This window comes from Cyanistes caeruleus, chromosome 4 (genome assembly GCF_971803275.1).
Source record: "Cyanistes caeruleus chromosome 4, bCyaCae1.hap1.1, whole genome shotgun sequence".
NCBI classification, from domain to species: Eukaryota; Metazoa; Chordata; class Aves; order Passeriformes; family Paridae; genus Cyanistes; species Cyanistes caeruleus.
The window spans coordinates 26,499,040-27,075,755 of NC_141704.1; the positions used below are offsets into that span (position 1 = coordinate 26,499,040).

At 35.4% G+C, this 576,716-nt stretch overlaps 3 protein-coding genes and 4 long non-coding RNA genes across 26 annotated transcripts in view; 4 read left to right on the plus strand and 3 right to left on the minus strand.

Moving 5' to 3' along the window:
- Nucleotides 1-34,463, plus strand: part of DOCK4 (dedicator of cytokinesis 4) — a 213,920-nt gene extending 179,457 nt beyond the window's left edge. For 2 of the 4 annotated variants that reach the window (XM_086887100.1, XM_086887101.1), the window contains 20 exons: nucleotides 1,188-1,248; nucleotides 2,977-3,070; nucleotides 6,731-6,879; nucleotides 7,878-7,964; nucleotides 9,660-9,764; nucleotides 11,572-11,713; nucleotides 12,328-12,494; nucleotides 13,755-13,841; nucleotides 15,403-15,579; nucleotides 17,507-17,590; nucleotides 19,403-19,522; nucleotides 19,894-20,015; nucleotides 20,299-20,419; nucleotides 20,935-21,016; nucleotides 21,235-21,344; nucleotides 22,492-22,659; nucleotides 24,792-24,864; nucleotides 27,293-27,406; nucleotides 28,313-28,374; nucleotides 31,389-34,463. In XM_086887100.1, coding sequence (XP_086743226.1) covers nucleotides 1,188-1,248; nucleotides 2,977-3,070; nucleotides 6,731-6,879; nucleotides 7,878-7,964; nucleotides 9,660-9,764; nucleotides 11,572-11,713; nucleotides 12,328-12,494; nucleotides 13,755-13,841; nucleotides 15,403-15,579; nucleotides 17,507-17,590; nucleotides 19,403-19,522; nucleotides 19,894-20,015; nucleotides 20,299-20,419; nucleotides 20,935-21,016; nucleotides 21,235-21,344; nucleotides 22,492-22,659; nucleotides 24,792-24,864; nucleotides 27,293-27,406; nucleotides 28,313-28,374; nucleotides 31,389-31,814 — 2,551 coding nt within the window. In that variant the 3' untranslated portion in view covers nucleotides 31,815-34,463. The remainder of the gene's footprint in view (nucleotides 1-1,187; nucleotides 1,249-2,976; nucleotides 3,071-6,730; nucleotides 6,880-7,877; nucleotides 7,965-9,659; nucleotides 9,765-11,571; nucleotides 11,714-12,327; nucleotides 12,495-13,754; nucleotides 13,842-15,402; nucleotides 15,580-17,506; nucleotides 17,591-19,402; nucleotides 19,523-19,893; nucleotides 20,016-20,298; nucleotides 20,420-20,934; nucleotides 21,017-21,234; nucleotides 21,345-22,491; nucleotides 22,660-24,791; nucleotides 24,865-27,292; nucleotides 27,407-28,312; nucleotides 28,375-31,388) is intronic. The other 2 variants (XM_086887102.1, XM_086887103.1) reach the window with 1 other exon arrangement.
- LOC147653502 (uncharacterized) lies at nucleotides 28,619-40,741 on the minus strand. 4 transcript variants are annotated; one of them, XR_015286286.1, is made up of 4 exons: nucleotides 39,567-40,741; nucleotides 35,650-35,721; nucleotides 34,625-34,788; nucleotides 28,619-31,587 (listed from the first exon to the last, which is right to left on the minus strand). It is a non-coding gene; the product is annotated as an uncharacterized LOC147653502 (long non-coding RNA). The 4 variants fall into 4 exon arrangements; XR_015286288.1 differs by having other exon boundaries at nucleotides 34,490-34,788; nucleotides 39,551-40,621; XR_015286285.1 differs by having other exon boundaries at nucleotides 39,551-40,603.
- A 10,196-nt stretch (nucleotides 40,742-50,937) lies between these two features.
- Nucleotides 50,938-53,375, minus strand: LOC111931797 (uncharacterized). The gene is made up of 3 exons (XR_015286289.1): nucleotides 53,289-53,375; nucleotides 52,361-52,473; nucleotides 50,938-51,842 (listed from the first exon to the last, which is right to left on the minus strand). It is a non-coding gene; the product is annotated as an uncharacterized LOC111931797 (long non-coding RNA).
- Nucleotides 52,146-458,523, plus strand: IMMP2L (inner mitochondrial membrane peptidase subunit 2). Of its 12 annotated transcripts, none has more exons than XM_086887110.1 (7): nucleotides 52,146-52,255; nucleotides 62,643-62,780; nucleotides 69,444-69,547; nucleotides 239,571-239,768; nucleotides 317,966-318,031; nucleotides 354,616-354,684; nucleotides 367,919-368,021. In XM_086887110.1, exons 1-6 carry the CDS (start codon nucleotides 52,214-52,216, stop codon nucleotides 354,659-354,661), a joined length of 594 nt encoding a protein of 197 aa, XP_086743236.1. In that variant the 5' UTR covers nucleotides 52,146-52,213; the 3' UTR covers nucleotides 354,662-354,684; nucleotides 367,919-368,021. The 12 variants fall into 12 exon arrangements, with proteins under 12 accessions (XP_086743236.1, XP_086743238.1, XP_086743231.1 ...); XM_086887105.1 differs by lacking the exon at nucleotides 354,616-354,684 and adding an exon at nucleotides 458,045-458,523 and having other exon boundaries at nucleotides 52,159-52,255; XM_086887108.1 differs by lacking the exons at nucleotides 52,146-52,255; nucleotides 354,616-354,684 and adding exons at nucleotides 53,379-53,496; nucleotides 458,045-458,523.
- On the plus strand, nucleotides 123,999-128,798 carry LOC147653503 (uncharacterized). The gene is made up of 3 exons (XR_015286290.1): nucleotides 123,999-124,202; nucleotides 125,099-125,334; nucleotides 125,954-128,798. It is a non-coding gene; the product is annotated as an uncharacterized LOC147653503 (long non-coding RNA).
- Nucleotides 215,841-247,922, minus strand: LRRN3 (leucine rich repeat neuronal 3). 3 transcript variants are annotated; one of them, XM_023930449.2, is made up of 3 exons: nucleotides 247,236-247,844; nucleotides 220,798-220,982; nucleotides 215,841-218,811 (listed from the first exon to the last, which is right to left on the minus strand). In XM_023930449.2, exon 3 carries the CDS (start codon nucleotides 218,458-218,460, stop codon nucleotides 216,334-216,336), a length of 2,127 nt encoding a protein of 708 aa, XP_023786217.2. In that variant the 5' UTR covers nucleotides 218,461-218,811; nucleotides 220,798-220,982; nucleotides 247,236-247,844; the 3' UTR covers nucleotides 215,841-216,333. The 3 variants fall into 3 exon arrangements, with proteins under 3 accessions (XP_023786217.2, XP_086743230.1, XP_023786225.2); XM_086887104.1 differs by having other exon boundaries at nucleotides 220,798-220,979; nucleotides 247,236-247,819; XM_023930457.2 differs by lacking the exon at nucleotides 220,798-220,982 and having other exon boundaries at nucleotides 247,236-247,922.
- Nucleotides 389,664-393,520, plus strand: LOC147653504 (uncharacterized). The gene is made up of 2 exons (XR_015286291.1): nucleotides 389,664-389,716; nucleotides 391,007-393,520. It is a non-coding gene; the product is annotated as an uncharacterized LOC147653504 (long non-coding RNA).
- Nucleotides 458,524-576,716: the final 118,193 nt, after the last annotated feature.

The window sequence follows — 576,716 nt, forward strand, 5'->3', positions numbered from 1 at the left end:
TTAGAGGGAGGGTTGTTGTCTTTGAAATATTAGGAAACAAATACAGTTATCTTGCTGAAACGGTGGCTGCACATGGGTACATGGATACATCAGCTGTAAGTGCTCGGGATCTCTGACAGCAGCTGCTTTGTCAACAGGAAAATGCAACTGGGCAGGATGAAAACAACCAAGCAGACTGCCCCTGGTGTAAAAAATCTAGTGGTGTGCTTGAGTTTCCTGTCAGGGAATGTAGTAACTTTTGGCAGTAGGTTGGTGACTCAAGTCTGTCTGAAGACACAGAGCTCAGCAGTAATCACCTGACAGTTGTTTTACACAATATGTAAAATTCTTACCACTGTGTCAATCATGCTTAGTTGTAGTGTCAGCTGGCACAGTGTGTATGTATACAAAGACATGATCTCTGGGTGAGCACCTCACATCTGACTGTACCACGTGCTCCAAGGAGAGGGAAATGAGAGGCATGTACTCTCTTTCAGGAGTGTGAGACTAAAAGCAATTTTCCCTGTCAGTTGTGAGCCTGTGTAGAGGCTTCACATTTCAGCTTAGTCCACCTTATGGCCACCAGCTGTAGCATTTTCCACAGCTTAAGTGTAAGGTTTTCTCCCTGATTCCATAAGGACACACGGTGAGACCTAGTACTGCACTTGCTGTCATCACTGATAGTTTGAAAGGAAAGCTATTTCATCAATAAAGAGACTGAACTCTTAATTTCTAGAAGCATGGCACTCTTCTCTTTCTCTTCAGGGATCAGCTGGATTGCAGCCTCTAGGGCTCCCAATCTTTCCTAACAGTGGTTATGAGAGTATCTGGGGCAATGGTTTAGCCCATGTATTCAAGAATGTTTTAAAGTTATGTTAAATTTCTTTTAGTAACTACATTTTGATGTCTGCCTGTTGCTCTTTTATTTCAGCATGGTTATACTGGCTACTTTTTTTTTCCCTGTGTGATATAAAAAGGTCACATAGTAATGACAGAGCTGGAAAGAAAACATTGACTTTCTTGTCAGTTGAGGTATTCAATGTCCTACAAAAGGAGGCATGAAATCTCTTAGCTACTTGGTCAGCTATTCACCCAAATGCCATCATTTCAGCCAGCTTGCCAAGTCAAATATGTCTGTTTTCTGAGGTGTGCTTCACTGTAAGAGGATAAACAGCATTCCTTTTTACTTTCATTACTTTCTGCTTTAGGGACTGCATGAAAATGGGAGAAGTGGATGGCAAAAAGATTGGCTGCACTGTTAGCCTTTTGGTTTGTATAATACTTTCTCTTTCCCTTTTTTATTTCAGTTGAGCATTTTTTACTAAACATTTTCTACTATATGGATACACATTTGAATAGGACATACTTTGCTTCTTGTTGCAATTTGAGTGGAATTTGACAGAGTAATACTACACTTAGGATCACTGTTCATTTTTTCCAGGCAGTAGGGAGTTAGTCTTCCTTGGCATTTTATAGCTTGGTTCTGAAAGGTCTCCAAAATCTCTTTATTCAGTTTTATGTCTCTTCTTGCTGGATAAACTTCACCAAAGTACTTTCCAATTTTAATTAGTCTCTGAGTTTGTAGAAACAAACATGCCTTTCCTTCTCTACCAAACCCAACAAAACTTACATGATTTCTCTTGTTTATTTTCATCCCCAATAACTGATGCAAGTTGGTTCTTATAGCATATAATATGGGATATCTTGTGAATATTGCAGGCTGACTATTCTCTCCTGATTAGAAGAGAGAGAAATGCTGCTCAAGACCTCCTGTATTCATGCTATCACCATTACCACAAACCAACAGTGCTAAGCCATAGTATGAAAAAGATGTCTTTTTTGTTTACAAGATACATTTTGATTCTAGGCCAGTTTCCACTGACAAATTTGTTGACTTCTGTTAACCTTGGAAAGTTTCCATTTTCATGGTGAATCTTTTGAAAAGCTGTATTTTTAGCCAGAGGGGAAAAAAACCCAAAATAAGCTGACTTGTAATTCTGCATTTTTGACGTCAGTGAAACAATTTCGTATCACTTCTGAGTAGCAGTTATACATAAGAGAACAAAGGATTTCTTCAGTAGGAAAACAGTGTTCTAAATAGGGTTGATATTTACTATGAAGCCATAAAGCAGCTGGCTTGCTGTCAAAATATCTGGCATGATCTGAATTCTGTAAAGCACCTGGATTATTTTCATCCCTAAGGAGTTTTTAATCTATTATTAGCAAATCATCCAAGATTTGGACAAATAGAAAACTAAAATATTTAAAAATTCCAAAACACCATATTACTTTTTAATGAGATTTTCAATGACTCATACAGTCTAAGCTGGATTTCATATCCTAATAATTTTCAAAGAAATTTTTAATTCTCTTGAACAACAGAGAGACAAGAAATGCTAAATTTTCTCAAATCAATTTAATTTTTTTTTTCTTTAAAGTTTTTATTTTTATGTTTTCATAATATTCCTCTCACCTTTTTCCTTGATAATAACTCAATTTACGAAACAGTAGCACAGAATATAAATTCTGTACTTAGGAGAAAAACTGCTCAGAGTTCAAAATAGCAATTTAAATAATAGAATAGAAATTGTTAATTGCTAGTGAGAACCAGTGCTTAGACTCTTCTAGCCTATAAATTTTTATTAACCAGAGCAGATTGTCCTGAAGATGGAGTGTATCTAGTAGGAGGACTTCAGCTGCATGTCCACTGTGAATGTGGCAGCACTTTTGAACAGTGCTGTAGGCTTGTGCTCCTCTTCCTGTTACTTTTTCATACTTTGCTTTAGGACTTGTAAATAAAGAAAGAATATTTTGAACTAAGAATTATGATATTGCAGTCCATGTTTTATCCATGAAACAAAAAATAGCAGTTATATGTTGAGAAATCAAATCTGTGTATCTATTTTTAGAATATTATGTTTAAAGTATTTTATTTGTAACCATTATCATAAATTTATCAACTACTACATTTTATTACAAAATTCAATTTTATTTCAGAATTTTTACAAGACTGAACTGAACAAGGAAGAGATGTATATTCGCTATATTCATAAGCTCTATGACCTACATCTGAAAGCACAAAACTTCACAGGTAACTGAGTACAAACTAGAAAAAGATATTTAGGATTGGTCTGAGGTTTACAGTCTATTGCAGCCCTGTAAGCTGTATTCTCAGTGCAGAACATACCAACTCAGGCAACAGCTGTTTCCTTGCCTAACTGATGTCTCAAAATACTGCTTTTTTCAGCTCCATGGCGCTATAATTTGCTGAGCCATGGTGAATGTAAATTACTTCTGTTGATACCCACTAGCAATAAATGTGTGATAGGATCATTTTTCCCCCAAAAGAAGTAAACTTTTGAGGAAGTTTTTATGAGTTCATTTCGTGGTATCTGAGGCTATAGACTTTTTTGAAATGCTCCTGGCTATCTGTTTGGTGAAGTGTTTCCACACAGCTGTGATTCAGAACCTCATTTTTGGGTTAAAAAAAGAAATAAAGGAAAAGAAAATCCATATCACTTACTCACGATGAGCTAAAGACTCTAAGACCTGTGGCAAGTATTGCAATTTCAAGATGTCTTTCTAAATCTTCACATGCCACGTTTGCAGTACTATTGTCCAAGATTCTCTAATCTTGTGCCAAGGCTGGTTGTTATCTTCTACATGAAGAAATAAGAAGATATTGTGCATGGCTGTTGTTTATACAGCTTAACATGCACTTCATTTGGGGAACTACATGCCATCAGTAAGTGCTGGAGAAGATAAAATCAGTATCCTTTTAAATCACACTATCTTTGCCAGAATATTTTACTGACCTTGTAATACATCCATCTTTTCCCCAGTGTTTGCAGTTGCACGTGTTCAAAATTTCTAGGATTTTTTTTTCCTTCTTAAAAGCAGGTTAGCTGGCTGGGGGTCATGAGTAAACATCTTACAGGTACCCTGTGTCCTTATGCTTCTCTACTATCCATAAGAAAGATTGTTCACTTGGAATTTCCACACTCCCTTTACAGTTCATGGATTTAAATGTAGACTAGATAGCAGGATATGTTAAGGAGAGATTTTAATTTTCTTCATGTGACCTGGCAACAGTGAGTCACAAGAGAATTTTGATTGTCAAGAAGTCTCTTAGCCACAGCTGGCTTTTGTATCAAACTATTATTTTGCACAGTAGATCTTAGTAACTCTTTGAGCAGTGTTGAGTTCCTTTATGCACTGGGTACTGTTATGTGTCCAGTTTACCTCCAACTGTGATATGAACCTAATTTTTTTCATTGTTTTCCCATCCATTCTGATTTTAAATAGTATTTTTCTCAAAATGTATTTCAAGGACTTTGTTATATTTCCTATGTGTTTATTATCAATCTCTGTGATTTTTGCATTTTTTTGTTGTGGTACATTTCACTGCTTTACTACTATTACTATTATTATTGTTGTTGTTATTGCTATTTTTAATTTTTTTTCTGTAAGAGCCTTAAATAACACTTGTCTCACACCCATAATTAGAAAACAGACTTGTGTAGTCCATTGCCTTGCCTAATCAGAGACGATACAGACTTTCTTAAATCAGCTGGTCTAGAGAATTTGGGATTAGGAAAATAAGTTTGATACTTCAGTAGCATTCCTACAAGTTGCAGCATCAGTTTGCTAGTTGAATAGTTTCATCCTAGGGTTGAAATTGGTTTTCTGTCCTTTCCATAGTATGATTTACTGGTCTGTTTCTAAAACTGCTCTGTTGAAAAAAGTCCTTTTTTTTAAAACATTAGTTCAAATCTTTCTTTATACAGCACTCAGTCACAGCTATAAACATACCTCTCTTGAGGCTGAATCACATAAATGCACTGATTCCTTGTGTCCTCTCAGTCACCTGAGAACTGTAATGGGACTATCTTTTTACCTATCCACCTTAGAAATATCTAATTAGAAATATCTAATTTTGAATATTTCCTGTATAAATTGAATTTCCCACATCACAAGTCAACCATGTTTATCTCTCCTTAGTGCTTTGGCACAAGTCAGTAGTTACAGACCTGTCCCTGAGGTACCAGTATTATATTTGTTGTGTTGGCCAGTGCCAGACATAGGATGCTGGGTAGAGAAACCCTTCAGACTTTTAATCCAGTATGGTCATTCTTATTTTAGAAACCTTCTGTATAAATTTATTATAATTTAAGGAAACAACATTGTTATGGCAGACAAAATTTTGTTAAAGTGAAGGACTTAGATGCCAAGTTTAGAAAGGAAAGGTCAAGATGACCTGTCCTGAACATCTACATATATTCTGCTATCTTTTGCTTCCTTATGATTTTGAATGATTGATGATCAGCTTCATGAGTTTTTTAAAATTGTTACATAGATGTGCTTGAGTACAAAAATGTAGCTTGAAACTATGACAAAGGTGGTTACCTGTCCAGCAGCCTGAGATGTGCTGAGTGTGATGCCAGGATTAAGGCTGGCTGTGCAACTTGCATGGATGTATCACAGCACAGCATCAGTTTGCAGCACGCTTAGCATTTTACAACACTGGGCTTCAGGGTACTCTCTCCCACAAGTATCAGCTGCAGTGATGCTTTTTCATCCACAGGTTCTTAGTTGGATGTGTGGAGGAACACTACTGCTAGAAAAAGTACTGCAGAGTTTGGCTTAAGTCACCTGTCTTATGGGAACTCATATGGCAGAGGCAGAAGTAGGATATGGTTGTCTGGGGCAAACTTAGCTTAGCACAAAAAGTACTTTAGTACTTTATTTTTTTGCCTAATGTACAGCCTATAAAATCTGCAATAAAATAAGTCCAGTAGGAAACTCAATTCTCCAGAACATGTCCCATTTTTGTGCTGACTCACTCATGCAAAGTGGTCCTGTGAGTGGAAACATAAACTGTGAATACTAACTTGGAAATCAATAATACATATGCTCAGTTAGCCAAATTGAATTGTCATAGCCAGTAGTAATTCTGGTGTTTTGTAATTTGCCAAAGTCTGACTTTCCAATAAAAAGATTAATTTAATATTATTTTAGTGCACCGTTTCTGAGGAATTCCTGAAATCAAAGGAAAAATAATAATAATTTTCATATTCCCAGATGATTTCTACAGATGAATGTAAAGATTACTACACAGCTCTCTGACTAGAGATCAACAACTGGTTTGATTCCTACCAAACCAAAAACTAAATAAAATTTTAAAAATTAAGAAGAGAAAAATATTGCACTTCTAAATTGTTTGTTATAGCCAGCTGGTAAGGCTCAACTATCAAGGATTTATTTCTCTGTGGAAGGAGTGGATTCTATTAAGCACACATCTGCCTCCCTGTTTTCCTCCCAGCCCTGATCTCTTTTGGACTGTGTCCACAGTCTTGTCGTCTTTCCTTTTTCACTACTGATGTTCTTCATCCTCCAGTCCTTGTTCCTTTGTTCAGACAGCAGACTCATTGAGAGTTTCTCCTTAGCAGTAGGGAAGACTGAAGCTGAGCAGGAAATGGTTATTTAATTTCTGTCTCCTTTGTATTTTCAGACTCAGTCACTCCAGTGACTCCACTTTAAAAAGCGTGTGAAATTTTTAAGCTATTTTTGTTATTGCTGTAGATAGTAATTCTGTCCCAAACCACCACTGCCATCTGCCTAAGACTCAAAATAAGTCAATTACCCATTAAAAAGGTGCTTCTCAAGAAAAGCATTCACATCTCTGTGTTCTTTGTTTCTCTGCTTTATCTGTTTGGTGTTGATAAGTGCCATGCTGCAATTTCTCTTGCAGAGGCTGCCTACACGCTCCTGCTGTACGATGAGCTGCTGGAGTGGTCTGATCGGCCACTCAGGGAATTCCTCAACTACCCCATGCAAACAGAGTGGCAGCGTAAGGAGTGTCTCCATCTGACCATCATTCAAAACTTTGATAGGGGAAAGGTAAAATAGTCCTATTTTACCTATTTAGAGTGGGTCTGGGAAGGGTAGTTTATTCATTTTAGGATATTAGTTCCAGGGTTGCATTTTTATCCTGCATTGGAAGCGTTTTTTCCTTGCTTGATTAAGCAGTTACTTAGCGATGCAGTACATTTCTTCTAATCCTGCAGTTGTATCCTAGAAATCCACTACTTATATATGAGAGTAATTTTCACTTGTGTAGCAGTTGGCTTTGTAACTGTCAAAGCACTTTGTAGAAGGTGGTATAGTTTCTCCCCATTTTAAAGGTGGTGAAAATGAGCCTTATAAAGCTAATGAAATTCACTTAGTGACCAAGTGAGGATTGTAAAGGCTACATTTACACCTTACAATACCATGTTGTATCTCTTAAAAACTAAAAAATAGTTTGGAGTAATGACAGTTCATTGTCATTACTGCAAATACCTGTTCTGAATTAAGCAAGTGTAATTATCCTGTAGTCTAGAATTCTATATACACATAGTACACATAGTGCACTGATTTGTCTTACTGACAAACATGCAATGCATTACAGTTTTGTGTAGCTGGTGTAAAATCTATGTAAGCCTAATAAATGTAATCAAATGGGTGTTAATCACAGTGTTTTTCAAACAATTCTGTAATAGTTTAACTTACATGGTGCAATGAAGTACTGTACAACCTAAAAAAATTAAGGAAGATGTATTAAAAGTACAATTTAAAAATGTAAAAATTTGACTGTGTTGAATCCATCTCTCTTGCAATGACTTACGTTTTGTGCATAGTGCAAAAAGAATAATTAATTAATTAAGTCTCTAAATATATTTTTAATTCTTCAAAGAATTCATTGGTATTGCTCAGAAGCTATCAGCATGTTTACTGGACAGTTTGTTTGAATATTTTCAGCAACAACAAGACTTAGTATCGCTAGAACAGACCACTAATGAATCACAAATTGACAAACAGTTGCTTTGAATTACTGAATATCTTTTATTTGCTTCCAGTGTTGGGAAAATGGCATTATCTTATGCAGGAAAATTGCAGAACAGTATGAGAGCTACTATGACTACAGAAACCTCAGCAAGATGAGGGTAATGTACTTGAATACTTTTCTTCAATTAGGAATCCAAAAGCTTTTTAATTTAGGTTATAAAATATTACTTAGAAAATTAAATTTACCACAGAATGTTCCTTAAGTTTGGTTTGCAAATCTTATTATTTACCCTGAGGGGTTTTTTTTCTACAGTAAGGATTACAAAAAAGGAGTATGAGTTTTTTGAAGAAAAATGAGAAAATTCTGTCTTCATAGAGTGGTTTGGGTTGGAAGCCTTAAAGATCTAGTTCCAGCCCCCCTGCCAGACACCTTCCACTAGCCCAGATTGCTTTATTTTATTATAAAAATAATGTTCTTCCAATATTTGTACCTGTACAGCATCCTTTTTGTACACATGCTTATGCAGAAAAAATAATAATACAAATTCACTTTCCTGCAGTTTATTCAGGGAATGTGCTCTGTGCAGTCCTTCACCTGGAGCAGCAGCATGTCCTAGCAGTTGTAATTGTAAGCAAAGCTACAAGTAATGCCCACCTTTACATTTTTTTTTAATTTATGGCTTAAAAATATGGTTTGTTTAATATTTCCTAGCAAAAATGAATCTTTCTTGGTACAGTCTTCTTGTTGTTTCTTCCATTTTAGAACTCTAAGCATTGTTTCTCTTTCATTCATATAGTGTATTTCAAAGATTATTATGATTTTTCTTACCTGCTGGATTCAATTTCGTATTACAACTCCCCTTTTAAATTTCCTGTACATGTAGGATGCTTGCTGCTAGGACTGAGTGAAGTCCCTTTAATCCAGAGCTGCTTAAAACATTATGCAAAATTCTCAACACAGAGCTATGTGGCAGGACTCTCTGTTATCTGCTTATTCCATATATATTTTGATATGTCAATGGCAGAATTCTATAAGCAAAAGCAAACTGACTATCATCCTGTGAATAAAAAGATTAGTTTATGCATGTTTAATTAATTGTACTGAATGTGTTTTGTGATTGAAATATTCTTCTTCTGTATCTGTGCTGCTGAGGTTAATCCAAAAATGGAGGTGTGGGGATTTCTCATAGCAGTATAATTAGGCAGCTATTGATAGCATATGCATTCTAAATAGCTGTCTGTGTTACCTAAAATAGGGCTAAGACTGTGTTTGGCTTTTTCCACAGTATTAAAAACTTTGTCAAAAATATCATCAGAAAATGGGGCCTTTGGCATTAAGATTCCCTTGTGTCAATTTTATGTGTGAAATAAAAACCGGATGTATTGATCAAAAATTATGCTAATTGCTATTGTGACATTGTAAAGAAACTCATATTTGATGCTTACATCATTGGAATGTGGTATGATTTGGACAGAACTGTCTTGAATATGGAAATTAGTCTTTGCTGATTTAGCTGACCACATTACTGCCATGTGTTTGGGTGATTAGCAGATTACTGGGTCATATGTTTCAAACTGACTTTCTATTTTACCACTTTAATACAGGGACTTAATATTTTAAAGGATTTCTTTTTTAATTCTTGGAAACTTTGAGATCCCTTAGAGGTATAATAACTTAATCTGATGCATTTAGAAACTTCTCATGTCCTAGTAGTTGCTCAGAGATACATTGCAATTCCAGTACCCCAGAGGTGAAAGATATGCCCTTTTGTGACAGCTTATGGCAAAAATACACTTTCAAAAAAAGAAAGTTTGTTTTTTGAAAGAAATTGCATTTCTTCTCAATCTCACAGATGATGGAAGCATCTCTATATGATAAAATTATGGATCAACAGCGTTTGGAGCCAGAATTTTTCAGAGTTGGTTTCTATGGGAAAAAGTTCCCATTCTTCTTGAGGGTAAGTGAAATGAAAATGAACAGAATGGAGTAATACTGTCATTCATAATCACTTTCACTGAGTTAAAATTTGTTCATACCTGTTGAGGTATGGTTTAGATATACCATATACAAGTTCTTATCCTTGCTTTTAAAGAAATGCTTTACCCTCATGTTCGATGGTTAAGAAAAGGTCCTGACTAATGAAAAGACAAATGCTAGGCTTCTAGAGTCCCAGAGAAACACAATATTCGTGTTTATTTTGGAAACCATGCACCTACATTGTTCCACAGACTAATGGCTCATGATAGTTTGTTCCCTTTGTCCTGTTCTGTTTCTGCTGGTGCGTACTTAGAGAAAGGCTGTCAGTAGTATCCATTGGTGGTGGCATAATCAGCAATTTAGCATTTAAGCAATTACATTCCCAAGCTTTTTTTGTTGTTTTTTTTCAAATGACTTAGAAATTCCACATGCTGAATTTCACTATTAATGTTCTAAAACTGACAAATAATAAACCTATTACTCTTGATGGTTGATCTGGAAATCCTAGGTTACTGAAATGTCCTTGAAAATGTTCGTGGTGTTTACTCTGTTCCCCTTTTCCACGGTCTGCAGTAGTTTAGCTGCATTGACTGTCACCTGGGGAAGAGGACAGAATCCATCTTATTCATGGAGCAGCTATAATCATAATCCAAGCTTCTCTTCATGTAGTAATTAAAATAAAGTGATGAAGGAACTTCCTCTATGTGGTAGAGACCTAAAAAGCTTGATTTGTCTTTGCCTTAGTGGTGGGGAAAATGACAATTTCTAATTGGTAAATATAGCATGAAATCTCCCCTTAAAAGCAATGCTCAAAGAGTCTGATGGGAAGATAGTTCTTGATATTACCTAATATTCATCTGAATATAACTTCTGTATAAACCAGTTTGAAAATATTAATCAGAAAGAATTTAACTGGTGGAGTAAAAGTTGTGGAAGGAGTTGCACAACAGTGCAGTACTTTCAAACCTTAGTGCTTATTCATTTTACGAATTTTTCAAGTTAAACATACACAGCACAGATTTATGCTTACAACACCAACAAGGACAGACTTAATACATTTGATTTAAATTTTTTATGGCAAAGCAGTTTGTAAATCTGTCTGTGTTTGCTGTAGAAGGAATAAAGACTAAATTTCATAATAAAGCTTTCACATTTTAATTTGTAGTTGAACAATAATACTTTTGCAGAGTTTTTTTTGTAGCAATTCCCATGAAAGTCTTGACTCTCAGAATTCAATGCCAGGAGCATTCTTATACTTTGTGTTGTAAAAACTGGATCATTTTAATTTTCCAGGCTGATAATTGATCAACATTTACAGGGTGCCTTTATAATTTTCTCATGCAATGTTTTTCTTCATAATTATATAACATCAGAACAAAGTTTCTTAGTTCCTCATGGAATCAACTTTGAACCCGTTTCATTGTCTTAACTGTTTGTTGGGTTATATTTCTGTTGCATATTTTATACAGTCTGATACATCACATTCTATGCTTTGACCCACTAAGATCAGTTTCTCCCTTTAGATTTTTATAAAACTCGGAATTGTAATTATTACATTTTTCTAGACTATTGAATAAAATTTAACTTATATGATAAAGATTCCTTCTTCTTAGTAACCTGTTCTTTCTATATTCCTTATTTTTATTCTTACCTTTTGTTTTTTTATTTTTTCCCTTCTTTAAATGATGCAAAAGTTGCCTGGAAAATCTATATTTAAGAGCGTGTGTTTGGATCCTAATTATTTTCATGCAATTTGCTCTTGCTTTTTGTTTTCTTTTTCCGCTCAGAATAAGGAATTTGTTTGCCGAGGACATGACTATGAAAGGCTGGAGGCCTTCCAGCAGCGAATGTTGAATGAGTTCCCACATGCCATTGCTATGCAACATGCTAATCAGCCAGATGAGACCATCTTTCAGGCAGAAGCACAGTGTATCCACATAATCACAAAGCCATACTCTGCACTTACATTTTCTGTGCTTTTAAAAAATGTAGGTTCCCCTATAGCCAATTTCAATCACATGGTGTCTCCACTGAAATAAATGGTAGGTGAGAATTTCCCTGCATTTTGTCCCACCTCACTCTATTATGTTTGGAAGTCCTTTGTGTAATTTTGGTTCTATTTAAAAATTCCTTGACATGTTACTGACATTATTTCTTTATCTAAAAATACCTATAGAACTATCACCACTGTGATAATGGTGTAGCAGTTCAAGGTACAGTAATTTAACTTCTTAAAATACAACATTACATTAGCATGGCATGACATATTGTGTAAAAATATATTTAATTAAATCCCTTTACTTTATGTACTATTCCATATAAGTAGCTCTATTTCAAAAATAAAGATGAAATTTTCAACAAAACAGTACAAAGAAATCTCAAACAATCAAAAAATCTCTCTGGTTCCTTTCCCAAACCATTAATAGTATAGAAACATTTCATGATGCATGCTTTTTAAAGAATTTTTCTTCTGTAATGCTTCAGGAGTCAATATGCTTTGCTAATTTGAATAAAGTGGGATAGCCTTAACTCTTTACATACAGATTTGCAGATTTATGCAGTGACACCAATTCCAGAAAACCAGGAAGTCTTGCAGAGAGATGGCATTCCTGATAATATCAAGAGCTTTTACAAAGTAAATCACATCTGGCGATTCCGATATGACAGACCATTTCACAAAGGGACCAAGGACAAGGAAAATGAATTCAAGGTAAAGTATCATGCCCTTTCCTATCTACTGGACCTGTGGATTTGTTTGTAACACCAACAAAAGCTGCCCTATTGAAACATCATCTGCATTTGCATTATTCAGCTGAGTGTGGTAAAACAAATTCTCCAGAGGAGATGGTATCTCAGGTTTGACTATTTCATTTCTTATTTTTAATAAAATAGGATCAAAAATATATGGGAGATGCAGAGGTCATGCTGTATATGTGACTAGGAGTGAAAAAATTAATTTTGTTTTTTCATCTGTGATATTTAGAAGGCAGAACTGGAGAGAGCAGAGTCTCAGAAAAGTTTCTTAGGCAGGTGGAAAAACATTGTTAAGGAGGTAGTCTGGGGTATGAATAGGATTGCCTAAAGTTACCTCTCTAGAGTAAGGGAGAGACAGTTTTGACTGAACTGCAGCATAATGACCTGTTCCTGTGATATTGAGACTAAAAACTACTTCTAAACTTAGAGATTGCCTCAGGGAAAAGCAATAGTTCCTTCCATAATAGGTAAATACCTTCTGTTGCCCCTAATAAAAATGTCATAGTGAAAATTCATCTTTTGGTGTAATTTTAATTCTGACCCACTACAAGCACATCCTGGTGCAGAACATTATTCAGACAGACAAAAAGAGTCATCCCATAATAATTTTGTTACAAGTTTAGAAGAAAGGACTCTAAGGGTAATAAATTAACTAAATTGACTCACTGTTGTCTTCTAATGCATGTTTGGGCTTTGTTTTTGCTGTCCAGCTTATAAATATATTTTGTGTGACCACTATGCTATGTGTTGATTTGTCATTTTACAAACCTCTCACACAAGGTGTTCACCAGTAGTATATTTGAGTATCCTCTCATTCTGGAATCTTGAGTAGGGCTTCTCGAAGGAGACCTGATAATGCTCTCTGATCTGTAAGTTGTTCTGTTGCAGAACTCTTGTTCTTCTCAGATGTGAGATCAGAAAAGAAATATTAAAATATCAATTCAGTTGCAAGTGACTTTTGGAGATTTGGGGACAACATATAATAAAGTTTGAGTGAAGAATCAGCAGAAGTTACTGCTTAGTAGTAGGACCTAGAAAGTAAGGAGAAAAGCAGGCGTTGTTGACTTTGGGATAGACATTGCAGTAGGAATTTGGATGTTAGTCCTTTTTTTAATGTATACTGTTACTTTAGTGAAGGTGTTCATAAAGGAAACTGGTAATAATTAAGTAAAATATAGAGTCAAATAGGGAAATAAATTTGTTTTATGTATTTTAGAGTCTATGGGTAGAGAGAACCACACTGATCTTGGTGCAGAGTTTACCTGGAATATCTCGCTGGTTTGAAGTAGAAAAACGTGAAGTGGTGAGTATGAGACTCACATCAAAATGTATTGTGTGTTGGTTTACTTCCTTAATCACGTGTTAATTTGATTAATTGCTTTAAGATTTATTACACATATGTAATTTCTTTGACCAAGGTGGCTAAAACAAAATTATTTGCAAAGTATATTGAGTTGTCTGATTTCTCTTGTCTTGAAAAGTATTATTAAGAACCATGCTTAGGATTCATTTAAACATCTGAGGAAAAAGAAGTTGAGAATAATGGGAACCCAAAGGCAACATTTAATGTCAGTAAAATGCTTCCTTAAAATTCCAGCACCATGTAACATTTAATACTTAGAATATCTGTAGTTTAATGTATCCTTCAGTGTCCTTGAAAAGTAAACATTCTCCAATCCAAACTACTGAACAGAACCTGGAGGAATAGGGTCTAATGTACCAGTTTGTTATTGACACATTGGAATTTCCTCTCCTTGCTTGTTCTGTTTAAGGATTAAAAAATCTTTAAACAGATTCCAGATGTATTCGGAGGAGTGCTCCTCCTATAGAGATCTCTAAATAATTGGTCAGTTGTTGAGCCCTGGAACATCGCATCTCTAACTGTTTTCCTTCTTGTCAAAGCCAGTCTTAGAATAATCCCATTAAATATAAGGATACCATAGTACAATTGATTTTATCTAACACTCTGTTGTGTTTTTCTTTTATAATAGCAGGAAAGTATCATTTGTTCACCATCTTGATATTGCCATGTAGAAAACCAAAGAGGTAGTTTAGTAAAATCAAAATATTGTGTGTGACATGAGACATTTTATTAGTTGACTCCTGCTGAGTCTTTACTAGGTTATTATGGCCACTAATATGAAGACCTTCAGTTTCCTATCATTTTACCATTATAGCTACCATTTCCAAAAGTCAACTGTAATAACTTTTCTTGAGCATGTTTGAGGTCATGACTCGGATTTGTGCTTGTATGTTTTGGTAAATTATAGCAGCTGCAAGCCTGTACTCATCACTCAGATTTTGGTTTTTCTGGCAGTTCACACTACCTGTGAACTCTCTCACCCTTGAGAGATGAGAGGCACATCCTGCTCAAGGCTGTTTTTGACTATTACTTGATCATCATTTTAGCTCAAAGCTTGCATTCAAATTCCTGATGCATAAAATCTCGTTGTTGACTTTACTTCGGATGGGGAAACTACCTCACCAAGACTTCGGCTCTGCTCTGTACCCTTAAACTGGTGAAGTTCCCTGACCCCAAGCCCATTTTAGGTAGTTACAAAGGACAGTTTAATCCTGAATTCTAAAAGTTCCACTACTGCCTGAAAGTATATGAATGTTTTGCAGCAAGGGCTGGGTCATCACTCAAGGTCAGATGATGAATCTACCAGAGTGACAAGTTGGTTTTGATCACTGATTGCATGATAAAATCAAATTTCTCCCCCAGCCGAGAACTTTCTCTGTCAAACTACTCTAGGACATAGAAAGATATTGTTTTATGTTAATAAATAAAAAATTACCTGCAATATATTTCACCTTTCTCCTGCAGATTAAATTGTTTGCAATGTTTCTCCCTCATGTTTCAGGTGGAAATGAGTCCCCTTGAGAATGCTATTGAAGTCTTAGAAAATAAGAACCAGCAGTTAAGAACACTGATTAGTCAGTGTCAAACTCGACAGATGCAGAACATTAACCCTCTCACAATGTGTCTAAATGGGGTCATTGATGCAGCAGTTAATGGTGGAGTTGCTAGATACCAAGAGGTAAGCAATTTAATTTCTGTTTATTAGAAATTTGATTTCTTTCCCTGTGTAGATGCAGCTCCTCTGTATAAATTAAGGACAGAAACTACTATATGAATAATAGTTATACTATATTGCAGTTTTGGGTTAGGGAATGTTATCAGTGTGGTTTATTGAAATAACCATTTTGCTGCAGATAGTATCATAAACTTACTCCAGTGATGACTCAATTCACAATTACCTGCATGCTTCAGTGATTTGTTTGGAAATTTTCAAGTAACTGGTTAATTGTAAGTAAATTATTATAATTAATTGCCTGTTCTAGGATAGGAGATACTTCTGGCCAACTTGCAAATTTACTTTTTTGTGCTGACATTCTAGTTTTTATATACATATTATATATATATATATGTATGTATGTATATATGTACACACACAAATTCTCAACAAGAAATTAATTTTCTTGAAGAATCATAATTTTCTAGATCTTTCTTGTATCTCCCAAGTTTTTAAGAAGAGGTATTTTGGGGGAGGGGGGAGAGGGATTTAAAAAAAATAAATACAATCTAGAAATGTCTAACACTGGATTTATTTCTAACAGTTGTTCCTCATTGTTATAATTTCTGAATCACCTTAGGAGAACCTTAGATGTTTGTGATACTGTATTTACACAAAATTCCGTGGAATTTTGAAACTTCAGTAAAAAGGAAGGGTCAGGGGCTTTTTGCAATCCAGCTAGATTTTTCTCTTTCTCCTAACAGTCTTGTGAAATACTTGAGTCTGCTGGTTTTCCCTTTGACAATGTCAAGTTGAATAACATTCTGTCCACTTGTCTCAAAGGCTGAGAGATTCAGTGTTCACTCACTAGTGTTAAATTTGGTAAAAACACATCTTAATTAAACTATGAGTCCAGTATAGTATTAGAATCTGTCATCAAAACTGCAGTGTTAAGAAAATTGTGAGACTGAAGCAAAGCAGTAACATTTTTTATGTTTCTTAACTGCCTTTAAACAACAACAACACTATTTAGCATAGTGAAGCACCATGGAGGGAGTCCCTGGAGAAATACAGTCATGTCAGAACTATGTCTGGTTTGAATTAGCAGTGTCAGAGCTAGCTCAGTGTCTCTGCACAGCTTCCATTCTTCACAAGCATATCAAAGGTTCTAGCTTGCTCCTTATTCCTGTCCTTGGATGTAATTCTTGGTCTCTTAGTGTTGTTTCGATTCCCTTCTGCCCTCTGCCTCTCACTATATTAAAATAGGACTTTTCAGCATTCAATTTATAAATAACAAATTGTGAGGGTTTTTTTCCTTCCATTTCTCCTAATTCTTTTCTTTGCATGTCCATTTCTCAGTCTTTATATGTCTACCTGTTATTTTGCCAGCTCTTACCTTCTACCTTTCTTGCTATCCTGTTCTCTGCAAATGCTTTTCCCTGTTTCACTTACTTTTCCCTTCTGCCTTGTACTCAAAAGCTCAAAGTTCACTCAGTCTTGGACCATTTGGTCTTGAGGTAAGAGTGACCATGTCCTTACCAATATCTTCCTTCCCTTCAGGCAACTTCCAAGTTGCAGGAAGTGTCCTTTGACCGTCTGTTGCCTTCTGGACTCTGTCTTCCTTCTTCCCTCCTTTTCCTCTTTAAATTTTTTCCTTTTTTTTTTTTTTCTCTTCTGATGGGGAAGAAGCTATCTCTAATTATTCAGCACCTTCATATTTCAAATGTTAAAGCTATTCATTTACTAGTGGCTACATTTTTTTGCCTATGGTCTCCACAAATGACTGTATGATTAATTACTTATTTAACATATATTATCCATTACTGCAGTTCAAAGGAACTTAGAAAACATTTGCAAATATTATCTAGAAATTTGGGTTTTTTTAAAAAAAGAAACATAAGTGGTGTGGTTTTACTCACTTTGTTTTAATTTGTAATTGTATTATGTATAGGCATTCTTTGTCAAAGAATACATCTTGAACCACCCAGAAGATGGAGAGAAGATTACACGCTTAAGAGAACTTATGCTTGAGCAGGTAAAATGGGAAAAAGACTGACAAGATGGCCTGCTCAGCTGTTCTAGCTAAAAATGTACCCAAATAAAATAAAAAATATCAGAGATTAATAATTGCCCTGTGATCTTCAGTGTTTTCTGAGTTAGATTCCAAATAATGAATAACTTTCTATACAAGCAGGTAGGTTCCTGGGCCATGTTAATGTTTTTCTCTAGTCTTTTCCATCATCAGCTTAATCACTTCAAACTATTTTGTCTAAAATAAAGGCTGAGTGAGAGGCCTATCTTGTCATGCTCATACACAAATATTTGCACAAAATATTTTATCACTACTACAGAATAAACATTATTTCCTTGAAACATTTGATGTCTGGCATATATTTGTATTTTACCAATATTACAGAAAAATGTTTTCACTATAAGGTTTGCCATAAGAGCAAAAAAACATTCAAAATCTTATTTCAATAAAAGATATCTAGTGGTAATTGGCAAAATAGGTAGGCAGTAAAATAAAGTGATCAAATCAACCATATGAGGATTCTATGCATTATATATTTTTTGCATTATTTCTCCATTCATTTATAAGCCAGTGATCTACCAGCTTCAAATATGAAGTGTTTCCATCTGAAAATGCTGAATGTTTTTTTAATCAGAACTGACTAATATTTCAGTTTTTTTAACTGGCATTTATCTATCTTTGTTCATCAGCATGTTGATGTTTCAAATTTTATTGCCAGCTTGGAACAAAAAGAGTCACAGTATTGGAATTTGGCAAGATGGGAATTCCATTTTTCATCAGCATTGTGGGATCTTTTGGTTAGATCAGACAAGTGACAGGTCCTCAGACAGTATAAATCAGAATAGATTCACTGAGCTCACTTGAATTTCACTGTGAGAATGTATTGTAAATGACATTATAATTTTACTTTTTCAAGCTGTAGTTAATCTCACTAATCTTTAAACTGTAAAACTGGAGTTAATAACTTCCTGTAAATAAAATATGAGTTCCAAGCAATAGCTGTTCAGCCCCCTCTGGCACCCACAGCTGATTTAACATGGAGCATTTGGAAGAGCCAGGATGGCTCTGTGTGTGTGTGTGTATGGATATGCTGCAGTCCTGACCCGAGGTCAGGGATGCTGTACAGCTGCGTGCCCACTCGCAGGCTGCCTGAAAACATCAGCCAGGAGCTCTCATCCAAAGATATTACAGCACACTGTAGCTATTTTGTTTTTAAATCTGAGCTTATCTGATTACTCTTGTAACCAGTTCAATATTTTGAATGCATGTGACCAAATTTGAGCAAGATTAAAGTTTTAGCACTATAATTCTAAAGCCTGTCATGACTTGTGTCAAGGATATACATCAGGCCACTACTTCTGGAGGTCTCTGGGAAATTGAAATAGGATAGGGGACCATGAACTTCATTAAAAGTATATTAGAGTCTCTGGTGGATTTGACCATTGCTGTTGTTTCATGCTTTTTACAACTGTTCTTGTAGAAAATGGCTTTCATTTAGGTTTTAGACCTGCTCCTTTGTAAAGTTGCCATTTATTCAGATTTTTCGCTATGTTATCCATAGTGTTTTTTAATATTACAGTTGAATTTGCATAGGTGAAACCTTTGGGAAAGTTGAACAGGAAGAGGCAGTAAATCCTCTTGTGTGCTTCTGCTCCAGTCCTTTTGTGGTTACAGGTTTTTCAGAGATTTATATAGGTGTTTTTAAGGCAATGTGCATTTTGCTTTTTTTTTTTTTTTTTTTTTTGAGTCAATATCCTAATTGATGATGAGAGGTTAAAGAAAATGGATAAAAATTATTTTTTTCCCTTTCTGCAGGCCCAAATTCTAGAGTTTGGCTTGGCTGTGCATGAGAAGGTGGTGCCACAGGATATGAGGCCATTGCACAAAAAGCTGGTGGATCAGTTCTTTGTGATGAAGTCAAGCTTGGGAATACAGGTACTCACGTGAGCAGGTGCATGGATAAACCAGAAGACTGTTCAGCTGCATTAAGGGTTGGTTCATCTTCCCAAGCAACAAACAGTGACATCTTTTGGTTGTTTGTGCTCATAACAGCTTGTAGACTTTTTGTAGTATCTGAAAGCAAAGAGAAAGTAAACTTCCCATTCCATGCAGAGAAAAGTAGTCATGTTTTACTAATAGTCACATTTTACTATCATTAATGAAAAGATAAAATATTTTTCTTATTAATGATGAAGCTGATCCAAAATGTCATGTAACTGTATGTAGTTATCTACATATCTGTATCTTACAAAATGCGTAATGATATTATGTTAATTTTAATTAATCTTCTCTTAATAACTCACCAGGAGTTTTCTGCCTGTGTACAAGCCAGCCCTATTCATTTCCCAAATGGAAGTCCTCGTGTATGCCGGAATTCCATACCCATTTCTATGAGCCCTGATGCTGCCAGGGTAATACCACGACGCAGGCAAGTTAAATACTAGTAATGACATATTTTTGCTGTCCAAGGAAGATGACCCATAAATACTTCTATTATGTGCATACTTTCTTGTATGGTCTGTCTGAAGTGTTTAGCCTTGAATAGCTGGTATATGTGTTCTCCTTTCTCCCTCTCTCTCTCTCTCTCTCTCTCTCTCTCTCCCCCCTCTCCTCCCCCAATTAAAGATTAATAAACATGTGTTGTTCTCACGTGAGAAATTGTGATTGACGATTAGAGTTAACCATTTTATATTTCATTATTCTTATAACAGCCCCTTGAGTTACCCAGCTGTCAATCGGTATTCATCCTCATCACTGTCATCCCAAGCTTCTGCTGAAGTCAGCAACATCACTGGGCAGTCGGAAAGCTCAGATGAAGTTTTCAACATGCAGGTACAATTTATTGTCATTCTTCATGTCTACAGAAATCTTTCTTACAAGGTTATTTACTAAGTTAATGCTTCTATTATTTCATTCAGAAATATCATAATTATTGCTGATGTTTCTTTTAAAAACTAAATTTTTAAATGAGATGTTAAACTCATTCACTTAGAAATAACTTTTTTTATGTAGCTGTTTTCTCTTGTTTAAATTAGAGCATTAATTTTTCACAAATGTACTAAGTAGCAGTGGACTGTGATGCAAAGTCATCTGACCTTGCATAGACTTTTGTGTCCAGTTGTCAAGTTGTGATGTAATTATTTTACTGTATTATTTACATTTCTGTTTATTTTGTATTTTGCTACATCTTTGTGTAGTTAGATTAATGCTCTTTATACTGGTTTGCTATTTTGAATTGCTGATAAACTACACTAAGGAGCTACTTGTTCTAATGAAGAATATGCTATAAATTTTTGTTTTCCAAACCAGTAAATGTGATCTGTTAACAACATCTCTTCTATACACAGCCTAGTCCATCTACCTCAAGTCTGAGTTCTACTCATTCTGCTTCACCTAATGTGACCAGTTCTGCTCCATCCAGTGCCAGAGGTCAGTGCTCATCTGCTTTGCTAAACCATATTAAATGACTCTTGATACATTACACAGATGAATTTCTGCATGATGTCACTGGTCAGACATCATATTTAGCCAATTACCTGAGGAATCTGAATTATTAGAGATAGAGGGTTTTTTTTGTGATAAGAATAGAATTGAGATGTCTGAGTTTCACTGCATGAATTTAATCACTAGACACATTTATATTCCAGCTTCTCCTCTGTTGTCCGACAAGCATAAGCATTCCCGAGAAAACTCTTGCCTGTCTCCCAGAGAGAGGCCCTGCAGTGCCATCTACCCTACTCCTTTGGAAACTTCTCAGGTAAGAAGTTTGTTGGGAATCTTCAGAACACAAATAGCTAAAAGGATAATAAAGGCGCATTTGAGCAGAACTTTGAGCAGATTCGGTGCTTGTTCACTGTTTTAAATTTTCAAGGGTTTTTTATGCTTTTATAAGCAAGTACTCTAAAATATTTTAGATGTAAGATATGTGAATAGAATAGTTCTTGATCACATTTCTGCTTCATTTCTTTAGGTTAGGTCTGTTTCTTTATGTTCACTTACTGAAGTGAGAGGGAGATGCAGACTTACCAGATGATACAGCCTGCTTCTGTGGAACAGGAAGCTTTTGTTCAATCTAGGGAAGAGGACAAAGAATGAAAAGCTTTTATCATGACAGTTGTCCTTGTTGAGCCCCTTTTGTTTCTTCTGAAATAGCTAATCCTAGCCACTTTGAGATAATAACCCATTCCATGTGGCAATTCCTATTTCCCAATGTAGTTTCAGAAAAGAGTGATAGACATTTTGTTACTCCAAAGAAAATAATGTATTGTCTTCTTGCCTTAAAATACTGTTACATGGGTCTGTATGAAATGTGTATTTTTTTTTTTGAGTATTCAGAAATTCAACATGAGCTTGGTAAGCTGGCCAATACTGAATCCTTATTTCATCTTTTCTTCTTAATAGACCTATTTTCCTAAAGTGCTTTTCTTTAACGCAGCTGCTGTTTTAATCCTTGCCATCACACAATGCTCCTCTTGCTGAAGCTGAGAAAGATGAGAACAGGCATACAGTGTTAAAGGCTTTCCTTTCAACACTCTCATGTCTACCAGAGGTTTTACCTGATACAAACCAGCTCCAGGATTCTTTATTTTAAAAATTATTTATTGGTTTCTCATTAGTTCTTTTCTCGTCCCTTGTTTCTTTGGTTATTAAATTTGCTTTTGATTTAATTTTTAATCTCTTTTCTGTTTAAGTCCTCATGTTATTACCTGAGGGCTTAAGAAGTAATACTGAGGCTTAGCCAGACTTAAGGACAGTTCTCAGGAGCTACTTAGAGCAGATAGATCTACTGGGCACTTCCTCAGTTGTAGTGGAGCCAAAACAACAGGAAAAATCAGGAGATGCTCTTTATCTAAAGCGGTTTTACAGTTTGCCGCAAAGAAAAATTATCCCATTTTTGCTCCCAGACTACAAACTCTTGCTTTGCCAAGTGGAATGCGACTTCTATCCCCCACTCTATCCGAGATTGCATAAGGGAGGCTGAGGAGCTCGTAGGCCCAGTCTCCGCTCTCTCTGAGACTCGCCCAGCAGCAAAGTCTCCCAATCTGTCTCTACCCTCAGTGTCCCAAGAGAGGGTAAGTAGAAAACTAACTTGCTCATACAGTGAAGTATATTTCAAAGATGAGAAGGTCTGACGGTTTCTTTCTGCCCTTATAACCGTAAATGAGGATATATCTATCTGGGGAAAGGTGAAATTTCTTTCTCTGCTGTTCCCTCAGCAGTAAAAATGGACTGTGATCAGAAACAAAATCCTGATTCTCTGCCTTCTGGTAAAGAAGGGGAAAACAATTCCTCAGGACAATTGTAAGGAGATATCTTAGAGATACCTGCAATTCTAATTTAAATTTAGCTTCTCAAACTGTTTCTTGTCCTTTCTCCTTTCATTCTAACACCACATCAACAGTGCTGGTTGGAGCTTCACACTGAGAGGAAAGGAAATTTATGAATTACTTTGTTACAGCTTGATGAAAGCAATTTTCACATTAGTGTTTCACCTCGGAGAGATGAGATACACAGGCAAATTCCTGAGCTTCAAGTCTTTCAGTCCATAGCTACCTTATTTAAGGAAGTTTGATGGGCTTCACAGAACAAGACCACAGCAGTACTTCATCCAGTTCCTCATTGAAATTGATGCTCAAGTTTATGCACAGCTGTTTTTAGTCAACATCCATTTGTGCTTGCTTCGTGATCTCTGGCTGAATGGTTGTACAGTGTCTTTCCAGCTCTTCCCATACTCTGAAGAAGAATGCCTGTTGTCATTGACTGGTCAACAAGCCTCCTTAGTTTTTGCGCTATTATTCTTCCTATTGGAGCTTTTTGAATTTCACTTTTTTGGGGTTTTTATTTGTGTGTCATTAAACACCCTGTGGTTGCTCTTGTTCTTCCATATGGTTTTATATCTCATTCTTTTTAGTATGTCTTTGTTTCTCTGTATTTCATTCAGCTTTTGTCTCTTTACCTCCTGCAATTTCAGTTGCTTTTTCAGCCGTTGCTCTTTACCTTTGCAACAGAAAATGAACTTCAGCGCTTGTCCATCACATCCTAGTGCACTGCAGACTCACTAGGCAATGAACACTCAACTCAGACCAGGCAGGAACATATGGGCATACTTTCTGTCACATCAAAGGACATATATAGGTTTACCACCTCAATTTAATGGTAACTCCAGGAAAACAGATATTACCTGACCAGAATGACTCTCACATGACATACAGCACACCTACTGTAGCTCAAAGTCTACCAAAAGCATTTTGTCTCTGATATGTTTAAAACTAAATTGAATTTGGCTTAAGTATTTGATCCTCACTTTATAACACGAAGCTGCAACCTGTTAGATCAATGATGATCACTTTGCGGCTGGGTTTGCCATCTTGTGGAACTACAGCATAGTGCCTCACCAACTTGGCAGAGTGCTCTGTGAACACTGGAAAGAGACACAATAATAGGATTTTATTTGGATTTCACTGATCATTTGATCTTGCTTTTAAAGAAAAAAAAAAAAGTAAGAAAAAAATTTGTCTGTTCCCATTTCCTCTGAAAAGTACATCTGAATTATTTGTAAGATTAACTGTATGTTCTTTACATATGTTTTCAAGACAAACTAGTGACCCATGGATTATTTGAATGCTGCCAAAGGAAGTAAATGGTAGAATTTTAATTTTTTTCATACATTTACTGTGATTTGTAAACAAAATGGATTTTAAGAAAATGAAGGACAAAATGCTTTATGGGTCAGCTCTTACCCACAAGAGAAGTAAAAAGACTGCTACCAAAAAAGTCAGAGTTGGAAAACAATACACAATACTTTTCTTAGGTAACAGCCATAACTTGAATATTATCTTGTTCAAATCCTGACACTGTAATGAAATTATTGCAAATCTATCCTTCTATTTTTAAGTAATCTATTAAGATATCTCTTTAGGAATGAGCTTTATTATGTTTTTTAAGGTGCTGGAAACTGTCAGAACTCAGTACATAATAATCCTTCCCTCCAATTTCTGTGTGTACAATTTTCAGAAAACTGGTCTACTCCCTATCTGTATACACATACATGAAACTGCTTATGTTCTTTCGTGATGTTTATCACTCTACCTCCTAAGCAGTCCTGGGGGTGAGGAGGGATAATAACAAAAATATGTTTGTTTTCTTAAAGGCTACTGAAATACAACAGCAGCTATGTGTAAACCATGCTGTTCTCAATTTACAGAGAATGCTGTTTAATCATATTGGAGATGGTGCTTTGCCACGAAGTGATTCCAATCTGCCCGGCTCTGACAAAGGTAAGTGGAAATGCTACAACATGCCAATCTTTGAAGAATGAATATTTAATTGTTCCATCATGTTCCTGTAGAATGCCAGTTCTTTTGTGTGCATACTGTCATCTCCAAGTGTCAAAACATTCTAACTGACTAAATAAATTATGCTAACAAATCTAAGTGTCAAAACACTTGGCCAAAAAGAGGACTGAACTTTGCAATGAAATAAGGCCCAGAAGTTTGCAGGAAGGGTTGATGGAGCAGCAGGTTTCATCAGACTGCCCATGAGACCTGTCCTTTCTGCTCCTCAAGTGAGACATATGGGGGGAAAAAAGCCAGCTTCTGGAGAATGGGGCACAGAGAAGATAAACAGAACCCTGAAGTTTGGTACCTGCAAGTCCCATTTACCAAACATAACTCAGTGTGCTCTGCTTACACTTGGATTGAAAACACCAAATTGTGGTTTCTTGTATTTTGAGGATTTTGTTTTTAATTAAAGTAAATGAGAAATATATGCATTTCCATAAAAGAAATATTGCCTCTTAAAATTTTGCACATGGGGAAATCCAGTATTGTTGGCATAGTAATTGTTTGCCATGATTTCATTATGTGCCTCATATCTATAATATGCTCCATCATTTCATTATTCTTTGTGGTAGGCTGAATAAAGGATAGAGTAAAATAAGTGCATAGAAAGTAACTATTTTAATCATATCCTGTAATACTAACTGATCAGAAATCAGATTTTCTTCAATAAGAGCTGGGTTTTATAGGTATTTTTGTGTCTACGTTTTTAGGAAAACACAGATAAAATTTTTCACAGGGCTGAAAAGCATATGAAATAAATTACCATGGAAATAGTAGAACTTCTCCACTGGCCTATGCAGCCAAGTACATCACAGAATTGTTAAAATGAAGTATTCTCTCCTGAAGGCTTTAGCAGTCAAAAAAAATGACTGCTTGAATGACTTAAAAGAAAAAAAATTGGCTTGTTGCGATTCAGGCATTTGAAGTACCTAGTTCTGGTGCCAGGTGATTTTTAGGATGAGGACAAAGCCATGCTGTTGGGTGACAGCTTACAATAAAAAGCAAATACTGTATTGCATATTTTGGCAATAACAAAGCAAAATGATCCTCTAGAAAACAGATTATACTGTTCATTGATCCCAGGGTCAACTAAAGTGCAATTACACTGTAACAATATTGTTTGAGATATGAGAACAGTGTTATTTTCACTGTACTTGTTGTATTAAGTCTGGTGTTTAGTGGGGTTGCAGTCCTGAGAGCTCTTAGAGTTGCTACAACAGCTATAATTGACGCCATCAGTTAGCAACAATACTTTGCTTTCTTGTTTCATCTTTGTAAATAAACACAGGGTCTTTGCATGTGATTCTCTACTCATAATTGAAACAAGTAAACGAGAAGGAAATTGTCATGCAGGGCAAGAGGTTTGAGGCTTTGAAGGTGAGGGACTTTTTTGGTGGTGTATTTGGGAGATGAATGGGAAGGTTTGGAGTGGTTATTTTCAACTCTTTTTTTTTTTTTTCTTTGGGAAGTGAAATGAAAGTTGTAATTTTCCAATTAGCTTTTGTCCTGCCCATGCTAAATGCCGTGTCCTTCTTTCCAATATTAGTGACTTCTTGATGACATGAGATAATCCAGTTCTATCAAGAGCTGTTCCAGACCTTATGGGATCATTCAGTTAAAGCCATAGAATCTGATCAGTGTAACAGATAAAGAAAACAGACACTTTAATGTGTGTTGAGGTGAAAGTCAATTTACATAATCAAGCAGAGATCCTTGACCACAGATACAGAGTATTCAGAAATTTTCTCAGTCCATAATAATTTCTTATTTTGGTATTTTTTTGCACTTTTAATTTCTTCCAGTTTTTACTCCCTACATTTTTTTCCCCTTTCCACCTTCTTTCAATTCTGAATATGTAGTCTATACAGGCAACAGAAGAATGTTAGCACAGGAAACTGTGAGAGGTTGGTAGGAATTTGGCAAGTTCCTTTCTCTAGTCCCTTCTTTAGATAAAATGAGTTAATGGGAAGAGTTTATGAATAGTCTATTCCCCTCTGCCTGGAAGCCTCTAAATAGGAGTCTAGTGCAAAGATAAACTGATTATATTAACAGGCTTCAAGCTTATCTCCCTTTGTGGCTGGATTTGCAGTGCATCAGAGTGCAATCTCAGCTGCTGCTGCTGTTGATGGCCACCACTGCTGGTCACAAACTGACCTGAGGGCCAGATGCATCCATCAGGTATCCATGGGATTGATGGCTGCTATTTAAGAGCTTTGCAAGTGCAGATGTAATCACAAGAGCTTTCCAGGCATGTTTAATAAGTTGTTAGGCGTTTGCATTCTGTCTGTTTTTACCCTCATGGATAAAAGCAAGTCAGAGAGCTGGAAGTTTTGATGTCTATGATAGTTTTTCCATTCTCTTCCAGCTGTAAACACCACCCCCAGCAGCTGGAGCCTGGACAGTGGGAAGGAAGCCAGAAACACATCAGAAAGTGGAAAGCTTATATCTCCTCCTGTACCACCAAGACCTGCACAGACTGGTGAGTTAATGGACGTCTCAGGTAAAGCCCCAGTACTTGAGAGCTTAGATTCTTTCCACTCTGATGTTTAACTTCTTGGGCAGGTTAACTTATTATTTGATTTCTTATATGAAAGACTGTAGAACTGCCTCTGTGGGTATTTTCATCTCATTAATGTTCTCTGCAGTTTCCAATACTCTGCCCATTCACTAATGAATGAGCAGTTTCAGACAGTTCATGCTGGTACAAGGAAGTATGATCAAATTTAGTCTTTTGATTTTATGATAATTGGAGGTTAGCAAGCAGAAATGATCATTAACCACAAAGCATCTTACTGGCCAGAAAATGCACAGCATTCACAGAAGTACTGTTACAATAACCACTTTGCCTTTCAAAATTTCCATTTAAAGGAAAGGCTCCTCAAGTGATACTACAAATACAATTGTTCTCAAGGGAGTGAGTAAACTTCTTGTGTATTGTACTTATGCCTCTGAGTTTGTCCAGGCATGTTTTTAGTACATTTAGAGGTAAATGTTTGATATAAGTGTATTATGTATTTTTGGTTTTCCTTATTTGACTTAGAAACACATAATATATTCTTAAGAACAAAAATAGAAAACTTGTTATACTGACCCTTTTTTAACTTGTTATCATTTGGTAGATTATAAATCAATTTACAGTGATGTAAAATTTGTCAGAAAAGGCAGATGCAGAAATTCTTTGATGCAGGATTTTTTTATACTTGTTTGTACTGCAAGATAATCCAGAAAACAAAGCAAAATAAACAAAACCTCTAAAACTATTTACAGCCATCAGCCAAGGGAACTAGAGACAATGTTTATGTATTGAATGATCTATCCACTTAAGAAGATTTCTTAGTGAAAATTGTAATGCCACAAGTGCACTGAAATCTTTCTAACTTTACAGCATCACCAGCAAGACACATAGCCTCCATTTCCCCTTCTCCTGCTGGAAGATCACCAATGAAGGTACTGTCTCACTGCAGTGAATTGTCTTTGTGGGACAGATCTTGTGTGTTGTGGGGTAGATGGTATATGTTTAAAGTACATTATTTGGGATTATATTAGGTTCTCTTTTTCTTATCATATACAAAACCCAGTATTCTGTCTCCAACAGTGGAAGGGGAGGTGCCAGAAAAACCTGTTGTGCAACCCATTCATTTTATTCTTCCAGCTTTCAGAGCTGTTAGAGTCCATTAGAGACTATTCTCTGCTTCAATCATTTTCATACCCATTTTTCTCTTCAGGATGATCCAGGGAGGTTGTAAGAAGTTGCAAGTAGTTTGACACCTGCCAGTAGGAAACTTTAAGCATAGGCTGTGAATAAGCACTGGTTCTTCTCTGGCCGTTAAACATCCAAAGTAATTTGAAGTCCAAGCTAAACTGAGCAGGTTTCATTTCTATTTCAAGATATTTGCATGTGTTGGTACCCACATATTGGTGCCTGCTTTTTTTTTGGGGGAAACTTGACTGGGAAATCTGTGTTTTCCATAGCATTGGAGTATACAAACATGCTGCATGCTTGCTTATTCCAGGCAAACCTTGGTGCTGGCAGAGTGCATGACATTGGTCTTGGGGAACAGCCTCTGCTGCCCCATTGAAGCAGAGGTGATTTTGCAGGTGGAAACATGAGTCAACAACACGGAAGGAGAGCAAATAGAAAGGAGCATGACTGGTGCTTCAGGCACTCAGATGCAAGGACAAAGGGAAGCAACTCTGTCAAAGTAACCCCTCAGCAAACCAATGCCTAACTAATACTGCAGAGATACACATTATCTTAGGAGTAAAACAGCACCCCAAAGTATTTCCTTTCCCCTTGAGGTCCCTAATTACAAGTCCACATTCAGTGTCTTGTTTGCCTTCTCATAAGCCTGTAACATTTCTACTTGTGTCTGCACAGTGGTCCAAATTCCTAACAAAGCAATTCTGCTGACCATCAGAACACCCCATAGTCCTGTTACCGTTCTGCTGAAGTGAGCAATAATCCTGTTTTTCCCTAATTGCTTACTAGGAAGCTCTTTAGAACATTAGGATCTTGTCCAGAGATGAGTGACCCTTCCTTTTAATCCTGAATGGACACAGTACTGATGATTCTTGGGGATGTTTGAAGCTCGTCCTAACATTTTTCTTCTGTAGATCTGGACAGAATTTAAGCTTTTTACAAAGTCTAAATTGCTGCTTGGAAGAGGAATGTTGGCCCAAAATACTTCTGAGAACTGCTGGATCTCACTTTGAGCATCCATGAATTTCCAGACTGTTTTGGTGTCTAAACTGTTACTAACTACTGGTAAAAGTAATCTACGTTGTTTTATCAGAACCAAGTGGTTTCTCATGCAGGCTTTACATATTTGCCATTGTTCTAAATGACAAAAGCAAAGGTCCTAAATCTTATATATGGTCAAGTGTCCAGTGTTCTTGGAACTGGAGCCAAATACATTATTTATTTGAAAACCTTGACCACCCTGGATGTTTGTGGGAGTAGGAGTGCAGTTGCAGTCTCCTCACATACAGAGGAATGGAACATGAAACAAGTAATTAAACAATCTCTTGAGAAAGTCTGAAATGTCTTCACCTGGTGTTGAGCTTTAAATAAAATTCATTTTGCTTTTCCACAGCCATATACACGGCTCAGATTTTAGTCTCTCATCTAACAGTGTGCTACCAGAGAAAACCGTCCTAGTACAAAACTCACTGATGTAAATGAATATTTTTGTTTTTTCTCCATTGATTTCAGTGCTCTGTGGATCCAGTCCTAGATGGATAACTAAAATTATCTCAACAGCATAAAGTCAGTGCAGCCAGTTCTGTACATCCCTGCCCTTCTCCTCTTCCTCCACACCCATCCTTTGTTGCATGGCTCTCACTCTTACCTCAAGCTGAGCAACTGAGCATCAACCAGTCTAACAAGAATGGGAATGAGAAATCTGTCTTTATTTAGATTTCTCTATCCCTTTTTTAGCCTGAGGCTTGAGGCCAATAAGTTGGGATTGTTGCAGATGACTCCAGTTGTAATTGCATATGTTGCAAAAAATTTTTAACTTGGAAAGTGGGGGCTAACCTTTTAAAATTTTCAGTGGAAGTTGCTTCACTGGAATAGAACTGCTCAAAGGTTTTAGGTAGGCCTTCATTGTCCATGCCTTTTATTTGTCATCAGCACTGCTGTTGCTGCTTGGGCCCTCAGCTCCTGGTCCCTCACCATCCCTCACTGACCTATGAGGCTACTGGTGTAGCCTTTGGCCACCTGTGCCCTCCATATGGCCCTTGTCCCTGAGGCACACGTGGTGTGTTGTGTTAGTACGTCTGAGGAACACCTGGGAGATTGGGGAGAGGAAGGGTGGTGATGCTTTCATCTCCTGCCAATCTGCTGCTGCCCCAAGTGGGAGCGAGAACAGCAGAGAAGGGGGCTGGCAGCCAGCAGCAGCTCTTACCTTGATACCTACTCTACCCTTCCCACACTGGCTTTATGGTACACTCAGAAATGATGTCATGATGTAAATGCACTTTTCACTGCATGGCAATGCACTAAAAAATGTGAGTAAAAGCTTTGAAACCTGAATTTGGGATATGAGAGGCTGCAGTAGCAGCAATTGCTGGGCTTTGGCGTTAGGGGGCAGGACACCCCCAGGTATGCTCTTCATGCAGTGATGCAATCTACTTCCAGCTGGGAAAACTAAGGGTGAATTCTTTAAACTTCCAGATTTTTCCAGGGTATTATGATAGCAAGAAAATATTTCAAAAGAGTTTTATTTCTACTTATATGAATTACTGGCATGACCACTATCTAAGGAGTACCCAGGCACTACTGAAATGAGTTTTTTATCAGTTTCTTACCAGGTCTTGATTAAACAGGGACACAACCATTTCTGTTTATCAAAGGTCAGAGTTACATGCACTGTATCTATGTATGTTTTCAGTCTGAGCACAGAAACACTCTCCCTCCTATATGCCAGGTAAATTCTTCTTCTGCCCTTTCTTTTGAGCAGGGGTCTGTGCAATCATTCACACCGTCTCCAGTGGAGTATCATTCCTCGGGGCTCATATCCAACTCCCCGGCGCTGTCAGGGAGTTACAGCAGCGGCATCTCTTCGCTCAGCCGATGTAGCACATCAGAAACATCAGGCTTTGAAAGCCAAGGCAGTGAACCAGCAGTGACTGTCCCAAGCTACAGCATTTCTGAGGAGCCTGTGAGAAAAGAAAGCAAAACCCCACCACCTTACAGCGTGTATGAGCGGACTTTGAAGCGCCCCGTTCCTCTACCTCACAGCCTCTCCATCCCGCCCGCCGCAGACCCCCCGGCACTGCCACCCAAGCCACAGCTTGTTCGGCCAAACAACCTGGAAAACAGCAGCAGGAGGACTGAGCAGGTTCCCCGGCCCAGGCCTCTGCCCCGCAAAGTCTCTCAGCTATGAGAAGCCACTTTTATATTTAATTGCAACACATTCTTTACTGTTTAAGAAATAATATTTTTTAAAAATGGTAAAACTCATTTAGTTAGGCACTTTAATATTTTGTCCACCTTTTCTTTTGAGTAATTTTGAAATGCTTATTAATATTACGTTGCACATTTTAAATGAAATTACTAATTTAGGTTACCAGATATTATAGGAAGCATGAATGAGAGGATTTTTTTTTTTTAATTTTGTGGTGGTGAATACTGATAAATGCTTTTATTTGAACTTTATTTTTATTTAAAAAATCTAAAACCCTACAACTCTCATCTGAATTAGCTGAATGCTTCTTACAAAATGCAGAATATACTGACTGGATCTTTACTACTAGAGATAAATGCACGCTTTCTAACAAAGTAGTCTGTAGACTAGGATGTTTCTGCAAGTAGGCTGAAAGTTGTTTCTCTTATCTGATGAACAGGTTGGTAATTTCAAATGTATGTGGCAAAACTGAGATATAATGCAAGTTATATAGCAGAGGACTGTTGTAAGAATGTGGTTTGGAATTTTTGAAACACACACTTGGCTTATTTTTTTTTAAGATGGAAAAATACCTGTATTTCATTCAACATATAGTACCATTCTGGTGAATCACGATAAGGTTTTGTGCCATTAGTGTACGTACCTGACACATCTTTTTCTTTTTGAGGTGCAATTTACTTTTATTCTTCCAGTTAATGTATTTTTTGTTGTTGTTTTAGTTTCAGATTTTTTATGAATGCTCTCTGCTGTTCTTGGAAGTTCACCCTAAAATACAATCTGTATATTAAATAGGTACAAATGAATTGTTCATTTAACTTGTGTACAAGAGTCAATACTGACTAGTATCAAGGCAATTCACTAAATGAGCCAATTTTTAAAAATACAAATGGCTGGTTTACAATCCACTCATTTCAAAAGCTAATTGTGATGGTCATTAATAATTTTCTAAAAGTCTGGTAAAAATTCTGAACAGTTCCTTGGATGTGTATGTGCCATTGGAGCCAGGCTTTTGATTTGCTTTTTAGCTTGAGTTCATCACCATCATCTTTATTGTCAAGAATGGTGTTTGGCCTTAGGTTGTATTTTAGTGACTGGCATCTGAAGGGCTCTGGAAAGCTAATGCCAAGACATAGGAATGTGGAGGGGAAGGAAAAAAAAAGCACCTTCTGTATGTTTTGTATCCTCTTTCTTTTATTGACTGTTTAAATGTGCTTGGGAACAGATGTGTGAACTACATTTTAAATCATATTGTTAAAAATATTCTCCCTCTTTTGTTGGGAAGCTCATGTTGATCTTAGCTGTGTTTGATTTGTTGATAGTTTAACTGGAAGAAAGTGACCACTTTTTTATATTCTCTCAATTAAACCTTCAGCAGTTACAAGCTGTTGACAGTAGTTATAGAAGTTTTCTATAATAAATGTTCAAGTATTTTTGTACATAATTGGTAAATTTTAATAAGGAGTGTACCATTATGTGAAAAAGAAGCAAACAGTTGTGTATGCAGTAAGATTGTTATAATTATGCCAAATACTTTATGTATGGAAAAAAGAATATTTGTAAATATGTGCTTTTAACAATAATTCTGCCATATTGACTTTACAATTTTGAATGTCAGAAAAAAATAATATATGTTAAAATATTTATGTTTTAGTGAAAGTATTCATAACTTGAAAAGGAACATATGAATTTTAGCTTTGTATCTTGCTGATTTCAAAGTCTGAAATTCCTTGAACTAGCTCTTGCTTTCTACTATAACATTTTTATGTCTGTAACCACATCATAAAACCTGTAGAAGGCTACATATTTATGCTGATATAAAAAGTAATGCCTGAAATTTAAATAAGGTGTCACAAGTAAGATAACAAAGCTGCTCTGATTTTTTTTTTCCACCCATGTAGTTTAATAGATTTTGTTGACTAGTGCTTGAGCACAGTACAGTATGGATCAGTGTTATTTGCTCCTGAAGCCTTTTTTTTTCAATTTCTGGCAGTAAGCAGAGTTGATAACTTTATCATTTGTGTGCATTACTGGTCAGCTTTGCAGCAAAACATTTCACAAAGTCTCTGTTTACCTAGAAACTCGTATTGGTTGCTGCATAATGTTAGTATGAAATAAAAGAACTTGATTAATCTTTACAGTACAACTTGTTTTCTACAGAACGAGAGATTCTAATTCAGTTACCCACAGAATGGAACTTCTGACTCCTTGTCTTGCTAAAGCCTTTTTTTTTTTTTTCTGTTAAAAATCTCCTGATTGAGTTTTCTCCCTATTTGGACCCATAATTGCTTTGTGAGACAAGGTGGGGAGAATATTGATATGCTCTTCTGAACAAGTGAAGAAAACAAAATTTACTAGAGAGTTCACTGTAAATTAACCTGCATGAGCATTCTGTTTTTATAACCAGGACATCAGAAATACTCTGAATGACAGAAAATGGTGTAAAATTGACAAAGTACTCTTAAGCCGAGTTGACACATTTTCTGCTTAGCCAGTTTTGACAAATTGATTCTGGAGATCATTTTTTCAACCTGATTACCTATAAAAAATGTAGTATGAAATTTTGTTATGTATGTTGCAATACCCACTGCTTGAAAACCTAATGTAAATAAAGGTCTTGTTTGAATTTTATATAGTAGTCATAAATACAATTTTACCACTTTCTGGATGATGGTGAGTAATTCAGAAGCTCATACAGGAAGACCAATGGGAACAAGTTGCTCTTAATTCTCAATAGCTTGAATGTCAGCCAATGTGTGCGTAATAGGTGGCATAATCTTGTATTCAAATACCATATTTGAGATGCTGGTGTCTCTGGGATGGCAGAGAAACTTCCTCGAACTTGGCTGGCTGGCTGGCTTCAAAATGATGCAGTTCAGACTGGTTTTCATGATGGCATAATAGCTCTGTACTGTGAGTGAACTCAGTTATGATGTCCCAGGTCAGATGCTGTGTCCTGAAAGCAGCACAAAGCTGAAGTTACCCCTCTTAGTAGAAGTTTCAGGGCAGTGCAGTTAAGGCCCTGCTCACACGGAACAGGGTTATAGCTATGTGAAAATCTTCTGTATGAAAGTAGCACCTTGCCCTTCTGCCTGACCATTCTTCCTGTTCACTCATTGTCACTGCAAAAAGAACAGTGGTGGACCAAAAATATACCAATAGGCAGGAGACTGTGCCTGAGGTATAAATGATGAAAAGCATCTTGTTTTGAATGTAACTGTGGTCAGTGAGGCATGTGGCAGTATTGTCTCAGTAAACCCAGGTGCTGACAGATTCAGATCTTTGCTGCAGAACTCTGCTGGTTGCTGGAATTTCTGATGATTGAGGCTGAGCCCTGACATATGCTGGCTAAAGAGCAAAGTCCCGTTTGGTGGGATATTGTGGAAGGATGGTCACCACTGGATCCTTTGAGATTCTGACCTTGAACTAGATTCTATGGAATCTTTTCATATTAATTTAATTTGTCTTTACCTTCTCATTGATATTTTAATTCAGCTTTTGACGTATACTTCTTAGAAGAAATTAGTTTGGCTAGCATTAACAAAAAAAACCCGTTGGGGATTAAGCAGCTAAACTATTCAAACCTCGGGAATAGGAAAGGTTTAGACCTGCATACCTCATGTGGACTCATCCTATGATGACCATTATTTTAAACAATAATAAAATAAAGCTGCTGAAGAAAGGAAATTAAATATTTTTTAAAAAAATTATTGTTCAGTAAGGAACTTGGAGTGTCTGTTTTGACTGAGGGTTGTCAGACTTCAGTGGGGATGCAGCCTAGGACATGAACCTTCCAGGCACAGCTACACAAGCTTACCTAGGTTAGAACTTGTGTTAAGGACGAAGTTCAGAACTCCTCTTCAACTGACTGATATTCAGCCCATGAAGACTGTGTTAGAAGGGAAAAGAAGGTCAACCATTAAAAAGAAAAAAAAAAAAAAAAAAAAAAAAGAGGGGTGCAAATAAAACTTAGGCTAAAACTTTGATGGCCTGACAATTAATCCAAGTGTGTTTTGACTCAGCCAGGAGACATGCTGGGAGAAACTGAAAAATTACCTGAAACTGAAGCATCAATTGTATTTCTTTAGTCTATTTTGTAGCATGATGTTATACCAGCTTAACTATTGGTTGAGCTGAAGGGAAGCTGGAAGTCCTGACAAAATAGAGGGTGTTTTTATTTTACAAAGGCCTTGGAGTGGGGGTTTTTCTCTTTTGTTATGGCTAACCAGAAGATAGAGAAGACTGACTGTCATGAGTAGCAGAGGCAAAGAGTTTCTAAATAGAAAAGCCCTACAAAATATTCAAATAATTCCCTTCTTAACAGTTATTTTCTTAACCCGTGGTGCAAAACTGATGCAGTGCATTTTGCAATTAACATCTCAGTATTTTAGGGAGCAAATCAATATCAAAATTTCATAGTAAAGAGATTTTCTGATAGCTCATAAGCTGCTGAAATTTTGGTTAAATATTTAAGTGGTTTACATCGTTGATTTGCTATTGGAACTACATCTACTTGCGTATTCCAATTTATTTTACTTCTGGAAAATTCTGCAGAGGAACTCTCTGCATTACAGTCTTGCTTATTTGTGAGAGACTGCTATCACTGCTGGTTTTTGTTGACCTCGCTGACTTCCCTTGGAGTGTTTCCACTTGCTTTTCAAAAGAAAGACCATCAGCGAGGAGCTACTTCTGCCTTTCCTGTAGGGAATATTTCAAAAGCACTGCCTGAAGGGGATAGAGCACAGCAACTGTTCCCAGGGGGGACTATAAGCAAGGGCTTTGGGAACAAAAGCTGAGGGCGACATTTACCCCGCTACTCCCATAGACGTTTGCGTTCACATATAGAGCAATAGCTCAAGGACAGGGACTAAACTAATTTACAAAAATTAGGAAGTGGGATGTAGGTAATGTCCGATTGGCTTTGCTAAAGGGTGAGGCTCAGTCCCAGCATGTCCTATAAATGGGAATCCTTTGCCTTGTTTCCTGATCTTTTCATAGAGGAAGTCATGCCAGGTAGACACACAGGTGGGAGGGTGTAAGTTTTATTTTAGGGTTGCTGAGCATGGGTAGGGGCAGGGAAGAAATGCTGAATCTACACTTTAAGCCTAAATTGATTTGAGAGATCATTCCTCTGGGTCTTTGGGCCATGTTACATTCAAGGGATGTAACTTGTGCAGTGATTTGCCCTTATACTCTGAATGTGCCCTGGAGAGCCAGCTGTCTATCTGAACTCCCATGCTAGTCTCTTTTTGCCATGTATTGTGAAAGGACAGCTTGCTGCAGGTGTGCTGGAGCAGAGTCTGATGCAGCCTGATCTCTGTGCTTCTTTTCAACATGTTCTGTTCACCTTTGTAAGTATAGTGCTGTGGTAAATCCAAGGATGTGATACAACACCCAGTAAAATTAATCTGAAGATTCATATTAAGGTTTTAGAAATGGCATGTGTCCAAGAGGAGTTGGGTGAAGGCAGCCAGTACCTAATGAATTTGGTCCCATCTGAAGAAAATAAAACTTTCTAACACGAAAACAAAACATTTTACAAGGAACAAAACGTATCAATAAACTCAACCTTTTTTTTAAGCCAGTGTATTAGGAGTCAAAGCAACAACGTATTCCTGTGCTGCACTCTTCTCAGGCCATTAAGTTCAGCAAAGGAAGATTGTGCACACTGGACAGAGGCTTTTTATGTTGCCAAGGAGAGTTTTCCTGCATCTACAGTTCCCCCTCCAAGTTCTGTCTCAGAACTACAGCACATCTTGTCAATCCCCCTGAAGCTATAATTCAGTGGACTTTTTATAGCTGTAAAACCTGAGCTGCATGATGATAAGTAAGCAAAATCAAAGCAAGTCATAACCTGCTACTTTGAACATGCAGACAGGGGCTACAGGAGAGCGAGCAGGGAGAAAAAAAAAAGAGAAAATTTGTTTTCAGGCCATAAGGATCAATTTTGACTTCTGGAATATTTGCTGCATTTTGAGAAGTACTGTATTTTCACCACATGCTTTACTGGGTTTTTACCTTCTGTGAGATAATGTTGGGAAATGGTTTCCTCTGCTGCTTGTGTAGATTTGAATTACAGCATTTGTCTTGCAGCCAAAAAAGTGGTTTTCAGGGGTTTGTTTGTTTTTCTTCAGTCCTGTGACAGGGTAGAACAGCAGAAATAATGGTCAGTGCACCACCAGAGGTGGTCATGGACAAGGGGGAATGGCTTCCAACTGAAAAAGAGTAATGTTTACATTACATGTCAGGAAGAAATTTACTGTGAGGGTGGTGAGGCACTGGAACAGGTTGCTCAGAAGTTGTGGATGCCCCAGCCCTGGAAGTGTTCATGGTTAGGCTGGATGTGGCTTAGAGCAACAAGAGCTAGTGGAAGGAATCCCTGCCCACAGCACAGGAGGCTAGAACCAGGCAATTACTGTCCCTTCCAACCCAGGCCATTCTATGGTTCCATGTTCAGAGAAGAACATCTCTATTCTCTAGGTAGTTCTTAAACTCCTACCTTCAAAGATTAACATTCAGTTCACTGTGGGCCCCCTCACACCTTCTGCACAAGGACGAAAAATAGATAAGATCCATTTTGCTGTGGGAAGTGTGCTTCTGTGTGTGCCTCAGGCACGGAGAGGTATGGACATGGATGGATACCATGGAATGCTGCCCTCTCTTTGGTGTCCTTATTGCTGCAGCAGTGATGTACTTGTGGTATGTTGAGTATTGTAACTATCTGTCACAGCCTTGCACACAATTGTCTTACCTGCAACTAGATGCAGCTGTGTAAAGTACACAGAAACAATCAAAATGTCAAATTGTAAGACAAAATTGCTATTTATCATTCTCACCAACTCTACACTTATTTATCTTGAGAACTGGGAAACTTGGTGGATTTTGCAAATTCTCTCAGCAAGCCTTTTCTGGTTCAGTGCTATTTTTACTGAAGATAACACCAGCCCATCTTGCAAGTGAAGCTTTCAGCAGTTGTGCTACATGAAGCCAGGCACAGCATGAATGACAAATCCTCAACACTGTGTGGGCTCATTAGAAAGATTTGTATTCCATGCTGAGCTGAAGGAGAGGGAGTGACCTGGGAGACTCTGAGCAGGCACTAAACCGTGGAAGCAGCAGCAGAAATGACAGCAGATGGCAGGGTCAGCTCGTTAACTGCATTTATGTAATGGGAGACTTCCCATATATTGTCAAGCAACAATTAAAAAAAAACAACTGTCAGAAATTCCACCTGGTCATAATTGATCATTGTTAATAAATCTGTTCCGGAACAGGCTGCCAAAATCTCAGCTATGATTGTGTAACTGAAACTAATCAGCAAATGATAATTGCTGGGGTGAGTTGCTTTGGTTGGGTGACAAAAGGAACCAAAACTGTGGTTTCTGCTGGCAGAATGGAAAGCTGTTCTGTGAAGGTATGCTAGGCTGACAAAACATCTGGCGAGTTTGCAGTTTCGGTCTAGCTCTGTCTGTTGTGAAACACAGGACTGTAATACTTTCTTCTAGAAACGCTGATTATACCTAAATGAATAAATATTGCAGCTATATTAACACAAATTTGCCCTGTAAACCACAGATTTATTCCTGATTTCTACCACAGTCACCACAAAAAAAGGCAAGAGATGGGAGTTTACCTGAACTAGAAAAGAGAGTTAATTTAAACCATATTATGAATTCATTGTTGACATAATGCTGACAAGTTTCAAACTATAACTTAACTTTTTAAGTTACCCACGCAGCACTCCTGAAGGGTCCCCAAAATGAGGCTCAGGGTGAGGCCAGGTCCCAGTCTGAACAGGTGGGGGCCACTGGAGGTCTGATGATGGAGAGATGATTGATCCGAGGCTGCCGTGCTGGACTTCCAGGGCAATTCCCCAGTTCCTCTGTCTTGCTCCTTTGGAAGACCAGACCCCTCACCCCCATATACCATCGGTACCCTTGGCACCTGCTGCTATGCCAGATGCCAACATAGACTTTCTGTTCTGCTGCTCCACCAGTCAACTGGCAGCACACAGCGCGGTACAAACACGTCTTGTCCAATTTGTCCTGGTCTCTTCAGGTACCAGCACCACTGCCTCAGCCAGGCCTGGTCACTGTGTGGTGCAGCCTGCCCTGGACCTTCTCACTGAGCTCCGAGATGATGGCAGTACAGGGCAGTACAGGCCCTGAAGGGCTGCTGGCGCCGGGACTGCTGTCGCTTATTGCTGAAGAGCCCCCACTACTGCATCGTGTGCCATCGCATGGCCCTGCTGGGGGCGGCTGCAGCGGGAAGCACCCGGCGGGCTGCTGGGCCCCGGCTATGGATGAGGACAAGGATGAGTGCAAGGACCAGGGCCAGGGCCAGGCAAACAAAGAGGATGAGGACAAGCACTAGGCACAAAGCCGAAGAGGTCGCCCCGCGCAGTGGCGGCGGCCAGGAGCCTCCGAGGCGGCGGCAGGGACGCGCTGCTGCTCCCGGAGCGGGTTGGGCAGCTCTGGGCGCCGGCTCCGGGCACCCCGCGCCTGCGGCGCCACAGTGGCCGGTGGCACACGCGGAGATTTACCGGGGGCATCACATACGGCACAACCCCAAGGCACGGCACAGGCATAGGCATGGCGCAGGCATAGGCATGGCACAGGTGCGGGCGTGAAGGCGGCCTCGGCGGCGGTCGGGAAGGAGGCGGCGTGTGAGGCTGCCGGCGGCACCGGGCGCCATCTCACCTCGGGCTGCCCCGGGGGCACGCTTCGGGCTGCTCCGGCCGGGCCGGAGGCTGAGGCAGCCGCTCGAGCAGCTCTCACCTCACGCACTCTGGGTTCTTCCCTCATGGCATGGCCAGGGTGCCGCTGGGAACCACACCCCCCAGCAGGCTAGCTTTGCATGCCGCCCTATCGTTCTTTTGAGGCAGCAGTTTAGAAGTGGTGCCTTGGAATGTGTGCGTGTGCTTTCAGTTAGGCAGGATCTTATGGGCAAGAAACCATCATGCCATGCTCTCCTTGTCTAATGTATTTAGCAGCACTAAAAGTAATTTACTTAAAAATGACTGTTTTTTAATCTCACTGCTAAATCCTCAGCTTGGCTTCAAGTCAGTCAGCAGCACTTCATGAGGAGTATTGCTGCAGTTATTTTTATTTTTATCTGGAGCAGACAAACTGTAGTGGCTCCTCCTCAGGTCTTCTGTAGGTGTCTTGTACACCTTACCTGGAGGGCAACATATTGACAAGGTCATACAGCGGTCAGGGGAGGACTGAGCACTCTGCCTCACCTGCTTTGCCTGCATTTCACTACATGCCTATTAAATGATGCTTCAGCACAGTCAGAACGGAGCAATGCAAGGAAAAGGGCAGGTTCCCATCCTTATGCATATTTCCGGCTGGAAATCATGGTATAGTAGAGCCAGAAAATAGGTGAATAAACAACATATCAGAAATATTGACTCCACAGCAGAGGCTGCTCTTGGACAAACAGGTTATTGAGTACATTGCTGTATGAGTTCTCCACACCCAAAGCAAAATATTACAGGTAATATTCAGGTCAAAAAGATGTTGTTTTTCAAAAGGGATATGTTTTGTTTTTTTTCACAAATGAATTGTAAAGGGACTATTTTCTATTTTTTTTCAAACTATGTTCAGAATAAATAGTAGACTGGTAGTGGATAATGAAGATATTATGAGAATGTATCAAATAGCTGTTGTTGATGATGATGATGATGATGATTTTAATGACCTTACAAAATTATTTAAGAAAAAAATTATATTTTCCAGTACCTATGTTCTAACTTTTTGCTTTGGTTTGTCTCTTCAGACTAAAAACTGTTTTAAACGTAGCAGTTTATAAATAGGAGGGGTTTTGGGTAGGCTTATGTGTTATGCAATTGGGAATACCCACTAAATTCTTTGTATGATTGGAATTCTTCATAGAATGGGAACAAAAGTATTTAAACTTCAAGACTAAAACATTTTTCCTTTAGGCAAATTACAACTAACATAATTTTATTTGAGTTCCTTCCTCTACGATTACTGTATCTAACAAGAGTATGAAAAAAGTGTATATGATCAGGTAAATACTTGGGGTGAAAGTGAAAGCTCTGTAAACCATCTACAGTTGGATAGTTCAGAGGCAATCATCTTCTATAGACTAATCTTGAAATGCTTGGATGTGGTAGAGAATTGAAGCATAAAATTGCAATTACTACATAGTTGTGTCTTACTTCTGTAATGTGTTTTGAAATCAAGTGATGCTACACATTAGAATTTTAAAAACACTTGCTAATATACAGCATACAATTAGTAAAAAAAGCAAAATAAAAGAATTAATATTCTTTCTAAGCTGTCAGAAATAAATTAGATAAATGTGACATGTTATAATCTACACATTTCTCACGTGTTTGGAAAAAAACCCACCAAATGTAAAACCTTAAGTAAATTGGTAAGTCTAAAAGTATAATTACTGTACTAAATTCATCAAATTCAATGAATTACTGATCAAGTATTACACATAACCTTACTGGAAAAACATGTTTTATGACACTGAATAATTATCAGAGTAGCTTTGTGAAAGCAAAAGTTTGGATTCATCTGGATGCTGTTCCACAAATTTCAGAGTACTTATTTTCAGTTTGGAAGAGCCAAATAATAGTCTTTTACCTCTTCAGTCCCAAACTGAGAAAACTTACATTGCCATGATGATTTCACACCAGTCTACAAAGAAAGAGACAAAAAAGCCCAACCCCAAAATAACATACCCCCAGAGTTTCAAACCTATATATTCTGATCCCTAAAAGACCAACATTTTAGAATTATTGCCTTCAATATATATTTTGTCCTCACACACAGAATTTTCCCTAGCAGAGCTGATCACTTATATTTTAGTCTCCCAACTGAATTTGTAATGGGGCTCAGTGTGTACGATTTACAGTGTTATCCAGAAAATACAGGAATTTTATTCTGATATTTAGTTTTAGTTCATGCTATAATCCCTGTGCATCATATGAAAATGTGTTTCTTACCTGACATAAAACAAGTGGATATATTGTCTCACTCTTCAACCAAGATGCATAAAGATGCTTTACCATTATCATACTGAATGCACAAAGTATTCATGGTACTTTGATAATCTGTAGTGGTATTTATGGAAGATATATTTTCTAGGCTTTTAACTTCTTAGTGTTTGCAAATTAGTTTAAGCCACAAGACATGCACTGTTCTTTGTTAAGAATAAATATTTTACTGTATGTTATAAGCTTGAAGCTTCACATTTAATGTTTCAGAGGTTGGTATTTTCCCCTTTCTTCTTAAAACCTAGGTGTCAAGCACCTGGAAAATCTCTAAAATTATACATTCCTTATGCAAACTACCTATTTAGAAGAAATAGTTCATGCTGTGGCTTAGTTACAAAACTGGGGTCAGTCATGTCAATTTGATTTTAAAAAAGAGGTTTGACAAGCAGATTCAGTGCAGTTACTTGTATTTACAGCACTGCGATTCGGAACAGAACAGTCTAACCTGGAGAGAGATATTGAATTTACCTTATTATACACAGTATATTGAATGCAATACATTTGAAGGGATATATGTGTTCTATTAGCACCTGGTATATGAAGTCATTGAAGGTTTTCAAATAAGAGATCCAAACGTTCAAGGCCTGGCCTCACTCTTCTTCGTTGATACTTAAAAGTCTGTATGAATGTATACCTTTGCATTTAGCATTCTCTAGGTTTTCAAACTTCCACGGCCAAGGTGTGTTGGCGTCAGCACAATGGACGTAGCTTAGCGTTTAGCTCACATGCAGGTCTGCAGCGCTCAACCTAATAGTTCCCATGGCATCCCTCCTAGAAGGGAGACACAACCAAATGTGACCAGGAGAGGCAGTACCTCCTCTTTCACACAGTAGTCCCATGGTTAAAGCACTCAGCTGGCCTGGGATCGATCCATATGCAGTTCCCAGGTAATTCTTTGACCATCATTGAGACTATCATGATATAGTTAAGGTTGTGGAGACCATGCCACAACCTGGGACAAACCTACAGTAGTAGTCCCTTCCCAAATTTTATGTTAAATATTATGTACTGTTAATTATGTTGAGGTTAGTAGGCATGTGTTAACATTATATGTAATATACTTTAAATGTGGTAAATATTAGTTGGTGAGCCTGGGATTGGGATTTCCAGTTAAACCCATATGAGTATCAAAGCCAACAGAATGAAGATGTGCATTTGTTCTTGCTTTTCACGTGTCTTGTTTTCTCTCAGTTGTGTGGTGTGCTGGTTGCTCTCATTGGAAAAAACTCTGCTGCACTCTGCCCTACAGCTTCCCCAGCACATGAAAATGCTCTCCTTAATAGGCTCCCAGCACAGGGTAAAGCACCCCTTGTACAGTTCTTTCCATTTAGGTGACACAATCAGCAGTTTTCCATATTGTCAAACACAGCATGATTCAATTCATGTGTTTCTGGGGGGAGCAGGACACTGTGATTACATACCTACCTGCATTCTGCCCAGATAATTTCATTTTTCATTTAAAAGTTGCCTGCTGAAGCAAAGTCAGAGATCAGCTCTCACAAATTGTTTAACTCCCTGGGTGAACATTTCAGTGAATAAGACATCACCTGTATCAGCACCAACAGCAAAGTACCACAGCACACAGCTCATTAAAAGAGCTAATGCAGGTGCCTGTCCTCAGCATAGGACTTGGCACAGTGCTTGGAACTCCTTCACCTGAGTGCACTGAGGCACTTACCAATGGTGCCACTCCAACCACAGCTGTCCTGCAGCTTTAGTATCAACTGAGGAAACCAGGCAGCTCCAAGTGGCCACTGAGGACCAGCTGCCTTTGGGTGCTTCCATCAGGCCACTGCATTCCTGGGGCTGGGAAGGAGACAAGGCAGAAGCACAAAGACTAGGTACTTGTAGCTGGTACTAGAGCTAGCCCTAAGTATATAAACCCAAAGTATAATACAACATTTGTTTCCCTGTAAGGGATTTATATGCTTTTATTGTCAGGTTTGCTGAAGAATTCGCCTGGCCATAGCCAATCACATTTTCACAGTTTTCTGAGATGCTGACCAGTAGACATTATATTCAGACGATAATCTTTTGATCTTCAAGTTCCAAATTAATTTTTGCTAAGCCTTAAAAGTTTCAATGTGTATGAAATTTAATGGACATCTGAGATGAGTTCTGCAAAAGAAAATGAGCCCTGTAAGCTTACTTGTGAATGTACAAATATAAGCAAATTAAAAACATGAGTGTGTTTAAGGGGATGCTATCACTGAGATTCATTTTAATGAGAGACCCAAACACCTGTGCTGCAGTGCCTTCAGGCAAGAGGATATATGCATACATGTAACTGAAGTCTGGGATAAGCTTTAGAGTAATTTCCACTGCTTTCCCTAATTTCTACCATTAAATTTCATATTTTTAGCTCATGATGAGGCTGTTTTTTGTGAGTTTCAGCTTTTGTGGTTCATGCAGGAATGTCAAGATTAAGGCCTAAAGAAATTAGTCTATAAAATGTTTTAAAATTATTAAGTATGCAATGAAAAAGAAGCTTTTTCTCACTGAAAGAAAAATCTTACATCATGTCTCAAGTAAGTGGCTCCAAGGTCAACTGATGGGAACTGAAATGCAGTATAGTAAAAAATGGCTACATTAGATTTGAGTAATTTATATGCCCCTGAAAACTAAAGTGTGTTTTACTGGTGTGACCAGCAAACAGAGAGTGACAAGTGAGCCAAAGCCTTAACTCTTTCACATCTCCTTTGCCTGTTGCTGTCCTGTAGCTTAGGTGGGGCTGGCACATAGGAGTTTGTCTGTCCAGTGTACAGAACCTCAGCAGAACTGACAGACAGAAGGTATGTTGGGTGGACAAAATTGGTCAGACAGATGAATGTCTGAGTAAGTTACACCCAGAAATTTTACTGGTATATGTGTGTGTGCCTGTGTGTGTGTGTGTGTGTGTGTGTGTGTGTAGAGATACTGAGGGAATAGATGGCAAGAAGAGACCAAATTCCACTCAGTCATATAATCACTGTCATCTCAGGTATCCTATATAAACTCATTAACCTTCACACTGAGTGTTTTGCAAAAGAGGTCCCCAGTGACTCAGAATTTCTATCCAAACAACATGAATATGACTCAGAAGTATGAAATTAGGCTATGCAGTTGAGAATTGCCTCCTACAAAGTACCACAGCTAAACTTCATGCCAACCTGATCAGGTTTTGGAAATGACTTGTTTTGTCTTCAACCCTTGAGGTCCAGCAGGAAATTTTAGAATAGGCATTGAACACTCTGAAAGAAGGAGCTGTGTAAATTACAGGAGTAAGTTACCATTTTCTTTTACATCTTGGCAACAGCAGTCAATATCTCGTACATGGAGTCAATCAGGGTTGTATGGATTAACCCTAGAAACTCCTGAGCTACAGAAAGAAACCAGATTTGAGTGAAGAAATTGGGATCAAAATCCCCTTCCCTACAGACTTCACTAACTACATTGGTGCTTGTACACTAAATGCTGCTATTCTAATACAAGTTAGATATTTTGACATTTTTGATTCTTTGGTATAAGTGTAAAACATGCTCTGGTAATTCATATCAGATTTAAAAGCCTTGTCTGTTCATTGCTTTGATGCAAGTGTAGCTTGCAGGAAAGGAGGATTTCACAAAGAACTTGGAGGTCAAATGTGGAATTATCCACAAGGTTATACAACAGCTGAGCAGTAGTGTTTGGACCATAACTCTGGATTTAAGTGTCTCAGTTCTGTGTCTGATGCCTTAGTCATTTATTGGCTCTAATTTCATGTGTTTGGAAGGAATTTTTCCCATGGGAGGTTTCAAAAAGACTGCAGCTATTTATTCTTTGGAGATACTGGATTCAGATGGTGCTGATGTAATTTAGAAAACATTTTAACTCAGCCCAGGCTATACAATTAGAAGTAAAAATCGTTTCAGCAAACAAGATCCGCTCAGAACATGGTGACCTAACAACCTGTAATAAGGTCCTCAAAATACATACTAAATAGAGGGAAATGGAGATGCCAATTTCCCCTAGCAGTGACACCCACTGTTCTCCTGTAACATTGTGCCACATACTTGTTTTAAATATATTAGTAAAGAATGTATTATACTTTCTAAATTAACAGTAGATGAGAAAAAAAAATCAACAAAGCTATGTGTAGCTTTAATAAAGTAATACTTTTAAGAACGATTTAGGAACTAATGGTGCTGACTAGGAACTAATTACAGCTGCCCCTCCGGCCTAGGGTTTGCTCACAGGGAGGTTCTGCTAACCTGGCTCTCCTGCAGAAAACAAACATGCCACACAAGCTGCTGCTGACTGAGGGGGGGCAGTGTGAATTGGAAGCAAGAGACAGAAAGTGTTGCCATACTCTTCACAGTGCTGCGCGTGGGGTATGTGTCCATTCCGTAATGGCACAGGAGCTTGGTCACAGCAGGATTTTGTGATTACACAGCTTAATTGTTCCCGCATATTATAAAGAGCTCTTTGTTTCTGCCATTTGTCTTTCATATTCATCCACACTTTTTATTATGTTTCTGCTTGCTTGTCCTCCACCAATTCCTCCAGACTATTATTTGCCATTTCAATACACTCCACCATGCACGCCTCAGTTTAATTTGCTCATGCCTCTGCTCTTTCAGTTGTTTCTGTCTTGGTAGCTCTCAGCCTGTTCCCCCACTTCTAATTCAGCTCCCACTCACTGAAAACCTCTCATGCTGATTTTACTTAATACAAGATAATTAAGGGTAAGGTTTTTCAGAGGGTTTTTCAGAGGTACGTGCATAAGAGGATGGACTTTTCACGGTGCAAGCTATTTTTTTATGCTTGTAAGAAAAATTGTTAAAATAAAGGTGGCTACAAACACTCCAGGGTAGACACCTTGACAAGAATAGACAATGGGGGACTCTGTAAGGCCCCAGCAATGAAGCTGTCTTAAAATATCTCCCCCCCCTGCTTGATTGAAGGGTGGGTTGCCCCACACAATTATTATTCTCTGGTTAAAAGTGAATAGGTGGGGGAGGACTCAGTAATAAACAAGATACAGTTCCTGAATTGTCTAGGTCTTTAAAACCAGCATATTATAAAACAACAAGCTGAGAGTGGTCAGATGCACTGCTATAGCCAGAAAAAAAAAAAAAAAAAGTACTTCCTTAACCTGGTTATTTGTGTCATGGACAGGAATACTATGTTCATGTGGCACTTACTATGTTTTTGATTTAGGCTATCCTGAACACTAATGTTTAATGGAATTTGAGGAATTGCAAATGGCTTCACAAAACACTTCTTATTCTGATGAAGCAAGGGTAAAAATGCCTTCAGATCCTGCTCTCATCAGAGTATTACGGGGAACATGTAAATAAAGAAAACAAATCAGCGCCTCGTTCACCCTTCATCAACTGCCTAACAACTTGCGACCAGTTAATTGCACACCTTTAAAATGCATGTACAGGAGAAATGATTCAGAAAAAAGCTTCTGTAATGAGAAAGGACAGCACAGAAATACTGACTCAACACAGGTAAATTTATGCCTTCAAATATGACAGTACTGAAAGAATGTACTGCATGTAATAGTAAGTTAAATGTTGTCTGCTTTATGCTAAGCATTTAATAATCATTAATTTACAATGACTGTTCTACATTTGTTTTTTTTTGCTACTAACCTTTGTAACCTCTGCTCTTCACTTAAAAGTGAGATAAGGATTTACACGTTACATAGAAGGATTGAATACTAAATTGATTAAATATATTGAAGAGTATCAAGCAATAAGTAATATTAAGCTGAGTTGCTTTCACATTTCTAAATACTTAGTATCCATGTAGCCCAGTAGCTCAGGCTCAGTAAATACAGCAGAACATAGACTTTATATTGATTTTGCAAATATTCTGGACTTGTCAGACTTTGCTGAGCTTGATTTAGCATTCCTGCAGCTGTTTTACTTTGCTTACATGTAACAACAATCTTACAATGATCAGGAGGTACTTCTCTAATGTACTGATTTCCATATGGGTGACCAGTGCTAGGCACAAGGACATGAGGAAATGGAATGAAGCTGGATCAGGCGAAGTTCAGATTGGACATAAGGAAAAGATTCTTCACTGAAAGGGTGGTCAGTCACTGGAACAGGCTCCCTGGGGAAGTGGTCACAGCTACAAGCCTGCCAGTGCTCAAAGAGCATCTAAAAGGCACATGCTTTATATTAGGTGAGGACTGGGGAGCATTTTTATGGGTCCCTTTCAAATTGAGATATTCTATGTTTCTGTGTGTTACTTTTTGGTAATTTTATATAATTGTGGGATACAACCATAGTACATAGTAATAAGCAGTTGGTAGAATGAAATATTTATGCCCTTATTTATCATAATAATGCAATGCAGGGGATTACAGTGTTGGAATGACAGGAGTGGGGGTAGCGCAAGATGACTGGAAACTTCAGAGTTGTAAACAAGTCACTGTTGGTCAGCTAAAAATACACTGACCTGAGAAACTGGGAAAAGCCAGTTGCAGGGGTGTCAAAGCAAACAAACAACTCCCATCACACTGAACCAAACCATCTAAAAACCTGTGGAAAACACTGAAGGGTGAGCAAAACACCAGGGAGGTGAATATTAGGAAGTTGTTATAAGAATTTTAGATGTCTACTATAGAAATGGTTTTTTTCCCCTTGATATAGCATTCTTTTCTTTTTTTTTTTTTTTGTAATTGTTAAATCTGAACTGAAAAATCTTTCATGAGCCTGTCAAGAATTTACCTATGTTGACAACAGACTCTTGACTTTGCAAATCATGTTTGTTTTCTTCTTTCCCATGCAAAAATATGAGAGTAATAACTGTTCCTTATGAATCCAATACAATTAACTTTTATTAACAATTAACAATTATAAGTTACTGATATATCATTGATATATATTGATACATTTTCTGGCCTTCAATGATTATGCTATTTCCACTGACCCGTGATAGGATTTCAGGAATACATTTCTTATGTTTTAATTCTTCTCTTTTTCCTTGATGGAGAGGTCACTAGAGAGTTTTATGCTCTGTGGCTTGCCTAACCAACTGGAAGCAAAATCTACTTTATTCTGACCAGATTGTGTTTCAGTGTATATGAGGCATAACATGAATAGTATGTGATGGCTAAAGGTAGCAGGAGCTAGGTTCTCAGTCATGTAATGATATGGAGATGTGTAATAATACGATACTAAAGATGCTGCAATCATATTTTTTCCAGTACACAGCAAGTTTAAGATTTATTGCACTCTTGTGTGCCACACCATTGATTGCTGCCCTTGGGCTACAAGTTCTTCAAGCCACAGCTGGACTATACAAAGTGTTCATCTGAAATATCCATTAAACAATCAGACTTTCTGATCCTGTGCCCTTTTTCCACTGCACTTTTTCTGTGTTCTGAGGCAGCTGGATCCAGCCCAGTGTTTTCCTCCAAAACACACTCTATCAGAGCAGTACACTCAACACCACTCAAACACTCGTTCCTTTACTATATGGAATAAGATAAAATGTCTTAAATACCCTACAGATGTATTTGCAAATGTAAGGATTTTAACTCATGGCCAGTCTTGAATATCTCCCATAGATTTTCTGTACTCTGAAAATGCAAAATGAAATTAACCTGGAGGAAACGGAACTAAATGTGTTTTTAGCTTAAAGCTTGCGGTTTGAGAGTCTGTTGAATATTTTAAATGGATACAGTAGTGCAAAAGTTTTGTGGATTACCAAGAATGCTTTAAATGTACTCTCAACTGAAAAGTAATTGAAGAGCTGGGTAAAAAGGGCTTGCTTTTTCTTTATTTCAGTCACAGATGCATCAAAGCATAAAAGCAGCAAAACATTTTCAGTACCTCCTTGTTAGGGTTGAAATCAAAAAACTTTGTCATTTACTTTTGGGTACCAATGCCATTGTGGTAGGAATACTTATTAAAAAAAAGAAAAATAAAATGGTGCAAACATTGGTGTAATGCATCATTTGCAGCTCAGAACTTTAGTATCAGCTTTGATAAATTTCACTTTATCTGCACTAAATAACGAGTAGGAATGGGCATTTCCTGCTAGCTGCTTAGTGCACACCTGATTTCAAAGTGAACTGATAAGCCATGATTTGATCTTGAGAAGTTTATTGCAAAAACCTTTAATCTGAAAACAGTTTCAGCTAGAGTTTTAGAGGGAATTATTTCATATTGCCATCTTCAAGTGCATGGAAACATTGAGGCACATTCCCTTAAGGTGCTTCTCTAATGTTACAATTAAAAAGACATTATTGTGTTTTGCAGCAATATTTGTAAACAATTAGTGAAGGTTTCACAATAAATTTTTTACATGAAAATAGAGATGGTAGATAGCAGTGGAAAAGTACTCTATTAATTTTTACACAATGCACTGATAACCTACCTGCAGAATTTTAAAAACAGCACACTATTCAAATGTGTTAAAGAATGCATTAAATTAACCAACAACAAAGTTAGTAAGACTTATTTGATTTTAAAGGTAATGCTTATTTGAAAATGTGTCAAGGGAAAACAAATGAGATAGGGTAACAATCACTGGTTTTCCCTGGGTAGCAAATATGTTGGCATCAAGTGATACATATCAAATCATGTATTTCAGAAAACAAAATCACACCAAAGCTAATTATGTTTTTCTTCGTGAAAATGTTTTAAGCAAGTCCTGGTTTAAAAGATGGGTGTCTGCCTAGGAAGGCGGGAGCCTCCCTTAAATAGAAAATATGACCCTCTCCCAGTCCCCATGGCACCCGACACATGGGCTCTGGACCCTCAAACGGCTGGGAAGTAGGGAGAAGCTGAGCAGGCTTGCAGTGGAGAGACAGCGGTGAATGGGAGTCTCGGAGCCTAACTAACACACAGGAGCAGCCGCAGAGGGCAAGGGGCTCCGGCGGGAGGCTCTCTCGGTCCTGGGTTTTGGCACCACACGCGCTGGCTCTGAGCTCCCGCGTGGCAAGGGAAGCAGAAGCAGGCAAAGCAAAACGGCAGGCCCTGGTCGCAATGCTGAAGGAAAAAAAAATAACAAAAACAAACCCAAAAAAACCCAAAACACCAAAACAAAACTCCCACCCCAAGAAACAAACAACAACAACAACAAAAGCCCACAAACCCCCACAAACCAATCAACAAACAACTCACAAAAACCCCTACAGGGCAATAGGATCTCAGGTCAAATCCACTCACTGCTGCGTGGCTGCTGCCCCAATTCCCCCCGCGCTGGAAGGAAGGAGCAGCCCCAGCTCCAACCCCTGCAGGATCCCGGGGCCCCCTGCACCCCTGGCGATATCACCCGAGGCGTGGCGGGGAAGGGGGCGAAGGGAAAGGCAGCAGTGACAATTCCAGACACAAAATGACTACGGGATAACCCCACCACCATGAGCCATCCCCAAGCCCCACAAAACAAAGCATCAAATGCGGTAAGCGTTGCTAAAATGTTTGGATTTATAGAAGGCTGGACATGTTGTGTTTGGAATAGTGTGTAACAAGAAATGTTATAGATTATGTGTACATAATTCATGTACCTTGTACTAAAAATGGTCTTAAAGTGTGCCTTTCAGTTCAATTTAAGTACTCTACCACAGTGTCTTCTAAGATAGTTGTCTCCTATCTCAACAACTTTGGAAATATTTTATCTCTGTAAAAAAGGACATGGTCAGATTACAGACAGCTATGCATTCATACTTTTGTAGCTCAGCCTCAATGTCAAGATCAATTCAATGATGAACAATTTTATACTCGAGCTTAAAAATAACACTTTAACAATAAATTGCAAATATCTGACTGCACAGACTCAGGCTGTCATCTTACATTGGTTTTCAACAATGGCCTGACTAGTAGAAATATCTCCCAGTATCTAGTTAGGAACTCCCTGAGCCAGAGGTAGTTCCTATGTGTGTGGTAATCTGTAATGAATTTTGCCTCCATGGACTTGCCCATTGACTCTTGAAGGTACTTCAACTATGTGGGAAAACCTCCTGCTTCAGACTATACTGGCACCTGCACTTGTTACTGCAACTGATAAAAACAAATAAACACTGAATGAAAACACAAACTCTGGTGTATCCATCTGGACTGGCCAGGAAAGCCACCATCCATGAAGCCAGTACAATGCAGCCAGCTCTGTATGCAGCAAATGTGGATGACACCAGTCCCGATCTAATCTGGTGTGCTCTAGGGGAAGTCATGGGCTGAACAAAAATCATGCCCATTTGTGTGGGCTACACTATATGCAAGGTACAGAACAGCTTTGTACTGAAATATTAAGAATTCACAGTATGACATATGAATATCCAGATTTATTGCTGTCCAAGTGCCAAAAAATGGCCACAAGAGTATATGTGAATTTCCATCCTCAGTGAAGGAAAGCACCGACACTGCAATGCAGCATCCTCAAGATTCTGGGGACTCAAACTGTAACTAGAGGGGCTGAAAAAGGATCAGGCCAAGTACCTTATTCCGTGCAGGGCCTGTCCTGCTCTGTGTGTGGCACAAGGCGAGCCCGTCAGGCCGCCCTTCCGAGCCGGAGGCGCAGCGCAGCCGCGGCCCCTCAGGGCGGCCCGGGGCGGCCGTTCCGGAGCGCCGCTGGCTCCGCGCGCCGCGCCCGCGCGTCACGTGATGCGGCCGGCTGCGGCCCGCCCCCCGCGGACCGGAGCGAAGGGTAAGCGGCGGGAGCGGCCGGGAGCCGGGCGGAGCCACGGGAGCCGGGCGGGCTCGGAGATCCGGGGCGGGGAAGGGGCAGGGGAACCCGCTGGTGGAGGAGGAGCGGGGACGGGCGCGAGCAGAGGGGGCTGCAGGTGCGGTGGCGAGGACAGGCAGGCGCCGCGCGGCGGGCCCGGCCGCGAGCTCGCGACAGCACGCGGCGCCGCCTCTGGCCCGCCCCTGCCCCCGCCCCCCGCCGGCGCGTCCTGGGGCGGGGCCGCGCGGGGCCGGCGGAAGCGCCGCTCGCGTGAGGCGCCGGCACCTGCCTCCCCGCCGCCGGTGCGGTGTGCGCTTCCTCCCTTCTTCGCCCTCCGATTACTGAGAGCTCTGTTTCCCGCGGGAAGGGATTCGATGTAAAAGAACCGGCAGAGTCCATAGCGACCAGCACCGCCGGTCTGTGCATCCTCCGCCTGTCAGAGGCGGTGCGGCAGGCGGTCGTGCTCTGCTGCCGGTGGATGGTGCTTGGGCGGGGGAATGGGTTTGGAGCGACTCCGGGGTTCTCCTCCCGTTCATTGGCATCGTGTCTGCAGCTGGGACTTGTGCTGTGCGCTTGGTCCTGGACTGAATGCAGTTCTTACTTAAAGTACTTTTCTGCTTTATTAAACTTCTTTCACATCTTGTATTTGTCCTATGAGGACTACTGTTAATGGCTATATTCTGATATCCTGATGGAGTGGCTTTCCTGATGCCCTACATCCTGGACATCTAATAGAGAATTTGTATATTTTTTTTTTTTTTTTTTTTTTTTCTCTAATGATATAACTTGTCGTAAAGTGGCTGCTTTTCCATATCTGGTGCTTATCACACAGTCTGTTCTTAGTTAAATGCTCCTCCCCATAAAGGCTGCAATGCATGAAGCTGAAGAGATTCAGCCAGTTCCCAGACATCTTTCTCTGGTGTTCCTACTTTTTTTAGGCAAATTTTCTTGGAAGCTAACAAAAATCTTAGATAGAAAACACAGCTGAACAGCAAGTAGACTCTAACTTTGTAAAATATTTTAATTATCTAGTATTCCATTATAGAAGTTTTACATTTTTTTTTTAAATACCATTCTTCTGTGGAACTGGAATTCACTGAGCACACCAAGATACCAGAAAAGGCAAAGCTGCTTTATGTCTCTAAATAACCCTCTTGTACTATCACATTTTTACTTCCTTTTTCTTCCCTAAAAAAATATGCCACACATACTTGTTCATTGTTCAGCTGGGAAGAAAACTGAAGTTGTCAACAAAAGGTACTAGGAAAACAGAACCTCTTGAGGATTTTCAGGTTAAATGAAATAATTTCTCTAGAAAACTTCAGAATCAGACTTGATTTTTCCAATATGCAGCTTTGTAACTGAATACATATGCTTTTTGTAAAAAGAAAGCCAATGCTTTTAACTACTGTATTTGGAAGATTTTCCAGGAGTCTTCCATTTAATTTATTTTAAAATTACAGGGTTTTTTAATTTAACTGAATGTTGTTACCAAAATAAATTTTCTTCTGAAACTGGTGGTAAATAACTATACACATGGTATAGTAGTGGGTGATACCCAGATCCCTGGAAATAATATTTTAAGTATGCTAGAAATAATTTTGAGATTAAAATGGTTTCACAGTCATAGTTGTAATTTTGTTGTGCATTCTTTTTGACTAGAGTGCCACAGATACTAGCTGTTTCTGGAAATCTGTATCCTTATGCTTGCTAAGTTGTTTTGCTTATTCTTGAGACGTGAGAAGCTTACATGGCAGTTGAAGTTATCACAAATCCCAGACTCAAAATCAGCATGGTGGGGAATGACGGAGTACACTAGGTCTGCTCTTAACAAGTCCCACAGTGACCTCTAGAGTTCAACGATAAAACATGACTTGGTAAAGGAAATTATTTTTTTGAAGGCATAATTTTCTGTATTAGTTTATACATTTAGTTTATTACTGTCCCCCAGACAGTAGACAGTAAATAGTTGGTTCATTTGGTTTTACTACTGGGTTTCATGGGAATGTTCTGTCAGGGAGTCAGTCTCAATTTTCCTGCCTTGAACAAGGATGCACAAAGCTGCTTTTACATTAGTTGTGGAAGAACTAGGAATTTTTGTGAAGTATGCTGAAAATGGAAAATACCTTTCAAATAGTAAAAGCATTTTCTATTCTTTCTCTTGGCATAATTTCTTCATACTATAATAAATATTTTCAGACATTATTTTGCCCTCATATACTCAGTGCATATGGGCATGCTTTAAATATTCATAGCTGAGAATCTTGTTTCTTCTATTCATTTGTTTTTGTATTCGTTTGACTTTCCATTAGGCTAGAAGAAACTTCCCTGTTCCATATGAAATTTAGTTCTTCTTAATCCAAAAGAAACACCTTTTAGAAGAGCTTGTTTCTGATGATATTAATACTTGAAGCTGAATGCTGTTATTCTTCGGCTGATCATTGAATGTTTTCTGAGTACTTAAAGTTATATATTTTGGTGAAAACTGAATATTCCCCTTTTTTTTGTTGTTGTTGTTTTTGCCCAAGTCTGGTTCTGGATGACCACAACTAACATGACAGTCCTATGGTGCTTGAAAGAATCCAGAGAGTTGACTAGATGAATGTACAAATTTATTGAAATTCAAAGGTTATGCTATTGTTTACTGTAAATATAATTTACAAATTCAGTAACTTTCAAAGAAACTCCTCATTTATGCAGTCTACTTGAGAGCAAAACATAGCAGCAAAGGACACTTAAAATTAATTTAAACAATTAACTTTGATTGCAGGCATTGAATCCTTAGGCTGAAAGCAACACAGAACTTTCAGTTGTAAGAAGCTGAACATGTGTTATGTTGCTCTCTCAAATGAGTTCCAAAAATTGATGTATTTAGTACTTGCATTTATCTATAATTTATATCTATATCTATAGTTTATATATAGTATATGTTAGTGATCTTTAGTTTCTTTGAAGGAACATGAATAAACCCAAATATTGTAACTTTTATGTAAGAAGAACTTGTTCTCTGCCAGTTGCCTGTGTGATACTACTTGGAAGATATTTCATTACATCTGAAGCTTGAAGTGCTGGGAAAAAAATCTGACTTATGACAGTTACTATTTTTTTTTAACTGTAATTCCTTTTCTTGATGATTTTGTGTGAAGTGGATAATGGAATAACTTGTTAGAATTGAGGGATGGCTGTTTACTTGCCATCCTGAGCTAGTTTTTAATTTGATTGCTGAGAGTAGCTTTGGTCTACAGATGTATTTTCTCCAGTTTTGCTTATATTTGAAGAGTGAAATGTTTTGTTTGGAAATACAAGATTTTCCATTAGGGTAAAATTTGTGTACTTGAAACCCAAAATTAATTTGAAATAATAAGCAATATGAATTTCTCTCCAGTTACAACCAACATGTCAACTAAGCCTTTGTACATGACATAGATCCCAGTGATGTGATATAGTAATATTATATTGAAAGAAGAATCAGTTCCACATTAAACTGATTTTTTCCCTGCAGTAATAAATCTGTAGCTGATTATGTTGATGATTGTTGTAGTTTAAGCTTTTCAATTTGGTTTGTGAGCTGAAAGTTCTTTATGGTTGATCTGGTTTTGTCTGCTTCTGGGAGCTTCTCTGTATGTTACTGCACTGAGAAGATTAGAAAAATGGATTTTTATTGTTGTTTTTCTTTATTGTGTATACTGGAAAATTCAATGTATTTTGTAGGGCTGGGAGCTATTACATGGAAATTCTAATTGCTTGAATTCAAGCAGAAGCATAAGGAAATGATACAAAATGGAGCTGAAACTAACAAAATCTGCTGCTTTGTATTTTGAACAAGCAAAACATCTGAGTGTCAGAACAAAATGACTAATTTAGAGGAAAGAAAAAAGAGCAGGACATATGTGTACAGTTGCTGAAACTGCAGGTTAGGCTATGATTTGCTGCTTCAGGAACACAGTTTCCATGAGCTGAGGCATTTCCAAACTCACAATAATGTCTGTATATTAGAGGATAGAGGGAGAGTAATCTGATGGAGGAATAGGATGAGTAAAACTTGTGCAGAGTATAAATACATTAATTGAATAGACATGTTACCACCATGGTGGAATAATACCAGGACAGAGTTGGCTTTATTGAAGGATAAATGACAGCTCTTTCTGGAACTAGGTAGGATTTTTAAATGAAAACTAAAATGCACTGATCTGATTATTTTAACTGAGAACTTTTGGACTAGTCTATTTTGATTCTTCTGTGGCATTCATCACCATCATGTGATAAATATATATGAATTAAATATAAATATATGTGAATTAAATCACCCTACTAAAAACTCTGCATACTTGTACCCTTACTGTAATCACTGTAATATAAAAGTTATGAAAATGTATGACTGAAATGGGAAATGAGAGTTGGGCTGCATGGAAGTATTTAGCTCTGGCCTTGTACCATGACAGATTGTAGAAAAAGAATGTGTTAAAAAGATCACACAAATTCTTCTACTGAGCAGTATCCTGTTAGTCATGGTTGTTAAGCCAGGTAAAACCTCATCTTCAAGTTAGACCAGTCTTAAAACAAAAGCTTTTGTCCTCAGTTTTATGTTTCATTGGACACAATAAAATTTGGCTTATTCATGTGTTGTGGTATTTTTTGTTATGAAAGTCGTCTTTATTTTGAAACCATATATCCTGAATTCTAGTGTGATACCATTGATTTATAGAAAAATGCATATTTTGATTGACAGAGAAGTTGGTTGTTTCAATGGCTTCTTGAACTATATATCATGTAGCTACTAATTCCTGAACAAGATCAAATAGATCATTTCACACTAATGTAGCAGTCTTCGTGGGGTAGTTATTTTGCATATAGATTGTGATTCCCTCCTTCCTGTTCCCTCACATGTCTTCTTGTAGAAGCACATCAGGACCCATTCTGTTTCATTTACAGATGACTGCTAATGCCTTGTTTTTACAGCTATTTTTCCTATCATACTTCTGTGGGTAATTTTTAAGTACCTGGGTTTGCAAATATATTGTAACCTGGGGCTTTCTGAATTACTTGATGTTTTTCTGCAGGCTGTTTGATAAACAGTGTCTTCTAATGTGCAGGCAAGTGTAAGAAAAAATAAACATTTTATACATAGAGAGCTATCTAAATAGCATCTCTGCTCCATATGTTGTAGTACCCACGAGAGGCTCATTATAATCCCTGGACCTTTTGTGCACCAAATACTTCAGTCCGGATAATGCTGTGCTCCATCTGCCTTAATCTCTGAGCTGCACAATGTGAAATTCTTAATGCTTTGACCTGCTGTATGCTAGCATTTTTGATCTTGGATTTTTCTTGTCCATGTTTTCATTTCAAACAAGTTTTCAAGGTTGTTGGTTTGAAGTTTATAATTTCTACTGAATTTTCTGTGTGGTTTTTTTTCCCTAAACCAAGTGTAACTTACAGGTGCTGAAAAGTGTATACATCTGCAACTCTAAAACATTTTATTTTATTTTATTTTATTTAAATTTGGTTTTGTTTCTTCTCCCCTGTTTTTTAAGTGTTGTGATTTGTTGATCTTGAATTCAAGGTGTCAAACTGGTCTGAGATCCAGAAACATGTGCTAGGGAAATTATTTTTTTCAGCAAACAATACTTTGCTTGCCTCACTAACATGCATTTAAACCTGACATCATAAACCAGATGATGCACTCACTGTATCTCAGAATTTCACTCGAGAAACATGATGATATGAAAATTTACAGATGTTAAAGGAATTTCTAAGAGTAGAATATTATCTTCAGGAGTGATGGGTATCTTACGTTTTCTTTACAAAAAAACTCCAACCAGAATTTTTTCTTTTAATTTTAAGGGTCATTTTTGTGTCTGCCCTTTACCACCCTCAATTCTCTCTTGTGACTGCAATAAATGCTGATCATTACTCTTTTCCCTTCTTTTCTCCTATGACAATCAAAGTAGAAGAAAAGATAACACTTCATATTTCAATCCAGCATTATTTATCAGTTGATGAATATCCATTCACATGTCCAGTTACTGGTAGAAGGTAATGCTGCAAACTTTCTGCTGCCTATGTCCAGCTCTTCCTCTGTGGCAGTGCAAGACAACTTGAAGGCCCTCCTATGGAAGGAGTGAGGTGTAACTTCCCATTTACTGGCAGCTGGGTGGTGGAATATATGTCATATGTATTGTCAACAGTTGCACGGCAACTCTGTGTGTTGTCTGTGCATTTTTAGAGGGGGAATCTTATGAAACAGAACTGGCAAAAATGTGTGCTCTGTTAAGTTAGCTACTGACATGTAGTAACTTACTTATGTGTTGGAAATATTTCACTATATAAAAGGACTTTAGGTTAAAGATGGATTGTTTTTAAATAGTTCTTAAATTGTTTGAATTGTGTGTGCGAATGTTTGCCGTCTTTAGGGAAGAAAAGCTTCTGCTGACTGGCTCAGTCTGTGTTATGGGGGAAGCTGTCCTTTGCTGTGGGAAGTGGGGAACCAGGAAAAGTTCAGAATGTAGTACATCAGTATAAATGAAGGATTCATCATTTTGGTGTACAGGGATGATGAAACCAGTGGTTTGATTAGTTACTGAGAGGGGAAGAGAGGAGAAAATTCAGGGCAAGTAGAGAAGTCCTCCAGCAAATGAGCTGTTGCTGGTTTTGGTAGCTTTGCAAGTTGATTGCTTGTAGGGGTACTGCTGGTGCTTTTCTCCTTGTGTTTTTTTGTATTGTGCCATGTAATGCTACATGTGTTCAAACCCACAAAAGTAGTGCTTTAATTCCCAGTGTTGACCACAGCTGCTTAATACGTCTGGTGTTGCCTTGTCCAAGTGATGTACTGAGAATGAAACATTTTGTCTTAGCAGTTTTAACCTGACTGCTAGATTCTCTGTCACTATTAATTAGCTTGTAGCTCTAGGAAGCATATGGTTGGTCTCCTGTGGATTGTCTGACCAATTACTTCTCTTCGGATTCTAGATTTTTCTGTAGATACTAGCATGGGGCTTCTGCAAGAAGTTTATAACAAGATCTGTCCATGGATTTAGTAGAAAGAATGTGATGAATATTCATGTTTCATTATTAATGAAAAAGAGGTTTGACTCGGAGGAATTTTAAGAGAAGTAACGTTTGATTTCTGAATTTTTAAAAACTATTCCTAAATCAGCCATATTGTGATGCATGTGTCAGACAATGTTTTCCTGATCAAGTTACCCTAGGGAACATGGTGAATATATTTGAGGATAAGGTCTCAAAATGGTGTTTGGTGGCTGAGATTGCTGTTAGAGTGGAGGAAGTCTGACATGCCAGACCTCATGGTAGAGAAGTACAGTTCCAGCCACAAAACTCAAGGTGCAAAGTTCAAAGTAAATAGATTGAGAGAAGGATATTAAGATGTAGGCAATGTTGTATTCTGAAAATAGACAAAACCCTGATTTTTAGAGATTTTATTTTTATGTGGCATATTTTCCAAAGGCAAAACTCTGCTGATAGAGGCAATAGTCTCTTTTGGTGGATTGATTCTAATAACAAGTTCTTAAATGATAATCTGAGAGTAAATCCTTATAGCTTTTTTCTTGAAATGGTGAAGTTTTTGATCTGTTTCACAACTATTTCAAATTATTTGTAAAAGCAGTTGATGCAGATTTAAAATGTTTTCATGAAATGTTCAGGAAGAAAGTGACTGAATTATTACCAGTATGAAAATTTAAACTTATGAACAAGTTACAGATGATGAAATATTTCCACCTAAAAAAATAATTAAAACCTTTTGAAGGTGAATGTTAGAAGTAGTAGTCTTAGAAGACAGATCTTGTCATTGCACAGCTATTAATATCTATAAAGAATTCTAGTAAAGAATGTGCAGATGGCTTACTTTCTAGAACTGAGTTTTCTAAGTTTTATCGTTTTTGGAATTAAGGTCTTTCTGTGACAGAAATACTACCTTCAGTACTATTTCATCAGAGTGATATAGTTTATATTCTGCATACAAATAGTTCATCACTTCCATGTTTCTGAAAATGTAACAATGAAAAAATTATTATATTGTGAGATTTTAAATACTTTGTAAGAGGATTGAATGAAACTGCATATATTTATGCTTTTAATTATTTTCATTGAAAAATAACTCCGTGTTCTTGAATATAAACACAAGCTGATCTACCAAGGATTCATTAGGTGGAAGCAGCAGTTTAAAAGGGGGCAATCTAAAAGTCACCTTCAATAGATGAAGGGCAGCATTTCTTATAATGAAACTACAGTTACTTAAATTAGGCTTGAGTCTATGCAGCAGTACCTGGATATTCAGCTTGCTTTTCAGAGGTACAGCTAATACAGTCAAATAGCTGGTGTTTCAGTGCACTTTGTAGGTATTTTCCAAGCATGTTCAGTGGTTCAGGGCTAAATAAATAGGTGGGAGATAGGATAATACATAGAGTTGGAGTGGAATCATCCCATATGTCATTACATAGATGCCTTAGCCTGCCAACATACTTTCAACTTTGTGATGGAGTGGTGAATAAGGAGTCATTGTGTTACGGTGTGTCCCTATGATATATGTGACAATTTGAATAGATTTTATGTTTGCAGTTACCACCAGTGTGGAAATAATGAATTTGTGCATTTTCATTTGTGAAAATATTTAATAAAGAAAAAGTCATGTGTTGCAACTAGCTTTCCTGTGTTTAACCCAATACAACTTTTGGGGTGAAAAATGAATAAATATTAGTGTATGGAGAGAAGATTATTAGCAATGCTTCTTTTTTCCAAAATGCATTATTACATTTTGTCTGGTTGCATCACTTTGTTTCTTGCTTACCTGCCACACTGAGTAATTTTTATCAAGTACTTCTCCTAGCACAGAATCATAAGAAATGTTCAAGTTAGCTACAAGGTAAATATGAAGTATTAAGCTCTGTTCTGTAGAATAGATGTTGAAAATCTGATGAAGGTTTGTGGTTTGTTGGTTTAGGGTTTTTTCCATTCTCATGTGTACACTCTTTTTTTATTTCACTCTGGAAACTGTGAGACTCTAGCAGATAATAAATTTATTTTTAATTATTCCATGTTGAATTGCTACATGTTGATGTTACTTCAAATTTGTTTTATAACAACTTTTCTCTTTCCTTTATGTTTTTCAGATTATGGCACAGGCTCAGGGTTTGGGGAAGAAATACATTAAAGCCTTTTTAAAAGGTTTTTTTGTTGCTGTTCCTGTAACTGTGACTTTCCTGGATAGAGTTGCCTGTGTTGCAAGGGTGGAAGGAGCATCAATGCAGGTATTATTGCTGGAAATACCATTTGTCTGTCAGGAAATTGAAAGGTGGCTTTTCACTGATAATAACAAGGTGAAAAACATATTTTTCCTCACATGTTGTTAAATGATGGTCTAGTATGGAATAGTTTAATTTCTACTTTGTTAAGTATTTTGTCATGTGAAAGAAAAGATTTTGAAAACAAGACTTCCAAAAATTCTGGGTCAGTAAAAGGAAAATATATGGAGAAATAATGATAGATTATTTTGATATCTTCATAAACATTTAGAAATATTTGGAGCTATATCTTTTGTCTCTTGGGATTGAATTGATGACTTACAGAGAGTCTTTATTAATTTTTAGTGGCTACATTATAGTAACCAACTATGTGGCAAAACTGTTTCTTGTTCTACTTGTTCTTACTAATGAACATATATGGCACCATTGCAGGGAAGAATCCTGAAAGTGGCATGAACCTACTATTATTGCTTATGTTTATCAGGAAGTAGGTATTAGTTCACTGTTTTTACTTTGGTTATATTGAATGTTTATGCAGCATAAGCAAGTAAATATAAATAGAATGTGTAACATTTAGATGATAAATAAATACTCATGAACATGATTTTGTTTTCACTGTTTATTTGATCTTGAAAAAGCTGTATTTTAATGTAGATAGAAAATTTCCATATTGTTACTTTGCATTTGAAATCATATGCACTGGATATGATGCATATGCATATGATGCATATGATATATGCATGGGTATGCATCACTGCTGATAACTATGATGTATTTTGTTTGAATGTTGCAATGTTCCAATTAGCAGAGAATAATGATTTGATTCTTGGAAGTCAGTCTCTCTTTTCTGATGGTCTTGATAAGCTCAGAACCTTGAATAGGGATTTCACAGAAATCAAGACCAGCTGCTGGAGTTTGAATTATGCAGAATTTACACATAGGCTAAAAAACTTAGGCTTGATCCTGCACTTGGCTGATTTATGTTTAATGTTCTAAAAAGCATGTGGTGGGGAGGCAGGGATGGCAAGGTGGCATTGTGCTGTTTGTGGCAGTCTGTAATCTGATGTTTAAACTCTGTCAAGAAACCTCAGCAGGCAGCTCTCACATAAAGAACAGGGATGAAAGTAAAATCATCTTACTCCAGTAATTCTACAATCCAAGGCCAAAAGCTAGGTGTAATGTACGTTATCTTTGCCCTTTTCACAGATGTTATTCTGAAAATCATTGATGGCCAGTGAAAGAGAGGAGAATCTCAGGGCTTGCAGTTGCAGAGCCAGAAATTTGCACTAAAAAGGAGAGGAAAACTGTGAAAAAACAGTTTTGCTACCTTTTTACTATCTTCAGACAGCAGAAATCCAAATATATAGCACAGCATCTAGAGAAGTACAAAATCAGCCAGATGAGTACATCTCCTCTCTTTTCCATGTTCCCATTTTTTGCCTCTTTTGCAGATCTAGAGCCACATGGAGCATTCAAGATGCATATTTATGTTGGATTTCATGGTTTTGGCATTCTGCCTTTGTTTGTTTCTGTTTTTTAGGGTTTCTTTTGTTACTAGTGAGTGTGACCTGAGCATTTAAATTTTGAGGTGTTGGTTTTTGTAGCATACCACATTGCCATTCATTGTTTGATATTTTCTGCCTCTAATGTAGTGTGTTCTGTTTGACATCTATTATTGCTTAATAGTTTTGCTTCAGTAGCTGGAAATAAATTTCTTAGATTTCCCTCTCCACAAGTCCATTGTGCCCCTCTGGTTAATACCTTGGTTTTATATTTTCTTTGAAGTCAGTCTCAAGTGTTTGAGAGTGCTCTGGTATTGTTTTGGAGTGTTGCTTCTCTACTCACTTGAAGAGCACGTAGTTGACTGTGGCTTATCCATGGAATATTTGAAAAACACTACAGTTATTTGCTTAGATTTATTCAACCTGACAAAGGGAAAGCAATATATATGCACTGGATTATTAAAATTAAAGCTTTTCCCTTGCTGTATCTGTTAACTAAACATTCCCTCTGTTGATTGAAAAATGGATAGCTTGAAAGCTGACATTTATAATTTTAGTGACACCTCAGTGTCTGTAAAACTCTCTGGTTTTATTCTGAAACAGAACTGAAACAGAGGTTTGTTTTAAACTTCTATACATATGGCCATTTTTCAAATTGAAAAAAAAATCCTAATGCTTTTAATAAGATACTAATTTCCTTGCCAAGATTTATTAGGCATCTAAGTGAGTCTGACAGGGATACAATTATAAGGAATATAACCCTTCTTTAGGAGTAGCTTGAAGGAGGAGTAACTGGTTATGTTGCAATTCTGTCTGTTAACTGTGTTCCTTGGAGAATGATCTATGTCAAATATACCTGAAAGCCATAGGTATGAAGAAGGCTGAAGTTCAGTCAGTTTGTAGTCAGATTGAGTCCTTCAATCACATACATCCAGTGATACCTATTGTCTCAATTTGATGTCATGGTAAGATTCCCAAGAATTTGTTTGTAATAGACCTCTGAAATGTCTAGCTGGCTTTGTGTACTTATAATTCTGGCTCCTGCTGAGCCTGAAATTAAAAGTTTTGACAAGAAGCAAGAAATAAATTTGTCTGTGTCGTGCTTGCTCTCCTACTCTTGTTCTCTCCTGTGTGCTCTTTCCCCCTACACTTTCTCTTTCTGTTCTGGACCAGCCTTACTGCTCCTTCATAGTTACTGACGATGGGAACACTTCTTGACACCTTGGCAAGTATATGAATAAAGCTTCTAATGAAAATACAAATTTTCTGACCCATTCAATTAAGACAGACTTCATGCATTCTATTGTCTCAAGCTGATTCTGTATTTTTCAGTGCTTTCAGCCACCTGTTGTAATTTCACTTGTGCTGACTTCAGTTTATATGTGTATTAAGTCTAACCTATAGGGAGTGACAGTGAACTATTGCAGCATATACTTTTAATAGTTTCATTACCTTCTCTTTTATTTCCAAATTCACTGGGTTTTTTAATCATCACATAAGGTAGTCTTGTTGCTTAGGATTTTAGATTGATGCACTCATCTAGCATTCTCCTAATAGTGGGTTTCTAATGAGCTGTAATCTGTTTACAACATTAAACGTAAGTGACTCAAATAACTGGTAATAAGATTTCTTAATTGCCTGTTGTGGGTTTTTTTTGTGTGTGACTTCTTGTAATGCAGGCTGTATACTTTTAAGTGTTTGTTGTCATATGGACATCTTGATATTGATTTATATTATTTTTTTATTGAGTTTAACTGCTTGTCTGGTATTATGAACTCTTCATACATAAAGATGTGGAAAAGGAACCCCTCATGCATATATAAATTTTAAAATTCATTACATCAAATGGACTGTTTTCAAGTGGGATAGAAGATGACAGCATGACATGCAGCTTTATATGCAAGTTCTATTGCAAACAGTTCAATACCAAGGATTATAGGAAGTGGTCTGAGCAGCGAACTCTGACGAAGCACTCGTGTTTCTGCAGCAAACATTATTGAATGTTCTATTCCATTATGCATATTAGCAGTTGTGATTATTCTGTGGCAGTTTCTCCTAACTTTATTATTAGGATTACTGTACCTAAGCCTGTAAGCTCATGTGAATATTCTTTGTGTTCCCCAAGCTACAAGCAAATAAGTTGTGACCTTCACTAGCAGCATAACAACTATCAAGTTAATCATTATTTATAGCAAAAGGGCATGTTTTTACCCTCCTACTTACAGAACCTCATGTCCTATGAGGCTTCATCATATGGCTGGGGATCTCAATTTGCATGCTTTTAGCATTAGATTAGTTAGTAATTGGAAAGAGTAATGTTTTGTAGCTTCTGCACCACAGCTTAAATTAAGACCTGTGTGCCTCATTTGTAGCAGACTTTTATGCCAAAAACTTGAGCAAAGAAGTTATAATGCTTCAGACTAGAAGGAAAAAGCCTCTGTGTCATTCTGTTTCTTATGGAAAGCCCCTGTGACGCTATTTGTTGACTCCCTTTGCACAAGCTGTATTTTGATTTTCCTAGACCTGAAACCTTACTACTAGTTAAAATACCATGAGGAATAAGTTGTATTGTTTCTGTACTTGTTTGTTGTGCAATCTCAATTTGTGTTACTTACAATAGACAAAGGCTTGCTGAAGGACTTAGCCTTTTATTTTTTTTAATAGACAATAGAGATTATTGATGTGAATGAATAGTTGTCTCCTGGTTTACCTTCAGTTTCTTCTAACAAAATAGTATTATTGTCTGCACATTTGTCAGGGCTTTTTTTTGTGAGAGAGAAGAAAATAAGCCTACATCATTGTATTTTTCTCAAAACACAATTCTAACATATAAAATGAGTTGGATATCCACTCTGTATGTCAAAATGAGGTCAGGTATTGCTAAAAATGCATTTAGAGTGCTTTAAGTTAAAAAAGCTTATGCAATACCTAAATGTATTATGCAATACCTAAATGTATTTAAATGCTAAGGTTTTTCCTTTATTTAAATGCAGCAAAAAATAGGAGTCAGTAGGGATAGTGCAACTAGGGCAATACTGTAACTACCTGGTGTATTTCTCTGTAAGATATAGTTAATGTAAGTTTATTTGATATAAGAAGTGTGTGAACACTCATTTAGATACTTTTGGAGTATCTGTGAGATACATTATATTTTGGAACAATGGTTTTAAGATTTCTATTTGTTTCATCCTTCTCTTTTGGCCTTTTAAGGCAGATGCATTTCAGTACTAAGGAGTTTACCTTGTGAGAAAATGTCATATGTATGATTCCTGCTTTGTAAGATTGGCCTCTGCCTTATACTTAGTAGTGTGGTAAGCTTTTGCCCCTATGTACCTGCATTTGGAAAAGTGAGTATAACTGAATTGTTTGTGAATTTGTATGTAAGTCACTTATACATAAATATTTGATCCTTTGGTGGAAAATGCTGTAAAGGAGATAAATAATTCTGGAAATCCTGATTAAAAACTACTAATAAAATAACTGCTAATAAGCTCCTGGTTTTCATTTATCTGGTTCTTGCAGTGCATTGAGTCTAGTAAATAAACCAATGAGTATTAACACATTTTTAGCTTAGACCATATCTCTATGGATGTTAAAGTGATCTGTTTTGATCCCCTGATTTACCTAACTAGAAATTTGTCTGTAGCCCAAAATGTAACTAGCCTTGTTTGCTCTTTAACTAAACATATGATATCATATCCCTCCCCCATTCCCTACCATGTTAATTCTTTTGACTTATCATATTGCTTATTGTTCATGTGAATTATACCTACTGAGGACCCTACCACGTGATTTCCTCTTGCATCTTGGAAAACTGATTTTTCACAAATTCTACTTGAAGTATGTCTTTGTCGACCAATCAACCTGTTTAGCAATGATGAAGAAACTGTAGTAAAGAGAAATAAGCACTTCTAAATTGCTTTTGAAGTTAAAAATAAATCCATTTTATTTGAGAGCAAAGTTTACTGAATAACAATAGAATGAGATTTAACACTGTAATTACTAGGGTTGAGAAGAGTTAATTTCACTCCCTTGTTGGTTTGCTCATCGAAGGTTCCATCAGTTTGGACAGGGGAGTATCAGCAGTGAAAGTCCAGTGGTTTATGTGATGATTACAGTTATAGTGCCTCTTCTACAACAAAAACAGCAACAAAAACAAATTTTTTAGCTAATATTACAGTTATCATACAAAGGAGGAGTAGCCAAGTTTCAGCACTATGTGCTTTACTGCATAAATCACTGAACGCTAGAATCTATGTTAGTGGTTGTTTTTTGGCCAATTTGGGAGATACTGTAATTGTATTTGGAGACTCTGAAAAAGCTTTCTGCAAAATAAACTATTAGAAAACTTCAGTCTGGAATACTCTTAAATAATTTATGTCTAGTAAAAGGAGTCTCTGTTTTAAATTAAGCCTTGCAATCATAAATAAAGGCAGTACTGTGATGGGTTTCTTCCTTCCTCTGCCCTTTCTCAAGAGTTAACTCAGAGCCAGCATTGGTCAGATACTCTGGTTTTGTGTCATATCACGCAAAATAATTTTGGGGGATTTTATGTACCTCCTAATTATGCATTAATTACTTGGTTATTTTGATTCATGCCTTTTTGTGTCCTCTTATGGAAGGCACATATTTATTGCCAGTGTCAGTATGTGCTGTAGGTATAGGGCTTGTTTTTCCCCTTTGCAAAGGATGCTGAGATTGGTAGTGCTACAAGTACGTATTTCATTTTTAGTGCATTATGCTTTTCTAAGTAGTAAGATGCCTGCAAAAAGCTTGTTTGCTTGTTTGTTGTTTTTGTTTTTTTTTTCCTGGGCATTAGTGTACTTGGTTCAGCTTTGGTTTTAATATTAAATGATAAGCAGTAAGAGCAATCCCTTCTTTTCATCAGGTTTGCCATAAGTATGTGTCCTATATAATCTGGTTTGCATGCAGTAGTGCATTGAAAGATGTGAACTAGAGTTTGTCATAAATTAATGATATTTAACATGACATTTAATAAAGAGATGTATTTCCTGTTGTACAACAGTTTTTTGGCCTTTTACAGTAAATGGGTATGTTTTTACCAATTTTAATGGATTTCACCTGTTGATGGAAAGAGAATTAGGTGGAAGATTGATAAAGGAAATGTAGATCTAAATGAAGAAATATTTTTCTTCCCTTCTCTCAGCCTTCTTTGAATCCTGGGGGAAGACAAGCATCTGATGTAGTACTCTTAAACCACTGGAGCATTAGAAATTACGATGTACAACGGGGGGACATTGTGTCACTGGTGTAAGTAATTTTGCATATGTTTCAATACATGCTTATGTAGATGTCAAACCATCAGTGTTTCATCTACAATTATATAGATACATACATGAGCAAAGAACATAATATTTTTAATAGTGCATTATTGTTATTTCTGTTGTCTGTTTTTGAAACTCAATGTTCAAAGAATGCATTGCCAAGTTTTTGCCTGAAAGGAATGCAATGCAAGATATCTTGTGATACGGTGTGCATGTGTACCAAAACTGCCAAGAACAAAGAGTTGTGAGATAGAAAATAGGTAAAACATTATGTGGCTTAAAGGAGTATGGTTTTAAGTTGCTTGGCTATGTACTTATGAGAAATATTTTCCTTATCAACTAATACTGTATGTTTTTCTTCTTGGTGAAGTATGTCTACTGAATGAAATTTTAGATAAGATCACAAGAATTCAACCACCTCCGGACAAGTGGAGAAAAAGATATAATTTTACATTTAAAATTGGGAGGCCTATGAATCAAGCCAAAAGGTGGCAGTGTTTTGCTGTTGAAAATATTCAGGATTAACAGAGGACAGAAACTCCATTTCGGCCTTAGTATAATATAGAAATAGAATGTCAAAGTGCTCATAACTGACACAGGGATATAATACATCCTCATATTATATGCTTGGAGAGGTTAAGCTTAAGGTTTTAGTTTTGTAAGTGAAATGCGCAATATGTAGATTGTAACAGAAATGTCTTTGGAAGCCATATTATCTGCCTGCCTTTTTCTCATATATCTTTTCTAATTGTCCCATTTTTTTGCCTACCTCTTCACTCTAGTGGTAATTTGTAAGACAATTTTCACTACCAGCTCTTAAAACCAACTCTCTCATTTATTCTTCTTTTGATAGACACTTAAAATTTGCACTATGATCTGTCTCATTTTGTCATGTAAATTTTTCTGTAAATAGTCTAGCTACAAATATGAATTTGTTCATGTTTGCTACAGATAATATTGCAAAAGGACTCCAATTTCAGGTCACTTAATGATTGCTGTAAAATATAATTCTTCCTGTGTGTGCATCCCTCTGCCTAAGTCATGCTCTGGTGATTGTTTAGAAGAGTCAGTATAATTGATTGGTAATTAATAGACTGAACAGAAAATGAACACGTTGTCTGATCAGAAAGCAAAATTAATAGTTTAATTCTTATTATACTCCTTGAACATTTCTGATTCTGTCTGAGCCATCTGCATTGGTTATTTTCACTTTGCTGTATGTTTGAGCATGATAACTAGTATTTTAGATGCTGTGGGGATTTTTGTATGTTTGGAAACTTTTCCCTAATCTTGGTGGAGTTTACGTACACTCACATAGAAGAAGTTGTATTTATGTACTGTACGGAAGGTTTTCTTAGTCTTTAGGAAGTCCACTGGATAATCAGATCAAAGTATTCCAAAAACACTTTAAGATCAATACAAAGGAAGTTGAACAATGTAAAAATAATTTATTGGATAGTTGTAATTTAAAATATCCTTCAATGTTTACCTTTATCAGTAACAACTTTTAAGTACCTCATGATACGGATTTGTTAGAACCAGTTTTGGCCTGTTGCCTTATTGTATTGTTAAGTTTATAATTGTGTGGTAAAGTCTTGCAGGATATAGTATCTGGATGTGATTTTGTATTTGTCAGCTTTTGAGACTTAATTTTGCTACACAATGCTTTTACTGTGTAAACGGGTTAATAATTTTATCTTTTTGATTGTTTACCTATGATTTCTATAACTCACATGTGCATGAATTTTACTTGCTGGTCTTCAGAGTCTGATTTAGGGAAAGCATGAATGGGGAAGGCCGATCTCCCATCAGGTGCTCCTTTACTGTTCCTCTCAGAAATTCAGTTGAGAAAGTGTTGGTGTGACTGAGATAGGCGAATGGATTTGTAAACCTTTTTTTTTCATCCTTGTTGGTTGCTTTACATTGGACCACTGTCTTCTCTTTGCCAAGTTGTAGCAGAAGATGATTTAGTTCTTGTGGAAGGGTCTTTGGAGACTCTTGTGTTTGGGTCTCTTGTTTGCAGAACAAGAGGTGAAGTAAAATATTCCTTCACGGCAGCATGACCAGGGCCATTCAAACTCATCTCTTTGCTCCAAGTTTTGGCTGTTGACCCTCTATTTACAGTGGACTTTGCTAGCTGGGATCTCAACAATTCATTTAGGATTTGTGGTAGAAACAGCAGCCATCCAGAATGACATGGTATCTCTGATGGTATGAAGAAAGCAAAGAGATGAGTTAATCTTGGTGCTCCTGGATGCCCCAGAGGAGAATCAGTGAGCCTGTCATCATGATTCTGATACTGCTTGCAGATCCAAAAGTTTTTCCTCTGTTGTTCAATCTAGTTCTTTATAAACATGTATATATATATATATATATATATATATATTTATTTTATGACTCGATTGCAAATGAACACTATGTACTTGAGTACTTGGTGGTGTTTATATGTAGTAAAAGTACTGAATGAAGACTGCATGTGTCTCTGTCATCTTGGTCTCTGTATCTGATGTAGATGAACCACTCATCTCAACCACAGCTGTCAAATTAGCCACTGTATACACACGTGCATTTACCTTGTTTTAGACAAAATATTTAGAATGACATTAGTCTTTAAAAATACTAAATTAGAGTCAGGTAAAACCAATGGAGATAATAAATTGGTAGCAAAAACTTATTTCTTTAATTGCAGTTTAGTGTTTTACAAATAGTTATATCTTACCTCAGCCTTTAGAATATTTTTTCCCCTGTAGCTTGAGCTCATTTTTATTGATACCAGAATTAGGAGAGCTCAATGATACATGCTGTAACTTTTGAACTCACAATTTTAAGTTGATCTAAGATCTAAGTAAAATGTTATCATTCTTAACTTGATCACTTGCTTGAGTGCTTAATTTAGGTACTGCTATATTACTGGGACTTAATACACTGAAAATCAAAACAGGAATAATTTTTAAATAAATGAAGTAATTCCTGTTATTCTGTGTTCCAGAATACTACCTTTCCATCTCTTAAATGGATTAAATAAAAAAAAGTGTGTTATGATTTTAGTTTTGGGAATGCATTTATTTGTCTTCAAAGAGAAAAAAATATTCATGTAGCACATGAGGTCATCCTTCAAAGAGGAATACATGTTTTTGCCAGGCAGACCTTGATTTTTCAATAACTTTTGTGTTGAAACAGGCATCTATTTTGTAAGAGCTTAGCTGAGGTAGATCTCAACAGCTGTGTAGAACTTAATCAGATATTGCAGAGTGAGTTATAAGATACGTAGCGTTCTCTCAGCTGGTTTTACTCTGCAAAGTTGGAGTGCCAGCAGCATTGTAGCTGGAGCCGTATGCATCACAGTGGGGGTCATACAGCTCATGCAGTTCCCTGGGAATTCGTGCTGCAGCTGTACTTCACTGTACTTATAAAGATAGTGCTTTTCTACTGCAGATTAAGGGATATTGTTACCAAATTTACCTGTATGTAATTTGTTTCTTACTGTGTACAAATGCAGGCATTATAAAAAGATGTTTCCAAAGAGTAGTTTCTAGGTCTAAAATTCATTTTGGTAGCCTTTATGGAAAACCTCCTGTCCTGATTGTACAATCATGCTGTCTTTTTATTCTAAAATTCCTGTCTAATGTAAAAAAAATTGGTGCTTAGATTTTCAAATGATGAAAAGTTAAGCTTGTAAGTATTTGCAGACACTAATTTTAACCTTGAGGTCAAAAATTAGAGGTTAATTTAAAGATTGTGCTATGACTGTAATAAAGAGAACACCTTCTCCAATGTTTGACTGAGTGCAGGAACCTACTTGCTGGATAGGTTGCCAGGTGTCCCTCCATTGCTAATTTAGAATGTGTTCTTATGTGTCAAATAAAAATAGCTATGCTAAATTAATCTGAGGGGAAAAAAAGAGAACCATACTGTTTGTTCTGTACATTCTGAAAGGTAATATGCTTTTAAAAGTACAAACTATAATAGTTAAATGGGTAGTATGTTTAAAAACATATTTTTAAAGGTCAGCTATAAAAATAAGGAAATAAGTGTTGTATATTTTGTCAGCTTCTTTTGAGTTCTCATATAAGAGCATAACTGCTTTAAATACAAACCAAACTTCCTACATAGAAAATTCCTTGATATTAAACAAAACCCCAAATCATACTTGTCTCCTATCCTTATTATCCTTAAGAGGGACTTTAAGTGGCTTCTGTCACTGCTTCCTCTGACTGTAGGATTATACTCAGGCTTTCAGTAAACTCCTTATTTTGGGTAAACTGCTAAGCATTTATGTGAGCTTGATCTTTGAAAAATCCAGTGCAGATCATCATCCTGGAGGAAGAATCAAAGTACTGCATTTGAGGTTGTTTCTGCAGCTGTATCCCTCAGTGGCATCTGTTCAGAAATGAGAACTGGAAAAGATAATTGCGATGATGATTTTATGTGATGGTTCAACAAGTTTCAGCCTATACACACAAATCTGAATAATGCAATTTTTAAAGGAATGTAGTCTTGTTTAGTTGATGAAAACAAAGGAGTTCTCAAATGGTGCCAACTGAATATATGCTCTTCATAGAAGACCACTAATGGAAATTTCATTATTGAGACTAGCTTAGTAAAATAAATATCAGTAAGAAGGTACTTACTAAAGGAACTGCCTTGAATTTGAATTAGTTGTAATTATGAGAAGATTTGCTACTAAATTCTGATAGATATAACATGAATGGATATGTAATGGTACTTGCATTATGTTTAAGAAAGCTTCTTTTTGACTAAAATACTGGACAACCTTTTACAAATACCTCTGCTTGGCCTTCTTAAGTCTTCCAATTTCTGTTCTATTTTTGTTTGTACTTAGGTCTCTGTACCAAGTCATCTGTCTTCTGGCAGGTAGGACACTACAAAGGAGGTTGTGCTGACACAGAAGCTAAATAATCACTTTAGTTTCTGTGCCTCAGTGACCTCAGAAAATCTTTTCCTATTCTGTTCTTTTAGCTGGGAAAAAAAAAACAAAACAAAAAACCTATCATGTGTTTTCTTGATAAAAATCAAATATGTAGTTCTACTTTATTATCTGTGTTCTGATCTATTCTTAGTGTGTGTATCAGACTATATATGTATTAATACTGTTGGTGGAAGAAAGCCCTGCATTTTCTATTTATAAAGTAAAATAGTTTTTCTAAGGAAACTTTTCAGATACTGTACATTATCCTTGGTTTTATTATGAAGTGCTCAGGAGGGATTTAATAGCCAGTTATTGCATTACTGAAATTATTAGTGGAGACTGAGTAGTTATGGAGGAAAGAAGTTGTTGCAGTTAAAGTTATTGTTGTTACATTTAAAGTCTATGGATTTGACTACGAAGTTGACAAGATTTGATTGCAAGAATCACTGCTGAAAAGTCTGTCTAGACTCTTTAGCCCAAAAAGTCACATAAATGAATGTTATAGCTTACAGATTGTTTAGTGGTTAAATTGCAAGTTGTAGATTTAAAAATAATTATTTTTAAAAAGGTAGTGATGGGGAAGTCAGATAGCCTTTGCTGTTTGTGAAGGAGGTATTGATTGATTGATTGATTGATTGATAAGACTGCTGTAGTGTTGTAAGTCGTGCTGTGAGAATTTCATATTCTGGTTGATTTTAATTTTATTTGCCCTGAATTAAGTCCTTGTTGTTGAATTGAGAAGCAAATTAGTAATTTTAATGCTGCTGAATTGGTACTGTTTATACTGATAAATATATTCACTAATCTGTGTTTACACTGGAATAACTGTGAGTTATAGTAGTGTTGCAACTCAGCTAGATTAGGATGGAAATAATAAAAATGAGTTAATTTAAAGTTACACAAAAATGCATGTATGTCTGAGTCTATGGAAAGTGAGAGAGATGTTAGAAAAACTGATTATGTTGTAATCTTCAAATTGATCAGGTGTTAGCTGCTGATCGATACATAAGGAGGCCCTCTGTTCTGCTGTTGGAGGAGTGTTAACAGTAATTTTCAATCTCAAAATTAACTGATTTATTAATTCAATTTAATTATTTTTACTTCACCTTTTAGTGATCAGGCAAATGAAGAAGATGAAGAAGCCCATTTTACCAAATGACATAATTTTTACCTTTTCAAAAGAAATTAAAAAACAATGGAACAGCATAGAATAGTTTTTATACTCCAGTAGATGATGGGCAGTCACAGTATGTTGGAGGTCCTGGGTCTAAGTGGACAGCTGCTTGGACTGTTGGAGAAGTTGCAGTGGTGATTTGGTTGGCTGGAAAGCTTTCTCTGATCCTGTAACTCTGCCCTACAGTAGGATGGCTGACTGCCCTGTGAAGGTCATGTTGAGCAAAAGGAGCTTGAAACCTGCCTTGGTTTAGAAAAATGTCGCTTTTACCTTTTGAAATAGTTACAATTTAGATGCTAGGAATACGCTTTGCTGCAGCAGAATCTGCTGCCATGTATGTATAGAAAGGTAATAGTATATGTTTCCTGAACGTTTTTTCTTTGTACCTTAAGAAACTTTGACAACTCTTACAGGAAAATATTTGATACCTTTTTTCCTCAGTACATTTCCAATTGCTGAGAAGTAATTACTGGTTATTTATGACTGGCATTGCTTGTAGGTGCTTGGAACTAGGAAAGGTTTTACAAGTCAGTGAAATAAGCTACACAATCTCATTGCTGGAAATGGCAGACAATATGATTGTTTCAGCAAATATTGTGATATTCCAGTGCTCATTTTCAATAGGGTATTCAGATTAGACACCTCCTTCTTATGTAAATTCAGACTGAAAATCTGTGATGATATAGGATAAATAATTAATGGGTATTCATATGGATATTCTTGCACTTTAGATCAAGTGTATTTTTGATTATGATAAATATAGATGGACCATAAGTTTTAAATATGTGCTCTAAATAAATACCCTGTTTAATCTCCTGATCAGATACCTTGACACCTTAGCGGATTGTTAAACTGATACTTTGTTGAAAGTAATTTCCTTCCCTTGAAAGTGCAGCCAATGATCTGACAATGATTCCTAGAGAAGATAAATCAAAGTATTTAGTGTTAGGTTCCACTGCACTTATGAAATGCTGAGTGCTGAATTAATGAAATAGTAGATTGAATTTAAGATAAACTCACTATTTTAAGTGTTTACCTTTCATATTGCTTTTCTTGAATTGTGAATAGAACACATTTTGGACCTAAAGATGCTGTATCACCTATTACGAAGAAGTTGTTCTATACTTATGAGGAGAGGGAGTAATGGATTTTTGTTGTTGTTGTTGTTGTTTGTTTTTGTAAAATAACTGTGGAAATCAGCTTACTCTTTCTTTTCCATATTGGAAACCATTATCTTTCACTGGATCACAACTGGATCTTTTCAGAGATCCAGTTCCTTGGCATCAAGGCTTTCATATTCCAATGTGAAGTTCTGCTGTAGTATGAAAGCTCCAGCAGAGAAATGTGTGTAGGATGTTACAGTAATGATTCAGCAATTCTTGAATCCTAGAATACAGTAATTTTTCTTAAAAGATGAAGCCTGATTATTTATATTTTGAATTCTGGATTTAAGAAATTAACTAAATGAAATTGGTTCTTTGTATGCAAAAAGATACCTAAATATATTTCATCCAATATTTTTTTGGCAGTTGGCCTGCTTTCATTTTGTGTACAATTTGGGAAATACTGAGGTGGTATTTTATTTTACAGGATATTTCAAACATTGTGTTCTTGGGCAAATTATAGATTAAATATTGCCACAGCTGACTTTGTATCTTTCAGTAATAACTTCCCCTAAGCCAGTTTAGTCAGTTGTATTATGACCAACCATAAATATTAACTACAGAATGTTTCTTCTAGGAATCTTTCAATTAACTACACATATGCTGAGAAAGTGAATTTTGCTTACACATGAAAAATATTTATTTCCAATCTAATTGGTGAAGTTGGAAGAAAAAACATGGGTCTTGACCTGTGCTGAGTATTTTGTGGACATGAATATTTTTGCATGTAATAAGCAGTCTTGGCCTTGTTTTCTGTTTTTTCAACCTGTTAGTAAAGGCAAAAGCAAGGGAATGGCAAATTATCAGGTTTAAAATTATAATTAACCTTATCATCACTGTATTTTCTAGGGAAATTATATTGATGAAAGTAACATTAGTTTTTTATGCACAATCAGCTGTTCCTGAAAAGTGCAATTGAGCAACATTTAGCTTTAAAAACATGCGTATGTATTTGTATTTGGGACTTCATTGTTACTGTCAACTGTCTAGCTGATGATTGTCTACAGAGAAGCGTCCTTCTCAGAGATGCACCACGTAAGGACAGAGGCCACAATTGCAGCAAGGGGCATTCTGACTATACACATGGGAAAAAAATAGCAGAATTAGAATCGTCAAGTCATTAGCCAGAGAGGCTATGAAACCTCCAGCTTTAATTGAAACTGGACTAGCAAAATCCCAAGCATCCTCATCTGCCTTTCCAGTTGCATGTTTTGGCCATGAGCTGAAGTAGATGACTTCTAGAGATCCTTTCCAACCTGAAAATCCTTTCCTACTGTTTGTTTACATCAAATGGAATTACATAAATGGAACTTTTAAGATGTGAGGCATAATCACTATACACGATCAAGATTAACATTACTAATTAATGTTTACAATAAGCATTATGATGTTTTTAATTTGTTTTATAACATGGAAGTGGAGTTTCTAAAAACCTCTTGTTCTGTATATGTAGTTGTGATATTTGTCTTATAACTGCTTCTAAAAGACCCAGCTGTGCATTGAAAACCTGTTTTGTTAATAGCTGAACATACAGAGAATGGTAAGATTGCATTTGGGTTTTATAACTAGATTGTAAATTCTCTGAAGGAGAAACAATGAGTAGGTTCAGGCAGATGTGTGTGGTGCAGCAGTCAATTGGGTGGGTGGCAGTTGCAAGCAGATGCCCGAAGATTGGGACATGTTTAACATACTGTAGTAAAGGGAAATGCTATGCCAATGTATGAGGACAGTGGTTCCCAAGTGAAAAGTGGAGCCTGCTAAAGTACACAAGCAGTTGTTTGCTCATTTGTTAAATTTTCAATGAAGTCTGACTGGATTCATTTATAAAAGACTGAAAATCAGAGAAAAATGTGTCAGGAATAAAGTATAAAAGGCACCTAAAGCGAAGGGGAAAAAATTAATGTGATAGAACACTGGAAGCGAAGACAGGGGTTACCTACAAATTTTTATGTCAAGTCTGTAATTTAATGACTTTATGTAGGAAGAATCGACAAAAATCTTTTTCATTTATTTCATAAATGGAACTTAAATTGATTTGAACTTGACCCATGTCTTCTGCCAGTATGGATCAAAACACTCTAGCCAGCCTATTCTCTCACCACTCATCTCTGATTTTCCCTGCTATTGTAGGTATCTTTTCCATTGCTATCATTGTGAAATGTAAAAAATTAGTATATAAGCAAAATTTTGGGCTAGGGAAGGGAAAAGGTAGGAGTAAAAGCTTAAAATTATTGTTCTCATAAACCCATCATGCATAGCATAATGCCATTTAGTGTTTCAGTAATTAATAGTGTATATCTTAAGGCAAAAAGAGATAAGAGAGCATATTTCTTGTGTTATGTGTTGTTTTATATGTTTGCTTTAAGGGATGAATTAGTGGCATTCTTAGAACAGTAACTTTGATGTTTTCAGAACTAGGGCAACTGTAATGACAGAAGTGTGGTCTTGCCATATAAAGAGAAGTATGTTGTCAGCAAGCAAAGGATAATAGCGTCCTGTACACCCAGAAGGCCTGCTGTGATGTTTGCGTCTGCATAAGATCCCCTTCACCCTCAGAACAAGCTATTTTTAAACTGGTACTGAGTTTGACCTTAGTAAAGAAATACTGTTGGAAGGTTTATAAATGTGTGGTCATGCACAGTGTGTTCCTCAGTCCTATAGGATGCTGACAATAGTATTTTTTCCACAGAAAATTAGTTTTAGTTTGCACTTTACTGTAGTTCAAAAGCTTACCTATTTAACATTACCAGGGAAAACCTGATTACAAATTATTTTCTGTATCCTTAATTGGTATAGCTTACCCGGATCCATGAGACAGAATTAGAGATTTAAATTCATTGTTCCATGCAGCTTATGTTGAGATGGTGTCACATTTCTGATTAAAATAGAAATAACCTCCATAGAATTTGTTGTTAACTTCATTTTCCTCACTGTGAGTGGTGATGTTGTTGTAAAACTTGTGAAGAATATTAGTTGTTCCAGGTAAATACTACTACTACTTCATAGGAACAGCATGCACACCTTTGATAACTGAAGGAGAATGTTGGTAATATTGAGATATGAGAGTTGACATACATTTATTGTAACATCTTTTAAATACCTTGCAATGCTGGAAAATTTTAAGAACAATCTTTCATGTGCCTCTTGTAACCTTCTAAGACCCTTATGTTATCTCATGATATCTAGAGACAGGTTTTAAAACTGACAGTGATGGGAAAGTGCAATATTGGAGTGATTCCTTACTGGGAGAAATTTATGATGTGAGTATATGTTAATTAACATTAGGTTAAGCCTGACTTAGCAAAACAAAGGCCTTAAAGTGTCTGAACCCAAATTTAGCAGAAAAAGTACATCTTAATATTTGAAACTTTTTCTAGATTCTTCTTAGTTTTTATAATTGAGCATGTTCATATAGAATATTTTCTCCTCTTTATCTCCCTCTTTGCCTATCCTTTATGAGAAATTATCTCAGTGATTATCTTTGAGAGAGTTTTGAGTAGCTGGCCTTCCAATATTATTCTTTCTTTTCAGTTCTCTCTTTTAATCCTGTGGCCATTTGTGGCATTGAAAAGACTACAGAGTTTGTGAATGCATAAAGTGGGTTGGGGCTTATATAAGTATTTACAGTAAGTCTTTAAGTCTGCAGCTTTGGAGCTGTTGTCTCCCACTCTTCTGAAGTCTGCTGCCATTTTTTCAGCTAATTCTAAATTACACTTTTCTCCTTTAAAACACTTAAAAGATTTTTTTTGTGCATGTTTGTTATGTATGTCTTAATCACCTAATACCTGTAGTTAGTGAACAGGTATAGCATAATGTAACTCTCTAATACACGTGTGATTGAATTGATAATTGAATTGATGATTTGAAAATATGTGAAGCTTGCAAAGACTCTTAACAGTTGTGTTTCACATTTCAATGGTGTAACTATATGCAAGACAGCTCAGCAAGGTTTTCCAGTTCACAAGATTTGCTAATGCAGCAGCAATTAACCGCCAAGGGAAATTTAGATTTGAAGGGACTCTTCATCTGCTCATTTGTAAAAGCCCTCCTGGGCTATTCTAGAAATTTCTGCTAGCAACTACATTTAGCTCTTCTGTGTGGCTTGTTTCAACTCTTGTGTGCAGCTGTATATACTATTTACTGAGACTCGTGAGGTATGACATGGCAGCAACAAGTACATTCTCTAGGTGGTAGCAGCAGGGCTGGCAAATGTGTCAGCTCCTGGTACACAGAGAACATGAACAGAGCATTTGCTCTTATTAGCACAGAACATTACTTCAGGCTAGAAGTAATCAATCTTGGTATGCCTAATCTACCGGTTATACTCCTGCTTTATGATATATTAATAGTAATATGACTGATACTGGAATGGGCTGAGTAAAGGTTTTATTATTTTGCTGTTTTGTTCTGGTTCTTTGTTTGCAGCTGATAAAGTAAACAAATAAAACACATCAATACTGCTTTTATCATAAGCTTCATCTACATGAAGCTAAAAGTTTTACAATATTTAATGCTGTCTCATGAAGAACCCTTTTGAACACAACAGGGTTATGATTGCTGTATTCATATATTCCTGATTGGTCTCCCATGTGTTTTCTAAGAATAAACTGATTTTGGAGATTGCTATGGAAATTTGATTCAAGTACAAAAGGTGAACTAACATAGACTTGTATGAATAGCTGATATTCAAAGTTATCTTTGATTTAAGAAGAAAATAAGCCACACTCAGATTTTGAGAGCTGTAATAGCAAAAATTTCAACACATATGAATTGGTGAGATTATAATTTTTTTTAAAAATTATCTCTGGTAGACAAACTGGCAAATAAGAGCCTTGAATAATAATTTGATAGTTATTATTATGAGTATGTAATACTTGTAGAACAATTTCAGATTACATGATTGATTTGGGAAGTATCATTTGTGGAACAGAGGTCAGATTTTGAAACAGTTGTCACGCAGTAGCAGAATGACTTCAGCATATTACACACCCTGCAAAAGTTCTTAAATGTGTATGTTCTTTATGAAAATCAGTAATTTTTCCTTTCTTCCAGTGACTTGGAACAAAAGCAGTGGTTGGTGCTGCTGAGAGCACAAAATCTGAAAGGATTTGGAATCCTGGTTGTAATTCCTTAGAGCAAATTTGGTTCATATTGCCTGTGAGAAGAGAGACTATAATCCCCTTTTTGCTATTACAAGTTCAGAATCTATTGTCAACTTTTTCTCTTTAGCGTCTAAATCTCATATATATTTTAAAATAGTTCAGAAAATCAGAAGACTTAGAGCAAAAGGAAAAATTTTAAATGGATGAATTTTACACCATATTAAAAAATAAAATATATAATATTGTATTTACATTCTTTTAATATATTAATTTATGGATGTGTTTATGGTCTATATAAATGTTTTAGATCATTGAGGGACACACTATTACATTTGAAAACAAAATCCATGTTCATCACTTTGCATGGAGTGTGTGTGCAGCAGCTGAAGGTCCTCCCCCTAGAATGGTAATCCTCTAGTTGAATAAGAGGATAATTCACCATTTTAGTCATGTATAAGGTATATACATATAGGGATTTGTTCTGTTTAGGACCTGTTAGAAAACCAAAAAATCATTCTGACCTGTGTATTCCTGACTATGGCAGAGGGGGTGGATTACAAGACCTTTCAGTGTATCCTTCAACCTAACACATTGCATTGGATCTCTTCCTGGAGTTGTTTTCTTGCTGGTTTTGAATTGTTATATTCAGGTTCATACTAGTAAGCTGAAGGGAATTTTTACCACTTCAAACAATGTAACTAGGATGTATATGGAGGTTATATGCTAAAGAAACATGTTTAGGTTTCTCTTCAGTTAATGGGTTTTGTTGCTTAGATTGTGTCTTTATCCGAGGTCATGCCCAAGCCATAGATAATGTGCTACTGAAAAATGAACTGCTTTGTATCCCCTACTTTATTTGAGTGTATACATGTCAATCATGCCTCTTTCGACCAGTCGTAATAAATACATTCAGAGACATCAGAGAGAAAACAAGGAAGCTGAGAACAGGCCTGTGATGAGGGAAAATATTAAATGATTGACACCGTTATTTTCTTTTGTTGATCCTAGCTGCACTTTGGTGGAGTGTCTATTCAGTAACAGTTCTAGGGAGAAGATTGTGACATCTTTATTTTACTTGTTATTTTGTTTGCTTTGCTTTAGCGTTGCAGACTTCCTTAAACAGATTACAACAGACTAGTTCATCTGTTAACGTCTGGCCGCTGAGCAAGCCTGTTTCCTTTTTTCATAGCATCTTGTGTCTTGTTTATATTTCAGAATTCTCTAATGAAGGCCTCTAACTTATTATTGTATTCTTATTTATATTCTGTCATGCCTAAGGATGCTGATTTTGGACAAAAGCATCATTATTCAAGAAACTCTACAAAGATTTCTTTGTCGCCTCAAGGGGGGTTTCTGCATTAAACTTACTCCAATTATCTCTATTGTTTTAATAGTTAGATATCATAAATCAAGCCTACTCACCAGAATTTCTCTCTAGTCAGAGGAGAAAAATGAGCACTTACAGAAATGAGTTTTTATCAATTAGCTGTAGACATTTTATCTTAAATGATGGGCCAAATAAATGACATGTAATTTAATTAGCATAAAAAATATATTTCTATATATATTTTCCACTTTTGTCCCTAAACTAGATGATCAAATAATAATGAAATTATTTGAGTATGTTTCACCATACAGTTTTAAGGATTATTTACTATTTAAGTAGTAATTTACTACTGCTCAGAAAAAAATATTTTGCATGTTGTATCTTAAATTTTAGGATGACATTTCCTACTTTTCACTGTACCTATTTGGACACTCCTTTTGGGAGACTGTGATAGCTGACCAACAAGGGTCTTCAGTCCAATTTTCATCCAGTTGAGATAAAGGATCTGTTAATGAGCTATATGTGCAGATAACAAAATAATATTGGAGAGCTTCCATACTGTTCTTGTGTTTACAATATTATTTTCTTTTTTTTCCTTCCTTCCTCTCTGTCTGTTAAACCACACAGAAGAAATAAGGTCATAATTTAATGAATGACCCCTTGAATCACAGATGCTGACAAAATGAAGCCTGAACATTTTAAATTGGCTGGCTGCTGTTATCCTAACAGAGCCCATTAAAGTCACACAAGAGAGCATAACTTATTATGTAGTGAAACTGTGACTTTTTCATGGTTTCTTTGTAAATGTGACGAAATTTATGGATGGCATTAGTGATACTAAGTTGACAGAATTAAAACCACTGTTTATGGACACAGTTCAGTAACTTGTTTTAATTAGATGCTCATTGCATTGATCTAAGAGGATTTTCAGGCAGTATTTTATCATGAAGGCTTGAAAGAGAATGGTGAAGCTCTCACAAAAATGAAGAATTAAAAGCAGTATTTTCATTTAAATACATGCATGTTTGTCTAATTACTTAGACTCTTGCACTTTGAAAGAGTGGACAGTGTTTTGTATAGGGGCTTCAGCCACTGTTCAACCTAATGGTAAACCATTAAGCTAATGGTTTACTGTATTAACACTGAGTGTATATAACATGGAGCAATTCAGCTCCTACTCAGATAAACACATTACAAATGGGGCAACATAATCTAAGCTCCACTGATAGTATTGACTATACAGGAAACTCCTGACCTTTTAGTTCTGTTATTGATACCTAAATTTAGCATGGGATATGGAACAGTATCAGAAGTAAGTCTATAAGGATAATCAATTATCTTTTCTGTCAGAGCAGATAATGCCTTTAAATTTCTTCTTTCCTGGTTTCTTCCTGTGTCTTTCTCAGGTTACCTGACCCCATTAATAATCAACCTGGCTGTAAAGCCGTTGTATTATTGTATTATTGTTATTGCCTACTTTTTAAATTTTGAAAATGACAGGCAATAATAATGCCTGGGATTTTTAAGATGGAACTTTTGGGCATTTAAATATGTAAGCTTTTGGAAAATGCAGTATAGACTTGTGAAGTGAGTGTAAGGAGTTACAAACTGAATGCAAATAAATGCAAGAAAGTTGAAAAAAAATTCATTCAATTACTGATATAAATTTATGGAGATGTCAGTGTTACAGGAGAGCTTGTTGTCTGTTAAATACAGTAAACAGTTTTAAGGACATTATGTTGTATGCATCTTAAAAATTCCTGACAAAGATTTTACTAGAAAAAAGCAACATTACCAAGAACTAACATTCATCATGTAACAAAAAGGCTGTGTTTTATTTTATTTCACACTAGAATGGGATTATAAAATTAAAGTCAAAATTAATAACACTTTTAAAACAAAATAATTTAGATTCTTCTTCAGCATGGAAGGTTTAAAAGGAGCAGTACTTTCAACTAGGAACAAATACAAGAAAGTTAGCCTAGCTCCAACTTTTTGCAAGCCAAAGTAAATCTTGATATGAAGTCCCTTGTTGAGGGCTCTGGTGGAAGGGCAGCTGGGAGATCTTTTAAACCACAGATTTATAAATGGAGGTTTTGGCACAGCAATTGCCAAAGTTATACAGACAGTCAAAAATTGGGATGTGGCAAAAATGCAAAACCACTGAGATTGGCTCAGTTTGGATAAAGTGTGGTGCTGATAACACCAAGGTTGTGGGTTTGATCCCTGTATGGGCCCCTCACTTGAGAGTCAGACTTGATTATCCTTGTGGGTTCCTTCCAACTCAGAATATTCTGTGATTCTGTAAGTGTAAGGCTACTTACTGGAACTCTCTGACAAAGAAAACATTTACTTATCACCTCTTTTCAAAACTGGAAAAACTGGCAAATTGTCAGCTGGTTTCCCTACCCGTGTGCCTTTCCCTATATAGTTCCTCAGCACTGAGAGACATTGAATATGTTTCTTTCCATTAATACCTGAATCTGTACGGCATCTTTTTAAACAAATTCAGGGACAGTTATCTATATACTGCTAAATGTTACTTCCTTTACAACTTCCTGTGGCAACAAACTGCAAAAAGTTATTTTTTGTTCTTCATTTATTCTTCATCCAGGGAATGTCACAAATCCATGCATCTGATTACTAATTTCAAGTTTTAATTTAAGATTTAGCTGAAAATTGTGCCAGCAAAAAAGAGTATTGCAACTGTCAGTAGCTCTTTTTGTAAAATTCAGGATGGGTTGGATGAGAGTCTGAACACAGTCTTCAGAGCTTTGTTTAGAATGGAAGAATCTCTTCAGATTGACTTTTCTCAAAAACAAAGAAATTTTCATTTATGTGATAACTGTGTATTTCTTGTTCATATTTCACTTCCCTTTGCATCAATACTTTAAAAAAATAAAAAGAGAAACACTCAAAGATGATCTCAATTTCAGTACTTTATGTACTGTAGGAAGGTATCCGTAGACCAGTTGAGGCCTGACATTAACATTGTGTCTTCCATTATTAATATTATTAGCTCCAAGCTAGTATTAAATTTGTATCTTAGTGATATCAAGATGCATATGAAGAAGTATTTCTGGAACAGTAGAATGAATGCCATGATAATTTTTCTTAATATCCATGATTATTTAGTGATGGTGCTCTTAAAATGACATACGTTTATTTAACTTTTAGTTACTTCTGCCATGCTTTTTATATTACTAACCTGTATCTGTGAAATTCACTTGGATTGTGAAATTGATGCAATATAGGAAAGCAGGGGAAAGGTTCACATAATTCCAAAACTAAACTCCCCTGCTATATTATAGTGAGAAATATGCCATTTGATATATGAAACATCAAAGTTTACTATGAAATCTTCACAAAATATTTTTTCCCAAGGGACAGAACAAAAACCACAAAGAACCACCTGTGCTCTTCTTTTTTTAATTTTTTTTTTTATTTCTCATACTAATGATTAATAATGCTAACTGTAATACTTTTATTTGTTGTTAAAAAAATGCTTCTGTGATACCTTTTTGATGTCAGTTAAATTTAGTGGAAGCAGTAATGGTTCTGGGAGAAGAACAAGGTGTATTGAAGAAAATGGTTGTTTTTAAAATTAAGTACATCTGATCTTGTGGTTTTTTATTGCACAGTGGATTTTTTTTTTTTCAGATACTGGTTTAACTTCAGAAATTCTCAGCCTTTCTCTCCCTTCACTGAAAAAAGAGTGTCATGACAATATTTAAGGCTGCTGAACAAGAGGAACAAAGATTTTGTTTTGCTAAATATACTCAACAGGCCAACACTGATGTACTCACTTCATTGCTTTCTAGCTCAGTTGTAAAAATACCCAAGCAAAGCTTCCTTCTTTGAAAGGATTATTCTAGGGAACATTTGCTTTACAAAGAATAAAATATAGTTGGTGTTACTTCATTTGACAGAAGACATGCACAATTCTTATCCTGTATTTACTAGGAAGTGATGTTCTTTATTACTAGAATTCAGAGATTATTTTCTTAGGATGATATAAAACTCATTCCTTAAGGAATTTCATGGTACATTTTATAAATACTTCCTTTATTATAGTGTTCTTCATGCTAAAGTAAATAATAGAATCTCTAAGGCATAATGGAAGGTGTAAGGGAAGAACTGCTACTGCAATGAAAACCAGTGAAGTTTGAGAGAATTATACAGTAAAACAAGGCTAATCTAAGAAAACACAGCTGTAATATTGCAGAATGTTTTTACTTTCATGAATTTTACAGAATGTTGATGTAGACAATAAGAGGGCACATTCATCAAAACAATTTAATTTAAACACTCCCCCCCGCCCAGCTCAGTTTAAGCATACTTAGATTAAGTACTCAGATTTCACATGATGGTGAGGAAAAGAACCCTTAGGATATTTAAAATTTATGAGGAGTCCTGAGATTTCATTCATTATGTTGACAATATGCACAGCTTCTTTTCAAAATGGATTGGCCCAAAAAAGGTGAACAGACGTGGTTGAAAGACTTCTTCCCATAGTGTGTGCTGAATTATGTGAGTTACTTCTGCTTATACATTATCCTGGGGGACTGCTTAATGTGCTTGGTTATATACAGCTGCAAATTTTTAGCTGTGGGCTGATATCCATATTGAGCCATAAATTTATAGTTGATCTATTGCTTCCTGGGCAGACCAATCATACTCAGATGCAATTAAGGACAGTAATTGATTTCCTGCTAAATAAGACTCATATCAGTTTAAAATATAAAGAATGTAAACTAGAATCTCTATATGAAGCAAATATGTATTCTAAATACTGCTTGTAGATATGAAAACATTTTTATAATTATAAATTTGCATATAGATCTGTAATTTCTGAATGGAAAGTAGTATCTATATTTTTTTTTATCATTTGAATTTTGATTGACAAAAACATTTCTGCCAACAAATCTTTTGCTGCTGTGGTTACATCTTTATTCTGAAAATATACCATACTAACAGAATGTAATTTTAGCTTGTTTTTAGCTTGTATTAGGTACCAAGGTGACTGTTGCATGAGGTAGGGGTCTCATCTGCTCATATGTACCATTACAAAAACTGCTTTATAGAAAAAAAAATTATGCAGTGATTGCTTATCAGCTGTGTGTCAGCACGTGTCTTTGTGAAATTTAGAATGAGGCTGATTCACTGAGATGCAGAGCAAAATCTTTTATTAACTGAAGCTGTCTTTTTCTGATCAGCAATTAAGCTGCCAAGTAAGTCTGCTTAATTTCACTTCCATCCTGTGAAAATCAGCTGCTGTTTTCATGATACTGATATAACAAGTAAAGGAGGAAAGAAATTACCTCCATTGACAAAATAAGGAAAACTTAGTTGTGTTATTTCAACTTAATTTATATTTGGAATTGCATCCTGCTCCAGGATTTAAAAAACATCAGTCTCCCCTTCCTCCCCTCTCTCCCCATGTACTCTTTTTCTTTTTTTCCTCTCTTCTTTCTCTGCCTTGTTTTTGCAATGAAGAATGTGGTGTATAAAGTTGAATGAACTTGGATTATTTCTCATCAGAGAGACATTTATCCTGGAGGATTTGAGCCCACATTTTCCCTTTACTATAAACTTTTTCAGTTGACATGAAGTAATCTGTATCCTTCCTGAGGATAAAGAAAAAGTTTTTCCTTAAATATTATTTCCCAGTCGGAGTCTGATTTTGTGTTGAAATTGTGTTGCTGTCTAGAAGAAAAACCTCATCCATCTAGTTTTTTATTTTTCAGGTGAGGTTTTTAGTTAGTTTGTTGTTGTATACACACATGGCTGAAATGAAATTAAAGCATATTAAATCTGAAGCAAAAAACCCCAGGGGCTATCTTACAGTGTTTTGGCTACTTGGTTAGAGATAAATGCCCATTGTTTTTCTAGCACATGCTTGAAATTATGTTCCATAATTGGTCTTTCTGAGGAAGAATTTCCTGCATTATAGCTTTTGAAATTATTCCAGTTCTCCCCTTTTTTCCTAGCCAGTGTTTTGTTTCTATGGGCGGATAAATAGTTTTGACTCTGGAACTTGAAGTTCAGGAGGAAGAATCTTCCTCTTGTCTTGACTGGTTTCTTCTCTAAAGCCTTGGTCCTTGTACCCTGAGTGCTCCTTGTGCTAACCTGAGAGCCTGATCTGCAAGAAGGAGGGGCTGTGTCTGTGCAGCTGTTGTGACTCATTGCTCAGGCCCTTCTCAGCTCTCGTATTTCCCAGAGCAAGAGTGTGCATCGCGACAACCCGGCCAGGGTTGGTTGCAGTTTCTCCTTGTACTTGCATTCTATACATTGGTTAAAATACTTACAACATTACTCTTCTGGAAAGAAAAGTCAGAATTTTTCTGAAGCTCTTCTCATAGCATTCAACTCATCTTGATACTATTCATTCTAATTTACCCTTCTTTTCCCAGCCTGGAAGTAGTAGAGGGTATAATACTATTTTTGAGAAAACACATTTTAGAAATAAAGGGTCACTAGACTATTGATATTTCAGTAGTTTTCTACTTCTATATTTTTCTGTATTTTTATTGAACAAGATTTAAAACTTTCAAATTTCTAAAGGATTGTATTACTACTGTTGATCATGACAGTTAAACAAGAAAAGAAAAAGCTTGTCTAGTTCTGGTTTTGCCACCTTAGTTTAGAGTCATCTAATACTTAAAATTACTTGTTTACTCTAAGCTCTCAATTTTAGTTGTCTTCTATATCAAGCTTTGAATTTAGTAATTTTTTAAAACATTTTCCAGAAATTACATCTATCAAAGATTGTCTGAATTCAACTCTGAATTCACAAAACTTTCTTGTTTCGAAGAAGTACCACTTCCCATGTTGGATCCTCTAAGTGTGACTTTTAAGCAGGCTTGCAGCACTATGTCTGCTGCTTTTTGAACACTCTGTACATCCATTGGCCTGCTAGGTGTGACTTTTTTCATTTTACTCTGAGTTGGCAGGTCTTGCCTGCAGTTGTATGTTGTTTAGCAAATACTGTGCATGGCCCTACATCCCATATGCACGTCTGGTACTATTTCTCCCGGTATTTCTTTTGTCAAGGTTTCCTAGGCTTTTACTTTGTATTCTTTATATTTTATTTTATTCTGTTCCCAAAGTAAGTACATGTTTTTAATTTTTTTTTTTTTTTTCCCCTTTGGGCATTTTATTTTTGTCCTGAGGGATTTCTGCAGCCTTCCATATTATGTACCACTCTTTTCCAAGTGTGAACTCATATCTTTTGTTAGTTATTTGTGTCTTGCCCTCCACCTTGCAGCTTTGGATAAATGAACTGGGCTAGGATCTATCTAGTTTAATGAAATCTGCCAACTTAATTATAGGCCTGACTCATTAGTTTAAAATTAATAAAAGATTCTTCAAGGAATTCTTCCACTTTTTTTGAGTTTCATTTGCAATCTTTCAAAAGTGTCTTTTTTTTTTTTCAGCATTATTGCAATTTCAGTTCAGAGCTTGAACTTTCAGTCTTGATCTCTAAACAGGTTTTCATCAGTAGATGCAAGTTCAGCAAAAATAAAAATGTAGTTATTAGTGATTTTTTTTTTACTTAATGTGGATTCCAGCTTTTATCCTGCAGATGTCAGATTCTTACTTACTTTCTCCTTACCATCCATTAGCATAAGTCTAGTTTCAGCTTGTTGGTGGCCTTCAGCTCCTGCACTGCTGTTACTACCTCTCTCATTCTTAGGTGTCCGTCTTCCTAATTTCTCTGATAATCATAAAGTAATTTAGTTCCTAACTGTGAATTTATAGACTAACAACTTTGGAGTCCAAACACAAAACTCAAGCATTTTGAGTATCTCCAGTGATGAAGTCTTGTGTGAGTTCCAGTTTTGTGTTATGTAGCACTGAGGAGAACAAAAAAGTATTAAAAGAGCAAGTGTTATTGAAGTTCATGCCCTATATTTGAGAGTCTGCAATGTAGGGAGATCCTAATTTTCTTGCCCATTTGCACAAGAAATTTTAGTACTTATTTCTGAAGATGCTTACACTGATGTCACTATAGACAATGTGACAGTAATTCTGCTGGAACTGTGACTGTGGCTGATGGAGTGCAACATTCCATGAGTGAAACAAACTCTACAACCAGAACCTGACCATTAAGTAAAGAACATATTTAAAAAAACCCGAAAAACAAAAACCAAAAGCAAACTAAATAAAAACAAACCACCAAACTCCCCACAAACAAGTCCTCTTCAGGAAAAAAATCTGTTTGTATTATTTTTGTCTTACCATGTTATTACATTTCTCTTTAAATTATTTTTTCTGTGATAGTGGCCATTGTATGCTATTTGTTTAAAATATTTTCATGTTACTGAGAATGTTAATTTTCAGATTATTGCTCAGATGTTACGTATTTGACAAAATGAATATTGATGTTATGCAGAGATATGTTGTGCAATGGCAAAGGCTTCTCATTTTAAAAATTTATTGTAGTCTGGAAAAACATGGAGAATAGCATTTGAGTGGGCAAGTTTTGTACTTACTTGCTTGAGGAAGAAAATGTAATATTTATCCAGTGATAAGTATGGAGATTTAAAAATGCTCTGTAGAAACTAAAAATAATTCCTGTTCACTATTTTAAATATTTTTTAGTACTATTTGGAAATGGAAACTATCCTTGAAGGACAGATGGCAATTAATTGCATGCAAAGCACTTTCTGAACTGTTTACTATCTCAGATTCCATGAAAAAATAGGAAATTTGACAATATAGACTGTATTACACTTTCATGGAATAATAATCACTTGCAGTTTTCTTCTTTGGATACTTCATTTTAAATAGATAGTTCAGATGTAAAGTATTATTCTTGCTTAACAAAACATGTTGGCTCTTGTCAGTGTCATTTAAATGTGAGAGCAGCTTTGTAAGAGGGATTTTGAAGTAAAAAGTTTCAACTTTTTCCTTAAGTTCTGAATAGTGACTGCTCCGCTTCCGTTTTCATGTGACTATAATATTTTGTTTTCTTTGTAAATGTTTAATATATTGAATATTCTATTATTTTAGTGTGTTATAATAGTATGGGTATCTCATCCTTCCTTAGAACATGTTCTATTCTCATAAACAGTGATTATTAAACCCTGATTTTGATAATTCCATTCCAATTTAACTCTCTATTATTGACAGACCAAAGTCATGTGCACAGTATGACATGCTTCATGAAACAATGAGAATAAGCTGAAAAAAAGCTGTTTCTAAAGACAACTTGTACTTACTACAACAAATTGTGGAAAATTATATGCAACTCTGTGTGGGGTTCATTTGTACAAACCACTCATTGAACTGCTGCTCTGACATTACACTGACATGTAAGATCAGAAGGAGGAGTGGTGATATAATTAGATATTCAGCCTTTTTAGATGGGACCTTCTGTCCCAAAGTTCTGCTTATGGTTGCAAATTTTCTTTACAGTGACTAAAAATGATCTGTGTAAGCACATAAAAGACCTATCGTGCTGTAGTTTTCAGAAGATTTGCAGAATATCCACAAGTTCTGAATGTCTCACCAGGTCAGTAATGTAGCTGGCTGGGCATATACTGCCAAAAATTTTTATTCCTTTTTCTTTTCTGTTTTAAATATTAACTGCACTGCATGCAGATCCCTTTCATATATTCAGTTTTTCCTTGTTCCTGTATTACAAACATTTGCTAGAAGACACTTAACAAGTTAGAAGAAGCAGTTCAAGAATATTTTTGTTTGCCTTTATAAAGCTTTGGCTCTCTAAATGAATTCAGAACTTCCCACATTGCCTACTGACAAATATTATGCGTAAGAAACTCATATTATTGTAGGTCACTGAATTAATTTTTAAAATGCCAATTGACATGGTTCCCTTAGGGACTTGTAAGTTGCTCCTATATATTATGTTCCCACACAAATGTGGAAATTCAGAGTTTTAGAAGGGAAAGCATTTGTAGTACAGAAACAGCTAACATGAATCAGGTAATGCTTTTCTAACATTTAAATTCTAATAAATGGAAATAGGCAGACTTTCTAGAGATTTTTTCCTTGTTTAGCTCTCAGGAGCTAAGTATTGAGATTGGTGTCCTTTTTTCTAGCACCAAACTTCACAACCTCACTGAATTCTGAATTACCAAAAATTGGAGTTACAAGTACAAATAAAGGGTACAGCTGGGTTTAGTCCACAGTTCAGTGGAAGTGAAATAGAAAGATAGGCTAGCCAGAGCTATCTGATTAAGCAATTTGATTGAAAAAGATCTTAGAGATGGTACTAGTATTTGTTATATCTTGCTGATGTATAACGTGTATTCTGTTTTTGTCAAATAGTCAAAAACAGAATGCTGTAGATGAGAGATGGTAATGAACCAATAAAAAAATATTTTCACTTAAAAATAGCATTTCCCAGTAGCAGTGCTGGGAAATGGCTTGTTGGCAAGTTCAGTTTTTCCTTTGTGCACTGAAATTTTATAAGCATGGTAGCTTTTTTTTTGGTAGAATTCTGAAATGTGATATTCAGTATGTGGCCGTGAAAACAGGGATGCTGCCTTCGGCCCATCCTCCATTAGATAAACTCCCTAATAGAATCTTGTCAATGTGAAAATGAAAATTTGTTTGGGACTAGTACAAATTGACCAGAATTTCCAAATCACTTACTATAAAAATGCTGTAAATTTCTACAAGCACAGTTGTATAGCAGCATATATTCTTGTCTTTTCAATATCAAGAATTTTTTTTTCCTTTAAGTTTGCTTTCTGTTTACAGTAGGATGTTTTTTCCACTTAAAATAGCAGAGCGATTGTAAACTTCTGAAATTTTTCAGTGATGCTGTTGAGCCATGATTAACAGATGTATTAACACATCTTTGATTTTAATTTTACATTTTGTAACAGAGATTATTAAATAATTTGGTTTCATAGCTTTCATTTTCATGCAAAGTTTTTAATGGCACCACAGCATGCCAAGGTATCATAAACTACTTTATGCTGATCTTTAGCAAATGGTTTAGATTCTTTTTTTGGGTTACATGGCTGATGTAGGGTTAAAAGCTGGAAGAACAGCTGAAGGAAGAAGAGGCAGGAGGGAAATGCTTGCTTTGTATTGTTAAGAGAGAACCGTGAATTTACATGTGAATTTTATCAGCATTCTTGGTGATATGCCTACTCTGAAAGAATTCCCTACAGACACAATTTTTCTTGGACTGGCTTCTTTGTTATATCTTTCTTCTTTTGAGATACTAGCTTAAAAGGATATATCTGCCTTTTATGTCCAGAGAATGAAGCCTTGAGAATTGCCTACCATATATTTCAGACAGCCTGTCTAGTTGGAAGTAAAGAGCAATTTTGCAAATAGGTTTGACTTGTACTGGGGTGAGGTTAAAGCAAAGAATTTGGGAGGGCAGCCACTTCTTTGGCCATTGTTTTTACTATAGTTAGTGGAAATTACTTACAATCTTCTAAGCTTGTTCGCCTGTGTATAAGAAAGGTAAAGAAGCTGGATATTTTTTAAAGACAAGTGTACATGTCTTTATATTTTCTCTAAACAGGGAGACATAGATCATAGGACATCTCTAATCGTAGGATAATTGAGGTTGTGATCTCAGGGGGTTTAATCTCTTACTCAAGCAGAGCCAGCTATGACGTCAGACTAGATTCTGCTAGGCTTTATCCAGTTGAGTCTTGAAGACTTTGAAACACAGAGACTGTATAACCTCTCTGGCCAGCTCTATGCAGCACTCCATTTATTGCTGGCTCCCAGGCAGAGAACCATCCCTGAACCACTACCCTTTGAGCCTGATAATACACCCTTCTTATTGTTCACCTTTGATTTTCCTGACACAGATACAAGAACACTGCGAGAGACAGTGTTCCTTTTGAGAATCAAGAAAAATTGTGTGATCATTATCAACATTCATTTTCTTTTTCAGAGTGAGAAAAAAAGTCAGTTAATATTATTGCAGAAAGACTTGCAGGTATAATACAATAGAAAATGCTGAGAAATACAATAGGAGGTATAGAAATAATCTGGTATAATGTTATGAAATTTGAAGCCTGACATTTTAAACTATGAGGTTGATCAACAAAACCTGGAAAAGAGTAATTCTGCTGGATGTAGCCTGGACCTAGTACTTCATACACACACAAAAAAATAATGGTTTGCCAATCTAAGTGAAAAGTGACTCTTGAAGTCAGTGGTGTGTCAGGTAGCTCTTGCACTATTACATGGCACTTGGAGTTCTCACACTAGGGCATGGTAGTGACAAGTTTGGGAAACGACATCTTTTTTATGGAAAAGAGGTTGGTGTTTTCTTACTTGAGGTTTCAGCATCATCAGGATGACCTAGGGCTTGTCTCTGGGTTGATAAATTATAGAAATTACAAGTTGGTACATTTTGTCTCTTTTTTTTGTTATGGGAGTGACACCAGAAGGGTGTCAGAATGACATGAGAATAACTCCTCTGGGCAAGACCATCAAAATGAAAATGCTAAGTAATAAACTAAATAATAAATTATTTTAGAGTGTAGTTAGCATGTGTTATCATGGGCCTAGAAGATAACCTGAAGATTTGGGTGTTGAAGTAACTTTTTGATTGTGTATATCATTTACAAAGAGAGCTATCTTCCATGGGAGGGTCCCCATGTGCCACAGGGGAGAAGGTAGTGAAAACAGGAGCGAAGCTGAACACAGGAAGAAGGGAGCGGGGGTTGGGGGGGGAATGTGTTTTTAAGTTTTGGGTTTCTTTTTCATTATCCTGCTCTGATATTATTGCTAATAAATTAAATTTCTTTTTCCTCAAGTTCAGTTTGTTTTGCTTGTGACAGTAGGTGGTGAGTGATCTCTCCCTGCCTTTATCCCAACCCACAAGCCTTTCATTCCGTTTTCTCTCCCTTGTATAGCCAAGGAGGGGAATGATAAGAGTGTCTTTGGTGGGCAGCTGGTGTTCAGCCAGGGTCAACCCACCACAGGTGTATTAGAAGGAGTCTTAGCAGTACAAAGTTTCATTCTTTTGGAAGAATGTCATACCTGACAGATTGTGTTCAAGGCTGTTGTCTGAGTTTTGCAAATTAGTGGTTGATTTCTTTCTTTCTTCCTGTACTTCCTGTGCTTTATGGTTTATCACAGGCTAAAGGGAGGTCTGATTTCTTGATTTGATTGTTATCATTAAAACCATAATGCTTCTCCCTTATGCTCTTTAACACTGACATATATATTGTTACAATGTTCAGTAGCTATTGAAGATAAATTGTTCCAGAAGATCACCTAATGATGCAATTAATTGCGTATTTTCCATTTTTGCTTTGTCACTGTAACAAATGAGAAATGTAGCATTTTGACATGCCTTTGTGAAACACCTGCTTTTGTTTATGAAAATTAATAGAAAAGTAATTTTTTTGCTTGGCTTTCAATTTCTGCCTTTACTCTTTGGGTTCTGTCCTCTGATCGAGGTATCTTAAAAGCAGTCATTATTCTGCTCTTTATAACAGGCTTAATTCCTCTTCTATTGTCTTTCCATACTTATTTTTAAAAAAGGCAGGCAAACATCTGTTTGTAAAGGTAATGATAGCAACTCTTCTATCAATGTGTAGCTGAAGAACAGTTAAAAAAAATTTATTTCAGTACACTCAAATTTAGAAAAGGGGGAAAAAGCTTATTTGAAGAATGATTCACTCTTATTTTTTGTATCAGGATTCTTATTTATTTATTTGACATGCAATCCTGTCATAGGATCGTATAATGTTTTGGGTTGAAGAGACCCTAAAGGTCCAACCCCCCTGTCATGGGCAGGGAACCTTCCACTAGACTAGGTTGCTCAGACCCCCATCCAACCTGACCTCAAACAGGGATTGAGCATCCATGTCTCTGCGCAACCTGTTCAAGTGCTCCACTACCCTCACAGGAAAGAATTTCTTCCTAATATCCAATCTAAACCTCCTCTCTTTCAGTGTAAAACCACTTTTTCTTGTCCACTGTATGCCACTCTAAAAAGTACCTCCCCATCTTTTTTTCTGGCCCCCTTTAGTTACTGGAAGGATGCTTAAAGGTCTCCCCAGAGCCTTCTCTTCTCCAGAACAACCACAGCTCTCTCAGCCTGTCTTCATCAGAGAGATGCTTCTGCTTTCTGATCATTTTCCCAACCTTCTTGAGCAGGTCCATGTCTTCCTTGTGCTGAGAGCCCCAGAGCTGGATGCAACGCTTCAGGTGGGGTCTCACCAGAGTGGAGTAGAGGGGTAGAATCACCTCCCCTGACCTGCACAATGCTTTTGATGCAGCCCAGGATACAGCTGGCTTTCAGCGCTACCAGTGCCCATTCCTGGCTATAATTCAGTTTTGCATGCACCACCACCTTCTAGTCCTTCTCTGCCTGGCTTTTCTCCATCCAGTCATTGCCTAGCCTCTATCCATGTCTGTGATTGTCCCAGCCCAGGTGCAGGACCTTTTACCTGGCTTTATTGAATTTCACAAGGTTTGTGTATCATTCAGTGGGAGCTCACAAAAATACCTTTGTTGCAGCCTGACACACTGTTACTCCTCAGCTGCAAACATTCATCAGAAACCAAGGGACTAATTTTCCTAAGAGTTTATATCAATCTTATATTGTTACCCTCCTTATGATGTATTTATAAAGCATTGTATTTGTTGCATGTAACAATCCCTTTTACAGTTTAAAGTAATTTTAATTAGAATTCTGTATGATGCGGCAATTTAGCTGAATTTTAAGAAGTTGTTAATATTATCTCTGATATGTCCAATTCTTTGCTCTTTATACATTTTAGCCTGAAATTGCTGTTTGGGATGTATTATGAAATTTTGTTGGTGGGGAACACATTTAAAGTCTGCATTTTATATCAATATGCATTCTTAAATCACTTGAATTTCTCGAGTTCTGCTTGACAGATGAAGTGCTGGACTTGCTGAGCTGTCTTGGTACCTGCTTTCATTCAGACTTCTAAGCAGATAGGATTTTGCAGTGTGACTGCTTCAGGTTTTCTATGTGAAACATTTCTTCTGAGTGTTTAACATTTGGAGTGGAATCCTTGGTAACACATCCAAAATTTTCTCCCATTTTGCTTAAAAAGAAACAGAAGAATGGCTACATATGAATATCTTACATGAAGAAAAAGCAATTTTCTAGAACTCTTACTTTCTCCCCTTTCCCTCTCCCTCTGTATTCAGCCATGATTAAGGAACCATAACCTTAATCCTGATAGGATGTAACCATGGCTTAGGTTTTTGAGGAGACTTCTTTGTTAAAAGAACTGAGATAATGTCTACAGAGTAGAATGATGCAAGATAAGGAGGGCAAATTGAGAGATGTGGGTTATGTTGTTGAGATGGAAATAAACAATAACACCAGTTAGAAAAGAGCAGCATGGAAAGGCATACAAACCTAAAGACAAAAACGGATCATTTCCACATACCAGTGAAAGACGGTCCTTTCCAACATGAATGATAGCACTTAAAGGGAAAAGACTCTCTGTGTCTTGACTGATAATTCTAATGCTTACTTACCTAAAAATTGAAGGTATATTTTGTGGGCATTAGCCAACAATTAGTTTTACATGTCATATTTATTGTTGAATAAATGTTGTATGTTAATGGTATTCTAAAGTTTATTCTGTTTTCAGTGACTTTTTGCATATAGCTAATGACACTTGAAAAAGGTGACTCAAAGAAGGAGGGCCGCATACCATGTTAAAGAGTTAAAATGAGTTTTTCTTCAAAATCTGAAACTCTCTTTTGCAGCCAGTACTGTATGTCATCTGAGCTGACTGGGGAATCTGTGTTCATACAAGCTTTCTATAAATCATTCTGCTGGAATTTTAAAAATTTAATAAATTAGAGTTGTATCATTTGCCATGTTTTTTGGTTTTTTTTTTTCTCCTGATGGTAATTTGCTATCTATTATTGTGTAATGTATATTGTTCTAGCTTGGTCCCCATCTTGAAAACTGTTTTATTAGCCATTTTGTAAGCAATAGTGTACATTAAAGTGAAATTGAGTCATAATATTACTGCACTATCACAGTAATGTGATCATATTCTTTCTACAGTAGGAGGTAGATATAAATCTGTCAATGGCAGAAGCTGAAAAATAAAAATCCACACCATTGTATTGATGTGTTTTTTAAGACCTCAGGTCTATCAACCATCTAGCCTGCATATATTGAACTTTTCTTTAGCAATGAAGAAATAAATTCTGTAGTTTTTCACATAAGTGTCATAAAAATCAGACCTAGGATGTCATCGTGCTCATTTAGAAAGAATAGGTTTATTATTTACACTGAAGTTGAAAAAATACGTGAACGTAAAAACCAGTTGAAGTCATGAAGAAGATAATTCTGATTTCCACAAAGCTATGTGGACACGGTCCTGGACAATTGGTTGTAGGTTGCCCTGCTTGAATACGGGTGTTGGATCAGATGCCCTCCAGATGTCCCTTCCAAACATTCTGATTCTGTGAAAATAAAATGGAAGAAGCATCTAGGTTCTTCCTATCATTACAAATGGAGACTTGATTTACTTTTTTATCATCCTTGCAAATGTTTTAGTAAGGATGTGGGAAACTCATACTATGTAACACTTCCAGACGTAAGAGATTCTGGAGGAACAAAAGAAAAAACATGTTTGTTTGTTTTTTAAAAAAAGCCTTACGATGCAAGACAGAAACTCTGAGTTTAAGTGTCAAGGAAATAAAGAAGATGAGGAAGAAACATAGAATTCTTGAGGTAAAGAGTAAATTAGACAAAGTTCTACCAGGAATAAATCAAATATTGATTACACCTCAGTTCAAAAAGACTCAACCGTATTATCTCCGTCTTTTTCAGACCTGATTTTACACTCCTTGCCTTGCTCTTCCATACAAAAGAAGTGCGTTGTTGTTAAAGATCAAAACTGATTTCTGACAACAGAGCCTTAAATCTTGCTCTTGTTAATGATAATAGCTCCCCTAAGTTAACCTGGAGATTAGAAACAGGACACAAGTGTATGTTGGTCACTGCATTATAGGTTTCTGTCACTGCTGATATGTAGTATCAGTACATCTGTACTGTATTTCTGTCCTTCTTATATGACATGTATTTGCTTACTACTGTCACTACTAATATGGAGAAGGGTATCTTGTAAAGTCATTGTGGCTGTATTTTCTTACTGAATTCTCCAAAACATTTTACTTCCTTCTCCATCTTTATTTTCCAGACAGAAACATATATTTCTTAAAAATGTGATTTAATAAAAATGGTGATGCTGACTACACAGAATCACCTTTCTTTTGTTACAGTTTTCTTTTGTTTTTCATCTTTACTCTTAAATGTATTACTGCCAAAATTGTTCTATCTTTTGATCACAGACTTGAGAGGAGGCAAGAAAAAGCAGTATTTGTGAGTTCAGTAGGCATAGTAGAACATAAGTTTATTACTGTCTCTTCTTGCGATGTTTGGCCGATAAATATCAGGTTTAAATAAAGCTTTTATACTTTCTATTTTGGTTTGAACAGATTATTTTCCTTTTAAAAGGCCTGAATATGCTTACTATGATTTTTATTCTAAGTGTATTTGATAAAGACAAAACTTCTAATGTATGAAAGCACAAACAGGTGATTAAACCAACACTGAAATCTGTTTTCCTTGCCTTTACTTTAGAACCAAAGTTTTGGCTTTACAATGTGACTTGTTTCAGTTCCCAAAAAAATTTACTGTGCTGGTACTGGCCCACTACACAGTCCAAACCCAAGTGATGATGTTTGTGTACAGGTCTGGAAATGCCTTTCTCTCCAGCACATGCTGCTCTGTATTTCAGTATATTTCTTAGAATACTCCTTAATGTTTGCTGTGAACTGCACTTCTGATTCTCATTTAAAGAAGAAGCAAACATAAACCATGAATGCATAGAATAAGCACTAATAGTCAGCAGGATTCTTTTGTATCTCAGCAACCATACTTAGGTGTGAAGTTTTTTAATATTCAACTAATATGTTTATTAAATCATTGGCTCAGCTTTCTCATAGTTACATTCTAGGCCAGCCTTATAATAATGGAATTTTGTCATCATGGCAGTGCTGGGTCATTGTAGAAGAATAGCAAACCAGCTGAAGGTGCTGTGCAGACACTTTCAATCTGAATTCTGCTCTGCTGACAGCAAATACCCTTTTTCTGCTTTTTCTGTGTCATTCTGCAGAGGTGATGTAACTATATTATCAGAAATAATCCTGTTGCCGTGTCATGGCTGGATTATGCATCTGTCTAAAAATGAGATTTTTAATAGAGCATAGTCACTTAGACTTCCTTTATAATTAACTGGGCAAGCAGGCACCCCAAGAGAGCAGTATAACCCATTTTAAAGGATATCTGATATAGATGGAATGAATTGTCTTTTTTTCATGCTTGTCTGTTCGGATGAATTGGATAGAGGATCTGGGTGATTAGACTAGACAAACCTATGTTTCAGATTGGTGAAGTTAAGCATGATGAATTTGATGTGTAGAGTACCTTACAAGCAGACAAACTTGCAGTGAATAACTGCAAGTCATTCTGATGGATAATAATTGCACCATGAATAAATTTTTTAAAACAAAATAATGAATTTTGTTATTAGATAGAAAATAGGAATGAGCTGTCTGTAGGCAGTTGTATGCAAATTCCACAAAGACAGTTATACGTAAAATAGATTAGGCATTTCAGAAAAAGTCATGAAAATGTAAGAATGACATATTAACTTGAAGAGACTTGTTGATTTATTTCATAATAAGGTAAACAAGGAAGGAACATTTGAATTGCTGGTGTGTAGTAAAGAAAAAATGAGCATCTCTCCTGGATCATAGCTTCTAGTCATTTTTAGAACAGTGACTTCAAGTAGATTTGACTGTTTGTAGGAATAATGTAACTATGTAGAATGTAAGTAATTAAATCTAATGAGGGATTATTAGTGGGAGATTAGAATCAGAAATGCTTTAAGCCCTCATCTAATTTTAAAGAGAAGAAATGAAAATTTTAAAGAGAGCAGATGACCTCATCTGGCATTATTACTACAACATTTTACTCTGTTGTGATCCATTTTGTTGTGTAGTATATTTTCCACAGATTTGAGCTATATACCTGCTTAAAAACAACTGTAACAGTGTACAGATCATCTGGTTTTGTGTTACCTTTTAATGATTAAGTATTTAGTCTGCTTAGTACCAGCTGATTATGTTAACAGGTTGGCAGAAATTTCCATTTCATAAGAACAATCTTCAGTTTTTTTATGCATTTGTTCATACATTGGTTTGAGTTTCATGTGATGGGTCAGGTCTATTCAATCTGTGGAACATACATAGGACAGATAAGTGAGGGAAAGGAGCAGAGTGAGATGATTTTCTCTTGCTTTATTTCAAGCTTATATTATCACCCTATAATTATAGAAAGTTTTGAACTAGAGAGGACTTGAAAGATTACCTAGTTCCAACCCCATTGCAGTAGGCAGGGCTATCTTCCACTAGACCAGGTTGCTCAACATCCCATTCAACATGACCTTGAACACTCCCAGGGATGTTTCTTTTATATTGTCCCCTTTTCCCCATCCTGCTATTCTCCTTTTCCACATATTGATATTTTACTTCCTTACGTAACAGCTGAGAAGATCAAGAAATGATAGAATACATGCATTTCTGTAAAAGGTGATCCATTAATAATTTTGAAGCATTAATATTCATTGGTATCTGTAGACTTTATAAACCAAATAAATCCAAATAATGTAATAATAAAAACAGGAAAAATGAAACAAGGCTGCAGAGGTTCACTGTTGTGCTGACTCCTAGTTTCTGTCAATATTTCTGTATTCATTCATATTTGTATTTTGAGCATTCTGCTTCAGTATTGATTTCTTTTGCCTGCTGGAATGGCTTAATATCTTTGTAGATGCCTATAAGAAGATAGATTTCTGCCTTGTATTACTGCAAATGAGCAAGATGGGAAGTTATGCAAGGGAAAAGAGAAGCAGATGGACAATAAAAATGGAAGGTGAGAAAGCATAGTAAAAAGAGGGGAAAAAAGAGTAATAGAGCTATATGAGAATAGAACCTGTATTGATGGTAAAAGGCAATGACTAAACCCTTCCCATTACACATATTGTTTCTTAGTGATAAATTGTGAGTATGCCAAATGCAGAGTTTCCATTAAAGTTTTCATTGCTTACTATAATGGTTTCTAAGGTGTATGTAGAAAAAAGTTGTTAATTAGCTCGTAAGGCTGTGCCTTGGCTTTATACAAAGGAATATTTAACAGGTGGGAGGAAAGTATACATGACTCTCCAGATTTGTTATACACATATACTTTTCAAAAACCTTACTTGAATGAGAAATGCAAAAATAGGCTAATAAAAATTTATGCCCTGGAAATTCTTAGCTTACCCTTTACTCATTAGGTACAGGACATCTCAGATTATTTTATAGAATATTAAGTAATTTTTGTCAGCAGTGTGTCTTACACTTAGAAAATTTTTCACTAACGTATCTAGTGTGGGCTTTGAATTTGAGCAAAAGAGACCTGTCATACCTCTCAGTGTTTCTTACTTAACATACTGTCTTCTTTTGTGTTTCAACACTATTTTCTTATGTTGGTCCCACTGTGTATATTTAGGGTCAGACATACTACATCTTTACACTGTTTCCTGTTTCATTTTTTCAGGCAGTTTCAGAAAAAAACAGCACAAAGAACAGAATACTCTGCAGGTGACATCCATTTTCAATCTTTGACTCTAAATAGAGTCTTAAAACTTTAAACTTGTCTACAGCTATTTCTGTGTTTTGTTATTATTAAACAAAACATCTGTAATCTTGTTTCTTGAGTTTAAATTTATAAAGCCTTTCACTCACCTTTCAATTTCATGTGCTTTGTTGTCTAAGATCTATATTTCTCTGCCTCATCTATTCATATAGTGTCAGGGGAGGTTTAGTTTAGATATCAGGAAAAGGTTCTTCACCCAGAGGGTGGTTGGGCAGTAGAACAGGCTCCCCAGGGAAGTGGTCACAGCACCAGCATGACAAGAGTTGAAGAGGCATTTGGGCAATACCCTCAGGTACATGGTGTGATTGTTGTGGCTGTCCTGTTGAGGGCCAGGATTTGAACTTTGATGATTCTTATGGGTCCCTTCCAACTCAGGATTATTCGAGGATTATCAGACTGCAGCTTCCAAATGTTTTGGTATTTTCAAAGGTGATACTTGCCTTTGTGAGTTTCCTTCTCCCTTTCTTGCAAAACTGTATAAATATCTGTATCTTATGCCTCATTTAAGAGGGGCTTACAGATGAGGTTTAGTCTTGCTCAGATGTTTTAGTCTCTGAACCTTCATTAGAATATATATACTTTTGGGGATGCCACATACATAATTACACATAGAGGTAGGGAATTAGCAATCTCAATTTCATAAAACATCAGTTTCTATAAAAAGGCTTTAATTAATTTCTAACTACTTAGATTTTTTAGTAATATATAGAATATATAAATTTCTTTCTTCCATTCTTTAGTTTCCCTCTTTATGCCCTTACTGGATATTTCCATATTGAGCTATCCCTGGGTCAGCTGCTATGTGTTCTGTCTTTCTTTCCAAGAACTCTTTCACAGGAATCTGCTAAGGAAAATGCTTCCAGTTGTCTCTTCCTCTGAGAACTGCAGAGTTAGTTGTTTTTTTAGAAAAGGCATTGGTGGGAACTATGTGCTTAGTCCAAAAATTGAGCAGGAAGCCCACTATGTTTCTGTCATCATTTGCAGGTTGAAAGCTGGACGATGATGAAGCAATATCCAACTCTAACTGTTCTAGTGTGGGGGTGGGTGACTATTATTTCTCAAAGTTCTGGATCCTACATTTTGGCCACAACAACCTCATGCATTGCTACAGGCTGGGGACAGTGGCTGGACAGCAGCCAGGCAAAAAGGGACCTGGGGGTGCTGGTGACAGCAGCTGAACATGAGCCAGCAGTGTGCCCTGGTGGCCAAGAGGGCCAGTGGCTCCTGGTCTGTATCAGGAATGGTGTGGCCAGCAGGAGCAGGGAGGTCATTCTTCCCCTGTACTCAGCACTGGTGAGGCCACACCTGGAGTGCTGTGTCCAGTTCTGGGCCCCTCAGTTCAGGAAGGACGTTTTGATGCTTGAGCATGTCCAGAGGAGGCAAAGAGGCTGGTGAGGGACTTGGATCATGAGCGCAATGAGGAATGACTGAGGGACCTGGATTTGTTTATCCTGGAGAAGAGGAGATTCAAGAGAGACCTTATCACTCTCTACAACTGCTTGAAAGGAGGCTTTAGCCAGGTGGGTCTAAAGTCTCTTCTCACAAGCAGCCAGTGACAAGAGACTGTAGTCTTAAGCTGTGCTAGGGGAGGTTTAGGTTGGACATTAGAAATTTTTCACAGAAATGGTGATTGGGCATTGGAATGGGCTGCCCAGGGAGGTGGTGTGGTCACCGTTCTTGGAGGTGTTTAAGGAAAGACTGGATGTGACACTCAGTGCCACAGACTGGTTAACACCATGGTGTTCAGTCATAGGTTGAATTTAATCTCAAAGGTCTTTTCCAACCTAGCTGATTGAGTGATATTACTATGATCTTTGTTTCCTTGAAAATTATATTTCTGTGGAATTAAAGTCACTGTAATGAATGACCTTTTCCAGATGTCAAAGATAATTCAAGATATTCTGCAGAGCTCACCTACCTTCCTTTTACTGTGCAGGCCTTCATGTGGTATATTGTTGTTCCTATTACTGAGAATCACGAAGGCTGAGGAGAACCAGTGTGGGAGACAGTAGTGCTGGAATATATGCAGCCTGGAAGTTTATATCAACTGAACACTTTAAAAGATAATTTTTTCACTTCCTTATTAGTTAAATAGTTTGGCTGTTGGCTTGTCTGTAACAGAATGCTATAAACATTGATATCTGCATTTATTTTGACCCTAATTGTCAACTGTTTAAACTTTTTATTGTCTCCTATTAACTTTAAGAGAAACTTCCTACAGACTTCTTGGGAGTTGACCCATCACTTTCAATATTGTCAATATTAAACGTTCATATTTATGCAAGTAAGATTATTGGGTGAAAAGCTTAAAAATAGTATTTTCAGTCTGAAAAAAGGCAGCGTTAGCAAAAATATGGCTAGGAAAACAGTTTGCTTATTTTCTTTTGAATAGTAAATGTATTAATAGAGGACGATACCTTGGAAGATATTTTTAGAACATAACTTCTTCATGAGAAAGCAAACATGATTTCAAACATTTTCAAACATATTGAAATGATGCAGGACCTTTCTGAGCTGAATATATGACAAAGATACTACAAGATACATTTCGTACTTTTACATTGGCAACATCATTTTAGTATGACACAAATTTAAGGTGATAATTGAATTTACAGGAATGTAGGGAAGAATTGCAGGTAGTTTTTTGGAAGACTAATTATAAAACAGCCTACTTGGGCAAAATAGAGTACAACAAATAGGTAGAAGTGGCCTACCCTCATATAAAGCCTTCCTCAAATGTGGGTTGTTTTTTTTTTTAACATAGTTATCTGCTTCTTTATGAGACAAATGTCAGCTTCTATAATTGCATGGGTTTGTTTCTTTATATTCTGAATACTTGTTCCTCCAATATTGTTAATTGTATCTGCTGCTAAAATAAAATCTTATGCATGTTGCTTCTGGAACTGGTCTGTAGGCTTCTTTAATTTCCATGGTGAGTTGATCTAATCATCCAGATGAATTCACTGAAGTGGCTGTTATACTGTGACAGTGTCAATGAGAGTCAAGAGAACTAATTAAAGTTAGAAAAATGAAACTTTTCTGGTAGTAGTCCATATTTTACATCATAGAAAATTCCTAGACAAACTTCAAAGAAACCATCAAGTATCTTTCTTTTAAGAATTTTATTTCTGGTTTACTATTGGTGCTGGAATATATTAGAAAAGGTAGCTGCAAATTTTTTGCTTTTTGAAAAGGTCTATTCTCTGCTGGCAATCATTTGTAGTATAGACAAAACCTGGTTTTGTTCTGTAATTAAAGATTAGAATTCTATTGAGAGATTGATAGTTACATTTAAGTGTCCACTTGGGGGTATCTAGGATGTTTAAAGTTCTGTGATGTTCAGCAGAGGTCTAGTTAAAACCATCAGTAGAGGCTAGAAAGCAAATGGATGCTTACATGTTAACAGCTGAAAATGGCTTTCTGAACTTAGCTGAAGTGTCCTAGTCCTTCTCTCAAAAAATGCCCATACTAAACATCATTATTCTTTTGTTGAAAAGTCATGTAGTATGTAATTGAATTAGTGTTTGAGAGAGGATGTTGAACCTTCTACTTGTATTAGAGTACTGCAAAAGTAACTAACTTAATTGTATTATGACAGCTTTGTTTCAAGAGAGATTGTCTGAATTTTTCTGTAACTCTTCCTGTTTATGCATCTCTAATCCAAAATGACCAGCAACAAGTTGAAGAGAGAACATCTGTGGTTACTTAATCAAACAATTTTCATTTATATTAATAGAACTCAAAAGCAACAAGAGGAATATTACTTCAGAATGTGAAGCACAAAGGAATGGGAATTATATAAAATTTAAGGACTGCTAGTGATGGAGAAAATAGGTGTTTCTAATATTTTTTGTATCTTTGTGTCCCTAAACATGGTTCTATGGTTAACCAGGATTTTAATTTCAATTTCAATGAGAGAACTAATAGTAAATTCCTCACTTTTTTTTTTTTTTTTTTTTCTTTCATGTGTTGAGGGTGGAGAAAACTACACATGAAACCCACCCAGTAAATTATGCTGAACTGGTTAACTGGCAGCCATTTGGAATGTTTTGTTCTGTTTATTTTGTATTCTTTATTGGTTTTGTTTGTTTTCTGAGAACATTCTAAACCAGATCAATTCAGGTTTTAGGGAGCTCTACAAATGCTCTGTCACAGTTGGAATGTTCAGTTCAGGATAAAAAGGTGAAGGCAAAGGATTGCAGGATGAGGAAAATACTGTCTTCATTTGATGCAGCGCTGGGTGATGTTAGGTTAGTCTGTTCTTCAAATCACAGTACAAGTCAATGGATTTTGGCACTTAGCATTCATGCATGCAGATGTGTGTTTGAAGGAGGATTGGTGCTTGCAGAGATTATGGAGTTTCCTGCACATACACATTTCTGTTTTGACTTTTCCAACACAGTAGGAAATGATTTTAATTTTGCAGTGAAGTCTTCAGTTTGATATATTCTTTTAGGTTTGAATACTCCATAGCTCTGCTAGACATTGGTACATATAAGTCTGCTGACAAAATGTTTTGGTATAGTTGATACCGGATTTCTTGCTTGCGATTTTTTGATATTAATTACAAGCAATCAAATGGATTATCTTCCAGAAAGTATTGGGCATTCTCTCTTTGTGATTGACTTGGATTATTATTTAATCTCTCTTCTAGAGAATAAATCCTGCAGTTTATATACATGGTTTACATGACAATTCAGTCATGTGACTAAAAATTTCTACTTCCATTTATTTTGCCAGTCAAGTTTTTGAAAGTTTTTTCCCTGAAAAACATCAGCTGACTATATTTCTCAATTAGAAACTCTTTCCTCTTTGAGTTTTTATGATTTAAAGGGTATTAACTAACAAATGATAAGCTGTACAAATTAATTTTCCGCTACTATTAATAGAGAAAAGTGCACTAACAAAATTCATACAGTATTGTTAATATTTTCAGTAAAGTATTCATTTCAGGAAGGCTGGAAACTCTATCTCTGATATTTTCAACCTTACTATCTTATAGATTTTTTCCAGCTGATGTATTTATTTTGCTGTTTTATCGTCAATTTATAAGAAAAAATTGATCTTTTGCAATGTATTTCTTGCAATGTAATGTCAAAGTTTCTGCCTCTCACTGTACTTACTTTAGACTTACTGGATTTTATTTCTACTTTTGTATCATATTGCATTCAGTTTTTGAAACTTCCCTTGTCAGAAAACCTTAAATTTTTTTTTGGTCATAAATTTGCCTTGTTTTTTAAAACAAACATAAAATTGCCTTGTTTTTTTGTCTTTCATGGAGATAAAATTTGTTAATTTTTTTATTTTTTATTTTTATTTTTTTACATTCAAGAACTGAAGAGCTGATACACTTAGCTCTCTTTCTCTTGGTTCATGACTAATCACTCTGTCTCATGGCCAGTAACAGTAAATATAATTTCCTAGTGCCCATGGTGGCTGCCTGGGAAAGAGATGACACTTCACATGCTTTTTACTGTAGTGGGTAGTACGCATTTTCATTAGGAAATTAGGAATATTTCTGCTTTCTGTGTCAACATTACAGTAAAGTAAAAGGTAAAGTGATTATCTTGCTTAAATATATCTGGAAAAATAGGAGTTGAAGAATAAAGTTCTCTGGTGAAAAAAAGGGGACAGGGTAGGTTATTTGTATAAACTGTGTGTGCAAGGAAAGGTCAAAAATTTAATGAGTTTCATTTCTCAGAAAATGTTTAGTTTAGAGTACCCTGCATGAAACTGTTGATGATGAGCATAACAATACTGAAGCTTTAATTTCTTTTATTTATTACCAAAACATAAGATAGACTATGTAACTGTATCAGGATACGTGTTTTTGAGAGACATATATCAAAACACTTGAACAACAGTACTGAAATAAAACTAAGAATGTTGCATTGTGCATTGTGCAACCATGACATGCCCAGGGAGGCGCAGCCACCAGTGACCGACGTGGGAAATCAACGAGACGGGTCTCCATTTGGTTAAACTTGGAAATCCATTTATTGGGGCACCACCAACACAGGATTTAATCAAGCATAAACCAGCGACAAAGAACCAAGAACAAAGGCACAGTGGCAGGTTTTATGGGGTAGAGCAAGGGTGGAGGGTCTGGGCCCAGTAGGGATACAGCAAGGGAGAAGTCTCAGGGGTACAAACCAATGGGGGTACAATAGGAGGGGTTATTAAAATAATTGCAGCATTAGCAAATAAGAAGGGTAGAACATTTTTGGCTGATGCTTTATAAGGGATTTGGGGGTGGAGTAACTTTTCCTGGGCTTATAGGGCACATCCCCCAATGCAGAGGGGCGGAGTCCACTCCTCCCAGATCTTAAAGCCATGCCCCTCACCTTACACTGCATGTTTAAAATCAAATCCCTGCCTCTTTGGGCAGGGGCAATCCACATAAGAATTTATTAAGTGGCAAAATAGGACAAAATGATGGAACTATCTACAGTAATAATCAAATGGGATTCATCTGAGATTTCTCACACTTTTTTCCTGGAATGCGTGGTACTAATCACATTGTGAGAAGGGATTAAGGCTAGGCATGGCACAGCTACTTAAATGCTGGCTACAAGACACTCTTGACATGAAAAGTACAAGTGTTTGTATTTAGGGTACATATTTACACTAAATAAATTTTAACAAAACCATTGCTGTGCAGAAATGTGGCTTTGTAAGCTGTATTTATGGTCATTCCTAATTCAGTGGAATAGTCAGAACTCTACATTTTATCTAGCACCACTGTGTTTATTTTACTCCTCACAATAGCTCAAGGGTAAACTAAAAGAAAAGACATAATTCATCTTGGTGGCAAACACTTGGTAGGACTTGATTATGCAAATTGATTTAAATTTTGTAGTGCAAGTGTACAAATGAGCCTCTGGTACCAAACTGTTTAACTCTCTCACAGATAAAATGAATTTTAAAAACATGTTTGGAGAAAATGGGCTTAAATAGATAAATTGGATTTTTTGTGTTGTTCAGTCCAAAGGGAATGCATTTTACTGTTCTAATGTTTCAATTAAACATGATTAGAAGCCACGCAAATTACCAAGTTTTTAATGGCACTTATGATCATCACAATTCAATATGGATGACTGAATTTTACTGTCAATTATGGATAGATAGTACTGTATTGTTGTTTACAAGGAAATGATGCTTCATGCTGTGTCAGTTTTTGCTGAAATAAATTAAGAATTTACTAGAAATACTATAAACAAATGGCAGAGCTTCTTCAAAGGAAATTCCCCAAGTAGTCTCTGTGTAGAAAAGAGTTAAAAATTAATATTTTGCCAGAAACCAGTTTTTCAGAGATTTTAAACACTTTATAGTGATTTTCAGTGATATATCAAGGTTGTATATGCTAAGTCTCAGAATGTATTTATTTTCTAATGTCTTTTTGCATTATTTAAATAAATGCAGGATGTGCTATACTTAGTATGTTTTCCATTTCTGTTATTTGCTAGGTGGACATCTTGTCCTTTTAGGCCTGTTATTTGACCCCTTACTTTAATACAGAAAATTTGAAAACAGATTTCTCAAATGTGTATCGTAGCATCTCTTGGTTCTATGCCAGGATTCCGTTAATTTAGCCCTCTTCTTCAAAAAGCATCTCTTCACATTAGTGGGCTTGACCATACACATTAGCTGAGTTCGCAGTAGCAATTCAAAACTGAACTTTGCAGAATACATTATGTTTCTAGTCCTCTCCATTTAAACTTGTCATAGCTCAATTATAGAAAATCACCAAAATGTATAGGGTTATGAATTACTCTAAACGTACCTAAGAACAAAACATTTTTTTTTGCAATAGTCACAATTACTGTTGTGGCACTTTCCTGTTGTGAGTTGGTTGGCTGGCTGGCTGGTGGTTTTTTTGGTGGGTTTTTGTTTGCTGTTTTGTTTTGTTTCTTATTGCTGAAGAGTTTTTAATTGTTTATAAAAAAGCTATTTGAGGTGTTTGAAAAATGAATCAATAGCAAATGCAAAGAGCTAATAGGAGCCTTAGGCAAACCTCAGAGTGCATAGATACTGTATTACCTCAGGGCAACAGGAGGCAGAACAAGGTCCTTAGTTAGAGGCTCTCCCAGTATGATCAGCTGCTGCAAATTTGGGAGATTAATTTATACACATGACTAAGGGATAGCTCCAGGAATGGAATATTTTTTAAGGGAATGGGAGATTCATTCGAATTGAGAGAAGTACGTTTTCTCAAGAGAAATTATATGGGATATGCTGACCTGAAAATACAGAAATAAGAAACAGGACAGGTGAGTGTTGGATCCAGTCATTCCATTATAGAAGTTCTATAGAAGTTATATTCCATTCTGGTATATGCAATTAATTATTTTATCTAAATTTTTCTCTTCTGTGATTCTGCTTAATATCCTGAAGTGTTAGCAGCTTTTTGAATACTCAGGAGATTTGTTAAAAAGTCAGAAACTAGCCATGACTGGCATTTCTCCTCAGATGACAGTTAAAGGTCCCATTCAATATGAAAATTCTGGTTGAACCAAAATCTCATAAAAGCCTTGGAAGGTTAGCTAAAAGCAATTCAGAAGGGCAGATTTAACCATCAACTTGAAGCAGTAGTTTACTCTTAGAAAATCAGTTAACAGCATTTTAACGTGTTCTTTAGTCTGTAAACAAGCTGCAAATTCTTTGTGGCTCTAAAATACAGCCTTGAGATGACAGAGTGAGTGGGTGAAGTGGTCCATATCTGATTTTCAGTTGCCTTGTTCCATGGAAATAGTTAAAACAATTTTGTACTGAATACTTAGGAGAGAGCCAGGAGATATCTTGTATACAGACAGACATCTCCATTGGCAAGAGGAGTAGCAAGGAATAGGCACACACTTCTCAGAACTGCCATTTTATCTAACAAAAGGTTTTGTCATCTACAAACTCACTCAATATGACTACAAAAAAAATGTTTCCAGTCTCAACTATTATGAATTATCCTTCATCTGTTTGCTATAGTCATGAAGATATATTTGTATATGTTTTCAAAAGTTTTCAGTCTGCCACATTTAAATGAAATTATCTTGCCTTGAACAAGGCAGGACTCTGCTGTCTCTTGCCACTGTCTCAGGTGGGCTGTGAACATTTATTCCAAGATGAGAGATTCACTTACTTTCATACAAAACACTGTCTCATCACTGGTTCTCATCTATTCCTGCTGAAAGACTTAATTTTCTTATTTATGATTCTCTTACCTATATTTAATTGTAACTTTATGGCCATAAAATGAATTCCATGCTTAATTTCTTTTATTCTTTTTTTTTCTCTGAAGAAAATAAAAGTTTTTAAATAGCCAACATATATTTTTTTTTTTTCCTTTATACATAGCTAGTGGTCTAAAATGCATAACAGAGAGACACACAGTGTAATACTTGCTTTTTGTTACAGTTTTAGTCTGTAGCTAATATTAAGTATAGTTAAAGATGCATGGATAAAAATAGACTTTTGCATTATTTTCCATGTGTTATCTCACACATTCTGTATTTTGCCACTGTATTAAATCTGCTCATTAAGAACCAATGTCCTGTAAATCCCAGTAGGCAAATTTAATGTTATCCATAGCAGAGGGTATATTCAAACATCTGTTTATTGCAGAGCAGTGGACCACAGAATATGCTTCTGATGTCCAGATATAAAATGATCCTGACTAGGCTGAAACATGCTATGATTCAAGTCTGAACTTGAGTTTTAATGAAGTGCAACCAAAATAGTTTTATAGTTGGTCTCATCAGTGCTTTCTTTATATGCCTGTGTATACAAATTATTTATGTTATGGTTACAATTACTGTCAGCTGTGCCAAGGAGGTGATTAAATCCTGAGTATTCCTTAATTTTTATATTTATTTTGATCAACTATTGAAAAATATAACTGCTTCAGATTTTATTTTCAGATGGAAACTGCTAATTTTATGTCAAGTTAAAGCTAAATAAAGCTGTTAATTCTTGCAATTAAAACCCTCTCTCATTACATGAAAATTGCTGTTGAGAATACACAGAAACACCACCAGTAAATGACTTTTTTCGTTTCACTGGTTGTTAGATTTAAGACAGAGAAAGTATTCCATCCTCTGAGATTGAGGATGAAGTCAAGTATGACAAAACATCAGTGTGATAAAACACTAGACTTGGTTTATATTTCACACTAAATGGAATTCTAGGGAAACAACACCAGGCTACAAAATTCATTGAGATAAAAACAGTTGGAAGCTGGGGAAATATGGGGTCAAGGGAGAAGGAAGCATGATACAGGCTTTTCCGGTCTTGAACACTTTTGAAGGCAGGTCTTTTCTAACTGTTGTCAGAGATGAGATCCAAAGATAGATGAGATCTTTGGTCAAGTTCAGCATGGCCATTCTTATGTTTTAAAGTATTAAGGGAAAAAAATGCTTGTTTGAAGAATTATACTTTCCTTGTTTGCTTATTAGCAAAAAAAAAAGGTTTTATTTTGTGTATTTTAAAGATGCTGGACAAGAGATGCACTAAACGTTCCAGATAGGAAACTCTTGTATCTAATCTTGTGTTTAGGCAGTGTATCCTTGCATAACTTGTCTGTAGAATGGAGTTTTTACTTCTAACCAGGTATTGGGGGAAGAAAAAAGTGTTATTGCCACTATTCAGTTTGTTAGAGCATGGCTAAGCAATGGGTTCAATGGGGTGCCCTTGTTCCAGTGGGGAATTCCTGTCGGAGGAAATGCAAATGAATAGGGTCAGAAAATGGCTTGTATTCACTTCCTGATTTGAAATGTAAATGTACTGCTGAAAATCTACCACTGGAGACAGGAATCAAACAGCTTTATGAAGTGCAAGCTAACAGCACAAAGTATCTTTTGAGAGACTGATTTGTACACTGGAAATGCTGTTTGAGAGCAACAGGCAAGTGCAGTCTGTCTTCTCTGGAACTGTATGGCGTGGTGAACCAGCTTAAAAGGAGTCTACAAACTTATAAAGAAGTGCAAAATTTAAGTTTAAACATCATCTGCTATCTTAATCCTTTTTTCTTTTTGCTATTAGAAATACAAAACTGGTGTTTTAAATCCACACCTGTTCTCTGTCACAGCCATTTGAAAGCATTTGATATGCCCTGGAATGGAAACCTCTAGCAGGATGTGAAATGCAGTTGGAGAAGTTGGAAATTAGTTAATTCTTTGAATAGGGATGTTACCACCTGAGAGTTCAGACTCTTCACAAAGAGGGATAAATCAAAATAATTCTCATGGAAAGCCTGAAAGGAGAATGGGCAATGTGGGTTGCTTTGGAACTGTAACAGCTGCCAACCCATAAACAAACCCTATGACTGACTGTGCATTATGTTCCTTTCTTTTCTTCCAACCACCCATTTGCCAGGTTTCAAACTCAAATTTTAAATCAATTATAATATAAAAACTTTGATCTTTTGCTGTAAACATACCTTAACATTGTAGGTTTGAAAATTAATAGGGGAGTTGTCCAGATATATTAGAATAGCTCTTTAAAATGTAATGTTATTAATGCAGTGCAGTAACATAGAAGATGTTCAGGACAATAAAATTCTACCAGAAGGTTTTGTATCAGGTTATATGATTTATCTGTAATCTTTACACCAGCATACAATATCTGTATACTTCTTTGAAAGCAGTATACACTACATGCTGTTTTAAAAGGTCAGCCTTTTAAAGAGACAAGAAAATAAAGATGAATATCATGAATGTGGATACATGAGCCATTAGTCACTCTGACTGATAGAAACAGTGAAAAGATATTGTAATCTATAAATGTAATTTGATTTTTTAAATCTCTTTCAATCTTGTTATCTAGTCATATTTATGACATTGTAGTCACAAAACATTGTATTTATAACACTGACTATAATTTCTGACTATTAGTTCTCGTCATCCTTGCTCCTTCTTCTTAGGTTGGTGACCCTGTATTGATTTGGGATTTGCCTTTCAAGGAGCTGACAGTTATTATGATCTTTTGTTTTTCCATCCTATGCCCCTTCTCTGAATCCTTAGGATGTATTCACTATCTCTTATTTCCTTACCTAGGTCATTCAACCCTGTTCTTTACCTTTCGGTAGATCTTTGGTTTATCTGTCCCTGCTTTTAGCTTGTTCTTTAACTTGCTTTTCTAATTGGCTTGTGCTATGAAGTTGTGTGTGGAGGGCCTTTAAGGCTGATTAATGTCATTTTCACTAATATATCCATTTATATATGCTTTTTGTAATTCCTTTTTGTTATTTCCTTCTCCTCCCCTGTATTCCCATTTATTCTACAGTCATATCAGTATTAACTTTTCTATTCCAAATCTCTGCAATTCAGTGTTTTCCTAGGTGTGTGTGTTTCTTATAACTCTTTTTATACCATTGTAGTTGTAGAAAAACCAGGATAGTAAAATTGATAAAATGACATTGCAGTCAGTGGTAAATGGCTCAGCTGTTAATATAAGTGAAATGCTGCCATAGTGGATGAATCAATGTGATATTTTCTCTAAGGCAAATGTTTTGGGTCATCGATACCTGTAAAATCAATGAAATTATGAAGAAAAAAAGATAAGAGAAAAATATTCCCATCTCCCAAAAAAGGTGTATAATAAAATGGCACATCAGTTTTAGAATGCTACTAAAATTCTCCCATTTTTTAATCTGTAACAAACTTCCTTTTTATCCTTGATGAGTCTTTGGATCTTGATTAGGATGGAAAGATACACTGAATCTTTGAATGTTTTTCCTTTTTTATTTTTTCCCCCACTTCTGCCAGTGTATGAAACTAGCTTCCATGATCAATAAAACTTTTGAGAAGACAAAATTAGATTGGCTGTTGATAGGCTTACCCAGGGATTCCTGAAGGCATGCATGGATCTCAAAACCATCTCCCTCTCTCTTGGTGGGTGTTGAATGTGTCCTTGCAGGAATAGCTGTGCTTTGAAGCGTTGTTTCATCATAATCTCATGCAGTTGGCTGTGCTGCTGGCAGTAGAGAAACAACTGGTTAGGATAGAGGGCAAGGCAGATGTTCTGTACTTGAAGGTCCCTGACTTTTCTGTTGGAGAGTGCAAACACAAGCATGTGCTTAATCGGTGTAAAACCTTTTTAGCCTGACAGATACTATGTATGTGGAAAATAGGAGTATGTCTTTTCAGTTACATTTTCATCTTTTATACAAAACTAAGGTAGTTTCAATTTGGAACAGCAATTGCTGCTAATTTTTTTTTTAGATAATATTCTGATTCACTTATTATTCTCTTTCATTAAAAATACTATAGACTATTAAAAGTATCAAACTTCTCTGCATTAGCAGATATATTGTAATAGTAAGCATATTACATACTTATCATTATATTTCTTAGTTTTAAATAGAGGCAAGAAGTAGAAGAAAATTACATTGGTGTTTTCAACCAGATTGAGCAGATTGCCTGAGGAAAAGTCTGGATGAAAAAGTGCAAACTTCTGTGACCTAACTTCAGCAGAGGGATGATATTTTCCCCCAATTTCATTCCACTAGTTGAATTCTATACACAAAGAACAACTTTTTTTGTTTAAATGTTTGTATTTCAGCTTCTAATCTTCAGTTGCCTATAATCAGATCCTGGATTCTGTTTGCTCACCTATCTGCAACCACTTAACACACTGTAAACTGGTCACCTTGAAAACAATTACATTGATACAGGGGACATAAGCAATTTTATGTTATTGAACTGCAAAAAGTAGATCTGTTTAAGGGAAACTCTTGAATTGATGAGAAGTTTGGAATTTGAGGACTGATTACTACATAAACTGCTACCACTTTTGAACTTCAAAGTATATCCAAGAAAAATAGTTACTCATTATTATCCCTGTAAACCACAAGATTGAGAGGCCGTAATAGAACCTCTGAATCAACTCTGCAGGAGTCTTATTTTCTTTCATAATTGGCCCATCTATAGCATTATGTAAAGCTCAGTATGCAATAAGAAGTATATATATGTATTTGTGAATACATAGCACATAATGATTCAGTTGTCAGGAAAGAAGCATTTTTATATTTACAACAGTTTCTTACCTGCTTTGTCATCATTGTCGTTACCCGCTAAGAAAGGATAAGGGTGGTAAATCTTTGTAACTTCAAAGCTTTTACTTGACCAATTCCAGAAGATGTCTTTCAGCTTGGAAACTATAACATACCTTGGATTAATCTCACAAATTTATACCATAATTTTTTAAAAAAATATTTTACTGTTAATGCATCTCAAAAATTCACTGTTATGTTTTAGGAAATACTGAATAGATTAATATGAAGTGGTTGTGTATATTTCTTGCAATTGTTATTTTCCATAAAAAAATAATACTAAATAACTTTGGCAATTACTTAATAATAATAATTATTTGTCTAATTGTAAAATTCTTCTTTCCAAATGCTCAGTTTTCAGAAAATACCAGTATTTCTAGAATATTTTTTGTGTAACTTATCAATATGTTCTTTCAGGTAATAAAGTAAACTAAAAATATGGCTATTTAGATGTTTCTGGAGTTAGGTATTTGCTTCATATAATCAATTGATTCACAATTAAGGATATGCATCAGTGAAGACAAGCACATAATGAAGATAAAGAATGTCTGTGAAGGCTTCCCAATCCTAATATGAAATAATTAATTAAATTAACCCAAATATAGGAAGCTCTGGCAGTTATTAAAAGGCTTGTAAATCCAAGCAGACTTTTGTATGCTGATGGCCTGAAGGGCCCTGCAATTTTGTATGACATATTACAGATGCTTTCAGATTTTTTACAGAATGCTTGGGTATAAAATTCAGCAGATCAGCTGCTATCAATCAAATAAATTGATGCATGTTTGAAAAAAATATTTTTCCTTCAACTTCCAGCTGCAAGGAGGCTTTGTGAAGAAAAGCCACCCCATTGGTATGGCTAAAACAGTAATCAGGTTCATAAAAGAAAATTTCAGATAGTCAATCAGGCTAATTTTGCAGCCAGTGCATGTTTGTTCTAGAGAACTTCTTACACATAATGAGGAAGGAAAGAAATAGGAGATTGGACTCAAGAGAACTTATGAGGAGGTGATGCTTGTTTACTATTGCTCCTGCCATGATATCTTTTTATCTTCTTCAGCTGCTTTGCTTGCCAGTAAGGAGTGATAATGAAGGCTGTTTTATTTTAAGTGCTTACTGCATACCTTGAAAGGATGAAAGATTGCAGATAGAACCAGTACGTTAGTCCTTCTGTAAATGCACTCTGCTCATTATCTTATGAGTATAATGAAATGGAAATCAGAGAAAATTAAATAAGTCATAGCTAAACATTTACTAGAGCCAAGATGTGAATCAGTATGTTTTAAATTTCTGCTTCTGACCAGCACACCAAATCCTTCATGTGATTCTGTTTAAAATGTCACCTGGGTTATAATTTTGACTGGATTTGTGCTGCCTCATAAGCAGGACATTAAACAAATTGAGCATGTCAAATTAGTAGAAAAAAATATGGGTTTCTGTTATTTAAAAAAGAGACTGAAAATATAATATGCCTTATTGCCATAGGAAATTAAGGATTTTTGTACCTGTTGGCTTCCTTTCATATTAATCTCCATTTCAATGTTTGTAACATATATAACTCTGGGTAATTACAAAACTTCTTTTTGTTATCTAGTTGAGATATAGCCAGCACTTGAAACACCTCTGAATGATATCTGTTTAATGATAAACAGTTATACACATCACTTCCCAAGCCATATATCTTGTTCTGGCCATTCAGTATTGTATACAAGTCACCCACCCCTAGACATTAATTCTGTCCAAAATCAAACCATTACCTGATCCAAGAAGCAATGTACTTCTAATTTATCTGTATCGATTCACAGGTCATAGATACATGAAATACTGCTTGTAGTTGTATTTGGGTTTTTTGTTTGCTTGGCATTTTAGGGATGGGCCGGGGGTTGGGAAGACTTTGTCTTGTCCTCGAGGCCTTGAGTTTTGAATTACGTTTGAGACATGTAAATGCTTCAGCAATTTTCCCTCTTGAGATAGAAGGCTCAGTCTGGGACTCCAATGTGTCAGAAAAACCATGAGGATTTGCTTTCTGATTAATATTTTAGGTTAATTATCTAGTCAGCAGAGTAAGGCATATAAATGGGCATTGTGATTAAACTCTATTTCAATGGCATATTTCAGATATATATTTTTAAAAGGCCAGGAGAGCATGTCAACAAGAAAAAGAGAATAGAATATATTCAATAATGTTCAAGTCTGTACTGAGATCTTTGCATGACTTAGACAATAACTGAAGCTTTATAATGTGCATTTAAATGGTAATCTTTAGATACCCTTTGCTAAGTGAAATTAACTTTTATGTACAGTGCATGTGAAGAAGGGCCAGGATTCATATACGAAGTTCTGGTGGGGTAGGGCATGAATTTAAATTGGTCAGTACTAGCATAAGCCTTTAATTCCTGGGAATTCAGGTATCTAGTCTAAAACAGCAACGCAGTGTCTGTGTCTTCTCAAGATCCTAAAATTCAGCCTCAGATTTTTTTTGAAGTCCATCTTTCAAAAATGGAAGAAGAATACATAAAGAGAGAGTGACATAGTACAACTTTTCTTTTTCACTAATGGCCCCTGCCCTTGGCGGGGCTTTCCCCTTCCAGAGGAGATTTTTCACCCAGGACCACAGCATGACTGTGCTGACAAAGAGTGTGCTGAGGTGAAGGTTTCTTTTATTCAGCAAACTTTATCAATGGAAATTTTTAGGCACCAAGTCAACTGAGATGCTTGCTGGGCTTTGAGAACCTTAGAAATGTTTAAATATAGTATTTAAAATGATTGAGGTGCCTCATCTGCTGTGTTCTTACTTGAAATTTTTCCAAGTACACAATGAAAGATGAAATTACATACATACAAATTGCTGTTAGTTTAAAAACAATTGCAATTTTTTATATTGTTCCATTTGATGTTCTTGGAAGTAATTACTCTATTACCTTTAATCTTTAGGTTTTAGAACCTTAGTATTTGAACCAATTTTTCAGATCTGTATGCTTATAATCAACACGTACCATTACAAAAACTATGCTGGAGTCAAATCCCATGTCATCTCTTCTGAGAGTTATATATCAAAAACTAAAGCTTGAAAAACTCTTAACAGGTTTGTGTCAGGTTCTCAGGTTATGCAAATCAGCCTATTATCACTGAAATTAATGGAGCTATACTGATTCATACAAGCTGTAGATTTGGTTTATTGCTTCCAGGTATATCAAGGATATTGTGAATAGTGTCCACAAATGCTCACTTCCTCTTGTCCAAACTGCTGATGCAGTAGGTAATGCTCTTTTTATTCCTGAATATGAATTTACTTTTTAATTTGCTGAATGTTCTCTTTAAATTACATTTATAGTCAGAAAGTCACAGGTAAAATATTGTAAGTCGTACACACTGTTGAGATCTCCACTAGTTAGAAAAGGTTAGTGCTGCCACTCATTAGAGCAAAAGAGATCTGTTGTCCTCTTGGTTCAAGAAAACTAAGTTCTGTCTCTAGAATCTTTCAAATGATAGTGTTTTCATTTGCTTTCTCTTACTTTATCCAGGAGTAACCTGAAAGAGGTGATTATGTTAAATATTATGAAAAAAATTATCAGAGTATTACTAACACTTAATGAAGTTGTCCTACCAGTCTTCGAAACTTGTTTTTACTTTGTTTCCCTATTAGAGATAAGAGTATTTTCCTAATAAATATAACCTAGTAGGGAAAAAAGAAATCTTAAAATAATTTATAACATTTTAAATACAATATTTTTAACGTCAGGGATTTTACTTTAGGTATAGCTTGCTTTAGATACATTTGTGTTGAAATAGCTACAGGGAGTGGCTGAGAAATGAGAAATTCCAGCAGTTTTTTTCTTTGGGGTATTGGAATGTAATGGAAAATATCTACTCCTTTCACTTGGTGTATTTTCAGATGATGAAGAAAACACATTTAAGACTGATATATTATCTTGCTTTTATTCTTGTTGAAAACTGCATAGATTTTCTATTTAAATATTTCATTTCCTGAGAAAAATTACTTTTTTAATCCACATACTTAGAAAAGCATTGTCGAGCTTTGTTTCAAACTACCTATTATCTTGTAATGTGGTAATGCCATATATAACTAATCAAATACATTAATTTTTTTCTTTAATTTGTAGATCAGTGTCCTGGAGTGACTTCAACTAATCTAAACTACTACAACCACTTAAAAAAAAAAGAACAAGCTACATTCAAATTGTATGGTCCCTGACAGAAATTAAGAAAAAGCCTGTACTCTAACTAGTAGTCTTTAATAATGTATAAAATATGGTTAGAAAGTCTTAGGGAAATCAGCCCTTTTTTTTAATGGCAGTTTTCAAGTACTACTGCTGGAAGAGTGTTTCTTTTGGAAAAGAGAATACTCAGTATACTATTACTCAGTAAATATACTGTGACTAACTAAATGTTGTTGGATTTCATTATTCAGCATTCCTCTAATGGTTAAAAGCAAAATTTCAGATAAATATTTTTATATTCTGCAAAATGATGTGGAACATCAGGATCATTGTTACCACAGCCTTGGTAACAGCCTTGGATAGATCCTGGTATTGTAATCTCTGTCAAAAAACTCTTTTGACATATGCAAAACAGCTGCTGATTATTTACAGAAAAGAAAAGGGCTATGTGAAGGCTGTGTGAGGTACTGTGCTGGGTATGCTGGGTATAATTCGAAAAGAGTGAGTAGGGAATTGTAGGAGAAGGATGGAGCCTTACCTGCCCTTTCCAGCTCTGAGTTTCTGTTGCAACTCAGGATGATGTGATGCTTCCAGAAGTGACAATATATAACATAAGCCTCTTCTGTGCTACCTTTGATGGACTCCGGGCTTAAACAGGTATTATAATTAGAAATTACTTTGCATCTGTTCTGTAAATGTGTAATAGGAAAACCCAAACAACTTGAAAATCATGTGGTAGATATCTCTTACATGAAAACGAGACAGTTTAGTAAGCTTGGTTTTTAATTGGTTCTGTCCTTGTAAACACTTGAATGAAAATTATTAATGTATAAAAAACATTGCTTGCTTGCTTGCATAATTGTGTGAGCTTAATATCTCTATGCAAAACTACAAACATTATTAACAAGCTAATCTCAGTAGTTACCATACTTGCTTAATAAAAGCTAGGCTTGCTGACTTAATGAAACCAAGTACAGAAACCAGTAACAGATCACATTTGTAACAGCGGTTCTCCTTCTAACCACTATAAGAATTGTATACTGTTTAATTTATATGCATATGTAAATTATAGCTAATAATTGCATAACTCTTAGTATACTTCCTGTGCTTGTTAAATGCTGGTTAACATAATTTTTATACTGCAATACCCATAAAGTTTCAGCACGTTTAAAATTAAATTTGCAGATGCATAAAAGGACACTGCTTGAATTTTTATAGCATAAACTGCTGTTAAAACATTATTATGCTTAGTTTGAAAACATTCCAAATCTAATATTTAACTTACCACAAAAGTAATTGCTTTTGTTACTGCAGTAAGAGGCATGCATGCTTTTCCTTAAATTAAACTAGTAGATAATTATCTTAATTTTATGTGCAGCATAGAATAATTTTTCTGCTGTAGACAAAAGAATATTGTAATCAGGTTTCTTGAAGCTCTGCATGGTTTGTTTTATTTATCTCTGTTAACATGAGCACTTGAAAGTCTTTATGTTAACAACAAATACTTTAATACACTCATAGCATTGTAACTGTGATTTTTTAAGAATAAAAGCTTTATAGATTTTTTTTAAGGAGATGGTAATATTTTAGAATGATTGCAATAATTGGAAAAGATGCCTCCTTTTGACCATGTGAGCCTCTTAAAATCTGTAATAGGAGGAGAGGTCTTGAAGAACAACTGTAAATTGTTATGAGTTTAACCTGTTTACTGAACTGCATCATTTGAAAGAAAAAAATAGTGGACACCTGTGGAGTAGGGGTGGAGGAAGTAAAAAGGATGTTATCCAGAGAAGACACAGGAGAGTCATTAAGTCCTTTTCAGGCAGGGAGACAGAGATGAATATGGAGCTTTTTGTTAGGCATGAGTGAGAATTATAAAGCATTAGAATCCTAATGTTCTGTGTTGTGTTCTTTAGCATCCTTTGGAGTTTTAGCTCTTAGAATCATCTGGGTTTTATGAGTTTCTCTCAGAGTCTGAACTGAGAGGTTTAGAGGACTCAGGTAAGACCTGATGGATTTTTCTAGTGTGGTGTGTTTATTTAGTCAAAGGTTTGAGATTGCTGGGCAGGGCATTGTGAGAGAATGATGCACAATGGATGTTAGTGGTGTCTGAGGCTGTTCTGTATGCTATAGCTTTCTTGAGGTGTTTCAAGAAGCACCTGCTTTTATAGTGATGTATATGATAGTTTGCATGTTTTTAATGTATAGTAGTTTGTATGCTTTCTGTTTTAAGTCAAGCAGAGTGGCTAATAATAGGATAATGCTGTAGGTGTATTTGCAATGTGATTTGATATAGAAGTAGTGATTATGAAATTTTATCATAGTGATTTGAGGGAGTCCAGAAGATAAGAATATTATCTGTGTATTTTACATTAATAATAAAGTTGTGCTGCACTTAGTGTTTCATTTGTAACTTGCCATGCTATATATCAGTCAGTATTGGCAGGTAAGGTAGCTGTGAGTGAGAATGGAATCAATGTGTGTATAGACAGGAAATCTGAGTATTAGACTTGTTCTTACTGATTTGTGTTTTGAATTGGCCAAGGAGATGGTGGTGCAAGAAATCTATTGCATTTCCCAGAAAATGAAACTCTTGAACAATTGGAGGCTAGATGGTTTTTCTAAATGCCACTTATTCTTCAGAGAGAGTATTCTCTAATCGTCCTATACATGCGGTAGGATTTTCTTCTTTTTGTTTTCTTTCACTTGCTTGGTCTGTGAGTGACAGAAGAGATTGTATGCTGTTTCTAGGAGGTGGTGAGGATGGGGTTTGCTGTCACTGACAATATTTTGGAGCAGGATGCAGAGTCTCTGGTAAGGCCTGGTACCAGGTGAAGTTAATTGATCATTACTGCAGCTTGTGGTATAATATCACATATTTCTTTTGGCATCAACAGAAGAATGAATGATGAAGTCATAAGCAAAACCAGCCATCACTACAACTTTTCTCCCACTGAAAAAAAAAATCTATAAAGTCCTTGGTTGTGGTTCTTAAATCAGCAGAGAAAATATAAGCTTGGAAGAAGAGGGATCAAATATGAGGATGGACTTGGATATCTGAAAGATTAGTTGTTCATCTCTTAACATTATAAGATTCCAACTGAGGGGGAAGGAAAGTGGGAGACTGAGCAAAGTAAGTAATTAATGAGATTGATTTTATTTTCTTTCCTCATCCCTTTCCTTTCTGTGAAGAAGGATAACTTTTGAATTACATTTCAGAAAATTATAGTGGGAACTTTAACAAGCTGCGATACTTTAAATGAAAAGTATATACAGATTACTGAGAGCAAAATTGTCTGGTGACTACAGAATGAGGATTATAAGGGTTCTTGAGAAAGAGCTGACATTAAACATTAATTTTTACTCTAATTTTTACTGAAATAACTCCACTTTGTGAAGCCTGTGCCGAGGTATCCCTAGTAGGTCAATTTTGGAGCCACGAGGCAGCTAGCCATGGCAGAAAGTCTTCAGATGCCACTTTCCAGAGGTAAAGCAGCTTAGAGTCACAGCAGTCAATGCCCATCATGATTGCTCCTCTATAATGACTTCCGATATCTGCACTCTTAACTCTGTCTGGTATTGACCATCAGTAGTTAGAGAGTGTAGAGCTAATGGACTGCTAGCTAGTGCTATGAAAACAGCCAAAGGTTCAGACAATGCTTGGGGAAGCTTTAGCAGATTTTTATGTTTGAGATATCATTTTAGCTGTGTTTTGACTGAGACCGGGATGCATATGTTTATTTCTTTTTCAGCAATTTTTCAGCATATGCAGAATCATGCAATGCTTACAGAATTTCAGAGGTGTCAGATTTACAAGAACTGTGATAAGTGGGTCTTTATATGGATTTCTGCAATGACAAATGGAATTTTTCTGTGAGGGACAGTAGTAGCATCACTTTTCCTGTTAGCATTTGTAGAGCTGAATAATTCCCCTTTTGTGACTTAAAAAATATGTTGTTCCATTTGTGGATAGGAGGAAAGAATGGTTTAACTTGACATAGTAAAAAGGAAACATTTTTCTCAAAGGCCTGAGTTTAGGAAGAGGTGTTCGATAAGTAGGTTGAGTGCTGTTGAGGAATGTGTGTTTCCTGACAATTGCTTACTATGTTTTGCAAAACTTAGGGTAGAAAAATTATAGTTACAGACATGAACAGAAGGATTCAATCTCAGAACAACTGGAGGATATGATTCGAACATTACAGTTACTCAGGGGAAAAGAACAAAGTTATGTAACACATTCCTTTAATGCCAAGGTTAAGGCAAAACAGCCTCCTGCAGTAGTTCTTACTTGCCTTTATAATTTATATCTTAATGCACATATATGCACATGTAATGGTTGCTTGATTTATATATTTATTCAATATTAGGAGAAATAAAGTGTTTTTTAAAGTCTCTGCATGAAACAGCTTCCTAAATAGCAAGTAGTTGGAAATGTTTTAGGAGACAAAAAACAGATGATATTTTTAACTATAAAACATATATCTTGAAAAAGTATAAAAATAAAAAAAGGTTCCTTTAGTAGGTGATTGGTGCAGAGTAACCTATGGAAATGCTATCTCTGTAGCATCTATCTATCTATCTATCTATCTATCTATCTATCTATCTATTTATCTATCTATCTATCTGATATATATAAATGAACTGTAGCCATTCCATCTAAGAGACACTTCTGCCTGTACGTGCTTCTTTGGATCATATCTTTACTGGCTTCTTTGCTAGTGAGATAAGCAAATTTCTACATTCTGATTTACAAAATCATACCAATTCACAAGGTATAATTACCCAGTAACCAGTTATAAGTAAAATAACAGGGACAACAAAATCTCTTGCAAGATGATACTGAAATCCTATTTGTGTATGAGCATGTTCGCTGCAATGTGACACTGACTCAGTGACCTTGGAGCAGGCAGGTGTTCTGGTAGTCAGCAGATCTGCAGGGGATGCTGACAGGAGGATCTGACAAGTGTGAAAGATTTGTTGCTGGTTGGGAATATATTTCTCATTGTGTCACGTTTAAACAAATCTGATACCAAATTGTCCCTTTCCTTGCCCCCAAAGTCCCCATTTCAAAGCAGTTTTCTTCATTCAAAGACTAGATGATACAAGAAAACTGATTTTGTTTATGGATACATGTCAGTGTGTGAAAAAGACAGAAATGTGTAGGGGTAAAACTGCACCATAGGCACTCCTAGATAAATTCTTCATATTTATGCCATAGTAAAAAACATTTAAGCCATAGCAATGAAAAAATCCTGTTGCTTAATGAAATTGCATTTTGCAAAATAATAAATCTAGTAGTGCATGCCACCAGAAAATAGTTCATACTAAAGCATTTAGAATCACACTGGGGGAAAACCCCAGTTTACAATGCTGTCAATAATTGAAAATAAAACCTTTTGACAATAAAAATATTTTTAAACTTTCACTGTTTTGTCTCTCTAAAATTAGGTCTTCATAACTGATTAAATGTTTTGTTCTTTTTTGTTGTATTTCCTCTTTTCTTCAGAAAGCATGTTAACATGTTGTTTCTCAGAAAAATACTGAAAATATTTTGATAATATGTTATTTGGATACCTGTTTTACATTTAGAAAACAAGAAGATATTAAAGCCAAAATTATGCAAAGCATTTGCTATCATTGTATCAAGATATTAGTTAAATTGTTGAATGCTAAGGAATTTTATTATTTGTTTTCTTGTTGCTATTTTCCAAAATTTGGTATTGAAGCTTTAACCTTCAAGCTGGCCTATGTATTGATAAACCTTTCTGTTCAGATTTGTATGTGATTTATTCTGTGAGTTCTTTCTTCAATTTGAGCTCTAGGCATCATGAAGCCTTTATATTAACAAGAAGAAGATTTTAATTTGTTTCAACAAAAGAATTATGCACAATATTTACTTCACTGAGAACCTGAAAAACTTTTTGTTCCCTCTTCCAGTACTTTGTTTTCATTGCTGTCCATAAATGTTTTAAAAGAAAATATCTAAGTGCCTTTTTTTTTTTTTTTTGGCATACTAGGTTATATGTTTTCTCACAGGCAGAATGCCTGGTATATCTTGTATAAATTAAATTCCAAGCTATTCATGTACATTACTGCCCTCCAAGTATTATTTAATGCACAAAATACTTCTAAAGCAAAATTCAATAAATGTAGAATTCTCCATGGAGTGGCATTTGAAAACCTCATAAATTTAGATTACACAGTCATGTCAGTGAATTCAAATTAATGAAATGGATTCCCACACAAGCACTACAGTAATTTACATATTAATTCCTGCTAATTTTTTTATGGCTGTAACAGACTTGTACTAGTCATATTCGATAAAATACAACAGATTGTGAAGCAACAAACAGTGAGCAGTTGGGCATGATTTATCTGTTGTTCCATTGGATCTTCATTTTCCCAGGAAAATACTCTGTCTACATTATTAATGTCTGACAATTTTCTTGTATTCGTGCCCTGAAGCAGAATATGTCTGTTAATTTTGTGTAACGGCTGCTTTCCTAACAAAGAGTATTTGATTTTCGTATTATGACAATATTAATAAATAGAAAATAAAGCTAGCTTTTTGGAGTTGGGCACTAAATGTGAAGAACAGTTCTGTGTGTACATGTGTTTATTTTAATTTACAGAGACGTTAATATATTTTTAACTGGATTTTGTATGTTTTCATTCTATACCATCATCCCTACCTTGATGATAAATGTTTATTTTTTGTTTTAATTTTCTTTTTTTAATTTTTTTTTATTGTGTATTACAAATGTGGGCAAAGTACATGCTGTTACAGAAAGTCCTGGCAAGGTGCTTCTACCCAGAAAACAGCCTGTGCCAGGGCAGTTGGAGTTACCTTCCCCAGAACTCAGGTTTTTTATCACAAGGTTTTCTTGTATTCATTGAGCATTCATATACATTCTTGCATTCATTGACCTCTGATTGAGTGGCAGTGTAGAGCAGAATACAGTGTGGGTGAAGGGAATACTGTTTTTGAATGTTCTAGCACTGCACTAGCTATCTGCTGGGTAAATTCACATTCAAGGTCTCTAGAAAATATCAAAAACTTCTACTTGATTGAAAAACTAACACGCCGTTAATTTAAGTGATATCTAAATATCAGGTGACTTTTAAATCTTTCATTCCTTAGATAATTAACATTACATAACTAGTAAAATATATAAGGACATGTATTCCTAGATTCTAGAATATAAATGTCCTGCTTGTATAGAGTTGTGAGCTTTGGTGGGAGAAAGATTCCATGAAGTGTCTGCAGTTGACAGGGAAAGAAGGGATAGTGAGAATGTGTTTTGAATTGGTATTTTCAAGAAAGAGCCTACAATGCCTGTATCTCTATACTGGAATAATCACACTCTCTTTCTTTCTTTCCTTTTAATTTTGGCAATAAATATCTCCCTGTGGAATCTGAGAAGACTTATTTTTTCTATTTACTACATATAATTTCCATTATTCTGTGCCTCATTTTATCATTGACTTTGACTTTAGAACTTCAAAAAAGAAATATCAGACAATTTTCATATCTAGATCAAAATAAAAGTAAATTAAAAGCTAAACTTTTTTTAAGTTTTTAGGCAAGGGAATGTGTTAGACAAACTTAGATGTGACTATATAATAATGCTGTGATACTAATACAATCCAAAGTGGTGTCCTGAAGTTATAAAATGTAATGCTTCAGGACATGTTTTATGGGAAGGATATCTATCTATGGTCTACTCCAGTCACTACCTTTGATAATTATTTAAAGGTATTTACCATTCCTGGCTATGCAGACTCATGGTCTCAGCTTCAGATAGGTGTTGGCAGTGCCAGCCCATACTTACTTGAGTTGGATGGTTGTTAGCTGATTGTTGTGCCTTTCACTAGCTCCAATTCCATGTCTAAGCATTTTTAGCAGTTTCCAGGCTACATAAAATCTTGGTTCAGTGCCACCTGTACATTAAGATGTAAATTAGACAAATTTTAGGTGATAGAACATTTCCAAGTTAGATTTCTTTTTCTTTCTGCACAGATGAAACAAGATGGCTTTCCCCACATTTTTCTGGCTACTTCAATTTAATGATAATAAATTTCTGTCCTTGTTTCATATCTCAGTCATGTGTTTTTCACTTGAACCTGCCCTATGGCAGGTAATATACATCTGTAAATGCTGCTGCATCATCTTCAGTACAACTGTTATAGATCGAGTGAGAGCTTCAGACAAGCGCTGCCTCAGGCTCAGATTTTTGGCAGCAGCTCTACTCAGGTGACCTTGCACCTAAATTGCTCTGGCTCACAAGTTCTCAAGTGTGGCAGATCAGGTCTGTTACAAAATGAGTCTATTGAATAGTCAGGAACTTAACAGACAAAAGACCTTAAACAGAGCTATTTACTACACAGGATAAAACAAAAGAACTACTAGATTACATAAAGCAGTGCACAACATAAAGGCACCTATAATGTAACTAGCAAAGAAATATTACAGATTAGGAGTTAATGTAATTTACTATTAAATTGATGACGGGGTTTACAGAGTCCTTTCCCTCAACCCTCAAGAGAGTAATCACGAAATTGGCATCCCAACTCTGGAGGAAAGACCTCACAGATTTCCAGGGAATGTGCAGAAGACTTCTGCTTTGTGAAAGTTTGGTGTAACTTTTATAGTTTGTAAAGTGAAGTGTCTGTCAGTCAGAAATTCCAGCTTATATTTCTACAATCTCCCTTTCGAGGCAAGATGTTTGTTATCAGCTGGGGATGTCCCCTCCATGGCACCAAAATAACTTGTTACCAGGCAAGCTGTCCTGATGGAGTTATTCACCAATGTGCAAATTCATGTGAGGGGGAAGATGCCCTGAGCTATTGCACTGGCTGTTAGGCAGAACAGATAAGTCCTCCGATGATAGGGGGGACATCCTGCTACAATAACATGAGGTTGTACAGCTCTTATCTTCATATCTTAGTAATGGCTACATTTCCTTGGTTTTGGAAATGAAGAAGCAGAAGCTCTTTATGTATTCCCATGTATTTTTACCAGAGTGGAAAGTTTCTGGAGTATCTTCTGAATTCTTAGAATGATTCACTGCTAGGAACAGTGGCAAAGTGAACAGGAAGTGAAAACCTGTGACAATACACCTACAAATGCCTTTCCTTCAGCATGCTTGTTTTCAGGGTGTGCTAGATTTGCAATGTGGTGATGACTGTAGCATTCTAATGTGGCTGTGATCTTATAATAGTATTTGAATTATTGCAGCCTTTGTAAAAAAAAGGATTGAGGATTGTTTAAGAAATGTTATGTACCGAACTATTTGAAAGAGTCTTTGAAATGGCTGTAATGACTAGGGAAAATGAGACGAAATGCAGAGTTTGTACTTCCTAAATTTCCTTTGTACTGCTTGTAGATTGAAATTTATTTTTTTTTCTTTCTAAGTATGATTTCTTACTTTATCATTTCAACATTATTTTCATGTGCATATGGAATTGACCTTTTTGTAAAGTGATGTTAACTGAGAGTACAGGAATGACTGCTGGTCACAGCAAGGTCTGCTTAGCTTAGCAACCTCTTCTCATAAGTATTATCTAGTCTTTGTGTTGTGCTCTTTCCATTATTACAGACAGCTAATATCTTCTTGTGTAAGAGTTACATTATATGGTGAGACACAAACTGTGCCAAAATGTGCCCAAAACTGTAAAATGATTTAATGGTACTGGCTGATTCTATATCAGCCACTTGGATACTTCCCCTCCTTTTTCCACAGGACATCACTATATGAGAAGCTGTGCAAACAGATAAATAAATGGAGCAAGATTACTTGTTCACAGAAGTCTGTCTGAATTAATCAAACTTGAGAGAACCATGTGCATATAGAACAATGTGAATATAGAAGTTTGGGGAAAAATTTAAGGGCAAATTTAAGTAAAACAGACTAGATGGAAATAAATAAGTCACAAATGCTTTTGCTAATAAACAGAACAAGTTTTAAAGGACATATTTTTTCCTACTGCATTAAAAGTGGATTCTAAGGGTAAGATTTCAATAATGAAAGGTCACTTCCAAGCCAAATCATTTTGGTTCTGTGAATTGTTGTGCATTTCTCGATGCAAATATATGTTTTGCGTCTCTTATGAGATTTAACATTACTCTTTCAGCAAAGAGAAACTGCCTGGAGTGGCATGGGTATACATGTGACCAATATCATAGTAGTAAATCAAATAATATTAATTGATAACATTTTACAGACTTCTGGCTAAGAATTCTGGAGAGAATTGCTAAGTGACCTGTTGTTTTTAAAACATTTCTTAGGAATATAGTTTGTATTATTTTGAAATGGTAAAACTTAATTGCTTACCTTGTCAGTAGTTAAATAAAAAATCTGTATTTAGTGATAGATTTTCTTAAAACTCAGGTTTTCAGTTTGTATGTGGAGTAAAACAAGAAGCAACCTCATTTACGAGATAATATTAAAAAATGTTTTGAAAGAATTGTTTTAGTTGCCTCAAACAATTTTCATAATGTCCATTCTTACGTTCATTCAACCCATATTGTTGAACAACAAAACTGGGCAGGAAGTTGGACCTTAGGGATCTGTAATGTTGGTCTTGCCTTGGATGTTGTAACCCAGAAACAGGTTGTTTTATAAGATGTTTAGAATTCTCTGAATCTTAATATTAGTGAAGTGTGTGTGGGTAGTTGTTTTAACTGTGAAAGTTATGCTGGTGATCCTAATCTGTGATGTGAAAATCTTTCTTCATAGATTCCCAGAAAAAATAAAACTAGTTTTAACTACTGGAGGTATTCCTGCAGCTGTGCAAATGATTCACAGCATGGATTTGTACAAAGATTAGATTAGATTTACAGAATTGTGAGTAAACAGAGAACTTAATTTTATATAAATGTATTATTTAAAAAAATTTAATACATCCTTTAAATAAGTTCTTTCTAGTGTAAATGTTTTGCTAGCTATTCTAATATGAATATTTGCTATTTTTGCTTGCAAGTTTTACCTAATGGCGTTTGCTTTGGATGAATAAACTAAGCTTTTCAAAGTGGAGAAGCACCTGAAAAATTTAAATAGTGTTCATATCTTTCTGACAACTAAGTGAAGCATTTCATTATCTGGTTTTTTTTCCCTCAATAATAGACAGAAGGAGGGAGAGAATGGGGGAAGAGGGGAAGGGGCAGAAGAAGTAGAGAAAAAGAGATTGTGAGGAAGAGACCAGAAATCAAGAAGTCTTACAAATGTTTCAAATTCTTAATTTTACCTTTTTTTTTTATCTCCCTAGATATTTTTTAGATTTTTTTTTTTAGGTTTATACAATGGTTTACTGTGCAGAGTACATAGTACCCCTTAATCAGTGCATTGGTACGTTCGTTAAAATTTTCTGAGGGCTTTTCCCCCTTTTTTTTATTTCTGCATAGGAACTGGAATCAGAGTAAAATCTTCCTTTTCTTTCAGTCCAGCACTGATCAATTGGATTTATAGCCCTTAGCTCATTGAACATTTTCTAATAGGATCCCTCTGTGGCATCAGGCTTATTATTTGCCATAGACAAAACTCTCTTCCTTCACTTGCTCGTATTTATGAATATTTTCCTTTTTTCTGTGGAAAAGGTAGAAGAGAGAAGGTAAATATCTTTTCCTCTCCCCTTATTCTTTGGATAGAGCCTGAGAGACAGAAGTCTCTGGGGAAGTAAAAGCTAAGACGATAAACTATTTCTTCCAAGTTTGTTCTTATCTATAATATATATTCTGCAGTGGGTTTGGTACTGGATGAACAATGGCAACGTGGACCAGGACAAAGGGGCCCTGACATGATACACTAGACCTTCCAGTAAAGCCCATGTTCTCAGAAAGTTTAAAGTATGAGCGGGGAGATCAGATAAGAGGCAGCATATAAATGTTGCTTTGTATGTATCAAGGAAGATGGAATTATTGGTATGGAAGCTCATGCAAAGGCTATTCTGCAGCCTGAGGCAAGATTATATTTGAAGCTTTCAAGTTGTATGTACTTTGTAAAAGTGTATCTTCCTTTTTTAATCTTAATGCAACAAAAATACATACTTTTGTTTTTGGAAGAGTCAGTACAATTTTGTGCAGTTTCAAATCTGTCAGTATTCATTTTATGAACTATTTTTCTGATGCTAAAAATTTTTCATTCTCTTTACTAACTTATTCAAATGTTAAATACAAGCACTGATGTGCAATTATGATAGCAAATAATAACCAACTTCTGGATTTGGAACAAGACTTGACATGTACCAGTGATGTGTCTGGTGAGCTATAGTGAGACAGATGGGGGAAAAATACCCTCCTGTGACTAATGCATTGTGTTGCTTTGCAGCATTAAGTACAGGTTCTAACACACCACATGAGTTGGTAGGTTGTGTTTATTTTATGTACAGTTGGCTAGGGCAGCACATCATAACACCTGAACTTCAGCACAAAAGCCTGTCTGTGATCATAAGTTTAATTCTCATTTGGTAGTAATTTGCTGTCCCAGATAGCGAGAAAACATTTCTAAAACATTACAAAATGTACTACTCTGAAGCTGCAATATCTGAAAACCTTTTACGATTAAAATAGCAGCACCCTCTAGTGTGGATTCAGTTATACTGGCTAAAATCCTTCACTTAAATGTAGGTTTTTAAACAATAAATCTCTATAGCACAAATAATTTTATACTAGCAGAAATATGCTGAAAGTAGAGGTTACACTGTAGAAATATGTCTCTGCTAAGAGAGATGTACAAACACCTGGTGCATAGTCACATCTCAAACACATAAAGCTATTTGGAAAGTTGGTCCTTGTCTTTGCCCTTCTAGAGATACTAAACTCTAGGTCAGAGAAAAAATAAGTGATTGATTTGAATAATTTTAAAGTTAAGCAATTGCATTAAGACTTAATGCAAAATGACACCATATTATGACAGAATAGAAATGCTTTTTACTTTATTTACCGTGATTGTTTCTCATAAAAACTAATTTATTTTTCAAAAGGTTAGGGAAGGATGATAAATTGGCTTGCACTTTTCTGTGTCATTAAGCTGCACTTTTAAACCAAAGAACATATGGACATTTATGAGAACTGATGGAGATCTGAAAGTAGTGCTGACAATTAGTGCTTCAATAAATGTTCATCCAAATGAATCCAGCAGGAAGGCCCATTCATTAAAAAATATTTTGTGGTATTTAAAGTTTATTGCAAAGCTTTTGAGTAAAAACTTTTATATGTTTTGAATACATTGTTCTCCTACTGTTGTGAGGTAATACTCATAGCCTATCACCTGGTTGAGGAATTGATCCAATTATTTATGCATGTCTTTTGTACCATCATGTTAATTTCCAGCTTCTGTAATCCAAGTCTTCATTCTTTAAATACCAAATAACAAAACCAACAATTGTTCTACTTCTAACCTCATTTAAACTTCTTTTTTTAGCTTCTCAGCCTTGTAAGTGATCTCAACCTTGCCCTTGTAAGTGATCCTCTTATATTCTTTCTTATGAGCCCCTCTGACCTTCATAAACTCTGATTTAAATCCTGTGGTGGTGCCCAAAATATCCATTTTGTTTCTAGGAATAATTATGCCATTTAAATCTCCTCCTTGCTCCCAATGTAACATTTTTTGTGGTTTACATTTCTTGTAATTTTGTTTTTTTTTTTTTTTTTTTTTTTTTTGTTGAGCTACAGAATGCAAGATTTGGACTCTCAGAGAAAATAATTTCTGAATTTTATTTTTTTTCCTTTTCAAAAGGTTAACTTCTTTCTGTTAACTTTTTTTGGAAGTTTAATATTTATGCTTTTTTTGATGGAGATGTTAAGTCTGTAATTTAGCTAGGTACTGCTCTACTAGACGTTCATATATTAGATGTGTATATGTACTCAATGAATGTTACAATTTGAATTTTTTTTTTTTTTATACTTTCCTTGGGGGTTAAATTTAAAAGAATCTGATAACCTTGGAGTTACAATATAGGATAATTTGCAGCTAGAACTAGAATCAGTTGTAAAATTAACAATGCACCCATTTATAATCAGTTAATTCAAGCATAATAATCCCATTGGGGATTTCTGACTTGCTTTTCAAATGTATATTTAGACAAGAGTGAGGGATTTTTATGTTAGATATTAGGGAGAAAAAACAACAACAAGACAATCACTTTTGACAATAAAGTAAAAGCAGTGGTTTATATTGCCTAAGGAAGCTGCAGATCTTCAGACTTTGGTTGGTGCATAGGAAGAGACCTCAAATGCACCTGCAGTGCAGCATAAGGATGAAATTGGAGACTTCTGATTCTATTTAAGAATTAGTCTTTCTCTGGAATGATGTTCCATAATCCTTACAAAACAATTTGCAGAAATTAAGGATATATTTCTTAAGAATACTTTATAAAATTATTGAAGAACATATATTGACTTTGTAAAATTCTTGTATGAAATTATAATATGATGTACGGTGTTAATGATGTTCTTTTCTCATGAATACTGAGTAATTTTCTCTTTTTGTGAGATGTTATAAGAAGATTAGTTGGGAGAAATCAGAAGTAGTTCACTCATTCTCCTTGCTGGTGATTCATAATATTGGGGTTTTTTGTACAGAGGAGATGATCAGGATAGTGAATATTTCAAACTCTTTTCATATGTTCTTTAACAAATCCTTTGCCTTTCTTTACAGTTTAACATAAAATTTTATCTTTTTTGCCTCTAGTGTTTAATTTTCTATAATGTTTGTTAGAATTCCGTGTGTTGGAGTTTAGCTTGGGGAAAAGGAGGTTATAATTGAAGTTTCACTTGTATAGAATTTATATACATGAGTAATGAAATACTGAAAAAAAAAATAGTGATTTTTTTTAATTATTTTTTTCTCTCAAAGGATCTTATTGTATGAAAAAATATTTGAAACAATTGACTGCAGAAACTTCAAACTGCTTCCAATGAAAAGTGCACCATTCTGAAATGGTACATTTGAGCCCTGTTACAGTCTTTCATTTTTGGCCAAATAGGAGAAAGTAAGCTCAAAGAACATTGGTTATGTAAGAGATGAGGAGAGAATTTTGATTTTTTTACTGCTTTTTTTCTCTTGCATTTTCTACTAAAATTTTATCTGCTATATAGAGATTGTGCCAGGAGTTCTGGTGTTAAAAAATCTGCAGAACTCCAGAATGCTCTGGGCAATGTTTCTGCCAAAAACATGATTAGATTCTGGAAAAATATATCTTCAAATAGAAGGAGAGTGTAAATATAGAAAAGTTGACATTTGGATGCTAAAATTCAGATTCAGACACTTGGACTTAAATTCAGATTTACAGAAATTTTGGCCTATAATTCATTGGCTTTCCTTTTGTCTAAATTTTGAAGAGTATTCTGATGAATGTAAAACATTGGTCAATAATTTTGGACCTGATAGTAAGTAATGTTTCTGTCTTCATCCAGAGACGACATTGACCCTCCTATGAGGTACGTTTCAGTTTGGCTCTTTTTTAATAGGAGATTTTGGAGTGCCAGCAGTGTTACATTAGGTCTTATAAAACATTATATGTAAGTGATTCACCTCTGTGTAAATTTGCTCTTTGTGAGAAGCAATTTTTTTTATGTGATCCTGCTTAGATGGGGACCTTAGAAAGCAGATGTCAAGTCTGCATGCTGGCCTACACCAACTGAATGATTAACATGCTGTGATAATTTAAGAATTTTTTTTTTGTAGTCAACAGCCAGAGGAGGTGTTGTCTGGGTATAAGACCTTGAAGTTGATTTTTGCTATTACTTTACAAATTTAATAAACAAGTTATGGAAATATTTTATTCAGCAAATAAAATAGAAACATTTCAGACTGACATATTTCCTTAAATTTAAAACTGTAAGAATTTATATTTACCTTTAAGATTTTAAAACATAGTTTCATTTTTAGTCTTTGGTGTGTGAGGATGGATATGGACTTTTCCAGTGAAATATTTCTCCATGCTCTTCTTCTGTAAGCTATATTTTTTTTTTGCTTCCTCCAGGAAAGAAATTTTCCCCTTAGTGAATCTGGGTCGGTGATTTCACTTGGAATTTTCTTTGATATTCCTTAAATTAGAGAGTAATTCCCAACATTCTCAATGCAAGTTTTAAGCCTTTTTATATTTTTTTAATTTTTTTTTTACTTAAAAGTTTACTTTGTTGAAAAGTGCTTTTAATCTATTTAGTTTTACTTATTCAAACTATGAGATATTTTTCTTGATTTATGCTGGTGAGATTTAGAATTCAAGGAGTTGTCTCTTAGTTTTCTGCTGGAAAATTCACAGTTAATAAGGCCTTTCCATTATTACAAGCTATCACACCATATAATATTTTTTATAACATTTTGTACCCGTTGTGCTTTAATTAGAAATTGTTTCAGCATATCTTATTGGAAGATCAGATACTAACATTTTTGCCAGAATTTATTGATGATCAATTGACTATTATACATATGTACATACATACATGCAGTGTATTTATATTTCTATATTTATTTGTTCTGCTGTTGCTACTGTCTTTCACCTGAAATAGTTCTTCATTGTTTGTATATTCCTTCTTAATGCATTTTAACATGCAGTGAAATCCTTCCCACTCTTAATTTCGTGAGTACCAAAAGTCTTACAATTAACATACAAGACTAACAATGTGATGCATTGTTGCACTTCTGTTTTCCTAAATACCATAGAAATCATAGGACAATGAACAGTTGTTAGCAGTATAGAAGCATCATTCCAGTTTCTGGGTATTAATGCCTGTATAAAATTTGGCTGAAGTCTGTAAAAATAAAAGATGCCTTTATATCTTCACAATGAAGAAAGCTGACTTTGTTTATCTTTTTTTAAAAAATACTTGGGAGAAAATTAATGGTATGGATCTATATAATAAACAGGAAATTCTGCTTTTTACTTCTTAAAAGGAGATGCAATGAAAAACTTTGTTGAAGAGTTACTTTCCACTTCTTGTCTTGAGCTCAGTCATACGTGGATTTCTGCCTGACAGCTAAATCTGCATTTTGCCAGCTGCTTTGTCACATAAACTGAGGAGTTTTTAATTTATTGGAAAACTGAAGAAGGCACAGTGAGGTTCTGTTTTAATCTGGCCCTGCTGGATTCAACGACTTTGTAGGCTTTTTCTGCAGTATGGTCTTTAGTTTTAGTCTACATTTCCAAAATAATACTAATAGCCAAATTTAGTACCTGTTACAGCATATTCATAAAATAATCAGACTGAAATATCAGAGCTTGTTGTCAAATATTTCAAATGACTTTTTATATGCAGCATGTCTTTTGTAGAGATATTGAAATACAGAAATGGCCACGCTAATCACATAGATATCAAAGTAAGAAATGCCCTTGTAAGAGAGGAAACACCTTAAGCTGCCTTTGTTGGATAAGAAGGATACAATTTACAGTAAGTACTGCCCAAGTTAATTGAAGTTGGTAGAAGAAAGCAATGCACTATGAAAATGCCTCCATGGTGGTAGGAAGCCTTTTCCTTTGCTCCTTTTTGCTATCTGAAGTAATACTTCGTCATTTCAAGAATGATAATGAGCAGCAAACTGGAATATCCTCCCTGTATTTACATCCCTTATCTCCATGTAGGTAGGTTATCATGTTGGTTTCAAAATACCAAACCCTTTACACAGATTTAACTTTATGCTTTTCTATTAGGTCAATATTTGAAGATTATTTAATGTCAGGACTAGATGATTCCTTGTTTATTACTTTTATTGATGTGTTTGTAATTGGTATAGTGGTTTGAAATAGGGAAGCATTTTGAAATGGAAAAATAACCTGTACATTAATTCAGATCTTTCTTTTTAATTTAAAATACAATTCTGTAAAATAGCTGTGATAATTCCTAGTGGATTTCTGTGTTCTATAGCCTAATAAGATAGAGGCTATATTTCTTCTACAGTTGCTTTCTCTTCATTTGTAAAATGAAGTACTCTCTCCTAAAGTCAGAAGCCAATATGGAATTTTCTGGAATGACCTGCAGAGGTTCCAGTTTTGAAACTGTATGTCTTTTCCTGGGAGAATTGGTTGCCATAATAAAATTTTTCTTGAAAGACAATAAATTTTGAGAAATTTGTCAAAATAAATTACACAGCATCTTAGATACGCAGTCAAGAACTAAGTTACTTTATTTGTAATTAAAATGGAAAAGTCCACTCATTTGCTCCCTGGTGAGTAGAACTCCTTATGCAATAAGTGTTACTTAAGAAATGATTCCTTTTGCTTATGTAATAATTTATTTTTTTTTCATGCAAAGGGTATCTACTAAAGGGATGCTGATTTAACAGCTGATGTCACCATTTTCTCTTTGCAAGGATCTTTGTAATGGTGAAATGAAATCATAATTTAAAATATTATAAATACTTCTATGAAAATGGCAATGTAGTTCTAAAAGGTAACACTAAATATGTTGTCTTTATCAAACTAGTTTCATCAGCTTAACTTTTCTCATGTACAATCTTAAGTGAGGTCTATGATCTGAATCAACATGTTATTTTTAGAAGTGCCTGATCATCACATGTCTCTCCATTCATTAGTGAATAGATTCTGCTTTTGCTTCGTGAGGTGTTTCCACTGCATATTTATCTTGCTATGCATATTTTCACTTTTATTTAAAATGTCACACCATTACATAACAAAGATGTTACTTGCTATGTGAGTGCTATATTTGCTCTATGTTCATACACAGGGGATGAGAACATTTCACAGAATTAGGAAAGATTGTAAGACAAGTTGCCAAAACAGCATATTTCTTAGGTCTTAGGGAATTCCTTTATTTTGATTCTGATTTGATTTTGATAAAAACCAAACAACAAAACAACAACCACAACAAAATTAAAAAAAGTGTTACCACTTTGCATTTTGCCCTTTTAGAGCATAGGAATAAAAATTTAAATTTACTGATTTACTGAAGTCTTAAATGCAACATTAAATATGGTTCACCACTGCCATATTTAGTAATTCGTGAAAAACAGGAGATGAAACAAAGAAGTTAAAAACCACATACATGTGATCAAAACAAATGTTTAACTACAAAAAGAAGTTGCACAAAAAAACATTGGAGTCAAACACATTATTTTCAAGAACAAGTTCATTTCAAAATTATTAAAGTGCAGTGATCAAGGATCACATTATTTTAAAGCAAGTTACAATAATTTTTTGGTTATGAAGAAGTGATTTCATCTTCATGAAATTTCAACAATATGAAAGAAGATGTGTCCGCAATAAGATAGATACAGTAGAAAAATAGAGATAGTTGGCAAGTAGTAATTATGTTGTTCTTACTCTTTTACAACAACAGAAAAAACGTCAATATCCTGACTTGCTCAGTGCAGGACTAAATTCTCAAAAGTAGGATGCTTTTGGCCATATATGACAGAAAGTCTCAGTTTAAAAACTGAAATTACTTTTTAATCTTACCATTTCATTCACTCTTATCCATAAACCTAGATCCTGCTACGTGCTTGGCAAACCTTCTAATGTGTTAATTTAATTATTACACTTCTGCAGTGCTTCTCATTGCTAAAATATATGCACATATTTCACAAGCTACAGCAATTCTATTCATCTCAGAGGAGCTATTGTATTGTACAATTAATAGTGGCATAATAAAAATAAGAGTTTCTTTTGTATGTCACTAGAGCCCATTCCTACTCTACATGCTATAAAGGGACATGGCTGCTTACAGAAACCAGGTCTGCAAAATAGTTTTGTTAGATTTTACTCATCGATTTTCTTTGTGCTAGAGCCAAGCACCCATCATGTTTTTTTGTCATTAAATACACACTTTCATATAATAAATGAGAAAACCTGCAGGGATTCAAAATATATGAAATTACAAAATTATTACATCAGAAGTGAAGCGTTTGAAACAGTAAATTATACTGAGTGATAAAGTGCCATGAGTGTACTGTATCTGAAAAACATATTGCCTCAGACACATTTTAACTGATTCTTTTTTTTTCCTTCTCTGCCTGCAAAATACTTCCTACCAGTTTCTTTATTTCAGTTACATAGTTTTCATTTTGTTTTGTAACTTTTTTTAGCAAAAACAAGCAGCCCTCAGTACTTGCTCTTCTGAATGCCATAATTTTCTAGGCATTCATTCTCAAGGTTAGCATTTATTTATTAGTCCTAATGTTCCATATCTCTCCTCCTACTCAATAGTACATACCTTTCTCAGTCTATCTGCAAAGCTTTTTTTTCCTGTACTTTCAAATACTTTCTGTAAATTTTCTGATGTACATAAAGAATTGACTAAATTGTCACGTGCGGGTATAAATTTTAGGTCCATTTGTGCATCTGAGTTGATATGCCTTTGTATTCTTTCCTTCACTTTGAACACTGTCTGTTATTAGGCTGGCAATTTTAAGGTGTTTTTCAGCTAGTAAAATACCAGGTATACCAATGATATTTTAAGAAATAACTATTTTATAAGTCTTTGTGGTGAAGTGGTGAAAGATTTTCTATGCCCACCATGATTTTTAAAGAAGGCAATGAAGGGACCACTTTTTCCTAATCTTCAGTCTTTGTTTAATAAGGAAGTACTTTTCATTCCTTCTAAGCAACATCCAGGAAACACTTTCAGATGCATTCCATTAGTTTGTCAAAATTTCCCAATCTAAACTTTTAATCAGAACTCTTGTTTTGATCTTTTTTGCCATATCAGTAAGGCAAGACTTACAGAGAGTGGTAGTGATTTTTTTCAGTTCAGAAAAAAACCCCACATGTTTTTGGGAATACAAGCCCAATACAAGATCTTAATTGTAGGAAGTCTAGCTGTATGATTAATTCAATAAAAGATAATACTACTTCTTCCAAATCTTGATTTATATCCTTAAATCCTCACAGCTATAACCACAGTATGGCTTATGACCTTACTGGCATTAATCTGGCATACAGAGTAACCCCATATAGGCAGGAGCACATGTGATGGTATTTATCAAATTTTGCTTTCAGCTATGAAAAATTAAAATTCTACTTGAGAGTGCTAATAAGGAATATGTTAGCAATGAATAGTGCTGCTTATGTAAACAATGATGATCTTTGTGTTTGGGATGATTAAATTCACATTTAAGTAGTTTACAAAATGTTCTTAAAAATACTCACTCTCTCCTTAAATTCTAGAACTGCAGGCAGATTCCAAAACTTCAGGTGTTCTCTTGAACTTTTTTCCCCAGTTTTAAACATGTATGCTTTATCTTAGCATTATAGGAATCAGTCTAAGCAAGAAATTGTTTTTCTGTATGCAGGCTTGAGTGGTGAGAAAGGCTTAACACTCATTCCAAGAAAAATCAAGCTGTTCTGTAATAATTAAACTGTCAATAGTATTTTTTATATTTACTGCTATAGTAGGTGGAAAAATATCAGAAAGAAAACATAAAATTTGTTCCAAAATGAACTGGAAAAGATAGGAGGAAATTTACCTGAAGAATATATGTTACTTTCCTTTAGTAGGCTGTACTGTAGAAGCTACTACTTCTGTTAAAGGAGGAGCAAGGTTTCTCAAATGGACAGTGTCTGAGACAAAGAAAGTAGTCAGTAAGTATGTATGTATGTTAAAGTTTTATAAATAGTGCAGTGTACTTCAGTTCTTTGCTAGGACTCATGTTAGCACTTAATGTGCTATTATTAACCAGAAAATGGAAGATGAACAGAGAAGTAGCAAATTTTGCAGAAGACACAACAGTGTTTCAGCAACTTAAATGGGGAAGGTTGTGAAGTGCTCTAGCAGGCTGACTTTGTGAGTTGAGTGGCATGGCATGATTGCAATAGAATTTCATCTGGATAGCTGAACATCAAGATAGCAAGACATCATTGGCAATTATTAGAAATGTCTCTAAGTCCTAAAGTTACAACCGCTCAAACAAAATGTTTGAATCAGACCAGACTCAGGAATGAGTGCTAATACATGAAACTGGCTAGCTTAAATTACACTATGTTGTATAGCTGATTTCATGTTGCAGTTTTTTCCCTTCTGTGAGTCAGTCTGCTGTTCTAAAAACAAACAAAAAACCTAAAGAAAATGTAAGAGATAACACTCCTCACTGATACCAAACAATTAGAAACACTAGAGGAAATCAAATTTTGAACCACCAGCCTGACATTAATTTAAAGATTAACTTATCATAAGAAAGGCAGAGACTTTAGAAAGAGAGTGACAGGAAATTACAGAAAGCTTAGAAATTATTTGAAACATTGAGCAAGTTTACTTCATGTGGAGATCATTATCACTGGATAATATAACTTTATTTTGCAAAGATCATTAAATGTGTGATAATATGTAGCTGGAGGATTATGTAATTTCTACTTCAGCATAACAGGGTATTAATTTATACAGTTGCCCTGGAGTCAAAACTACTTTAGCCAGAGTGGCTTTGTGTAGTTCACCCCAGTGCCCTAAGCACCATTTTGAATCAAAGAATCCTTTTTTTGAGCAATGAAACTGTCCATCGGGTGCTCAGTGCAAGATTGCTGCCTGCAGATGGAACAACTAGCAATCTGCAGCTTGGCATCCAGTGTGGTAAGCAGAAAAATCAAAACTCCTTGTTCACTGGATGTTTCTGGACTGCTATTAGTCATACACACAGACACACACACACACACGTGCATATATAGACATTAATTCTTGTGTGCTGAATTTTGGATTTCTGTCTACAATGATGGCCTCTTGCCCATTTGTCCCTTGGATGTTTCTCCAAGTAGAATTGATACACTTAATTAAGGAATGGTTTTATCTATCCGTAAGAACTTCCAATGATGAAGACTCTGTAGACTCCAGGACCAGTGTGTTTTCTTTTTGATGACTGTAATATGATATGGTATTTGTAAAAGTAGATATATTTCAATAATTTGTTGTAACAGTGGAAGAAGCACTGGAATACTCTGATTTGATCCCACCATCACAGTATTGGCCAACATAAATTAATTTTCAGCTCAAATTTCTGGAGCACCACCAAATGAAGTGTCTCTGATATGAGCAGTGGTTGTTCCTACTCTGAGATCTGATTACTGTTTTCCTTCTAACAGGAAACAACCCCCCATCCATCAAAGCTGCAAGCTTGAAAGTGTGATAGTGTGATCATTTCAAGATATTAAAATACTTTACAGATGATGTGTGTGCTTAGTATTAAGTCTCTGGATTAATCTTGACGTGCTGTCATCTTATACAGATACATCCTGAGAATGTACGTCCTAAAACAGCCTAGGAACTAATGTAAAGGGAAATGGTTAGAGCTGTAGGAAAACTTACTCAAACTAAATGAAACTTCTGGGGCAGTGTTTTTTTCAGTAAGCAAGGAATTCTGAATTGGTGGCGAGATGTATTGTGGAAAGACATAAGCTTCAGATTGGTCTGGGGAAGAAAGAAAGATGAAGCCTAATCCAGAAACTGACATTTCAGCAAAATTGGGTGGTGTCTAAGATTAAAATGAATTTAACATGGTTAAGAAAGACTCAGAATAACAACACTTTCATTATTTAAGACATACATGAACAATACATTCTTCCAAAATAACTATGTTAATATGATAGTTGTCTAAACAAACAGGCCAATCAAATTGACATTAGTGTTTGAAATAATAGGAAGGTACCATGATGTTTTTGTTTTGTTTCTTTGCAGACCACAGTTTAATATTGAGAAGGACAAAATAACCATTGAAATTAAACAAGTTGACCTTTCTCACCAAATAAAGTTATTGTTTATGAAAGAATTACGGAAAAACAAGAGGTACATGCAAATACAAGTCTGTGTTTTAGCTGCTGTATATTTGTGTTGAAAGAATATCAAGCCTATTTAGTAATTGCAAGCTAGTGTTGGGCAATGTAAGCAGCAGCATGGAAGAACGAGGCATTAACTTTGCTAGCAGCTTTTGCTAGTAACTGGTGCCATAGGACATAGTTTTCATACTTGGCAAACCCAAGTTGTGTTCTGAGAAAGAGCATGTAGATTTATGAAAACAGTTTTCTGTGTGTCTTTTCATTCTGCTTTTCTGTTGTCTCCCTGCCTTTATTCCAGGTTATTATTCGATCTACTTCTGTTTCCATCTCCCAGCAAGGTACTGTTATTTTGTCTGACTTCCCTAGGTGCCTTTGGTAGAGCTACTGAAAATACAGGAGAGACATTCTGCTTGATTTTGGTTCTCATGCTGAACCTCTGCATCGTCAAATAGCAGGCATGGGAAGCAATTGCACAAAGATTGAATGCTTGATAGCCCTGAAGTGGATCATGATACTAATAGCCTAGCATGATACACATAGTCCTCAGTGTATTATTTACAGAAAATATTGAATTAAGGACTGGTTTCTGGGATGATTAATTTAATTTGGAGAGTCAATAAAGCTGGTAAATGTGTCCAGCTTTTCCTCTGGGAGTAGATGAACCATGCTGGCTCTACGTGGGGATTGAATGTGTTTAGTGTAAACAAGGTGGTCTTGGGGTTGAGTAGTGACCTCAACAGAGTATAAGCAAAAAAGCAGTCTGTAAAGGTTTGTTACTTTGGAGGATATAAATAGGGTCTTGAGAGCTCAGAAGACATTGTAAATTTATAGGAATTTAATCTCTGGACAGATTTGAAGATCTGGTTCAAAAGAAAGGGTCATTTAAATTTCTTGGTTAAATCATTGCATGAACATCATAGTATTGGCAGAATAATATATTCTACCTCTACCTGGTTTCCAATAATAATTGAGCAATTTTAATTGGAAAGTTAAAGAAAAAAAAATCAACTTTTAATAGATGCTCAGCAGGGAAAATTCTAGTCTGAATAGCAGATGCTGTAAAAGCTGACTCTTACAACTAAGGTGTCACTGTACATGCTGTCTGTAATCATCCCAAGGAAAAAGTAATTTAGGTATAAAAACAGGGAAGAAATATTTCTGATGACCTGTTTTTTGTAGAGGCTAATCAAAGAAATTAAAACAATTTACAAGTTAATTATAGTCCCTTCACAGCAGCAAATGGTAATGTGGTAGTTCTTTAGATAACTCCTCTCATTAATTTGGAGCAGGATATTTAAAAGAGACAGTGACAATTCTAAATTGATAACTGTGATTAATCACTTATCTGCTGCCTGTTGGGCTTGAAGACTACAGCTATCAACCACACATATATTTGGACATAATTTGGGACACAGTTCAGACAAATATTTGATTCCTTGTAGTCTGTTTTATAGAATCAGGGATGAAATATCTTCACTGACAAGTGCTACATTGCATCAGTTTGAGTTTAGCATTTCAGGAAACTAGCACAGTATATTTAAAGCCTCTTTAATTGAGAGTGCTTCTTATCAATCTAAATACTTGTGCTTGTTTGTTTGTTTCCGTTCTTTTCTATATTACATTTACAAAGAATAATATCATTTGCATTGTAAGCTCTCTGGGCAGAGACAGATCTTCCATTGTTTAGTGTTTTGCACAGTAACCATTTGGGGCCTGGTCCTGCTCATTATCATTATCCTTCTATTCATGTGATTTGATATATTGAGAAAAGCTATCACAAATACATCAGGTCTATTTTACTCCCTTCTCTTGAAATATAACATTATAAATCACATGTAATACTAATTGGCTCTTGACCTTTATTTTGTTAAATAGATTATTTTCTAAAATGGTTTGGAGTGAGTACTATTGCTAAATGAAATATTTTAAGTCATCATCCTTCTGAATTGCATTTGAATTTGCTGGCCAAATGGATAAAGATAGATTATGTAGAAGATAATGTTTTAATGTGGCCTTGTGTATTGACCTATTCAACCTCTTTGATATTTCTGAAATAGGTATAGGCCCAGTTTAGAAATATATTATGCAGCATTCATTTCATGGGCATGGGTTAGAGAGCTTTGTTCAGGAGAGTATGGTGCCTTTAAAACCTGCTTCAAATATGTCAGGGAGTGAGATCATAATTTTTGACATGGCTGTATGGCTATGCAATGAAATTTAAGATTTTATTTTATAAAAAATAAGATTTTTAAACCTGTTGATTGTAGCATAAACTAGAATTGCTATTTGAAAAGGAGAAAGAGATGAATGTAAATGTGGTGTTTATAATTGGATTCATGTGTCTTGTAATTAGAAAATTAAAGTGAGACAAAGTTTTAGAATTCATCAGAATCAAATATCATAACAAGTATCAGAAATTTTAGTAAACACAGAAACCCATTTTTTGAAGTAAATTCATAGATGCTGAAATGTACTTGTATTTGTGTGATCTCTAAATGTGACTTTGGTATTACATTGTCCTGCTTTCTAATCTGCACCTGCTTGTGTTCATCACCTGGCTAGGTGCAAGGTGCTGTACCAAAAATTGCTGTTGTTTAACACGTTTGTGCCCTCTGCTTAGTCATATTTTTCTAGACTATTTCTTAGTCTTCAATGGGAGAGCACTTTACCAGTTTGTTGGGGTTTTCTTTTTAACAGATAATAGATTAAAACTTTGATTTACAGGAAGAATGAACCTTCTTTCACTGAGTTTTTTTGGCTCCTGCTTATCTTCCAACTTTTCTATATTAAATTTTCTGTTTCTCCTAATTTTATCACCTGTAACCACATTTTTATAACCCCTGAATTTATATAACTAGAAGTGAGTCAAGGCTTTTGAGAGAAAGGAATTTCAGTTTCATAATAATTAGAGAGTGCATTTTGGACAGGAGAAAGAGAGCTAGGAAGAATAATTTAAGGGAGTTTAGGGTACAAGAGAGGTTGTAGATTCTAAAAGGCTGGGAGTAGCCCTATTTTTTTCTGGCTTCCTGTCTTTCCTGTTGCTCAAATTAATTTGTCTTGCTCAGTTTCAGTTGCGGTCTGCATCAGAAGAAGCATGACCAGCAGGTTGAGGGAGATTATTTTGTCCCTCTATTCTGCTCTGGTGAGACCTCACCTGAAGTGCCGCATCCAGCTCTGGCACAGTGTGAGATGGATGTGTAATTGTTGGAGTAAGTTCTGAGGCAGGCCACAAAGATGATCAGGTGGCTGGAGCACCTCTCCTGTGAAGACAGTCTGAAAGAGGTGGGGTCACTCCGCTTGGAGAAGGCTCCAGGGAGACCTTAATGCAGCCTTTCAATACCTAATGGGAATGTTTAAAGATCAGAACAAACTTTTTAGCAGGGTGTGTTAAAACAGGGTAAGGTGTAACAGTTTTTAACTTGAGGGTTGGTTTAGATTAGATACAAGAAGGAAGTTTTTTACAATGGAACTGATGAAACACTTGCACAGCTTGCCCAGGGAGATGATAAATGCTTCATCGCTGGAAACATTCAAGGTCAGTTTGGGTGGGGCTCGGAGCAGCCTGATCTGGCTGAAGATGTCCCTACTCATTTCGGGGCAATGGGACTAGAAGACCTTTCTGTCCCTTCCAATTCAAGCTATTCTATGATTCTATGATCTTTTTGGTGTTGAGAATCTATGACACTCCCTGTGTTGTTTTCAGCAGTATTCATTAAGGAATAGCATTTTAATGCTCTTTCCAAAAATACCTCCAAATGGAGGTTGTTTTGCTAGTCTGCTGTAATTGGTGATGAGAAGGAGAAAGAAATGGCCAAGTCACGCTCTTTCTCTGTAGAGTCATTTGGTCATAAAAGCTACAGAGCTAATATAGTAGCCTGATTATCTTGTCCACTTTGTCAAGTGGGTGTTTTCAAAAGAAGAAAAACTGTCAGTTATTGTAATGCAAGCTTAAATGTGACTGATTAAAGATGTACATTGAACTTCACTACTTCTAGTCATCAAGTTCTCCTTTCTGCCTTTAGTTACAAATATTTTTACCATAAATATGATTATATTTGGCATGCTTTTGAGCGGATTCATTTGAGAGATTAATGTGAACAGATGGTAAGGTGAGCGTCACAGCAAGCACCTAAAATATAGACCATGGCTTCAAGGTCTCTTTTATGCCAGTAAAGGACAATACTGCTGCTGTATAACTGAGATACAAAACACAATAGTATGCAGATTTCTTTAGAAAAGGAAAAATCCTGGTTTGTGCAGTTGTTTGAAATTGAATGGCTGTGATGGAAATTAGTTTAATTCACATAATGATTTCATAGGCTAAAATACTAGCAGTCTTATAAATGACTGAAATGTCTGTTCATTAATGCAGACCATTTATGCAGTTGTTACAAATGTCTAACATAATCTTTAGACAGAAATACAGACAGAAGAAACTGTGTGTGAAAATAAAGCACTTTTTGATGTAACTGTGGGTTTTCTGTTATTCTAAGGAAAACATTGTTGCCTCCATCATTTTGTGTAATTGATCATTGCAAAACAAAAACTCTTTCTACTACCATCTGAATGCATTTGAAGTAATGATTTTCCCTTTTCATTATTGATTGTTGAGTGGATAATAGAATTAATGGATGAATGGGTAAATATCATGCTTTTGGGCAAGCAAACATAGCTGTTGTAAAAGGAAATTTTTAATTTTGGATATATAGTGCTGCTTTGAGAGAATTGGTTATTATGTGAATCCTATTAATTTATACATTTGGCCAGAATTTGTAAAAGATGTTAACTCTTGTACTTTACCAGAGGTTATAAAGGAAAATAAATAGTTATTGTGTTTAAGTTTGCAAGGATAAATACTTGATTAAAATGTATGGTGCTTTGATCAGTGAAGAATGGTTTCCCATGAAGTTTGCAGTATCTTTATTGAACATAGGCTTTCCAATATATTTATAAATAATATGGAGAAAACCCAGTAAGCAGTGATATGTTTCAATTTGCTGTTGACTTACTAACTTTATCTGGGTAGGTAAGGTAGCACCAACAATGAAAATTTGCCAGGGGACTTTGTCGAATGGAGTGTATGGCAAATAGAATGACAATCAATATAGTTAAATTTAAGGCGGTGCACATGCCAGTAAAAAGGAATCCTTGCTCTGATTCTAAAATTATGGATTTCAGCTGACAGTTATCACCTGATAATGAAAGCATGAGATTATGACAGGCAATTCTTTGAAAACTTGATGTTAACTAGAAAACAAAAAAGCAAAGCATTGACTATGAATTTATAGAAAATAATATAATAAATATTAACAATATAAATATTAACATTAATATTTATAGTAATTTTTATATATAAATAATATATATTTATAAATATAAATATATAAATATAATTAATATTTATATTAATAAATATTAATAATATAAATAAATGTATATTATAATATATAATTCACTAGAAAAATTCACTAGAAAATAGCAAAGAACAAATCAGAGTATATAATATTCTCTCTCTCTCTCTCTCTCTCTCTCTCTCTCTCTCTCTCTCTCTCTCTCTCTCTCTATATATATATATATATATATCTCCATATTCCTACACCTTGGTAAATGCCTGTGGCTATATTCAAAAGGATATGGTAAAATATCTAAAATGCTCACATTGGGTTAGACCAGTGGCCAAAAGCATATCAGCATGAATTATGTATCCCTTTTTATTACAGTTTTGTGTAAGCACCTAGGGAAACTAGATGCTCCAGCTACCTTTTTAGTGCTAGTCAAGCAGTGTGAAGGGGTTGAGATCTGCCAGGAATTCTTCAAGCTTAGCCTGTTAGCAAATTTTACCAATCAGGCAGTTTAAAGGAAGTGAAAGTTTATTGTAAATGCCTGTCACAGGATTTTAGTAGAAATCTGTTGAAAATTAAGGGAAAATTTTGGCAGTCAGACAGTCTTTTTTGACTACAAAAACTATAGGGACTGCATGTTTTACAGAGACTTTTACCTCTATTGTGCCTAATACAAAAGGTTTGAAAGATCCAAATGTACATAGACTCATAGAATGGTTTGGATTTCAAGGGACCTTAAGGAACCTCTCGTTCCAAACCCCCTGTCATGGGCACTCTTTTCCTGAGATGAGGCTGCTGAAAACCCCATCCAGCCTGGCCTTGAAGCTTCCAGGTATTCACAATTTCCCTGGGCAACTTGTTCCAGTGTCTCATCATTCTTACAATCAAAGACTTCTTCCTCATATCTGATCTGATCTTTCAGTTTGAAGCCATTAATCCTTGTCCTGTCACTGCGTGCTGTCATAAAAAGTTTCTCTCCAGCTTTTCTGTAGGCCCCCTCCAGGTACTGGAAGGCACAAGATCTTCCCAAAGTTTTCTCCGGGCTGAACAACCTCTCAGCCTTTCGTGGTAGGAGAGGTGCTCCAGCCCTCTGGTCATCTTTGTAGCCCTTCTCTGGAATTGTTCCAACAGTGACAATGGTACTTTGAGAGACTGGACAGTACTGGCAACACTATTGTAAGTGTAGTAGTATGATTTACATATCATAGCAAAGAATTTCTTGGCCACCTTTTATTGTAAACTTACTTTATGTCACATATCAAAGTTTTTCCAGTCTTCACAGTCTTGGGCTGTAAAGCATATTGCTTCAAAACAAAATTTACTAACAGACAAATAGTTTGTTCATTAGAATTGCATCTTAAGGAAATGATACTATGTGTGAATGTTTCTGTAAGAGGTTCTGAAGAAAACTAAACACTTGGAAAATGAAACATTTAGATTTTTGTATCCAAACAATTTAGCTAAAATTACTTTAAGTGTAAAAACAAGTCCAAATTAAACCCATCAGCCAATCTTCACTTTCCTGCACTCTACAAATTACTCAGCTCTGCTAGATGCCAGACATAAACATTCATGCTAATTCCTTCATTACTTTATTTGCTTTCCAGAGAAAATAATGGGTATAAATCCTAATTCTAATTGTGAATAGACTGAGATCAACATTGCTGTAGATTTTTATCTGTTGATCTTGATGGGAGGCAATAAAAAGATACATTGTAACCTTTTCCATCTTGCCAAACAATTTTAATGAGACCAGAATCTCTTGGTCTCTGATGGCTGTGTTCCTGGAATATTCAGTTTGTCAAAAATACATGGTTAACGACACATGCTTAAAATATTTTGCTGTGTCATATTTGATTCTGAAGGATAGGGGATGTGTTCTGTCACTGTGAGTAATGACTAATTAGACACTCTTATAAGTGAGCAGAGTGCAATTATAGTTAAAAATTGACAAAGACTTTTAGTACTACATATGTTGGGTTTTGAGAAAATTAAATTTAAGCTTCTCATTAGGCACATTGCACTGTAGCCTGGAAATATTCACAATGGTTTTTCCATCCTGTTGAATTTTCCACAGCATATGAAGCAATTAAATTATGAAGAAAAATAAAGAAGTTCTCTAGAAAACTAAAGAATGGAACATAATATATTAACTCATGAAGTCTATATTAAGTATTGAAGATGAACTTAAAATGCATGACCAAATCATAACCAGCCATCATAACAGGTTATGAGCTATTTTTGAAATCAAGTGGCATCAGTTAATGTAGCACTGCAGAGTCTTGAGGTTCTTCAGATCTTTCAGTGTTAAATTAGAAGAGAAATTGTTTTCCAGCTAAAGGCTTTTACATTTTTTGCTCACAGGACAGTTGCATTAAGTAGATAAATGTGAGCTTTACTGCTTTTTGAACTTATTGCTTTCTTAGCAGTGCTGGGACCATAAGTTTACTTTTTAGAAGGTACTTATCAGGATACCAGTATAGCCACATGCAAGTGTCTGTTCCTTGGAAAATAAAGAGACACTGCTTCTTGTATATATTGCAAGTTTTCGAAAGACCTGGGAGTTTTGGAAGTGAAGATCACCTTCATTTGTTTCTCAAGAAGGAATTGGAGAATGGGAAGTACTGCATACACACATTTTTTGTGACTACCAGTGGATAAGTGGGCAGTTACAGTTTCCAATGCCAGCTTTATTTTGATGCCTGTGGTTTGCCAAGGGTTTGGCTAATGGATGTAGTAGAGCTTATATCCCCTTTTTCTGTCTCATCATTTCTATAGTCATCTATCTGTAAACGTGTACCTCTTTCACCTTGTTTGCCATCTTCATGCACATATAGCCAATGTCACTAAGTAAAATGTGTTTAAGTTCACTAAAGTTTGTGAATATTTTCCAAACAACTTTTTCAGGCAGGGAAGCAGTGTGATATTGCACAAGTGGTACTGAGACATGGGGGTGAAAAAAATTTTCTAGGTTACAAAAGAGACAAGTTTGAGACAGCTCTCAAAGTCCGCTTGGAATCCCAGCATACCTATCAACCTTACTTATGGGCTTTAATTACCTTGTTTCAAAATTGTATATGACAGATGAACTATCATTGTATAAATAACCCAAATCTATCTAACCTGAGGTTGGAATAAGCATGGAAAGTTATATATGTATATAAATCAAAATATTAGAGATTGGTAGTTAAAGCTGCTGGCGTTATACTGGTGTGAATAGGTTATCACAGTCATTCTATCACTTCTGCATGCAAGGATTATGTGCCTTCTGGACCTTTACTGTGGTGTGTCTCTACAGGGAACCTGAGCTTTCTTTCCAGGAAATCTGAGGGCTGTCTCTAATAAACTTTGTGATAGGAACTTACTCAGGAAGAAAGTAATATAGTCCCTTCCTTCCATTTGTTGTCACTTTGTAATCAAGAAAGGTAGCACCAGAATTAATGTAGATAAATTAGGCTTGAAATGCAATGCTCTAAGTATGGAAAAAAGCTATCAGATGATTTGCTCCATACAATGGCTAAAATCAATGCAGTTTGCTTATCATATCTGAGCAGATAATGTAATTGTAAATACTAAGTGTCTGATCTTCCAAAAGGGATTTATCAAACTATGTAAATGAAAAATATCAAGGTTACTGTCTTTGTTCATGAGCTTCCTTAAAAATTTTTCACATGTGGTCAGCAATATTTTTTGACCTTGGATAGTGAATTTTATTGCTAACAATACATTTGGAGAGATAGCTTTGATTCTTGTGAGAATTATTGGGAGGTTAAAACCTGAGCATATTTTCCCTAGTGTGACCAGATTGAAATAAACTGGAAGAATGCCAGATTTATGTCCGATGTACCTCAAATTTAGAATATAAACACGCAAGAAGAACAATTTTGTCCCTTGGTTTTTGTGCATGAAACTAAATGTCAAGCAAAGCTACAAATGATACAGTACAAGTGGTTTACATATTGATGGAGTCTTTAATGCGTCTCTGAAGAATTAATACTTTAAACAATAAGTGGCTGTAGTGCTTCTCTTGGGAATCAAGCAAGAAAACCTTTCTGGTTTGTTCCTAGACCTTGAATTAATTATTTGTTTGTTTTAATACCATTTTTTGACTCCAGTGTTGTTGAAGAGTTGTTAAGAAGATGAGAGCTGTGGTGTACTTGAATAACCTCATCTTGAGGTTCAACTGAGATTTAGCTATATCAGTGACTTATTTCTGTTTGTTAATTACAACATAACAACACTTTTAATTTAAAATGCTTTTTAGTAACAGTCTGTCAGTCCTTTGAGGATACTAGATAATCTGTGTCCTGCAAAGGATTAGCAAATGCCATTCTTGGAATTAAATAATTATTTTAGTGTAAATGAGTCCAAAAGAAAACTGTCCAAAAATCAAAATAGGTTAGAAATATGGAAATAAATCCAAAGCTATTGCTTTTGGCTATTAGATCTGCTCATTAACCCAATGTTTAAAATTCAGAAATTCATATGTAAAGGTTTTTAACATTTTGTGGAAGAAACATTATGTGAAGGACTTTTCCAGAAAAAGGGCACCTATGTAAGAGAGAGTGACCTCATCTAAAACCAAACTGTTGACACTTAACATTAAGAAGATCGCAAGAAAATTTTTAAATCGAGGAGCTGTAATATAGCTGTGAAGTATAGAAGAGGATGTGGTATAGAATGACATCCTTACAGTTGAAGATACTAAAATTATCCTAAGTGCAGTACAGCTCAGAGAATGAAACTGATTAAAAAGGAAATAAAATCTAATGGGTTGCCCTTTAAAAAGGGTGTCAAAAAACCCCTGAAACCAAGGCATGGAATCAATAGTACATCAGCTTCCATACAAATTTAGGAAACTGAACAAATGAGGGAAAATGGCTAACTCTAGATCTGCCTAGATTTTAGTGGAAGTTAAGCTACATGATGCTGTAATAGCAGAATCAAAAACATATAGACAAGAGAAGGTAAACCTTGTCACTGTTGGAATAATGCTATCTTTTACAGAGTTTACAAGCAAATTACTACTGACTGGCCCAGAGAGTAGTACAGTGGAACTTTGTCAGGAAACAAGGTTCTATTATACAGGATTTAAAAGCAAAAGGCCCATTGGGCATGTGAAATAGAGATTGTATCTGGAAAGACTATAAACCTGGGTTTCATCTGGCCAAATGAAGGTGTCTAAATTTAAGTTCATTGTTTAGACTTCTCTCGCTTGCAGTCAGTGGAGAGAAATGGGCATTCCCAGGTGAGTGAACAATCTCATTTTGAAACAGACATCTGAAATAAGTTACATAAATTGGGTACTAAAAGTGACCGCTTGCTCTCTATTCACTATAGAACATAAGGGAACTAGCTGAGATACAGACGCCTCCAAAGTAGATGACATGAATCCTTCCTGAAATGGCACTGAATGTAGGCCATGCAGATCTCAAAGTCTTTTAAGTACCAGGAGGAAAACTAAGGAAAACAAATCATGCAAATTGACAGGAAATATAAATTAGTTTATTTTGCTTTTCAGGTCTTATTTTGTTTTGTGTGTTGGTTTTCTTTGTTTGTTTTTTTTTTTTTGTTTGTTTGTTCATTTTTTTTTTTAAGTTTAGAGAAAGCTTTATGAGCAAATGAAGAATTTTTAAGAAATTGAAAACTGGGAAGTAGTTTCTGTTCCAGATTTTTAAAGGAATATTCAGTCTTTTTTTGGATTTGATTCATATTACAATTGAAGCAATCCATTTATTCACATCATTTTAAAAACTTTAGTATTTTTAATATATTAGAAAAACTGAGGGAAAGTACAGTTTCACTAACCGGAAGGTGATGTTAAAAACCAAGTATTTGTGCATTTTTTTTCTCACTGTATTAATTCAGTGTTTTATGGAAATATATAATACAGAATGCCATAAAAAGACATAAAGAGGTTTTAATTTAGAATGAAGTTAATCACTGGGCTGAAAAAGAGGTACAAAACTTGAAAGAATTTGTCGAATGGAAAAACTTGAGAGTTGCTTCACTAAAATCCCCGAATGAACAAGCTTTTGTTGGACTGTGATTATATTAAAATTGAGTATTTCTTCACCCTTTGAAATCCGTACTGCTTGAACTATTGATCGGTAAGGCACTGGCTTATTTAAATTGGCATTATTACATGTAGTGAGACACTGTGAAAGAGGAATGTGTAATTTACACATAACTTAAATCAGTCTGTTTTGCAAAATACAAGCCTTTTATTTATTTATTTTTACATGATAAGAATTTACTGCTTTTTGTAGTGAGCAAATTCTTTCACTTCATTTTGTTCAATGAAAAAACTACGTATATCAGTGGGTATTAGGTTGATTTGTTGGGCCATGCTTGTGTTATTCATGATTATGAGAAGAGTTTTTTAAACCTTTCTGTAGTCTTTGGAAACTTTCCTGATAACTTCATAGCAGTAGAACTGCTTTATTACTCACATCAGCCTGAGATTTCCTCATTGATTGATGCCTTCTTTGTGTGTGGGCTACAGTTTTGGCCATAATGAAGCCATTGTCTTACACTACATCTACTTTTGTCAATTCTTGTAAATAAGATGAGCTGTCTAGAGAAGAACTCTTTAGGTAAGAGGTAGTAGGAAAGACAGACATCGACTAATTTTGAACTTTCGTATGAAATTGAAGCATATTTCTTTTACAAAACTGTTGAAAAAAAGATGTCACTTAGATTATTTTTGCTTTTCAATGAATGGAAGATGTATCTTCTTATTTGAAGAATCCACCACAAATTTAGAAAACACCAGATGAGATGAGAACTCCTCATTGATACAGAACTAGCCAATTTCTAGATAAGCATAGTGAGTGATTTGCGTGGTTGCAACGAAGTGTCAATATGTGAGACTCATCCCTTATTTAGTCAGTAAGTTACTGTGTATTCTGACAGTCCTCCATAAAGACAGATTTGTTTTACTTTGCATACAATAAGTTGTTTCCATAACTGTTACTTCAGAGAATTTTGCCATGTAGTCATTTTTTCATGTAGTTTTTGTTGTATATTTTCTGATTCAAACTGCATAGAAGAGGCAATTAATGAGACTATTAAAAACTGAATATATTTGTAAAGGAGAAAATGAAAGTATTTTAAACTGTGTTTTCCAAAATAAATATTTTTTATCCTGTAGTTTAATGTTCTGAGACCTTTAAATGTTGTAACCTGGAAGAATGCTAAAAGCAGTCTGTCAGAAAGTTCAGTGAAACACTGATTTGACAATATCCTGTTCAATGCTGTCCTGCAGTACATTTCATCTGTATGTGCATTTGGTCTGCAGTAATGAATGCAAAAATGAACTAAAGAGAAAATATTTAGACTAACCTTTAATTCCCCCCTTCTCCCTGCCTTGTTAAATATTATTTCAGGTTAAAATAGTTGTTGATCTCAAATAGCAGTCCTACAAGGAAAGATAACTTTATGTTTAAAGGTAGAAACAGGAGATAAAAACCTGGGAAGTAAATGTATTTAGTCTGTGTAATTTATTCCAGATCTGTTAATTACTGCTAATTGTGGGATTTTTATTAAAGCTATATTTTTTTATGTTCATGTTTTTTTAAGTTAGGGATACTGAAAGATGTTATGTATTGCAAATTTTTATTTGTGATATAATTTATATTCTTCTGTTGTACTATGTCAGCTGTATGAGTGCTACCAAAGTTAAAATAAATCCTGAGATTAGCAGTCCAGAGACTGACTGGAACCTGCAGAGACTATGGCTAGAAATTAACTTTCTTGGGAAATAGCTCAGAACTGACACATTTGATGCACCAAGAAGAAAACAAGGACAATTAGGCATGTCATAAATGCAGCTGAAGAGCAAAGAATCCTGGTGAAAAGTAAGTGACAAGTGGAGTAAAAACTTTTCTGGGCTGGATGAACATGGATCAAAACCAGAATTATTTGATTGCAGGTTCCGTCTACAATGACCTGTAGGTACGTGCTTGAGTCCTGTCAGTGATCAGTAAAAGTGACCAGTGAGAGGGAAAGAGAGTAAAAAGATTGGTGCCTGCCTCCCCACCACTTACCTTTGAGGCAGGTGTAGCCTGCAATGAGTTTTCCCCTCAGTCTCCTCCAGGCTGAACAGACCAAGTGACCTCAGTCACTCTTCAAAAGGCTTCTCCTCAAGGCCCTTCACCATCTGTGCTCCTTTGGACACTCTCTCACAGCTTTGTATCTTTCTTTTATTGTGGCACCCAGAACTGCCCCCAGCACTGGAGGTGAGGCTGCCCCAGCTCAGAGCAGAGGGGACAATCCCCTCCCTTGCCTGGCTGGCCATGCTGTGCCTGATGCCCCCCAGGACAGGGCTGGCCCTCCTGGTGCCAGGGCACTGCTGGCTCACATTTAACTGGCCATCAACCAGGACCCCCAGGTCCCTTTCTGCAGCATCTCATTCCCCAGCCTGTCCATCTGTACATCCAGAGCTGTTCCATCCCAGGTGCAGAATCCGGCACTTTCCAGTGTTGAACTTCATGTTCAGGGTGACTGCCCTGTTCTCTCATTTGTCTCCCTGCCCTCAAAAGAGTCAGCAGCTCCTCCCAGTTTCGTATCATCTGCAAACTTGCTCAGTGTCCCCTCCTGTACAATGTCCAAGTCATTTATGAGGATGTTGAAGAGCAGGGCCAAGGATGGAGCTTGTGGAACCCCACTAGTGCCAGGTCACCAGTCTGATGTCACCCCAGTCACTGTAACCCTTTGTGCCCAGCTCATGAGCCAGCTGCTCACCCATCATGTAACACAGTTATTCAGCTGAGTCCTAGATATTTTCTCCAGAAGGAAGCAAGTTCTTCCAAATATTAAAATCAATATGTATGGTAAGAAGATTCAAAACAATATACACTAAGTTTCTCCACATTTTAAAACAGAGCTTTACTGGAAAATTGTCCTGTTATAGCTAAATGTAAACCCTAAACAGGGTTAAATTTCTTCACTATTCATGTAAATTATATACTATAGTGTAGTGTATGACAACTTTAAGTTTCATTCTTTGACTGAAATCCTCCAGTGAGTCTCACATTATTAATTAGACATACATACTTAAACCAAAGGCAATTGTACACATTTTTGGCAAGTATATTCCTTGATTTAAAGTATCCTGACACATCTATTGACATTTTCGCTGCAGCTAATATGTATATATATATTGTTTATCACTCTATGGTGTGTCTAGGAAATCCCATTTCATACATTATTCCTTACAATAATCACAGAGTTAAAAAATTTTGCATAATTGGTGAAACAATAAACTCTTAAGTTAAAACATCTTCTGTAGTATTACTAAAATTTGTGGTCAAGTTCTTTGCACCTTTACCTTTTCTCACATTAGCTGCTCCATTTTACATGCTTTTGTACTTAGTTAAATTTAGTGGTGGTAGTACTACTGATTTTATTTGTGTAGTATATAAAGCAGATATTTTTCAAAGCATCAAAGTAAGATATTAGGTAGCTACTTGCAAACATGGTTATAGTTTCTCATGTGCAACTTATGTCTGTCTAAGGAGTTTCATCTCTCTACTTTGGCTTCATTTAATTGCATTCTTTCCATACAATTTTCTGCTTTCATTGTTGTATGATTAGCACAGAAAATATCCTTTTTTTTGCAAAGTCTAGTTAGCTTTCTATGTCTTTAAAGTTTTGAAGTTTTCAATTAAAAATCCAATGCAACTCTTGTAATTCCCTTTTAGAAACTTTTTAAATGCTTGATAGAGGCTCTTCTTTTTATCTTCAGCTTTTGGACAAGCAGTTTGGTTACTCCCTTCTTATGTTTTGTTTATGGTGGGTTTGTTTTGTAAATAATTAGGCACTATTCTTCAGTAGGTGCTAATTTATCCTATTTAAAATACAAATTTTCTAAATTGTTTACTTCTCTAGACTTGGCCTTATGCCTTTCTTCTATTTGAATGTTTGCAAGAGCTGTTGTCTCTTCTGCTTGAAAATATCGAAAGAATTGTATTTTCAGTAGTTTTGGTTTTTTTTTATTTAAGAAATATTTTTTCAGTACTTGAAGCAAATGTCATTTTTCAAAAGCACCTTTTCATTGCCATTTTTGGTAGTATTTAAGAATTGGAATTTACGCCTTTCGTTTTAATTGGTGGACAAAGGCTAGTTTCTCTCCTCATTTTCTGTGGACCTGTGGAGTATCTCTGGAACCACTGTGGTTCTGGTTAATGTGTTTGAACAGTTTCAGGTTTTTCCTACTCTAATTTCAAGTCCAAAGCAATGCCTCTCTTGTAATCTTGTCCAGTTTGTCCCTGAATATTTTTGTTTACTACTTGATGTGCACTCATTTTTTTGGACTGGGTTCATGCTCATATGATCTTTGCATAGAGAAATAAAAAGTCTTGCTGTATATATGGAGAAGACAAGGAGCAGAAATTGACCCCAAATTGTAATTAGTGACCAAAATTCCTGTCCAGTTTTTAATTTTCTGTGATTATACTTAATTTTGAGTAAAATCAAGCCAAATTATAAAATATTGATATGTTAACCAGCATTACATGATTCTGATGTTTTCATAGTAAATCCAATTTAAAATGTAAGCACTTTGAAACAGACTGCTTTAAAATAACACGTATAATAAAAATTAAATATGAATAATTAGAAAAGCACCTTTTTAGGGAGGTGCCTTGATGCAAGGGTTACCCCAGCTGCCCCCTGGATGTCTGCTCCCTGGCCAGAGATAGTGGGAAAAGCCCTGGCTGCCAGGATGTGCCCTCTGGAAGTCCCCATTGCTTTTTTTTTGCCCACAGGAGGATGCTAGCACACACTGTGCTCTAGTACTCAAAAAAATATTATTCTTAGAGTATGTTTTACTTTTGTTTAAAACAAGAATCATGTCAGTTCCCTGAGTTCAACAAAATTTGCAATTTAAGCGTGTGAAGTAAATTGGGAAACAGTAATATAATGAGACAAAATATGGATTGTAAGCCAATGAGTATACATTTATAAATATGAAATAAGAAGTGCTCACTTTGCAGATGTGATTCAATGGCCTTCTCTTTCAGAGAGTTCTCTGCTTTCAAAAATTGCTTTATCAATCATTTCTGTAAGTTAGCCTGTAGATCAGTGTGTAAATGAAGTGTTGTATCTGTTTCTTTCTTTTGTTTTCTTTTATACCCTGAACGAACCCTCTACAAGGTAGATTCATTTGTTGTTTAGTTGCAATGGAATGACTACAATTCCACAAACAAATTTGGCCTCAGTTAGGTGCACTTTGTCATAAATAATCTCTGAGGAGATTGGATTTCTCTCCTTGCTGATGTACTTGTGCTGTACGTTAAGCTTACAGCTTCTTAAAGGGACTGAGTTATTGCTCAGTTGAACACCCACCGAGGAGCCCACACTTGTCCTTGTTCGCCTGTATTGCAGCTGTCTCTATCTCCCTAAAGCATATTCAGGAAGGTTTATGGTAAAAGAAACTACTAGTCCTTTTTCTTTTTTTTGTTCTTTGTCCCATTTTTTTCTTATTCAAGTCCATGATACATAGCTCCTTCAGTGTATATTTCTTCATGATCTGGAGAGAAAAGCCATTTCATAGATTGGTTAAGGGCATTTTCCATGCTCCGGTCACCTAATACTCATATTTCACATTCAGCAGTAGGCCCTTTAAAATTTAACGTGGTATCTGTACTGGCTGCAGGAAATGTCCTTTACATTTTTATTTACAAATTTTACAGTTATTTCTTTTGCTTTGTTATAGAAATTCACGCTACATTTCAATGTAGGCTTTTCAGTGTGTTTTTTAAAAACAAGCTGAAACTCCATGATTCTGTGGTGTAGATTACTGAGGTGCTGACAGCATGATAATGTAATTTCTGTCTTTTCCCAAGCTACCCTCTGCAGGTTGTGTAATGGGTTGAGCAACATCTGCAAAAGCATGGTAGTTCTGTTCTAGAATTATGTACTTTGGATCTATGTCATTTCTGTACACAGCCAATCATCCTGAGCAGTTTGAACAAGATTTTGTTCAGATGGGATTATATAAATATCCCAATGATAAAAGTTGAACTGAATTATTCCCACAGTGTAGCAAGCTCTAAACATTTTCATATGAGTAGGAAATTTTGCATGTTTGGTAGACGGCATGTTCATGTTTTGAGTTTCTTTGTATTTGATCTATTTTTCATCTGGAAAAACTCCAATCAATATATAGAAGGATAGTAAACAATAGTATACTGTCTAATTCTTACATAAAATCCTAGAGTAATGGAATAGCAGAACCCTTTATTGATGAATGAGCTTATGTTTGATGCATATAATGTGTATGGGGCTCATTTAGAAATCAAATGAGACAAAGTTCTTGTCTCAGATCTGATCAGATGAACAGATGCAAGTGTGGGGACAATATCAAGTATCTCCACTGCAGAACAGCATTTAGGGAAAATGTAATCAAGAAAGCCATTAATATAAATCTATTTGTGAAGCTGAGGATGAGTATCAGATGTAGCAGTCAGAGTAGAATCCCCTCAGATGAAATAGTCCTTTAACCTCATTACCCAGCTGCACCTAGTCTATAACACAGTATTTCAGTAGCTCAGAAACAATGAAATTCTGTCAAGCACCATATATGGATACATAGAACACTGGCACAAGAGTGGACAAACACTATAATCACTACAAACAATATGAATATACTGTAAATGAGCTAAAAAGAACAGTATATATAATACTTTATTTTTTTCTTCTGCCACATTGCACTTCATATAGCTCAGGTTGCATTCCTGCTATAAACCACCTCAGCAGCCATGTCAGATTGGACATGGGTGTAAGTAGAGCTGGATGTAAGTGCGTATACTTGTCAGAATGAATCACTTGTCTGGTTTTATGTAGGCTGAAGGTAGGTGTTAACAAAAGCAGCTTTTGATAGAGGTTAACAAAAGTGATTTGAAGAATATGTGGACAGCCTATGGTGGATGGGATGGTGAGGAATTTGGCTTAGGAAAGCAGACTAAACACAGTGTTTTCAAAAATTTTGTGACAGTGTTCTTACTCTGAATTTTGAAATGGCAGCAGAGTCTCACCAAAAAGAGCTAAAGCCATGTGATTTGACAACAATATCCTTGCATAAAAATTGTCACTGGGACAGAAAGGATTGGTGATAGAGTAGCTCAGGGCCAGAACAAGGCCCTATTAATAGAAGTGATGAGTTGGTAAATGTCACTGCTAGCTGAAATGTGTGTGGAAATAAAATGATAGGTACTAGAGAGATATTTTTGGATAACTAATGAGGGGATAGAGAAGAAAAAAATAGAGTGTATAGTCTTGAAAGATTAAGATAATAATAGTTGTAATAGTGATGGGAGAAAGGGCCAAAAATTTGAAAGTGGATATGGGAGACTTGTGTTTAAAGTGACAGTAGCATGCCTAAGGAGAGATATTAACCAGGTATAGGAGATAAGTTGGTGCAACAGGTAGGTTTATGAGTCATCAGTAGATAGCTTTACAAGCTCTGGGTGGAGGAAAGTGTTTGCAGTCAATGCAAAATGAGAAGAGCGAGGTATAAGAACCAGGCTCTAATTTATCATGATCTTATCAGAAGAAAAATATTTTTTGTAACAGAGTACCAATAACTTTTCTGTATTTATGGCTCTCTTACTAAAGCTTGTGTCTTCTGGTTTGAAGCATGACAGGAAACAGATGGGGATTTGTTTTATCTAAGCCCACATACACTTCTATTTCTTCAGTGGTAGGATAAGAAATGTTATAAATTAAGTTTCTTTCTTCTTAATTGATGGAAGAATGCTTTTTAAAGTTGTTCTTATTACATGTTTGAATTGATCAAGAGCTCTACAAAATACAAAATGATTAAATTATTCCTCCCTGAAAAGTGGACTTAGAGTAATGATGAGTTCCAGTCAGGGTGCTTTAGAGAAACTAGCAAGCAGCCATAGCTTGGCTCACAGTGGGATGTAAAATTTAAATAGAAAATATAAAATCCAGTGTTGAGGATTTCAGAGGAATTGTGTCATGAGTTTTTCATAGGCTCACAGATTGCTTCTTATTAATTAGGCAAATATGTTACATGGAGAAAAACCTATTATTGTGAAAAAGAAGCGAGATGGTTTTTATGAACTTCTTAAACAAAATTGATGTTATTCATGTGGTAGAAAAGGGGATTTTCCTATTTTAATTATACATTGCAGACATTATTTTAATTAGTGTTACTACCTTACAAAATTGTTATATGTGGTTATAACTAATCATTATGTATATTAACAAACCAGGCGTTTGTTCTGAATATTATATATTCCCATTTTATCCACACAGCCTACGATTCGCATGGTGCTCACTGAAGGTAATAACAATTATTTACTTTCTACTGAATATCATAGATACTAAATGTCCATGATATTTAGTTATCAGACTTCTTATATGCATAATTTTAAAATGCATTTTAATATAAATGAAAGGTTTTTGTCTCTTCTGTCATGAGATGGGCAGAATACTCTGGTGGAGCAGGGCTTGAGACGAGCAAGTTCTAAATGTTGATTTTTTTTCTTCCCTAATGTCGTTATGAAACTCCATACACAACTCATATTTTACTTTAGTTTCTTCACTGTGCAATATGTGACAGCTGAATAAGAGCAACCTAATTTTAATAGGCCTTTGAATCTGTTGATGTGAAAAGTTTACTGTCTTTTCTCAGATAGGTTTATATTATTGTACTTTTTTCGTGATGTTAAAAAAAGGACAGATGTACTAATTTCTCTTGCTGTGATATGGGATTTTGGTGTGATTATTGCTCTCTTTTATCATACATATCTCTTTTAGAAAGTACTTGTCAGCAGGAAAAACAAAAACCTGAGATCACTTCTGTCAATTTCTTCTATTTAATTAGTGAGAAGATTGCAAAATTAAGTTCTGAAGTTTTTGAGAGTGAATTCTTTAGAATTGAATTTTCTTTGTACTATGGAATATAACTTACATGTTGTCTGGCCACCCTAACTTTCTGCTCTACAGTTCTTTAGCAATTATATAGAAGTTTAGACATATTTGCAAAGTTCTCAGTTCTTTTTCCATTATTTAAATTTTTCTGGTTTTTCCTTTTTTTTAACTTGACAGATGAAAAGTTTGTGTTGTGTACATTTTTTTTTTCAAATGGATTTTCAGTCTTCTAATAATTTTGTAAGAATATGAACACTGGAGACCCATGATTATTTAAGCATTAATGTTATTTTAATGTTAGGATTCTTCTTCTCAATACAGCTAAGTAAAGAAATATGGAAATAGTAGCAGTAATTCTTTGATTATCTCACACAGAACTTGTGTTAGTGAATAGGTTTATGTGACACTAACAGCATTCTCGTATTTATTGTCATAAATACACTCTTGAGCTGTTCTGTAATGTTATATTTAATTCCATTATATTTTAGGCATGTTTATGTCTATTATTTGCTTTAGTATAAATTTAAACCTAGATTTTTGCAATTGTTTGATAACCACAGTGGGGCCACAGTTATGGAAACTACACCATCCAACTAATTTTCTAATCCCAGTTACAAAACCAGTCAGTCCCGGACAGTTTCTACCGAGAAATCACCATTATTAATGCTTCTCACTGCCCTAGTGACCTCTCAGTACACTGACTGGTGCTTATCAGCTAAACTTGACATCCACGCTGGAAGTGTTCCAGCTTTTTAGCCATTTGGGAGCTTCCAAAGTGTATAACACAGATCTGTCACGGTGGCACATTGAACTTTGGATATGTCTTAGGTTCTCACTTGGCCATTTAAGGCTTTTCATGCCTAGATCAAATTAGGTACCTAATATGGTTACATTGGTACAATGTGCTGAATGTTTTAAAGAGCCTTTTCCTAAATTCCCTTAATTTTGGTGAAAATTTCCTCAGGATCATAACCATTAGACTTCTATAATCACAGTAGAAATTGATCCACGGGACCTCTTAATACCATGTTGATTATTTCTTATCTCAGTTGATTCCCATGATGTCTTAAATTTCTTGGATAATATAAGTAATCTCCTGGATCCTATATTTATAGTGATTAAATACTGCACCAATAATACAGTAATATGTGTTAGGAACTTCTCTGTGCAGATTTCTATCTGAGCCTCCACATATGGTTTCTCCTTGTGTGTAACTTCAATTAGTGCTGATTTCTGTCCTCCATGGGGGACCAGTTTGGCTTTTATCTTTTTTTTTTCATCTAGAGCTCTTGTATTTGACCACCTGTGGATTCTGTTTATAATAGAAAGTAGTATATCATGTCAATGTCAGACATGCACAAGTAGTTAGTTGAATTCATCTCTTTTGATGACATTATTAAAGCCACTGTTAAACAGAAAACAACAGAAGAGAATATGTTTTGTTTCTGCCTGTTGTTGCATGGATTTCTGAAATTATTTTCATTTTTTTTTTGGTAAATTTTAGCATTTAAACTAAAATAAATAATAATGTCATATGCTGGAACAGCCATTGCAGAAATAGTACATTCTCAGAAATATAATGAACTGTCTACATCTTGAAGCATTTTTTATCTCTATTATATTATTTTGTAAGAATAGCACTTTTACATGGTAATACCTTTAAGAGTTTCAATTTCAAAGTTTTATCTCGGCTTTTCATACACCTTTTTATTTTAATAATTTAGTTTCCTTTTTTGCATATTAGGAAACCTAACAAATATATTTCAAGAGAGAAAAAAACCCAAGAGACTTCTTTCTTTTCTCTGTCATTATCACTTTTAGTTTTTAAGAACAGGAGTGAACTACTTTCTAGGCTTTACAAGCAGGTTGAATCTTCTCTGGTGTGTAGGTGTTATTAGTACTTTTAACAGTCTCAACACTTACTAGAGTTATTTTAATGCCACAGAACAGGACTCGTTAGACTCCTACAGTACTATGAAATAAGCTGTAAAAATGTCTGTATTACTTAGAAAAATTGCAAGTGCATAGGCAGAGCTTAACATTTATTTGACTGCAGTCTTTCTAGTTTTCGCAGAATTAACAGTATGATTTTTAATGTCTAAATTATGCAGATTCAGACTCTGATAGTACTGTAGTACCAGGCAACATCTTATTTGGGAACATTCCCTAGCATTTCAGTTTCTAAAAATTAATTTTTGCTGAGTACTTCTTTACCTTGCCGTGCTATATGTCACTGTGTGAGGAGATGCTACTGCAAGTTTGCCGCCTTCTGCTGTAACTTCAGTGTCTCCAAGGCAATGCCATTTGGCCATTGTATTCACTTTTAGAGTTCTTCCTGTTCTCCCAAAACACCCATGTAAAAGCCAAATGCATTTGGCTTGATAATAAATGTGACTGTATTGCTTAAAACAGAAGGAACAGTGCTTCAGTGGCTATATAGGAAGCCTGGGATGCATATGCAAATGAAGCATATAAAGTAGGTGGTGTGAATGATCCCCAGCTTGAAATACTCTTTCCAAAGGTCAAACCCTTAATGTGTTGTCACCTTCAATTAAAATACATACTGATGTGTTGAAACCACTGGTAACTCAGCATGCTATTGTTTTTCAAAGATAATATATAGCAGTTCATGGTTCTTTTAAGTTTTGAGTGAAACCACCTTCATGAGTATTTTCTTTTGCAGTGAGTGCACTGTAGGAGAATCTGTAGTTGTGCATCTGGAGAGACAAGTGAGATGTATGTCTCTGATTTTCAGGATTCAGCTGGAAATCAATTGCTGTTGATTTTTATCTGGCAGCTTGCCCTTGGCTCTCTCAAGGAGGTCCCAAATGATCCATCAGGACAATCCCAGATGATCCATCAGGACAATCCATCAGGAGAGAGTTTGTGGTGGTTGTTTGCACTGGTGACACAAATAGCCCACAGCTTGTAGATAACCTCAGTGAGGTAGATAAGGACAATCTCCACTTCATGAGATATAAAGTTTACAGAAGCACAAACAGCATGGAAAAAAGCTGTTAATTAGTTGTGACTACTTTGACTAATAGGAGGGAGTGGGATAATTGGATATTTCATGTGGATTTAATGAAAATGGAACAAACCACTGAATTACAATGGCAAGTTTTTATGAAAGTCTTTATGCTGAAAGTGATAAGGGGAGGACAATTGATAAAAATATTAAACAACTCCAACCATTAGTTTTGTAGTTTAGTGAGTTGTAGGTTATACCGCTACCTCAAACATTGCTTGAACTTGGTCAGGGAGGTCATAACCAGTATAACTCTAAACTGATGCATAAATGTAAGCATGTTATACATCCTATTGAAAGCAAATGTATTCTTTCAGTCACTGGTCAAAGTAGGCCACCTTAGCCATCAAAAGAGAGCCCCAGGGGCAAGTTGGCAGCCATGAATGAGCTGCAGACAGCTCAAGGGCAGACAAGGGGGGACACCCCCACTGCTGCAGGACCCATGGTGACACAGACTCTATCACAGCTGGCTATGTCCAGGGACATGCTTCTGGAAGGTCAAACTCATATATAGGAGACAGGACTAGCAGAACTTGTGAGTGTTTTTGGGGGCCTTGTTGCTTCTTTTGTCATTTTAACAAAAAAACTTGTTTTTTTATCAGTATCTAAAAAATTCTGTCTTCTCTATTCCTTTTCCAGTTGAATGTGTACTTTAGTCACCACAGTAGTCTAGGAAAATCATCCATGTTTGCTTTAAAAAGAGGAAGGACTCACTCAAAGGTCAATTTATCCCATCCTGGAATAGATAGTTAATGTAGGTGGTTTTAAACCCCCTGCAATGTGCTGCCTTTTGTAGTTCAATTAATCAAGAAGAAAACCACATGTAGCTGTGAAAAGAGCTATCTTTCAGTCACAAGATTCTCTTCAGTCCAGGCAAACAAACCCGTGATTAACTGTGGCATTTGTGTTCTCTCCAGAAGTTTCAGTTACCTGTAGTTCAGCTTTGGAAACAAAGTAATTTCTTCAGTATTCATTGCATGGATATCATATAATGAGTTTTAGAAAAATAATTCAGGAAATTATTTTTTTATATTCATATATCTTTTGAACACTTATTTAAAAGTGTGAATTAAAAAAAGATATTTCTTAATCTTCAGTCTTCTGTCTCTATATGAAGGCAACTTAGAAAATTAAATGAAAATAAACACATCTAATCTTGCATTCACATCTGATACAGCTAAGAAAGGACTTTTATTTTCTGTAATTAATTTTGTCTAAATTTCTGGCACCTTGGGCAGTGAGATTTGACATTTTTGCAGGCATTTATGCATAGAAGATTTTTACCACTAAATGAAATTGTTTAATTGTAAGTTTTTGTCCTCATTCATGGGTTGGAATGTGTATTGGAAGTCTAGCTGAATAGAGATATAGTTGTTTGTAAATTGTTTTAAGATTTTGAAAAAAAATCTTTGCATTTTGTTTTCAAAAGGGAGTTACTTTTCAAGTTGTGATAATTATTGATTTGTTGATGGAAGAATCATCTCTCATTGTGTCTCAGAGTTTGGGAAATACAGTAGGGCATATAAACCTTACAGACACAGCCTCAACAGATCTGCATTCCTCTCTCATGAAGAATACATTTATTTTCATGAAGTACGTTGACAGGTAGATGGATTGAATATAAATGGATGTGCATATAAGCTTTTCTGTCTCAGCTGGGCAATTAAAACATAAGACAGAATATTGGATTCTTTAAAATTCTTTATTAAAATAGAGAAGTGACAGAACACTGACAAATGTTTCCTTTTGATTGCTTTTGATTTCATTGAGTTGAAACTGTGGAGACCAAAACTTTCAGAATAGTTTTTTTGCTTCCATATCTAGAGTAAATATTACTAAATATATCTATATTCTTTTTTTTTTTTTGCTAGCAATATTGCCTACAACCAGTGCTCTTTAGAAAATGTAGTTTATTATTGATTTTATTTTGTTATTCTGTTTGAAAATCCAGAGGCAGAATGTGTCAACAACTTGTTCCTGCTACATCCAACCAACCTCTTTTTGAAGATATTGTTGAATCAAGAAAAGACTTGTACATTCATGGAGTAGGTCCAGATTAGTTTTTCAGGTGTTATGGTAAATTGGGGAAGAAATGTTTTTATTTATCTAGTACTTTGAAATGCTCTGTGAGATTGTCCATCTTATTGCTTTAGCTTAGTACAAAAATTGCATAATTAACATACATGAATTATATTTCATAAGTATCTTTTGTCATTTTGACTTGCTTTACTTGGCTTTCAGTTGCAATATAACAATATTACAAGATCTTGATATAAATAAGAATGACAGAAGATTGGACCCTATTAAGATAAAAATCATATATTTCTACTTCCTGGACTCCATACGTATTTTCAGATTTCCTTTTTAAGTATTTGCGTATCAAATGTTTAAATTAAGCCTTTTGAAGTTGAATTTTCTTCTGGCAGGCCTTTTTAAAATTTCAGATGTAGAATATATGCAATGAGTAAAATTGAATTAGGTAGAAAAGGCATTTATAGTAAAGATGTATTTCAGTGGAGTTTTAAAATCAGCTACATTATAAGCTGTCTGTTCACAAGTCACAATTCTGTCTCTTCTAGTACTATTACATATCAGCTAATAAAACTTGGATTATTCTTCTGCCCTCAGAGTTAAATTTCAGAAGTATAGCAGATGAGACATTATTAGACATTAATTTTTGTTTATAGTCTTCCAAACCTGATAGTACTGAGATTTTTAGGATGTATCTTTTGGACCAGATGTTTACTGGGGAAGGCCTTCTACTAGCCAGTAAGAAAATGTACTTACCTGGTTTTGATTGCCAGCATGTTGGAGTTGTTAGGTATATCTGGTACCCTCTATAGTTCTTAAAATATGCTGTTAGCACACAGGCACAAGAGTGGTGCAGATTTAAATTATATAAAATGCAGATGAGGCAGTTTTATTGCAAAATAATGTGGATTTCAGAAACAAAAATGAATTCTGTCAAAATTCTAGGAATGAGGAAGTAATGGTCATTAGCAGGATTTTGATGAAAACTAAAGAAATAAGAATAAAGGACAAACATTTTGTGAGGAAAGTTCAAGTCTGATATAATGAGGGTGATCTGAGAACAAGAAAAAAATCTGTTCTAAAATATCTGTTAGTTAAGAAGATTTATCTAGTTTTATCTACCAGCTAGGAAGAAAGTACTTTTTAAATCAAAGCTAATTCTCATTTGGATGACATTTTAATAAAAATAGTTATAGTGAAACTAATTATTAAACTTATATCATAATATTTAAATGATTCTAGGCTCCATTGGTATTTCAGTTCCAGCAGTATTTAAAAGTTATGAAAAAAAACCCCAGAAATAGATTTAATATAGAAAAAATGATCATGCTGCGTAAAATTATAGGATCATAAAAATATTATTTGATGTACTCTTTAAAAAGAGACACTGACACTAAGCTACTTATATGAATGGATTTGTTTGTGTTCTTAATTTGAAACAAATGCCAGCTGCATATTAATCCATGGAAATCTATGTTATGGACCTAAAATGTTGACTCCATCAGATCAGATGAGACTATGTAAAGCTTGCCCTCTTAGGACATAAGGTCCTATGAAGGTCTGATTGCTTCACTGATAAACAGATTTCTTTCAGCCCTTCTTGGATCTGCTGAAAGTAGCAATATTAATAAAAACATGTTGGCACATATTTTGGTTTTGGCCAACATCCTTGCTGCGTACTGAGTGTGCAGCAGGCTTGTTGCTAATGTGTTCTGTATTTTCACTGCTGATACCCTTCAGTAGCTGTGCTGTCTCATACTGCAGCCCAGCATTCTTTTGCTTGGGGAGATGCACCAATCATTCTTAAAAATTGCTAAGGACTAATTTATTAAATATAAGACAAATCTCAAAAGACAAATCCACTCATTAACAGTTTATAGCTCAATCATTTATTTGAGAAGTGGTCTTATGCTAGGCTTTAAGAGTCAGACATAGTGTAAATTGCATAAACTGAAAAAAGTAGTTATAAATAAAATATAAATAAAATAAATTATAAAATATTTATAAAATAAAATATCTAATTGAAATGGACAAGCTATTTATTTCTTTAAGCCTTTCTTTCTTAAAAGAAAAACATAGACTTAAAATTGTAGCATTCAGCATTCTGACGTTTTCTGTTCACACATGTTCTTCAGTGCATAATAGTAACTTTATTTTCTCGTGGAGCATATAAACTGAGGCATAGCCCCCAGTAGTAAGGTGATGAGTGCTTAAAGCATTTATGAATAAAGCTGCATCAAAGGGTAATTAGGTGATTATAATGGTAATTTCTTTGAGAGAGCTAATTTAAAAAACTCAATTGCTCCCAAGCTTAATTATTTTAGTAATGCAACATGTTAGCTATCTCAAATTTGTTGCAGCCAGCTACAGTTAAAAAAAAAAAAAAAGGAATTATGAAATTTGAGATTTCTATGTCACATCCAAAAGGAAGCTTTTACTATATTTTTATCTTAGTAATTTTATTTTTTATGTACTTTTTAGCTCATAACCAGATTTTGAGAATTTTTTTAGTGATTATATACTCTTGTGCCATACGTGAATGCCAGAGTATTTTGATGTGTTATATGGTAGTTGCACAAGCGTCTGCTCACTTTTATTTCAGAGGTGACAGGCAGTGGTGCATCAGCTTCCATTGACATCCTCTGTTATAACTTGTGTAGTTGTGAAGGCAGGTCTAATTTATGTCTTTATCTGCGCAATCTGTTGTGATCTCAGTGCTGCAGAAATAGTGGGATGCCTGCAGTTTGTGGTGGTTTGGCATTTAGGAAAAAAAAGTGGAAAACACCAAGTTTTCCAGGTTGCAAGCTGATGTTTCTTTGTGACATCACTAGTTATGGTTATAGTTATAGTTATATAATGTTATATAAATCAATAAAAGAAATTAGTCTTTTACAGATAAAGCTTAAGCACTTCATCTTATAATAAACACTTTCCTGATATCATATCACTCTGAAATACAGGAAAGTGCAAGAAAAGAAATTAGTTTTCCTGGTTTCTATGCCAGGACAGCTTTGTCATCTTTACCTCATTTAATTTCTAAGTAGAATTCCAGATTGCCAATCTACTTTGGTCAGTTGTTTGTTGGTGATGCCAGAATTTCATTACTTACTAATGATTTCTCATGGTGCTATAGACACCATGAGTTATTTTTTGTTTTCCCAGTCACAGATAAAATCAGAGAGGAGGAAACATAGTTTTGTGATATCAGAGCATGTCTTTCTTGTCTGCTGTAAAACTGTAGAAAAAAAAATTAGACAGCATTTCAGGAATAATATTTAAATTTCTGATGCATAACTATTTAAGCTAAAAAAAAAAGCATAGAACAAAAATTAATTTTTTTTCTTCCCCTTGAACTCAGTTTTAGCTTCTAAGATCACCTAATAGAAAAATGTTGATGTCCCATCTTTCCATTTTGTAATCTGATGGTAACACTCTCACTGATGTCAGTTAAGGCCGTGATAATATGTACAGAACATTCTACATATTGTAGAGAACATTGAATTATTTTTCCATGAAAATTCAAGGAGTGAGAGAAGCACTGAAATTAGCATGTAACAGTATGTATTACTTAACTCAGTGTGATCACTGATAACCATTTTATAATGCTTACATTCATCCTCAAAAATGCTGTTAGCTGTGTCAGCCTAGAAAGTGATTAAGTCTTTTTTTCTTTTCCTGTGATTGTTGTAATCCTACATTGTATATATCAGCGAAAAGGACTTCATACCTTTATTAAAACCTCAGTATCTGCATTTATATTTATAATGTTAGAAACATAACATTGAAACCTGCAAGTTGTGAAGGATAAAAAGTCATGTTTAAATAGAGAAACTAAATTACTCCTTCCAAGAGCCAATAAAACTGAAAAGCATTCACTGTAAAAGTGATAAAACCTTACGAGTACCATTTTATTAAAACTACTATCCTTTTTCCTGATGGAGCTGGATTACTTAAAGGATAGTCTAGTGACATTTTATGTCTTGCAAGGGGTTTATATCTAAGGTGAGGTCTCCTGAAATTAATACAGTCATTAATACTACTATCTGAATGAATCCATTGAATATTTTTAACTCTTTGAGTACCCACATACCTTCACTGAGCTATAGTGAAGATGTGTTGACAGACAAGAAGGAAAGAGAAGAGGATAGTGATGGGTAGGCAGACAATGATTTGGATGGAACAAATAATGGAAAAGAGTCAACTGTTGTGTATGAACTGCCCAATACTGGTATGAAAGGAAGAAGAATGAGATCCAGAGGACAAACCCTTCTCTTGTTTTGAAAGAGAGAAAAGCACAGGAAGTTAAGAATAAAAGTATGTGTCATCTGACACTATTAAAAGTTCTTTTCGATATCAGTGATCAGACACCTATGATTGAACTGAGTTTTCATGACCAGGTTTTGGTAGCAGGGGGGCTAAAGGAATAGCTTCTGAGAAATGGTGCAAGAAGCTTCTCCCATGTCCAACAGGGCCAATGCCAGCTGACTCCAAGATAGGCATGCTGCTGGCTGGGGCTGAGCCCATCCATGATGGTGATAGTGCCTCTGGAGTAACAGATTTAAGGGGGAAAAATCCTGCTGAATGGGAACTTCAGCTGGAGAAAGCAGCAAGGCTGTGTGAGAAAAACCACTCTGCAGACACCCAGTGAGGAAGTGTAGTGAAGAAGGAGGAGGAGGTAGCAGCTCCTGGTGAGTCAGGCTTCCCTCTGCAGCCCATGGAGGTCCATGGTGGAGCAGAGATCCACCTGCAGCCCACAGAGGACCCCCCACTCAAGCAGGTGAATGCCTGAAGGAGTCTTTGATGCTCTGAGAAGCCTGTGCTGGAGCAGGCTCCTGGAGAGATCCACGTGGAGGAGCCCATGCTGGATTGGGTATTCTAGGATGTGGGGGAACCACGGTGGAGTAGTGTGTTCTGAAGGACTGCACCCCATGGAAGGGACAAACACTGCTGCAGGGGAAGAGTGTGAAGAGTATCTTCCTGAAGAGGAAGGGGTGGCAGAGACAATGTGTGATAAACTGACTGCAGCCTCCATTTGTGGTCCCCCTGTGCCACTGGAGGGGAGTTGATAGAGAATTCGAGAGTGAAAGTAGGCCCAGGAAGATGGGAGGGGTAGGAGAAAGGTGTTCTAAGATTTGGTTTTACTTCTCATTATTCTACTTTGATTTGAGTGGTAACAAGTTAAACTAATTTCCCCATGTTGGGCCTGTTTTGCCTGTGATGCTATTTGCTGAGTGATCTCTCCCTGTCCTTATTTCAATCCCTGAGCCTTTCATTCCTGTCCAGCAGAGGAGGGGAATGATAGGGTGGCTTTTGTGACCACTTGACTTTCAGTCAGGGTCAGCCCAACAAAACTGCTTGAGTAGTCAGAAGTGTTCTCTTTTAAGCATTCAAGTAATGTCATTGAAAACTACACATTATAAAATATTCTGGTGTGTATAAAATGACCAAAGGAAAACTGGAAAATTCTTTTTGATCTGACTTGTGTACCACATAACATGAAAAACAGAAAGGATCAATTTTTCCAATGAATAGAACTGCATCACCAGTTTTTCTTCAGTGGGACCTTATTCTTTGGCTTAGGTATTTATGACTGTAGAACATACAAGCACCTTCTTTTAATTTTTTTTATTATCTGTAAGTAGCAATATAGCTGTGACAAATTCACAGAAAACCATGTTCTGAATGTGCAGTAATTACCCAGAAACTTGTAAATTTTGACAATTAGTTAGCCTGTATTGATTTTATTTGTTGTTCATTATGAAATCTAGCAAATAACTGTCTATGATATACACGTTGCTTTTTAATAAATTGCTTTTCTTTTAATACAAGGTGATGTTAACAAGCAAGCATACAAAAGAGAGGTACCATTTAAAACCAATTAAGAAATAGCTTGAGTTATGTAAGGGTGCTTTTTTTATTTGGCTAAAGGTGAAGAAAAATCTCATAAAAAATCTGGTAAATTGTTGAGTCTCTTATCTTTGATTAATACAGGATTAATTTTGTAATATCAGAAGATCTTAGAAACTGTCTTATGCGTCTTTTAACATGTAAAAACATGATGTCATGAAATTAATCTTCATAATCAGCTGGTTTTCTGTCAGCCCAGTTTGTACAAGATGAGCAGTAGGAGCTGTCAGATAAAAGACAGAGTTCCAAAATGCAGTAGATATTCCTTAGGTAATAATGAGATTTCAGTTCCTCCTGTCTGTATCGCTTAAAATCACAGTAAATAAGCTCAAACAGACAGTTGTAAGAAAAGCACCTTTGATATGCATGTCATAGCAAGTTTAAAAGTAAAACTTTGAATTATTTACTGTGTTTAAAAATATTTCAACCCATGAAAAATATTAAATACTTTTTAAAGAAGTACCAACTAAAAAAATAGCCTCTTTCCGATAAAAGAAAATTTATATTTAAATTATTTCATTACTCAAATACCCATGGGTCATTAAAGAGGAAGCAAAGATATCTAAAATTTATCATCTGTATCTATTGAACCTCAAAAAATTTGTGACTAAAGTGTTCTGTCAGACTTCCTAATATGGATCATTAGATGTATCATGAAATTAGTGATAATATTTAATGTTATTATATAAAATTTACAAGTATTTTCATTAGCTGATATTCCAAATTTGAGTCGCTTATTGGAACACACAGCTTTGTGATTACTGCTAAAGTTCTTTAGTAAACTAGGTATAACACTGTGAATAGGTCAGAATATAACTTATGAGTAGTTAAAAAAAAAAGTAAGTACCTCATTAGGTCAAGAATGTTATTTATGAAGTGAGAAATTTGAGATAATGTTTTCATGATCTAAAGTATTATGGGCATGATTCACTATAAAAACAGCATTTTCTAAAAATTAAGAATCATTAAGGTGAGTCAAATTATACTCTCAAAATTCTGGCCTTTTTGGCTTTTGTATATATAATGCTAATGGTACAAACCCATCACAGTTTAAAGTGATTCACAGAATTAGATATTAAAAAAGAACAGTGCAGTGACTTACAGCTTAATACTTTGTTTTCTTGATGAATTTAAAAGTAAGTACAGTTTGGCATGAAATTAAATAGCAGGCTGAAAACAATGGTTAAAATGTAAAAATCATATGGAACAGTTTGAGCTACAAGGTGTGGAATCAATTATTGGCTAAGGAAGTATGACAAGAATAGTGAGAGGGCTATGTATAGTACCTACAGTTGTGCAACATGAGGACTAGTAATTTAGACATTAGTAGAGCTGGCAAATATTGTATGTTGTCAGGAATTCTGTCACATCTAAGGGATGAGACCTCCTATGCTAATGATAGAAAAGTTGAATTCTTCATGCCTTGAGAGACAGTGGTCCTTTCCTCCAAGGTGATTTTTCAAGTAATTGTTTGTCCATGCCTTTGACAGGAGTCAAAGATTTGTTCTTTGCCCATCATGGAGTTTCTATACAAAATCTGACTTTCAGAGCGAACAACATTTTTTGCTTCCACTTCAGCCTTGTGTTTCCCAGGTTCTCTGCAGTCCTGAAAGCTGGCAATAAATATGTTCCAGCATGGTCTGGCAGTATGTAGGAGCCACAGAGTTTCCAGGAGTGGGCAGAAGAGCCAATTAGGGCTATGGTTGTGTTTTATTCTGGAAAAGACAGGAACAAAATATGAGGAAAAATTGTTATTTTAGCTGGTATTTAAGACTTTTGAGGTTTCTTCGGTTATTCTGAAAATTGTCAGGAAGTAGGGCTAAAACTTGAAGTATATATATTTTAAATACTTCTATATCTACTTAAATTTGTGGACTTTTTGTTCAAATAGTAGAGGAATGTGACTTTCAAACTGTCTTACTGTATGGACTTCTTGCCTTCTCCATTTTGCCATTAATACACTGTATTTTTCTGTCCTTGCCTTCTCCTTTCAACACTGATGTCTTCTACTTTTTCCACTTTGAACTAAATGGAAGATCTTTGGGGTTTTTTTGCAGTCCGTTGTAACACAGAGCTAGAAGCCAGGTTTCCTGCAAAGTTACAATATAACCCTCTAGGCGCCTCAGCTTGCTCCCTGTTTTCCCACACTATCCTTCTCCTTGGTGGTATTCTAAATTCTTTTCTCTGCCATCTCCCACAGCTGTAACTCCAGGTCTTTGCCCAGTTGCCACTACTTTGTAGTTTTGTAACCTCTATAACCTCTTTGTAGGTTGTAACTTCTATAATACTCCTAGTTTCCATCTAACACATTGTAAATACCCACCACCATGCTGGGAATTCCAACCCAAAGGGGAAGAGCTATGACATAGCTCCTCTGGCTCCAGCAAAATCCATGTGGAACATAGAATAATTCTTGTTATTCCACAGTCTTGTCCCATAAGGGTATTTAATTTCAGTGTCTCCCCTGCTGCTGATTTTCCTACATTTGCAAAACCTTAACACCGTGAAGCTTAATACATTGACATTTCATACTCCTCTGCTAAATTAGGTGAAAATTGTTCAACAAATTAAAAGAAAATTAAAAAAAGCTGGATGCCAAATCAGCTGAATTAAAGAACTATCAAGAAAATATAAGGATAAGAAGGATTGAAACAAAACACGACTAGAACCAAAATCTACAGATAAATGCATAAGGCTGACCACAAAACAAGAAGGTCTGGCCATCTGCCCAGACAGCCTTCAAAACCATTTTGTTATATATATATTTGTATATATAAGCATTTTAATAACTGCAAGTGTCTAGGCAGCTCTTTTTTCTTTTTGAGCATTTTGTGAACAATAAACACAGTTCACAAAAGTTCAGTGTGAAAGGTAAATTGTTCCCTTTCTTAGCACTTTCTTCCATAATGGAAATGATAGGAAAAAAAAAGATTATTTGCCCTTCTGATTTTTGGAGTAGTTTATTCAGTTACAGAAGCATTTTTTAGAGCTTTTCTGATCATTCTAGTTCTCACTAGTTTCTGACAAAAACATTTATTCTATCGATGTGTTCATTCACTTTATTTTTTGACATTGGTCTCTGTAGTGATTCATGTGTGTACATATTCTTAGATTTCCTTTGTGCCTAAACATAGTAATACTGCCTGGTTTTAACCTATTTTCCCAGATTATGTCCTTGTAGATTCAGATTCCCTTTGAAGATTCCTGGAGTAAACTCTTCCTTTAGAGCTAAAACGTTGACCTGTTCTCATACTTGGCTCTAGTTATCCAGTGAACACCAGACAGGTATACTTTATAGTAATTTTGGGGTGCTGTCATTTGCTATGTATTTTTGAGTGGTATGTCTTTCTCTTTAGCTTTCAAGTAGAATTTATCTTCTCCATCTGAATGCTATCTTGTTGAGGAAGAGTAATCATAATCTTACTCTTAGTAATAACTTTTTATGATACATTTGAATATAATAGAAATTTGGATGAATATATGTTATCTTTTCTTGTCATTCAGCATTGATCCAATAAATCAGATAGAGACAAATTCTGCACAAAGAGAAAATTTAATATAAACTGAAAATCATGCTCCCTGGTAAGTAGCTGGCACAGATATTAGGTATCAAATGAATTAAAGAAGTTTTTTCTCATCTATATCAAGACTGTTACATACCTATAAAATTATCTTTTTATATTTTCTAAATCCCTATATAAAGCACATCTCCTTAAATTGTGTAAATCTAGAAACTGTAAATCTACAAAAGGTATAAAAATATAATAAAATATTAATAAAAGGAGGCTTGATGCAGAATTCTATTGAGCACTCATGCTTCCCTGAGAAAGTGAGAGCTTTGAAGAGAATCTGCCTTGACCTTCTCTTTATAAACTGCTCCTGAAAAAGACCAAAAGGTTTTTAAAGTCATCAATCCAGCATATACTGGATAATTATTTTATTGATATAGAAAAAAAACCCAATTTTTTTTCTACACACCACATAGCTAGCTTAGGCAAAACAGCATAAACAAGGTTTCAGTATTACTCTTGCCATGCACACCAAGTAGGTCCTTCATTCACAGTGGTTTCAACTGCATGACTTTCTGGGATTAAGAAAATTTTGAATCAATGTCTCTAATCCTTGTATTTTTCTTTCTTCTCTGATGCCTGTTTGCATGTGCCCTGCTCCCTTGGCATACTCTGCTCAGCCATACCTTTCTGCATTGGGACCTTCTGTCCCTTAATGCTCCCTTGGCCACTGTAATGGCACACTCTTCTAGCTCCATATAATTTTATCTGACTCTACTTGAAGAGACAAAGTAGACAATTAAGAAAACACAATATATTAGGTCACAGCCATCACAGAAGCTGTAATTTAAATGAAAAGTAATTTAAAAGTATAAACCTTTTATTATATACCAGGACTGAAGTCCTGAGAAAATCATCCTGATACGTTTTCTTGGAACACAAGAAATATATTTCTGTGGACATAAAATATATATATTATTTAGCATAAAGTTGCTGATTCTAGTGTAATTCTTTATTTTGGCATATTAGCAATAAATGAGTTCAAATAAATTCACGGTGTAAGTACAAGGAAAAAATATTATCAGCACAAACATCACTGAAAGCTGATATTTAGAAATGTCCATTATATGACCTAATGGTTCATGTATATAATGTGACATACTGAGATTAATCTACCACAGCAGTTTATATCTCTGCAAAATTTGAGTTGAGAGCAACAGCCGTTGATGTTTGAGGATAATTCTTTGAAACAATATAACAACAGATGAAGAGCACCAGTGTTTTTGGAGTCACAATATGTGGAACATTATTTACTGAATCTGTTACAAGAGGAAATAGCCTACTGCTAGCAGAATGCCCCATTTATTTATACCCTATCACTAACAATCAATGAAAACCCAATGTAAATAAAGCAGAAAGTATTGCAGATGTTGCATTTTATGTTTGTTTTTTTTTTTTTGTTCAAGTAAATGAGTTTTAAGTAATAAGGAACTTTTTTAACAGAATAGTATTAAACAGTATTTAAGAACAAAACAAATTCACACCATTCTGCCCAAACTGCAACATATGGAAGAAGCATCTTGTGTTTCTTCCCATGGAGAATCCCACTTCCAACAGATAAGCTTTCAGGGACTGTCCGAGTTACAAGTTACATTTGTATTGTTTAATATCTTCAAATAATTAATTATCCACCCTCCAATAATTCTGGTGACTACTTTTCTACCTCTGAAGACTTTTGGTCTATAAAACATCCTGTGGCAATGAGCTTTTCATGGTAATAACAGTTGTACTACTGATGTTGACAGTAGATCAAAGTTGTTGTGAAGAGGAAGTTTGTAGCAGTCATGTCTAAATTTAAATATTGTGAGATTTTTTTTTTTTCCCTTGACTTGGCTGGATATTTGTATTTTCTATCCTCTGGGTCAGGTTGTTTTTAATTTTTTTTTATTTATTGGTTTAGTCATATGTCTACGCAGCACAGTTGAAAAGCAATAAGCAAAACTCAGAAAATAGCTATGTTCTTTTTAGTAAGTGTTAGTGCAATTTTACTTGTCCTTAGTGTTGAGGTAATTTCCTGTCTGGTAGGCACTAGCAGTATTTCACTTTTTCATTAAAAATAGAGAGAAGGAGAGAGAGAGATAAAAAAAAGTAAGGAAGATATAGTAGATGATACAGATTACAATAGTAATTGATGCAGTGTTGTAACATGCCACTGGGATATTGCATAAAGCCTTCTGCCTTTGAAAACTGCAGTTCAGCTACTGCAATTTGGGTACATGAACAGTGACAGAATTTACTTTTTTTGTAAGTTATTTGATGGAATTAAGATGGGAGGAAATGATCTTTCAGTTATATCTTCAGCTCACTGAAGCTACCAAATATCAGTATGTGATTCCTTCTTAGTGATTTTCTACTATAAAACTGGAAGCAAAATTTATTTTAGTCTAAGATGGAAATGGCTGCTGCCACGATGCTCCTCCCACTCTCTTTTAGCAAGTCACATATATAAATTATTTATCTCATATAAATTACCATTCCATCCTCATGTTTAGGTTTTAGGAAGAGCTAAATGAGGTTCATTTCTTATTTTATGTTATGTGTCTGCATAAGTATTTCTGAAGTAATTTTAACTGAGGATGAAAATTTTACGTAAAGCCAGTGGTTTTTCACTTCTGTGAAAGTGAAATGTGCTCAGGAAGTGCATTTCATTGTGTAAATAAGTGTTGTAGCAGTCAAACCCCTTTAACTGCTGGCCACTGCCTTCCTTCACCCTATTCACTTACTACTCTCTTTCAAAGGCTTCACATTGTGAGCTCTTGCAGCACACTCAGGTATGAGGAAGCTAACCAGGCCACCAAAATAAAAATGCCTTTTATAACTTAGCATGCTGAAATTTCTCTGTAATGGGCCTGATGGGCAACAAAACCTGAAAAAGAGTAGGGAAGGGCCATAACTAACCTCCAGCAAAGCTGGCTTTGAGGTGTATCTTTGATGTATTTGCTATGTTCAGTTTAGGTCTGCAGCCCAAACGCAGATTTTGGGCTCATCCAGGAGGTTGTACTATTCAAAAAAGTATTTTTACCTGGCAATGGATAGCACTGCACAAAAAGACTTCATTGATAAGGGATGACCTGCCTGAATCAATTGATGGTAATAAGAACTATGTGAAACCTAAGCATTAGTTTGCCTCATCATCAGCAGAAATGCAACTGAGAACAGAAGACCCACAGGAAATTTATATCAAAAATCAGTGTTCATTTTGTGGAAGAGGTGGGTCTTTTTTAAAAAAATTAATTTCATTTCTGGGTATTTGCTTAAATTGCATAGAAACTTCCCAGTACCTGGAACAGAGAAATCACTTTGAACTGGGATCAGAGTGCAAGAGAGCTATGAGATATGCTATTGCTTTGTGTTTCTGTCACTAAATTTAGAAAATAGTGCATTTGGCAGAATGAATTGATGTTATTTTACTTGAAAATTTTGATTGAGGGCTCACAGACCTCAATCATGTCTTTGCCCATGAGTTGGCCATTCAGAAATGGAGCTGAGGGACCTCCTACCAAAAGCTTAAAGTTCTTCATTGTTTGGTGAATCTGTCCTTGGCTGAAGTCCAGTGACTGGCTTGGAAACTTATTTGTGTGAAATAGTGGTTAGTGACAATTGCCTCATGCTGGCAACTGTTAACCAGACCTTTATTGGTATCCATGTTGAAAATTTGATTTTTTCCACAATTTAATTTAATAATCGCTATAAAAGATAAGCAGCAACTTGGAAATAAACCGTATAAAATTTGTGTGTTTCCTTAATGCCAGATTGCTTTCATTACAAAGTTTGGTCAGATACCCATTCTGTTCTAAGTGCCTGAGTGTCTTGAATCCAGCCAGTTTTAGCTAATTAGTAATTCCTGCAAGTATGTTTTCTTCTGTCAGAAAAAAACATATGTTTAGGGACAGTTTTATAGTCTTGAAAGCTGTACGTGTTCTCCAAGTGCACTTGGACTCTGGGCGTGATTATCGAAACATTTATGTCTGATGATATTTCTTCTGTTGTCAACCCCTTTTTGGCCTAATGGTTGTATATCAGTGAATGGGGATAGTATTTGCCTGATTCTACCCCTTTTGCTTCTAGTTACTGAATTCAAGAAGTACAGAATTGAAAAGGTGAATTATAGGTGATTGCTTTTATGTATTAATGGTGCCTATGAAGGGTCTCATTAACACTCACAGCATGGAAAATTCCTGCAGCTACCCTACAGAGCACTGGAAAACACGACTGCTGAGCAGGCTTTATTGTTTATGCTTCATTTTTCTAATTTATTCTCTTAAAGGGTATTTTTGCAACCTCCATATGACAAATAAGATAGCATATGGGAAAAAAAAATAACTGGACACAGGCAGCAGGAATACTATTTTCTTTTATTTATCACAGGGGTGTTTTGTTATGATGTATTTTGGGAGTGAGGGTTTAATTTTAATTGTATTCATGTGAATATTTAATTTCCAAGCTGGCATTTGGTATATTATTAGCGCATCAATCAGTGATAAAACATCTTGTTGTAATATTTGCACTTGGGAAACTGAATTACGTATGTGCAATGAATATATATATATATATATATATATATATATATATTATCACAGAGTTGTTTTTTAAGTTGTAGCATATTTTATACACATTCTTATGAAGTTATTAAACCAAATCTATTGCTTCTACTTCTTGATGATATTTGAGGGCAATTTTGTAAATTTAAACTATTTTACTCTAATTAAAAAATATTCCTTTTTAGAACAAGAAGGAAAAAATATTTTTGCACTAAAAAAAGGGCTTACTTCATTCTCCTATCAGTAAGCAACAAGATATACCCTGCAATTCAGTAGTTCAATGTGTATACATTAAGTGGCATGGAAACCACATATCCTAGTTCTTTTGATTGTTATCTATGATAGACTGTCTACCCCTTTCTGTCTTGCAATTGCATTCCTTGATGTTTAGCTGGAAGAGCTAAGTGGTTTTCTTGTGCTAGAAGTGATACTTTTGTTGCCCTGTGAAATAGCAAGCAGAGTGGTAGAGCACTGTTTGGGCACACATTACCCTGAAGGCATCAGTGTTCTGTGATCGACACCCATTCCATCCATTTGTGAGCTGGGAGTTGTACCTGGCAGCTGAACATGCCACTGCATCAGCCACAGCTTTTTATGTAGCATAATGTACACTGACTTCAGGTATAACCTGATCTTTTATAAAGATTTACTACTAGAATGTATTTGGACTTTTTGCGTAGGAGTTTATTTTTTTGTAAGAGAAGGAGCAGAAAGAAGAGTGCAGACACCTATGTCCTTGGAGATGGCCATATTCCCTCTCAAGAAAACTGGGAAGTCTTGTGTTAACTCTAGCTTAAATCTTTCTTATTTTGTTTTCATGTTGGCATTGTCAGTTTTAAATTCTAATATTTGCATGAATACTTTTGTCTCTATCAAATGTGTCCAGTTTTCCAGCTTGTGAAATATACCGGTTGTTTAACTGATTGTTTTTCCCTGAATGCATTTAATAAAGCAATGTAACCAGATTGTGAATACTTCCTTGTGAAGGTTATGCATTCAGTGTTCAATATCATGATTTTGCAGATATATTGTTACTGTATAAAGTCACAGAATCTTTACTGATTGAATACATGTGTGCTTCTGGAAATAATTATGTATCTTCATACATGTAAAAAATAAGATCTTTAGCTTTGATTTTTGCTTTGATTTTTAAATGTCATGTTATTTGGCTTAAAAAAATAGTAAAAGAACTCCTCAAATTTCATATAGATGAGAATTTGGAAAGTAGTTGTTGCCATCTGTGGTTGATACCATGAAGATGTTTGTGAGGAGCCTTTTGATTCCAGGTATTCCCTTTGCACTAACTCTTAATGTTCCGTCTTGTATGTCTTGAATATTTTAAGGGAGAGGGCATATCAGAGAAAGATCTTCCAGAATTTTTAAATTCTGTAGCTTGTGACTGTGGTACAATGAAGATGAGTCCATGGACTTTACATCCTCCGGGAAATTAAAACATCTGTCTCTGTCTGTTCAAGAAAGGTGCAAACCCAAAGGTTTTCTGTGCCTCTATCATAAAACCAAACCAAACCAAGAAAAACACCCAAACAACCGACCAACCAACCAAAATAAACAAAACAAAAGCAAAACCAAACAAACCCAACCCTCCCCCAAAAATAAAAAAAACCCACACCAAAACCAAGAAAGAAATCAAGAAAAAAAGAAAAAAAAAAAAGAAGAGAAACGAGACAGGTTTCCTAAGGCCTCCAGTCCTCTTTGTTTTTACTGTTTTACAACTAGCAGCATCTGAGTGGATCATTGTCCTTGTCATAAGGCCTTTTTTTAGCGTAGAGCAATTAAAAGATAAAGTTCCATGGTCTCTAAAGCAGAAGAGACTGTGAAAGATGTGACACTTGCAAATGATCCCTGTCAATGATCAGGACCTTCCAGGAACATTTTAAATATTCATTACTTTAGGAACCAGGCATTTTAGTGCTTCTTATTTAGAGAAGAATTCCTTAAAGTCAATGTTTTGTGGTTAGAAAAAAGGTGTAAAGTGATTCTAAAGAAAAATTCTATGCCTTCCAAAAAGTGTATCATATATTTTATGGGTTTTTTGGTTTTTGCTGGTTTTATTTTCTAGCCTATATTGGTATCCATAGGGCAATGACTGTAGTTTCTCTCTTTATATCCCACTATATCTGATGTAAAACTAGCAAGCTTATAAAGCCCAAGGCAATATACACTAAAATGAAGGTGGGTTGCTGCCACCTAAAATACATTTGTTTAATATATTTTTAATTTATTCTGTCATCATTTTTCCTTTATTGGTCTGAGGTAATTAAACACCCTCTTACTTCGATTCTTGTGGAATTACTACTCTTTTGTAATCTAATTTACTGAATATATTTCTAATATTTATGATAAATGCTGAGACCAGCATACATCAAAAAGCTTTATTTCACTCAGTTCAAAGAAATGTTTACTGGTGTGAATTTAATGGAGATTTTATTGGTCTGTAATTATGCAGTGATACAAAGTATCGCAAACCAAGTGTAGATAATGAGTATTTTAAAAAAATGCAACAGTTTTCTTGACTTCATTAATTTAGGTGTGCCACATCTTAGAGCTACTCAGCAGTGCTGGAAGAATTGAATTTTGCCCCCTTGAGAGCAAAGATAAAATGCTTTTTTTTTTTTTTTTTATTCATCTAATGAATTGTAAAATTTTGCTGAAGCAGAGCAGCTGCTGTTCCCTGTCCTCCCTCCCCTACCCACTGGCACGATGGCCTCTTTTCCTGAGCTCACTGCCCCAGCAACAAGCCAGCTGTGCTTGCCAGTATCCCAGCCTCTGCAAGTGTCAGATATTTGTACTCCACACCTTTGCACAAAGGACACTGATAAGGGACATAAGAAGTGCTTCACTCTGTCCCTGATCACCAGGCAACTCTGACTGCTCAGCATCTCTCTCTCTCTCTCCATGGGCTTTGGATAGGCAGAGGAAAACAACTACAAAAGCCTGTGCCCCATAACGTGCCAGCCCATTTCATTACACAGCACTGTGCTCTTGTTAGGGAGGGTGATGTTTCCATGCTCTCCTCCTCCACGTTTTGTTGCCTTTACTAGTTTGACAGTCCAAGTAATGGCCTTCTTTGATGATAGCTAAAAATAACTCTGGGAAAATAAACAGCCCTGCTCTGATTCCCTTGGAATTTATTGACAGCTTAGCAACTGTGGATCCTTATTTGGAATGAATTAAATCCCTCAATTTTATGTTTGCCAGAACAACGTTGTTCATGGCTGTATGGGTAATTTACTGGTACCTTAAGTCAGACAAATTTCACTCTTAGTAGACATATTCCTATTTTACTTCTTCCATACTTAGATTTAGATCAGAATAAATATTGTGGTCTCTAATGACAACATTCTCAGTCTGTTTAATATTTATTTTTTTTAACGATCTGAGGTTTGTGTGAGATCAGCTTTTAAAATAAAAATTTAAATTTATTTGGTGTGGTGTGGATTGGCTTTTTTAGGAAGATGACACCAATTAGGGCTTGGAAGAGTGAGGTTGGAGAGTGTGAAGAATTGGCCAGGTTTGGAAAAAGAGATACAGTTTGTCAGTTTTGGCAGAGCAAGTAAAATATTTCAGACATTTTTACTGAGGGCTTGGCTAGGAGGCATGTCTAACAGGGAATGGTAGCCAAAGGGGAATTGATCTCTGTATAGGGCTACCTAACCAGTGAACTGTATCTTCCTCTGATGTTAATTTTTCAGGATGAAATGCTGTCCCACTGAAGTCAGTGAAAAATGTTGACCTAGTAGAAATTTTTTTTTCCTTACATATTTTAATGATCTATAGACGACTGTGATCTAACTTGAGTGTACCTTTGATATTTTACTGTTTCTGTCTAGCTGCTTAGTTTCCGGCTGTGCGTCTTGGACTTCTTGAACCATGCAAGGATTAAATATACTGCTTGGATAGCAAAAGTGCATAGAGAGGACCCTGAATAAAATTGTACGCTATCTTTCTCATCAATAGTGAGAGGCATTTCATCTTTGGAATTCATGCTTCAGTCATATGTAACTAACCATGATTTTAGTTTAGTGAACCACACACTCACCCATGTAGCTTGTTTCTACCTGGGAGAATCGTTACTTATTGATGTTTCCCAGCACTGGGTCTGACAAATGAATAGGAGAGTATTTGGTATCCAGAAATAAAGGCATATATTACAAACTGGTAATTAAATTTAAAACTCCATTAAATATTTTTAGCAGTTTCCTTGTGTACTATTTTTTTTCTCTAGAATGTGTATTTCCATTCTTTATCCAGATAGTTTTAAAGGAACGATATAAATTCTTGGATTTAATAATCATTAATTACTCATTAATTTTTCAGCCAGTGATTAGGATTTCTTGATTTTTTTCATATCTGCTAAATAAAAAAAAAGCAGGAAACTATGGATTAAATAGTTCTAGCATTTTCATTTAACAGAACTTATGAAATGAATTGATTTTTGGAAGATTCTGATTTGCAACTATCTCTACTAGTTCCTGGTGTCTCTCCCAGTATTAGTGATCAAAAATAATATGATGCCATAAATACCAAAGGCTCTTGTTTCCTTCAACTAATTTTATATATATATGTTAAAAATACAACTTAAAAAATGAAGAAGTATTAAGTTTGGATAAGAATAGTGAATGTCTGAGAGAACCTTGGAGTATCTTCTTCCTGGAGCTTGAGATAAAACCCAAGCCCATCACGTATGCGAAATCTGTGAAACCTAATGGATGTGCGAATTAAAAATGTCTGTGCTACACTGACAAGTTAAAAGGGCTTTAATGACATAAAAGTTTTACTTACATCTTTATAAAGTCCTTCAGTGATGAAGAACTGGAAATGAGGCATTGTGTGATGTTGAGGTCTTGAGCATCGAAACCCAGGAGTGTCTGTCAGTATTTAATGGCTGTACATTCTCTCTGCTACTCCTCTGCCTCCATTTGTTTACTAGAAAGATTAGATGCTTTTTAGAGATTCTTAACTGAGTTAGAAGCTTTTTTGGCTTTTATCTACACTGTCTCCCAATGATGGTGCCACTCAGTCTACTTCTATGTAGGCTGAAACCTAATGGTAACAGCTCTCAGATTCAGAACCACTCAGTCCAAGCCAGCAATGCTCGGTGAGGGTGGCAACTCTTGTAAAATAGCCTAATGCTTTCAGGCCAAAAGCATTCTTTTAGCTATGTGATATCATTATTCTGTCATTCCCCCACCCCTTTTTCTGCATTTTCACTAAATATAAATTATCCAACATAGGCTTAACTATGAGAGGAAAAGGTTACATTTTTTAATTTAAAAAAAATGTGAGCAAGAAAATGGAATCCTGTTGTCAGATCTCACATCTGTGCCTATTGCATATTATAGTACTGTTTTTGATGATATTCAGTGGTCCTCTGATCAACAAATTTAGTTACAAATATTCTGTAAAGAGAGCTTGAAATCCCACCATTATCTTTTGAATCTGTGGCAGGCATTTTTTACCTGCAGGCTGCTTGCTCATGTGAAAGCGAGCACATTTTACATTTAAAAGCACTTCAGCTTTTTGCCTGGAGTGAGTTTCTCTTGCAGCTGGCAAAGTCAGGATGACCTCAAGGCTTTAGGAATAAATATGTTTGCTGTTTTCATTTTACTAAGTATGGAAATTGATAAACATAAAAATTGTCTTCTCAAAAATAAAACAACAAATATGCCCTGAAATGAAAACAACCACAGATTAAAAATAACTTCTATCTGGTGCGCCATCTTTATGATATTGTGTAGCATATATAATTTTTTAAAGACCTAATTTATGTTTATAAAACATGGTTGCAAGTCTCCAATTTTTAACTCAGCTTTATTTCTCTGTTTTTTAGAGCTGCATTTATAAGCTAAAGCACTCTGGGGTGGGTATATCCCCCCTCATGGATACATGGCCAGCATTTGTGAGGTTAAGATTTTAATTTGGCCTGTTATGAAGAGGAGCAAGATAAAATTTAACTGTTCAATCAGCAGTGAGTAGGTTTATGTAGTGAAGTTTGATATTTTGTTAGGCAGACACAGTAATCAAATTAGTGTTTTTTCTTGATTTGATTGTGATTGATGGAGGAAATGTCAAAAGATGCAATTAAAGAAGTGAGCCGGTTATATCCTTTAGAACAAGAGGCATAGTGTTAATGTAGTTCATATTTTCTAACAAAAGACTGTGTAGTATAGATTCCTTGTCTTTAAATTTCCATTAATTTTTTTGTAGCATCTTTATGGAGTTTTTTAGATATTAGGCCATTGATGTAATTGTGTTGCATAAAACTTGTATTTTGTTCAAATATTTTGAGTATGTTGTTTTTGTTAGAATTCATTTTCAGTCTTCCCATCTGTTTTTATTTTAAATAATAAATTGTGGTTTGATTTAAACTGTATAATGATTTTAAACTTTCATAAAGATCATTTTAGAAATCTGAGCTGCATGGTAATTCAATTACTTCTGATATTGATTAGGTGAGTGTGTCTGACTGTTAGAAAGCTGTTTTTCCTCTAAATTCTATTGATTTAGGCAGCATACCCTAGACAGTAGCAGTGGACTTTGTTTAGTGTTGCAACATGCAAAGATTCTCATCTATTATGCCTTTTTAAAATATATTTTACTATTAACCTTTTTTGTATAGAAAAAATAGTTGGATTTTTTTTTTTAATACAAGTCCAAATGATATTCCTTCCTGTCTTCTTGGGTTCAGAAATGGGACTCTTTGAGGCAATTGGGTTTCTTTAGGTTCATATAGCTTATCAAAAATAATTTCTAAATATACCACTATCTTCAAAAATACGTTACAGCTAGTGGTCTGAAGTACATTATGCAGTGTCTGTGCTAACATGACTATGCTATCTCAGCAACTGAACACATTTAGAACTATTTTAGGCATCTTTTTGATCCACTGTCAGAAGAAAATTACTTGCAAAACATTAATGTTACATGTTCAGTTTATCCATATTAAATACGTACCCCAAAAAAAGTAGATTATCTAAAGAAAGGAGATAATTCCTTAGTCACTGCTATTGTTTTCAACAAGGGCATAATTATAGATTTCTCAGGTGATTCAAGTTCTGCTGAAATGGACTGCCTCAGTACGACTTCAAACTTCTGCTCATGAATTCATGTTTATGAATTTATGTTTTGTTTTTGTTTGTCTGGTTTACTTCGTTCAAGAAAAGTAGAGACAAGAATATTAATGAAACAAATATCTCTGTGAACTTAAAGAAATATTGGGAAACAACCAAATAGATTGTTTAATATTATTTAGTCAGTTAAAAAATATGAATTAGCAAAACATTGATGGCCAGGTTTAAGAAGGTATTCCTGTGCCTAGATGCATGAATAGGGAAGCAGCATCTGGTCCAGTTCTAGACAGGCACCTGTTAGCATATGACCTTTCTCAGCTTCCATTGTGTCTAGGGATGACCTACTCCATGTCCAGGCTCAAGAGCAAAGCCTTCATCCTAAAACAATGGATTAACACAAGCATGTTCCTGTATCTGCCATCAGGGAGAAGCAAGAACAGAGCAGATTTTTGAGGGGGACAAGCTGAGAGCACCCTGTGCCCTCCCTGAGAGGTGCAAACATGAGGGCATAGATCAGGTATGATGGTCTATTGACAGAGTCCTGTCAGCAGCAAAAGCTGATGGGACCAGAGACGGGTCTGGAGATGGGCTACTGTGGGAATGTCCACAGTGTGTGCTTTGAGAGGGCTTGGGACATGTGTCCCTGGAATCCCTGGGGCAGGGACTGCAGTAAAATGAGGCTGGGACCCTGTCAGGGGAAACCTTGGTGAGTCAAGTAGGGACACTAAGACCATTGTGTGCCCTCAGAGACCAGACATTTGTCTGCACAAAAAAAAGTAATGCACCACTAGCAGTCTGATGGCTGTATTTTTTAAGTGTACATGTAGCGCCAAATTACTTCTTGCTTTTTTACCACAACATGTAAATTAAGTTTCTTAACAAAATTCCCATAAAACTAGCAAATGTGAAGTACCAGTTTTTGCCCTGCAGTTTAACAACTTGCTAGTCATTCTGTGGCATATATCAACGTAGAGTTTAGTAGTATCTGGTACCTAATCTTCATCTTTTGAACACAAATTATAATGCCAAGTTTTTAAAAGGAGTTGAAAAACAGGTTGTTAGTCCCAGCAGGGTTTTTTTAAGCAGTCAAGGTTTTGTAAAAGGGGGGTTCTTTAATGTTAATGAGCCCTTCTGGCATCTTTGTTTATGTACATAGATTAGATGGATTTAAGAATTTGCTTGAGTAGAATCAGAGTGAGGTCATGAGCTACTTCTGCTCATCTTGTTTCCAAAATAGCCTAAATAACACAGAGAAATTATAAAACTAGAAGCCTAAGTTACCATCTTACTTGTTCAAGTCAAAACAGATATATATCAGAGATTTTAAATAATGGTGATAGATTTGTTTGATGACATTTTTGCTCAGGAGTTGACAGGATAAGTAGATGAATTCTAAACCTTCTTTCAAAATTACACTAAGGTTATAACAATCAATTCATTTGCTTCAAATTTTTTGCACTTCTGGAGAAGTAAATATATACGGAGAATTGTGTTAAAACTGAAAATATTGTACAAGGACCATTAAATTAGGGAGTACAAAAGATTATCTAGGGCTTGATGTCACTATTTTCCTTTCACCTGATAGTGATGAGAAATCCCTAGCATTACTGTCACTGCTTGGATCTCTGTACCTATGACAGTGGTGATCTTTCAGCTTATGCATTTCCATTTCTTATACCTAAATCCATTTTTCATTTTCTTGTACATGAAAGCATAAAGGTTGGGGATTATTGGTGTAGTTCTATTACCATAAAAGTTAAAATGTTACTGATAATGAACAAATAAGGAAACTCAAGAACCAGTTAAGATCATGAGTGTTTTGCTTTCTCAATGACTTTTTATCATTATTATTCATTCCAATAACATCTGTTTTAAAACAATTCCTGTGTATATAAAATTCACAGAGGAAATGTTTTTATTTTACTCTTCTTCACTTTCTTTCTTCAGCTCAGGAGTGTGCCAATTTCAAACTACTAACTAAAGAAACCCAAACATGCACATGCCCAAGCTATGCATTTTTCTTGTGGATCTTCATTCATTTTACAATTTTATATGCTGATTTCATTTTTACAGTTTTCAGCCTGTAAAAACAATGATATGGAAATGTTCTTATTTCCGGGATCACATTTATTTCATAGAATCATAGAATGGTTTGGGTTGGAAGGGACTTTAGAGATCATCCCTGCCATAGGCAGGGAATCTTCCACTTCCATTTATTTCTGAACTTATTAACTGGAGCAGCAGGTCTTCCAGGGGTACTGCAGTGTGGTCACATCAGCAGGACTGTGCAGTTTGCTATTCTCAGCTAGAGTTCTGTGATTGAATTAATGTAAAGATCACACTGAAGGGCTTATATGCTCATTTTCAAGTTAATGCTACATTACAGCAAAAATACAATACTTCAGTCAAAGAGAAGGAATCTTCCTGAATCAGATAATATGATGGCTGGGTAGTTTTGTGTGAATAGTCTACTTTTTCTTATTATTGTTCCAACAAAGAAAAGAAAAAAAAAATAAAAGAAGAAATACTGCTTTCTTAAGGTTAAGTTCTCTTTTATATATATATGTGTGCCCTTCAAGTTTGTAAGATAAAAGTTTGTCCCGTGGTAATTGTACATCTCTAACATGGCTAGGACTATTATTTCTAAACATGGGAGAAGATAGCATTAAAACATTCAATAAGTAGAGAATTTGTCCTTCTAGTGTATAGAAAAATACTATCCTTATCATTGTCTTTGATTTAGAAATACCCATTATTGAAAAAGTGTAGTATGAATGACTGTCATCTCAGAGAAAAGAGAGAATATCCGTAGTAATGGTTGCAGTTTGCAAGACTAGTGTCTACTCTAATGATATGAAGGTTTACAGTGTAGTGACCTATAAAACTGGCTCCCATCCAAACCTCCTGTTTCACAGTTGCTACTGGACTGTTTGCCTAGCAACATACTTAATGGACCCGTAGGGAATTTAGGCTTACAGCTAAATGAGTGTAGAATGCTGAAGAGAAGGACTGATAGTTTAGGTATAGGGAAAAGGAAGAGAAGAAAGCATTTTGTCTGACAGAATCCTGAGACTGAGTAGTTTTGCACAGAAACAGCTACTTTCACTTGCTTTCTAGATATATATTAAAAAGTTCTTATTGTATGGGTAGGAAGGTAAGCATCTCTTAATTTTATTATCCTAAAGTCTTTATCTTATTTTTCTTATTTTTCACTTTTATCCACCCTCACCCTCTAAAATTTAATGAAGTCTTGGATGAAGAGAACATTTGAAAGTGAGTGAGACAAAAAAGATTAAAAAACCTGGCAGAAATAAGCAAAGGTATTTCTGTGGATAATGGATGTCCTTGATTCTGTTTGTCAGTCTTTCAAGAAAACTGCTATCTAATAAAGGTTTTCTATGAGTCTGACCACTAAATTAAAAGGAAGAAAAATGCCTTTAAATGTTTTATGGGGTGTCTTAGGTTATGTCTTAGAAACAAATCAAAACAGAAAGCAATTCTCTATATGGGGAGGTAGTACTTTTAGACAGTTGAAATTGAAATTAAGTTTTAGGTCATCTTTTTTCAAAATCTCCTTCCTAGATACAAATCTCAATTTGTTTTTCAAAAGGAATGATCTCTTTTTTTTTTTTTTAAACTTATTAAATGAGAGGTATTGCACCATTTCAAGTGACAGATAGTGGCAGATATTGTTTGGAGGTCATTTGCATTATTTTTTTGAATAATTTATATTTATCAGTAAACTAAGAATAGGACACCTATTTTATTGTGACCTTTTGACACTGCATTGTAACATTGAAACATTGAACATTGAGAGAAAAAAGTTCTCCATATTTTATTCTTTGACTTAAAAAAAATCTATATGTTATAGTTCAACAGTAATTTGGGCTCAGGGACTGAACCTGTGTGATTTGTAGGATGTGAGACTAGATTATGGCAGTAATTTAGCATCACTTTGAAAATCTCTTAGTGCTATTGTAATCATAAAGCTCATTGCATGCAGAAACAACTCAGTTACAGGGCAATATTATTTTATATGCAGTTCTGATAAAACATGTACGTAGTACTTCAAAATTTTGCTTGGATCTGAAAATGGGCTACTTTCATTAGGCAAGGAGTCAAAAGGCAAACATTCCTACCCCTCTTATATCTTAGTGTCCTCTCTGCAGGTTGTGTTCACTGCCCTCTTTAATTTCTTTGTTTCTTTCTTTTCTTAATTTCTTTTCTTAATTTTTTTTAATTTCTTTCTTGTTCACAAGATTTCCTTGTGAGGAAGACAGAATGAATAAATGGGGAGCCTGAGCAGATTATCCAGATTAGATTATGGATTCTCCAGGTTATTTTTTTTTTTCCTTATGGATAGCTGAGAGCTGACTATGACTGAAAAAAGGCTTGTCCCTCAAGAGTTAGTCCCAGCACTTTCGGATCCTGGCTATCATAAATGTGGAAGTTATGCCTTAGATTTAGCCTGTTTTATTTTTTTTATTTGCCCCCCTGCACCCTCTCTCCAAAAATTTGCCTTCTTTGTTTGCAATTGATTTGTCTTCACATTAAGCTGGAGTGCATTAGCATTCTGTTGGTATTAGTATTTTAATTACTATTATCTGAGAAGGGTTACCTAATTTAGTATCAAGAATACACCTGTGTTGAATCTATTTAGCTTATATATATATATTTCTAGAGAAAAAACATTCCCTGCAATAGTAGAATCATATTAGTACAATCATATTAGTAGGAGACAACCTTTTAGATCATTGAGTCCAGCCATTAACCAAGTGCTGACAAGTTCCCACTAGTGAAATGACTCTTAGTGCCACATCCACATGTCTTTTGCATACCCTCAGGGATGGTGACTGTCCTGGGTTCCAATGCTTGACAATCCTTTCAGTAAAGAAATTTTTTCATAATACTCAATTTAATCCTTTCCTGGTGCTACTTGAGACCACTTCCTCTTGTCCTATCACTTGTTGCTTGGTAGAAGAGACCAATACCGACATCACTGCAACCTCCTCTCAGAGCTGTAATGTCTGTTCTGAGCCTTTTTCCATGCTAAACAACCCTCAGCTGCTCCTCATAAGACTTGAGCTCCAGACTCTTCACCAGTTTTGCTGCCCTTCTCTGGACACACTCCAGCACCTCAGTGTCCTTCTTGTAGTGAAGGGCCCAGAACTGGACATAGCACTCAAGATGTGGCCCCACCAGTGCTGAGTAATCCCTGCCCTGGTCCTATACTGGCCACGCTATTCCTGATACAGGCCAGAATGTCACCTGGATGCAGCAGGCTCACGTTCAGCTGCTGGCTCATGCTGGCTGTCAAGCAGAGCTCCCAGATCCTTTTCCATTGAGATGTTTTCCAGCCATCTGCCCCAGTCTGTAGTGCTGTGTGGAGTTGTGACACAAGTTCAGGAGCCAGCACTTATTCTACCTCTGTCCTTGGGCCATTGATCCAGCCAGTCCAGATCCCTCTGCAGAGCCTTCCTACTCTCCAGCAGATCAACGCTCCTGCCCAACTTGGCGTCACCTGCAAACTCACTGAGGGAATGCTTGATAACTTTATCCAGATCATTGACAAAGGTTGTGTTATGAGATCCATTATAAAAATACCCACATTAATTATTTTTTAGTTTGATGACCTAAATTAATAAATAAATATTTCCTCTGCTCTTTTTAAAAGTTAGTCAATGCTCTCTAATTTTTTTATATTCTCAGCATCATGAAGTGAAATCCTTTCTTGTTTTCTATAAACATTGGCAACAAGCAATATACTTTGGAAAAATGTAGACTGAATTCTGAATTTTCTGGTATTTTCAAATGGAAAGAGGATTCCTATCCACGTGCAGAAAAATGTATTAGTGCGACTGACAGTTTCGTGTGTCTATATTTGTTTTCTTCAGAACTATATATATATATATAAAAAAATATCAATTTGCAGGCTGGTATGATACAGAAAGGTTCCATGATTGATGGTCCAAGGTAGTCTGAAGAATTAAAAAATGGACATAAAAAATTCAAAGACATGTGATACAATAAATTCATACATTTTTTAGAGTTGTTTTAGAGAAGGCCAAGAGAAGCCTTGTCAAGCTATGAAGTAAATTTGAGTGGTATGGTCTACACAAGTACCTACAAATCAAATTATCCTGTGATTAATGTCTAGTAAATTTGTATTAAAAAAAAAATAAAATCTGGATTTTGATTCTCTAAGGCAGCATCCATTTTAGTGGTTAAATTTATTTATATTTAGGTTAATCTACCCGTACATAATTCCATAACAAAAATAGGTCATTCATGAAAAGTTTGCAGGAAATTAAGCTAGAAAATTTCTACAATGGTTGAAATTTAGTAGCACATGGAAAGTATTTTTTGCATATTTTGGCTTAATTAAAATGTGACAGCTGTAAACTGAGGTCACCTTTTGCTTCTGTAGTTGGTCAATCTGCTTAGTAATAAAATACTTCATGGAAACAAGTATATTGTTTTCTCACAAGAATTTCACATGTGATTTATTTCCTTCATCAGATGCCTTTTCTCATTTAGCTGTTCTATATAATACAAGATATATATAAATAATATACAGTTCTAAAATTTATTGCTCTAATCATGACACTGGTGCATGACAATACTGCATCTTATTTTGTATCATAAATTGCTGTGCCCAGGAGTTAGAATAGATGAATAGTGATGGCTTTATGATCACAGCACTAATTTCATGTTACTGTTGCAAACTGTATGAATACAAACATTTCAAATATGTAAAATTATGAAATTTTAAAGATTATGAGAACTGTTCACATGACAAAAAATTAAGTAATGCAGATTTTATTATCTCAGAAGAGAGAGTAGATCTAAATTTTTACATTACTTTAAAAAAAAAGACCAGACTCATTGCTACAGTAAGACTTTCTCAAGATCAAGTGACACTTTAATTATTCCCAAGGAAATGTGACAGGCTCCATTAAAATTACCTTATTGCTATTGATTTTGTACAGATGGTACTCATATACTGGGATAGTAATTCTAAGACACTAAGATTAGACTGAAGAGATCAGATAAATGAATGAGTAAGGTTGAAAGATCTTTTACTTTGTACAGAAATTGAGTATGTAAATTAATATCTTATTATAATGTTTGGTCTGTTTAGGAATGACACTACGGAAGAAGAGAAAAAATTTATATGTAACATAAAATTATTTTAATGAGAAAGTATCATGGAAGACAGAACTCCAGAAAAACAGGCAAGGTGAATAGGCAGACTAATGGGATGTAAAAATTCATTAGTAACAGATGAATAAAGAAGTAGTAAGCTGAGTTACTCTAAGAGTTCCTAAGCGAGTTCATTAAATTTATTATTGCCATATAGTCAGGTAAAATGATGAATACAGAGGGAGATTTCTTGAGAAGAGAGATTTAAAAACTGAAACTATTTCATTTGGCCAGTAGATGAAAAAAAATGTTCTCTGTAGAAGTGTTAAAAAATAATGAATGTTACAGAGAAGGTAATGGAATTATGCTCGTTGCTGCTTCTGGAAACACAAGAGCAAAGATAACTTTGAGAAATTCAAAAGCCACAAAATACTAAATTCCATAATTAATTAATTATTTTTGTCTTTTCACATGTGTTCTTAACTTCTGGAATACAATGCATCACTGATATTGAGGAGAATTACTCATATACAAACCACTGTCTTTATCTGCTTATTCTTCCTGCCTTTGGTTCCGGGACAAATTCTGTCAAGAACAGATAAACTGGTAACTGTAAATAAGTGGCCTTTAGCAGACATGTTATGCCTGTGTGGCTCCCTGGTCAAATTGAAGCTGTGTCTGAGTCTGTGTATACTTAACCTTACATAGAGGGAATTGATAAATGTACATTTAATACAGCTTAAATGCCATTCCTTAGGGGAAAGCAAGAACAAATTAGATGTATACTAGGTGGTAAATATAGGGGTGTTTAGCATGTGCTATTTATTAATATAAACTCCTCAGCAGAGCTTTGCTTTAAAGAAGTGATTTAAAATAAAAGATTTTGATTGGATTGGCTAGAAATTCCATTAATTTTCCTTGTTATACAAAAGGTAGTAATTCGATTTCATGGTAAGAATAATGTTTGTGTAGTCATTCTGCAATAAAGTAGTAATTTTGTGAATATAAATAAATTAAACGCATGCTAAAGATACAGAGGGATAATTAAAGCCCATTCCCAGGATAAAAACAAAATATGCCATCTTTTTATATAATTTTGATAATACTAGACAATGGATTTTTGAAGTTTTCCTAAACCTCTATTGTCTTATATAGCCATTGCATGTCACTTTATCAGAACAAGAGAGAAAAGATTGAGGGAGATTTGTAAAACACTCCTGGGCTTGAGACTCGTTCTTTTCTAATTAATATCTTCCTCTGGATTAGTTAATTCAAAGCCTGAAAAATGTTCATGAAATTGCTTCTTCAGTTTTTAATGTGTCTGTTGCTCAGCTCCCATATTGACAGCTAAACTGATACCACTGAATTCATACCTTTGTGGAGTTAAATTTCAGTGAAATAGTTTTCAAAGGCTAATTTCATTTTTGTAGCAACCTTGTAGGTGGTATAGAGTGTAAGGCTTTTTGAGGCATCAATTTTAGGCTAGTAATTAAAGCTGTTATTACTGTAAACCATGTTACAAACCTTTTCAAACTCTCTAATCTAGAAAAAAATGTCTATTCTTCAATGTAATTACAGTTACTTGATTTCTAATATGGCCATTTTTACCTTTCCTGCTCTTTGCCTCTTGCTTGTAGAAAAATCTTCTGACATGCTATGATATTAATATCTTGGGGGGAAAAAAAAGCTGTTTCATGTTGCTTAACTGACTGTAAATATAAGAGCTATTATTTTTTCAGTGTTAATACTGAATTTAGTGATCCATGTGGAATAAGTACTTGCATATTGCCCAAAATGCTTTTCCAAGCTGCATATAGTTCATAAGATGCTTTTAGCCAGAGTACATCAGTTTTTTGTGTGTGAAATTCACCATTTCCTGATTTTTAGGAATGAAAAATGTATTTAGTAAGGTTTTCCATCGATAGCTCTGTGCATTTATGTACTCAGAATCTTTTGAACACTTGACTATCTCATGTTGAATATAGTGGTGCTTGATTTCTACTCTGAACAGAAGCTGATGGAGCAAATGATGCAGCCACCACAGCGCTGCAGTTCTGAGTTTATAGACACTTACATGCCTAAGTATATGCTCAACTTTATTCCAGTGTCCAACCTTAAAGTCAGTAACTGATAGATTTAAAAAGTGTGAACATGTCCTTACATATATTAACTTTATCAGCATAATTTAAATGCTGATCTTTGTTGATTTTCTTGTTTTAAATGAAGTAATCAAAGTTGTAACTTCTATTATTTGTAGTAGTTACTGGTTATTATAAGTAACAATAATGTATGCTACAGGAAATATGCGTCTGTATTTTTTTTACATATAATAAGTAGGGAAGAGATTGTGAATGACTCATTCTCCTATGAAATGATCTGGAATCAATCCTTTGGCTTTAAATAAAAGGAAGAAAACAAGTATGAGCTAACTAGTAGCTCATAAAAATTGAGAGAAATGTTCAGTGTAACATCTTGAGGCAATTAAAAAAATGACATATCTAGTACACAAAATTTGAATAAGCAGTAGAAAATATGGATCTCTCTCTTCTGTTTTTAACTAGATACACTGTATTGTGTTGCACACAAGGGAAAAATATCCATCTACTTTATAAAGCAGTAATTCATGCTGAGTGGATATGAGCAGTCATTCAGTGAACAATTGATTTTACAGTATTGTAAACTGGGTTAGAAACTTGGGCATTCATTGCACTGTACAATATTAGAATTTGTATATAAAGTTCACATTAATGTGGCTGTTTGATTAGGAAAATATTTTAAAAGTGACACTGGACCATCTTAAATGGGGAAGAAGTTCTTTTAGCAGTATCTTCAAATCAGTCGAAGTGTGAAATCAGTGTAACAGCGAAGTATATAGAAAAATAATTTAAAAAAATTACCAAATATTTTGGCTTCCTGTGTTTAAATAAGTTGTTAAGAACTATAAAAAATCTTTAAGAGCATTGATATTTCCTAGAGTAATGTGAAACATTCTTTATAGTTATTATTTTGACCATAGTATCAAAACCTCAAGCTTTCATAGAGTTAAAAAAAGAAAAAAAAGATATAGAAGAGTTTCTGTTCGAAGGAAGCTTTAAAGGACATTTAGTTTAACCCCTCTGCAATGAGCAGGAACATCTTCAACTCGATTAAGCTGCTCAGAGCTCTGAGCTTGACCTTGAACATTTCTAGGGAAGAGAAATCCACCACCTCTATGGGCAACCTGTGCTGGTGTTTCACCAAGTTAATTGTAATGAATAATCAACTGAATGCATGTTTAGCATGAAATTACATTAACTAAGTTGAACTTACTGGTCTGACTAGTATGGACCAGGAAGAACCTGAATCTGCAAGAGAATGGAGATTTCCTTGTCACATATCTGATACTTTATTGTGGTATTAAAAAGTAGATTCTTTGGAGGAGACTACACAGGATTTTGAATAAACATGGTCTTAATTTACAAGTTCTTCCATCATTAGCAATTTGACAAAAGGAAGGAAATATTGCTGCTGTAGCATGATTCATTTGTTATTTTGAGGAACAAGGATTATTGGAGACCTATATGACTCAAGATTTTAAGAAATAGATGCTCTAAATATAATTAAGTCATTGCCTCTCATATTTTCCATTCAGTTTCTGAGGGAAGCTAAGAAAACACCAGCAGTAGGGATAAATGTAGAGTTTAGGTTGTCTGTAACTGTTTAAAATTTGGCAAGTGCATTAGGAGAGGATGTCAAGATCATGGGCATCAGCTGTGGATGTAGACTACAGAAGTAGATTTACTAACCTGGCTTTTTGTGAGAGGAGGACACCAAACTCAAGTCAATGTGTTTAATTACTGTTTTAAATGAAAGAACATAGTAATACCAGAAGGTAAAATGAAAATAGCTGCTTTTAAAAAAAGCTAATTAAGGTGTGGCTGTCCTGAATTTGTTCCTTAGGACATTTTGAACCTGGGTGGTGCTGTCAATTTGGATGATTATTAGGATCTCAAAGGTAGAAGCACAGGTTGTTCACTTTACTAACAGGCATTTCTTTTGCCTGTGGTCAAAAAGCAAATTATTTCAGTGGTGTACTGTGTTTGAAGTCCTAGAGACAACTAGTCAAAGTGTTCGTCAGCATACGTCAAATCCAATAAGTCTACCCCTGATCAATTCTTATTGCCTGTGTGGCAATGTTCTGGTGAGAGTTTATTTTGTGCTGTACAGGGGAAAAAATGTGACTATGTTTGCAAAAGTTCTCCAATGACATATTTTTAGTTAGAAACTATTTTTAAACTAGAAAAGCACATATTTATGTATATAGTGATTATTGGATTAAACCAGTCATCATCTCAGATAGTGTTACTTATAATGCTGTTACTGATAGGATAACCTTAGAAATTGTGCTAGAGATGCTGGATCCTATAAACTTCATGTTTCTGGCAGAATTTTTTTCAGTCTGCTAGTACCAGCTTTGGTGCATTGTAGGACTCAGGGAATCTCCTGTCCTGATGCCATAAATGAGAGGTTGCTGTGGTTCTGTCTCCCAGGGTCCAGCCAGTGGTGAATGTAAGCATGCATCCTGCACAGGCAGAAGCACACACCATGCAGTACACACACTTAATTGACCACACAGATAACACAGAGAGAAAATGGTTTCTGTATCAGCACCAGCATAAGGACACAAACATGAGCAGCATGGATAGTCAACTGGTGAGGGCTAGAGTTTGTTATTGCTCGCTTTCAGACTCATGCACACCACATCCATATGGATTTTCTACAGTCAAGTATTCCACCCAGAATTGTGTCTCAGTGTCTTACAGTTACTAGCAATAAGAGCTATGGGTCTCCCAGATTTGCAGTCCTTCTGGAATGTCTCACCCAACAGAGGCTTCCGCCTGGTGTTCTGTAGTAGATTTTGCACACACACACACACAGATTAGACAGCATAGTTAGACAGAAAATAGTTGAGACTAGAGTTTAGTAAGGCAGAGAGATTGTCATGATCAGGTAAAACATCTTGCCAGGCAAATGTACTGACCAGCCACTGTCATGCATGTGAATAGCCCCCATTTTTCCTTATGTTTTCCTTACTTAGAATCATAAAATGTCTCAAGTCAGAAGGGATATTTAAAGGTCTCCTAGTTCAATTCCTGTGGGAAGGGTTATCTTTTACTAGATTAGGTTGTCCAAAGGACTATCCAACTTCACCTCATTTGCTTCCTTAGATGGAGAATACAGAACTGTCCAGGCAACATGTTCCACATAACTTATTGAGCCAGGTAAGAGACAGCCCTAGCAGAGGGAGTGTGTTCCTGGGTCTGATGGTCACAGTTGGAGGTTGCCTGAGTGGCACTCTGTGGTATGCATTGGTGGAATTTGTAGCCCTGAGGGATATGGATCAGGTATACAGTACAGTTAAGCCCCTGAACTTTAGAAAAGCAAAATTCCAGCTCTTCAAGAAGATAGTCAATAGGATCCCCTGGGAGACTGGGACCTTTGGGACAAGGGAGCAGATCTGGCAGACCTTTAAGAAAGTCTTCCATAGAGCACAAGAGGTAGAAATTCCCAGGAGCAAGAAGCTGGGCAAGGAAGGTAAAAGCCTGGCATGGCTGAGTAGGGACCTGCTGGTCAAACCAAAGGCAAAGGAGCAAATCCACAGGCAGTGGGAAGGAAGACAGGTAACCCAGGAAGAGCACAGAGGTGAAGGTCGCTCATGCAAGGATAGGGTGAGGAAGGCCAAGGAGAAGCTGGAACTGAACAAGGCACACAAAGAATAACAGGAAGGGTTCCTATGGGTATGATAACCAGAAAAGGAAGGTCAAAGAAGGTGTAAACCCCCTAATAAACAACACAGATAAACTGGTAACAACAGATAATGAGAAAGCTGAGGTACTCAACGACATGTTTGCCTCAGTGTTCAATAACAGCCTCTCTTTCCATACTACTGGAGTGGATGGAAATGGGATGGGGACTGGAGAAGCAAAATTCCCCCTGTGTAAGTAAAGATCAGGTCCATGACCACCTGAAGAACCTGAATGTCCATAAGTCTATGGGACCTTATGAGATGCATCCCAGAGTCCTGAGGGAATTGGCTGGTGTAGTTGCAAAGCCACAAAGGATTCTATGATGGTATGGAACAAAACCATACCTCAAAGAAATGAAATTTCATTATAATTGACAGTAAATGGAAGATTTTCTAGTTGATAAGTTTCATGCTTTTTTGGAAGAGAGGTTTGGTTGGCTGGTTAGAACATGGTACTAGGATATGGGAAGGTCATGGGTTCAATTCCTGCATGCAACATTCATTCGAGTTGGACTTGGTGATCCTTGTGGGTCCCTTCCAACTGAATATTTTGTCTCTGTAAATTTGAATCTTTTTCTCATGTTCATGGATTTATTCAAAACTTTTTACATTTCAGAAAAATGTATTCTAGTTATAGCTAGTTACTCATGTCTGTGTTGATAAAAAAAGAAGAAAACACTCATATATTTAGTTTCACCGTCTGCTGCTCTCCATTTATGCAAAATCATGCCATTTAGATATGTTGGAAGAGCATCATAATGAAAATGGTAGAGCACAAGAAAAGACATGTGAGAAATTCCTAAGGATTTTGTTCAAAAAAGTAGAGTAAATATATTTGAAAGAAAGTATAGCTACATGTTGGAAGAGTATGGAAATAGCTGTCTGCATTAGGAATATATTTTTAAAATTTGGACATTTAAGAGGCCTGAACACCTACTGAAATTGTGGCATCACTTCAAGAACTCTTGGAATCACTTAAAAAAAAGTGAGAGGATATTCCTGTGTGAAACTTTGAAGTCATTTCAGTTAAAATTTTTTTTTGCTTCTCTGAACAGGTTATATTGCGCGTGTAGTCTCTGGGGATGAAGTTCCTCTGCAGAATGATTCAGGATGATGATAAGTCACCTATTCAGCCTTATGCTCAATACAGGGTCAATTATGGATCAGATCATATTGCTTATAATTATGTACCATATCTCTTCAACCTATTCCTCAGATTTTTTTTTCCTTATAATTAATTATTTTTCCTATATCTAGTAAAGTCTCCTTCCCCCTAACTTCTCCTTTTAGGTTGTTGTCGCTCATTTTCCTGCTGTGCACCTCAGTAATGAGGCTGATTCTGTCTTCTCTGTAGCCACCTCTTAGATATGGGAAGGTTGGTACTTATTCTTCTCAAACCCTCTTTTTCCCCAGGTTGAACAAGCCCAGCTGCCTCAGAATTTCTTCTTAGGAGTAGAGATGTGGCTCTTGACATCTTGGGAACATCCTGCTAAGCTTGCTAAAGTTGATCAATATCTCACATGGTGCTGGGCAAGTAAGGATCCAATATTAGACACAGTATTACAGAGGTAGTCTAACAAGTGCTGGAGGAAGGGTCATTCTTTTGTTCAGTGTTCTATTAGTTTCATGTTAATACAGCCCAGTATCCTGTTTGCCATCTGTGCTTAGGAGCCTCAGGTCATTTTCAGCAGAGCTGCTGTCCAGTGAGGCAGTCACAGGTTGGTACTCATTTAGGTGGTTGTCCACGCTAGGTGCAGGATTTTACACGTGTCCTTGCTGAATTTCACATCAGCCTGTTGACCTAATTTTCCAGCATTTTTAGATTCCTCTAAAGAGCAGCCCTGTGGTTAAATGTATTGACTGCATTCTCCAAATTAGTACTGTCAGATTGATAAGGATTTTGTCTTCTCCTCCAGGTCATTAATAAGCAAGTTAAATCCCAGAGTAGAACCCGGAGGAACACCACTTGCAAGTGGTCTCAAACCATTAGAAATCATTGACCTCTACCCCTTGAGTGTGGAGTGATGTTGTCCAGACTGCCATGGGTAGTAATGTGTATTTGAGCACCTTTGTGTATACAATCTACGTGTGAGTGATATTAGTGTGCCTTTCTGTCAAGCTAATAATGTCCAAATGAACTCAGACCTGAGCTAGAAAGCCCTTGAAGAGCTTCAAAGCACTGTATGGACTTCCTAATTCAGATCTGTCCAAATTGCAGAGAGTAAAGCTGTGGAGGGACAGCTTTACTTGTAGATATATCATCAGAGATTCAGCAGATCAGCTCTGTTTTAGATACAGACACCTAGCTGGCTTATTCAGTCTCTATTCCGTGATTTCATTGATTTTTCAGTTAGTTTGCTAAGAGTTATGAAATGGATATTAAAAAATTATTTAAAAACCCCCTAGGTTTCTATTGCTGTATTCTGACTGAATCTTTTGCATTGGTCATTATTTTAGAATATAACTTAAATATATTAACTTGACTTTTATAACTTAATTTTAAACAGGATTATTCTTGTCGTCCCTCTTTTCTCCTCTTAAATTAATTGATTTTTGGTTTTTTTGATTTTTTTCCCTCTGCTCTTGGTCTTTCCTTTTCTTTTTATTCAAGCTTTTGGTCTGTGTAACAATGATTGGCTTCTTTTTGGCAGAATACATTTGCTTTCAACATCGTTTAAAACAAACTCCTTCCAGTGTTTTTCATTGTTACCTTTAAATGGATTTTGTAGTTAATCCTTCAGAATTAATTATTTTTAAAGAACTTTGAGGCTTCTGAAAAACAGTATTTGATGTTGCTTTGGCTCTGGTAATATTTAGAAAAATCACAAACCTTAATTGGTTATTAGTGGCATTATAATTGATACTGTTAAGCAGCTCCTGGACCTTGAGCTCTCTCTTTAATTAGAGGCAGTACTGTCTCCTTCCCTCTGAGATTTCCTTATGAAAGTATTTTGCTTAATAACACAGGGTTATCAGCTTTCAGTTGTCTTCTGAATGAAACCTCCCAAATGAGACTATCTGTCACTGCCTTCTGCATGTTAGCCAGAATTTCCCAACATGACCTTTGTCATTGCTTAGGCCCTTTTTTTCACTTTCTAATAATACGATTAATATTGTAATTTTTTCCTTGACACATGAGCATAAGTATGGAAATTGTAGTTTGTCACCTTAGCATTATTTCAAAATAATCTGAAGTATTTTTGAAAAGGAAACAAGAACATGAACAACAGCAAAGAAATTTTAAAAAAAGGTAAACCTTTTTTCTGTACTAAGTATCTTTAGCAAAATCAAAGCACATAGGGATGTTGTCTTATTTTTCTTCCTCATTTTTGTTAAGTCTTGTCTGAATTTGAAACTTTTATATATAGATTTCATTGTATCTTCAAGCTCACTTGTTTTTTCTTGAGTCTTCATCATTAATTTTTCTAAACTTCTGATAATACTGTCACTTCTTGTTTAAAATTTGCTTGACTACTGACTAGTCTATTGCTATGTTTAATTACTGTGTTTCCAGGATGTGCTGTTAGGCATAGCACCTTCACTTGTTCCTTTTCTTTCTTGTAACTTTTGTCTATGCTATTTTTCTCTTTCACTGTCTTTAAACCTACTTGTAGCACCTCTGCTCATTCAACTTATTTTTTCTCTTATTTATTGATTTGATCATGTTGCAGACTTGTTTTTTTAGCAGTTTTGGCCCCTTTGGCCACATTTTTACTGCTCTTTTCAGGTTCATTCTAAAGTATTTGTTCCATCGTATGTTACAATTGATTTTAACCATTCACTTATCTCCCTTTGAGTATCTAAAGTTTCTCATTTTTCCTCAGTTTTCCTGTAATACTTACATGGTCTGCACTTTATTTGTTAACAACATATGAAAGTTTCTAATCTATCATTTTTTGTTTTAAGTATTTTTTTCTTTCTTATATTTTGTCAATTTTCTGAGTATTTCTGAGAAAGTTTTCATGCACTTGTTTAAGACAAACTCCTAGTAACAATTAGGTCATCAGATTATACATAAAGTTCGTCATTTTAATGTAAGTGCTCTAGCAAGAAGCATTGAGGTTATTTATACACGACCAGTGTGGTGGAATATAAATTTTGGCAAGAGAAAAGTAGAGTTCTTTGCTAGAATGATATAAAAGAAATGCTGATAGTGGAATCACAATGTTGCACGACATGCAAGGACAGAGAATTTTCATGTATAAGATAATTGAAGCAAAAAAAAAAAAATTCAAAAGGAAGAACTGAAGCCTAAGAAATTCTGTAGGATGATAATTTATAGTTAGAGATGAATAGCAAGAGCAGACTGTGGAAAACCTTTCAGGTCAGGAGGAATAAGAATCTAAGGTAAACCTATATTGTTTGTAGTATCTTAAAAAGTAATTTAGAATATATTGTATGGCATATTATTTTGTTCGTAGCTAGATAATATCTAGAACATATCTAGAACATATAGAAATTTTTTTTCCTGGTGTTTAATTTTCTTCACTATCCAGAAATTTCTTTGATGGATATTGAATTATTTAATCCTGAAACAGATGCTCTCCACAAAATATTCTATTCTAAGCATTTTAAATAAATAATGTTGTTCTTTTCCCATTTTGTTTGAATTAAAAATATATGTAATGTTTTCAATTAAATGAATGATGTATATTGCATTTCTACTGTCTTTAGTAGAGCTGTGCAGATGAAAATTCTCGAGGGTTCTCAGTCAGGTGGATAGGTTCATCTGGCTGGGCCTTTGGTCATCCAGGGGCATACTTTGTAATGTCCAAACCACCTTAACAGGTTGGAGACTAGTATCTGTTAAATTCAGTGGAAATTGCACACCTAAATGGTTTCACTATATGAGGAAGTACTGGTGGGCAGTTGTCTGCCTCTCAGTGTGGTAGAGAAACGATTTACAACCCTTTGATAATGTATTTCTGGGCTTTTTTTTTTTTCTAAACCTTTAGTTAATTGCAGAGGTGTTTTATCCTTGGTGTATGTGCTTTGGTGTGATGTGTTTATTGGATATGCTCATAAATTGTTTTATGCTTTTGAAAGGCTGGATGAATAATAAGCTTATTCTCTTTCTGTTTTCTTTTTTTAATAATCCAGATATGGCAAAAGCTACAAATAGCTTCAAATTACTCTACATGTAGTGGACATCCAACATTTTAGTCAGCTTTCCCAAGAAAGGAAGGGGAAGAAAGGGAGCTTTAGTTAGCATAATACTATTACAGCAGAGCTGACTGTTGAAGTAGATTGAGGAGTAGACTGCAGAGTTTTCAGAGTTGCAATTTTCCTCTGGCTACACTTGAAATTTGCCTTCAAATCCATAGAGCAATTTAGCTTTCTTTTGCTGTTGTTGTTTTTGTTTTTTTCCTCCCATTATCATTGTCATTGATAATTACAAAATGATAACAAATACCATAGAGAGGAAGACGAAGTAGTCTAGGAAGTAGGATACTCTGGAAGTAGTCTGGTTCATAGGAGGCTGTGAAAAAGATGAAGTATTAATGAAGTAGAAAATAGTTAAAAAGGAGAGCTGTAATGATGTAATTTTGTGTAAGAGCAAACAGTAGATGATTGCTGAGTGAAGGAATGAAATGTGAAGGGTACGAGTGAGGTTGAATTTCTTGGAAGGTAGAAAAGGAAGTAATTTTTAATTGGACTTTAACAGCCTGAAAGGCAGCAAGGCGAATTGGACATGATATATTTGTAAGTGTTGTGACATTGATCTGTACTATTGTGAACTTGTCAAACGAAAAGTCTGGAAGTCCTGGGGACACAGTTCATCCTAGCTTGAGTAAAGAAATCCTTTTACATTTCTGTAGAATAAATGGAATTGGGATAGTGGTGTGCATGTGCTATATATTTTAGGTATTGATGGTTTAAATTGTGCAAGCAAGTATTTTAGGAGAAAGCATTATTTAATATTTTGGAATACATTGTGTAACACATGAATATTCAGTATAGCGCTTAGTTTGCTAACAATGGGCATGCACTTATCATGAATACCTTCAGAGCATTTATGAAATAAATTATGTAAGACTTTAACATCCCATTTTATATTAATTACTAAGGTAAGATTAATCTAAGAGACTATAATTGATAGTAACAATTTAACTTAATCCTTTTATTAGCTGGTACATAAAGTAAAACATAGCTGATTACTTCTAATTTAATGATGTTTGGTGCTTTACTATAGTGAGACTAACTCTAAATGGTTGAGGTTTTTTATTTGGCATAGCTATTGGGCATTCTGCATTTAATTAAAAGAGATAATTCTGACTCTATTTGTAGCTCCTTTATTTTCCATTTAAATGTTGGAATATTTAGGAATAGATGATTTTCATCATCTATTTCTGTGTCCTATGAAATCATTCCACCATTATGTCAAAAGTGTGTTTTAGCTGTCTTTAGAGGACTTCAGACAATAATCCACTTTCTCTCGTGATTCAGCTGTATGTTAAGTTTAGCTGACATTCATGCTAGAGACAAAACAAAAAAGAAGTTATAAATATTAACAGCACAAAGTAAAATTTCATACAAAAAAATAAGAATGTATGACAAGATTCTGCCATCAAAAATTATTCCTAACAGCCATCTCAAGGAATCTGACTTGTTCTCACATGCTAAATGACAAAACTGCAAACTCTTTGACCTGTAAAGTCTAGTATATGAATGCTGAAAAGCGTTCTTTATGGAATCTAGGTCTGGACTAGAAGAAATGTGTTTAGATGAAGACACCAGCACTGAATTTGATGTACTTTTGTGATTCACAAAGCATTATGGCTATTTGGAGCACAGTGTGAAATTGTCATCAACATGGATAACGAACAATAGCTACGTAAGGGTGAGGCAGATGGGGTTGTTTTCCACTTATCTAAACTGTAACGTTAAAAATAACATCAGCTATTTTTGGATCAGGAATAGGCCATCTGCCCAAATTGTGTGCCCTTCCAGCTTTATCTAACTCCCATATTATTATTTTCATCTGAATGTTGTTGCATTATTTCCACTTTGTTTCCTTGCGAGAGGCTTTGTATCATTACCTGATCAGCTTCACAACTAGGTTTTTCTCTAAGAATGCCAGGTCTTTCTTTAGTAATTGTATTTCTCTATTCAAATATTTTGCCTCCGATATTATATTTCATTGATATTTTTTTTAATAAGTCAGACAACATCTGTCCTTACTGGAAGTGCTGGGAATGATGTGTCAGTCTGGCAACAATAGTAGCAGGAAATAATAAAAGAACCCACGGGGATTATGGAAGGGAACAGAGAATTTGCATCAAGGCAAAGGAAAGGGCTTTGGGGAAAAGGGTCTAAAAGTAATTGAAGCTGAGAGACAGAAAGATAAGCAAATGAGAGATATTTGTAAAAAGCATTTGTTTGCTGAAAGAGGAATTTAATTTCTTGTTTTCAGCTTTGTCTGAAGGAAGGAATGACTTAATAAAAGATTTGGTTGCTTTGAAGGTACTTCAATGTATCTGGAGCTTTATGTCTCTCTGAGAATATTGTAGTTGAGTAGGTAAATGTACAACACATTTATTTAAAGTTTTTCTTGATTGTTCAAAGTCTTTTAAACATGATGTCCAGTTGGCTTAACCTTCTATCTTTTTTGGCCACCCCAGCTGTAAAAATGAAATACTACTTAGTGTAACCAGAAAAACAACATAACCATAGTCAGTCTCACACCATAGGGTCCGTTTTCATTATTCATTACTAGCTTTACTGTTTGCCTATGCTATTTACAAAGGTTACTTACACATTTTGTCTCAGAATACTGAAGTGCAGCTAAATCACAGACAGAATATAGTCTGGTTCTTCATTTTCACACTGCCCTATAATGGAAATGTTGAAGAGGACTCAACTCCTTTAGAATTTTTATTGATGGAGAAGTGAATAGCTCAAGTCTCAGTTTCAAAGCACAGTTCTGACTAGACAGGTTATGACTGTGTATTTTAACATTCTAATCATGCAAGTCTTGTCAAGTTTCAGTATTGTATTTATCCATATAAATGAGTAATTGCAATTCTCTTGTATAATATCTAACTTCTGTAGTTGTCATATGTGGAAATGAAGTTTGGTGGGTTTTTTTCTTTAATTTTCACAAACTTTGTCATCTAGCTTCATTTTTGTTCTCTGTCATGATTTCATGTTTACTGAATGTTTAGATTATCTTTCTCTTGCTTTGGTAATCCTTCTCTTTTTTTGTTGGAGTTTAACATTTTCCCTGACTATCTATCTATGTAGTCTTTTCCTGCAAAAATTGTTTCCAATTATTTCCAATGGTATTAAAGGAAAAGCTATTCAAATTATACGTTTGGTATATCAATCAAATGACCTACCAAAACACTAGGTTTGGAAGGTCAACCTGTATTCCAGAAAGATGTGGTTTTTTTTTTTTTTTCCCTACCTAGCAGGCAATACCAGGAATTTTTTACTCTGGATATTTTTCTAGTCGTATGGTTTCTGACTTCTGTAAAAGCTGCATGCAATTTTTAATATTTTTCCAAGAATGTTTTTTAATCTTTAGCATGAGGTGAACTTTTTGTCTCTTTTTGGCTCTTTTGGGTTTTGTTCAGTGGCTGTCTCCTCTATTCCATTTAGCTATGTCCTTCAAAATGTCTTCTGAAGTTTTAATAATGAACTTTTCATACTTACTGTATACTTTCTTCCATGTAAAATTTCTTATCTTGTCAGTGCTACACATCCTTCCTATTCAGTTCAATAATAAGAATTATTTTCTTATATCTGACAGAGTGTTGCTTTTCAATTTTTTTTCTCACAGCTCTTCTAGAATTGTCTGATATGTGAACTTATTTTCTGTACTATATAGCAACCTTTTTCAAAAATGTCTCTTCTGGCTTTAGATAAAAAAGAATCTCTTATAAGATTATTGTTGATCATTGTGTTTTACTGGCCAGTACAAGATTATGGGAAGAATCTCAATTTCTATTTTAAGTTATCTTGAGGTCACTACTTCAGGCTACACAAGCAGAATGAGTTTTATTAGAGAATTTTGGAAATGGAAATTTCCTTCTAGGATATAAATCAACATATTTTTTCTCCAATCTCTTATCTAGGTTTTATGGGTACTTTTTGGAGTTATGATTTCACAGCATTTTAGCTAAACTAGAAACTGAAATGTTCCTATATAAGATGGCATTTGACTGTGCTAGCTGATGAAATAGTGCAATTTATTTTTTTAAATGGCAGCAAATTTTTAAACAAAAATTAAATGTTTAATCTTTTTATGAATAAAACATTATCTTTCAATCTAGTATGTGATGGAAAAAGTAATATAAATTAATTTAAAAGTTTATTTTCAGTACTGTATTTTGGGTATTTCATAGCCAGGTATTTCAAATACTTATGTTTGTCTTCTCTCTTTCATTAGTGGTACATTTCAGAATGAGGTTTGCTATCAAATGCCAAAGAAAAGTTAATCTATTTTTCTGATTTGAATAATCAGTAAATAGTGCTTTTAATGCTTTAATGCATTAAAGCATTTTAATGCATTCCTGAGAGAAAACTATGAAATAAATGGAAACACAGATGTGTAACAATACTTTTCTGTTTCTGAGGAAACGAAATATAATTCCTTATCAGTTTCTACCTCTGTTAAAGAGAGTAAACATCCCAATTAATGAAATACATGAAAATTTTAGCCCTATGCCTTGTGTAGAGAAAAACAACCTTCATGTAGATGAGATTATGAAATTTAGCACAACTAAGTCATTTCTATGATTTTTAAGAGATTCTACTTTGCTGAAAAAATAGCTGTTACTTTTTTGTTTTTGGAATGTTTGTGCAAAAATGCAAGTTAATATGTATGCTATTAAAGTAACTTGTATGCTATTAAAGCTACAAGGTGGATTTATTACTTCCTAAGGACTTCAGGCTTATGTAGGATATCTGTAGAAGGAACAGCTGTCCACTTTTATATACAGCAACACAAGAATTCCACTGCTCATGTGCTGATTCTATGGGGATTTTGATGTGAAAGGTGTCTTTGGTCATGGAAAATGGTTAATATAATGGAGATGTTTCTGTGTAGGGGTTCAAGATGTTATGTTTATATTAATGGTGGTTCACAGTTCTGCCATGGAAAGCATTGCCATGTATTCTAGAAGAGACTATTTTTGTCTAGTAATAAAACGATGTAATACAGATATAATGAAATAAAGATCTGCAGGCTCACATGTTGCTAAGAGAACAGAAGTATTTCACACAGATATATAAAAGTGTATAAAATAAAATCAAAGAACTATTCATTAACCAATATCCATGCTGAAATCTAATTAAAGTGGGCTTAAGTGGCCTCATCTTCAGCATCCTTTTTGCCTTTATAATGTTCTTAAAGTAAATAAAATTTGATATAAAAACTACCACTAAACTTACATTTCTGTTAGAAACATCATACAAACTAAAATCAGCAAAAAAATATCCTTTGTGCTCAGATTAGCATTTTAATAGGAGAATATGCAGAAAGATACTTTATCAGACTTCGGAATGTGTTTGTTTATTGTCAGACAAGAACTCCCAGAATGGTGGTGTGTTTTCTTTAGAAACAAACAAGACAAAAAGTATTTTGATTTTAATCAAAAATGTATTTTCTCATAAAAAAAAATTCACATACTCACTGTGTCTACTCTACAGAATTTGTCCATTTCATTACATCATATGTCAATCCTAGTATATCTGTTCACTGCAAAAACTCGTGGCTATTTTTTGTAATACAGCACAGGAGGAGGTATTGCTCAGTTCCACTACTTTTATATCATAATTTAAAAAAAAAATACAGAAAATGTTCTTGGCTACTTCCACTGTATTCCAGACTTAAAAGTCTCATGAAAGTTCTAGAATATGAAGTTAATTTTATTTGGTTGGTAGAATACCCTTAGAAGCCAGTTAATTAAAATTCTTCTCTTATACTGAGTCATATATATTCCATTTGTTGGCAGCAACAAAGTCCAGGCATCTAGTTCCTAAGAGAAATATTCTTTTCTTGTTGCCTTTTTATTCAGCACAAATACAGTCATGTGCTTTTTATTTCAGAAGTTAGGTGATATACTGACATATTTATGACATATTTGTTGGTACACCTATTACAGTTGCTTTTACTTCCATTGCTGTGCTTTTTTCTTTGCCCATGTCCCAAAGAGTGATTAGAGGAGGATAAAACTCATTGAGTGAAAAGGATTGTTTCCTCAGGTAATTCCTTAGATAGCTGTGTCCAATGCCATAGTTCATATCTTGAGAGATGCAGCTGTAGAGATATATCACAGAGATGATTCCCAAAAGAGCGCCAAGGCAGGCAAGGAATCCTATTATGTTGTTCTTTTCATAGCCTTTCACTTCCAAGTCCAGTCCTTTTGTGGTTACATTGACACATTGTTTCCTATTCTGAGAATAGATAGTGGGAATGTCTATACAAATTTTGTATTCAGTTGATGGATTAAGATGTGTAAGATTATATACCTTTATATCAGATGGTATTCGAGCACTCTGTGCAGCCCGGGAGTCTTCAGCTTTCAGAAAGGCTGTCCATCTAACACTGGACTTCAGAATTTTAGAACTTGCTTTCCATGAAACTAAAACAGAATTAGATTTTATGTCTTTTATTTTAATATTTAAAGAGTCATTGTGTTCCTGAGGGAAAGAGCCGTCCACTTTAATCATGACTGACTTTAGGTCTGCCCCAACTAAATTTGTTGCTATACATGTGTATAAGCCACTTTCTCTTTGTGTTACATCACTTATGTCTAATGTTCCTTCAGAATGAATGTAGTACTTATCAGAGACGGTATTAGGCAAAAGTTTGTGTCCTGATGGTGTTATCCAGTAGATTTCAGGTTCTGGTTCTGCTGTCGCTCTGCAGTGCAAAGAAATATGGCTACCAGCTTTTAAATCCAGTGTAGATGGAAAACTTTCAGGAGCTATCAGGGGAAGACAGATTTCCATCATTTCCCGGAAGTGTATCTGTCTCACATTCTGACCTTGGAATTCAGGAGGGTCTACACAAAACAGGGACTCCGGCTCCATGAAACGAATGTTTGTTTTATTCATGTTAATCCAGCGGATGACACAATCACACCTAATGGGATTGCTGTGTATGCTGACTTCTTTGAGGTTAGGCAGGGACTCCACCGTACTGCGGTACAGGGCACTCAGCGCATTGCTGTTGAGCATGAGCGATTCCAGCTTGGGAAGTCTGTAGAATGCATTGGGGTGAATGTATGATAATCTGGGGTTATTGGTTGCTTCTATTTTTCTTAAATCTGGCAAATTATCAACAGCAAGACTATCTATAGAAATCAGTTCAGGCATGTTATTAATTCCTAACTCTTTTAGGTGCAGCATGTTGCTAAAATCTCCTCGTCGTATTCTGTTAATGGGATTCTTATTTAGATCCAGAAATTTAAGATTTGTAGCCTTTTGAAGAGCGATGTGGGGCACTCTAGCAAATCTGTTGTCATAAAAGGAAATGCTTTCTAAGTTGTCAAGCCCAGCCAAAGCATTATCTGGTATTTCAGTGAGATTTATACCTGCTAAAACTAGGCTGCGCAGATTGCTAAGAGGCTTGAAGTTCATGTCTTCAATTCTGATTATTGGGTTTTCTCCAATCATGAGAATTTCAAGATTAGGAGTAGCTTCAAACCACTTTCTGTTGATCACTTGCAGACCATTTGAATTGAGATGAAGTCTGAGAAGATTACTGAGGCCTATGAAAGCTCCTGGTGCAATCACAGAAAGCAGATTATGATTAATATAAAGCTCTTGTAAATTGCTGAGTCCAGAGAGACATTCTTCAGGGAGTTCAGTAAGTTTGTTTTCTTCAAGGTACACTGAAAGCAACTGTGGTATCTTTCTAAGAGTAATACTTGTCACTGAGGATAAATTGTTCTGAGATAAATCTAGACCAGTTAAATTCACTGGGAAGTCTACTGAGTGCTCAATTTTTGCAATATTATTAGTTTGTAGAAGTAGAACTTGTGTGTCAGCAGGCAATGTGGCTGGAAAGTTATAAAGACCTAAATCATTACAGTCCACTGTTGGAGCTTCCAGGTAGACAGACCTGGGGGTGAACCATGGTCTGATTTCACATATACATGACTCCGGGCAGTCTGCTTTTCTTCCTACAGCTTGTAGTAGAGCAGTGGTAACTAGACCAAGCAGTAAATTAATTTTGAGTTGCAGGTCCTTCATCTTAGCTCAAATGTTCAGGAAAGTAACAGACCCTTTAGTATTCCACAATTGTGGTCCTGGAATTCAGTATGACCCGGTCAATTAATAAAGCACAATCTTGCATTTATCAAATGATGACCGTGAAGGACTTCCTTCCTGAGGATAAGTGATAAATCTGTAACCAACTTGTCCAGTAGTAAGAAGCATTTTGTGGAAATGAAGGTCACTTTGTCCTTGGTGACATAAAATTGATGAGCTTTGTGAAGATGAAGTATGTATAGATGGTCATAGGAGATTAAACAATTCATTTATTTAGTAGTATTAACTTCAAATCCCATGATTGATTAGTGTTTGCAGGAATGACAGAATGACCTAAAATACAAGAAGAGGAAATAATTAGTATAAGGAACTGTAAAGTTATAAATTAATTTAGCCATCTTTTGCTCTCTACTGTTAATTATTGCAAGTAAGAAAAGAAAATGACTGTGGTGTCTGGAGTATTATAGTGGTATCCAGATAGCATAAATTAAGTTAATATAGTAATATGTCTTTAGACTTTTAGCTTGTCATACATCCAGTGGAGCATTGTTCTACAGAAAGATGAAGATCCACAGAGTATAAAGCAAAATACATCAGTGAGATTTTTTCTTACATATTTTATCCTCCTTTAAAATATTTTCTTTTCTCATTCAGTTATCACTAGAAGCAGACTAATTTCTGTTGGCTTTGAAAATGTAAACACTGAGAAAAATCCTACAGAGCATGAATATTTAACTTTTTTACATAAAGTTTTTAACTATAAAAAAAGTAATTTATGTATAATCAAAGGGAAATAGAATGGTTGGATTAATAGACATTCCTAATGACATTCTTAGGCAAGTCTGTGAGATATTTATACAGAAATATATGAAATTGAAAATCCACAGGTTTTATATTTAATGCTTTTTGTAGCTGCTGTTTAGAAAGAAAACTTTTTTCTTTTAAGTTTTATTTAGAAAGAAATATGTACCTTATAATAAATAGCTTGTCATCTTGGAAAATTCAGGCTAATCACTGGCTTTTTTATTCTGGCTTCAATAACCTCAATTGCAAGGAATATTAGCAAAAAAGTGTCTTCACAGTGATAAAGAAAAAAAATTACTCTAGAAATTGCTTCTTTGCTCTGTAGTTCTGCAAAAATCTGAAATCTGTAGACTGCCTTCAAGTCTTGAATTATAGTAAAGACTGAAACATTGTGGCATCAATGCCACTTATGGCATCAAATGTGTGCTTCCCAGATTTTTGGTATGTACTTTCTTTTTGTGGAGTAAGATACATCTGAGTGTACATTTTGTTCCAATGCATGTAATACAAAAGTTTCTGTGTTTTCTTATATAAAGTAGCACACATTCGCTGCTTAATTTACTTCAGAATAGACATTACACTTCACCCAGACTTTGTTTCTGAAGACTGTTGTGCAATATACATTTATGCCCCTTCTCCCCTTGCCTTCAAATGTGTTAAAATTCACATTGACACTTTACAAACCGTAAGATCAATGATTAATTGACCTTGATAAATAACTTTGAAGGGGTTGCTGGTATAGATAGACAGAATTGCAAAAGTTCAGTGTCAAGCACTTGGATTTTAGGTGTCCTTCCAAGGCCCAGGAGGATTTGGTATAGTGACCATCTCTGCATTCTATAACAGTTCAGAGGAAAGGTGTTGGACTGTGTAAAGTAATATGAGCATTGGGACAATTTGAAGTACATTTGGCAAGTCTTTGAGGCTATTCTTTATGTTATGTCCATTTAAGGACATTTAATATTTTATTTTAACATGTAAGTTTATTAATAGAGTGAACAGACAATGTGTGAGATAAACATACGGAAAACATTCTGCTGTTTTGAGGATCAATAGTATGTTTTTATGCACATGGCACAGTTTATACTAAAATACTAAGACATACTGATGGAAATAGTAAGAATATAATCTGTTCCTATGTTCTGGGAAATGAGATGAGCTTGAGGCTTGCTGAAAAATAAAGATTTGTGTTGAAAAGTTAATGCCTGCAACTTGCACTTAATTTTGCCACCAGGAGGCAAGGTGATACCCCTATATAGGAATTCTGTCACATTTACCAAAAATCAGTAAAAATCATTCTATGCCAAATGCACGGATGCAATTTCCTGTATAAAGGGAAAAGAGGATGGCCATTTGGGGGAGAATTTTTTTGTAATGTTCTTGGTATATATTCTTGAAGCACATTTCGTACTGACTATTGTATTCTCAATTGGATTGTATATGAAAAATGTGTTTTTAGCATGACAAATACAAAATGTATGCTTCAAATAATTGAAAGATCATTGAAAATCTTACCTGAATTGTAAATTAATTGAGATTCAATAGACTGCTACTTCAGATATCTTATCACAGCCTTTTGATCCCACTATGGTGCTCAGGGACTTCTGCTCAGTAGAAGTACTTGTGAAAGCATTCTGGGGAAGCATAACAATATAGCTGACCTGCTTTTCTGTCCCTCCTTGGAAATTTGCTACTGGCTGCTGTGAAACATAAAATATGGATCAAGATGGAGTTTTCATGTGTGTCCCAGGCACCTGAGAGGCTGTACCATTTAAAGTACATAAACTACATTTTCATGCACTTTTGAGCCAACATACTCATGTATTTGTATTTATACTCCTGTTTTTATGGGATTCTCAAACCAAAAGTAAGGGCACCAGTGGATATTTCCATGCCATATATATCAGATAGGCTTTCTGCAAAAGCCAGAAGAAAAAAGAGCTGACATCCAGGTTGAAATTCTGCTTCGTTATGATTTAATCTGATGTCCTTTCTCTTTCTGGTGAATGCTTTAGCTAATAAGTCACCAGCTCAAGCTCATATGGTGTTCTAGCATAAATCTTTCTTATTTCTTCTGTTAAAGTCTTCTGTCTTGTGTAAAATATTCACTGAGGTTGAGTGGCCTGAATAACAGATTGTAGAATAGTTTTGACACTTCCAGCCTGCAGCCAGCATTCCAAAACACACTGTTTCAATTGAGAAATATATTTTGTTTAAATAATGGCATATCTGTGTATTGTTTTATGTAAAAATTATTTGTTTTTAACTGTCATGCAAGGTGTGGAATAAAATAACGTTTCTGGAGTAGAATAGAAATCCATGGTGGCATATCATAGAATGGAGATCATACAATCATAGAATAGAATATTCTAAATCATATGACAGTAGTACTCTTCACACAACAGAGTACATAAAAAAGCGATACATTACAACAGCAAAAATTGTATGTAATTCTTTGAGCGGCAAAAATCATATTGGTCTTTTGTTTATAACAGTATTATAATGTGACTCCAATATACATCTTGACAAGAATATAAGAAAACATGAATTGCTGATGTAAGCTGTCCAGTCCTACTTGAAGTGATCAAAGCTCCGAATCAAGTTAAGCAGTACAACTGCTTAACTGGTTCCATTGATTATGTGAGAGTGTCTGTGTGTCTGTAGCTAATTTCCAACCTCCAGATATCTTCAAGTCATTTTGAAGTGAAAAGTGAGCTGTCATTCATTGTAATAAAATAAACCTCGTGTAAATTGTACTCAGCAGCATAAACTGTATCTGAAGTTCAGTTTCCTTGAAGAATATGGTGTCACAGAGATAAGCGTTTGTATTGGAAAAAAAAGCGTTTGTGTTACTTTCAGCTTCTAGAATGCATTGATTCCTTTTCTTCATTAATGTACTAGTAATAGTAAGTACTGAATGAAAATTGAACATAAATGCTCTTAATAGCAGTGATTTTCAGGGTTTTTTTAAGGTGTTCTGGTGCTTTAAAGATGAGTGCTTTGTACCATCTAGTTTGATGTGAAAATTTTGTATTTTGAATTTACAGTTTTAAAGGTACCAATATAAGAACACAGAGAACCTGAAAGTTATTTGTTCTGTTTCTTTGAGTAGTAGTTAAAGTAACTGAGGTTTAAATACAAAGGTTTCTGTGACAACAAACCATTTTCTTTCTTGTTTTAAAAAACAAATTCTTCCAATAATAGAAGTATGTCAGCATTAACTCTTTGTTAGTGGATTTTAGTGACATCTCAAGATTATTAATGTGATATTCTAAGTGATTCTTAGAACTTGTACTGCTCCTAGAACTTTCTCACAGTAGAGAAGCTTGTACAGGTAAGGCTCCACAGCAGATTATCACCAGTAAGCTGAGGTGTGGGATAGATGTTTCCACACAAGCAGCAGGAAGAAGTGTGCATTGTAGCTTTGGAGTCTTTGATGTAAATCTTTACCCAGATGCGTTTATAAATCTTTGTGTGCACTCTCATTGTACTTGAATTTCCTCATGCAGATATAACTGTATGGTTTGCTTCCTAATGTCTGCCAATAAAAAGCCTAAATATTTTATATCTATAAATTAGTATTCCTTATTAGTGCTTCAGGAGTTTTTTTTTTTATTGTTTTCATGTACTAGAACTTAAGGACAAAAACTGTTTAAATCTTTGTGAATAGATTATTTGTTTTTCTCCTGAAGGTCCATCCCTATTGGTACCCATACTTGGTGTCTTACTAAACATGGTGTGTCTCTTGCTTTTTAGGTATTAATCTCTTGCTTTTAGAAGAATGTACTCTGATGTGTATGACTTTTTGCAGCCGAATTATTTATTGTGTAGACAATGATTGTTATGTCTAAATTAGTTTTCTTAGATTTACTGGTATTGACAGCTGGAGACTTGATTTACAAGAGGGTATCACCATTTTTTGAGCTGGAAAAGACATTCAGTGAATGAATAAACTGAGCAACATTTCTCATCACTGGAGCAACAGACAGTTAAGAACCAAGTCAGAGTGGGCAGAAAGGAAAAGAAACACGTCAGGTTTTGGCAATCGTTCTTTTCCATTTCAGCAGTTAGAGACACAGTGATAAAAACTAAAAATGCAGCAGTTACAGTGCAATGTGCCCTGCTGGCAATAAGGCAAACAGTGCACTTCACAAGGACCAATTTAGAGGTGGCAAGCATTTTGAAAACACAGCTGTTCATACAAAGCTACCTTTCAAACACATCAACTTGAAGAGCACTTCTCAATTCTTGTCATTATAATCACTTTGAGCAGTTCTATGGACAGAAATCTGGAAATGTCACTAACCAAAAATTAGGCATCAGACATTCCATAACTTACTTGATTTTGGTTACGGCACAGAGGGCTTTTTTTTGTTTTCTAGGTGTTGGTTATGGAAATATACAGACTGAAATTCAAACATCTAATAGATTCTGATAATTTTATATGGCATCTTTTCCTGTTTTGTTTCGTAGTCAAAACTAACAAAAAATTGCTTCCTTGGGGAATTTTTTATTACTCTATGATTAATAAAAAGATGAAACATCTTAGATATTTTACATATTTCATTAAAGTACAAAAAGTTAATATAATAGACATAATAGATTTTCATAACAAAACTGGTCTTGAAATAATATTTATAGAAGTAAGCTATAATAGCTGATCTGAGAGGATTCCTGAAAATTATATAGGCACGGTATAAATGGGAAGCATTTCTGCTAGCCTATGCAGTCTTGCTTTCATTCCAGTCTCTGGAACAAAGTGTTTCATTCTGTTTCTCTTTACAAATACAAATTAACAGTTCACTGTCTTATGCTCTTAATATTTTATATTCCTACATAGGAATATAAAATATTAAGATGTAGCTAAGATATAGCCTTGCGCTGAAAGAAAAATTATTTTCTAGAAATTTTGTGTTTCTGGGGTGTTCAGCTTGGGTGACTGAGAGTGTTAAATATCTTAGGTTGAAAATCTCAAAAGTGAATACCTGAAGTATCTGGACATTTGTGAAAAATTTGGGTAGGGCTCTCTGCTGGGACATTGACTAGTTTTGGAAATCGACTTTACTTTTTTTCTAATGATTACTTTTAGAACTTCAGGCTGGCCCTGAATAGCATTACATGCAAGATGTAAAAGAAATGGCAAAGCTGATATTTAACCCTAGTAGCAATTGGAACTATCTGAATAATTATTTCAGCATATGTATTTATATTTGTTTTTTGAACTTGTCACACCTCCTTTTAATTTTTCTCCTTAAGTGGAATAAATTTGCCGGAGGAAAAGCCGTAGTCTTGGAATGTTTAATATGCCTGTAAAACAGGACACATTCTCATACCTTAGACCATTTCAAGAATGACAAGGTTTTATAAATCATGACTTCTTTTTATATCAATGGACATTGTATGATTTGTAGATTAAAGTAACCTACAAATGCAGATAGAGTCAGAAAAACATTATGATCAGCTACATTTACATGAGACTTAACCTTTCTCACTAATTGAGTCTGGTTTACTATTCTACTGTTCCTATTTACCATCTCTTAATGGAGTTTAGCAGGTATCAGAAGAATTATCACCACATTAAGATCTTAGTATAGTTCTTATTGCTGTATCAATCAAAAATTACATTCCAGTGTTTTGAAAAGAATTGCAATATATTAAATCATACAGCTTAGAAATCACAGCATTCAAAGTAGATGTGATGAAATAAAAAAGTTAAATGGAATCCAAAGGAATATGTATATATATATATAATTTTATTGTATATGCTATTCTAGAATAACTTTTCAGTGGATATCAATGAACATTTAGTAAAACATTTTTTAAAAAATGGAGGATGGAAAATATTATGATGTTTCCTAGCCTATTTTAAATGGAATTACCATCATTGACCATGACAACTTTGGGAGTACCTGTATTTGCAGTAAGATGTTTGTCAATCAGAACAAAAAAGCTTCATGGAAATACCATTTTTGTTACCACTATTAAAATGGTGTCAGCTGCATCATTGTTCATTGGAGCTAAAGCTGTGGATCAGGACATCACCTTTTGTGTTCACTTGCTGCTAAACAAAACCATGGTCTTTACTCCGTGGAGTTTAAAAATTAAAGGCAAGGAAAGGGACAACTGATGATTCAGACAGATAAGAGAAAAAAGTCACTGTGGCAATCTCTGAATTTCCTTGGATTTATTCTCCTTTAGCTGTAGTCTAGTAGTTTACTATCATGATCCTGCATTACTATTCTAGTCTAATTTTAGATTTTCTTTCTACTGTTCTGTCTTTCATGTGCTTTTAACTTTAAATCATACACTGCCTAGCCGTTGAATACATCTCTCCTTTTCACAAATGTCACAGCAAAAGATGACAAAAAGTTATTTTGATACCACAAATTAATTAATCATTTCAGCAATTACAGTTACCACCTATTTTTTTACTTCTCTTAATATAAAGTACACAATTTTTAAAATTTTTTTTTTTAGTGAACAGAGATTTTAGAAAATTGCATTTATATGACAAGAGAATGAATTTCAGTGGAAGCCACACATTTCTTTATCATTTGAATTTTAACTTGTCATTTATGTTCTAATTTTAATACAGCTTTCCAAATCCTCTTGCAATATATTCAGTGTGTGTCCATTAAACTATGTATAATTTTATGTACTTGGATGAGGAAAAATAAACTTAAAAAAGAATCTGAACTTTTTTTTTAAATTTTATTTCTTCTTCCTGAATCAGATAGTGCATGTATAATTCTGATGTTTTTATATAGAGATGTAACACATCACTAGTATACATATATACTTCTAGTTGTCAGAGAATACAGACTAAAATGTTACAAATAACTCTTCAAAGCACTTAGATCCTTGGTATCCTTGCTATAGTTCTTAGCCTTAGACAGATTTCACTGTGAGACTTATTTATCGTTGCCGTTATCAAGCAACAAAAAGGATGGCTGCAACATAGGAAAGTAATATGTTAGTTTAATTTAGATTTATTCGTACACGTTCAGCTTCTTTTTGACAGTTGTCATGTTAGCAGTGGAGAAGCACATATTGGCAGTTACCTAGGCACATAGTTGGCAAGAGAGCAGTCACGTTCTGGATGTGGGTGCATGTACCCAGCTACCAGATGCTTCTAGCAGATGGCCAGAACTAAAGATTTCGGGCCAGTTTTGGCTTGATTTTCTAGAAAGCTACCGTATAGATTCTGCAAGTCTGTAGTAGATTTGACTAGTAAAAAAGCCTAGCCAAAATCCAGCAAAGCTACTGGCAAAATCTGCATATGTTTTTCCTCTGGGGCTCCTGAAATGTAAATATTAAATATGCCTAAACCATAGAAATAGGTGTGTTCAGATATCTGTAATAAAGACAGAAACAGGTAGTGGCATACTTATCACATGATATTTTCCTTGGAAATTGGTTGTTTTCTTTTGTTTTGTTTTCTATCATGGGGGAAAAGGTCACTGTAATAAAACTAGTATAATAATAATCATCATGGTAATTTTAGGAGTTACAGTTTCTATTCATATTTTGTCAATAACAGAAATCTAGGCTTTGAAGACCTGAATTACTTTAAATTGTCAGTCTTTAATGGCAGCCTCTGAATATTTAGTGCATTCACCTTTTAGTTTATTCTTCTATTTATGGTTTGTTTGGGACATGGTCACATCAAGGTAAATGCTATTATAATAATTTAATGAAAAATTATGTCTTTTGTTGAATATCAACTGTAATAATCCAAAGCTATAAATGGGTTTAATGAATGTATTTATATCAGCAACATTTGCTACAATCACAGCCAGTAATTGGTGTATACTTAGAACATATTACATGAAATTTAGCTTGAGATACATGAAGGCAAAACATTTATTGCTTATCATTACAGTAAGCAGAAACTAAAACTCAAAAAATGGTTTATTTTTGAGGTACCAGTAGAGATATTTTTGAGATATTTATTATGTCATGAATATTCTTACCAAATTAGGCTGACTTGCTTTTTTACAGTTCTGACTATATTGGGTGATTACTTTCATTCAGAGACACCTGAGGAACCAGGTCCACAATGTATTGTTCAACAAAAATGGATAATTTTTTTGTAATTATTTTGTAATTTTTTTGCTTGAGGCAGTGTAGAGAAATTGATTGATAAAAAATAACACTTCAGGATGCAAGAACTGACAATGCATAAACCAGAATATTATTGTAAAGATCAGGAAATAAAAGTTCTCTTTTCTGCTGTGTTTTATAAGTTGGGGTAATTTAGGGCATGCTCATGAATTACAAACTCATAGAGATACTGCCATATACTGTTTTAATTGCAGAAACTATTTGGGTTTGTATTTAGTTTTAATTACAGTTTTTGCTCAGCTGAGCATGTCATTAATGCTACTACATGTTATGGGTTTTTTTCATGCGATTCTCAAAACTAATGTTATATTTAGACCTAAAATTATGGGGTTTTTTGGCATTTATAGCCTATTCATTTGCTCTAAACCACATCATATGTTTACCATGGTTCACTTTTTATTTTCTCAGAAATATATACATTAAAATGATGATATAATCTCCTCAAAATTTACTTTTAAAATAAGACCAGAAGAAAGGTGATAAATACAATACAGATAAACATCAGTACTTATAGTTAAGTATCATATTCCTTCTACAGTGTGTGTCACTACAGCAAAATAATCTTACAGTTCCTGGAATGTTAACTGAATCCTCTTTCAAGTGCTTTTGACTTCCTTTCAAAATTGAAAGTTATTTTAAACGTTTTCAGCATGTGTAGATACAATACTCACCAATCCCACTCCATTATTTCCCAATGTATGACTCTTCTAGTGTTTTACTGTTATTTCAAAATATTCTTTTAAATTTTGTCTGAAGTGAAAGATTGACCCAATTCCTTAATGTTAAATTATTTGGTTCATTAGCATTGAACAGGATTACTTCAATTATGAAACTTACACGATATAGCCACATCTTGATTTTGTATTTCTTTCTTAGCTTTCCAGAATCTATCATCTTTGTATCACCTTTCTGAATTTTGGATGCCAAATCTGACATCAGCACAAAATCTGACATTCTCATCTTCCAAAGAATTTTGACCAGTATTTATTGTTCAAGAATGTTCATGCCAATCAACCAGATTGCAATCACTGTAACTGAAAGTTTGCATTAGATTTTCCTTGACATCCATAATTTCTCTTGTATTTTGTTGTGGCTCCTACTTATGATTCCAAGATTTTGGATAGACATGTCTGCTGTAGGTGCTTATATAGACATGAGGGAACACTACCTCATACATTATGACCAGAATGATGGAGATGCACAGATGTATTTGGGCAATGAAATGCCTCTTGCTATGGAAAAGTTGCTCTTCAGACTAAAGAAAAGGCAAGTTAGGATTAAGATACTGAAAAGATGCTATTAGTGGTGATTATGGAACAGCTTTTTTTTATCACACATTATTAAAGTGGGACAGATAAACCATTTCAAACTGTCCTTCCAGTTTGTCCTTCCAAAGATGGATTTGGCATAATTTTGTAATGATGTTATGCCAAAGCAACTGCATTTTTATTCTAAGACATTTTTTTAAAGCCTGACTTGAGCCTTCATGCTTTCAGATAATGGCATGGTTGTCTTTTTCAGCCATAAAACAACTTGAATAAGTAAAGATAGATCTTGCAATAGTGTGATATTTCAACAGTGTAAAATGACAAGTTGTGCTTTCAGGGTCTAGTAGTAATTCCTGATTCAAAGCTGGAAGTCATCAGAGCGATTATCAGAAGTCAGGACAAAGAGTATGCTTCCTTACTCATAGGGGGACCACTGGCACCAGAATGCTTGTGAAAGAAAAATTATGAACTCAGCAGATGCCAAGAATCATGTTAGCTTATTGGCTACAGGTAAGAACCCTCATGAAATGCAGTGTATGGTGGTGGTCATTATGGTTCAATACAACAAATTGGAATTAGGGCAGTATCAGTTGGCATGAGGAAAATTATAATGCATTTTCTGAAAGAAGCTAGGGAAATGAAGGTTGCTTCCTCTGTAAAATAGTTTTAGATTTGTTGACAATAGAGAAAGAGTTGTTAGTTCTTTGTACAAATATTTAGTAAGTGTCAAATCATTTACAGCTAGATAAGGAGTAGTTATATTTATTGAATAAATGTGGAGTTGTTTTTCTCCTTGTACGTGCATCATAATTCTAGAAAAATATGTCAGCTATGAGAGGCCATATGAAGATTAATTGCTGTTGATCTTTGTTGAATTAATAAATGGTTCTCCCCAGTTCAATAGGAGTGTGTCTGGAAACTAACTGGCACTAATTGAAAATTCATACTGCTATATATGGAAAATAATTAAGGGTATATATAGAGAAAACACCGTGGGCAAACACAATGGAAGAATACTTGGTGTCCTAGGTAAATTGTTTAGAAGAATAGAAAGTACATGGAAAATCTCTAGATACATGCTGACTTAAGGTGATGGCTTAGGTTTCTTTTTAATCCTACATTCAAGCTGCTGTATTTAAAACGATATATGTTGCTATAGAGAAGAAAATGGTAATTAAGAAGATATGTTGCTGAGAAGAAAAATATGCATATACCATGGAAGAGTTTAAAGCAGTGGACACTGATATTTGGAAGGGTGTATTGACTTCTTAACTCACCCTTCCTTAGCTAGTATGTTAAAACCAGGCAGACAACATCCCAATAGCAATTGATTGACCATCTGAAAAATGAGATTAAGGTGCTGCAGTGTTTCCCTAAAATTATTAATAGATCTTCTGTGTTGCAGCAGTGCATAACAGGTAGTGCAGATACTTTGAAGATAATTCACTTGATGGAGTTAGCTGATGAAGTCTGCAAACCAATACCAACAAAAGCAAATTGAGGGTTAATATGGCTAATCATAATTTAAACAGGTAAATGAGGATAATTCAGCTTTGGTGTGTGGCTTTGTTCTTCCAGTTCTTATACATGTGAACTAAATATATAGCTTAAGTTCTCTTGTGGTGTAATTATCCTTCCTTGAGGCAATAGTTGTCACCTTGTTTGATATTATAATGATGGAAGTTATAAACCACCTGTCTGTCTCCTTGCAAATGACTTTGTGTCCTCTGTTAATGAGCTAGGAAATGTCACCTTAAGTTGCTTTAACATTTCTAATACAGAGCAAATAAAACATGGAAAGGATTTGAAGATCAAAATTCATAGTGGTCCTTAGGTTTGTTTAAGTATGCTTCAAACTGTCTTTATAATTGTATCCTGTGTATGTGGGAAATGAAAATTTTGAAAGTAAATCCAGATTTGGAAAATGGAGTGTGGAACACAGACTTTTCTAATTCCTATGATTTCAAGCCTTGGCCAATCAGGTTCACTTTCCTCTACTGGTTGTAGAAAATGATCCTGATGTATTTCTGAAATTTCAGTTCTGAATGTCTGGTGCCATCCAGTAATTTTCAGTTGGTTAAAGGTTGAGATTATTCTGTGATTAAATGAATAGGCAAAGCATCACATCTGAATAGCTGAGAACTTGAAAAGTCCTGAAAACATTCCCTTGAAGGTGACACAATGCTTTTTTTTCTGTCTCTTGGTATTCATGAGCAATAATGTGAGCAACATCCAGGGAAGATGAAATAGCATTTGAAAGTTATAGAAGTAATGAGTAGAAAGTTGAGTAGTTATGAGGTGGAATAGCTTTGTTTGGCAGTCCTTCAGGAGTAGGCTTTTAGGACTTGCATTTCAAGCAGTACAGAAAATACCCTAAAGGCCATAAAAATGTTTGGCTTGAAAATTGAGTTTTAGTTTCATTATAATTCCCAGGTTGCTGTTAAAAATTAGAATTGAATGTAAATTTATAGGATACAAATAATTTTTCTGTTTAGTTGCCTTTTTTCTGTAAATACTTATTTTTCAAGGGTCAACTTTAAAAACATTTTAAACATTTTTTGGTAGTTAATAGAAGCCTATCTTGGAACAAAATACTGAAGATTTATAGAGATGTGTTCTCTCCAAAGTCAGGATGTCTCAATCCTTTTTAATGTCCTTGTAGTTTATAGTCATCTGGACACAGAAAACCATTATTCACTAGCCTAAGGTTTTAGTGCAAGATGGAATTTCTACAGCAGGTGGAAACAAAGTTACAAACCCCTATAATTAGCTAGAAAGAAATAAAAATGGAAGGCTCCAATTACATGTTGACAAAGATAAGGCAAGGCTTGGTATTCCTTTGAACATTGTCTTCTAGTGATCTGCACCAGTCCAAAAATTTTGAACAGGTTATGTTCTTAGTAGCTTGATCTATTACCAAACCCTTTTTTGATCCCTTCAAGGGAACTCATGCTTTGAAGTCAATTGTTTTGTTGAGAGTTAGCAAAACATCTGAATGTTTTTCCATAAGGATTAGAAATCCTTTTTCTTATCATGACTGTCCAGGATGATGACCTAATAAATAAGATAGTACCAAGGATGTTTTGGTTATAGCTAATGCTCAATGTTTGTGAATCAAAAGACTAACTATTAGCTATGCTTATCAATTAAGCATTCATAGCTGATTTTTTCTTAGGCTGAATAATCTCATTTTAATACTGTGTGGCTACCAAACTAATAACTAAGGAAATGGTAAAGAAATCTTGATAAGCTTATTTATTTATTTATTTATTTTTTCTTTCTTGTCTTTCTGGTCTTCCAAGCTATTATCAGGGTTTTAATTCTTTCAGGAATTGCAATTAGACCTTCCTAGGTCAGAAAAGTAAGAATTCTATTCTGTTAAAGCTGAAATGCTCCTATTAATGTCCTCAAATACTTCTCTATATATGAACTAAATTTCTAGAACTGTTAAGGAGAGGGAAAAATTTCTTCCCACTGAATTTGTAATAGGATGTAAAAGAAACTTGCAAAAAACTATTTTTGATGAATGGGAAGGTTTGTTTTGATTTATTTTGTTTTACTCTATAAATAAAGTAGTAGATTGTATACAAATGTGATCCTTGAAATCCAATGGAAAGATAAATCAGCACATTCTAGTGAAAAAAAATCTTTCTGGTTCATTTGCTTAATTGTGAAATAGCATATTTTTCAAGCTGTTATTAAGGTTTGAAATGATTAGCCTTCATTAGTTCAGTAATTAGTTTAGGCAGATTGTTTTGGAACAGGCTCATTCCTATCTTACTGCTATTGAGTCTGTAATACTTTTGTTATGAAAGTCGCTCTCGATGAATTTTTCACCATAGTTTTAATTGCATTCTCTTTTAAAAATAATAATATCTAAGCAGCATGAAATAGAATTTGTTTCACTGGAAGAAAAATCCTTAGCTCCAGAGGCCACCCATGCTAGTTTGATACTTTAATGTTTACAAGTGTTGGGCTTCCATTCTGCGTGTTATAGAAAGAATTTTCCACGGTTACAAAACTATACCAGACAAATACAGGTAATTCTTCAGGTCTGTCAGGCAACATACTTCAGAAGCAATGCTTGCTACAGTAGTCTTTAGCATCCTTTTTTTTATTTTAATATTCAAAATGATTAGCATCAGATTTTGGTGACTTCTATCTGATGTGACAATATTCATGGAGGCAATGACACTTGCTGCAAAGCTGCATCTATTTCCTCATAAAGTAGACATTGTCAGTAGAGTTAAAATTTCAGTGTCTGGCTTCAGGAAAGGAGGATACAGATAGAGCATTCTGTAGTATGGGCATATGTCAGAATCCAGCTGAGGTTAATTGTGGTCTCATTTGATTTTGTGCCTGGAAAATATTTGGAATGCTTATTGACTGGAAATCAACTTAAAGTAGGTCCATGCATGTCTCCCAGCCTTTCACATCCTAATTTGTGGAATGCTGCTATGTACCATTCATTATATTCATAGTTTTCCTGCAAGCCAGGTTCAGAGTTTTAAAGAAATATATTTTGTAAAAAAAATTGTCAAAGTATTCAGAATGACTATGATTTTCTTTAATTTTTTATTTTTTTTAAAATTTGGTCATCTCTGTTGCGCCTTATGTTTATAAAATAGCTGTGGAATGATAAGGAATTAGTTAACTCCTTCCTTGATGGCTAGCATTCTGAGTACAATTTAAAATGACAAGATAATATTATTACATTTAATTGTTGATTTATGCTGAAAGGAATAGGTACAGACAAGTTTTGTCTGATAGGGGCAGATGGGATGATGAGGGCAAAGAGAAGAGTTGGGGATATTTCCTACTTTCCATTCTCTGGTCACCATCTTTGGAAATAAAATCAAATTGATGTTGATTTAATTTTAATTCTGCTCTACACAGTGATCTCTAGCAGCTCTCATTAAAAAAATAAAAAAAAAAATAAAAAAAAATTAAACATTCATTGCTTTGTCCTTTGAGGGCTTTTTTTCCACTCAGACTAAGGCTCTCTTCCTAATGGCTGTTTGGGGACCCATGTGGTAAGAATTAGACTTCTCAATCCTTTAGGCCTAAAAGAGGTGAATGAAACCAGCATTTACAATGCTGTCAACCTGTTATGAGAGCTCAGTGTTTCTCAAACATAATGTGAAAGGTCTCAAATTCTAGGCCAAGCATCACGTCTCTTTGGGTTATCGATGTTTCTGACTTTCTGTGGTGTGCTGTCATATGTACTGGATTTCATTTACCAGTTCTTGATTACAGTAGTTATCCGCTTTTCTTTTCAACACTTTTTCCTTTTCCCATCTAACCAGTCTGAAAAAACATAATAATTCACATTTGTTATTTGATATTCTGAGTTTACTGTTACCTCTGTGTAATACTTTGTGTTGGAGGTACTTTCAAAGTAAATGACTCACTTTTCATAAACTGTTGCTTATGAACTTTGTTGAATCCAAGCCAGAATATGCTTTACAGCTGAACAATTTCAAGTAATAGACTCAGAATTCATTTTGCACAGCTTTTTGTGTGAACACAGATTTATTCCTGCAAACAAATTTGAAAAGCAGAAAAAAAAAAAAAAAAAAGCAAATATGATTCAGAATGTCTGGATTCTGAATGCAATGTAACTTTTATAAAAATCCTTAGCAATTTTTTTTGATGTTTTTATTTCTATGTTATAGACATAAATTCTAAATACACCAGGACTATTTCTAGAACAACTTGTAAACTATATATTGGATTCTTAAATGCAAGGAATTTGTACTGAATGATCCAGTGCACAGTGTTTTCTTTCTGCTGAGAGATGCTTTTTATGCCACTTAGGAAAGTCCATTAATTCCTGAGGGCTCGATTGTGTCTGGTTAGGCATAGATTGTAGAATTGTGTGGTGATGAGCTTTATTTTCTAAGATAACCACATGGACATAGAGTGCCTCTGGGGCTTAGGCTAGTACCTACAAAAGACAGTCACAAAAACCTTATCTTTCTGAGATAACCACATTTGACCTACAATGCCTCTGGCTGTGGAAATGGTGGATTTGAGGACAGGAACTTCAAAAACGAGGTCTCAAACCTCATTAATGGTATGAAAAGCAAAAATCATCACAAACCACTCTTTTCCATATATGCAATAAAATTTCTGACTGCTCGTTCCTCTCTGCCTTCTGTCAGAGATCTAGTCAACAATCAGGTTAAATTTGCATCAGGTTGTTTGTAGTGTTAAAAATAAAAATTAATTTCTATTAAACCAGAGCATATATTAATAAAGAACCTACAGTTTAAGAGACTGATTATGGTGTTTCATTCATAAGATAAATGTTGCACAGAAAAATCGTCTGGAGGGTTCTTTATAGACACAAAATAGTTGTGCTCTCGTCTTGAAACAACAAGCCTATGGCCCTGACAAGAATGGCATTTATTGAATCTCACATTCACTAAGTCTCAAATGAAGACCACTTGCTTGTTCAGGCAAATAAACAATACCTTTTTTTTTTTTTATAATGTATTTTTCACATATTTTTCTTTTGTTACTTTATGTGCTTGTGCTTTCACTTGAAGATGTGCTTGGGGACTTTAACCATAGAGTGACTTTTAAAAAATTCTCTCTGTCCCTTTATCACATACATTAATTTACTTATCTGCTTATCTACCTAGACCAATATAAGACAAACCAAATGTAGGATTTTGTTTAAAAGTAAAGATAATTGTTTTTAGACTTATACCATTAATAGCTCAGTATTTGTTTCTCAGAACAAGTATGGTTTTTATAAGACCTAAAGTAAGTAACAGATGAAGAGCTAGCACTGACTTGAATGCTTACATCCAGATAGATTGTACAACATGAAACCTCTGTGCTGTTGAGTGGCTTTGCATATCTGTACACAGTGTGCCCAAATGTAATGAAATGGTTTTAAATTCTCATAAGCTGATGGAAGATTTGATGCACTCAAATAACTAATCTGAGTATTTCTTGGCAGAAATTAAATTTTATCTAGTGTTTTGACTCTACTTTTATTTGAAATAGAGATGTAGATTACAGTTTATTGGTATTTACATCCTTGATAATTGTTTTGCATCTCACTGTAAAAAAACAAGGTTGAATACATGCATAACATATTAGAATTGCCATTAAGCAAATGGTTCTGAATTAATGTTTTGCCTCTCTATGCTATGCAAAACAAATTTTCCCCAATTAATTTACAATTGATTACCCTATAGTATGTCCCAAGGGAATGCAAAAAAGGTCTGTTTATATGTTCCCTGCTATTGTGTTTCTGTAGTTTGATTAAAGCAAGCATCACAAAAATCCAAAGGGAAGCATATGCTCATAGCAGTAACGTCTGAGGCACTTTTAGTTTGAATGCTTCCCAAAGCCTGAATACAGAATTAGTCTCTATTAGTTTACCCTTCCAGTCCAAGAGGGTGCTGCCAGATCTGTTCAAAACTTCTTACCTGTTAAGGAGTTGTACATATGCTCTTGTTTTGCTTGTCAATCTAATGCTATAATTTGAAGTTTTAGCTACATGCTGAAATCCCCATCCCTGATAACCATAGGAAAAAATGTATCTGGGCTTATTTTCTTCTGCTAAGATATTCCTTAGCTTTTGTATTCTTTTCAGGTATATGATGATACAGAAGAAGTCAGCAGAGATAAGTAAAACAGACAGAGCGGCATTTACTGGTTAGGGCTTGTGAAAATAGCTAGCAGGGAGAGTATTCAAACATAAAAATGCTTATTTAAATCCAAAGACTTTTTAATTTTTGATTATTCTATTTCAAGTACAAATGAAGAAATATTTTTCATTATCTTAATGGGAAAAATCATGTCTGTGGAATGAGGAGTCAGGATGTAACCAAGTATTTTCCTCTATTCTGTTAAAAAATATTTTCATGTGGAAACCAGAAAAAAAAATTACTGGAAGATGGGAAAAAATGCTTAACATTGACCTATAAAGTATAAATTATGAGTCTTGGCTTGGTTCCTGTGCAGACTGCTGTCTCTAGGACCAGGGGCTGTGGATCTCCAGTGGACACAGAGGCTCCTTTCCAGGCTTCAAAAGTGAAAGAATGACAGAGTTTTCCTTAAAATATATTCATTAATGGCTAACTTCAGTTCACTTCCTTTTTATCATTCTGATTATTTTGTACTACACTGCAAGACTCATAAATTATGTAGGGCCTAGACATGTAACAAAGAGTTCTGCATTTTGGGGAGGGAGGGCATATAATTAATGAGCATCTGCAAAATCCTTTAATTCTTACTTTGAACTAAATCTTAACCTTTAACAGATGATAATTTGAGATCTTCATAATGATTATCATAGAATCATAGAATAATTTGAGCTTAAAGGGACATTAAAGATCATCTTATTTCCAACCCCTCCCACCATGGGCAGAGACACCTTCCACTTTACCAGGCTGCTCCGGTCCCTATTATGCTCTGGAAGATGATATCATCAAAGAAGTTTTGAAAGCTTTACTTATTTGCTACAGATGTCTAGTAGAAATGTAATAAAAAAAAAAGAATACAGAAAGCAACTACCAGGTTGGACAGAGTATACATTTTTCTCCGTACAGGTCCTAATCTTTGTTTTTAATTTGCACATAAACCTGAAAGAAAATGAGTTTACAAAATATGTACAATACTCTTTCTTTACTATACTTTCTTAAAACTTTCAGAAAATACATGCACATGCTGGCACATGAAATTCTGAATTCTCTGTGGTGCTGAGAGATCCTAATAGAAGTGCACAATGTTATTCTTTTATAGGCTGCTCTGTACCTCAGAAATAAACTGAGTAACATGTGGCAGTTGCTAGGGTAACCAGTTTTTGCATTTTACAGAAAAAGTCCAAGAATAAAACACATGTAAATTGGCAGTGTGGAAAGCAGTATCATATATAGTCTCATAGTCTCAATTTGTTCTTTATGGTTTTCCTCTGTACTATTTACATAACAATGAATTAGATCTGCTTCATCTTCTACTTTGAATCTCCCATACACTTGTATTTTGCATGGCTATGAAAGGCATTTAAGCATTCAACTGCTAAGCTTAAACTGGTTTTTGCCCTGTCAAACTATCTAGATTTACTGTCAATAAGATATAGCTGTGGTTGCTGTAAGTGCTGATCATGTTTGCTATGTGTGGTTATCAGGGCGTGTAAACAGAAATGAAATTGAATTTTAAAAGTTGTCCTTTGCACTTAAATATGATTTCCTGTAATTGTTCAAATTATTCAAATTCCATTAAGCATCTATCTTGAGTATGAGAGTCTGAGTTAAAAACCAGCAGGCGTTTAGAAAGACAAGATTTTCTTGTTCTCACAAAAGTCCTATTTAGGACTGAACTGGAATTCTTGTTAAAGCAAACCTTTCTGTACTTGTTTTGGAAAATGTTTGTTAATAAATTCTGCAAATTACTGCATAATGAGAAATGCATCCTTGTTACAAGAAGAAATAATTTTATAATGATTCATTAACATTTTGATTTGAGTTACATTCAAATACTTAACCCCAGTGAATGCCAACAAGCAGACTTTGTCTGGCAGATGTAACTGTCATAGATAAACATAGTCTATAATGATTATTTTGTTGAAATTCTTTTTCTAAAACTTCTTTATTCTTCATACTTTTGAGTTTAGAGTATTCCAGTATTGGAAATTTTTTTTAGGGAGTTGATTTTATAACAGTGATAAATATCAGCAATATAATTTACTTTTTTCAGAAACATTTTTCTTTAAAAACATTCTCAAATTATAGCATTTACCCGTGCTAAAGAATACAAATGCAATCTCTCTGCACATGATGGTTCTAATATGAGAAAAATGCTTTAAAGGCTTTACCAACCTTCCCTTTAAACTTAGTACTAAGTGAAGCTCATGACAGTGATTTTATGCACATGCAGAACTAAGAACAGAAAGGGCTGAATTATGTTATCCACTGATAAGTTTAGAGCAAAGGTTGAAATTTAGTGCTGCAGTTTATTTCTGTCCTGCTTTACACTCCATGGCTTCCATGAGGTTACAGGTATTACTATAGTGTGGTTCTAGTTTGTTGTCCTTTGCACATTGCTTTTTTCAAAATTAGGGCTTAAAATGGTGTCTATTTAACCATCTGTAAAAGGGAACTTTACATTTTAGGGCAATTTAATTGACAAATTCATGTTTCTTAAATTACTCTGGTAGAGTATCTTGATAATCTTGGTATTGGAGTAAGTAATCTTGATATTGGTGATGACTGTGGAAACTCAGCATGAATAATACCTTCAAACTGACAAGTTTTCTCAGCAGAACCACTTCTCATGAAACTCATTGCAGGTTTATAACATGTAAAGAGTGAAACAGCTTAAGTATATTCACTACATGGGGTAAAATACCACTCTAGGAAGTTAAAGCCAAAGTTTAGTACTTGATATGAAGTGGTTATTATACTAACTGTAATTCATGATTGGTAATGCTGTATTTTTGAAACCGTATATAAAACTGTAGTGAATTCAGCCCCAGATCTGTGGAAGACACTGAACACCTGGCTGAACAGAATTACAAAGAGAGATTACAAATTAAGATGGTAATGTTTCAGGGAATTGTGCTTCTCTCTTCCTAGAAAATAGTTGCTTTCTGTTAACTGAATAAATATAGTGTGTTATTTAAAAAATTTTAAACAAGCTAGTAGGACATTTAAACCATTCTTAGCGTCCTGCTGGGACATCATTGAATGACTCTTTTCTTGGTAGGTAACAGCAAAGCAAATACTGCCTTGTGACCAAATGGAGTTTTATTTCTTTTAGCAGTCCAGCAGACTGTCTGCCTTTTCAGAATTTTCAGCTCCATACAGCTAGCTCAGAGACAGACTGAACAGTGCCCTTCACCTCTAGTAACATCTAAATTGCTCTCATCTGCTGCAGTCATACCAAGACATCTAAGCAGGCTCCAATGACAGTGGTGCTGTACATTGTTACCCCAGGCAGTGCTGGCAGAGAAGCAAGCCTTTCTGTTGAGAGGATCATCATGGGACAGTCAAGTGGAAGGGACCTCAGGAACTCTTTAGTCCAACCTCCCACTCAAAGCCAAGTCTGCTTTTATGCCAGAACAGCTCATGGAAGGTAAAAATCAAACTGGAGTTTCTTACTACTTGTAAATCTTGTTGTTTGACCATTCCATTGCAAACAGATCATGGTGGATTCAATATTGTGCTTTGACATGCCAAACAAAATTTATTTTAAAGCAATGCTAATGCAAATTTAATTTTTATGGAATTGAACATCTTCGTCAGCCCTGAGCATTGATTACTTTTTATTGCATGAATAAATACCTACATTGTAATTAATATGGAGTGTCTTTTTACTCAGAATTTACTCAGACTTTCTGAAAGTTTGGCTAACTTTATATGAGAGATTAAATAGAAGTGTAGTGGTTTTATGCCACAACTTTTAATGTGCTTACCACTGAGTAGTTGTAAGTGGGTAGTCTACAATCCCAACAGAACTATGATATTTTCCCTGCCATATTTGTGCCAGGCACAGATATTGTGTGTTTATTTAAACTTTTTATCACTTTTTCATTATTTTAAATATTTTCTGTACTTGTTTGTTGTCGCTAGGATTTATATAATGGCATACCAACACAAGATGCTTTTTGAAGAACTGATATATAAACTCAATTTAAAGCAAAGATTACAAATACTTAATCCACATTCACCTAAGATAAATGGAGTTTTATTTTTTATTTCTTTTTGTGAATTTTTAGTAAACCTCAGAGGCTATCAGAGCAATAATGAGAACAACATTTCAAAACCAGCAAATTTATGGATTTCTCAAACCTTAAAAGAGCAAAGGGTATTTCAGTATGGTGCAGAAGGCCAGGACCTCCAAGTATGTGAATTTCAGATATATGGCTCTATATACTTTGCTTGAACTGAAATGACTAGAGATCATAAATGTACTTAATAATTTGGACAACATATAGGTAATTTAGATTCCAATCTTTGAAATTGTATGTAATTTGAGTTATTTGTTCTAGTTGCAGTTTACTGTTAAATGATACCTGCTGAAGGCAATATTTAAATGCCTAATAAAGGCACTTGGATCTGCGTGGCCTTGAGTAGCCTCATTAAAATAACTCTCTGCACTAATATGCAAGGTGATTGCTTCCTATGAGAGGGAGTGTAGGGTTTGTATAATGTGTGTCCCAACATGCATATTATCCTTAGGTGGAAGTGAGAAATGCAGAAATATTTCTGTGCAGTTCCTCAGATTGTCTGGCTCTTCTTTCTGCTCAGGAAAGAGCTCAGCAATCTGGCTGCTGCTGTTGGAAGGCAGAGTACTTTCCCTTGTTTTCTGGAGCTTATAGTTTGGAGTCTAACCCTGGAATGGTATGCTAAATATCCTTTTTGTCTCTTACTTTACAATAAAAATAAAATGACTGAAAGTGTGTTTGTCTGACAAAATACTGATGACTGGATAATCTATATCAAAGCAACATTCAGAAGAATACATTACCCGAATTATACATTTTGGACGAAATTGCTATTCAGACAAACATTTCTAGCTTAACAGATCATTATATTTGCAATTACCTCATTTTGTCTTCTCTCACCTCATAAGGATACCTCTATAAATGGGTATAATCATTATTAATCATTCCATTTCTATCAAGTGCTGTTGAGTTTGAGCCTCGTATTTGGCTTACCAGCAAGTAACTGGCCAAACATATTAAAATGAAATAGTAAAATTACTGTATTGTGAGAGTGTGATGAAATAACAGCTCTACAGTCTTGGCTGTCTTTTCAGAAAGTTATTATGGTGCATCTTGTGCAAAAAAGAAATACACGTCCAAAATGGTGTAATATACACAATATATCTAGGATAATCTTTTGTGTTATACTTAGGAGGATAACCTAAGTAACTATGTTTTGTTATAAAGTGATATTAAATAGGAATTGTGCAGATAATGTCCCTCAAGCTACACTGGTAATGAAGCATCACTTGACTGTAATTATATTTTTCATACTGGAAGGCTTTTTTTATTTGTTTAGAATTTGACAAAAGAAAATACTGTACTTTATAAATTGATTGAATTGTTTCAGAACATCCTTTTGCACTGCAGAGGGAGGAAGAATTTTTACAGCACTTCCTGATTTCTGTATGGAACACACAAAAGAGAGCAGTTCAGTATTATGCAGCGGGTTTGGAGCTGTTGTTACACAGAAATGAGTTTTTTCTGGAAGACTCAGCTCCCATGTGAGCCTTGACCAGTGTGGGCTCTCCTGTCTCTCAGCTCCTTCTGTGGCATGCAACATGGAGCCAGCTGGGGTGGGGAGCTCAGCAGGTAATTCTGCACTTTGGTGGAAACACTGCACTGCTCTCTACTGCACTTGGGTGAATTAGCTCACTGTTAAGTGTCATCTACAAAAATTGCTGATGCTTGACATGACCTCTAGAGAAAGCTGCTTTCCAGAGGGGAGAGGAAGTTCAGTGACTTGAGAGAACTTGGCAACAGGAACGAGCTTGGGGTGAAGAAACAAATGTCTCTCTCTAGTCTTTCTATTTATAGCTACCGTGACACTAGCTAAAAATCTTTGAGAAAAGTTTCTGTTTTCACATAAAAATTATTCCTGTCAAGATGAAAAATTTTATTAGGTCTCTAGGTACTGAATAAATCACATAAATATGATATAAATAACGACACATATATGTCTACTCTCAGCAGAAATTTGCTACTATTGTAAAGTAGGAGACAATTGTATTTATCCTTATTCAGGGAATGAGTCCCATAATTGTACTTATTTAAATGCTTCCCAAATCTGGTATGTATTTCTAATTCTATTTCAAGTAAGAATGACTTTTTGTTTTAGCACCATGACAAAACTAACCAACCGAGTTTCCTTTAACCTCTCAACACCATACTAGAAGAGCCCTAGTAATGTCTGACCATCATGTTGTTTTTTTCAAGACAATTTGGGAGTCATCTTTCCTTATCCAGGATGATAATATAATAGAGTACTATAGCATAGAGTACTATGGCAGTTTTAAAAAAAGTCCCAATGCACAACTTTGTTCTTCATTGTGTGTTCTATGGCACTGCACTTTTTTTTTGTTTTTTGTTTTATTATTCCATAATTTATTAAATGGGTAATTTCTGAAATTGTCTGATCCCTAGACATACAGTTGTATAAATTTTTTTTCTTCTTTTTTTATACTAGCAGCTGGATGCCCAGAGATTTTTGGGTACAGCTTAACTTAAGATTTGTACCTTTTTTATGCCAAATATTCAGAGAACTCAAAGTATTTCCTGGCAGACTAGTTACTATTTGCATAACAAGAAATGTCTATTAAAAGTCTCTTGGGGTAATACTAATAATCAGTAGACATTTTTGAAAAATATCCCTTTTAGCATTTTATTCTACTTTGCAGTGTTTACCTCTAAATACTTATTATTCAGGAAAGAGAAAAGCTAAATGATTTCTTTAGTGCCAGTGTTGTCAAAAAGAGAGACTGAGACTGTGGGAACTGGGAGCACAAAAGAGGTAAAATTTTTTCTACTCTAATACAGAGGTCAGTAGAATTAAGCTACCATTAAATTTTGGGCAGGTATTTTAATGAATTCCAGAAATATAACAACTGAATGAAACAATGTGACTAGAGAGATCTTTTTTCTCATTTCTTTTGAATTAGACCATTGCTGCTTGTGGCCAAACTGAAAGAGAGTTGAGATAAATGTTTTGTGAAAAAGAAGTATTTCTAAATGAAGGATAATGGTTCCAAGGATATGCTGTATAAATTTGTGTTTTTAAAATGAAACTTCCCCTTTATTTTAATGTCTGCATTTGTTTTTGCTTTGAAGAAAAGTAAGCAGTTTGGTGAATGCGAGGGACCAGAGCTTGCCTGTAGCTTGCATTATGGTTGATGTTCCATGTATAAAGAATATGAAATCCTATTGGGAGAGGGTAATTGGATTAAGTAAAATTGTGAAAGTAGTTTGTATTTGACCCTCATGAAAACAGTCTTTCTTACAAGGTGTCACATTCAACTGCTCCATGAAGAACCCAATGTGAAATAATCTTATTGGCATCCATATTGGATCTTTCTCTGGTGCAGATGTGTATAACTCCATGTGCTCTGCTAATAAACATTTATCAGCTCCATTCAGCTGAGGATATGAATTTATTGAAGAAAAATTGATGAAATAATTTATAGATTTTGTGTATAACACTGAAGGTCATACTGTTTATTTAAATAAGTTCTTTATGAACTAAACCATTTCATAATAACAGGTTTTAACAGTTTGTGGACTGGTCAGTTGAATAAGTAAAAGGCGCAGTAATTCCTTTTTACAGTTACATTACAGTTTTAATGAGAAGCATTGATTTTTCTCTTAATACTAATGTGTTTAATGACCTTTATAATGACATCTGTCACTACTGTTTCTTCTCAAATTCTACTGGCATTTTCTTTCAGTGAAGCAAAGGGTTTTAATTGCTTGTTGTGTTGTTTGAATGAGAATTAGTATTATTTTATAGTATGAAGGCTTGTAGAAGGCATACTGTTAAAAAAATGGAGTCTTATTTTTGATCTTCAGAAAAATTTTAGAAACTGTCCATTCCTTTGTCTTCAGAAAATAGTTCCTTGAGTGCTACATGTGAAATTGGTTTTTCATTGTCAGTTTTTGGTACTTGATATTAAGGTAGAGTTTGTGGAATTTGACATGGAAGAGTATGTCAAGGTAGTTTCTGAAAATGCCTTTCTCAAGAGTTTGTTTTCCTTCAGCTTTTAATTGTACTATCTGAAGAAAGGATATATGAATTAACTAAAACTTTAATGTACCATGAATCACTAAGAACAGCTATATGTAGTTCAAAAAAGGTATCATGTGGTGACTTTTCTTTCAATTGTAGATAGAGCTTGTCTTGAAAAACTTTCTTTATCTACTGCTGATCTTCTATTGTTTTAATACTCTAAAACTTGGCTATTAAATACCAGTATAACTTTAGTTAAGGGTGATTGTCAGCAGGCAGCAAAGTTTTTGGTTAGCTTGTAATTATTAATGTAATAAAGGTTATGGGTGAGAGTCAACGAAAGTGGCTCCAACACTTCTAAATGGTTTGCTCTCTCTCACAAACACTTAGTTTTGTTTTCCAGTGACAAGGGACAAGTGATTACAAGTGAAAAGCAGGACGTATTTCCACAAGCTGTTCAATCTTGATCAGTTAATAAAGGTTATGCATTAAAATTTTAATCTGCATTACAGGTAGCAACGTTGCTTAGTTGATCTGGTCTAATTCAGGTGTGAAAATGAGGTACTCACCCACTTCAGGGTACTCCAAGCAGGCATACTCTGATGTCACGCTCAGAGCTGCCACCCTAAAAGGCGGGACTTTAGGGTTACCATAACAACATCAGCCAGTCCTTGGCTGACACTACAACATTATTGCAGGAGCTTTGAGGGAGTATTAACCAAAATACAGTTACCATACATTTTGCCTGCTTTGCTGGTTAAGAATGTCTATGCTGTGTAGAGATGCTTCATCTACACCGTATGTTCTCTGTACATGTATGATTGAAATGGCCACATTTTTCTGAAGCTCTTTGGCATATCTATATCATATTTTGAAGAATCACATTACAGTATATGTGGCAAAACCTAAGATGCATTTGTGTAAAGTTACCCATATTTACTTATTTTCTACATTAAAAATGAATGAGGATAAACATTTAGAAAAGCTGATCATCTACCGAGGCATGTAGAAAAAGTTTCCTCTGAGTAGTCCTTTGCACATAGCATGAGGAGATCAGAATCAGATTTTCTCCACTTATTTTATAGCACATTTTGTGTAAAAATGCAGACCAGGAACTGGAAATGCTTAACAACTAAAGTGCACATGCAGTGTGAATGAAAACAGGATATTTAATTAATTAGACCAGAGATTGTGTTTCATGTAATAAAATAAGTCAGCTTGCTTTAAACAGGTTTCACAGACAACCTAAAATAGAGGAAGGAAGCTTGCCAATAGCAGGAGCTAATGCTTCAATACCTTTCATTTTGTACTCTGAAAAGAAAACCTCTTCTTAAGCTCATTCATTTTCCAGAGGGAATGTCAAATGCTGTGGCATATTGTCAGAGCTGCTTTATTGTCACCATCTACAAAGGTCACCTGAATTAATTGACTTCTTACCATACGTATTGTTAAGCTACCCATTTTCTGTCATTTTTGGAAAGGTGACAGACTTAAAGCCAGTGGCTATCTGTTGATGGTTCTTTCACAGTGCTTGTTTCTCAGAACACAGTAGCTCTAAAATTACAAACAAATAATTACATTGGTGCAAAGGAACAGAATCTCTATGATGTTCTCCGGAGTGCACAGACGTGAGGGGGCTGAAGGGAGAAAAAGGGGTAGGAGAAATAATCAAAATACTGAGGTGTTTTTAATACAGTTGTAGTACTCTAAAAAGCAAACAAAAGCATATGGGAAGATGCAGACTGTATTTTTTTCACTTTGAAGCAAGCATTAGAGGGCTAACCTGTCTTTTTCACGGTGTAAAGTAAAATCTATCTCTGTCTTTCACTGATGCATGAATCACAGATCCATGCTGATGCACTTTACCGAATGTGTGTTCATCTGAAAGGATGCTGAGGTACTCTGGTACTGCATGGAAGTAATGACATACACATGCATAAGCACAAGCACATTAGACAACTGTAGTGCTAGCCTGGAATTTTAAGTTGATTAAATTGGTTAAATAGAAAATCTCTGATATTTTTCTAGCTCCCTGCATTTGCTGCCTTCTCCTTCCCCCTGTGTTGGGTTCTCTTTCTCATCAGCAGTGCTGGGCAAAAACTCCAGCTCCACATGTGAAAACAAAGACATGGAAAGCGAAGACAAACAGTTCTGAGCCTTGCTCTACTAAAACAGGCAAAGCTTTTATAGTGATGGATTTAAACACTCTCCTCCCATGTAAATAGAGGGACCCTGCTGAGATGCTGTTAATTACCAAAGAAGATTAGAACTCCTCTGCTTAATGTGATCCTTTTTACCTAACCCATCCGTTCCAGCTTCATCAGTAATCAGACATTCACACTGTCCCTTCTGACTGCAAAGAGGATGTTTTTAAGCTAAGTCATTTGCCACAGTCCTTAAGATGTAGCCTGGCAGAAATTCAATAACTGTTTGTGATATGCTCATTCAGCCTCATTGCTCAGTGGTTTTTAGGTCTTGACATAAACAGCGTTTCCCTTAATCCTAGCACTGGAGAGAAGAAAGAAGGCTGTCCTGTATCTTGTTTTATTGGTTTCAAAACACAGAGCAAGTGTTTAATTTGATACTGCCTCTGAAATATCAGTGGAAACATATTTTTTTTAATCCTTTGATGTTCTTTCAGGGTAAAAAATGCACAAATCTGATACTATTGCAAGCATATTTAGATAAAAAAACCCCCATATTGCATTTGCATTTCTGTTCAGAAAGTAAAATGTGAAAATACACCAATAAAATAACTTTACAAAAGAAGAAAGGGGAAAGAGTCTAGAAGTTAAGATAAAAGTCAGGATAAAATTGAAAATAAAGAGGAACTTACCCTATAATAAGAGTAGTTTCAGAGCTGGAGGAGTTCTTGCATCTCAGTAATTTTGAATCCTTAGTTCAGGTAGCGACATACTTGTATTAAAGCCAGCGCCTGAACAGATGAGCACACATGTATGTATGGGTGTGAGTCGGCGTGCATGCGTGTCTAACAGCCTATAATACAAAGATGTATCTATTGATATCCTGCAACACGAGAGACTCTCCGTGCTGCCAGCTGAGATCCCTTGCGTTTGCCAGGCGCTGTTGCTGCCTGGCTGTCTGAGGCTCGCAATCCAGCGGGGAGAGAGAGGGGGGGCGCGGGGGATTGGAGAGCGAGAGGGAGAGAGAAGCTGGCTAGCTGCTCTCCCTTCCCCTGCTTTCCATGGCGGAGCTCGGGCTCTGGGCTGTGCCTCGGGCGCGCTGCTGCCCGCTCGTCAGCAGCGGGGCCGCCGGCCCTGCCGAGCTGCTGCTGCTACGTGACACTGCTGCTGCTAATGCTGCTGCTGCTGCTGCTGCTGCTGCTGCCGCTGCCGCTGCTGCTGCTGCTGCTGCTGCTGGTTCTGCTGCTGCTGGTTCTGCTGCTGCCGCTGCCGCTGCCGCTCGGCTGCGGATGCACGGAAGCAGCCCGTGAGCGCGCCCACATCGCTCTTCCCATTCGCGGGAGCTACAGGGCACGCTTTCTGCCTGTACAGAACACACTGGGAGGTCCAGATTTTCTCCCCTCACCCCCCCCTTTATTTATTTATTTATTATTTTTTTTTCTTCTAAAGGCTGTTATCTGTACTCGCAACAACTTATTAGACATCGCCGAAGTTCTGCAAAGGCTGCTGTAGTTCAGAGGATACCTCATGATGAAACCATTCAGGAAATAGGTGTTGTGCCTTGCCCATAGTATTGGTGACTCTTTTTTTTTTAATTTTTTTTTTTTTTTTTTAAAGCTTAAGACAGGAAAAGATTTTACGTATTCTTCCTCTTCTGAATTTTCTTAAATATTACATTTTACTACCTGTGCTTATCGATAGAAAGGAATAATACATCTTCCTGAGAATTAAAATTTCAGAATGAACTATGAAATGGGTTAGTTAAAGAAAAAGTCAGTTTCTCTCAATCTCTCTCTTTTCTTGAGTTTGTCTTTTATGGCCATCCAATTATATAAACAATATATGTTCCCAGAATTTTCCTTCCCTTTCTTTCTTCTTTCCCCCTTTATGCCATGCTCTTTGGTGAATGATTTATTTTTTCCCTATTTATTCTGTGCCCGTGACCAAAGGGCATACAAACTGTGAAGGTTTAAAAAACTGTAGAATAATTTGTGATTGTCATCACTCCTTCTCCTAGATATACAAAACAATAAATGAGATCGATGTTGTTAGGAAAAGGTTTTTTTATCATGTATACTTTTTATATAAAAGAAATTACTTTATAACAGGAGATGATTTATAGAAAAAGCACAAAGAATTGGTTATCAACAGGTCAAAAAAAATAAAATGTTGGATCTCTGTGTGAATCCAGTCCCACAGCCCTGAGCGAGTCAGGCCACCCTCTAGTGGACTGAAGTGAGATGTGGTTCTCATTTCACACTCCTCTGCTTTGAAGAAAGGCTCATGGTCTTGTCTAATAAGAGTATGAAAACTTTCTGAAGATTAGTAAATGGTGTGAATTAGTGTATTTTTTGCAACAGCAATAGCATTAAAATTTTACAATAAAATGGTTGCTATTTTACAAATACTGAGTCTCATCTCAATTCACGTTGAGTATGAGATCGTGGGCTGAACTGTTTCTGTTTATATTTGCTAAAAAAATAATTTTATTCTTCATAAAATCACTTCTTACGAAAATTGTATTAAATTAATGCCACCATTCTGAATAAATTTCATGTTGTTATAATTGGTTAGGGCAAATTTCATAAAACTACTCCTGTTAGATTCACCAGTACTTACACTGTGGCTTTATTAGAACACTCTTCTCCTTCCACCTCAAATTTTTGAATACTGTACTTCAGCTAACTACAGTGAACAAAGTGTTAAATTTTTTTAAAGATGTGTGCTGTTCATTTTTCACTTATCCAACAGTGTGGGTCTGTTTCACAGATGACATAATAGTATTTAAGTGACAGATTAAATGTGAATAAGTGAGATACTCTAGCCCAGGAAAAGGCCAAGTGGCCTTTTCATTTTCTCTCATTCTTTCTTATGGATATTCAAATCTTTTTCTAATGTGAGTTAAAGAGTTATATTGAAAAATATAAAATATTATATATATTTTATATATAATATGAATAATATAATATGAATAATATAATATTATATATATATATATATATATATATATATATATATAAAATATAAAATATATATCGAAAAAGTTGGGGCTAACCCATCCTTAGTTACCTTTCAGGTCTTCTTGCCTTAGGTTGGGACAGGGAAAACTAAGATCAGAAAGATATCACATCATCTTTCTGTAGCCTCAGGGCTCATTGGTGAAACCTGGCTTCTCCTTTTCCCCCATGAGATGGCTCTCAGAGCCTCTGATGTATGTAATGTTCACCACCATGAGCTGCAAATGCAAACCAGTTTAAACTTCCAAAACCCTATAAGCCTTCCCTGCTGCACACAGAATGTCCTGTGTTGGCTGGGATAATGCTCAGGATGTTCCAAGTAAGCACAACCCAAAGCCAGAAGAGTAAGAGTTCTTGCCTCTGTAGCTCCCACAAGAAAAATGGAAATCCTTCTTGATCTCAGCCCTCTCCTACCTCTCCCCAGCGAAAGATATTAACCTGTGCTACAGGGGTGGGATTGTGGGTGGACTAAGAGAAAAGAAAATTTCAAAAAGTTTGGACAAAGTTGAAAATGTTCTTTTAAAGACAACTAAAACTTGCTGTTTCTCATATCTCATCTAGTGGAGATCATCTGGAGAAAGATAAATGGATAGGGACTAGCATTGCCCCACATGAAATGTTTCTTGGGTTTGCCCCTAACCTCCTCATGAACTCACTGTCATTCATTCAAAGTCTGGCTTTCTAATTAACATGAGAATCATGCAAAAACATATTCAGTGATTTGACATGTGAAATTAAGATTAGAGAAGTGCTTCATTTTGGTTGATTGGTATGGACTGTGTAATTAGAGGTCTAGATAATTAAATCAACTAAAGTATACTTGCATAAAGAAAGTGAGTTCTTATGATAGACTATATATGCAATTAAAGTACTTCCTTGATAGGCATACATTTACATATTAGTTAAAATGTTATTAAATCATAATAAAATTCTGTTTCATAAAAAAAGGTGAACTAATTGAATTTTATTATTTAGGTAATGCTAAAGAATATTTTTTTTCAAACTATCTGCAGGAGAAAAGTATCTTTTATAACCAAAACAATTATGATTATTAAAGTTCATTAAGTTATTTTTCTGCTGATTTCACCATGATGCTTGGTGGTTTTAAAATAGCAATGTAATCTATTTTATGAAAATCATATATATAGCTTAATAGGTTACAGGATAGAAAAAATTTCTCTCAGACTGATAGACAATGAAATTAATGCAGACTAACTCCAGCAATTTATTTAGCATACATTTTATCTGATTACTGAGTGCACATTAAATAAACAAATTATTTGTTTGTAATGGACAATGAGAACAATCCATAAACCCCTTAGTTATTAAAACACAATGATTCTGTGCCTGCATTTTTCTCAAAACTGGAAGGTGATTTCCAATCCTTTTCCCCTTTTTCATTATGTAGAAAAGCAGAGCATCCTTGGGCCTCCGTATCCTTTTTTGTGGTTCAGGATTAACCATGACCATTTCTAGTGCTTTCAGTCTTTGAGAACACAGCTCTGTTTAGAATACAACAAGTGTAGTTAAAATTGTAATTTTTACAAGAAGAATCCTACAACTATTTTATTTAAATCCTAAGATGACATACTTTATATCGAAAATTGGAGATTATTTTTTTTTAAAAGTGCGTAGCCGTAGAGATTATGTCCATATGTAAAACAGACAACACTTTTGGAACAGCTTTGTCGCTACACATGCTCCAATCCTGGCTTCTGAGGCACAGCTACAAGGAGGAGTCTTGGTGGTGGCTTTTATCACTTTCTTCTTGTAGCCCATAGAGAAAAAAAAGGAGTGAGCTGGTGTTTATTTGACAGATTAATCCTTACCAGTTCTGCAAAACACACCCTTATTGTATCTTCCAAGTGGGTTGTGGGGAGGTATTCCTTTCTGAGTGAAGGTCAGTTTCAAGGAAATCTGTGATGTGGTGTCATCAGTTAATTTCTTAATTGACTTATTAATTATAGGTGGTTGTCATTGTGTGATTTGCCTGGAAGAGAGAAAAAAGAGTCACCACTTCCTGTGAACTTGTTATGCCAGAATTTTCAGTGCAATGTCATCAACCTGGCATTGTCATGTGCATTTTTAGATATTCTGTCCAGACTATTGATATTTTCCTAAAAGGGCTATGATCCCATACAGACTAATTTTTATTAATCTGTATCTTTCCAAAATTGAATCATTTTTTCAGTGATAAACAAAAGCAACATTTCTGGCTCTTGCTCTTTGTCTTTTTTGAAGATGAAAGGCTTGTTGCCAACAATGAATTCAAATTTCTAGAGTTGCACTTTTTAATGGAAAATGCTCTATCAGATTACTTAACCTGCTATGAAATTTCTTTTATCAGATCTGAGAGATTGTGTTGATACACTAGAGCAAAAGCAGATGGAAACAAATCTGTAAAGAATTTCACGTAAGGGAAAATTCACATACACACAAAGCCCCAGTGACTTCATTAAATGCTATGTAGGTAGTAGGTGCTATATGACTTGGCAAAATCTAGAACTGCATGGCAAAGAGCCTTATAGTACAGGCAAATTCAGTCATGTGTGATGGGTTGAATGAAAGCAGCGGTGAGGAGCTGATCTTGGTGATCAGGGATGTATTTCCTATTCCAGAAAACTTTTCTATTTGTGTGGCAACTGTTTTCTATGAAACAAAAAGTATGAGATCCCAGGCAAAAGCTATAGTCTCTTTCCTCATTATAGGTCCCAAAGCCATAGTCAGCCTTCTGCAGGAGCGGCTTGAGGTCTGAAAAGTCTTAACAAGTTTTATCCCTACTGGGTCCAACACAGGGTGATATCTGAATTCTTCTAATTTTCATCCTTGACCCAATTTTAATAGGCAAGAATCCCTGGCATACCAGTATCTGCAGAAGGCTGGAAGTGAGTCACGCATAGCAACCACAACCTTGCTATGTCACATGGGATTCTTAATGAAGACAGAGTAGTGAAAAGCAGCTAGAGAATCTTTATATGCAGCTGGATAAGGCAGATGAAAAATCTGTAAAGCAATTTTCAAGCTCAGTGTATATGTTTAAAAATTTATTTCATCTCAGTAAGTTTATGTCTTACTTATGATGACATCTCAGGTTTTCTAGCCTTCATTAACTGGATATAACTTATTGGGATCTTCTCTATGTGGATCTCTAAGACTGAGATACCCTTGTTGATTTCTCAAGGATCTGCTTGTTTGTGATCCTTGTTTGCAGGACCCAGAATGTGCATGGAAAGTAGCAGTTAGTGCCATCTTGGAGCTAATCTGTATCTAAGGCTGATGAAGCAAATAGTGGCAGTAATGATTTGAATGTAAGGCCTAGAACTTCCATCCTGGTGTCAATTTGTTGTAATTAGGTGGTGATGGGTCTTGAAATTTCTGTCCTTATAGAGAAGCTGTTTTCCATTTCTTTTCTCATATCTATTTGCTTTTCTATGGACATTAATTGATATATTATCTGAAACAGGTCTGTACTTTTTCTGTTGACACTGTGTGGTGTGGAAAATAATATGTGATCATTGAAAGGGAACCTCCTTCTCCCAGTTGTAATTTTATTTTAAATTTAGCCACCTTACCTGATAATGCCACATTTGTGGCAATAAATGCCATCTATACAGTGTGTGTTTCTCAAGGGCACAACTTCTGACATGAATTTCTTAACTTTTTTGATGAAACTGAACAAACTATTCTTGCTGTATTTCATTGTGGTTTAATATTAAAATGGATGGTTAACAATAGAAGTTCTAAATTATCTGCTTTTCATAACTATTTGCACAAGAGGTATTGGTGATTTAGAAAACTTTGCTAGAAAAATCACTAATTGGTGATTTAGAAAACTTTAGAGTCACTAAGTTAAGTATTAGAACTAGAATGTCATTTTGCTTTTAGTTACTTTTACTCTGTGACTGAGAGAAGTACCAGTTATTTCCCCATGCTATCAATACCATGAATTTGTCCTGGTGATGGCAGGAAACAACACGGATAAGTGCAGTGTATGTTCAAAATATGGTTACCTAATGTTAGTTTAAATAAAGTACACTAAACTATGGGAGTGTAATGGGTACCTAAGGGAAGCCTTTAATTATACAATTTTGTTTTTTCAACTTGCAGATCTAGAAAATTAATTAAAAGGTCACGGGAACATACAACATCCATGCTGATAAAAACCCAAACAATGTAACTAGGAATGCAGCAAATATCTTCCCTCTCATTTCTAGTTTCACTGCCAAGAACCGTACACATTAAATATTTTTATTTAAATGTAGCGCTATCTTTAAATCAATAAGCTGGGGGTAGAAAGGATCATGTACACCATGACTTACTGGAGGAGGAGTTGTTTCAGAGGCTTTCACATAATTTCCATTACTAAGGAAACCACTTATTTTGTCTGTGCATGTTTTGAATAGATCTCTCATTTGAAGTCTGGTGCTCAGACACAGTATTGCATTATAGCACTGAGAAAGAGGCAAAGGAAACAAAAGAGGCATAAAACCATTCCATCTTTAAGGAATATAGAGTATTGTATTACATGCTTATGAAAGTGTACATACCTATATATATTTGAGACATGTCCATACATGTATGCATTTTGATTATATTGTTCCTACAAAAAACAATGTGAAAATATTAATCAATTAGGCAGGGAAAGCAGATCTTCCTGTACTTTGCATGCCTCTTTTGTAAGGACATTTGAAAAATCTGGTGTATCATTTAGGTAGCAACAAATCTGAGTCCTGATTTTCATTTCCTGAGACAAAACATAGCATGAGATAGAAAGAAATCCCTATCCATGATTATGGAAAAACAAGGCTGCAAGGATGGCTCTGCATTCAACTGTTGATCAAACCTTTGCTTGGAAAGTGAGTCTGTTTTGGCAAAATTCTTGATGAAGACCTCACTGCAGATACACACCCAACCATACTTAGACATATGTTATAGCTGGGTCAGCACATTTTCCCCACATGAACAGCACTTATATTCTGTATTAACAAACAATTGAATTAATAGCCCCACTATTGCCAATTATGTATGCTCAGTTGATATCTCAGAAACAAAAAGGTTGCCTTAGTACAGCCAGATGAATCCGGTTTGATATGTTTAAAGTATAAGTATTTAAATAACTTGGAACTGATTTCAAAGTATCCTCAAAGATGAGAATTGTTCACATGTAAGCTCAAAGTGTCAGAGAAATGTAGAAATCCAGAAGATTACCAGAGATCTGCAGGGAAATGAAGTTTCTAGCCAATGAAGGTTCTTATTCAGCATGTTCTACTAAATGAATTAGTTTATCAGTTAATTTCTTTTTTTGCCAAACAGGATAGAAAATTGAAGAAAAAGATGGAAATTCCCATTTTCAAGGGTTACAAAGCCCTGGGCTCCATAGGGTCATGTGACAACAAACCCCACACTATAGAAAATTAAATTCTCATATGTTTTGTGTGTATTAATGCCAATTTATTTTGAAATTTAGGAACTTAAGTCATCAGTTATTGCTATCTGATATGTCTGATGAATAATTATAATATTTGTTGCATAGTTCATGAGCCATTTTGGGTGATAAAAGTTTACTTTTAAAGCTAATATGCCTCAAAGGGATTTATGTGTGTGTTGCTGTGCACAATTAATAAGCAGCTTGTCCCTACAGATTTTTTGCTGTAACTCCTTGACTGTTAAATGCATGGGAAAATGACAGCTGTGGTAAAGCTGACATGTCCTTGTCTTGACTTAGTTGAATAATTTTGGATGAAGCAAAAAAAATTAGATTACATAGAGATACCAGAATTCATATGTGTTGGCTAAGAAATACTAATTTTTGATATTTCAGAATATTTGTGTTATTTCAGTACTGTAGTGGCTATGTTTGCTTTCTACTGTGGAATTGTGAGATTTCACAACATGTCTCAAGGAACACTAATAGTATTGCTATTCATTATCCTTTAATTTATCCCTGCAGGAAGAAGAAATAGCATCTTCAGTGTTTGGTAATACTGACCATTTCCTTTATGGTGTAACTGGTGTGTTTCCAAGAGAGTGCATTCAGCCTCTAACTCCCATCAGTGTTATCATAAAAGAGATGAAATCAATATATTTTTATAAAATAACAGGGATAGGTACGTTCAGAGAAAGTTAACATCTGTTTTGTTACAAGACTGTCACCTGGTGAGGACCAGGAACATTTGATACTGAAAAATAATTAAAGGTTAATAATTTAATTGGGAATTCTAATTACTAGAGAAGAGGAACTAACATTTTGTAGAATCCTAACTATTTGGTAACTGTGTAAAAGTATCATATAAAATGCAGTAGATAATACAAATTATTGTTTGGTGCCAAGTAAATCTTTTGATGACGTCGCTGTGACAAGAAGACAAAGGACACGTTGAATGGGAGAAGGAGGATGGTTTTCCCACAATAAGCAGCTCAGAGGAACATAGGAATAGCAATCAGAAACACTGCTTGCACTTTAATATTAGAAATGGGATTACACGCTAAGTAGTTGATGATGGAAGGTCATTTGGAGCCAGTAAAATGTAATTCTGCTTTAAATTGTGGGTTTATTGGAAATAACTGAGAGAGAAAACATATCTCTATATTACTGGTTGACCAAGAGGCAAGAACTCACAGGGTGGCACAGCTGTGAATAAAAGCAAATATGTCTGAGGATGCACCAGGATTGTTGTTCAAAGTTGTTCCAAGAGCAGTAAGGAACTGGCTACTTCACTTAGAATAATTAATTCAGCTATGATTCTTTTGTGCTTGAAAATCATATGAACTCCAAGTGGAACACATGCAATTAAACACTATTCAGGTGACAGCAGAGCCCACATTACAGAGGGGTTTATGAAACCTTGTCTTGTGTAGTGTAGGAGAGTCAGGGGGAAAATAAGATTCCTGCTGATGAATACATCCTGCTGGTACATAATGAGGAAAAGGTAGCAGAAGAACAAAATTTGTGTGTGACTGTGATTAAATTTAAGTCTGGTTTTTTTTTTTTCCCCCTGTGAGTCATCACATCCTGGGATAAATTTCCAGTGGAAATAGTTTGGGTAGAAAATCAAAGCAAGAGCAATCCAAACCAACCACGGCTCTGGTGAAATAAATCACTAGCAATAACACCCCTCTTCAAAAATACTGATTTGCTTATTTATAAGAGCAGTGTGTTTACAAATAGCTGACTTCATGCCTACAGAAGAAGAGGAAGCTAAACTTAACATTTTCGGAAGATCTTTGCAGTCCTTTTTCCCTTATCAAAGATTAAGCCTACTTATCAGATTAGTATAAACCCAGTCCTTATCTGTGTGTTCTAAAATCTATCAAACTCTCTTTGATAATTTTGAATTTTTGTGACAATGGGAATTTCTTACTCTTCAGCTTGTGGGAATACTCATTGTTCAATGTTAAAACAGCTTTCCTCAATATTTACCCAGGTAAGTACAAATGAAGCAAATATGAGTTTAGTATTTTACATCTACATGCAATTACAAAGCAGCAGTTTATGTATCTTTGCATGAAAATCAGTGGCACTACAGAAAATTCAGAAGAAAAAAAGGAAACTAATATCCATATTTAAGTCTTTTATTTTCACTTTTTTAGATAGTTCTGGAAACAGTAATCCTTTTGACAATAATCTCTAAAACAAATTGTCAAACCTTAGATTTTATGCAAAATTTTGTTCCAATCTGCCACTTTTATTGCTAAACAGAAGCCTCACTCAGCTTGTCAAGTATTCTCATCAGTTTTGTCCTCTGTTTTTTGGGGTTTTTTGATGTTTTTTGTGGGTTTTTTTGTGGTTTTTTGTTGTTGTTTGGTTGGAGTTTACTTGAGTTTTGGTTTTTTTTGTGACGATAAAGCTACAAGGAAGTAGCAAAAAAGCTTTAAATGCACAAAAAAATTCATATAAGCCTAACTATTTTTATGCAAAATCCTAAAGCCCCAAAATTGTCTAACTTTTTTTAGTGTGATCTTTTAGCACTCCTAATTTTGCTGACATCTACTTTTTCTTTGAGTACTGTAAGAAATGGCTGCAATAAATCCACTTTTTAGATACATCTGTATGTCTTCCTTGGGCCTTAGGTTGAATTTTTCTTTAGCTAATAGGCCATTGATATGAATATTCAGGCCATCTCCTGAAGTGGCTTTAATAGGCAGGTACATTAACTCATTTCATATTTTTCTACAGAGAGATATTCATCAAGTTAACAAACTTGATGATGGAAGAGCGTATTCTTCTCATTACTGCTAATCCGAATGTTAAGCCAAATAGGCTTTCAGGAACCAGAACACAGATAGTTATGGCCTTAATGAAATAGTAATAACATTCAAGCTAGAAACCCAAGAAGTTAAAATGCATGGGTAGAAGAGGGAGAAATCAAAGTGCTGATACATTCTCATATTTTCCTAACTGTACTCTCAGGACACATATTTTTGTCATGGCTTCTGTTATGTCACATGGAGAATATTGAACTAAACATAAAGGAGACTCAATATTGCTGTTTAAAAATGTGCCTCAGGAGTAACCTAAATGGTGAATAATTTGGTACATCGGGCAGGAGCACTAACTTTTGACCAGGAGAGGAAATTCTAGTAATTCCATTAATTTCACTAATCTCTCCTGAGACCATCCTGGTTCTGGGTATGACTGCAGCTTTTGGAGAGAATCCAAACTTCATTGCTGCCTACACTGCATTTAAAAGCTTTTAATTGAATATTCCTAACTGAGCTAATTATAAACTACCTTAGGCTTTCAATCTCACTTTCCACTGATTCATCTTCCCCATGCCCAGTTTTTTACTCCTTTTTGTGATTGTGCAAAGAACATGCAATTGCTTTCTCCCACCCTGCCCCTAGTTTTTAGACAAAGCAATTCACCTTCCTTTTCTTTGAAGTCTTCCCCACTGACTGTTCTGGCCTTTGTCTTTGCTAGCTTCTGTCCAGAAGGATGCAGATTTCAGTCCTCTGCTGCCTCTTTCAAGGTGTCTTACACATCACACACTTGGAAGGATGTCAGAGGCAGGTCTGTGTGTAATCTGTTCCTTCCTTTGGCTGTGGCAGAACAACTCCTGTAGTCTTGGTTTAACCACTGGTCTGAGGCAGTCTGCCTAAGCAGGGCTCAACACATGGCCAGTCTGACCCTAGGACATTGCTGTCAGCCTAAGACCTACTTAAATAGGCTCTTTTTCTGCGGATTTCCCTTTGCAATCAAGTATGTGCATGAGACAGATGAGAAACACTTATGGGTAAGTGCTGCCTAAGCAACAGCTGCCCTTCACTCTCCTGGAGTCAGCTGCTACAATCCCATTTCTCAGTTTAAATCATGGAAAGGTAAAATCATGGATGCAGTCCATTTTTCTTCTTTTTAGTGGAAAAGAGACAAAGCAATCAGTATGGCTTTTTCTTTGCCCACGATAAGCACAACTGTACTCCAAGGGTTCTAGGGTGCTGATGGCACCAAATAACCATTGTATCTCTAGAGAAGCCTTCACTACATCTCTGCCTTGACTAAATTTTGGTTCTACAGAGCTTGAAAGTCTATGTTCATAATTTACGTAATTCATAATTTACTAAAGCCCATTTAAATATTTATTTTAAATCAGTCTAACATCTTCAGTATATTTATGATCAACACCTATTTCTGTGCTTTAAATAAATGTTTGGCAGCTTGCTTTTTTTTTAAAAAAAAATGAATCTAAAGTTTATGATCTTGACTAAAGAGGAATACAAATTATCATCTCTATTCTTTAGTTTTTTATGGTTCTTCTCTGTCAACCTTAGTGGTAAAAGATTATTAAAGCAAATCAAATAACAACAAATTAGGCTTTTTTTTTCCTTTCATATCATAAAACAGTAGAGTTAAGATTTGCCAATTAAGTGAGTTCAATACCAGAAACGGGCAGGGTCCAAAAAGGTCCAGAATTTAAAACCAAGTGTCCCAACACTTAAGCTGTCTCTTGCATAGGTTTCTAACTGTGAATTACTAGCTTTGCCTGCATTAGTTTGGGCATAAATGTGTCACAACCTTTAAACAGTATGATTAATCAACCCTTTCAGAAGAGCTCTGGTATTCAAGAGCTCTATAATACATGGAAAATCTTTTTGTTCTGACACCAATACTTCTATTATTTTATCTGTGTGTAAATCCTGTGAATATTAAAATTTTCATAGACTCTTAAAAGGGTTTAAAGAAAGAGAGAAACTGCTTTTAAACAATGAAAAACTATAGGTCTTTATTTTTGAAAGCATTCAAAAGGCTCTATAAACACATACCTCACCTTTAATACCATGTAATTCTGTATTTCAGTAGTTCAGTGGGATAATGCACCGGCTCCCTGAAGAGCTTGTGGAAATGAAACATTTAGCGTCAGCATCATGGAGCTTAATTGGAAGTTCATTTGCAATTATTTATTGATAATATCTCAAGGAATCATAGAATCATTCTCACTTTCATTGACAAATCATTCCCAAACATACTTGTAGGGAATGAGATAGATGTTGTAGTAAAATATTTTACATGACTGGGTTCAGAATTGAAATTATAAAATAAGAAATTTACTTCTGGTTTCCTTGAAGCCATGAAAAATCTGAAATGGAGGCTTTCAGGGTAGCAATTACTGCATATTCTATGGTCACTTTTCCAAGGCCTATTGTAAATTCTACTTATATGCTTGGAAACCAAATTACCCATAAGCTAAAAAAAAAGTTAAAAAAAAGATAAAATAGTGAGGTACATACAAAACTGAGATCCCAACTAAGAATATATTCTGGTACTTCTAATACTTTTTTCAAAAACAGAAGTTAATTGGAACTGCTCTTTGTATGTTTATTGGTTTTGAAGTAGTGCTGAGTTTGAGTGGGTTTGTGAGTTGTACAAATTTTGGCCTTCAAGAAAACACCACTTAGCCTTTTTTAATAACTTTTCTGTATTGCCGAAAGGTTAATTGTGTCAGAACCTGTTTTCCATTCTCAAGTCATGTAAAAACTGTGGGACGTTTTCTCAGCTGCTACCTTGGAGATAGAGTTTGTTTCACAAGTCTTACTCTACTGCCTTCTGTCCTCATTAAACTTTCACGATTTTTTAAAGCAGAAGTTTGTCTTTATACAAGTAAGCAATTAAGTTATAAATATTTGGACAAGAGACTTTATTGAACAATATATTTCTATATCAGCAAGAATGCTGATGCACTCTAATGTGACAAGATGGTCAATGCTTATTTCAGTGCTGCAGAGCAGCGTCCCAGTATAATTCTTTTCTTCTGAAGGAAAGGCATATTTTTTCCCTGAACTTTCCTAATTGACCCACCAGGCAATCATAATTACCATAAGCTCATATTATGGAGTCTGGCTGAGTGAATAATTTAAATCTTCCCATCTCCTAAATACCTTTTGAACAATTAAATTGGTATATTGTTTTTAAAACTGAGTAGCAGTGACTTGGTGTATGAAAAACAACTCAAATTTGTTGCTTAGTCTTTCATTATTGATACTACTTATTCTTAGTTTGCATTACAATCCACTGATAGAACGACTGGAAGGAAAAGAGATGGAGAAGAAAAGAGCTGCATGTTTCTGCCTCCATGCATTCATGCAGTCACTCCCAGTGTCTCAGGCAGTCCTTGCCTCTGAGGTGGGTGCACGTGGCAGGTCACAAAGCAACGCCCAGAGCAGGAGTGCATGGCTGGAAGCAGGGAAGAAGAGCAGTAATAACACAGAAAGGAAAAAGGTGAAAGTGATCTGGTCCTTTGAGAACAGCAAGCTTTTACCAGTCTGGTACTGGGCTGTAAAACAACTTTTGCAGATTAACTTCCTGGCTGCAGGATTTCCAAACTTCTGCTATCAGCAGCTGAGTTCCCATCCCCTCCACGGGTTCTTCTCTCTGACCCTTTGCTTAGCCCTGTCAGGATAGTGGCAACAGGTGAATGATGTTCTACGTTCTTAGCATCCCGAAGCAGTGCAGTGCGTGATGGATCAAACAAGTGCTGCAGCCAGGAAAAGATAAAAGCTAATAGCAAAGAGAAGATTATGGCAGTCAGCCCTTGGACAGGCTGAGGCTAGTGGAGGACTACTGGGTAATGCCTCTGGAGCAGGCTGATGTGTCTGTGCACTACATCAGCTGAGAGAAGCACATCCTCCCTTCTGGGCTTGTTTTCACTCTCGCGTTGATTGTTGGCAGAACTTGTATGATAAACTGGATAGGGAAGCCAATATGGAGCCACACTTTTCCACTCTTAGATTAGTTTAATTCGGATCAGTGCTACTGAAATTCATATTGAACTATTTTGCAGGAAATAGGAATTACTTCTCTGAGTGCAAAAATAAAGGCTGGAAAACTGGCTGATAGAAAAAGATGTAAAAGTCAGATTAAAAAGTCAGAGAAGGAAGGGTGAGTGAAACAAAAAGTGTGTAGTACAAGGACTAATTAGGAACTAATATGATTTTTCTGTTGTAAGCTGGGAGTTATAATTGAAAGTGTCAGAGGAAGAGAGAGATCTGGCTTTATTAGTCTCAGGGTGACTAAAGCTGTAAGTGTGACATGGCAATGAAAAAAGACAAGTGTAAAGACATATCAGGATTTATTACAGCATTTTTAGAAGTGGAAAGAAAATATTAAAGGCAATGTACATGGTGCTGGTGGGATTTCATCTGAAATTCTGTTTGTAGTTTGGGTCACATATGATTGAAATATGAATTCTAAAAGGAAGAAGTGCAAGATGGGTAGCTAGAGTTGAGGAAATAGAAATTCTGTCTTAGGTATTATTAGGAATTATTATGTCTCCTTGTAGAATAAAGAAATGCACTCTCTTTTTATTCTATTCAAAGAGAAAGGCACTGGCAAAGTGAGAATGTGTTTAAGCTGTAGAACAATGTTAGCAGAAGAACAAAATGTGTATTTGCTGGCAATGATGTCTTGTTTTTGTAGAAACGGGGGACAATAACCATCTGGGAGTAAAATTCTGGATTAATCAGTAAATGTGCTGGGTAGGTTCTTTCTTCTAGTACTGGGAAACAGCTTGATTTTTTTGTCACGTGGAATATATAAATAATTCTAAAAGCTGGAAATTAGACAGAAAATAAAGTCTCTTTCTCTCTGACTTAAAATATTTTAATTTCTCTCCACCCTATACTAGAAATGTTAGAGGGTAGAGGTGAATTGGGAAGAACTAGCAACATGCCTCTTTCATGGACGATAGAAATGAGATATAATTATTAATATTTAGTGAGGATGAGGTTTATTTCCTGAGACATAAAGGACAGATATTCTGAGTGAAAGTTGTGTATTGCAGTAATTCCTCCCTGAAGCCTTCAAAGCCCCAAAAGTCAGGCTCTACAAGGATATCTATAATGAGAAATGTAGTCCTCTTTAAGGGCTGTAAGCAAATAAAAATACTCCATTTGTTCAGTAGTTCATAGCATTTATAAAACTTATAACACAAACGATATATGTGTTTTCTTTAATAATTAGTAACACAAAGTAATAAATTACATTAAAAATAGATCAAAGAGCATTTTCCTTTGGATATCATCTGCCTTTTTGATTTAGTTACACCCCTATACACAAGAATAAGTACTTTCTACAGATATTTTTCCATAAATATTTTTTTACCATTGGTGATAGATTTGTTGGCATTTTTCTTTTAGAAGATGACATGGTAGTTTTCACTAAATGGCTTCCTCCCATAGGTATGTGGACTGTTCCTTTCAGAGAAATTACCAGCTTAAAGAATATATATATCTGAAATACATAAATTCCTTTAAAAATTTGCGTAAAAAAATAAAGATGCTTTGCATGCTTTAATAAATTTCAAAGTTTCAGCCAAAGCATACATACTCAGTTTTCTTTATAATAAAAATATGCTTCTCACACTCATTTTTGTAACTATACACTCATTCCAATAAGCCTTATTGTTTCTTTATCACTCCAGTTTGCAGTGAAGAGTATATCAAATATGTTTATAGTCAACTTCAGATATGACTGACAATACATATGAAAATCGTATATTTCCATAGTTGTTAATCACATCTTGTTCTTGTTTCTGATAAATAAGTAAGGAAGTTGAATGCATCAGTTCTCTGAGCACTCTATGTGAATAGTTTTGTGTACAAAAAGGGAATAATGCATATTTTTATCTGTCGCTAACAGATAAAGGCCCTTAGGCTCAATTCAAGAAGGTATTCTAGCCAAGAGAGCCCTCTAGCACCATCCTTAAATGCTTTGCTGAAGCATGGCCAGTTAGAGCAGCTTGCTAACATTTCCTGTCATGAGCAATAGCCTACTTTTACACTCATCTGCTTTCTCTGCAGCTGATGGGTTTGCTTAATGCAGTTACTGCTACAAATCTAGATGCATTTAGGAGACTTTTGCAAGGCACATTCTTTATCTCATAGCCTCTCATGCTTTCTTTACTCGGTTCAGGGGCCCCAGTTTTCATTCTGGACCTCAGTGGATACAGAGCAATAACCATCTATTACTAGGTAGTAATTTAAAGTATGAGTGTGTAGGTGTAATGGGGCTGGGTGACCAAGGCTGTTTTAATTTCTTTCCTCTTACTAATGTAATGCAATTAAATTTGTAAAACTAGTATTTTAGTGAAGCTGTCTTTTCTGTATTCAAAATATTTCTTGGCAGCACAGTGAAGTTAGTTTTTGTTGAGCATTAGTTTATGTTAAGTATTCAAAACCTAATTGTTCAATTAAACATCAATGCTGGCCAATATTGAGTCTCTGGAGGTTAGACAGGAGGTGGGTCTATTCCAGACTGAGGTCTTAATTCCATAGTGAGGATTAAAAATGACATTGATAATAATTTTTGTGTATAGTATAATAAACCCTTTGTATGCATTTTAAGATGTTTTTTATAAACAAAGAAGTGATAACTCTCTGCGGATGGAGACTTGAGGCTTGGTCTTGGGAAAAATGTAACCTGAGTAATATTTGTGTAGTGCTGAGCCATTTGTTTTGTAAGTGTTGTCACTACTGTGCCTGTCACTATTGATTGTTTAAGAAATTTTGGTTCATTAGATTAAAAAGCTAAAACTGTGTTATGCCACAAATGCAATTAAAAGTTTGTTAATAACATTTTGTTTTAATCCTGTTTTTTAACTTGTGAACATTCTCTTGCTTGTTTCTCTTAAAAAGAGTATTATGCTGAAATAGGGGAAAAAGTGAGTGTTCACAGTGGTTTTCTTACCTTTTAAATTTTCTATCTCTGGTCACAAACGTATGATGTGTAAGTGGTATTTAATTGTAACTGTAGTATTTTCATTAATATTAAGTAAGGAATAAAGGTAATTATATGGATTTCAATACAGTGTAAGAGATATGGGCTTTATTAGAACAAATGAGTTCAGTCTCTCCATGAATCACTTTCTTGCCATGTTCTTTGTCCTTTTCCTTTTGTCCTCATCTGTTGCAACCCTGTAGACATAGGCATATTGACTGTGGCTGTAACAATAAAATAATTCAATTTTGTCATTATTTTCTAATATAAGATCTTATAATTTTACTAATTTTCCTCTTCTAGTGTTTCTATTGCTCTTCAGATTGAGAAATTCAGATTTCATTCTCAGTCTCAGAAAGGCCCTCTTGGCCACCACATCAACCCATTTACTTTATTCCATGAATTCATGTGAATTTGAATATGACATATTTCCATAAAGTATTCTGCTAGTATTGATCATCCTTATTAGAAAAAGTAAAGCCCCAATGGTTTGGCTCATCCTTTAGTGTTACACTGTAAATTAATTTTGTTATGTGTTTGTGTTATTGTAACCCCAGGGGGCAGCTCAGCCCCACACACCTCCTTGCTCACCTGGCAGTGGGATGAGGGGGAGAATCAGATGGGTAAACGTGAGAAAACTCATGAGGTGAGATAAAGGGAGTTTAACAGGTAAAGGGAAAACTCTGCACACAATCAAAAATCCCCGAGGGTTTACAACACCACTACTCATTGGCAGGCAGGTGTTCAGCCATCCCCAGGAAAGCAGAGCCCCATTGTGGGTGCCTGTGACTGGAGCAGACAAACACCATCCCTCCAAACATCCCTCTCTTCCTTCTCCTTCCCCCAGCTCTGTATGCAGAGCACAGCACCACATGCTCTGGGCTATCCCTGTGGTCACTTGGGGTCAGGTGTCCTGGCTGTGTCCCCTCACAGCTCCTTGTGCACCCCCAGCTCCTCACTGCTGGGGTGGGGTGAGAGGTGGAAAAGGCCTTGGCTCTGGGTAAGCTCTGCTCAGCAACAGCTGGAACATCCCTGTGTTATCAGCACTGTTTTTGTCACAAATCCTGAACACAGCTCCATACCAGCTACTGTGGAGAAAGTTAACTCCATCCCAGCCAAAAACAGCAGATTATGTGAGAAAGCAATATTCTAATAGAAGGAAAAGCTCTCAGCTTGTGTCATAATAACTGCTTATTTTACTGGAAGTGAAGTTCGATTTAGCTTCAGGAATGCTGGCCTAGATATCTTTGCCCATTGCTATGGGAAAGAGGTCTCAAATGAATACTAAATTTTTTTGTAGAATGTCTGCACAACTTCCACGTGTAAAATTTTATAGTGGTGTTTTCATTAGTTGTCTTTCCTTTGAAAGTAAAACTACTGGAAATTGCTGGTGACTGGGGTGACATCACGAATTAGAAAGGACATGAATTTAATCTTTTGTAGAGACAGCTGTGTCTGGTGTTTTAATGTGGTTTTGAAGAGAAACAAAGGAAGGCTAATTAATGTGTTTATGTAAATTCTACAGATGACAGTGTTTAGCTGCAGTCAGTTCTTTACCATGGAAGCAAACGATGGTTGTCCTGTCCATGTCTGTTGCAGTGATTTAGGGCCTACCTAAACATATAATTAAAAAACCTGAATGCTGTTGTTGCTAAAGACAAAAGCAATTAAACAAGAGACTGATGAGAAGAAGCTTCTGACAAAATAATTATATACTAAACAAAGAAAGAAAGATTTCTGTTCAGATGGTGCTGAGTAATTGAATTGCAAAACACAGTGCCACATTATTATGACCATAAAACAATTAATTTTGTTCTATGGCAACTGAACAAAATCCTTAAGTTTGATAGCACTGATAAATACAGATGTGCGTCAGAAGCATACTTTGCTTTATAGATGCAGTGAAAAGCTTTGTCTACTTTTTCAAAGGTCTTGCCATCTTATTTTGATTTCATATTTCTGGCAGTGGTAGGAACAGAAGCTGAGCCAGGGGGAATAAGAGCTCAGTGACCACCTGCATTATTGCTACCATGCTCAGAAGACTTAGAGCACTGATCAAAGTTCTTTTTTCGTGTGATATGCCAGCTATTGTTCATGTCTTAATTAATTTGTGCCTTTAAATTTCGAATCTGTAACATAAAAATAATACTTTCTTCCAGTTTGCTCTGCAAATTGGTTCTAAGATGCCTATAATTTTAAACATTCCTAATTATATTATTACTGGTTTAGCTTTTATAAAAATCAATGCTAAATGCTTTGTCATAAAGAGTTATACAGAGGAAGAAAAATGAAATCTAATGTGAACTCTAATATGAAATCTAAAATATGAAATTACGTAGTTCTAAGGTTCACTTTTTACTAGGATTTAAATGGAAAAAATGGGCCACAGAACTCAGTAAAGGCAAGCAAGTGCTCAAAAAATAGTTTCACAAAGATAGTAAAAGAAATTATATTATATTTTATATAATAGATAATTATATAATTATATATTGTAATATTATATTATATTATATTATATTATATTATATTATATTATATTATATTATATTAATTATATTATACTATATTATAATATAATATCTACACCATAAAATAATTATATAAATATTAAGAGAAAGAAAATAATTTTGAATACACATACTTTGGGGCAAGTGTGATGAAATTCAAACCAATTAAATATTTTTTATGTTTTTCTAATGGCTAAATTTCATTGCAAAGAAGCTTGCATTTGGAAATACCAAAGTGAGATCAGTAACTCTCCATGTCTCTTAGAATAGAGATTACTAGGTCTTATTTTATTCCTAGATGTACCCTACACTTAAGAAATCTTTCTAAGAATGATCTCAACTACTTATATTTAGTTGTGGGATGTCTTTCATATCAAGGCATCATGTCTGAATGTATTGCAGTTATTTGGTTTCTTTGCTGATACTCCAGACTTAGTATTGTATTTTTACTTTCTTTTGACATTCCAAAATTCTTCAAAACAGATAGAATAATTCAGTATTGTTTAAGACAAGAACCAGCTTTTCCATCTGGGTGAGTTATAATTTTTTCCTTGAAAATTGAAAAACATTGCTATTAAACTGGAATGTGGAACCCCTGGCTTAAAGATGTTTTACTGGAGGCCAGAGAAGGTATCTACTGTATATAGTTAAATGTAAATTTAGACTGACTTTTGTTGCTACAAGTAGGAGTTTTGCTGTTGGGTTTTTCTTGTGACAATGACATGGCAGCTGCAATGCATTACTTTATCTGGACAGAGGGATCAGTGACATTGGGACAGCCTTGGGCATGAAGCACTTTGGTTGCCAGTTGAAATTAGGCCAAAGAAAGATACAAATATGAAAACTTGCAATGAGATGAAATTTTCTTTTGCAGAGTGTTACATTTTTATGAAGTGAAAAATCAATATGTAGAGGAACATTAATTTTATTGCATGCTAAAACTTTAACGGAGTGAGAGAGCTTGGCTTAATGCAGCCTTTGTTGGAATAAAGACAGTTGGGATGAGTCTGCTGTAGTCCTCAGAGCTGCTTCTTTCCCAGGTGTGCCATATTTAGGTTTTGCCTATTACTGCAAATTACCACTTCATTGATTCTTGCTGATACTAAAGATCTATAGATGACATCTCATTTCACTCTAAAATTGAAATGCCTTTAGATCACTTTACATCAGAAGCTATAAAGATAAGTTTTGGCTACTAAATTGTGACATTATAAAGTAGAATCTAAAGGCTTTAAACATCTTTATTCGCTTTCCTTATTGCTTGAAATCCAAAATTCTTTGATTAGGCATAAGATCAGTCATATAGTGAATCAATGTAATTGTTATATTTGAGTAAACCATGTGTTTTCTATCTGCTAGACCGTGTTGCTTGGACCTGGCTTTGTAACAGATAATTTGCAATTTATCTACTCTACGGGGTTCCACAGGTAATTGCTATTGTGCATTTTTCATTCCAATGACCCCTAGAATTCTGCACAAGATAAGAAATGTTTCTGATATTTTAACAGCTTGAGCTATTAAACAGAACAGTGATATAGCAATTTTAAGACTTTTGTTGACAAACAAGATTGATAAAATATTTAAAAGAAAAAAATATGCTAATTTGGCTTTATGTAACCAACAGTATATTCTTCTTTAAGAGGGAAAAACAGTAGTTAAATTATTAATTGTGTCCAAGAGTTCTCACCTTCTTATTTTGTATGAATCCACTTAATTTGAATTTGGCTTAGATAAGTAATACAAGCATATAGAAACTGCATAAAAGGTTTGTCCTTTTGTTATTTCCAGAGCAAATATTCCTGTATAATATCAGATGTCCATTTGTATGTATATATGAGAGATGTGGATCTTGATTCCTACAGTTGTATATCTAGTAATTCTGTATTTATTCTTTAAATTAGCCTGTGTATACTTGCTGATACATAACAAAACTAAGTCATCAACTTTTTAATGATTCAGGATTAATTGCTAGAGTTGTTATAATTTCATTAAATGAACCATAGAGAACGGGACTGTCTGACACATAAGTTGCTTCTAATATAGCTACCTTTCATCAATGAAGAATCAGCTTTATCTAAATTATATCTGACAGTTTTCTGCCTAACCCAGACTTAATAGCTTTCAGTTACTGAGTGGTTTAACCTATAACATATTTCCTGAATTAACTTCTGTGATAGCACAGGAGTCAGTAGCAAAAGTCTAATGTCATGAAGTTGTGGAATATTTTTTTTAAATTTTTTTTAACCATGCTATCTCTTTTCAAACTATGCTACTGACATTCAAGAGTGAGATTGCACTTTTCCCATAGTTAGACTTAAAGAAAAAAAATAATTTTTTTAAAAAAAAAAATCTGTTATTAATACAAACTTCTGTATGAAGGAGATAGTTTATAATTTAGTATTTTGTAGATGCTTCCTTGTTATAAATCTATTAGACAGAAATTTTCACTGTTGTGTGGTAGAAACAAAGACTTTCATTACCAGACTGTAGATGCAGTGCTCTCCAAACGTACATAAATCGGTATCCCAAAACTGAAGATGATGTTGAATATTATTCTATGATGAGCAAAAGTGAGAACAATGGAAGTTTTGCTTTAAGAAGGAAATGTTAAATACATGCTTATGTTATAGATATAGATATATTCTTCTCTGTGTGTTTTTATGTATTGCATAAATATATATTTCAAATTATGTGTTCAAATTATACATATGGTCAAGGTATAAGTTCATTGGTTTTTGAAAAATAAATGTTTATATATAATCTAACAGATTTGGAGAGGATTAAAGAGATGACTATTTTGTGGGTAGTAAGACCAAAGACATGAAGAATTTGTAGGGTGTCCCCACAGAGGATATTGTATGGTAAAATTAAAAGAGAAATTATGGGTAGAATCTTGAAGAAAACATCTTCAGAAATATATATTAAGTGGAAATTGTCTCCAATGAGATACAGGAATGATAAAAGTCCTGTTGTTTAGCACATTAAAATTTTCACCAGTGGAATACTAGAAAATGTACCATGGAGAATAATCTTGCTCTAGTGCACAGAGAGCATAGGTGGCCTACTAGGCAATTTTATCTGTAATACGTATGATCCTATTTCTTCTGTTCACATTTTAAGCACCTCTTTTCAAAAATGCCTTTTCTGTAGGCACTTTTCTGAAAAGGTATACTGGGGAAAGCAAGAGCTGTAGAAAAAAGACAGCATTCATTTCATGTCCATTAATCAAATATGCACTCAGTATGCTAGTACTTTCCCAACAATGAAAAACACTGTTGCTTCCCTACACAGAGGCAGAGGTTATAAAATTAGGAATAGGAAAGAAACGATTTATGTACAGAATACATTGCTTTGCTTTAAATGGAGTTAGATCCTTGGGAAAAAAATTCATGTAGGTTTTATACATCTATTTTAATATGAGCTAATGGAAGCCACCAGGACTGCACATAAAAGAGACTACGGGATTGTATAAAGAATATCTTGTTTGAAATTTTGATTTGATAAGAGATTAAACCAATTTATCTACCCTTAAGCACATGACCATTTTAATTAACTTCAGCAGGTCAATACATTGTTGGTGTAAGGCAATAGTTGGGTATGTCATGGCCCACTGGCTATTGTTGAGATCAAGTAAGATGTTTGTCTAACAGCATAATACACTCCTGGTACCTTCTTTGTATTTGGGAAAGATGCAAAAATGTGTTTGCAGCAGGCATCTCTTCCTTGTCAGAAGACTGTCTTCATTCTTTGTAATTCAAGTAGTATTCCTCTTTGTTGCATTTACCCTGACAAACCAATTCAACCTTTGCCTTTCAGTTTTCTTTTTAGACCTTAAGTACCTAGCTGTACTATCTGGTACATTATAAGTGAGAGGAAAAAATAAAGCTTGAAGTCAGAGTACAGGTAGTTTGAAAAAAAGTATAGTCCATTTACGCTTGCCACATAATTTGATTGAGCCATTTGATCAAATAATTCAATCTCTGTAGAGAATGATTTCATGATGTATTTTAGAATGTCTGGTCAGTGAGAACTGCCTTAGAAAATGGAATAAGAATCACACTGGGAAATTTTAGCTGTCTGGTGCTCCTAATAGAATTCTATATGGGTAACTCTGTTAGGTTCAGCTTCTGAACCTCAGAAGGTGTTTTTTTAAGGTGGTCAACAGAGTTGATTCTGTGTCTACTGCAGAGTTTCAAGTAGAATAACACTTACTAAAATTGGGTTTGTTTGGCAGGTGGCACACCTTAATTCAGCAATAATATTTAATCAAATCTTCCTTGAGAAACCACAAAGGCACTGTTAAAAGTGGATCTCTAAGTTTAAGAATTTATCTGTTTTTTAAAATTGTTTTATATTACCCAATAACTACAGCTGAATTAACATAATTAGTAATCAGGTATAGACTAGGAACTCAAAGGTCTTTCTTTTGCATAAATAGAATGACAGGAGATTATAATATTCTTTTCTGTTTAGTGTCTGTTCTGTCACTGATGAGTTGGTTTTCTTTTTACATTGGGCTTATGTTATTCTTAAGCATAAGTGGTTTAACAAGTGAATAGCACATATGAGCCCTTGAATATAAAGAATTATAAATGCAGCTATCCTGATTCAAAAATGTGTTTGATTAGCATCAATACCACATTAGCACACATGATTATTCATACCAGTGCTGCCTTTGGATTGTTCCCTAGGCTTACAGGGAAAACTTGTAGGGAAAACTTTATTGGAAATTGCATGTATATTTCTATAGCCAAGTGAAATGACTTGAAGAATTCCAGAGCATAAATCAAGATTAATTTCTAGGCTTGCATAGCAAGGTGATCTTGAGATCAAAACATTAAAAAATAAGATGGTAGTTCTCCTGATAAGAGGGATTTTTTAAAGATAATGGATGAGTTCTATTAAAAATATAATTTAAAACTATGAAAAGTTCTTTCTGTTATTTAGGCATTTATGAAGGAGCAGTTATTTCTACATACAAATTAAAATTGGACTAGAGTAGAAATTTCATTTTAAAATCTACAGTGAAAACATTGGAAAAAATATTACAAGACAGTGATATAGTAAATCACCACATAGAGAACTAAAAAGAGTATTTAGGGTGTCATTAAAATATATGTGGACTATTTTAAATGAAGACAGAAGCATCTCTGTGGGCACATGCAGAAAAGCAGGAAACAGGAATTAGTATTTCAAAATTTGGTATTATGTTTGAAGATAATAAAGATGTCAGACCAAGAGTATGCTGATAATATGATCCAGATTAGCCACAATACTCTTGAAGTGTAGATGGTGATTATAGATGGAATATAATCAGAGTTGTTTATATTACAGATAGTTCTTTCCTTAGGTAAAAAAACTATAGTTCTTTACGTGTTAAAGAAAAAAATGTGAAGTTGTATAAATATTATGTGACTGAAGAAATTTCAGAAATTACTGTTAGTCACAGATACTCAAATCTCTGGGAAATTTAATTAGAATCTAGACATATTTACCATTATTGCTAGTCTTGGGATTGAAACACAATAGCTGATCTTCATACTGCAGTGTTATGCCTACACTGAAAGTTTTGAACTGCCTCTTTGTTCTTCTATGCCATACTAAAAGTAATATATCAACTAAGTCCTGTGTTCTCAGTATTTTATTTTTACTTTTCTCACTCGATAGTAACTGGCTCTCAACTGTAAAATAAATGTATTCCTTGTTAGTTTCTTATTCTGTTAGTTGTAAGTACTTATGGTAACAGTAAAATGTATTTAACCTCATTCCTACAATCTGCTATTCTTCTGTTAGACAAATCTGTTCCTTAGTCAGTGGTGGTTTGGCACTGAGGGTGAGGTGTGAACGAATCTATGAGTAAAGATGAGGTTACTTGGATTCAGAATATTCAGTTCAGCCAACTCATGTGACTCAAAGTTGCAACGGGTAAGTCTGAACTGACAGCTGCAACTTTACATTTCATTTCATGTTTATGTATTTTCCTGAAGGTATTTTTGGTAGCATGTAAATAAAAGTGTTAGGTTGTTTCTTGCTAAACACATTCAGAACTGTGAAGCTGCTGGTGTAAAGCGTTGTGTCCCAGCACATATCCATGCATTAATAGATAATCTTTTGAGGGAGGTGTTGCACATACTTGGCTAAGACCTTATAATAAAAACAATAGAGTATGTTTTATGCATTGAGGTTTTCATCAACGTTCCCACAAAGTGTAATACCTGCCTGAAATATCTGTGAGTAGTATCCTAGTTCAGACTAATGGAGTTGTAGCTGGAGGGGGATGGAGCGTCACACATTTTAAGCCATTACAGTACACACTGATTTCTGTCATCATAATAAGACAAACTTGGGAGGTTTTCCAAAAACCTTTGTATTGTCTTCAGGTGAATTATAAATTTACAGACAGGAACTTGAGAGTCTTAGGAGTGGCTCAGTTTCATTTTCCCTGAGTGTGAGTAAATATCATATCGTATCATCTACTCAATTTCATAAAAAGGTCTTAATGTAATGCACAATCTAGTCATAATGAGAGTAAAATCAACATACTCTTCAGATTTTTTTTCTGAATGAATGCTGGTTTAGTTGAACATAGTATCTTTGAGTTCTTCAGGATCTTTGCACATTTTAAACACTAAAACATCTATGCTTACCAGAATCCTCTTTGTGAATTCCTTAGTATGAATTATATGTTAAGTTGAAGCTACTTGCCTGATTTTTGGAAGTATTACTCTTCTGCAGGTACCAGGCTGTTTTTCTGTTGACAGTAGATCCTCTGAAGACTGTAGGAAGTATAGTTTCCTTTCTGAGTCATTTGCACTGCAATAGAAACTCCCATCATTTTCTATTTTCTTGCTTTGAATTACAACAATATTTTGCTCTATAAAAAGGCTTCCAGAAATAAGAAAAATGTAATGGATTTATGGAAAACAAGTTCACTTTTGGTCAAGAGCTTTGAAACTATTGCATCATCACAGCCCTTAAAAAGTTAATTTCATAATTAGGGCAAAATTTAGCAGTGGCAGCAGATTTAGCAATAGTACAGTCTTCATATAAATATTTTTTAGCTAAAAAGAATGAATTGAAGATTCATCATAATTCCTGCAAATAAAAACCCCAAAATATCTCTGTAATTTCTAAATGCATTAAAGAGAGGACATCAGAATATATTTATGCTGTTAATGCTATTTCACAGTTCAATCAGTTATCTTGCTGTGTAATAAAAGACTCTGAAATTAAAATGACCTCTCTTTTCAGAGTGTAACTGTAGGATTTTACTATAAGGTTGCCTTGATTTGATCTTACTCTTACTGAAACGAAAAATAATATCCAACTAATGCATCTGAAGTGGGTTGTTATACCATCCAAAGCTCTCTTGTGAAATTAACGGCTTCTTCGTCTCACCTCGGTTTCATCCTATGATTCTTCAATTTTTTATGGCACCTTCCCTTCCCTTCCCTTCCCTTCCCTTCCCTTCCCTTCCCTTCCCTTCCCTTCCCTTCCCTTCCCTTCCCTTCCCTTCCCTTCCCTTCCCTTCCCTTCCCTTCCCTTCCCTTCCCTTCCCTTCCCTTCCCTTCCCTTCCCTTCCCTTCCCTTCCCTTCCCTTCCCTTCCCTTCCCTTCCCTTCCCTTCCCTTCCCTTCCCTTCCCTTCCCTTCCCTTCCCTTCCCTTCCCTTCCCTTCCCTTCCCTTCCCTTCCCTTCCCTTCCCTTCCCTTCCCTGTCAATCTGAATCACATGCTTCAGATACAGCACATATTTACAAAACAAAACAGACCCACCTAGATTTGATAAATGTCAGTAATATGATTAATGTTCTGTGCTATGTGTAGTAATTGAGGATCTTTTAAAGCAACTAACAGCTTGATCAAGAGACTCAGCAGCAGAGCAGTATAATGATTGTAAAATTAATTTTTCCACTGTTAACTCCCTGCATTTTCTGTCTGATCAACCTGACAACAGGTTTCCATAGATGGAAAGTGAATATCTTCTTCCTACCTGTAAGTAGTCATTAATGGTACTTAGTCTACATGTGTGCTTTTTCCTGTCTAAAACAGTGTTATACAAACCAAATTTAAAAATAGGTATTTCTTTCTAGCTGCAAAACTACACTTGTATTTCTTATTAAAATGTAACTAATGTATAATGCAGACTGTTTGTTTATACATATTGTAAATTAATAATGAGTTTCTTTTGGACCTTTATTCTTTATAAAATTTATGAAAATATGTTCTATTTCTCCTAATGTAAAATTTGCTGCTTTTAATAATTTAAAAAAAAAAAAAGAGGGCAATATTTATAGTGTAATTTCATTCACTAAACAAACACAAAGTCTGCAGTTGCCAACATCATAGCTTTTTGATTATGATCTTGTAACAGAAAATACTTTTATATTTAAGAATTCCCTGCAAATCCTGTGTGTGCAGTTTCCATATTCACAGCTCCTTCCTGAGGACACAGAGCTCTTCTCTTGAAGTTTGGAGTATTCAGAGTCAGGTCTAAACTCTTGTGTTTAGTTGGGTGTATTTACCTCTAAAGTCTTTTCCCTCACACCTTGCAGTGAAGAGTAAAAACAATGGAGATTTAGACCACTGCTAGAAGTATTGTTTATTCAGTACATCCACGATCCCAGTTATCTTAAGATTGATTTAATTTTGTCATTATGCCAGTGTTACAATGTATATATGGACATCCTGTGATAATGAACCAGGAAGAAACAAGGAAGAGAAATCATGGTAAAAATTGAATAATGAAGCTATGTGGTTGTTCCATACAGAATTTTTCTGCTTACACTATTTGGTTTGAGGTAGATAAATAATAGTTTTTCTTTCATTATAGCATCTACTGGCTTTTAGTGAGAAGAAACATAATAATTTTATTTAAATTATAAGTTAGATGAATATGATTCAGCTCAATTGACAGCTTCTGTAATAGCAAAAATGTTTCTTGTGAACTGGTGCTCATCACTGAAGTTTTAGAATGGTTCAACTCTGCTTCAATGCCTTGTTTTTGATTTGGCCACTGGTCTGTTATTAATTACTACAAAAACAAAAAAATACTTCTCCCCAAGTACTCAGCCTTGAATCCCAACTAGGCTGCCCATTCAATGCTTACTTTCAAATTTGCAAATGGCTTTTATGTCCTTAACCTCCCCTTTTTAGGCAGGTGATTGATTGCAAAGATTGGCATGAAATGATTCCAGGCCATATCTTCAGATCAACTTAACCAGTTAAGAATTGAGCTCTCTTTGGTAGAAACCAGGTTGGCCATTTGCTTGCAAATGAGTATTTTAGTGACAATTGGTGGAAAATATTATTAAATCCTTTGGCCCCTTTTCTGCACTCTGTCAATATCCTTTCTTCTATTTTGAATGGCAGGTAAATATTTTATTTGTTATTCTCTCACTGCTAGTGTACTTATTTATAGGGGTTTCTGTTCATAGTAATCTTGTTCCTTTCTTATTTGTATTCCATAATGTGTGTTGGCTTTTCTTATTTTTCACAGTGTGCTTTTGTGCTTGTCCTACTTCATGCTTGTTTAAGATCTGTGAAATATCTGATTCTGTGCAACTCCTGCCTTTGTGTCCATTGGAAAAAATTACTCTTTTAACTTATTTTTGCTGTCTTTCCATTGAGGCATCCAAATTTGTTTGCCTTCTTGAAGTTAGTTGTTTTGTTTTGCTGTTTATTTTTTCCCATTTAAAGGAATAGGAACTCTGTAAATTATTCATCAGTGCCACCCAATGTGCCTTCCATCTACCATGACATTCTCAACCAGTTAGATCCTTGGGTTTAATATCCACCTCTAGAACAGCCATTCCTCCATTTTTTCTTCCTAGCTCTTGTTCAACTGTAAATATAAAATATACATGAAACTGTATAGCCTTTAAAAAACATACAGTATTTTTTAAAACTCATTGGTGTTTTTGAAGACTTTGCTGGCCGTTATACCATGTCCTATATTTCTTTCCCAACATATTTTCTTTTAGTTAGGATGCATCTTTCCACTAAAGCTTGTGCTTTTCTTGGTTTGGCTGGCTGCTGTCTGGCAAAAATATTTATAAATTTCATCCCACCATTGCTAATATTCATTTATTTTTAAAATGTTTATTATCATGACCTGCCAAAGTTCATTTGCCTGTCAAGGATTCTCTTAATGAGAGATATAATGCCATTGAGCATTACAGCAGTTAAGTCTTAGTAGCAATGGTGGTAGCAACAGCTTCCAGGTGGTGCTGGATCATGAATCCTGTTTTATGAAACTCTGGCCACTATAACTTGTTTAGAAACCACCAGAAATGCTCTTGAAAGAATTTTGATAGTAGTGGAAAAGTTATTTTCTGTGGTATATGTAACATATTTTGTAGAGGTGTTTCTAGTACCTCTCAGGGAGATATTTTAGTGTCAAGATCAGTAGACAATTTTGTGAAAATTCTCATGTACAAAAATGATCTGCTTTCTCCTGTAATTTGAATGGAAAGGTTGTTGTCTGTAATCACATCCAGTGACTGACATTGACACAGATATCACAACAGTGTTGTCTTTGGTGACAGTTCATTTTCTATTCTGTATTCCAGTAGCTTCTCTCAACTTTTAGGAGCTGTGGGAAAAGACAGAATTTTTCATTCTTTTTGGCTCTGCTGCCAAGGTCACTGATTTCCTTGGGTATTGCTTCTTATCGGTCCACTGGGAACCAGGGAAAAGTGAGTCAAGCGCTCATTTCACATGGGGCACTAGACAGCCATCAGATGGCCTGGGAGAATCTCCATTACTCATTTCAGCAGCTGTTTCATACCTGCTTGAACGTTTATAGATGGTCCCTGTAACGTTAGCTAGTGCTTGGTTTTCAAACATGATAGAAACCATTTGGCTTGAGCTGTGATTCCCTGGCAATGCCGTGAGAAATGAAAGCGGTGAGTTTTATTACCAGCATCCCTCATGAGCCTTTAACCAACAGCTCTGACGTCTGAGTATGCAAGCAGTGGATCATTGCATAAAAGAGGAATGATCTGAGCCTGGTGCCAGGCTCTGACCTAAAGCTGAAGAGCACAGTATGCCATTATCTTTCCCTGGAGCTATATAGTCCTGCTCAAGAATTTACTCTGACATTTGTCCTGTCTCTATAGATTAAGCAGTTTGCTGTTTGCTGCAGTCTCACTATCAGAGAGTAATGTGCTTTGTTTTTTCTGTTTTTTTTTCCCTTTGCTTTCAACCTTTATTGCTATCTAGTAATGTAGCAATAATTTATTTTCAATATATTCCCCCATGTGCTTTATATATCTTATAATATAAACACAATTGAAAATATACTTTAAATGATTGATGTTGCAGTACAAATAGAAAAATAAAATGACTTTGGTCCTTAAAAGTAATGAAATAGCTGATTTAATACAGTGCAAGTCTTCAGTGGGATTATGTGGTATATGGTAAGCCTTGTAGTATCAAAGAAAACAGTAAAAACCATTATAAATATATAAACCCCACAACTATTGTAGGTGTTCAAGTGTTCAAAATAAAGACACTGCAATTTGGTTTATTTCTTTGATAAATAATGTGTATGTGGGAGCAAAATCATAACTTCAAAACAGTAGTCTTACCTGTGAGTTAAGGTATTTTCACAGTGTGATTAACACTTCTATTTTAGAATTGTAGTGCCCAAGTAGCTGGAGATATTATAGTCTTAACATTGACATTTACTGTATCAGTGTATTTTAAAACCATCTATTCATTGCACATTTCTGTCTCGCCTATCTTACTAAATTTAAAAAAAAGAAAAATAAAGTTGGGCTAGACCATGGAATTATCAGTTGTGATATGGTATCTCTGTAACATCATACCCTAATTTCTATTTTTAGCTGTATAATTATCACCTGTTAAATATATTTTATATATAATTCATTCTTGGTTAAATATATACAACAGAAACACTTTAGATCCACAGAGTACATATAGAATGGGGAAAAAAGGGAGACAAGTATTTCTTCCTTTTGAGCAGGTTGCTATTTCAGTTGAACCTGAGAGTCTTCATGAAGGTCTTCATTATCTATCATAAGATTTTTTTAAGTGTCCCACATGTTCTTTCTTAGGTCAAGAGAAAAATACATGAAAAGCTTTGATTTTTCTCCCTCCTTCCCCGCCTCAACCCAAAATTAGTTTTCACTGAGTCAGACTATTGTCATCGACATCCCATTTTAGACCATTCTTTGTCTTTCATGTTGGACATTCCTTTTACAACCTTTGTATGCACAGCTTTTACCACAGCAGTATGTCATGTAACAGGTGCAGTTGAAAACTAAAGAAAAAGAAATATAAGGAAAGGTTTATATTACTGGTACATATAATTCTACAATCTTTCCCTTAAAAGGGAAAAAAGCGTGAGGAAAATTTTCTAAGTGAATGAGATGCGTGTGAGAAATTTGAGATAATTATTTAACGTTGTTTTGCTTTTGGTCAGTCAGTAGTTACAGCCATGGTTGCAGAATACTATAGCTGCATTTTGCAATGGTCCCTTTCTGTGTGGATTCTATGGCTAATTTCTTGTGTTGGTTTGTGTATTCTTTAGAGCATAATTATTAAGCAGATTCAAAGGTGATGACAGCTGCATTGCCTCTCTGTTGATTGCAACAGCTAGTTTGTGGAATTTGCAGACCAAATATGTCCTAAAAATATTGTGACAATTTGCTCTCTGCAATATAACTTGCTGCTAGTATTTGTTATTTGTAACTGTATGCAAAGTAGGGAGTGACAAGAAAGCAACTATTATAATAGTAGAAATACCACAGGTATTATAGCTGGCAAAGCACATTTTTATGTTTACAAGATGTACTTCAAGAGTCATATTCAGAAATTTATTATCAAACAATATTCAACGTTATTTTTTTTCCTTTGTGTCCAATCATGAATGAAAGATTATAGGAGCTTAGAGAGTGGCTGAACAGAATACTTTGTCAGATATTTGCTATTTCACACTGTAGCTGTTTTTAATTTGTCACATGATTTGTCAAAGTTTTTAAATTCCTGATCCTTCAAATTTTTCTCAATTTAAATTTCATTAGCTATTAAAGAAGATGTTTTTAATACATACATTCTATTGGGTGAAGAGTTCTCTGTACTTTTCCTATTTATTACAGGTCTGCTAGATGAACTGACACTTAATCTTAATATAATCTAAATAAGCATTCTCAATGCTTTCAAAAAAGATGATCCATTTAATTCATTTCATATTGGGATTAAAAAAAAGCTGATAAAATCAGAAGCTGCATTTGAAAATCTTTTTGCAATTTCAGTCTCTGAAATTACTATCTTGTATTTGGGGTTTTGTCATTTGGTAGTAGTGCAAGTACTTACCAATCCTTTTATCTGACTAGGTATTTGAAGTTAGGGGAAGGAAAAAGAGCATAGATGTTCTGTTCTTTGCTGTTTCTTTTGAATTTGCTTCTTGTACTTGGTCAGTGGAAGAATGCCTATGACCTTAGTCTTGCTGTAGTAATACAGCTCTGTAAAAGAAGTGCAAAATTGCCCTCTTTGTCTGGGAATCCCTGTTGGACACTTTTCTTACACTACCTTTTTGTGATTGAAAGTTTTGTCTCTGTGGGACAACCTGTATGAAACTTTCCTTAAAAAGTCTGAGACTCAAGTGGTCTAATTAAAACGAGGATTTATTAACAGCAGAGAAGCTGCTCAAGATTAGAAGAAATGTTTTGCATAGCATATCTAGCCTGACATTCTGCAAAGCTCATCTAGATAGGTCTCCCTAGAGTTTAGTTACAATGAATAAAAATATTTTACATTTAAAGAAAAACCTTTTTTTCTTTTTCTTCTAGGACTTTTTTTTTTTTTTTTGGCAGCTTAGTTGCAGGAATCTTTTCTTTCAAGGGACTCAGCCTTTCTTTTTCTTCCTTATATTCCACTCATTTGCATTTGTGACCTTTTCTGTTGTCATTCATTTTAAAATTATTGTATCAAGTCACTATTAATATATTTATGCCTTCCAAAGAGAGGTCACCCTCTTCCTAATGACAGTATTCAGAATCCTTTAGGGACTCCTGTTCAGAGTAATTGAACAACAGCTACAAGCTGGCATCTGAAGTCAGGGCTGTCTCTGACAACTGAGTGGTCTTCATCAGTGAGGGAGAGAATGATGTAGCAGAGTCAGCTGTGGATCAAACCCTTGTTGCTAAATGACAGCATTTTTGATCCCATTATTCACTACTGCCAATAGGACTACTTTGACAGCAGAAGGTCTTTGAAAAAAACATGTTGATAAGAATTATTGCCATTTTATGCATTCCAAAAGTGGGTTAAAGGAATCCAGACATGGCGGGATGTTACAAGACACTTGTTGGTTTTTTTTTTCCTATTTCTACCACAATGACTTCAGGAAGACTGTGGAGGGATGCTGTTTCACTAAAAGCTGTGGTACAATTACCAGCTGTATAAAATTGGAGAACAGGGTATGGATTTCTTTTTTTAATCCAAATTCACTCACTTCGAAAATATTTTTCTTCCCGGCTTTGTGAGGAAATGTTCAATCTGATTTTTCATAGAACATATGCCCAAAATGCTATTGCCTTGTCTCAGGATGTTTTTTAATAGGAAAGAATTATTTCTTAAATTGCAAATCTCAGAACTTAGTAAAGTAAACAAAACCACAATATTTATCTTGAAAAATTAGTCTACTTTTAATAAAATTACAAGAAAATAGGCAAACAGCAATACCGTAATGGCAGCATTAGTGTTTTATTTCTGATTGACATGAGTATCTTAGACACATTTTTCATATGTAAAGCAAGGTATCATATCTCAGCCCTTTCTCACATAGCATTGTTAAATATATTTAGCATTTACATACAGTACATGTGAGCTCAGTAGTTCAAAATTGGTGGGTTCATCCTAATGACATGGAATAAATCCATAGAACAGGATGGATACCACCTATCCAAATAATGTTGGATATACCCTGTGCACTATACTCCTTGTGTTGGGATCAACAGGCAGCAGCAGGAACTGTCAAGAAAAGGAAAGAAGCTGATCCTGGTGAGACTCAGATTATTGCCATCTTTCTCAAGAGAATATACAAAAAGTTAGGGACCACTGACTTAACTGTCTGAGCCCTGGGCTATAATTAAAGTACTCCTAGGTAGAAGGAGAGATGCAGTGTGTTCAAACTATCTTCTCAGTATTGTTCTCTATATAAGAATGATTGTCTGACATTAGAACTGAACTTTTCAAAAAAACAGTTGAATCAAAAGTCAGCTGTTCATGGTGGTGGAGCTCTGATTGTTGTAGGAGTTATTTATTTTAAAAAAGTCCATGGTTCTTTCTCTTCCAGTAAGGACTTTATAATGACTTTCTACCTATGTATCTTTTGTTTCTTAGATGTATGGCTGTGGTAATCACTTCATTAAGCACTGAGCTGCATCTAAGCCTCGTTTTACTCGTTAACTTCTAATTTTATGTCTTAAGGCAGATCTTTGAAATATCTTGGCTATTTTTGTACAAGTAAGTAAATTTTCTGCAATTGCCACTAGAATAGCCTTCTTTCAGCCCTGTAATCTAGTTTAGGTTGTAACCTATTTTTTTTTACATAACCCACTCGTGATGGCATTTGGGGGAAAACAGTTTGATACACCTGTCAACATTACTTTCTTATATAATTATAGATTAGAAAAGAAGAACTAGAGGACTAGATACAGCTATTTTTTAAAAGCTTACAGTGTTAGACATGGAACAACAACTGAACCAGGAGCAGAAAAATAATAAGTGCAAAGGTAAAAAAAGAGGATTAAAATAGTTTTCTTCAAATAGGCATAGGAAGAGGAAAGAAAGATAAGTGGGATTTATTTGAGATGAGAGACCAAGAACAGGGTAGCGTACATGAGAGAGATAAGTAACTTTGGAGTGTAATGTTTTTGTATTTAATTCTTAAAGGCATGTCTTCCTCAACAGAATGAATTCAGAACTGTTCAGAGTCAGTGATCAATTTCAACCACTTTGAATGAGTTAAACAAAACCTAAGTTTATCTATGCTGCTACAAACAGTAAAGTTATACGTTCCATCCAGGGAATGCCAATATTGAATGGAAGGAAATGCCTATTTAAGGGTCTTCCTGAAAAAGAAGTGACACTGATCTAAATTACATTGATATTTAAAATCAATTTAGTTAGATAGTTTCTCCATGTATACATTTGAATCTATTGCAACTGCTCTAGAGGAGATAAGTTTACAATGTGGTCAGTTGCCTATTTCATGCCATTTATGTATAAATACCACAATGTAATTTTGTATATGCAGTGAGTAAGTGATGGACAAGTCCATTATATTCCTCTAGGAAGAGGATGTAGGAGGCATGAAAAATAATTTTCAGAGGATAGATTCAAGTTGCTTTATTGGTCATGTCTAACAACCCTCACTTAGAAGTGTTACTGGATTTGGTGCTTTTCAGTGTCCTAAGAGGAGGGAGTGCTCAACTGAGGGAGAAACCCTGCAAGCATTCTGCAAAAATCAGCAGCAAGGAAGAGGAAGAAGTGGAGGGAGCACAAGTCTTATGAGAACTGAGGGAGCTGGGATTGCTTAGCCTGGGGTTAAGGAGGAAACCTGATTGCTCTCTACAACTACCTGAAAAGAGGCTGTAGTGAGATGGGGATCAGTCTCTTCCCCCAGGTAGCAAGTGACAGGACAAGAGGAAATGGCCTCAAGTTGCATCAGGGAGGTTTAGATTAGATCTTGAGAAAATTTTCTTCATCAGAAAGATTTTCAAGCACTGAAGCAGGCTGATTAGAGAAGTGGTGGAGCCACCATCCCTGGAAGTGTTCAAAACCCATGTCGATAGGGCACTTGAGGACATAATTTAATGGTGAACATGGTGGTGATACTACATTGATGGTTGGAGTTGATGATTTTAGAGGTCTTTTCCAACCTTAACTATTCTGTGATTCTATGTCTATGCTAAAACAGGGTGGAACTAACATGTCATTCCTAATAGTGAAGCCTTAGTTACAATTTGAAATGTGGGAAAGTTGAATTTTTCACAGAATATTGAGAGTATTCTTTGACAAAAAAGCATGGGAGAGAATTGGAAAGCTTTTGAGGAATGATTGCCTGAAGGCTGAATGGATGATACCGAGTGCCAGTGTATGTAGATTAATGTGTGTTGAGGTTAACCTATTACGAGCTTGTAACTTTGATATTGTATGTTGTCTTTACATCCTGTTAAGACACTATACAGTTTCCTGCAGAGGGTAATTCAGAACTTTGAAGCTAGATACTGAAGAATCTGAAAGTGAGGTTTTACCCCTGAAGGTCTAGATGTCACATCTCAGAAAGTGATACACCATGTCTCATTGGATGTTCACTGTCATTCATGCAGTTTTCATGAACTATTACATATTTTAGTGAATGTTCATGTAGTGTGGTCAGTGAAGAAGTGTGAAGTATTCATGAATTTACATGCATATTTAATAACTACTCCCAAAGGTATCTTCCTCTTCTGGCGATTTGTACCTTCCAGCTCCCGTACTTGTGAAACAAATTGTGTGAAATTTGGAAGTCAGAGAGACATGCACAGAAGACAGTTCTGGAGGCTGGATAAGATGCTTTATGGTTGCAATGCACAAACATGCACGCTCCACCCTGAATAATGCACAGCCAAAATTTCTTTAGACTCATCCATGGGAAATTTTTCTATTCTGTCATCAATCTGGTGAAAAGAACCTTCTGTTCTTTTTCCCACAGAAGCCTTCTTAGCTAGATCCTGTGGAGTAACTGTTTTGTGCCAAGCACCTGTACAGTCTGGTCCTAAAGCTAGTTAATCAGTCCAAAAAGATCTCTTTTAGGTCAAGAAGTGATTTTCCTGTGGAATAAAGTAAAATCTGTTGCCCTGAAATTGTCACTAATTCTTATTTAATAAGAAAGTAATGCCATGGAGAAGAGTAGCAAATGCTCTTTGACACCATTTTTCAACTTCAGATACTTTCGTTGTATAAAATAAATTAAAGCTGCTTTTGAGCGTGGGCTGATGAAGAGAATGCAAAGATAATTTTGTGCATTTCAGTTTTCTCACATTTTAGCTTTCCCTTTCCAGAATAAATTAAATAAAAACTGAGTTTATATTTAGGTTATTGTGGCATTATTGTTATAAGAATCTATCAAAATCACTTTTCTCAAAGATGTGTCATTATAACAGCAGTTCACATGCAACTATTTGCCAAAACAAACTTGAAAACATTATTCTGACTAGTAAAATTCTGTTCATTATAGCAGCAGTTGGAGGCATTTTCTGTAATTACTTCTCCTCCAATGATGTTTAGATTCCAAAGGGAAGCTTGCAATGCTTGATAAACCTTAAAAAGAAATGACAACATAGTTTCAAATGGTACCTTGAGAAAGCTGCTAGAGAGTGTCTTAGGAACATGGATCAGAAATCTTTCATTTTCCTTCACTGTGTTGCTTAAGATGGCAAGAAACTCGACATAAAAAACCTTATGGAATTCTATTGATTGTGTTAAATGTTTGGGAAACTTAAGCATGAATATATATTTTAAAATATCAGAAGTAGGATTTCACATTAAACATTTGATATTAAATGGTTTTGGTTTTCTCTGTAAAGTCTGTTCATGACAGAGACAAAGAGAAATGGGACTAATATTTTTCATTTTGTATGATGTGCTCATTTACTAGGACAAATCCTCTTTTCTCTATAGATGCACATATGGCAGAAGAAGCAAAATAAATCTGGTTCCTCTTTGTAGAACGGAACAGGATGTGGAAAGCTTATGGCAGAGTGTAAGAGGACTGAGCCTTTCACATTAGGGACATAAGCTTGAAGGGGATCCATCTGTACTCTGTGCAGACGTGTTATCAGGGCTCTGCGACTGCACTGGGCAGGAGCCAAGACTGCTGCTGCTGCTGTCAGGGGCTCCAGCCTCCTCCCAGCGGGGGCTTGGAGTGAGTGAGGCTTCTGCACCCCCTTGAGGTCTCCTTTGTCAGACCAACCTAATTCAAATCGATGTCTAGTTCACTCTGTGTTTTCAGAAAACGATATTTTAAAATTTGTCCTCAGATACTTGCTGTAAAAACAAATCAAAATATCCATTCTTGAGGTGAGATCAAATGCTTCCCAGGAATATATTTTCACGGGTGAATTTTGAACCTCTTTATAGTAGAGAATTTTAATGGAAACTCAGAACAGAGTTAGTTCTGTTAGTTTAGTGTGCAGTTGTAATGTGTTTTCTGATCTGAATAGCATGCACAGTGCAAAGCTTTAAACAAGAGTCAGGTAAATAGGAAAAAAGGAATATTTCTTACTCTTGAACTTCTCTGTCCTTAAGCCTTCACTTAGCATGATATTGTTAACACTTTAATGGAGAGTTATTGGACTCAGGGAATAGAAAAGTGATTCAAATTCAAAAATACTAAGTTTCATAAAATAGCTACCATTCACTGACTGTAATTGTCTTTGGTCAAGGGTCCTTTGAGGTAGTTTGAATCAAATTCAAAGCACACAGTTGCTGATTGAATATAATCTTTTCATTACAGGGAGAAGGAGGTTTATGTTTCTTGTTACTAGGTCATATTGCTTTTATTTAATTTCCTTTCATTTTTGTTGCCCATGTTGTCATTCGTTAGACCCAAGCAATTGCTGTAGCAGAGCAGTTATAATAACACAGGAAAAGAAATTCAATCATATTTGTATGTAAACTGCAGAACTGACATGGTTTATTTTGACTAGCTGCTTCCCTGCTGCTTTCCGGGCATTGATAATATACTCCCGTGTATTATCACAACTGCCACAGCTGAGGTCAGTATGGATTAAACTTCACTACAGTATAGTAATAGTATGAGATTGCTCTTTCAGTGCTCTGAAATAAATGTTTTCATTACTTCCTTAAAATAAATGCATTTGGTGCCTTGAAGGTAAGCAAACCCATAAAACTATCTTTAGAAGTCTTCACCACATGTAAATATTTTCTTCTTCCTAGCAGAAATATTTTTACCCTTTTATTTGCCACAGTTTCTGTCCTATGCTACTGTTGGTGCCAATAAGCACAATTTTTCTCAGGGCCAAAATCACATTTCAAAATCAATTTCTTGCTGTAGACTCAACAGTTCACTATTTGTGTAGTCACAATCTGTCCTACTTTCTGTGTGCTGTGCTCCTACTCCAGTCTTGTTCTTCGAGTAGAGTTAAGGGGACTATCTCCCACTGTGGAACATGGACAGACACACTCCACCACATCCCCGTGCCATTTTAGTCCTAATTGCCCCAGAAAGGAAACCTGGGTGCCTGTGCCAGAGAAGTCACCAACTGTAGATGGTCAGGAGAGCAGAACTTCAGGACCATTGCAGAGGCCACCTCATCTGTTCTAGGTGTGGTGTCAGGTTGTGTCAGTCTTAATCAGAATACAAGAAGGCATAATGAGCGCAGCAAATATGTCTCTGTGTCTGATAATAAAACAGTTAATAATAAACTCTCCAAATACTGTCTAGAAATAGGATATATATGGATCTACATCTGTAGTGTAGGCTGAGAAAATTGTTTCCCTGTCTGATCTTAAGAAAAAAGAAAGCTGATTATTATACTCAAAGATTCCCTCAATTCCTTCTTCCAGCATTATCTGGAATTCTGTATTGTAGTAGGCATACCTACTCTGCTTGAACTAGAAAGCATTTTTCCCCAATGATTTCTTTAAATAAAAAGCATCCTGTCCTTTTCCTGCTTTTCTGGCACAAAAAAAAATTTGCTTTTGCAGTATCCACAAGAATTGTGTGTGTCTGTGTCAATGTGGTGGTGATGTTAATCATTGTTCGATTTTCCTTTTGTGTCCTACACGGTCAAGTCACTAGTCAGAGACTATAAGACCTTCAAGCAGGTAAAAGCCTCTGTTTTCTCTGTTGAATGGTTTATACAGTGTTGGCAAATATTGCAAATAAGGACTGACTGTACACTATACAAAGCAAATGGATTTTTGGAGTAATTAATTTTAGTAATTTCTTCTTTAGTAATTTTAATAAAGAAGTAAAAATGTATGTGCAGTTTAAAGATAACAAAGTGATAAACCACAGAAATTATACATCTTAATAATTTATTTTCAAGTTCTTTGGTGAATAATATTTTGTCTATTTTAATCCTGTAAAGTCTTTAATATGTCTTGGGAACCCTGCAATTATCGTTGAACAAAACATTCAGTCACTAACTGGCTCTTATTATATATTATTATTAAGAGTTTAAAACCTAACTCTTATTCATAGCAATGCTCAGAGGAAAAATGCCCACCAGTTTTGGCCTTGTGAAATTTGAAAGTTGTTGTCATTTCTTCTTTGGCTGAACACTTCTGTGAGCTGGCCTTCATGAATCATAAGCTTTTTACTCTGTTTGCACGACTGCAGCATATTCCCGAATTTTCTTTTTACTTTTTTTTCCTTGTTTCCTTTTCCTCTTCCTTGGCTTGGCCTTGCCATTTCTTTGTCATGTGAGACTCATAAAGCATCTTTAAGCTTACTTTCTTTCACATGCAAACTATTCAGTTTAGCTTTAAATTTAAAAGGAGCTTTATATGATCCTGAGGAGGTTCTGCTTTCCTATACAAGTTTGCCATCTCAGAAGAAATTCAAGAGTATTTGTACCTGTATCTATATCTTTATTAAATTAATGCAATGTGTACATATATGTGTATATGTAATGTAATGTGGCATGCACACATTTGCTGAACATTTTTAGAAATAGTGGGGTGTATCTCTCAGGTCACCCTGTGATTTTGCACGTTGCAGCCGAAAGCTGCCCAAACAGAAGAGCTCAGACTTCACCTGGGTCAGGGATCTTTTCCAGAGAGATGAGCCCAGTATCACTCCTCCCTTTCCCTTAGCAAAGGGTGTCTGTTAAGAGCTGACTAGAGAGTACCAACATGCTGCTTTTTTTTTGCTAATCTAAAGACCTGCTTAAAAATCTCTGGAGATTATGAAAGCAGATAGACTGACCTTTTGGAGAGGTAGTTGAATCCATGACTTCCTGAATGTTTAGAGAAAGGGAGGATGTGACAGAGAGACGTTGGTTTAGCTATAGTTAGGTATTGAGTCTATCATGGTAAATAAAATATCCTGCAAGTCATCGAGAAGATCTGTTTATAAATAGAAAAATCATTCCGTAAACCACTCAAATGCTGTCACCACTGGAATATATTATATTTACCTCAGTACTTCAAGCTACTAAAATTGTTGTAGTGCTATAGCGATGCAGTGGGGTAATATGCTATATCCTTATTTCCCAAAGCTTTGGGAAGAGTAGTTAGCATGCAGATGTGTCAAGTTCTTTATTGCCCTTTCTTTAAAATCTAGAAAAAGTTAAATAAATTTCAAAGAGGTTATTTTGTTTTTATCTTAGACATTCACTTAGAAATACATAATAAGTTATCCCAAAAAAAGCACTTATTATTCCTCATTGGATGTGAATATAATTAATAGAACTATACAAGTGAAAAAATTTGACATTTCAATAACTGTTCAATGGATTTGCTAGTCTTTTTTTTGCAGCTATTTTGATCAAACTTGGATCTGACAAGCATAAAAATAAATTAAGTCTATAAGTAGGAATGGTTATTATTTTATATTTGGATGCAAAGTAGTCTTGTAATAATTGAACTTAGAATTGTAGAAGTATAGAATATCCTGAGCTGGAAGGGACCCACAAGTATCATCAAATCCAAATCCTGGTTCTGCACAGGACACCTCAAGAGTCACACCATGTGCCTGAAAGCCTTGCCCAAACATTTTTTGAACTCTGTCAGGCTGCTAGTGTGACCATTCCCTGAGGAGCCTGTTCCAGTGCTCAAACACCCTCTGGCTGAAGAACCCTTTCCTAATATCCAACTTAAGCCTCCCTTGACACAACTTCTGGCCACTCCCTCAGGTCCTATCATTGGTCACCACGGAGAAGAGGTCAGCATCTGCCCTTCCTCTTCCCCTCACAAGGAAGTTGTGACTGCAGTGAGGTCTCCCCTCAGTCTCCTCTTCTCCAAGCAGAGCAGAACAAGTGACCTCAGCTGCTGGGCCTAGAGCTTCCCTTCAGGGCCCTTCACCATCTTTGTAGCCCTCCTTTGGACACTCTCCAATAGCTCAATGTCTTATGGTGTGACTCCCAAAACTGCACACAGCATTCAAGGTGGGTGCCATGCCAGAACAGAATACAGTGGACAATGAAAAACACTTTTTTATGTTGAGGTTGTCTATACTTTCAATTTGTTGTATTAATCTAGTTGAAAGGTGCAACTCACATTTTACCCTTCAACTATCTATACATGCTTATTTTCATCATTTCTGTGTGTATGTAAATGTAATATTTATAAAGGAATACTGATGTCACTGGAGGTTGTATTTATTTATTCACAGCATCACCAATGTTAGATTGTGTGTTTGTTTGCCTTGATCCGTTGGGTGCATCCTTGAGGGTTGTTTAATTTCTGCAAGTGCTTTATTAGTAGCCTATCTGATAGGGCAAAGAGTCCAAATACTGCTTTGGTACATGATCTTGAAGAGGAACCGTATGCATTAATACCAACTTTATTCCCTTATACAACCACTGGGCCTCTTTCAGTTAGTAACAGCTTGCCAAAGAGAACATAATGGCAGAGGTTGTGTTCATGTGTCATCCCACTGTTACTGTGAGATTTAAGATTTTGTAACCCCTGTATGGTGCTGGCCAAGAAATAAAATTGTTGTCAATCTTGCATGTCACAATTTGTGATAGACTGAATTAAAATAGCTGACCCATGGTAGCACATGTGTGACTCCATACAATATATGCTGTATTTTCCTAATCCTGGAAATAAAATTATGTTAATAGGGGTATACACTGTAGAAAAGGACAGGGATGTAATAAAGAGGTACCTGGAGTAGGGTTAAAGACGGTAAAAAATATCCAAGCTGACAAGTGTGGGCATATCAGTAGTGATGCTGATTAGGATAAACAATGTGCACTGTGAGATTGATGTCTGCATATATTACATTTGTATAATTTATGTCCATTTCCTTCAGATTGAAACTGAAATGGCACATGCACATGATGAAATACGGAAATTTAAACATTAATATTGAACATTAGCATCTTCAATATCCAGTCAAATCACACTGAAGACAGTATCAAGAAAGAAAACTGTTTAAATCAACATCATTTTAGAAATTACCTCTGCTAGGTTCCTAAAAACATTATTTTAAACAATGATACTGGTTTCCTTTAGAAGACTCGTAGTCATAAATGCTTATTTGTCAAGAAATAAGCAGATATCGTGACTTCCCTTGACAAACTCCAAATGGATGTCCTCACTGATTTAAAAATCACTGACTGGGAGAGGAAATGTTCACTAATGAAAGTAGTGGGTTAACAATCTGTTTTCACAGTATATGTAAGACTATTTTCTCATATTTTTCCTGAAAGTCTAAGTTCAAAGTCAGGACCAGAAGAGCACCCCTGTTGTCACACACTTCAATTGTTGTTAATTTAAAAAGACAAACAATAAAAAAATAAAAAACCACACAAAAAAACCCCAGGCAAAAACATTAGAAGTTTGGTGATTATTATTATATTGGTGTTTATTTGTTTGCTTGAAAGCAGAGGACAGATTATTACTGCAGTGGCAGGACTGTGTTCAGATGTACAGTGTTTGTACTATGGTGAGTGCTCATTCTCAGCAGAGATTGATTTCACTTGGCAGACAAGTATAACTGCTCATCAATGTTGGTAAAGGTTTTGCAGTTTGCCAATGTGATTAGATTACAGGAAGATACTACAGCTATCTCTGTGACTTGCAGTATGTAAGTTACCATATCGCAAATCAGCGGTGTCTAAAAATACATGGGAAGTGTACAGTGGTGACTCAGGAGTGACAGTTGTATCTAGTTCATTATTTGTGTGTTTGCTACATGAGATGCCAGCTGTATCAAACTTGCTTCCACTTCTCAAAATGGAGAATATTTCAGCTGATTTTCTCTTATCTGAGAATCCAGCAGATGAACTACTATTTGATGAAATAACCAGATATTCTTCCTTAAGTTCCTGTCTGAATAGAGCATTTAGAGAAGCTGAAGCTGTGCTCATCAAATAACACTATCTGCATTTCCGAGGAAGTGATGAGAGTGAATACAATTTGGTACTATCACAAAGGGTGTTGATCAGTAATGTTCTGGCATTTCTAGGGCAATAGTATGAAGTTCGCTCTTCACACATGTAGGAAAAGGAGGTTAAACAGATCCTTTGCTCCACAAAAATTTGTCTCTGGCTATGTCCAGGATCAACATCATATACTTAAAAAAATTCTCAAGTTCTATCCTGTAACAGAATTCTGTAATAGGTTAGGTGGTTTATGTTTTTTTTCTTGTATGTGAGGCCTCTTCTTTGGAAATGAATGAAAAATTTAAAATGAAAATCTGTCTAATCCCAGGCTAAGTATCTTTTCTGTAATTTCTAACATTTTCTATCCTTATGGTACTTAAATCAATAAACACTTATTTTCACTTTTTGCTTCTATTTCTGCCCCCTAGTGTATATAATGTCATAAAGTCTCCTGTTTTTGCTTTATTAGACAAACCAAATTCCGTTAGTTGTTTTTTGTGAAATTAGTGTAACCTTCAGTCTCGCTGTTGCCTTTCCTTGTCATGTATTACCTTTCCTGTCATGACAGCTGGATGTGTATAAGGTAGCAAAGTGGTACTTTCTGTTCTTTACTGCAAATAGGTTACACAGGTCTCTTTCACAGCTGCAGCATGGTGATGACTTGTAGTCACCTTGACAGACAATTATGCCACGTTTTATTCTGCTGCTTTTTTGTTCTTCTGGGATGTATGTTCATCTTGCGTAGGTGTGAAAGGAAAAATTTTAATTTTTTTTTGCTGTGCTTTTTAGGACAACACTGCAAACGTGTAGTTTATAAACTGTAATAAATAAGCTTGGTACATCTTTAATTGCAAACAAGCTGGTGATTACTGACAAGTTTTTAAACCCAACAATTTTAATAACTTGTATAATATTTTTAAGGACATCTATTTTAACAATGTGGACTTTTAACAGTAGTAATTTTTCTATTGAAAAATTTCTTAAGGGCACACGAGTACCTTTTTTTCTCTATTGAAAGAAACTGTTGTGATAGACTCTTGTTTTTATATGAATAATTTTATGTTGTACTGGATCTAGCCTTCCTCAAAAGGTACATGTAGTTATTCTCTTTGCTGCTCACATCTGTGGAAAATGTCTTGAATACTCATCTACAGAAGCTAGAGCTATGACAATATTGTTAAATCTATAACTGACCAATTAGAGGAAAATTGCTTGTCAGCCTATGGCTAGGTTGGCTTAATAAAGGGCACGATGATATAAAGAACTTATTTCTCAATTCTCTATACAGGTAAAATAATATTTTTAAAAATATAATTATTGCCTGAAAGCAGTGACACAGTACACAAATATAGTCCAGAACTTATTTTTAATATCTCTTCAATGCCTGCAGCATTGCACACAAACAATATAATTTTCAGTTTGCACTGAGAGTGCTGTATGTTTGTAGAACAGATTTTCCTTAAGATATTTTTGAAGTTTGTCTGATTTTGACTGAACAATGCTATTTTTCTTCAAATGTCCACTTGGACCCTGTCAGAGTCAACTGCAACCAGAACACTTAGACGTTGCACGTGGATTGAAACCCATGATTCATCTTAGAATTGATTAGCTCAGTAACTTCCTGCGTTTTAAAAATGTGAAAGCCTTTTACAATTTTCTGATGACGTGCAGATGCTGGAGTAATGCTCCCAGTCTATTGCAAATAGTTTGCATTTCACTGTCACCTTGTGCAGGCTCCTTAAACTGGTATCTAACAGCAGCCCTAACTCCTCTCCCTCTCAGCTCCTAAACCCCTGTTTTTGCCCCAGCTGAGCCCCAAGGTTTCATAACTGACCCGCATGTGCCCTCTGTACCCTTAAAAGTTTTCATCTCTTATTGTTCACATCTGAGGTCTGTGTTTTAGAGAGAGTGGCTGTAGGAAGAACCCCATCCAGGATTGCAGAAGTTTCTCTTCCTGGCATACCAGTTGTTTTTGGGGAGGGAAAATCTTTGAGAGAGTTCAAACTGAGTCAGCATGCAGCGACCCAGATCACAAAACTCAGAAGATTTTCCCCTGCTGTCCAGCCATACCCCTCTAACACTACATACATGGTAACCTGATGGTTCTTGTACCTATTTTGAGGACCTATAAAATGTAGAGCAGTAGTCTGCTTGCTGCAATATAGCAGGGGGCAGCATTGACATGATCTAAGTGACAAAGTAGGACAATAATTTTTGGAGCAACATTCTGAGTGGGTATGAGTGAAACAAGATTGCATTTGCTAAGGGCAGAGAAACTGATGCAGCAGCAAATGGGACATGTGATGCTGAGTGTGCAGCTGGGAGTTCTGAAAGTGTGAATTTCCAGACACAACAGAAGTAGAGAGTATCTCAAAAGGAGAAGTTGTTTTGAAGAAAATACCCAAACTTTATCCCACTTGAGGGTGAAGTAGGTAATAGACAAAGGGCTATGCTCGTGTGTTAAAACAAGATAACAGGGCACAGCAGCAAAACTGGAGAAGCAAGGGTGGTCTTCTTGAGAAGATCAAGTGTGTTGACAGTTTTTGGGAAAGTGGTGGATTTGGAGATGAGCTGCAGTGGGTCAGCAAGGAAATGACAAATATGTGGGGAGGTTAGGAAGATGATTCAATTAACATGTCTTCCTCACCATCTGTTCTGACTGTGGTAAGACAAGTAAAGAAGTTCTATCTCACTGTAAGGTCTGTGTCTTTAGACCTGATAAGAATTTGGAAAAAATAAAATATGCAAATGCTCTGGATAGCTGTCAGGTGGTAGAACTGCAGCAGAGGTGTTATTCAGAGGTATTATGGTATCAGGAATAAGTTGGGTGCAGAAAGGCATGTTTACAGGAGGTATTACTGGAGCTTGAAGGAGAATGAGAGATCTAGATGTGTTCTGAAGGAGAATTAAGAGAAAGGATCACAGTGTGATGGTGGAAAAGTGGTGGAAGCCATGGACAGTGAGTGTACTGTAGGGAGATAGGGGGTCAGTGGGTAGAAAGGAGAATATAAAGGACTAGAGAGGAGAATATAAAGTGAGTCTCAGTAAAGGCATGTTGTTCATGCTTCTGCTGAGTGATTATGTGTTCTGTTTAACAAGAAACTTGTAGATACTTTGAAGTTTCCAGAAAACAGTGACATTTCATCATATTTGTATACATTTTTTAACATAAAAATGTAGGGTATAAAACAATATTTAAAATTGGCACTATGCATTGATTGATTTTAATTTATGTCAGCTTTGTGTACTGCCCCAATGAAATGTAAAATTGCATGTACACTACCTTTATTTTTTGCCGTGAGAATAGGTTTTTTGCTAAAAATAGAATATATTACTTCAAACTTGGTTGGGCACATTGATTAAGAAGTTTGTTGATTTTTCCAAAATTGAAAATAAAATATATGTTTATTTTAAGCAAACTTAATTACAGTATTCCTGGTTGTATAACTGCATTATTACCTTTGGCCAGTATTATGTGTTAGTCTTTTGTATTCATGAATTCATTCATTCATGTTACCTTTGCAAAATCCTACAAGAAAAGATCCTTAACATATTTGTGTGTCAAAATATTTATGAATGCCGCCACCTTTCAATTTTCATCCTTTAAAAAGATACATATCCTAAGATGTATGTAGCAATCAGGGTATAGTGGAAAATAAGACAGAAGATTTTTCTCCCTGTGTTATCAAGACAAGCAGAATTTTTTAGTTCTTATCAACAGAAAAATAGGTGTTTCATTAGAATGTGGGATTTCTATTAAACTGTATACACAAATGTGGGGGCTTTTGTGCTGTAAATTAGTGTAATCTAACTTCTAGCCCTGCTCTGAGAGAGATTCCAAGGGACATTCAGATTATCTCCTAGCCTGGAGCATGACATGGAAAAGTTGGTTATCTGTATCCACAAAAGATACCTCTTCATTCATGTAAGAAGTCAGAACGAAGAGTTAGACAAAGGGATTTTAGACACTGGAATAAAATGGAGTTTCTGTGTAAATAAACTGACAAATCAGTAGCTCATGAATCCGAAATGGTTGAACCCAAATTAAATGTGGCCAACTCCATTTCCTTGATTAACCATCAGAGAATTTAACAAAAAATATATTTAAACCTGTAGTCATCTCTAAATGACGGTCAGAGTTTTACTTAGAAAATGTTAAAACCAGAAAATTGCTATAAATACATATATTTAGTACATTTGTACTCTTCTTATGAAGGGTACATCTGAAATAGCACTACTAAAATCACTTTGCAAACTGTATGATCTCCACTTCTGAGTGCCCAGTAATTTGACAGTTCTATTATATGAAATATGTAGTATTAGATGATATGTATCAGAATTTTAATAGGTAAATGCTGCTTATGAACTGATATACTTACTAAATGTGATGATCAGTTCAGGTAATAAATGACATTGTAATAGCTAATATGGTAGTAATGGTGAATACTCCTAAAGAATCAGAAGTGAAAGAAAATTAATAAATGAGGCAAACTAGATGAAAAGACAATAATACTCCCTTTACAAGCCTATAATAACAGTAAATGCTGAGTCTCAAGCCAAGTAGATTTTTGGTAGAAATGTTTATGACAGCCTAATTTTTTCATGGCATCTTAAAGTATCCTGAGTCAGAAGGGACCCACAAGCATCATCAAAGGCCAACTCATTTGTTGCTTTGAACATCACAGTATCACAAGTGTGGTTTTTCTGATTAAAATGTTAGTGTTTTGGTACTTAGGACTTAATCTTTCTCTCTTCTTTTACAAGGAAGAGACGTCAAGATGCTGAGAAAGGGAAGAATAATACTTAGATGTAATTACTCAAGAAAATTAATTTAAATTGTGTAGGAGGTAATCCTTGAGTCATCACTGGCTTGTTTTGATAAAGATGTTGGTTCTGTGCATAGATACCACTTTCAGTTTTTTCACTTATTTTTACTATATTAAACACAAACCTTTGAATACATCTAAAAATATTACACACAGTGGTAAAAAAATTAGAATTATTTTTCTTTATTTGTTACCTTTAAGTGTTTATTCCCTAATCACCTGTGTGATTAGTAGGAACTTACATTAAATTCATTATCAGAAATTAGAGGAGTAAACTGAAGAAGCCACATGTTTTCCTCAATCCTTCAGAAATATGTACTATTATTAAAATAATAAAAAAATAAAAGAAACCAACACAATGAACAGCACACAAATTCTAGCTATAAACAGTAAAGGAATATGTGTAGAGTTTTAGTCTGCTAAAGATGATATTTTAAAGTTGGTGAAATGGTGAAAACACTGTGAAAACAGTGATGTTTCTTAGTTGTAGCAGTCCTTACATTTCTTTCACCAGAATAGTACTGCATATAAAAGTAACCAGAGATCTTCAGGATAAAAATTGTTTCTGAACCCTTTGTTTAAGAAGCTTAAATATGGAAAAAATTATATAAAAAATTGATAGCATTCTCCTTTTCTGGGTTTTGTTTTTTAGGAGATGAACCTGCAGCAGCTTGCATTTAAGATGTTTCAGGAATCAAATGTCTTACCAGTAGTGGTGATGATATTCCATCAGACCCTTTCATGTGATTTTATCTGAAACAGACACTGTATTTGACATTCTTGTATTCAAAATTCTAGCCTCTGCAATGTATCCAATCTCAGGGGTATCCAAAGCACAAATAAGTTACATTTTCTTTACTTCTCTGTCTGAATGTCACTAATATTTGTTCTTTTTAGTAAATTCACACATTAACACATTTCAAGTATTTGAATTAAATACAGAGTAGGCTAACAGAGCTTATTGTTGTTTTCCTTAATCGCTGTTATATATATTAAGCATTTGACTGACAAAGTATTTACTGAAAACCTTTTTGGTTTTCCTCAGAGTTTATGAGAGACTGTTTCTTTGTTCTCAGTTTCTTTTTGCTAGTCACAGTGTTTTCAGCTTTTTTGATTGTTTTAAAAATTGATTCAATGAATTTTCATTTATTTAATCTTAAAAATTCACTTACAGCTTTTCATGGGCATGGCCTGCAAGTGATCGTTCAGTAGTTGTTTGGTTTACATAGAAGATTTATTTCTGTATTATTTGCTATTAGTGCAGAGATTATTATCTGTGAATAGAAAAAAAGCAGCAATTCTTGGATAACACCAATGTTAGGTTAAAGCTCAAGTAGCAACAATGTTCTTATAATTATCTTTTATTTTTTATTTCTTTTCTGATATGTTGAATATTCACCAAGAGAGTGATAATTTTAAGTATGTGATATGTAGCTGGATGTAAGCCAAATTAGTTTAACTCTGGGTAATGTATGCAAGTGACATACAAGAACAACACCATTACATTCACTGTGAAATTGGTAATCTGAATAAATATAAAAAGTAGTGGTAAGCTTGAATATATGCCTTAATCCTAAATCTCTTTATATTGTCTTAGAATTTTGATGCTTTTGAGTGAACTTCTCATATAAACAAATGCATGACTGATCTTATTAGAGCTGCCTCATGAATCTACTGTATACTATGAAATTCTTTCCAAGACATTAAGAAATACAATTAACTAATTAAGGTGCAATGACAGAAGTTATTTTGCAGAAAAAGAACATATTTGTTTTATTCAAATTTATTCTTAAATGCATTGGTGAAAACAGGTTGTCTTAAAGATGTTTTACTTGATAAGTTGTTGGATGACAATAAAAGATCCACACCACACTTTCAGTAATAGTGAAGGAATAATTCCTCTACTTATTACTAACATGTAAGTCTGTGATTTCAAATGCTACAACATATTGCTGTATTTCAATTATGTTTTGAAAATTAATAAAGTGTCATTTTCTTGTCTGTGGATTTTTCAAGTAGATCTCCAGGAGGTCTAAAACTCTCTTCTTTGGAACAGACTGCATTTAAAAGTATCTCTGTGTCGTTTCAATGAAGTCTGCATCAGGACTGCTATGATTTTTTTTCCTCAAAATTTGTCTTGAAAACTGCCTTTCAGTTTCTGATTGCAAAGGTAAACATAATAGGGAAAAAAAAAAAAATCCCTGTACCATAATCTAAAATTCATGAGTTGGTTGGTTAAACTTCAGATCTTGAGCCGCACTTGAAGACAAGATCTATAGGTTATTGTTCAATAGCTATTTACAGTTTTTCTTGTTATAGTCATTAGGATTTCAAACAACAGGCTTGGTTTTTGTCTTGGCTTAATGAGTGCAAGTTTTTCCAATGTTTATTTCCATGAGAGCTTAACTAAGTACTGTAACTTATTTTTTATTGGTTTGCTCTGTCCTAGAAAAGAATACCATCTTGGTTTTATATTTTTTTTTGTAGAAGCAAGCAAATTGTCCTTGATATGTAGCATTAACAGTAAAAAGCTGCTTATTTGGAATGAGTAGCCAAAGTTCACAATAGGTAGTCTCTGCAATTTCATGCTGTTTATCTTGGTTTTTTTTTCAGAGCAGCTAATTGCTCAGGAATAGAGGCAAAATTCCCATTGTCATTCTCCTTGATCCCCTTATAATTAACAAAACTGAAGATATTAATTTTTATTTGTATTATTGCTAATTATATTTGTGCATTCTGGTGATTTTATATGCTGTTAAAATACTTTCAAGTTGAAATTTCAGTTTTGAATATTTTCAGTATTACAAAATAACTTTTTGGTGGTTGTTGATTTCTAGTGTGTCCTTTTGTTTCCCATTCTACCTAACAGAATCTCACTGTACCTCAAAATTAGAAGAAAGCTAAGTTGAATGGAGGGTCTCAGTAAATAACATCTTTGCAAAGAGGAAAAATATAGGCAGTTGCCAGTATGTGGAAAAAAATAAATAGTTTTACTGCCGTGAAACTATGGAAACAAAAAAAAAATTGTCAGAAGCCTTGTAATAAGCCTCAGTGAGCAAGGAGAGGTAATATGACTTCTTTTGAGATGTCACTTCTGCCTTTCACTTTAAGGAATTTGTCAGAATTCAATATTTTCCTCACTCCAGAGTAGGAATGGGTTGGTGTGCTGGTACTCTGCCTTCATGCTTGCTTTGGGGATCAGATAGGTAATTCCCAGAAAGACAATTGGCAGGACAGGATATCATTTATTCTTGAATATGGAGATCATTCCTCAGCCTAGATGTCAGTGGGCCTATTTACATGATTGTACCTTTTCTGGAAGAGAGACAGAGTTACTAGCACTTGCACAGTTGAATACATAGTGAAAAGTGTACTTTGTCTACTTTCCAAGTGAGCTCCTATGTGATTAATTGCAGACATCTCTGAAATTTCAATTTCAATGATAATTTTTTTTAATTAGGTGATTATTTTCTTTAAGTATTTAAATGTAGCTTAATAGTCTGTATTTTACAAAAACTTAAAAACAGTAAATATCTTTACGTGATTTTTCAACTTTCAAAAAATCCATGGTGTAAACAATAGGTTTGTGCAGTAGGATATTATATATATGTTATCTGTCAAAACTGTTTGTTCCTGCAGGATTTTACTTCAGCAAGTATAATTCAAAGTGAGAAAATGTATTTATAAGTGTCTCATTGCCTTCTGTAATCTGCTAAATCACCTGTGGCCACATTGGCCATTAAGTGTTACAGTAAATACTGTAAAAATATCCCCATTCCCACTTACAAGGGGAGATGGAACCCAACCTGAATGTCAACTCAAGTTAGAGAAGACGTGAATTGCTCTTGTCTTAGAAAAAAATAAACTGAAGTGGAACTACTTTGGAAATGTGAGAGTAAGATTCTACAGACTTGTATTAATTACAGAGGAGAGAAAAAGAGCATAACCACTTCCCAACTGTGGTCTGCAATCAGAGTCCTTTTAAGGTCTAATGAAGCAGAGTACTTGAAAATAGCAGGAATGTAGCTGAGGGAGTGAGTGGGTTGGTGATCTGAGGCAGTGTTGTTAAGCACTACCCATATGATGATGAACTCATTGGTGCAGGAGGCTCTCAGGACCCATCCCTTCCCCTGCTGTTACCATAATTATCATGCCCTGTGATGGCCATATAGGAAACTACACTTGGGAGATAACAGCCTCTCGGTTCTAGTAAAGTTGTTCACTTTATCTTTGCTCACCAACTAGAGGAAACCAAACCTCAGAATTGCTTAAACAGATTTAACTAAAGACTCTGTTTGTCTCAGTGTAATCAGAAAATTATGAGAAACTGAGTTCTAGCAATTAAAAAAATTGCTATCACTGTACAGTAGTTGCTGCTCTTAGCATTAATTAAAGACAAAACACTACTGCTTGAAATGAACCCACCCCCATCCCCCCAAATCTTAGTTACTAGTTTTGTGAGTGCTGTTAGTTACTGATTTCCAGCCTAAGCTTGTAAATTCTCCCAGAAGTTTGATGACTTCATAAACCACCCGTTGTAATTCTCTAGCCATGCAAGATAAAACTATTTTTGTCCTTCAGTTCTGTTCATCATGCATCCACTCCATCCCACAGTTTAGTGAAGCTTAGTCTTCTGCTCACTGACAGTCTAGATTTTAGCATGTGGTTGCTCATTGCCCCGAAGAGATGTCAAAACCTGTGAAACTTCCTCTTTTCTGCTCAAAGTAGCAATTTTCTTTCTTGCCCTGAGCTGCTCATCTAGTTTTTGGAATGATCTTACGGAAGCAATCATTTTACTCAACACATGGAAGCCTTCATTTTTTTGCCATCCTCAAGGGACGGCAAAAAAGAAGAATCAAGAACATGCATGGAAATGAACTAGATCTTTGTTAAACTGGTTTAAACTCATCTGCATTGGGGAATTTGCATTTGTTTAACTAAAGTAATTAAAAATTTATTTCAGCTATGTTGAAGCCACTTTGTCATTGCTAATCAGGTCCTTGAAGCACTTTAGAGCTATATGAATTAAGACAAAGGCATTCTGGCTAAGTGGGTGGCCTGACAGCACAGAGCTGAAATTGCAAATCCTCAGGGAGTAGCAGAAAAGGCAAGAACAGAAGGGGCACAGGGATCAGTGTCTTGGGTGGCAGGGCAGTGCCTCAGACCTTGGGGACAGGCCTGCAGCCCCTGCAGAACTTACTTTATGTTACAATTGCTACTTTTAAAAGGGTATGTAAGGCCGTGCTCTGTCCCCTCAAACAAATGTATAAATTTCTTGTATGGGAATGTGTAATGCTGCAGCCTGGAGGAGCTGTGGACTCTCTCTGAGGTAGAGAGGCCTTACAGAGACATCTGGATAGCCAGGGAGCAAGGTGGTAACCTACTGCAGACTGGGACAGGGTAATCCTCGTATTTGTACAAACAAGAAGCTGGAGAGAAGCACACAGAAATAGATCTGTGGGTCCTGGTGGGCAGTAAGTTGGATATGAGCCAGCAGCGCCCTGGCAGCCAGGAGGGCCAGCCCTGTCCTGGGGGGCATCAGGGACAGCATGGCCAGCTGGGCAAGGGAGGGGATTGTCCTGCTCTGCTCTGAACTGGGGCAGCCTCACCTCAAGTGCTGGGGGCACCACAATATAAGGAAGATATAAAGCTATTAGCATCCAGAGGAAAGCTACAAAGATGGTGAAGAGCCTTGAGAGGAAGCCATATGAGGAATGGCTGAGGTCACCTGGACTGTTCAGCCTGGAGAAGGGAACAGGGAAGGCTGAGGGGAGACCTCATTGCTGTCTACAACTTCCTCAAGATGGGCAGCAGAAGGGCTGGTGCTGATCTCTCTGGTGACCTGTGATGGGACACAAGGAAATGGAATGAAGATGTATCAGGGGAAGTTCAAGTGAGTGTTAGGAAAAGGTTCTACACCCAGAGGGTGGTTGGGCACTGGAAAAGGCTTCCCAAGGAAGTGGTCATAGCACCAAGCCTGAGAGAGTTCATGGAGCATAAGGTGGGACTCTTAGTCATAGAACTTGATTTTAGATGCAGATATTTTTAGATCCATATAGTTATATGGAACTATAAAACTATAGAAACAGTTTTAGACACACAGAGAGCAGGGATTTGGAGTAGATGGTCCTTGACCCTTCCAGCTTGAGACTGTATGAAAAGCAGTGTGGCACAAGGCCAGAGATGTGGTTGGGGCAGCTGAGTGTCCAGCCTGCCAGACAAGTCTTCAGGCATGAACCTGAAGATCCCATAAGGTCAAGCCAGGGAGTCAAATTTGTGAATCAGGACTAGCAACATCCTATAAGAAAATAATATATTTGTCTGCTGAGTGTTAGAAGGAGATTCTGCCTTTTCCTGAGGGAAAAGGTGATCATATCTCTGGCTAATTGGAGGTCTAATAACTATCTCATCATTGTTTTGATGTTAAATGTACAGAGATCATGCCAATTCACCAATGCAAGACTGAATAAGCTCCTACAAGTTATATATAATTCATCATTAGTGGTCCTTCAGATAGATGCCAGTTGACAAAATCAAATTTTTTCTATATACCTTGTGATTTTTTTGACCCACTCAAAAGTAAGTAGTAAAGGAGCTTTTAACCAAGAAAATAACAAGGCCCTCAGGCATCTTAAGTTGGGCATCTAGTACCACTGCTCATTTTATAACATTTCACTTGCACTATGCTTGTACTTTCTAATTTTTTGCATGATTATAAACTGATCAATTGAGTAAAGCACTGCATTTACATACATGATAAAAACCATTAAATACACAGTGCACATTAGTGATTATATGACTAGTTTTCATTCCAAAATTTATTATGCATTTAAGGGCATGTTATATTCAAATGGAGAAGGTTTTTCTAATTTCATTCACCCATTTTCTGCTCCACTACATGAGCAATGAAATTTTTATTCAACAGTTGGGGAGAAGACTGCATCTGTCTCATTAAGATACTTACAGTCTAAAATTTTTCTGGAATGTATGCAGTCTTATTGAACTGCTGCAAGCAATATACAGCTCATTCACAAATGAACTTAGTGTTAAAAATTCTAGTTTACACAAGTTTTTTTTCCCTCTTTTCACTTTATCTCCAAAACCAACATTTTATTATCATTATTTTTTTAAGAAAAAATACGTTTTTGTTCAGAATATGACTAGGAGCTGTTACTGTAGCTTATAAAATTGTTCTTGAGAGAACACTGTACTTTTAAATGTAATCCATAAACTTTCTACTTTATATTTAGAGTTTTTTTGAAGGTAGGTTGTGACTTTTCATAAGATCTGAAATATTTTGTTGCCTTTTTGAGTATAGTTACAACTCTATTGGACTACAGATCATCTAGCCAAAGTTGAGAATGTATTTAAAAGACTCAATGTGATCTGAGATCTGGCAAACAAGAATGTTGCAGAAATTTATTTACTCAACCAACTGTCTGCTGGATGGACCAGAAGTCAGCTGTTAGGGGTCTAAAAACTGTTTCTATGCATCTCCTTTCATGTGACTGTTCAAATGAGTCAAATAACATTTTTTTTCTTTATGTTTGTATACTTTATTGTTTATTTGGGTCATATGCTGTTAGTCAGGCTTCCTAAATAGTCTATCTAAAATCTTAAAACATTTTCTACTTAGATGTCTATGTTCTTAATTCAAGAACATTAATTAACCATTTCAATGCACCAAAACATGACAGCTAAGAGAGAAATCTGTGACTTATTCCTCAATTTCCCACTCCCACTAACACAAACAGAAGCTACACCATTTTTAGGTTACACTGCAATTTGTGTTTTGCTTTTTTTTTTTTTTTTTTTTTTTTTTTTTAAATGAGGTTTTCCTTTGGCTCCATTTCTTCTGGTTCACCCAAAGTTTACACCAGTTAATATAAGCTAGTGGAGCAGAAGCGGAGACAAAGTTTAAAGAAATGAAGATGAATGACTACGGAAAATAATGTGAGGGGACTGCAAGGTTTATTTTCCCCTGTTTAATTGTTTTAAAACAGGCAGCATTAAATTATTCATAAAGTAGCAATGGTGAAAGCAGAGTAAGTTTTTAAAAGAAAAGAAGATCTTGCATCTTTCTTTGAACTGGCTAACTACTCTCAGGATGTAAAATAGTTTTAAATGTTTCTCATCTGTGTCTTGCAAGAGAGAAACTCTTCTAAAATTGTACTGTTTGTTGTGCATCAAGATGGGCACTGGAAGTTTTTCTATCTGACCCTATTCTGTACATTAAGATTAATCTTGAAAAAAAATTTAAAGGATGTTGAACAACTTCAAATGTGAATATATTATTAACACTCAGAGGGTAATTGTGATTAACCAGAGGAACAAAAATGCAATCGAAGTGACCACTTAGTAGAATCTTCAAATGAAAGTAGGGTACCAAGTTGTGTTTTAATCAATCACAAGTTATTGGAGTCCATATCCAGTTACATGAGTGAAATCTCATGACCTGAAATCTCATGTACATTATAACATAGTTGTTTCATGGCAGCTACCCATGCTTTCCTCTTTAGCTCCTGACAGGGAAAAAATAACTTTATCTTTCTTTTACTGGAAGTTAGAGTGACTTTGTCTTATAGTTGGTGCTGACTAGTAGCAATTATAAGGATAACTGCCATCAACCAGAAAACAGACTTTTTTACATATGCCACTTTTGTAGGAAGGAAGAGGAAGCTTCATGTGATGGGTACATTGTTAGCATGCACATACTAACCCTGCACATGTATGAAGTCAGGCTCAAGGTTATTTCCCTTCCTTATTGACCCTAAAGTATATTGAACAAAGAAAGAATGAACTCTGGTGAATAAGCTATGAAGTTACCCATTTGAGCCAAAATGATGCCATATGTATTAAAGCTGAAGTTTAACCACTAACAACTTGCTTGCATTACAGAAGTTGGGCCCAGGGTGTGTCAGTTTTCTTTGAGATCCCTATCCTTAAATCTACTTTAGATCTTGCCTTCAAATTCATGGCGGGTACTCATGCTGTATTTTTCATTGTAGATACCACATGAAAATCCTGAAATGATGCAGAATTTTCTTTTTAAGCATAGGAACTGAAAAAGAGCACAAATTAGCCCCATCATTCTCCATATTTTTTCATCCAGCAGTGACTTTATTGCAGTCACAGTTAATCTGTTGTCTAATTATCAACAGATTAAAGAGGTCTGTATAGAATTTTGTGTAATGTACATTCCTCTCTCAATTAAGGACAACATATAATGATATTGGGTATGGGATAATGATAATGAAATGGGAGGTATTTCAACTGTTTGTTTTATGTATAATTCCTCATGAACCTTTGGCTTCTTTATGAACCAAAAGTATAATAAAGAAAGTTTAAACAAGTATTTGTTATTTCAGTGATTGCATTGACTGGAGTGACCCATCTGTGAGTGTTGCCCTTTGTGGAAAGAGTTGTGTGAGTGTTCCAGTGGTGCAGTCCTCCACCCCTGAGAATGAATTGGCTTGTCTTTGTGGGGATCAGGGGCATTTGCTTCTCACTACATTCAAAGAGTTAATACTGCCTAATCCTAGCACAGACATGCTTGTGAACATCTAATGGAAGAACAGCTTTCATTTTTTATCTCCTCCAAGCTGATAAAAAGGCAGGAATTAGAGGGATTCCCGTTATGTTTTATATGGCAGATTTGTACCATAAACATCTTTGCTTGCTGAGCACTCCTTGCCTGTCACTAGTTGTTTGGCTGCTGGCGACTCATCTTTACAACTTGAACTGATCACAAAGCAGAGAAATACCTAGTGTTTCAGATGTGACAACTATTTTTAATAACAATTTGATTATGTTCCAATTAATCATTTGTAACACTTAGTTCATACTGTCTGCGCAGCAAACTTGAATAGCAAAGATGAGTATACTGGTAGCTTTTTACCAAACACCACAAATCACAAATGTCAGTCACTTAGTGCTTTGAATTTACAGGGAGTTACATAAGTAGTAAGTCTCAGTACTGCAATTCAGTTAAAAAGAAACTTAATCTTACTGTTTCTGAGTTCTGTAAATCCTTTAAAAATATCTCATAGATGCTTTTTTATACTCTTGCACAGCTTCTTTCAAAGTAGTAAGGTTATACTTCTAACATTATGGCTCTGACAGCCTTATCATTATCCTACTTTCTAAACATATTGCCAGCTTGAATTTTAAGGAACCGTGTTAGTAACCGTTTCTGTAGTGATGCGTCATTTGAAGCACATATGCAAAAGCTATCTTTAGATTTTGAGCCAGAAGTATACAGCTAGTGTCTCAAAACATCATACAGCTTAAATACATTCCAGTACATGTCTTTTGCTTTTTGACTGCAACAAATACTGATCAGGAATCTGTACTAGATTAACCTTTGGTGAATCAAAATTATAAGGTTAGGCTCTTCTAAATAATTATTTTTGTGGTGCTGTAGTCACCAGTGTTGAAAAGAACGATGATTTCTCAATTTTTACTCTTTTTGGATCTTCATAACCCAAATAATTTGTATTGTTGTTCTTGCTTTCTAACAATAAGATGTGAAAGAGCTTCTCTCAACCCCAGATGCATGAAAATCTGTGTTTCAAACTTGTGGCTATACACCTTTAATGAAAATGTAAATGTTTAAAATTAGAATGGCAAAGGCAACAATGCCAAGTTTGAATTAGCTGAATTAACCTTTTTGTGTTTCTAAATGATATTCTCTGTCAACAGAGACAATTAGCACATTTAAGAATTTATCAAGATTGTCTGAAATATACAGAATAATATGTAACCTACATATTTAAAATATTCAGGAGTAGATCCAGTAGAATTTCTGAAAAGTTTTGTTAATCCCAGGCCATATCTTGCATATTTTTCCTCCCAAATTTTCATGCTGCTAATACTGCTAATACTTCCAGTCACTGAAAAGTAAAGAATTATTCTTCCATACTAATTTCTCATACAAGCTTGTGTCGTTAGTCCTTCTGGCTTGCATTTTACTTTGCTATCTTTCTGATCGTTTTCTGTGAGAGGACTTTCTCTTTTTTTTTTTGTTCTGTAAAACTTTCAGAAATAAGAAATTTTCATTTAAAAAAAAAACAATGGATCAACGGAAAAGAAATTTAAGACTGGCACAAAAATTTCAAATTTTAGTAAAACTGGAATTCACCTTGTTCTTGATGGATTCAGTTTAAAAAGGTGAAAATAAAAAAATTATAAATAAATTGTTTGAACTTTAGTCCCACGGATAGAGGGTGAAGAGGACTTAGTCCTCTCAGAATGTGAAAAAGGTGTCCGCAAAATTTAGTCTAATCTTAGTCTAATCTTTCCCCCTCCCTTGTCTCTTCTGCCAGTTTCTCCCTTATCTAGCAATATTCTGAGCAGCATATCACTTCCTCAGAGAAAACTGTGCCAGGGACTTTCTGTGGGAAACTGTCACACAGGTTTGGGTTTGACAGGCTGGATGGGGCCAAGATGGGGTTTGCTGCTGCCTGAGACTGAAGGATTCGTTTTGGGTGGAATAACCAGAGGGGACTGAAGTGTGGGAAGAGCTGGGAAGCAAGCGAGCAGACCAAGCCCTGAGCTGTGTGCACAGTTGGTGCAGAGAGAGAGCAGATTGCCCTTCAGGGCAAAGGGGAGCACTGTAAAGAACTTGTAGGAAGGGGAAGAAGCACCTGTAGATATAAATATTTTACTAATTTATGCTGTTCACTGTTGATAATATTTATTTAATCGTCCTTTCTTAATATTTTAAATAAATTTATTTGCCATCATACAAGAGAAGAAATGTCTTACAGCTCAGAATCCTAAAAATCTCATGGCCAAAACCAACATGGTGCACTGTTTTATTCTTGACAAACTCCTCAAAGTTCTTTATGTCTGCTCAAGTGATCAAATTCTCTTAAAACAATACCCTTATTGTGCAGGGTCCTTTCTTCTTTCTGTGGCAGCACATAAGTAGAGGATAATGCAATTAGAGTAGAGGATAATGTAATTAGTACCAAATGGAGCACAATTCTCAATGACCTACTGACACAGAAGATGACATTTTGGGATGGAATATCATGTGGGAAAATATTACCTATTCAACTTGCCATTGCTTCTTTTTCCTAAATCCTCAAAAGCAGGCCATCAATTCTATTACTACAAGGGTTTCTGTTAAAGCAGCCAATCTATGGTTAATTCAGCTTGATGTCATCTGCAGGATGGACACCTGCAGTTAATTCTGTATCTAAGATAAAAGCAGAAGCTTTGAAGCAGAAAAACTGACTTTAGGTTGTTGTTTTCCGTGGGTTTTTTTTTTGAGAGGTTTTACCTGTGTGCACTAATCTTGTTAATGTTCTTTTTTTAAGTGTGTCTTGTAACTTCTGCAAATGATATTTTGTAACTGTGGTTGTGTTTTGTTAATGTTGTTTCTCACTTTTTTTCTGTGTTATATTACCAAAATACACTAAATTTTCAGCTATAGAAATCAGTTCTCCTTAGCAGCCCTCTCTTTTTCTGAAATGTTATTTTATGATATAACTGTACATAAGTTCCAGTGAAGGTAATGTTGCACAGTCTGAAAATAATTTATGTATAAATGTGCTTAGTGAGAACATGGAGATATTTAGTATTCTATCTCATGGACAGGTTTTTATTAATGACCGTGAGATAGAGGTACAAAATTTTTTCTTAGTTAAACTTCTGTCTTGACATTTTTGACATAATTGATTTTCATTTTGTTTGTCATAAACATGGAAAAAAGGTATTTGCATTTCATGCAGCACTACTTTAAAAAAGAAAAAAAAAGAGGAATAATTCTGAAATCAGGACTTCTACTGACTTCGGTAGGGAACTTTAAATTGGTGGTTTGTTTGGTTTTCTATGAATTGACATCTCTCTACTCTTAAACTATTTTTTACTAAGAAGGTATATTACAACTATATAAAAAGTATACATTATTTTTGGTCTTTCCTTTACCTCACTGTTAATACTTGCTTTCCAGTGTTATTTGAAAAGCAAAATCTGCTACAGATACTTATAAGGTAGATGAAACAATATTTTTTAAGCTGTTTATCTTTAATCATTTAATGGTTAAGATGGCTAGACTGAGCTGGTGTCTGTCTTCTTTTGTAGTCATTGAGGAGAGAGATACTCCTCCAAAGACTGATTCATCCCACTTTAATTGTTACATTCTGTGCACTGACTATAACAGACTTAACTCATCTGAAAGGCTTAGTTTCTTGACTGTAGCTGAGATTACATTTGAGAAAATATATCCAGCTACTTAGAATTATCAAGAAAGAGATTTTCACAACAGGTGCTTGAAGCAGCATTAGTGAAATTTAAAAAGCAATGTTCTGATGGAGTTTAGGTGATTTCAAAATAGATAAAAACTATGACTTCTATAGAGTCATAATTTCTTTTAACTAAATATACTGTTAATCCTGTTGGACATGCTAAAATTATTCTCCGGGAGAGACAGTATGAGAACCAGACATCATAATGTTTATTATCTCAAAAGAAATAATGTTTTGGTTCCTAGGTCACTGATGTTTTTAACACCTAAAAATACAACCAGTACTTGTTTAAATAGTTGTGGTGGTGTTCAGAAAACTAGAGAAATTTTTTGGCACTCCATCAGAAAGGAATAATGATTGAAAATTGCTGCACAATGTGTAGTGTGTAGAAACAATTGCTGTTTTAGGGTGAGCAACTGATTACTTGATTTTGTATGCTTGGAAGAGTTGCCACTGAACACAGGTCTAATCCCAGAATGGAAGAAGGTGTAGAAGTGCGTATTAGAGCATATACAGTAATTTTTTTGATAATTTTAATAGGCAATGTGTAGATTAGGTTATTTCTATCTGATATCCCATATGGCAAGGAAGAATTATTTTCAAGCATTTGATTACATTTTGCAGTTTTCTGTGCCTTTCCCTCTGTTGTCTGTTGCAATGGAAGTAAGTAATATTTTATTAGTAAGTAATATTTATAGATTAGAATGTTTGGGCAGCTGTGGTAAAGATGAAATGTGTGTGGCTCCTACACTACAGCATGGTGGTTAATGAAACAGTGCATATATTACTGTTTTGTACTTAAGCATAGAAACCCAGGTATTCTCATTCCTAGATCAGGCTAACTTCCTATCTGGTAGATAAATATTTCTGTGTATGCTTCCAAAGTCAAAGGTTAAGTTAGAGTTTCTCAACCCTTTTGAAAAAGGTGAAGATAAGGTGAAATGGCCGGTTAAAACAGCAAGTAATTAATTGAGTCTCTCTGTTAACAGGAAGAAGGTCAAGTGCACATAACTGTTGTGATTACACAGCCTGCATTACAAGCAGCTGAGTCATTTAACCTGAAAGTGGTTAGATTGGAAGGCTGAGAAACAATTAAATGTGATTTTACTTCAAATTAGTATCTATACTTCCAAGTTACTGTAGTATTTTAAAAGATTTTTCAGAGTCTCTTGTCATGTTGTCTTGCTGTACCAAACAGTTTTATTGCTGTGAAACATTTTGTTTAGAGTTTTCAGTTGTCCTCCTTTTTTTATGTTTTTCTTGTCTTACTGTAGCTAACTAGATGTAATTAAAAAATGGTAATTTCTAATGGATATGTATTTTATTTTTATTTTTTTTTACTTTGTCTTATATATAATTCTGGAAGTTTTTCAGATACACAGTTTTAATTGCCTGATCCAAAGTCTAGAAAAGATTTCTTAATTTTGTCATACAGGAATCGTACATCTAGTTAATACTGGGGAGATTCCATAGTTATCTGAAGATTAAATTATTTGCAATATCCCTCCAAGACCTATGAAAAACACTGAAAATCTGATACTGCTGCTGTCTCATCATACAGTGAGGTTGAAATTCTACAGCATGCTGTAGATATACCAGGGAAAACTCAGTTGTTTTGAAATTATGCAGACCTTTATTAATTTCCCTCCAACTCCATCTTTAGTGTAGGAGATCTCTGCTAAATAATGTCTGGCACCAGGAGATAACATTGTGGATGTTTATTTACACAGAAGCTACCGTTTCACTTTAGAGTTACTTCCTGATCTGCTTGAAAGCTCAGGACAAAATCAGAATGTAGAGAGAAGGAAAGGAATGGGAGCCCATTAGAACGGGAAAGGAGCAACGAGCATGCAAGAATCATAAAATCATTAAGATTGGAAAAGACCTCCAAGGTCATTGAGTCCAGCCCTTGACTGAACACCACTTTACTGACTAGGCCATAGCACCAGGTGCCACATCCACTTGTTTCTTGAACACTCCTAAGTGCAGAGCTAGAGAGAATTGTTTAGTTGCTCTAGCTATGGCTGTAGACCAAAGTGCATGACTTCTTTTCTGATGCTTTATGCAGGTATTCTATTCAGATTGTTATTTTTGTTTAGAGGTTGCACAGAATTCACCAATACATTTCAAGTAAGAATTGCTGTAGGTTATACACAAATAGTTTGAAATGCAAGAAAAATAAAACACTACCTTTCCACCAGTGCATGCTTGGAATCTATAATTATTATAAAACACTACTTTCAGTAAAAACGTTTTTTTGGCAGTGAATGATTTTGCTTTTTAAGAGGTTTGATTAAGAAGTGTTAAAAGTAGAATGGAGTTAGGAATTGCAGGTTGTTCCTGGAAGCATTTTTCCTCATATTTTTAATTGTATCTTTGTACATGTTTTGCACTGGAGATGCTGAGCAAATCAAGCATCACTAGAACTTATGCCTAACCAGTTGGTGCAACTGCTGTCTTTAAGTACTTATTTTGTAAATTATGATTGAAAAATGATGAATATTCAAAATGTTTCACTAAACTAGTATTTATTAAGACTGGGTCTGCTTCCTCAAATAAGGCCAAAGGAAAGCCAGGAAAATTTGAGGAGCTCATATTGATGCTCTCATTATCTGCTAACATTCTCAAAATTGCATAATTGCTGCATAATATTTCTGTTTGAAAAAGCTGCTAATCTATTCTATTTCACTTCCTCTAAAGGTAAACCAGTTTTAGGCCAGAAAGCAAAGTACCTGAGCAAAATGATAACTTTTTTTTTTCTCATTCTATTAGTAGAAGCTAAAATACACTAAAAGATGTTAATTCAGGAATAGATTTTGTCAAGCAAACCTGGTATGTTTTATCAGTAAAATTACAAAACAGCTAGATAAATATAAATATCAAATTTATATCAAAACATAAATGTTAATACAGGTTATAATATAGATATTTGATTTCTTTAAGCATTCTTTTTACTGCCACATCATGCTTTGATCAAGAAATTTGCCTTTTGTGGAGTTGATGGAGGGACATTGATCAGATTACAAGCAGACTGTTCAGCTGTGAAGGTATGGATGTGGTTGGAGGCACATTTGTGAACAGTAATATTTCCAGCAGATTGCTGTGTCATCCAAAGGGAGGTGCTGGTTTTGTCAATTGCCTTTGTAATCATTGGCCAAGGGTGGAAGCAGTGCAGGGAAAAACAGAGTTGCGTGATGTGAAACACATGGTTGATGTTCACAAACATGCTCTATGGAATATGAAGTGCATGTAGTGGTCTAAACTTTATTTTTAATTGTTTTAGCAAGCAATTTACTCAAAGAAGAGTTAATTGTCAATTTTGGTGTCTTTTCAACACCAGCTCCTAGGATGAAAAGGATGAGCTTTTTGCCTGACTATACAAAAATAAATGGAATGTTAAACAGGAAAGAAATTTTTTGATTGAGCCAGCAAATAAGGCCATGTTTCTCTACTTAATTGATTACTAAGCACAGTAATAATCCAAGCTGAATAACACTAGATTCCCATGTGTGCTAAGAAGAAAAAGAAAATGATGGAGGAGTTTGAAAAAAGGGATCTCAGAATTGGAAAAGTGTGTGCTAAGATGTTTAGGCAATTCTAGCTAATGAATCCAAGAGAAATTTAAGAACTGATGTACCCAAATCTTTCTTCATGAAGAAGAAATAAGATGTTGAGGGGTTTTTTGCCTTGGAGGAGAAGGCATGAAATTGAAACTGAACTAGGATAAATTCAATTTTGAATGCAGATGCAATTTCCTTATAGCAAGGATAATTAAACTGTGGAATAATTTCTCTGGGTGTTAGTCTCCTTGCAACTCAGAATGTTGAGACATGATATCATAACATTCTTTAAAAATGCTTAATAATAGAATTAGGTGCTGCAAGAAAAACACAGAAAGAAATAATCTGTGGGCTACAGCAGATAAATAAAGTGGTCACTGTGGTCTCTTCTAGCATCAGAGCTTGCATCCGTGACAAAAGATTTTGTATTTTAAGACATTAACATGCTGATTCTTCATGCACTTGAATAACACTAAAGGCTATAGAAGTGAAAAAGATAAATTCTTTTATAAGAAATAAGACCTAAATTGTCTTAAGGCACCTCTAGTGACTATCCAATCTTACCAACTACTCAAGGCAGGTTAGACTGAATTTGGGTCAGACTGCCCAGAGCTGTGTCCCATTGAGCTCTGAGTTCTCAGCCTCTCAGGGCAACCTGCAACACTGGAATTTCACTTGCTGCAACTCACTGTTTTCTAATCTCTGCTGTGTATGTTTCCAAAAATTCTGAATTCCTAGTCAGCAATTAGGTAGATGACCATAGTAATTGTACCCTTTGCCTAATTCCTGATCTGTATAAACCTGATTTCCTTAGCCACTGCTGTTACAGTGCTCTTCTGTTACTATTATTTTGCTGTCACTTTTTCCATTCGGTTTAGAATACATTTCTTGTACTGGTGGGTCCAAACTAAACACAGATACTAAGCCTGGTACTGGATTGGATGCAGTAATTCTATACAAGAGAAACTGATAACAAGAATGACAACAAAAGCAAGAATAAAATGTGTGAACACTTTTTTTCCTTCATTGTTGTATTGCGTATTCTTTGTCACAATACAGAAATTGTGTCATAACCTATGATATAATTAGATATTACATTTGTTATGGGATCCTCTATCTGCATAAAGGAACATTGAATTTAGATGAAAGTTATGAACTGGGAAAAAATTAAACAAGCAGATTAAAAATATTTTTGTTTATAATAATTTAGTATAATAAAATGGTTCAAAGAGAAACATTTAGGAGTAATATTGAAACACTCAGTTGCTAAATATGTAAAGAGCTTTCAGGGAATTGTCATAATTTCTTTCTGAACATCTCTTGCTGCAAAGTGGGTTTTTCTGCTGGCTATACCATTTTCCCTGTTTTTCCTGGGAAACATGTAGTAGTGTGATCCCACACTGTTCTCTGCAGGGTTGAACATAGAGGACAGAAATGGCCTGTATGTTTTTGTGATTTCAATAATCAATGAAATCCCAGTGTTATGCTATACACCAATCAGGAAGGGATCAATATCCATCACTTCAGAACCAGTCTCTCTTACCACCTGGTTCCATAGTGGCTCTTGAAAATAAACTGTTCTGCTCAGCTCTTGAAAATCCTTGGTCTAAAAGTGCCCGTATTATTGGCCACTTTGAGCCTGCTTATCTGTCTTTTATCAGCCCTGTGCTATTTTAATGAATTACAATCAGAATGTTACTATGAAGTTTATTTAAAAAATATTCTGGCTTCCAATATTAAAAATATTACTCTTTTATAATAGTATCTGAAAGGAATTCCTTGAAGTTTTTCAGAGAAATTATGTGTTTGGTTTAAATATATCATTGCTAGCAAAAAAGAAACTACTCTTAGAACAACTACTCATACCTCAAATTTAGAGAGATGTTTTTTCAAGGTCAGTAGAAATTTTTGCACAATGAAAGAAAATTAAAGGAGAGATCACTAATTGCATTACCAATATATATATATTCTATTCAAGTGGAAGTGCCTGCTGGGAGGTTGCTGAGAACCTTACTTTGAAAGTTAGGTGTTAGAACAGTATTTTGAAAAAGCAAACATAATATTTGCTTTCATTCAATCATTATGTATTATCATTTCCATTGCTTAAATTTTACATGAAAATATTACAACCTGAGTTTAAATGGATTAAAAATTAAATAAATTAGCAGTAAAGTAACTTCAAAAAATACTTTAAATTTATAACAGCTTGTAATAAAGGTGTGTTGTCTTTTCATAGACATAGGCTTTGGTTGAGAATAAGACATGGTCAATGCTCATATGAGTGCTTAATGAAGTAAGTGTTGCTTGCAAGGACCAGCAGCAGAAAGTGCTGTGGATATTCCATATCTTTAAATGATACGAGCATCTAAAACTTGATTAATTCTTCCCAAGATTGACATATAAAATATGATAAAACTGTGTGTTCCTACCTTAAGAAGAAACATGAAATTCAAGGCTGAACTGGAATATACAGTAATTCAGGTAAAATTAATGCTAAATAAAACATTACTGTAAATTACATAATGATACAAAAAATTGAGTGATGGCTAGGGAATGAAAATATGGTCTTTATTCATATTTAGTATTCCTCATTGCTTGTTGGAAATAAGCTTTCCAGGCTTGGTAAACTGTAAAGGGAAGCTATTTTTTATTTTGAAATTCAAAATTAGTCTTCTTGAATTTGATTTCATTACTTGGAAAGAGAAATTTATTTCAAATGTATTGACATGCACACACAAGAAAAAATACTAAAACCCCAAAATAATTTTAAAATATTTTGAATTTTTTTTTGGTATAATATTAAAAGAAAACCAAAAACCCATAGCTCTCAACCCATTTTTCCTTTTAACTATTGGAACTGGAAGTGAACCTCAAATGCCTTTAGTCATGCAGCCGTGTGGGCAAGCTTTTTGTCCAGACTTAGCTCAGCTTTGCTTTTTAAAGAAGTGTAATCTTAGCATGTTACCATTTGACCAGAGATGAGCTCAGAGATGGTTTTAGCCATGAAAACAGTAATACACATTTCTGTCAGTGGTGTGTCTAGCAGACTTGAAGCCTTAACAGTGAGAACCCAAGCATCAACAGAAAATAGAAACAGTTTGTTCCTTCCCTGACTTTTCTATGTACAAGCAGAAAATAAAAAGAATTTTTTAATAACATGAAGATATTCTTCTGAGTTTGCATAGTTAGATAATTAAATGTGAAGAGTAGAAGAAAAGAGTTAATGTATAAAGAAAAAGAAAATTTGTAGTGCATATGATGTAAATATCTACATTGACCTGTCAAAGCTACAGTAGAATAACACTTTTAATAGTCTATCTAATAATATGTGTCCAGGAAGTTGGAATATTCAGGCTGAACATGCAAGTTCATCTTTGTTTTCTCATGCTATTATGTAATGTGTCATCAGAATCTACTCAATGAAAGATGCTATGGGAAAATAATTGAAAACAATGCATCCAGAAGCTGCAAATTTCAGAAAGTTTTGCAACTTTTATTTTTAAGCCTCCACAATTCCCTAGGCAAGCCTTACCTAAATTAGGGATAGATATTAATATAACATAGGAAGATTTTTTTTTTTCTCCCAAATTGATTGAATGACAGAAATCTTTAACACATTTTCCCCACAAATTATGGGGAATTCAGGTTTTAATACATGAATCTATTTGCAAAGGTACCCTCCTCATTGGTAGTGGGATGCTTTACTTTTAATGTTGGGGAGTGTGTTTTTCATAATAAAAGGCATGTTGGTTGTTGTGCTGTTTGTAAGCAGATCATCACTTTTCAGTGGTGGTTTGCAATGACAGGGATTGCAGGAGCTTCACCGTGGAGCAAAGTGATTGATGCTCACTCAAGGAGAAGATGCAATCTTCTAATGGCTTTCATAGTGTCTATTTCTTTCATTTTCCTAAAACAATGAGAATGTTACTGATTGTGTAACCTTATCCCCTGTCTCAGGTCTCCTAGAAATCCTGAACAGAAGATCATTAAACGAGTGATTGCTCTTGAAGGAGACATTATCAAGTAAGTATTTTAAGCCTTGGTTCTCAGAGTCTTTATTGGAATAGTGCAGCTTTTTAGTATATTTTAAATCAGTATCCTAGACAACGAGTACTTTCTAGCATTTTCTGTCTATTACTAACAAGGATGTCAGCGTTGTACCTGTCTCTTTTTTAATGAGAGGAGAAATGCTACACAAAACTATTCACTCTCTCGTGAAGTGTACATGGGTACAAATAATGATTGTTTCTGAGAATATCTCTGCCACAAATCAGGGCAGGTAATTGTACAGCAGCTTCCAATGAGATTATAGGGCTGTGATTTTTTAATTTAGAAACTCCAGCTGCTGTTTTGCACTGGGATGGGCAAGTAAAAGTAGGTGTTTTTTAGGCTTTTGTTTATTTATTTTTTTGTTTCAGGATCTCATGTTTGGTATTGTATTTCATTTCATTTCATTTTATTGTAATTTATTTATTTTATTTTATTTTTGAGACAAAGAACCCTCACAGACTACTGTCTTCACTGCAGTGTGTACATATCTGTAGGGAATATGGTGCAACTGATTTTGAGTAAATTATTCTATCAGGAAAAAAAACATTGTAGCAAGAATAGACTCTAGAGTACTTTAAGACTTGCTTTACTCTGAGAGATAGAGCTTCCTACTGGGGCTGGATGGAAATAAATTACCATTAGATGTAAATAAAAAAGTTTTTGTGGAAACAGTATTATTTTGAAGAAAACTCTTGCTTGAAGAGGTTTCTCTTTCCCAGGTACAGAATCGAATATGCACAGAGGGTAAATCCCCAGTTTCCCATACAAGATATGAATGACCCTGGGAAATCTCAGACTGTATGGCAGACTGTGACTCTCTTCATTTAGATAATGATTCTTGCTCTGGTGTAGTGACTACTTAAGAAGTACTTTACAGGGTTTGAATTTGGTCTCAGTGGGCCCTAGTTAATAGTATGGGCATTGTGGAATATGTCTATGTATTTTTTTTCTCTTGCATCTCTCTACAATTTGTTTTATTGAAAATTTCTGAATTATCTCAGTTTGAGAAATCAAAATAGATTCTTACCTCTCTGTTGAAGCAAAATATCTAAAATAACAGGCACAAAGAAGATAATTTGATGTCCAAAAACTGCAGACATCTACTGCTGAAACTAGCTATCACTTTCAAGAGCTAAAGATAGATGAGTAGTGTGTGTACTGTATTTTGTTGACCTGTGTCCTTAAGAAGGTACTTATTTCTTGCTGCTATTGATATTATTTCTGTAATTCATTTAAGTGTTAAGAATGTTATTCATGTTTCAGTATTCATTTCTGTGGCAATATCAGAAATATAAGGAAACTTCAAGGGTTACTTTACATTGTTCTATATTATTAACATATTTGCTGTAATTTTGGAAACTGAATGTCGATTTTGATAAAAAAAGGACATTTAATATCATAAATTCCAGCTTTAGGAATTTAACTATACTGTACATTCAAACTCCTTAAGACTTGGAACTTTTTATTAACATTTATGGGTACTCCTGGCCAAATGGACAAAGGTGTGTGGCACAAGTGTGTCCAGAATACTGATGAGCCTGCAGGTTAGTGAATCACTCATGGACACAGAAGACTGTAAAATGATCCTCATTTGGGTGTGGTAAACCTGGTTAGATTATTGATAGAAGTACTGATAGAAATCTCAGTAATTCAGAAGTGCAATTTTTTATTTTTTTTTATTTGAAGATGAGACAGTTGTCCCAAGGCTTTTTGCTGTATGTGTTGGTTTTGGCTGGGATAGGGTTTTAATTTGCTTCCTATAGCTGGTACAGTGTTGTTTTTTTTTGCTTTAGAATGAGAATGATGTTGATAACAGAGTGATGCTTCAGTTTTTGCTGAGTAGTGCTTACCCTCAGTCAAGGACTTTCCAGTTTCCCATGCTTTGCCAGTGAGAAGGTGCACAACAATCCAGGAAGGAGCATGGCCAGGACAGCCGAGCCAGACTGGCCAAAGGGATATTCCTTACCATGGAATGTCACACTCAGTGTGTAAACTGCAGGGAGCTGGCTGGGGGGCAGTGATCACTGCTTGGGGATGGGTAGTGAGCAGTTTTATTGTGCATCACTTCCCATTCTTAAGTTTTATTCCTCTCTCCTTTCAATAATAATAATAACAATAACAACAGCAACAATAACAAAGATAGTTGTAGTGAATATTGTTGTATTAATTTCTGTTGTTGTTGATATTAGCATTATATTTTATTTCCTTTCCATTATTAAAATGTTCTTTCTCAACCCACAAAGTTTACCTTTTCTTTCCAATGCTCTTTCCTGCCCCTGTCAGGGAGAGTTGGAGTGAGCAAGTGGCTGTGTGGCATTTTGTTTCCAGCTGCAGTTAAATCAGACAAACAGTACTGCCATGGGTTGAGATAAGAAGAGTGACAGGCAATATGATCTGGGATTCTGTAGTTGTGCTGAAAGAATTATCTTTATCTGATCCATTTGGAGGATGATTAGGGATAATACTAGAAAGCTGTGTTTTCTCATGTTATCAATGTTAGTTAGCATTTTACTGTCTGTTACTGTTTGTAAATTACTGCAAGGGATGAAAGATTAAACAGGCAGTGCCATCAGTACCATAGGAAAGGTCCCTTATATTTTGACCTGAGTTCAGGAGTTGACTCCATGGCAAAAAAATCCTGTTTTTCAAATCTTAATTCTAAAAGTATTTAATGAAATGAAAATAGTGAAACTTTTAAAGTAACAATGACTTAGAGTTTTTGAGAAGGTGTGTAGGTGAAAAGTCTATATAATAGGTCCATTTTCACCTTTAATTTTCTATTTTTCAGGTAGACAGACATTATACTACATAATATTTTACCTTCTGAAATATGATTTGAGGCATTGAAAAATGCTACAAACTCACTGAAATAAAAATGCTGTCATTAGAGTTTTCTGTTCCTGTTTCCAGTCCAGTTGCTAGTGCAGGTGAAGTGAGTTTGGTAGTATCTTGTAAATCACCAAAAGCGTATAGTACATGCCACAAACCTGTAACAGATAATTTAATTTGGATAAGCTGGTACAACTTCCTCTTCAAAAGAATTCAAAGACTGGACAAAAAAATCCCCAGTTAGTCCTTGTGAATGAGTCTCTAGGTCAGCCTGTATACAGACAATATTGCAAAGCGTAGCTCTCATAGATCAGGATTTGTTTTGTTTTCCATGGATTCACAGGAGAATTAACTTTAAGTAGAAAATCAGTTCCTGAAGACTGTTTAAATGATAAGTCTTCCAAAGAAGGCCTTATTTTAAAAGTCAATATAATCTAATTTGTTAAAAATTAATGTTGGTATTATAAAACACTTGGAATAACTTGAAATTAAACTTATTAAAACTTATTAACTCATTTATCTTAAATGCATTACTGGTGATTCAAAAATCTATAGTAATCTTTCACAGATGAGTTATGGTATGTTTTCAGTAACAAAAATAAATGATGGTTTATGCAAAGGAAACCAAAATTGGTATTAAGCTAGTAAAATTTGAAATTAAGTCTATTCACTACCTTGCTGAACTAATTTGTTTTCTTCCTGTCTGTCACAGTTCCACAGGTCTGCAGGAGCTTGGTGTGCCAGTTATGCTTTTTTCATCTATTTGTTTGCTTCTTAATACTGTACCTGAATTATGAATGATTAGTGAGCCTCTAGGAAAAGTAATTTTTTAAAAAAAGGTTATGTCTGGGAATATTGTTAGGCCCTTCAGGAAGGAGTTGGTGTTCTGAACCGAATGCTTCAGGAAAATGTGTGTGATTACATGTTGCGTCTTGCAAAATTGCTCTGAAGATGGGAAAAAGGAAATACTCCTTCTTTCTCAAAGCATGACAATGCAGACATAGATCACTTTATTAAGCTGTAGGTCTAAACCAACTTTTCAGCAATAGCTTTTCAACTTTTATTACTCGGTTTATCATTAAGTTTAGAAACTATTGCCACAGAAAGTTAGGAAGGAAAGAAATAGAATGGGATTTGAAAAAAAGGTAAAGAATTAATAGAAATAAAGCCCATCCATCAGTAGCTATTAAATGCAGCAATCACTGTTATTAACTTTATGTACTCCTGTTGTCAAGTTCATGCAGGCTGTTACATTTCTTCCAAGATCCCATACTTCCTTAAATTATACTCAAAATCTGGTCATTCTGTCCACTTAGTGAAGAACCTTCTCAGCTTCAAACTGTCATTACTCCATGCAGATGTTTGGGTGCTTTTTTTATTCTTAGAGAGTTGGTGTTGGTGGCATTGAATATCCTTTCAGTGTGAAAAAGATAGTAATTAAGGTGTTTTTATTGTTTTGGGGTATTTTGTTTTACTGAATCTGATTACTGAATCAACTCAAATTTGTCAGATATAATGGCTGCCTTTTTTTTCACTGAGGTCCAGGAATGATTTTCCAACAAAAGAGCTGTCTTCACACAGAGACTATACTGCTTTATAACAACTTGTGTTAGATTATACCAAAAAATCCATGCCTGCCTCTAGAAAGCAGAGGAGCCTTCAGAAAGCTCAAGACTTTGCCAGTGTCAGAGCACAAGAATGTCTCTGTACACAGCATCATTAGGGCAGTCACCTGGCAGGAATTACATACAAATCTTTGCCATTTAATCACACAGAAGCAATTTTATGTTCACTAGTGCTAAGACTCCATTTGTTCCCTCTTTCCTCACTGCCCCCAGCACATAGGCCCCTGGTAACTATTCTGAGGTACTGCTTATGTGGCAAGCTACTGCTTGCAATGGCTGATAGAATAGGAAAATGGATTATCAGTAAAACACATTAAAATCTAGGAATCTCAGTAGATGATGACACACAGAGTATGTTTATGGCTGCATTCTATTCTCTTCTTCATCAAAGTCTGCTGTGTCTGTCTTTGGGTTGTGAATATAAATCTGTGAGTGGTCAGATCCACATTGACAGGAGTGGGAGATCTGCAGAAATGAGAACAAGTTGTACTCTACAGAGACACAGCACCGTCCTCATAGATTACAAATTTTGCAGTATCTTTTATTTTGACTGTCATCTTCATATTGTTCTTAGTTCTTTATGTATCTAAAGGACATAGTATCAGTCAAATTACCTTAGATGAAAACTCTTCATCCTCTAAAATATTCTTATTTTGTGCCCATGTGCACAGAATATATCTCACCAGTTTATATATCTCTGCAGTTTATTGGGCAGTACATACTGATGGGAATTCTTTTAGCCAATGAAAGTTTTCTTTTACATTCAGCTGTACTGCTTTGTTATGACCCTTTATAATTGATTGTGTTCTTACAAGTCTCCTAAATAGAGTTTCCATTGATTTTTATTCCATTTCCTTATGCAGAGTCCTTGCATGACTGGACTCCATTTCTGTAAATGCAAATGATGGGAATGTATATTGGTGCAGTATCTTTAACCCAGAAAAACAAATTGAGAAATGCACGATGAAGATTTTCTGTATCCATAATGAATTTCAGAGGTTCTGTTGATCTTTAGGCACAGTAGTAAAGGTACAGAAAGCTGGATTTCTGAAATTTGACATTATGACCAGGCCTGTGATACACACAAGTGTTCTAGTGAAACAAGAATACCGTGGTGTTGTAGACCACACATAGATTTCAGTGTGCATTTTGGGACAGAAAGACAAAAGTAATACATAACAAGTACAGCAAAGAGCCCTGTGCCCTCAAGCTCAGCATGGGCTGCAGTAGTTGCCCTGCCAGGAGATGTTGGCCCAATGGGACTTTTTTAGCCTGGAGAAGAGAAAGCTTTGGGGTGACCTAACAGAAAGCCCCCAGTACTCATGGGGAGGTTGGCAAGAATGTGGATCTAGGCCTCAGGGTGCACTGGGCATAGAAGTTCAGACCAGATAAACAAAAATTTTTCCTTGAGGATGGTCAGGCAATGGGGTTACTGCCACAGGAGCTGTGGCCTCTGTCCTTGGAGCTGTGCAAAGCCTGAATGAATGAAGCCCTCAGTAATGGACCTTGCAGCTCACTGTGGTTTTGGCAGGAGTTTGGACTGATGACCTCCTGATGAGCCCTGCAACCTGACATATCCTATGATTCTACAATAGCAAACACTAATTTTCAAACGTGTTACTTCACATTTAGATGAATGTTTTCTCTGTTAGAAGCTTAAACAAATGCAGTGTAGTCATCTCATTTACGACAGGATGTCTTTCATAGATATTTTTCTTTAAAGAAACACATTTGATTTCTGTTTCACTGAAAGTTGATTTGCTGCCAAGACATCAGATGGTTAGAAAAGACATGCATACAAGTATAATCATCCCAATGGGAAGCTCAGTAGGTTGCCTTTATGAAGATTTTTAAAAAGTGAGCAGCAAGAGACTAAAATGCATTGATACTTTAAAAATCCAATAGTTAATAAAATGCCTTCATGTATTTCAGTTTTCAAAAATTACTTTGTTTTGCAACCTATGGATACAGATGTCATTAGTCATTTGAAATTTGGTCCTGAAATCCATATTTAGACATCAGAATACAGGGTGAGTTTAGGAAAAATGCTCTTTTTTCTGAACAGTTTAGAACTGCATCTTCTTAGTGTTTAGATGTCTGCTTAAGCAGTTTGTGGATATAAGCTTAGCTTCATTTCAACTCTGGCGCTCATCTACGTGTACTGCATTAAAAGCTCACTGTGACAAGAACAAAGATGAGGGTAGGAGGAAGGAAAGAGTATTAAACCCATTTTATAGATGAGAAAGTCAGGATGAAAGATGTTGTTGTAGGCTTATGCTTATATAAGAAGCTTGTGGAACAGATATTAACTGAGCTCCCTGGGCTCCTCATCTCAGAAAATGAACAATAAGTTCATGTATTTGTCAGCACAGATTTTTCTAGGTGTACTGTAAGGCAAACAAGTTCAAAACCTGGAAATTCATGCACTTTCCTCCTGTAAATTGAAACTAAAATTTTTATTAACTCAAGCAGTATTAGGACCAGACATATTCTTATGTTTGCAATTTGAGGGAAAACATGCTGAAACAAAACACTGCTCTGAATAATGTGAATAAATCTTACTGGTTATTTCATTTTAAAGCAGTGCAAAAGTCCTCTCCCTGTCTTGCTTCAATATATTTTGTGTGCTGAACTCAGCCAGTGACACCATGAAAGTGTTGTATCCACATACCATAATGTGTAGAAAACCATCTTGTGAGATAGTCTGAGGTAGTTTTATTATCTGCATCATTACCTGCACCATTATTCTGGCTTTAGAGTCCCAAATGATGACTTTTTGGGGTGTGTGTATGTGTATGCGTGGGGTTTGCAATCTGAATTTCTTTGTCTCCTTTGACAAAAGATTTAAGCAGACTCCCTGTTCATTTCAAATTGAGTAATGGTCATGTAACTGCAAATGACTGAAGTGGTGGTTTTTAAAAGGTACTGCTTTTCTTGATCCCCTTCCATTTACACACACACACACACACACACACACACACACTCACACTCACACTCTCACACTCACACACTCACACACTCACACACTCCCCCTCTTCCCTCCTGCCTTCCACCCCCAGAACTGGACATACTACCCGCTCATGTGATTGATTTAAGCTGATCTACTCCAGGCTAATGATAAAATTAATTTCCATCTCCACACATGTGCAGGAAAACAACAGCAGCTGCATCACTTTTGATGCTCTACATAAAAAAAAAAAAAAAAAAAGCAAAGCTTGCCTCCAGTGTTCTTCCTAAATGCTCATATTTCCAATGCTTTCACCTGGGCTCCCTTTTGGGACTGCTAAAAGCAGCTTAAGTGAACACCATGTACTTGTCATTGCAATGAGCTGACAGGAACCACATGTCTGCTTACCAACTCCAGCTGAAGCACAGTAACTTCTTAAAATGCACCGACACTGCCTTTTGGGATCATCTCAACAGACTCTCAGAGGATCTGAGCCTCAGCTGGTATGGTGATTTTCAGCTCTGTTAATGTTAAGAGAAATAGGCCAATTTAGTCTAAATGAAAATCTGGTTAAAACTCTTTTTTAAGGATAAGAGTATACATAAAGAAAACATTTTTTTGGTGAGATGAGACTATATGTAAAGAATACAAAAAATATAATCTCTTCAAAGTTGATATTATGCATTTCATATTTTTTCATTGACTGAAGAAATGAATAAACAATTCTACACAGAATAAGCTGATGATGCTTTAGCTGTCTATTACTTTTTTTTTTATCTTGGAAAAATAGTGTGAACTTTCCCATTTGTTTGCTTCATTTCTTCATGAGATTTATAACCTGACAGTTTTTTAGTGCTCCTGCCTATTTTACTGCACTTTTTGTCAGCCATATGAAATAATTTGCCACGTTTTAATTTGAAAATTTTGACACAGTGTTTTTTATTACGGAAAATTTACAAATATATGCTGGCAGATATATTAATTGTAAATTGTTAATTTAAAAAGATTGCCTCTATAGTTTTGTGCTGCAAACCAATCTGATGTCCTGAATAGTTCACAACAGCAGAACTAATAAGGTTTTGAAATTGATCACCCCAGTGGTTATGAGATTCAAATGAGAATAGGAGGGAAAATTACTATTATCTTTTTAAATTATTGTAGAACTGACTATTGTTGGCATTCTGCTTCTCTGGAGTAAATTGTGTGATGAAACTGTAGTGTATTTTGGGTGTAATGGGTGACAAGTCATTAAGTAGAGTCTCCAGCATCCATGTGCAGGAAGACAAGAAATATTTTTTGCTTTACTGTAGTCTGTAGGCAGTGATTGCACAAACAGTTTCTGTTCAATGACCATTGTGCCATGAGGTTTTTAATATGCAGCCAAAAAAAGGTTATGATCTGTATGTCATGCATTTCTAGAACTTCAGATAGATCCCAGCTAGCATGTCTAATGGCTATGTTTCAATTTTTTGTATGTATAACAAAATTAATATTTAATCATTTATAATAGCATTAATGGGAGGAAGTGATAAATGCTGAAAAAGACTGTGGTAGGATTTGCTGTAGTTGAAAACCAAAATAGAGTTACCTGCTACTAGAAGTGGGAGTCTAATAAGTGATGGACCTATAAAAGAGATAAAATAGAATAATGGATGAGGAATTCACTCAACAGGCTAGAAAGAGGTATATGCCAAAAAAAAGAAAGGTGAATTTAAAAGGATTTAGGAGAGCTGACTCGTTGATTGGCTAAATTAATCACAATCCAACTGCTTGTGCAAAACCCCCAAAATTGCTTAGGTGCAACATGATGGAAATGGAGGGCACATATAATGAAAAGGACTGGTATTGTGAGTATACTCAGGAGCATGTCTTGTCATACTTCTGATATAATATATGTAGATATGATCATGTTTAAAATAAGGATTTAGGCTTATGGTAATAAAAGTCATTGTACTGTGTCTAAAACTTATGCAGTAGTTAAAACTTTAATTAAACAGGTTTTTCCAGAATGGGGAATAGAGACTGAGTTCATAAACCAGACAGATATGCTTTGTAAATGAAGAGGAGAGCTAATTAAGCCAAGCATAGCAGCATAATATTAATTTTTAAAAACACTTCAAGTATATTTGTAGTAAATCTTGCCACAGCTACTGCATATTTCCTAATGAATTATTCTACAGTTTAGATTCATTGTCTGTGCTGCCAATACTCCATGGCCAGGTAAAAAAATTGTATCCTTAGGCATTATGCTAATGTTTATTTCAGCACAATTAACTCTTTGAGCAGTATTTATGGAAATGTCAAAAATGACATAAGGAATTTTTAAGCACCAGATTATTTTTCATCCCTGTAAGTTTTATTCAGCTGATGTTAATTCTAGTTTCTTTGCTGAGGAGAGATGGAGGTGAATATGGAGTCCTTGCTGGTCTCTACCAAGAGCTCTGTCACGTGGGGATAGAAGAGGCCTTGGTTGTTATATGTATGGCAGGCAATTAAAAGAGTTAGTGAACTGCTTAATTTCCTTCCATATGAAAAAGTATCCAACTCTGTTTTTACATTGTCAGATAGTAAAGTCAAAAACACTTGCTGATGTTTGGCTGCAGTGTTTGTTTGTTTCTTCAAACTATTTCTTCAAAACTATTTGTCTACAAACCTTGAACATTTTGAATTATTTGAGACGTAATAAACCTGTTATGTTATTAATTTTTTGGTTGAGTTTCTGTATTTCTTTAAAGGAAGCTTTAGTTTCCTGGTAGATTGCAGAGAGGTCCTTAGTTTTGTCTTCTTCTGCTGGGAAATATTTATGTTTTAACAGCTGCAGTTAAAAGAACATATCTAAAGTTGATCTGAGATCTCTACCACATACAATATGAAAATTTGGGTTAGTATTTGAAGCAGTAGCAAATGCCTGAGGACTTTTTAACCAAATTGTTTCCCTCTGTCAATTCAAATACTCTAAATACTCTTTTTTTTTTTTTTCTAGAGAATATTAGAGCTATAGTTAATATTGAAGTTTTCATAATTACTTTCCTTCTTTCTGGGCCACATAGACTTAAACTGTTTCACCATTTTAGTTTTTATCCCTTTTACATCCTTATCCCTTTTAGCACTGCTCATGTTTGAGAATACCCAAACATGGTCAAAAATAGCAGACATACCAGGAATGCTACATATATGTCTACTGAGTTTTGTAGAAAGTTTCTTAAAATCTGAAGTATTCTCTGTCTGTTGAGCCAACAGGCTTTCCTGGGAGCTCAGTGATGGTATATGCAGTCTTAATCAAGAAAACCCAAATTTTTATTGAAAACAAAATTTAAAAATATTTTTAGAAAGAGCATATGACTGAAAGAAAAGAGGAACACTATACACAACTGACTGGAAAGGAGGAAACTGGAATATCACCAGGCAAAATTCTCCTTCCCATCATATTCTGCAGCACCACAGATATTCCCTTGAACACTTCCCACCATGATTATTTGGTTAAAGCAGGATCAGCTTGGTGTCCCAGCTGGCTTCCTTTACATGCTGGTGCTGAAGTTTCTGACTGCAGCAACTGGTCAGGTACAAATGTTGCACTCATTTAACTGTTTGTGGAGTTCTGTGCATGTATATTTCTGGAAGTTTTTTATGGGTTATTTAAATGATAATTGTCTACTAATGTGACCTATGGAGCTCTACATATTCCTGACCAAAAAGTTATAAATGTCAAGTTAGAAAGTAAAAGCTGAAAGAAGGGTGGGAGGAGAAAGAATGAGTTAAAAATCAGTCATAATCCATTCCTGTGAGAAACTCCACATCAGAGACCTATCAAAGTTTTGCAGTTCAATGACATGACGCCATGAGGACAAGAACATTTGGGAGTAAGAGGTAAGAGCATTGCCACAGCAGCCTTGGGATATGTCAGTGCAAGACAACAAAGCCAAAAGCAGACTTCAGTGCTCCAAATGAAATGTTCCAGGTCTGTAAAGGGAAAGCCCCTAGTGTTACAAACCTTAAAGCACAGGGCATTTCTCTGTGGATAATGGGATTTTTTTTACGATTCTGAAGAACAAGAAAAATCAGATCATTTTGTAGATAATTTGAGACTTGTTATTTAATGTAGAGACTTAAAAATTCTGCTTGGACAGAACTAATAATTTACTGTAGAAATATCTGCATCAACAGTTAATCAGCTAATGCAGTGCAGTGTAGTGTAACTCATCCTATGATTCCCCTCCTTTTCTTTTAATTTTTAGGGAATGTGTAGGAAATTATTTTTCTGTTCTGCCTGCCCTGTCATACTCATGTATCACCTTTGTATCTCTGTAGCAGAGCCAAAGTCAGTGTGTAAAACCCTTTGCAGAGGTAATTGAGTTCTGTTCCTTTGTATCCTTTGATGTAAAAACAGAGTTTAGAAGTGTTAGAAATATTTGCAAATTTCTTTACACCATCACTTGATGCACAGGCAAATAATTAAAAATTAAAATTAAATATAATTTTGAACATGCCAAGGTACATTGGACATCTACTTTTTGACCCAGAGTTGTTTTTTACAAGATTTTTTGGCAAGTTTCACCCTTTAACAGCTCAATTTTGCTCTGCTGTACTTAACTGTTAGATGCTGACTTACTGCCAGAAGAAGGGCAAGAGATTAGTTTATGCTGATGAAGGATGTTTTTTCTGTAATCTCTTAGTGATTGCCTCTTTAGGTGTCTTTTCTGCTATGACCACTTTCCATGTTGTATATTCAGTGCTGAAAGATCATGAAATTCATATTTGAAATTGTTGCATCAAAGGTCTTCTATAATTAACTGTTGAAAATTGAGTGATGAATTTAAAAAGTCTTTTGGTACAACTGTTAATTTCCACAGGAAAACTCTGAGTTTCACAGGCTTAATGGGTGGGATTCAGTTGCTTTAGACATACCTGTCTAGTGCCATTTTAGATTCCTAGTTATCCTGTCTGGTTTTATAAGCTACAGTTTCAGAAAGGCACAATTCTCTTGAACATTGTGTTATAGCTGCCCTTGTCATGAGGATGTCTCAGCAGACTACCTAAAATAGCACCAGTCATTTATGTGTAGGCATACAAGTCACTCTTCATAACAAATTAGATGGTTCATGAAAAGCAATTAAAAATATCATGCTGAAGTTTTGGCAAACACTCAGAAGCCTCTTGGGCTTAAATCTTTGACTCATTTACTGTATGAAAATTGTTCTTTGAATTTTCTTACATGTACATAAAGTTAGCTTAGGGATAGTGGGTCCTTTTGTGGTGTAAGTAGACACCTTTTATAGAAATGAATGAAAAGTACTCGACTGACCCATTCTTTGTCTCCCAAGTATACATGCTGGTTGATTTTTGAAGGATGGTCAATAATTGAAGAGTATCCCTGATGTTCAGGTGTGTGACAAGCTTCCAGTGTGATTTTCTTGTAGTCATTATTGAGTGTGTGATTACTGGGACAGCTGCTTTATTCTGGAGAAAGAATTTTGACTATGCTGTATTACTGTGACAGCCTACTGTAATTTATATTTATAATACAGTAATTTATAATCCTAAATTTATGAACAAGCCCTTCTAAATATTTCATATAATATACTTGGATTTTCAATCTGAATGCAGACTAGACATATATACATATGTCTACTCATATATTTTATGAATATGTATATGTGATGTATACATGAATGAGGAAAAGGCTGCCAAATTTGTTGGGAATTAAAAGGTATGTGATAGGTCTGCTGAAAAGAGACCTGAAAAACAGATTGAAATGAATCATGATTCAGCTTTTCAAACCTTGTTTCTGTGTTGTTATTTCACAGACAACTGAAACTTTCAGTCTAAATAGAATTTAAATATATAATATATGCTTAAACACCCTGTCTTTAATTATGAGAAATTCAAAATATCCTTACTCACTGGAGACAAATTCTTCTTTGAATAAATAGAAGCAGATTGGAGGAATAAGCCTCATGTCTCTTATAGCAAGGAAAGATTGTTAAGCTGGTGTTCTCAAGTACCTGAAATGCTCTGGCAGTGACAGTGGTTGGCAATAAATGTAAATTTGAAAACAAATAAAATTGCTTTCCCTATTGTTAGGCTTTGCTTACTAAAGTATGCCTTGAACAGATATCTCTGAAAACAGGATTTACATCCCTGTAGATCTACGGAGAGAATTAAATGTTTCACTTATTCTGAAAATGAGAAACTTATCAGAAATTACCCCTTAAATTCAGATTAGATTGAACATAGTTATTTTATTTTTAACTTTTACTTCAGTTTTAAAGTACTGCAGAGATACAAGTGTGATTTGCTACAATAGTTATTTCTGATGTCAGACATGTAAACATCATCAATTGTGATCACCCTGCAAGGTTCTGTGCAGAGAGATTGCTGGATAGGTGAGCAGTTGAGAGAAAATCAGAATCATTAGTCATGTTTATTCCCTGTCAGCTTTTCAGATACTGTAATTAAGTTAGGGCTAAAGATCTTATGGAATGGAGTTTGTAGTCCCCAGTGGAAGATGCATTACAGGGTGAGTCTCAAATTCCAAACTAAAATCTGTGATTCAAATTAGAGTTTCACAAAAGAAATCTTGTTTACGAAAGAATGGAGTTCTAGTTTCATATAGATGTGTCACCACTCTATCTCAGCCATGTTCTGATCATACCTGTCTTGGGATATTTAAAATAATATGAGTCTCATCAGATTTCTGACCAAATCACCATCAGGTACTTTTAATGTTGTTTTAAAAGTTTCTGTAAACCTTGACTACGTGAGTCTCCAAGCCATATTCACATCAGCATAATATCAAAATCCCACTAAGTATCACATTATTTGCTACAGCAGATCAAGTCCCCGGGTAAATTTGAAACCAGATGATTTCAGACACACAAAATCCAGTTAGGAACTGCTTTATCATGAAACTGGGTCTGGCTGTTCTGCAGCACAGACATTCAGACTGTCACAAGGAAAAAGGCAAGCCATCAACAAAAATTAACGAAGCCAAATGTATGTTGCAGGAAAATATTTTTAAGCTGCAGTATTTAATGAGCATTAAATTTAATGAGCTAGTGAGAATTCCTGAGAACACTGGGTGATGGAAAATTAATAGTTTTGTGTTTTTCAGTTTTCTCCGAGCTTGTTTAGTGGTTAACAATCATGGTGATTTTTAATGAAAACATAATGTTGTTTATTTATTTATTTAAAACATTCAGTGGATTTCTGATCACCGGATCAGAATTGGTTATAACAAGTACTCTGACCTACAAAGTTATGAAAGCAAATAAGCTGTCTAGTTTTGCAAGAGAGTTTCTCCTCATTTCAGCTAAGGAAGAAATAATTAATTCCTTCTTTACTACATCCAGTCACTACCATCTAAGCGAAAAAACTGTGTAGCTGTTGTCTGAGTCCCGTTGCAATCACAGATTCATCTCTGCTCCAGGAACAGTGCTTGTCATTTTGTCCTTGTGAAAATGGAAAAGCTCAACAACGATGACAGTACGAGGAACTGTAAACCTGACACATTTCCACAACTCGCTAAAAATGATAGGAGCAGATGTCATTTTTTCTTTGCACATCTCTGGAAGAGACTCTGGAGGTCTGTCACAGTGTGGAACATCTCCACAACCACTGTGTTACAACTCTTGGGCAATGCCTGTAGCAGAAGCAATAGCAAATTTTCTCTGGAGTCTTGGCAACATACTTTGATTTATATAGATACTATGAAATAGTAGTTCCAGGATTTTTATATGTTACTAGATATATGATTGTATAATATACAGTTAATCTGGCTGTAAGTAAATCTAATAAATCCAAGTCTAACTCTAATCCTTCTGTTTTATGTGGCCATTGTTTTAAAAAAATGTGAAGCATTAATCTTGAAAAACTAAAATCTGAAAAAATTGCAAATCTGCAAATACATCAGAGATTTTTTCCTGGTATAATAGTCAAGTTAATTTTTACATGACTTATCTGCTTTATTACAGTGAAACTATACAAAAATAAATTAAAGCAGAGAGTTCTAAAATTTCTAGCCTGTGAAAAGTCTGTGTTAAGTAGCTAATTTGTGTTTTTTTAGTTCTTTTAGAGCTATTGTCTAAAAGAAATATACAGATGCAAGATTGTGCTCTGGCAGATTTGATGCCCATACTGGGGGGTTTGTCAGTTAGATGATGAATATATGGCACTATATCAATATAAGCTACAACTTGCTTTCCCATGCAATCCATATCTGTTATCAGTAATCCTCTTAGAATTGGAGGTGCTAAATTCAATGTAATACCTATGTATTCAAAACAAAATTTATTAAATTTGGTATTTAAAATTAAATAGTATCTGCCAATACAAAAAATAAGAATATCATTTTTTTCCCCAGTCAGTAACATAGAATACGGCAAACTTTTTGTCCATGGAACTTCAATAAAAAAATTATCAGTCAAAGAATTCAGCTTCTATTCAACAAATAAATAAATAAATAAAAATTCATACTAGACCATGTCTTTCCTGTACTGATACATCACTATAGGCAGCCTGATGGAGGTAATAAGGTAGTTTGTCATGCGCTTTTTACTTGAAAAGCAGCATCATTCTTGTCATCACATTTATCATGAAAATTGCAAGGTGTGAGATATTTGCTAGGAAATGTTATAAACAAGATTAGAGTGGGGGGAATTTCTGCACCATAAAGTGAATGAAAAGCAAGAATATGCTTGCTTTAGAGAAGCTAAATTTAATTACTTAACAGAAACATAATTTTAGGACATAGTAGATAATTATTCTGTTCAGTATGGAAATGGAGAAGCCTCGACAGCAACTGCAGGTTGATTTTTGAGTGCATCTAAAAGCTGCACACAGTGTGGGTAGATGAGGGAATGCTGAAGGAATAGGAACATTCAGAAAATATAAGATTTATAGAGGAGACCTAAAACAAATTTCAATATGTAAAAGTTTGCTACATGATTGATATGATTAAGTACTCCCCATAGCTTTAGAAAACATACAAAATTAGAATTTCTGTTTGGCTTAATGTGTTAAGACCTATCCTTTAAATATTATGTATAATTTTATAACAAAAGGATTTTTATGTCTTAGATATTGTTTTATGCAGAAATTTGATTAATTCCTATCACTAGAAGGTTTTAATTCCAGGTTAAACTAGCTTTTGAAGAGATGGTTAAATTTCCTTTTGTTTGAATTAAGTTTGAATGTCCATAGCATGGACACTCATTGTGAAGGGATTGGTCCCATCCTGTCATTTTGGGGTGAGAAAGCAAAGGTGAATGTATTTCTTGTGTCAGTATTTTCAAGATTATTTGACCTAAATTTTTTTCACTAGAAGGAAACCCACGACTGCATTAGAATCATCAGAGCTCTGGAAGTTATTTGTATTGAGTTAGAAAAGGAATGGTGTCTAATGTAGACAGCATTTATTGACCATGATGTACCCATTGTTTTGCTTCTGTGTAGCTCACGCTGTGTCTCCTTTCTAACCTCTATGCTTGTTCTTGTCTTTCCTCGGGAAGAAGGGAAGGAGAAAATAGGATGTGCCTGTTGGTCTTGTACAAGCATAGGACCAGGGATGACCTGGAAAGGCGGGAAGTATCCCTGAACTCTACAGCTTAGTGGTAGGTTGAGTATCTTAATTTTAATAGATTAAAGGGCTACTTAGAAGCCAAGAACTTAAAATGCCATGCACCGCAGAGGAAACGGAGCTGAATCAGTTATAGACTCCCATAGTAAGACAATGAAATGAAAATGGAATGTATAAGGTAATTTCCTTCCACAATCACAGCTTTTCAAATTGGCATGGTTTTAAGGAAATTGTCATCCATTTTCAGTGATTATAGCAGGCAAGGCAGGGAGACCCAATTGAAGAGGGTCTAAATCTAAACTTGGGAAGCATGTTACTAACTTTAACTCCAGTTTCCCCTTTTCTTTTGTCCTCAAAACATACGGAGATTTTGTTGTATGAAAGAATATATAGGTACACAGACATTTATTCAGAGTGTAAAGATAAAATATATAATATGCATTATTACTAGATATGCTTTTATGGATATGTGATTATATATATATAAAATTTTATATTTATATCATGTTCCCAGTTACTTGGTGGTGCCTGTAGCTAGAAGAGCAGGGTTCTTTACTGCCATCACTGCTGTTTTAAAGAACTCAAAAGGAATCCAGTCTCACTGCAGACAAGGATGCAGCAACTACTGCAGTCAAAATTATGAGACAGAATGGAATTAAAGTCTGTTGCAGACATTAAGTTTTATCTTACTACCTGGGAGGATGAGGGAGCACAGCTATTTAGAAGACTTTTGGTGGTTTTACATGCATATAAGAAAAGCACTTCTCTGGAGAAGACAGAGAAGAGAGAAAAATAAGCTATTTGGATATTTTCTGAACATGCTGCTCTCTTACTTTCCCTGTTTCCCTAGAGATTTTGTGTGCCAGTTCTTTCTTTTGGCACTGACCTTCTTTTTCCTTAGTCCTAGATGCTATTGGAGGAGCTCTAATTCCTTTTGAACAAAAATTTTTGTAATAAGTAATAGTGTTAAGGGGAAAAGGCACATTGTGCCTTTTGAATAGAAGGTCTGGTTAAGCATGCTTTTCCATCATGTCTCTTTATGTAGTAGCATCCTTTCTTTTGTACTGCTAATAACTTCTAGCACTCTATCCTGCGGTTTTTTACACCACTTTTAAAAGAGACAATGACAAACCATTGGAAGACAACTGAATTTCAAGATTTTGCCATCATTAAAGCTTTCATGAAATAAAACATAAAATTTCCAAAATTATATAAATGTGCATGAATCTTCTCTCTGCTCTGTAAGTCTTTATGGAAACACAGTGGTTTCCATTGGCTAAAGGTAATTCCTGGTTCCTTCCTTCTCCCTCTTATTATGCCTCACTCTTTTTCTGGAAATTTGCCTCCTTCTTTCTTCTATCACAGATGCAATATACTTTATTGACTTTATTTCTCTGTCCTCTGTGCTCTTTAATGAATTTTTATACTTCATCCTCTTCTACTTAGTCTTTTGAATTTTTAATAGTTCCTTTATCTGTTACCTACAGCTTATATTTTTACTTGCATTCAAACTTGTATCTGGTATTAAATCCAAGATTTTTTGATTGTTTGTTTTTTTCTCCATCACTGAATCAGATTTATGTTGTGACCTTATACATTGCATAAGTTAATTTCTTGAATGTATGTTCAGGGGTTTGACTATATATTGTGCTGTCACCAAATCTGCTTCCAACTGTTCAAATTTAAATCTTGTACTACCACCCTGATTATTTCTTGTAGATCTGCAATCAATAGCTCCTATTTGTCTATTCCAGGACTCTTATTTTCTCTGCCTCCAGGCTGGTCTTGCTGATTCTTTTCCCAGTGTGTGTCACGCTGTCTTTGTGTTTCAGCTGACTTGGGAAACTGTACCAAAATTCACTGTATGATTTCATCAGTCCTAGTATCAGGCTCTAATTACACCTCCTATATTCTCATCATAAAGAATATTTCATAGTTCTAAAATGTGTGTGGGTTCCTTTTTCTCTTCAGAAGTAAATGCAAAAAAGTGAGTAAGTTTAGTCTTGAGTATTGAACCTGACTTCTCTGGTCTGGTGAATATTAGGGGACTTGGGGACTCTTCTTGCTCATAGATTTATCTTTATCTTATCCTCTGGATTTTTGGGTCCATCCATAAATCATCTTGTAAATTATCATTCTTGACACTCAGTTTTTCATTTATTTTCCACCCTTTGTCATGTTATATATTGCCTTGAATTACGCAGGACTTGACTCCTACCTCCTCTAAGCCTGAGGAAGGGCTTTGTAAACACCATCTAGTTTCTTTGGTGTTTCCAACAACCACAAAAAGCAAAGCAAAGTACTGTAAATACTTCACTTAACTGTTTATAATAAACTGTTTATTAGAAATCTTTTTAATATTTGTGACTTTAATCAAAATAGTTCTGTATTTCTTTTTTATGATGGTCCCATTGTATCCTTGAATGCCTATATATATATACACCCTGATTTGGATCCAGTGAAACTTCTATACCTCTTGTGACACAATGATAAAGCTGTCATATTAATTCCTAATCAGTATGGCACAAATTAGAGGCACCAATAAATAAAGGGTTTATTTGGTCACAATACACTGTTTGTGTGGGGTTTACAATGTGACTTGTGTAATTGATATTCTGTTCATATAAAAAGCTTAGAGTCTTTTTAGCTCATAGCTGTTACGATGTAGATATATTGAAGATGTATATTGAAACAGTTAAAACAGATTCAGACAAAAAAAAGAAAAGCGTGTCTCTGAAAATCTAGATAGCAGTAGTGGTGTATTGCCCTATAGTGCTTTCTTTTATTTAATGCCCTTAAATTTATGTATTTGTCTCTTTTTGTTTTTGAAAATCAAATCTATGCTGTGGTAATGTGACAGAAAAGGAAGTGAAGAATAAAGTACTACAAATGAAGTGCTTTTAAACAAACTAAATAATTACATGTACAAATGCATTGACTAAGTTTGGGTTTTCAATTAGGTAATTAATTATGTTGAAAATGGCAAAGCATATTTAAATAGATGCCAGTGCCTCTGGCTCATCCAGTTCTCTCTAGGCTGTTATTTATGTACACAGTAATTCTCTTACTTTTAGTATCACCTGTTATAATTTAAAAGCATGGTTGCATGACTAATTAGACATATAATCTTGATGTTTATATAAGCAAAATAGACATTCTTTGTATTAAGATGCATTTTTCTACTTCACAGAAAAGCTGTCCATCAAATGCTGTGCAAAATACCTGTTTATTATTGCAGCATGTTTTAAAAAAAGCCCCCAAATTTCTTACTATAAAGTAGAGAATTCAAGCTGGGTTTGCTTGTATGTCTAGAAGCTATCTAGTAACTATGTAATTAGGCTTTTGATTAGCTCCAGCCTCACATGATCTTTCAATGTATTTGTTTATACAAAAAATTTTGACCTTTCCATATTAAGAAAACTTAGAGGTTTTTTAGAGAAAGAGCATAGTCAGTTATCTCTGAGAAATAATCTAGATGCAACCTAATTGCCAAAGGTAAAATGAGATTAATCATGTAAACAGGCATATGTTTATGAATCATGCCACCAGTTTCTTAGACCTTTTGCAAATGACTAGATAAATTTTGCATGGGATCATAACAGTACCGTTTTTCTTTTTCATTTCATTGTTGACTTCTAAGACACAAGAACCATATTTCTGGTAAAGAATGTCAGAGTTTTCAGACCTGAATTAAAGGTAGATTCAGGGATTCTTTTTAGCAGAATTTTTGGATGTTAGTTGTCAGGTAATCTGGATTCTAAATAATAAATGTCTCTTTCCATAGCCATTTATTTGAGGAGTCTTCCAAAGGAAAATACAGCTTGCTTATGTTCACCCTAGCAGGAGATACTTGTAGCATTCAATTAGAGTAACCCATTTATGATACTGCATACATGTGTACAAGTGGAAATTGTTTTTATAAAAATACACTGTATTGATTACTTGTACAGTTGGTGGTATTTTCATTGTTTTAAAATAAAGACAGGTGCTCATTCAACACTGGGATTTTTTAGCATTATATTTAGGAGAGAGGCTGCGGACAATATTTTGATTTTAAAGTTGTTCTATAATTACATAGGAACACCTTCTATGTGAATTGCATAAGAATGTTTAAAGAATTATCATTACCTTTATCAATTCACAGACAGTGCTGAAAGAGTAGGCATCTGGTGCAGATTCCTGTCTGTAAAACCCAGCCTTTTTTTGGTGAAATCTCTTTGCTTTCACATTTGCCAGTCTGGAGAAATATCAAAAACTAGTGAAGACAACATTGGGCAGAACACACACTCTGTGGTAAAAATGAATTGTATCATAGTATTTAAAAAAAAGATGCAGTCAAAATTTACTAATATTTTGGATAGTTTTGTTAAATGCAGCCTTGGAGTTTTAATGGAGTGCTCATTCTGTTTACAATTTTGCCTCCAGAGAATAGTTTCAGAGCAGCTCTTTTGTTTGTTGGTGAACAGCACAAAGCAAACAAAGTTCATAAATCACACTGACTGAAAACATCAGTCCTGGTTGCTGCTTAATGAGGCTTTAATCCGTTTTGAACAGTTGAGTTTTTGTTGCTTTTTCGATTTTTTTTTTTGTTTAATATAATTTCCTTTTTCTAAAATTCCTAGGGGAGGGAAAGAGGGAATATGGTTAGAACACTAGCATGTCTTCTATCTAGTTTTTAAGGGAAGTAGAGATCAGGGATTTTAGAGATCAGAAATCAGTTTTTTTCCAAGAAAATTTCAAATCTTGAATTATTTTTAATAAACCTTTTCTGAGCCCATTCATGATCTCGTAGAGCTGGACAATCACAGAATCACAATTATGGTTGAGATCAGAAGTGACCTCTAAAAATCATCTGGTTAAGCTTCCCTGCCAGCCACAGCAGGTTGCCCATCCCCACAAGCAATGAAATATTTGTGGAGCAGCCGCGGTATCTTTTGAGAATGAACAATTCTGTGAAGTCTCTGTAAAAGTTAACAAGTGCAAGGAATTGGCACAGTCCACTGGGTTATGAAATTAAGTAGAAGTCCTATGGTGGGATGTGGGGGGATGGTATCCCCCCAAAATACTGACTTTAATTAATTGCTGTCCAGAAAAATGATAACTTTTTATCAGGTATTACATTTGTTGAACATTTATTATGTTACACAAGGCATCAGCAAAGAAAAGATGAGTCATCATCTTTTTATGTCCTTTTCCAACAAGTTTCATAAGATGGTTATGACTGAACTGTGTAAACTAGAGATTAAAAGACAGTTCTCCCACAAGTTCAGTGTGCTTAGTGCTACATTTTATTTTATTATTTTGTGGGTTTTTACACATACATACATTCATGCATACATATATATTTCCCAGAAAATATTATCTTCATAGGATAAAACCACCATCATGATGATGTATTGAATTCAGAAAATGGTTAACTCAACCTTTTTTTTTTTTTTTTTATTACTGGGCTCTGCAGGAAATTTTATTCAATAGGATTTTCAGAAAAATTTTCTTTAACTATATTTACTAGAATTCTTCTCTCAATTCCTCTTTAGAGCAATTGCCTTCCTTTCCTTTCTTCTTCCATCATCTTTTGGTAACAATCTATGCAGAAAATAATACCTAACTGAAGCCTCCTTGATAGATTATTTTAGTATTTAAAAATATTGCTGCTAGAGATCCACTGTTAATTATCTGTGATGAGTTTTCTAGAAATGGTACAATTGCATTTGTACAGGGAAAAAAAAATCACATAAACATTGGTATTTTATAATGAATTTTCCTCTAAAAAACCTAGATTGGTTTGGCTTCATGAATGCATCTCTCATGGTTGACTGGTTTAATATTCATTGTGTCAGCTGCAATTCAAAGGTTATTAAGCCTGACCTAGATTTCATTGCTGTGTAGGTTAATCTGCTTTGTTATCTTTTTGTGTATGTATGTGTTCTAGCTCACACCAATTTCTGTTTTCAAGTTAGTGATTTGGAAACTCTAAGACCATCACAGTCATGATAAGGAAGGCAATTACTCATAGTAAAATCTAATTTCATAACTTTTTGTCCTTTGTGTTGCATCCTATTTAAAAACAGTTATCCAAGGATAAACAGGGTAAAATTAGTGATGTAACATATCCTGGCATCACACTTCACTGGTTTGCTACAGAAGCAGTCACCAGAGGAAGTCAGATCTCAGTCTCTCATCCCACCCCATCCAGGGAAGACAAACTGAGATGAAGAGGGTAAATAAAGAGAGATTCAGTTAATAGACAAAAAATTAAGATAACACTTAGGAGGACATTGTTGAAAATGCATCGATTCCCACTCTGAAAAGTAATCAATCCTGTTACTGGACTGATCTCACCCTGCTGTTTTGAAGCTTTATTCTAAATAACATGGAAGATTTTAATCTTAGCATCTTTATGACCAAAACTGGTATTTGTTCTCTCTCATTAAAAGTTTAGATTTGATTAATTAAAAATATAAATATGAAAATACAATATTACATATTTTAATTTAAATTAGATTTTTATTTTTTTTTAATATTTTGAGTTCTTTTCAACTGAAAAGCACTGTCTGGGTAGCCCTAGAGTCTGAACTATGCTATATTTATCTACAAAACTGACTTTGTACATGATTATACTGGAATTTATGTATGGGCTAATTCTCCCCTTGTTCAAGAGATGATCCTTCTGCTAAAATCCATCCACTGAGGCTCAGTTCCATGCTCATGTTTAATTTTCAGTCACTCAGGATTTCTTCCTCTTTAGATACTAGATGGATCTTCTATCTAGTAGATTTTAAATGATAAAAAAGTGCCAGAACATTTTTATTCTAAAACATTCAGTTCTGTTCATCACATCCTTTGAGAGAATGAAGCAACAGATGCGTTGTCTCAAACCTTTCTTTAATTAATTTATTTAACTTTTTAATTTTTAAGGGTGCACTTTTTATGGAAATGCATTTTCATTTTTCATCTATTCTTTTGGAAATTGTAGCCATAAAATACAAATGAAGCTGGAAGAAGGGGCTAACCAGCTCTCTGGTAAAGAAGAAAGATCAAATGTTTGTCTGTCTTATTCCGTTAAACCTTGTTGAAAGTTATTCTCCAGCCTCCACAGGAAGAATGTTCCAGTTCTTTGCTATCTATATAGACAGAATATTTTTATAGTAATTCATAATAGTAAAATATGGTAGTGAAAATTAAGCAATTTTTTTTTTCACCCAAAGTTATTGAAAAATTTATCAATGTACCTTCTAAAGAATTTCATATGGCACTGTAGTTTATATGAGCTGCTTCTTGCACTTAGTCTAATTTTTCCAGGAATAAGAAAATATAAAGGCTTTCTATTTTTCCTGTCAGATCTTATTTTTCCCAGAACAACCCTGCTTCTTCAGAGGGGAATTTGAAGAGAAGGCAGGTGCATAGGGACACTTTTCCATTATATCATCCTGGCTTTGAGCAGCATCCTAACTTGAGGCTGGCAATATCTTTGAATAAACTTTTCACTAGACTCTTTCTCCATGGTTTGATCACATCTCAAGCCTTTTGAAACCTGTATCATCCAAAACATGGCGTGTGCTGTGTGACTCATTGTCAGTGACACAGACACTGCCATGGAGCGCACCTCAGCAGGTTTGCTGATGACACCAAGCTGTGTGGTGTGCTCACCATGCTGGAGGAAAGGGATGACACACACAGGGACCCTCAGCCTTGAGGGGTGGGTCTGAGCAACCTCCTGAAGTTCAACAAGGCCAAGTGCAAGGTCCTGCACCTGAGTCAAGGTAATCAAGAGCTGCAGACAGTATTCAAGATGAGTCACATCACAGAATTTTTTATTAATAAAATAGTGGTTTCTGAGATTTATTTTTTTCTGTCATTCTTTACTATAAATGACAAAGGATTTGACTGCTAAATTCGACTGCTAATAGACATTAAGCTAACCTTTGTTCAAACTAGTAATAATTTTCCCAATTACACCTTTACTCTGTGGTAACAATTAGATCAGAGCTCATCCCTGTGTGCCTAAAATTAGGACATGGCTTTATTTAACTTCTCCCAGAAGCATTGTTTTACCTGCACTGAGATCTACATCTTTTTTAGAATATCCATTCTTTGCTCTACCCTGGATTCTCTCCATTAGATTTCACTTTTTCTTAAGTTGTGGTACTTAAGCTGGGACCTTAATGACTCATAGCAGATCAAATGAATTGTCCATTTCCTTCATGTTTTATATAAAACACATCTCTTAATACATCTCTGTATCACATCTCTCAACTGCACTTATCTTTCTTTTTCATCAACATTCTCTCATATTTCATTTTTGATTAGGTGTAATGCTGAAATCTTTACTGCAAAATGATTGCAGAAATGTTGTTCAGTTCCTTACATTTGTTTACAATTATTGCAGAAAATCAGAGTTTATCATATAACACATTCCCTCTTTATTCTGATTGAGGATCCTAGACCATCATTAAAATTCTTTTACTTAAGTGTTTGGTCATGAATTATTTTTTTGTGAATGCTGAGGATAATAAACTATTGAGCCCATCAGTCTTCTGTCTGCCCTGTGAACAAAAAATATCTTACTGTGCAGTGTAAATACAATGACTATTAAGTAACTGAAGTACACGTTCCTTTTACTGTGTTACCATTACAGCCATAGATTGGGGACTTCAAATTTCTTGTTCCAATTACCTTTCCCATTGAGTGTTTCTTCTAAAAATCACTAGTCTGCTTCCTGCTTTTGATATGTAAAATTATATTGCATAAAATAGATTGCTAAGATAGATGCAATGAATGACAATTCATCTGAATGTGTTTCCTTTGATAGTAATGAATTTAAAATAGATTTGTAACTTTTAAATTTAGCTAAGTGGGATCCCAATTAATGGGTTTATACAGTATCTAACAATGGGACTCAAATCTTGATTGCTGCTTTTAACATCTTAGAGAACAAGAATCACAGTGGAATCTAATTATTTAAAGTGTGATGACCCTTCCTCTAAGACATTACCAAAAATTTTATTTTCAATAATGAAAGGGATTTTTTTGAGAATATTTGCATAAACATTTAAAAAAATTATGTCTATGATCTTTATCAAACACACAGCAATGGAAAAATATTCTGTTAGTTTGATCTACTGGTTAGCAATTGATGCTGCTACTAATACAATGAACAAAATGAAGGAAATAACACAGACAGAATACTGACCAATTAAAAAAAATAGTGATTAGAGATTTTGATTAAATAAAATGCACGTCAAACACACTGTGATGAAAATAAATCTGTTAATATATATTTGTGTATGCCTAATGTATACTATTAATATTTTAGTCAGTTGTAACCGAAATATGAAGTGTGATAATGTTTGAGGAAAAGTCAGGCATGTGCTGAAAATATATGTATATATAGGTGCAATGTGACAAGACGAGTTGGGCTGCAATAGATTTAATTGTATCAGCAGAAAATACATCTGCAGCCAGACTTCACCACTTATCTACCAGCTTCCAAGACTAAATATAAATTCTGAGGAGGTCATTATTTTGAAAGATCTAGAATGCAGGCAGCTATCACCGGTGCACTTTCTTATAGCAAACTGCAGAAAATAGTAGTGTGAATACATGCAGAATTCTTTGTTATATAAACGATGTTGCACAATTAAACATCGTGAAAAAGCTTTCTAAGTCAAACACAAATTATGCAAACATGTATTTTTATTAAAAGCTGTACTATGGCCTTTAACCCAGTGGCTCGTATATTGGTTTAGGAACCAGATCTTCCTGCAGTAGAGCCCAGCCTCCCTTCCAATAAAGGCAAGAGAAAAAGAGATTTTCTTAGACAGAGATTTAGAGTTCACAGAGTGGAAGAGTGGACTGGATGGCTGAAGTGACTCAAGAAGTACCATAAGTCAGTTTGTATGAGAAGTCGGACAAAAGAAGAAAGATTGCATTACTATACATCAGGAGTAAATGTTTAAGTGAATAACAACAACAACAACAATAGAAGACAGTTAAAATACATAATCTTTAAAGAAAATTCCAAAGATTTTTTAGTAAAAAATCATCTGGATGATTTTTAGTAAAAAATCAGGAAAAGCAATGAGATCTAACATAAGATTTGACTGGGACTGTGTTAAAAGCTGTGTGTGACTGCTTTATTGAGCGTACAATAGAAAACTACAGTCACTGAGATTTTAAAACACCACCATGACATATGTTAAATAATGTAGTCTTGTCAGCTTTTTTGAACCATTGATGTGTTTCCCTGCTCTCTTCAAACAGCTGTAATGGTAGTGAGTTATGTATAAAAGAAGTGGATATTTGAAGCTGGAGAGATTTTTATTGTCAAGAGCAACAAAGTTTGCTTTCATTATCTACTGTACAGCTAGGTTCATTTTTAGCATTTCAGTATTTCTAATCTATGTTTTTTTTCTGTTATTTTAAGGATTTTATGCATTATAAACACTATGGAAGAATAAAATCAATTTCATATATTAAGTTATTTATTTGAAACCACTTTAATTTACTTTTATTTCTCTACTGAATGCATTTCATTTATTGTGAAAACTATAAAAATATAACTCTTTTGCAAGATACTACTCAAGTTTTTGTTGAAGATTTCACCAAACAGTTTACTAAGGCAAACTGAGGTGTTTTGCAGGCACACTGGTCTTTTAGTAGGGTGTTTACTGAAATACTATTTCTTACAATGTCAGAAAAGTCTGAGAGAGTAGGAGCTTTATCATTCGCATTTATCCATTTCTTTGACCCCGTCACTCATTTTTCTCCTCTTAAAAGATATATAAATACTAAATGAATGAAAAAGAAGCCTGACATTTGGAGATTGACATAGTCTTCAGCTTTCAAAGATGGATATCTAGAGCTTCTGCTGACTGTGAAGTGAGCAGAGTTCAGTTTTCTAAGAGTCACTCACAGGAATTTACAAAATAAATATTCATTAGTGGTAAAAGTAAGTGGTTTTTTTTTAAAAACACATACAAAAATCTGAAACCTCTGTCTTATTACTTACTATACTAAGTGTAGTAGGGAACTTTCTGTTAGCTGGGGACTGGGATAGCCAAGGAACACATGGTTCATATAGAAGTATACACATACTCATATATTTGTAGGGCTAGATAATTTCTGTCAAAGCTGAGTGTGCCTTCAGGAAGCTAGAGTGCATCTCCATTTGTACAGCTCTACCAGGTAATTGGAAGATGACTAAGCCCCTTAAAATGCTCGACTCAAGTAGAGAAATGCCATGTCAGAATCTGTAAACGGCAAAGTAAAGCAGACAGGCCCATAAATTTTGATGTCAAAATATTGCCATAAATGCTCCCTCTTTGGACACTATTTCCTCTAGATATGTCCAGCTATCACAGCATATCTAAACTTATGTTTAGAGCTGTAATAAATGTTTGACTTTATTTTTAAAAAGAACAGACAAGAGGTCATTGACAGAAACCACACCAGTTAGTTCTTGAGACATAAGAACTGTTCTGATTATATTACATTTGGATTTATGCTGTTAAGCTGAATGATGAGAAAATTGCCAAAGAACTCCTATAAAGCATATAAATCTGACATGGAACAGAAAAGTAGCTTGGTTTCTTGGTTTCTTGCTTTGTGACTTTGTCTTGCTTTTTGTTTTGTCTTGTTTCCTTGCATTCATGCTTTTTCTATTTCTCTCTCTCTCTCCCCCCCTTTTCTGTTCTGCATAAGTGAAACAAAAATTGGATCTTCAGGGCATATTCCTATGAAAATGTATTTGGAGCAGAGGTCTGGGATGAAATGATGCCCCCCTACTGAAGCTGACAGTAGAACTCCCATTAACTTTAAAAAGGGGAAAAACTCAACTTGGAGGGCAGTCTACCTCTTTTAAGAAAGTAGTGCATTGAAGACTGGTGGGGAAAGAGAAAATTTATTACTAAACAGTAGATGAAAGCGACATTATATCTGAGTACATGTGTGCAAAATTCACAAAATTTAATATTATTGTTCCCATAGCAACAATAACTGTGCCACGTTACACATTTCTAAGAAGGTGTAATTTCTACAAAAGCATGTAGTATAATAAAAAAGTATTTGATATGCAGTGTATGAGAAGAAGAGCTATATGGTCTATAAAACTGAGTTGCTTTATGCTGGTGTATTTAAATCCTTAGGTATTTTTTCAACAGATTGAGTAATTGTTATCTAGTTTAGTTTTTATGTCCCATATTGCATGACCAATAGTGCCCTGAAGGTAAGGCAATAATAAGAGCAATGTTTTAGACTGTGCTTGTTCAGATTTTGGTAACTGATAAGACATTTGATTGAGTACATACCATGTTGGTAACTTTTTTGGGGAGAAAAAAATATCCAAAAATATTTTCTGATCTATAGGTGAGATTTAAATTTTAAAACTAAGGAGAAATTTCAACCAGTGTCCCCATGGCAGGGGGATTAGAACTAGATGATCTTTAAAGTTCTTTCCAACTCAATCCCTTATCAATATGATTTTTGAATGAGAGTTCTCTATTCTGAGCTATCTAGATTTTCAAAGAAGATATTGTACAAAATACAAGCCCTTTGAGGTTAAGATATTATCCTCACATTCGTGCATTGCAGAGCATGTATTGACAATACTGAAAATAAATATAATATCTATTTGAACAAGTGTCCTGATTATATTCTTAGCATTCAGTTTACCTTTTTACTTTTTCCTTTCCTTTGATTATAACATGCATCAAACAAGCATAAAATGTAAAGCTGATACAAGAGGTACTGTTATATGATATTCACGCTTTTCTTGGAGTTTTCTCACTGAAGATGTATAAGCTATTAATAATAAGACTAGTCAAATATTTGTCTGATGGATGGTGAAGTATTATCTGTGCAGAAAACACATAAGGGCTAATGAGAAATTCTTTTTCTCTGCTACTCCTTCTTCTAGCAGTAACAGGTCTAGCCAAGTCCTGAAGAAGCCTTTTCTGGACTTCCAAGCAAGTGTAGAAAACATTGCTGTTTTTAGACATTTGATAAGGGGGGAAAAACTTCTCTCTGAATTCAGTATTCTTGAATTCCAAATTTGCTCATAAAGCAACAGATGTAATAGCACCATGGTTCACAAGAATACACTTGTTAGGACTCCTACCTGTAAAAGCAGTGTATCAGAAAATAGCTTCCTTGTTTGCTTGTTGTCTTATAAGGAGTGGGGTAAATAGTTCCCAAGTGCTTCCTGGTTTTTATGAAACAGATTATTTTCCAGCTCTTTAAATTCCACTTTTTTTTTGCAAAGATAAAGTAATGTATAGTATTCATTCCATATGTTGTATTTTCTGAATAGGGACTGAAGTCTTTTATGTGATCCATCTTCCAAACATACAGCAGTCAAACTCTCAGGCTGAGCACTGAGTTTCATAATTGCCATAAATGCTTTAAACTGAAATATGAGACTGAAGTGATTCATTGCATTAAGAAAGCTTGGTGTTATGGAAATTTACAGAAAATGAAGAATTGTAATTGTACCTCTTATATCAGCTACGTATCAACTGAATACAAATGGTCTGTGCATCAGAACATTATGTGCTTGTCCATTCCTATTACTGACCCATCTATAAAATATCCTGTCTCTTGCAATTAGGCTAGAGCTAGATTTCACTCTAAAGAATTTAGTTTTCTTTCCTGCTGTCTATCTTCCTTAGGTTTTGTACATTCTTTTTTGTGTGGCATAGTAATGGTAATAAATGCTAATGCTAATGTTATGGATGCAGGAAATGTTCCTTTACTGGTAGCTTATGCTGTAAATTACCCATTTCAGACTTCTAATAGTGTTTTCATGATTTTTTTTCAGTGTGTTCAAAAGTTGCTATCCATGTCTTTGCGCTTGGAGTCTATTTATGGTATATGTATCATTCCCATACATATTGTTTCCTAATTATCTCCAACCACAGGACTATCAAGCAAGTTTGGAGTTGTACTTCCTGCATGGAAAAAAAGTATTAATTTCATAATATCATCAGCCTGAAAAATCTGATGCTTTCACCAATTTAATGCCTTGTCCCCTACCTTTCACTGGGCTCATGCTTGCACTAATGTGCTCTCAGAGGCACTATATTTTTTATCAGAAAGCTGAAGGAGGTATGGACCACAGCAGAGAACTGTGTTGACAGGAATTTGCAGATAAGGATATGCTTTAATGTGCTTTTCACAAATCTATGCTTTGCAACCCAGTTTATGAAATGTCTGCATCTTGGAGGTATGGAGGAATCTTTCTGGCTGTTGTGAGTAAATGAGATCCTGTGAAGAGAGTAGAAATCACAGAATCAGAATCTCAAAATTAACTACTTTGGAAAGATGTTTAAGAGCATCAAGTCTGGCCTATGACTTTACACCACCTTATCAACTAAACCATGGTATTAAGTGCCACATCCAATCTTTCTTTAAACACCTGAAGGGACAGTGACTCCACCACCTCCCTGGGAAGCCCATGTGGCCTGAGAGTCCAGCTCCACAGAAGGGTTGTATCACAGTGAAAGAGTGCTCCAGGTTTTGTGGTGTGTTCAGTCGGAAAGGACGCTAAGAGTTTATTGGACAGACCAATCAACCCTTACTAGGTACATCTGTCCATTGTTGCTTGGTTTATTAGGGTTGTTGCTTGTTCTTAGGGTTGTTGAGAAAAAGTTTTGGAGCGGGTCTGACATATATCAGCCTTTCACTTGAGGAAGCATAAAGTCAGGGGGGGAGTGTATAAAAGGCAGTATAAAGGCCTGTAGGAATATAAGAAGATAGCAACCAAAAAAGACAAAAACTAAAGCTACAAAAGTTTGAAAGAGAAGTTATTGGTTTGACTGCTGTGAATCTAGTCCTTTATATTTTCAGGTTTCCCAATAGCTGTTTTTGTTATTGGTAGAACTGGGAAGTCACTTGACATTGGCAGTGTGAAAGACTGGGTTAGAAATCCTGCTTTCTTCTTCTTTCTCTGTATTACTACTGGTAGATAGTTTTGATGCTGCTAATACTTTTTCTTGGTGCAGCAAGTGCTGTAGTATTTCCACAGCAATATAGCAGATAGATTTTTAGATATGAGGATTGTTTCGGATCTACCAGCTGCTTTGCTGGTTATTGCTTTCTACTGATTTTCCATACTGAGGTACTTGTAACTCATCAGCTCAGAATCTGAAAAATGAATTAGTTGTGCACTGGAGAGAAGCACATATTGTGCTTTTATGTCTTAGGAATTTTGCCAATAGGAGATAACAAAATATGGTCGTCCCTCGTCTAAACTAGATGTTAACTAATTCATTGAATAGGAAGAGCTGGGAATTGCCTGGCAATGACTCTCATTTTCCTATGCAACATTTCCCTACTTGCTCTCTCTCAAGGCCTGGTGAAATATGATAGAGCTCTAAAGTCACCCTCTCAAGACATTAATGTGTGTGTTTTTTGCTTTGAATCAAATGTTTGAAGGGTTTTTTGAGCTGTCACGTGTCTGTCAGATTATTCCTCTTTCTGTTGTAAAGATTCTCTGCCATGACAGAAAGAATGACTTGCTGAGGATTGTACAGTACCGCTTCCTTGCATAGCTGGGCATGAGGAATTAATTACAGTCTTAATGCTCAGCAGAAGTGACAGATTATGACTGATGGGGAATTGTGCTGGAGCAGCTCATCTGAAAGAAAGGAAGGGGAAGTTGTCTCCCTTGGCTCCCCTTGCACAGCTGGGAAGTATGCGTGTTTTAAAGCATGGCAACTGCCGTAGGAGTCTCTTCAGCCCAGCTCTACACTACGGTGAAATATGCAGACCTTTGATCACTTCTCTGCTATGTGCCAGTACTTTATCCTTCACACAGACACATTCCCAGTGATCATGATGCATCTCTGTCCAGCCACTGAAGAGGTGAGCAAGGTCCAATATCTGAGACAGAAGCTCTTGCTGCTGGTAGTTGTGACTGACAGTGTGTGTGGCACCAAAATAGCATTACTTTAATCTTACTTCCTTTTCTGTCATGATGTACCTTCATTCCTGTGGGGAAAATCCCCTGCAAATCCACTCATCTATGAACTTGAAGGAAGAAGCCAGTTAATGTTAATATCAGTATTTCTGCTTTTCTCTTTGTGGCCCATTGCTCCTAGTTCAGACAAAACTCGTTTTTTTTTCTGGTATTTAAAAACAAATATGAGGAGAAGGTACTGGGTCTTGTACACCTAAGTTATTAGAACAATGTGCAAAAATTATTTTCTCTTAATTTATTATAGTAACAGTGATTGCTGGGAAAAAATCAAGAGAATAATTGCAGTTAAAACCAATTTTTACAAATAATGCCCTACAAGTGGTCAAATAAGGAAGATAGGGTCTTGTCTGTCACTTAGGAAAACTGGGTTTTGTTGAACAGCCTTGCACAAACCTATTAATCTTCATTACAAACTATTCTACTAAATATATGGACGGTCATGCTAAATCTTCCCTACCTTTTACTGGCTTCTCTATATGGATAGTAAAGTCTTCTATGCAGAAATTTATATTATAGCTATATTATGTTCTTTCAAGCACAAAATGACAAGCATTTGAGGAGCCTCATTTTGGTTAAGTCAACATTGCAAAAGCCTGTGGAATCATGCAAACAATTTCTGGTGGTTTGAGTCACCAGCCTATGAAAACTGATTTAATAATCTCAAACTGAAATTTGTAATCTTTAAGTAGTTTAATTCTAAAAAAAATTAGACTGAAGCCTTATTCTTGATCCTTTTGCTTTTCGTGATAACTGTAAAATTTCAACTTTAAAATGTATACTGACCAAAGGCAATGAAAGTTTTCAGAGTAATGTTCAAGGAGTGATACATTTTGTGTTGATCATTTTTTCTTTGTCACACTTGAGATTCAGCTTTTGGCTGAATTACTGAGCCCTACACTTTGCTAAAGTATGTAGAGGCTGATATTCATTATTTCAAAACATGTTTAGGAACATTTACTTTGTTGTGTTTCAATCCTAAATGATAAATTTCTTTTGGCCATAATTAGCAGAAATTGTTTTGACTTTTATTGATGTTTTTCTTGTTTTCTGTTGTTTATAAATAAGAATTTGGAGCTTGTGTCTGTCTTGGGCTATTTTGACTGGAGGCTTCCTATCATTGTAGTCTCATTTATTTAGAACCATCTGATCATGCTGATAACACTTTTCTCTCCAGAAATACCAGCTTGCTGGGATTTTCAGTTGCTATACAAAAATATGTATCTTTTCCCAGTGTCATGATGCAAGATTGTAAAGCAAAGTCAGAAACACTTCCTTTGTAGCACTTTGTGTCTTAAGAAAAGAAAAACAAAAAGTCCCTTCCTGACAAGTATTTCTTAACACTACCAGACTCAGTAGACTGTTCAGCATACTTGTGTTCCTGCTAACACAAGGGAGTGACAAGGAGGTTACTGATATGGCCAGACACAGAATTAGATTTATTTTTGATATTTAAAATGATCAAAGAATAGTTCCAAGGGCTTTTTCATTAATTACTATTGAATGAACATTTTCTTGGTTCAGTAATATTAAACGGGAAAACATATTTGAGAAGAAGAAACACAACAATTTAATGAAATATCCATTGATTCAGTGCTGTGAGGTTATAGAATGCAGTGGAAGTATTAATGAGGGCAGTTCCCGTTTCTTTTTGCAGATAATTCAGATTATCTTTTTGATGATCTTTAGTTGGAAAATTTTAGTGCTTTGCAGGCTTTTTCTTTGAACAAAACAATATGAAATTTCAGTGGTTTGAGAAAAAAGAAAAAAGAAAACTGGTGTTAACATCTACTCCTAAGTGCAAAGATCACCTATATAAATCTTTTTAGGCTCTGTGAAGCACTTTACTATTTTCCAGCACTGGACTGCATGTAACTGAGCTCTTCCAGAAAAATATGTTTGTACATGAGCTCATGTGGGAAACAGTAGGCTGCTCTGAAAAGTATTAGACTTTTCCTAAATTGAGGTTTCTGTTTATTAGATTTCTACTGATCTAAATTATAATTCTGAAGCTTAAAATCTAACAAAATATTCAAAATATAGAGCTGCCTTAACAATGTAGGAGTATAATACCCCAAAATGATGCAGTCAGTTCTTGCTTCTTGAGACATGATTTTAAAGATGGACATAGAGAGAATTTAGAACAACAGAAATAATGCTGATGGACCAGCTGAACTGTTCACCAAATCCCACAGTGCTGAAGCATAGGCATTTTATGTGGGAGATTGGTCTATAAAAGACAGAAGTCTTTGTGCAGCAGATAGTGAACTTCTAAAATTTGTTCCCCAGGATGCTTATAGAAGGCAGACAGTATAAGCAAATAAAAAATTGTTTAGACAAATTCATGGATAACAGATCAGTAAGCAGATACTAAAACAAATAGACAACAATGTACAATCAAGCATCTCTGATAAATTAAATTTCAATGCTCATGGAGAGTAGTCAAGCTAATGTGCTTTACCTGGGCACTGTCTGCTTTTCCAGTTGTTTGGAGACAGAATATTGACCTATATGGACTGCTGCTCAGAGACAGAAATAAGCGTTTCTTATAATCCTTGTAAGAGATTAATTATGAGTAATAATTTTTGGATATACTATAACATTATATTAAACACCAACGAAAAAAAGTATATATGTTTAGATATGCATTTAATAACAAGAAAAGTTTTTTTCATGGTGTTTGCTTCAAATTGCAATTGTTTATTTCTGTAATTTGGAAGTTCAATCTGAAAGACCAACACCAGTTCAAATGTACGGATATGCAGTCTGATATACATATATGTGCTCATAACTTTTAACTGAAGGCATATGAAACCTATTACTTTTTGAGATTTTTTTATTCCATTGAAATATTTTTGAGTTTTAAAACTCATAACTTGTGTCATAAAAATAATAATTCATTGATTAATACAGGGTTAATATTTTTTATCACTTACTTGTAAGCTTCTGGATTATCTTTTTGATAGTAGTGTTTCTTTAAAAGAGAAAGTACACTTCCAGGAAAAGTAATAAAAGACATTTTAAAATATTATTTCCTAACAAACATAAATAGAAAGAGATATTAAGTTTCAGGCTTTCATTGTACAAAGAATAACAACTCTCCCCCTTCCATAAATTAAAAAAGTCCCAAACCAAACCAAAACACCTTAAAACCAATTACACTAAGGGTTCCTCATTTTGCATATGCTGCCTAAGGTAGATTAGAAAATTTTAATACCTTTGGTTAGTCCTAAGCAACAAAAAGAAAGTATAGCAATTAGCTCCTTTGTGAGAGGTGTGTGGCTGGGGAATTATTTCTTACCATTGGACCTAGGCAGAGGTATTGCCAGACTCTTTTAGCAGTCACAAGTCTACAAGAATCTAGCCCAGGAAGATGTGACAGTGATGAGGAGACAACACTGCTATCACCACCTCTGTCACCACTTTTTGAAAATAAGAGTATTTTTTTAATTCAGAATTTCCTTAGGAGAAGAACAGGCCAACAGATTTGTCCAAGGTGGTAGATGCTGTTTTCCCCTCTGGGATACAAATAATTTTAAAACTTTTTTTTTTTCTTTTTTTTTTTTCCCCTCCTCTGCTCCTGTATACCTCTTCTTCCTCCTCTCACAGAGCCTGTGTGTTGGAAGACTGGCCTGGCCAGCAAACTCCACTCTGAGGCTGAGGAAATACACAGAATAGGTAACCAGAGGTTGGCCTTCAGCCTCTCCCTTGATAGTTTCTGTCACAAAAGTAATGGCAGAAGAATTGCTAAGGGAGGGTGCTTGGGTGAATAGAAAAAGTGAGTTCAAAGAGGAAGAATTTTTTAGAGAGCTGTGTTTAATAATTGCAGATTCTGCAGGCTAGAGTTTTGCTGCTGAGTCAAATTTTAAAATCCCCAACTTAAAATCTAGAAAAAAGTTTAATCATCGCTTTTCTTAGGCTGGCAAAGGCATTACTAAGAGGAGCATTTCTACATATATTGCTGAAAGAGAGGAAAAATAAACTGTTATATATTAGGTGAAATTTTCATCTTAGTAGTTCCGTAAATCTTAGCTTTTGAAATTCACTTCAAAACTGTTGTCTTTGACTCCTTAAATTGTGCCTAAAACTAAAATGATCCAAGTTAATTCAATATTAATAAAAAGAGGGTGTAGAGTGCAGGAATTACTATTTTTTTATAGTAATAACTCTTTGTTACTCTATGTATCCTCCCATTACTACAGGTATAAAGTTTCCAATTTGACAATGACTCAAGGTTTGGTAATTCTCTCAGATGACCTAGAATAGCTAGTAAGTTTTTACCTTGGTAAAATGATGAAGCTAATGATAATGAATCTAACAAATGATTCCCATCTAATATATGATATGATACTGTTAATATCTTCTAATGATATTAGAAAAAACCTGTCATGTTAATTATCAATATAATCTAGCAGAGAAATGTGAGAAGGTAATGAAACGATACACTTATTTGGTTAATGGGACTTATATCAAAAGAACCAAAGTGAATAATTTTCATAATCTTAACTTGAAAGGGCACAATGTTGGCAGCTGCAATCAGATTCACAAGTGAAAGATTTGTAGAGAAAAATGATAATTTTTTTGTTTTCTTTCTCTTGAATCAATAAGCTGGTTAGCCATCTAAATGAAAGATATGCAACCAATAATGATTGCTCTGTTTTTCAACATAGAATTACTGCTTTGTATTTGTTGCAAATTTTATCCTGAAAAGAATTGTAGTTCTTCTGATTAAGATAATATGGTTAGCAAAAGAATGAAGAAGTTTCAGTATTCCAAATGGGAGTGACAGATTTCTGTAGCAGTGTGTAGCAATTTCCATTCACATACATCCAGTATATGCAGTCCTCTTTAGATGGTAATCACTGCTGAATGAATTGAAAAATACATATTGATTTTAAATATAGAATTTTCTAATACTCATTTTAAATAATAATGCTCTCAATATAGTTAGAGGTATTAATGTAAGTTATATATGGACCTTGAAAGGAATATGGTCCTTGAACAGATTTCTACCACCTTTTGTAGTATTTTGCTTTAGGTTTAATCAATCTGGAAAAATACCCCAAACAAAACCCATATCCAAACAAAAAAAGAACAACAGCTCTTCCCCCCAAAAAACACAAACAAAACACCCCAAACCCAACCCAGATTCTGGACTTATTCTATTATTTCAAAAACAGGTTTGCAGAAGTCATCCATAGTTTCATTAAAGTTCACTAAAATTGATTTTTCCTGAATGGGTTGAGGAGATCTCCTGTGAAAAGGATCATAAAATAAGAATTCTGCTAGTACTAGAACACATGAGACACACGCAGGGAAAAGAAAGCAGCACAAAATATAAATAATGGGTATAGGGTAGAAGGCCCAAGAACAAAACTATTCACAGATATTACAGGAAAAAATGATAAAGTCATTTCTGTGAGGGAAGCTGCTGTTAGTTGATCTTTCTTAGCAGTGGGAGCAAAATTAGTTCTGCATTGCTGGGACAAGCAATATTAAATGCTTCATGCCTCCTGACTAGGTAAGCAAAACTCTCAGGGGCAGAGGGAAATTCCTGTGCTGCTGAGTATTATGTGCATGGGGATCTGCAGTGGCCTTTTACAGTTTCTGAAGGAAGGTAGTATGAATTGAAAAAAATAGAGAAAAACAATGTGAGGCTGGAAATGTGAATCATAAAAAGTGACTGCAAATGAATGAAAAGAGATTTTACCCAAGGAGAAATTATTTCCTCAAAATCCAGGTCTCCTGGCATTGCTGGTAAGTACTGCCTCTAGAACTCTACAATTCACGAAATGTAGAAAAGAGCTCCTGTCTAAAAGAAAAGAGCTTTTTTGAATCAACTTAAGGAGTGCTTCCTAGCACCAGCATAACACACCTTTGTGATACAAATATCTACATACTGGTAAAAGTATCAAGAGGGGAAAAACCTAGGCCCTAGATATACACTGTATCTTTAAAACACAGGAAAATAAAATTAATTATAGCAAAGCTTATCAACTCATATCATGATCATCCAAGATCAAATTAAATTATAGCCTTGGGAAACATTCTTAGTGAATGGTGGAAATCATAAAAATCTTCTCCAGAAGGAGATATATGAAGGTAAAGTGGATTGAGATAAAGCATTTATTTTATCATGTATATTGATCATACAAAACAGCAGCAGCTCCATAGCTGCTTCCTCATTAAAAAGCTTGACTATTTTAAGGATATTTTGAAAATAAAGGAAAGAAAAGGACAGAAAAGGACAGAAAAGGACAGAAAAGGAAGGAAGGAAGGAAGGAAGGAAGGAAGGAAGGAAGGAAGGAAGGAAGGAAGGAAGGAAGGAAGGAAGGAAGGAAGGAAGGAAGGAAGGAAGGAAGGAAGGAAGGAAGGAAGGAAGGAAGGAAGGAAGGAAGGAAGGAAGGAAGGAAGGAAGGAAGGAAGGAAGGAAGGAAGGAAGGAAGGAAGGAAGGAAGGAAGGAAGGAAGGAAGGAAGGAAGGAAGGAAGGGAAACAACAGAAAAATTAATTGCGCTGACATATGCCTTAAACATAAACTTGAGCAATTATCTGGGAAATTATGTGATATTAAGGGAGTTAAGAGACATTAAGTGCTCCTTCTAAGTCTTTGGTTTGTTTTGGTCAAATATATTTGGATTCAGAGGTATGATTAGCATCCTTCTCTGGTAAATTGATCTATCAAGGATACTTTTGCTCATAGCAATGATGCCATAAATTTGGTGAATCTCACAAGCAATGATCTCACATCTTTTCACTCTTACAATTATTTCTAGTCTCCTTCTGTTACAGTGTCCTCTCTCATAAAAATGAGGTGTTAACAAGGGAATGTCAGCCTTGAAATGAGTCTAATCTCTCTAGTAAGTGAGCTGGTTACTCTTTGTCCTTTCAATCATATTATCATTTTAGATAAATACGCACAAATCCAGTAATTTTCCTGAATAGCTTGTGTTTTAAAAGTTTCTAACTGCATTATGATAATACTGGTGAAGCAAATAATGGGTAAATCACTAAGTTTTTTAAGAATGACATGCTTTTTGAGAAATTATCTAACTAACAAAGCAGGGCTACAAACATCTCCTGTACTTTCCATATCAGATTTCTATTTATAATGAGCACTGTTGAGTTATAGGAGCCTGCACTGGTGCACTTTGGTAAGAATGCTTTAGCTGGGAAAAAAGAGATGGCATTTGTTATTCAGCTTGCTTTAACTGTTTTGCTTATTTATTAAAAAGTGGGTGTTTTTGTTAACATAATTCTGTTCCAAATGAAGAAACCAGTAAATTATATTCATTTTTCCTGAGACTCCAAAATATTTAATGGCAAAAAGTAAAACAGAGTTTATATAATTAAAAATTTGCCTGATTATAGGCAGAGGGAATCACTGCCTCCATCATGGCTGTTCTTAATATCACTGAATGGGAGTCTTTTGTTTCAGATTATGTCATCTCCATCATTTATGGGTGTCTTCCGTTGGGGGTTCCCTTCTCAATATAGCAGGTCTGGCAATGCTTATGAGGCAATACCTGAAGCATTAGGGATCCTCCAGTACTTTCCAAGTTCTGAGTTTGGATGCATTTTTTATAGTCAGGCCTCTCAAAAACTGGTGGATCTGCAGCTTGTATGAAAAACAGCTCTGAAGCACAAGTTAATAGCTGCACATGACTGGTGAATATTCCATAACCTATTTACTTACTCTCATGCATATTCTGTAGCTGGCCTCCAGAAAAAAAAAAAAAAAAGTAGTAGTTTCATATGTACAACCATCCCTTTATGTCTTTATGTATGTGTAAGGGAAGAGTTAAAGTAGAAAGACACAGATGGCTGTATGTGTGTGTTAGAAGTGAGAAAGGAGATTTCTGAGGAGGTGGAAGGTGTTTAGTGTCATGTGTAAGATTCCCCACAGTGATACTAACAAAACTTGCATGTTATATTGCAGTAAGGTTCATGTTTTGGGATCAAGGTGTCACTTGAAATTGAATATCTTAGCATTTGTTTGTTCTGTGAATTTGTGTATGTGGAAAAAATTCCACATTATGGTGTGTTGACTCTGGCTGAATGTGAGGTGTCAACCAACGCTGCTTATCACTCTCTTCCTCAGCTGGACATGAAAGAAAAAGTAGAACAAAAGTCCTGTCAGTGTGGATAAGTTCAAGCAGAGTTCACTCACCAGTTACCATGTAGGGCAAAATGGACTCAGCTTGGGGAAATGAGTATATTTTATTACCAAGCAAGTAGGTTATGAGAAATAAACCCATATCTTTAAAATACCTTCTTCCACCACTCCCTTCTTCCTTGACTCAAATTTACTTTCAATTTTTTCTTCCTGTTCCCTTGCAGTGGTGCAGGGGAACATGGAATAGGTGTAATCATTTCATCACATCTCTGCTGTTTCTTCCTCTTCAGAGAGAGGACTCCTCACATTCTTACACTTGATCGTGGTTTTCCCTGATGGGACAGTCTCCAACATGAACTTTTCCAACATGACTCCTTCTCACACTTTGCAGTTCTTCATGAAGTTCTTCACAAAGTCCAGCATGGGTCCCTTCCATGCAATGCAGTCCTTCAGGAGCAGACTGCTCTAGTGTGGGTCCCCTGCAGGGTAACAAGGCCTGCAGGAAAACCTACTTAGAGCATGGATTCCTCTCTCCATGGGCCAGAGGTCCTGCCAGGAGCCGGCTCCAGAGTGGGCTTCTCTTGGGCTCACAGCCTCCTTCAAGCATCTACTTGATCCAGTGTGGGGTCCTCCATGGGCTGCAAGTGGAACTTTACTCCCCCATGGACCTCCATGGGCTGCAGAGGGGCAGCCTGATTCACCAGAGTCTGCACCAGAATCTGAAAGGGAATTTCTGCTGTAGGAGCTGGAGCACCTCCTCCTCCTTCATTGACCCTGGTTTGTGCAGAGCTAACATATATTTTTCACTCTCTTGGTGAAGTTACTGTTGTACAGCAACCTTCCCCCCTTCTTTACCCTGTTATACAGCAGGCCCTGTCACTACAGCTGATGGGCTTGGCCATGGCCAGCAGTGGGTCCATCCTGCAGCTGGCTGGCATTGGCCTTTTTGGACGTGGGGGAAGCTTGTGACAGCTTCTCACAGAGCCACCCCATAGACCTCATACTACCAAAACCTGGCCATGCAGACCCAATAAACATGTACAGCAATTCATGTTGCTAGGAGAAAGTTGTTCTTAAGTATGATAGAGACTACCTATTTTACAAAAGAGTTTATATTTTTGTTTTATCTCCTCTGAAAACAGGACATTATCTACAATATCTGTTCCCAGATGACACCCAAAGATATGCAGATTGCTTGGACCTTTGGATTTCTCAAGGTCAAATCAAACTGAAGGCAATCGTTCCTCATCCAGCTTAGCCGAGCCAAGTTACTTGCTTTGGCACTGCTACCGCATCCTAAAAAAGCAGATTTTTCTTGCTTGTGGGCAGGTGGTTAGAATACCATATAGAGCTCATTTTTGACTGTCAAGATTGAAATTATTTCTCAGCCAAGGATAGCTATAAGTACATCTGTTAGCTATTAAATTGTGGAGAAAAAAAAACTTTGCAAAGGTTCAAAATGTACCTCATATGTAAGAAAAAATCAGAATTTCAGACCAACTTCTTTAAAAATGTCTAAAAAGATAAATGTAATTCCATTATGTTCTGAACAAGAAAATTACTGCAACTGTGGTAGATTCTGTTCTTAAGCCAATGAGACTTCAAGTACAGTTTGAGAAACAGCAGCACAGGTGATTATTACTAATGTGTCAAAGACTTCAGTAAAACCTGAAATTGTTTTTTTTGTTCACAAAATTTGTTGTCGTGGTTTTAAACCAGTAACTAAAAAACTACTTATTTTTTGTTGTGAGATATGGATTAAAACAAGAGCAAAACAGGCTTAAGACTTAAAGGAATAAAGACAGTTTATTAACAAACTACAAGAATGAGAATACCAGAATAAACTTTCAGAAAACTTCCTTATCTTCTACATCTTAACTATTTCTCTGTACACATGACAACATAGAGACAAATAACTTTAGGACTTTGGTGGTTAAAAACAGTCTTAATTCTTGCTACAGTCTTTCATCAGTCTTTGTAGAGAAACAGAAGTCTCTTTCTGTTAGCTTACGGAGTTTCTCACGAGAAAACTATTTTTCATCATAGTTTTCTATTTCTCTAATGCCAGCTGCCCGGAAATCTGTCATTAGATCTTCTCCTCTCATTTCACATCTCCAAGGTGTGTATGGGTCACAGAGTTTAGGAATCTTATTTTAAGGATAAGTTATTCAAAGGCAGAAGTCTTCTTCATTTGTCTCTGTGAGCCTTCCTGGAAAACAGTTTTCTCTTTGCCCTCAAAGCTTCAAAATCTTCACTCAACTCAATTCCAGCAACTCACAGTATCACAAGCACTCTCTCTGTCTCTCTTCTGCTCAAAAGTTACACTTTGAATATCTCACTCCTCCTAATACTCTTATCATGAATTAAAGGAGTCTTTTTATACTATTATTGTCCATCTCCATAGCTTTAACAGAAAGATATTTCAGCTGTAAAGCATCTCTTTATTCTCTCTTTCTTATTTAAACTTAACTCTTTTCTTCACTGTTTTTGGTGGTTTTATGATGTCTCCTCTATGTTGATTGTCTCTCTCTCTCTGTCTTTCTGAGAAAAGGAGTAATCTGTATGTTTATCCAGGTAGTAAAAGAATTAAAAGCTTTAGGAAAACTGCAAGAGTTCATGGTGTTAAGTTTCAGTCTAGCAGCAAAAACTGAAAACCAAGCTCGGCTGGCCAGCGCTGCTTCTCTTCTCCCTCCCCCCCCCTCCACCCCGCGGCCTTGTAGGCCTGGAGAGGGGGGGAGGAGGCCAAGACAGAGCCTGCTACTTTGTCCGAAGCCGGAAACCAAAGAGAGCAAGAGAATTCTGTCTGTACTTCTTAAGGGGGTGTTTACAAGTTGAATTCACTTTTTAATGGTCAGATCTGCTGTCAATTCTTGAAAATGACCGATAATTGGTCAGGAGGGAAAAACTCCCATCAGCCACCAGCAGCTTCAACTTCCTCTCCTTCCAAGCTGTCTTAAAGGTAAAGCTACCCCATGACATTCCACCCTTTCAACTTGTAAACACCTACTCAAAAATTATCAATTATATTCAATATACAACTTAAAAATTAATAAATTGACAGAAAAGAAAAAACAAATATTTACTACTTTCTACCCTTAGATTTTACTATCACTGCTATATAAACTTAAGACAATCATGCTTTGCTCTTACTTAATCTTTTATCTCACAGTAACACTATTAATATACTAGTTTAGATTTGCTAATTTTCGTTTTCCCGGCCAACGCACCAATTAAATGTCGTGGTTTTAAACCAGTAACTAAAAAACTACTTATTTTTTGTTGTGAGATATGGATTAAAACAAGAGCAAAACAGGCTTAAGACTTAAAGGAATAAAGACAGTTTATTAACAAACTACAAGAATGAGAATACCAGAATAAACTTTCAGAAAACCTCCTTATCTTCTACATCTTAACTATTTCTCTGTACACATGACAACATAGAGACAAATAACTTTAGGACTTTGGTGGTTAAAAACAGTCTTAATTCTTGCTACAGTCTTTCATCAGTCTTTGTAGAGAAACAGAAGTCTCTTTCTGTTAGCTTACGGAGTTTCTCACGAGAAAACTATTTTTCATCATAGTTTTCTATTTCTCTAATGCCAGCTGCCCGGAAATCTGTCATTAGATCTTCTCCTCTCATTTCACATCTCCAAGGTGTGTATGGGTCACAGAGTTTAGGAATCTTATTTTAAGGATAAGTTATTCAAAGGCAGAAGTCTTCTTCATTTGTCTCTGTGAGCCTTCCTGGAAAACAGTTTTCTCTTTGCCCTCAAAGCTTCAAAATCTTCACTCAACTCAATTCCAGCAACTCACAGTATCACAAGCACTCTCTCTGTCTCTCTTCTGCTCAAAAGTTACACTTTGAATATCTCACTCCTCCTAATACTCTTATCATGAATTAAAGGAGTCTTTTTATACTATTATTGTCCATCTCCATAGCTTTAACAGAAAGATATTTCAGCTGTAAAGCATCTCTTTATTCTCTCTTTCTTATTTAAACTTAACTCTTTTCTTCACTGTTTTTGGTGGTTTTATGATGTCTCCTCTATGTTGATTGTCTCTCTCTCTCTGTCTTTCTGAGAAAAGGAGTAATCTGTATGTTTATCCAGGTAGTAAAAGAATTAAAAGCTTTAGGAAAACTGCAAGAGTTCATGGTGTTAAGTTTCAGTCTAGCAGCAAAAACTGAAAACCAAGCTCGGCTGGCCAGCGCTGCTTCTCTTCTCCCTCCCCCCCCCTCCACCCCGCGGCCTTGTAGGCCTGGAGAGGGGGGGAGGAGGCCAAGACAGAGCCTGCTACTTTGTCCGAAGCCGGAAACCAAAGAGAGCAAGAGAATTCTGTCTGTACTTCTTAAGGGGGTGTTTACAAGTTAAATTCACTTTTTAATAGTCAGATCTGCTGTCAATTCTTGAAAATGACCGATAATTGGTCAGGAGAGAAAAACTCCCATCAGCCACCAGCAGCTTCAACTTCCTCTCCTTCCAAGCTGTCTTAAAGGTAAAGCTACCCCATGACACCAGTATGGTTTTTAACAGATGTTTGGGTTCCATATATCAAAATCTGGGTAATTTAATGTATTTGCCTGAAGTATTGCTAAAGCAAACCAATTAAACCAGAAGAATAAGAAATGTTAAATATTTATTATTTTTTTATTACAAGACAGTTAATTTAAGAAAGTGAAAGACTACTCTTCATTAGTAGAGGCTTTATGAAGTTTAAGAGATTGTTCAGTAATTATAACTTATGCTAATGAACTAGATATGAAATTAACAAATACTAAGTTAATTATTACTTACTGCAATTTTTCTCTTATGAATTCATTCAGATATCTTCAAAATTTAATTAAGAACTTCATGTGTTAGAGCTAACAGAGGGCATGGTTACAGTCAGTCAGAGCGTCTAAGGATGCTCAACTAAGAAAGAAAAATAGAAGTTTGCATTGCTTTCAAAATATATTATATTATTGACTGCAATTCCTTTGTAGCAAAGACATCTCACAAGGAATTGATGTAAAATTCCCAGTGAGCTAATAGTACCTTAAACTGATATTTGCCTTGAGGATTTTTAGTTTTGCAGCCATTGTTGAAGAGTGCTAGAAGCATTCCAAAGTATTTTTTCACTTTGAATTGTATTTCTTTTTCACAGAAGTATTGATCATTACACTTAAAACTGCTATTCATTTACATAGATCTAAACCTGTAAAGTTGATAGCAGTAGTCTGCAAGGCTATCCATAAGAAAAAGAGTGGAGTCAACAATTTCAAAAATGATGTTTGTGTTAGTAACTTGGACTTGTAGAATTACACAAAAAGATGGACAATAGTTTTATTTCAGCATGCCCAGCTAAAATGTTTAACTATGAAAGAAACAAATAAATGATCATTAGTACATTTAGATCAGGAGCCATATTGCCAATGTAGCACACAGAGGTGGTCTCTTCCTTGCAATTTAGGTCAGACATTTCTGCAGGATTCATGGAAGAGAGGGCCAATGACTAATTTTGACTATGAATCAATTTGGCCTCTCTTCTTAGGTAAGAACACCAAGTGTGTGAGTTTTTATTTTTAAAATATCAACATAGTCTTTGCAAGAGTAATTAAAAATAACCTAGCATGGTGAATCAAACATGGCTTTCTAAAGCCTGTAGTCTGGTTTGTTTGCAGGAATATTTTACTACTCTATTGTGGAGTAACTCAACAACGAAATTATTTTAAAAATTAAAACCAAGATCAAGAAACAGATGATCCGGTTCACTGTAACATGATTCTTTGCTGTGGTTTGTTATTAATGCATGCAGTGAATAAAACTTTATTTTCAAATTCCAGAGTGTTCCACAGGACAGTGTTTGCAGTAGTATTGCTAGAGAGGGTACAAAGTCCCCATATAATTGCCCTATGCAAATACTACAGTAACATTTTGAAGGAATTGCTTTAGGAAAATAGATTTTCTTGCCTCTCTTCTGTTCACAGGTATGCAGACACTTATTTTTTACAACATAACTTACTTTTCTATTGAGCCTATATGTGGGAAAACTCAATTTATATAACCCAAACATGATATGACTGAAGGTTTTACATTTAACTGCTGAGTTTGAGGGATTTATCCATGAAGTATAACTCCCATCTACTAAAGTAGACAACTAGAACTGCTGCTTTTTGTTTCTTTTCTGTTTCTTTTTTTCTCCCCTATTCCCTTAATATGTTTATTAACATTGTGAATTTTAATTCTATTTCTTCTAAGTAAAAACTACTTGTGTAGAATAAGCTGCTTTTTCCAATATGAGAATTTGTATAGAATTCCTCTTTTATCAGTACAAGATGCTTTATTTTTGCATGAGTAGTAAAATATTCTGGTTTATGATGCTTATTTCAAGAGTAGAAACAAAATACTTATTTACCCTGGTTTAGAAATAATAAAATGAACCAATTATAATTACTGCAGTCTGTAATCTTTTTCTTTTTGTCTTAGGCCTTAAAGAACACACCAGACACCTGTGTTAAACCCTTAGATTTTCAGAGGGTCTCTGAAAATCTTTACAAGACATATCCATGCAGACAATTTTTTCCTCCAATTTTGTTTCTATGTACTTATTGCAAAACTCTTTTTTCCCCTTCCTCTTAGTGATTTCCCAATCATAATAAAGGAGGAGATTATTTGGGGATAAGAGATTGTGTCTGTTCTGAAATTGAGTCACTGACTGGCCTTTGCCATATTATTTTTCTGACATTTATGATGTAAACATGCCAGCAGAATTAACTTTCAAATCCTTTCACCCTTCTGAGTGAAATTCAGTCTTGTGCATGAAGTCTGTAAGGATACAAAACTTTGTCACAATATATTCTTGTGTATTCAGGAGGATGAATGGAAGGGAAAATTAAATACTTTTTGAGCCATTGTTTGGCTTTGTCACTGATGTAAGAGACCCATTTAATAATTTTGAGAAGTGTCTAACCAAACAGCAGAATTAATGGAGAACTCTCAACCTATACTTTAAAACATTTTACTAGTAAAATGCATGATACTTTATAGAAGAAACTATCAATGAGATGAAGCATTACAAAATCTTGAAACAGAAATAATTTTATTGTCCAAAGTGTATGTCATATCTCAAAAAAATATATATATTTGCATAGTAAAAAATTGCTTTTTTAGGATAATTGAATTATTATAGCATACTCTTTATGTTTAGGAAATCATATATTTACCAACTAGGACAGTTTTACATTTTTGTTTTCAGTGGTTTATAAATTTAGTCTTGAATACTGTGTAATATGGCTTCTGTTCTAGAAAAAAATAATTCTTTTTCTTTTCTGCAAATAGGTTATTATTTTTTCAGCTTTCAATGAAAGTACATGTAGAATTCCATTAAAATATAGTACTGGAATGCTCATCCTTTTCGCTGCCAAAAAAATAGCTGTTTGAAAAAGGATTAGTCAGATTTTGTGACTTGCAAATTAAGTAATTATTGTTTTTATTTGATTAATGTAGTCAAAGTTAATAAAATGAACTTTTGAGGACTCCTTTTTTATCTAATATTTCATAGCCTCCAAGTTATTGATTAGCTTGTCCTTTTAACATACTCACCCTCCTCCCCAACCAAAACAAACCTCCCCAATTTTTTTTTGTTTTGACTTGTGAATATCCTTGATTAGTGCTGTTACAGAGTTCAGCTGTAATCTCCTGGTGAAGATGGTTTTCTCTCTCCAGTTGATTTTTTCTCAGTTTTTTAGTGTTCTCCTTCAGCCTTCTGCTCTGAGGGCTTATCTTCCAGAGAGTGAAAAGCGAAGAGCAGCTGGAGGCAACAAGCTAGATCAAAAGTCTGTTTCTGTCGGTGGACAGACTTGTTTATTCAAAAATAAATAAGAAGTATCACTATTCATGGTCCCATATGTAAATGCTTCATCCTGGTAATAATTCAGTGTGCATGACAATTGCTGTCTGAGGTTAAAGCATGACAACTTCTCTGCATGAATGACTGCAGAATAACAGGTCCCGTCTGAAAGCAAGCAGAAGTGTGCGGTAGAAGGCAGACTGGCTTTATGAAAATGACAGCTACTTGGAGAACTAAATACAGGAATTTTACACACTCTTCACCTCAGCTTTAGTACTAATCTGTAGTTTGTCATGTTGTAATACTGGGACATGCTGCACCAGTATGATTTTTTGTTAGAGGATGGCATCAATGTCATTTTTCTTCATCACTTGGCCTTCTCTTAAAGGTTTTTTTTAAGTTTATCCTGTTTAGCTTGTTACAGCTGTATGAATCCTACCTCCAGGACAGAATAATCTATGCTCTGAATCTGAGGCCAGCTTAGATACAACAGTATATTTTTGATGAATAAAACCAATCTTAAACAGTATCTTTATGTAACTGTGACATATGTACATTCTCTGGTATTTACCTGAGATAAATTCTGATGGTTCAAAATTTTGTCACTACAGAGGTGGAGTTAATAATCTGTTAATTATATTTAACTGAAAAGTGTGTTCTTCCTTTCTTTTGTTGTTACTTCTGACAAAACAGTGTAGTAAACAGGCCCTGCAACCAGCTCATACAAAATTTTCATATATTTTGACTTAAGTAACACTCTCAAGTCCAAAGGATTTCAGTGCAGGTAGTTTTAAGCAGGTGCTGAGTTATATGCAAGGTCAAATTCCAAACCTGGAAATATGTGGATTTTCCTAACGCTGTTGGATTTTTGTTTTGTTTTGTTTTTTTGGGTTTATTTTCTTTTTGTTGTTGTTTACTTGTTTGTTTAAAAAATCTTTAAAACTAACCATTTTTTTCCAATTCTGCTTAGAACCATTGGATACAAAAAGAAGTATGTGAAAGTTCCACATGGTCATATTTGGGTGGAAGGGGATCACCATGGACACAGCTTTGACAGCAACGCTTTTGGTCCTGTAAGTCAATTCTCTGTATGTCACACTTTGCAACAGAAAAACTGCGTATGTGAAACACAGCAAGTATGAATTGATTGTGATTGCAGTTTTATTCTTTTTGTGAGAATTATTAAACTTTATAAAATACCTTGGTCAGTGGATATTGAGTTTTTTCTTAGCTGTTATAAAAAGAAAAAAGACTACTTTCAATTCCCCACATGGAAGATGTGGTAGAGATTTTAAATTTGGAAGGATATACTGGAATTGTAGCCAGAGGGTGAGCCAGCTCCCTGTAGCTGACAGATGCTCCCTGAGGACATTTTGCCAGCTGATACAATTTGGAATGATTCCCTTCTTGGGGGCTTTGTCTTGCTTTAGTGCCAGTGCTGGGATGAAAAAAAATGGGAAACTGTAACCATGCTTAACAAGTGTTAACTGGTAAATTGGTCAGTGGACAATAGTAGAGATATTTCAAAACTGTTCCCAAAGTAAATATTTAAATTTAATTTGCATATTGGATGAAAAGAAAATGTAACCTGTAAAATCTGTTTCTTGATGGGTAAAAGTATGCACCTTTTCATCAGGAAGATGGTAATTTTTTTCTCTAAACTCTAGTTTGGGTTTGATTTTGGCTCTGTTACACTTTGTATAGATTCTTGTTCTTGTTTTAACTTAATCTAGCATGCAGGAAATAGTTGAATAAACTGTGTATCCTGCTGTGGAAATACAAGCTCTTTTAGCCCTATTCCACGTTTTTCTCTCCTTTTAAGAGAGAATATTCCCCTAATATTATTTAAAAACCCACTGTTTGTCACAGGGAAGTTGTCAAGATTGGATTTTTCTACCCTTTCGCATCTCACATCTATTTCATACAGAAGTCATCCCACTGACTATTGAATTAATGACTTTATGAGTTTTTCTGGTTTCTAAGCTTAGAAGTTTAGCCCAGTTATTAAGTTTAAATAATTATTTCTTGGGGAAATAATGCAAAATAGGCCTGCTGTCTGATTTGGAGTATGCAATGGTGATGCTTTCTTTTAGTTTGTTTCACTTTTTTGTGCTTGTACTTCTTGCTGTTTTCCATTATTATTTTCCTTCTTCTATCTCCTAAGATTTCTAACATCTAGTTTTAGAGGTTCTTTCCTGCAGAATTAATTCAGTCTATGCTGTGCAGGTATCTCTTTCCTCCCTTAGTAAGCTTTTCTCTGTCACTCTCTGTTCCCAACATAAATCTTAGTCATAAAGCCACTAATCTCCTTTTCACTTACAAATATACTGCCAGTGTAGGCTCAGAGCATAAAGAACCCTTAGCAGTTGGACATTGGTTTCAGATTTACAGCAGCTCACACAGAAATTCATACAAGGTAAAATCCTTAAGGTAGACACCATGCAGCTTTCATGCAAGATAGAATGTTGGGGTAAATCTAAATATCTTGAGATATTTGCTCAGTTCACTGATGTTTATAAATATTAGTAAATCCCCTGGCCTAGGCGCTGACCTCACATTAATCATCAGTTGTTAGCTAACATCAGATAGCATGTCAGGTTTCTTACAGCAATGGCACTTTTGAGAGCTAGCAGGATAGGTTTTGACAGTGAATTCTTTATCTTTCTGCAGGAAGAATGACCTTTGCATTGCTTTGATGAATACATTATGGGCAAGTCAGCTGTAAATAGGTATTTTCCTCTCAAAATTAAATTAGAACAGCAATTGCTGAATGGAAGCAGAAGGGGCAGAAGAGATCACAGGGTTTGAAACTAGCTTCAGAATAATAAAATGTAGAATTTTTTTGTCTGTAGAAGAAAATGGAAAGTGTATTTAGAAGGACACACTGCACTCCAGGTTCTTTTCATCCTACATATTTAAGATTTTAGGTTACTGGGACATTTTCTACTCCTCTTCTGTACTGTGGAGATTGCACAAATGAATTAAAATATTAAAATCACTCTTTCAAGCCATTCAGAAGGTATGTACTTTTGGAAAGAAAAATTCTCTCATAAGACTGCAGCAGTGGTAAGGAACAGACATGGTAAGATATGGAAATGTTTTTCTCACTTTGTTAGTATATAGGTCACTTAGGACACTAGTTATGCATTTTGTGTGTTACAATTCTGACTTTCAAAATTATGTTTTCTTTGATCAAAAGATGCAGTAAAATAGTGGGGGGTTTAAGTGGACTGTGTTGTAGGCTACCATTTCTATTTTCATGTGATCATATAGTAGAAAGGCATTTGTAGTGCAGGTAGACTCAGTAATGTTTTGTAGATGAACTTAATGAGTTACATGGGGCATAAAAGGAAATTATGGAAAAACAGATTGAGAACAGATGTTAGAATAATCTTTTCTCTTAGAGAATAACAATATGTGTAATGGCCTAATGGGTTAGGTTGATAAAGCAAAAACCCTGATACCAATCAAATTCTAATTAGATGCACCTTTGGAGAGATATGAATTTCTAAACTGTACTACTTGACCTGATTAAATTGTGTTCATTTAGTTCATAAAAATGATATAATATAAATAATATCTTGTTATTGCATGATTTTATAGGACTAAAATTGGATTTTTAAAGAACAGACACATATTTTCCTGAAGTGTCTAAATAAAAAGAAAATGTTTAAACTAAGATTTGTAAAGGTTTACTAGTTCCTTTCTGCTTAATTGTGTCTTTGAATGAAATTAGTACCTTAACTGATATTACAAAAAAACAGGGTATCTATGGTTAGTGCTGAATTAGAAATGCTATTAACTTTGTATATGATCAAAATTTAAATATTAATTACCTTTCCTTAATATGGGACTAAAATAATTAATTTATGGCTATTGCACATTGCCTTTTAAAAAAATGCTTTGTGTGATACTGAATGGCAGGTGATACATCTCTTGCTTTAATGCTGATGTGTTTCAGGTTTGGAAATCTGTCAGCCATTCATAACAGTGAAAACAGCTGTTTTGAATAGAAGCCAATAAACATCTAGAGAACTTGCATATTTTTACTATTATTTAAGGAGTATAAAAATTACATATTGCTGGATTTTTTTTTTTCAGTTACTTGGATTAGGATAGAGATTTCTGCTAAATTGACTGTTAGTGTTTCTAAATTCTGGGTGAAGTCAAGCTTTTGTAATATTAGGTTAGCATTCCTTATTTGGCATACTATAGAAATGTGATAATGAATACCTTGTATAATTGAGATACCACTTTTTGAAGTTTCTTCTTTTTGTTTTCAGTTCTGGTAATTTTCCTGTTTGATGGACCTTTTTACTGTGGGTTGTAGTTCAACAGCATAGGAAATATAAAAGTAATTTTCCTGGAAATGCTTCTGCTTTCTTAGATTAGAAATGCAGGAGATATTATAAAGAACTGGTGAAGTATTAGACTCCTCTGTTGCCTCAAATGTCTTAAACATTTTAAAGGGTTAATTTCGTGCCAGATCAATTATTGTCTTTGCTTACATAGTCAGGATACTATCAGCATAAAAGCAAAGTGGCAATTTATATCGTGTCCAATATTCTGGCTAAATCAAGGGAAAAGTCATTATAAACGATATTTTGTTTAGATTAAATGTTTAGAGCTGGCATCCAGCAGTGCAGAGATGGTTATCCAACCAATATGTGAGGCTATCTAAAAAACAGTTATTAATAAGTGCATGGAATAACTGATATATTCCTGGATGTACACATGTGAGGTGAGAAGCTCCCTCATAATTTTAAAAAGTAAACCAGGAAAATTTTATCTTCTAAGGCTCTTATTTATACATTTATATGTTTCCAAATGCCTCCAAGCTGAGGATATGAAAGAGCTTTATAAAATTAGGGCTGGCAATCAATGGTAGTCTTTTAGCTGTCATGTAAAAGACCTGAACAAAAGCTCATTAAAGTCAGTGAGAGATTTCTATTGGCTTTAATGGCTTTGGATAAAGTTCTTTATGAGTTAAGCTTCACAATCCAGTGTAAGGGAAAAAAAGGTATTATCCTCCTTAGCTTCCTGGGAAACTTGAGACAGGTAGGTTGAGTACCTCGTCAAAAACATTTTTTTTGGCCCATCCAAGTCCCTATCCTAGCCCTTTTCCTAAAAACATATCCATCTTTAATGTGTTTATTTTCAAAACTAAATCTTGTTGAACCTGAGCCTAGATTTTTTGACAGAAGTTTTACATTTGTAAGCTTCAAATGAATAAATTCCTTTTAGTCAGCATTACTGTAAAGACTGATTTTTATGATTGCCTGTAAATTCATGGAATAAAACATGTGAAAAACATTTCTATCTGTTTAACTACATTTTCATTTAACAGTACAAACCTGTAGACTGTGGCTAGGAAAGTACAAACTAGGATGATGCTGAACAGAATATGCTGGATTTATTAGTTATTTTAATTTGATTTTCAAAGGCAATCATCATCCCTTTCAGCTATAAGATAGGAATGGTTTTACTGTTAACCCTCAGTGGGAAAATTCAGTTACTAACAGTTGGAGGATGTGGCCTCTTATGATTATTGTTTTAGGCTGATCTAGTTTTTCTTTCTGTAACTACTGCTAGTGAATACAAGTAGTCAAAAGCAGAAAATAAGAAAATTACATTAGACAGTAAGTTGAACTGAAATATGACACTTGTAGTGGAGTGCAGAGGTTACAGCTGATAAAGGAAATATTTAAACCAAGATGTCTGTAGCTCATGGGAGTACCTGTGCTTCATTTGCTCTGTCATCTTCTGAGGGAGGTTCAGTGGACAGTTGAAGGAGGAAGCAGATCTCTTTCTGCTGTTTTGAATTACTTACAAAACAGCAAACGAAGAAAGTGAAATCTTGGTGACGATCTTGCCATCTGGTGAAACTTTCTTATGTGAACTATAAACTAGTGCAAGTATTACATAGCTCCCTGAAATGGAGCAGCCTCTAAGACAAGAGGTGGGAAGAGTTTAACAGCTCACAGCAGTGCACTGAACATCACTGCATTAAATTGCACAGTAAGGCACACAGCGAGGCCACACTTCCCACAGAGACCTCTGCCAGGTCTTGAAATAACCTGCTGACCCCGTTTGTGTCCACATACTCCAAACTGCCATTCAAACAGGCTTAAGACAAATATGTCAAGAGCAGAATACCAAACCCTGTTTTCCTTAGTTTAGAGCAGTCAAGAAGAGATGGTCAAGGGTGGCAATACAAAAGTGTGATTTTAACAAGAGAACACTTACCTCTGCTTACACTCATAAAGGTAATGTAGATGAGGAGAAAAGTGATGACAAAGTAGTCAGTGAAGGCTGGGAATAAGCTGCTGGGGGTTTGTCTGCATTAACTGGCTATTGGATGTTGCAGATTATTTTGTTATCTTTTTGCTACCAGTGCCACCAGTGCACCTTCACTCTGCTGTATAAATGTAGCCTTGGAGAATGGCATGACTCTTATGGGATCAATGACATTTCTAGTTCTCTCTTGTATTGTAGAAGAAATGAGGCCTGTGTTTAAACAAGATGTGTAATGAAAATGTGCAGTCAATGCCATTCCATATTATTTATCTCTGGCTACTGGCAAAAATGAATAGGTGAAACTGTTTACAATCAGGAAAAAGACTTTGCATATGAAGCATGAAGTCACCAGTAGTAAATAGCATGGATGCACAGCTTGAACTTGTAAAAATCTATGGTGAATAAAATGGATAGGATATTACGTGTTATGACTGATGATAAATAAAGCTTGAAGGGTAAATATGCTTGTCTCTTTGAGAGAATACTATATGCAAGATGCAAATTGGGATGGTGGCTTTTCTGTGGAGAATGACAATTCACTCCAGGAGCTGCTGAAGGGGAGCCTTGCTAATAAGATTGTGTGGCCTGACTGTCCATTAAATTATCATGGCTAACTGAATTTGCACTATAGGGAATAAAAAGTCCCCTATAGCTGTCCTAATTATTTTGAAAAGTAAAATATTTAGCTTGACTCTTATTTAAATCAATGCATATGGTCATTATCATGTGACTAAAAGCTCTCAGTTAAGGCTACTCTATTTCTTAGCAATAGAAAGTTTTCTTTGTCTTAGTTATGTCAAATCTGATTTTATTCATTCTAGCTAATTTTCTCTATTACTTCTAAATGTACTTTATTTAGCATTGATAAAGCTTCAGTCATTCTGCATATGGAAGAAGATTTATGTAACAAATTCAAGCACAATGAATTATTAATGCAAATATTTAGTATTTATGAATGCAAGAACCTTTAAAGAATTTTTCAACCACATTGGAAGGAATGGTACTCTGAGCCGCCTACAGCTGGTTTTGACATCACTTATATTGAAATAAACTAGGAAAAATGTTGAAACAGTGTTGGATCTATTTAATGAAATATTAGAAGAGATCAGAGAGCTGTCAGAATCATGCCATCACTTTTAATTATCTAATTTGAACAGCTCTGCATTCAAATATAATCATTTGTGAAACCCTGTATACTCTATCAGTTTCCTTACAATTCTATTTCTTTCAAGTTACTGCTTGAAATACCCTTATGTCTGATAATCTCTCTGCAGGATTCATAACATTATATTGTCTATATGATAAAAAATGTTGCTTGTTTTGATGCATACGAGGCACAAAGAAATCTTTGCTGACTTCTGTTTAGTTTAACTGTGTAGGGAATTTTGATTTGTGCTGGCATTCATATTAATATTTGCCAGGACATAATTTAAAAAAAAAACACTTGATGAATTTATTCCTTTCTTTATATGATTACCTCCTTGGACATGGATTATTGTCAAAGCTCAGACAGTGATTACTAAAAAAATTCTAAATTTTAGTTTGCAGAATTTTAGGAGATTTTTATTTACCTGATCCCATTTTTGGATAAGATAAATGATTTGGTGTAATAAATACTTCTGTCATTTAAGGTCTCAATCCTAAAATAAGAGCATTTTACTTTAGCACCTTGTTTACATGATTGCACATCATATTGGAAGGTTAAAAATATGTATATGCATATCATATGAATGTGCAAACCAGTGTGTATTTATTTACAAGTATATACTTATTTCATTTAGAAGCAGAACATTGTTGAAAGATGATGAATGGTATAGCAGTACTTCTATGAATTATTTGAGGGAAGTGATGTTTTCCATCCACTTGGTGCAGTCAGGATAGAGGGGATTCCCTGCAGAGGAGCTGGTAAATCAGCCCTGTGACAGGCTGTAGCACACACACCATGTAGAGGTTCGAGACAGGCTTTGCTCTGCCTTGGGTGGGGAAGGCTGCAGGGGGAGAGCACAGCTCTGCTCAGCGCATGGGGAGGGCAGGGCCAGCTCCTCTGAGAGGCACAGTCATGGGACAAGAGACAACAGGCACTGCACCAGCAGTTCTGGACAGATATTAAGGTGTTTAAGTCTGTTTTGGGTTTTTTATTTTCATTATGGCAAAGTCATGCACTGGTTATTGAAAAAGTTAGGGAGATCTCCATTTTTGGAGACAGTAAAAAAGTCTGCCTGGAGAACCCTGAGCAAGCAGAGTTGGCTGAGTTCTCTCACGTAGGAGGTTGGACAAGGCAATTTCCAGATTTCCCTTCCTACCTATATGTCTGTGCATATAGGAAAATGATTTTTATTTTGTCAGTAAGCTCTTTTATTTAGCACATAGGACAGTAAACTGACGAAAGTTATGCGTTAACACTGATGGAGTCACATTTATCAAGAGATAGTAAATTTGCTTTTCTATTGCTGCAGTCTCTCAGAGGATTATCAAGGGTGTCAAATTGCATTTTAGATTGTACAAACGTTTCTTCTCAAACCTTTATTTGTATTCCCTCTCTTCTAAAATTAAAATATACTAGATCTCATGAATTTTCCTAACTAGTTGCCGAACTACCACACCTAGCCATGTTTAAAGTCCAGCCTGAGCAGAGTAGAAAAATTTTCCTCAAGTAATAGTGGCAAACACTTTGTTGTTTTTTTTTTTAAAAGCGATACCTCAAACTTTATACATATGCTATGGAGCAAATAACAGTATTTAATTTGAGCTAAATTTCATTTGGACTTGAAAATGGACTTGATCCTGATCTTGAAAACATTTGTTTTTATGTATTTTATGTCTGTAGGATCTTAATAAAGTCAAGGGCCTGTATGTTTCAGACTGTGCTGTATCTTTTCTCTGTCTCTTATTTTAAAAGATTTAATAAATGAAGCATCCCAGTTCACACGGAATCATTTTGCTGACTATAATGTTGACGGCTAATTCAGTAATATATAACATTTTTAATTAAGTAGAACTTTTGCTGTTAAATAATTTAATTCCTGATTGTTATCCAAGCAATCAAAGCATTTTCCAAACTGTGAGGGTTTTTTTTGAAAAATACAATTGTAATGGACAGATTTTTTTTTTTAATTTCAAACTATAAAAGTATAGAAATAGTTTTTTGATTAACATAATTATGGTGTTGTGAGAGAAACATTCAGATTGATAGCAGAATTTTTAAGTTATTTATTCTCTATTTCACTGCAGAAGAGGCAAGTAAGAATAATTCTTTGGCAGTAGTTCCCATAGAATGTTACTTTTGGTGAGAGGGATAATACCTACTAACAGAGTAGCAAATATGTTTACAAAAAAATCATAAAATATATTCCTCTTCCCTTGGTTGGTATTTGAGATAATGTTAATTAAATTTGGTATAGTTCTTTTAATTTACTTGCTGTGAGGGTTTGGGCACTGCAGATTAGCATCTATTAAGGTTTGAATTTTTATGTAGATTTTAATTAAGAGCTCCCACAACTCAATGTCAGATTCAGGAACCAAAACAGTTTTAGTTCTTCTCTTGTCAGCCTGGAGATTTAGAAAATAGTTGTGTATAATAGGAAAACATGTATTAGTAGCAGCATGAAGTAACAATAACTCTGTGGTGGTTCCTCTGTAGTTAATATATAGAGCTTCCTCTTTCCCATATGCACCATTAATGTAGCTATAATGTATGTCCTGATGGAATTATTGAAAATGTGTTTAATTGTGTTTGGTTTAAACCAAAAATCTCCTATCATGTGATCATCAGCCCTCTGTGGTCATGATGACAAGTCCCATGTAAACTCTTGAGTGTGAACCTTGATAACAATGCCTGCAAGCTGCGAGATCTGTTACTCCCCATCACATTTTCTAATTGCAAAATTTCATTTTTACCCAAGGTAATCTATCCCAATATAATTTTAAGGAAGGCTGTTCTGAATTATGTATGTATTAGAGCTTATACCAACGCTATTTCTTCCATGCAATATATCTTCTTGAAGTTGGGAGACCAGATTACAAGCTTTGGGAGTTATTCACTTGTACACCTCATATTTGTAAGATATCACTTGTTGAAAAGAGAATAGAAGGAAAACACAGTAGTAGTAAACATGATGTGATTACAAGATCTGAGATTTCTTTCCTAGCAAAGATATAAATCTGAAGATGATGAGCAATTTGCACTCTAAATCATGGATCATTGATCAATAATTGACCTATTAGAAAGAATGAGGAAGAAAGAAAGAAAAGACAAATCTAAAATTCTGGAAAATAACACTTCCACTTTTGGTGGAAGTCATGCAATTTTAGTAAAAAAATTTGTGCAGCATCAGTCAAACTAGTAAGAAATAAAGGGTCTTTCAGTATTCTATGATGAATTATCAGGTATTTTCTGGACAAGTCACTCCATGGTGTTTCCTAAGACCATAGTAAATGGTCCCCACAATGAATGCTTTACAGCCATTGGATTAATGTATAGAAGGGGTACTTAAGCAAAGGGATTAGAGCTTGTTAAAACCTTTAGTCAATGCTGTCAGAGTTATTATTTGTAGAATATAGCTTTGACTTGGTACACAACCAAGATAGGAAAGCAAAGAGCTACAAACCTTCCCAATTTTTCTTTTGGATCACCTTAGCAGGACTCAGGTTTTTTGTACTTTAGCCAGTCAGAAATTTTAAAGCCAAAAGCTCATCTTCCTTCCACTGAAAATGCACAAAATAATTAACAGAAAGTTTAAAAGTACTATCATTTTAGCAGTTTAGTATTTTCAATTCTTTATTATGCCCAATCATATTCACATATTTTCATATTATGTGAATTAAAATTCAGGTTTAATTTGCAACTTATTAAAAACCAGGATTTATATCATTTGGTTGCCAAAATAACAGACTCTGGACTACTCTGTAACAGATGTGAAACTGGTATCCAGCACTGAATTTTGGCCATATACACACTACCTCTAATGAAAGCCAGGGGAAGCCTATGACCAAAACAAGATGTAATACACTGAAAAAGGAGAGGGATCAGAAGAAGTGACTGCCTACAAAATTCTCCATGACTGCTCCTTGGCAGGTTATAGCTCCATCTAATGTAATGATCACCTTCACATTTCAGAGGCTTTGGCAGGTAGAAAGAGCACACCAGATGATGTTTTTGACAATTTTAGTGCCTAGATACAGGCATTCCAGGGTCCATTTTTTTCTTATAATTCTGTCAGCCATGAGACACTAATTGGAATTTGTTTTTCAAAATGCTGTTATTGCAGGTTTCCACACACAGGGCAAGTCAGAAATACCCGTGTTACCCTTCCAGACTGAATAGTAAAAAAAATGAACATGAACTTTGGAGTGAAATTAGGTATGCTCCCCCAAAAGTTCTGATATTGCTGCAACTACCATGTTCTCTGTATCCTCAAACTGTGAAGAGCTATCCCACTCCCCTTTGACAAGGTCAATATACTGTTTTCTCTCAGGTGTGTATTGTTTTCTGGTAAATCCTGTAATACAGGACTTAAGAATCTGTTTCATATTCATGACATCTGTACTCAAATATGCTGTTAAGTCTTATATATTGTCAGAGGAATTTTAGAGGCCCTCAGAGTTCTGTATGCATCAATGAAGACATAAGGTCACAATTCAAAACATTCCTCAGTTAACATAAGATCTAATTATACTTAGTAAGTGGAGCCATGTAGAGAATAAATCTAATTTTCACAGTTATTAAAATGTTTGTAATATCAGAGTGAATTTTTGTTCCATCAATTTTCAAAGAAATCATTGTATTTTCAATTGAAGAGTTTGACAGTATTACAAAGCAATTACCTTTTAAACGAAAAATATTTAGATTGAACAAGACAAAAAGAGCTAACAAAGAATAAAGTCTTCACATTTAAACTTAATGATGTGAGTTAGGAAGAAATGTCCTTTAGTCACCTTGGATCCCATTCAGAACTGTCTTACATCTTCCTACTGTTAGGTTCTTGAGAGAGTTTTCCTGTAAATCTTTCATAAGTACTTTTCTGTTGTCACAGCATCTCAGTTTCAAGAAGCAGCAGTGGTAAAAGCATTTGTCTAAAATCTACAGTCCATTGTTTCCTTAGACTGCTGAGTGCACTACTAGCCCCATTAGTTGTGTACATAGCAGTGCAAAACAGGTGTGTTTGTACAATGGAAACCTGTTCAAGAAATGGATTTTAGTACGAAAGTTAGAAAAAAAGTTCATACCAAAAAGCTCATATCTCTTCCCTAATATTCACCCTTCCCTTCCAACTTTGTTCAAAACTGTGTAGTTTGCAGTGTGCATAGAAAAAGATGAAATTAACATAATAGTAGAAGAAAATCTTGTATTTCTGTTGTAGCATTCATCTCATGTTTGAACTATATTCTTAAAAAATAAATAATAAAGATACTGCCTTTATCATTTATATTTGCTTTGCATGCAGTGTGGTTTGTATGGAAGACTTATTTTACATCTATGTTTTAGTTTGAAGTTTCAGAAAGTACTGCAGCCTGAAGTAAGTCATGCACTAAAATAGAAGATTGTAATGGGATATCTATCTTCCCTGGTTTGCTTTTAGAGTTCTCTCCTGGCACATTTTACACAAATTAATTTGACAGTAACAAAAACTAAAAAGGTATTTGGATTACTTCAGCAGTAAACTAGCAACAGAGCCATGTCATTTCAATTTATCACTTGTCTTTAAGTGTGTGAAACCTTAGTGCTTCATCACATTCAAATAGATTGCTTATATATAGAAAAAATGCTGCAGACTTCACAGAGAGGGGAAAAAAAATTATCGACTGCCAGCTGAGCTTTCACATTCTCCCTGAGTTGCAAATTTTTTTAGTGACTCTCACACTACCTGAAGTAGAACAGCATAGTAACCTTAGTTTTACCCTGTTACTATGTCTCAAGTTATTAGGGGTTTATCCATCAAAAAGAGCTCTGGCCCTAACAACACACTGGGCCTTTGAAATTATAACCTGAGAGGCAAATCCTATGAAGCCAAACTTAACCTCTACAGTTAGCTTTTATCCTACTAGCATAAATCTGTGTTCCTTGTTACACTGAAGAAATCTACTGTATTCCCAGGGTTATACAGGAAAACAGAACATGCACTTATTCAATGATGCTTGCACAAAGATGTTGAAAACAAAAGGAAAAAAACTGAATTACAAGAAAATGTAAAATAGAAGTTTGTATCTTTTCCTGTGATAAGTTCCAGGGAGACTGGAAAGTGGAGATAGGCTAGACAGATGATACGTTATAAAGTAATTGGTAAAAAAAGTGCAAATGTTCTTTGAGTAAACTTACTTCCTGGTGTATCATGTTTGTAAGCTCAAAAAGAAAGAAATACAATTTCTTCTCATATTTCAAATCTGAAGTTTTTCCTTTTTTTAACTCAAAAAATGTAAGGCCAGAGCAGACCTCATACTATTTTTACAGAATCCAACATTTAAAGTGAATGTCTGAGCTATTGAAAATCCAGTGTGATTTATTATGCATAATGAAGAACTAGCACACTTATAATCTAAAAAGCCCCAGTGAATGAATTCTTCTGACTCAATGATAAATATCTAAGTAAAATGAACTTAGTAAACAATATCAGTTGTTTACTAATAATCTCTATTTCAAATTATATTTTCTCTTTTCAATGGGACTTAATAATATGCTGCTACATGTACTAGTTTCATTACTGATTATTATGGTCTTGTGCTCTTGATAGTGTCTTGCTGCAGGAACCAAGACTAGTAAAAAAAAAAAGTAATAGTATAAGACCTTTAGGTTCAAGAAAGCATTGATACAGTGGATAAAAATAAGGTTTGATTATTCTTCAGAGGCTTTTTCCTTGTCAGAATACTGAAAGTACTTACTGAAAAGTAAATTGTATAATCTAAGGAGAAATAGTTCTGTTTACAAGAAGTAGACATGGTAGCAGATTCCAGTATATCTGGAAAAGATTCAGTTACCTTGGGAATAAAAACATTAACTTTATTCCTCTTTCTGAATTCCACTTTAAAACCTTTATTCTTAGCTCTCTAGAGAAAGTCCCAATTGGCATTTAAATGCATGTATTTTTAAATGAGTTTAATAAGGGACTAAATCTATCAAAGTTTCTCATGAAAAAAAATATTAATAGAGAGATCTTTCTTACAGGTTTTGAAGTAAAGAATTAAATTATATCTTTAAAATGGTATGGTGCCAGCTTTCTGGAGACTAAACTTTTCATAGAATAAGTGTTACATAGCATTAAGACAAGTAGCTTTAGATTTCATGTCTTCTCTGCAACAAAGGGTAACTTTTTTTTTCATTGAATTTGGAATAGGACAAAAGATACGTCATCTTTTCATCATTTTGAAATTTCACTTAAAGTCTAAATTAGGCTCCAGTATGAACAAGGCTTTCAGTGACAGCACAGTGATGACATTAAGCAATGTCTTGGAGAAATATTGCATTCATTTTTCTGTTCCATATAGATATAAAGGTGCATTCCACTTTTAAAAATAATTATATACCTCCTTGAGGTCTGGGGCATATGCAATAGCTTTATTACCTAGGTCAGGTAAAAAATCCCCAAACCTTTTGTGAGCTAGAATGGGTTTATTTTGTGTCTGGCTTGTACAGTAAGTGAAAGGTTTAAAATATTGGGAAAGATCTTGTCTCTGGGAGTTTTGCCAGGGTCAGTGATGTCAGGACTTCATTCCCCAGCAGGATTTTCCTGCTGATGCTGTGCTACAGACTTATGGCCACAGACTGTCCCCAGCAAGGGACAGCACATGGCTCCCCCTGCAATGCCTTCCTCCAGCCATGCTCCATCTGTCCAGGGCTGGCAATGTTTGCAGAGAAGGAGATCATGTCTTTGTCATACAACCATGCACCAGAAGATTCTTATTCCTGTGTCATGTTTAAAGATTTCCTCTGTCATTCTGATGTTGTTTTGTGGCACGTAAATGCTAAATACACATTGCACAGCTAATCTTTCCATTTGTATAGTAAGAACTAATCTGTCCTTCAAACCACCGTAGTCAGAGGCAGCACTTTGCCAGAGAGGAGCATCTCCCAGTACCTGGGGCTAATTCTAAAACTCATAATTGATCTCATGTTCTAACACTAAGAAAAGGATTGCACACCATAAATGGAATACCTTTTTCTCAGTTGTGTATGTGAAAAACGCTTACAGTTTCTGAACTGTTCGTTATAATTCACAGCCTCTGTGTATCGCAAGCTAAAATTGAAAATAGCCAGCAAATTGCAAATGCATTTGCTAGATAGGTACAATTTGAAGCATGAAACAATAAACTGAAAAGTCTCTTGGGGTTCTGGGTAATTCACCAGAAATACACTTAGTGTGGCATTGCTAATCCAGTTATATAAAGAGGAAAAGTAATTGCTAAAAGTATCAACTTTTATTAGGCTACGTGAATATAATGCACAGAGAGCCTCTTGAGATTTTTTTTTTCCAGTTTACATCTTTTTCTTATATTTTCACTTCTCATTTGTCCTATCAGTTGACACTTTTTCACACTTAGTCCCAGACTAAGGTTTGCAGAGTTGTTTGGTATTAAGTACAAAAATGTCTTTCAGGCCCCATACAGTCTCATCTAGTTTAATATCTTACTTATCCTAACTTTTTTATTTATTTATTTTTTAAATAAACTGTATGACTACTCGTGGCCACATTTTTTTTTTGATCATCTGAACAATCCTAGATGCATTTGAAAGGATTGCTCACATGGTGGGTTTCCTGAATTGCATTTCATCTGTCGTGCAGCAGCCTTTGTTAGTTCGCAGCAGAAGACACTATAGATTTCTGTTTACATGGATAAAATAGAGAAGAGTTTGCTTTCCTATAATACCTTCTCTATTTCAAAGTCTTTCAAAGCACTTGAAAGAACACCCTGACTGAGTTCAATGCTACTGCAGTGTGTGAGCAGGCAGTTGCAGCAGCCCTTCAGGACTGTGTATTTAGTAATAGCACAAAGCCAGACATTTCAGATAGTATAACAAAAGAAGGCATGTTGAAAGGATGGTGAAAATGAGTGCAGGGGATTTCACTGCAGGAAAACAAGCAAACTGACAAAACCATCAAAAAACTATGTGAGAGGCATAGCATGTTTGAAAACATTTTCCTCCTATATAAAGGATGTAAAAGATTATATGATTGCAAGATGTTTCATGCTGAGGATATTTTCTTGTTTAATAATCTCTGTTCTCGGAACTGATTTCATATAAAACTTCCAAGATCATCAAAAATATAAAGACAGCATCGTGTTGTGTTTTAAGCCTTCTCTGCAGAAAAGACAAAGAAACAAAGCACTGCAAATATTGAATTATATTTCATTACTGAATGTAGTAATTCCTGTGTGCTCTAGAGAGTGTAAACTTTATATAGATTTGGCATTACTAATGTGTGTTCTCTACCTTTTTGTGGAGCTGACACTTGACAACTTCAAATTAGCACCTGTCCTCCACATTATTCTTGCAGTAAATATATGGGTATCTATACATGTAATGATTTTGCTCTTGGTTGTTTTGACACATTTGTCAAATTCCCGGTGTTCGCTTTCAAGTGCAGGCTAATAGAATGTCCCAAGACAAGCATCTGAAATGTGTATGTGCTATTTTTGTAGTAGGGAAGACTGATAAACTAAAAATGCTTGAGAAGGCCTGACCAAAAGATCAAAAATATGCTGTTTCAAAAAATATTGTGCAAAAAGGTTTTATAATAATGGAAGTATAAGGTAAGATAGATGTCCATTTAAGTCTTTAATTTCAAAATGTCACTTAATGAGAAGTCTAGCTTTCAGAAATATGCTGCATATATGATTCTTTCAGTTCATGAATCTTCCAGGGAAGATTACAATATTTATTGAAGTCAGGTGAACTTTGAATGTAAGACCTACTCTCAAGACCTGCATTTATGAAAAAAACCTAACCCACTTTTACCTGTGTTTTGGTTTTCTTCTCTTCCCTGTTTTCACCTGGCCCTTTTTTTCTGGTAACAAAAGAAAATAGCTTTTTTTTTTTTTTTCACAATGAAATTCATGCATTGCTAAAATGAAAGCACAGATAGTTTTCAGTCTCATATCTTTAAGCACTCAAAATCTCAACCTCAGTTGTCTAACTGTCTCTTGAGGAATAGTTCTTATTCTTCCTAATGGAAGTAGCAGTTCTCAGGATTTGGGATTAGAAATTGACTATGGGGGGCCTCTGTGGGCGAACTTTCAAATATTTCCTATGATTTTCAGTTTATTCCACTAAATTCTGCCTGAATAATCACTTTTTGTCTACATCATGAATTCACACTACAGATATTAATACTTTTTTTTTTAATTTCTTCTTTATTGTATCATTTACATTTGATTCCCTGAGTGTGAGTCAGTCTGTGAGATGTTATAAGCAGAGGGTGTATGTCATACATCTGCTAAAGCTTCAAACACCTTGGGCACTCTGTAGGAATTAAGAAAATAAGGTTTTGAAAATGATGAAACATGACATTAATATAGAAAATGTCAGTCACTTGTTATATTTTGTCAGGTAAATATTATTTGCTGTGGCAGAGTTCAATGCTTAATAATACATTGTTCTTGTCAGTACTGTTTAAAGTGCACATGATTCATACTAAACCTTTATCTTAGCTGATAGTGAAAGTAGGCACTTAACATTTTCCAAAACCAAATCTCAGTTCAGAAGTTTAATACACTCCCATATTTCCTGCAATAGAAAAGAATACTCTGCCTTCTCCAGAGATTTATTTATCTCAGTAGTATAGAAGAGGTTTATGGTGCCAGTGCTGCAGTTTTACAAGATTTATTAAAACAGTATTTAGCAATGCACAATATGATTATGCAGGCTTTACATATATTGGAAAATGTTTTCCATTGAAATTTAGTTTAGAATTAAAAAGTATGCTTCCTAGCAGAATGAAAATGAGAGGCAATCTTGCTTGGTAAAAAAATTAAGACGCTTTGCTAAAAACCTGTCATTAGAAGATAAGTAGTCACAACATTTTAGAAAAGTATAAAATGCTATATTTCCAGTTTTTGCTTTTTGTTTATCTTCTAAATTTTTTTAAAGAAATATAACAGTTTTTAAAGTTTTTATTGCAATATTGGGAATTTTCATCTATTTGTCTCTAATATAAGAGTTAGAATGGTCTGATAGAAAAGGCATTTTCTCTAGGACTGTGTGAATACCTGATGATATTTTTTCAGATTTGTCCAAACTCAATTAAGTTTGCAAATGTTTGCAGATAACCAGTTTTTCCCAGATTTGCTTTCACCTTTCAGTAATATGAGGTTACAATAGGAGAAGTACACCTTTAAATCATGTTCTCCATTCTATTTAGCAAGCTGCTAAACATTCCTATTCTTATACAAATAATGAATGTGAGGGAATGGCTTAAAGTTATATCAGGTAAAGGTTATACTTGGTATTAGGAAATGACTCCTCATTAAGAGGGTGCTGAGCCCTAAAGTGGCCAGACAATAAGACTAGATGGTTGTTGTAGGTCCCTTCCAATTGAAATTAGAATATTCTATTCTATTCTATTCTATTCTATTCTATTCTATTCTATTCTATTCTATTCTATTCTATTCTATTATTCTATTCTATTCTATTTTTATTTTGATTCAAATGATATTGCTTACACTGTCCAGTTGGATCACTCTAGGTTTGCAGAAGAAGCCTAATAGTTATATCTTGGTTTATATTTTATAATTTCTGGGTGTCACATGCTTCTGCTTTGGCTACACTTTGTTGCTTTGCCTGCCGCACTAGGTTCAACAAATCATCTGTGATCATTTTTTTACCTATGACACCTCTAGAAGGTGATTCATCCCTTGGAAAAACAAGGATTTTAGATGGCTGGATGAATAATACTCCAAAAGTGCCTAGAAGAATCCAGGACACCCAATGACTAATATAGGTTACACAGGTCCCATCAGATGAGAAGAATTCCACCTCTGTGGCACTTTCAGCCTTTCCACTGACAAGCTGTTCATACATGCAGGAAGTTTTCCAGCATTACTTGTACTAAGTGGGGAAGATCTATCCCTGCTAAGTGTTGCAAAGGTAGACATTTATGGACACATACAATTGCAAAATTGCATTGCTATTGTTGCATTTCAAGTAAACCCAGTATAATTTACTGACAGAAGTGAATTCTAGATTCTTTTCTAGATTAGCACTTTCTTAATTATTCTCAGAAAGTATTTCTGTTTTTCAGAGGAAATATGATGCACTTTTATGGTTAGATTCACTTTTTTTTTTAACTAGACCTATTTTCCTAGATTATTCATGGCTCTGAACTTGCAAAACTTAGCTGAACTAATTCAGCTAATATTGTTTGCAGCCTAAGTCATGGTTAACCTTTTCTGTAATACCAAATGTCAAAGGTCAGAAAAAAATATTTCATCCTTAGTCTAGTTAAAATAGTGCTTTGGTTTAACAAATATTAGAAAACAATAACCAAAGCCTACATCATACAGAATGAATAATCTTGATGTCCACTTGTCTGTATTTTTTCCATTTGTCAAGCTCCTCAACCTTTGAAGCAAAACTCTCTGTATCTTTACTCTTGCTGCATGTCACTGAGTTGTAGCTACTTCTGCTTTTCAGAGTTGTGAAAGTCCATTGTTTTTGTTTCTCCCCCTGTACTGCTATGCCTTTATTTCTGCCTTGGGAGCTCTTATTTTCCTGAAAAAATCTTTGTCTCGTCTGTTCAGATGCCTAATCAAAGCATGTTACTTTGTGCTCAGCCTTGCAAAAATGGCATATTTTTTATTATTTTTTTTAATTAGAGAACAATAAAATACAAAACAAAAAAATAAACTGATACCATCTTTTATAAGTTCTACACATCTTCTGTGTATTATAAAAATTATAATAACTGATTCTAGGCCTAAAGTCTGATACCAATGTATGGTTTGGATCACAAAATTTTAATTCATGGCCTCTGCCATGTCTTATAAGCAGTAACCACACTTGAATTCTTTATAATCAATAAGCCACAAAGCAGTTTGAGGACTGATTTTAATCATGACTCTTCAGGCTTTTAGCTGTGCTGTCCCCTGAGGCTGTGGCTGGAATTTGAGTACTCCCAGTGTGAAGTGTTGCAGTTTCCCTGAGGTCTATACACCTAAGCCCATGGAATGGGCTTTTGTATAACTTGCCTTGAAAAAGTAGGTTGGAAGGTGCCCAGATCTCCCTGCTGAGACATAAACTCAAAACTAACTTTCATTCCCCTTGGTCTTCCTTGTCATTTGGTGTGGGATTGATATTAATGTTAGGATACAGAAGCAGCTACTTCTTAACTAACTAGGATTTATTAGTAAGAGTTTGTCAGTTTTTGCTATTAGCGCTACAGCAGCCAAAATGCTTGGGATTTCTCAGTAATTTTTAAGTGTTCTTCATTTCTCTACTGTACACAGATGCTTTTTTCAGCCTGTGCTTGTCAGTTGTAGCTGACAGATTCCCCTTTTCTCTTTGAAGGGCAGACCTTTTAAAAGATCAGATGTCCTTTGATCTCGGGTTTGATAATTTCCCATATTCTCAGCAGTCAGTTGAGAGACTCCTCCTTGATTAGTCTTAGCTGCCATTTTGAAGGAAAGTTCTTATCTGGGATGTGGTTTATTTTTTGCCAAATAATTATTGTTATTGTTTATAAAGGAATTATTGTACAAGTGCATAAATGATATATGAACAGGTAATTACAGATGACTTTATAACAAATGAAGGATTGTAAATGTAAATACAATGGCAATCAGTGTTTGTACAAGGTAGAGATTCTCTGTTCTCCACACTAATTTCACTGAAGCTCCCAGCAGCAGAAGCCAGACAACCATTCCACAGAAACCCCCTTGGCTCCTTTAGCAACAAACCCCACTGAGGTATGCTGCCATCTAATAAAACAGTTTGTCTGTGATTTTTTAGACGGCTTTCAAGTGATGTTTTCAAGGAAATGTGAACCAGTTTTAGTGTGATGCTTTCCAAACATCTTGCAGCTCTTTCTTTATCCACCCACTTTTAATGCTGTGAGAATGAACAGCGTACATTTATGTCTTTGCTGTGCTATATGCTATGAAAATATAAAGAAAATCACAGTCCCCCTGAAGAAACTTTCAGTTTAATCAATCAGAAAAGAAGTAAATTTGTGTATATAGTGATAAATTTATCCAAATCTCCATAAATAACTATCCATAATTCCAGAAAACTTAACGCCATTGATATATTCCTCTGGGAGTGTCCAAATGCTCTTATTACTTTGGCCACCATTATTCTTTAGAAATTAGTCCATTCATATGTATTGAACATTAAAAATATACTGATTTGTGGTCATCAATTCTTGGGCTTCTATTCCCCACAGTGGACTTTTTTTCAAATATTTCTGTGACAGTCTATTTCCACTTGAAAAACCTTTTATTCTGATTAAAGTTTCTTGAATATTGCTTAAAGAAGATGACCTCCCTGTTTGGAAGGAGAAATACTGTGACAGTCCCATTAGTCATCATGAGAAAAATGAACATATTAGCAACAATTATTTAACTGAAAATGGGACTTTAATATTTTCTATATAATGCATCTTGAAAAACTTATGTTGAGGGAGAAGGGTAGATAGGTGGATGGATGGATAGTCAATAGTAGCTTTTTTTATAAACAGCTAATCTCCAAAGAACAAAAAAATATCTTCTGTAAGATCACCTTGAAAAAGTGATAAGTATATACTGAGTAGAATGATTTAAAAATAATTAGAAAGGGATTTGTATTCAGGAGCAGGATTTTACAACCCTTGCTGGTGTAGGACTGAGAGCATTTTTTCACACTTTGCCTTGCTGGTTTCTGAAGTGTAGCTGGGAATAAAGGCGCATGGGTTGGAAGACTACATGTGTGTTGAATAGCCATCTGTTACAGCATCCCTTGGGGGTGATACATCAAAGGAGATTTCAAAATGGAAATGCTGTATGACCATTGCAGTGATGTCTTAGTTCACAGGAAGAATTAAATCATGGCATGAGAAAGTGTGAATTGCTTCTCCTGTTCTTCTAGGTGTTAGTCTTGTAGTCCAGTGTTCACAGATTAAATGTCGACACTGTAAGCTATCATCCTGCTTATCAAAGTACCAACATTTCCAAAATATGTGTATTCCCAAACCCCAAGCACTCTCCTTTGACAGATCCCCTAATGCTCTCTGTTCAGCTCCAAAGCTATTTCTCTTGCAGCGTCCTACTGTGTCTTTCATATGAAAACCTTACCACCCTGGAAACTGAGCTACAGTCAAATTAATTTAATAAAAGAAATAATGTAAATAGTACAGAACTGATTGCATTAGCCAGTTTCATATTTAATTCATAAAACTTTCCATGTTTTAATTTACTTGCTGCTGCTACTGCAAAATTTACATTCTTCTTCACCACAGGTCTGCTGGAGAAAAAACATTTTCAGTGACAGAATACAAAGTAGTATGAAAAGGTAAAGGATTAAATGTGGAAGTGAGTTAAATTGTATCACTGTGGGGAAAACAGATGAAATACTGCTGTTTGCTAGCAAAAATTAGTTCTCTAACAAGGTTTTTGTAGTTTTGTGATAGATTTTGTAATAAAATGAAGATTTGCCTTATCTGTATTTTAATTAGTAATATTGTTGCTATTGTTCTTCTGATGATAACACCACAGATGAAATAAACCCTTCACAGACAAACAGAGCAAAGCCATAGTTTGGCCCAGGTTTCTGACAGGTGCCCCTCTATTCTAATGGTGTGCTGTGCACCTGTAGGCCAGGACACAAAGGTTCATCCATGCAGACAGCAATGCAAACTTCATCAGCCCTAAGGAAACACTACAACTAAGCCTGGGCCAGAAGCTATTCTGACTTTCTTCACAATTTTTTCCATCAGAATTTTTGCATCTCTTTGCACTGCATGTTTTTCTGAGCTTAGGGTTTTGGATCATATTGATAAGAAGCCCTTTGAGATATCTTTTTCTATTTATTTTAAAGGACTTGCAGTGACTTGAACAATATATTTTCTGGTTTCCATCTGTGATTAAAATTATGTTTGAGTGAAGAGACATATGTAGATCTTATGCTGGTTTTCATACTTCTGTGTTTTCCAGCTCCCTCGGTGCACTTTCTGGCCCAGAGCATCCTCTCCATGACAGCCCAGCCAGGTGCTGCCTTCCTCAGCTTCCAGTCTCTTGCCCTTTTAAAGCAGCTGGGCTCTCTGTTCCCTCATGGAGCTTCTTTACATTTCTTAAAGAAACAGTTTTAGTCCTACCTGCCTTCAAAAGTAACATGCAACTTACAGAAATATAAAAATGGTAGAAGGATTTTCAGGGAAAGTTTCAATCTGACTTAGCTCTCCTGATTTAGATTTTATAATTTCTGGCTGCAGAATGCAGTTGAGACATCTTAAGCTCAATGTCCTGCTTAGGCCAGGAATTTTAATTTTCAGGAAAAATACATTGATTTTCAGTTATGGTTTTCTTCCCTCATCCACCTCAGATAGAGCTGCCTTAGCTTAAGCACTGCACAGAACCTCAGCTACAGGGATGCCTATTGAAATGCCTCACAGAGTTCTCCTTTTGTTTTGAAAAGCATAACACAAAATTTTTAATGAGCAAATCCACAGTGCAATCTCTTCTGTTGAGCTCTGCTAGTTTAGCAGAAATTTTGCATCTTTCCTTTTTTTGTGTGTGTGTTTTGTTTGGTTTTCTGTACACCTAGATGGACACTTCATGCAGATGTTCTCTTTGTTGTCCACAGCAGCAGCAGAGAGACTAACCAGGCAAGGATTGAGGGAGGCAAAGGGAGGAAAGCAAAAAAAGAAAGAGTGGAGAAAAGGAAAAAACCCCTAAGGATAAGCAACCTGTGATCATCTTCTAATGACCAACTCTGTGAGCTGAATGCAGTTAGACTGATCTCTTCTTTTACTGCATGCCATTGCTTTTGTCTCCTACCCAACTGACTTCCTTATGTTGAAATCTTACTGTGAGAGAGGCATGAATCATATCTTGTTCAGGAATAGCCTGGCAGTCTTCCCTCTCTACCCTTGGGGGCCTCCTGTATCCTTTCATCATTGTTGTTCTGTGACCTGTGAACCTGAACTCAAATTTCCCAGTTGGTGAGATAGCATGATGTTTCTTACCATCTGGCAAGTCAGTATTTTCATACAAAAAGTTTTGGATTAGTAGTGCAAAGGAGCTAATTATGTTCAGTGAGTGTTTCACGGCATGCAATTATGCCCAAACAAACACAAGATTAATTGTGGAAATATTTTCTTCAGCAAGTACTTACTCAATTGATCCAAAGATAAGGCAATGTACATAGAGAAATAGTGTCTTGAAAAGCAATGAAAATGCTATTTAACACCTACAGCATAACTTATTTCTCTATATGTCCTGAATTGCAGTTCTTTTGGGGTTATAGACAGGCAAGGATTCATAATATCTTGGATATAGTTCATTTACAGAGAATTCCACAGCAAGTCCTTTAGCATAGCCCTGTGGCAGTAGGGTTTTGCTTTTTACTCTGAGATTTCATGCTGAGTTTCCCAGACCAAAGAGTTCATTTGCTGTTTTTGTATAACACTATACAAATGCTTGTTTGCTCTCTAAATTTTATTTTTCATTCTTTTCAAACTGAACTACACAAGGATAATATTTTTAGAAAATATTCAGGTAAAATTGAATACTACAAAATAGAATTTGCCATGAGTTGAAGTTCATAATTCTTTGAGTTGAAATTGTTTTTTGTTTTATCTTTTATGGTGTTTTATTTCTGGTAAGTTTCTATTTTTTTTTTCTTCTTAATTAATATGTAGCTGTAGTTTTAAATATGTAGCTTAAAAAGTTGAAGTTTAGGTATATATTTCTGCTTCAAATTTGTGATATCAGAGAATTACTGAAGAAATTACCATTTGTGGTCATCTACTCTATATTTCCTTCATGAATGTTTTGCTTCTTTCTTAGTATCACACATAACTATGTGCATTTCTGTGGGGAAAGCCTCATGAATGCTGCATAGAGGAAAATTACTGGCTTCTGTGTGTCATGCACAATTCCATTTTTAAAACAGACAAGCACAAGATCTGCTTTTTTGCAAGTGTTGCAGTGTAGACTTGTCATTGACTGCCACCCTCAGACCCTTTCCTGGGGATTTTAATGATTTTCTCTTTTAAAGTAAACTTTAAGGTAGATGTCTTGTGTACATTAAAGACTTGTCTTCAAGTTCAGACTATGAAGGAGAGTTCAGACTGTGCAGGAAAGATTCCCAATGATTATGAAGGAAATACTTGTAAGGCAGATGAAAATAGAGGGTTTTCCTATTTTTACTGGTATTTTCATGTGTAACATCTGAAAAATGTATGAGAGTAATCTTTTATTTTTTCTAAATTATCAAGGTGCAAGAGAAGCAGAAATGTTCTGTACATTTTGTATTTAATTTTATACAAAGTTTATTTATTTTAAAGTTATTTATTTAAGAGGGATCTGATAACCTGGTGTTAAATCTGGTTCTTCTCAAATTCTTTTTGTCAAATTTTTCTTGTCAAATATTCTTGTCAAATTGTTTCCACTGTCAGAACCCTTGCATGTGCTGTTATTGCTCCTCTGTTTTCAAATGACTGTGGGAAAAGCTAATGCACCCCATGTTTGCTTTAAGTACGGTGAGAAATATTTGTAAGCAAATAACAAACCATATTATTTTTAATAATTAAAATTGTTGAAATATATAGATAGCAGTTGTGACCTGCAGACATTTAAGCCATACCTACTCTCCATTTGACACCTAAGAAATACTCACATAGAGATTCCACCCTGAAGGCAGTAGGAGAGTCCTTAGTGCTGGGCTCTTGATGGGAGGAAGACAGGGCTAGTCTGATCTGATGCCTGGGGCCATGCCCAATTCAGCATAAACTGGATTGTCTGAACAGCTACCTCGACATACAGTACTAATTCTAAATGACCTTTCAGTGTATAGTAGCAAAGTAAATATCTGATTACTGCAGGAAGATCTTTAGCAGAATGGGGAGCTATGAGAACAAAACTACATTTTTTATTGTCTGACCTTGGTACAATAGTACAGGATCCAGAGCTCTAAGAGAGGTGATAGACTGTACCTGTTCACACACAGTGAACAGTCCAGTGGCAAGGTATTCCACACAAATAGCAGATATTAATCTGCAAGTTTGTATTTGGAAAGATGACACTGGAATTTGAAATAAATTTGAATAAAGTCTAATGGAAGAAAGTACCACTTCTACTTAAAATTACAACAAAACACAAAGAGAATCTTAAAAGTCTTCCTGATTTCTACAGCTAGCTGTTAGATGCATGCATATTCTCCAGGCATGGGATCTACCTGTAGTTTTCTCCAGAGGAAAACACCAGAGAAGAAAGGCAGCAGCAACAATGCCCTGCATCTGGGGAATATGTCCTGTGGTAGCACATTCCCTGACAGGTTCCAGAACCCTGACCTGTCATACAGTTTGGTGTAATCAGGACATATTGCTGTGTGTGGCAATGTGTGGATGTGTCTGTTGTGGCCCCATACATGCAGGGAATCTTCTGCCAGTCTGATGACTTGTGAGTCCTGAGCAAGACCAAAACATGACAGAAGAAACCATAAACAAATGTGACCCTCCTCACTGTGCTAATTTGTAGGATGTAACAACTTTAGCATTCAGTTTCTCAGACTGCCAAACCACAAGGCTGTCTTAAATGGAAGCTTTTATACTCTGTGGAACCGAACAGTCAAATTAGTGAACCCAGAATATATGTGAGTTTCTGTTGCTATGCTAAGAAGTATGAAAAAGCAAAGGATTCGTGCATCAATTATAATTTATGTTTCTAGGTGTGTACAGGTATATATGACTGTTTGGAAACCTGCCATTGTAAGATAAAATAGGTTATCTCTTTTTCTTTTTTTCTTTATTCCAAAAATACTTTTTTGCTGCAGAAATGTCTTGTATTCACTCTTGCAAACAAGAAGTCAGTGCTATATATTCTTTAATACAGGAGGATTTATGTATCAAATTAGCTTGGAGATATATTTTAAAAAATCACAGAAGTAGAATCTCTAGCACAGACTTCACAGTTAAAAATGGCTGAGGAAGAGATGAAATACAATGTAGTGCTAGTATAATACTTGGTCTCAAAAATCCAATCAGAATTTTTTTGTTTAAAAATCTCTGCAGCCCTACTGAAATATGTGCTGCTTCACATTTATCTCATATTTACCTCTACCTGAAGTAAGAATTTTTGTTGAAAGATGCAAAAATATCCAGACTTTTTAGACTATTGCTTCTTTTAAAAAAAAATTGAAGAAAATATTTGACATGGGAGAGAAAAACTAGGTCTTGGAATTTGCTAGCTTTGTTGGTATGTTTCCAGAGGGGCATGAGATTGACCAGGGAGATTGTGGTGTTGCCGTTCCTGGATATATTAAAAAAACATTTGGACATGGTCCTTTGCAATTGGTCTAGGTGGCCCTCCTTCAGCAGGTGGATTGAACCTCTGGAAGAGCTCCAGAGGTCCCTTCCAACCTCAGCCATTCTCTGATTCTGTGATCTTCAAAGGAAAAATCTTTGGACCATTACTGTCAAGAGATGAAATATTTAGCATAGCAAGTTCAGAGTAGAGTAGTTACTCAGCAGTAGCCCTGAATACTGCAAGAATGTTGCTGTTTGATTATAACCTAAACCACTACAGCCTAGTATTGTTTCAGCTTCAAAGACAGGCCAAGATTTGAAGCTGAGTTTTTTGTTAGCCGAACTATTTTGCTAAGCTGAACTTTTCTAGTTATATCCATCAAGGCCTCATTTTCATTAGCATGAGGCAGTAAGTATTTCATATTGCAAGTATAATGTGATTTTTAAAACAGAACAAAACTTTCTCCAGCTGAACAGTTCCAGATCTCTCACCCTTTCCTCTTAGGAGAGATTCCTCAATCTCTTAATTATCCTCACAGTATGTCCATGTGTGTTGCACTGAGGAGGTGCAGGTGTGTCTCCAGGTGCCAAGTACAGGGCAAGGATGAAATACTGGCACTGCTCTGTCTAATGCAGCCCAGGTTACCAACACATGAACTGAATGAACTGAACCCAGTATAATGCAATGAAGTAAACACAATAAAAACTGAAAGTGGTCCTAAGTTAAAAAATGTACTGAGAAATTCTCTGAAGGGTATTATCAGAAATGTTAACTTTCTGTGATAGAAATGCTGAATTTGTGCTCCTGTAGTTGGATTTTGCCTTTCTCAAGTTTAGGAAATTTTAGCTGTGTGTCCAAATTTATTTGAAGTGCAGTCTTTGTTGGCATGTAGCCTTATCAACTTGTTTTGATTTTATATGATGACGTGCCTGTACTTTATTATCAATGAATTCCTGAAAACAAATACGACTTATTTTCCTTACTCACAAAAGGAGGTGAGTGAATCACTCAGTCCTGTTAAATTCATGTCTTGTGAACACTCCCACTAGCATACACTGGCCACACTGCTGTAATTCAGCTGTCACCTAGAGCAAAACCTCAAAAAATATTTTTTCACATTTCTGGGGGGTAAATACTGTACAATGAATCTGTCATTTAAAGTAAAGAAAGTTTTGGCACAAATGTTTAAAATAGGCAAAGGAAAAAGGAATTAATTTCAGTTTGGAATGAAAATTTATCAGAGGAGTAAGCTGGGTACAACCTTAGTTTCATTCTCTGCTTTTGACATGCCATTGCATAGGTCCATAAACATTCTAGTGTTTAGAAAAACACTTAAAATAAATAATGAAAAAGGAGGCAAAATATAGAATATGAAAGCGTTTGGTTCTTTAAACAGAATTTATTATGTTCAAAGTTACAACTTGATAAAAGGCAAGCATAACTTGGATTAAAATATTAATCCATCCATGCCATTTAGTTCTTTGAAATATTCATAGCCTTTTTTTAGTGGTCATGGTTTGTGTTGAGGGGGCAGTAAAGTGGGGGAGGCTTTGATGAAAAAAAGCTTTCAGCAAAACCAACACAGTCAAACTGACAGGAATGTGAATGAATTTAGAAAATTGGTCCAGTTGGGAGTTATGTTATTGTAGAAAATCCTCTTTAAACTTCATAGTCCATATTCATAAAACACTTAGAACGCCATCAATATCTTCCTGCAAAATCCATTTTCTTCTCTCTGTCTCTAATGTAGACTTCCAGCTTGGTCTTATTTATTCCCCCATTTGTTCTCATTTCCAAGTACTATCAGTACTATTCAGCTGCCAAATAAAATATGTCTCATATTTTCCCTGTGTGTTTAATTCTTGTTTTGCCTGCACTTTCCCCTCATCCTGCTTTCTTTTTTCTTTCTTTCCTATTTCTCACTCTATGATCTTCAAGGCAGAAATCCTATTTTTTTAATGTTTTGCATTTATAATGCACTACATTTACTCTTCTCAGGTGAAAAAGGGACACGTGACAGTCTCATTTTATTTGTGACAGTGTAAGTTCATTTAGGGTGGATAGGAGAATGAAATATGCAACAAAACTGCCTTTCATTTACATGGTTTGACTAGATCTTTTTTTGTAACAATTCTAATTTTTTAAGTCTGCCTTTATAATATGGCTTGGATCCTATTTCAAGGTCCCTTTTTTTTTACTATACGCATACATTTTAAAAAAGGAAATTCTAAGACAGAAAGAAGAAATGTGAGCAAAAGATGTCCGAGGAAGATGACTAAGACAGAAGAGTGCTAGATACAGCTGGGAATATGAAAAGCAAGACACAGGCAAGAAGTCAAAATAGGTGAATGGAGGACGGAAAGATAAGTAATGGAGGGTGACGTAAGGTTAATGGTACAAATGAATTAATCTGGTGGCCAAAGAGGAACAGTCAGTAGTTGCAGTGACTGGAAGCACAAGGTGGAGTGCCCCCACATTCTGCTTGCCCTTTTATACTATATCCTAATTATTAAATTTCCTCACTGAGTCATTCATACTCTTTTCCAATAAGCAAAGGTAATACAAGAGGCAAAGGGAAGATCTGTAAGATATGTTATGGAGGAAAATGCACTGAGCCCTTGTCCTCCTAAAATACAAAGCTTGATATTTTGAAGCAACAAATGTGTTGAAAACATTCTATTTAGAGGTATTTGTGAAATTCACTCCAAATGTATGGTTTTATCTTTGTGTGACTGTTGTTAAATGAAGAACAAAGCTTTTACTACCTTTTCTTGTGTTTGGAGGGGGGAGGGTGTGAAAAATACATAGAAGTGTAGGTAAAATGCAATGACCTTTTATTGTCAGTAAAAATAACTGTAAGGAAACACAACAATGAAAAATAACAATTATTTTTTTAAAAAAGTTTAAAATAGTGTTCCTGTAGACATACTAAAAAACTTTAAATAAGTTACAGTTTATTTCAAGGCGGTAAGAGTATCGGGCTTATCTTTTGTAAAGCTTGTTGGGTTGAGCTTTGTTCCTTGTGTATAAAAATAAAGCCAAATTTTTCTCTTAGTGGTTTCCCTTGTTGAACTGTAAAAGGAAATATTTTCCAGAGCACACAATAATTAGATAGTACGACATTTTCACTAACATTTTAGCTGGAGTTCTTTAGATGACCTTTTCCAGTTGTAGAAACAACCCTCAATTTATCTTGCTAAAATTCCAGAGAATATGGGGCTTCTTATGTGGACATTTTATAAAGTAACCTCTATTGGAAAGAAAAGTAATTGATATATTTTTAATAATTTAAATTATTATATTATAATATATATGCCCACTCACAGGGCATTATATTCTTTACCATTATCTTTCAAACAATGTGTTGTGTTCACAGTATTGTTTTGGAAAAGGAAAACTTCCTTACCTTCATCGTATTTTGAAACAGATTTGCTGTGACATCATATGAATTTTGTCTGACTACTACTTAAATTTTAGGAATCTAACCCTATAATTAACCAGAAAACTATCTTGTAGAAGGAATTCACAAGAAATATCCCTATATTGAATTTTTATTAGTTGTGATCAAAAATGGAAGGAAACAGAATATTCTATTTGCTGAAATTCCTGTATCATCATAACTTCTAGGCTTCATGTTTATGCTATAAATTCTCCTGTTTCATAATTATATAAGGGAAATAACTTCTGGGTGTACTTCCCTAGCAATATGTAGAAACGTGACAGGCTGTTAAAGTGTGTGTATGTAGAGTTCAAGATGAGCTATTTCAAAACAAGCAGGACTTCCCTTCACCAGTGCTTTTTATGAGAGACAAAGACAACTGCAAATGTATTCATCACTGATATTCTGAAAGACTTCAGAGTTCAAGGTTTTATACAAGGTGATAATATCATTGTTGTAGCCTTTTCACATTGTTTGAAAACAGATAGTATAAAGTCCTGAAAAATTCTTGCAGTCACAGTTAATGATGGAGCCATGGACTGTAGACTACTTTCCTGTACACAGGTCAAGGAGAACACATTGCCGGTACCTTAGCACTCTATTAAGGTGAGATTAAGATTCTTTCTGCCATATCTTCTGTAGAAAAAACCCAAAGCGTGCACAAACCCCAGGATTTGTGCTGCTCCTCGACAATAAATTTCATGGTCTGAATAATTGGGGTACCAAATCAGGCCACAGCTTTTGTGTGCAGGTAGTCATGTGAATTGTAATGCAGTGTTTACTAAAAATACAGCAGCAAATAGGAAACTACATTCATTGCAGTTATAGACAAGAAGATAAGTTGAGCAAGGTCAAGTGTTGCAGTAAACAGTGAAAATTCTGCTTTAAAATTTCCATGCGTTCCAGGACAGTTGAAAAGACAAAAAGCTTTTTCTTACAAATTCCTCTTATTTTGGTTTACGAATAAATTACCCATTACCAGATTTCTCACCAAACAAACCCAAAAAAAACCAAACAAAAAAACCCCAAAAAAACCCAAAAAACTTTGCAATTTAACCCTGTAGATCCAAGTTCCAGGTTTTTCTGGGCCAGTCTCTATTAGCCATAAAAGCCATGCAAATATTTTCAAATTGGCAACTGGTGTTTATATAGCCTTATTGCACTTGAGGAAAGTCTAGGAAGAATTCCTAGTATTTTCCTCTATATTTTAAAATTACCATAATTCCCATATCTGAAATGAGTAATTTTAGTTATTATGTCATGCTGTAAAGCTCATTTTTCCCTGTTCCTAGCTGTTAACACGATATAAAGATGTTCCATGTTCAAGAAAAGAAAAATATGGTTTGAATGGAAATGTTAAAGGGAAACATGTGGATAGACTATAAAAGTCTTGAAAATTTAAAATAATCTAATGATTAGAAGAAAAAAGAAAACCCTGCAAAATTCTTTATCTTTTACTTTTCATTTTTTCTGTTTGTTTTTTTATCCTTGAACACACTTCCTAGGTATTTATGTAATCTGAAGTAATAGAAGTAAAAGAAGCAAAAAGGCTACATGCATTATTATCAGATGTAATATATTTCATGAACACACCTGAGATCTGCCAAATCCCTGCCTTTGGGAAGATATTTCAGACAGAAAGAGCTCTTCAACATCACCCTTGACCCTGAGTATGTTTGAAGGCCATTTTCTGCCTGTACAGGAAAGTCAGTGTTGGGCAATTTCACTTTGCTTTACAGAATGATTCATTCATAGTCTGTGGTACTTCAGGAGTCCCTCTGGTGTCAGGTAATCTTGTACAGATGTGTAGAGTGTGTGAACCTGGTTTAGCCTCGTTCAGGGCAGCTGAAAGTGTAACCATGGTAGAACAGAGAGGGAAATAAATTCTTTTTAGTATAGGGCTGAGGTAGGTTAAGTCTGCCTTTATGCTGGAGGAAAGGAGGCCTTGAAGACTTTGTCAACATTTGATTCTTGATCTGCTTCAAGACAGGATGGCTGCAAGCTCCCTTTTATTCAAGGCTTTTTCAACTCAAGCTGGCTGATCTTTGTTTCCTTGTATTTTATCAATATGTCTAAAAATAAACATTTTTTTCAGAATGGAAAAGGATTCACAAGTCTGTTTGACAAGTTTTACATTTTTCTTTTTCTGTAATTTGCATGGAAAAATCTTCCAACCTGCTCTATGGCTCAAAGCTGTATTTTAAAGAAGACAGGAAATGCACTATGAATTTTCTAGCATTTGTTTACATAATATGGAAGAAAGAGTGATAATAATCTTCAGATTTTTCCTGTGCTCCAAGCACCGGCTGGAAGTAAAAGGCTATTATTTGTGCAAAGTTTCTAAAAAAAAGGAGCAGCAAAACCCAATATGTCATCTATCAAAGCACCAGCAAGGTACTAGCACTGTTCGAGAAGTGAATGATCACTAATTCCCCTGAAAGAAATTATCCCCATTCAACTTGCTCTGAATCTTGTAATTCCTTGTGAGAGACAGAATCCCAAAAGAAATTAAAGCTTCCCAATTTCAGTGGCTAAAAGATTAAATACTTTGAGATAATTCATGTGCATAAGATGTATCCTGTTGCTGGCAAAAGAAGGAAGAATCTATCAGAAGACTGTACAAAAGTATAGTAATTACAAGTACTACTTGAGGAAATTATACTGAGGCAGTCTTAAGGAAACCCAAAACTGTTTAACTAACAACCCTTTAATTTATTAAGAGAGAGTGCAATTTTTTACTTCAAGAGAAATAATTGTCATTTGGTATAGCACTATGTGATTTGATTTCTTCTGAACACTGAAAAAGTGAAGGTGAGGAAAGAGTTAAATTTGAAATGTTGAAAAGCATTGCAGGATAACTAATGGCCATAGCCTGTATAATGCTCATATGCATTTTTTTTCTGACTCTGTCACAGCATATATATATATGGTTTGAGTAAGAATTTTTCAGTGAATTGTGGTTCTGTAGTCCATTCTTTCTGACAGCCACAGTGAGCTGAGTGAACTTTGGATCAGGTTTTTGTTACAAATGAATGCTTATAACTTAGTGTCATTCTTTAAAAGCTTTAAAGGGTTGTGAGAAGTCAGAAGATGTGGCATCCCATTGCAGCCTCCAGTGCCTCCATGTGCTGCTTCTGTGTCACAGTATCATAGCAAGTTAAATGTCTGGAACTGATTGAGTTTCATTTTGTTCAGCACAGCCTAGGAAATCCTTTTACTAGTATGCAGAAGAGTGTGTTTTTTGCATTCCCCATCCTGCAGAGGTTTCCATCAGTCTAGTCTTTTTATTAATCATAGTAAGAATGTAAATATGTAATTATGTGTAATTTCAAAATAATTATTTTCAGTGTTTTCCAAAGTATAGCTTTGTTGTTTCTTCATCTTTTAAATTCTCATAGGCATCCAGTTATTTTGAATGTGTCTATTTGATAAATGCAGAGGGCTTTTAGACTCAGTTGTTTGTTTATTATGCTTTCAAACATTTTGAATATCTGTTTAGTATTCAGTGAAATAGTGTAGGAAAAAACATCTGTAGTGCAGCTGCAATGACACCACCTTTATGTTTGATCTTCAGGGAATCCAATGTACCAGTGTATTTGTATTTTTCTGTTTTTTTAATGGTTTAGGGCTTTAGAAGTAATTAAAAGGTGCAGAAATTGTAAACTTTTAATCATATTTAAGTGAAGCAGCTCAGTAATATGTGCTGTACTCACTTTAGTCTTCTCATCTGCCTTCTTGAGTGCACTTCAAAAGTTTGTGTTGTAAGAATACACTTTAAAAAATGTATTATTCTTTTATTTTCCTTTTCTTATTTTTTTCTTCCTCACAAGTATTAATCCACAGGAAAAGCACTGAAGTTATCTTAGGTGTCTCCAATGTCTTTAATGAGGTTTCTTAACGTAGAAAATACCTTTAGTAATGATCTGTTAATTAAGAATTGCCACTTCACAGAGGCTCTTCAGTACATTAAGTGATCAGAAGAGAACATTGTATGGTCTTCTTGAACCTGTTTTAAGAAAGTATTTATTTTTATGTACTATATAAATAATAATGACCTCTTTTCTATAAGGCTTCAATTTCTTATTTATGTTTAGATTGTAGAAGCATCCTAGTTCATCAGAATATTTTCTAAGGCATATATAGGAAAATGCAAAATTACCCCAAAATTACCCATCTAAAAATTACTCTTCTTAAAAGTTTCATCATAGTCACTGAAGTTAGGTCTGGAACTAATGCAGTGTCTTGACCTTAAGTTCTAAAAATGACTTTATCCATAATGCTTCAGAAGAAGATGAAATTTTACTTTGATTGATATAAGAAAACTAAACCACATTGGAGTTGCCATTTTAGTGTTTTGAAATTTATTTTTGCAAACTTGTTTCTTCTTGAGTGAGTTTTCTTATAAAACATTTTCTTTCTGATCCTGTTCTTAGAAGACATTAATTAGCATGCAAGTGGGGTTTTTAGTTTTTTTTTTTTTCCCTTAACACAAATACATCCTTTTTTCATGTAGTTAAAGTCTGAGGGCAAAACCTGAGTATTAATATTTTCATGCACAAACTCCAGTGTCAAATTTGTTGAAGCTATTCTTATCAACAGTGTCTAGTAGATTCACAGAGTTTGCGACTATCTGAAATAAACATGAGACTTCTACCCCGTAAGAGTTGTATATCTAGAGCTAGCCTTGAGGAGCAAAGGCAAAGGAGGTTTTTCCTTCAAAATGATGCATTTTAAAATGTTCTGTTTCTCAGTTCTAGTCTTGGTAAAAGTATATATAGTATATATATATAATAGTATATAGAAGTATATATACTACCCAAAGAGCAGGCAATATCCATTTTAGTTCAGAAGGTTCCCAGTGAAGTTCAGGAAGGGAAGGGAAGCTTAGAGAAAATTTCCTATTTCTCTCAATTTAGAATGGCATAGAATTGCAGGAGGTGAAAAGAGAATGACAATGCTATCTCAATTCTATATTGTGTAGTTAGAAAGGAGACATTTTCAAGGAGGAGGTCTGACGATGAAGACAAAGTATGAGCTATCCTTGGTAGGAAGAGTATCTTAAGGAAGCTGAGGTTGCTGATACCTCACTTTGTTATAAGCATACACAGAAGTAGAACTGAGTTTTAGTGGATGCTTTCATATATAATTCCCATCACATATGAATTTTCCATTTCCTATTCCCTGTGCTCCTCACTGACTGAACAGTAAATAAAATCTCAGTTGACATTTCTGCACTGATCTCTTTCTTGGGACTGTATTTTAATATGAGCACCTCATCCATCTGCTTGCTCTCAAATTTCCTCTTGGGCTTAGAACACAGGTGCTACTGAAAGAGAATTTGTTGAATATTTGATAAATTTTGCCTTATGTTTACAAGTAATGAAAGGTCACCACCCTTGTTTATTGGGATTTCAGCTACCCTGTGCTGACTGCATGGAACTATTGATGTAAAGGATATCAAGCAAATAGATGAGCACAACCTTCATGGTAAAAGACAACAATTTTTAATGACATAATTTACTACAGTACAACTTCACTAATATAAAACTACAGGCATTTATTGGTTTCAAGAGGATCAAGAATTGTACTGCAGCAAATGGTATCTTCAAGACTAAGAGCATTCCTGGAGTGAACGCAATCTGATGTGTCTGAACAAGCTCTATTTCACAAAATATTTCAAAACGTCATTCCACATTGTTTGCTTTCTATTCCAATAAAGAGATTGTTGTGTGTATTCAGCATGGAAACTAGTTAACCCTTTTAAGACAGACACAACTGAGTAGTACGGAGCAGGATTTCCTTTCCATCAGCCCCTTTATGTGACATGCTCAGTTTTGCCTGAATTTATGAAGATCCTTTGAATCTGTGTTATTGCAATGAAGGATATTGAAGATCCAGACAAAAAGAAGACTCTGCTGTATATCATCCTAAATTGATGAGTAAAGCATTACTTGGTATTTAACTAAAATAGAATATTTGATACTGCCTTAGGCTTAACCTCTAAAGATCTGTAAATTGTTTAAGTGAAAATGTACAACTGCATCTTATCAAAAGACATATTGAAAATTAGACTTTTAGACAGCTATAGTTAGCACAGAGATGATTCTTTTCATTTTAGAAAACAAATCTTATTTATGGAATAGGTAGTTCTCTTAAAATAGTTAGTGGGAATATTGTCAAATACCAAGTAGCTGTGCATCTTTTGAATATTTAAAAGTCTGTCATGTGTTTCTTCCAGAATTATTGCGCTGTAATTTTAGGTCTTTTAGGTCTTCCTCCTCCTCCTCCTCCTCCTCCTCCTCTTCCTCTTCTTCTTCTTCTTCTTCTTCAAAACTGAACTTCTGTCTTGGTCTGGGACCTGGTGTTAGGAGTTTCTAAAACTGGATCCATTTATCAATACAGTAATGCAAAGATAAGCTCGTAATTTGTGTATTTGGCATTGTGTTAATTACCTTGCACACACTGAGAATGTTCCTTCAAGCTTAGCCTTAAGAACTGAAAAAGAAAATACAGCTTATTTTCTGTATGTCAGTCACAACAGAAATGAAATGAATGTTTTTAGTTAAAAGCCTCCTTTCAGTATGCATCTTACTGCTGTGTTCTGCATGTTTTAATCTCTGCCTATCCAGCAATGGGCCAGTCCTCCAAACCTTCATTGAATTGAAGCTTATAATGCCTTTTCCTGACCAAAGTAGAGTTTAAGAGGCTTTACTGAGAAAATGGAATAGGGGTCAGAAGAGCTGAGTACATTTCCATCAGCACTTTAGATGGAATAGCCAAAGTTATGTATGGTAGCAAGCCAGATATACTTTTTATCTGACAACATGATCTTTGTTTCCACGAGAGGCTTTTAAAGGTTTTTATTTTAGGTTTGATAGAAGATATTTTATTAGATTTCAAGGGAAGATTTTTTTTTATTCTCTGCAATTTCTTTATTCTTAAGAAAAAGGGGACCCTTGAAAGAGTCTTAATAAAGATCTGTTTCAGATACAAAATGATTGCAATTTTCTTCCATGCTGCAACTGGCAACAATCTTCTCAAGAGTTTTACATCTGCTGAGTTGCAGGACTAGCATTCTATCCTAAAGTTTTTCAGCCAACTTATGGAAGAAGCTGGCTGATGGATACCTATGGATGGTGATGTGGCAGCTTTATTACCACTTTTGATGAATGAAGGAATCAATGTCTGCCTGAATCAGATGTAGGTCTTGAAAGAAGATTTAGATAGCATTACATTGCATTTTTCTATTATCTGGGTGACAATTGCAAGGATATATATGAACTATACAAAATAGCTCCCTCAGCATGGCAGACACTTAACCAGAAGTATGATCACTATCCTGCTGGCAGGAACCTGCCAGCTAAAAACAGCTCCTCTCTAGTTTTTTGCAAGTGACCTAAGATCAGATGCCACCAGAGTGAGGTAACTGCATCTGGGACTGTTTGCTTTATCTGAGATAAAAAGAAATTGTTTGAAATATGTATGTCTTCTTGTAGTATGTCTTCTGTGTGGGGACTTGATCCCAATGAATGACCCAGTTAGGACATTGAAAGAGTCTATCTTCTCATCCACTGCGATGAGATATTTCTGTGGTGATATTTCCAAAACAAGCTAAAACCACCTAAATTTTCTGTAGATGCCAGGAGGACAGGCTAATTCAGATTGCCATGCAGCTATATACACACACATCTTGAAAATGTCAGGTGTCTAACCTGTGATGTAATCCTCATGCTTTTACCGAAGTCTTCATTGTAGGTCCTGCAAATGCATCTGATAAACTTGCAAAGGTTACAATTAATCATCTAATCCTTAATCTTATCTAAACTAATATATCATACCTAAGAAATGTATTACTCACTATTTTTTCACTGAGTATTACCAGAGAGTACATATCTTTTCTATTCAAATATTGGCAACAACCTGTGATCTATTATTGGCAAAGTAGTTTCATATGGACCCAACAGAGTCTATGTCAGTAAATGATAAAACTCATTTATCACAAAAGAAAATAATTAGGGCCCTAATTTTGTATTCCAAAGAGGGTCAGGAGCAATTTCCTAGATATGATCCATCTTTTATGTTCAGAATTTTTTTCTTAGTCCTATTGATCAAGAAGGATATTTTTTAATCTAATATATACTTACTCGTCCACTGGGGATTGACAGTGGAACATTTCTAAAGATAGAATAGTATATTAATTTGGCTAACAGTAATTCTTTCTCATGATGAGGTCTGGATCATTGTTCCCTCTTTTTTACTGGTGGTATTCTCTCAGGACCCTCAGGTTCATGACATGTAGACACCTCCTCTCTTACATCTTTCTAGGAGATGATATTGGCTGCACAAAACCCATATCTACTGTTCAGCTTCTTAAGCTTTTGTTATCCTTATTTTTCTGTTTTCACTTTGCTAGTGGTATTAGTCTACCAAAAATTAAAGGAATTTTAGAACAGAAAATATCTACTTATTCTGATTTTTAATTAGGAAATTAAAAATCCAGGTTGTTTTAAACATATCAGTTTGTGAAACTGTTCTACATCCCACCTAACCTGGTCATGACTGTTGTAACCTGATTGGCACATACATTTCAAAGAAGTCTGCCCCAGGTTAGGAATATAAATTTCTCAAGATGCAAATCATCCAAGATATTAATTAATAAAAACAAAGTACGTGTTTTTAAGCAAAATTTAGATCATTTTGTTGGCTGCTTAACATATACTTATTAATTGTTATCTTGAAATAAAAATTTGCTAATGGTTCAGAGTTAATGTTTTATCCACCAGTGTTATTTAGGGTCTTGTTGGAGTTGGTTTTTGCAATCATGTGATTTGTGAAAATTCCATTTTCTCCACCCCTAGCACAGACTAAAGAATTTTCTATTATTTTCCCATGCTTTCAAAAAAATAGGTTCTAACATCCTTTAATGAGTCATTTTCTGCGTACAGTTTTCCACCCTCTGGGATGCTATCTGCTTCTGTGCTGTTCTCATTTCTTTTGTCTGCAAGCTGTGCTGTTCAATGTACTTGTATGTTGAACTGTGTGGGTGACATTAGCAGACTAAGACAGAGGGGTAGTGTTGTGCTGTAAAATCATCCAAATGTCAGTCTTGGATCTGCTGGATACATGACTTCATTCCTTGTAACTCAATTTTTATAAAAAATGAAAACATTTATTCAGATTTGTGAGTAAAATCTACAGCTTTCCTACCATCCATACCTATGAGACAAGATTCAGTATAAGACTGGTCATGATCCTGAATTTCATCTTTCAGTTGAGCTCTGAATCAGTGTATGGATGGACCACTCACATGTTTCTAACTTTAAGAAAGTTAATTTTGATGTAAATATCTAGGAAGATTGAACTTCAAAGATGTAGAGCAGCTATTAAGAATACTGTGATCTCATTTTCTTATGAGCTCCCTTGCTGTGTCAATAAATCCCACTTTGACACAACCTCTCATGCTGCAGATATTCTATGCCCATAGATTTTTGATAGTAACCAAAATTCAAAGCATTATCTAACAGTAAATAGTGAATTGTAGCAACAAATGGAAAAAATGTATGAGTGCCATAAAGGGAAATTTCTCAAAGAAATGTGAATCACAGCTAACTTTCAAAAAATATAGTCAGGTTAACAATTCTGATTTTTAACAGTTCACTTACACATTTAAAATAGTACATATTAATTAATTTTAACGTTGCAATTTAATTTGTTTCCATGGGCATGAGAATTGGCCTTTGAAGCACTTGCTAAATAGACCTGTACTTGAATATAAGAACATTCTGAGACTGCATTGGAATTTAAAACTGGAAACAGTCCACAGTTACAGGGGATTTAGAAAGTTTTATTGAAAGGATCTGCTGATATCATTTTACTGTGTAGAATACACATAAATTTATGAAGTGAATGGTAAAGTATTACATAGAAATTGAAAAGGAAAGATAAGCTTTCATTAATTTGGTTTCATTTGCAAATAAATTAAATGTGCTTATGTAGAGATAATGATAATGTAAGGTCCCAGTTACAAGTGTGCTGCTTCTGTTATCTGCTCACAGATGCAACTTGGTAATGTTCATTATGGACAAGTGTTTTGCTAAGTTTTGGGTATGACTGAGGTTGATTCACGTTCAGATTCACTTAAGAAAAGAAATACTTCTTAAGATTTATTTTTCAGAACTTATTTCAAATTTATATTCCGAGTATAGTAAGAAATTTAGTTCTATAGGCATATACCAATATGGTAAGAACTGGAACCAGATGAAACTTAGTCCAGATGAGATATAAAATTGTAAGGAATCTTTTGTGTAACATAAACATAATGTAACAAAAACATTTGGCCACATTCATGTAAGTTTTTTTTTTTACATTTTCTGATTAAGAAGCTCAGTTGTGATTAGTACCAAAAGTTTTAAAGAGTCCTGTATGAGGCTGTTCTCAGTTTCTATTGCTGTACTGCAACAAGCCAGCTCATACAGCTATCCCAAGCTGTGCATCCCTGGGAGATTTCCACTCCAGAATTTGGAGTGTACATGAGTACACTGGACTCATGTACATGGACTCATGTATATGGACTCATGTACTGTTAAGTTTCAGGGAAACACTGAAGATGTATACAAATCCAAGTCTATCCAAATCTCTAAAACTGGAAATTTGCTTATCTCAAATTCTTTCTTATATTACACCCTGCTGAACAAAGTGGATAATATTTTTCATGCCACAGTTAGGTTGTCCAGGCCTAACTGAGGATTCTTTGCTTATATTATATGGCTGCAGGAGAACACTGCACACACATGCTCCTGCAGTGTTGAATGATAAGTTGTGTTTAAGTTAATAAATCTTTGTTATTATTGCTGTTGTCATTATTGTCTGTTAGAGTGTACCCTAATTGACAGGTAACTAAAAACAAGCTCTATGTTTTAATAGCAATTAGAGGTAAGGAATCTTATACTCTTATAATAGCTCATAGTAAATATATAAAATACAGGTTTTTTGTTTGAAAGAGAACTAGTTAGCTATATGGAAGGGTATGAGATAATTCAGTATCATCCCAATCAAAGAGATTAAAAGGAAAACAAAGTTTTAAATATGCGTAAACAGAGTTGCAAGTCCAGAAGTGTGATTAAGCTTGAAAAAATTAGGAAATTTAAAGCTAGTCTGTTGTAGTGCACAGAAACTCTGCAAGTCTTCAACTTTTGCAACTGCATATTTGGATATATATATATATATATTTGCATATTTTTTAGATGAAAGATGTGCCTTGCTCTACAATCCACAGAAGTAATGTGTTGTCCCTGGGGATTTGGCAGTGTAGTAGCTGGGATTTCACAAGTGAACTGCAGACATTATAATATCCTTTTCTTCATTAGAAAACAATACCAGAAAAAAAAAAAAAAGAAAAAAAAAGAAAAAAAAGTCAAATTAAAAATATTACGTGAGAAAAATATTCTTTAACATTTCTTTATTTCAAGCCTAGTCCAGAGACAGAAAATTTGTTTATATAAGATTTGATGAAAAGTATGTCTGAAACAAGTAATCTGTATTCAGAATGTTTTTCTTGGACATGCAGATATTTTTTAAACATGTCAAAAGTAGCTGTAAGACCAAAAAAATTATGTGCTACTGTTTTCCTGTCTTTTTATGGATTTTTGTTTGGTTTTTTTCTGATTTCTTTACAATTGCTGGGCCATTTTTTTAATCTTGTGAGAATTTTTTCATTCTCAGCAAGGATGCCATTATGCATCTATCTTCATTTTAACCTGAATTTCTCAATAAAACTACAGATCTCCCAGTAGATTATCACTGTGCTATGTTTTTTAAGCCCATAGGCACTTTACAAGCCTTTTATAACATCATTGTAATGAAATGTAAATGGTGGCTGCTTGGTAAGGAGACCATAGAGGAGATGACACCATTCTGTGGGATTCACATTTTCATTATGCAATTACTTTTATGCCCTACACCTATAACATTTCAACACTGATTAGCTGATACTTGAGCTAAGAACAGATTTTGTGGCGTAGGTATGGATGTGTAAAATTGTGTCTTCCATGCTTGGTACCGTATAGTGATTTTGAAATCAAATACATTCACCCATACCATTAAAAACATAGTTTATTTTTAGTATAGTGACTGAAATGATTCTCTGAGCATATATATGCTCAGAGAATATATGAAATATGAAAATATTTCAATATATGAATATGAAAATAGAAGCTTGTTTGCTTCTATTTTCTTGTCAGTATTTAAGAGTTCAACAGGTCAATATTTTCACTTTTTATTACATTACAATTGTGTTGTCTTTTCTGTGAGTAATTATAGTTGCTAGATCTAGGCACTATATATAAGTAGTTTGCATTGCTCCTTCTAATGGACAATATGATGCCTGTGTCAAAATTGAATTTTATCTGTTGTCATGTTCCTTGTTCACCTACCTTTATTAGATTCCCTGGGTTTTTTTCTCCTCATTATCAGTTTCCCTCATTTCAATCACTATCTGTTTCAAATTGCCCAAAGTTGTTGTGAAGCTAGAATTCACACCAGCATGAGGTCACTCCTGATGCCACTGGCATCATAAGCACCACGTGAGAGAGATGTAATGTGCACAGGTTTGGACAACAGAAGGGCTGAATTCTGGCAGCCACTTAACACGTGTGGATGCCTGCTATTTCCAGATCATAGGGTTGGGATCATGCCCAGCTGAATCACAGCAGGATGTTTGGATGAGAGCTGCATGTACATCATCCTCAGCCCTCCTGCCCCATCTTCTGTTGACGAAAAGTGTGGCCATTGGACTAGAAAGAATCCCTGTTCTTCTCAAAGTCCCCATCTGCTCTGCTGCTGTGAAACCTGGGCTTTCCAAATGTCCACGGTGCCCATTTTCCAAAGTGTCTTTAGGGTCTTGTTAGCACCAGTGCTTGCACTGGGGTAATTATTAGGAAATCAACAGCAAAGTTGTCAATGGGGACCAGCAGTATTTGGGGAAAAACCTCTCATTGTGTGTGCAGTCTAGAGATGTTTGTCTTCCCAGCATATTTCAAAGAGAGTTTTACTTTATAATCAAATTCTTAAAGTTGTGTGTGTGAAATATGTTCATATAGATTGTGCATTCTTGAAGAAAACAGATTTCTTCATACATAAGCAATTGCCTGCATGAAATGGGAAGGTAGGATTTTGTACCACAGAACTAGAAGACCCAACAAAAAATAGAAGGTTTTAGTTAATTAAAAGTTGTGATACATTTAATATTCCCTGGTGCCAGGTTATTTTAAGCTCCTTGATGTAATTACAATCCTTGGAAGACCTGTGTCAGTTATGGTGTCTCTCCTACCTGCTTGTCTTCTTGCGGCTCTAGTCAAAATCTCCTTTTAGTGCTGTCAAACATTTATGTGCTGTCACTCTCAACTCCATGATCTGTTTGAGGGGTATTTTGCCTTCTTCTCATGATTGGACAGATTTCTCCTTTAAAACAGGCACTTTAAGTACCATAAATTTGTGTGGATTATTTAAATGAAGGTAAGGTCTGACTCCTTATTTGCTTGAATATTTTAAATTAAGCCTTTAATTCCTAAAAATCAATAATTTCTCTTTAAATTCTAGCCCCCCAACTTTCAAGCACAACTTTCTCCAAGAGGCCCCTTATAATTAATTAATTAACTTAGTATAGTCACAAAAATGCAGTAACTAGATGTTGATGTTTCTTTTAGGCTCATGAATCAATATATATTTTTAAAAACTGGCCATTCATGTTCATAGGTCTGTATGTATGAACAGGGAAATAAGAGTTCATGAAATGAACTGTTCTTCTGCTTAGAAAAATAAAAGCCTTAACAGGATATCTGGATGTGTACTTTAGCTATAATTATCTCCGTGATTTTTACTAGTTCAAGTTTTTTTAGGGTATTAGTGTACTTAGGCCTAATCCTACACAGAACACATAAGACAGAAAATATGTAAACAGAGGTGTATAGAAATACAAGTTAACACAGCTTGTAGTTTATGTGAAATTATATGATTTTTTTCTGTGAAGTCTGAAAATATTCTACCCTACTTATTTGCAGTTTCTAGATGTTGTTTCTAATGGAAACTAAGGCTATAAACTGTAGCTATAAGAAAGGTGAGAAATCTGATTATATTTGCCATCAGAAAACTCCTTCCTGATTTTCCAGTACTTTATCAGCCCACATGTTTGAAACTGCAATAAACTATGAGACTGGTAACCAGGAATGATTGGACTATATTAATATATTAATTTTAAAACCTTTACTGGAACACAATGGATCAGAATACAGCTCATCATTATCCAGATGACTGTAGAGATTCTCCATTTCCTGCCCTGAAGTGAAAAATTCAAAATGTACTCTGGCTTCAGTACAGCTGATAAAATTGCATATGACAGTGACTGCAGAACATTTCAGACAAAGGATGATTAATTGCTTTTCTTTTCTTAATATCAACATGCAATTTTTTAATGAAATATTATTTTGCACAAATAATGTCATATGATGTTGATGAAGATTCAAATTAGGTGAGACATTGAAGTTTGGTTGCTGTTTTTATGGTCCTTAAGAAAAAAGAGCTTATAGGCCCTAAAGATTTCAGCATTTTTAAACAGTTTTCGTCTAAAGTGTTGAAGGTACGTCTTAGTACATGAAATTGAGGGGGGAAATTGAGGCTTCAATATTTTAATTTCTAAGTTGTGAAGCTGGTTGCAATAATTTCATATAATTGCATCTTTTTTACAATTGCTTTCAAAGAAAGGCAGATCTTAGGATGAAAGGTAAGGAGCGGGAAAATGAGACATGTAACAACCAGTTACTTACCAGGTGAAAAAAAGCTCCAAAATACACTTTGGAAGAGCTGCACTCAACGTCCTGATCTCTTTTAGATTTTCCATTTGACCTTTGGAAGGTAAGTTAATGGGTATACATGTCCATTTTTCATATGTCTTCTCTACAAGTATATTTAAAATACTGAAATGCTTTAAAGTAGTGAAAGGACCATTTAAATACCTTCTATTATCAGAAATAGCAATTACTGAAAAGGCCATCATATATTATTGGCAAGTGTAGGACAAAACAGAATAGACTGGAACTTTCTGTAATTTAAAATACCACTAATATATCTTTTGTTTGTTGTTGTCATCATTTATCCTTTATGTGGCATGTATCATGTTTTCTTTTGAAGCAAGCACTATGAAATTGCTTCAAAGCAATAATTCTAAACTGCTAGGTAATATATTATGTGCTGTGAGTATTAACTGTGGCAAAGTGATGAGAACAGTAAACAATTTTTAGGTACCCCCTGAAGGAACTATTCATTTTTTCTATCACATAAAATAGAATTTCAGCCCGTAGGTTAAAAATAAGAAGTGCCTGACCCTGAATTATGATCTATCAGTTTTCAACTCCCTCACCTCTTCAAACCTAATACCATTTTTCTGTGATTTCAGTATTTGACTTCCCTGAGCTTTTTTTGCCTCTTGCTAGTGTGGATCAGTTCTGTGCAATGCACCAACATTCTAATGCTTTGTTAGCGGTTGTTAAGGGAGGATGTAGTCAGTCCATATGCAACCACTCAAAAGAGCATGCAAGTTCTGCTTAATTCTAAAATGTCTTTACTGGTACAAGATCCTAAATTATTCCTAATCACAAATGTTCTACAAGTTTAGTAGTACTTCAGCACTTATTCTGACAGCATCTGTCCCCTTGACAAACTGAATGGTAAAACCATTTACAGTGGTGAGTGTTAGGCTTTTCCTGAGGGGATTTAATGGGCATCACCAATATTCAATGTGTTTAGATGCCAGAAGAGTGGAGGGGGAACTGCTTGGATGCCTAAGACTCTATTGGTGCTTGTTTTTCCATGCAAAAACTTCCTTAGAGAGATATAGATGTGCTCCTCTTGTCTAGGTCTTTAAGTATTCTGGTTTTCCTGATTTTTGAACTGTTCAAGCATGTTTAGGAGAAACATTTTTCAATGGTTTCAAGGCTTTCTTCAGCCTGAATAGATTTGAATACTTCACTTCCACATCTTATGAGTATCTTAATTGTTGAGCTCTTTACTAATCTTGTCTGTCCCTCCTGTTGGAACTGGGTCTCTGCACAGACAGCAAAGCATAAGTTGGCATTAAAGTGAGCTAAAACTGAGCTTTAAAATGCAGGAATTCAGGCATGGAGTCTTAGATGTGTGACATGGAATGCCTGCCACCATTCAGAGCTTCCATCACTCCTTCTTTTCATTTTCCTGCATGTGATTTAGACTGTCAGTGCTCAACACATTGAGCTTTGGGAACTACAGTCTTGTCTCTAAAGAACACAGAATGATTCACACGAACACATCTCAGTGGTATGACAGGAAAAGAAGTAACTTTATTTTCTGACTCCAGTATTTATAGATTCTCGATAATTACCGAGGATTGGATAATTACCACCTTCCCAATCAAACGGGTTATGTGAAATATCCATCAAAAGACATTTCTTAGAAGGAATGTGATAAACAACTTATGTTTACAGTTACTTTCCTGGGAAAGTAACTAAAACTATGAAATCAAGATCAGAAGGCTTAGTTTTCAGGGAGACACAGTATAGGATACCAACTCTCTTCTGTACCTTCAGCAGGAACTTGAGTGACTATTGTGAAATTTTCTAGGAGAACTCTATGTATTTAAGTCCCATCTATAAATGACTGCACAAACATAAAGAGTAATTGTTATGCTTTTGGAGTCAGATTTCAAAGAAAGCTTGTTTGACCCACTTTTACTTTTGCTTTTTGCTTTTATTACTTTCTGGTGGCATAGAAGCAAAAGCAGTGATCACTCTTATATGCCTTTCTGAGCAGTATGTCTAACTATGGAAATATTCAGATAGGATGATCTTCCAGGGCATCTAAATGATCTTTTTTTTTAAGATTCTCTGACTCTGTCTAGTACTAACTGTCTTGGGGAAGACAGTCATTGACTTTAGCAAGTATTTTATCAGGAGACTATGCCAAGGTGAAAAATAACACTTTTAATGCAGGAATTTGAAAGCACTATGTGTAGGGAATGAACCCAATGTTTGCAGAGGAAGTTGGTTCCAGGAAAAGAGGAAGGTTGAATTCCTGTTCAATTTCCTCAGCAGGTGATACTTTCCACCTACAGAACATTGTGATGTTTACGACAAAAAAGGCTGTGGGTTGACCAGAAACAAATACTGTCTACGTGAACAAATGTGGGGCATAAAAGCTGGGCTGTGTGCTGTTGAAACATACAGCAGCATTCCTGTTAAACTTGAGAGGTTGTTTGGATGAGGAACTTTAGCAGTGTGAATGACTTTGTTGTAGCTGTTAAAGTATTTGTAGCCACTTCAGCAAGGAGAGCCAGATATAAACAGGTTTTGACGGGTTGCTGCAAAACATCACTATGGCTTTTCTTGCCAGTAATCATAAACTGAAAGGGCTGTTATCTTGCTATTTTCTATCATGCAAAGTGCTTGTAGGATGACTTCTCTTTTGCTAAGGCAGTTCCGTATATGATGATAAACAGTTTGACAAACTATCAAATGTGATACTAAGGACATAGAAGAAAATGTATGACAGCGTACTGGATCTTACCTTGTTATTAGCAGTTTATTAGGGGAAAAAGGAACCTTCAAACACAAAGATAGCAGAAGTATCCCCCAAAACCTGCCTTATGCACTGTTGCCCGAAGCTATTTTTGCTCAGCATTTGTATGGACAAGTTCACACCTGCCTTTTGAACTGTATGGTTTTTTAACTCTTAAAATGTCTTTCCTCTTTCACTGATGTCCTTACAGTCTCATATTTTGGAAAGGGAAAGTCTGAGTACAGGCCTTGAACTTAAACCCAGCTAAAATCAGAGTAGCCTTCATTTATAAATGTTTGTTTATCTTCACTGTCCATGTCAGAATCAGGTGGGGGCATTTATCTGGTATGTCTGCTTGAAATAATTGGTGACCTGCCCTGCAGTTGAAGAAAAATAGTAAAGAAAAGAATTAATTAAGTCAGACATCACAATGAGGGTTTGAAATTGAATTGCACACATATATATGGTGCTTTTCATCCCATGAGATTGCTGACTTCTAATGTTATGGAGAAATGCCTGATTAAATAAAAGGTTGAAAGTTAATACCCAACATGCTATTTGGCAGCTTTTTCATTTCACTTATAGGTAGGAGCAGGTGGTGTCATTTAAAATTAAATTCTTCATGTCTGTATTGGCAGGAAAGCAGCATTTAGAGATGAAATATCCCTGAAACTAATATCATTAGTTGTTCTCCAATTTTATTTGTATTTGCATACTATGATGCAAGTACAATGAAGCACAATCTATTTAAATTGCACATAACATGGAGCTTAACTATAGGCAGTAAAGGACCATAATAATTCCAGAAACAAAGATCTTGTAGAGATCCTGTATCCTCTTACACTAAAATGAGAACACAATGTTTACTCTTTCTTTAAGATGAGATTTAAAGGAATGATCCTTAAAGCTTTGTAATTTGTCGTATTATTTTACAACCAGTTTTCTTGTGTTGTAGTGTTAATCTATCTGAAAATAGATGTACCTTACTAATATAGTATGTAGCTGGTTTCCATTATGTTGGATAAAATGGTAATCATGTTACACTTATATGCTGAAAGTTGATTTCATACTTGCATTAAAGGCATCTAATGGTTACTGGATATTCCTGTGGTAAAAACAAAACAAAAAAAAAACGAAAACAAAATCACCAGCACCACCACCAACCAAAACAAGCAAACAAACAAACAAAACCGAACAACCCCTTAAAAAGAAATCTTTAAATAAAACTGACCAGTTAAAGACTATTTAAAATAAGAAATAATACCACAAACAGGCATAAGGTACTTTGTCTTAAAGACAGAGCAAGTCGTCTGTTCTCTTCTGTATATCCTGTTCTAGACATTCAAGTGGTGCTGTAATATTTCCATTCCGAGTAGTTTAGACCGCTCTTATCACTTCAACCGGTTGCCTTTGACATTTCTGTTGACTAGATTTTTTTCATCTGTTGCTGTCTCAGTTGGATTTACCTCATAAAGCTTCATTATGTTGCTCAAAGAACATTTCTGTGTTCTGTAAAAGCAATTAGCTTAAAGAGCACCTTAGCACCCTTATTTCCTAAACAAATACGTTGCATAATGAGACTTAAATTAGGCTGAGCAGCTCAGAGTCTTTGGACATGACAACTACAGCTTGGAAAAGTTGCTCAGTTATATTTTCTTTTTCAGACTAACTAACTAAGTATCAAAATGCTCGGGATATACTTATCAATTACTGTGCACCTCCAGCTACCTTCTAGTTGAAAGCCATTTTATGTGCATAAGAGATGCTCTTTCACTGTTACTTTCCACAGCTTTGAATTTCATGTTACAAAGGCATCTGCAAGAGAATAAAGCTGACCTCAATCTGGTAACATTTTAATACCATTGCATGATTTTAATACTGACAGACACAATGATTATAATAATTAATGTTATCATAATGACTTTCCTGTTATTATTATTGTGATCCATTTTTTCATTATCAGCCAATATTAAGATCTAATTTAACTTACAAGATACATATCAGGCAATTAATGTTGAACTAAAAACAGCCTTACAGTTTCATTAAAACTCATCAGCATTATAGTTTTAAATAAACTGAACAACTTAGCAAATTTAAGAAAAATTGATTACATGTTTAATTTATTCAATAGTTGTTTTTGGAAGAGAAATACTGGCACATAAGAGCAGTGATGTAATACTTTTTTTTTTTTTTTGAATGCTCATTATATATATTTATATACATATTCTTATATTTTTACATAAACTTTAGACTGCATTCCAGGAAGTAACTGAGTTTTGCTATTTCTTCTTTTGATAACCCAACTGAATAATATTGAATTGTAGCTCATAGGCTAATCAAACAGTGAGATTGATAGATATTACTCTGTTCTACAGAGAACATGTATCAATGCCTGAAACACCTGCACCGTTTGTTTCAGAGTCACCAATCTGAATCCATCATGCTTCCCACGCAACAGGCTTTGAGTTTTCAAATCCCCTTTATTCTGTTCTCCAAAGAGATTTTCTCCCTAAGCTCTGTGCTAGCTGTATTCATGCTTCACATATCCATTTGCTTGCTTGGTCTTACTCCTTAATTCCTTACTGCTCCATGTGTGAACACAGTGTTAATTCTTTTCTCAACCTGCTAGTTCTATGAACAGAATCTGCTAGTTTAGACTGAACCACTCTCCTATAAATTAATCTTTCCAGCTTCACATAGAATTCTGTTGATTCCTTTGGTCTTCTGTTCTGTGTTTTAAATAAAAAGAAGCAGAAGCAGGGGTCAGATGGAAGGAAGGTGTAATATGGAAACAGATCAATTTTAGGAAAAAATGCCATGAGGAGAAAAAGAAGCAAAGGCAGAAGAAGCAAAGAAAGAAAAGATTTGGGAAACCTGAAAGCAGCATTTGAATGAAATGAAAAAGAATCATTCCTATGAAAACTGGATTATTTAAATATTTTTTCACTAAAAGTCAACAAAACCGGCAAAATGCTTAGGATTATATGTGCCAGCTTTTACTTGCTCCAGAGAGAGGTGCATTTACTGTCAGCATTCAGCATTGCCTCTTCAGTTCATTGTTGGGAGATTGCAATTACACACCTATGAACTTCCTGTTATTACTTGTCATTAATGTGAAAATGAGCCTCCAAGGATGGCACACACTTCTCTGTCCATTTAAAAGGTTCAATGAACCTCTGAGTGGTGTAAGGAGTGTTGGTACTCCCTCCCATTCTCGAGATTTGATTGTGCAATACATAAAACAGTACACTTCTTGAAATAAAAGCCTCTGCTGTAAGTCTTCTCCTTTTTATTTTAAACACACATTATTGAGAAAAAAAATTGTTTTTATATTCAAACAAATCAGTTTTGAATCTTGATTTCCAATATAGCAAATAAATCTGCTCTACCAACTACATTTTTCACTTTTCCATTAAAAAAGCCAGAGTTATCATTAAATAAATATGTATAAGTAAGGTGTTTGTAGGAAGATCCTTTTAAAAAAGCAGTATTAAATATAAATGATCTTTAATGCACATAGCCTCACTGAATTAGTTTTGCATTTCTTATTTTCAAACCTGTCTCAAAGGTAAAAAATCAATATTAATATGTTCAGAATTTGTACTGTAGTGTATAGAGTAAGCTTTCATATTCTCTGAAAGACCTGGTAAGGAATATATTTTACATCTGCAAATAAGAATAAACATTGAAGAAGTCTATATAAGAAAATGGAGAGAATTTTCGCCCACTTGGATACTCCAAATGAATATAGAAATTCTATGCTCTTAGAAAAAGGTGTCTTTAAATTTTTCTATAACTGTCAAGTTAGTAAATACATTACTTGAATGCATTAGGAATATAAAATCAAATACATTATTGAAGAATAATCAAGCTTTTATACTTTATTCTTATCAATGTTACAGATGCTATAATGTATGCAGTTTTCTATAAAGAGATGCTAAACTGCAAACAGTAACTAAAATAAGGTATTTGAAATCCATGTTTTTTAGAAAGTTATCACATAAATAGTATTCTTTGTAAGCTGATAAAATTTTGGACAGCATCATGATGCATGGCTACTGTAGGCATGGTGTTCAGAATGTACTTCTTTTTCTCTAGACCTAAGTAATTTGAGTTATAAATTAATTTAGGAAAAATAAAAAGAAAAAAAGTCTTATGCTAGGTGTCATCTTATCTGAAAATTAGACATGTATGTCTGATTTGTGATGCAAGGTTGTCTGTTCAAACAGTGAGGAAGAGAAGCATCCCAAATGAAAATTCACAATGAATGAAATGACACAACTCAGGGTAAAGTCACTTTTGGTTGGGCTAAATAGCTACAGCAGAAGCCTGGATTATGATTATCCTTTAAGTCCAACTTTTAAAAACTAAAGCATAGGTTGGATGTATAGAATCATTAAGCATAACTTTAAGCTTCCTACTCAGTTTGATGAAGTCCTCAGATTTGCTGAATTTTACCAGATTCCCAATGCTGGGCTAACAAATCCTGCACAGAAATTCTGTCCTTTTTCTTCCCAATACTTCTATATAGTCTACAATTTTATTCTTGGTTTCACTGGAAAACTATATCTATTTTTATTTATTTTAGCATGAAATGAAATAAAACTAAAAACCTAATTAAAAAAAAAAAAACAACAAGAGCAGCACTACTCAGTGTACCTTGCTACTTCCATTAAAACTAGTCCCATCAGCCTACCTTTGAAAATATAATGGAATAGCTGTTCAGAGCTTGGTAAATGAAGACTTAACTCAGTCTGCCTGAACCAATGTAGATCAGCTAGGGATTATACAAAATATAATAGATTTTACAGAGTCAAAAATCTCTAAAGAACTTGCAAGTGCAACTGTAAGAATAACTGATATTTAGTTCAGCTGAGGAACTAAAAAAGGCATGTAGGAAAAGGGAATCTATTTTTTTATATTTGTTGTGTTCTATCAAAATACTGAAATGCACTTTAGAGCAACGTGAAACTTTTAATTTGATAGGAAGCTCAAGTTTTCATTTGGGGCATACAAAGCACCAAGCATTTATTTTAATGAAGTCTTGCAGTGCTGCAGGTTTGCTCCCCATGTTCAGAATGCCCCCTGTCATTCTGTGCTCCCAACCAACCTTTTCAAGGCTGAGGCCAGATTCAGTGCTCTGAATCACTGTTATGCTGCCCTCCAGCAGCTTGGGTCCTGAGTCTTTTCCATTGCCATTGATCACTGAAGACATCTCAATCCATTGTGCTGAAAATGATTTTTCAGGAAAGAAAAAAGAAAACAAACCAATTGAACATTTTAGTTAAAAAGGTGTTTAAATTGGAGCTGAGTCTATTCTAAAATGATGCATATGCACAATCAGAAAATTTCAGAACTATTTTCTGCTGTACCAAGTTTTCCATGGCAAGGTCCCCCAGGTCTGAGAAATGATTGATGCTTGGTTTGATCCCATCTTACAAAGGAATCAGGAGACAATCAAGTGCACATCTTTCATCTGAAATGAAACCAAGATGCATCTTTGGGTTTAGAAATAGACATAGCCTAAATAATCTTACTTAAAAACTGGTGTTTTTTCAAGGTAGCAATGATTTCACTGATTTTTTAAATTGATCTGAACAGATGATCAAGTTGGATGCTGCTGGGTTTTTCAAAAGATCACGTAATTTGAGTATGACTATGTACCATAACATAATAAATAGTGCCATTTTTTAGACAAGACTGAACAGTAAATTTTCTCTCCCTTTTTCAAAGCAGTATGTCACTTGAAATTTTGATTGTCTATTGTGTAAGAAGCATTAAGAAGTATTATGATAATAAAATACTGTTTCTGAAAAAATATTAACTCACTTGTTAAATATTTTATCAACATAGTTTTCAGTTACAAAAAACCCCAAACAACCTAATTATCTTCAATGGCATTAACATTCATAGGAATATCTTCAGATGCAGTAATAAGTGACACTAATTTGAGGAACATGTTGCACTTGGAGGAATGTGTTTGTGCAGTCATGAATTTACATGAATTCAAGTGCCCTCCCATGAAGCAATTGGCAAATCAGAAAATACTGGTTTTCAACATTGTGTATATAAATATGTGGATGGGTATGACAACAGTATTTTTACATTTGTGTGGAATAGGGATACACATACTTTTGAAAGTCTAGGCAATATGCACTTGTTAATAATTACTAGAATTCTGAAAAATAAACAAGAGTTTTTGAGGTTCAGAAGGAAAGTATTTTGACTTGCCATCTTGCCAGGAGAGATTCTGCAGTCCTGCAGAGGAGCTGGGTAGGTGAATAATGTCAGTCAGGCTCTGCACAGTCCTCAAGGCATGGTTACGGGATCTTGTGTGCTCTTCCCTGTTCCCTGGTGATTTTGGATGCTTCTGTATGGTTATGGATCTTCCCTCCCAGAAGCCTATACAGGAACTCTAGACAAACTACAACATTTCCTAACTAAGTGTTCTCAGTTACAAGATTGGGTAGAGAATAACTTTTTGATGGTTAGTCTGTTTAAAATGTGATTTTTTTTTTTTATTTGCTGGCATTTCTGGTGCTTGCAGTCTGAACATTTCATTCATGCTTTTGTACTTGTTGATGGTCAGCAAATTGTTAGTATAGTTTGTCTTTCTGCTTACTTGAGCACACAAAACCTATTTAAGATGCAGGCTGTTGCTTGGGACAGGTGACTGATCACATTTTGTCTGTTTCTATTTATACAAAACATTTCCTAAACCCTGCTACTTTTTTTTTTTTTTTTTGGCATGGAAAGCTGGCTTCAGCTCACGTGGTTATGCTGACAGCTATGCCAACCAGGCACAATTCACGCTAACTGCTGTGCTCAGACGTGCTGGAAAGATACTATGGCAGTGCCAACTCTTATTTTCTCTTCATTGTTGGACTTCTTGTTTGTCTCTTTTTATATTCTTCCCAAAGTGGATGCATCATCTATTTCTTGTATGATTGCAGATGGTGACATATAGTGAGGCTTCATAGTGATGTGATCCTCTGCTTAAAGGTTTATACTTAAAATTTTTTATCACTCAGCTTTGAAAACTTCAATTCTATTAAGCTTTTTACTTAAAAACAAGGCAAAAAAAAGTAAGCAAGAAATGTCAGGTTCCTTTCATAGTGCATTGTTCAGTCCAGATGGGTGTTTGAATTTCAAGAGAGACAGTAAGTTTCCTTCAGTGTGGGCAGCTTTGATATAATGTAAAGGTGGGAATAAAGTGAATGAAAAATAAGATGAAAGCTAAAATAAAGCTTCCTTACAAGTAAGCCTTCCTTTAAACTGCTGTCACTTCAGACTCAAAAACCTAGTAGCAAAACAACCGTTTTGGCTTCTCCCTGATCAGAGATGTGGTGACCTTTCCACATTTTTACTGCTCATTCCCAAATTTGAGGCTTTTCGTGGTAATTTACATAATGTGTCAAACAAGTGGGATAGCTTTCTGGTTTGAATAATAAAATATAAAAGTCAATGCCTTTGAAGTATTCAAGATAACCAACAGACTCCAGGAAAAATACGCTTTTATGTACTCAGCTGTACAAAACCTTAGAGAACTTTGTGTTACAGCTTCAAAATCTTACATAGTACAAGAACCATGCTGAGCTGCTGAAGTCGTTCTGCTCTGTCTTCCTGTCACATCATCAGTGAAAGTGTAATCCTAGTGATGGGTGAAAGGATGAAAAGACTGGATTAAGTTGCAATATGGGCTAATTGGCCAATGTGAATATTGACAAAATACATTTTGAAGAATCTTTCAAAAATAAACATAGGTTAGATCCATAGGATATCAATATAATTTCAAAAGTTATTTTCCTTTTTAAGAGAACTGAGAGTTAAGACAGGCAACATAACATGACTGCTGAACATAGTAAGTGTCCTACCACAGGAGATTTGTGTACAATGTTACGTATAATGTCAATTACGGTGGAAGTAGTGACTTTAGAAAGTGTGTGTCCCAGCAGAAGTGGATGTGAACAATGAGAGAGAGAGCCCTGAGGAGCTGTCAATCATGTGATACACACTACCGTGCTTTTTGATTTGGAATTAAGTCTAGTGTGATCCCACAGACCATTTGCAAATGTAGAACTTTAAGTACATATTACAGTTCAGTTTTGTTATTTCTAGAAGTAATTGTATGACCATTTTCTGGATTTATTTAATTTATAATTTATTTGTTTTCCTTAAATGGGTGCAAGGAGACCCTGCAAGCAGAATATAGACAAATACACATGTGTGTATGAAGCACATACACTTATATGCCTATATGCAGGTTCATAGTGTATAAAACAAAGTAAAAGAAACAACATCTGTAAAAGAAATGAAATATTTCAAACAGAATCACCAAAGAACTAGTTGGTGAATAGTGACTTGAGTTTTTGACTTTGTTTTTAAGAAGGATATTATCTTAGCTTGTAATTTTTCAGAAAAACACCAGGTACAACTGGTGCTTCCTTTGTAGGGGGAGTTCGAGGAATTACTGTTTTATAACAAAATATTAATATGTGATCTCATTGAATGGTATGAATGTGGTGGGTGCTTATTTACCATAGATTTTTATTTTCAGATTTTTTGACAAAAGGAGGGGTTTAAGAAACATGGATTAATGGGATAAAGTGATTGGAATCTGGATTTTGTAGAATTAAAATAAAAAGTAAATAAAATTAATAATGATGAAGGGTAGTAACCTCCAAGACAGTTTGCCTGAGAGTACTGGATTCTTATCACTTGCAGTCTTAAAATCAATATTGTGTCTTAGTAAGGAATTTTTCTATACCTCATTAAGTTAAAGTTTTGATAAGTCCTTACTCTAGAAGTTTATAGCAAATTAACATAATGATCTTTGAAATATTTGGCTCTGTTAAGTAGTATTTAATCCATACACTTTCACTCATTAAGGTCATGTAGTCCCTATAAGTTTCATGAAGTTTAGAAGGGATACTTGGATGATTTAGTCTGATCTCTGGAATAATGAAGTCCATAGAATTTTGCCCAAGGACCTTTTGCTTCCAGACAGGTTATTTCCTAGCACAGAAATGCTTTTTAGAGAGAAGAAAAATTAGTTCAGTATATGGAAAATGTGACCTGTGCACAATGCAGTCTATGATAATGTTTTTACTGGTTTTTTGAGCTCAACACAATTCTTTTAAGATTACCACTGTTAATATACCCATAGTTTAAGAAGAAATGTAATTTTAAAAATTGCTTTTTTTTGGTAATTAGAGTTTTTAAATCAATGCAGTGCTGGCCCTCAACCTTTGATGCATGTTTAGGATGAAAATATGAAATACGAAAATGGCTAATAAAAGGATCACTCACTGAGGGATCTCAGAATAAGCTAAGATGGAAATCTAGTTATACACAGTACAGGAAGCTCTCTCTGTTTGTTACTTTCACTATTTGTCTCAATAAGCCTAAAAGCTCCACAGACACACTTGCATGGACATAATGAGCATGCTGTGTGGAAATTTAGCTGAAGGACTTTCACCAGTAATGCAAATAAACTACTGCTTGCAACTGTGCATCTTTCAAACTGCTTCTATTCCAAGCAGGCTACAGCAAGAAAAATGCCGTGTAGGTGGGCTGTCTGCACTTTGGTCAATGATTATATACCTCTGGGTCTGTGTGGAAATAGATAGAGCAGGAACAAAATAGCAGATATTTAGACACAAACCCGTTCAGTGACAAAGTGCCCAGAGAGAAATGCATCTTCTGCAAGCCAGTCCCTTTTATTTGTAAATAAATAAAACACTGGACTGTAACTGGGGTTGGAATTTATGACATGTAACTTGAAGCATTGTAAAATTAGCTGGTTGTGTTGGCTCCCTCTGCCACCAGTGCAGAGATATATTCACTCCTGAAGGTAAATCATCTTTTCCTTGGACACATCCTGGAATGATGTGAATGGTTTGGTATTTAGGCTCAACTTCTCACCCAACCTGTACAAAACATAATAATGTAATAATCATATATTTAAATATTTTTTCCCTAAAAGCCAACAAAACTGGCAAAATGCTTAGGTTCTTGCTGGAAATTCATCTTGCAGCAAACACATCTAAATAATTATTTTTGTAATTCTTGTAATCTGTGTTCTGCAAAAGCAAGGGCACTAGATATGACTGCTCAAACCAGCAGATTTATTTTCCTAACCAGCAGTTAGGAAAAGATTCTTTCCACACAGGAGAAGATAAAATGCAACAAATTGAAGAGAAATATTTGACTCCTTTCTTTCATCCTACTTAAATATGCTCCAAACATAAGTATGTTACTTATCCATAGAGGCATTTTTCCTTAAAGTCTGCTGAAATCGTATTGTGCTCGGTCTCTTCCTATCAACAGTCCATAACTGTAACTCAGGAAATGTCTGATCAGATCCTTTCCCTTGTCATGCATTCTCACAAAGCTAAATGGATTGAGGTACCTCTGCTGCTTCCTTTTGTATGGACTACACTTTAGATCAAAAACACAGTATGCAGAACACTTTAAAGGCATGCATTCTGTAAAATAAATGCTGCCCCTCAAGAGTATAAATAGTTCCACAGACAAATTGACTTCAATGGAAATATTAAGTTATTTGCAAGACTTTACTCATGGTGAGCCATAAGTAAGGTTACCTTAAAAACAGTATGATAAAAAATCCCTCTATCATCTATCTATCTATCTATCTATCTATCTATCTATCTATCTATCTATCTATCTATCTATCTATCTATCTATCTAATCTATCTATCTATCACTTATCTCTCTATCACTCTACCTACCTACCTACCTACCTACCTACCTACCTACCTACCTACCTACCTTTTTTCTAGTATAAGTATATAAACTGTCTAATTAAGATATTATTAAGAGAAACTTGGAGATCGCAACATGGGTCATTCCAGTCCTTAAATGTCATTGCTGAAATCCTAAGGAAATGGAAGTATTTGAGAGTTTAATTTCCTTATGTTCAATCTTCTTTTCTAAATAGTGATCACAATCCAGTGCTTATGTTTTATAATCTGTTACCATGGAGATATCACCATACACACAGGATGGTTGCTCCATTGTATACAATCAAGTAGGATAAGAGAGTTGATTAAAATGGTTCCTAATTGTGATAAAATATTCCTTGCTTTGGCTGTTTCTCACTATAAAAGGCAGTCAAGATAAACAAAAATCTTGAAAGGACCAAGTTTAATTTGATACATAAATTAAGATTCAATGCTTTTGAATATTTCCTCTTGTTTCTTAGAATTCTTTTCTTCACCTTTTGTCTAATGCTTGTATGTGCTAGACTCTTCAGGACTGTGGGTCAGATGTTGTGAGCCCTCCTAAAAAATGCAAAGTTAGGAAATGATCCACATGCATATTGCAGGAGGTCAGATAGTGCAGAATTATCAGTGAGAGGAGAACATGTGGCTGTCCTTAATAGAAACCAAAAGACATATGATTACTAGAAGGATGATGTGTATATATAGAGAGTCCTTATAATTTGTTGTGGGTAAAATACTTATTGCTTGAATATTTCATATGTCCTGAAAAAAAAAAAAAAAAAGAAAAGAAAAGAAAAAAGAAACTCTTTTACCAGGAATTCTCCATCTTTATTTTAGGTGTTTATTTTAGGTAGGAATTCCTATTGCAGTAGTAATGTTTGAGTAACTGTTATGAATCTTAGGACTCAAATAATGGCAACAGTATATACTGGATGCCCTTCACTTACTCCTTAGAGGAAACCCAGTTTGTGGAGGCATATGTTGTGCAAACTGAGCCCACATCCTTTGGTAGCAATATATACAGTCCAAATCTGTCAGCATATCACAACAAAACTGTGTGTATCTAACTAACATGCTGACAAGAATACCAATAGACACAAACAGGAGGCCAGAATTCTCACTTGTGTTTAAGCTCCATTAATTACATTATGGACAACCTTTCAGCCTTTTGTTTGGATGGAGTAAATTCCTACAGTCCTGACATGCATTTGATTGTGTTCTATCTGTAAATCAAGTTTCTTTCCTTAATGGTAGCTTGTTTTCTAATGCTACTGAAAAATGAGAGGCTTACATCTTCTATAATTTTTAAAATTTTCATTCTTTTTGTAAAATATGTACTGTTTGTACTGAAAATGGAAGTGTACCCTCTGGAATCTGCAAGAATGTAGGATACTGTAAGTTAACTGATAGATTTTCTTTGTTACTATACAGAGTTTTAGAGGAAAAAGGTCTGTATAGCCTATTTGAATAAAATTTTATTTTTTAATTAGATAACCTATGCAATAGAACTAACATTTTTTAACTACCTTTATAGGTACAAATCAATTCAATCATAGGCAGTCATTGTGCTATTCACTACAGAATAGAAATTATCAGTGTTTAGAATTACGCTTCTACTTTAATGCTATAGAAATATTTCACACAGGTATTTCTATTCACTATCTGTGCCTGCAAAACACATTGAGTGAGGGTTGTCTCAGCATTTTCAGAAGAATTTATTTCCTTTATCTAATTGAACTTTAAAGTAGCTTTTCTGAAGACTGGTGTGAGAAACTAGAAGTGGTTGTTGCCATGGCGGATTCAGAAAGCAGATGATAACCTTGATGTTTCGGCCAGCATTACTTGTTACAGGAAAATAGGTTTGGATGTAAAAAGCTGGAGATGTTTGAAATTTTATTGGGTATATTTCAGTTTAGAAGTTTTTTGTTTGCCTGCCCCTGTCTACTGATACTAATGGGATTACTCTGCTCTTCAGGGTGACGTGCTCTGGAGAAAGTAATATAGGATTTCAAACTATCTTTGACAGTGTTTATGAATCAGCACTGAACACACTGAAAAAAGGCACTTTGGACCTAAATATTTAGGTAAATAAACTACTGGTTTAAAAGTACTAGTTTTTCTTTTTCTTTACACGCTACCCCAAATTCTGATAGCCTTAAAATAAATGTCTGAAAAGCCCTCAGATGACTTTTTTTATCATATTCACAGCATGTTTCTGTGATATAAAACTCAAGCTGACAGCATTGTGAGTAGAAAATTAGTTGTAGATTCTGTGTGATTCACATGTTACCTTGCAAATGTGCTCACATTAGATTCCAGAAATAAACATTAGTATATAATGAGATAGACCCTAGTGGGCAGGAAATCAGATGAGTTTACCAAGTGTTTTAAAAGAAGAACTTACACTTTAAAATGCAACAAACTTTGTGATGAGCAAGGGAAAATCTCCAGATTGTCTCAAAATTGAGCATTTTGTTACCACTTGGCTGAGTGGGAGTTTGAAAGGTGTTGGAAAAATGCAAACACTATAGGGTGCAAAAAGCAGAAATCTCTAGATAAAAGCCAGGGTGGTTTGAAGGGTTGTTTGGGTTTCTAATACCCTTCTGGCCTGAAGGGTATTAGAAGAGTTTAGGTAGACCATTTTCCTCAAAAGTTGTTAGAATGGTTGTGGGCTATTGAGCCCCTTTTGTATAAGGACTCACTCTTGTAGCTCTTGTTCCAAGCAATAGAAGGTTCAGGAAAACCCTGTGGAAGGAAGGGCTGCTTTTACCTGAGATCTTTCAATTAGTTATAAGTTCATTGCTTTATGCTGAGATGTTTTTTATTAAATTTATCCTTATCCATGAAATTGCTTTGTATCCACTTGAAATCAAACATGTTTTCACTGGTTTATGGTTTGTTTTTTCTCCATCAATTCCATCTTTAAGTTTCAGTCACATGTACTGCTACTAAACTCGGGGTCAAAGAGGAAGGGATGGGTGGAATCTGTTTCTAACTGCACTCTCAGTATACCATGTTTTTCAAAACTAAAGGTAGAAATATATTTTAAATACAAACTGCATTTATGCCTATTAAACTGCTGGAAGTAATTTCCACAGCATGGGGACCTCTTTTGAGGGAAGCAGAGTGCAGCTGCAGCAGGGTTTCCCTGCAGCTGTGTACTCAGTAAGAATTTTCCTTCTAGGGAATGTGCAATTTTTAATTATGAGAGAATCCTTATTTGGCGTAAAAATGGCAAACTCATCCGCTTGTTAATAAAAGCATTTATTGTCCACATTATAATATGGTGTGTATTGGAGAAGAGCTGTCTAAAATCATTATGCAAACTTCATTAATAGCTCTCTACAGTCTGGAAATTAAATCTCTCCCTTAAAATGCTAGCCTTAGTCTGTATTTAACAAAAATACTTTAAACTCAATTTAAGATTAGTAGAAAAAAAATATATAGGTAGCCTGTTTTTTCCACTTTTTTTTTTTGTTTGTACTTGTGTTTGTGATTTGTGAGTAATAAATCTGTTTAGACAGTTAGATCTTGCCCTGTAATTTGTTCTAAGTGGAAGGATAACTGCCACTATGGGAAGCTCTACTGAAATTGGTGGAGATCTGCACAAATCACTCTTTTGTTCTGTGGTTTTAGATAATAAAATATTTTTCCCCTTGCTGATAATTTTATTGGGAAAATTAAATCATTGTGTATTTATCAGATTCATAACAAGCATAAAATGGATTTACTCATTGCGATCCTAGGAAAGATCCCTAAGATGGAAAATCAGTGACCTTCAGCCATCTAAACCTGAAATTTTAATATAAACCCCATTGACTAGTGCTTACCTAACTCTCCAAGTCCTAAGCTTTCAAGGTGTCTTCCCATCTCAAAATTCCCTAGTTTCCTGTAGTGTGCCGTATCTATGTGATGCTGTGAGCAGTATGCTTTAGGTAGTGCCTCCATCCACCTTGTCTTCTTGGAATCCAGAAGACAGACTAAGATTATGACCTGGCAGGAATGTTCTGCAGGGTCAGACTCCCAAAAACCTCTGTGGAGGGGTATGTGGATATTTGCATCTGTGTGCCTGGATATAACCTGCTAAGTCAGAGTTCCCTCGCATGTGCTGTGTAGTCCTGGCTGCTGCTCCTTGCTTTCTGTGTTATTTCCGCTTTGTGTAGCCAGTCTTTGGTTTGTTCTCTTCTTCAGAGGTTCATGAGGCTGCCTTCCTGTGGCCATGGGAATTTTGTGTCGTTCTGCAGTGATAGGCACTTTTCAGTGGCTCATCACAATGCAGTAGTAGCCCATTGAAGAAATGCCTTGAGAAATGCTTGATACAGCTTGATTTTCCTCTAACTGTGTGAAGGCATCTTCCCATGCTGGTATTCTCAACACATCCAAAGCATGTCTACTTGGCTCTTTACATCTCTTTCCACATATCTTTATGACATCAAGTGTTAGAGTTTTTCCCTCTATATGAAGGTCTCTAATAAACATGGGGTACAGGGTCTCCTGGGCTTAGTATTTTTTGTAGGCTACCTTTATTTGCTGCCAATTTCAAGAAGGGAATCTGGCCTTTTGAAATAATAATGAGATTATTTTCTTAATAGCATTCACTATGCAATCCTTCAGTTCTACTTAGAGTTATATATATATGCAGTAGGGTAGTCAAATGCATTTTTCATGTATGTAAAAACCCTTCAGGTGTTCATGGCGGTTCTGGAGTTTTAAAATGCAAGTGAGTGGGAGGGAAGTAAGAAGGCACTGAGCAATCAATTTTTCAGGTATCTCATTTCAGAAGAGACTAATTTGGAACCAATCTTTTTTATATGGCAGTACAACAGGTAGAGTAATTTTTGCTAAGTCCAGTCAGAGGCACAGCTGAGGAGCTGCAAATACTTAACAAAGCACAGAAGCTTTTGCTGAGATACTTTTTGATCAGAATTACTTGGCAATCATGGAAAAAGGTGAACTCTTTTGGGTCCTTGTCCTCACATTTCATGTTCCTTAAATGGGTACTGTCAATTGCTTTACCCTTTCTAAAACTGGTTGATGCCATACAAGTTAACAAGACTCTTTACATTGTCACAGTCCAGTCCAAATGATTGCCTCCTTTGAACCTTAACAAAACCCTGGCCTTACTGAAATTGCTCAGGTTTTCCTTAGATACCACTGGAAACAGGATTGACACTTTTGTGCCTTTAATTCTAAGACGCTTTTAATTCTGAGAAGCTTTTTTCTTTATGATAAAGATCTGATTATATGTTACTTGTATGTATTTATATATAAAAATACAAATATAATACCTTGCATACATATACATCTATAAAGCATTGTATTGCATTAGGAATATTTTAGTAAAATCAAGTATACAGAGATGAGTTTTGTAATCACATAATTGCTATAAGTATTAGATTCTCTACTTCCAATAATCTACTTTTAATTTTCTGGATACCTTCTTTCCTTGAGGTCCCCTAATCTTGCTTGACTATGGAATTTGAAGAAAGGAGTTGGTCTGTTAGACAGTTTAGCCAGGAAGCTAGGGACTAGACAAGCCAAATATGTATTTTTAAAAAAACATAGGTAATTTTTTTTCTGCTCTTATGAAGACAGACCATGGGAATGCCATAAGTTCTTTTAACAATAAATAGTAAAAAGTGAATTACCAGTCTTTTTTTGTCCAGGCTTATGTGACATTTCAAAGCCATTTATGAAAATCTATCTTTTCCTTAGGCAAATATAGCTCCTAGCACACAGGATTTTAGGTTCAGTCATCAAAGGTCTAAAAGGTTAACCAGCAGAGAGATACCTTTGTTGTAATTAATTTGTTCTCCAGCTGCCTTCAAGCTGAAAGTCATGTATGAAGAGAGAATTTTGTCTGAAGTCAAACTAGTGTGACAAATTAACAGACATGGTCTCTATATGACAATCAGTGTATTCTGATCATTAGTTGTATTTGCTTAAAGCTCAGGAGAGTCCTGTTGTGCCTGTTTCCACGCTTCTGATGTGAGCCTAATGGTACCATATTATGAAGTTTACTGTGACTCACTGAGGAACAGATCTATAAAAATGGTGGAATTATCATTATTTTTTCATATATTTGCATCAGAACACCCATTTGATGTTTGGGATATGGTTTGTACTTTGGAAAGAAGCCAGTATTAAAGCTTACAATTTTCTTCCTGCTGTTGTATTCAGAATAGCTCTAGATTTTATTTACATGTTGAACCTCAAGCCTGAAACAATTTTAGATTTCAAAGTGATGAGGTTTCTGGGTTGCTTAACAGTCTGTGAGAATTTTTTGGTTTGGTTTGCATAGTCGCAGTTAAAATAACCCTTCTATGCTGTTATAGAAGAGTTAGTGAAGTAATCCAACTGAGGCATCAGTTCCCTCATGGTCTGAGATAGTTTTGCGTGACAAAAATGCTCTTGCAAACGGTTGTGATAAGCTGAATATGTTGATGTTCTTCTCAGTGCACACAGATCAGTAGGCAGCAGCTGTAACTGTGTCTTCATTTTTTTAAAGTGTGAAGAATGTACGTGTTATAGAGGGAAATATGCCTGAAAATCATAACTGTCAATTCAGATTTGATATCACCCTCAGAGTCCTAAATGAAGTGGTCCCTGAAAAGTTGGAGTACTGAACAATTTTATTTTAAAAGAGTACATGTGCTTCTGCAATTAAAAGCATGCCAGACTTACTTACAATGTCTGTTCCTCAAAAGGTGGAATTTCGGTGTTATGAAATGTTTCTGAGCTGAAATACGGCAGATAATCTTATTTCAGAAACAATTTATTATAAAATTGAGTTTAATGTATTTTTATAATTTTCATATAGGAATTTAGATTACATTTCTGTGCTGCCAGAACAGGATCATTTAAAAAAGTTACAGATATTTTCCACTAAGTATGAATCCTCTTTTCTTTTTGCACACTATATCACTATTGCCCATCATGATGCTCATCACTAGGATGCATAAAATTTATGTAAGCTTTAATGCCCAGTGCTACACTGAAAATTTTTACAAAAAGAGTTGTAAGAGAAAAGCAACACCTATGGGGTCTCTACAGCTTAGCATGTTCGTTGATTTCTTTTCTGATTGTATTTACCTGACCTAAAGCATGACTATCATGTTTTAGATAATAGAGATATTACATTGCCCAAATCTTGTCCACAACATACAGGAATAAGAATGTAATGATGAGGATTCATTTAATTTAATAGACCTTCCCAGCTTGTCTTTGAAATGTCTCAGTGATGTGTACCAACAAGTAAGGCAGTTCATTTGATACAATCTTAGTACAACCCAGGAGGTATTTTGTATTAATTTCCACTGCCATGACAAAGCCTAGATTAGGCCATTCTGGTGACAGGCTCATTCTAGTCTCACAATTGTTAACACAGGCAGAACTTCAAAAGTGGTGAGAAATTTTAAGCTTGTGTTTACAGATCTAGAGATGCCTTTGCATGTAATAATGGAGTTGCCTGTCTGGTTTTTATATATTTAAACAAAGTATTTTAGCTTTTGGGACAGATGGTAAAATCATCAATGAAATGCAACAGTTGTGAGAAGTGTAGGAAGAGGCAGCAGCTAAAATTGCAGTGTCCCAAGATTGTTTCTAGGTTTATGAATTCTAACCCACACTTTTAACTACAAACAGGACTGATTTACTTACTACTGGTTATCTAGTTCCTTGTGATCACAGTCATTATTTAGGGATATTTTAGGTAGTCTTCAGTCCTATCTTTCAACAATATATATTTTTGTCTTTTCTATATTTGCATAGCAACGTATGGGAACACATGAACCTCTGTCTGTGGTCACCTACTTGGGAAATTGGCTAAAAATGGCACTGGTTTGTATTCCCAAAAGCTAACTTAAGGATGCTCTCTTTAGGGTGCATTTGTGGTCAATGCAAAACCAGAAAAATAAATGAATTCTGTAGAAAGTGCTTCAGTAGGGTCTTGAAGTCTGTCACCATTAAGAGTAAAGGGAGTGAAGACTAAGTAGTTAGTGCCCAGATTTAGCTACAACACACATATTCTTTCTTGCATGTATTTTTGTCAAATTATTAAACTATATTACTGAATGCTTTATTGGAATTAGACTCTTGTTCCAGGTCGCACAGTTTACATTTTGTTGCAATGCTGCTAATATAAAATACCAAGTATTCAATCTTTTTAATTAATATGTAATATGCCATTGTGGAAGAGGCTGTAAACTTGGATTCTGATGATTAACCTTGTATAATTTTAATCAGACACAAGTCGCCAATTATTTACATTTTGAATAACTTTCAAGATTTTTTTTAGTATTTTGAATTAAATCTGCTTTCTAGGATATACAGGATTTACTTCCACATTGAACAGGACAGGAAGGTATCTCCCCAAACAGGAGATGACTTGCTGCACAGATGCCCTACTTTTGAAGAATCTTAAAAACCTAAATCTGTGTCACACTAAACCTGTTAATATAGCTCTTTAGACCACGTGTAACAACACAAAAATTTGTGGAATTTATTATGAAGAATGAGAAGAGGGAGGAATGACTGACAGTAAGCAGGTTTGTTCATAAGCTCAAAGATATTAAGATCCTTTTCCTCAAGGTGCAGATGATAACGGCAGAAAATGTCTCCTTAGAAGTAATATTATTTATTTGCTGTATGCTATGGGGAATAAAACAAATAAATGAAGGAAGGAATGTGCTTGCTTGCCTGTTCACAGCTGTAAATTACTCATTGTTCAAAATAATTTGAGTTGTCAAATGTACAAGACTGCATACTGTTACTGGAGAAATTATCTTTCTTTCATATGTTACTGTATTCTCCTTTGTTCATGATCTTTTCCTGGTTGACCTAGTTTTTTAATTTCACTCATTCAAGCAGAGAAAAATAGATTATTTTTATTTTAATATTTTTATTAAAGTTTCTAAAGCATAGACACTTTAACACACATATTAGAGGTCACTAAATGGGGACAATGGAAATTTCTCATTGTCTTGTTTACATGCATTATCTGGTATTGACTTATCATAGAATTGTAGAGCCATAGAATGACCTGGGTTGGAAGAGTCCTTAAAAATCATCCAGTTCCACCCCCCTGCCATGGGCAGAGACACCTTCCACTAAAACAAGTTGCTGGCCATCCAGCCTGGCCTAGAATACCTCCAGGGGTGGGGCATCCACAATGTCTCTAGGCAACCTCTTCCTTTGTGTCAGCACCCTCACACTAAAGAGTTTATTAAAGATATTGAATTTAAGTCAACCATCTTTTAGTTTAAGCCATTACTCTTTGTTCTATCAACACACCCTTGTAAACAGTCCCTCACCAACTTTCTTCTAGGCCCCTTGAAGTGCTGGGAGACTGCTCTGAGGTCTCAGAGCCTTCTCTTCTCCATTCTGAGCAACCACAACTCTCTCAGCCTCCCTTTCATAGGAGAGGTGTGTCTCTGAACTCCCTCTAGGCAGGTCCATGACCTTTTTATGCTGGGAGTCTACTGCATGGCTTTTGGGGATTTTTTTTAAAACATGTTATTAGTGTAAATAACATGTAAATACATTATTCTGTGAATTTATCCAAACTACTTTTTTTCCCCACCCTGTGGTTTCTATAAAAATAATTCAGGAAACTGCTGATCAGTCCTTATTAGGCATATTGCAAGTGGCTTCAGATCAGCAGTTAGATGGCTACCAGTTGTGTATAAACTAGCCACACCAGAATTAGGATTTCAGAATTGCTGTGCTATTTAAAAGAGCTTTGCTTTAAGCAGAGGAAGGATTCTCTTCTGCAGTTTAGGGAAAAAAGAGCTTTTAACTTTGCATGATAGTTGAAAATAAATTAAAAAAATATTAATGCTTGCTATAGTTCTTAATATAGTGCATTTCATAATATTTTGTGATTTACCCAGGGTAAAAGCTACTTTGTCCTGCCTCTAGGCACATTTCTAGTGGAGCATCTTTCTACACATAGAACATCCTTATCATCTTATCATAAAGGTGTTGAATTTGAACTTGGCAAATCTACTGAGATAGTGCCTTATTTATTAAACATAAAATTGGTTTGGAAAGGTACATAGTACAATGACTCAGATAAAAGCAAAATATTAGATAAATGGAGAATCCAATAGCTTTTCTTTCTAATCCTAGCTTTAGTTTATATCTTAAGGAATGATATCACTAATGCCTTGTTCTTGTTTACTAGAAATTAATGATTTTACTAGAGTCTCCAGGGATATTCAGAATTACCATGAAACTCAAGGTTTGTTTAATCCAATCACACAAAATTTTCCAGGGTTGTTCTTGGAGAAGGGATATGTAAAGGTGTTTAACCACCTTTTTTCCATTAACATTTTTCCCTTAACAGCAGATTAACTCCACTTTTATTTTTAATATTTCTGCAGTGATTTACGCATTTGTGTGGCCCGTGATTTGTTAAATTTTTCTGCTTACAAGAGCAAAGCTGTGCTCCCAGTGAAGGTACAAGCTGAGACAATATGAAAATGGTTGATATGGATTTACATAGGAAATTATAGTGTTCACAGTCATACAATTTGTTAAGCTGGGGTTTGTTGAGTCTAGAGATGCCAGTCATTTTTAACCTGAGTAATTGGACTTTATAGACTGACTATTACAGTGTATTAAAAAGAATCAAAAATTAAAATGGCCAGGCACAAGAAAGCTGTGGATTACATGCCTCTTGCAGCAAAATTAACATTAAATAAAAATAGAAAAAGGGAAGGTGACTTCTACTTAGTTCTTGGTGTTCGTGAGATTGAAGCGCAATTTAACTCACAGATGGAACGGCATTTCCGAATTATCCTAAAATGAGTGTCTCCTTGATGAGATGAATAGCACTGTTAAGCAGAGTACCCCCTGATGCATGAGCAGTGGGAGCTGCTTTGCTCTGCAGTCTAATCTAAGTTTCACCTTTGCAAAAAGTTGCAGCTTCCCCAGGTGAACAACTTTGAGGACCTGCACTGGGTCTTCTGAACAGTGCCAGTAGTACCAGCCTGTGTACAGGTTTTAATGTCTTAGTTCTCATTACTTATTTAAAAAAATCCTACAGTTTCTGTAGATATCAAGGTTGGTAGTTTATTAGATTTTCTTTTATTTAATTTTGTTTTTGAGAAGGAGGTTGGATTTTAAGGTATGTTATTGACTTAATACAGAAATAGTAAACACTTGAGTTCTTTGATCTTCAATTGGAAAGGCTACAATATTCTAGGAACTTCATCATTTTATCCAGTTTTCTGTAAAAGTCTCAATTGTTGATCTGCTTGAGCATTGTTGTTATTTTCATAGAAATAGTGACCTCATTCATTTTAACCTGTTGTATCTCTCAAAATAATTTTCAAGTTGGCTTTCCTTTTACCTTGGGCAAGGGTGATGGCAGCAAGTGACTGCTTGAATGATTCAATTTTCCTTATTTCAGTCTGCTTCTAAAAAGAATAGTGAGTCTTGCAAAATAACATAGGCAACCAGTGTGGATTCTTCTATAATTCATAGAACACTATAAAATGCAAGAAAATTATCTCAGAGATACTGCTTTTCCAAGAAAATATTCATCAACTACCTACAAAAATAAAGCTCCTGCACAAATCCTTCAGTATAACTTTTTTCTTTTTTTTTCTATTTGAGACTAAAAATAGAAACCTCAGATTTATTTAAACCTGAAAAAAAAACTGTGAAAAATTAAACCTATAATCCCTATTATCCTAATAGAAACTTATATAATATTTATAACCATAAATTACTATAAGCATTGCATGTTAAGTAGGGGTAAAACTAGGCTTGATTGTCATCTAGGAACCGGACAGTGACTTTATCTTGTGTGTAAAAATGAAACAAAAATAGATCATTGTTAGCCCTATCTTTTTTTTTGTTAAAACTCAGCTATTAGTACGTTGGAGCAGTTCTTGATGAATTTTGTACATGATACTTCTTTTACTATCCATGCACTCTGGACAGTAAAGTATGTAAGGCTGGCTACACAGAATCTTTTAAAAGCAGACAAAACCCAAACTTTCACTAGCACACCAGCTTCTGATATTTTCCAGCAATTATTTCTGCATCTCACGATTGCATCTCTGGCAGTGAGTCCTCAATATATTTTTATTCTTCACTGGCTGCAGATTGCTCAGGCTTCACACAAAAGATTCAATCTTAAGGTACTTTTAGATGAAGTTCTTTCGACTGTGAGTAGTATAGAGTGACTGACTCATTTCAAATGTAGTCCCATAGAGAAAACATGGCATATCTACTGCACTGGAAGTGGAATCTAAAAAAGAAAACCTAGGAACTGAGGTTAAACTGAGAGTTTTTTAAAATAAAAAATCGTGTGATTAAATGCTAGCCAAGAAACCTTTGGGTTTAATGTGTTATGCTTTAATTCTGAAATGAATATTTTTAATCTAGTTTTGCATCACTGATTTTTAATTATTTTTTAATTTATTTTTTTTTTGGTGGCAGTGTGTTGCCATGGTTAGAACAGAGGCAGTATACAACAATGCCTTTGTGATTGCTGAGATGAGGTGATTTCTTCCTCTGAGCTTAGCAGCTTCCTGAGCAAACCATTTTAAAGCAAGAAAACGAGAAACAACAAATGTGTTATTTAGACAGGTTTTGTTACATTTTATCTGACTGCCCCAAGGGACTTTGGCTCTACTATTCCCTTATTCCCTGACTCCCAGAGTTGTCACGTAACATAATGGTATTTAACAAATTTCATTTGGAACCTGATTCCACTCAAGGTCACTAAGATTTCAAACCCTGTAACCTATGCTCAGTAATCGACCTGCAGATATTACTGTTTTCCTTTAGCATTGCAGTATTAAAATAAGGACTTCTGAGAATTTTTTGAGGAAGAAAAAAACCCACAAATTATTTGTTAAACAGGAAAATGCAATATCAATTAGTGTATGCAGGTTCTGGGCCAGTGAAGGGATCTTTGTTGTCCTCTCTAAATTTAGCCCAAGTAATTTAGAAAGCTAATTTAAAGTCAGATGATGTCTTGCATTTATTTAAAGGATATCTTTTGAACAGATAGATTTTAATGGAGAATATTACATGATTTTTAAGTCAATATAGAAGTCCAGATTCTTTTAATCTAATCATAAACCCTGAGCAGAGACACCCAAATTAGTATCAGAGTTGCCTAGCTTCCCTCTAAAGTCAAGGGGGAGAAATGGGGAAAACTAACACAACTTACTACTGGTCTACATCACAATGTCAAGGTCCTCTCTTTCCACAGGTGGTCTACAGAGCTTAGCATGATGTTAGTTTTAGGCTGTTGACTTAGATGAGAGAATCCAAGTTTGCTGAATATCCCATGGGACTTCAGGAGAATGTTAAGAGAAGGTCCAGTAAAAAGACTGATTCAATCAGTCTTCATTTCATTAGACTTAAATGTTTTCTCAAACTCAGTTTTATAAGTTTAATTTACTAACTTTAATATGCTTCTTAAACTTTCCCAAATAAGGTTAATATCTAATATTAATCACTGATCTTTCAAGTTTGTCTCTCTGTTTTGGGCATCAGAGCACTTAAGCACAAAATATTAATTGCCAGCTTGAATCAATCTTTTTCTGTCTCATTCAAGTACATGTTGTTAATTTAGGGCTATTAAAATACCTAAGGTATTTCATTTATTATTCCTCCTGCATTCAGTAACGTTTTTTTGGGCCAGGGAGATGTTTGTGTAGGAAATCTCTCTAAAGAAGGCAAGATTGCAACATGTATTCAAATACAGAGGAATTACTTGAAATCATTCTCAGGTGATGGCTAGGGAACTTCTATGGAGAGACAAGTATCCTTGAATTAGGAAGAGATGCAACAGCTTAAGCCAAGGATGACAGTGCTAAAAATATTTGAATCTATTACTTCATCCACTCAAAGAGCTCTGAAAAGGGCCTGCATATGTTTCCTTTTGTGGGTGTTTGTCCTTAGGCTTCAGTAGACATTGGAACATACCAGTGATGTTAAATCCAATGTCTATTGAATCAAATGCAATTATATCCCTTAAATCTAATAAGCTCTATGTCAGTCCTGTAAATTTTACAGTAGTCTGCACTATATTCTAATAGCTGTCTGAGTGTAATGCCTGTGAGGCAATTCACTGCTCACTGTTTGTATTCTTGTCTTACATAAATAGACAGGAGATTCAGAAATTTTGGAGGGAAAACTGTTCCTCCTTGTTTGCAAAAGGCTTTGTTCTGTTAGATAAACAAGTGCTACAAATAAGTCCCTCAGGTCAGTGACACTTTTTAATGCTGAAAATATTTTTTTTAGTAGCATTCACAATTCTGTAATAGAAAACAAAATATTGGAGGTTTAGATTGGGTTTTTTCCCCCTTGGAAAACATAGAATTTCTCTAAATATTTTTCTCCATTTTTTGCCCCTATGAATAGGAGCAGGTTTACAAAAGCACTTCAGTAAGTACCATGAAAAACAGTGCCTGTGTAATAGTGATATTCATAAACATGTGTTTCTCCCACACTTTCATGTTTTTCAGATAAGTCACGACAAGCTGTGGCATTGTTACATATTATGACTGTTGGAAATAACAGTCCTCATCAAAAGCAAAATGTAGTGCAATACTGGACTGTCATCTACTTATATCAGAATAAAAATACTTTTAAATCTTGTTGCTCACACTGTCCTACAAATTAATATTTGAAGCCTGTAAGATTCAAGAGGTGTAGTGTGATTTATGCATTTTACAATCTTCTATAAATCTGTTGTTGCTTTTTTTTTTTTTTTTTTTTTTTTTTTAATGTCTCATTTTGCAGAAGAAATTAAATAAATCTTTGGGTCAGACTCAGGCATCAGTATACATGAGCAATAGCTCTGGTTTACAGGAAGAGTCCTCTCAAATTATGGCAACAAGCTTTTAAGTTACTAATCAGTTTGAGGACAGGTGCCAGGCTCCAGTCAATGTTCAAATTATACCTCAAAATAAGATATTAAGAAATTCACAGTTGACTGTGGCTTTTTATATGCATTATGTATCATTATTTAAAAAGAAAATAAATACACACACACATGCACACATGCATACACATAATTAGCCCTGGGAAGCTTTGTTTTCTTTAGGAAACACCAATGAACTAAGAACTAATCTCTTAAAAAGCCTTAAAAATTATTATCACAATCAATAAATTACAAAAAAATATAAAATAAAATTAAAAAATTCTGTTTCATTTCTACCGCTGACCCTGGTTTATTGGATAAATATACTCTTATTTTTGACTTTTAATTTATTTTATTGTCCTCTAACTGGCTTTCTGTAGAACAGCAAAGAAATACTGTTAGCAAAAACGATTTTGATGTTCTTGTTGGCCAGCACATTTTCAAACACTCTGTACTTCAAGTGTCATATTTATGAAAAATAAAGGACACTTCATATTTAAGGATATATTTTTTTAAGACAGGTTTTATACCACACTTTGAAGGCTGAGAAGTTTTCAGAATCTTTACTGTAATCCTTGCCATATGCTTAAAATAGCAAAACAAAACAAAAACTCACACCCAAGCTTTCCCTATGGGTGCAATGTCATGAGCAAAATGTTGACTCCTGAGTGATAGAATGTGACACACTCCAAATTCAAAACGGATTTTACACAAAAATGCCATAGCTCATCATGTTAGTGTCTCTGTCAAACAGAAAAATTACATTTTCATGAGCAGTTGGTTACCTTTTCTGTTCAATTTATGTCTCTCTTACATTGTAACAGTGGCGTTTGATAGCAGAAAAGTTGGAGGACACAGATTAAGTAATTAATGACTTTCTAGTGTTCAGCAAGATAATGTCAATGACCTAGGTGTCATGAAGTTGACATGTCATTGACAGTGTCATAAAGTAGGAGAGAAGAGGAAGAAAAAGTAATTGTGAAAACAAAAATTTTAACTTCTTTTTTTTTCAAGAGAATAATAAAATTTTCACTATTTATAGTGATCAACAGGGCTCATGTATCAAGCATAAATTTATGTGACAGGCTGTCATCTGAGCACTATTTCTGAAATGGCTTTAGGATCCAATCACAAGTTATTTAAAAGCTATCATTTTTAATTACTTACAAATAGTTCTAATGAGCATGTTTCAGAATTTTGCTATTTTAAACCCTTTTCAAAAACCTCATTAAATAAGAATTAATTTTGACATAGTTCTAAGTAAGAAATCTAAAATTGTAATCATCAGATAGGCTCAACCTTGTTTCTGTAGGGGCAATAAATTTTGTTAAAGTAAGATTCAATTTGAATTAATAAAGATTCTGACATATTTTTCTTGGTAGCTTCATGTCTATAGTGCTCAAGAAAAGGAGTATTTTACGTGTGTTTTTTCATTATGTAAATGAGTATGTATAAAGTACTAAAGAATGGTAAGTAGAGACTCAACTTTTTGATTGTCACACTTTTGAGGAAGTTGATTTAAAAAAAAAAATCACCATTTCTGTGTATGTACATTTTGAAGAACAACCAGTCTAGCATTTTCATTAGCTTGAGGGCTTGGTTTAGCATTTTCAGAAATAAATATTAGGGATTAAAAAGTGTTGATAGCAATGCCATGGTACATGCCAGCAAAAACACAGACTTGTAAGGAATGGGTTTTACTTAACAGATTTTGAATGTCTTATAACCTCAGCATTTGAAAGCCAAAACACATTGAAACCTTTTGGCTGAACTTGGAAATTAATTTGTCTTAGAAATTGTTTTTCTGTGTCCCTTGTCATCCACATTCTGCTTGCGATTATGCCCTGCTCTCCAGCCCTCCTCATAAAACAGCATTTGGGGATTCCTGGTGGATTCCCTTGCCATTGTTTAATGGAGTGAGGCCCAGAGGGTCTGGGAGCTGGAGCTGGGTGCTGCTCTGCGCTGCAGTGGATGAAGGCTGCTGGTTTCTCCTGCCTGGGGAATGCTCCCAGCCAGCAACTAGGAAGCCTTGCAGATAAATAATTGATTCCAGCTGGCACACAGGTAGGAAGCATAACAAACTTTCCAGAATGACACCATATGAGAGGTCACTCAGGAGTTGTGGCTGGACTTACAAGGGAGGAAAGCATCAAGATTTATCCAGATACAATCTGTACATGAAAAGTACCTTATATAAATGTGTACTAAAGGGCTTTAAACTATCTGGGAATTAATTTCAGCTGAGTTCTTGCAGGGACTATGAAGAAAACTGATATAAGGTGGTATTTTGAGATTGAGGAGAAAGCTGCCTTGCTGCAGAACACAGCAGGTGCTGCACTGGACTCTGCTGTTGCCATGGATGCTCAAGGTTAATCTTGTTCAGTATAAGTTTGAAGCTCTTGGTTTTTTCTTATTTAATGTGTTAGTATTAACTGGGAATATTTTCCAGTTGCAGCTAATACTGATTTTATATGATTTCTGATGTTTGGGAAGGAAGTGTTCTAATTTCAGGATGTGGGTTGTTCAAGCATCTCTAAACTCCTGTTAAAAGGCTCTAGACATTATTCTAGATGCTATTTTTTTTTTCTTTCTTTTTCTTTAAGTCCAGCTCTCTTAAGAATCTGGTTCTGCATTTGTCCACATTTGATATGAACTACACTATCATTAGCTACTAATTTTCATCTTCTTCCGTTCTGCATCTAGAGAATCGTGATTTTGATCCATGTATTTCACTCATGCTTAGAGTCACATCCTCCAGTCTACAAGCACCACAGCCACAAGTGTGGCTGACTCCAGTTTAAGACTGATTCTCTATTCAGATGGGCTAATGGTGCATACTACCAGACTTCTGAGGTCAAGGCAGCTTCTGATTTACTTCTGCCTTTGTGTGGCTCCAGACAGCATGAAAACTTAGGTCACTGGGAGAAAGCTGGAGCAAAGCAGACATGGGAGCCTTTTTTTTGGTTCTTTGTGTAGGTTTGGTGGTTTGCCTGTTCAAGAAAAACATGCATTAGATTCATTGAACAAGAAAATACACAAAATGTTTTGGAAATAAAAATGTTGAGTCCTTACCAAGCTCAGACTTTAAGGGTTACTTAAGCTGTGCAGTCATGGGAGAATAAGGATGCTGTGGGGAGGTTGCCAGAATCCATTGCAAAGTAATTGTAATAGCTGTCTTCACATGGCCTTTGCCTATAGCTGATGGAAATTTAGTACTCTAGCAAGAAAGAAGATGAACTATTAATAATTATCTCATTAAAATATGGAGCATTTTTTTTTATCTGCTTTGAATGTTAAGATCCTGAAGCAGAAAAAACAGCTCAGTAAACATACAGGAATATATTTTCTCCACAGCAGACTGATGAAAATGTATCAGATTGTGCTGTCTGCAATTTCACTGCTGCTGTCTCCTCAGCTAATTTGAGAGACTTGGATCTTCAGGCATTGTAGCAATGGTGATGGCTTCACAGTCTGCTGCTGACAAAAATGTGATTTTTGTCCCCCAAAACACTGAGATACAAAATAAACATTGGATTTGTAGCATATTTTGTACATGATTTTGTTATAACGGTAAGCACTTAAAAGGAATTTTAATCACATTGATTTTCTTACTGGAAGTGAAAGAGTTCCATGTAAAAAATTAGTTTTAGTCGTGTAAAGTTTTAACATGTATATCTTTCAAATCCTAAATGTGCTAATCCTTTTCCTGTACTGATGACCTGACAGTCCTGTGTGGTTATATCTTGCTAAAATAGCTTAATAGCTACATATAATCTGAAAAATTGAGTCATTTAAAGAGTTAATAAATCTGGATCGTCACCTCCATGGAAATTTATTCATTTTATTTTATTTTACTTAATTTTAATAATGTGCTCAAGTGTATTATTTGAATATTTAAAGTTCAGCACATGCTTTGCTGAACTATGGCTTGATTATGACTATGAGAGAATATTTTATTACATATGCAGAAAACTGAATTCATTAGTCTTCACTACTTTCTTGCTTATCATGTAGAGCTTAGGACAAGTTTTAGTTTCTCCTTGAGATAAATATAAATCTCGATGGTAAAGCTGCGGATTAAACCTCTGTTGGGTTTGTGTGGCGAGGTTTTGTGACTGGGGGGCAGGGACAGGACTCTGTGGCTTCTGTGAGAAGCTGTGTGTGCTAGAAGCTTCCCCTGTGTCCAGCAGAGGTAATGCCAGTCAGCTCCAAAACGGACCTGTCTCACCTTGGAAAAGATCATGGAGCATTGTCTTCCATGGGAGAAGGGTAAGAGTGTGAGAAGTTTTCCCCATGAGCAGGAAGGAGCAGCAGAGACAGTGTGTGATGAACTGACCATGGCCTCGTTCCCAGTCCTGCAGTGCTGTGGGGTGAGGAGAGAATTTGGGAGTGAAGTTGAACCAGGAAAGAAGGGAGGGTGGGGGAAAGGTGCTTTTAAGTCTTGCTTTTATTTCTTAATTCCCTTCCCTGATTTGATTGGAAATAAATTAAATTAATTTCGTCAAGTCTGTTTTGCTCATGACAGTAACTGGTGAGTGCTATTTCCTTGTCCTTATTCTCAACCATGAGCCTCTTGTCGCGTTTTCTTTCCTGTCCAGCTAAGCAAGGGAGTGATAGAGAGGCTTTGGTGGGCACCTGGCCTCCAGTCACTGAACTGCTTACTGAATTTGGCTAAAGATTAAGTATTTTTTTATTTTGAAATGATGCAGCCTCTGACTAAGTTATTTGGTTTAGTATCCTTTCTTGTTTTGCAAGGACATATCAAAGAAGGCTAGAGATCAGGGGTAAAACAGAAAAAAGTAATTGGTGAGTGTGTGCCAAGAATACCAAAGGTCTTGAAGAGAGCCGTGGGAGAACTCTAGCTGTCTACAAAGCTGTTTTTCTGCTATGTCCTAATGAGTCTTACACAATTTTTATGTGCCTTGTGAAGGTGTAGCCCAGGACTTTGAAGAAGCCTCTGCCCTTCTGAATGAGGAGGCACAGTGGCCAGTAGAGGTTTCCTGGTGCATCGCAAAGGGCAGAAGCAGTACCTCTCTTTAGGCCAGTTAACTGAACCTGGAATATAATGGTCAGGGAACTCATATGTGGGCTTCCTCCATGCTTCTTTATTTTTCTGATATCCCCATAACCAAAGGGAGCTGACTGCTGGTTCCCTGCCCCTCCTCTGGTTGAGTCTACTGGGGTTTCTGGTGCACAAGCCAAGCCTGGGGACTGGATCTGTCATGTCTGCTCTACAAAACCATGGGCACTATTGCTCCCCTGCTGAGGGACTTTTCTGTGGAGAACTAAACAGTCATCTCACATGTAAGATGTGCAATCCTTGTTTTCTCAGGATTTCAAGAAAGGACTGCTACAGTATTTGATAAAGGTTATATCTTGATAAGGATGTGTATCTTTTTATATTTCTGGTACATTTTTCTGAAACTTTTTTTCCTCTGCAAAACCTCTTATGCCATTATCCTAAGCTAATCAGGAGTGAACTAAAGAAAAAAAAAATTTGGAGAGGATTAGTTATGTAGGCTGGAGAAAATATATTCATAAGTATATAGTGTCAATTATTTAATCATAAATTCTGTTATGAAGTGAAAGGATAGCTATATGATTTAAATTATACAAAGAAGTCTGCTATTTTGACAAATGTCACAGTATTACATAAACACAGGATGCTAAATAATAGTAAGATTAAAAAAGAAAAATACTAATGTTTTTGAGATTTTTTTCTCAGTAAAAACTGGGTTTAGTAAATTTAATCTTCTTCTCCACAGTTTTAACAAAAATACAGGATAAATCAGATAAAGAAAAGAGAGAAAGTATTTCATATTCTTATATTCATAGCTATTATTGTAGCTTTAAGGAAGAGAAAAATATTTATATGTTTTTGAAGCATTTCTGTGGGGTTTTTTTCCAGTAAATAAATTTGGGGAGATTACGTATATAGAACTATCTTGATGAAATTTACCAATTTAGATAAGCTCTAGCCATCCTCACACAAAGAGCTCTATTAAAAATTCTTTTATAATTTTAATAACATATCATGCAGCTATTTAATGACATTTTGATATCCTAACTGCACTTTGAATATTTACTCCCCATTGCTTTTCATAGCTCATATTGCCAACAGCATGTTTTCTGTAAGTCAAACTGTTTCTGTCGCCATTTTGAAAGAAAATATAGACAAGCCTCACAGTGGGATATTTTGAAATATTTAGTTAAGTGGAATTGCCTATTGAACAGTTGTCTTTTTAAGGTAAAAGAAAACAAAAAATATTTTATGAAGAGTATTGCAACAAAATCATTTTTATTGGACTAAATCTGAAAGATGTAATAAAAACCACAGAGACTCTGAGCCAGCTGACAGATGTGTTTGCTATACATACAAGCTACAGTTGCTGAAAATCTCTGAACAATTTAGCTTTAGAAAAGGCTTGCTTTTCCCAGTAACAGTTGTAATATCATAAGGTCTTGTACCATTTTGTTTTAATTAAAAGGTAATTTTTCACCAATTCCCTTAAATTAACTTTTCTGACTATTGCTGGCCTTTCTTTTTTTTTTCTTTCTTCCCTCAGCATTTGGTAATTGTAGCATGTCTGCCAAGAAAATTTAAAATAATGAACTTTCCCAAATACTCCCAATGCTGTCCAATCACAGTGCTCACTGACGGGGCTGTTGAGGCTGGAGCTACTGTTACAGACAGAAAAGACATCAGTGGGATGAGATGTTCTCCATGACATTCTTTAGCTTTGGTACTGCTCTAAGCTCATAAATTTAGCCTGATTTTTGACCCATGAGATCAGGTATTTTTCTGAGCTTTTAGAAAATATGTGAAGAATATAAATTAGATGAAACTAGCATATGGGGGGGTTTTCACATCACTTGTCTTGAAGAAGAATTTGAGTGTATCTAGAAGTTAAAATCTACTGGTTCTTTCTACAGTAGGACTCCTTCCCATCGTTGTAGTTCTCCTGAATGAGTCTGAAATGTCATCTCTCCCAGCTTGCACATATATGATCCCTGACACAGTTGTGCATTTCCACAGAAATCTGGTGGAATTTCACCTGTCATCTTGGCTTGTTTGCTCAGCTTTGAATACTAGCTGCTCATCATTAGGGCCTGATTTATCTGTGAGCATGCAGTGGAAGCAGATCAGAAGCGCACCAGGGCTCTCACCTGTACTGCACAGAGCATCATGGTAAATGACAGAGCAGGGGTGGGATGCAGAATTTGGTTCTCCTGGAAGCACAGAAAACTGCAGAGGAGGGGCAGTAGAGCAGAGATCATGGTCCTCTGCTTGAGGACCAGCCTGTGGGGATGAGGTGTGTCTGTGGAGGAGCAGCGTAGTGAGAGGAGCTGTTGAGTCCCTGGGTTGTGTGTGAGCTCTTGGGCCCACTCAGTCACTCCTGTGCTTGAGTGCCTTGCACTGTACCACTGTACAAAAGCTTCAGGCTGAAATGGAATTCATGACATGCAATGGCACCAAGCTGGAAATAAACTTAATTTCTAATGCACAGCACTTCTCTTTGGTGTCCTAATTGTCCAATGAAGAAAGACAATGCACATAATCGATATCAGTGTTGTAAGCTGAAAAATGTCACTAAGCATGACATTGTTCTGACTGGTGGCACTGATACAATATGTTGCTGAACAAGAATTCACATTGAAGTTTTTTATGTACTCCTAAATAATTAATATGCATAGATTTTGGAATAAGCTAATACTTTCTAGGTGAAGATAATAAATGTGTTTTAATAATCCTTTTCTTCCTGCCACTTGATTTATCAATTCTTAAAATATTGAATTGCAAATGTATTATGGCTCTTTACTTGTGTCTTTTTCATGAAAGCTGCTAGTACATTCTGTTTTTCTCTTGAGTTACATGACTTAGTGACAATCCTATTTAGTCAGGAACTTTGTGCATCATCCAGTGAAATATTAAGAGGTTTTAACTATTAAATGATTTTTATGTATATGCAGCATACAAAGCTGTGCACTAAGCAAATTCTTGTACCATTTTTATTACTAGAAATCTAAAATAAATAATAAATTGGTTTATAAATTCTTTTGCAGACCTATTTAGCATAATGGCTCTGTTAATCATAAACAAGAAAGAGTACTTGCCAAGACTGCTATACTTACTGAAGGAAAAAGAATAGTAGTGCTGTGTTATATGCTAACGTCTGTTTTAAAAATATGTCTTTAGAGAACAGAAAACACAGAAGAATCTGTGAAGGAGTGAAGTTAATTAGCTATAGTGGCCTTTTCAATAATATATCCATGACAATTCTAAGAAAAAGCATTGAAATAGAATTCAGTTCATGGGATTCTTGTACTTAATGTACTGTTACTGTATTTAATTTAGGCAATGGCATTGACAGTTGATTTCTTCAAGAGATGAATAAGTGATGCACTACTTTATACTGAATTCCTTTAAATCTGCACTACTTCTTTGAATTTCAATTATGGTTCAGTGTTAGCTAGCCTTTTTCTGCACGTTTAACTGTAAAGAAATCTCATATGTGAAATATATATTGTATTTTCAGTGACCTTTTCTTTCCTTTTCCTCTTTGGTAACTTCAGGTTTAAAGAAGCGTTTAGATGTGATAGAAAAATGAGAGTGTGATCCAGTTATTTTGATAGTACATTTTTTCAATTCAATCAATAACCTGAGTTATCATTACAATGCAGTGCTCACCTCTTCTTATATGAATAGCTTAATTTGCAAAAATGTGTTGGATGGGTGCAATCACAATAGTTATAGTAATGTCATACAGCTATTCCGTGCTAACATTTTATTTATTTTTTGAATTTTATTAATTCTGGAAATCAAGCATTGCATTTGAAATACATTTCTCTCTTGTACACAATTTTTTGTGATTTTGCCTGTTCGATATGTGCATCATTTTTAAGTGTATATTTTCACTGTTCAAAGCTTTTTTAAAATAATTGTCATTTATATATTTTCAGATTTTAAAAATATATTTTCTACCTAAATGGGCACTTCTAAATTTGATAACTAGTATGGACCTTTACTGATTATATACTAGCTCTGTGGAAGAAAACACATATGGGACGTTTTATCTGTATCTGGAGCTGCTGTTTCAGCTATCAAACTAATGGAACTCTAATGGAACACTTAGTAACAAAATTAATGGGCTGCATTCTTTTCATTGACACTAGATCTGTGTGGCTCCATTAGTTCTGATTTCTTCAGTTACAAGAAGAAAGAACAATGAATATGCTGGCACTTTGCTGTGTATTAGAAAGGAATTGATCACTTTCTGTATTCATGAGCTAATTGGCACCTTGCTACATCAACCTTCAGTCAGCCAATATAAGTTAAAGAACATCTATTCTGGAACCGGTTTATTTACAAAATAATTTATTGATTCTAATATTTGCCTTGTTCTTGGATTCATAAAAGAAGGAGGTGAAGGATATTTGTTTCTTCTGTCACTGTTCATTATCACAGATATTTCTACTAGAGGAAGTGGTTTCTCTGGGATTTTACTGTAATCCACAGGATTTTATTTTTATTGAGCTCTTTTTCTACTACTGCACTTGATGGTACATGTTTCAAGGTTCAACCATGTACAAAAGATGAAATGAAATAGCAATCATGTTTACTTTCTATTAAAGTATGGATTTTTTTGTGAGATTAATTTACTGGGGCAATTCTCTGTGAGACCATTTTACAGCTACCATCTAATATCAAAACCCAATGCCACAACCTTTCTTAAAGACATGCAATTTAATTTGACACAGACAGCTGTTCCAGGCTTTATATTTTTGTTAGGGTTATAGCTGAAACACTGTGTCGTTACATCAGCGTTTCTATCTTAAGGATTTCTTTTGATTTTGAAGGCTGAAATATTCTTGAACTTCTCACCTTTTTCATTAGCCTGGTCCCTTTACACAGTTTTCAACATCTGTGCAAATTTGCCATTCCCAGTCTTTAAAAGTATCAGTATCATCCATCTGCAGCTAATTGGCTGATGGAATATGGGTAGTGGGGTAATGAACTACTAGATTTGGAAAAATTTATTGAAACTCTATGCCTGCTCAAATGGGGCCATCTCTAAATCACTCAGGGTTTTGCCATAGTAGAGGTTTTTTATCTTATGTGTACTGGCACCTTTCACAGCCTCTCTCAGAACTGGCAAGTATCCAGCCAGGAAAATATATAGTCCAAATAGATCTCCTCTGCTCCAGAGTTCCTCCTGATTGCCCTCAATGAGTTTGTATTAAAAATAGAAAATTCAAGAAGGAATTTTTGTCCATAGATGATGTTCCATAGTGCCATCTATGGCATGAAAGGCTCTGTATAAAGCTGCTTAGCTAACCTGCATGTGAAGGAAAAAATATGAGATATATATTACATCTGAGGACAGAAAACATAAATTGAAATGCTGTGATTGTTTCTATTGCTTTATCTTTGTTTAATTTGAGAAAATGTTAGCTTGTGTTTATCATTGTTTATCAAATTTTTATCATTGGCCATGACATTTGAGAGGCCAGTGTAATATTGCCAGAATATAAAAGACTAAAGCAAAAGTGACTACAAAACCAGAGACTGGCCTTTTAAATTGTAGTTTTGTCACTGTTGATGAAACTTCTCAAGTACACAGGTAGCGTGGCACTTGTAGTTTAGTTCTGTTTCTAGTTTCTTCAGTAGCTATTATTGTTCTCTTTTAGGGGATTTGCACAATTTAAACATTTATTAATGAGACCAGAAGTTGACTATTTGCTAGTCTGAAATATGATGAAACAAGAATATATACTGAATATACTGCGTATACTTCTTCAGAAATATATTCATACCCAAATACTTTTTCTAGTACAACCTCAGAGAGGATTTTTGTGTTTGCCTCAATATTAAGGGTTACTGCTGTGCTTAATTATTTTCTTCATATTACTTTTACTTATTATTCTCTTCTGTGACTGATCTAGACATTCCAAGATTACTTTATACTTTGAAATGTGATTATTACATCATGTGTTACAAAGATGTAAGTGCTTCATGTATATTTCATGTTTTTATTGAAATAGCTAGAATTTCAGCCACAATCCCCCCAAGTCAGAATACATTGTCAGGAAATCATGAAACAGTCAATTTAATTTTCTAATTTTGATTGTTTAGAGGTTTTTTAAATGGAAAACATAATGAAATATGTTTATTAACATTTCGTCAAAATCATCATTTTGGTTTCAGAGAAAACATGAAGAGAAATATCAAGTAAGGAAAAGAAAGATAGCTTTTCTTTATTTTGCAGCGCTTAATGAAAACTTATATAGCCTCAGAAAATTAAAAGTAACATAATGTTACAGTCAAAACTTTGTTGTGAGCAAACCAGGAAAATTCCATGATATGAGAAGCCACGGAGTCACAGCTACATTAAAATAACAACACTTTACAGTATTTTACTGACTGTTTATAGGGTTAATTCAGAGAATGACAGTACCCTTTGCACTAAAAAATCATAAAATTAATACACAAGTCTCATCAAAACAGTTTAAAAATGTCACACAACCACTTTCAAGTATCTATCTCAGTGGTATGCTGCCCCTTTGGGTCACAAGGTTGGCAGTACCCATCCTCCTCAAAAAGACATGAAAAGGGTGCTCTCATGAGTTCCTGGCATCCTGAATTCTTCATTAGGAGAATTGTGATGTCAATGATTTCTTCTTTCTCAATTTACACTAATTTAGCACATTTTCTAACTTTTTCCCCCCCTTATTCTTTATTGATTTTGACTTTGTGTCTTTATTTATTATATATTTTATTTTGTGCTAGTATATTCCTTGTTATTCTCCACTGTTTTTTCTCTTTGCTCACCTTAAAACCCTTTTGAGTCAGTTGTTTTTTTTAATGACCATTGCTGGGTTTTTTCAGTCTATTTTTATTATCCCATGCATACAGTCCTATATACCTAATTATTATTTGCAAATCACATATATTTCATCCTATACAGAATATTTACTTTTTAATGTATATGTAAAAACTCTGATTATACCACAAGATTATGCAAATATGAGCAAATATAAGCGGTATAAGCAAAACTGTAACAAATTAGTCAATAGTCACCTGATCATTAGAAAATTTGTTGCAGTTAAACAAGCTGAATCAAAACTCCAGTCAGGAGTGGTAAGTTCAGACAAATCCTGAGAAATTAATCTTGAGGCCTTGCAGAGCCAATACAAGGCCTACAGCTTGTTATTGGCAGTGACTAAACTGAATTGCAGGGCTGTGATAAAGTGGTACTAGCATTCTTGCATTTTTACTTTTTCTCTTTGTCATATTACATGTCTGGAATTGTTCAAAATGCATGTGAATGTGACACATGGGGATATGGATTAGTGGTGAACAGTGACTTAATGGTTGGACTCGATGATCTTAGAGGTCTTTGTCAAAGTAGTCTTTAGTTCTATGATTATGTGGTTATTACTTCCAAATAGAAAACTGAAAAATTAGGAAGTCTAGCTTTTTCTAAAATTTTAAAGGTTTGGATTTTTTGGTTCTGCAGTGCTGTTTCTCAGGGTTTATTTAGTGGTGCTGTTTTCATTGTTTCAGAGTGTTCACAGAAACTGAAAACTTGGCTATTTAAGGTATAGCAAAACAAAAAAGGCATAAGGAAAAAAGAAGCAAGGAAAAATCTGTGGGGAACGTTCCTAAACCAAAGTGAACTCATGACTAGGGGATACAGCACTTGAATTTAGCTGTTTGGGTAAACTTTACATTCTCTGGGAAAGCTGTAACCATAGCCTTGTTAGGGTGTGGTGGTTTCACGCCAGCCAGCAATCCAGCTCCATGCAACTGCACGCTCACTCCGCCACCAGCAGATCCTAGGAGAGACTTGGAAGAGTAAAAAGAGAGAAAAGTTGTGGATTCAGACAAAGACAGTTTAATGGTAGAAGCAAAAGCCATGCACACAAGCAAAGCAAAACAAGGAATTAATTCACTGCTTCCCTCTGTCATCTCAGGGAGAGCAAGGCCCCATCACATGTAATGGTGACTTGGAAACTCAAACACCATCACTCCAGACCTTCCCTTCTTCCTACTTTGCCCAACTTTACATACTGAGCATGATGTCATATGGTCTGGAATATACCTTGGAATCTAGTTGGGGTGACCTGTCCTGGCTGTGTCTCCTTCCAACATCTCAGGCATGCCAAGTCTCGTGCCAGTAGCAGTGGCAGTACAAAAAGCAGAAAAGGCCTTGTGTCTGTATAAACCCTGCTCATCAATAACAAAAGCATCTCTATTTTATCAATCCTGTGCTCAGCACAAGTCCAAAACACAGTCTAACACCTGCCACAGTGTAGAGGATTAACTCTACCCCAGCAAAAACTGGCACATAGGATCACATCCTTATTTAGAATTCCCCTTCTCTTGAGATCTGAACTGAATACCTATCATTTCCATAGAAATTTGGGTGTGCTCCACTGAATGCCACATGTATACAGTCTCTTGTACAGTCTGAATACTACAGTCTGAATACTTTACTCATTTTCATGATGTATTTTAGATCCAGAGGAAGTGATATTATTGTAAGACTTCATACTAATAAAGGTGGTTTATCCAAGCCTGTTAGGACAAAACGAGCAAGATTGTTGTAAGTACCACTGCAGATAGCACTATCAGTCTTAGGCTTATCTTCTTTCTAATGCAGTGCCAAAACTAATCAGTCTCCATACAACTAACATACTAACAAGCAGATACTAAGGAAATATGCTTTTAGCATAGTAGCAGTGTCAAAACAGTATTATTAATTCAAAACTTTGCAGATAAAATTGCTGTGTTAACAAAGTGACTCAGTTGTTCAGCTTAATATTCAAAGATTAAAAAAAGTTTAAACAGCTCAGCTTAGGCACAATAATATGTATTTAATTCAATAATGTGCTGTGGCTGTTGTTGCCACAGAAAGAATAACAAGTAGGTTATAACATAGAAATAACCCCTGACTATTTAATTGCTGGCATCTCTGATGGAAAGGAAACACATTCCTCAAAGAATTTATGTCTGTAAAGTACTGATTTTCTTGAAACAGTGTTTCAAGGGGATAAACTATTTTTCTTACTTAAAGGGAGAAAATAATGTTTATAAGTGACGTGATTAATTAACAGATTATCTGAGAGTTTCACTGTTGCAACAGAAAGTGTAGCCTTTTAGTTCACTCTTCTGAGTTCATTCATATCTAACCTTGATGAGGGTAAATCCATTAACAAGGGCAGGTTATTCTCTGCGAACAATTCTGTTCTTCCTCAGTGAAATTCATGGCTGCTGTGGTAAGTACAGAATAATAATAGGCAATGGAAAAAAGTTATTATGGTTGTTTGCAGAAGTCAAACATCAAGGTGCTTTTAAAGTGAACCTTTAAGTTATTATAAAAGACATCCTATAGCATCAGTGTAATTTGTTATTTAGCAAAGGCTTCCATCACCCAACAATATCTGGTTTTCGTTTTTAACTCTAGTCATGTTGTAAATCATGTTTATAGGAAAGAGACTTCTTTATTAGTTTCAAGGCAGGTGATGGTCAGTAGAAGTAATCCTCTGGGCAAAATTATGCCCAGCCTCAGTTTAAAACACATTTTGATTCATTTATTATATTCTCAGTATGTTTGCAGACCTCCTGCTGACATCAGTAACAAGCAATGTACTGAGAAAAACACAGAGCTTTGAAAATGAGATGTTATTTGTGTTTGAAAAGACTATTCTAACATTTTTTCTCTGTAGTAATGCTGTCACATTTTATATGCAGCTGTGGGATTTGCTGTGGTTTTATATTTTGGCACCAGCCTGTAATGTGCGTGCTATCATGCTGTATGCTCAGGGAAAAAACCCAACGTGGTAATAGTACATTTGCAGCCCACTTTATGGGCTAATTAAGATAAAGGATGCTGTGAATTCCATAAATATCAACCAAACCACACAAAAGTGTGTCAAGGCATGAAAAAATGTTGCTCAGTGCAATTGAAAAAGAGTTGTCACTTAGCAGCCTTTCCTTTGCTTAAACATAGGAAAAAAACCCTATAACGGAGAAAGTGATCCCTGCAAGGGATCGAGGAAGTGAAATGTGATAGTAGACTTCAGTTCAGTGATCCACTTCAGATTCTTTCAGATATCATGGGTTATTAAGTAACCAAATTATATTCAAGTAATTCAGCACCTGCTTCATCAAGCTACAGAATATGGAATTAGATATATACCACTTCAGCTTCACTGATTTGATTATGTAGTGGAGAGAGACTGGTGAATATACATTAATCCTATGAAATTAAATCAAGAAAATTAGCTGAAGATATTCCTAGGGGCCTATTTGCTGTCTATTTGCATAAAATGCTGAATTACCTGCTTACTAAAATATTTTTTTCTTTTTTTTTTTTTAATTTTTTAATGAGAAATTGAATGGAACTGAGTTTACATAGAAATTTAAGCAGCAAAGTACAAGTTCACACCAGAAATCCATTTAATTCCTGGCTCTTACAACAGCCAGTACCGGATCACTGAATTATAAGAATAAAGCACATATACATTTTTTCCCTTGGTGGTTCCTAATGTGGAGTATACACTTTTTGTTTATGTTCAATTACCTGTGTTGGACTTGGCTTCCATCATTGTTTTTTGAACCAGTTTAAATTATTCAGTCTTTTCACAGACACAGACATTCCACTATTTCTAACCATGATTTTGTCTTCTTTATAACTTTTCTGTTGGTTCTGGATGCTTATTACATGCTATTTTCTCTACAAGTCTAAACAAATAATGTAAGATGCAGAAGTTTATGCTGCAGGCTTTTCAAATTAACTGAGATTAACTCCATACAAAATGACTTAATTTCAGCATTAAGTATGGACTGTCTTATCTCAGTCTGAAATTGTGACTGTACTCAGACACATACCATATATGAAAAGTGTCTTGTTTATAATTTACTTAAGATATTCTAAGCAATTCTGTTTTCTATACAATTTTATCTCTGGTTCATTTATAAGCAATATCAGAATTGAATTTTATTTTGATTTATTGGAGTAAAATATTAGTGAAGTAAAATTATTGAAGTAAATAATAATAAATAATAAGATGGTAAAACATGTTTGCAAAACATATGAATTAGGTTTAAGTAGTGCTGGCACTTCAAAAGTTTTTGATCTGTAGAGAAATACATTTTCATCCTCAGGGAAATCTTTACAATTCACAGTAATTTTCATTTTTGGTTGAAGACAAAATGGATTCTTGAGGGAATATGAGTGGTAAATAGTAAACACAGCATGTATAGAAAAGCCCCTGTCCTGGTGTGGTTAGTACACATGGCTCAAATCCAAGATACAGATTCTGCTGAACTTATTCAAAATAGATACTTGAAATTTGTTCTCTGGACCCAGTATGACTAATAATCAAAAAGCTTTATGTGGATTATAGAATGCCTCACCTGTTTTGAGCAGCTTTTTTTATTGAAAATGAAAAAAACAGTCTTAGTTTTTTGTTATAGACAGTGCATTTCAGCAAGCTGTTTTGAGTTCCAAAAGAATGTTTTATGAAAAAAAAAAGGAAAATAAATTGTTACAAAACACATTTTCTTTTCTCCTCATTACATGCATGAGAGAGTGCTCATTCTTCTGCTTTGTATTCTCCCACTGCTCTGACAAATCATCACGTGCTTTGTACTTCTCACATACTGATTTATTTGCATAATAATAACATCTCTGGGTTATATTTTGGTTGCAGGTTTCTCTTGGACTTCTACATGCCCGAGCTACTCATATTCTCTGGCCTCCACATCGCTGGCAGAAGTTACAGCCGGTGCTGCCTCCGGAGCGCAAACCACTCCACAGAGAGCAAGAGTGATCTGCATGCTCAGGCAGGAAAACACCAAGGCCAGCCAGGAAGAGCTGCAGTGGTTACACCATCGCCTCCAAGAGCTTTGCCAAGTGCTTTTGACGTCAGTGTCATATCAATAGATGTGACATCTTAATGTTACAATGCCACCAGAAACTCTTCATGTTATTTCTCTTTGTTCTATTGTTTGGTGGGTTTTAATAATCCCCAACATAATGGCATAATATATTAATTGAGTTTGAAATAATTGGTTGTAGAAGGACTGAATGTTCATTTTTGTTCAGGAAGCAGTAACATGCTTGGCATATACCTGTGCTTCTCTGGACATGAAACTATTATAACCTTCAATAAACTATTTTGATCTTGTACATTCATCTTGTTTCTTTTATAACTGCATGGAAACTTTATTAATATTGATTGCATGTGGAAAAAGAAAAAAAAAACACCCAAAACATCCAAAGCAACTTTGGGTTGTCCTATAATTACTACTCATGAAGAATTAGTACTTCTGTCGGTAAAACTTTTTTAATGCAGCTTATTTCTGTTATTAAACTGAGTACATATTACTTATTTCTATTTTCTTTTTCAGGATAAAAATAATTTGTTTTATATAAATATTCCCTGTATATCTTTCTGAATTAGATATTCAGTCAAAAGGTACAAATGATATTACATTATCTGAAGGCAGTGTTTAATTAATTTTTCTAGTAGAGTAAATCTTCATTAGTACTTATTGCCACATCTCTTTGAAACTGTGTAATTAGATAAGGAATATGCAATTAATATTCTAGTATATAGTTAATATTATAAATATAGTCTGTGAATAGGCAATAAAGCTTCTGCACACATTATAAGTGAAAAGAACTTGGAAAATGACACATTTTCAATGACAAATCAATATAAGCCAGCTTATGTTCATATTTATTAAATTTTACTTCACATAGGCTAGTACTTAAACAATATTAAAGCCACACAAAAGATCTTTAAACATTTTCAGCTAAAAACATGCAATTATCAGAATTTCAGGCAAGATTAAAGTATGTCTGCAGCTCTTTGAACACACACGTATGCCTTGTGAGTCAGATGATAGCTTCAATCACTATGAAAACTATCTATTACTATCTAAATTTCTTCTTAAATACTCCAGCTCTGTAGACTCTTTGAATAGTTTATTGTCTATGTGTCAGGATCTCTTTTTGTTCCAAAAAGGTGTTCTACAGGTCTCTGAGCTCTCTTAGTTAAACTATTGCAGTTTGTTTGGGTATTATTGCAGTTAATTCAGAATCATCCAGGGAACTACATGCCTATAAATCTGGCCTCATGCTGGGGAATATTATGGAACAGATTATCTTGAATGAGATCACATGGACAACCAGGGGGTCAGCCAGCATGGGTTTAGGAATAGAAGGTCCTGTTTGACCAACCTGATCTCATTTTATGACCAGGTGACCTTCCTAGTGGATGAGGAAAAGTTGTGGATATTTACATGGATTTAAATAAAATCTTTGACACTCTCCCACAGCATTCTCATGGGCAAGCTGGCAACCCACAGCTTGGACAGGTGCCCTCTTCAGTGGGTTAAAAAATTGTGTTCTTCTGTCTATTTTTCCACACTTGGTCCTCCCCAAACCATCCTCATTTCACTGACTTTGATCCCCTAAACACCTCAGAAGCCTTGTGCAGTACTGAAATGCTTTCCCTGCAGTCCGCAGGAAAGCCTCTATCCATGGACAAGTCTGCCAGGTAACCTGGCCAGCCTCCCCTCTAGCTCCTGGTGTTAGTTGTACCCAGTGGGGTGGGTCCAGGGGCCTCAGCACTCCTTCATAGCTGTGAGGTGAGACTTTCACAGTTTGATGACTCCTGTAATAGACACAAAAGAGTTAAGTCCTGGTGTCATTTGGCTTCCCACAGCTTCCATTGTTCCTTTGGGCTCCTTTGTCTTTGTCATTTTGCCAGCTCATTATAGGCTATGAAAGTTTAAATGTCCCAGGTATTCAACTGTGACATGTCTCAAGGAATATTTATTCACCTATATTTGCATACATATGTTTATAAATATTTATTCATCTTTATGGAGATGTATGTATGATATACATGATGAAATGATGGAATAGAGAACATGCCTATTAAGCCTGAAGATGGCTGTAAACACTGATGTAACTCTGGAGAATGGTATTAGAGGGCAGTGATCTGAATTTGATGACAATCAGCAGAGAGTCTGGTGCAATAATTACCCATATACATGCTGGATTACATTAAAAGAAAATTTGGATATTATAGTGGATTGTAGTTGAGCATGAGGCAACAATATGCTGAATAAGGAAAATATATGCTTTGTAAAGAGCAGTACAGGCTGTGAACACAGCAAACAATATTCCTTCTACATTCATGTATGGTAGGATTTTAGGCACCAGATACAAAAAAAAATGAGGACAACTGGAATATTTAGAAAGACACAACAAAAATAGAGAGAAACAAAAAAATACCACCTATGAGGAATGTTGGAAGGAGTTGGGTTTATCATTTAGTCTTCAGAGTCTGAGACTCAAAATCAAGAAAGATTGCTGTCAAGTGAGAGACAATCATTGGTTCTCCAAGTTCATCATGTGTGGCAGCAGAACTAATAGTCTTATAATGCAGCATTTGGACTGTTAGATTAGACATAGAGAAATAAATATTTTAATTATAAAAAAAAAAATTAAATACTTTAATAGATTATTTTTTATTGCAAGACTTTTTTTTTTTTTTTTAAATCAGGCTTGTTGGACACAGAAGGATGGATGAACTAGACCTGAGGTCCAAATCAGCTATTTTATACATGCTTTGATTAGGTCTTCTCTGCTTGGTGAAATTGGTGGTGCCTTTGATACTGGGCAGGCAATTGCATCAATATCTAATTCCTTTAGACTGATAATTATGATTCTTTAGATTAGATTCTTTAGCCTAACAGTATTACAGTACCCTTATGTACCACTTTCCTGTAATAAGCAGCTAAGGAACCAGTTTCCTGTAAAAAAAGCTATTACACTTCATACTGTCATCATATTAATGTGCATGACATTTTACATTATCATGTAGGTTGGTGAATAGAAATAGCTCAATGAAATCCTAAGTACAAGAGATATTTCAGTATCCAGAGCATGAAGAGCAAACCTTTCCTTTCAAAGCAGAAAGGACCAAGATTGGCAGACATGAGCACGTATTTAAAGGTGTTGTTATTTAATTGATATGTTTGGGTTTCATGCTTCAAATGTGAAACACATAATGAGAAGTCTGTTCTGGAAGTAATGAAATCAGTAGCAAAATTCTCATGACCATCATGATTAGCTTTCTAAGGCCTCTTCACAGGCCTTCTGGTTTTTGGTGCTGGCTTATATCTGTAATGCAATAAGGTATGATTTCATGGTAGTTAAATAAGAATGAGCACAAGGAAGGAGTAGGACACTAAGAAATGAAAGGATGAAAAGGTATTTTAAAGCTTGATTTTTTTTAATGCTTAAGGAGTCATATAAACACCTTCCTATGGCCCGAGAGAGAGAGACTAGACTGCCAGACTGCATTTGTAAAGCAAAGAGAGATGTTGCAAAAAGGTCAGAAATTGGTACTCTTAGCAGACATGTACAACTACATCTGAAAGAGTGACAGAGCAAAGCTGTGTATCTCAGCAGCACAGCCTCACACAGAAGACCAAAACACCAACTGAGAAAGTGGAAAGCTGGTATAAGTCAAGAATGATCATCTAATGAGTCTAAGGATCTTCTGTTAGGTTGTCAGGATTTCCCATGACAAGGAAACATCACAGCATAGAAGATGTGCTGAGCTTCATTTCTTCCATGTATTCATCCTGTAGGATAACATACCTAGATGATGTGACATGAATACTGGCAATCTGTCACTGCATGCACAATGCACTAGCTGTTCAGGTCTGAAGCAACTGCAAAATGGATAATTTAGTGCACAACTATCCAAGGAGAAAAGGTAAAGCCAAGAAAATAGATTGCTGCTTTAGTAAACAGTTTACACAGCCTGGATCCTCAAGTATTAACACAAATGAAATAATACACCAGACATTACGCAACTAATGAACTCGAAGTACCACAGTATAGTCAAGTGATGACAGATATCAGCCCTTCCTATGCAGAATTTCATTTTCACATATATTTTTCATTCCTTTAGATTTGTTTACCACACAAATCAGACAGAGCTCTGAACACCTCCAGCATATTACAAGTAGGTCAGCTGTCAGAAGTATCTTTCTGTAGTTGTGATGCTCGGGTGTATAGCAGGTGATGAGCCTGCATGCTCTTGTGCAACTTCAGCTATCCTTTGGTATTTTATTATAATGTGGGATAATTCTCTCACTTCAGAATATTCTAATATCACTACTATTATGATCAGAAAATTTTGGAATGTTTTATTATCACTATTATTATAATCAAGAAAATTATTACTTCCTTTCCATGTCAAAATGGTCTATTTTTGCCATGGTCTATTTAGCATCTTATCCAAGGTCATAAGATACACAGGATAGATTAGGAAAAAAATCCCAGAATTTCCTAGATCACAGCCTACCTATTTATTGTCTATCATTTACTGTCAGTCATTACCTTGCACAGTTAATGAAAAAATGTACAATTTGTGATATAAAAAATGAATCTAAATTAATTTAAAAGATTGGTGAAGACCAAAATTCTGAGTAGACAGCTTAGCCTTCTGCAATTATATAGTGAGAGGAAAAGATGAGTCTTTAGAGCTAAAGTTTCCTGTGGCATTATAGGCTCATGGAATATGTAATGTGGCTGTAATAGTGGCAAATATCTTAGGATATGTCCTTCCAAGAATACCCCGTTTCACCCCATACCACTGGATTTGTGTAAATAGCATGCAGCAGCCCTTTCTCAGCTTCTTCTAGAAGCTATGCTTTTGTGCAGAAATAAATTGAAGTTATTGAAAAAACCTAGAGGACAAAAGCTGCAAGACAACCACATGTCAGTGGCTTAGGGGATAGACTGGGAATCCCAGAGGTAGCAGAGCTGAAGTTCTTATCACTACATCTGTACTCCTTTTCAGTAACTCCTTTGTGTGAATTAAATGCTCAGATTATTAAATCTGGTACCTCAACTACAAATTTAATTTCAGCTAGTGTTTTCCAGTAGTTTTTAATTAAAAACTCATTGTGTAACCTATTGTGGAAGTTTTAGCAGTACACTTTATGACCCTGAATCCTGTGGGATCATTTGTTTGGTTTTTAGTTTGTGAAATAAAAGATAAACCAGAAGCTGATTTATGCAACTGCACCTCTCTTAAAAGAGAATTTTAAGCAGAAAATTACACAGAAAATATTGCCAATACTTAAACTATGTCATAATCCAAATATTTTCTTGATTGAAATTCATTAATAGTGTTATGGGACAAGGGGTCCACCTTTGGAAGATTTAGTAGATTCTAAACACCCTAAAGGTGTAGAATATTTTAAAAATGCAGGAGCTGTGTCTGAATAGCAGGTTACCCTGAACATACAGTGAGGAGAGCTTTAATTTAAAAAAATATTTAATTTGTGATAACTTGTGGGAACTATATTAACCCACCATATTATGTACTATCTTCCTCTTCTATCCCAGTCACAAATGTCTCAGCATTTTATTTAACATCTAACCTTTTCTCATATCCTCCTATTAAATGTCAAAATTGAATTTTTTATCCTTTGGGAGCTAAACATTCCATACCCGTATTTTTTCCTTACACATATTTCAATTAATAAATGAAACATGGAGCGATGATTTTTAGCAATCCTCACAGTTTCATCTATTTGATTACAAGTGTTAATCACACAAATGGTCCTGTTTTCTGTAGGACTTGATTGCCTCAGGATCTAAGATCAGGCTATAGTACTTAACTTTCTAACCTGCTTTTGATGAGCCTGTAATTAAAGAAATATATTTCCTTTATTCTCTTTTCCTCCCTCATTATGAATGGATGGTTTATAAATCTGACATGAAATATCTTAAGGGTTTAGATAAGGAGTCCATTTGTCCAGTAACCTGTTCCTGACAGAGGTTAGTAAGTTATACTTCCTATAATGAACAGTTTGGAATAACCTGCCAAAAGGGAAATTACTTTTCAGCCCCAAGCATTTATTGTTATGCCCTGGGGCATGAAGGTTTAAATTTCTTACTTATCTTATATCCTTTCTAATGTAACTGAATGTTCCACTATCTATATAAATGTTTAGTGCTCTCTTAAACAGCAACATCTGAAAACTCTGCAAACAGAAAACTGCTGAGTAAAGTCTGAAAGTTTTATCTTTAACTTTTGTTTACTTGTGCTATCCCCTATGTTAAATTGGGAGCAATTATCATTGTTGGCATGGTAACCATATTACAATGGCAACAACTAAATTAAAAAAGTCAATTATATAAGCAAGTGAAGTCTTTTTATAGTATGGGCTAACCACAGTAGTGCCTAGCAAGTTCAACAAAAATGGGGGTTTCTGTTCTTTCTCTACAGTTGGTAAAACTTGGATCACCAACCAGCACAATTCCAAATCTTACATTGTGTCTTCAATAACCAGGTTCCAAAAGTGAAAGTGCCTGTTCTTCAGTGGTTTACTTTTTAAAGCATTTTGAAAGGTTTTTTTGTTTTAAGTCATCTGAAATGAAGTGCCTGGCTTGCAAAATCACTAGTCATTATTGAAAATCGTTGCAAGGTCATGATAGTAAGTTTGAATGTATTTGCTCTTTTGATAACTGATTAAAAAGAAGCAAAGTATTTCCCCCACCTTTTCTCTATTAATAACCTATATTTTAAACAGACCCTTTACAGTAACAGACAGAACAAAATTTTTAAAGACACAGAAGACCTCTGGTGGGGTTTTCTAAAAAGACTTAAAATACTTTATTAAATACTTTATTTACTTTATCTATACAAGTAGATACATTGCCTTGATTGAAAGGCAATGGAACTTTTTATGCTAAATAATTTTGTTATCAATTCATAGAACAATTTAGTCATCTAACAGTGAACACAAGTTCTTTTAGCCTATCAGGTAGGCACAGTGAGTCTAATCTCTTGTTTTTCTCTCTTTTTGTCTCTCTCTCTCTCTCTCTCTCTCACACACACACACTCCACACAGAGCCAGGATACTTAATTCTGTAGGTGTGTAAGGAATGAAAAGCTACATTCACAAAAAGTTTCAAGTGCTGTAATACTTTAATTAATTAAAATCTTCAATATGAATACCCAGTGTACCTATTTAGCATAAGAAGTATTACCTATGGAAGAATGAGATTTTCAAAGTGCTCTGGAACAGGGCAATGTCCAAGTTGTCCAAAGGTTAGTTAGTGTCTAAGATTGCATTGGTCCTAGTTAATTAAAATTAATTGCCTGAGAAGAGTCTCAGGAAAATTAGTACTTTTTCAAAAAGCAATGAATGGTTGGAAGTAGTTCTCAATTCAGGTGACCACACTTAATTTTTCCTCAGGTGACACAAATTATGTTGTGAAAACTGGCAGGGAAAGAGTTTGTACAAGTGTGCCAAGAAACATACATGTCATGAGGGTAGCTACTGTTATAAGTGATTCATCTAAGTTTCTTGGAATACATAGTTCCAATAATTCAATCACCTGTTTGGAAAGGAAACAATATGGAAATTTGATCAGCAAATGCTTCTCAATAACTTAAAGTTTTTGAACTTCTTACACTCATATTTAGCTTCTACTTGGTTTTTTTTTAGTAATCTTTCTGTTAGATTTTTTCTTTTTCCTAGTCATAGTCCATAATTCTTCTTTTCACACTACTGATCAGATTGATCATCATAAACTTTCCTTCTCACTGGAAATGGTGAAAATCCTCTTTTACTTTTAAAACATTTTATTCTCACTTTTCCTAGTTTTCACTCTGTTGCTTAGCTACTCACCTAGAGTATTTCCTTTTTCATATGTGCTCCTTTTCTTCATAGTCTTCAAAACATTTCTTTTGATTTTTCCAAGAACTCTATTATGCAATTCAGCTTTGCAGAAATAATAATTATCCTTATATGTAGTATAACTAATCCGTAACAAAATAAAAATATAACCATTGTTTCAAGATTTCCTTCTCACAATATCTTTGAATACTGCATTTTGAAATTTAATTCTCGTGTATCCATAATTATCTAGCTACATGATGAACATAAATTGGCATTCTTCATCTCAGTATTGATATATCATAAAAGAAAATGCTGCAAAGTTGAGATCCATATGGTGCATGCAGCAAATCAAGTGCTGATTTAGAGCACTCTTGGAACATGATAGGATAAAACACCCATTGGTGAATACCTTGTTTAAACAAGCCGGGCCTTGTTTTCAACCGTATCTACTATTTCAGCTCTAGATTCTTTGTTTGATTTTTTATATGTCCCCATTTCTTGCCTTTACCTATACAAAATGATTCAAGAAAAATGCAACAGGTTTGGTTGGTGTTTTTAAAGGCAAATGATCTTTGACAGATTTTGTCTTTCTTGATTGGAATTAGTGACCAACTGGAATGTCATAAAGTAATTTAAATTCTGTCAGAAAGAGAACAGGCTGGTCAGAAATGCAGATTTTGTACCAGTGGCTACATCAAAACCAACATTCTTTGAATGTGGTTAAATAGGACATTAACCTGTAAGTCAGTCTATAAACATATTGTTGAGATATAGAACATGCCAAGGATTTGACCTCTAACAAGAAGTTTGAATTAACTGAGGAGTCAGCTGGGTTCATTTCTGAAGAAGCAATTAATTGGAGGGCAGACTGAGGCAAGGGTTAAGAGAGGACTTGTATGGATTGGTTTGATTTTTTCTAGATGAAAATAAATTAAGTTAAAAACCCAAACCTGAACGATAAAAAGATTTAAGACTCAGTGAATAACAGGGTTTCATGCCTTATGTATTCCTATGCTGTGGTCCTAATCAATCTCAGTTTTACTGACAGAGTTGTAAGTGCCTCTAAAGCAAATCAGATACTGTAGGTAGAATGGAAATTATTCAACATGACCAAGTAGTTTCTTTGAAAAATATGTATCCCTGGGCTACAAGTGCTCAAAATCAATGCTCAGTGCTCTATTATGGATGGCGGACAATATTGCAGGGCATATAAAAAATATTCATGAAGTTAACTTCCTTTGTCACTGGAATGTCACTGGGTTGTCAAAATGAATAAATGAAAATGTATGTATTTAGTTTAAAAATCTCTCTACAAATAAATGATATCTGATATATTAAACAGTGACATACCTGTATGAATTAATGTTGTTAAAGAAAGAAATAATAAAGAAAATATTCATATATGGAATAAATATTTTATGGGTTAGGAATTCTAAGGAAAAATAATATTTGAAAATAAAAAAATAAATTATTCTTTGTGATCATGTCCATGAAATAAGCTTTTAGGAAAAAAAAAAAGCAGCATCTCTAAATTAGTGATAGGCAACTACCTGTAGGTAAACAACTCATAAGAAGAGTTATCTTCAAGAGGCCACTCTCTGTGGGGCTTTCTGACAAACACAATGTTGAGAATGATTTCTTATATAGTAACCAAGAGAAGTGGAACTGGAGATTAATGAATAAGCAATATATCTGCATAAAAAGATGGATGCACCTCTTGGTTAACTGCATGTGGAAATAATTTTTATATTATAAAGATATTTATTAACTTTTATCAATACATGTTTTCTCATTCACAGTCAGAATCTACTAAACATTATTTACTTAAATCATTTTTTTATCATTACAAATTAAAGGACTGCTAATACTTAGGCTTATCTGGAAGAATACTAGTACATAAAACATGCATTTTTTTTTTCTCCTTTGCAATGCTTCAGGACTTTTTTTTTGTTTAGACTGCATGGAGTACAATAGCTCAAATACACAGCAATTAGGAAAAACAATCAAACTATTTGAAAATACCTGTGAAAATCTATTTATTCCAGAGCTCATTTTGCTACTACGAGCTAAATATCCATATTCAAATTTTGACAGGGTATTTGTATTAAAACTCAAACAGGAGTAGCAGATGTATTCCAAATATATACCAGTATTTAATTTCCCAAGAAATTGTACTTTATCCAATTTATTCCTTGGAGACATTTGAAAATATACTTGTTCTGGGAGACATTGCAGGTTGGTGTTTGAATTCCTATTTGTAGGTGTGTAACCACTGTTCTCTCTTTACAAGAAAAGTTGTGTTCTTGTAAGTAGCATTACACAAATTTCTGAATAGAAGAAACTGGATGATCAGTAAGACTTTGTACCATATTTTGATTGCTAGCTAAACTCTGTTCCCAAGTCATAATTTACCCACTAGGTCAGTGAGAAATGTTTAGCATTGATTTCTGAAAGAGGATTACTTGAGTGTTGTTTCTTTCCATCTCTCTTCCAGAACTTGTATGAAAATGTTACACATGAAAAAACACTGAAGCCCTATCAATATATTTTCCTGTATTGGAGATTTGACCTGCAAGATGTTGAACATCTGTTCCTAGTGTTTATCTGGGATTTAGAGTTGGATGGTGAGTTAATATAAGAATAGACAAGTTCAATTAAATATAAAATGTACGGAAGATTAAGAGACATAAGCAAATTGGTTGTATTTCTGCTTTTATTTTCCTGCACATCTCCTGCTTTATAGCACTTTGACTATCATTGGTCATACAAAAGTGAAATGATAAATATATATATATATATATATATATATATATATATATATATAAATTTTTCTTGCCAAGTATGGCAAGAGAGTGTGCCACTTTACCTGTCTCCTTTTACTAACAGGACTCTTCCCTATGGTACTGCTTTTAGAAACAGAACTATAAACTTGTAACTTTTCATATTTTGGCATTAATTATGTTGAGCTATTTTCTCTATTGTGAGATTAAAATGGTAAAAAAAAGGTTATTAATAACATATTTATTTTAAAGTGAAATATATATTTTAAATAGTTTTCTTAAAGTACTCCATTATACAATGAAGTTTTATTTAGAACACAAAGATATAGGTCCATACTCTCATTGACATTCATGCAATGGAAGAAAAAAACATTATGCTGAGAATGGGATTGAGGCATTAAGGTGATTTCACTCTGAACATTTTTTCATCCTATTTCAGCAGGACAGGAAATAATTCTTTTAGTTCTAGTACTTGAATTCCATAGAATAAAGCTCAATCAGAAACATATAATCATCTGAAACAGAAGGCTTGCAAACAATATCTTTTGCAAATATCCTTTACTTTAGAGGAAATCTGAATACTGACTTTGTAGTTTTTAATCTATAGCTGATTAGATGTTTTTCCCAATGCAAATATGGTAGAATAATGGCACTGCACACTACAGGATAGATGACTCAGGGCTAAGGGCTGTGTGACTGAACAAAGGATCAGACCCTGTGTGCAGACCAGGTCATTATGCATTTTGGAACACTGGTAGCAAAATAAAATCACTGTTTTGACAGAAATTAAACTGGACTAGTTTAGAATGAATAAGTAGATACCCCCTCTGTCCCTTCCTTGTCCTTTGCCTATGGTCTATCTAGCTGGTTAGCTTATGAAAGAGGGAGATTATCAGTTTCAGATGAGTGATAGAATTCAGCAGCTGTTGGAATGATGCATGCCAACTCTGTTAAATTGTTTTCTTAGTGAAATTGCAGAGATGAAAAACATCTAGAAGTTAAAATGGATTCCTTTCTGTTGACACCATGACTGTCTTTTTTTGCTACCTGGATCTTGAGGAAAACCAAATTTTTGACCTGATCTTTCATAATTCTTTTAAAATCTTGGATTCTGCGAATTACTGTGCTTTGTGAACAGTCCTCTCTGATTAGTAAATCAGCAATATCCAGTTCCATTATATGAGAAAGAGGGTTTTGTCTCATCAGACAAAGATGTTTGCTGAAATGTTTTGTGCTTTTTCAGATAAATTAAACTAAGTTCATTATGGCCCTAGCAGTGTGAGTGATGTCATGTTGGATGGGCCAATTTAAGGTCAGTTATCAGCAAGTGTTATTCCATAGTCTTGAAATGCAAAAAAATCTGCAGATACCCCACTGACCACTGATCGCCTTTCTACAAAGCACAGTGACCTCATAGCCTATGAAAAAAGCCCAAGGCCCAGAATTTGTGCATCCCACAGGACAGACTAGCTTTGTACAAGTCCCCCATAGTGTCCACTGATAATGTGTGATACAGGCTGCCAACAAGTTTTGTTATCTTGGTAATGAAATGAGGTGATTGCTGTTGATACCACAAAGTGTATTAACTTGGCTAGCAACATTTTGGTAAATTATGGTTCCAGCCACTGAGTTCAAAATTAGTTTTTGAATGGGAATATTATGCTGCTGTTGTCATAGTTTTATGGCTTCAAGATTTGGACAGATTGCTTGTAAATCCCTCATTCATTTTCACCTGTGCTGTTTTCAGCAAATTCCTGATGTCCAGTGGCAAAATAAATAGAACTGAAGCTGTGCAGATTTGTGAAAGCTTTGACATTGACACTCTAATCATATCTCAGATGAGAAAGCAATGTCATGGAGTCCATGCCTGAGGGAAGCATCCCATAGTTTTGATAGAAAGACAAAAATGCATAACTGGGTGGCTGAAACATCAGGAAGATTATCTCAAGGGTAATCTTAAAGTATGTGAAGTAAACATTGCAAAAACTAATCCTTAAGTATGTGAAGGAACATATTGCTGCTCATACACTGAGCTAAAAAGTCTTCAGCGTGGAGCAGCAGAAACAACAGAAGAAAACAATTTGAAAAATAAGATCAGAAAGCCCACAATTCACAGATGCCTTCAGGCTGTCCCAGTTTTTGCCTGTGACACATCCACAGGGTACTAAACCTTCCAGTTGGTCTCACTTTCATCCTAAAATTCATGAGTGAACTTTGGAAGGCAGGTGCAGTTTCATGTGTTGATGACATGGGAAAGTTTGTTTCCCCTGCAATAGTACAAAATGGAATGTTCACAAGTCCCTCTTGGATGACTCTAAACTGCTCCAGAGGTTTATTGTCTGCTGTTTCTCTATTGCCTGATTGCTTTGAGTGTTAAAGTGGAAAGGTCAGATTTACTCCTGAAGCAGAATTTACATTTGTGAACTTTAACGAGAGGGTGTTAGTATCTAAAGAAATTTTACTTGAGTGTTGTGTTATTTGGGAAATTTTCATATTCAAAGGCAGAACAAAACCAGAAATTTAAACTCTATAAGACTAATTATAAAATGCATAACTACAGCACACTTTAATGCATACATTCTATAATTAGGAAAATTAGTTGCTGTCTTTTCATGCAATAGAAATGTTCAAGTGCCCTACAGTACAATTACAATTGGAAGTGTTCCTCAGTCTTGAACCAATAAGGAAAAAAAATAAAAATCAAAAGACATAAAGATTTTACCTTTCCTTGGATTTTTATCTCTTATTAAAGAAATTATAATTGCAGTTTAAATTATAAAAATTACATTCTAGTTTCAGTGCAGTACCACTGAAACTATTAAAGTTATTCATGTTAAAACAGAGAACAATTTATTCAGCATAATCTGGTGCAAAGGAAAGCATCTTGTGACTTAAAGGAGTCATAAGAGTTTCCCCTCGGTCCACACGAAGACTATTGCAGGACCTTAGAGGCAGCTGAAAATGTTAGATATATTAAATCTACCCATTTGAAGGTTAAATTAAGAGAATGAAACATGTTCAAGTTAAGTGATGCTATTAATGCTATGACTTTGCATACAGTCTTCCTAAAGCATTAATGCATGATCACGTAGTTACATATGCTTTCATATCCCTTTAGCTGCTACATCTGTTAGCTGCAGCAGAATTTGTAGACAATGGAAGCTATTCCTTTGAAATAATGTGCAAATAAACGGTTATCTTTTCTCATGTGTCTAATCCTGGAGGCTAGAGGTGCAATATTTTGAGTTGCTCTCTTTTATTCTTTACCTCCATCCCCCAGCATTTCAGGAGGACAGGGAGTAAGGGCTGTGGCTGGTTCATCACAGGCTGTTTGTGCTGCTCCTTTCTCCTCAGGGGGAGGACTCCTCACACTAATCCCCCGCTCCAGGGGTCCCTTCCATGCAGTGCAGTCCTTCAGGGACAGTCTCTTCCAGTGTGAGTCCTCTGTGAGGTCACAAGTCCTGCCAGCAAAGCTGCACAGCCTGGGCTCCTCTCTCTGTGGGGCCACAGGTCCTGCCAGGAGCCTCCTCCTGTGTGGGGATCCCATGGGATCACAGCCTCCTTCAGGCATCCACGTCCTCTGGCATGGAGTCCTTCTCAGGCTGCCAGTGGATCTCTGCTCCCCCATGGATTTCCATGGGCTACAGAGAGACAGCCTTCCTCACCAGGGTCTTCACCGAGGGCTGAAGGGGCTTCTCCCCCTCTTTTTTCACTGACCCTGGAGCAGGGCTGCTCCTCTCACTTATTTCACCCCTCTCTCCCAGCTGCTGCTGCCTAGTGGTTTTTGTGCTGCCTTAAATCGGTCATCGCAGAGACCCTATCACTGCTGCTGATGGGCTCAGCTTTGGACAGTGGTGGGTCTTTCTTGGAGCTGGCTGGCATTGCTCCATCAGACACGCGGTAACTTCCCACAGATGCCACCGCCTTGGTAGGCCCCTGCCACCAAAACATTACCGAGAAAACCCAGTACACATTCTTGTTTTCAGAACAGAGGAGGATGAGGTTAAGTGGGCTAAAAGTCTGTACCTCTGAGTAGGATGCAATAAGTCCTTCATTTGTTTGATGTGTTTCTTATTTTTGTAGATAGGGATATCTCACAGTTGTTTTTTTTCCATTCTGTTTGTAGATAGAAGAGGTCTTTAAAGCTTCAGAAGTTGACACTGACATAGAAGACAGCACACCTTGTTGTCTTTTGCTGATATCTAAAAATAGACCTTCTTTAATCCACAACATGCTAAGTTGGGTTTTTTTGTTTGGTTTTTTTTTTTTGGGGGGGGGGGTGTGGGGAGTGGGCATGACAGCTGTTTAATTTTCAGGAGAGTAGCGTTCAGAGGATGGATTAGAATTCTTATCTTGCTAAAACCAGCAACATCAGAAATCAATATGAGTGACTTCCTGAAGTAATATTTCAAAGCAGAACAGTTTTTGTAAGTTTACAGAAATGATCCTAACTCTTGAAGATGCATCTGTGAGGTGATATGGAGAAATTAATACAGTTCAGGGTTACATAAAGTCTGAGGGGTGAAAATTTCAGCCCAGGAACTTCTGCAAATAGCCTTTTGCTTAAAAACTCTGACAGCCATAACTAGATTTCATTTTGACAAATGAGCTGTGATCTTTTTTTCTTTCTTTAATTCTTCTAAATAAGGCACAATGAATTAAATGCAAATAACACCTTCAATCATCAGAGTGTTCTAGATGGAAGAGATACATTTACATTTGCATGGGTAAATAAATAACAACATCTCTTCTCTACCAAATTTCCATGAAAAACATACAATGTCTTTTGTAGACAAATTTAAGCCCCTTGCATGTAGGGGGCCCAGCTCCTGAAAGTGCTTAATGGAATGAGAGTGCATATGCAGGGAAGCTGAGACACAAAAGCTCAGTAAGCACTCAGTGAATATTATTAGGTATAGTTGAGCCTGACCTTTGTCTGTTGTAGTTCCACTGATATAAAGGGAACTTTAACAATTTTTGTGAGTGAGAATATAATGCATGTGTTTATTAAGCCTTTTATTTACTGTGGAAACAACTAGGCACCCAACAGAGGTAAATCAATGTAGTTTCACTAAAATCTGTGGAGACATGATGATTTTAACAAGCAAAGACCTGGTCTCTCACAAATGAATGCTCTCTTTTTGTTCCCATTGTCTTCATCTATTTATGAAGTTCTTATATTTCAAGCTTGCTTTTCTCTCTTTGTCTTTCTGCAGTAACAGTTTTAAAATGTGAGCATCTCTACCCTCTCTGACAGTCAGCACTACAGCACCGTTAAGGTTGCCAACTTCCAGGCTGGAGATTTCTTCCATTGCTTCCTGTGGACACTTTCCACCATTGCCACAGAGCTACTGGCTGCACTGCAGACAGTTCTAAGCATGACTGTGTTGTAAACACAAAATCTGATCTGGCATGAACTGCCTGGTGAGGCCTTCTACTCTTGTCAGGTGTAGCAGAGGACTGTCAGTCAAGGGAGTACATGGCAAAGAAGCCTTTTAAGCCTTATTATAATTTGCAAACTACAACAAAAAAAGCCCTGCACTGAAACAGTAAAGATGTGTTAATCATCACAGACCTCCTAAGGTGCTGATAGTTAGCCTGCAAGTTTGTATTGAAAAAGTCTCAGTATCTTTGGGTTGATTTGTGAAGTGCCTCATCTTTAAGAGGCTGTTTCCAGCCATTTTCTTAGCAGTCTGCACAGCTCCATCTTTGGGACATGGAGTGGATGGAGAATATGCCAAAAGGCTAAAGAGTTTCTGCCTTTTGAATTTGCAACTGACGAATTGCTTTACTTTCTCTTGCAGGTACTCTTCACTCCAGTGTCTAAGCTCTGGAGTAAAGGGATGGAGAAGGGATGGCTCTTCCCAGGGTTTCTGCTGAGCTTCTCACTCATGTTCTCACTCCTTAGTGAAGACACAGGCACAGATCCTGACTGTGCATGGGCTGATGTGGCGGAACTAGGTGTCTCTAGGGTGAACTGCTGCTGCCTAGAGTGGAGACCTACAGTCAGTTGTGTGGCAAGAAAGCAACACACTAGCTGAGCCCTAGCTGCTGACCCCTTCCAGGAGCCTCTGTTGGAAGTGGTAAAGTAATGGGTAGAGAACTAGCCATCTTGGACATGGAAGGAGAAAAAACTGGATCCAGAAACATTTGAGACAGCCTCTGTCTTCTCTTTTTTGGACCTCATTGATAGAGATGACTCGATCCCACCAGATTTTTCTCTGATGATATGCTCTGTGTTTGAGTCTAAAGAAAACTCATATTCTCCTTTGTAACATGGTTCCTACGCTCTGAAGTTGCTGAAGGGGTTGCACTACTGAAACTAATATTTATTTTGCTTCTTAGTCTCAAAACACATTGCACTGAAGAGGGTGCAGCCGCATAGAGAATTGAACTGAAAAGCTGAGTGCCAATGGTTTGTGCAGTCCGCTGCGCTGGTTAGAGGACAACAAACAATTTTTACATTTGCCCCTGTCTCTTACCAATTTGCATATGGTTGAAAGTGAACAAACTCCTGGGTATTAAATTTTAAAGGTGAAGAATGAGCAAAGAAAAATATTGATCAATAGGACTGCTAACTATATATTTTTTTTCACCTTCTATTTCTGTGAATCTATTCTCTGTAAACACAAAATATGTATTGCCATAAAAAATAGCTTTAACATAAGAAATTGTCACAGCAGCATACAACTTGAGATCTTCCTGACCTTGCAAGTGGTGTTGGGAATTGAGTTGTTTTTTCTCATCTTGGAATATAAAGCTTGAGAGAGTGCTTCTGGCTCCATCTCCTAAGAGTGCCTGTGGCATGAACACAATATACACACAGTGAATTTATATGTGTCAGAAATAGAAATATCAGGAAGGTCAGCAAACACAGACCATTCTGGAACACTTTCCTTCTACCAGCTGCTGAGCATTGCATAGAGATGGAGTGAGTCTTTGCTTTTACTAAATCCTACGCCAAGTTCTCAGCAGAAATTATGCAGTAGATTGTTCTCCTTAAAGAGTGGGGAAATTCTTGTTTACTGTAAGAAACCCTGATGTTAAAAGGTTTGTTTACACTTAGACCAGGTATTTGGAGGTCTCTTTTATGCCATGGTATGCATTTATTTCACACATCTTCCAGAAGTATCTATATCTCAGAGATGTTAATCCTTGGCTAAAGCCTTATCTACTGGAGAGCTCTGAAGCAATATTACTTATCGTAATTTCTGCATGAAGGGAGGTAGGTGGGGATGTCCCTTCAGTACGAGGCAGATTTAAGCAGTGAACTGTTTATAAACCAACAGCTCTTCAGAGAGGGCAAGCTTTTCTAATAAGGAAGAATTTTTTTTTCTTTTTTCCTTTTTTTCTCCCTAGAGGTATTTCAACAATACTTCACATGCCAAATGCCAAAATCTTGTTTTTGTCACAAGTTAAGGATTGTAGGTGCCTATAAGACAAACATAAATAGCATATGAATTTGAGAGTCCAAGGCAGCAAGGTGACTCTGGTAATAAAATTCAAAATAATTACATATGTAGCTGTCCCTAAATCTAACAGAGCAATAAAAGGATGTCATGGAAACTGGGCTGTAGTGGCAAAGCTGAAATGTTGGCTTATATACAGACACAAAAGATGGAAAATTCAATCATCCATCAGACAGCTGTGAATGAGCATTGTACTTTGAGGTCAGTTCTGGACCTCATACTGTACCTCATACATCTTCATTGATGACCAGATTGATGAAGGGGATTGCAACATCAGCACATTCATAGGTGGTTCTAAACTAGAGAGAGATTCATTGACATAGAAAATATCTCCAGTTTGAAGGTGCCTCCATAAACCTGAGGACAGCTGACAGCAGTGCCAGGAAAGACAGCATGGGGAAATGCAGAACTCAGTACCTGGAGCAGAGAGCCTGCACTGTGTGGTGGTACAGTGAACAAATGACTGAACAGCATTTACAACTTCTGTCACCTGGATATGCTGCCATCATGGGACAGCTGAACACCAGGTGCTCTGTCCTCACCAACCTTGCTATACTCACACATTTTGCCTGTTGAGGTGAAATTAGCCTAACTCATGCAGAGACAGTACCAAGCTGATTCAGCCAGCATTGTGGGGAGAAAAAATTATCTTTTTAATATTTTTTTTCAGTACTAGAACTTGTTTTGTTTTGTTTATAGGTATACTGAATACTCTGCATAAAAATTCATGATCTCTCTGGCTTCCTTATTCTGTCCAGTTTATATCCATGGCTTCTAGGCCCCAATAGATCCTACCAAGACTCATTATATTAGTCTTGAAGTAGAACAAGTTGGTAAGTAGAAATTCTTTTGTTATCAAGCCGTGGCAGACTTATCTGTTGTCTGTGACACAGAAAAATAGCCACAAAAAGGACTGAGTTGGCATATTGCTGTGTAGTGAAAATTCTGAAGTGTGCAAAATTGCCTGTGATTCAACTTCAGCATCCAGGATTTTATCCTAGTATCAAAGATCACTGCTAGAAAAGCTCACTTACTCTGTACTTTTTTCTCAACACATTTTTACTTTTTTTAGTTAGATTCTGTGCTAAGGTTGGAACCAAGTATTGTGTCATATAAAGTCAAACTTGCATTAGGAATTATTTTCAGCAATATCACTGAAGAAATAACCTCCTTTGGTCATGTACCTACATACCTTTTGTCAATTGTTTTCCGTGCTGTATATTTTGAATTACTCATATAAGCAATAAATAGTTCCAGGTGAACACAATAATATTCTCATTCCTACCTACTCTTTTTTTTTTATTCTCTCATAATTCCTGGAATATTATTTCTAAATGTTTACATGTTATACTAATAAATCTAAGGTTTTCTAATATAGTCACATGTTCCTTGAAACATTTTTATTTCTTGAAATGTTTCAAAAATGGGAAAAATTTAAGTACATTTCTCTAGTGATACACATATACACTTGCACTTATTACAAAATATGTTGTTCATTAGAACATACATTAGAAATACAATTTAAAAAAAAAAGCTCAAATCTTACACATTTCAAAGTACAACAAGAATTTTCCAGTCTCTCTTTGATAACTGCAGCTATAATGTAATACAGCAGCAGAAAAATAAATTACACACAAAAAATCCATTTCCATGCTAATGGAGTGTGTTGTATAAGACTGTTAGCATGCTTTCAGAGAGCAAATAGATGTTATTTAAGAATCTCACTTCTTAGAATAAAGGTGTACATTAAAATTGATGTATGAAAGATTCTAGTCAGCTAAAAAAATCTATTTCTTCTTAATGAAAGCATTTATTTCTAAGTAAAAAATGCCGATGAGAGCAATGACTGGGTAAAAAGCAGTGAAGAACTGTAAAGCCTGGGATTTTCCATTTCAAAGTCCTTTAACTGGTTTCACAATAATGGTTTAAAAATGAATAATGTAAGATCAGGAAATTCTGTGGTTGTCAACTGACAAAGGTTTCTTCCAGTTTTCAGCCTGTACAAATGAAATTCCTCCTGAAAAGCCTTTAACTGGAAAAAAAAAAAAAAAAAGAAAAACCAAAACTGCAGAGAATTTAGCTGATAACCGTCATAATCAAAACTGAACAAAGAAAGAAATGCTCTGTGTATGTGTGCATGTGCATTTGCATGTGTATTTGACTGATTGAGACTGAGAAAGAGAAGGAAATTGTGTGTATACACTGGCAGTTCTTTGCTTACATTTTTTCATGTTACATAAAAAGACTAGCAGGCTTCAAAGCAGACAGGTAAATGACACAGTCACGGCTGCCTGTTGATAAGTTCTGCCCTCCAGTAGTTCTACTCAATCAGTCCTTCTGCACTATAGTATACAGTCTATAATACTTTTTTTATTAGAAGAGGGGGAACACTGATGTCTGTAAAAGCCAAAGTGGAAGAGGGATGGAAAAGGCAACAGCAGAGTGATGTCTTACACATGCAAGCTGGTAATTTGCTTTGCTGGAGGTGTTGTTCACCACCATGTTTATTGCAATCATTTAGGGAGATAAATGTGTGCTCTAACAATTGTTCAAAGAGAGCAAAGCTGTAAAAAATTTGAGAGTGTTTCCATTAGAAGTGCTTACAAAACCATTTTAAAAATCTATGTTTTATCTTTCACACACAATACTAGCAGCTGCACATATTTGTAGAGCATATTTTTTTCCTTGTAGTTTGAGTGTTATGAAATCCAGAAGATACAGTGCAATTCCTTGCTCTGATTGTTTCTTAGCAATGGTTAGACCCAAATTTTCCACCTAAATAGTGAGCAGATGAAATATATTTGTATGCGTCTGGTCTGTTGCAGTTCTGCTTCACATGCAAATAAGAAATACCTTTTGGAGAGGTGGGAAGCCTTTCTTTTTAGGTCAAATTCCTTAACAATGTTTACTTTGTATATGAATGAGTTTCCTTCACCCTGAATGTATTTTTAGAGTTATCAGATTATGCCCTACAGACTTAAAAGTGGAAGAAATTAAAAAATCTAGGCCCATGGAAGGACATTTGAAGTAATAGATATATCTACCTGTAAATGATAAATAGATGAATGGGTAAGAGCAGAAATGGCATAGAGTCAACAGAGGAATGTAGGCAACCATCAAGTCATTATATGCCAAAAATATTTTGCCAAGGCCTTGAATACTGGTCTAAGAGAGGACAAGTGTCACTCTGAAAACTCAGCTTCTGAGCTTGCTGACATGGTTTTCTAAAGACTTTCCCAGGACAGTAACTGTAAACATAGATATGTGTACATTCTTTCTGTTGCACATCTTGTGATGGGCATCTCTCATGGCCAGTGGAGTGGGAAAGTGTTATCCTGACCATCCAATCTTGGCCGTGGTCAGAAACCTATAAATCCTGGGAGGAAAAATAAACTCTCTCATTCTTTCACCACACCTCACACACCTCTGTCCGTGAGATCTATTCAGCACCAGCGGCAACAGACAAGTGTTTAGGTTTGTGAGTTTTCTGTGTAAATTCAACTTGCTTGCGAGTTAGGAAGCACCTGTTCATGTTGGTTTCCCTCAGCTCCTGTTCCAGCCTCAGGGGTGAAAATGTGAGGGGTTTTTTTCCAGTTGGTGCAAGGCAGGATATGTTCCAGTCTGTAATCCTTTTACTGGACACTCCTGATAGTCATTTGAAAGTCTGACTATCCCATGGAAGATAAAGAAATAAACACAGTGTGGTGTCTCCCTGAGAGATGTTCAATATACCTAGACAGGACTGGTTATTTCTCCTTGTCTTGGAGACTTGTGACAGCCACAGTAGACCACTGTGAGTGTGTATAAACTTGGCAGAAGGATGGATTTGTGCCAGATTACAGTGACTATACATAGACATTGAGTTTAGTGAAGGAATTGGCCGTCCCTAAAAGCAATGTTCTATTTTTACATTGCTCAGACACCCACAAAAGGGTGTGGCAACAAGTGGCAGGAGAACAGATGCATCAGGGAAAAGTGTTTAGCATGTATTTCATAGGGTGGGGCACTCGTTAAACAGCCAGATCTCAAGCTGGTTAAAGTGACCTGATGTACTATTAGAAGACCCCAAAACCGGACTGGAGTGACTGGATTTTTTTTCTGAGCTGAAAATTTAGGAAAAACTCCAACCCTATTGTCTATTTTAACCTAGCATTTAGGACTTGCTAAAAGATTGTGGGATCAAATTCTAATTCCAAATCCCTTAGGTCAGAAGTTTTGAACTTGAGTTTTTTCCTAAATTAGTTCTCCAATCATTGGGTATATGGTTATGTATGAAAATTTGTCTTCCTTTTGCCTTGTTTTGTTCAAGAAAAAAAGGAGTAAAAGTAATTGGCTTGGGATATTTTTATACAAATGGGTAGCAAAAGTGCAAAGCTAGTGCCAATGGAACTAGCTGCCGAAGTTGAAACAATAAATGCATATGAAGGCATTGGGGCACCTGAGCTACTTAATTGTACTTAAAAGCAGGGTTTTCAAGCTTTCATTGGCTGCTGCTTTAATTGTTCATGAATGTCTTGAGACTAAAGCTGTTACCTTTGCATTCCACCATATATTCATGCCAGCCTAACTTCAACTAGCTCAAGGGTCTTTACAACATCTTTTACTTCATGGAATAAAAACCCAATTTGATTCCTCTCTCAAAACTGTGAAGCCTTACTAGAGAGGATATTTTAACCTTTGCCTAGAGGTTTAACCTAGACCTAACTTTCCTCCTGGCATCTCCTGCTATCACGTAGAAGCATACAAGAAGTGGAAGAAGGGTGAGATAACTCAGGTATGTAGAGATACTCTGCAAGTGAAAAGGGATGGAGTTAAGAAAGCCAAAGCTCATCTAGAATTAAATATGGTGAGTGTAATAAAGAGAAATAAGAAGGGGTTGTCCAGGCACGTGAGAAGAAGATGAAAGCTAGGAGAAGCGAGACCACAGTGCTGACAGGATTGGGTGACAAAGGACATGGAAAAGGATGAGGTACCCAGTGCTTTCTTCTACTCTTACTAGAATGATTTGTTTTCAGGAACTGCAGACCCCTAAGACTAGATGGAAGGCCTGGAGAAAGGAGATGTTACCCATGGTATGGGAAGACTCAGGCTGTGGAATATTTAAAAAAATTGGACATACACAAGCCCATGAAACATGATTCTTATGAAAATACAGTTTTAGCAGTCCTTTCTGAATTCACAGGTGTATATAAATATATAAATATTATATAATAAGATACACGCTTTCCTTTTCTTAGTTAGTTACCTAACTTGAAGAGAACTCCAAGCCTTGTTCTTATAATTCTATACACATTTACACAGTCTGACCTGGTAGTCAATTGACATCTGATAAGCAAAGAATAAAGAGAACTGCATTCACTGTTGTTTATAATCTTTAAAATGTGGTGTGCCTTAGATTTCTTTCCTCTTTTTATCTTCACTTCTTTCTGGCCAACCTTTGAAATTGGTAACAGCTCCTGAGTATTAAATCTGTTGTCCGAGGCTGTTGTTACTGTTTAGGCTAGTGGAAAAAAAAGATCTAATAAACGATTGTTCATTGTTTCTTGCTCATAGTGTTAATTATTCTACTCCTAGAAATTTTACATATGGATTATATTAGCAATGGAGTGAACTTTTTGTTATTACTTGATATCTTGTTTGCTGATTAAAAATGATTGTTACCTAAATTAGACATCCTGAGGTATTTTCCTGATCCAGTAGGATACTGTTTTATAGAAATAACATACACACTGTCTACTCACTCCCTAGAATCAAATGGACTTATATTTCGGTTGTGTTTTCCTGCTTGCTAAGGTACACAGTATTACAGAAACGTTACAATGACAAGGATATAAACAAAACTCATTGTGAGTATAATAATCTGTCCCAAAAATTTTTATCACATCCTTTCTGAAAAGTGACATTAATATTGTTAACAGTAATCTAATTCACGCTGATTTCTTTCAGCCTTCACTGAGATCTATCCTCTGAAATTAGACTTTATTCTATTCTTGTGCTTTGTTGATTTTTACAAATGCCAAACTTTCAAAATATTGTTTAGTAACCTCCATATTGCTGAATGAAGCTGTCAATTCCAATGTTAATATCCCCAGAAACTTGTGTTCTGTCCCAAAATTCTGGTGAAAATGGCCTTCCTAAGTCATTTACTCCAATGAAATGTGTCATACAAATGCATTGAAATAACTCAAAAGTGTTATAAAACATACAACTCAAATTGCAAAAGTCAGAAAATCTTTTTATCTTTATAAGGTGCTTTTGCAGCTGCTTTGGGGAACAATATTATGTTTCATCACTGTCATTTATCAATCCTAAAGCAGTAAAAAATCTTGAGTGAAGCTGATGTCCTCTGCAGTTTATTCTATGGAAGACTTACAGAAATTCATATCAGCTGTACAACAGTTATTTTTTTTTGTTTGGTTTGGGATTTTTTTGGAGCTTTTCCCTCTTCAATTTTAATATATTTATGAATTAAAGGATCTACTGAATAATGTATATTAATTCAGATACATATGGAAAAACCTTATCTGTAATGGATAGAAAGTTTTGGGAGGTCATCACATACCTTTTACAAGTCATAAAACGTGAGAAAATTAAATTCGTTTTTTTGAGTAGCAGGCAAAATTCTGGGATGAATGGTGAAGTTACTTTTTCTACTTTTTCTTGTAATAGAATTGTCTTTGCCTTTGTTTAAAGCTAGTTGGTAGAAATTATGGCATTAATTGCCACTTATTGTTATCCAAGAAGATGATGGATTCAATTCTGATCATTATAAAATTTCTTGACAAAATACTGTTACTTCCATTATGTTTTGGAATTACCATACTTCTGAGATTTTTCCTAAAGTGATTCAGTGTTACATAATGGCACCCTTAATACTATTATTTAAAACATTGGTGAAAAGAAAAGGCCTCCCATACCACAAAAAAAAATCACTGTGGGTTTTTTTTAACCTAAGAAAGATAGAGCAACAATATTTGCTTTTGTTTTTAGTGTGATGTCTATCACTCTTACTGTGTTTTTAAAAACTCACTCCATTATAAACCTTTATTGAAGGTAATAGAAACATAGGATTATAGACAAGCTTGGTTGATAGAGACCTTAAAAGACCATCTAGTCATGCATTTTGTTAGGAAAAGGAGCTTAGATTATCCTAGGAAAGGATAAAAGGAGCCTAGAGATAAGATTACCTACCACCCTGTTCAATCACATCCTGAAAACCTCCAGTGATGGGGACTCTACCATGTGCCAGGGGAGGCTGGTCCAAGGAATGGTTGCTCTTACTGTAAAAAAAATGTCTTTTTTATATTGAGTTGAAAGCTGCCCTGGTGCCCCATCACCCCTTGTCTTCTCCATGTAGGTCTTGTGAAGGGACAGCCTCTGTCCCCTTTCTAACTGTCCTTTAAGGACTGGAATACCGTGATGAGGTTCTCCAAGCCTTCCCTTCCCCTGGCAAAAGAGATGTTACATTTTCAGTCTTTCTTCACAAAGCAGGTTCTCCAGCCCTTCAACCTCCTATTATGCTTATAAATTGCAACATAGACTTATGGACTAAAAATGGTTAATAAATGGGAAATTTGGATTAATGCCCAGCAGTTAGAGTGGGGTCTGTTGAACATGAGCACAGCCTTGACATAGGTCTCAGTTGAAACTGAAGGTTTTTTTGTAGGAGTGGCAATAAAATCACTTCACATGATTCCCCTTTTCACATGATAATAATGGATAATTTGAATAAAATAAATTTGTGAAATGGAAAGGGTTAGGACAACATCAACAAAGAGCACCTAATCAGAGAGACACAAATAAGAGAATAATTTAAAGAAAAAGCTATTCTTGATACTACTTCTGTAGTGATTGTGTTCTAATTGAAATAGGTCCCATGTATATTGTCTTTTTCCTTTACCCAATATAGTGTTCGCTGTCATCCTAAAGGTGCTGAAAACTCATTCTGAATGGAGTTAAAATGGTTAAAGCTGGCTGTGGAATGTTATCTGTGAACTCTTGGGATCTTTTCCTGTCTTTTAGTGAAATTCTGTCTTAATGGAATTATTATGTGCAGCATGAAGAGATACACAGATAGGTGAGTAAGTAAAGCTGTATTTTGGAAATTTTATCCTAGCTAGGTAAATGCTGAACCCACGAGATTCTCAGGACTTGTTTCCTCACCTGCTCTTTTTCTCTTTCTTTACTGTCTAATCCTATGCAGTGTCACCTTTGAGTGCAAAGAGAGTTTGTCACCAGAAAAAAAAAAAATACTCGTACATATTTTATTTATCTATTTATTATAAGCCTTTAGTAAGGCCTCTGAATTAGATTTATTTTCTCTGCTACCTCAATGCTGTTGTTGAAGATGTGTTATGACTGTCTTCATCTTGTCAAGATCTATTACATTGTTTCATTGTCACTAACACATCTGAAATCTAATACATTTTAGTCTACCTTAAATAATGTTTTCATGTCATGTTTAATGCTTTCATGCTTCTCCTAGATAGAAATGGACTTTTGGAGCTTAAAAATAATTCAGTATCTAAAATATTGAGAAAAAGAAATTTATTCTTGTGGAACAAAGAAAACTTTGATTTCATAAATCTGACTAAATCTTAATATGACTGATGTGTTAACTTCAAAGCATCATTTCAGGTTGATCAAGGTGTTGAGCTGGTAGACAGAAAGCAGTTTTGCCTTCCAAGGCTTTCTATTGCTATTTCCTTGTATTAATATTCTCCCATATCAGTTCAGATCACTTAGATGCTCTTATTTAAATGGAAAGAAAATTTCAAAGATCGCCTCAGTCAAGCACTACCCTGCTCCTTAGGAGAATGATGTGAAACTGCAAATATCAATGCTGCCAATGGAAGAAAATTATTTTTTTAAGTTCACTCAAGATAAAAAAGCAATAAATAAGTATTCTACAGGTCATGCCCTTAAGGAGCTCCAAAGGTTTAATGATTTCATTTGTATTGAAAGCATTTCAGGGCAGTCTGGGTAGCAGCTAAGCACACAGACTTTTCTGCCACTTTCATCTACATGACACAAAGATCCATGATTGCCAAGCCTGCTTGAGGGCTTCAGAGAGCTGACTGTTCCTCAGCTTGGAAGCTCAGTAGGCAGAAATCATCACAGCATATGCATGTGAGGTTCAAACTATTGAATCCCTTTTGTGCTTATTTAATTGAATTCTGTATCTTTTGCATCACAGGACATGACAATTTCAGTTCAATGGTGATATGCAAAACTAGGAAAATACAACAGAGATCTGGTTTGGCCTTTTTTTTGAATACATCCTCCCCCTGGCAAGATTAGAAAGACAGACCTTAGACACAGCCTTTCTCATGTTTTCCCATCCTATCCACCACTCCCAGCGATGAAAAGGCCATGGGAAAGCAATTTTAGTAACATTCTTGTGTATGAGATGAAGTTCTTCTGTAGATCTAAATGACTCACAGAAGAATAGCTTGATTCAATCCAGGGACTAGGCAAAAATGTTTGTATTTCCTTCATTACTCAAAGTGATTAAAACTGTAACTGGAAATGGCTTTGAACAGGCCTAACAGGGACGATCAACTAACCTCCCTTCCAATGAGGTCATCTCTTTCTGCTGGCACGTCTGGCTTCTGCAGTGTCACAGCTTCCCCTCAACACCAGCTGGGAGAGCCAGATCTGCTCGCCTCAGGTTGCTCTTCTGCCTAATGTAGTTAGAAAGGTTCAAGTTGTGCCAATTTGTAATGACACTCATTGGCTTAGACAAGGATGGGCTTTGATTATTCATCTTTTCCTTATTCTTGCCAAGGCAAAGGAGGAGCAGATATCAATTTTCCAAAAATCTCCCATTTTCATGCATATATGATTTTTTAAAGAAGGAAACAGCCCCAAGGAAAGTTAGGCTGCCTGTTATTTTGCCCTTTATACATTTAATTTAAAACTATGCTATGTCTTCTGAAAATGCAGAACATAATTGATGCTTCCACATACAATTCTTTAGGAACTAATTATTCTTCTAAAGAGACAAAACCAGAAAAATTACTTCTTTCCCAGCTCTCAGACAGCTTTCATGCCTTCAAATCACCTGTATTGACCATGGAAATCATTTATTAACATGGAAAACTGGCAGCCAAAACACAAAATTGGACTTCTAGGCTTGGGATGTTTCCTCTGGGTTGCCATTTCTAGCCTCTTTACAATTATAAACTAGCAGGTAACATTATTTTTATAAGCTACAGGAAGGTACACCATTTCAGAAGCATTCTTTACAATAGAAACTGCATACTTTACAAATTCATAAACATTTTTCTCGTCAAAGAAACAGATTAAAATTGGTAAGTGATCTATTTAGCATGGTAATATAAAAAAACAAAAAACAAACCACCTTCTTCAAAATGAACTGTTTTTTACTGTGAAATTATTCAAATCCATAGGAAATTCATAAGGACCTTACATAAGACAAGGTTTTAACCAAGGGTTGCTAAATCCTTGTGAACTTTCCTGTGCCTGTGGCATCCTCTCCACATCCTGACACATGGCTTCTAGAAATGGTCACCCTGAACTGGCTTTTCCTTCACTTCAATTTCCCATCCCCAGCTTTAAGCATGTTTTATTGACAGTGGCTTTTTACAGAGCTCAATTTTGTGATGAAAAGGCAGCAGTGACCATTTGAACTTTTCACTGCAGATGTTGCAGTCCAGGAAGCAACCAAATTTGTGAAAATCTTTGACCATTTCTACTACTTAACTCACTACATCCATCTGGGAGAGGTACACTAAAATCTACAGAGGATTTGCTCTGTTTTGGAGTGCACTGTACCTTTCATGTCTGCAGTGTGGGGTTTAGCTGACAGGTTTAATTGTTCCCAGATTCAGCAATCCTCATTAGTTTGCTTTTAGTGCTGTGTCTTTTATGGATGGTAGATTATTTGACATGACTTGCTATTGCAGAAACAGTTATTTCCAAGCTGCTGCCAAGAGACTGCAAATTATTTTCATCTAACACTCACAAGTTTATACTTTCATGTTCTTGTACCCAATTCTGATGAACCTGACTTAAAAAGGAAAATTTAGGCAATGACTATCTCCTCATTGTAATTTCACACAGATTATTTTAAACAAATGGAAATGTCTTGAGACATGCACAGGGCAGATGCCAGGGAATGCCCAAATGTTCATTGATTACATTAACAGTTTTGGTCACGGATGGTGTAATTCTCCCTCGTGACAGTTCCTAGCATAGAAATATAAAAGGGTTGGTTGCTGGATTGCTTACATTGAATGTTAAAACACTTTGCTATTAGACCAGGTGAATCTCAACCTTCTGGGAATGATGCTGCTCCTTTCTCTGATAGCCACAGGACCCAGTAAGTATCTTCATGATATAATAATAAATAACAATAATAATTATGCTGCAACAATATCTTACCTATAAACTGAATTAAGCTTTCTTCATGTCATGTTTATGTTCATATCATTCATAGTTATACATTCATAATCCTTTTAAGGTTTGGGATTTATTTTTATTTATTTGTTTATTTACTTTTTAACAGATATCCAATACTAACCCATGTTCTGCCTCATGTTTCTACACTATTTATAGAATTTTATATTCTCTTTATAAAAGAACCTTCTATAGAGTGGTGAAAATTTCAGCTAACACTTAGGCTGTGTGGATACAAAGCTGATTTCTTGGTTGCCTTTCATTCTAAATTTTTTCTTTTCAAGTCACATCCAGGTAGCTACTCATTCCTTGAGCAATGTCTGTAGTTATCTTGAATTTTCTGTGACCATAGGCTGACAGGGGCAGGAGCTGATTAATAAAAATGGTGTCATAGGAATACGGTCTTTATTAAGAGCTCATTTGGTTTTGTCCACCAGATCTTCATATTTGCTGAACAACTTACTGTTAATTCCTAAAACTTACTGTTCTGAGTTAAAGCCTCTGACTTCACTCTGGCTTTTGGCTTGGCTTTACTGCAGGTGTACTTGATTTCATTCCTACTGCCCTGATTTCTAGTTATACGCCCAGGATTAATCTTTCAACGTTTGCTTTGTGTGAGTGGTTGTGTATCTGTCTTGAAGCCTACAAATTTCCATTTTCTTCTGTTGTTCATGTTGAAACCAAATACTTGAAAAATGTGCCTGAAGTTTCCCAGTTGGTTCTCAACTTAAAATCCATGAAGATTTTTCAGGAATGAGTGTTCACTAAGTGTAGATTGGAAATGTAGTCCTGCCTGTAAAAATTATGTCTGCCTTAGTTGTTTCAACACCAAGTTGTGATTTAATGATGTTGGAGAGTTTTATGATGTCTGAACAGTTGTGCAGTTCATGCTGTTCAGAATACATGTTCAACAAATTCATGGCCTGTAGTTACGACTTTTGGCTTGCTCTGTGCGTATTGGTTTACATTAAGTATGAAATGTTTGCTCAGCTAAGTGCCAGCTCCTACAACACTGATTAAGTCTATCTTGCATTCCCAGCTCATCCAAAAATTATCTGGCAGTAGGTAATATCTGCCGTTAGCACTGGATCCTGAATTCTAGAGTGTGCATTGTTTTAATGGATAAGCAGCTCACATCACAGTCTTTTTTTGGGTTGTTTGAGGCCTTCTGGAGAGATGTACAGCTACTGTATCACATGGATTAAGCTTGTCTCCTGTGCTACAGAACTGCTATCTGGAAAGCATCTGGACTTTGGTCTGCAGTGTGCTGTCTGCTCAAAGCACTTTTCTCTGGCTTACCTTCTCATTGTATCACTGTAGGCTGAGCTAGAAAATTCAGAACTGGATTTTTCTTGATGCTTTTTTTATATGATGAATGTGTAGACTGTGGAAAAGTAGTTTACAATTCCCATATATTGTTAAATCTTATTTATATATTATGATGTGTGTCTCAGCTTTTGGCCTGTGTTTCCCTAGGTCTCAACATAACCAAAACAGAATAGTTAAGTGTCTTCAGTTTCAATTTGCCAGCATGCAGCCATTACTGGAACTTGCTTGGTTCTCAATTTAAGCTGGTTCTGTGGAACTGGATTCCTTTTTCCTTGACCTCTATTTCTATCACAACAAAAAATGCCATCAGAAATTTTATTCCTGGGAGATCCATACTGCCTGGTTATAACAGCCTCATTTTTAAACACAAATTTATGTGTTTTCCTCTACCATTTAACAGTACCTTGGAATTTGAAGTCATAAATGCCTTTGCTCCGAATAAATGTGGTCAGATTTTCTTGGCTATTAGTGCGTAGTGAAAACGTGGCACAGCTAGACTCCATCTTTGATCTTGTATTACAGATATAGTTGAGTAGCTTGCAGTCTTCTTCAATGTAGCTCACAGGAAATCTTGCATTTTCTTAACTCACTCTTGACATTCACTTCTCTACATCTCCAATGATGACAGATACTGCTGCTTTTAAATCTTTCATCATAACATAGCATGAGAATTGTTTTCAGGCCGTGTTAGGTGATAAACTAATACAGCTGCACACCGTGTTGGCAAACCTTGAGTGTTGGTCAGGAGATGAATTCACTGGTGATACCACAGGAGAGAGACACAATTTCTGGCATGACATGTAATCTGCACTTGAAGATTGCATCAACCACTTTGAGCCTGCTTTAGTTGCTTCTGCGAACTTCAAATTCAGGCAGAAAAAACAACTGTAACTTTTTCAGATGATTCCAAAATTTATAGGCTACTTCACAAAAAATGCCCTCACATTAGTTTTTATAGGTCACTTTCAGGCAGCCTGAACTCAATGTGAGATCACATGGCTGACAATTGTGACTGTATAGATCCATGTTTATTGTGAAGGGATAGCCGAAGTTTTGTAACGTACCTTCCCTGAGATGTCATTCTTACACTATTGCTGGCTTTGCTCTTGCCACTGCATGCTATAGTCAAATGTTTCTCTATGGAGAATAAATTTATTTTTTTTTTAATAATTTATCAAAAAAATGGTGGTTAGTCTATAGCATGAAAACTTTTGTGTCTCTGGAGTTAGACAGAAACTCATACTTGCAGTCCACACTCCTCCTGCACCCAAGGAGTATCCAGCCACCTGTCAGCCCTAGCTCAAAGCTTGGTGACCATTGCCATGGCAGGATGGATATATGGCAGGGTAGCCTTTCCAGAGATCTATTCCAGATTTATTGACTTGTACACATACAATAAATATCATTGTATCTCTCTAAATTTCTGTAACTATATCCCATAACTAAGGTTGATGTTTGCTACAGAAATAAATGAATGCTTGAAATGAGCAATTAAACCTCTATCATATTTGTGATGTCAGACATAAAATGTAGCAGTTATAGCATTTTTAAAAATCTAAATGTATCAGAAACATCTACCGTTGTAACATAAAGGGAACCCTTCAGCATTTTATTAAACTTTGCTAGGTAAAAGTAAGTGCACTTAGCATGGTGTATTTAATCAACATAAAAATTTATGAATAATTTTTTTTTGCAATTCACCATTTATTTTCTCATTCAAGTTTTATTTTAAAATTCTTTTAGTAAAATGTTGCATTTTAGAATTGTGATGTTTGAAGTGCCAAATCAGGAGAGTGCTTTGCTAAACTGTAACATTTTGGATATTGACTATTTTATTTTTTTTTAAATAAAATTAATTTTAGAAGAGAAAGTTTGCTCTACATAAAAGAATGTCTTTGGAAAAAAATTGTCTCTTGTAAAATTTAAAAGCAACAATATATGTCTAATTCCTGGTTTTATTTGATTCCTGGCATGTCAGAAAGACTGTCAGTGAAAATTTTCTAAAAGTTATTTTTATTGTACTATGAACTTAGAAACATTGTATATAATATTTTTCAGTTTTCTAGGTATTCTAAAGAAAAACCATAATGCAAACATTTTACTGTTTCTAGACCTATGGAACATTTGACCTTAAATAATTTCATGAAGCCATATAAAACCAGAAAAACAAGAAAAGGATAGGAACATTGTTCATGTGCTGGTGACTTGTCCACGACAACTGCTGGGAAAGGATCATAAGCCAGGTTCTAGGATCACACCAATTTCACTGTAAAACTGGCATGGAGAAGATAAAGCAGTAGAGAAATGAAACAGGTGTTTCCATGGATGGAATGAGTCGTTTGGATATGCAAAGAACAACAGCCACTGTTACCACTCAGTTTAACAGAGATAAATTTGATTATTGTATTTACTACAGTTTGGGCTCTTTTGCCCTTTGAGATTTCTAGCATTACCCTCCCCAAAGTCTGTTGTTTTGCACCACCCTTATCTCCAGGGCTGTTATCAAAAATGTAAGGAGACTGTGTCCTCTAGGTCTGCTATGGTGTGTCTTGGCCATGATTTTTGTCTCACTAATCTCTTCAGGACTGATTCGCTGAGTCGTGGTTAAGTCCTCAACGTTCACATTCATAATGTTAAAGATGGCTGCTAGGCCTCCCAAAATGTGGGTGTTAAGAATTTGGTCTCCTTTACAGTGAGGGTGGAAAAACTAGGTCTTTAATGAGCATAGAGAATCCTCAGTAATTGTCATGTTGAGGGGTGTTAATAGGTTGGAAGTGACAAGGATAATTATGACTTTTAACACATAGGGACATGCAGCCAGCTGGCATTTTGGAGTAACATACACCATATTCACCAAAGCAATGACTTTGACTTAAGTTTTCTCTTCATAGCAAGGCTATTACCACCAGGATATGAAATAACCTTCTCACAAGATCTTCTTGTATTTTGATGTATCCCCCTTGTAAGGTGAATCACCCACAGCAGGAATGACAGAGTCCCACTAGTGCAGGTCACCCAGTTGCTGATGAGGCCATTTTTTAGAGTGGGAGTTCAGACTCGTTTTGACAGGGGTGATTTGGACACATGCATGATGAATGCTGTAACCCTTAAATTAATGGATTAAATGAGGCTGGAACATCATAAGCACCACTGCCAACTCCACCTTTCCAGCTATATTTCCTAGTGATTTCTGCCAAGAGGTAATGGGAATAAATGAAGCTCTCTTGCATACTGCATAAGGTTAGACAGAAGACAAGTGTTAACAGGTAAGTGCAGTCGGGATAATGATGTGAAGTTCATCTCTGAGCCTAAAAGTTTTGTGGAAATTTTCAATTGGAAGAGAAAGTATCTACAAAATTGGGAAGGGAGTTAGAGAATATCACTGATGCCAAAAATGGCTGATGTGATTACAACTTTCCATAGCATGATTTCATCATTAATGACATAAATAACAAATGCAAGGTTGTTATCTGAGCTACCTATTTTTTTTTTCGTTGTTGCACAGCTTTATGCAAAGAAACATGTATTTTGAGAGTATAGGTTAAAAATTAATACTTTGGTAGATTTTTTGAACTTAACAAATGGAGAACTTCCATTTTTAAGAACCTGCTAAAGATTGCATCCGAAAAAATTCTATTAAATATGATTAAACCTAGCTTCAACATATACTCTGAAAGAGATATCTTAGTATTTGTATTTACTATCCAATCAGATGTCTGACATTTTACCAGTACTTACTATAAAGACAATGAGAAAGAGGGGGAAAAAAAAAAAAAAAAGCCATAAGGAAAACCAAAAGGATTTACAGAACAAATGTCTCTGAATGCAAAAGAATTCCAATTGGCTTTGTATGCTGTTTCACTAATGTCTTCCTAGAATTGTTGAAAATTTAGAACTTTTTCTTCTGTAGAGAGATAATCATACTTGTAGACTGCCAATCAGTCAGCGTAGTGATGGCTTATGTTTTAATTTAGATTGCTTTTGTGGCACTGTACCATAACTCATACAGATTAAACTAAAAACCATCATATACTGAAGGTGGATCTCTGGCAATCTTCATCCTAAATGCTACATCTGTAGCCTTGGTTAGAAATACTCAACACAGTATAATGGAAATTCTTTAATTCAGAGAAGAGCATTTCGGTGCCTTTTAGCTGTGAGTCTTTGAATATGTTTGTGTGTATGTATAGTGTTAAAGTAACCCCTGTACATTTCCCTGGTAAACCAGTGCCTGATTAGTTTACAGACTCCCCATTTCTGGCTTTCTAATTAACCCCCTTACATTTAGTCAATTAAGAGAGTTTGTTTGTTTGCTTTTAAATTATATAAAACTGAGCACATAATACTGTGGAACTTAATGCTTTAAATTTAATATACTGGAGCTGGATATTAAATAGGTAATCAGCTAGTTGAGTAGCTGAAAAAGTTTCCTTTTCTCCAAATCTCTCTAGGCATCCCATTCTTTTCACAAGTGCTGTAGATTTTTTTTTTGCATACATGTTTTATTTTCTATTTATATCTCATGACAGGGGAGGCAAAAGCTTAATTAAACTGCAGCTACGGTTTGCCAAAATTGGAACAATATTTTCAGTTCTATAAACAAAGATGATAGCATAATAAGAAATAAAGACTGATGTGAAAATGCACCTTTATTTTGGTAGGTAAAATAAGAGTCTGTTCCAGAAAACAAGTCTTGAGTGGGCCAACTTCTGATATCTGCTTCTTTGAAATGTTTCCAGACTTCAGCGGTCAAAAAAAATGATTCAGAATTACACTTCTTAGTAATGAAAATAATGAGCAGAAAATATGTAGCATCACTTCACTATTCCCACCCCCTTAAAAATAAAAAACAACAACAAAAAAAGGATGAAAATATTCAGATTGTTTTTTTTTGTATGAACTGGATAGAAGAACCTTCTAACTGACCAACACATTCTTTATTATTGACTGAGACTGGTAGTAATTTTAAAATTGTATAAATTAGACTTTATGAGGATATGACTTTGTATCTGGAAGTTCAGTGCAATCTCCCCTATTACCAATATCATATCACAAGTGCTTTAATACAACAACAAAAAAAAAGAAAAATAAAAAGAAAAAAACAACCAGCCAACCAACCAACCAAAAAAACCTAAAACAATCACACCACAAAACCGAAACACACAAACACCAAAACACAAAACATCAAACCCCCTTCAACCCCAAATGAACAGAAAACCAAGAAAAAGACGCAAAACCCCACTCCCTAGATTTACATATGATAAGAAAAACAGTTTAGGTAATTCAATGTTTGGAGTTAAATTTTAGAAATTTAAAAAAAAACCAGTTTTAAAACATATTAAACTATCCTATGAAATCACTGAATTTTTTGCATACGTATTTTGATAATATGTGAAATTATTAATTGCATGACCTCACATAGCTATATCTCTGCTAAATAGCAGTTGAATGTTAGTCTTCACTTTTTTTTCTCTCTGATAGCTTTCTGGTAATGTACTGAATTAAGAGGTTTTGATATCAATGGGAACCATCTTCTACTCTCCAGTAGAGCATGTCACACAATAACACACTAGAACCATGAAATTTGATAGCATTTTAAAGTTTGCCTCCTCCACTATCTGTTATTGCTTACAAAACTCCACAAAATAAACTTCTGTGGCTGTAAACCAGAGATATTTTTTTTTGAATTGTCCTGCTGGAAGAAGTCTAAACTTTGGAAATGCCTGCATTTTTCAACAAAGATTATTGGATTCAGATTTAATTTTTTCTAATTATAGCTAAAGTCTAGTGTTTGTTAATCTGTTACTGAATTTGTAAGAGGATAAGATTTTTATACATGTGTGAAAATCATAGTTCTTAAACTGACATAAGAATATGTTTTCACTTAGAGCTGATGCAGAGAAAAATCCTGAAGGAGAAGATGGTGTGGGAAAAACTATGTCAAAACCAATTTTTTTTTATATAAAATAATGACCTGAATGTTAATGGACAGATGGATATTCAACTATGTTCAATAGTGATAATGCAAAACAACAAGGGAAGGAGAAATTGTCCAATATTTTTTTGTAGGTGTTAATTTGCATTCTGGCAGCTGGCCAGTATTAGATGACTAGTATATGACAGCTTTACAGAAAACAAAGTACTGGTTTAAAGCCTAGAAGAGAATCAAAATAAATTAATAACACTAGAAGTCTAAGGGGCAATTTTCCCATTCATGAAGATCAAAACCAAAATTCTGAGCCTTACCATTAACTTATATCATCTTATGTGAATGAATATTCTGTGTAACATCAAGCTTTAAGTTCTTATTTTTCTTGTTACTATTATGGGGAATTGTCTAATATTTCTTTGTAGGTGTTAATTTCCATTTTGGCAGCTGGCATTCAGTAAAAATTTTAACGTTCTTCCATTTGATATGACTTTGACATTTATTCTTAGAAAGGTAAATAGTGTTCTAATGTCTTTCATTTTTTAGAGTATACTTACAAAAAGAAAGATGAAGCAGACACAGAAGTGATTTGACCTTTCAAAAAATATTTTCAGCAACTTGTTGCTCTGTTAAACTGCTCTGCATAATTCAAGGCATGGATTCCAAGAGCTAATTATCACATCTATATTTAAATCAGTGTTCACTGAAAACTTACAAAATCTTGTCACAAACATTTTTGAACAAATTCAAGATAAGGCAGAGTACATGTGGCTGTGAAAGGAGAATGCTGATATATAAATATATAGAAATTTACTGAAGTGAACAATTCTACACATTTACTTACTTGTATCATAGGTGGGTGGAGAAATGAGGCTGTTTTACAGATCATTTCAGTAAATAGCATGTAATTTTCCTTTCATAAAGATACTGGCAGCTAACTCAGAGCATCGTTTCCATGACCTGGTGAGAGCATTGTAGTTTCAGTTCAGTGACTTTAATTTATCTGAGTATTACAGTATTTTCATAAAACCATAGAGATCTTTAGTCCCATTAGGGTCATGGAGTCCAACTCCCTACTCCTTCCAGGATGACCTAAAGCTGAAGCATCTGAATAAAAGCACCATCCAGATGTTCCTCAGACTCTGGCAGGCTTCCTGCCATGACCATTTCCTTGGGGAGCCTGTCCTATGCCCAAACACCCTCTCAGTTAAGAGAGGACATTTTCCTAATGTCCATCCTGAAACTGCCCTGATGCAGCTTGATTCCATTTCCTTGAGTCCTGTCACTGGTCAGCAGAAAGAAGAGATCTGTGCCTGCCCCTCTGTTGTCCACCTTGAGGAACCTGTAGACAGGGACAAGGCCTTCCCTCAGACTGAACAAATCAAGTGACCTCAGATGATCCTGATGTGTCTTGCCCTCAATGCCTTTCAAAGTCTTGATAACCCTCCTCAGAATATACTTTCAATTTTATGTCCTTCTTATATTGTAGTGCCCAAAACTGCACATGATTATTGAGGTAGGGTTGAACCTGCATAGATTTGAGTAGCACAACCACATTTCTCAACCAGCCAGTGATAGTGTTCCTGACACCCTTCTGGGTGCCAAGGCACACTGCTGACTCCTGCTCAACCACAATCCCCAGATATCTTTCCACAGAGCTCTTCAACTTTTCATTCCTCAACTGGTGTGTATAAACAGAATGTTTTATTTAAATTACAGTTACTTCATCTTACTGAAACAGACTGGATATTTTGACTGGGTTTTTTGAGGTTTGTTTGTTTGTTTGCTTATTTGTTTGGAGTTTTGGGGGGAGGACTTCGGGGCACTTTTTTTAGTGATTTTATTTTTTTTTGGTTTTTTTTGTTAAATTATTTTTGGTTGCATGGTTGATCCAAAAGAAGAAGTGACCCACAGCAGTCAATCTCTGCCCAACATTTATTGAATAAAAAAAACTGAAACAAAAAACACCAACACATTTTCTCATGGCAACATATTACAGTAATCTGCAGTAGCCAGAGCAAGGAATTCTGACCATACACTGTCACCAGATGCAGAGTAATATTTAGAGGTTTTGTTAAATTCAAATTTTTAAAAAATTATCTCTTCTACAAACAAAGAAAACATTATTGAACTATTTTATAATACTATAATAATATTATAATATATATTATAATTATATATAATATTGCACAACATTGTATATAATATAACAATATGTTATAATATTATAATTTATATTATATAATTATAATATCATATAATTATTATAATTATAATACTATAATATAGTCATACTTGAAGCCTGTGAAAATTAGAATTTATGTCTCATTTTCTTTTAATGAAAATAAAAGTTTTTATTCATGCCTATAACTTGAAAAGCAATAGGCATTTCTATTTTCTAGAAATTCACAGTTTAAGGAAGGAAAGCTTAGAAAATTAATCCTGTTGCTACATAAAGAATTCAAACAGGAACAGTTTTCTCCTTTGGAAATAACAGAATAGAGCTCTTGCACACCAGAAGATAAAAAAACTTGCAAGAAATACGTAGAATAAAGTAACTAATCTTTACCCAGCACAGGTCAAATTAATGTTGCAAAATCCATCTCTGTGAGGTTTTATTAACCCCTGATATTAGCCTCCATCGTAGCTGTTACACATATTTGAAAGAATGACATGACTGAGGTACTCTCCACATAGCTAAGAGTTAAGAATAACCTTTTTTTAAATATTTAGTTAATGTAGTTGATGTATAATGCGCACTGCACTTTGTGGGTGTTATTCAGAGATACAAAAAGTGTTATTCATGATGCCTCTTATTACGGGAATATGTATGCTCACTAACTGAGTTTCAAGTGCTGCTAAAAGAAAATCTGCAGACAGAGCAAAAGGGCAAAAGGGTGACATCTGGCATAGCAGACTTTCTAAGATCGTTTTGGCACACAGCCTGCATTAAACGGCAGACGCTGAGGGAAAAAAATTGGAATCAAAAGAAAAGAGAATACAATGAAAAATTTATTTCTCATCTTTAGCTATTGTAAACCACTCAAAACCAGTCAAAACACTTTAGTTTATTGTCTGCATGCCTTGCACTGGGCCATTCTGTGATCTCTAAATTACCCTAAACCAGGTCTGAGGTGTGACATTTTAGCAGCCTGATTACAGCTACTCACTGCAGCGTTTTCTAATCACTATACACTTGATTTCACCTTTCCAATTTTCACCTGAACGAGTGATACACAAAAACATCCTCACCATTACCACACCTCATGTACTTCATTTTTCAGAATGGTGGAAAGATGATACACATGCCATGCTGTTTGAAGTGTGGCAAAATGCATTTTATACTTTAAACAAACAGTGCCGTGGAAACTGTGTGATGCATGTCCTTGGAGGAAAACAGTCCATGCATTTCATCTACACAGGAAAAGGACATAAAAAGAAATATGTAGATGTTATAACTATTAAACCTACCTTGAGACAGGGACAGTTTTTTAGAGACCATGTGTGACTGAGCAAAAAAATAGAATTAGGGATTTCATTGGCCCTTTTTATCTCACTGAGTTCCTTACTGGGCTTTGTTTCAGATGTAACTAAGAAAGAGTGGAAAGGAGGGTATTAATTTTGAGTGATCAATAACTCATTGCTTTACGATGCAGAGTTAATTCTGCCAAATCTCTGAGTTACTGATTATTTCTGTTTAGTGTCTCTTGTGCATCTGAGAGTCTTTGTTGCCTTTTAAAGCTTTACACACACATACACATTAGGGAGGTGCTCCTCTGCTTTCTGTGGTGTTGCTGAGAAGCCACACTGCAAATTAGCTCTGAGAAATCTGTCTGCATTTATGTATGTGCTAATCTGAAACCATAGTGCCTCCCTCTTTTTTGATCTGTCTGTTCCTGTCATCTTAAATGAATGTAGAAATGTAATACTACACAAAGTGTAGTATAATAATAGTTTTATGATAGCTAATATACATTATAACAATAATAATAATAATAACAACAACAACGACAACAATAATAGCACTTTTGCATGGCCTTGGGCTTCTTTATCTGTTTTTCTCTTATTGTTTTGCTTGAATCCTTGCCTCACCATGTCTGTTCCTCAACTTTGGTGGGCAAAAAAGTATGAAGGTTTTTTGACCTCTACTTTTGGAATCAGCTTGGACTGATTGGGCACTTGGGGAGTGAGTATTTGTTTTATGGTGCCTGGTATACTGTGAATTTAAGTGGGTGCTATGGAATTTGTATTCATTGGTCAGGGGATTTTACATTATTGCTAACAGAAAATAAAGTTTGATTCTGAGCTCCTCCAGTAGATTTAAAACAGTTTCCTAAAATGCAGCAAAAGATATTGAGTAACACAAGCAGTATATTTGGATAAAACTGAACAACCAAACAAGCAATCAACAAATGTAGTACATTCCCTTTTCACAAAGAAACTTGGAAAAGCAAGTTCATTTCTTAAGCTCTGTGATAAGCTGTCAGAAGAACATGCATACATGCTAGATATTTATCTTAGTCCAAATTTCTTTACTCAGTGCTTGACGACATGAGTCATCACTGAGATAAATTTTGCACTCCTATATTAAAGCATTACCATGAAGAGTCATATTTTATAGAATTGAAAGGGGAACTTCATAGATTGGACTGTTGCAGTGAACCATTGTTTTGGGGAAACAATGAGAATGAAATTAATTCTCCATTGAAATAAAGCTTGAAGTCTCAACTTATTTTCCCAAGAACATCTGCCTTTCATCAAATATAAACATAAGATTTGGCAGAGTTTACTCATCCTTGCTCAGATGAAGCCAAGAACCAAAATAAACATGAAGAATAATTCAGTGTTGAATGCTGATGGCAGAGATTTGGGCATAAATTTTACAGTGATTTTAGCTAGTGCTATTAATTCTTCATGTTTAACAAAATAACAGAAGCTGAGGAAAAGCTAATAAAAAATAACATTTGAAAAATACTTTGCTTTTTAGAATCCACCCTTGTAGTTCAGAAAGTATCTAAAAAATGTTTTCCGTCCCTTAAATAGAATATAAGTATCTAAATGAATTTTCCAATTTTTTTCCCCACAGATCTTATTTTTACCTGTATTTATCTTGTAAGAGTACTAGTTGCTAAATCAGTTCCTAGCCCTTCTTGAAAGGAGTCTACATATACATAGAAATGTAAAATGTGGTTAAAATTTAATAAAGTTTCATCCCTGTTTTTCCTTCAGTGAATCATAATTGCATAAAAGTAATTCCAATAAGGTATGTCTAGGAAAGTTACAAAGAAGATGATTTTTGAAATTTTTTGATTGCTTCAAATTGCTTCATATCTGTCTAGGGACTGATTTTCTTCCTCATCCCATGCTACAAGAAACTACTACAAGTAAAGCATACACTAATATGGAAAAAATTTCTGAACATAAATTTAGTTAATTTGAGTTTTAAAAAAGAAATGGTATTTGGTATTAGTCTATAAATTGTTCTGAATTGGTAGTGAGATGTGTCTAAAATGAAAGGCAGGCAAAACTTCTCTACACACATGTAAGAAGGAAGTATTCCAGGAATACAGAATGCATTTTTCATGGGCTTTCTCACCACTTATTAGTGTTCATAAAAGCATCCACACATTTTCAATCTTGCATCAACTGTTCTTTCAAGAATTATGTTTGATTGAGGGAAATTACATACTTGCAGCATATTAGTTGTTGTAGTGGTAGTATGAAGCTATTTTTTTTCTAATCTCAACTGCAACAAATTAATATTTTGAAAATTATTTAGCTTTATTATCCTACTAGCTGTGACATAAAATCTGCCATTTTGAAAATTCTTCAACTTTATTATCCTTCTAGCTGTGATATAAAGTCTGCCTGATACTGGCTAATAGAACATAGTGTAAGGACATGGTGAAAAGATGTAGGGAAACATTGCTTGCCAGTTTGAATTCAGACATCTTTGCTGGCAAAGGAAATTGCTTGTGTTCTCTGGGAAAGAAAGGAAACAAAGGCTACAGAGGACAAAAAGTTCCATGTAAAAGAAGATGGCACAAATGTCAGTATGCAGCAACATTATCATAGGAACATATTATACATTTAGTGTATTCTTTTGGATTGTATTTCATCTTACTTCCCATTCTTTATTCAGCTTATTGTAAGAAAGAGACAATCTGATGATCAATTAATCAATCCAAATGCTACAAGTCTTGGACTATGTGATTATCTAGTGATCCAGTGCAGTTCACTGGATATACATAATGAATTCTTTGATGTTGAAGAACCACCTCTTACATTTGCTTCATATTTGATTTGGGTGCTGTGCTCCACTTAGGCTTGGATCGGCCTCACAAACTGACATCTTCACTGCATGCATGCTTAATTTTTTGTCACCTTGTGTCATAGTTTAAGCCCAATTGGCATTTCAGCTGCTACTCAGTCACTCCCTCTGGCTTCTTTCCCCCATCTTGGTTGGACAGAGGAGAGAATTGGAAAGGTAAAAGCGAAAAAACTTAGAGGATGAGATAAAGACAGTTTAAGAGGCAGAACAAAAGCTGTGCATATAAGCAAAAGAAAAAGGAATTAATTCACCATTTCCTAGGGGAAGGCAGGTATTCAGCCATCTCCCAGGAGAGAAGGGCTCCATCACAGGTGATGGTGGCTGGAGCAGACAAACACCATCCCTCCAAACATCCCCCTCTTCCTTCTCCTTCCCCCAGCTCTGTATGCAGAGCACAGCACCACATGCTCTGGGCTATCCCTGTGGTCACTTGGGGTCAGGTGTCCTGGCTGTGTCCCCTCACAGCTCCTTGTGCACCCCCAGCTCCTCACTGCTGGGGTGGGGTGAGAGGTGGAAAAGGCCTTGGCTCTGGGTAAGCTCTGCTCAGCAACAGCTGGAACATCCCTGTGCTATCAGCACTGTTTTTGTCACAAATCCTGAACACAGCTCCATGCCAACCACTGTGAAGAAAATTACAACTGTCCTAGACAAAACCAGGATACCTTGCCTCTCAATCAAAGATGTCCAAAGGCCATAATTTTTTAATTTTTTACTTAGAATACTTATGTTTCCATTAGGAGTTTTAAAGCATTTAGTATATTTCAGGATTCTAGTCTAGTGTCCACTGAAAAGGAATCCAGGCCATGCACTCCAGAACTGCCCTTCAAAGTGAATCTGCTCACAGGGAGTAAATGCAGTTTATTCACAAGAACCACTAGTGCCCCCAGACAGTGATAAAGACTCAGTCTTTAATAACTCCAGTCATATTCAAAATATAGCATAGAAATTGATGGCCCCTAAAAAAAGTCATAAACTCTGCTTTCTTTTCCTCCAAACTGACATATTCAGCAAATAGCAAACAACTTTGGTTTTGGGTTATTGCCACTGGTTGTGTAGGGAAGTTGCTTGCTTTACATCTAACTGCCAGGGAATGTGGTTTCACCTCCAAATTACATTAAACCCACATGATTTCTCTCTCTGAATTGAGCTGGCTGTGAATTGCCACCATTCCTTTAAATCAGTTTGTGCTGAAGTTGGAAACTGGACTGAAATCTACAAACTTGATTGCAGTCTGTAAATAAGGATACACTAATTTGATTAACTTTGGAAGTTGTTTTCTTTTTTTACTTGTTGTTATTCACCTAATTAAAGTAATTGTAGTTAATTGAAAAGGCATGATTGCCTTAATTAGATCTGAAGATGCAACAAGAAAATCACTAACAATGAAGATGGAATTGATTTGATGGAAAACTACTCCAAACAAAAGTGTGGTCTGAGCAGTATGGATCTCTTTAGAGAAAAGCATTCAAGAAACATAGTAATTTTTTTCTTTGCAGAAGCAATGAACAGATGTAGGACTGTTGTACTCAAAATAAGTTGAAATAGTGTTGATTTGATAAATCTGTCCAGCTTTGCCATCTCATATAATGAGTCTCATCTTTCTAATTGTGTTGCCAGCTGCTTTAGTTTTCCAGAGATGGTGGGGATGGAAACTGTATATTGTTTAGGGAAGTAGGCTGTACCCAACACTGGTCTTTAGGAGGATTAGGGTATACTGGGGGAAAGCTCAGACCACATTAAAATTCATTGGATTTTTAGATAGCATGGTGTCCCTTGATTTGATAAGGGCCCTTTATAACAAATTTATATAGCGAAAATGAGTGAATTAAAATGCTCTGGTTGTGTCCCAAAAGAAATTAGGCAATAGGGCTTCATTCTTTGGCACACATCAGAAAAAGGTCCAGACTGCATCCACAGGGCTCATGGAAGGAGACTTTGAAGACTTTTGGAGGAGAAGCAGCAATGAAATTAGCATAATCATTACTCAGACAAGTTAGTTACACAATCATATTGTCTGAGAAAACATTTTAGCAGCTTGACTTTGAAAGTGCATGGCTTTGCTGAGGGGTCAGTTCTATGATTAATGATCTTCAATCTGTTTCTGAGGGATTAAAGATATTCATCAGTGGAAAAGTAAAAATGCAGATGTTAACCATTGTCCACTCCAAATAATGTTACAAACTATACAGGATCTGGTTTACGCACACTGTCACAGGAACATAAAAGAAAAATGAGAATAATTGTCACAAGATTATATTAAAGACTTCATTTTTATTAAATAATTCAACATAAGGGGTGCCAAAAAAATATTATTTCATTGTATGAAAACAATGTTTGTTCTCTCTTTTATATTAGTTTTATAGCAATTTGTAAGCGAGGGATAATAGGAGGATGTGATTTAAAATAAGCACTTCCTTCAGAAAAAAATGATTTGGAGAAAGATGGGAATTTTGAATCAACACATTCCTTTATAAAAAAACATAATAGCCACAAATAAGAGCAAGTAGCAAGAAGCATAAAATATTATTTTTATTTTAGATCCCTATATTGATATCTTCAGTATTTAGCATCTGCACACAAAGCCTACAAAAAAGTCAGAAATTTAACCTATAAAAGCTAAATTCTCGTCTTTAGAGCAAAATGTCAAAGAACATCATCAAAGTGCAAATATATGAACAAAATTAAAAGAGGTCTTTAGGTCAGTGAATTATAGAACCTGCTAATTTGTATCACAGTTCCATCTCTGACACTTTCCTCCCTCAGCAAGTTCCTACATGAAAATTAAAAAAAATACATTTAGGGTGGAGGAAATCTGAGAAAGTGAGACGCATTTGAGTTAAATGTAAGGGCCTGAATTTTAGCATGACATTTTATAGTAGTGTGCATAATTTTTTTCTACTTATAGGTCAAATTTGATATTCTAAATTCTCAAGATTCCCACCTGGTGGTAGAGTTGTTAAATACTCTGAATAATGTGGTGTTTCCTGCACTGGGGGCTACAGGGGTAGCTTCTCTGAGAATATTCTAGAATCTTCCCCTGACTGACAATATCAGCTGGCTCCACCACCAAGTCCTTACACCCCTAGAACCTTGCTGAAATATTTTGTCTGTGAATGTATTAAGAACTCTCTGCTGTAATGCAAAATTTTACCTGTACTATTTTGATAACATCCAAAGAGGTTTCTTTAAAAGTTACAATGACAAGTTGTTTCATGGCAGCTGAACTCTAACCTGCTTTTTCCTCTTCTCAAAAGAAAAGAAAAAAGAGTGTGCAAAATAGTGGGGAAAAGCAATTTTATGTCAAATGTAAAGCCTTTCTACTACAGAGCTTGATTCAAAAGTGGCAGCTCTTACATAAAAAATGATCATGTGGAAAGAGTAAATGGAGAAAAACATGGTTTTCTATTCCAACAGAGATAAAACATATTTGTTTGTTTCATGTTTAGGTATTGATGATAAAACATAACTATAAATTTTGAGAGCAATTTTTACGCTGTATTTTTTTTTTTTCCTTTAAATAGTACTATAAAAATGTATAGCAGCACACAATTTCTAGGGATAATTACTTTTTTATTATGATCATATAGCACCTTGCCTGGTGTGAAGTTCATGGACTGTGGATGCATTTTTGAGTTCCAAAGTCATACTGATGTCAGTTTTTTGTAACAGCAATATATTTTGTGTAACAGCTCCTGAACGTGTCTCCAGACTGAAATCTCCAGTTCATCTGGATAGCTGAAACCTGATGAGCTGATGCTGAACAGTGCAAGGCCATCTCTTTTTTTGAGGTACATGAAATTCCTTCTGAACTTCAACTTGGAAGCTAGTTGCAACAATGTACTTGAGAAATGAAAACAGTGTGATACCATAGACTGACTATTTTTTTCTACAAAATAAGATTGCTTTTCACACGTGGTAATTACTACCTGATAACTATACACAAGCCATTTTAATGCCACAACACCACATTTTAACATCATGATAAAAATAGTAAGTCCTGTTTTTGTGTCATAGCAACAAGAAATTTAAGTAATATCACAATTTTTTTTTCCTTTATTGAGAGAGCAAACATTTCTTATAAGGTTTTAAAACTGCATGACTGTATGTGCATACCCAAATATAGTTACATACTTCAAAACAAAAAGGAAGAAAGTCTTCAAAACAAAGAGAAAGAAAATATAAGGTTATGTGAAAAAGATTTTACTGTCCTTCAGTCATAGACATGATATTCAAAGTGGCAATATTTCCTCTGCTTTTTTATGGAAAACACTAGCTGCTAGACCAGGAAAGTTCTCAAACATAAGGACCAAGCTCATAGGACATTATTGATGGTGTTTTAACTGTACTAGCTATTGTTTTCCTCTTCCATGGGAAACTGTCCAGGAAAATGTCACTAACACTCTCACAAATGCTAAAACACACAAAAAGTTTAGAAGCTGGCAAATATCTGAGCCACTGCTTGTCTTAGAAAGAATCAAACACAAGATACTTACTAAAGTTCCTATGACAATGTAAAATAAACAAATAAGTGAAAAACAAGTGACAAAATTTCTATACACAATGGCCTGAGGCATCATCTTGTCTTCTTCCCAAATCCCCTGGAAGAATAAATTTCATTCCTTAATAATAATCAAGAACTAATAGACTAAGGCATTCTTTAGTGAGCAGGTTCCTTAGATCAGTCCTTAGAGGGAAACCTTATTGAATTTATCCCCTGTCTAGAGTAGGGGTAGAATGAAAGTACGTGTGTACTGTACATGTATGTATATATATACACACATGTACATTTATACTTACTAAGGAAAAATAAATACTCTTCCATATATATTTCAAACTTTTAGAAGAACACCAGGAGGATTTTAGTAAATATTTAGTACTGTTCTGTTTGCAAAGCTGAAATTCAGCTCATTCTACTACATAAATCTTCAAGAATGGTGTTAGAAATCTTTAAAAGACGTATCTGCAACCCTTGGCTTGCAAAGTCAAAGTCACAAATTAATCTAATGGCATAGATTAACCCTTAAAATTAGTAACAATATGTGCAATCACTCTCTTGTTTCTAACAGGAAACACTGAACAGTGTAATACACATCATATCAGTAGACATGTCATAAGCATTTCAGGAACTTATTTCATCAAATGGTGAATAAATCACAATTCTTTCAGCAACTCAATGCTTCTGTGTTTGACTTTAACGAAAACAAGAAGGCAAAAATCAAACTTTTAAATTAACAGATGTTTTAATACTTTTTTAAATGACCCGTTTAGTTTGAATTGTGATCAAAGTCTACAGAGAGCTTTTCATAATCCCACATGATTTATGGAAGGCTTTGTGATTAAGTCACTCTGCCTCAAAACAGTTAGTTCATTATGTTTGAGAAATGATCTGACACACTAGAGATGCAGGTGTATAAAGAAGGCTTACAACTGTGAGTTGGTTGGAACAGATTCCTGCAATGTTCTATCCAAATCAAGATCTCAATAGAGGGTTAAAAAATTATTTATGGAGGAATTCCACATTTGCACATGTGAGAAGCTCTTAAATATACATGTAATGCCATCCCAAACAAGGTGTAAACTAGAGATCACTGATAGTCATGAACAGAAGTATTCTGTATCATTTTACTTCTTATGACAACTTGAATTTTACTTTAATGTGAAATAACCAAATTACATGTGGGATCATCAATTTTTCTCAAATGTAGTATCTCTATGTGTTCTCTTAGATATATCTTTCATAGCCATGCAGAATTTCTCTTCCCAATCTATCTTGTTTCATTTATTTTTTTCTTATAGGTGGAAATGTCAATGGCAGCTTGATGAATGGACATGGAGCTGAGATGAGATTTCTGTGCTCCATTGCTTTCTGTGTCCAATCTTGGTGTTTTCCACTGTGAGACCCAGGCACTTAGCTGTGTTTAGCAATGGTAGTATGGCTGTAGTTCACAGCCTACAAGAGACTGCTATGGATCCTGTGCTCTGAGTAGCACAGAGCAGTTCAGTGTGTGACAGGGTGCAGAAAGCAGTTAATCGGGACCATCAAATGAGACTGTAGAGCTAGATGATTGAGGTAACAGGCTTAATATCTAAGAAACCAACTGTGGAAAAAGCAAGGTAAAAATTGAATAGGAATTTTACTGTGGCAAAGCTGTGACTTCTGAAAGCATCTACAATGAGATCAGGATTTGAGCGCAAAACAAAGTCTCAGAGGAGAATGCCAGTAACTAAGATTTAATATTAGACAGAGATTATTAGATGCACTGAAGTAAACTAGTTACTGAAGTGTACTGAATAGTGGATGTGAGAGACTTTTTCTTTAAGAAATAGGAGCAAAAACTTTGTAAAGAAGGGATGTAGAACCTGAGGAAAAAAATTTCCTTGAAAATGAAGACAGGAAAGAAGTCCTGCAATGGAAAGGTTTCATGGTGGTGAAAACTGTGTCTGGACTGTAGCAAACAAAATCTCAACACCAAAAAGTGAGAAAAAACAGGTCAATATGTTATCATGCTAAAAGAAAATTTGATATAATGATTCTTCTGGATTTAACTTTGAATTCCTACCGCCTTTAGATGATGATGCTTTTGGTTGAGATAACAGAATCATCCATCTGCTTGCAGTTGTGTGTATTATATAAAGGAATCATCCAGATCTCAGTGGGTGTTTTTGGGTCTATATATCACTGGTGTCTGACAGCATTCTTGTAGGCTGACTTTGTCCTCTTGCTGAATCAGCCTAATGCTTTGGATAACAAAAATAATTTTTTCTAGGAGATACCTCATCTGTGAAATCACTAGTGATACTAGCTAATTAGGATTACAGAATGGCTACCTCCTATCACAGAGACATGATCAGAAAAATTCAGTGGTGATTCTAGTGTAGCTGGGGAGGTTTTTCCCAGGAGATTAATTGACAGAATGAAGCCCCTATGCCATTTTAAAGGCCCAGGTGAGATTTAAAATCTAATATCATGCTCCATTTTTGTCAACATACTAAGGAAAAATGAACTGAAATCATATCTGAGGATGTAGAGTTTTTTAAGGAGATGAAGAATGTTAATCTCAATATAAGAGATTAATCCAGCAAAAATTAAACATGAGGGAAGATATTACTCTATATGAGTATGCCATGGTGGCAAGCAGGTGAGAGAGAACTGGTGTTTAGGATAAAAGAGCTGAATGCCATGGGAACAGGTGACTATCAACCACTATGTGTAAGTTGAAGTTGGAATGAGAAGACAGGTTCTAACTCTCAGAGCGCAGTTCTGGGCCAGTCTTCCAGGGGCAAGTACTGAGGGCAATTCACCCCCAAAATGCTTTAAAGATAGAACTTGGAGGGTTTCTGAAAGTGATTTCAATTTGATTTGTCTGCAGGGAGCTGACCTAAGAGGTCTCTGGCAGCCCTGTGAACAGACCATATACCTTTATCTCTTCCTTCAAACCCTTTTGGAGAACTCATTTATTCTAGTCAATCTTCCCTGTATTACTTACCACTATTCTCTCTCTGCAGTTTCCCATGCATCCCATGCTTTGTCTTCGTTTCTTTTATATGGTGTGTTATTATGAACTCCACAGCACATTGAAGTTATTTTTCATACAATGGCACTTGTGTTCATAGTACTATATAGATGATTGATTAATTAATTAATAGTACCATCTGGAGTATCAAGCAGTAACAACTATATAATCATCAGACTTTCACAAAATATTCTTACTTGAAGGGATCCACAAGGCTCATTGAGTCCAGATCTTAAAAGAATGGCCTGTACAGGGATTAAACCCAAGATCTTAGGGTTACTAGCACCATGTCCTAACAATTTAGCTAATCCTTCTTTAATTTCAGACTTCTAGACAAGTTTTCAAGTTTTCTAAGTTTTCAAAATATAATGAAATTTTAAAATTTCCTCAAAAAAAAAAGGTATTATGAATGGAATGAAAATCTTATACTACTTTTGTATATGAATTATTATATTATTATATAAACCACTATATATAATGCAGATGAAGTCTATATATAAAATAATTATTAAGTAAAATAATCCAAAATAATTGGCCAAAGCCAATGACCTTTAGAGGAAATCAAGTGGGTTATAACCTGGAAGTGCACATTTATCTAATGCCTATGGTACTAGCAAAAAACTCAGTCACTTACTGTTATTGTTTATAGTGCCGAGAGGGATTATTCTGACTTTCATTTTCATTGTCTGCATAATATTTCTCCTCGGTTTTGGAGTAGTCTGTTGTCTAACAGTGAAGGGCAAACACTATTCTGATGTCTCTGAAAATGGGATTATTGGCCTGTTTTTCCCTGTCCTTCTGTGTCACATCCTTCCCTAATGTGGAGTAATTTAAGCAGTATTGACAGGGCAGCAGCACTGTAAAGTGCTATTCATGCCCAAGAGCCCCAAAAGCAATTTTCCACAGAACCTTTAAAAAGCAGCAAGAGTTGAATGAATAACCTAAAAATCAGAATTCTTGACACATTATTAGTAGTCATTCATTGAAGCAAATTTAATTGCTTCATGCAAATTTGTTTTAAAGAGGGTAAGGGTGGATAGGTACTACCTCTCCTGTCACAGTAGTCACACTGATGAGCTACACATACTGTTCCCCTGACCTGTCTGTCGTTTATGTAATCACAACAATTAGAGACTCACTAAACTAAAACCTAATTTCCTCAAATAGAATTTATGAACGAAATTTCAATGAATGTTAATGACAGAAAGAATAAACATAAAGTTTATTCCATTTCTATGATCATTTGGGACAAAATGAAGATTGACACTGTCACCAAAATTCTTAAATGCCCCGAGTTTTGAACTGATTTTAGATAATAAATGAATTAATGAGTATGTTTTTAAATTAAAAAAAAAAAAAAATTAGCAGGGATATGTAGTACCATACCTGATATGGTTTTGTCTAAGAAAAAGTGTATTTTTTCTCTATATAACAGACATATTAGATTGACTTGACAACATTTGGGATTGAAAATCTTGTCACACAGTAGTGTGAATTGCAAGATGGCACATCCTCTTGCAAAGGAAATTTTCCTGATTGAAAGCTATTTAAAAGTCATCACTTGAACCACAATGTCTAATGTTGCCACTAAATAATTTATTGAGTATTTCAGAATAATTTTCTCTGCAATGCTATAATAGGTATAATTTATTCAGAAGCCTACTTCTAGGAATCATTATTAATCTAATGCTTATAAATGTTATCTTAGTTTAAGAAATTATAATGAAAAAGGTACTTTACAAATTGCTACTGAGCAGCACCTTCTCCATTTATTGATGAAGTAGCTTTGTTTCATAGAAAAATTTTCTGAAGTTCTCAATAAGTTTTCCTGTCAAAGATATTGAGAAAAAGATCAGCTCTGCTGCCAGTTTAACGTAACATATTTTTGTGCTACTTAACTTACACTTTTCAGAAGAAAGAGAAACTTATCAGGTAGCTGAACTGATAAAACTAGAGGAGAAAGAAGAAAAACCTGTCTATATATCACAATAACTGGACTGAATATTTCTTTGTGGTATGCAGAAACCCTTGATGAAGTGATTAATATATTTCTTTTAAGTTTCTGTTTGTTTTTTTTTTTACATTTACTACAACCTCATATGTTTCTGTATAGTTGAATGTATATTCTTCAGTCTTTGTTAGACAATCCCTAGGGCTGATACACTGACTAGAAACACAGGGTCAGGCTTATCACTGTCTTTCAGCAGTACAAAAGCAGCAAACTTGCCAAAACTTGACACAAACTAAGTTTTTTGTTTGTCAATGTAGATGGTTTCAGAGTAACTTTGTGTCACTGCAGAAAAAATAAAGAAACAAAACTTGCCAGTGAATTTATCTTCCGGTTACAAATTAAACTTAAAAAGAAAAAGGTGGAGAAAGGCAGCTAGCTTCACCCCTGTGGGTAAAGCCTGAGCTTTTGCCATTGATTTTAATGTCTGAAAGAAAGTTGATGCCAGGTTGTTGCTATAGCAAGAAGACATTACAGACCTGATAGAATTTCATCCCACTAACAATTTTCTCCATGGACCAAGATTTTGGAGCCTTTTATTCTCTGAAAATGGGTATATGAATCATATTTCATTCAAGAGATATGTTCAAGTTTTTACCAAAGATCTCAGTTTCTTATGCTAGGGAGTTCACCACCCTCTTCTTCAGCTCAGAACTCAGTGAAACTTGACATTTTGCTTTACAACTTAGTCTTACAATTTTAGATCCTAGAGTGATTTACAAGTGTGAATTTACTGCTTACACATCCTTGCAGTAGATATCATTTATGACTATATACTGAGAATCACTTCTTATAATGTTACCAGTATGATACTGGATTAAATTAAAACTGATCTTCACCTTTCAATGTCCTTTCTAAGCAAAGATGAAGGTCATCTTTACTCCTCTATCTGGCTATTTTTCAAAACATATTTCGAAAAAAAGAAATCATGTCCTTCATTTCTTGGCTTTATATCTCTCATGTGATTTAGACACAGACAGTCTTTGGTGGGGAAAACTATGATCTGAAGAATTTTGTGCAATATTTCCAGCAGTGCATGAAGCAGCACCTATCTTACAATAGTTTCTGCAGAAGGGACTCTTGTGCTGGTCTCTGTGGCTCTTCTGAAGAGAAAACCGCTCCTGCTTATTTAAACAGCAGGGACTTTTTCATGTGAAACAGGATCTGACCCAATCTATCACTTGAAAAAACAGCCATAGCAAAATGGAAGGCCCAGCTTGCCTGTCCATATTTAACATCTTCTCTTGCATATGTTCTCTGCCAGGTCCTCCAGATGAATATTTTGGGTTGCCTATGTTGCTACTGTTGAAAAATATGCAGCCAATGCACTCAATCTGCTGTATCAAGTATCATGCAAAAATGAAAATAGTTGAAGTATTTATGACCAGGCAGAGCCCTTGGGATATTTTCCTGGTCAAAACCTGAATTATTTACTGATATTGTAACATTTTATTTATGGTGAGTTTGCTGTTTTCTTTTTCAATATATTATTCTTTATATTGAGTTTATATTTACACATCTTGATGTAGACCCTCTAAAATTCTTCCATTTGCCAAAATTTTGCTATGTGGTAGGGAAATTCTGAGTTTCTTGATGAATTGCACAAGGTACAGAAACTTAAAGGTGACATTATTCAGACTGTTCTTGCCAATCTTGGACAAGGAAGAATTTGGGTTTCCTGACGTTACCATGCTGATTATTTCATATTGATTTTTTTCCTTAATATTCTTCTTGCATATGCAAAGGAATTATTATTCCTTTTAATGTTTCCACATTATTTTCAAGGTACAACACCTTTTTTATTTTTTAATAAATCCCTAAAAATGAGCAATGTATTTTATGGATATAAAGTTAGCAGAGAGGGAAGGGCAGCTGTCAACCTACACCTGTACTCAGGATGGCAGGTGTTCTGTATCACTTGGTGGTGACAATGCTGGTTTTTTTAATACAGCCCCATTATTTCCATGTTAGGGCCTAAATCCAGTGTAGGTAATGGAACTCCACTGACCTACTAAAAATCTAATGTAATACATTCAAGTATACAATACAAATTTGTTCCTCATTTTAGAAATTTCTTTATTCTGTTGTTTCTTATTTAAATATTTTTTTTTTATTAATTAACTCCCATATTCTCCCTACAATTTATCCAAAAAATAATCCGTATAAGAAGTTCATATTTAGTTTTGGTGTGGCTGGAAAGAATAGTATTTAGTTTTGTTTTCCCTACGCTTGTGAACTTACAACTGCCAACTACTCTCATTTTGCAATGGCTTTACTTGCTCTGCCAGTTTTAAAGATCTGTACATTCTTCTGTTTATGCTACCATATCTGCATTTGAAATCACTGCCATCTGCCTTTTGACTTTTTCTTAATCTCATTGATTTCTATGCTACTTTCTGACACTTAGATTTTATGAGTATTAATAAAGATTTTACTCTTTCTATCTATTCCTGAAATACGTTCTGATTTTTTCATTACACATGTTCTGTACAATAGTTGACTGCAATCATCTTTCTTGAACTCATTACATATTCTCTGCAAATGTGCCTTTTAAATTTTAATATCTTCAGCTCCTGTCTTTCCCAGATAAAATCTGATGATGAACTATGCAGCTGTATGAGTGCTATGTAGGATAATTCAGGATGCATTTTCAATACTGCTTCCTCATGTAGACCATACAGCATCCTCATTTCATTAGAACATCAATGTGTTTTCTTTTCTCCTATAATTTTATTGCTGCATGGGATGAAAAGGAGTGACTATATTCCCAAACAGACCTTCAGTCACATTTAGCAACTCAAAAAAAACTCTTTTCAAATGTCAAGGCATTATTTGACAACAATATAGTATATTACACACAAACACCCTACAAATGATAGCAAAGCATGTATTGCATGTACTGTTTTTGTGGAGAGTACATTTTAGAGACAGAAGTACACATAACTTACCTTTAAATCAGACACTCTGCCAGTAATACTCTAAAACAAACAAATGAATTTCTTCATTTGAATTTCTACTGTCTAACACAACTTTGATAACCAAAATCCTGTTTATAGCTTAATTAAAATCTGGGCTCAAAGAAGTCTCTGAGAGAGTAGAATATCTCCACATATACCTCGAGTAGAATTCTTAATACATTCCTTAGATGAATTTTTAGTCTCCATCTCAGGAGCCCACAAAACACACAAACGCTCCTGTGAGTGCATTTTAACCAGCAGTGCATTTTATTTCACCCTTTCAAAATGATACCTTTCTTTTTGTTCAAACATTTTTGTTTCATTTGCTTTGCATGACTGCTAGGCTTCCATATCTTTTTAACAGCCTATAGGAGGGACTTATCAGTACTTCTAGGAGCAGATCCAATACTGACTGATACTGAAATTAGTGACTCAATCAATCCAAAAGATGATAACTTCTGTCCCTATCAGAGTTCAAACTCTGCTCTTGTTCCATCAATGGCATGCATTTCTTCAGGGATCTCCCATCTTCACAAAGTTCCATAGCTGAATATTAAGTAGACTAAAGAGGATCTATATCAAAATATAGTCAGAAAATCATTCAATATATTTATAGCCTCTGTTTTTTCCCCAAGTAACTCCTGGTTTACCTTAAAACTCTATTGCTAGCATAATATAACTTTTCTTTGCAGTATTATCTTTCATGTACAAAACCCATTATGTGCATATTTATGACAACTTCAAGTAATTTATTCCTACCATACTTATTTTGCACTCAAAAATTTCTGATTTAGGTTAAGTCTCAGTTTTCTCCTTATATAGTTCTATTGATTATTGTGGTTTTGCAGCAAAGTATCAGTAACTCTATCAGCTCAACACACCACATATTATCATAGAGAAAATGATGAAATAGAGCAAGAAGAAATAAAATATAGAAATAAAAATCCAGGTGATAAAATCTTTCAGTAATCATGGCCAATATGTGCCTATTGGTTATTATATTACTCTAGATATTAAATATAAAGTGGACCCTAACTCTTATCTCAGTTGTAACTATAGTGGGAAACCAAATGACTGATCTACAACATTGGTTAGTTAATATACAAATGCATCATTATAGATTTTAGGCCTTATTTGATGCTGTTAATAAACAGCATTGAAGGAGACAAATGATGGTAGATAAAGAGTTTTACTTTAGCTGTGTATCTTTCCACATCACCAAAACAAAGTCATTATGATGTGGCTAGAGCTCCCAGGGTGTTCATCCTATATGTTTGGCAATGGTTACTTATCAGCATCAATGCCCTGACCTTGTTTTCCCTACACAGAACTAGGAACAACTCTGCATTTGACACTAGAGAGCTATTCTAAACCCCAGTGTGATTCAGTGGAGCCCAAACACAACAGCTGCTGGCCTAAAATACTCATTCTATATATTGAACATGGATTCAAAGTGTTGCCATCATCTAGTTAGAGCCACAGGAAAAAAAACAACTTTAGGTCTCCCAGTGATCAATGCAAGATAATATATGTGTGTGTGTGTGTGTGTGTGTGTGTGTGTTGTTGAAGCACCATGTCTCGCTAGGGGAATATTCTGAGCAACAGATTAATGTGGGTGATATGAATAATCTTCTGAGGTATCATTTCCTTGGACAAAATTAATTTGCTCACAGATAAGAACTTTGTGCCATTTTTGATATACTAGAAAATTTTACCTGGTCTTTATTTTCCATAGTGGGACAGGTCTCCTGCAAACTCCGTGTTTCATAAGGATATAATAGGTTTAGATATCTGTGTCAAGGTGACTTTAAATGAAACACAGAGGGAGAAGAAGAAATAAAGGGTCTACACACAAACTAGGAGAGAAAATTAATTTGGCTAAGCAGATAGATTTTTGGGATCCTAAGTTAACTGAAAGAACTGCAGTGGATTATCAGCTACACTAATGGATTCATGGATAACACATGGTGCTTCTAGAGGCAAAACTGTAAGCCAAGTGCAATCACCAAAGGAAATCAACTTGGCTGTGTGTTTAGAGAAGTAAATCCTACCTCAGCTGTCTGCCTTTCCATGTTAGTGAGAAGTGCTCTGAAATTGTTGTTGCTTAGGCAAAAGAGCTTAGTGTTGTCTGAGATACTTGTTAATCTGTGTGAGTTTTTTTCATTTTTACAATCCTTCATGGGAAATATTCAGGTTACTGTACAGAAGCTTGTGGCATCAGATAAGCATTTGTCATTGTTTTCTCAGGGGGAAAGTCCAGACTTAGGACTTATCCATTATTGTAAAATATTGAAGCTAAGAAGATTATTAAGGGACTGGAACAAATTTAGTACAATGAGATCCTGAGAGAGCTGGAATTTTTTAGCCTGGGTACCGAAAGCTTATGGAGGGGCAGCAGTTCTTTTCCAAATGTAATTATATACATACATCATGAGAGGATCTGAAGAAGAGGGAGCCAGACTTGCCCCAGTAAGAGAGGACGAGATATAACAGCACAAACTGGAAAACATGAAACTCTGTCTGAAAACATAGAACACTTTTTTCTTTTTTTTTTTTTTTTTTTTTTTTGCTTTGGAAGTCATCCAACAGTGTGAAGTCTCCATCTGTGGAGATATTCAAAATCCAGCTGCATGTGGTCCTTGGTAACCAGTTTTAGCTGTCCCTACCTGAAAAGGGAGTGGGACTAAATGTTCTTAACTGGTTTCTTCCAAACTCAAATATTCTGTCATTCTGTAATGCGTGCCATGCTGTGTCATCACAGTGGCATCTGTAGATTGTCAGCAGTGAATCAAATTACAGTAAAGTCTATAATTGGGCCACAGAATACAGTGGCCACTAGAGACCTATCCCTAGACAACAGGTAGATCCTATAAGCCAGGGAGGTTGGGTTCAAGGATCTAAATGCTTCTGTCATGCAGGCTTCTGGGTCTTTAGCTTCCATTGTGATGGCTCAGAGCATCCTTCTTGCTCAGCAGCTGCTGTGCCAGAGGGATGTACGTATCCTGCAGAGCCTCTATCATGACTGACAGAGTTGTGTGGGTGCACCAGTTCTTTTAGGGCACCTCAGCACTACAAGTATTTTCTACATCTATAGGGCCTGAATCTACCTCTTGGCTCTACTGAATGTACTGGCTAGACTATCACTGATTTTTATGGGTTCTTAAACCTCCCTCATCTATCCTGTCTTACTAGGATGTCTAATAGGGATATTTAAATTTAGACCTCCTATTACAAACACACTCTCTTCCTGTTCTCTGCATTGGTATGCTAATGTTGCTAAGCTATCTAATTTCCTAGAAGACTGTAAAAAAGTGTAATTAAAGCCATAGGTTATGGAAATCTGAAACTGGAAAGAGAACAGAAACTGGAGAGTTCATCTGGGAAACAAGTTATATGATGAGCATTTAATGGTAGACTTGAATTTATTTGCTCAGAGAAAATAACTTTTTTCCTTTCTTTTTTTAAGAAGTACAGTCGATTCTTGATAGGTGCAGATAACTGGGCACCCTCCGATACAAACACTTTTTTGTTGAAATGGAAAGCCATAATGAATAATAATAATCACAACAATAAGAACAACCACCATCATTATCAACATCTGTAAAGAAATACAATATGCCAACACAAGTTGATGGAAAATTAAAGGAGTAGTTCTTGAATATGCCCTGAGTTTTAAGTAATTGATATTTAGAATTTTTAAATGTGTGCTGTATAAAATATAACACGAAAACTGTTACAGTGGCCTGTGAGATTACTGAATCAGATCACACTGCTGCAGATATTTTAAAAAATGATGGTAAATTAACAAGGAAGGCCATTGGCCATTTGTTAAGATTTTCTACCATTTAGAAGTTGACCAGATAACAGATAATATGTTCTTTATTTCAAAGCAAATGAAGCGATTAGTTTAAATACAAAGTAACTAAGGCTATGTCAGCATCTATTTCAGTCTGTATCTGGGTACATGGAAATTTCTGCATGAAATGTTTAGTACTAAAATTTCCATATAAAAAGTAGTTTGAATAAAGAGCTCTATTATTATATACTCTTCATAGTAATAGTAGTTAATGTTTTTCATTATAACCAAAAGCACCAGTATGGCCTCCTTACTCAGATTTTCTTAGTCTTCACCTTTGACAACACATTGTTTAAACTGAAGAACAATGCTTTACCATAATTTAGAAAGAGCTCTCTATCCTAGCCCAAACAGTTTTCTTCCAATTATTTATCCATCAAAGAGCCTCTGTTTACACTTCAAACTTACACCTTTAGGGTTACAGATGCTTTGAATAATTAACAAAAGCCAAGTTTAAATGTCTATGAATTCATCTCAGCCATCATTATTCACTAGATATCTGCTTGACTGTGCTTCCAAGACACAGCTACACAATTTTTCATACACTAGACAATGAAAATCGTACAACATTGGGCTGTCCAAGATAACATAAAATTTTAGCAAGGTCACTATTAACAAAAAGATTATTCTCTGAATGGAGATACAGTGCAAGCATTACAATTCTGAACCTGTTGGATGAATAATAGTTCAGACATTCAAAACTAGTTTTATACTATTGATTAAAAACTTAAGAAAAAAGATAAAAATATGCTACTGCATATACACACACACAGATAAAAAGTAAAGTGTTTTTATTAGTTAAAATAATGTTTGCTGTGAATTATTTTCAAGATGGTAACAAGCATTTAACTAAAATTTGCCAAATACAGTTAATGTTACATCTGTTTCAATACTGCAAGATGTTGAAACTCATTCTTTCTTGGAAAATTTCTAATTGATTTTACAGAATTATTACATGTTTTATATTTAGTATAAATAATGGTTATATTTTTCAGTGAGAAGCTTTAAATAAACAGTTCATATATTATAATTTACTTACATTTTTTTTGAATGACATAATTGCCAATATCATAGTAGGAGCCTATGCATAGAGAAGTCAATTACCTCAATTAAAGTGATTTGAAACTGAAGAAAATTAGTGGTTTCTATTTACCAAATTTTTCCTATCAGGCAGAGAAAACCAAGGAAGTGAGTTTTAAAATTTAGACAGCAGCCTCTGAGACTTTGTGGATTTGTGATTTTTCAAGTGACAGAACAAGCCTGATGAAATGGACAGCTTTCTGTGATGATGCAGGGGACTTAGTGGAATCTAAATGCTGTTTATCTTGCTTTTAGCACGACATCCAACCTGTTCTCTCATAGTATGCTTAAGACCACATAGATTAAATATTGACTGGATAACTAGGTGGAAAACTGGTTGTACTTCTGGGATTAAAATAGTCAGGGGATCTAAAACCTTGCCTGATAGCTGGTCATGAGTGGCATCCTTCAGGGACTGATATCACATTTGATGATATGTAACACGTTTTTGAGTGGCCTGAACCATAGGATGGGATGTTCACAATTGATAGGTTATAGCACTGGAGAGCAGATCTTCTATGTGCTGAAAGAGCTGTACAGGCTGGAGAAATAGCCTGGCAGGTATCTCAAAAAGTTCATCAAAGGCCAACTCCTTGGTTGGGAGTTGATGGAACAGAAAGCAACTGCAGGAAGTCCTTGTGGAGTGCTGGTAGACAGCAAAGTATCCTTGTCAGCAGGCTGCCCCTGAGGTAAGGGAGGGCAGCTGCATACTGGGCTGTATGGACAAGAGAGTAGCCTTTGGCCACATGGAGAGAGGAGCTCATGGCAGAGCAGGTTTTCTGGAAGGATTTGTGACCCTGCAGGGGACCCACACCGGGGCAGTCTGTTCCTGAAGAACTGCACCCCATGGAAGGGACCCACAGTCAAGTAGTTTGTGAAGAATGCAGCCCATGGGAGGGACTCTGGTTGGAGAAGCTTGTGGAAGACTCTCTCCTGTGAGACCGACCACATGCTGGAGCAGAGGAAAAGTGTGAGGAGTCCAGAGGAGGAAGGAGCAGCAGAAGCAATGCACGATAATGTGACGGCAGACCCCATTCCTGTACTGCTGTGCCTCTGGGAGGGAGAGCTTCAGAATTAAAGTTGAGTCCAGGAAGAAGGGAGCGGTGGGGTAATGATGCTTTTTGAGACTTGGTTTTATTTATCATTATCCTTCCCTGATTTGATGTGCATTAAATTAAACTAATCTCTCCAACTCAAGTCTGTTTTACCAGTGATAGTAATAGGTGTGATCTCTCCCTGTCCTTATCCCAGCCCATGAGACTTTCATTCTATTTTCTTTCCCCTGCCCAGCCAAAGAGGGGAATGATAGAACAGTTTTGGTGGGCACTGGCATCCAGCCAGGGTCAATATACCACAAAAATCCTTAAGCTTCCTTCTCTGGCTGGAACTGCTCTGAATAGGAGATTGGACTGGGCAGTCCTCAGAAGTCTCTTCTTACCTTCACGAGCCTGTGCTTCCATGAAAGCTATTTTTATCTTGTATACAGTTTGGATGACGAGTGTGACAAGACCAGTGGAATTTAAGTGATAAGTATGAAAACAATCTAGCTGTGTATCAACAGTTTTAAGTTGTTAATTGCTTGAGTGATTCATGATTTCCTCAACCAGTTTGTTGGCAGGCAGACTGTGGTGTTTAGTTGCCTACTGGAATCAACCCACAACAATTAGATTTTTCAGCCTTTAACGAACTTGGTGTGTCTGTGCAACACAATTTCCCACCCTGTGTGTAAACACAAATGGAAACATATTGATTAAAAGGAGAAAACCAGTAAGATTGTGCATTGTAGAAGGATATTTCTATTACTGAATTCTCCCAAAGGATTATAACATGATGCATAAAATTACACTTCAAATATTCCAAGTGCTTACAGATATTTGTCTGCTCTCACTTGATTCTAAAAGGAAGGAGCTTAGAGAGTAATTAGGTGCCATGGGTAAGGTGAACTGACTTCCTAAACACAAGTACCCTCTGTGAGCATTTAGAAATGGTAGAAATTGGAGTGATGTTTCAATTTTTTTTTCTCACTTTCACTATTTCCCTTTAGGTTGTGAACTTATTCGAGTGAGTTTACAAGCACTTTATTGTTCTCCAGAGTTTAGATAGCTGCTAAAATGCTCGCTTCAGCTTTACATTTAAAACAGGTGTTATAACTCCCTACGGAGTGGTAAAACATTATGCCTTCTCCCCCACTTGAGCATACAGAAGAATTCTTTTAACACCTTTGTTGTTGCTGCTGTTCAAACTAATACATTTACTAGTCAAAACCAATTGCTGTCACTTATAATCAGAAAACAGTGGGGAAAAGAAATCACAAAAGGGCATTATGACTTTCTTTGTGTGAATATGCACAAAGGACAATTCTGCACAAAAATTTTACAAATTGACTCAGAAATATTCAAATAATCACATGCTTATGACCCAGCAAAACCACTAATGCTACTTTACAGAGGTAAAAGAGCTTTGGATTCCAACAATACTTCAAAAGTTAGCTTCAGGTCTGATCAATCAGAAAGCCATTAGCACTTCACACTATTCTGATTGCTACAGAAATCTTATTGTGACAAGAAGCCAAGCACACAGACACAATTGCATGAATGAGGAAATTACAAGGATAAAAATACAGCAGCTGAGGGAATAAACAATGTTAGCTTAAAAAACATCACCACCATTAGCCTGAAATGATTGAGTATTGTAAATTAAATATAATTTTCTGCTTCTGTAACTATACAATATACAATAAATAACATATACAATGAAGTTAAAAGAAAAGCTTGCAGTGTTTATAGTCTAGCTTGTGACACATTGAAAACATGATGATAATTCAGCTTGTGCTTGAGTAAAAGTTAACACATATTCTGACTAAAGAAGAATGCTCTGAATTCATGATTTCAGCCACAAGAAAACATTGCGATAAGAATTTCAGAATGACAATACGCTTTAGTAGAGAGAAAGGAATGACAAAAGTCAGATCAAGAAGCAGGGTTGTCACTTCTAGTACCTCTTTGGTCAAAGACACTACCAATGAATTTGTCTTTGCATTGATAGTGAAAAAAGAGATGATATGAGGAGTAGAAATTGGCTACTCTTGCAAAAAGCATATTCCACACTACATGGGATACATTTGTGTCACAGGAAAGTGCATTAAGAAATCTGTCAGACACTATTAAATGCTATATATGTTTTTGTCTTCTGTATGTCTGTCAAAGTTGGATGCTTCAAAACTCCCATAATGCAGGACTCAACACACACACAAACCAACAGGTTTATCAGCAGGTTAGGTGATAAATTGAAATTAGTCATCTAAGCTTATTCTCAGGTAGTGAGAGTGACAGACAACTCTAGAAGGCAACTTTTTCTTTCATACTTTTGGGAAAAATAATATTCTGATAATATCAACTAAATCTAGCAGACTATCTTACAAAAAACTAGTTGGGGAACTAAAATGTTTTTGCATTAATATTATGCACACAATTGATAAAATTTAGATTGTGACTTTAAAAATTTCAAAGACATCTAAGAGAAGTTTGTATTAAAGACAGAACCATAATGTACTAAAAGGAATGAATGAACATTTAATAGACACTATTTGTCATAGCTGGGAATTTGTATTATCCCACTGAAATAAATGGGAGGTCTAATTACACTGGATCTGGATCAGTCCCTTCCATAAGTAATATAGATGCTCTTGTTGTATAGGACATTTTTTTTTGCTCAGTGACTCCTATACATGCCTAAATTTTAATAGAAATAACCTGGTCTATAATCTTCATGATTTTACGTTAATGTACACCAGTATCTCTTTGTATAAAAATGTTCTGGCTAGTTTGGGGGCATAATTCATGAATACTTCTCTGTATTATATTTAGGATCTTGTGTGGATGGACAGTCAAAAACATTCGGTCAGCTCTACTAAGTGGCATTTTACTTGCAAGGTTTTCTCCTTGAAACCAGCGTGACTACTCAATGAGTAAGGAATGGCTACTCAGCATGTGCAGTGAAATGGAATCTGACCTGTGATATATCGCTTCTGATGAAAAAACAGGATATTAAACAAGGTGCATTAGATGACAGTAATACCCAGAATGCTCTTTTAAAATTAGCTTTCCTGAGTGACGGATTATTCTCTGTTGCAGGCTCCAAGATAAAAAGGTCATTTGAAATATATTATCAATTCCTGCTTATGTTTCCCGTTACCTTCACATTTTCATATTCATCTTGTTATAATCCCCTGCTTTACAATACAGAATCTAAAAAGTAATCTTATTTATTCATCTTTTCCTGCAAGCTGCTGTTTCATTTCCTTTCTTTTTTTTTCTTCTCCTTGCTTCTGCATTCCTATTCTTTCCTAGTTGCTAGTCTCACTTAATTAAAATATAAAAATGTCACTCACTTCTTTACAACATCAAACTAATTTAATCTACCTCATTCTCCTACTGGCTGCAGGCAAATTCCTTGTCTAAATACCAGTTGAACATTGCATATAAATCTGTGTTCCCATCCCCTCCCCAGCTGCAGTCTTCTGCTCTTTGAAGCTGTAATGGTAAGAGATTGAAGGAGCCTGGAAGGACAGGTGGGGTAATGTTCTGGGGATAGCTGACCGAAGGCAAAGTGCAAGGATTAAAAGAAAAGGGTAGCTTTGCAGCTAGAAAAATAGGATTTGCATGGTGTTAGATAAAATGAAGCAGTTAAGTGGTAGAATCTATTTATTCACTTTTTTTTTTAAGAGGGGGAAAGTATGCAATTACATGAGAAGAGAAAGAAAGGTTATTTTGTAAAGAAATTGCTTTGTAAAACATCCCTCCTTGTTACAGAAATTTGGAGAATGCAATGATAAATAGCTTTCTACCCCAAGAAGCAAATCAGCGAAGATGGTTTGCTTTAGGCACTGTTACTTCCCCCGCTTGTGACCTGGAAGTGGAGTCAGTGGGCTCCTACTAACAACACGTACCCAGTACAAAACATGCAGTACAGAATTTCTGCATGAACAGGGTTGCTGTTCACCTACTGATGCAAAAAGGAGAAGGGCAGCAGACACTTACAGTAGTGCAACACCTGTAAAAGCAAAGCAGATCAGGTATTCAGGGGGTGCAGAATGTATCTAGGGTTACACAATCTCTGTAACAACAGTGTAGTCATTCAGAGGATTTTTTTTTGTTTGCTTTTATATTTAAAATTACCTTAGAAAGAATTAGAGGCTCTTGTTTTCTTCTCTGTCCCCATTGACCCACTTTCATCTGTTTGCTTCATTTAACTACAGTGTCTTTGTGTAGTAGTCAATAAAGACATGCTTCATCTCGCCTAAATTCAGAGATCTAAAAGCTAGAGGCAGGTAGTTTCCTTAGGCTACCAGTATAATTGTTGCAGAGAAATGGATACCACAAACTGAGTTTGAGCTGCTCTTTGTCAGATACCCACAACAGCCAAGAAAATTGTTTCCTGATAATTCCTGTTTCTTTCCCTAATAACATCTAGCTGGGATCCAGTTGTATCTTTATACACTGACATTAGAGCAATAAGTATGACATCATTCCTATATTCATTCTTATTTGTTCTATTGTACATAAGAAAAAACATATTGCTTGTAGAGGAATTGAACCTTGAATTTTCAGACGAGAGGCAGATCATATAGAAATAATTTATTATGATAATTTTGGATTTCCTCATTAAATCACAAGGATGAAGAATAATGAAGTGAAAGTTCTTATATCCAATTCATAAGAATGAAAAAAACTTACAAGGCATTTGGAGGGTTCAGTCAGAGTCCTAGTATGGGAAACCAACCCTCCTTATCACTTCTCCCTCCCCACATCCCTTCCAATCCCAACTCACCCCGCTCTAGGTGTAACTCCTCAAACTGCTTTAAGTAAATGAAGATGGGCACACCCTTTTATGCTCTATATACTCAGAAGATTACCCTGGGAATCTGAGTTCTGTCATGGGCATCTTAGGAAACTGTATTCATTCCACTTTTGTGTGAGGAATGTCTTATTGTTAAAGCATATCAGTTGTGTTTCATGTACCATATATATTTTACTCCATAGTAAGTAAAATGCAGAATAAATTATTTTTCTTAGAACATGCACAAGAGGCAAAACAGCTACAGAAGCTTAAAGGGGGGGTAGGTGGCAAAAGTAAAACTCTGCTTAACCTGTTTGAGAAAGAACAACCTTTTTCTTCCTTTGTCTCATCCTTAGGTGATTTGAGATAAATTGTCCAGACAAGGTGATTGTCAAGGGTTTTCTATTTTTGCTTATCATGCTGTTCATGTTGCATTACTACAGAGCACCCTGTCTTGGTGATGCATGTTAGCTTTTATAGCCAATCTCTCCTTTGAAACCCTCCAAGGTTCCAGACATATAATCTCTTACCTCAAAACTTTTTTTTGTCTTTCTTCTGCAAGAAACGAACAGTTTGTCATGTCTTTTAAACCAAAGAAGTGGATTAAATCAATCAAATCCTTGGGAATGTTAATGTATCTTTTTTAAATCAAATGTTATTTTGTCTCCTTGGCTAGAGAATAAACAACTTTTGACTTGTCAAGAAGTAAATCATCCCTCCTCACCCCAGCTGTCTTAACTCATTGTGTACATTTCATTATAAAGTATAATTAGAATTGACATGTATATTTTAAATAAATCTCAATTTCTATAAGTCTGCCTATAAAGATACATCTAAAGGCATAAAGTAGCTAAATATATAAACCTTCCTGCTGGTTCTTGAACACCAGTCAGAAAAGACAATAACTAGTTTATCTCACATGACAACAGGTCTGCATGATTTACTCCTGTTAGCAGCCTCTGAAACAATATTCTTATAGTAGAAACTCCTACCAGTTGTCTAGAGAGACAGGACAATACTGTATTTCACAATGCTAAATGATTAGGTGAAAAAATGACAAATGAAATTCAGTGTAGGCAAGTGAGAAGCAATGCACATGGAGAAAAATGTATCCATAATGATAGACTTTAAATTACTTAAAATAACTCAGAAAAACCAGGACCTTAGACAGGTTTCTGAAAAGCTTATCACATGTTTCACAATGGTCAGAAAAGCAAACATACTGTTTAGGATCATTTCAAAAGGAATGAGAAACAAATGGAGCAATCATTATTCCACTGAGAATCCATGATGTGCCTTTAACTTAAAAAGTTCTGCAAGTTCTGATCTTCCTTTATCTAAAAGAAACAAAGAACTCAGGCAGAGGGAAGTAGAGCAAAGGTTATTAAAGGTTTGAAGCAACCTCCTATTATGAAGTGAGGACTACTTATAAAATGGACCAGACTTCAGATTAGAAAGACTAAAAGAAGATAACATAATATTTTGTACCATTGTAAATAATGTGGGACTTCATTTTCCTCATTTATTTAACTCTGGAATTCATTGCCACAGGGTGCTGTAAAAGCAGAGGTGTAAAGACAGACAAAGCAGTCTACAACACTTCAGAATGGAAACAGAGATGAAGGGAAGGACAATGGAAGTTCATAAAAGCATATATTGCGTAGAGAAAGTAAACTGGGAACAGTTTTCATTGTGTCTCCATTATTAAACTCTGGATCTTATTGCCACAAGTCTCATGGAGGTCAAACGGGTTCAAAAAGAAATTCATAAAGTTGAGCTTCACTGAAGAACATTTAACATTATGGTTCAACTACCACCTCTGGTTAGAGGTACTAAATTACACTTCTATAGAAATTATCATTCTGTACAGTCCATGCTTCTTGTACTCTTCCCCAAGAATACTTTTTTAGTCACTGTGAGGGAGAACATTGAGACAGACTGATATTTTGTTCTTGTGCTCCTATGATTGTTTTAACTAATCTTAGAACTTTGGGAGCCACAACTGCTGTCGACATATTTATTTACTCTCAGATCAGGGAAGTGTGCAAGTGAGACCCGCATATGCTGTTTTTATGTCTGTATTCTTTGCCATTGTTATGGTCCTGTTATTAAAATTATTAGAAATTATTAGAATTGCCTCTGCCAGAATTAGGGTGCAAATGAGACCATATGTCAAAACCAATAGATTTTATTTGATAGTAAATATAAGACAGAGAGAGAGAGAAAGAAAGAAAAAGAAAATAGATGGGGGAACAGAAAGATAGTGACAGAGAGGTTAAAGAAAATATCACCACTCTGTGGATCCCACTGGCGTCCCCATGATCCTCTCCATCTGGTCTTCTTGGTGGTGAGGGTGTCCCCAAAAAACTTAGAGTCCACTAAGTGGACTATGGTAGGCTCTGGTGATGGTGGGGTTGGCTATGGCGATGGTAACTTGATACAGTTTTTGCTATAATGGGCACAACTCCTTCATAACAATGTTTAAGGCATGAACCATTTCAGTCTCTGACAAGCATTAAGCACAGCTAGAATATGCAATCAGGCCTTTTCTCCCTGATGACTTGCATGGATCATGTTACACTTAATAAAAGGAACAGCTTGGCTTACCCTACAAACTTTGTGGTTTTTCTTATTCTGAAATTATTATATTTAGGAAATTTAGATAATGAAACATTTTTACTTATCTTTTAGATTTTATAAATGAAGTCTGTCTTCCTTCCCTCCTCCCCTTTTAATTTGGCAATAGGGAAAAGGCAGAAAATGTCCTTAGAAAAGAGATTATTTCATTTCAAGGCATGAACCTGTTACTGGACACAGATTTGAAGTATAGTCATTGCCACTTAGCCTCAAAAATATTTATTTAAGAAAGCATCAGGGTCGGATACAAGCTGAGAAGGTATCAAAACAAGTGAAGTAAATTAAATCCTCCACATCTATGATGCTAAATAAAAAAATTTAAAAAATTTTAAAAAGAGACAATTATAATTAAACATTGGGCACTTTATTTCAGGTCTTTATAGGTCATGCAGTCAGTAAATATGCAATTTAAGGCACACGATATGTGCCTCTTAACAAAGGTCTGTGCTTTCGCAGTGTAATGAGTTTTAAGAATAATGCAGAAATCTCTACAAAGTTAAAATGGCGAGGCAAGTTCTTGCAATAGTATCATAAAATGCAATGAAGTTTCAGGTCACAGTGAAGTAACAATGTTTCTGCTATCCATCTCCTTTGTTGTTAGGCTAATATTACTTTAACTGCTGATATTCACAGTATTTATAATTTAGATGTAATTTAAATAGATAAAGTGCCAGAAAAAATCCATGATGTGTTGCAGATCATGATTGATATGATGCACTTTTCATTTGAATACATTTGTATGTGAACAGTCATCCAAATATATCTATTATAACTCCAGCAGTATGACAGAATCATCATTTCTTAAAATCTCTATTACTAGACTGTAAGTGGACTGTTAAACTTTGGCTCAAGGGCACAATAACCCTCACATCAGCATAATTTAATCATAAGTTAATGGAAAGTTAAATTCAATGTTCAAGACAGTGTAATTCTTTCCTGTTTCATATATTCCATGCCTATAGATTTTCCAAAATGGATAAGATTTTCATATTGAAATGCCTTTCCAGACATAAATACTTTAATGCATTTTTGTTCTCCTATTTTTTGATGGAAAGGGAATTAACTTATTTCTTGTCTATCTCCCTTAAGAATGATGTTTTCTTTCCTCTGGAAAATATTTTCTGATACACAACTTTCAAGAAATTGAAGTATATGTTCAGCTTTACTGGGTACTCTGACAATAGCTCCCTTTAAATGACAAAAGCTTTTTCTGGGATGCTGTTGACAACTGTATAAAATATGCTAGTTGGCCTACAAAAGACTGTGGACATTTATTTATAAAGGGAAGTGACCTAACAGAAGTTCATAAATATCCTTTTGCTTGATATATGAATCTTCCCCAAAGATTTTCTCTGACATGTTATCACCAAGGGGCACAGAGTGAAACAAGGACATGCCACGTGGGAAGACAGAGCAAAGACTGTACATCATCCTGATAATGTAGATTGAGGTAGATCATAGCTGCTCTACACATTTTAGGGCATGTCTGATGAATACTGAAACATTGCCCCATTTTCTGGGGACAACTGAAGCATACAGAAGCTTTCCCAGCACATCTTCCTTCCTGTTTTTATTCTCTATGTCAGCAGTACTGAAGTAGCTGTGTACAGGCGATAAACAGCCTCCACTTGTGGCTGAAGAGATTATGCCAGGCAGGTGAGCACTAGAACACTGCTGCACTTACCTGATGTAAACCAAGTAAAATGAAGAGGGTGATTGGGACCAATATCTCTGTGATACTCAGTGGGGTTGATATGAAGTAAGTAATGATGGTTTTGTTGCAGTGGCCCCATTAAAATATTGTTTATGTTGCTTGAAAAATTACTTAATTTCTTCAAATTGTGGCACAGTGTAAACTGACCCTATTCTTTCAAAAATTCTCTCTCTGAAATTTCCTCTTCTGTGTCCATCAATGATATTATCATAGCTTTCATCAAAGACACTAAGTTCATACTTATTATGTCCATTCAGAAAAAGCTAGAACACAGATTCTCATCTTTAGCCTTTTTTTCCAGGCTCTTCTAAATTTTCTTTTTCACTGGGTGATTGTTTGACCTCTTGTGATTTCCTTTTATCCTTAAAACCAGCTGGGTAATCAGCACTGATGGAGTGGCCTTGCATGAGTCTGATTTAGATTATGCATGTGAGTGTGGAAATTAAATATAACTTAATGGAGTTAGACCACTAATAATATCTGGTTAAATAAGAAGTCAGGGGATCTAAGCTCTTTCTAATTATTTTTTTTTCCTTTAAATAAAGCAGTTTATTAATTTAAAATATGTTAACTCATTCATATATTACCTGATAATCCAAATGCTTCTCCAAAGTTTAAAAGATCTAGGCAATCCTAGAGTATTTGGATGGAATGCTGTTACCATGTTGCCTTGTCAAATACAGTGTTTTTCGGTGAATCTTTTAGCTGACACCTAATATTATCTTGTTATGCATTGATCATATTTATTACTACAATTGATATGAAAAAGAAACAATCAATCAATTTTGGTGCACTACAAATGGAATTGTAGCACAAATGTAGTCAATTTTATTGGCTTTTTTTGTTATATATTCAGATCTTATGAGTTTTGGAGTTATCATTTAAATCACAGGACAGAAAGGTACTGAATGACTGAGAAAGAAAAAGTCATATTGACTAAAATGTTTGGAGTTTAGCTAATACCTAGCACTTTACTTCTAGTAGTCTGTACCTTTGCCTGACATAAAATCTTTAACAAAATATCAACAATGGAACATCTTCAACTAAAGAATGTTCCCAAACATTTTTGAGAGGTTTAATATTATATTCTTCAAAGCCAAAGAAGAAAAAAACTTCCCTTTCTTATAATTTATAAATAGGAAAAAGAATTCAGAAATAATGTCTTCATGGAAAAAATAACCAAACAAAAAATCCAAGCAGAAAACCAAATTATTGTCACCAGATAGGTCCATGAAGAACATTGCTTCATTGGTTTTGTGTCATAGTGTGGCAGACAACAAAACAGGCTTTGAAAGGGGAATTCATTAAAGCAATGCAACACAGAAACTGGGTGAAGAGCAATTGGATTCCCAGCTTAGAAGAGCCAAATCAATCTTCTATCTTTCTTTAGAAAACACCTGATCTTGTAGGATAAATTTTAATTAATAAGTATATGTGTGAAATGTTGTGGAAATATTGTTAAATTAGGGTTGTTTACTGAAATTGCTGAATGAACGTGAAACTTATTAAAGATTAAAAGGTTGCTGGTTGCCATGAAAAGAGAATGTAAAGCAGGGAGGTATGAGTACTGCATTCCTCAGCTCATGTTGCTGCCAGGGAAAATGGTTTGCATTACTGACATTTCACAAAGATACAAGTTCAAGGACATTGCCAAGGAGTGAGATATTGAGTGAGAAAAGTTAGATGTTATTGATCCAATAAAACTGAGCAAAAATTAGACAAGAAAATTTAAAACCACTTTAGTACTGAAATTTGAAATTTTAATGAATTTGAATGAATACTGAAATTTAAAATACACTTTAATACTGAAAGAACTAATTTGTCAGAAGTTGCTTTAGTAATGATATCCTAACATATGTGAGGATCATAATAATTCCTTAAAAGACCCTATTGAAACTTCACTACACCTTACACGTGTCCAAGGCAAATGAGTTCGGAATGCAATTGTGAATAATGTCTTTTAGCTGCATCAGAGAGGGAATCTAGTTTCTTCCCTCCAGTGGTGAAGGTAAGCGAACTTGCTCTACTTCTACAAAAGGTAACTGGGGTTTTCTCACACCACATAGCAAGAGGTCAGTCACACAATCACTCATGGGGTCTGCCCACACGTAGGCTCACTCTCTGGCATAATCAAGAAAAAACAAGGCAGCTTTTAATTCAGTGGAAGAGGGCTTAGCTGCCCTTTATTTACTGCAGGGCATCAGTGGACCAGCTTTGAGTGACCTCTGCACAGAGGACAGTGGAGCTGCAGTCTACCATTGCAGCATGACTCCCTAATGGACAAATCTAAAATAACCCCTGGGTATTGCATCCCTAATGGATGCAGAAATGTCATGTTGCATATAGAAAACTATAGTATATGGCATGACATAATTGCCTGCAGTAGTATATTGCTGGACTGAATGATCCAAGAGGTTCACATTCATATGTATTACATGTACATCTAAAGTGCAAAATTTATTGCAGGATTTAGGATGTTCAACACTTGGAACTGTGCAACACCCAGCTCTTCCTTAGTCTGAACTAATTTCAGTCTTATAATAAAATTTTTTTGATGTTTTCATGTTGTTGCCAAGGATTTTTAAAAATGTTGAGGGACAGGATGACTCCATGGCTAAACCTTTACATGTAGTGAACAGTTGCATAGAAAATAGAAGTTATTTTTAAATATTAAAAGTCAAGATTTTGTAGTCAAAAAGGACTGTAACACAGCTATTCAGTTCAGAGAACAACTTGCAGTATTTGTTTCCTGTGGTCACAAGCACAATGTCATTGTTCAGGCAAGCTTCCTATATAGAAGTTATATACACTGAGGTCTACTAGAATAGAAATTGATCTCAGTAGGAACTTAAAGAAATTATATGCCTTAGACAACAAATTATACTTGAATGTATGAATGTTCACTAGGAAATTCAAGTAGGACCTTGTGAGTAAAATGCAGGCTATGAGGTGCTGAAATGAGATTAGAGTTGTCAGGGAGCCTATTACAGAATTCATTGCTCTAGCTCCTTTATTTCTTTCAGATGAAAACTAATGATGGGGACCATTACAGCCCTCCTCCATGTCAGAGACCATCTATATGCAAGTGCTAAGTGATTTAAACAAAACAGGAAGAAGTCCACCCAGAAAATAGCTGTTCTGACTGTGAAAACAAATGGCGAGTATCAGAGAATTATATTTCCTCTGTCAAAAACAGAGAAGATCAAATTCTTTAATGCAGACTGTTCAGAAGTGACAAAATTAATAAACAATCTATGGAATATCAGAACAAAAATGAAAGAAATCCAATTAACTTTATCTCAGAAGGCAGACAAATACTTTTGGTAGACCACATTTTACTGAAATTCACAGATAAACCATGATTGTGCCTTGACACTCTTTCTATTTAAAGTTTTCTGTACTTTCACTTAAATGAATGACTTAGAAAATCACCTTGCTGAAGAGCATTTCTCTAGTGATTAATGAGATTAATTTATAGGTAGCCTATGGGTTAGGATAAAAGGGCAGACTAGTAAGGGTGACACTGCTGTGGGTGTTTGCTGCAGGCTGCCTGATCAGAGGGAGAAAATGGATGACACCTACTAGAGACAGCCAAAAGCAGCCTCAAAGTCACAGGTGCTGGTTCTTGTGTGGAACTTTACTCCGACATCTACTGGGGAAGCAACACAGTGAAGCACAAACAGTCCAAAGAGTCATGATTTAGTCAGCCTTTGTTCCTATTCTCTCCATTTATTGCTTTTGATTCAAGAGTTGGTTCTTTTTCAGGGCTCTTCCATCCCATAGGTTAACAGCAATCTGATCCTTTGGATGAGTAATGAAAAGGGTTCATTTGTGCCTTTTCCCACTGAAATGTTTATTTCAATTGCACAGGAGAAAGTATCACTCTTAGAATAGTAGTTTCCTAGAGAAGTACTGAATGTAGTTGAGATTCCTGCCTGTAAAATAACATTAATTCACTTGGGAATGATCAGATCCTAAAAAAACCCCAGATGACTATTATTTCTGTGAACAGCATACTCTATACATCTCCAAGTATTTGACCCAGTTTTTTTGAAAAGTAAGCACAGACAGGTTATGTCCCATTCTTCTAAAAGTAAAAATAAATTCAAGTAAGTGGATATGATGGAGTAATTTCCCAGACAGAATGAAGTATTGATAATGCTTTGTGCTGATGAAATATGATGATAAAGCGAAATTCATCTTTCTACTCTCTGGTCATTTCACAGTGTCAAGCAAGTTTTAGATTCAACAATATTACCAGTGCTACAATACTACCATTGCTGGGCACAGAAAGATGTGGTACTTGTTTCCCATGCTATCTGTATCTCTCAGCCTCAGCTTACCTTGGAGCTGAGACAACTAGAATAATTGAGAGCCTCTCACAGGCAAAAGCTGTCTCAGGAAGTGTGAAAACAAATACTACATGTATGTTCCTTTATAGTTGTAGTGTCTGTCTTAATATCTCTTGACTGTTGAGGTATGAAAATTATAATTTAACATGCATTAAAATTCTTGTAATTTTCACAAAAGGCAATTTCAGTTTTATAAAGGAAATGCATCCCTTCATGTTTGGTTTTGTATCCACTTTCTGATGTCTCAGAATTATATTTTTGTTATTAGAGCTTCTGTAGTTTCAAAACAGTATGCCAGACAAATACAACGATTTCAGAACACCATAGGGAGAAGGTGGGCCTGCTGGAATAAGAACCATTCTGTCTGATAAATGCTTTCAAAATAAAGATAACTCTACACAGATGCAACATATATTTATAGGCATATGGGCACATGGCACCACAGATTTTCTTTTTTTAATAGGTCTAAAAAGCGTACTGCCTTATGTTAGTTGCATGTGAGGGTCTCTCTCCTCTTTCAAAGAATTTAATCTGTTCTGTATTTCTGAACATGAGTGGGTTTGTTTGCTGTAGGTGAATCCTCTCTTTGCTAAACATTAAGCACTGAGACTTAAGCAATAAATTTCACAACAGATATTGTGTGTTACTGTTTCTTCATGCCAGGTTCTGGGTATGGAAGTCACAAGTCAGCATGAAATATGTGGTTACCCAGAACAAATGCAGTAGTCCAGAGAGTGTTTGCATCCCTCCTTATTGCTGAAAAAGCAACCATTGATCTAGCAGGAAATTGTCTTCTTACATTTGGCAGAACTTCAGATACTACAGTTTTCACTTCCCATGTACCTCGTTTATGTCTTGGAATTTGAATGATCCCACACAGATTTGTGTCCCCAGCAATGTGGTCTTTGTTAACATACAAACATAGCTGGTTTCAGACTGTGCCTAGTAGATTATCAGAAAATTTAGGTCTAGTATTGAATCAGAAATAATACAAGTGAGGCACTCTAAAGCTGCTGAGCCACTCCATGAAGGTGAACCTGGGCACACACAGTAGGCAACACATTAAGTTTTCAAATAAAAATGTAGACCCATTGGAGTCTGAGTCATCTGAACAAATATGTATGCATACTAAGTCGACTTCTCATGGTCAGTGAGTGGGTGCATCTCATCCTGATATTAACAGCTAAAATAGAACTGAAATGTACCTTACATATTTGTGGTCACTCATTATAATGAGCTTTGAATGACCAGCTGAGACATAAATGCTGACACTGTAGGTTCAAGATATGTGAGAGGAAATTCTCATGGACTCTATAGATATCTAGGTATCTAGGTCATTAATCCCATATGGGTTACTGAATATTTAAATTGTTCTTAAGTTAAATGGTATTTTAAAATATTTTTCTTTTGGATGTAGATTACTAAATTTTACATAAAATATACTGTAGATGCTGGATTTATTATTTTTTTTTATTATTAGCTTGGCTTAATATATGGAATCTTATAGAAGACTAGAGGGGAATTGTATTGTAATTTCTCTTAGAAAGAAACTGTAGACTAAAAACCTAGGACACTGTAAGAAAATGGGATTTGGAGTCTATGCATGTTCTGAGTTTCACTATCTTTATTATACTGAGAGAAGGAATTGAAATATATTCTGTTAGAGATGGAGAAAAAGATATGTTATAAATCTCACTGAAAGTAAAGCGTGGTTCTTAAAGGGTCTGTTTATCACATTGCTCATATTCTTCAAAATAGGTTGAACATTAAATAAGAGTACCTTCCTGAAGGTGGTGCTCCTGGTAAAATGGAGTATTTTTGAGTTTTGCTTGTATTCAAGTGAAGTTTTAGGTGGTAAGGTCTGATTATGAGAGATGCCTCTGCCCGAATTTTGCCCGATGCAAACAAGACCATATGTCGAAGTCAATACCATGGATTTTACTTAACAGCAAATGGGAGGTAGAGAGAAATAGAAAGAAACAGGAAAGGCTGGGGGGTGAGGGAGGGAGGGAGGAAGGAGAGAGTAAGTGAAAGAGAGAGAGATTAAGCAATAGATATTACTTCCACATGGGCCCCTGAGGCATCCCACTGGTCCTTCTTCACCCTGGTTTTCAGTGGTGGGGGCCCCAGAGTCATTCTTCTGGAGGTGCTACTTTTATAAAGTCCAGGTCATGGCTATCCACAGGGCATAGATGCTGTTTCCACAGCTTGGACTGGCATGTGTGTCCTTTCACACAGTTTTGCCAATTTTTTTGTCCAGATAAGTGTTATCTTAAATTCCCACAGTCTTCACAGCAGAATTTTGTCTGTTGTGCTGATTCCAAGTCATCACCTTCATTAGGCCTGGGACTTCTGGTTTGTCATCGGTGCTTATTCCTGTTGTGGTGGCTTATTTTATGGGAACTTCCTTCTCTAATTGTGTTTTGAGACATGCAGCAGCATTCTCCAAGTTCTCACAGGTGGTAAAAGATTTTTTTAATATTTCTAGAAGTCAAGTGACACCTGTATTTCTAAATCTTTTCCTGTCTAAAGAAATTTACCACATTTAAGTGCTTAACTTACCACTTTTTCCTTAAATTTGTATGTTTTTAATCTTCTTTATTAATCTAGTGCCTTCTTCCTGTCCTGGATTTAACAATTCCAGAAAGCAGCCTGAGACTACAGAATTTCCTCGTTCTTATTACTTTGTTGACAGTCAGATGCACCATTACCAAAGAAATAAGTGGAAGGTATGACACATCATAAAGAAGCATACTGACCTGCTGGAGCTATGTATTCTCTGTTCTAGTTTGCTTTCTGGTGTAAGGCTCTTTCTGCATCTCATCATCTGTCACAGCACAGGGGGCTGCTTGCAGTGTCTGTACACAGGATCAGTGTGACTCAGAAAACACTGCCTGAAAAGTACGAAACTCATACTGGTTTCATTGCATTTATGTAGGTGCCAAAAATTTAAATGAAAATTTTTTCTTAAAGTGACTGTGGGTAGCACATAATACCTGGCAGTGGACCAGAATCTGAACTAATTTAGTGATGCATGTGCTGGAAACTGAAGAGACAGAGTCCGCTGTAAAGGAAAAGAGAGCAAGAAGTTAATTTTTTTTGCAATTCTCCAGTCATTAGAGCACTCTGTGCATGATCATTTCCCAGAGTAAGTTGCTGATGTTGTTACTGTCATTATCTACATTAGCATCAGTCCTGCTCACGGGCTAGTAAGCCACTCTATTGGAAAGTAATAACAACAATAACAAAATGTCTCTTCTGCAGACAATCAATATTCTAAACATAAGGGGTGAAACATCAGATAGATACAAGCACTGGAAAAAGACCATGAACATCAATATGACAGGTAGTACTCTTACTATATCTGTTGCTTGATTTTTTTTTTTCATTATTTTTCCACTAGGAAATCTAATGCAAAGGAGTTTACTTTATAAAGATCAACACAATTGTGTTCAAGTAGCTCCTCTCAAGTGGCAAAGAGAAGTGTTAAGCATGCAGGTATTTGGTTGAAAATTTTTCCAAGTGGAAAGAAGTTTTTATTTCAGATGGAAAGAGAATCTTTCCAAAGTGACAGGGAATATAATTGTGGTCCTCTCAAGGAATAATTACTGGCAAGACTGGATACAAACTGGATACAGAGAAGCGAACTATATTTAACACAGTACAGAAGGGGCAGGCAGAGGGAGAAGAGAGGATGAGATGGATAATGGCTAAAATTTGATGGTATAGGAACAAAATCTTTGTAGCAGCATCTCTATGGTTATTACTTAGGAGGAATGCCCTCTCTAATCTGAAATTAAAAAAAAAAAATCCTTTCAGCTGTTGGGATGCAAGGCAGTGAAAGTTTTATCTGTGTGAATGGACAGAACAGGCTGTCTCAGATCTGTCACTCAGGCTACTGGTCTTAAGAAAATCTTTTATATGGTATGAGAGAATGCTTTTAGCCAAAGATGAAATGCAGGGTGAAGATGAAATACAGGGTGAAGATGCTGGCCTGCACTTCATGATAAAAGAGCTAGCCAGAAATGTTTTTCAATAGAAATGAAATAAGGCAATTTAGCTATAATGCTTAGACATTCCTAAAATAAAGTTGGAAAAATTACTAATATTTTGGATTGGATGAAAAAGCAACAGTGGAAAAATTAATAATGCCCTTAATAATGCACAAAATGCTTATGGAACCACTATCCAGACACATTCCAGAAGATGATGTCAGGATAGAAGAATGTTTAAAGACTTTTAGCAATTAAACCACCCCTATGTCTTGTATAAAAAATTTGGGTTCATATTGTCATACCAGATTTAGTCTGGAATCTTCAAGTGATCATATTGCAAAGAAAATACCAAGATAAAATATTTCTGCACCAAGAATCCTGACAAATAAAATCAGAATAAAGAAACAAGATTTTATGCACTTATCCCTGAAGTCCATAACAGCCATTTCCATAAATATTGATTGATAATAAAAACTGAATTATGTCTGAAGAAAAATTAATTGAGAAAAAATATTTGTGTTCATTGTATTTTTTGTTGAAGTGCTCACGCACAGATTTTTTCAGGAAAAAAGGATCTTCTAGTAGAAGTGTATTTTTTTCTTTGTTTAGGAAACAAAGAATTTTTACAAGACAATCAATTAAGCTCTACTAAGATGAGTTGCTAAATATCAGCTGCCTGTATACGGTGACCTAGAGCTCACCATTATATGAATAATAGAGGCTGAAGTGGAAGAAACTACTGAAGTGGAAGAAAAGAGCAAATTACATTTTAATTTATCTGTACTTTGAGTAGATATGCTTGAAGAATTTTTGAGCTTAGGATAAAATGAAAATTCATTCACTTATCTACTTTGTTCTACTTCTCTGCATGGTAGCAATAAGATCTATTGAGACTGGTTAAAACTAACAAAAAAATGTATTTGATGGAGACAGATCTCTGTGCTATGTAATAACCTGCAAATAATTATGTTGTCTGAAAAAACAAGAGATTTAAAATTCAGGTTAATAACTTAGGATGTTGATGTCTGTTATTATAATAGTCAAATTAATATCTGGGTTTACTAAACGCTGCAGTTTGAAATTGTGTAGTAGCATAAACAGATTTTATTTTCCAAGCTGTACTGGGTAGGACTTAAGGAAAATGGAGACACTGACCTGAAAGATTAACTTAGCCTTATGTTGTTAATTTATCATAAAGCAGTCCTACTAGTAGTAGGACAGGGACAGGATTTACACAGGTAAGCCTTGATTGGGAAAAGCTGCAAAAATGTGACAGATAACTGACCAAAATGGAAATATGTTTTCAAGAGAACTGTGGAGAAAATTTACTGCAACAAGTGAAATATGACGGTACCAAGGTACACAGGTACTTATTCGAGACAGGGAACCACAGGGAGCAATATTCTGGATATAAATGTGTGTGCTGTGCTCTTGAAGGAAGAACATGTTAGAGCCCTGGAACCAGGGGAAACACATATATAGATGAGGTTGACAGCGCTGAAGTGCAGGGAGCTGGCCCAGAGGTCAGAGTGGAGGTGGGGAAGAGATAAGGTTACAAGCAGATGCAGGCATGGCCTGACTACTTCTCCCCATCATTTGGCAGGCACAGGTGGAGCAGATTCTGTCTGATTTACATCAGCACTCCTGTAGCACTGCCAAGAGGCACTGCAAGACAAAAGCAGGTGAGAGAGGTATGAAGGAAGCAGAGCTGGTTCTACAACTTGGATGCTCATAAAAAGATGAGTGTTCAGAAGTATTTTTAAAATTGATTTACATGCGGCCTTTATGGTTCAGAAAAAATTCTGAAGTTGCCATTGGAACATAACCTGGGAAATGTTCATGGTAGGTGTGTGTGCACATGCATCTCAAGACAGGTTGGTAAAAATGGCTCTGATGGGATGAGCATCTCATTTGGTGCCTTATACGGGAAACTAAATTGGTGAGATCACAAGTGTGAATTAAAAAACAACATTCAGTTCTGTGCCATAGTTATAGCAAGAAGAATAGAATAAAGTAAATTTATTTTATTAAAAAAAAAACAAGTACTGTGGAAGCTGATGTGTTGACAATTTCATTAATTTCAAGATGTAATTTAAGAGAACTCGAGTATGATTTTATTTTTGATTTGGAACAAAATGCAGACTGTCCAAATGAGGCCCTAACATCCAGGACTGTACTTGAGATCTCACATCCAGGTCTCACAGAATGGATGAAGACTTGCTTGTAGGATGTTGGCCATGCACAACATTGCAAGGGCAGTGCCCAGTGTTTGAGTAAGTGATATCCCACTCTTGTGTGCTCACACACACACACACACTGCTCTAAACCAATTCCTCTGGGAGTCTGATGGATCCTCAACAATCAGAACAGGAATAAGCCCTGGTGAGGACACCTCAACAAACTGTACCGCTTAAGCTTTTAGGAAAGGAAGAGTTCTCTCCCTTGTATGCCGTCAATGGAACACTAAATTTAATAAATGCTTTTTAAAACCTCTGAAGCAATCCACATTAAAAGACTCTTCCAACATCTAAGCATGCTACAGGGCATAAGAATAATAATCTATGAAGTGTTACTTTTGTAAATTAATTCCCAGCAGTCAAAAAAACCTGGATACATAGCTAATGAAAAAAATAGCATACTTATGCCATAAACCTCAAGGCTGTTTTTTACTGAAATCTAAAAAAATAACACATTAAGGAATAAATTTCCAGCAGTTATTGGAGTTGTATAGCTAAATTTCCATAAGCACTTCTGTGAAAATATAAATGCAAGACCACACACAAACAAGCATTTAATAACTTTTTAATAAGATTTTAATTAATTTAACAGTCATTTAATTTAAGTTCTAGGTTTATTTTACTGGAATCAAAGCTTTTATTCCCAAGAGGTCACCTGATAATAGGCAAATGGGGCTTTTTTATGGCAAAAAATATCTGGGTGTCTTATGAAACACTGACTATGAAACTGAGTAACTCAGAGTTAAAAGTTAATAAATAACATCAGGCAATCACTGTGTTTGTGACCTTGACTGTACAAAACAGACTTACAAATTTTAATGATCAAAATGATATGACAATATCATTAAACATAATATTATTCCTACATAATTACTGAAACTAGTTGAAATATTGTCACAAGAAAACTTGTCACTTCACCATGAAAAGATTATTTCTTTATGATTTCATCATCTTTCATTTATGCAATGAATCATTTTAGTTTGCTCTGAATAATGTCTTGATACTTCGTGTGTTGTAAATAATACCAGATCTATCTACACACACATATATATAATTTTTCATTGTTTAATGATTCCATATTGTTAAGAAGAAACTTGTGCTGAAATTCTGACATTTCCAAAGAAATACTTCCCTATAACTCTATTATAGAAAATGTTGACATTTGGATTTTTCATTTTAATCATAATAAGGGCAGATTCCAGAATGTCAGATTTTCCTACAGAATGGTAATTCTCTTTTTGACCACCTCTAATATGTATACCAAAAAATCTGGTAATAGTTCAGGGGGCGATGTCCTGTAATTTTCCTTTAACTTATTTTGCTGAGCTTCCATGCCAAATCGGTGCCTTATGATTGTTCTCCTGTAATATTTTAAACCCTCTCTTTCTCCTTGTATTACATTATTACTGTCATTAAAGAAAGCTCACTAGAGGTTTTTTTTGGGTTTTTTTTAATATAGCCTTCCACACTGGAGCCTTCATCTGCAGCTGCTGTGTTTGAGTCAGTTTATGGTGATCAGACTTTTATCTTTGGACACCAAATTCCCTTTTTGGCACGAGATGTCACTGCTAGTCAGCAACCCCTGTATGAAGCCAGGAACATAATCTTCCCAAGACAGGGGCACCAAGTCACAATCTGTTATTGAATGTATTCTGCAGAATTTTAATGGCATGAGCTTTGTGGTACAGGTGGTAATTATTGACTGGCTTATCTCTAGAAGGACATGTGGGTGGTGAATACAATGGCCAAAAAATCATGTCAAGGGTACTATAAAAGGTAGACACAAATCTACAATATATGTTCCTATGATATATATGATCTTGTTCACCAAGAACAAAAGCTGAAAATTAAAAGTCCCTTACAAGAACTAAGAAATAAAGAATAGATGCCAATCTGATATCCAAGATATGCACTAGTAGACCCTGTGATACTCCCCAGCTCCATAGTGCCAGTGCATTTCTGTGATGTGCAGAAGATTCCATGTGATCAGGGATTTCCATGCTCAGTTCCCTTGCTGTTTTCCTCTCACTCTAATGCAGAACTGGTGAACATTGTCAGTGACTCAGAACTTACCTTGATCTTGTACAACATGAGTTAATAGCACCTGAAGAGAACAAGAGCAAGAACTTTAAAAGAGGTCATAAAAGAAAAGACCTTTGAATTACCCACAGCAATTTTAGATCTCTATTACAAAAGGATAAGCCATTCTTAATATGCAGAGCACTTTTTTACAGTATTATCTTGATAAAATCTGGATAGTTGGATACTTGCAGAAATGTTAGTCTTCAATCACTGCTCAATTTGACCTACTTCTGTGAAATATGTAATTTGGAAGGATATTGAATATCTGTAGAAAATGTTCTCTGTGATCACAGAGCTATAATGACTCATCATATAATAATGACTTTTTCTACCCATGATGGTAGGGTGAATGTACATGGGACCAGAATAAATCATTGGGCCTCTCTGAAGCACTTAGTACAATAGTTCATTATTTCAGGCAACAGTACCATTTGATCCGATTTTCACATTCAGTAACTTGTATCTTTTTTTCAAAGCAAAATGGTAAATTAACTAAAGCAGATTTTAAACAGGTATCAAAGAAAAATTATTCCAGGTAATTGAACAATAGGTGTTGGCTGTGAGCACACATGATGGTAAACAGAATTTTATTTATATCTGATAAAATATCCCTTGGTGCAACTGGTTATGTGTTTTATACTGGTTAGTTGAAAGGATAACATATAGAATATGTTATGTATGAAAGAATAAAATATGCCCTGGAATGCTACCTCATACTTAAAATCAGGCAGAACAGCTGGTTACATTATTATTATGCCTATAGAAATCATAGGTATAGATGCAGTACTGAAAATAATTACTAAAAAGAGAAGTGATAAGTGCATATTTTATAGCAGAAAGTGTTGTAAAATAAATAATTCCAAGACAATGTGACTGAGACCAGCAGTATGAGGTTCATCAAGGCTAAGCATTGGGTCTTGCCCTCGGGTAACTACAGCCCCAAGCTGTGAGAGGAGTGGCTAGAAAGCTGCCCAGTGGAAAAGGACCTGAGGGTGCTGGTTGGCATCTGGCTGAGCCCAGGTGGCCAAAAAGACAAATGGCATCCTCACCTGTAACAGAAATAGTGTTGCCAGCAGAAACAAGGAGGTGATTTTTCCCTCTGTACTCAGCACAGGTGAGGCCACACCTTGAGTTCTCTGTCCAGTTCTGGGCCCCTCAGTTCAGGAAGTACATTAAGGTGCTGCAAAAAGACAATGAAGCTGCTGAAGAATCTGGGGAGCGAGTCATATGAGGAGTGGCTGAGGGAGCTGGGGTGGTTTAGCCTAGAGAAAAAGAGGATCAGATGAGACTGTTACTCTCTGCAACTCCCTGAAGGAGGTTGTGGTCAGACAGAGGTTGGCCTCTTTTCCCAGGCACCTAATGACAGGATGAGAGGATTTAACCTCAAGCTGCACCTGGCTCCACATCTGACTGCTTGGAGCCCATTAGGGCTAATTGGCATCAGTGTCAATATCAGCTGGTCAGAGCCAGGCTTTGAGGCATTGCCATGCTCTGTGGTTTCTCTAGTGGCTAAACTATTGCACCAGTTTGCCTCCTTTCTCCATGTGATCTGTCATTCCTAGCCCTGCACCCTCAGCTGCTTGTGAAGCTGCTGCTGTAACATGGCCTATGGGAAAGAGTGAAAGAAAACCTAGAAAAGAAGAAAACAAAGAGAAATTGCTTAATATCCCCAAAAGGGTGCTATTTTCTAATACTGATGACTTCATCTGTCTGGCTCACAGCATGAATGCACATGCAGAGTTGAATCAGCTTAACTGAGTAGGTAGTAAAATGTGTTATGGAGGAAGTTTCAAACAGTCAGAAAGATGGTGGGTCAGGGACCTCAGCTAACCAGCTTTCCTATTGCACATGAGGAAACTTGGAGACCTCTAAGCAAGTCATCTCAGATACAAAATCTGACTGACTCATCAGAGCTCTTCACAGAGCTCTTTGATTTTGTCATAGTTGTGAGAGCTGAGTACTTTGAATCTGATTTTCAAGTCAAGCCTCTTGAAAAGGAGACTCAGTAATTACTATCTACCTGAGAAAAATTCAGCAAGAACTATTCAGCTATTCAGTTACTATAATCCTGGGGAGATCCTTCCTATTGCTGCAGTACAGGTCCTTGCACAGTTATCACTTTGTGTCTCATTAATGTATTTAAGTATGGCAAAGGTGGGTGCTAAGAGGATGGTGCCAGACTCTTCCCAGTGGTGCCCAGTGTCAGGATGATGAGCAGTGGCCATACATTAACACACAAGACGTTCCCCCGCAACACGAGGAAGAACTTTACCGGTGGGGGTGCGCTGGAACAGGCTGCCCAGGGAGATCGCGGATTGTCCCCTCTGGGGACATTCAAACCCCACCTGGACACGCTCCTGTGCCACCTGCTGCTGGCAGGGGGTGTTGGACTGCATGATCACCACAGGTCCTTTCCAAACCAAACCGTTCTGTGATCCTGTGATAAACAGGAGTCATCTCCAGAGATTTTTTCCATTATTGCAGAAAAATGAGATGTGCAAGTAACTCACCATAGTATTCTAAATGTCTTTACATCTGAGTATTTGCCTTTGTAATCTTAATAACATTATTTCAGTGCCTTTCTCTGTCTAATTATGTGAGTAGAGGGTGAACCAATGGGTATTATATTATTGTCATCAAGATGAGGCAGACCCAAAACCTCAGTTTCTGTGACTCTTTGCCATGCTATCCAAAGATCTGTTTTCTTCTTTGTTATGTATGTGCATATTTATTTTAAAATCTAAAATTTTAAATCTCTTGAATACATCTTTTTCAGTTTTTGTGCTCAGTACATTCTTGCATTGTGGGGGCAAATTACTAGTGCCACTAGAATAATTTCAAAAGTAATTTTAAATCAATTTTTTCCTCCTGTCACAGTATGTTGTATTAATAAAAACAATGAGAGGAATTATGTTGTATTAAGTAAGTAGCATAAAATGATATATTACATTCTGTCTAAACAGTTGTACAATTATAAATTCAGCAAACAAAGACTTGAGGATAAAAAAAAAATTACAATTACAAAACCCAAACCTCTTCTGGTGTTATTTCTCTGAGGTATTTTCTTTTGAAATTAACTTATTGTATGCAGAAAATTCTTACAATTCTTCCTCCTATTCTTTACTAATATCCTCATTTCAGGATTGCTTTACTGTCTCTGTAAGTTGGAGACACATTATTAAATTATGCACAGGCTGGAACAGTGATAGTATTTGATTCCACCCACAAAAGAGCTAGTTCATGGGAGAAAAAAATTCCATCAATGTTTTTTCATATAAACATACATAGCAAAAAACATACAAGCTAGAACTCAGGAAGTCCCTAAGCTTTAAATTGTTGAAAATGAGAACTGTGGAATGGAATTGTCATTTGTTTATGCTGTTTTCATACTTATTTTGCAAAAGCAGCCATCATTTGTCTGTTAATAAAAATTTGAGTTGACCAGATTTTTAGTCTCTCCCTGTTGTGTTATTTTGGTAAGTGCATTGTATTGCCATATAATGTCATCTTCTTCTTCAGGGCAATGCAGTAGAAAAAGAATTATTTGATTCTTACAAGGTTTACAGTGAAGTCTGTTTCTCTGAAACATGATTTCTTAAAAGTGATTGCTGTGTTAGAACATTAGCTTGTTTTCTTTATCATTATATGAATATAATTAACTTGTATACCATACTAACAGTAGCACCAGTGGATAAATACATATTTGAATACAAATAGAAACCTCTCAGTAGCCCCTATATTCTAATTTATCCTGAATTTTCTTTCAGCTGACATAAATTTTAAAAGCAATAAAACACGAAACAGGATTGCAAACAAGTTTACTGATGACATAAATTTGGATGGAGTGACTGATACGCCACAGTGCTGTGCAGCCCTTCAGAAGCATTTTGACATGTTGGAGAGATGGACAGAAAAGAACCATCTGAAATTCAACAAATGCAAATGCAAGGTCCAAATTGCATTTGCATTAAGTACCCACTTACCTGGGTAAGATATAACCTCAGGCACCAGCACAGGCTGGGGCTGACCTGCTGGGGAGCAGCTCTGTGGAGAAGGACCTGGGGGTCCTGTAGACAACAAGCTGTCCCTGAGTCAGCAGTGAGACCTGGGGTCCAAGAAGGCCAGTGGTATCCTGGGATGCATTAGGAAGAGCACTGCCAGCAGGACAGGGGTGGTGATCCTGCCCTTCTACTCAGCCCTGGTCAGGTCACATCTAGAGCTCTGTGTCCACTTCTGGGCTCCTGAGGCAGGTCCAGTAGAGGGCAACAAAGATGAGTGAGGGGCTGGAGCATCTCTCATTAAAAAATGTGAAGGGGGCCTGTCCAGCCTCAAGAAGAATAAGCTGAGGGGGAACCTCATCAATGAATGTCAGTATCTGAAGGGAGGGTGTCAAAAGGATGGATCCAGGCTTTTCTTGGTGGTGTCAGGCAATGGGACAAGAGGCAATGGACAGAAACTGATGCAGAAAGTTCCACCTGAATATGAGGAAGAACTTTACTGTGCAGGTGACCAAGCACTGGAACAGATTGTCCAGAGAGGTTGTGGATCCTCCTTCATCTAGACACAATCCTGTGCCAAGTGCTCAGGGATGACCCTGCTTGAAAAGGAAGGCTGGACCAGATGATCCACTATGGACCCTTCCAACTTTATCCATCCTGTGATTCTGTGGAGTTCAGTGCTCCACACAATGAAAGAGTTTAAGATCCTCTGCAGACAGAAGTGCATTATGCAGTGTATGTATATATACACCATAGCATAGATTATATACTGTTTATAGGTAAGTATTTTAAATATCTTCAAATAAATGATTAGGCCAATAATTGGGCCTAATGACTGAGTTAGCACAGTGGGATGGAGAAAATCACTGGACACTATGTGAAAAATCACTGGCTGTGGCAGTGGCACATCAAAGAGCTGAAGAAGATACAGGTAGTGTTGTGAGGCTGTGTGTGTCAACAGGTGTTTAAAGAAGAATTATGGGAAAGATGGCCAAGTTTGCAGATAAGGGGCGTCCAGGAGTATTTTGGGGACTAAAATCCTCAAAGGTCAGCAATGCCTACTGCAAAGGTACCAGTGCTAACACACAAGACAGGGAGTGCCTAGGTAAAGGCATAGTGAAATTGGAACTAATAGAGGAAAGTATCAGCAGGCTGTTCCTTTGGGACTGGGAGTGGAAAAAGGGAAGTACAAAGGTGGTGAAAAAGAGGGTCAAAACCTAGAAAAGCAGAAAACAAAGTTTTCACATCCCACAGTTGTTACTGCTGTCAGCGTCACATGAGCACTGAACCTATTTCAGCAGTCAGGAGGACGGGAATGATAGCCCTGGCTTGTGAGGTTAAAACCTGGATGTGATGGATCATGGCATCTGATGCCACTGCATCAGAGCTTGTTTGAGCCTGGTGGTATCAGTATCTCCCCAGTAATTGCCTAATAGAAGCAATTGGAAAAGTATTCAACGTCTTTGGAGCCAGCAGAAAGTAGAAAGTAGAGGCAACAATGTCTGCTTCTACTTGCTAAATAAATGACCTTGCTAAATTAGCTTTTTATTTACCACTTGCTTAATGGTGCCTTCAGTTAATTTTTCTAGCATTGCTTTCCACAGAAATTCATTACAGTAAATAATGTTGTGAGTTTTTTCCAGGTTCTGAATTATAGCCCAGGTCACTTTCTAAAAGTCACAACTCATAAATTAAAGTCAGATAAAATAGTATGCTCATATATCCACAATTTTCATATGCACCCATAAAAATATCATATTCAGTAGTTTTTGAAAAAGCTCTCAAAATTAAGACTTTTAGTATCATGTGCTTAGATATAGTGATGTGAATAAATATAAATATGTACCAGGTTATATTACCTTAAAATTATCTAAAACCCAATCCCTTCCCTGTTCTCAAAGTAAGAAGAGAGAAGCACCTGCATTTCTCCACCATTGTCTGGACCCCCACTATTTTCTTGATTCATCATTCCCATAACAAAATCAGTACTTCAAACTTTCAGAGTTCAAAAGCTACATGGAAACCACCACTTGAAAGATTAATAAAATAAAAGCATACACCTACTCGATATTTGCTACTTTATGTTAATTACCAAGTAAAGATTAAAGGTATTTCCATAGGAAAATAGAGTAGGCTCATAGACTTGTACTAATGAATAGTCAGATTCTAAAATGCATCAGTACACGTGAATGCCTTTTTCCACAGGCTTTTCTTTGATTTAATTGAAAAGGCTCAAAGAAAGTTTGCTATGCGTGTAAATTGTGATGGTAGTGGTAGAACATCAGTGACATTTTTAAACTGAGCATGGCAGTGATTTTTTTCACTGACCAGCTGCAAGGCATTTTTTCTCCAGGCACTGCAGAGTGCTTGCAAAGCACAGCTGATAGCCTTTTCATCTCCATCTGGGGTCTGCTCTGATACTACTTTCTTTGTCACACTTTAGAGGCTTTTCACAGCAAATCTATGGCACAAAATTGTCTTACTGTTGTTCAGTGCCTCTTCTTAAGGTTCTGTTTCTGCTCTTCCTCCCTTCGCTCTTTACCACAGAAATACTCGACATCCTTTCTGTAGAGTTGCTCTTTTCATGCCAACAGAGCAAATAGACTTGGCAGGTAGTTTGGCAATAATTGATCATATCCAAACCGTAATTGAATTTTGTTTGCTGTCACAATGGAAGAGCCAGCACCATGCTGTCCGTTCTGTGATGATGGGCACCAAATTACCTTACTCATTTCCTTGCTCATGCTACAATCCACATATTTGGGTATGAAACTCTACAAGTTACATAGGTTGGAAAGGGAGAGAGAAAGAAAAGGCTGAAGACAGTGCGGCTCAGTGCAGTCACATTAAAGACTGGAGCTGTCACATCCTCTCCCAAGAAAATACATTGTTCTTTGGTTTCAGACAAGGATTTTTGTTCAATTCACATTATCAATTCCACAATTTTCAGGGCAATAATTTCAGATTACTATCTGGGGAAACTATCTGCAATATTTATTTATCAGTGGGCCAGATAATCCACTTTGGCAAGTGTGTCAAACACCAGCTGGGGCTTGGGCTCAGTTTCTCTTAATTACAAACAGTGTAATTGGCTGTGTATGTAACACAAGAGACATTTTTGTGTCTGTTACAATACAACACTTGCCACCAAGACTTTGAGGTTTTATTTACTGACACTTCTTTCAGACGTGAATAAGAATAAAGTAAGGAGACTGGCAGTCCTGTTCCCCCATCCCCAGCCTCTAAAACGTACTAAATCTCTGCTAGTGTGTTGTTTTAATAAATTAACAGGGATTACCAGAGACTCAGCTAGAGGGAGGAGAACAGATTGAAGTCAGCATACACATTCATGTGCCATTAAGTAGATGTGAGTAGACCCTATCAACACCCACGGGCGAGAGCAGAGCAGCCTGAAGAGAGGAAGAGTACATGCTGAGAGGAAAGGTGAAAATCACCCAAGTGCTGACAGATCAAACACTTGTCATCCTGTTCCTCCAGAAATGAGAGACCCAGAGCCTGTGGTGCGTGTGTAAAGCCCCCAGGCCACGCCAGTGCCAGTGAGGGCTGTGCAGGTCAGTCCCCATGCACACCCTCAGAGACACCAGGGCTGCAGGTGCTGCTGGGGAGCGGTGAGGGACTCTTTGCACACCTGCCTGGGGGACACTGTCACACCACTGTGACACACCTGCGCAAAGAACAGCCGGGCTGGGCTCCACGTGGGCGGCTGGGAGTGATGGAGAGTGAAGAAGTCGTAAAAGCAATGCCATTGCAAGGCAGACCTTTTGCACTTGGACCAAATCAAGAGACCATCCTGGGTTTTCTTCTAACACATCACTGCTTGATCTCTTTTGAAATCGTCTGGCCTTTGTAACTGCCAGGAGTAAAACACAAAGGGCAGTTACTAGTGAATAAAACAGTGGGCTTGTTTTGGAAAGAACCATATGCCAAAGCTATCTCTCTTTTGGAAGAAAATGACCAAGTTATGTTTGAACATGAAACTGTGATTTCTGTGTGATAATACAGGATTAAAGCGTGCTGTTTTACTTTTTCTTATTATCTTCAGTCTGCAGAGTTCCTAAACTGTGGGTGAGAATGAAGTTAACCTGTGAGGCCAATTTATTATCCTTGTCAATTCAAAGAAACCTCTGAAAAAAACCTTGAAAAATAATGGCAATCCTGATTATCTTTGAGACATAGAAGAGAGAAAGGTCTCAAAAGAACAGGAAATCCTTTTTGTTTTTTCAATCTGTAAGGGCAGTAAATTTACTGGAATCCTGGATAAAATTGGTACAAAATTAAAATCCATGAATTTAAGAGAACTTGCCAAAATGCTCCAGATGAATCAGATACCCTTGTGACTGTAGAAACATCTGTATCATTTGTGAAGTTTTGTAAAATATGCAAAGAATTTTATGAATTTATTTTGCCTTGCTTCATCCTCTCTTTAAGCTTTCTCTTTGTTTTTTTCTTAAACAAGCTGTACTTAATCTTATTCTGGAGAGTGTCAGAGGCACTCAACTTTTTCCTAGAAGTCAGCTCTACTGGCAGGTCCAGAGGAAAGGAAATATTCCAGAATTCTTCTGAAAAGGAAACATAAATGTCAGGCAATGAAATCATCCCTAGAACTTGAAATTAATGCACAGAACAATTGAGAGTAGGTAGGAATACAGCACCTCAAAAACCTTAGATTTAAGATATTCTTACTGGAGGGTACTGGAAACTTATGGGGGGAAAACCCCAGTGGATCCTAATATTCTTTCCATTAAGCTTAATCTAATACACAGATATAGGTCTTATCTTCCTGCTGTCTGAATTGGGATTTTCTCTCATGGGAGTATGTTCTCATTCTTCTCATGAGTTCTTTCCATTTCTCTCTTCAGCAGTAGCTACTGGCCTAACCTCCATGGTCCAGTTTTTTCTCCTTCTGTGTCCCTGGTGCTGTGCAGCTACTCAGCTCCTGGGTAACATTCCACATTTGTTTGCTTTAGCTATTTTTATTTTTTTTTTTAATTAGGCAAAGTTAGTTCATCTGATCATGATTTCTGACACACTGCTACCAAAGTAGGGAAAATAATGTGTGTTTCAAGAAAACCACACCATTCTGCCTATTGAAAGATCTTGTTGTGCCAGAACTCATGGAAAACTGTGCTGTGACCTTGTGCACATCTCTCCTCTCCATTGCAGGTGTAGGAGAAGGTATTAGGTACAAATAACTGATACTGCAGAAACCCTGAGAGCATGGCTATACTTGGACTTGCCAAATATAAATACTTTGCATAATTTAATGTAAGCATATCAGTGAATCTAATCAGGAATGGAAAAATGGTACACTGCAAAATGGCTATTATTTTCTAGTTCTGAATGCATTTCAGTTAAATAAGTAAGGCATTACTAATTACCAAGTTGATTTTCTGTTGAATGTGTCAAAAAATACCTTAGACCTGGGTCTACAAATGAAGCTTTGGCTCATTTCAGAATGAGTTATCTCAACACCTCTGAGGAGCTGGGTTTGGACACTTTTTCAGATTCAATATAATAAAAATAGAATAAAAATAAAGTTAGTTATTTTTTCATCCTCTTAAAAACCATTCTAATTATGGTAGATTGAAAAGGGCTTAGTTCTGACAAAATTAATTTGTTTAATTCAGAAAAAGCAGATAGACTTGTAAATAAGAAATGTCTATCTCTACTTAGTATTGCAATTTTTGGGTTTTTTATGTAATTTTGTAAAATTTGATATTTTTTCTTCTTTACAAAATTATACTCAAAAGTTTTCTGAGGTAGAGTAGTATATTGTCACTATTTTAAACACGAGGAACTGAGGAGTGTAGAAAAAAAGAGGCTAAGTATTTTAGCTGCAATGTTTTAACACCTGCCTTTATGATAGAGCTAGTTTTTCATCCTCAGCACTATATTCAGCATCTTTGCTGCCTGTCTGCAGTTAGCTTGGCTCCGAAAAATAAACGCCTTTGACATTTGCATGTTGAACAGAAAAACCACTTAAACTGGCTTGTAGAAACACTAAAATTAGATTGCAATGCTCGCAGCTCAGTTGGCTATAGCTAAACATCCTATGGTAGTCACTGGAGGGAAAAGGGAATTTACAAAATATGTTTTCCTGGACCAAAAGAAGATGTCTTCACTCTGTTTCTTGCCAGTCATTGCAAAGGTGCCTGAGAATGACTAGCTCAGATGTGGACAACTCCTTTGTGAATACCAGGGTGAAGCCTTTCAAAGTGCACACCAGTTAGGCTGGGATGCTCAGCTTATCAGAGCTTGAACTGATGGGTCTGCAGGGAAAGATAGACAGAGTTTGGGCACATGTATTGTTTTGTCATTTACCCCCATTGCAATGCCTAAAGCACATAGAGCATGGAGCTGAGAAAGCTTTATGGCTTAATTTCCTCACTTCTTTGCTGAATGACAAGTTTGAGGCTGCATGCTTTCTGCAGTGATTGAGGGAGACACTGTCAGTTAATCAAAATGTAATCCATTGCAGTGTTGGATTAGATCCCCTGTGATTCCTTAGTCTTGGTTTCAGTCTCCTGTGAGCAACTGGAATTTTCTTCCTTCATCTTGGCTCTGGGCCTCTGTTCACTAAGGGTCAAAAAAATGTTTCTTAGGTCTTTTGTGGGCTGAGTCACTGACTCAGGAGATGCAGATCTCATCTGTGTTTTACTTGCTTGCCAGCCATTACATACTTTTCTGGATGTCTGGAGAGATTGTCATGGTGGCTGTTCAAGCAGATCACAGCAGTCACTGACACACAACCTAAATCTGATTTTTTTGGCAGGACAAATAAAGCCTGTGGCCAGTGATGCCTGTCCTGCAAACACAGACCTCACACAAGTCACGGCTCAGCCCTGCTCATCCGGCCAGTTCAGATGACCCCTGGGAATGGAAGGAAATCTCACTGTGATCACTGCTGGCAGCTCAGATCCTGTATCTAGCAATTCCTCTCCCCAGCCTGCAGCTTCCATACGGTGCTGCAGATCTGAGCATGGTGTTCCTCCTGAGTGGGGGAGGCTATTTATTGCTTTCAGAGTTAGGTGTTACCTTATTATCCAGCTCCCAATGGATTTAGGTAGCCAGTTCCAGCTGGGGACATGCAGCCAGGTCTCCTTTGTCCAGGTGGCTAGGCTTTTGGTTGCTGTTGCAAGGATTCACTCAGAGCTTGGTGATGGTTGCAGTTTTTCAGACAAGAAAAAAAAAAATATCTGTAGGTGGGTGGATCATTAGTGAATTTTTTGAGTGTTATGGTTTAACAATTTAGTGCAGTCTGTCTGCTACCTTTATATAGATAGAATGGTATAGAGTGATTGGCATAACAATGAAAGAGTAAGTTCTAGATTTCCTCTCTGACTCTGCAGAATTACAAACTCTGTTTTTTCTAGTAGAATCCTGAAAGTCTTCCCATGAATATTCCATCCAGTATAATAATGTATTTATTCAGGCCCTGAATAGAAAACATACATAGTTCCACAAAGAACTTCTGCAGCAAACTTCATAGCTAGAATACTAATGGAAAGCAGGGTTGAAAAGGATATGAAACTATGTGGATTAATTTTAAAAATCAATTAATGTTCAGAGATAATGTCTTGCAATATATAATGAACCTTATTCATGATTTTGTAACAATTCCTGTATTCTTTTTCACCATGCAAATTGACATAATATACTATTATATTTATGTTTACAATAATTCTCTTAATTATTATTTCTTTGCTAGATACAGTAGTTGGTTTGAAATATAAAAAGGCAAATTAAGGAATATCATGAAGCAGTAGGATGTCACAACTTTTATTGGAATTTAGGCAACCTTTTCTTGAATCCTAATTAAACTCCTTAATACCAATGGAGATTAAAAAAAATAAAAAAGGATTATATCAGATCTATATAAGGTGATACTCAGAAATAAAAATTACAGAAGAGGGCAAATCTACTTAAATCAAACACATCTTTACCTCTTTTAAGCTCAAAAATTAGCCTTAAGGTTAGAAAAAAAATTGCAGCGATCAGAGGTTGTGGACAGATATCCCTGCAAGGCCTGGCTTTTAATTTACCTTTGGAAACAATTAGACTGCCATGGCAAGGGCTGTACTGTAACTGTCAGACTGGGAGAAGCTTCTCTCAATTAATGGAAAACACATTTTAAATACAGATAGTTAATAATGACATCATCTCTGTCTATGGGATAGGTATAGAAGCTGTTACTGTGTATGCTCTTATGCATGAGTGCACCTTCTTAGATATTTACACAAAAGCAATCATTAATTTGGTGGCTTGCTGGTTTTGTTCCTCTCTTTTTCTTCTCACACAGAAGATGTGATATCCCGCTTAGATGTTGACAGTATAAAGGATGCACACAAGCATACTTCAAGAGGAGTAATTTTAATTTTTGACAGTTTGATTTAACTTCAGTTTTGCCTATCACAAATGAAGCAATATAACATTTATTTCTTGTGCCTCCTTGCATGCACTACATATTAATAGATTTATTTTTGTCCAGCTTCACTAGAGATAGCCTTTTTTTTAAAAATGTAAGTTATTACTATAGAATGGTTTAAAGTACTTTTTTTAATGGGAGATTGGCTAAGTGTGAAAATTATGGTTTCTCATACACATCGTAAGAGATATAGGTTTGAAACAGAAACTTCTGTCATATGATAAAGCCAAATTGCTCATGCCTTGTAGAATAATACTTTTTCATGAATTATTGAGAGGAAACCAGCGTATATATGGATAATAAGGATCCTTCAAAAGCATTGAAAATAAGGATGGAACAGCCAGTGGGTCACATAGCAGCCATTCTTGTCAGTTTCTGGGGAAAGTGGAGCCATTTTCTGGTTTCTCCTTCTAAATCAGTTCCTGTAGAAGAACAACCATTTCTTCTTTTCTAGAAGAAAGGAAAAAGGACAGTGCCAAAGAGAAAAGCTGAGAAAAGCTGTGATGCATGCCCTACTTAAGTTCTGGGTTAGGTGTCTCATGTTTCCTCTACTTCCACCAGTAGAAGCAACCATCTTCAGCAGCGGTGACTGAGGAAACCTTAATCACACAAGTATTTATGTGGAAATGATGAAGACTGAAATATGTTAACTCTTAAAAGAAAACAGAAATTACATTTTCCTGAAGGACTGCAGTAAACTCAGTCGAATTATTTAAAATAGTGCATCAAACTCCAGAAGCATCTTTTTTGTTGTTTTGAAGTAAAAAGCAAAATCTGCTCTCATTTTGAAAACAATACAGGGCTATGTGAAGCAGAGCTTTGTTTTCTAGATTCTTTGGAATAAAAAAATTTGAGAAGGAAAATTACTTTCACTATTTAAGATTTATTGATGGGTAGGATTTAAGGCACGCCAATGTTCTAAGCATTGTGATGTGTTTTTTGGACTCCTATATCCAAGATACATGGATTTAATAACCCTATTCTGAGATGCAGTTGTTGCTCCACTGAACACTGAGATCCTAAAACTTCAGGTCTGGACTCTGAACATTAGAAAATTGACATATTTGGGCATCTGGGATTGTGAGGACATAAACTGAAAGAATAGAAGAAAAGAATGGGACAGACTGGAAAGACATAGTTGAAGGTTAACAGAAAGAATAAAGGTAAGGGAAAAGATAAAAACAAACAAATGAGGGGTGTTTTTCTTGAAAAAAGAAGAAACAATCTGTTGCACTCCTAACAGCTAAGAAAACATGCAGGCTTGAAGGACTGGGACTGAGTGTGAAATGTCTCTAGTTTGCCACTAAGAAGGCAATTTTCTGTTTTGTTTTTTTTTTAGGGTTTTTTGGTTTATTTTTTGTTTTGTTTGTTTGTTGGTTTTTGGTTGGTTTTTTTTTGTTTTTGTTTCTGTTGGGTTGAGTTGGGTTGGGGCTTCTTGGGGTCAGTCAGTGTACACACAACCCAGGTTTGTGTTTTGTGTTGGTTTAATTCACCTTTCCCCTCATGAATGTTCCCTAAAATTTTGGTTACTGAGTAACTCCAGTACCTCTTAGAAGCTTATATGGGCTAAGACACTTGGCTGCTTTCTCCCTTTCCAGGTGAACCTAAGCTGCATCAGCATTTCTATTCCTCATCAGTTATGTTCATGTCCTTATATTCTCAAGGAGAATGAAAATTGACAGTGGGAACACCTCAGTTCATATTATGAATTTACAATGTGCCTGTGGAGGTGGCAGCAGGAAGAGAGAGGGGAACGTAAAAAAAGTAAGAAAATCTTTAAGAGAAGATGTGGTTTGTGGCCTAAAAGTACGAACTGGCTTTCATATGGGAGCAGTCTTTGGGATTTCAGTCCTTGGGAGCTGGGAAATCCAGAAAATGGATTGGCACAGCTGCCAGCTCTGGCAAGAATGTGGTCCTGGCCATTTGCCTGTGTTTTGTAGATGTCTGGAAATCTGCTGCGCTTCTGCTAATCATGAAGATCTGCTAAGTGGGCAGAAATATAAAGGAGTTGATGATTGCTGGAACAAGAGGCAGTGCCCAAAGAATTGTCTCCATTTGGGACCCAAAAGGAGATGGAAATACTGTATACAATGTGTGAAAGGTTACGTTGAAATTTTCCTGATGCTGCCAAGTATCTATGTAGTCTGTAGAAATCCTCTCCTGTGTAAGGCCATGGACTAACATCCTCTTCAAGCACGGCAGAGTCATGCATTGGCAGTGCAGGCAAAAAATAAAACACAGCCCCTTGCACTTTTAGAAGAAATTACTGAATCATTTTTTCTGCAGCAAAATTGCTGCAGTTTTGTATGTGTTCTTTTAGATAGACTTACTTTCTTTAAACTTCAGGTAGGCTTTTTTCACCTTTAGAACAAAGTTGCAAGATTCAGTAACTTTTTTTTTTTTTTTGAGATCTGAGAGGCAAGGGATCAGTATTCTTAAATAATATGGTTGGTAATGCAGTTTTATAAATTTATTTTCCTTCTTTTTTGTTCTTTAACAAAGAAAATCAGTAATGTTCCTAATATATTTCTTGTAATGTCACTGATGAATATCAGCTTTCAGCTACTGCTGCATCTCTCAAGAAACACCTAGACTTCACATTATTTTGAGGGAAGGAGCAGGGAAACATTGGAGTCCATAACAGCAAAGTCCAAAATTAAAGATATCACAGAATTTTTTCATGTGTGCAACCTGTTATATTCTTTAACAAACTAAAAAAACTTGCTGATATAAATATGTACAAGTTCTGTTGTTGCAATTCAATAAAATACTTATTGAAAAACATTTCTTGAAATATTTCTACTGAAATACTAGAACAAGTTGCAGACGTCAAGAACCAGTAAACTTCAGCCTGTAAAGTCTTGAAGGACTTAAATATGTTGCATTGTAAGGCAAATTAAAACTTCTAAAGTTTTGTGTTTCATTTTTTTGTGCAGTATGTCATGGGCCACCCTACATTCCCAATTCCCACTCTTATCCTAAGTGATGCCCTTTGATTATATCATGTCTGAATATGTTATTATATACAATTAGTTTGTCTCTTTTTTCCTACTCAAAAGAAAATCATTTACAAAAGGTTAAATTATTTACCAAAATAAATTGCCATTTTCAGTGAAAGCACACACTAGGCTAAATGGAACCATTAGGAGGAGGATTAAAAATCCTTTTTAATGTAATTCCACATGAATTCAGCCAGAGTCATCAGAGATTGTCAAAGATGTTTTGTATCTCCCAGCTATAGGGCAAAGTCTGAAATTGTGCAGTCCTTCCTGGCCCCTCATGCAAGACTGAGTTTAGGATTCTGCTATCCTTCTGAGGACTAGAAATATTTTCTTCTGTTTTAATTCATGCATATTTTTATATTTTCAGCTTCAATCTTTGCAAAAAGAAAAAAGAAAAAAAACCCTCAATAATGTGTTTGTATTCCACTGAATCTATTAGTCTTTGGCACCGATATGAATGATTGTACAGAGAGGCCTCCAACTGGGAACATTTTATGCCTATTTAGAAGGCAGTTTCACACTGTTAGAACAGTGATCATTAAGGGACCTAAGCAAGGCAGCACACAATGCTCCTAAGCTTGGCATGAAATAACAGGACAGTCAACATTTAAATTCTAGCAAGTCCCTTACAGGCATTTACCCTTATAATCTTTGATTCCAATTCTATGATAATTATGATAAGTACTCCCTGCAGTGTAGGCACATTAAATGCAGACAAAGATAAGTTTCAAAACAGAATTATCAGTATAAAACAGAAAACAATAAAGGGGCAATGAGTTAAGCCTGGGAAATCTAGGCTTGTGTTGATTTAGGAGCTGGAATTGCCTCCACCTGGGACTGAAAATCTGTAAAATCTGTATTCAAAAAACAACAGAAAGGAGAGCATAAAAAAAGATACTTTTGAATGCCTGAGATGATTCAGGAAATTAATTTTGAAAAATTGTCTATAATTTAAAAAATACATTAATTTTATACCTTTTCCTTTAACAATTCATGTAGTTAATCCATATAGGGTGATACTGGTTCCCCCTTGTCTAATTATCTAATGCTGAGACTGACTAGTAATGGAAAATTGTGGAGACAGCATAAGAAACATGATTTCTACAAAACAAACCTTTCCCTTGTGCTCTTCTGCTTAGCAATAACCAGAAATCTCTGTCTCCTACTTTACTGAAGATCTCAGTCTCATGTAAACCTGGTTATTCCTTAAGGCTCATCCCCTGTAGCCAGTAGGAATTTCCTGGAAGAATTTTGGAGAAAAGCAAAAACCCCCCAGCTTACATGTGCTTCCACTTAAAAATTATTGTCTGATTTGCTATATTTTCCCCTGTCTTTATTAATTGTTAAATCTTCCCATGAAAAATGTTTTTTATGAACTTTTCTTTTCCTTGCTATCAGAAAATGATTAGTCTGCCACTGCCTGTGCTAACAAGCTGTGGTCGGTGATACATGGACAACTATATACAGCTGGTACTTTAAAAGCTTATCTCTTAAAAAGAAATGTTTGTCTTCATTTGATGAAATTTTCAGTAACTGGAATTGCTTGTTGCTTCTTGAAAATGCCACAAAGCCTAAAATCTGCCAGGCAGAGATTTACTGGCTAGGGGTGATTTAGCCATGTCCATTGCTGGTTACATGCCCATCCTGCCTGACCTGAGGGCTGAGCAGCTCCCCAGTGCCACCAGTACTGTTTATCCATGGCAGTGATGGTGCCAGGTAGGATTTCTGTCTGCAGTGAGTGCATCTGTTTGCATCCTGGCTTCTTCCACTCTGCAAAACACATTTTCTCTTGGGGCAGAGAATTAAATCAGGATTGGAAAAAGCAGTCTTCTAGTATTAGAGGCCTTTTAATGACCTACTCATAATCTCCACCTCCAATAAAAGTAGTTTTTGGTTTTTGTTTTGGTTTGGGTTGTTATTTTAGGGTTTTTTTTGTTGTTTGCTGTTTGGTTTTTTGGTTAGGTTTTTTTTAGGTTTTTTGTTTGTTTTGTTTTGTTGCTGTTTTTTTAGTTTTTGTTTTGATCCTATTGCTATTACCATTAGGTTATTTCAGAAGAAAATCTCTTATCTCTGAGGTTTAGAGCCTTTCTTTTGCATTGCATATGGTCATTCTGTTCCCAGCTTTCTGCAGTGTTGTTTAATTTACATGGTGATCACACTCTTTAATATGTATAACACACTTAATGTAACGCCATATTTGGCTAAGTTAAAAAAATTCATTGCTTTCCTTCCCTCAGGGGGTTTTCTGGCCCCTTGGCCATCCTAATAACTACGTCTGTTCCAGTTTGGATTTCTCTTTCTAAAGAATTTTACAGAAGTTTCATTGAGGCAGCTGATACTCCTTAGCTATTGCACAGGTGTAAATATTTTGCTTCAGAATAGACATCAAAAATGAATGCAAAAAAGAGAGATGAGAGACTCCCTCCAAACACTATCTTTTCAAATCCTCTGGTAATGCTAGAGGGAGAAAAATGGGCAACTGTCTTCAAGATGTGATCTTTTATGGATCTAATTAGCAAGTCTACTCCCTCCTCTCTTTAAGATCACTTGGATGTTCAAATAAGCAAAATGGCAATATGGGCTCTGTGCAATGCCCTTCATGTAGATCAAGGAACCTATGTGGAAAATTTCTTTTGGAACATCTCTCCCTGTCATAGCGTTTGCAGTAGCAGGACCTTGTTAGAGTTCAACCCTGTAAAAAAAGTAGTGCTACAAGCAAACACCTCAATTTTACACTTCATTATAGAATTTGATGTTGACCATCCATAAACTTTGTTTTTGAAACAAAAAACAAGCCTTTTGTTGTTGAAACTCTCCAACCTTTCCACCCCTTTGAGAAGGACTGAAAAAGAATAACGATAATTTTCACTGTTTTCTGTTCTCTAATTACAGATTTTAGACACAGTTCAGTCCTTTTCATTTTATTTCTTTAATTTAATATTACCATACTATTCACCAGCGTTTGTATACCAATAAATTTAACAAAAAAGTGGTTCTAGCCTTTTTTTTTTTTTTCTCTAAATACTCAACATCTTCGGCACATACTTGTGTTCAGCAAAAAGGGATAGAACATTTTATCTGTCTAAAATGCATCTGTAATTTAGATGCAAAATTTAAGATTCAAGGCACAAAGAACTTTAGGGCTTATCAAGAAATTACTGTGATGGTGTGTGAGAAGCAGCTAGTACAAGAACTGAGAAGTCTGAGCATCTTTTCCATTAAAATCATTGAATTATTTCAGTATTGTAAAAGCCCAACAAAGGAAGTCACTCAGCAATTCTAAGGAAGGACAGCCATGATCCAGCACCTTACTAAGCTCCTGCATAAAACTTGTCTGTAACTCTCTGTTAAAATGCCTCCATTTTTCTTTTATTCCTTTGGCAGAATCACATTAAAACCAAAGTAGGAATACTGCCAGAAAATCTTTTAAGGTGAAATGTGCTTGGGACTTAAAGTTAAAATTATTAGAAGTGTGGAGCTTAATGCAAATTATACACATTATTTTGAATGTCTGATGAACCACTAAATGTTTTACATAATTATTTTGTTACACCTGTACAATTTAATTACTACTTTCTTATCAATAGGCTGCTCAGAGTATACATTTAGCTGCTTGCTAGACAAGGTCCTTCTATACAGAAAGACTTTAAGACAAGCATTTCCAGATGTGCCCAAGGGAACTAGACATTTGGCTTTGAATGATGATGAATCTTAAAGAACTAAAATCTTTCTGTAAAGGATTGCAGAACAACCACTTTCATTTTTATTCTTGTAGTGCTTAGAAACCTCACTTGTGCAGGCTGTTAAGCACATAAAAATGATAGTAAAAAGCCTTAACTACAACTGCAATTAAATGCTTTTTTTATATATATATACAAAGAAGTATATGACAAGACTGTCCCTCTTGTTCAGAAGTGTTTTAATCTCTTGGGTAAGAGTGGAGTATTTTATGAATTCTTGGTGAACCACAACTGGTCATGCATGCAGTACAGAACAAGACAAAGGCTATACTAAGGCAGGGAGAGACTAATGGAGGAGGTGAAGGAGAAAGTGGTAAGAAACAAGTGAAAGGAAATTAATTTTCTGATTCAGTATCCAAGAGAAAACTATTGCTTTCATTTGTTGGTGGCAGCAGTGGAGGGAGCATAAGATACCACATGAGACCTGAACACTCCTGCTGCTCCTGCTAGTTCCAGCTGCCATTGGAGAACACTTCCAATTCCTAGATGCTGACTTCTGCCTCTCCATGCATGTTTCTGGGGGAAAATCTGAAGGGGGAATTTTTATAATTTGTTACCTTACTGTCTTCCGAAGAAGAATCTTGTTTAACCCCTGGGAGTCAATTTACACCAGAACAAATTACCATTTCATACAGGTCACATTAATTGATTTAGTATAGTTTATGAATAATTAAATAAAGATCATGCAATTCAAAAGACAGAAACCAGAGACAGAAAGGATTAATGCATGTTGTGAGTTCTACATCTTGGCAAAAATGCTGTCTTCTTCAATATGTATTTTCTATTAAGAACAAATTTTTAATTATCCTTTTAAAAGTATTTGTAGATTCTAATATACAATGTAAAGTTAATTTTGTAGCTGTTAAAAAGTGCCCATGAAAGACTAGTATTTTCAAACCAACTTAGATAAAATTGTGTGATGTAGAAGCAATTTACACTTTTTAATAACTACATTGTTCTTGTAGAAAGAGATTGTCATATTCCCTGACAGCCAATTTTCTAGTGATGAATTGTCTAAAACCCATTCTTTCTGATATTTTTAGTAAGCAGATGAATAAGTGGTAAGCTAATTTTTCTGTTTTTCTTTACAGATCAAAGCATTCTTTTAATTATATTTCACACTGGTGTTACAGATAAGCATATGACTGCAAGAAACAATAGCCATGTTATACTGTTAGAACAGTAAATCTGTCTCTTGTTGCTCAGAGTGATTGTTCTCTATTTGCTTAATTCTGTTATTTGTTCATACAAGGCATGGACCAATGACCATGTAAATCAGTGAGAAAATTCCTACCAATTTCATAGATTTTGTAATAAAGCTATGCCAAAACTTTTTTTCCTATATACAAATATTTTGGGTTTTTTGTTAATTTTAAAATACTTTTTGCTCCACTGTGCCCCAAGGATAAGTCATCTATAAAGGCCTTTTTGCAAGAAAATGGTTTATTTCAGAAGAAAATCCTAATCTATGGATGTCATCTCACTTTCTGCTGATATATTCTGCTCATGTTAACTCCTTTTTCAGTCAAGTCCTATTAAGTAAAGTAGCTGCCAAATTTATACAGAAGGAGTAACAAGTATATATGACATTAACTTTGTGTCCTGAATGAGACATTTAAATTGTAAAAGGAAAAATTTTCTCCTGGAGGTACAACAATTATGAATGCACCAATCCAAACACAATCCTTGCCTGTTGAAAGTATTGAATGTCCTTTTCTCAGTATCTGCATAGTTGCAGAACTGCAGAGAGCTGAAGCATAAACCTGCTCCATGACTCTCCTTGGAATACTTTGTTAATTGTGGACCCATGGGTACGAGAGGCACTTGCTGAGGAAAACTGGACATAATTTCTGCTGCTCCTTTTCTTCCAGGCTCTTCTGGGCAAGATGGGAAGCCCCTTTTACTTCCTGCTTCAGGTGGTGTGATGACAGTAATCTGTATGCCATGGGGCAAAAAAAGAGAGAATGTGTGTGGGTAGAAAACCTGACTCTATTACCTGCTACTTTAGAAACATATTAGCACCTTCTGGCAGTCTTGGTTTTGAACAATTGGCCCTGGATGGATGGAAACTTCCAGTGGAAGGTGGAGCAGTAACTGGGAAGTGAATATGATGCCTGAGTGTCCCCTAAGGATTTAATAAAACAGAATCTGGATGCACACTGCAGCTGGGAGGTTCTCAGGCTCATAGCATGAACACAGTGTTTTGGGTTTTGTAGGAGTCCCATCTTTATCCCATCCAAATTTTTCCTTTTGGGTCTGGCCAGTGTGATTTCAGACTAGCCAGTGCAAAACTGTGACAACACAGGAAATGAATAATAGAGATTCTGGCCCCTTTTTTATTTCTCTTCTGCCAGTGAAATGTGACATCAGTTAATAAAAGGACACCTGTGCTGAAAAACGAGGCAGTCTACCTGATTAAAGTATGGACAGCTACATTTAACATAACATCATAATATAGAAAACTATAAGCATCTATTGAATGGTAACATTAGGACTGTGTTTATAGGCATTACAGCACAGTAGTAAGTGCATTTCTTTAAACTAGTAGGCTGTCTACATGCCTACAATTTTTGTAAGGGACATGTTAAGAAAATTAAACCAACTTTATTTCACACTATGTAGATATTGTAGTATCTGTGTACAGGATACTATATCATACATTCTGATTTACATCCAAGACATAGGACCTCAAATTTAGGTGTCATCCAAAAGCCTGACAACAACACATATTTCTGTCTCATGAAACCACCAAAACGCCCTCATTGAGGACATCTTATGTATCAGCATCATTCTGTGGGTAACAAGGAGCTATTTGTAGGGGTTTAACTTCAAAGTCTCTGTTTCACAAATAAATCTGGCTCATAAATAAATTTTATACCAGCATCAGAGCATCTCTGGGGTGTTACAGCACTCTCCTGCACTGTGCAGTTTATTTATATTTCAAATATACTGGGGTTTTAAAAGATGGTTATTTAGATTGTTCCTGTTTATTTGGAGCATTACAGAATTCCTTGGCCAAAGGATCAGTATGTGGCTTTGAAACAGGTCTATCAAAAGCTTTTTTTGTATGAAACATCAAATAGGCAGAATCTGCTGCATGAAATGCTGCACCAGAAAACCACCAATGTTCCCAACAAAGGCAAACCAGGGATACTTCCAAATTTTTCACCTATTCTGGTATCTTAATTTTTTTATTTGAATTTAATATTCTTGACTATAGCTGAGGGGAAAAGCTGAACCTTTTTGTAATAAGCCTCTGCTCTCCTACATGCTGAACATCACAGTATTTGCTCTACCAGTGCCTGGTAATTACATTTACACTGTGCCTTTGACTGCTGTGTATCAGAGTAAGCCAATGACTATTGGAGTCAGCTAATCAAAAATTAATAAAGATCTCAATCATGATGACAGATCTACACGTGAAAGCAGAATGCATAACTATTTTGCCAAGTGGAGATAAAAAAATATATATTTATGATCACTGCTGCCACCTAATTGCTCTGGAAAACATTGATTTGAAGAGCTCTCCATGGCTGTACATCCAGCCATCAGATGTAATCCCTCAGTGGAATAGTAATATATCACATTAACAGTATATTGTTATATACTGTTATCTACATTTTTGAGGAATGTAGCACACCACACACATGTCAATTATTTAATTCCCCAAACTACACTCTCAAGCACTATGCCCTGGGAACTAACCATTATTCTCTGGTTTAGGGTTAAATAAACTGAACAAAAGCAAACAGCATCTCATGCAAAGTCAGTGGGCTAGCCAGGAACTGAGGTTTAGAATCTAGATTTTTAATCATACCTTACTAATGGAAACATACTAATGCCAGTTATTTGTCTTAATTACCAGTGTGCTTAATAAGTTACTTACCTTTTCAGAAATACAGAGTTAAGAAACCATGTGCAGATGACTTTCAAATGCCTCTTAGAGAATAAACACTTTTCAGTTACATTTGTTTTAACTGCTGCATAATGTCTAGTGTACACTAGAGCTTTGCTTCAATCTATAATAACTAGGACTTTTCAGGCTTCTGCTCTATTGCCCAGCATCTTGTATTTGTAGACCATATTTCAGCTAAGAACTTTCACAACATAGTTTAGACTCTTTTGGAACATTTACATTTAGTATGAGTTGATATGCAATAGTGTTTGCAGTTTATGACAGAGTCTTTAATGTGAGTAGTTTTTATGCCACATAGTTCTTAACATGAAAGAAATTATACACACACTGAGGACAATTTTTACATAGTTTCTGAAACAAAAGAAAAGAAAAGAAAGCAAAACAATAAAATAAAATAAAATAAAATAAAATAAAATAAAATAAATAAAATAAAATAAAATAAAATAAAATAAAATAAAATAAAATAAAATAAAATAAAATAAAATAAAATAAAATAAAATAAAATAAAATAAAATAAAATAAAATAAAATGTTTTTGAAGTTATTGGCACATGTATAAACTCTTAAAGGTCATTCACAAATAAGAGACATATTTTTCTTTCGTCATTAGATCCAAGCTCATGTTTCCTCCAACCATGGCTTATCTTCTGGGCTTCATCCAGAAGTCTAAACTGGTTAGTGAGTGTGTAAAAGTTTGGACAATTGAAGTAAGGTATGGAAATTTGAGGAAATAGCTGATTTCTTTTTATGAAATTCAGTTGATGTTATGAAAATGCTGAAGATGCTGAAGTCAACTAAACACCACACAGAAAATCTGAGGGACAGGACGAAGCAGGAAAAGCCATGTCAAAAACCTCAGTTCTGTAAAAACTAGGCTTTGTACCTGAGCACTGGAAATCTGTGTTGATTGGGAAGAAATAAGCTTTTTCACAGGACTTTTCTTCCCTAAAGATGGGGGAGGAAAACATAGTCTGAAGACACTTCTTCCTGTTTAATGCAGAGGGACAGCAAACAACTGATCTTTCACAACACATCTGATGTGTAGACTCCTAAACAGAGAAGATGAATTGATTAGTCTTTTCATTGACTTCAATGGCTTTTAAGTTCCAAAAAACAACAAAAGTAAATGGTAAAAGAAGTATTTTTCTTTCTTTTGGTCCCAAGACTCAAACTCTGGTTCCTCGAAGTGTTTGTATTGGCATAAAATAGCATGTAACTAAATGCCTACATGTTTCTAGGAAAGATCATGTTATTTCTATCATACTCAGAAAACTGGAATATGCATTCTTTTACTGTAATTTTATGTCTGACTGAATACATGACTGTTAAAGAGCTATTTAGAAATTTCCTCATTCACAGGAAGAGGATTTTGGCAGGTCACAGAAATGGGTCATGGAAACCAAAAGCTATGTTTTTGTGAGCAAACAAAACAACTTGAGACTCTGTGACAAAGAGGGAAGATTTTCCATCTCTTCCCTTCACAAGCCATACCGTCCTTCACCCCAAGTCCCATTCATGCTGTCTTGTCAGCTTACTGAAATTAACTTTGAAGAGTGCTATTAGCCTCAATGATATTCATCTCTCCCCTTCCCTTTCTTCCTTTTCAATAAATTTGCTCTCAGGGGAGACTAACAGGCACAAAGTTCATAAAATAAGACCAGGAGAGTGGAACAAAGAGAAGAAGAGAGAGGAGAAAATAAGAAGAGAGAGGAATAAAATCTAGTTTAGGTAGTTGCAAACTCTTACCAGCTTGCTGTCCAAGTGCTGGTGCAGGTAACCATGGATTTCTACTTGTAGATGAAACAGCTCTGAATGTGAAAAGATAAGAGGAATATACTTACAGAGTATTTGGGAGACTTCTAATTTGAAAAATCAACTCTTTATATAATAAGATGCAGACAGAACTTTATTTTAAACACAATGTGAAGTATCTGTCATACTGAGTTGGGAAAAGCCCACTTAGAAGAAGTGATGTGACTTCTATGCTAATATTTTAAAGGCTTTTCTCTTCTTAGTATTATGGCACTATTTGACGTGGGGCAATAACACTCAAACTGTTTTCAGTCTCTGGTTGTACTTTAATATGACTGTTGCAATCAGTGAACACTTAACTTCAAAGAGCTTTACAGGCATTAAAAGCCTAATCCTGCTCCTAGTAATTGTGCTCTGTGATCATTTCCTTATGCTGGGGGTCAGGGCAGCAAAATCATAGCCTGGGTCCACTGCCATTGTTCACCTTGAGCAGCCCCATTCTCCTTTTGAATTCTGCACTAGGAAGAGGGCATGAAGTGCAATAGAAGAGCTTTGATGTATTTCCTTATACTCTTCTATTGTTGTGATGCTGAAGGTGATTTAACGGCATTTTCTCTAAAAGAAATTATCAGAATTCAAAAATGTTTTTGATCTTTCTGGAGTGCAATTAACAAGTAAGGGCAGGAGCTTTTAACTGCTCACCTTATTGGTAGTGCAATTAAAGAAAATTTATTTAATACTCTCTACAATTCAGAACAGTGTGTATAAAAAACGCCAGTATAACCCCCACAACTATGCTCTCTAAAGCTTATGATAGATTGATGAATTTATACTTCAGTACTATCCTAACACCCAATTTATAGTGTTCAAAGTAAATTAAATTAAGCTTATAATCAGTATATTTTATTCCCGACCGAACATACGACTCTCCTGTTGGAAGTCAAGCTTGTATTATCTAGCTATGGGATCTACTCAAAAAGCAAGAGTTTGGGGAGACAGTGAGATAAAGATAGAAAGCATTTATTACCATCTAATAACTGCAGAAAAACATTTTTAGAGTCCACATATCTATATTCTATTCGTATTTGTTAAAGGGGTTATTTATTTATTTATTTAGAGGGTATTTATGTAGTCTGCTGCTGCAAATATGATAAAGTTTGGTTTCTTATCTATGATTACATTTTTGTGTGTTGAGTTAGCAAGCTGTAGGGTAATATCTGCTGCCTTATCACTTATATTTTTATTTATGTTATTGAAATTAAGGTTATTATTAAATCTGTTTAAAATTTCATACACATGTATATAGTTGGTGGAGAGAAAAGGATTAATTTGAAGGAAATGTGTAACTGAAAAAAAAGCATAAAAGGAAGAGAATTCCTAGTCTAATGCTATCCCATATATTTTGAATTTTGGAATGAGAAAAGAGAGACAGCAAATCCTGTCCATCAGTTTTCCTTTCTTTATTGTATGATTTTAGAGAGAAAAAAATTAAGGTATCTGTTTAAATATAGTGAGAGAAAAAGGACTTCACCATGGTAGACTTATCATTAAAAGAACCACAGAAAAATCTAATAAGATGGTAGATTTGCACAGCTGACCAAAAGATGTTATGAAACAGAACTATTAATTTGGAAAGGCAGGGGCACAAAAACCCTGTAATTTATTGTCTTGAGTGGTAGATGATACCATAATTTATTTTATTTTTTTTTTGTGAAGAAGAAGTTCTAGAAAGGCTTCCAAACTTCTTATATGTGGTCTAGCCAATATTTATTTTGAAAATACCTGAGATTTCCCACTAACTTAACTAAACCATGCAGACTATAACAATAATTTCTGCTTGCTGTGAGTAGAAAATTGACTGAAAATGCATAAGGGAGAAATAGAAGACAAGTTTCTACGTCTCATTCTCAGTTTTCTCAAGCCCTCAGATATTTGGATTTCACAGGAAGAAAAACCAGATCTCAGTATATCTAGGTTTTGATATTTTGCCATCCAGTTAGGGGAATAAATGTGTACCCTGGATTAGGCAAAGGCCATCAACGTAGTGTGTAGGTGGAAAGTTAATTCCCCTGTGGGCTCCCTTACAGCAGTACTAAGCAGTGTCACATCACTTCACTAAGCAGCTCTAGGAGGCTGTGTACTCAGCAGAGCCAAGGCACATTCCCCTGAATTGCTGAAGAAGTACTTTTACTCAGTAAGCCTTTGTTATATAACTACGGTGGGAATGTGCCTCTCTTTGTAGGAGCTGATTTTTATTTCCTAATGCTCACTTGTAGCAGGTTTAGCACACAGAAGGTATACACCCATCTCTTTGAGCTCAGGGACAGCTGTGCACACAGTGGGAAAAGTTACCAGGAACAGTTTACTTGGAGCTCTCTTGCTGTCTTTGCTGATACAAATATTGACGATGTATTAGCACTACATCTTCCCTGGGAAACCTAAACCCCGTGTTTTTTATTAGAGCTTCAACACCTTCAGTAGTCTGGAACTATAGTAAGAAGGATGTATTTTCCCCAGAATGTTAAACATATGATTCTTGTTTTCTCTTGATGGCTCCCTGTACATTTCACTGGGTTTCACATCACTCTCAACATAACAGCAATACCTTTCTCCAGACATTAATCTCACTATTAGTTCTCAGTGAGATGGGTGCAACTCCTGCTTAATCAGTTGAATAGCATACAGCTGATGCTCTGATACAGCCCACTGCAACCAGCACTAAGTTGCTAGCTTGGCACATGTTCAGTATTCAAAGGATCAAATTCTTACCTTCTCAGCAGTTGCCAAGAGAAAAATGGGTCATATGGAGGTGTCTGATGAAGAGGTGGACTGTTCTGGAGTACATCTAAACAACATGTTTACACAAATGTACACACAGAGTTAAATGTACTATTAGTACACAAAGAATCAGCAAAACTCAGAATTGATTATACTTTTTAATGCAGGAATACTGAATTAAATGGCCTTATTTGGCTTGAGAGTTTTAGCTCAAGGTAGGTCTGTAATTCACTCAAGTTGATTCATCAATATTTATGTCAAAAGGGGAAAGGGATAAAATTGGAAAGTTACCTAGAGTATTTGAGAAAAATTTACTGGATCATTCAGTGTGAGGCAGATACATTACCTAGATGTATTATTAGAAAATGGGAAGAATTTATTTGTTGCCACAGAGACAGAAATAATCTGCTTGATAGAAAAGCTCTCTTCAATCTCTTCTGAGGAGATATCTCACTCACATGCATCCAATTTATTAAACATATATAAAATTATAGTACATCATAGGAAATTTGAGAATGAAAAGAATGAGATGGGTTGACAGGAAGATTCAATAAAGAGGAAATCATGGAAGCAAAGATTAAAGCATTAAAGAAACAACATAAATCTCTATTAAAGAAATCTCTATGCCTAGCTTATAACACTAGCCAGAGAGTTAAAAAAAAATGCAGGGAAATAGTGCATAGGGAAAATTTATGATTTATCCTGACAAATGATTGTCTATTCTGACCAATTTTTAGAACACTTACCAGGAATTAGAACAGCAGTTTTGGCATACCTTAGTGCTAGAACGTGATATAATTTTAGTAAGTCTGTTATACACAGTCTGCCATGTTAATACCATGCTCTCCTTTGATCTGGTTCACCATCCAGCAGAAAACTAGCAGAAGACAGTTATTTCATAACAGCAAGCACAGGTACTGAAATTGCTGGTTTCTTCATAAGACCCCCTCAAAAATTTTAATATGCTACCTAGCATAGCTGTGCAAAGCTTGAGTCATTATACTTCCCAGAAAGACATTATAAAAATTAATTGTTCAAATCTTTCTTCTAATGGGCCAGGAGATAGCTTTCACATCTTCAAGTGTCCCACATGAAGCTGGAGTTTGTTTACTTACTTAGTGTTTGGATTGGTGGGTTTTTTAGGTTGTTTTGGGAGGGGGTTTGTATTGATGGAAGCAAATACTGAAACAGATCATGAGTTTAAAGTATTTTAATTCAGACACAGATTCCGTGGACAGTGAAAGATTACTGGTGTTGTCTGGCTGAATTTCCTAGGAAGTATTCCAAGAATAGATGAAGCCTGCACTTACAGTTTCATCATAGCATTTAATCTTAATATATTGTGCTGAGGACAGTACCGCCCAATAAACTATAGTACAGTGAGGTTATGCTAAGTAAGTGGAAGTAGATTTCTTGTTTGATCAGGCTGTATCTGGTTGATCTGTGATGGGGATGACAGCAACAGTAACCTAATCTCATCCACCAACCCATCTGGTATTTCTAATGTGTTTATTGTGCTGTTGTATATACATCATCAATCATGGATATAAAATATGTAAATACTGCAAACATAAATAAGGGATGACACATTAATTGAGCAACATGCAAATTGCTACGTTTACAGTGCTGGGAAGTGGGTGCTCTAGGGAACTTCTCATTACAGATCAGCTGCTGATATGCAGCTATTAACACCCAGCTGCCTCTGCCACAGAGAGCTTTGTGCTGATACCAACTGCACAAGAAATGGCTTAGTACTGCACAGTGACTGCAATGAAAAAAATCTTTGCCGGACACTTAAATGTGGTTCCGGAAAATAGCTGCAAGAAGAGTGCTGAAACAGGGTCCAGCACTATTTCATACACATTAAACTAATTCACTCTCTTGAAACTTGCTTTTGCAGAGAGCCCTTAGTTACAAAGCTGGTCAATGAGTCACTACCTTCTCTTTCTTGCTTTATTCTTTGTTACTGCCTGCTTTGGGGCATCTGCATACTCACTCAGTCTTTCTTTTCAGATAATTACTCTTCCAAATAAGCTCTGTACTGTCCCTCAGGCATTAACTATTAAGGTTTCTATACTGCTCTTCAGTCTTATCACCATGTCTTATTTAGCTTTATGCACTTATCTCGCTGCTCCAGCCTTATCAGGCAATTATTTTGTGACAAGAATTCAGGGACAATTCTATTGTAGTTGCACTATTTTCAGCCTCTACATAATGTTATCAGCCTAATGAAATTAGATGTTGGCTAGAATGGAGATCTTGATTCCTTTTTCAGGTATTTAGCTATTTTGCATACACTCCCATTTCTTCTATTTCCTAATTGAAAGGATTTGTTTTATATTTGGTTTCAACTTACATCTTTATCTTCCATGCATTTCACTCCCTGTCAAACACTCTGACATGACCATTTGTGTTATTTTCTACTTCCTTTATGTTTTAAAACTGAAACCAGCAGGTTAAAATTATCTGATGCATGAAAATGAGAATTATTTCATTTCCATTTGCTTTTTATGCTTTAGGTGTCTTAATAACATGAAAGAATATTTTTAAGGTTAAAAGATAAGATGCCCTTTAAATTAATGTTATGTCAAGTAGAAAAAAAGTTTGATTTGTATAAAAAAATTGTTTACACAATAAAATGTATATATATACAAAATTGTAAATATATATATTAACTCCATCTCCTCATTTTTCCCAAGACCTCTTGTATACCATGGAAAAAAACAGTGAAAATACAGATATAAATTTCAGTTCATTCATATTCTATTACTTGGGTGCGAGCTTGAATTCATTAGTATTAAAAGGCAGAGAAGCATGATAGCACATCTGAATTGTTAGAGCACAGATTTGTTTAGCTCTCAGACATATTTTTTTCTCTGGTGGACAGAAACGTTCATGGAGAAAATATTGATGAAAAAAGTAGATGGCATATGGCATTCAGTGGCCTCAGACAGAAAAGCCAAAGATGTGAAAGGGCTGGTGCTTGAAGGTTCTTGTTTGCAGTTCCTAAAACTGCCTTCCCTAACTGTGCTGCAGACACAGGTTGTGATCAAAGCATTTGGTACCTATGTCAGCAAGCACAAGAGCTGTCCTTACAAATGTTGTAAACCCCAATCAATGTCACTGAAAAAAGGTGAAAAACATAACTAGGTAGCACCTAATTTGTATTTGAGTTTCTGAACTTAGCTTCCACTACACCTAAGCTTTCGAAAGCACAACATGAAACACATTTCTGACCATCAGCTGGATACTGATATCTTCATGTGACTGAACTAAACTTAGGCAATTTTGTTTTTGTTAGTGTTAATGTGAATACATTATTTGTAACAATAAAGTATTTGCCATTAAATGTTTCCAGAACTAATTAAGGAACAAAACAGAAGTGTGGCATTTAACTATGGTATATCAAGAGGATGCTGTTTTACCAAGATGATCTATATCACCTCTGTTTGGCAGAAAAAGAGCTAACCAATAGCTTCAGTGAACATTCAAGAATGCATCCATGCACATATTTGAGCATAAAATAAAACTCAAAACTATGCTTTTGATTAAAGGGGCAATGTTGAGCAGTCTGCTAATTGTTGCAATAAAAAGTGGATCTAAAAGGATAGAAGGTAATATTTTCTTCATTATTATGTATTATATTTCTTCATTATTATATATTTCAGCATTCTTTTCCAATTTAAGGTACAAAGTGTACCATACACACGTCTTCCATAAAAGCATAAATTGATAGCCATAACATGTGTGGGGGAACTTAATGAATTGAATATCTAAACCATTCCAATAGGTGTAAAATTTTAAAACAGAATTTTAAAAAAATTACATTCTAGAAGAAAAAAAAATCTCAATATGCAAAACATTATGTTAAATTAGATTATTTAAAATTTTAGACATTATATGTCTAAAAATAATTAAGAGATGTCCTGAAAAAAGAGTTACTTAAGTACTTCTTAAAACATGTCAAAAGCACGTTTTACCTGTTTAAATGCTGAGTAGAAACAGAGCATTTCCTTTGGTGATCTGTTAGTGATCAGGGAAAATTATTGTACCATGGGGAATTTGTATGAAATATTAATTTATTAAAGTTTTCAAAACCTTCTGAGCCATTCAGCTACTGAGTCAAAATGAGCATATTATAGGAACAGATACGTTGTTTTTATGATGATGCATGAAAACAGATTTATTAAACAAATGCACTTTTTGGCTCAGAGATTGACCTAACAACAATATGATGATATAGGCTTATTTCTCAGCCAGGAATTCCAAAACCTTTCTGTTGCCTCTGCTGTGCTATAAATGCAATTTGCTGCTCTCCCAGTAAAGTTGTTAAGATGTTACATAGCCAGAGCTATCTCTGTGAATTAGGGTGCTGTGGCTTGCTGGGTGCTCAGACTTGTGTTGGGATGCATGGCCTTCCAATCTGGGCATTTCTCACTCTAACTAGCATATTCTTAATTTTTTTTTTTAAATAAGTTTAGTACCATTGTGATGCTCTATACTGAGGCTTTTATCTGCTTTCTTTCATTTTCTTGATTCCAATGAGGAATAGAGACATAGCTTTTCTTCTGGAGCTGGTTTCCAAGGCTCTATTAAGACCTTTTCCCCTTATTGATACAATACAGCTCTAAGATTCAAAAACTACCATTATTGGCCTGGTCTTAGTCTGACTTTTCTGTACACAAGGAAGGATATTTACAAATACTTCAAATGAGAAAGGAAGAAATAGAGTACCTAGAGATGGCTTTTCTTTAAGATATCATTTTTTCTCTTAATAATTTTATTATAAAAGTTCATTTTATTTTAAAAGTTTATTGTGTAGCCTTTTGCTTTTAATCGCTTCTCAAAGAAATTTTGACATACTTTAGTAATTCATTTGCAGCAGTTTGCACACAGATTTTTATTTTTCTCATTGGAATGGGAAAGGGATTTTAAGTTGGTTTTGTTTGGGTTTTTTTAACCAGTAAAACCAGTTGCATGTTTTGCTCAATTTATGCTTAACCATACAGTATTTTTTTGCTGAACCTTTGTAAATCTTTGTGTAATTTTGCATCTTTGTACCTGTCCTCCAACTAGAAGTGTGCCCTTCCTCTTGAAATGTTTAAACAGTCTCTCTGTTGATATTTTCACTATGATTACTCTATTAAAAAGTGGCTATTCTGGAAGCATGAAATGTGAACTCCTGAGAATGAAGTAATTTTTATTTCTTTTTGGAGATCCCCACTTTGAGAATGAAAGAAAGTGAAAATGTTAAAAGACAGAAAAACCAATATTAAATATTGAGACAAATACCTTAATGCTAAATTATGCATATATCTCTATTTGAAAAATCAACAATAAATTCATTAGTATTTATACTTCACAAGAGCGCATCTAGAGGTCTTGCAGTCGATTCAATGCATATATTCAGTGCTCGTGATCCATCTGACTTTGAACAGAAAGAACTGGTGTTTAAATCTCCGGTGTGATTCCAGGACTGTGGCTGTACATTGCACATTTGCTAGCAAGGAAGCTTACATCTCTTGCTGGCTCTAAGCATCCCCACCCAGGCACTGGGGGCAACTGCTGAGAGCCAGGGGCTGTGCCTGGGGCTGTCTGGGGGCCTCCTCAGTGTGGGATTCCCACCACGGGAACTGCCAGCGGTTAATTTTTGAGAGCACCGGTGCTGACCCTGTAGGTGAGCTGCTATCCCAGCCTGGATTGAATAGTTCCCTATTCAAAACCACAACCAACCTGGAAAAGTTCAAAATGGTTTTAGCAAAGACAGAAGTCTTCTGTTGCTTGTGCAAACATCTGTACTTCCTTTAGCAGCTTTCCTCAGGTGTAAAGGTTCTTCATTGTTCATTCTGCCATTGCATGGCAACTGACACATATTTATAATATTTTATGCCCGACTACTTCAATATTTTTTAATATAAAACTATTTTTTCTGACCAAATTATTTTACAAAAGTATTCAAGCTGTATACAGAATGGATTCTGAAGATGTTATTTTTACCATATTTTGAACCTTATTTAAACTGAATATCTGTTAAATGCAACAAAGGATAGTAATGATAAATGTAATGGCATGAATTTCTTGTTATCATCTAAACACTGACCATCTGACCGTAAAAGTATTAACATCACTGATACAGAAATCTAATTTACATATGATCTTAGATTTTTAAAATTTTATTTTAAGTAGGTTACAAGTTCAAAACAATACTTTAAAGTAGCTAAAATTAACAAAATACTTTGAACAGATGGAGTCAATATCTGCATTTGCTTCTTATCTATCTAAAATCTGTCTTCTTAGCCCTGGATTCATGCCACATAAGCTTACATAATCAACCATAGTGACTAAATTAAGAACATATTCTCTCTAGTGTCCTTACACAGTCAACAAAACAGGCTTATCACCTTCAGAAGAGTATTCAAAGAACTCAGCTTGGTAATTTCCTTAGGAGGTGGCACTTGGTAACTATTGATCACTGAGGAAACTGTGACTTCCAGAGAAGGCCATACTGTAGTCAAGGCAGCACAGGATAATGCCTGTTTCTAAATAGGAAAAATGTAACAATAAAGTCTAAAATAATAGGAAAAGGCTTGTTGCTAAACTTATTTTAAAGGGCTTTGAAAAATTTACATACATTTCTCCAACACAGTATATTTTCACACTGATTATTTCAGAGAACCAAAAGCGATTCAATCATGGTATTAGTCCTAATGCTGGGGTATTCAAACTCAAAATCCTTATAGGAGAGAACAACCTTCACTATATCTTTGAACTGTAGAAAATGAAAATGACACAAAAATGAGGACGGTACTGAAAAGAAAACTGAAAGGGTAAGTTGAATTTCCAACATATAAACTCGGGAGACTGTTTAAAATAACAGGAATATTAGCAAACAGAAATCATCAAAGGAAAAAGTCACCAAAAGGGAAAAATAAACAGTCAAGATGATTAAATGTCTCAGTAAAAAAAGGTGAATAGAGGCAAAAAGATATCCTTCAACAAATGGAAATTGTGTTCAAACAAGGAAAACATGTAAGACACGGTATCCTGGGAAAGTAACCATAAAACTAGTATAATAAAAATGATAATAAAAAAAAATATTTGGGGAAAATTATGTTAAAGGTCAAAAAAAAAATTTTTTTTTTCTATATGTTACTGCAGGAGAGAGACAGGTGCCTCTGAAGAACAATCCAGAAAAGACATATCTTCAGTGTGCTTTGAGTATGAGAGAGAACAGTACTGCCCTTCTCTGGGACTGACATGCCTGAACCATCTATTAGCAATCTTGTCTATGAAGAAAAACAGCAAGGAGTCAATCACCTTAGAGGTGATAGCTGGTGTAGAGCATACCTCTGTCAGGAATGGGAAAAGGTTTTTGCTGTTACTCCTTTCTGAGTAATAATTCATGATTATTGCACTTGCTTAGAACATGAGATTTGAACTTAAATGCTTTTCCAGACTGCAGACTGAAATTGATAGAGGATTTTCTCTCCTGGCT

Bases quoted from the DNA above. Each gene is read 5' to 3' on its own strand.
- LRRN3 (XM_023930457.2), bottom strand. From the start codon at position 218,460: ATGAAGGACCTGCAACTCAAAATTAATTTACTGCTTGGTCTAGTTACC.
- IMMP2L (XM_086887105.1), top strand. From the start codon at position 52,214: ATGAGCCATCCCCAAGCCCCACAAAACAAAGCATCAAATGCG. The intron at 52,256-62,642 runs GTAAGCGTTGCT...TATGTTTTTCAG, and splicing joins AAAACAAAGCATCAAATGCG to ATTATGGCACAGGCTCAGGG. The intron at 239,769-317,965 runs GTAAAAATCAAA...CCCCTGTCTCAG, and splicing joins GCCAGAACAGCTCATGGAAG to GTCTCCTAGAAATCCTGAAC.